General features: G+C 46.9%; 14 protein-coding genes and 1 pseudogene across 42 annotated transcripts in view; 9 read left to right on the top strand and 6 right to left on the bottom strand.

The window, feature by feature from the left end:
* The window catches only part of LOC105487005 (insulin receptor), a 188,050-nt gene extending 156,322 nt beyond the window's left edge, over nt 1-31,728 (top strand). For 2 of the 3 annotated variants that reach the window (XM_071085907.1, XM_071085909.1), the window contains 11 exons: nt 1,608-1,882; nt 2,883-3,022; nt 12,197-12,356; nt 15,762-15,864; nt 18,080-18,147; nt 19,207-19,451; nt 20,993-21,103; nt 21,210-21,369; nt 22,770-22,899; nt 24,386-24,520; nt 26,577-31,728. In XM_071085907.1, coding sequence (XP_070942008.1) covers nt 1,608-1,882; nt 2,883-3,022; nt 12,197-12,356; nt 15,762-15,864; nt 18,080-18,147; nt 19,207-19,451; nt 20,993-21,103; nt 21,210-21,369; nt 22,770-22,899; nt 24,386-24,520; nt 26,577-26,931 — 1,882 coding nt within the window. In that variant the 3' untranslated portion in view covers nt 26,932-31,728. The remainder of the gene's footprint in view (nt 1-1,607; nt 1,883-2,882; nt 3,023-12,196; nt 12,357-15,761; nt 15,865-18,079; nt 18,148-19,206; nt 19,452-20,992; nt 21,104-21,209; nt 21,370-22,769; nt 22,900-24,385; nt 24,521-26,576) is intronic. The other variant, XM_071085908.1, reaches the window with a different exon arrangement.
* A 22,614-nt stretch (nt 31,729-54,342) lies between these two features.
* Nucleotides 54,343-72,645, bottom strand: LOC105484538 (zinc finger protein 557). 10 transcript variants are annotated; one of them, XM_011746280.2, is made up of 8 exons: nt 72,287-72,356; nt 71,100-71,186; nt 66,444-66,554; nt 65,817-65,905; nt 65,075-65,201; nt 60,211-60,306; nt 59,615-59,697; nt 54,343-58,802 (listed from the first exon to the last, which is right to left on the bottom strand). In XM_011746280.2, exons 3-8 carry the CDS (start codon nt 66,472-66,474, stop codon nt 58,020-58,022), a joined length of 1,209 nt encoding a protein of 402 aa, XP_011744582.1. In that variant the 5' UTR covers nt 66,475-66,554; nt 71,100-71,186; nt 72,287-72,356; the 3' UTR covers nt 54,343-58,019. The 10 variants fall into 10 exon arrangements, with proteins under 10 accessions (XP_011744582.1, XP_070943636.1, XP_070943637.1 ...); XM_071087535.1 differs by lacking the exon at nt 72,287-72,356 and adding an exon at nt 67,299-68,552 and having other exon boundaries at nt 71,100-72,280; XM_071087536.1 differs by lacking the exon at nt 72,287-72,356 and adding an exon at nt 67,299-67,421 and having other exon boundaries at nt 71,100-72,280.
* A 5,741-nt stretch (nt 72,646-78,386) lies between these two features.
* LOC105487012 (putative methyl-CpG-binding domain protein 3-like 5) lies at nt 78,387-80,805 on the bottom strand. Its single transcript, XM_071086894.1, has 2 exons — nt 80,690-80,805; nt 78,387-79,075 (listed from the first exon to the last, which is right to left on the bottom strand). Exons 1-2 carry the CDS (start codon nt 80,732-80,734, stop codon nt 78,494-78,496), a joined length of 627 nt encoding a protein of 208 aa, XP_070942995.1. The 5' UTR covers nt 80,735-80,805; the 3' UTR covers nt 78,387-78,493.
* A 10,685-nt stretch (nt 80,806-91,490) lies between these two features.
* On the top strand, nt 91,491-93,725 carry LOC139360207 (putative methyl-CpG-binding domain protein 3-like 5). The gene has a single exon (XM_071086244.1). The coding sequence runs from the start codon at nt 92,772-92,774 to the stop codon at nt 93,333-93,335; it is 564 nt and encodes a 187-aa protein (XP_070942345.1). The 5' UTR covers nt 91,491-92,771; the 3' UTR covers nt 93,336-93,725.
* Nucleotides 93,726-99,891: 6,166 nt separating this feature from the next.
* Nucleotides 99,892-155,460, top strand: LOC105487019 (putative adhesion G protein-coupled receptor E4P). 7 transcript variants are annotated; one of them, XM_071087954.1, is made up of 20 exons: nt 99,936-102,201; nt 102,970-103,091; nt 109,199-109,328; nt 111,063-111,245; nt 117,577-117,662; nt 120,938-120,988; nt 123,374-123,496; nt 124,958-125,110; nt 128,038-128,078; nt 128,589-128,724; nt 132,368-132,475; nt 133,045-133,229; nt 135,367-135,531; nt 136,412-136,606; nt 142,130-142,365; nt 146,128-146,194; nt 146,779-146,870; nt 150,068-150,248; nt 152,480-152,575; nt 153,843-155,460. In XM_071087954.1, exons 5-20 carry the CDS (start codon nt 117,629-117,631, stop codon nt 153,966-153,968), a joined length of 1,989 nt encoding a protein of 662 aa, XP_070944055.1. In that variant the 5' UTR covers nt 99,936-102,201; nt 102,970-103,091; nt 109,199-109,328; nt 111,063-111,245; nt 117,577-117,628; the 3' UTR covers nt 153,969-155,460. The 7 variants fall into 7 exon arrangements, 6 of the variants coding, with proteins under 6 accessions (XP_070944059.1, XP_070944054.1, XP_070944058.1 ...); XM_071087956.1 differs by lacking the exon at nt 109,199-109,328; XM_071087958.1 differs by lacking the exons at nt 109,199-109,328; nt 111,063-111,245 and having other exon boundaries at nt 99,933-102,201; nt 153,840-153,931.
* LOC105487027 (putative adhesion G protein-coupled receptor E4P) lies at nt 153,944-216,786 on the top strand. 3 transcript variants are annotated; one of them, XM_071087960.1, is made up of 18 exons: nt 153,944-153,959; nt 174,135-174,220; nt 177,512-177,562; nt 179,955-180,077; nt 181,540-181,692; nt 184,628-184,668; nt 185,178-185,313; nt 188,610-188,717; nt 191,277-191,461; nt 193,885-194,049; nt 194,913-195,107; nt 203,545-203,780; nt 207,522-207,588; nt 208,174-208,265; nt 211,427-211,607; nt 213,839-213,934; nt 215,173-215,289; nt 215,458-216,786. In XM_071087960.1, the coding sequence occupies exons 2-18, from the start codon at nt 174,187-174,189 to the stop codon at nt 215,485-215,487; spliced, it is 2,010 nt and encodes a 669-aa protein (XP_070944061.1). In that variant the 5' UTR covers nt 153,944-153,959; nt 174,135-174,186; the 3' UTR covers nt 215,488-216,786. The 3 variants fall into 3 exon arrangements, 2 of the variants coding, with proteins under 2 accessions (XP_070944061.1, XP_070944060.1); XR_011617923.1 differs by lacking the exons at nt 153,944-153,959; nt 215,458-216,786 and adding exons at nt 165,257-166,155; nt 212,551-212,651; XM_071087959.1 differs by lacking the exon at nt 153,944-153,959 and adding an exon at nt 165,265-166,155.
* Nucleotides 216,787-220,816: 4,030 nt separating this feature from the next.
* LOC105487037 (adhesion G protein-coupled receptor E1) lies at nt 220,817-272,374 on the bottom strand. 2 transcript variants are annotated; one of them, XM_071085946.1, is made up of 19 exons: nt 272,287-272,374; nt 268,992-269,054; nt 261,229-261,372; nt 260,259-260,411; nt 256,228-256,368; nt 255,996-256,142; nt 253,957-254,045; nt 252,237-252,320; nt 245,848-246,025; nt 243,261-243,380; nt 239,829-240,028; nt 237,373-237,543; nt 234,381-234,575; nt 232,568-232,803; nt 230,587-230,653; nt 227,884-227,975; nt 224,387-224,555; nt 224,167-224,271; nt 220,817-221,886 (listed from the first exon to the last, which is right to left on the bottom strand). In XM_071085946.1, the coding sequence occupies exons 1-19, from the start codon at nt 272,315-272,317 to the stop codon at nt 221,881-221,883; spliced, it is 2,391 nt and encodes a 796-aa protein (XP_070942047.1). In that variant the 5' UTR covers nt 272,318-272,374; the 3' UTR covers nt 220,817-221,880. The 2 variants fall into 2 exon arrangements, with proteins under 2 accessions (XP_070942047.1, XP_070942048.1); XM_071085947.1 differs by lacking the exon at nt 234,381-234,575.
* A 31,614-nt stretch (nt 272,375-303,988) lies between these two features.
* LOC105484575 (vav guanine nucleotide exchange factor 1) lies at nt 303,989-388,428 on the bottom strand. Its single transcript, XM_071087214.1, has 27 exons — nt 388,125-388,428; nt 340,891-341,007; nt 340,042-340,100; nt 339,861-339,929; nt 339,419-339,527; nt 339,232-339,327; nt 336,269-336,337; nt 335,994-336,097; nt 334,691-334,790; nt 333,264-333,359; nt 332,948-333,016; nt 332,727-332,813; nt 332,539-332,624; nt 331,522-331,654; nt 329,209-329,318; nt 328,246-328,347; nt 327,906-328,003; nt 327,798-327,820; nt 327,577-327,622; nt 324,382-324,518; nt 323,916-323,981; nt 318,458-318,489; nt 313,207-313,323; nt 311,005-311,092; nt 309,000-309,114; nt 307,945-308,096; nt 303,989-304,295 (listed from the first exon to the last, which is right to left on the bottom strand). The coding sequence occupies exons 1-27, from the start codon at nt 388,326-388,328 to the stop codon at nt 304,242-304,244; spliced, it is 2,538 nt and encodes an 845-aa protein (XP_070943315.1). The 5' UTR covers nt 388,329-388,428; the 3' UTR covers nt 303,989-304,241.
* Nucleotides 388,429-392,958: 4,530 nt separating this feature from the next.
* On the top strand, nt 392,959-408,781 carry LOC105487048 (SH2 domain containing 3A). Of its 6 annotated transcripts, none has more exons than XM_071086418.1 (10): nt 392,961-393,127; nt 397,039-397,175; nt 400,172-400,521; nt 401,497-401,573; nt 405,651-406,135; nt 406,235-406,350; nt 406,542-406,716; nt 406,804-406,915; nt 407,268-407,453; nt 408,151-408,776. In XM_071086418.1, the coding sequence occupies exons 2-10, from the start codon at nt 397,107-397,109 to the stop codon at nt 408,309-408,311; spliced, it is 1,731 nt and encodes a 576-aa protein (XP_070942519.1). In that variant the 5' UTR covers nt 392,961-393,127; nt 397,039-397,106; the 3' UTR covers nt 408,312-408,776. The 6 variants fall into 6 exon arrangements, with proteins under 6 accessions (XP_070942518.1, XP_070942519.1, XP_070942520.1 ...); XM_071086419.1 differs by lacking the exon at nt 408,151-408,776 and adding an exon at nt 407,799-408,052; XM_071086417.1 differs by lacking the exon at nt 408,151-408,776 and having other exon boundaries at nt 392,959-393,127; nt 407,268-408,054.
* Nucleotides 408,782-409,380: 599 nt separating this feature from the next.
* LOC105484592 (thyroid hormone receptor interactor 10) lies at nt 409,381-421,799 on the bottom strand. 2 transcript variants are annotated; one of them, XM_011746381.2, is made up of 15 exons: nt 421,670-421,799; nt 420,344-420,459; nt 420,188-420,244; nt 418,066-418,213; nt 417,921-417,983; nt 417,577-417,681; nt 417,352-417,480; nt 416,498-416,644; nt 416,204-416,398; nt 415,010-415,177; nt 414,645-414,754; nt 410,867-410,999; nt 410,489-410,628; nt 410,287-410,408; nt 409,381-409,857 (listed from the first exon to the last, which is right to left on the bottom strand). In XM_011746381.2, exons 1-15 carry the CDS (start codon nt 421,691-421,693, stop codon nt 409,709-409,711), a joined length of 1,806 nt encoding a protein of 601 aa, XP_011744683.1. In that variant the 5' UTR covers nt 421,694-421,799; the 3' UTR covers nt 409,381-409,708. The 2 variants fall into 2 exon arrangements, with proteins under 2 accessions (XP_011744683.1, XP_011744697.1); XM_011746395.2 differs by lacking the exon at nt 415,010-415,177.
* Nucleotides 421,800-422,762: 963 nt separating this feature from the next.
* LOC105484583 (G protein-coupled receptor 108) lies at nt 422,763-431,807 on the top strand. 3 transcript variants are annotated; one of them, XM_011746363.3, is made up of 18 exons: nt 422,763-422,783; nt 424,764-424,883; nt 425,518-425,568; nt 425,769-425,851; nt 427,155-427,279; nt 427,404-427,453; nt 427,546-427,614; nt 428,182-428,286; nt 428,549-428,682; nt 428,787-428,862; nt 429,311-429,384; nt 429,480-429,597; nt 429,705-429,835; nt 429,925-429,968; nt 430,404-430,453; nt 430,675-430,758; nt 430,845-430,969; nt 431,479-431,807. In XM_011746363.3, the coding sequence occupies exons 9-18, from the start codon at nt 428,552-428,554 to the stop codon at nt 431,549-431,551; spliced, it is 906 nt and encodes a 301-aa protein (XP_011744665.2). In that variant the 5' UTR covers nt 422,763-422,783; nt 424,764-424,883; nt 425,518-425,568; nt 425,769-425,851; nt 427,155-427,279; nt 427,404-427,453; nt 427,546-427,614; nt 428,182-428,286; nt 428,549-428,551; the 3' UTR covers nt 431,552-431,807. The 3 variants fall into 3 exon arrangements, with proteins under 3 accessions (XP_011744665.2, XP_011744654.2, XP_070942524.1); XM_011746352.2 differs by lacking the exon at nt 422,763-422,783 and adding an exon at nt 423,895-424,025; XM_071086423.1 differs by lacking the exon at nt 422,763-422,783 and adding an exon at nt 424,181-424,495.
* Nucleotides 431,808-441,590: 9,783 nt separating this feature from the next.
* On the top strand, nt 441,591-483,930 carry LOC105487051 (complement C3). The gene is made up of 41 exons (XM_071086416.1): nt 441,591-441,742; nt 442,705-442,897; nt 444,123-444,288; nt 444,371-444,441; nt 448,016-448,110; nt 448,214-448,296; nt 448,379-448,469; nt 448,924-449,026; nt 449,118-449,244; nt 449,788-449,903; nt 450,004-450,153; nt 451,450-451,659; nt 451,804-452,010; nt 452,929-453,087; nt 455,414-455,543; nt 455,805-455,876; nt 456,064-456,261; nt 457,911-458,019; nt 458,279-458,364; nt 464,251-464,393; nt 464,489-464,701; nt 465,828-465,894; nt 466,022-466,108; nt 468,156-468,359; nt 468,981-469,056; nt 469,387-469,546; nt 471,971-472,069; nt 475,265-475,421; nt 475,880-476,043; nt 477,079-477,237; nt 477,390-477,449; nt 477,574-477,664; nt 477,785-477,836; nt 479,655-479,742; nt 479,854-479,943; nt 481,625-481,730; nt 482,269-482,358; nt 482,558-482,641; nt 483,307-483,390; nt 483,476-483,611; nt 483,742-483,930. Exons 1-41 carry the CDS (start codon nt 441,669-441,671, stop codon nt 483,881-483,883), a joined length of 4,992 nt encoding a protein of 1,663 aa, XP_070942517.1. The 5' UTR covers nt 441,591-441,668; the 3' UTR covers nt 483,884-483,930.
* Nucleotides 483,931-492,937: 9,007 nt separating this feature from the next.
* Nucleotides 492,938-500,085, top strand: LOC105484608 (TNF superfamily member 14). Its single transcript, XM_011746430.2, has 4 exons — nt 492,938-493,284; nt 495,690-495,726; nt 495,983-496,024; nt 497,773-500,085. Exons 1-4 carry the CDS (start codon nt 493,066-493,068, stop codon nt 498,195-498,197), a joined length of 723 nt encoding a protein of 240 aa, XP_011744732.2. The 5' UTR covers nt 492,938-493,065; the 3' UTR covers nt 498,198-500,085.
* A 43,556-nt stretch (nt 500,086-543,641) lies between these two features.
* Nucleotides 543,642-549,173, bottom strand: LOC139360191 (putative uncharacterized protein encoded by LINC00269; annotated as a pseudogene).
* Nucleotides 549,174-549,226: 53 nt separating this feature from the next.
* Nucleotides 549,227-554,627, top strand: LOC105484627 (CD70 molecule). The gene is made up of 3 exons (XM_011746444.3): nt 549,227-549,852; nt 550,616-550,649; nt 554,072-554,627. Exons 1-3 carry the CDS (start codon nt 549,325-549,327, stop codon nt 554,458-554,460), a joined length of 951 nt encoding a protein of 316 aa, XP_011744746.3. The 5' UTR covers nt 549,227-549,324; the 3' UTR covers nt 554,461-554,627.
* Nucleotides 554,628-571,082: the final 16,455 nt, after the last annotated feature.

The raw sequence follows: 571,082 nt of genomic DNA, 5'->3' as shown, positions 1-571,082 counted from the left end.
GAGGTCAGGAGTTCCAGACCAGCCTGGCCAACATGGCGAAACTCTATCTCTACTAAAAATACAAAAATTAACTGGGCGTAGTAGCAGACGCCTATAATCCCAGCTACTCAGGAGGCTGAGGCAGGAGAATCGCTTGAACCCAGGAGGTGGAGGTTGCAGTGAGCCGAGATTGCACCACTGCACTCTAGCCTGGGTGACATGAGTGAAACTCTGTCTCAAAATAAATTAAATAAAATAAGGACGATGGTTAAGTGAATGATGACTCATGTAGTAAATGGAATATTTTACAGTCATTCATCATTTACCAAGTTTTCTGCAGGGAGCACATGCTACTTCTGTAGGTGATGGGGGAAAACCCTAACATTAAAAAGGAAAAAATCCCAAAATTCCCTCCTAGTTAAGATGTTATGTTGAAAGGAAAATATTTAATAAATGCTTCCAATATAACAAGTAAACAAAGTTTACTTATAAAACAGGCTTGATGCTCATCATGTTCACACATAATATTTACAGGGAAAAAATTGCCCAAAGGAAGCAGTGGGCTGTGGATTTATAAGTGATTTACATTTTCTTTTCCTTTCTTTTTCTTTTTCTTTTCTTTTTTTTTCTTTTTTTTTTTTTTTTTTTTTTTTTTTTTTTTTGAGGCAGAGTCTCGCTCTGTCGCCCAGGCTGGAGTGCAGTGGCACAATCTTGGCTCACTGCAACCTCCGCCTCCTGGGCTCAAGTGACTCTCTTGCCTCAGCCTCCTGAGTAGCTGGGATTACAGCTGTACACCACCAGGCTCAGCTAATTTTTGTATTTTCAGTAGAGACGGGGTTTCCCCATGTTGGCCAGGCTGGTCTCGAACTCCTGACCTCAGGTTATCTGCCCGCCTGGGCCTCCCAAAGTACTCAAATTACAGGCGTGAGCCACCTCACCCAGCCTACATTTTCTCCTTTATCCTTTTTTCTTTGTATTTTAAAATTTGCTAGCTATCAACATTTGTTGTTTGATGGATCTTTTCAAGGGATGGGGAGAAGTGTGCTGATTGCACAGATGTTTCTTGGAGTTAATCTTCCTGACCTGAGTGATGTGATTCCTTTTCTAAGAATTACAGCTTAATCACTCAAATTATGCAGGTGCCCTAAGCAGTCATAAGAAGGAGAAGATGTATTTTTTCCTGTTTAAACTGACGATGTCGATCAGTAACTTGGACCATTGAGCAAATGCCATTTGGCAGGGCTTCCTGAAAAGCTAGACTCTTACGTGCTTTTGGTGTCTTATTTTTGTCACTGACCCTGGCTGGCCTATTTATCTGCAAAATGAAAAACCTGAAATCGAGCATGTCGAGGGGAATATCGGTGTGTGTCTACTATTGATGGTCTTGGAAGCACTCATCCCTCACGAGGTGGGCCTGCTCTAATCCTTCAGATGCTCACAAGGGCATCTTGAAAGCTGCTCTGGGTGGTCATTCCTGGCAGTCTGCATTGTAATCCATGTTCCCTACCGCTGCACCCTCCTGCACTCTGATCTTTCTTCTTCATCGAGCCTTTTAATTCTCCAGCGTCATTTAAAAAACAAAAAATGATGGTGATGGTGTGATCATGCATGTCCTACTGTCGTTCCAGGCCATCTCGGAAACGCAGGTCCCTTGGCGATGTTGGGAATGTGACGGTGGCCGTGCCCACGGTGGCAGCTTTCCCCAACACTTCCTCGACCAGCACGCCCACAAGTCCGGAGGAGCACAGGCCCTTTGAGAAGGTGGTGAACAAGGAGTCGCTGGTCATCTCCGGCTTGCGACACTTCACGGGCTATCGCATCGAGCTGCAGGCTTGCAACCAAGACACCCCTGAGGAACGGTGCAGTGTGGCAGCCTACGTCAGCGCCAGGACCATGCCTGAAGGTGGGGCTGCTGCCCCAGGGTCTGAATGTCATGCGGTGGGACACCCAGGCTGACCAAAGACAGATTCTCCATGCTCTGAGCAGTGCATATCTGTATTTTACCTTGTTGGCCTTCTTTTTTTTTTGAGACAGAGCCTTGCCCTGTTGCCCAGGCTGGAGTACAGTGATGCTACCTCAGCTCACTCCAGCCTCTGCCTCCTCCGTCAAGTGATTCCCTGCTTCAGCCTCCCGAGTAGCTGGGACTACAGGTGTCTGCCACCACGCCCAGCTAATTTTTGTATTTTTAGTAGAGATGGGGTTTCACCATATTGCCCAGGCTGGTCTCAAACTCCTGGGCTCAAATGATCCACCCACCTCGGCCTCTCAAAGTGCTGGGATTACAGGCATGAGCCACCGAGCCTGGCCTTTTTTTTTTTTTTTTTTTTAGTGAGATGAAGCCTTGCTCTGTCACCCAGGCTGGAGTGCAATGGCGCAATCTTGGCTCACTGCAATCTCCGCCTCCCTGGTTCAAGCAATTCTCCTGCCTCAGCCTCCCAAGTAGCTGGGACTAGAGGTGTGTGCCACCACACCTGTATTTTCAGTAGAGACAGGGTTTCACCATGTTTCCCAGGCTGGTCTCCAATGCCTGAGCTCAAATGGTCCGCCAACCTTGAGCTCCCAAAGTGCTGGGATTACAGGCATGAGCCACCATGCCAGACCATATTTTCAAATTATAAGAGTCATAGGCAACCATTATGTAAACTTTAGAAAATACACCACTGCACTGCAGCCTGAGTGACAGAGCAAGACTCCGTCTCAAAAAAAAAAGTTATATGCAGAAAGTAATCCATTTAATCTTCCTAACAATCCTGTGGGATAAGTTTTAGATGTCCATTCTCTGATGAGGAAAATGGGATGTGGAAAAATGGTGTCACCAGCCCAAGGTTGCACCACGGGCAGGTGGCAGAAGTGGGATCTGATCCAACAGTTACATCCCTGCCTCTCACTTCCTCTCCTTACAGCCAAGGCTGATGACATTGTTGGCCCTGTGACGCATGAAATCTTTGAGAACAACATCGTCCACTTGATGTGGCAGGAGCCGAAGGAGCCCAATGGTCTGATTGTGCTGTATGAAGTGAGTTATCGGCGATATGGCGATGAGGTAAGGCCCTTGACTCTTGGGCACACCCCTTCACACTTCAGCATGCCCCTTCAGAGTTGCCCTTGGTACCTCCTTCCTCTGCTGAAATTCTGATTCCAGTGCTTCTCTCATCAGATACTGTGCTATTAGCACTTAAAGCCTTAATACTTGACTTCCCAGGAAGATGGGTCAGAAATGCCAACCTACAAGCTTGTTAGTTTTCTTAGTTTCTCACATTGCTTTTCAGCTGTGTCCTCTAAGTTGAATGATGTCTGTCTCCCACCATGACAGGAGACTCATTTCACTTTAGAAGGAGTTATTTGAGTCTTAAAACCTTATAAGTTGCTGGGCATGGTGGCTCACACCTGTAATCCAAGCACTTTGAGAGGCTGAGGCAGGCAGACCACTTGAGGCCAGGAGTTTGAGACCAGCCTGGCTAACATGGTGAAACCCCGTCTCTACTAAAAATACAAAAATTAGCCAGGTGTGGTGGTGGGTGCTTGTAATCCCAGCTACTCAGGAGGCCGAGGTGGGAAGCTGAGGCAGGAGAATCACTTGAACCCAGGAGGGAGAGGTTGCAGTGAGCCAAGATTGGCCATTGTACTCCAGCCTGGGTGACAGAGCCAGACTCTGTCTCAAAAACAGCAACAACAGGCTGGGCACGGTGGCTCATGCCCATAATCCCAGCACTTTGGGAGGCTGAGGCAGGCGGATCATGAGGTCAGGAGATCGAGACCATCCTGTCTAACATGGTGAAACTCTGTCTCTACTAAAAATGCAAAAAAAAATTAGCCGGGCGTGGTGGCAGGGGCCTGTAGTCCCAGCTACTCGGGAGGCTGAGGCAGGAGAATGGCGTGAACCTGGGAGGCGGAGCTTGCAGTGAGCCAAGATCGTGCCACTGCACTCCAGCCTGGGTGACAGAGCAAGACTCTGTCTCAAAAAAAAAAAAAAAAAAAAAAAAAAAAGAATACGCAACAGAGGCTATATGTGGCCCTTCACAGAAAAAGTAAACTTTCAGCCGGGCGCGGTGACTCAAGCCTGTAATCCCAGCACTTTGGGAGGCTGAGACGGGCGGATCACAAGGTCAGGAGATCGAGACCATCCTGGCTAACACGGTGAAACCCCGTCTCTACTACAAAATACAAAAAGCTAGCCGGGCGAGGTGGCGGGCGCCTGTAGTCCCAGTTACTCGGGAGGCTGAGGCAGGAGAATGGCATGAACCCGGGAGGCGGAGCTTGCAGTGAGCTGAGATCCGGCCACTGCACTCCAGCCCGGGTGACAGAGTGAGACTCCGTCTCAAAAAAAAAAAAAAAAAAAAAAAAAGTAAACTTTCAAAAATAGCAAGTGTCCTTACTGAAATTGTCATTCTGGGCCTATTTTGGGGCCCTATTTGCTAAATGAATGGCTTGATTTGCCTTTTTTAACATTCGTTTTTAAAATAAAATCCCTTACCATACAAAGCTCAGCAAGTGTTTAATTGGCACAAACGTGCATGTGCCTCTAATCCATATTCTTTTTTTTTTTTTTTTTTTTTTTTGAGACGGAGTCTCGCTCTGTCGCCCGGGCTGGAGTGCAGTGGCCGGATCTCAGCTCACTGCAAGCTCCGCCTCCCAGGTTTACACCATTCTCCTGCCTCAGCCTCCCGAGTAGCTGGGACTACAGGCGCCCGCCACCTCGCCGGCTAGTTTTTTGTATTTTTTAGTAGAGACGGGGTTTCACGGTGTTCGCCAGGATGGTCTCGATCTCCTGACCTCGTGATCCGCCCGTCTCGGCCTCCCAATGTGCTAGGATTACAGGCTTGAGCCACCGCGCCCGGCCGCCTCTAATCCATATTCTTCAGTTACTTTCTTCTGCCTTTTGATGTCTCTGTCCACAATAGCCTTTGGAATTATGATTTGTAGTTGCTACATAGAGTTTAATCTCGTGATTGGGGTATCATTTATTTTTGGGGATTTGGATTGCCTCTGTTTTTTACCATTTTAGGTAATACAGATTTTATCTGGAAAACAGTTTCGCTTTTTGGATTGACAGTTTTAGTTACTGTTTCAGTCAGTTCTTGCTGTGTGACAAACTGCCCCCAAAGGTCCTGGTTGAAAACAAAGGACATTGGCCAGGCGCAGTGGCTCATGCCTGTAATCCCAGCACTTTGGGAGGCTGAGGCGGGTGGATCACGAGGTCGGGAGTTTGAGACCAGCCGGACCAACATGGTGAAACCCCGTCTCTACTAAAAATACAAAAATTAGCCAGGCATGGTGGTGCGTGCCTGCAATCCCAGCTACTTGGGAGGTTGAGGCAGGAGAATCACTTGAACCTGGGAGGTGGAGGTTGCAGTGAGCCGAGATCGCACCACTGCACTCCAGCCTGGGCCACAGAGACTCTGTTTCAGGCAAAAAAAAAAAAAAAACAAAAAGACATTTATTCTTTCTCTCAATTCTGCAGGTTCACTGGGTGATTCCTTTGTCGTGGGCCAGTTTGGCTGGAGCTGGATGGCCTCATTCACGTGACTGGGGCCTCAGCTGGGGACACTTGGAGCTTTTCCCCCCATGTGTTCTCTCACTGTCCAGCGAGCTAGCCCAGGCAAGGAAGGACATGCTCCATATACAAACACTTCTCAGGACTCTGTTCACATCACATTTGCTAGTGTCCCTTTGGCAAAGTGAGCCCATGGCTAAGCCCAGAATAAGGAAGTGCAATGCATCCTCTGAGTATCTCAGTGAGCTGGATACTGAGGCTCCCAGAGTCTCATAGACACAGAAAGTCATGATTCCCTGGGGACCATAATTGCAAAATTTATTAACATATTATCCTATATGTATTAATCCTGTAGGTCCTAAGGAAATCATTCAAATTTGGGGCAGGGAACAAAGCTCTATGCACAAGATTTTCATCAGTAGCAAAATATGCAAACCACTAGACATCCATCCATTGGAGAATGGACACATGGAAGATGGGGCAGCCATAGAATTGGTGGATGAAGAGCCATTTAAAACGATGTTTGGGGGCCAAGCATGGTGGCTCGTGCCTGTAATTCCAGTGACTCAGGAAGCTGAGGTGGGAGGATGGCTTTGAGTCCAGGAGTTTGAGCCTGGGCAACATAGCCAGACCCCATCTCTGCAAAAAAATTTTCAAAATTAGCTAGGTGTGGTGGTCTGTGCCTATAGTTCCATCTGCTTGGGAGGCTGAGGAGAGAATTGCTTGAGCTCAGGAGCTCCAGGTTATAGTGGGCTATGACTCAGTCACTACACTCCAGACTGGGTGACAGAGCAAGAAGACTCTGTCTCCAAAAAACTAAGATAAAATGTTTGGGATGACGTTTGTTCAGTGTAATGTAGAAGTTAAAATTACACACTCTGGAATTTAGTTCCTTTGTGTTATCCCCCAGCAGTTAAGAATCCCCCTGTATCCAAACTAACTTATGATAGAGGAAAAGCTTATTAGCTCCCAGAGCTGAACAACTGAGGAGCTTCAGGAATGGCTGGATCCAGGATTCCTTTGGGTCGGTTGCATTTTTTTTTTTTTTTTTGAGATGGAGCCTCATTCACTCTGTCATCCAGGCTGGAGTGCAGTGGTGCAATCTCAGCTCACTGCAACCTCCGCCTCCCGGGTTTAAGCGATTTTTCTGCCTCAGCCTCCTAAGTAGCTGGGATTACAGGCACCCACCACCACAGCCAGCTAATTTTTGTATTTTTAATGGAGACGGGGTTTCACCATGTTGGCCTGGCTGGTCTTGAACTCCTGACCTCAGGTAATCCACCTTGGCATCCCAAAGTGCTGGGATTACAGGTGTGAGCCACCACGCCTGGCCTGGGTGGGTTACATCTTAAGGCTCCTGGCAGTGAGCCCAGTAGCCCCTGGCTGTCCACCTGTGGTTGTAGTGGTTCCAAACCTCATTTCTTTACAGTGCCAAACCCAGAGGAAGACAGAGTGCATCCCAGCATTCCCAGCTAGACTGAGGTCATGTGACACCCAATGCCCAATCATGTGACCAGAGGAATGCTGTATGCTGATTGGCTTGGGCATGAGGGATTTTTTTTTTTTTTTTAATTTAGAAACAGCTTTATTGAGATGTAACTTACATAACATAATATTCACTCCCACCACATGCTAGAGAGAATTTTGTAAATGTAGTAAAATTATACTCCAACAATATAAATTGTGTACATAAAAATAAAGTTTTAGGCCGGGAGCAGTGGCTCACGCCTGTAATCCTAGCACCTCGGGAGGGCGGATCACCTGAGGTCAGGGGTCAAGACCAGCCTGGCCAACATGGTGAAACCTTGTGTCTACTAAAAATACAAAAATTAGCTGGGCGTGGTGGTGTGCGCCTGTAATCCCAACTACTCGGGAGGCTAAGACAGGAGAATCGCTTGAACCCGGGAGGCAGAGATTGCAGTGATCCAAGATCACACCACTGCACTCCAGCCTGGGTGACAGAGTGAGACTCCATCTCTCTCTATATATGTAAATAAATAAAATTGTACGTCGCTTTTTTTTCTTGATCAAAGCAATGCTAGGTAATTAAGGAAATTGTTGGCAATAACAGAAATGTGTCTATGAAAAGGTTCTTAAGAAGGTGACTGTAACCTCACATTCTTCTTTCATTTTCTCCCCCTTCTCTGCTTCTCTCTAGGGTGAACAGAGTTGGACTGGGTGGGATTGGGGTTGTGCTGTGTGGGGCAGAGGCTGTTGGGGATTCGTGGTGGGAATTTCTAATAGTGACCCTTGGGTCCCAGGAACAGGAGACACAGGCCAGTCAAAGGCATGGGAAAAAGCTAGGAGAAGTTAGGATTCGAGTTAAATCCAATGCGGACAGGGTGGCCAGTTGTCTAGGTTTAGCCAGGACTGAGGGCTCCCTGGGATGTGAGATTTTCAGTGTCCACACTCAGAAAGTTCTGGGTGAACAGAGACAAGTTGGACACAGAAGCAGAAAAAAAATCAAGGAGGATCTGCAGTGGAAACAGGCATTGTTCACTCTGTAGAATCTGTATCCTTGCTGTCAACAATGCCCTGAACTTCCTTTGGAAGCTGCTCGTCTCCCTTGAGTGGCTCTCACCTCCCACCTTCAACCCCACCCTGGTACCAGGACAGAACACAAAACTCAGCCCCAAATTAGCCGTGACAACAATGCAAATCAAGAGCACAATGCGATACCACTTCGTGCCCACGAGCATGGCAAAAAACCAAAAAGATGGATAGTAATTAGTGTGGGTGAGGATGAGGAGAAATCAGAACCCTCATACGTTGCTGGTGGGAACGTAAAATGGCACAGCTGCTTTAGGAAAGAGTTGGGCATTTCTTCGTTTTTTTTTTTTTTTTTTTTAGACAGAGTCTATCTCTATAGCCCAGGCTACAGTGCATTGGTGCAATCTCAGTTCACTGCAACCTCCACTTCCTGTGTTCGAGTGATTCTCCTGCCTCAGCCTCCTGAGTATCTGGGACTACAGGAGCCCACCTTCACACCTGGCTAATTTTTGTCTTTTAGTAGAGATGGGGTTTCACCACGTTGGTCAGGCTGGTCTCGAACTCCTGACCTCGTGATCCACCCACCTTGGCCTCCCAAAGTGCTGGTATTACAGGTGTGAGCCACTGCGCCCGGCCGGTGAGTGTTATGTTGTTTTTTCTTTTGCTAGTTTCATAAACAAAGCCACCTCTAGCTATTTAATTGCATTTTTTTTTCAGTATCTCCCTTCAAAAAATTTTTTTTAGAGACAGAGTCATGCTGTGGCACGTGCCTGTCATCCCAGTTACTCAGGAGGCTGAGGCAGGAGAATCGCTTGAACCCAGGAGGTGGAGGTTGCAGTGAGCCAAGATGCCAAGATCTCGCCACTGTACTCCAGCCTGGGCGACGAGAGCGAAACTCCGTCTCCAAAAAAATAAAAAAAAAAAAAGAAGATGCATTTCCCCTTTGTCCTGGATAGCAGCTACCTTGGGTTTCTATATTTGCTTATTCGTCCCTCTCTACTCGGTGACTCATTCCACTTGGAAGAAACTTTGGACTGGAGTTCCCCGCCCCCACCCCTGCCATCAGACTGATTTGTTTTCTTGCTGTTACTGTCACATGATAAACACGGGGTTGTTGGCTTTTTTTTTTTTTTGAGACGGAGTCTCGCTCTGTCCCCCAGGCTGGAGTGCAGTGGCCGGATCTCAGCTCACTGCAAGCTCCACCTCCCGGGTTCACACCATTCTCCTGCCTCAGCCTCCCGAGTAGCTGGGACTACAGGCGCCTGCCACCGCTCCCGGCTAATTTTTGTATTTTTTAGTAGAGGCGGGGTTTCACGTGTTAGCCAGGATGGTCTCGATCTCCTGACCTCGTGATCCACCCACCTCGGCCTCCCAAAGTGCTGGGATTACAGGCTTGAGCCACCGCGCCCGGCCTGTTTGCTTTTTTTTTTTTTTTTTTCTAAAACATTTATTTCTCTTCTCCACTCTCCACCCCCCTCCTAAATGTTCCAGCCCGGTTCTCTGCATGCACTATTAGCTTGGAACTGTTTCGAAAACTTTTCAGAGTTTTGGCTCGACGCTTGCAGGTTTCATGGTCTTATTCCCGAGAGCCTCCTGTCTCTTCTCGGAAGCTCTCGGTTTATCTCTAGTTACATGCTTATCACAAGGTATGTTTCGCACTTTGCGAATCTCCATTTGGGTGGATCCCAACTGTTTTATCCCCACTGTTTTATTTATTTATTTATTTACTTATTTTATTTTATTTTGAGGCAAAGTGTACCACATTTTCTTTTTCTTTTTCAGACAGTCTCGCTCTGTTGCCCAGGCTGGAGTGCAGTGTCGCGATCTCAACTCACTGCAAACTCCGCCTCCCGGGTTCAAGTGAATCTCCTGCCTCAGCCTCCCGAGTAGCTGGGATTACAGGCACCCACCACCACGCCCAGCTAATTTTTGTATTTTTAGTAGAGACAGGGTTTCACTATGTTGGCAAGGATGGTCTCGATCTCTTGACCTCGTCATCTGCCCTCCTCGGCCTCCCAAAGTGCTGGGGTTACAGGCATGAGCCACACCGTGCCTGGCCTAATGAGTAAAAAAAAAAAAAAAAACAAAAAAAACACCGAAAGGCAGCACCATGGCAAAGAAAGAACTTTCTTATTTGTCCTTAGACATTAAGCCCATTTATCTATTTGGTTCTGATGCGGCAGAGGCCGAGAGTTGCAGGGAAAGGCAGGAAATCTGGCATAGACCCTGCAGATCCTTCATTTCCACCCTTTTCTAATTTTGCTAGAGACATGGCAAAAATATTTTGCCATGGTCTTAAGGAGAAGTTATAAAGCCAGACAGTTCTCTTTTTTTTCTTTTTTCTTTTTCTTCTTTTTTTTTTTTTTTTTTGAGACGGAGTCTCGCTCTGTCGCCCAGGCCGCAGTGCAGTGGTGTAATCTCGGCTCACTGCAAGCTCCGCCTCCCGGGTTCACGCCATTCTCCTGCCTCAGCCTCCGGAGTAGCTGTAGAGCCAGACAGTTCAAGAACTGGCCCTGCCACTCTGCAGCTATGAGACTGCAGACAAACCATATAATGTCTTAAACCAGGGGTCAGTCAGTAAACTATATCCCATAGGCTGAATGTGGCCTGCTGCCTGATTTGTAATGATTTGTGAGCTGGGAGTCACTTCTGCATTTTATTTATTTATGTATTTATTTTTGAGACGGAGTCTTGCTCTGTCGCCCAGACTGGAGTGCAGTGGCACAATCTTGGCTCACTGCAACCTCTGCCTCCCGGGTTCAAGTGATTCTCCCATCTCAGCCTCTGGGTAACTAGGATTACAGGTGTACGCCACCAGGTCCAGCTAATTTTTGTATTTTGGGTAGAGACAGGGTTTCACCATCTTGACCAGGCTGGTCTCGAACTCCTGACCTCAAGTGATCTGCCCACCTCAGCCTCCCAAAGTGTTGGGATTATAAGCATGAGCCACCATGCCCTGCCCACTTTTGCATTTTAAAATGGTCAGGGAAAAAAACAATCAAAGGAAGAATAAGGAGAGATGTGAATCAAAGGGTGCGAAGTTTCAGACAGGAATACGTTCTTGGAATCCATTGCTCTGTACATGAATGGTGACTGTAGCTAATAACACATATTGCAAAATGGCTAGAAGAATAGATTTTAAATATTCTCACAACAAAGAAATAAGTACATGAACTGATGAGCATTTAATTAGCTTGTTTTAATCATTCCACAATTTATACTGTATCATAACTTTACACTGTACCCCATACGTGTATACCACTATTATTTTTATTTTTGTTTGTTTATTTTATAGACAGGGTCTAGCCTGTCACCCAGGCTGGAGTGCAGTGGAGCTTTCATAGCTCACTGCACCCTTGACCTCCTGGGCTCAAGTGATTCTCCCACCTTAGCCTCCTGAGTAGCTGGGACTACAGGCGCGAACCACTGTGCCTGGCTAATTGTTCTATTTTCTGTGGAAATGGGGTCTCGCTATGTTGCCCGCGTTGGTCTCTAATTCCTGGACTCCAGTGATCCTCGCATCATGGCCTCCCATAGGGCTGGGATTACAGGCATGAGCCACTGTGCCAGACCTATATGACTGTTGTCAATTAAAAATAAAACAAATGATGTTTAGAAAGATAATGTTATAGAAAATAATATTAATAGAAAATAGATAATAGGGCCGGGCGCGGTGGCTCACGCCTGTAACCTCAGCACTTTGGGAGGCCGAGGTGGGCAGATCACTTGAGGTCAGGAGTTTGAGACCAGCCTGGCCAACATGGTAAAACCCTGACTCTACTGAAAATGCAAAATTAGCTGGGCGTGGTGGTGGGTGCCTGTAATCCCAGCTATTCAGGAGGCTGAGGCAGGAGAATCGCTTGAACCCGAGAGGTGTAGGTTGCAGTGAGCCGAGATTGCACCATTGCACTCCAGCCTGGGCAACAAGAGTGAAACTCCGTCTCAAAAAAAAAAGAAAAAAGAAAAGAAACCATCAGGGTCTAATGCTCGGCTTCTGGCTTAGGAAGTCTGGCCCTTTCCAATCATGATAATCTCTGTATCTATATCCTTATCCCTAGCACTGTGGTTATAAAATTCTGCAATTCTCAAAGTCACTTGTGTGTCTTAGTCTGTGCTTTGCTGCCTTGGTGTCCTTTCTGAGCAGGATCATGGCTGTGAGCTCCCTGCTAGGGGCGGACACTCCCAAATGTGCAAAACTCAGCCACCCTCCTCCTCCTCCTGTCTTCCTTCCAGGAGCTGCATCTCTGTGTCTCCCGCAAGCACTTCGCTCTGGAACGGGGCTGCAGGCTGCGCGGGCTGTCGCCGGGGAACTACAGCGTGCGAGTCCGGGCCACCTCCCTCGCGGGCAACGGCTCCTGGACGGAACCCACCTATTTCTACGTGACGGACTATTGTAAGTCTCCATGGCAGCCTCAGCTAGTTGGGGCTGTGCTTAGCACTGAGCATGGTGGGACATTTAAGAGGATGACATGGAGAGGCCATAGGTGCTGGTCCTGGCCTTGATTCTCTGACCTACCAGCTGCTGCTGTGTGACTGGGGCTAGGTGCTTGCCCTCTCTGATCCTGCACTTTTTTATTTTTTGAGATGGATTCTTGTTCTGGAGTGCAGTGGCACAATCTCGGCTCACTGTAGCCTCCACCTTCCAGGTTCAAGTGATTCTCCCACCTCAGCCTCACAGTAACTGGGACTACAGGTGCACACCACCACACCTGGCTAATTTTTGTATTTTTAGTAGAGATGGCATTTCACCATGTTGGCCAGCTGGTCTCAAACTCCTGACCTCAAGTGATCCACCCACCTCAGCCTCCCAAAGTGCTGGAATTACAGGCATGAGTCACCATGCCTGGACTGATCCGGCACTTTAAAAAAAAAGAAAAAGCACTTTTATTTTTGTTTCAGAGGTACTTATGCAGTTCATTATATAAGAAAATTGTGTGTCGTTGGGGGTTTGCCGTACAGATAATTTTGTCACCCATGTAATCAGCATAGTACCAGATAGGTCATTTTTTTATCCTTTCCCTCTTCTCACCCACCACTCTCAAGTAGGCACCTGAGTTAGTCTGTACTCACACTGCAATAAAGAAATACCTGGCTGGGCACAGTGGCTCACACCTGTAATCCCAGCACTTTGGGAGGCCAAGGTGGGCTGATCACTTGAGGTCAGGAGTTTCAGACCAGCCTGGCCAACATGGTGAAACCCCATCTCCACCAAAAAATACAAAAATTAGCTGGGCATGGTGGTGGGCGCCCGTAGTCCCAGCCACTTGGGAGGCTGAGGTGGGAGAATTGCTTGAACTGGGGAGGCAGAGGTTGCAGTGAGCCGAGATTGTACCACTGCACTCCAGCCTGGGCAACAGAGCGAGACCCTGTCTCAAAAAAAAAAAAAAGAGAGAGACAGACAGGAAGGAAAGAAAGAAAAAAAAGAAGAAAGGAAGGAGGGAAGGAAAGAAGGAAGGAAGGAAGGAGAAAGATAGGGAGAGAGAGAAAGAAAGAGAAAGAGAGGGAAAGAAAGAAAGAGAAAGAAAGAAAGAAAAGGAAAGAAAAAAGAAAAAGAGAGAAAGAGGATGGGCACGGTGACTCACGCTTGTAATCCCAGCACTTTGGGAGGCCATGGTGGGCAGATTACGAGGTCAGGAGTTTGAGACCAGCCTAGCTAATATGGTGGAACCCTATTTCTACTAAAAATAAAAAAAAAATTAGCTGGGCATGGTGATGTGTGCCTGTAATCCCAGCTACTTGGGAGGCTGAGGCAGGAGAATTGCTTGAACCCGGGAGGTGGAGGTTGCAGTGAGCCGAGATCATGCCACTGCACTCCAGCCCGGGCAATGCAGTGAGACTGTGTCTCAAAAAATAAAAAAAGAAAGAAAGAAAGAGTGAAAGAGAGAGAGAAGAAAAAGAAAAAGAGAGAAGGAAAGAAAGGAAAAGAAAAAAGAAAAGAAGGAAGGAGGGAAAGAAAAAAGAAAAGAAGAGAAAAGAAAAAAGAAAAGAAAAGAAGCCTGAGACTGGGACTCGGTAATTTATAAAGAAAAGAGGTTTAATTGGCTCCCAGTTCTGCAGACAGTACAGGAACCATGATGCTGGCATCTGCTCAACTTCTGAGGAGGCCTCAAGAAACTTTCAATCATGGTGGAAGGCAAAATGGGAGCAAGGTGTTAAGACGGGGGGATGGTGCTATATGCTTTTTAAACCACCAGATCCCATGAGAACCCACTCATTATACAGTACCCAGGAGGGATGTTGCTAACCCGTTAGAAACTGCCTCCATGATCCAATCACGTCCCACCCGGCCACTCCTCCAACATTGGGGATTGCATTTCCACAAGAGCTTTGGGTGGGGACACAGATCCAAACCATATCAGTCCCGGTGTCTACTGTTCCCTTCTTTCTGTCCATGTGTGCTCTGTGTCTTACTCTCACTTATGGGGGAGAATATGAGGTAGTTGGTTTTGTGTTCCTGTGTGAATTCAATTAGCAAATCACCTCCAGCTCCATTCATGTTGCTGCAAAGAACATGATCTCATTCTTTTTTATGGCTGTGTAGTATTCCATGGTGTGTATCACATGTTCTTTATCTGGCAATCCTACACTTGCTCATCTGTACATGGAGATAATAACAGAACCACTCCAGGAGGTGGAGGGACATTTTAATGACACAAATGTTAAGTGCCTGGCCCCTGTTGCTAGCATCTCCATCTTTGTTATTAGAGTTTTTTGGCTGGGTGTGGTGGCTCACACCTGTAATCCCAGCACTGTGGGAGGCTGAGGCAAGAGGATTGCTTGAGGATAGTCATTAGAGACCGGCCTGAGTAACATAGCGAGACTCTGTCTCCACAAAAAGATACAAAAATTAGCCAGCTGTGGTGGTGCATGCCTGTAATCCCAGCTACTTAGGAGGCTGAGACAGGAGGATCACTTGGGCCCAGGAGTTTGAGGTTGCGGTGAACTGTGATTGTGCCACTATACTCCAGCCTGGGTGACAGAGCAAGACCCTGTCTCTAAAACATAAAAATCAAAAGAATTTTACGTCTGTCAGAAGTCACGCTGGGGTCGAGACTAGCTATATAATTTGCAAGACCCAGTGAAAAATGAAAATGCAGAGCTCCTCGCTTTAAAATTATTAAGAATTTGGCCGGGCGCAGTGGCTCACGCCTGTCATCCCAGCACTTTCGGAGGCTGAGGTGGGAGGATCGCCTGAGGTCAGGAGTTTGAGACCAGCCTGGCCAACAAGGTGAAACCCTGTCTCTACTAAAAGTACAAAATTAGCCAGGCGTGGTGGTGCACACCTGTAATCCCAGCTACTCGGGAAGCTGAGGCAGGAGAATCGCTTGAACCTGGAAGGAGGAGGTTCCAGTGAGCCGAGATCGTGCCACTGAACTCTAGCCTGGGTGTCAGAGCAAGACTCCGTCACAAAAATAAGTAACTAAATAAAGATTAAAATAAAATGAATAAGCATTTCAGAGGGGCAGCAGCAGAGCATTAAACTGACAGTATGGCGTCCTGCATCCACTGCCTGAGATGTGGGAGGGGTGGAAATGAGCAGTGATTTGGGAGTGGGGGTGGGGAACAGTGTGCTAACAGAATACTGACCTCTGAGCCCACTGCCTGGTCCTACTGAACCTACGGGACTGTTGTGGGACTGCTGGAAAAATCAGGGTATGGAAGAGTAGCAGAGAAGTTCATGGACAAGGGAGGGAGGAAACAGGGTGGCCCACCCATTCCAGGAGTGGATGTGATTTTTGGTGTTAACTTTCTTGGGAACACATTGATATGAAACATATATTTTCTTATTCTATTTCAGTAGATGTCCCGTCAAATATTGCAAAAATTATCATCGGCCCCCTCATCTTTGTCTTTCTCTTCAGTATTGTGATTGGAAGTATTTATCTATTCCTGAGAAAGAGGTGAGTTGAGTGAGTTCAGTGGTGTGCTGGGAACCATTGGTTCTCTGGGGGAAATTATGCCTCGATATAGGTATAGGTATATGTAAGTTTATTATGAATTTTACTGATATAGGATGTGTAATGTGCAATTTACAGATAATTGTCATAATACGACATATACAACTCTTTATTGTAAATTCCCTCTAACCAGTTGATTCTCACAGAAAGTTTTTGTTGACTTTTTAAATTTTTTTGCCCAAACCTTTATATCTGAAGCCAACCTATTATTGCAATTAATTAAACAAGTATAGCTCCAATGTGAATATTGATTAATTTTTCAAAATTTACATTAAAGAGTAGGACATGGCTGGGCACAGTGGCTCACGCCTGTAATCCTAGCATTTTGGGAGGCCAAGGCGGGTGAATCACCTGAGGTCAGGAGTTTGAGATCAGCCTGGCCAACATGGTGAAACCTCATCTCTACTAAAAATACTAAGAAATTAACCGGGCGTGGTGGTAGGCGCCTGTAATCCCAGCTACTCAGGAGGCTGAGACAGGAGAATTACTTGAACCTTGGAGGTGGACGTTGCAGCTAGCCAAGATCCCGCCATTGCACTCCAGCCTGGGCAACAGAGTGAGACTCCATCTCAGAAAAAAAAAAAAAAAAGAGTAGGATAAAACTGAAATAAGACATATATGTTCATCAGTGATATGAGTGATGTCTTTGCTGAGTCAGATAATAATTTTTAAATACCAGAAGAACATTTTCGTAATGTTTTGTGCCATGCGCAATGTCACAGTTGCAGACATGACATGCTTTTAAGTTTAATCTACATGATTAAACATTTTTCTCGGCTGGGCGCGGTGGCTCACACCTGTAATCCCAGCACTTTGGGTGGCCGAGGTGGGCGGATCATGAGGTCAGAGTTCGAGACTAGCCTGACCAACATGGTGAAACCCCGTCTCTACTAAAAATACAAAAATTAGCAGGGTGTGGTGGTGCACGCCTGTAATCCCAGCTCCTCAGGAGGCTGAGGCAGGAGAATCGCTTGAACCCGGGAGGCAGAGGTTGCAGTGAGCTGAGATCGCACCATTGCGCTCCACCCTGGGCAACAGAGCGAGACTCTGTCTCAAAAACAAAACAAAAAACATTTTTCTCATCAATTCCTCAAGACTGGACAAACAACAGAACAACAAATCCAGTCCCAAGTTATAGCATTTGCCAGTTTCTGTAATGTAAATATTCCCAGCATGTCTAATTTCAGGCTGTAGGCATAATATTACTGAGCACAGTGTCGGAAAGAGACACATGATAGCTCCCCATTGAATTCACCCTATGGATACAATATGGTGTATAAATGATATAAGGTAAATAACCTCAACTGCATTGATCATAGTAAAATGGAGTATGAGAGTTAGAAAGTGATGAGTTTTGAACATGTATTGTCTTTGCTTTTAGGGTAATTTATTTAATTGCAAGCCTCTATAATTTACATTTTTTGTTCTATTTGGAAGGCATTGTACAATTTAATCTTTAATGATGCTTGTATTTAATAACTGGCTCACTCGTTTCCTGAAAATTTAATAATTGTTTCTCATCAGTCGGGATGAGCTCGCTGTAGAACAGTACTGGGTCAGTGGCTTTTAAGTGTTACATAGACAGCCATAAATTATAATAAAAGCCAGCCAGAGCCCTGCATGGTCGTGCACATCTGTAATCCCAGCCACTCAGAAGGATGAGGCAGGAGGATCACTTGAGACCAAGAGTTCAAGACCAGCCTGGGCAACATAGTGAGACCCTGTCTCTACGAAATTTTAAAAATTAGCAGCCAGGTGTGGTGGTGAGCACCTGTATTCCCAGCTATTCAAAAAGCTGAGGTGAGAGGATCTCTGGAGCCCAGAAGGTCGAGACTGCAGTGAGCTATGATTAAACCACTGCCGTCCAGCCACAACACAGCAAGACTCCAACTCTGAAATGTGAAAAAAAAAAAAAAAAAAATACCTGGGGAGGGATCAGTGCTGCTGCCATGTTGATGCACTTAAGTACTTGTCTGATGGGCTTCCATTCAAAACATAAAGGTCCCCCATCCCTGCCCTAGACTGCATCTAGAATTATGGGGATTCTGCTGGTAAGGGCTGCCATTTGCCTTGAGGAGTCTTGTATGAAACCCCTTTCTGGAGACCTGCAGAGTCCCATGAGAACCTCAAGCTAATGTGCCTCATTTTTCTCCTCCAGGCAGCCAGATGGGCCGCTGGGACCGCTTTACGCTTCTTCAAACCCTGAGTATCTCAGTGCCAGTGATGGTGAGTACCATCCCTTCCCTGTGGGTGACCAGTACCCTATTCAACAGCTTCCTTTGCCTTCACCATTGAGTGAGAGTGAAGGATGGGTTCCCCAGGGAGGCCAAGAAAAGCCCTCTTAGTCATTTGAGCTTGCCAAACTGCCCTTGCTGCAGAAACCTCATTACTGTGTGCATGTGGACACATGGTATTTGGCACCTGCCTGGATGGGCTCATCTAGCCGGTCTGGGACCCTTGGATGGGGTCGACAACTTGGGCTGGGCTCAGCTGGGCGGTTCTTCTTCTGGTCTTGCCTGGCTTCACCCATGTAGCTACATTTTGCTGGTGTGTCAGCTAGCACTTTGTAGTCTTAGATGATTTCACTCACATGTCTGGTGGTCGGCAGGCTGGGTGGTCCCTACGTGGGGGCCCTAAGCTGGGGGAGGCTGAGCCTCACTCTGTCCATGTGGCCTCTTAGGCTCCAGCAGGCTGGCCTAGGCTTCATTACATGGTACTCTGTTGGTTCCTAGTAGCAAGAGAGGGCAAGCTCCAGGGCAATAGTCCATTCGGAGTTTCTGCTTGGGTCATTCCTGCTGATTCCCATTGACCAAAATAACTCACAAGGCCATGCCCAGAGCCAAGGGGTGGTGAGATAGACTCCACCTTTTCATGGAAAGAGCTGCCAAGTATCCTGGCTTTTTTTAACCCCCAACCTATTACAACCTGTCTACCATCCCCTTGGCACTTTGCAGAAATAGTAGTCTCAGGTGGGAAGTAGCACCATTCTGTGGCAAGGATCTGAAATCAGACAAGAAGGATGGGGATGCAGGTTTGCCTCAGGACATATTGACCAGGATCTTGAATCAGTTGTGGCTCCTTCCTTGAGTCTCTGCCATGCCCTCTCCATGGGTGCAGATGCCTGTCCTGTTCTCAGCCATACGCCCAGTGCCTGGCATGGGTCCTGGATCACAGAACTCACTTCATGAGTGTTTTCGAGGAGGTTTGGGTGAGGGCTTGGGTGGAAGGTGGCTGCAGACCCCCAAGGGATCAGCCAAAGATGCTGTGTAGATAAGTGAGAAGTAGTGTTTCCATGCTCTGTGTACGTGCCGGACGAGTGGGAGGTGCCTCGAGAGAAGATCACCCTCCTTCGAGAGCTGGGGCAGGGCTCCTTCGGCATGGTGTATGAGGGCAACGCCAGGGACATCATCAAGGGTGAGGCAGAGACCCGCGTGGCAGTGAAGACGGTCAACGAGTCAGCCAGTCTCCGAGAGCGGATTGAGTTCCTCAATGAGGCCTCGGTCATGAAGGGCTTCACCTGCCATCATGTGGTGAGTCCAGCGGGGGTGGGACACGGGCTGGCTTTCCTGCCCCTTCCCTCTCTCTGCCTCCTCCTCCTGCACAGAGTGACAGAGGACACTGGGTGTAACCTCCTGCCCAACCCCCACTCTACTACCCATCCTAAAGGTGTGGGGAGGGATTGTTCCCTTCTCAAATCACATCCTCTCCCACTTCGCCTGGAACCAGACTCTATCACTGTCTTATCACTTTCTGGAATGCTTCATTGCTTTCCAGATTCTTTCATCACTTTCTAGAATCTTCCATCATTTTCTGGAATCTTCTACCACTTTCTGGACTCTTCCATCATTTTCCAGAATCTTCTGTTGCTTTTTAGACTCCTCCATTTCTTGCTTTTTCCTGGCTCCTTTGTAACCCAGGACCACACAGAGGTCCACCTCATACCACCTGCCATCATTCCTACTCTCCCTTGAAGGCAGCACAAACTCTTCCTGCCTTTCTGCTCCTTTGTTTCTCTTTGAGTCCCATGCACTTTCATCCTTGCCACACATATTTGTGGGGCATATAAAACCCTGCTCTTGTCCCCGTGATACAGTGGATTCCTGCCCCTGTAGAGCTTCCAAAACAGCAGGCGGAGACAGACTCCAAAACCTTTATTTTTATTTTTATATATTTTTAAGACAGAGTCTCTGTCTGTCACCCAGGGTGGAGTACAGTGGCACAATCTTGGCTCACTCAACCTCTGCCTCCCGCGTTCAAGCAATTCTCCTGCCACGGCCTCCTGAGTAGCTGGGATAACAGGAGCCCACCACCACACCCGGCTAATTTTTGTATTTTTAGTAGAGATGGGATTTTGCCATGTTGGCCAGACTGGTATCGAACTCCTGACTTCAGGTGATCCACCGGCCTCAGCCTCTCAAAGTGCTGGGATTACAGACATAAGCCACCGCCTCTGGCTGACTCCAAACCCTTTATACATTAGGAGAAAATGCTATGGAAACATGAAGAAAGGGAGGAAAGACTTAAAGGACATGAGGAGCTGGGCCCTGTGGATATGGCAGGGAACAGAGAGCCAGGCAGAGAGAATGGTTAAAATACAAAGGCCTGGCTGGGCGTGGTGGCTGTAATCCCAGCACTTTGGGAGGCTGAGGCAGGCGGATCACCAGAGGTCGGGAGTTCAAGATCAACCTGACCAACATGGAGAAATCTTGTCTCTACTAAAAATACAAAAATTAGCCGGGTGTGCTGGTGGGCGTCTGTAACCCCAGCTACTCGGTAGACTGAGGCAGGAGAATTGCTTGAACCTGGGAGGCGAAGGTTGCAGTGAGCCGAGATCACACCACTGCACTCCAGCCTGGGTAAGAGAGCATGATTCCATCTCGAAATTAAAAAAAAAAAAAATACAAAGGCCTGTCTGCTGTCCAGACAGGTCTGTCTGCTCCCCTAGACCAGGGCTGAGCACACTGCATCCAGGCCACAGGGTGCTGTGTGTGACATAGACACCAGGCAGGGAGAACCTTGGCGAGTCGAATCACAGACCCTCCTCCGAGAACCCTGGTGGCTTGCTCTGCAGGTGCGCCTCCTGGGAGTGGTGTCCAAGGGCCAGCCCACGCTGGTGGTGATGGAACTGATGGCTCACGGAGACCTGAAGAGCTACCTCCGTTCTCTGCGGCCAGAGGCTGAGGTGAGCTGCCTCGGGGGGACCCAGCGGGATACTCGGTGGGGCACCCGCTCCCGGCCTCCTCGAATCCCGGTGCTGCTGAAACACCAACCCCATGTTTCGGTTTTAGAATAATCCTGGCCGCCCTCCCCCTACCCTGCAAGAGATGATTCAGATGGCGGCGGAGATTGCTGACGGGATGGCCTACCTGAATGCCAAGAAGTTCGTGCATCGGGACCTGGCAGCGAGAAACTGCATGGTCGCCCATGATTTTACTGTCAAAATCGGAGGTTCGTCTGGCTTTCTGCTTTGAAAACCTAACGACCCAGGCCAGGTTTGATTTCAGAAGGAAGTTGTCCATAATGAGCCGCTAAGTCTTTTCTGATAGTATAAAAGGGGCAAGATACTTCTTTTTGTTTTTGTTTTTTGGTTTTTTGTTTTGTTTTGTTTGTTTTTGTTTGTTTGTTTTGAGACAGAGTCTTACTCTGTCCCCCAGGCTGGAGTGCAGTGGTGCAATCTTGGTTCACTGCAACCTCCGCCTCCCAGGTTCAAGTGATTCGCCTGCCTCAGCCTCCCGAGTAGCTGGGACTACGGGTGTGCACCACCACACTTGGCTAATTTTTGTATTTTTAGTGGAGATGGGGTTTCACCACGTTGGCCAGGATAGTCTTGATTTCCTGACCTCGTGATCCTCCTGCCTCGGCCTCCCAAAGTGCTGGGATTACAGGTGTGAGCCACCACACTGGCTTTTTTTTTCTTTTTTATGAGATGGAGTCTTGCTCTGTCACCCAGGCTGGAGTGCAGTGACAGGATCTCGGCTCACTGAAACCTCCACCTCTCAGGTTCAAGCGATTGTCCCGCCTTAGTCTCCCAAGTAGCTGGGATTACAGGCGTGCGCCACCACACCCAGCTAATTTTTGTATTTTTAGTAGAGACGGAGTTTCACCGTGTTGGCCAGGATGGTCTCAAACTCCTGACCTCAAATGATCCACCCGTGTTGGCCTCCCAAAGCACTGGGATTACAGGCATGAGCCACTGTGCCTGGCCTGGGCAAGATTTTGGATGGGGACTGCCCCCCACCAGGCTATAATTTAATTGCATGTATTGATAAACTCACTTCTTTAAAAGATATGTTTGTAGGACCGGGGGCCCCGCCTGTAATCTCAGTGCTTTGGAAGGCCAAGGTGTGAGGACTACTTGAGTCCAGGAGTTTGAGACCAGCCTAGGCAACATAGTGAGACTCCATCTCTATGAAAAATTTTTTAAAAAAGGGGTGTGGTGGTGCACATCTGTGGTCCCAGCTACTCAGGAGGCTGAGGCAGGAGAATTGCTTGAATCAGGGAGGTAGAGGTTGCAGTGAACCGAGATCGCACCACCGCACTCCAGCCTGAAGGACAGAGTGAGACTCCATACTAAAAAAAAAAAAAAAGAAAAAGAAAGAAAAATGTAGCTGCTTTGTCATTTGGTACCTTCTTTTCCCTCCCTTTAAATAGTAGCCCATCTTCCCCCTTCACTTCCCCATGTGCACCCTCAGAATCCCTTCTTACTGGATTTGGCTACCGCCCAGGTGAGCGCACACCAGGGCCAGGTGAACCCCTCTTAGGGCTCCGTGAGAGGTGGGGCAGTCAAGATGGCAAATGGTAGGACCAAGGCTGGAGGTTGAGAGCGTGTGAATCGTTTGTGTTGTCAGACTTTGGAATGACCAGAGACATATATGAAACGGATTACTACCGGAAAGGAGGCAAGGGTCTGCTCCCTGTACGGTGGATGGCACCGGAGTCCCTGAAGGATGGGGTCTTTACCACTTCTTCTGACATGTGGTGAGTTGTGTGTGGAGGGGTGGACGGACGCTGGGCTTGAATTCCAGGTGCTAGTAACAGCCAAGAGCGGGGGAAGGAAGCCTGCCATCCTCCTGGACCCCCCATCAAGGAAAGGAAGGCAGCGTCCTGTCTGAGGACCTTCCCATGGCTACTCTTATGTCCTAATTAATCCTGTAGGCATTGTGAACCCCGAAAATCGGAGACAGGTCTCAGTTAATTTAGGAAGGTTATTTTGCCAAGGTTGAGGACACGTGCTCATGACACAGCCTCAGGAGATCCTGACCACATGTGCCCAAGGTCGTCGGGGCACAGCTTGGTTTTATACGTATATTTTAGGGAGACGTGAGACATCAATCAACATATGCAAGATGACCATTGGTTGGGTCTGGAAAGGCGGGACAACTCGAAGCGGGGAGGGGTCTTCCAGGTCATAGGTAGATAAGAGACAAATGGTTGCATTCTTTGAGTTTCTGATGAGCCTCTCCAAAGGAGCCAATCAGATATGAATATTTCTCAGTGAGCAGAGGGGGGACTTTGAATAGAGTGGGAGGCAAGTTTGTTCAAGCAGTTCCCAGCTGGACTTTTTCCTTGAGTTTAGTGATTTGGGGGCCCCAAGATTGATTTTCCTTCCATAGCATTTATGGACCGCAGCATGAATTGTTTTATTAACTGGCCAACCATGTTCTCGCAAACCAAGAGATGTGTTTGCGTGTTTGTGTGTGTGTGTGTGTGTGTTTGTGTATTTGCATGTGTGTGAGCGCGTGTGTGTGTGTTTGTGTGTATGTGTATGTGTGTTTGCGTGTTTGTGTATTAAACGTGTGTGTGTGTGTGCATGCATGTGTTTTCATGTGTGCTAGTTTGCCTGTGTGCGTGTTCGTGTGTGTGTGTGAATTTGCATGTGTGTGTGCACGTGTGTGCGTGTATTTGCATGTGTGCACATGTGTGTGTTTGCATGTGTTTGGGTGTGTTTGCATGTGTGTGCACACGTGTGTGTTTGCCTGTTCGTGTGTATGTGTATGCATATGTGTGCATGTTTGTGTATTAAATGTGTGTGCCTGTGTGCGTGTGTTTGTGTGCATGTGTTTGTGTGCGTGTGTACATGTGTGTTTGCGTGTGTGCTAGTTTGCCTGTGTGCATGTGTGTTTGTGTTTGTGTGTATTTGCGTGTGTGTGCACGTGTGTTTGCGTGTGTTTGTGTATTTACATGTGTGCACACGTGTGTGTTTGCATGTGTGTGCTAGTTTGCCTGTGTGTTTGCCTGTGTGCGTGCATGCGTTTGCATATGTGTTTGCATGTGTGTGCTAGTTTGCCTGTGTGCGTGTTTGTGTGTGTGTTTTTGCGTGTGTGTGTGTGCGTGTGCATGTGTTTGCATGTGTGTTTGCGTGTGTTGTGTGCTAGTTTACCTGTGTGCGTGTGTGTTTGTTTGCGTGTGTGTTTGCTTGTGTGTGAATGGTTTCTTTGTTACTACTCTCAACTGTCATTGACAGGTCCTTTGGCGTGGTCCTTTGGGAAATCACCAGCTTGGCAGAACAGCCTTACCAAGGCCTGTCTAATGAACAGGTGTTGAAATTTGTCATGGACGGAGGGTATCTGGATCAACCCGACAACTGTCCAGAGAGAGTGTAAGTGTAGAAAGGGTTTGAGGTGTGTGAGGTGTGCATTGAAAGGGTATTGCCCTTTACACGTGTGCTTGGTTTTGCCTTTCCTATGCCTACACGCTCACTGTGTTTGCATGCTATATGTTACAGGTGTGTTTGTGTTTGCATAGCTTGTCTTTACATGCGTGTTTGCATTTGCATATTGCATGGTGGTACACACACTTGAGTTTCCATATGTGCTACATGTATGCTTGTTTGCATATTATATATTTACATAGGTATTTATGTTTGCATACTGTATGTTTACATGTACATCAGCATATGGCACATGTACACCTTGTTTACGTATCTTTATAAGCACACGTGTTTACATATGTGCTTGTTTACATATTATGTCTTTACTGGCATGCTTGTGTTCACAAATCGTAAGATTTTCTTGCATATTGTATAGTTGGAATGTTGCATAAGAAACCCGTAGCAGTAGTTATCTTGGGAGAAGGGAACTGGAGACCTGGGATCGGGGGAGCGAGACCTATGTTTGGCTGTTAATTATTTATACGCTGAAAATTTTGTCACGTGGCTGGGAATGGGTGGCTGTAATCCCAGCAATTTGGGAGACCGAGGCGAACAGATCACCTGAGGTCAGGAGTTCAAGACCAGCCTGGCCAACATGGTGAAACCCCATCTCTATTAGAAATACAAAAATTACCTGGGTGTGGTGGTGGGCACCTGTAATCCCAGCTACTCAGGAGGCTGAGGCAGGAGAATTGCTTGAATCTGGGAGGCAGAAGTTGCAGTGAGCAGAGACTGCGCCATTGCACAGCAGCCTGGGTGACAGAGCGAGATTCTGTCTCAAAAACAAACACAGACACACAAAAATTTTGTCAGGCATACATATTATGTATTCCCCCCTCCAAATGTACATATATATATCTATTTAGATGAAGTCTTGCTCTGTCACCCAGGCTGGTAGAGTGCAGTGCTGCAATCACAGCTCACTGCAACCTTGAACTCCTGGACTCAGCCTCCTGGCTCAGCCTCCCAAAGTGCTAGGATTACTCTTGATCCAGTTTTGAAATGAGGCAACCCTTTTCAAAACCATCTTTCGGCCGGGCACGATGGCTGACGCCTGTAATCCCAGCACTTTGGGAGGCCGAGGCGGGCAGATCATGAATTCAGGAGACCGAGACCATCCTGGCTAACACGGTGAAACCCTGTCTCTACTAAAAATACAAACAATTAGCCGGGCGTGGTGTCGGGCGCCTGTAGTCCCAGCTACTCGGGAGGCTGAGGTAGGAGAATGGCGTGAACCTGGGAGGCGGAGCTGGCAGTGAGCCAAGATCGCGCCACTGCACTCCAGCCTGGGCGACAGAGCGAGACTCTGTCTCAAAAAAAAAAAAAAAAAAAATTCAGCTGGACAGGATGGCTCATGCCTGTAATCTCAGCACTTTGGGAGGTTGAGGCAGGAGGATTGCTTGAGCCCAGGGGTTCAAGGCTGCAATGAGCTATGATTGAGCCACTGCACTCCATCCTGGGTGACAACGTGAGAAACCCTGTCTCAAAAAAAAAAAAGAAAAAGAAAAAAAAAGTGGCCAGGCATGGTGGCTCACACCTGTAATCCCAGCATCTTGGGAGGCCAAGGTGGGTGGATCACTTGAGCCTAGAGTTTGAGACCAGCCTGGGCAACATAGCAAAACCCTGTCTCTGCAAAACATAGAAAAATTAGCTAGGCATGGTGGTGCACACTTGTGGTCCCAGCTACTTGGGAGGCCAGATGAGAGGATTGCGTGAGCCTAGGAGGCAGAGGCTGCAGTGAGCTATGATCATGCCACTGCACTCCAGCCTGGGTAATAGAATGAGACCCTGTGTCCAAAAAAAAGAAGAAAAGCAAAAAGAGAACGCCATCTCTCAGAACCTCCAGCATAGCTATTTCTGCCTTGACAATTGTCCACACACACAGCCAGCATCTGATGTGAACACGTGTGGTCCGTGGGTGTTGGCTGCAGGGACAAGGGCGGGGTTGGGAGGATGCTTGACTGGGCCCCTAGACTCACCCAGGACGTGTCCTTCTGCCCCGCAGCACTGACCTCATGCGCATGTGCTGGCAATTCAACCCCAAGATGAGGCCAACCTTCCTGGAGATCGTCAACCTGCTCAAGGACGACCTGCACCCCAGCTTTCCGGAGGTGTCGTTCTTTCACAGTGAGGAGAACAAGGCTCCCGAGAATGAGGAGCTGGAGATGGAGTTTGAGGACATGGAGAACGTGCCCCTGGACCGTTCCTCGCACTGTCAGAGGGAGGAGGCGGGGGGCCGGGATGGAGGGTCCTCGCTGGGTTTCAAGCGGAGCTACGAGGAACACATCCCTTATACCCACATGAACGGAGGCAAGAAAAACGGGCGGATTCTGACCTTGCCTCGGTCCAATCCTTCCTAACAGCGCCTACCGCGGCGGGGACGGGCAGGGGTTCCCATTGTCACTTTCCTCTGGTTTGAAAGCCTCTGGAAAACTCAGGATTCTCACGACTCTACCATGTCCAATGGAGTTCAGAGATCGTTCCTATACATTTCTGTTCATCTTAAGATGGACTCGTTTGGTTGCCAATTTAACTAGTCCCGCAGAGGATTTAACTGCTGCCCTTTTGGAGCAACGACGGTTTCAAACCAGGATTTTGTGTTTTTTTGTTTTTCTCCCCGTCCCCCCAGCAGATGGAAAGACAGCACTTGTTTTTACAAATTCTTTTTGTTTTTGTTTTTGTTTTTTGCTGGTGTCTGAGCTGCAGTATAAAAGATAAAACTTCTTGTCTGTGGAACAAAAGTTTGAAAGAAAAAAACAAAACAAAAATACCCAGCCCTGTTCCAGGAGAATTTCAAGCTTTACAGGTTGGGCTTCAAGAAGGCTTTTTTTTTTTTTTTTTTTTTTTTCCTCATCCAGGCTGAAGGATTTCTTTTTTTTTTTTTTTTCTTTACAAGATCAGTTCCTCAAATTGACCAATAGCTGCTGCTTTCATACTTTGGATAAGGATCTGTGGTCCCGGCGTGTGCTCACGTGTGTATGCGTGTGTGTGTCCATTCGACACAGCTGATGTGTGTGCAAAGTATCCTTGCGGAGTTGATGCTTTGGGAATTGGCTCATGAAGGTTCTTCTCAAGGGTGCGAGCTCATGTCCCCCTCTCTCCTTCCTTCTTATCGACTGGGAGACTGTGCTCTCGACAGATTCTTCTTGTGTCAGAAGTCTAGCCTCAGGTTTCTAACCTCCTTTCACGTTGGTGGAAAGATGCTTTTTGGGAGCCAAGGGAGGAACATTTCATTTGGAGTGATTATGAATCTTTTCAAGACCAAACCAAGCTAGGACATTAAAAAAAGAAAGAAAGGAAAAACAAAATAGAAAAAGGAAAAAAAAAAAAAAGGAAGAACTGAGATGACAGAGTTTTGAGAATATATTTGTAACGTATTTAATTTTTAAAGTCTCTGGTATTAGCCTCATAAGTTATTGCCTATTCCCCGGGGTTGGCGGGGAGTGGAGACATGAGTTGGTGTGCCTGTTGTGGGGCCGGGAAGGGGAGGGAGTGAGGCACAAGTGGCCTCTTTGTTTGGTCTTAAAGGCATCCATTTCTGGGAATGAAGCCACGTTCGCTGCTAACACTTTTGGACGCTGTGAGGCCACGTGGAGTGTGTGGGAGACTAGGTTTTGTGGATGGTCTCGTTCAGGCACCGGGTCTGCTGGAAGGTTCCTGTTCGGATAAGCTGGTAGCTACCTAGCTCTGAGCCTGCCTTCAAGAACACCCGTGTTCATCCTCTGGTTCTCTGTGTGTACCTCTCGTGGCGTTTCCTCTCCTGGGTGTGAACATCCTACCGTTATTGTGCAAACACAAGAACATCAGATCCCAAAGAGCAACAACCTGGATGGATTTTGGGAATATCTAAGCAATATAAGAGAGAGGTGCACTGAGAGTACATCTTGCTCCCCTCCACCCTGAGAGCATCCGACGGTCCTCAGTACTGAACTCCCGGAAGCTGCTCTGAGCCCAGAGACCTCATCTGGGCCAGGTGTGGTGCCTGAGCAGAATGCGCAGACACTTACGATGTTGCAGTCCCTAAGAGAGTAGAGTCTGGAGGAGAAACCGTGAAAAAGACCTTTCGCACCACCAAGAACTTCCGAATGGGCGTGAATCCACCGTTTCTTCTCTTTGTGAAAAGAACCACCACAGCTGCTCAAAGAACACAGTGAACTCATCGCTTTGGTTCATCAAAAAATCATCACCCATGCGTTATTCCTGAGTGCATTTTCTTACAACTTTTTGACTGCTTCCTTTTCTTCTCTTAAGAGTTGTGGGCTTAAGAATGGGATCGAGTCATAATGGCAACCTCCAAGCCCTCTCAATTCTTGATTAAGAACACAGGTAGACATGAATCCCAATTGTCTATTGCTATCTTATTTATATGATTCGAGAAATTACAGCATGTAAAAATATTGCTGAGACGCCTCAGTGATTGGGTACAAGAAGCAAGAGTACAGAAATTATTTTTGCCAAATTTATTTTGTAAATATGAGGGTCTGTACGTAAATTTAAAAAAAAAAAAACACGTAGATCTAGGTATTTTGTTCTCTTCCTAGTAAATTTGTAGTGGTTGTATACTACACTAGCTGCAATTTTCACATTTTTCTAATTCAGAAAGGTTTTTCTTATATTAGGGGAAAAAGTATTTATTTTAATATATAAAATCACTCTGAAAATCACTCTCATAAAAAACGGAGCGCATGTAAATTTTTATCAAAGAAAAATAAACAGGTGAATGGGGGATAGTGATTTTTGTTTTTCAGCACAGTCTACCTCAGTGTATTGTTAAGATGTGATTCAATCACAGACATCTTTGAGATTTCAGAATTCTACCTGGAACCGGTCTGAATCAGGGAACATGTGTATCAGCTGATTCGAATGCCAGGGACCAGCAAGAATTTTGAGGGAGGGAGTTGGGATGGAGAAGGTATGGCTTTTATGTGAGCATAGATCCTTTTCTTCCTTGGCTGGTAATATTCTTCTCTGAATTTAATCTTCCTTTAAAAAAAAAATCCTCCATCTATTGTCACTATGTTCCCCAAGCATAAACTAAGTTCCAGGCCATCATGATGTATCTGATATATGAGGTACGCCCGCAAGGTGTACCTTCCTTTGGTGAGAGATGGCTGCTGGGGCAAAGACGGGCTTTGATTCAGAACAAGCATTCCCACCTGTTCCATGGAATTTCCCTGAAGTGAGCACAAAGGTGCCCTGGGCTCCCTGATGGTTTATTCCCACTCCTTTCAGGCTGGTGATACACCTCACACACAAACACCTAACGCAATGTCTTTGAAAATTCTCCAAGTGGGATGGGAGCATGTGCGGGAAATTCCAATCCAAAACCCATTAGTGTGCTGAACACTTTTTTTTTTTTCCAACAACACCTTGGACCTCTGTGTTGGGGTTTGATTGACCTCAAGCTGATATTGTTGAACCTTGTGCAGCTTTGATAACCCATGCAAGAGTCTAGGCAGGGCCAGTGGGGCCCAAATCTTGCTGCTCTTGTACTTTTAGGCACTGCCCTTGCAGACTCGCCTTTCTCCACCCGCCCTGGAGAAAGGTAGGGTGCTGGGCCTGCCCCTTGCAAATGGGGTTCACCAGTTTCATTTATTTGACTCTACTGCCACAGTGAAAAGAGCAAACAGCTCTTGGGTTGCAAGCCTCTTTTGACATTAGGAAATGCTGACTTTGTAACAATAAAACTTTGGTCCTAGAAAGACATGGTTGTCCTGGGAGTTTGTAGTGTTAAATTACAACAACAACAACAACAACAAAAAGCAACAAAACCAGCTTAGGGTAACACTTTTTGTTGCTTGTTTTTAAAGATGTCTCACTATGATTAAAACCCTTTTCATTAACGTAGTGAAAGCCACACAGGAGTTTCTTCTTCCAGGAGGAGAATACTAAGCACGTCACTTTCTCTCTGCGTTGGTGATGTCAAATACGCATCAGAAAATGTTCAGGTTTCGGGAGCTGTCCTAGGTGCTGTTCCGTCATTGGAAGTAGTGAGAAGGAGGAGCACTGCTGCTTGTCTGGATATAGGCTGAGGACGATGGAGAGAAGCTGTGGGAACTGACATAAGGGTCTGCACAGGTCATCCTGCGACCCTGGGGACTATGTTACCAATTGATGGACAGATCTTTCACTGTATCCTACCAGGGCAGGTAGTCCACCAAGAAATGTGTTTACTGGGTTGGGAAGTGTTTATTTGTAGTCCCCTGTAACACTTGTGGACAAGCAGGAGCATCATCAGGGGTATGACTTGCGCTGGCCATCCTGGTAAATGGATGTGCTGTAGTCTCAGCGGTAATCATTTCTCTACTTCACAGTGGGTGGAAGTTTAGGGTTAAATGTCCTTTGCATGCCACCTGGTGAGTCCTTGACACCTTAGGCTCTTCAGAAACGATGGTTTTGTTGAGGATGGGGAACAGGGAATGCCGATTTTATATTCGTGGTACACATAGAGGGGTGTCACTTCAGAAAATCTTCTAGCATGTTCTTCAGAATATTAATTTATATGAGAGGTGAGGTTGGAAATGAAAAGAACAGGTCAGCACTTTTTTTTTTCCCCTAGAACATACAAAAGAACATGGTGGACTTTCAGGGGGCTGCAACAGAAGGTGACTATTTCCTTAAGGGTCCTCAAGAAATCGGGTTGGGGGAAGGGGACACAACGGCTTTTTGAGCTTGCTGTTACCTTCTGATCCCAGTCAGTGTCCAGAACCAGCCACCAGCCAAATTTCTATCTGGGTGTGGGCCACTGAAAATCCTTGTTAAAAACCAGATCTGGGGCTCTTGGTCCCATTGGAGAAGGAAGGAAGAGCCTCAAAATAAGTGTGCATCCATGCACATATTCAGGAACAGCTTGTTTAGTCTTTACACTTTGCCTCAAAGTTGCTGCTCCTCGTCCCTTTGTGTGCCTGGGTGGCCTCAGCCCTGCGTGTGGGCAACGCAGGATCAAATGTGCTGCAGCTTTTGCAGAAAACAACTCAGAAACACAAAACCCACCAACAGCTCCATTATTATTTTTTCAATGTTTTCCTACAAGAGCCAAGTAGCACCATGTACAGAAGATGCCTTTTTTTTTTTTTGAATATTGAAATCGTTCTGCATGTAAAATATGGGATAATGACCTGTTTATATTAAAATTCTGATTAAATTATCTGAGAATACGCTTGTTTTTGTGTGGTGTCCCAGTAAGGACCTGTCGTGTGGTGGGAGGATGTGTCTACGAGTTGGGTTGTGTGAAGGAAAACCTCTTGGAATTTGTGGGTACCTTTTTTTTAGAGGAGAAAAACACCTAGATTCTTCCACACATGAAAAGAGGTTAAATAATTGCTACCAGCGGAGTTGATGACTCGCAGGGACATACCGGTATGACCAAACTGACGGTTTAAATATTGCACTATTTCCATACTATTTGGTAAGTAAGCGCTTCCCCAAGGGCTCCCAGACCTCCCCATGGTGCAACCACTCAAGGGTTCACTCCGAGAATACCAATGAACCTTCAAGATCTTGCTCTATTCTGACATGTGGGAAACTCACACGTTAAATACTGTCAATGTCATCCCAGGAGTGGAGACCTGTTCCCAGGTTGGGTGGACAGGTGAGTGACCATGGGTTCGACCATGGGATTGAAAGCCTTTTGAACAGTCTTGAGCTTATCATGCACAGTACAGAGTGTAGTGGGTTAGGAGACAGACTCCTCACCTTCTGTTCCTTGAGTGCTTTCAAATGAGTCACGTCACTTCACGTGTTAATTTTTGCTACAGCCCCAGAACTTAGTGGCTTAAAACAGCAACCATTTATTTCTTTTCTTCTTTCTTTTTCTTTCTTTTTTTTTTTTTTATGTGTGTGTGTTTGTGTTTTGAGATAGAGTCTCGCTCTGTCACCCAGGCTGGAGGACAGTGGTGCGATCTCGGCTCACTGCAACTCTTGTCTCTTGGGTTCAAGCAATTCTCCTGCCTCAGCCTCCCGAGTAGCTGGGATTACAGGCATGCACACCATGCCCAGCTAATTTTGTATTTTTAGTAGAGACGGGGTTTCACCTCATTGGCCAGGCTGGTCTCAAGCCAGCCTGGCCTCAGGTGATCTGCCCACCTCGGCCTCCCAAAGTGCTGGGATTACAGGTGTGAGCCACCACATCCAGCATAATTATTATTATCATTATTATTACTATTTTTGTATTTTTAGTAGAGATGGGTTTTCGCCATGTTGCCCAGGCGGGTCTCAAACTCCTGATCTCAAGTGATCTGCCCGCCTCGGCCTTCCAGAGTGCTGGGATTACAGGCATAAGCCACAGTGCCTGGCCTATTTCTTACAGTTCTATGTGTTGGTTGGGTGGTTCTTCCAGGAACAGCCTCGCTCCTGTGCTGAGGCCTCTGCTGGGAGAGCCAGGATTGCTTATCTTCCAGGAGGCTGAGGCTTGTTTGTATGGTGGTGGTTGCAAGGACACCCAGTCGGAAGAAACAAAAAGCCCCCAAATGCAAATGTTTTCCAAACTTCTGCTCATGTGGTATTTGCTACTGTCCCGTTGCCCAAAGTAAGTCCCATGGCCAAACCCAGAGTCAGCTTTGAAGAAGACTGTCCAAGGATGCAGATAAAAAGTGATGTGAACCAACTAAAGTCCAATCCTGCAAAATCTTCCACTCCTTTACCCTCCTATCATTAATATTATTATTTTTAATAATGTAAAGGGGGATCAGGTGCGGTGGCTCACGCCTATAATTTCAGCACTTTGGGAGGCCGAGGCAGGCCGATCACAAGATTAGGAGATCGAGACCATCCTGGCCTACATGGTGAAACCCCGTCTCTACTAAAAACACAAAAATTAGCTGGGTGTGGTGGCGTGCGCCTGTAGTCCCAGCTACTCGGGAGGCTGAGGCAGGAGTATCACTAGGACCTGGGAGGAGGCAGAGGTTGCAGTGAGCTGAGATCACGTCACTGCACTCCAGCCTGGCGACAGAGCGAGACTCTGTCTCAAAAATATAAAAATAAAATAAATACTGCTACTACCAGTAATAATATAAAGGTAAAGTTCTCACTTTACCCTCCTATTATTATTATTTTTTCTTTGTGTTTTAGATGGGAGAAATAGCAGTATGGATGATGATGGGGATAATCTAGTCATCAGAGGGAAAAGAGATGAAGGCAGGGGATTACTAGATCTATGTCCTTGCGATGAAGGCAGGGGATTACTAGATCTATGTCCTTAAGCAAACAAGTGACGATGAGATCGATGGCACAGGTGGAGGGGTTGACCTTAGCTAAAGTGCAAAGTATGTGGGTTGTGGAATCTCTCCCTCCCAAAAGCAGTGGAACTCAATCCCCCACCCCCTCCAGGTGGTCTCTAGATTTCTTCAGACCACCTACCTCCAGCTGGCGGTGTTCTGAGCTGGGCCATCGAAAGTTGAGGTTATCGAATATGAGTTTCCCCATTATCCTGGGAGCTTTCCAGAGGCTGCATGAAAGTCGCCTCTGAAGTCTTCACATTCCTCCGAACTCTGGCCCAGAGTTCCACAGTATGGGGTTGTTGAATTAGCCCGAAGAGACACAAAGCAACTAACTGCTAAATTAGCCAGGCACGGTGGTGCACACCTGTAGTTCCAGCTACTCAGGAGGCTGAAGAGGGAGGACTCCTTGAGCCCAGGAGCTGCAGGCTGCAGTGAGCTATGATTATACTACTGTACTCCAGCCTGGGCAACAGAGTGAGACACTGTCTCTAAAAATAAACAAAAAACCTCAACTAAATAAAATGTGTATGTTTTCTCTTGTTAATCTGTCTGGTTTTACAAAGGGCGGTGGTCCTAACCCTGGGCTCTGGAATCCCGACGTTCGTTCGAGCTCTCGCCCCTCCTCCTTTCTGCTCCCAGTTCTCTGCCATCCAGCTAGCAGGCTGATCATGGCCCACAGAGGCCCCACCCTCTTATTATTGATGATAGACCTTACTTGATATGACCATGGCGAAGATTAAATGAGGTAACATTGATTTTTCATGCTCCCTCCAGGATGGACGTTCCTATATCCCCAAGTCCCTCCAAGTTCCCTGTTCTCCAAGAAATTGATGCTACTGCTTATTGGCTGTGGTGGCAGTGTAAAGTCGGCTTCCTTGGGTTTGTGAAATTCAATATAAGTCTCTTGGAAAATTGAAAATGCTTTTCTCCCAAGGAAAGCTCATCAAGGAAGGCATCAGTCTCAGGGAGGGTGGATGGCCGTGTGGTCTCTGCGCAGAGGAGCCACTTGAATTCCTCGAAATCCCCAGCCGAGTGATCACAGCACCATTTGGAAGAGTTGCTGGGGACATGGCCTGGAGTGGGGAGTGTCTGCACTGGGTTCCTGGAGCTGCCTCCTGGGCCTTGAGTGCTTAACAGAATCCCACTTATTAAAAACAAAGGCACGTCCGTCTAAGCCACACCCAGGCCTCCTCAGTGAGCATCTATGGGGCAGGGCCTGGTGAAGGGGTGGCCTGCCCCTCCACACCTGTGGGCGTTTCTCGTTAGGTGGAACGAGGGACTTGAGAAAAGAAATGATACACAGAGACAAAGTATAGAGAAAGAAAAAGTGGGCCCAGGGGACCGGCGCTGCCTGGGAACTTGCATTTTAACAACTTCCCCTTCCCCCTGGTGGACTGAGCTGACTCGGGACAAGAACACATGCTGCCTTTGGCTGTGTAGGGGATCAAAATGGGCCACTCCAAAGTATGCCACTTTTGGCCAGGCACGGTGGCTCACACCTGTAATCCCAGCACTTCGGGAGACCAAGGCGGGCGGATCACCTGAGGTCACGAGTTCAGAACCAGCCAGGCCAATGGGGTGAAACCCTGTCTCTAACTAAAAATACAAAAATTAACTGAGTGTGGTGGTGCACGCCTGTAATCCCAGATACTTGGGAGGCTGAGGCAGGAGAATCGCTCGAACCCAGGAGGAGGCGGGAGAATCACTTGAGCCTGGGAGGCGGAGGTTGTGCTACTGCCCTCCAGCCTGGGTGACAGAGCGAGACTCTGTCTCAAAATAAATAAATAAATAAATAAATAAATAAAAATAAAAAGTAAAAAAAGCACAACGAAAACACTTCACAACAACAAAGTATGCCACTTTGACACATTTTCATTATTTTGAGTTAAACATGCTTGAAAAATAGCAAATGCAAGAAGGACACTCTGGCTTTCCTTTTTCTTCTTGAAAGCAGGAGATGAAACTACCATACTACATTTTGTCCAACCTGGTACATAAGCATTCGGCTCCAGCTGCTAATTTAGGTCTTCATTTTTCTTACAAAGGCTCCCATGCACATGTAAAAATTGCTAAATGAAGACCAGGCATGGTGACTCAGGTCTGTAATTCCTCCACTTTAGGAGGCCAGGGCAGGAGGATCACTTGAGGCCAGGAGTTCAAGACCAGCCTGGGCAACATAGAGAGATCCTATCTCTAAAAAAATTTTTTAAAAATTAGCCAGGCACAGTAGTGCACACCTGTAGTCCCAGCTACTCAGGAGACTGAAGTGGGAGGACTCCTTGAGCCCAGGAATTGCAGGCTGCAGTGAGCTATGATTGTGCCACTGTACTCCAGCCTGGGCGACGGAGTGAGACACTGTCTCTAAAAGTAAACAAAAATCCTCAACTAAATAAAATGTGTATGTTTTATCTTGTTAATCTGTCTTATGTCAGTCCCAGTCAGAGACTCTAAGAGGGTGACAGGGAAAGGTTACTTCACTTGACCCCCAAAATATTATATTTGTCTTAGTGGTTCAAGTGAGCTCCCAGAAGCCGTCTGCCTCATTTTGAGCCATGGCTCTCCTATGATTAGTTGTATGAATCTCCCTAGGTATGGGGATGAAAGTGGTCCCTGTTTCTTCGGGCTGTTGTGGGACATAAAATAAATTTGTGCTGTGTGTAAAGCACTTACACAGGGCATGGCTAAAGTAATTGATGGTGACAAAACCAGAACATGGGTTTCCTATGGCGCTATGGAGGGGTAATGGGATCTTGGTGGCAAAGGGGTACATGGGAACTTTCTGGGGCGATGTACCTTGTTCTGTACCTTGACTGAGGTAGCAATTACACAGGTATATGCATTTATCAATTCACTGACCTGTACGCTTAAAACCTATCCCTTTTATTGTATGTAAATTATACCTCAGTTAAAAGAGGTTGCCTGGCACACAGTAAACACTTAGTATGTGTCAATTGTTGCTTCCACCAGCATTATCATCATCAGCATCGTCATAATTATCACCATCATCATTATCATAATCACCATCATAATCGTGATCACCATCACCCTCATCATTATATCATCACCACCATATCCACCACTGTCATCATCACCATCATCATTATCACCGTCATCACCATCACCACCATACTGTCATTATCATCATCACTATCATCACCATCGTCACCATCCTCATCACCATCACCATCACCCTCATCATTATATCATCATCACCATCTCTATCACTGTCATCATCATCACCATCATCATTAACATAATCACCACTATCACCATCATCACCATCACCATATCATCATCATCAGTATCATCACCATCCTCATCATCATTATCATCATCACCATCACCCTCATCACCATCACCATATCATCATCATCAGTATCATCACCATCCTCATCACCATTACCATCATCACCATCACCCTCATCATCATTATATCATCACCATCTCCATCACCACCACCATCATCATCACCATCACGACCATCACCACCATCATCATCATCATCACTACTATCATGATCACCATCATCACTACCATCATCACCATCACCATCATCATCACTATCATCATCATCACCATCATCATCACCATCACCATACCATCATCATTATCGCCATCATCACCATCATCATCATCACCACCATCCTAATCACCATCACTATCATCATCACCATCATCACCACTATCATCATCAGCACCATCATCACCATCACCATACCATCATCATCATCACCATCATAACCATCTCCATCACCATCATCATTACCATCCTCATCACCATCACCATCATCATCATTACCATCCTTACCATCTTCATCACCATCATCATCATTGCCATCACCCTCATTACCATCACTATCATCGCCATCATGGTCATTCTTACCATTACCATCATTATCTTTATCATTATCTGATGCCTCAGGATAATTTCCAGTGCTGGCTACTACCCTTGTATCTCTGCCTCCTCCTTCCACCCTTCTAGAAGAAAGAAATGCTTCTCTTTCTTCTCTTTCCCTCTTCCCTTCTCTCTTTCCTCTATCTTGTTCAGTGTGGGCCTCTTCTTTGCTGCCTCCACCCTGGCTTCCCCTTTTCACTTCTCCCTCTCATTCCCTTCCTCTCTTTGTATTTATCTCACTGTTTCTCCTTGTGTTTTGATTTTTTTGTTGTTGTTTGCTTGCTTGTTTCTTCATCACCCTGCTCCCTCCTTGTTTCTGTCCTACTTTCTACTGCTTTCCACTCTTTTATCTCTGTTTTATCTCTTTCAAGTCCTCTTCATCCTCTTCTCCCTCTTCTTCTGTATCTGCCTTCTGCTCTTTTCTCCTATTCTCTTCATCTTTCTCCTTCGGGGTGCTTCTCTCTGTGATCAGTTCTATTTCTGCCTCTCTTCATTTGTGCTTCTCTAACTCTTTTTTCCCCTTCTCTCTCTGTCCTCACTATCTACTCCCCTCCTGCACCCACAATGGCTCCCTCACTTTCTTTTATTCTTTCTTTCCTTTTTTCTTTTCTTTTTTCTTTTTTGAGACAGAGTTTCACTCTTGTTGCCTAGGCTGGAGTGCAATGGCACAGTCTCAGCTCATTGCAACCTCCCCCTCCAGGGTTCAAGTGATTCTCCTGCCTCAGCCTCCTGAGTAACTGGGATTACAGGCACCTGCCACCATGCCCAGCTAATTTTTTGTATTTTTAATAGAGAACGGGTTTCACCATGTTGGCCAGGCTGCTCTTGAACTTCTGACCACAGGTGATCTGCCCGCCTCAGCCTCCCAAAGTGCTGGGATTACAGGCATGAGCCACCATGCCCGATGTACTTTATTTCTGTTTTACATTATTTCTCTATCTCCTTACCCCATCTTTCCCTCTGTCTTTCCTTCTATGTAGGACTTTTCTGTCTTCCCATTTTTTTCTCTATTTCCCCCTCTCCTCCTCCCACTCTTGTCTTATTTTTCTTCTCTCGCTTTGCTTCCCTTGTGTCTGTTCTTTAGTTTCTCTCCTTCTTGGTCACTCTCTCTGAATTATGTCTCCAATTTTGGTCTCACTTGTTTCTCTTTCTTTGCATGTGTGTTTCTGCCACCCAATCTTCCTGTCAGGCTATAATTTGGGCTTTGTTTTTCTTTCTCTCTCATTTCACCTTCCTCCTCCCATTCATATCTCTGATCTCCTCCCCCTTTTCTATAATTCTGCTTCTACCTGTACTTCTCTTGGGGCCTTTTTAACCTATTCATATTTGTAATTTCGTAGATGTTTGTCTATTGCCTTCTCTTCATCCACCCATCCATCTGTCCTTCCTTCCTTCCTTTCTTTCTATCCATCCGCCCACCCATTTGTCTGTATATCCATCTTGTCCGTCCATTCATCTATCTATCCACCTACCTGTCCATTCATCCACCCACCTATCCATCCATCCATCCATCCATTTATCTATCCACCTATCCATCCATCCATTCATCCATCCATCATCCATCCCTCTTCCTGCCAGTCCATCAATTTATCTATCTGTCTGTCCTTTCATCCAAGGCTCCTACCCAGTCGTAAGACTCTGACAGACTGAGAAAGCAAGGCAAAGGCTTTCGTTTCATAGATCACAGTCTCACAACCAGAGGAGGAACTCTGGCTGGGCTCTGGGTTAGAATGGGGATGTGGGTTGCTGAGACAGTCAGACTTGGTAGCCAGGAAATGCAAATTCTGGCCTTGGCTCTGCTCCATGTGTGTTTTGCATGACCACAGATGAGACAGTGGTCATCAGGATAGTACAAAAGTGAGAGAAAACATCTTCAAAGTACTGCACAAAGAGGGGAGCAATACTTTTAATAGGGCTGACATAGCTGGTGGGTGGTTTAGACTATGAGTCCATGGTCTAATGTTCTCGACTGTTGATCTCCAGATTTCTTGGAGGCTGCTGACCCATCTCCTAAAGCATAACCCCAACCTCATGAAGCTGACTCTGCTGGATGAGATTGTGCCCTCAAGGTGACTCCCCCAGAATCTTACACCCCAAGCACCTCTAGAAGCCCTTGTTATAATCCAAGACCCAAAGGATGCCACTATAGTGGAAACTCTAATGGATTCACTTTACTGGATGCTGGGGTGGATGTTCTGGGAGGCCACTGTGTTGGAGTCACTGTAGTGGATGCTGTAGTGGAGGTAGTGGATGCTGTAGTGGAGGTAGCAGACACTGTAGTGGAGGTAGCGGATGCTGTAGTGGAGGTAGTGGATGCTGTAGTGGAGGTAGCAGACGCTGTAGTGGAGATAGTGGATGCTGTGGTGGAAGTAGTAGATGCTGTAGTGGAGGTAGTGGATGTTCTAGTGGAGGTAGTGGATTCTCTAGTGAAGGTAGTGAATGCTCTAGTGGATGCTGTAGCAGAGGTAGTGGATGTTGTAGTGGAGGTAGTGGATGCTCTGGTGGATGCTGTAGCAGAGGTAGTGGATGTTGTAGTGGAGGTAGTGGATGCTCTAGTGGAGGTAGTGGTTGTTGTAGTGGAGGTAGTGGACGCTTTAGTGGAGGTAGTGGATGCTCTAGTGGATGTTGTAGTGGAGGTAGTGGATGCTCTAGTGGAGGTAGTGGTTGTTGTAGTGGAGGTAGTGGACGCTTTAGTGGAGGTAGTGGATGCTCTAGTGGATGTTGTAGTGGAGATAGTGGACGCTTTAGTGGAGGTAGTGGTTGTTGTAGTGGAGGTAGTGGATGCTCTAGTGGAGGTAGTGGACGCTCTAGTGGAGGTAGTGGTTGTTGTAGTGGAGGTAGTGGATGCTCTAGTGAAGGTAGTGCTTGTTGTAGTGGAGGTAGTGGATGCTGTAGTGGAGGTAGTGGATGCTCTAGTGGAGGCCGTGGTTGTTGTAGTGGAGGTAGTGGATGCTCTAGTGGAGGTGGTGGATGCTCTAGTGGAGGTAGTGGTTGTTGTAGTGGAGGTAGTGGATGCTCTAGTGGAGGTAGTGGACGCTCTAGTGGAGGTAGTGGTTGTTGTAGTGGAGGTAGTGGATGCTCTAGTGAAGGTAGTGCTTGTTGTAGTGGAGGTAGTGGATGCTGTAGTGGAGGTAGTGGATGCTCTAGTGGAGGCCGTGGTTGTTGTAGTGGAGGTAGTGGATGCTCTAGTGGAGGTGGTGGATGCTCTAGTGGAGGCAGTGGTTGTTGTACTGGAGGTAGTGGTTGTTGTAGTGGAGGTAGTGGATGCTCTAGTGGAGGCAGTGGTTGTTGTAGTGGAGGTAGTGGTTGTTGTAGTGGAGGTAGTGGATGCTCTAGTGGAGGTGGTGGATGCTCTAGTGGAGGCAGTGGTTGTTGTAGTGGAGGTAGTGGTTGTTGTAGTGGAGGTAGTGGATGCTCTAGTGGAGGCAGTGGTTGTTGTAGTGGAGGCAGTGGTTGTTGTAGTGGAGGTAGTGGATGCTCTAGTGGATGTTGTAGTGGACGCAGCAAGAGCCATGGCACATCCAGTGTCGTGGATGTTGTCGTGCACCACCCAGATCACCCCTTCAGAACCAAGTGCTCACTCTTCCAACTTCCAGGAAAGTTGTCTTCCGGAAACTTGACAACTGAGTCCCTCTTCCGGAACTTTCCTAGGCTTAAGGGAGTTATTTTGTCCAAGGTTATTTCCCCTCCCCAGAGAGCAGCCGCATTTGACGGTTGATGTGGGGTACAACAGGTTGGTCCCCGTGCCTAAACAATGCTATGAATTCAATTGTGCACCCCCAAATATATTGAACTCTTGGTCCCCAGGACCTCAGAATGCGGCCTTATTTGGAAATAGGGTTTTTGGGGTTTTTTTGTTTGTTTGCTTTTGAGATAGAGTTTCGCTCTTGTTGTCCAGGCTGGAGTGCAATGGTGCAATCTCAGCTCACTGCAACCTCTGCCTCCTGGGTTCAAGCGATTCTCTTGCCTTAGCCTCCCAAGTAGCTGGGATCACAGGCATGCGCCACCACGCCCAGCTAATTTTTTATTTTCAATAGAGACAGGATTTCTCTGTGATGGTCAGGCTGGTCTCGAACTCCCGACCTCAGGTGATCTGCCCGCCTCGGCCTCCCAAAGTGCTGAGATTACAGGCATGGGTCACCACACCCGGCCTTGTATTCATTTTTTTTTTTTAAAGATGGAGTCTCGCCCTTGTTGCCCAGGTTGGAGTGCAGTGGCATGATCTCAGTTCATTGCAACCTCTGCCTCCTGGGTTCAAGTGATTCTCCTGCCTCAGTCTCCCGAGTAGCTGGGATTACTGGCATGTGTCACCATGCCTGGCTAATTTTTGTGTGTGTGTATTTTTAGTAGAGATGGGTTTTTGCCATGTTGGCCAGGCTGGTCTCAAACTCCTGATCTCAAGTGATCAGCCCATCTTGGCCTCCCAAAGTGCTGGGATTACAGGTGTGTATTCACCTTTTTAAATGTTCTGTAGTAGGAGTGTTTTTCAAGATAATTAGCCTGCCATACTGCAGACAAGTCTCCTTGTCTCCTATTGATCTTTTTTTTTTTTTATGGGTTTCTTCCCAGCTGAGTCAAATTTGCTTTACATCCCAGAGAAGAAAGTGAAGACCATTGATTATGAAACTTCCATTGCTCACTGTGATCCGTGATCACAAAGGCAGTGGCTAGCTTGTCTGTGGAGACGAAGAGATTTCCCTTTTTCAAAGTGAATAATTGTAAATTGCGTTCTAGGAGACCAGTGTAATGTTGTTAATGGAAGGATTAAATGCTAATTGACTCACATGTCTAATTGGTGATTATTGTTTTCAGAAGATAGACATATGTTAGCCATCAGGGCAATCATTTGGAAAAGAGGTTAACGCCATTGAGGAATGAGAGTCATTAAGGAAAAGCGATTAAAGTCATTGAGCCCGGTTACAGCCAGGATCGGTGGGTCACACCTGTAACCCCAGCACTTTGGGAGGCCAAGGCAGGCGGATCACCTGAGGTCAGGGGTTTGAGACCATTCTGGCCAAATGGTGAAACCCCGTCTCTACTAAAAATACACAAATTTGCTTGGCGTGGTGGCAGACACCCGTAATCCCAGCTACTCGGGAGGCCTGAGGCAGGAGAATTGCTTGAACCTGGGAGGCAGAGACCGCAGTGAGCTGAGATGGCACCACTGCACTCCAGCCTGGGCAACAGACCACGACTCCATCTCAAACAAACAAACGAACAAACAACAACAACAACAACAACAAAGTGAATAAATTGTACAGTTGCTCTCTAGGAGACCGATGCATTGTTCTTCATGGAAGGAGTAAATGCTAATTGATTCACCTGTCTAATTGGTGATTATTGTTTTCAGAAGACGGACATCAGGGAAATCATTTGGAAATGAGCTTGAATCCACTGAGGACTGAAAAGGAGATTATTATGCTGTTTAGCACCAAGATGTGCTACAGTTTCTAAGTTTTACCGTGTTGTGTGTGTTGTGAACAACCAAACCGGCCCAGAAGGTAACTGCGTCCCTTTAAATCCAATAGCCGGTAACCAGTTTTCAAGGCGAGCTGACATCGCACTAGGATCCCAGTTTCCTTTTAGGCGCCTCGTGTCTATTAGGACCCCCTGTTGTCAGAAGCAATGGGAAGACACATCCCTCATATTGACGTCTACACAGAGTTTTCCCATTGTTTTGCTTTTGTTTTGTTGCTATTTTGTAAGTTTCCATGAATATTCTGGTATACCATCTCGATACACATGGTATACAAGGGAGAATTTTCTTTGGCATTTTGTAGCTCTGGGTTTGGGACCTCTGGTTAGATGGCATGTAGTTGAAAGAGAAAGAAACTCCTCTCTTGTAAGCCATCCTGTACCCTAAGAAGAATCAGTGTCTGCCGGTGTGAACCCCAAATATCCGAGATAGGTCTCAGTGAATTTAGGAAGTTTATTTTGCCAAGGTTAACGACGTGCCTCTGACACAGCCTCCGGAGGTCCTCATGACATGTGCCCAAGATGGTCAGGGCACAGCTTAGTTTTGTACATTTTAGGGAGACATGAGCCATCTATCAATATATATAAGATGTACATTGGTTCCGTCAAAAAAGGTGGGACAACTCAAAGTGGAGAGGGGGACCTCCAAGTCGTAGGTAAATGGTTGCATTCTTTTGAATTTTTCTTTTTCTTTCTTTTTTTTTTTCTTTGAGACAGAGTCTTGTTCTGTCGCCCAGGCTGGAGTGCAATGGCACAATCTCGGCTCACTGCAACCTCCGCCTCCCAGGTTCAAGAGATTCTCCTCCCTCGGTCCCCCGAGTAGCTGGGATTACAGGTGCCCACCACCACGCCTAGCTAATTTTTTGTATTTTTAGTAGAGATGGGGTTTCATCAGGTTGGCCAGGCTGGTCTTGAACTCCTGACCTCAGGTGATTCGCCCACCTCAGCCTCCCAAAGTGCTGGGATTACAGGTGTAAGCCACCACGCCCAGCCTTTCTTTTCTTTTTTTTTCTTTTTTTTTTTTTTTTGAGACAGAGTTTCACTCTTGTTGCCCAGGCAGGAGTGCGGTGGCATGATCTCCGCTCACTGCAACCTCCACCTCCCAGGTTCAAGCAATTCTCCTGCCTCAGCCTCTGGAGTAGCTGGGATTACAGGTGCCCGCTACCATACCCAGCTAATTTTTTGTATTTTTAGTACAGACAGGGTTTCATCATGTTGCCCAGGCTGGTCTCAAACTCCTGACCTCAGGTGCTCCTCCTACCTCAGCCTCCCAAAAGTGCTCGGATTACAGGCCTGAGCCACTGCGCCCAGTCTCTTCTGAGTTTCTCATTAGCCTTTCACTGAATGCACAATTTACAGGAATAGTCACTTAGGCCTTAGTCTGGCTTTGTGAAACAATAGGAGAGTTCAGGTGCGATGGCTCATGCCTGTAATCTCAGCACTTTGGGAAGCTGAGGTGGGCAAATCACTTGAGGTCAGGAGTTTGAGACCAGCCTGGTCAACATGGTGAAACCCCATCTCTATAAAAACACAAAAATTAGCCCGGCATGGTGTTGCACGCCTGTAATCCCAGCTACTCGGGAGGCTGAGGCAGGAGAATCACTTGAACCTGGGATGCAGAGGTTGCAGTGAACCGAGATCGTGCCATTGCACTCCAGCCTGGGTGACGGAGTGAGACTCAATCACAAAAAAAAAAAAAAAAAAAAAAAAAAAAAAAGGAAACAATAGGAGAGAGGAAGTCATCAGATACACATTGGTCTCATGTGAATAGAGGGATGACCATGGGTTCTGCCTGTCCTTTGTCCACAAGGAATTTCCTCGTGGGCAAATTGTGAGGGGGGTATGGGTATGTAGCTTTTTTTTTTTTTTTTTAATCTTTGTAGCTATCTTATTTAGGAATAGTATGGAAGGCACGTTTGCCCCACACAGTTCCCAAGTTAACTTTTCCCTTTGGCTTCGTGATTTTGGAGGGAGATTTATTTTCCTTTCACACTGGCTACAAAACACAAACTCTTACCCTGAGTTAAATGGAAGAGAAACCATTTTGGTTTGTGGGTTTAGGGTGGTGCAATACTGCCATCTTCAGGGCATATTTTGAAATAAAAAAGAAAGGCACTCTCGATGTGCCAGCCATCGGAAAAACCGACGAAAGTATTAGAAACTCCTCATTCAAACAGGCCAGGGAGGCCGGGCGCGGTGACTCATGCCTATAATCCCAGCACTTTGGGAGGGCGAGGCAGGCAGATCACCTGAGGTCGGGAGTTCGAGACCAGCCTGGCCAAGATGGTGAAACCCTGTCTCTACTAAAAAATACAAAAATCAGCCAGGCATGGCTCTACTAAAAAATACAAAAATTAGCCAGGCATGGTGGTGCGTGCCTGTAACCCCAGCTACTCAGGAGGCTGAGGCAGGAGAATCGCTTGAATCCAGGAGGCGGAGGTTGCAGTGAGCTGAGATGGCACCACTGCACTCCAGCCTGGGCAACAAAAGAGGCCAGGGAGACTACAAAATCAAGATAAGGATGTTCTTTTGGATCTTGATTTGGTTCTCTCATTCTCTCTTTTGCTCATAGCGCAATGGTTAGGGGTACTCATTCTGGAGTACCCATTTAAATCCCATTTAAATCCCTTACCAGCTGTGTAACCTTAGGTAAGTTACTTAACCCCTCTGTGCCTTCACGTCTCAGTTTCCTCATTCGCAAAACAGTGTTATCATGCAAGTCCTCCAAAAAGCAAACACCAAAACAGGATTCCGGTGTGAGGATAAACAGGTGAGGGGCCAGAAGTTCTCAGCGCAGTTCAGAGAGAGTGTCTGCCAGGCCGACGGGGTGTTGCTATGCAAATATCACCAATGAGCATTCATTGGGGGCAGAGAACATGCAGCTGTTGCCGATGGAGCAGCCCTCGCAGGGGATGGTGGCAGGCCCGGAGCAACAGGACCAGGAAGGCAGAAGGACCTGAAAGCACTGGAGAAGTTCATTTTGCTCATCAATATAGAGCTGATTTATCAAGGCAGGAGAATTGCAATAGAGAAAGAATTCAAAACATGCACAGTGGCCGGGCACGGTGGCTCACGTCTGTAATCCCAGCACTTTGGGAGGCCGAGGTGGGCGGATCACGAGGTCAGGAGATCAAGACCATTCTGGCTAACACAGTGAAAACCCGTCTCTACTAAAAACACAAAAAATTAGCCGGGCAGTGGCGGACGCCTGTAATCCCAGCTACTCGGGAGGCTGAGGCAGGCGAATGACGTGAATCCGGGAGGCGGAGCTGGCAGTGAGCCGGAATCGTGCCACTGCACTCCAGCCTGGAAGACAGAGCGAGACTCCATCTCAAAAAACAAAAACAAACAAACAAACAAAAAACATGCACAGTCGGTTAAATGGGAAACCTGAAAATTTGGAGGCTAGGGTTTTTTAAAGATAGTTTGGTGGGCGGGGCAGGGAACAGGTGCTGCTAATTGGTCCAGGACGCGTAGAAATAAACAGTCCTTGTGAGCTGACTTAGTTTCTGGGTGGGGAGCCACAGGAATCATCCGGTCATCAGAAATGCAAAAGTCTTTATTTATTTATTTATTTATTTATTATTTATTATTTATTTTATTTATTTATTTAGACAGAGTCTCTGTTGGGAAAAGGGCATGTTGGGAAAAGGCTTGTAGGGTGCCTCTATAAACTGGCCATAAAAGTATGGGACAATAAGTTGTGGAAAGCCACAAGAGGCCTGCGAGGAGGAAAGCCTCCTAGTTGCCATCACGTTCCCATGCTCAGAGCGAGACCCGCGCTCTTATCTGTAAACACTATGTTCAAAGAGAAAGACACTCCTTTGAAACACTGGAATGTGGACAGACGTGCAGGCTCCTGACAAAGCCGCTCCCACTAGCTCTTTCCGATAAGTTAAAGACATGCTGTTTGAGCACAAAGCGTTCATTTAAAGCGCTATTGCTATAGATTACGCCTATGAGGCACTGCCTCCCTTTCACTGTTTTGCCTTGAACATCTGCTTCTTAGATCTAAGTGATTATACTCAATAAATAGTGTGGAGACCAGAGCTCTGAGCCTTTTGCAGCCTCCTACCTCGCATCTGGCCCCCTGGCTCCCCACTTTTACTCTTGTCTCTTCTCAATCTTTTGTCGCCGCCAGACTTCGGGTACCTTACGGGTGGTGTTGAGGCTACTCCCCAACACTCTCTTGCTCTGTTGCCCAGGCTGAAGTGCAGTGGCGCAATCTCGGCTCACTGCAATGTCCGCCTCCCAGGTTCAAGCAATTCTCGTGCCTCAACCTCTTGAGTAGCTGGGATTACAGGCGTGCATCACCACGCCTGGCTAATTTTGTATTTTTAGTAGAGACACGGTTTCACCATGTTGGCCAGGCTGGTCTCGAACTCCTGACCTCAGGTGATCCACCCGCCTTGGCCTCCCAAAGTGCTGGAATTACAGGCATGAGCCACCGTGTCTGGCCCAAAAGTCTTAAATGACATCTCAAAAGGTCAATCTTAGCTTCTACAATCGTGATGTTATTTACAGGAGTAATTGGAGGGGTTACAAATCTTGTGATCACCTGAGCAAGGGCTGGTAATCCTTAACGAAGTCTACATCTTAGCGGAATTCGGGCCCCGCTCCTAATCCTAACTTGGTGGTCTCTTAGTTTTAAAAGGCGGTTTAGTTTTAGGAAAGGTTTTTATTATTTAAACTATAACTAAATTTCTCACAAGGTTAGCTTGGCCCACACCTAGGAATGACCAAGGAGAGTTTGGAGGTTAAAGGCGAGATGGAGTCGGTTGGTCAGGTGTCTTTCACTATCATAATTTTCTCACTGTTATAATTTTTGCAGAGGCATTTTGAGGCCCTGCAGGTGACTCTGGCCATGCTGACAGCTTCGGGCTTAACCATCCACAGCCCCTTCCCCACCGCAGCCCCCTAACCTCCCTTCCCCTGCTCCCAAAAAAATGGGTCCCGGCTCAACTTCAGCGTGTTTCGCCCACTCAGCTCCTCCCACTTGGCCTCAGCTCCTCCCACTCGCCATTGGCTACTCCCACTTGGCTTCAGCTCCTCCCCAGCCTCGGTTACCCTCTTCGACCCGCTCTGGACCTCGGTTTCCAAGGCCCTGCCTCGGTTCGCCCGCCCCCAAACCCCCACTAGCTCCCGGCTTCCGCTCTTTCTGCCTAGCTCGGCTCTCGCTCCCGCCCTCGCCCCAGGTGCTGCCCTCCCTTCGCCTTCTCTGCCCCGCGACCTCTCTCCCTTGGCGCCGGTGACGCCGCTTTTCGGCCCAGTTCGGATCCTCCCGCCCGGCTTCGGCTTCCTCCGCGCCTGGCTTCGGCTCTCTCCGCGCCTGGTTTCGGCTCTTTCCGCCCAGCCTCGGCTTTCCCGCCCGTCCTCGCTTCGCGTCCCATCATGGCGTCGTCTGTTCCTCGCTGTCTCCGACCTGAAACTTCCCCTTCCTCCGCGCCTGGTTTTGGCTCGGCTTCGCCGCCGCCCTTCCCGCCGCTTTTGGGCCCGGCGCGGCTCCTCCCGCCTGGCCTCAGCTCCTCCCATTGGCCTTGGCTCTTCCGGTTCCTCTCGGCCGACCTCGGCTCCCACCCCAAGTCTTTGGCTCCCCTCGCCCAGCCTTGGCTTCCCCGCCGCTCCTCGACTCGGTTCGTTCAGTTCGGCTTTCTGCGCCCGGCCTTGGTTTTCTCCGATTTCGCTGCTTCAGTTGGGCTCTTTCCGCCTCTCCACATGGCACCCTGGCCTCGGCGTGGCACTAGGTCTGGTTGGGTCCTCGTCTTAGTCCGGGGAGGTTGCACTAATTGAGTTCCCGTCATTATTATATGGAGGTGCCAGTGTCTCCACATCCTGGCCAATCTGTTATCTTTTTAAAAGAAAAAACTTCCTGATCCATGAAAAAGGGAATCTCAATGTTTTACTTCCCATTTTTCTTAGGAGAGCCACTTGGATTTCTGTGAACTGTTCTTAGCACTTGCTCCTTTCTCTGATTTAACTCTTGGTCTTTCTCTTACTGCTTCATAGGAGTTCTTGAATAATAACAAATTATGAGCAATGTTCAAGCATGGAAATAATTTTTGAAAAAATGTACAGGAACATTCATCAGTAACATTTTGCTCTACTTTGTCATATACATCTCTGTGTCATCCACCAATTCATCTTTTTTAATGCATTTTGAAGTAGGTTGCAGATAGCTTACGTATCATTAATAGAGTTCAAAATTTGGGGCTGGAAGATCTTCTAAGGTGGCTCATCCCCTGGCTAGCAATGTGGTGCTGGTGAGTTGGTTACTGGTTACGGGGCTGCTTGAGTCTCCTCACGGCATGGCGGATGGCTTCCCCTAGAGAAAGAGCAATAGAAGAGACCAAGGAGGAAGCTTCAGTGTGTCTTATGACCTAGCCTCAGATGTCACATGCAGTAGTGCTGTATTGATCGTATGGGTCATGTATGATTCAATATTGGAGGTGGGTACACAGGACAGGAATGTCAGGTGGCAAGGGTCTTTGGTAAGCATCCTGAAGGCTAGCCAACACACCCACCTTTCCTCTAGACCACCTCTTTTCATCAGCCCGGAATCTCTTTTTTTTTGTGCTGGAGTGCCTGATCTGATTGTAGCTGTTTGAGGCATCTGGAATTCATGGCCGGTTTTAGAATAACTTGGAAAGTCTCCTTTCCCCCTCTTCTCTTTTACCCTTCTCCCCTTTCTCTACCTCTCAGCCTCACCCCCAGCTCCGGTCTTTCTTTGCTTCTAGTGAGCGAGCAGGAGATGCTCTGAGAGTCAACTGGGAATGCAGCCGATAAGGGTCTGCTGGGTGCAGGAAATGTTGGAAAGTTTGCTTGCTGGGCTATACCACCTCCTGTATTATGGGAGCTTAGAGTATTTGCCAGCTTGTCGGGCCTACCGTGTCTTCCATGTTCTGAGACTGGAGTACCCAACAGTCCCCTAGCAGGGAATACTTGGCTTGATAGGGCTCTATCTATCTATATTGTGAGCGTAGAGATATTCATATTGCAAGGGGAGGCTGCAAGAGTTGCCTGCTGAGGTTATGATTATTCCTTGTTTGGGATAAAGGAGGGGTCACCACAGGGGCAGTCAACTCATGTTGGGGGAGACAGGGATTTGCATTCTGGGCTCCCTTCCTCATTTATGTTAAGGGTGTTGCTTGCTGATGCTTCTATCAACTCTTACTTTGGAATAATGGGAAGAGATAGTTTTCTGGGGTATGAGTTTGCCACTTACATTGTAGAATCTGGGGGCTGCCTGTTGAGATTCTGACCATTGCTTGTCTTGGGTGTCATTGCTGGGGATACTTAGAGTCTTGGAAAGACAAGGGATGCACGTTGCAGTGGTATTGGGTAGGAAAGGTGGCATTTGCTGGAGTTCCTTTTTTTTTTTTTTGAGACGGAATCTTGCTGTGTCGCCCAGGCTCGAGTGCAGTGGTGCCATCTTGGCTCACTGCAACCTTTGCCTCCCAGATTCAAGTGATTCTCCTGCCTCAGTCTCCTGAGTAGCTGGGACTACAGACGCGTGTCACCACGCCTGGCTACTTTTTGTATTTTTAGTAGAGACAGGGTTTCACCATATTGGTCAGGCTGGTCTTGAACTCCTGACTTCGTGATCCGCCCACCTCGGCCTCCCAAAGTGCTGGGATTACAGGCGTGAGCCACCGCGCCTGGCCCCGGGATTCTTAAAGTAAGTGCCCTCAGGATCAAGGTTGGTCCCATTGCCTGGAGAAACTGACAAGAGGAAGATCAGTGGACAAATTGTAGACAGCCCTTTCCACCAGAACAAGTCTCAGAGATGCAATTGATGCTTATCACACTCCTTTACTTGCACCTTCTAGTGTCCCTTCACCCTTGACTAGGGTGAAAATTCTAGATTTCCTTCTCACCTAGATCCTGCTGGTCTAGGTGGCTTACCTGGAGAGCGTCTCCAGATCCCCATGCCTACGGGGTCTTCACCATGCCCTTCTCAAGATACAGCTGGTGAAATTTTTTTATCTTTAAAATTGGGGAAACAACAGCAAGAGACATCCCAGTGGATTCCCTGAATGCCAAATGTTTTCTCCCTGCACTCATCAGATAACGGCAGCCTCAGATTCTAATGGATGACAGCATTAATTACCTAAGCCAGTATGGTGACTTCTTTCCTTGTGTGCTGGTCTCATAGAAGTCAGTTGAACATCTGATGAGACTCTTACTGTGTCTCTTGGTGGAAGTGTTCCCCTCTGGGAACCAGGTCCTTTAGGTTACTTCTTTTTTTTTTTTTTTTTTTTTGAGATGGAGTCTTGCTCTGTCACCCAGGCTAGAGTGCAGTGGTGCGATCTTGGCTCACTGCAACCTCTACCTCCTGGGTTCGAGCGATTCTTCTGCCTCAGCCTCCTGAGTAGCTGGGATTACAGGCATCCGCCACTGTGCCTGGCTAATTTTTGTACTTTTAGTAGAGATGGGGTCTCACCATCTCGGCCAGGTTGGTCTCGAACTCCTGACCTTGTGATCTGCCCACCTCGGCTTCCCAAAGTGCTGAGATTACAGGGGTGAGCCACCGTGCACAGCCAGGTTAATTATTTCTTGTGCTTTCCTCCCCAATGGCTCTATCCCGCATCCTATACAGGAAACACTGGTGTTGGCAACTATGTTAGGCTTCAATGGGGAGTATCAATGCATGACAGCACCCCAGGGCAGCAGAGCAACTGATGGAATTCCTGGGCTTGGATATGAACTTTCCATCCAGGTGATGGGCATGAGTAGATTCCCAGAAGCAAAAGGAGTGACCAATACAGGATATCTTCCATTCGCCGCAGCAGATCCACCTCCTCTACCCTGCTGTGCTTGGGATGATTAGTTACTATGAACAGAATCAACGAAATCCGTTACCTTATGGCTTTTGGTTGAGTTTGGCTAATGGGGAACCCAAATATGATATCAGAAGAATGAAGGACAAGGAGGGCTGGCCCTGGCTATTTCTTTTCTTTTTTTTTTTTTTTGACATGGAGTCTCACTTTCTTACCCAGGCTGGACCATGGCATGATCTCGGCTCATTGCAACTTCCACCTCCGGGGTTCAAGCAGTTCTCCTGCCTCAGCCTCCTGAGTAGCTGGGACTACAGGCGTGTGCCACCACACCCGGCTAATTTTTGTATTTTCAGTAGAAAATGGGTTTCATTCACCATGTTGGCCAGGCTGGTCTTGAAGTCCTGATCTCAAGTGATCCACCCGCCTCGGCCTCCCCAAGTGCCAGGATTATAGGTGTGAGCCACTGTGCCCGGCCGGCCCTATTGCTTGCAGAACTCGAGGCTGGATGCTGCCCCTCACTGACCTCCTGTCAGCTCCTGGAATGCGGCCCTCTCCTCACTTGAACAACAACGTTCAGTTGCTGCCTTCCTTTGTCCCTTCAGGCTTATGGGTGTCCTATGATCTGCCATTTGTTTGGAAGCTGGAGAACCAAGAAAGCTGGTAGTCTAGCTCCAGTCCAAGCTCAAAGACCTGAAAGTAGGGAGTCAACAGTGCAAACCCCAGTGTGAAGTCTAAAGGCTTGAGAACAGGAGGGCCGATGGTGTTAAGTAGCGAGTCTGAGTCTGAAGGCTGGAGAACCAGAAGCACCCATGTCTGAGGTGGGGAGAAGACCGATGTTCCATTTCAAGTACCTTTGTCAGTTTCTCTACATCCTGTTCACAATTCTGTCCCTTGATAGAAACTGCACTTGAATCAGCCCAGTTGACGCGTGTGTCAACTGTTTCCTGCTGGGACTCTGATATTCCAACTTCCTGAACATGTAAGGAAAAGTCCTAACAATGACCTATAAACGCCCACAAGATCAGGATCTGCATCTCTGATTACCCTCTAATCCCTGAATCCCTGTTTTACCTGAGTCATACTGGCCTCTGTGCTGTGGGTCTTTGCATGCCAACAGTACTCTTGCCACAGAAATTCACATGACTCAAGTTCCTACTCAATAAAGTCTCTCCTCAAATGTTCCTTAACTGGGGGCCTTTCCCTTCCTATGCTATATAAAACAGCAAGTCCCCAGCCCTCCATAACTCACAGTGCTTTATGTTTCTGCATAACACGAATATTGAGGTTTTTTTTTTTTTTTTTTTTTTGAGACGGAGTCTCGCCCAGGCTGGAGTGCAGTGGCCGGATCTCAGCTCACTGCAAGCTCCGCCTCCCGGGTTCACGCCATTCTCCTGCCTCAGCCTCCCGAGTAGCTGGGACTACAGGCGCCCGCCACCTCGCGTGGCTAGTTTTTTGTATTTTTTTAGTAGAGACGGGGTTCCACCGGGTTAGCCAGGATGGTCTTGATCTCCTGACCTCGTGATCCACCCGTCTTGGCCTCCCAAAGTGCTGGGATTACAGGCTTGAGCTACCGCGCCTGGCCAGATTTTTTTCTTTTTTTTAGACAGAGTTTGCTCTGTCACCCAGGCTGGAGTACATTGGCATGATCTTGGATCACTGCAACCTCCACTTCCGAGGTTCAAATGATTCTCCTGCCTCGGCCTCCTGAATAGCTAATTAGCTGAGATTACAGGCGTGCGCCACCACGCCTGGCTAATTTTTTTGTGTTTTTACTGGAGATGGGGTTTCACCATGTTAGTTAGGCTGGTCTCAAACTGCTGACCTCATGATCTGCCCGCCTCAGCCTCCCAAAGTATTGGAATTACAGGCATGAGTCACAGCAGCCAGCCATATTGTTGATTTTTCTATAATTCACCCCTCCTCATTAGGATGTAAGTGCCTCAATGGCAAAACTTGAGTTTCATTCACTGCTGTAGACATGATAAACAGTGCTTAGCCACATGGGATGTACTCAATAAACAGGCTAGTGGTTATGAGCATGAACTGTCTGGATTCCAATCTGCTCTACCACTTGCTAGCTGGTGAACTCAGGCAAGCAACCTAAACATTCCATGCCAGTTTTCCCATCTGTAAGTTGGAGATAGTAATAGCACATACTTTGCAAGCCTATAGTGAGTATGCAGTTAATGTTCATAAGGCACTTTGGAAGAGTGCCTGGTCTATAGGATAGTGAGATGTTTGATCTCTTTTTGTTAATATATTTTAATGTTACAATTCTTTGGTATGAAAAGGTATGGCCCCTACTGAAAATAAATAAATTCACAAGAAAATATGTAAACCTCTACACACCTAGTTACATTACACATAAACCTATATAAAGCAAAAATGACAGAATTACAGAAAGAATTTGTTAACCCACCATGCTAGTGGAAGACTTTAATATACCTCTATCACTAAGTCAGGTTGAGAGAAAAAATAAAGTACATATTGAAAAACACTATTAGTTTGAGTATGTATGTCCATCCTGTATCCAAAAATTAGATACACAGTATACTGTTTTCAAAGAATCATGGAGCACTTATAAAAATAGATCAATAAACAGGATTAACAGTTAGATACTGCATTCACCTGGAAGCTAACAGAACACCACCACCCCCACCACACACACACACTCACTCTTTGGTTTTAACCAATTAGTGGTTACTTGTGATCATGTAAGAAGTCTAGTAATACGCAGAACAGAGCCAATGCAGCCAATCAAAAGTTTTTGAAGAACTCAAATCATTGTGAGTTTTTCGGCACTTCTTTTTTTTTTTGAGACCGAGTTTCGCTCTTGTTGCTGAGGCTGGAGTGCAGTGTCAACCTTGGCTCACTACAACCTGCGCCTCCCAGTTGCAAGCGATTCTCCTGCCTCAGCCTTCTGAGTAGCTGCGATTACAGGCATGTGCCAATATGCTTGGCTAATTTTGTATTTCTAGGAGAGACAGGGTTTCTCCATGTTGGTCAGGCTGGTCTCGAACTCCCCACCTCAGGTGATCCTCCTGCCTCGGCCTCCCAAAGTGATGGGATTACAGGCATGAGCCATACTGTGATTTTTATCATCGTAGTGGAAAAAAAAAAAAAAAGGCTCTTTTAACTCTATGCTTTGTGTCCACTTTCCAAAAGAAAGAATGAAAAGAAAATAGATGAGAATAAGCCAGACGGTGTCTCACCCAGTGCGTTATTCCTACTTCTTGTAGCCAGCAGAGTGGGACAAAGCCTGTCTAAGCTTCAGGAAAGCCTAGTACACTGTTTTCTTAGATGGAGTCTTACTCTGTTGCCTCAGCTGGAGTGTGGTTGTGCGATCTTGGCTCACTGCAACCTCCACTTCCCAGGCTCAAGCGATTCTCCTGCCTCAGCCTCCCAAGTAGTTAGGATTACAGGCACCTGTCACCACACCCGGCTAATTTTTTAATTTTTTTTTAGTAGAGATGAGGTTTCACCATGTTGGCCAGGCTGGTCTTGAACTCCTAACCTCAGGTGATCTGCCCGCCTTGGCCTCCCAAAGTGCTGGGATTATAGGCATGAGCCATGGCGCCTGGCCCCACTGTACATTTTCAATACTGTTCATTGACAACTTGTTTTTTTCTTTTAAGTAGGGAGAATGAACATTAAGAAACAGTATTTGCGCCAGGCACGGTGGCTCATGCCTGTAATCCCAGCACTTTGGGAGGCTGAGGTAGGTGGATCACGAGGTCAGGAAATTGAGACCATCCTGGCTAACACAGTGAAACCCCGTCTCTACTAAAAATACGAAAAATTAGCTGGCCATGGTGATGGGCACCTGTAGTCCCAGCTACTAGGGAGGCTGAGGCAGGAGAATGGCAAGAACCCAGCCTGGGTGACAGAGCGAGACTCCATCTCAAAAAAAAAAACCAGAAAAAAAGAAACAGTATTTGCTATATTAGGACAGAAAGAGAAAACAATCAAAATCAAAACGTCCATGTACTCTGATAAAATGCTATTAGATTAGAAAAAATATATCAAATATTGTCTAATTTCTTTTTTTTTTTTTTTTTTTTTTTGAGACGGAGTTGCGCTCTTTTGCCCAGGCTGGAGTGAAGTGGCACAATCTCAGCTCACTGCAATCTCCGTTTCCTGTGTTCGATTGATTCTCCTGCCTCATCCTCCTGAGTAGCTGGGATTATAGGTGCCTGCCACCACACCCGGCTAAACTTTGTAGGTTTTTAGTAGAAGCGGGGTTTCGCCATGTTGGCCAGGCTGGTCTCGAACTCTTGACCTCTGGTGATCTGTCCGCGTCAGCCTCCCAAAATGCTAGGTTTATAGGTGTGAGCCACGACACCTGGCAAATACTTTTTTTTTTTTTTTTTTTTTGAGACAGAGTCTTGCTCTGTTGCTCAGGCTGGAGTGCAGCGGCGCGACCTCGGCTCACTGCAACCCCCACCTTCCTGCAACCCCCACCTCCCTGCACCCCCCACCTCCCAGGTTCATGCCATTCACTTGCCTCAGCCTCCCGAGTAGCTGGGACTACAGGCGCCCACCACCATGCCTGGCTAATTTTTTGTATTTTTAGTAGAGACGGGGTTTCACCGAGTTAGCCAGGATGGTCTTGATCTCTTGACCTTGTGATCCGCCTGCCTCAGCCTCCCAAAATGCTGGGATGACAGGCGTGAGCCACCATGCCAGGCCTCTAATTTCTGTTATAACAAACTAGATCACTCAGGAGCTGTTTGGAAATACCTTTCTGAATATTTGATATATTGATGTTTTAGAATTATAATAAATGTACTGTATATAAAATGAGGTAATAAGATTTTCAGGACAGCTATAGCCATAAATACTTAAAAGATGGAAAATTAATGAGCTAGTGGCCCAACCTACAAATGAGACACTGCTGAAGGTAATTCCACATACATAGCACTTATACCTTTTGTTCTCAGTATAAGGTATCATGTGGCCACTCAGATAAGAGGTGAGGCATCCTAACATCAATTACGTTCCTAGGGTTTCCTCTATGAGTTCTCTCATGTGTAAAGGGAGGAATCACTGAAGGATTTTTAATACACTCATGGGTACTGCATCCAAGGAACATTTTCATATTTTTCCTAATGTAAGAGGTATCACTGAAAACATTCCCTCATCCTTTATCTTAAGAAGTTCTGGCTGAGAGTGGTGGCTCGTTCCTATATTCCAAGCACTTCGGGAGGCTGAGGCAGGTGGATCACTTGAGCCCAGGAGTTTGAGGGCAGCCTGGGTAACATGGTGAATCCCCATCTTTACAAAAACTAGACAGGCATGGTGGTGCATGCCTACAGTCCCAGCTACTTGGGAGGCTGAGATGGGAGGATCCCTTGAGTCCAGGAGGCGGAGGTTGTAATAAGCCAAGACTGCACCACTGCACTACAGCCTGGGCATAGATGAAACCCTGTCTCAAAAAAACAAAACAAAACAAAAAAAATTAAAAAATAAATAACATATAAAATAAAAAATTATCTCCACTGATTTCATGGCAAGCTTTCCAGATGGTTCCGAATGTCTACTGTTCATACCTCGTGTGGTGTTCTTCCACGTTGTATCAGGATTGGTGTGTGTGACCAATGTAACAGGGACATGAACACATCTCTCTCTGAAGCTAGGTCATAAAAGACATTATGCTTTCTGTGTTGGCTCCTTTAGATCACTGGCTTTGGGGAGAAGTTGCTTCCATAAAGAAACTTAGCCCTGTTGAGAGGCCTACGTGGTTTGGAAGTGCAGGTCCCTTGGAAACAGCTAGCATGCACTTGTCAGGCATGTGAGTGAGCCATCTGGAAGTGGTCCCTTCACCAGTACAAATTCTGGATGATTATGGTTCTGCTGACATCTGGACTGTAACCTCTTGAGAGATCCTGAACTATGGAGCTACGCTGTTTCTGAATTCCTGACCTACAAAAACTGAGATAAATGTTTGTTGTTTGAAGCCACACAATTTTGTGGGGTAATTTGTTACACGTTATACAGTAGCAGGTAATTCATACATCTGGTGAAGAGTTCTTTCATGTTATCTGAGGCATGAAAGATGAATGCTTTTCGCACAGTTATTGAATTCACATCTGCCTAATATGCGTTCTCATATGCACAGAAAGGTACCCGTTACTTGTGAAGAATTTCCCACAATAATTACATTCATAGGGTCTTTTTCCAGTATGAGTTCTCCTGTGTTTCTTAACAGATGACAGAACATTAAAGGTTTTTCCACAGTCACTGCACTCATAGGATTTCTCTCTATTATGTATTCTCCTGTGAACTGTAAGAGAAAAGCTACTGGTGAAGGATATCCCACACTCATTACACTTGTAGGGCTTTTCTCCAGTATGAGTTCTTACGTGCTGTGTCAGATTCGAGCTCCTCCTGAAGGTTTTCCCACAATTGTGGCATTCATAAGGGTTCTCCCCTGTATGAATGCTATAGTGCAAAGAAAGAGATGACCCTGTGCTGAAAGCCTTTCCACACTGATTACATACATAATGACTCTCCCCTGTATGAACTCTCTTGTGCCTTGTGAAGATTGACTGAGTGCGGAACTCACGACAACACTGGTTACATTTGTAGGGTTTTTCTCCGGTGTGAATTCTCAAGTGCGGTCTGAGGTATGAGGAATTGCTGAAGGTTTTCCCACAGTCACTGCATTTGTAGGGTTTCTCCCCATTGTGGATTCTCTTATGAACAGTAACGTAAGATTTGCTGCTGTAGGATTTCCCACATTCATTGCAGTCGTAGCGTTTTTCTCCAGTGTGAATCTTCTTGTGCCGCATAAGGGAAGATTTTGTGCTAAAGACTTTAAAACACTGATTACATTCGCTGAATTCTGCTCCGAGATGATTCCTCTCCTGTTGATTAAGAGATGACTAATAAGTACCATTTATAATATTTTTAACATTGAATGCTGTCAGAGGAATTTCCTCTCCCAGGAATTCTGTTGTGTATCATAGTATTGGAATTAATGTTTTTGCCACTATGAGTGCTGGTACATTGCTTCTGTCAGTTTGAATTCTTAGCATTTAAAAAAGATGGATTCTTTCCGCAAGTCTTTATCATATTCACAGAGTATTTTCTGATAAATTTAAGGCTAATTTATTTTTCAAATACCCAATATCTGACTCAGATTACTGGAAATACTTACTTGTGGGAATTCTCAGGAAAAACACGTTTGGGGCTAACTAATGCTTTTTTCCAAATTCACAGTATCTCTTCAGAGACACTACTTTCTCTTGGAAAAATGACACTTTCCTTTAATAACTATTCAATAAAGCCACTCTTTCTTTTTTTCTGAGACAGAGTCTCGCTCTGTCGCCCAGGCTGGAGTGCAGTGACGTGATCTTGGCTCACTGCAAGCTCCGCCTCCAGGGTTCAAGTGATTATTCTGCTTCAGCCTCCCAGGTATTTGGGATTACAGGCGTGCACCACTACACCGGCTAATTTTTTTTTTTTTTGTATTTTTAGTAGAGACGGGGTTTCACCATATTGGCCAGGCTGGTTTCCAACACCTGACCTCGTGATCCACCCGCCTCGGCTTTCCAAAGTATTGGGATTACAGGCGTGAGCCACTGCGCCTGGCCAACAAAGCCAGTCTTTGTGGCTTTTCTCACGTAGGGCATTCTCCTACCATGAAAAAAACAGAAATCACCCATGTTAGTCTTACCATTTTCATATTTCCAGATTGTTCTTTTCGAAAAACATGCAGCTTAGGAGTTAACCCTTTGGCTTTAAGTGGATTCTCCACATCTGAAACAAGTTAAAAAGAAATTTAAGTTGATAGAAAAGAGGCAAATATAAGTTGATGGTGAAATGGTAAAATGCATACATGGGTGAAGGCAGAATCTGAGAGGTGAGGGTTTTTGAGAAGGGATTCCATGAAAGATATGGCTGTGACAATTTTAGGCAATGTTTAAGAAAGACTCTAGGAAGATTGAGATTGATGTGGACAGAATGAAGGAATTGTCAGGAGGGCAAGGTGGACTGAAACTGATCAAAGAGTTCACATGAGACTTAAATGTCAGAAAAAGAGACATGTCTTTTTTTCCTCCCCTGAGGCCCAAGTAAAGTACGAGATGACAGAAAGTTAAAGTCATGAAAGTACATGGGGGGGCTCAGACCAAATGTTCTCAGCCTTCTTGGGAAAAGGGGCATTTACGCACTTCTCTGACTGGTATTTCCTAATGTATTATAATACTCCCAACGCCTCAGTCCCTGGCCAGAGCTGTTCCTCACAAGGACTTATATCCACCTGGTGCTCACCTGGACACGTACCTGGAAGAATTCCTCTCTCTTCTGTCATCACTTCATCTTCTTGCTCCAACTGGGTGATCAGACCAGGTTTATCAACTTGGTCCCCTGTACATGGAGAAAAGACACATGATGTAGGAGGACTGTGCAGCAGACAAGCTCCCCATGAAACTGAAATCAGTTCTGAAGGGGAAGAGGTCTGACTTCAGGAGCAGAGGAATAATTATGCCGAAATTGAAGAAATATAGCAACTGTCTTTCACACACATATACAAAATCACAAGCAATATGTAGGGTGGTTGCAGGATAACTGGTCCCAGGAGCCCCTGTCCAGGTTTAAACACAGAATCTGAAAGCCCAGAAGATTTAACTACAGAGAATATACAGTCAGGGAAAGAAGGAGATCTTCATTTCATAGTGGACAGCATTAGACAGCTCTATGAGGGTTGGGACCATGTTGCATTCTTCACTGTACACCCACATCCCAGCACAGACCTAGGAACAGAGGTGCTTACGAAGGACTTAAAAGAAGTGATGTCGATGAAAGTAGTGGAGTAGGGAACTCCCCAACTTCATCCCTTCATAGAAACAGTAAGTAAATGGGCAAAAACAGAATCAGCTTCATTGGAGCTCTTGAATGTGATCAAAAGTTTACAGCCACAGGAGAATGCCTAATCGAGACAAACAGCCGAATCAGGGTAAGAGAGATTTGTGACATTTTAACTGACTCTAGCCGCACACTCTAGTCCCCATTTTGCCTTGAAGACAACAACCTGTGTTTCTAGTACTGAAGAGAACAGAATGCACCTTATTCTCAAAAACCTGTGGTTGTTTGTTCTGACCTGTCTGCTGGCTCCCTGATGGGCTGGATCAAAGGGCTTCCCTTTATTTGTGTAACTCCAAACTCTCCCAGGTCTGAAGAGACTACACCTATAGAAGGTGTAGGGTGGAGAGGGAAGTGTGTCCCAACACATCTAAAGGCAAATCAGCCACTGCTGAGTGGGGTTAGGGAAAACTGTGAAGCAAACAAGACTAACCAAAAAACCTGGGAGGAGAAGTGCGGAACAAGATGCTCGGGGGAGTAGAGCATCTTTCCACACCTTTTTAATCACCCCCACAAGATGGAGTCTTACTCTGTTGCCCAGGCTGGAATACAGTGGTGTGATCTCGGCTCACTGCAACCTCTGCCTCCTGGGTTCAAGCAATTCTCCTGCCTCAGCCTCCCAAGTAGCTGGGATTACAGGCATGTGCCACCACTCCTGGCTGATTCTTTTGTATTTTTAGTAAAGATATGGTTTCACCATCTTGACCAGGCTGGTCTCGAACTCCTGACCTCAGATGATCCGCCTACCTCGGCCTCCCAAAGTTCTGGCATTACAGGTGTGAGCCACTGTGCCCAGCCCTCCGCACATTTCTAGAAGGCCATGTTCATACCCAGGGATGAACACATGCTCAGAGAAGATCTGAGAAGGCACCAAGCCCTTACCTTTGACTGACCTTCAGGTTCTGCATAAGAAGGAAGTGAAGGCTAAGTCAGAGTTGTAAAGTGCTTTAGTTGAGTTTTGAAGGCATGCTCCAACATGTAATTCAGATCTATTGGTAAAGCCTGGTCATCTTTTGGGTTCCAGGTATTTAAGAAAATCTCTGACAAATGAATCCCAAGCTGAACATTAAGCTAATAGAACAGAGACTTCAGTGGCCACATATGACAAATACAGACATTACAAAATTAGTTCAGAAATGTCACTAAACAAAGAAATAATACCAACTACAACAAACCTTGAAATCAGATTTAAAGAACTGCCATATTGTAATATTCTGAAAGTAGTTTTCAGCAAATAAATTATGAGGCATGTAAAGAAACAAAAAAATGGGCTGGGCGTGGTGGCTCATGCCTGTAATCCCAACACTTTGGGAGGCTGAGATGGGCAGATCACGATTTCAGGAGATCGAGACCATCCTGGGTAACATGGTGAAATCCCATCTCTACTAAATAGCCAGGCGTGGTGGCGGGCGCCTGTAGTGCCAGCTACTCGGGAGGCTGAGGCAGGAGAATGGCATGAACCTGGGAGGCAAACTTGCAGTGAGCCGAGATTGTGTCACTGCACTCCAGCCTGGGCATCAGAGTGAGACTCTGTCTCCAAAAAAAAAAAAAAAAAAAAGAAAAAAAAAAAGAAACAAAGAAATGAAACTGCATTATAGGAAAAAAGAAATGAACAGAAATGATCCATAAGGAAACCCAGTCATTGGATTTATTAGGCAACGACTTCAAGTCAACTATTTCAAATATGCTCAAGGAGTTAATGGAAACTGTGTACAAAGAACTAATGAAAACCATCAGAATGAATTCTCACCAAATAGAGAAAAGCATAAAGAGATGGAAATTATAAAAAGGAGCCAAATAGGAATTTTTAAATTGAAAAATATTTATTATCTGAAATGAAAAATTTACTAGAGGGGCTCCTCAGAAGACTTGATCAGGCAGAAGACGCAATCAGTGAACTTGATGCCAGGTCAATTAAGATTGCCTGATCTGTAGAGCAGAAATTAAAAATAAAGGGAAAAAAATGAGCAGAGCCTAAGAGACCCAGAAGACACCATCAAACATCAGAATACACATAATGGGAGTTGCTACTGGAGAGGAGACAGAGAAAGGAGCAGAAGGAATATGTGGAAAAATTGGCAAGGCGCGGTGGGTCACGCTCTAATTACAAGACTTTGGGAGGCCGAGGTGGAAGGATCACCTGAGGTAAGGAGTTCAAGACCAGCCTGGCCAACATGGTGAAACCTTGTCTCTACTAAACATACAAAAATTAGCCAGGTGTGGTGGTGTGCGTTTGTCATCCCAGCTACTCAGGAGGCTGAGGCAGGGAGAACTGCTTGAACCCAGGAGGCGGAGGTTGCAGTGAGCTGAGATCGTGCCAGTGTACTCCAGCCTGGGTGACAGAGTGAGACTCTAAATAATAATAATAAAAAAGGAATATATGGAAAAATAATGGCCAAACATTCCCAAATTTGATGGAAATTACAAGTCTATACATCAAAGCAGCTTAAGGATCTCCAAATAGGATACACTCAAAAAAACTCACACTGAGATACCTTATAATTAAATGGTCAAAAGCCAAAGACAGAGAATATCCTGAAAAAAAGCAAGGCAGAAATAAGTCATCATGTACAAGATTAACAGCTGACTTCTCATCAAAAACCATGGAGGCCACAAGCCAGTGGGATGATGACATACGCCAAGTACTGAAAGAAAAATATCAACCAAGAGTTCTATCTCCCGCAAAACTGTCATTCAAGATGGTGAAAAGGCAATCCACTGAATGGGAGGAAATATCTGAAAATGATGTATCTCATAAGGGTCGAGGATCCAGAACATATAAAGAACTTTTACAACTCAGTAACAAAAAGGCAAACAATGCCCCGCAAATGGAAAAAGCACTTGAACGAACATTTCTTCAAAAAAGATGTATAAATGGCCAACAAGCACAAGAAAAGATGGCCAATCTCATCATTTTTTTTAGGGAATAGAAATAAAAACCACAATGAGACAGACACCCACAAGAATGGCTATCATAATTTTTTTTAAAAAAGGAAAAGAGGCGAATGTTGGTAAGGATGCAGAGAAATTGTGATACATTGCTGGTCTCATGCATTGCTGGTAGGAATGTAAAAGTTTGGAGGTTCCTCAACACATTAAACATAGAATTAACACAGGACCCAGCAGTTCCACTCCTAGGTAAATACCCAAGAGAAAACAGGTGCTCAAGCAAAATCTTGTACATGAATGTTTATAGCAACACTACCCACATTAGCCAAAACATGAGAACAGGCTAAATTTCCATCAGCTGATGAACTGATTTATAAAAAGTGGTATATACACATAATGGAACAATATTTAACCATAAAAAGAATGAAGTTCTGATATGTGCTACAACACGGCTATACTTTGAAAACAGCCGGGCGTGGTGGCTCATGCCTGTAATCCCAGCACTTTGGGAGGCCGAGGTGGGTGGATCACTTGAGGCCAGGAGTCCCAGCCTGGCCAACATGGTGAAACTCCATCTCTATTAAAAATACAAAAATTTGCCGGGCGTGGTGGCGCATGCCTTTAGTCCCAGCTATTCGGGAAGCTGAGGCAGAAGAACAGATTGAACCTGGAAAGTGGAGCTTGCAGTGAGCTGAGATCACACCACTGCACTCCAGCCTGGGCAACAGAGCAAAACTCCATCTCAAAAAAAAAACAAAACAAAAACCAGAAAACATTATGCTAAGCAAAAAGTGAGACACAAAAGACCACATTTTATATGATTCCATTTATATAAAATGGCAAGAATAGGGCCAGGAATGGTAGCTCACATCTGTAATCCCAGCACCCTGGGAAGCTAAGGCAGGAGGATCACCTGAGCCCAGGAGTTTGAGACCAGCCTGGGCAACAGAGCAAGACCCTATCTCTACAAAAAATAAGCAAATTAGCTGGGCATGGTGGTGCGCACCTGTGGTCCCAGCTACTCAGGATTGTGCCACTGCACTATAGCCTGGGCAATGGAGGGAGACACTGTCTGAAAACCTCCTCGAAAAGAAGAGACACATCTATAGTGACAGAAAGGTTAGTGGGTGCCAAGGTGTTCGGGAGGGAGAAATGGGGAGAGACCACTTCATGACTACGGGGCTTATTTCTGGCATGACAGCTACGCTCTGGAATTAGTGGTGATGGTCGTACTACATGGTGAACCTACGAAAAACCACCGAATTGGACACTTTAAAATAGTTTAAATGGTGACTTTTGTGTCCTGTGTTACCTCAATTAAAAAAAAAAGAAAAGACTTACTTCCTGAGTCATTAAATAAATGCAGGAATGACATTAGGCTTACCCAGGGAGGCCACGTTCCTGAAGTTCTCCAGCATCACGTCCCTGTACAGTGTCCTTTGGGCAGGGTCCAGCAATGCCCACTCCTCCTGGGTGAACTCCACGGCCACATCCTCGAAGGTCACCAAGCCCTAAGGCATTGCAGACATCACGGCTTAGCCAAGGACCACCCCCCCAGTGTGCACAGGAATAGGGCCCAGAAGAACAGAGCCAGGGCTAGGGAAACCTGAGCACAAGATGTGGGGTGGGGTTCCGAGCTCCCCTCCCTGGCTTCTGAGCTCAGCCCTCAATGCTTGTCTCCTTAGGCCACTCCCAGGCCCAGTGCCCAGTACCACAGAGCAGCCATCTTTTCTCTCAGACTGGGAGCTCCTGTGACCTCATTTCCCTCAGTCTCCAGGGGAGCACGGGCCCGTGACATGGCAGAAATCGGAGAAATACTTGGTAAGTGAATGAATGATTTCCGTACGGCCTTCATTCATCGCTTGGGCTTAGAACATTGTCATGTCTTTACCTGGCTTTCCCTTAAAACTCGCAGGAGCATGTGATATACTTAGGGACCCTGGAAGGGGCTCTGAACCTGCAGTAAACGTTGACACACACTGGTATTTTCCGGGCAGCCCTTGCTCAGAGATCCTGGGATGCCTGAGGAGCGAGTTTGGCCGTGAAGGTCCAGGCCACTGAAAGGCATTGAGTCCAACCTTCTGGCTGAAGGAATAATGATTTGGAGAAAAGAACATCTAACTTACCTTTAGCCAGCTTGTCAGGAGCTCATTAACCAGCCCTCCGCCCTCTGTGTGTCCTTCTCGCTGAGAGGCTGGGAACGGGGAAGACAGAGCTGGAGGAGGAAAAATGAGTCCCAGGAATCCAGACCGGCCCTGTGTCCACTCACACACCTGGAAGCTCCCCCACCTGCCTGCAATTGACCATGTCCCCATGCATACACAGTCACCCACAAAGCAGCCACCTCTACTGCACGTAAACACCCAGCAACAGCAATCCAAGGAAACCAGAGCATGGCCCTGCTGCATCCACGCCAGGTAACAGGGCTCAAGGTCTGACTGCACTTGGGGAAGGGATTATTCCCACTTCACAGATGAGGAAACTGAAGTTCCAAGGGTGTCACTGTGTTTTTATAAGGTTCACAGAAAGAACTAAAGGGAGAATTCAAAAGTTCCAGCACATTCACCACAGAGACAACATCCACAGACACCCAAACGCCTAAGTCCCAAATCCCGAGAGCCGCCCGATCAGACACTGAGGACCACTGGGCCCTGGGACTCCACTCCTGCCTCACCTGCTCTGCCCAACTCGCTCCCATCCCATGCTGTGGGTCAGAGCCTTTCAAGTCTGGACTCTGAGACCCCACAACTCACCAGCAGTCAGGGGCAGGATGATGGCGGCCATCCTGTGACTCCGACAGCAACAGGGCAGCCAGGAAGCAGGACGCTCCTCCCTTATTCCTGCATCGCTCTTAGGAAAGCACTCTGGAAGAAATGGGAACACTCTGCCTGGGCCACCCCATCTCCAGCCCGTGCTTTGCCTCAGTCACCCCCGTCAGCCCGTGCTCTGCCTCGGTCACCCCTTCTCCAGCCCGTGCCCTGCCTCGGTCACCCCCTCTCTAGCCTGTGCCCTGAATCGGTCACCCCCTCTCCAGCCTGTGCTCTGCCTTGGCCACCCTCCCTCCTGGTTTCCACCTTACCCAGCTCGGATGTCACTGCCCCTCATTTCAGTTGATTTCCTCCTCCCCATCCCCTATTCTCATGCCAGCCCAGCAGAGCTCCAGCCATTTTCTATCAGAGACCCTAGATTCCTACAACTTCTAAGAATCGATCTGTAAGATACACAAATATAAAAGTTGTGTAAGATTATTCACTGTGGCATTATAGTGCACCCGTTAAAAAAAAGAGAGATCTCTAGATATCAACAGATTATTATCCTCAGTAAATTCAAGAGGAAAAAAAGTACCAAATAGTATATATGGAATGTTTCCTTTCATACGAGAAAAGAAGGGCTGTGTATGTGTGTGTGTGTGCGTGTGTGTGTGTATACACACAAAGATGAAAGTGGCCGGTGGGGCATGGTGGCTCCCGCCTGTAATCCCAGCACTTCGGGAGGCCAAGGTGGGCGGATCGTGAGATCAGGAGATCGAGACCATTCTGGCTAATGTGGTGAAACCCCATCTCTACTAAAAAATATATTAAAAATTAGCCGGGCGTGGTGGCACACACCTGTAATCCCAGCTGCTCAGGAGGCTGAGGCGGGAGAATGGCATGAACCTGGGAGGTGGAGCTTATAGTGAGCCAGGATCATGCCATTTGCACTCCAGCCTGGGAAGCAGAGCGATACTCCGTCTAAAAAAACAACAAACAAAAAAAGAAAGCGGCCAAGGGTGTGCGTGTGGGAGGGGTTGGCGAGGGGGCACAGTCTGGAGTTAGAGACCTGTAAGAGTGAGTTTGGGCCAGGTAGACAAAACAGAGCTGTAGAGGGTGGATGGTGCTCGCTATTCATGGAAGGCAGGGCCACTCAGTCTCTCTAGAATTTGTATTGAGATGCAGCATTCAGGCCCTGGCGTCCTAAATCTCTTGCCCAGGGAATTTATCCTGGGTGACCCCCATACCCCCAGTGTCCGGGGAGGGAAGGATTGGGAGAGGAGTGAATGGAGAGCCATTCCCCACAGGCCAGTTGTTCGCTGGTACTTGGAGCCAAGCAGAGATGGGCGGCTCTTTCCCATTCCTGCCTGTAGCCTCACAGCCCCCACCCCCCAATACAGCTGCCAAGTGTCTCTGACATTTGGTCTCTGTGGTTGGCAGAATAACAACACCCCCAAAATTCACATATACATGTGAAAAGTTTATATATTTGTACTTATATGTAAAAGTCTGAGTTTTAGTATTATGACATGCAAGAAAATCTGTATTATGGCCGGGCGCACTGGCTCACGCCTCTAATCCCAGCGCTTTGGGAGGCTGAGGCGGGCAGATCACCTGAGGTCAGCAATTCGAGAACAGCCTGGCCAAGTTGGTGAAACCTTGTCTGTACTAAAAATATATTTAAAAAATTAGCTGGGCATGGTGGTGGGCGCCTGTAATCCCAGCTACCTGGGAGGCTGAGGCAGGAGAATCGCTTGAACTCAGGAGGCAGAGGTTGCAGTGAGCCCAGATCGTGCCACTGCACTCCAGCCTGGGCGACAGAGTGAGACTCCATCTCAAAAAAAAAAAAAAAAAAGTATTATTTCTCTGCAGTTCCACATATTTCTAGTTGTTTATGAGTGGGGTCTTCCAGCAGCTGTGTTGCACAAACGGTAGAAAAGAGAATTTTGCATAGGTGAGCTCCTGGTGGGTCCGCCCCCTTTTCTTTCCTAAGTCCAAACGAGGCGTAGCATTTCCTCACCCAGTTATTCCTCTCGAATCCCTTCTCCAGCCCTCGGGTCCCGACGTTGACCCTTCATTCATGTTTTATTGATGCCTGCCCCACGCCGGGTGCTGCAGATGGAGGGGAGGAAGATCCCTGTCATCTAAGAACTGGCTTTCCAGGAGTGGGACACACACACAGACCTCCTGCTGCATGTCAGAGTGATATGTGCTATGGCAGAGGGGCGCGTGGCATCCAACCCAGGATCTGGGAGGAAGGGGACTGGGAAGCCTGGGAAGGAAAAACACTAAAAACATTTGAATTGAGTCTTGAGAGTCGAGGTAGGGTCTTGCTCAGTGGGAAGTGCACATGCAGAGGCAGGAAAGCAAGCTGCTGAGGCAGCCAAGTTCGCAGTTTGGAGCATGTGGACAAATAAGGGGCCAGAGTACAGGGGAAAAGTTGTATTTCGAAAGGTATTATAGAGTGGTGAGGAGTTTGAAGGTGAGAGGCAGTGGAGAGCCAGCAAAGGCTTTTCAGGCAGGGGACTGACTGAAGCAAATTTATTTTTATTTATTTTGAGACAGTCTCGCTCTGTCACCCAGGCTGAACTACAATGGTGAGATCTCGGCTCACTGCAACCTCTGCTTCCCGGGTTCAAGCGATTCTCCTGCCTCAGCCTCCCAAGTAGCTGGGATTACAGGCGCCCACCACCACGCCTGGCTACTTTTTGTATTTTTAGTAGAGACAGGGTTTTGCCATGTTGGCCAGGCTGCTCTCAAACTCCTGACCTAAGGTGATCTGCCCACCTCAGTCTCCCAAAGTACTGGAATTACAGGTGTGAGCCACTGCACCCGGCTGTATTTTTACTTTTATTATTTTTTTTGAGATGCAGTCTCGCTCTGTTGCCCAGGCTGGAGTGCAGTGGTGCCATCTTGGCTCACTGCAACCTCCACCACCCGGGCTCAAGAGTCACCACACCCACCTAATTTCTGTATTTTTAGTACAGACGGGGTTTCACCATGTTGGCCAGGCTGGTCTTGAACGCCTGACCTCAGATGATCCACCCACCTCAGCCTCCCAAAGTTCTGGGATTACAGACAGGCTTGAGCCACCACTCCCGGCCACAAATTATCTTTTACAACAGCCATTCTGGCTTCATTGCAATGGACAAATGGAAGAGACTAGGACAATGCCACCCAGCAGGGCTTTCTGGGATGATGGAAATGATCTTAATCTTCGCTTTTCAATAGGGGCAGTAGCCACATGTCGCTGTCAAGCACTTGAAATGTGGTTAGTGCGACTGAGAACCTGAATTTAAAAATTTATTCTTTTTTTTTTTTTTTTTTGAGACGGAATCTCACTCTGTGGCCCAGGCTGGAGTGCAGTGGCGCAATCTCGGCTCACTGCAAGCTCCGCCTCCCGACTTCACGCCATTCTCCTGCCTCAGCCTCCCGAGTAGCTGGGACTACAGGCATCCACCACCACGCCCGGCTAATTTTTTGTATTTTTAGTAGAAACGGGGTTTCACCGTGTTAGCCAGGATGACCTCAATCTCCTGACCTCGTGATCTACCTGCCTTGGCCTCCCAAAGTGCTAGGATTACAGGTGTCAGCTACAGCGCCTGGCCAATTTTATTGAATCTTAATTGGTCTAAATTTAAATTTAAACAACCACATGGACTAACAGCTACCTTATTTATTTATTTATTTATTTTTGAGAAAGAGTCTCGCTGTGTCGCCCAGGCTGGAGTGCAGTGGCGCAATCTCGGCTCACTGCAACCTCCGCCTCCCAGGTTCGAGCAATTTTCCTGCCTCAGCCTCCCGTGTAGCTGGGACTACAGGTGCCGGCCACCATGCACAGCTAATTTTGTATTTTTAGTAGAGACAGGGTTTCACGATGTTAGTGGGGCTGGTCTCGAACTCGCGACCTCAGGTGATCCGCCCGCCTCAGCCTCCCAAAGTGCTGGGATTACATAATTACAAGGAATTACAAGGGTGCACCACCGCACCCGGCTTAGCAGCTACCTTATTATACAGCACAAGTCTACAGGCTGGCAGGCCAGTTAGGAAAAGAAAAAAATAAAAGAAAAATTGAGATATCTTGGAAGGTTGAAAAAAAATTTAAAAATAGTGTTTACGTGTTTATTTTGTGTACTGATTTGCATATAGCTGTATTTACTGACTTATTTACACACACACTGTCACACACCCCTTACTATCTTTCTCTTGAATAGAAGCCGTCAAACAAATAATTTTTAAAGTACCCTCACTTGTGGCTCACGCCTGTAATCCCAGCACTTTGGGAGGCCGAGTTGGGCGGATCACCTGAGGTCAGGGGTTCAAGACCAGCCTGGCCAACATGGCAACACCCTGCCTGTACTAAAAACACAAAAAATAGCAGGGCGTGGTGGTGCACCCTTGTAATTCCAGCTACTTGGGAGGCTGAGGCAGGAGAATCACTTGAACCTGGGAGGCAGATGTTGCAATGAGCTGAAACCGTACCACTGCACTCCAGCCTGGGCAACAGAGTGAGTCTGTCTCAAAAAAAAAAAAAAAAAAAAAAAGATACCCTCACTCTTAGTAATTCCTTGTGTTTACAACCTGAGCACAGGAAAAATCCATTCGCAGTATTTCTACACAGTAGAGTATTGCAGCTTACAAGTTCTACACGCTACTCACCTGATCATACAGAAATCCACGGATCAGTGAGGATAGGTGAACCTTGAGGCTGGTTTCAACACAAATCTGAGCTAGAATGATACTTTTCTTGTCCGAAAAGAAAAAGGGCACAAAAATGGCTTAAGAGGCCTTTTGTAGGGAGTAATATGTATGCATAATAAAATGTATTTATTGAGAGTAACACAGTTGTTGCACAGAAAGACCACCCCATTCACTTAAAAACACTGATTGAGGCCGGGCACGGTGGCTCACGCCTGTAATCCCAGCACTTTGGGAGGCCGAGGCATGTGGATCACAAGGTCAGGAGATCGAGATCATCCTGGCTAACACAGTGAAATCTCGTCTCTACTAAAAATACAAAAAAATTAGCCGGGCGTGGTGGCGGGCGCCTGTAGTCCCCGCTACCCGGCAGGCTGAGGCAGGAGAATGGCATGAACCCGGGGGGCGGAGCTTGCAGTGAGCCGAGATCGCACCACCACACTCCAGCCTGGGAGACAGAGCAAGACTCCGTCTCAAAAAAAAAAAAAAAAAAAAAAAAAAAAAAGAAAGAAAGAAAAAAAAGATTTAAATAATAAGAACCCAGGCTACTGGCTGTGCCTGAATTCCCCAGATTCCTATCCGGCCATTTGCTCCCTAAAATGGTACAAGGGGCTTAAAGCTGTTTGCATTTGACTTGCTTAAATCATTTGCCTGGGGATTTTATGGTGACTCCAGATGCTCTAATTCGTAACTTTAGGTCTTATAAGTGACTCAGCTGAATTCTAAATAATTTATACAGTGCATTTAGGACTGCAGAGATTTTAATGCCCTCCATCAGGGTTTCCCAACCTGGGCACTACTGACATTTGGGGCTAGATGAGACTTTGCTGGCGGCGGCTGCTTTATGTGCTGCAGGATGCTGAGCTGCTAGAATCCCTGGTCTCCACCCTCTAGATTACAGTAGTAGCACAGTCCCTCCTACCTTCCATTTTGTGACATTCAAAACCGTCTCCAACTATAGCCAAAAGTCCCCTGGGACGCATAATCGTCCCGTGTGAGGGCGACACGGGCGCCGGGCCCCGACACCGGAGGAAATAGCAGCTTCGGGCTGAACTGAGGGTACAGCCCGAGGCCTCAGGGGCGGAAACCCGGCTCCCGGGAGGGACGCAGGGCCCGCGGCTGGGACCCCTCTCTGGACTCGGACTCACCGAACCCAGCACCTCTCGCGGCGACCGAAAGACTCTCTCCCAGTCGCTGCAAACGCTGCTCTTCTCACAATACACACCTGCAATTCCGCTTCCGGTCTCCGGCTAGCGGCGCTGCACCTCCACTTCCGGCTCCAGCTGGTCCCAACCTAAAATGTGGCGTGTCCGGAGGCCCCGGGTTCAGGCTGCATGTGCAGCGGGCGGGCGGGAGTAGCGGCCGCGCACCCAAACCTCGGGCCGAGGTGTTCCAGTTTGCTTAGTTATTAACAGAACAAGGTTGGACCCTGACCAGAGATAGCCGCGGAGGCAGGGTTGTCCTGGCGCGGGTCTGTGGTAGGGTTGGGGGCGGAACTAGCTCCTGAGCGGGGCCGCGGGCGGTACCAGGCTTGGAGGCGGGGCTGAGTGTGGGCGTGGGCTAGTTCCGGGGGCGGGAACCAACTCTGGGGAGCGGCAGGGGCGGTACCAGGCATGCGGGCGGGGCTAACAGTCCAGAGACTGTTAGGGGGCGGGGTTGTGGGCGGGCATTAAGTTTGATGGGCGGGTCTTGCGGGTTAGTACCAGGTTTGGTGCGAGAGCATGTGGACCAGATAAGGTAGTGATGGGGCATGGAATGGGGTTGAGCTAAGAGGCTGAGAGGGCAAGACTTTGGGGAGGTCAGTTTTTGGGTGCAGGGCTTTTTGTGGATTTTAAAACTGTTCAGGTAGCAGGATGCAAAATGAACTCTAAAGTTTTCTTCAGTCGTTTCTCCACATTCACTGCCTGTTAAAATGATATAGCCACACATTTAGGGCTTGTGTGCGTCGTTTGTTTTGAGACAGGGTCTCACTCTGGCCCAGACTGGAGTGCAGTGGTGCAATCGTCGCTCACTGCAGCCTCGACCTCCTGAGCTCAAGCCATTCTTCCGCCTGGGCCTCCCACACCACCAAGCCTGGCTATTTTGTATTTTTTTGTAGAGAGGAGGTCTGTATTGCCCAGGATGGTGTAGAACTCATGGCCTCAAGTCATTCTCTCGCACCTCGGCCTCCCAAAGTGCTGAGATTACAGGTGTGAGCCACACCACACTCAGCCTTTTTTGTGATTTTGAGCTTCCTAATTTCTTTCAAAAATGGGATCATGTATGCATCTTTCTCCTATCCAGAGAGGGACGAGGGGAGGGAGAGCTAGGGAGGGATGTCTCCAAGTAAAAGCCAAAGCTGATGAATTGTCTCGTGCACATCTGGATCTATTGAAAAGAGAATTACATTTCTGGTGGAGAAAATAGGTGTTGGATTCATACGAAGAAATAAAAAAGGAAATTTTAAAATTTAAGAAATCAAAAGAAAACATGAAAAAAATTAACATACTACTTGTTACATCTCTGGCTAAGGTTTAGATGCTACAAATGGTAAATACTGATGTCATAAAATGATAAACATTGAATTTTGATGTATCCAGATTCCTTAAATGATTATGTTTGGTGAGGAAAATTAGTTTTACAGTATGTAAGAGTTATGTGCTAATTGTTTCAGAGAAGAAAGTAATTCAATATAGTCTAAAGCTGATAAATGAAAAAGCAGTATAAATACCTAACTTACAAATATGTAATTACTATCAGGAAAAAAAAAAGTTGATTCTGGGAGCAAGGCTATGGGGCAAGGAAGAGAGCTTTTCATTGTGAAAATTAAGGTATTATTTGAGATCTGTGTGTGAACACATACAGCCTGAATTTGTATGCAAAAGGAATCACTAAACCCTAGGAAAAAAATATGAATATGATTCACTTTACAACAATAGAATGTGTTTGAAAACTCTGGAATTCAATAATTAAAAGGCAAAAAACCCAAACACCCTATGGCCATCCTAGTGGACAAATGAATGGGACATTACTTTCCAGCCTGCATGGTAATAAACAGTTTTACATACATTATCCCTAAATATGTTCACAGAGACCTACAAGGAAGGTGTTATTATCACTATTTATAGGTGAGGAAACATATGGTGGTCTGTGTGTGCTAAATTTTTCATATTTCGTAGTTCTTAATGTTGTTTTATTTAGAAGTGTTTAACTGGATTTTTAAAATTAATAAGATAATATGTACTCATTCTCACAAATATAGAGTATGTAAAACACAATTCAAAATTCCCTTTCCTGGCCAGGCACGGTGGCTTATGCCTGTAATCCCAGCACTTTGGGAGGCCGAGGCAGGTGGATCACCTGAGGTCAGGAGCTGGAAACCAGCCTGGTCAACGTGGTGAAACCCCGTCTCTACTAAAATAACAAAAATATTAGCCAGGTGTGGTGGCACATGCCTGTAATCCCAACTACTTGGGAGGCTCAGGCAGGAGAATTGCTTGAACCTGGGATGTGGAGGTTGCAGTGAGCTGAGATCACGCCATTGCACCTCCAGACTGGGCAACAAGAGTGAAACTCCATCTCAAAAAATAAATTAAAAATAAAATAAAATAAAATAAAATAAAATAAAATAAAACTCCATTTTCCTTCTCTGATACGAGCTTGAGGTGACCATTACTATAGTCCCATCTATGAAAAATTAAACTTATGCATGTAATAATATAATTTACTACATAAATACTAGAAAAAGCATTTTATCACTATATATTCCTATATTTAGAGTTTTAAAATAGTTTTACAAAAAAAACTATGATACTATATACTAATTATTTTGGAGATTACTTTGAAAACTTAACAGACTGTGGACTTTTTTCCAGGTAGATATGAGTGTTTAGCCAAGTCTTAAATAAGTGGTATGGTATTCCAATTAATTGCTGTACCAGAATTTATTTAATCACTCATCTACTAACACATAGTCATATTATGTAGTCTTTTTCCTTTTTTATATTTTTAAAAAAGAGGCAGGGTTTTACCATGTTGCTCAGGCTGGTCTTGAATTTCTGACCTCAGGTAATCCACCTGCCTTGGCCTCCCAAAGTGCTGGGATTACAGGCGTGAGCCACTGGACCCAACCAAATAAATCAGATTTAATATATAGACAAAGATGGATGCGTACTTATAAAAAGTATTGTTAGAAAGTTTAATTTACTGTCTAATTTCTAATTTGATGGACAGTAATAATATATGTATATTTTTGAGACAGAATCTCTCTGTTGCTCAGGCTGGAGTGCAGTGGCTCTATCATGGCTCATGGTAGCCTCGAATTCCTGGGCTCAAGTGATCCTCCTGCCTCAGCCTCCTGAATAGCTAGGACTACAGGTGCACACCACCACACCCAGCTAAATTTTAAAATTTTTGTAGACATGGGGTCTTGCTATGTTGCCCAGCTGGTCTTAGGCTCCTAGCCTCGAGTGATCTGCTCACCTCGACCTCCTGAGTAGCTGGGATTACAGGTGTATGCCACCATGCCCAGCTAATCTGTATTTTTTTTTTCTTTTTCTTTTCATTTTTATAGAGACAGGCTCTTGCTATTTTGCCTAGGCTGGTTTTGAACTCCTGGCCTCAAGCAATCTTCCTGCCTTGGCCTCCAAAAGTGCTGGGATTATAGGCATGAGCCACCACTGCTCCTGACCTGGACCTTGTACTTTGAAAAGGGCATGACATGAATGAATATGTTTAGTACTTTGATGATTATTATTATTACTATCATTATTTTGGAAAGAAGGTCTCACTCTGTCATCCAGGTTGGAGTGCAGTGGTACAATCATGTCTCACTGCTGTCTCGACCTCCTGGCTCAGGTGATCCTCCCGACTCAGCCTCCTAAGGATCTGGGACTACAGATGCATGCCACCACACCTGGCTAATTTTGCTGTTGTTGTTGAGAAGGGGTCTCACTATGTTGCCCAGGCTGGAGTGCAGTGGCATGTGGTATGATCCCACTGCAGTCTTAACCTCCTGAGCTCAAGTGATCCTCCTGCCTCAGCCTCCCAAGGAACTGTGACTACAGGCGCATGCCACTACACCTGGCTAAATTTTGTATTTTGGGTTTTTTTTTTTTTTTTTTGGTAGAGACAGGGTCTCACTATGTTGCCCAGCCTCGCCTTGAACTCCTGGCCCCAAGTGATCCTCCCGCCTTGGCCTCCCAAAGTGCTGAGATTACATGCATGTGCCCAGTCAACATTATTAACAATAGCAAGGATGGGGATAAAGGAGAAGGAGCAGTGGATGCTGTGAGCCTCAACCCAGAGTCCTGTCCATGGCTAATGCCTCCCTCCCCCAGCTGCTGAGACTAGTGACTGCTGACCATTCACAGCTGTCAGGATTACAAGAGGCCAGGAATTCCACAACACAGAGAAGTGCCCTATCCTAGAATATTACTTTCTCAGGGGCATCCAGAGACCAGGCTCACACCTATAATCCCAGCACTTTGGGAGGCCAAGGCGGGTGAATCACACGAGGTCGGGAGTTTGAGACCAGCCTGACCAACATAGAGAAACCCTGTCTCTACCAAAACTACAAAATTAGCCGGGCATGGTGGTGGGCGCCTGTAATCCCAGCTACTTGGGAGGCTGAGGTAGGAGAATCGCTTGAACCCGGAAGGTGGAGGTTGTGGTGAGCCAAGATCATCGTCACCATCATGATCATTTCATGATACAGGGAATTCCCTAGGATCTGCTTATAGCTCTCATGGATATGTAAGCTCAGTGTCCACCTTTCCCTTTGATGAGATGTAAGAGAGTGGCATTAGGGGAGACCCAAATATTTCTCTCCCCAGAATTCACAAACTCCTTATCTGTGGCCTTCTGTAGCACCCCAGGGGAGCTCCCATCTTGGTCGAAGATATTGACGTGGTGCCTGGCATGACGGCAACAGTTTTGTTCTGTGCCTAGTTGGTTGTAGTTAGGGATAGTCTGTCTTCCTGCAGAGAGCCACTGAAGGGAGCTCTCCAAGGTCCTTAGGTCACTGGGAAGGGCATCCCACAGATGGAAACCCAGAGACAGGTTGGGGAGCACATGGGGATTCTTGTTGATCTCTCTATATAGTAATATATATAATACATAATATAATTATATAGTATAAATTATATATACATTATACATTATATATTATATAACTTACATATATTTAATATATAATTACATTTTTGAATTGTATAATTATATTATGCATAAATTATATATACTTGTATAATATATAATTTATATATAATAATATATAAATATATAAAAATATATAAATATAATATATAAATATAATTTATATTATATTATATTTAAATATAATTTTATATTATATATGATTTATATATTATATTACATGTACCCCCAAATCGAAAATTTAAAAAAAAGAAACTTAATTTAAAAATGAAAATGTAGTAAATTTTTAATAAATTATGTAATGTATTCATTTCATTTAAACTTACATAATTTAATTTCATTTTTTAAGGATTTCATTTGAAATTATAATTTGTTTTTTTTTTTGAGACAAAGTCTCACCAAGGCTGGAGTACAGTGGCACGATCTTGGCTCACTGCAACCTCTGCCTCCTGGGTTCAAGGGATTCTCTTGCCTCAGCCTCCCGCGTAGCTGAAATTACAGGCGCCCGCCACCACGCCTGGCTAATTATTGTATTTTCAGTAGAGATGGGGTTTCTCCATATTGGCCAGGCTGGTCCCGAACTCCTGACCTCAGATGATCTGCCCTCCTCCACCTCCCAAAGTGCTGGGACTATAGGCATCAGCCACAGCGCCAGGCCAAAGATTAAATTAGAATGTAATATAAAAACTAATTAATGGCTGGGCACCATGGCTCATGCCTGTAATCCCAGTACTTTGGGAGGCCAAGGTGGGCAGATTGCCTGAGGTCAGCAGTTCAAGACCAGCCTGGCCAGCATGGTGAAACCCCATCTCTACTAAAAATACAAAAAATAGCTGGGCATGGTGGCGGGTGCCTGGAATCCCAGCTACTGGGGAAGCTGAGGCAGGAGAATCACTTGAACCTGGGAAGCGGAGGTTGCGGTGAGCTGAGATCGCACCATTGCACTTCAGTCTGGACAACAGAGCGAGACTCCATCTCAAAACAAACAAACAAACCCACAACTCATTAAAATCATGGTAAACAGAAACTGAGGTGTACAACGACATGTAAAGGTTTCCCTCCTCATCCCATAAAACCCAATTTCTCACCACAAAACCATCCACTCCTTACACTTGTTGCCTTTCAAATACTTTTAATAAACAACAGGTGGGGAAGGAAAATTCAGAGTAGGAAAGAGGATGGGCATTAAAAGAAAGGGATGCAAAACCCAGGACTGCACTTCATCTACCTGTCAGCATTTCTGCCTGCCTGGCCAGCCTGTCTGCCTGCAAGGCCCTGGCCAATCTCTCCCTGGCTTTCTTCACCCTCCTGGCCTGTCTCCGGATATCTGCATGAGTCACCAATTGGCCCGAGAGGGGCGGTGGGAGCTGACAACCCATTCCTGGGGTTGGCCCCCCTGCCACAGCTGGAAACTGCCCAGCGGTGGGCTCGGGCAGCCTGTGCACACGCTCAGCTCTACTCCTGTCCAGAGATTCACCGGCCATCCCCGGTGCGAGGATACTTAAGACGTTCTCCAATTGCAGTGGACTTGAACCTTCGCCTTGGCTGCTGCAGGGCTGCAGGGCCTGCATTCTTCGGTAGGCGCAGAGTTGCTGTGGCTTCTCCAGGTGCTCCTCCCCTTTTCTGCGTCTGACCTGGTTGTCAGGATGAGACCTGATCCTTGTCACCGGCCTCGGGAAGATGCAGCTGGTGAGTCTCATGGGGAGAGCAGACCTCGCAGCTCGTCTCCGATGGGCCTTGGCCATGTGGATTTCTCGTTTCTTCTGTAAAGTCCAGGGCATCATGTTTCTTTTGAGCTTCCCCTTTCAAAAGAAAAGAAAAGGTGAAATTTCAGCCAAATGGAGGCTGGAGAAGGTCAGCTCTGGGGGGCTTCTCTCAGCCCAGTGGAATCTTCCCACCAGCCTCTCTTTCTGGGGAAATGTGTCTCAAATGGCACCGTACATCCTCAGCACCTGCAGGGTTTGTTAAACTCAGATCTCTGGACCTGAACCCAAGTGAGTCTGGGGTGGACCCTAGAGTCTGCATTTCTCCGTGTAATGCTGATGCTGCTGGCAGGAGCTCCAGGCATTGACACTGAGTCCTGGGACCTCATCGGGCTGATGCCAGTCAAGGACTAAATGCTCAAGGTCATGTCCCAGGGCCAGTTCCAGACCTTGTCCCTCCTCATCCTCCTCGGAGGACACCCCTCTCTTCTCTTCCCTGCCACTGTCAGCTACACACATGCTGGTGCCTCCTAACCTATCCCCAACAGGACACCGGGATCCCAGACTTCCCTGTGAACCAAGACCTCACATTTCTCTGTATCTCTTGCTGCTGTGCTTCAGGACACACCATCATTTTCATAGCTCCTTGACTCCCTGGTCTCCAAAGAAATGGTGCCCTCGCCAACCCTTAAATACTCACTGCCACACCCAGATCTTATCTTCACCTGAGCACCTCCTGCTCCTGAAGAAAAACCTCAGAAACACCATGTTCGCTTTCTGTTTCTGATAAGCTCAATGAACTAGAGTTGTACCATGAGGGAATCTTTTGATGACATACTGGGAAAGATGATTAAGTTCTTCCTAAGATTTGAAATCCTTACTTGCTCTAACTCAATTAGAAGACTCTAGTCTCATAAAGCTGTTTCAGATACAGTCTTTATCAGGGCACTTTCTACTTTAAAGCCTTCGTTTCTGTCCTTCTCATTTCACTTCTGTTGTCCTGGCATTAAGATTAACACTACCCCTTTACACGACCTAAGATGTTCCCCTTTGGAGGGAAAATTATTTAGTCCCCTTAGTTACAGGGCACCTATGCGGTGCCAAGCTGTACAGTAGAACCCCTGATCCAGAAGTAAACTTTGTAAGGCACCGTTCTGTTGATTTTCATCTTGGTGAGAAGGAAGACGTAATAAACACACTAAAAACAAATTTCTGATAGGATATCAGATACAATTAAGTTCCGTGATGAAGAAGAAGAGAGAGACAGAGAGGGATGGAGGAAGGAGAAACGGAGAAACAGAAAAGAAAGAAATTCACTACAATGAATCGTGACAGTGAGTTTAGGGGACTAACTAACTAATCATGAAATTTAACTGGAGAACTATTTTTTTTAAAGGGACCAAGCAATTTCTGGTTCAAGAACTTTCCAGAGAAGGAGACAATTTGAAGACTGCAAGGCCAAATAATACTTCTTCCCCTTCCTAGTGATGTAGGATTAAAAAAAAAAAAAATTCAAAGCTATTATCCCCATATAGTTTCATGGACAAAAATGAGAATACTTTGAATATTATTCAACAAATATTAACACCTAAGGTATAACTTTCCACAACATCTAGTTTTAAGAACAACTCACTGCTAACTGTAAAGATGTTTTACAGAAAGAAAAAGGACACAAATGGACATTCTTGTGGTCAATAAAAATCCGGTACTCACCAGAACAGGTGGTCTTGGAAAAGAGGTGAACGTGGGCTTTCCCATAGCTGTAGAGTTTCTCTTGCTGACCCCACTCCTGAGATGCAGACAGCCCTTGGCTTGCTGGAAAATGCAGTGACTTCTGCATCTGGTTCCCCTTTTTATAGAGAAAGGGAGTGATAATGCAATCAGTGGATAATCCACAAGAAACGCCCTGTCTCCACCCATTGGATTTGAGGCATTTCTAAATCTTTATACAGAAACCAATGTGTCACCTACACAGAGTGTTAGTAGATAAAGAATTTAATACGTATGTGCATGTGGCGGGGTGGTATTTGCAGTTAATATCAGCATTTTAGATATGTTTCCTTTTTCTCCCAGTCTTCCAAACATCTCTGAATACTTTCTATAGAAATAGAAATGGAATTGTCTATGTACATAAATGTTCATGTAATATTTGATTTAATAACAAAAACTAAAGACCATTTAAATGTTCTTCAAGAAAAGAAAGCCCAAAACTTTTATTCACAATCCTATAGAATATGTCACACAGTTGTTGCAAATAAATTACTACTTTGGCTGGGCGAGATGGCTCACGCCTTTAATCCCAGCACTTTGGGAGACTGAGGCAGGTAGATCACCTGAGGACAGGAGTTCAAGACCAGCTTGGCCAACATAGTGAAACCCCGTTTCTACTAAAAAGACAAAAATTACTCGGGCGTGGTGGCACACGCCTGTAATCCCAGCTACTCGGGAGGCTGAAGCAGGTGAATCGCTTGAAACTGGGAGGGAAAGGTCGCAGTGAGCCGAGATCTCACCACTGCAGTTCAGCATGGACGATAGAGTGAGACTCCATCTCAAAAAAAAAAAATTCTATTTTGTGCATTTACATTTAATATAATTACCAGTACATTTGAAATTGTTTCAATCGTCTCATTTTTCCTAGGTTTTGACTTAACCGATTAATGAATGTTCCTTTTGCCTTTACTTGGCTGACTTTGAATTAAATATGTTTATTATTTTATTGTTCTCTCTATGAACTTGCTACTTACAGCCATACAAATCTGTGTAGTTATGCTAATAATTAAATCATATACTCTGACACAATTACTTACTTGAACCCCTCCCACAAAATGCTAATACTTTAGAACACTTTTAATTCTCTTTTTAGCTTTTTCTGACTTTTGTATTACCATTGTCATGCATATTAATTCTACGTAAAGCAATATGCGCTAATACTTACCTACAGATTATCTTGTCTGTTCATATTTATTCTTTCTGCATTTCTGGCATTCAATCTGGGATTATTTCCCTGTGGACTTGAGAATTCATTCTAGTATTTTCTTTTCTAATTCAATGCTGCTAACAACTAATTGTTTTCCTTTACACCTTTATTTAGGCATCTTTATTTGGGGGCAATATTGCTGTTGGGTATAGGTGTCTGGCTTGACAAATTTCTTTTAGCATGTTAGAAACGGTGCTCCACTGATGTCTATCTCATTTTATGTGTGTTGAGATGTCAGCTGTCAGGCTTTTCCTTGCTTCTTTGGTTTCCGCATTCTCTAAACTCTTTCTCGTTGTTATTGGTTTGTAGGCCACAGTGTAGCTCATTATTGCTTCCTGTGTATTTCCTTTGCCTAGAGGGTGTGGGGTTAATTGCATCTGTGGCTTGATGTCTTTCATCAGTTTGGAAGGTGCATGTGTATCCTTCACTTCTGATATCCATTCTTCTCCAAGTTCTCTCTACTCTTCTTTTAATCACATCCCACTTGTCTCTGAATTTTCCAGCATTGTTCATTTTGTGCTTTGGTGGAAATATTTGCTCTTGAACTCTCTTCCACTTTGCTAATCTACGTTTTTTCTAGGTTCAATCTCATTTTAATTTCTTTTCCTTTTTTTCTTCCTTTCCTTTCCTATCCTTTTCCTTCCTTCCTTCCTTCCTTCCTTCCTTCCTTCCTTCCTTCCTTCCTTCCTTCCTTCCTTTGCTTCTTTCTTTCTTTCGTTTCTCTTGAGACAGGGTCTCACTCTGTCACCCGGGCTGAATAGCAGTGGTATGATCTTGGCTCACTGCAACCTCCGCCTCCCAGGTTCAAGCAATTCTCCTGCTTCAGCCTCCCAAGTAGCTAGGACTACAGGCACACGCCATCACACCCAGCTTATTTTTGTATTTTTTGTAGAGACAGGGTTTTGCCAGGTTGGCCAGGGTGGTCTTGAACTCCTGACCTCAAGTGACTCACCTGCCTTGGCCTCTCAAAGTGATAGGATTACAGGTGTGAGCCACCGTGCCTGGCCTAATTTCTTATATTCTTAGTTTCAGTCCTAAATATAAAGCACAGTAAATAGCTTTAATTAAAAACTAGGTGGAAGAACAGCTTCACAGTCAATGAGGAGACAGTATTTCTTCTTGATACAATAAAACTCTAAATAGAAAGGAGAAAATTCAAATGTGAACCAATGAAGATGCATTAAAAGCAACTATTCATTAAAATACATCAGTAAGAGAGAAAGGGCGGAAAATGAGAGTGGGGGAAGAGGTTTTGATTCTGTACCCCCAGGAAAATGCATCAAGGCCAGAGTATATAACGAATAATGTCAAACAAACAGAGAAAAATAATGAAAACACACTTGAAACTGGGTGAAGACTTGAATGAATCCTACACAAAAGAATATAAACAAGTGACCGTAAAAAATTATTATTATTATTGTTATTGTTATTTTGAGGTGGAGTCTTGCTCTGTCACCCAGGCTGGAGTGCAGTGGCATGATCTTGGCTCACTGCAACCTCTGCCTTCCGGGTTCAAGCGATTCTCCTGCCTCAGCCTCCTGAGTAGATGGGATTACAGGCTCCAACCACCACATCCAGCTAATTTTTGTATTTTGAGTAGAAACTGGGTTTTTACCATGCTGCCCAGGCTGGTCTTGAACTCCGACCTCAAGTGATCCACCCGCCTTGGCCTCTCAAAGTGCTGAGATTACAGGCATGAGCCACTGCGCCCAGCCTAAATGACCAGCAAAATTTGAACAAATGTGTACCCCCTTTAGCTTCAGGGAAATGCTAAAAAAAATAAAAATTACAATGAGATACTATTATTATACAGACATCAGCTTAGCTAAAGGGAAAAACACAGAAACACCAAGTAAGTGCTGACTAGACTATGGAGGGACCAGTCTTTCCTGTAAGGATTGTGGGAGTTTAAATTGGAATAACCACTTTGGAAAACTATATGGAAACATCTATTAAAGCTGTACAGGGCCAGGTACGGTGGTTTACGCCTGTAATCCCAGCATTTTGGGAGGCAGAGGTGGGAGGATCGCTTGAGCTCAGTAGTCTGACAACAAGGAAGACCTTATCTCTACAAAAAATAAAAAATAAATATTGTCGGGCATGGTGATGTATGCCTGTAGTCCAAACTACTTAGGAGGCTGAAGTGGGAGGATCACTTGAGCCCAGGAGATCAAGGCTGTAGTGAGTTATGACTGAGCTACTGCACTCCAGCCTGGGTGACACAGCAAGACCCTGTCTCAAAAACAAAAGCTGTAGGCTGGGCACAATGGCTCACGCCTGTAATCCCAGCACTTTAGGAGGCTGAGGTGCGTGGATTACTTGAGGTCAGGAGTTCAAGACCAGCCTGGATAGCATAGTGAAACCTCGTCTCTACTAAAAATACAAAAAAAGGAGCCAGGCGTGCTGGTGCAGGCCTGTAGTCCCAGCTACTGAGGAGGCTGAGGCAGGAGAATCGCTTGAACCCAGGAGGTGGAGGTTGAAGTGAGCCAAGATTGTGCCACTGCACTCCAGCCTGGGCAACAGATCGATACTCTGTCTCAAAGAAACAAACAAATAAACCCCAAAAACTGTACATACGTCTACCCTCTTCCCTTGCACACAGCATTTATCTCAACATTGTGCGTGTGTGCCCACTAATTTCATGTTCTGAGGGGCACAGAACCTGCAGTCATCATAGCTCTTGTCAGAAACCAACCAATGAACAGCAGGAGAATGAATAAATACTGGGGCATCTGCACCCAGCGGATCACCTCACAGCAATCAGAACTCACAAATGACTATCAGCACATCCTTAACCTTTGATCTCTCAAAGCTGAGGTTAATCAACACCCAAGACAGTCCATACAATGTGGTTCCCTAGACATGAAACAAAAACCAGTCAAACTAATCCTAGGTGCTGTTACAACAGAGTGTGCCCTTGTGGGAGGCAGGACAGGGTGGCAGGAAAAGGCAACTGGGGATGAATCCGCTATTCTGTTGGTTGATTTCAGTGCTGTGCACATGAGTGTGTTCAGTTTGTGAAAGTTCATGAACACGTATGTGTTTGATTTTTTGCACTTTGCTCTTTGTAAGTTCTATGCCAATAACAATTGAGGAAAAGAGACTGAGATACCAACTCCTGCTTAAGGCCAATCTGTAACAAACTTCCACCCCATAAAAGCAACCTCAGGAATACCGCCTTGTATACTGGAATTTGCCGAAAGAGTAGATCTCAGCTACTCTTTGTATACACACATACACAAAGGTAATTATGTCAGGAGACAGATATGTTCCTTTGCTTCATTGTAATAATAATTTCGCTACATATGTGTGTATCAAAACATTATGTATGCCTTAAATATATACAATTAAAAACAAAACATGGCCGGGTGCAGTGGCTCCTGCCTCTAATCGCAGCACTTTGAGAGGCCAAGGCAGGCGGATCACTTGAGGCCAGGAGTTCGAGACCAGCCTGGCCAACGTGATGAAACCCCGTCTCTACTAAAATACAAAAATAAGCCAGGCATGGTGGGGCACACCTGTAGTCCCAGCTACTTGGGGGGCTGAGGTACACGGATGCCTTGAACCCGGGAGGTGGAGGTTGCAGTGATCTGAGATCATGCCACTGCACTCCAGCCTGTGTGACAGAGTGAGACTTTGTCTCAAAAGAAACAAACAAATCAACATGCAACACTTAATAAATAAACAGACAAAAAAAAAATAAATACAATCTCGGCAGCCTTGGTCTCTGCAGGGACTACTCAAGTTTTTTTTAAATGATTTTTCATGATATTTTCCTTGTATAAATCTTCCTGGTTTGATCTTTGGGGATGCAGACAGACGCTGGCGAGTTTGCCAATTTGGACCCGGGACTAGGAAGTTTAAGACACAATTAGGGCTGGGCACAGTGGCTCACGCCTGTAATTTCAGCACTTTGGGAGGCCAAGGTGGGAGGAGCACGAGGTCAGGAGATCGAGATCATTCTGGCTAACACGGTGAAACCCCATCTCTGCTAAAAAATACGAAGAAAAAATAGCTGGGTGTGGTCGCGGAGGCCTGTAGTCCCAGCTACTCAGGAGGCTGAGGCAGGAGAATGGCATGAACCCAGGAGATGGAGCTTGCAGTGAGCCGAGACTGTGCCACTGCACTCCAGCCTGGGTGACAGCGAGACCCCGTCCCCCTAAAAGAGAATAAAAGACACAATTAGCTTACATATTTTATCACATAGGGCAATTTCAAGGTACTGAAGCCTCCCTCAGCACCTCAGCAAACTATTATACAGATACAAATGATCCTGCCTGGGATCCAGACACCAATCCTTTTAAATTTTACTGTGATGTGCTGCAAAACCTGAGACACCCTGAAATGACAGAAATGTCCTCTTCTTGACTTACAACTGAAGGACTTGGAGTTCTTTTTTTTTTTTTTTTTTTTGAGATAGAGACTGCCTCTGTCACCCAGGCTGTAGTGCCGTGGCATGATCTCAGCTCACTGCAAATTCCACCTCCTGGATTCAAGCAATTCTGCTGCCTCAGCCTCTCAAGTCACTGTTATTACAGGTGCCCACCACCAAGCCTAGCTAAATTTTGTATTTTATTTATTTTTTTTTTTGAAACAGAGTCTCACCCTGTCAGGCAGGCTGGAGTGCAGTGGTGCGATCTCGGCTCACTACAACCTCTGCCTCCCGGGTTCAAGCAATTCTCCTGCCTCAGCCTCCTGAGTACCTGGGATTACAGGCGCCCACCACCACGCCCAGCTAATTTTTGTATTTTTAGTAGAGATGAGGTTTCACCATGTTGGCTGGGCTGCTCTTGAACTCCTGGCCTCAAGTGATCCCCCCACCTTGGCCTCCCAAAGTGCTGGGATTACAGGAGTGAGCCACCGCGCCCAGCCTAATTTTTGTATTTTTAGTAGAGATGGGGTTTCACCAACTCGGCCAGGCTGGTCGCAAACGCCTGATCTCAAATGATCTGTCCACCTCGGCCTCCCAAAGTGCTGGGGTAACAGACGTAAACCACTCTGCCTGGGCAGGACTTGGGGTTCTTAAAAATAATAATAACAATAAATTCTGTTGGGTGTGGGCGACAAGCCACCCAGGTGCTAAGGCAAGAGATCGAGGGCACGAGCTGTTGCAGTATAATAAAATACATAAAATAAGAATAGTTATACTAGATATAGATCATACATATGATTATGTATGAATATCATTAATCATTGGTTTGTAGCAATTACTCTTTACTCCAATATTATCATAATCCTCGCTCTATAATCATAACCTAGGAAAAACCAGGCCATACAGAGATAGGGGCTGAGGGGACATAGTGAGAAGTGATCAGAAGACAGGAGTGTGAGCCTTCTGTCATGCCCGGGCAGGGCCACCAGAGGGCTCCTTGGTCTAGTGGTGATGCCTGCGTCTGGGAAGATGCCCGTTGCCAAGTGGACCGTGGTCTAGCAGTAGCATCAGTGTCAAGGAAAAGCACCCGCTACTTAGCAGACAGGGATGACAGGGAAAGGGAGTCTCCCTTTCCCCAGAGGAGTTCAGAGAAGACTCTACTCCTCCACCTTTTGTGGAGGGCCTGACATCAGTCAGGCCTGCCCGAAGGTTATCCGGAGACCCAACCGTCTCCCTGTGATGCTGTGCTTCAGTGGTCATGCTCCTAGTCTGCCTTCATGTTCCATGCTGTACACCTGGCTCTGCCTTTTAGATAACAGTAGCAAATTAGTGAAAGTATTAAAAGTCTCTGATATGCAGAAATAATGGCGTAAGCTGTGTCTCTCTCTCTCTCCTCTCTTTCTCTCTGCCTTGGCTGCCAGGCAGGGAAGGGCCCCCTGTCCAGTGGACACGTGACCCACGTGATCTTACCTATCATTGGAGATGGTTCACACTCCGAACCCTGCCCCTTTGTCTTGTATCCAATAAATATAACTGCAGCCTGGCATTCGGGGCCACTACCGGTCTCCACGTCTTGGTGGTAGTGGTCCCCCAGGCCCAGCTGTCTTTTCTTTTATCTCTTTGTCTTGTGTCTTTATTTCTACAATCTCTTGTCTCCACACACAGGGAGAAAAACCCACCAACCCTGTGGGGCTGGACCCTACGTTTGGGAGGCTGAGGTGGGCAGATCACTCGAGGTCAGGACAAGACCAGCCTGGCCAACATGATGAAAACCTGACTCTACTAAGAATACAAATATTAGCTGGGTGTGGCTGGGCATGGTGGCTCATGCCTGTAATCCTAGCACTTTGGGAGGCTGAAGTGGGCAGATCACCTGAGGTTGGGAGTTCAAGACCAGCCTGGCCGACATGGTGATACCACGTCTGTACTAAAAAAATATATACAAAAATAGCCAGGTGTGGTGGCGGGGACCTGTAATCCCAGCTACTTGGAACTTGGGAGGCTGAGGCAGGAGAATCGCTTGAACCTGGGAGGTGGAGGTTGAGGTGAGCTGAGATCACATCATTGCACTCCAGCCTGGGCAACGGAGTGAGACTCTGTCTCCAAGAAAAAAAAAAAAGAAAAAAAAATTAGTTGGGTGTGGTGTCTCAGGCCTGTAATATCTGCTACTTGGGAGGCTGAGGCAGGAGAATAGCTTAAACCTGGGAGGTGGAGCTTGCAGTGACCTTAGAGCGTGCCACTGCACTCCAGCCTGGGCAACAGAGGCAGAAGGCAATAGAGGGAGACTCTGTCTCAATAAATAAATAAATAAATTAATTAATTAATTCTGATTTCCTGGTCCCTCCCATAGGCATCCCGAGACATTGGTCTGGAAGGTGCCCAGGTGTGTTTTCTGCAAACCAAGGTTCAGAACCACAGACTCCAAACCACCCAGGGAAGTGGTGTGTCATCCCTGGCTGTCCTTTTGGCCTTTGGGGGATTGTAAAATTCCTGTACCCCAGGCTGCATCCAACATCAGTGGAATACAAATGTATAGGGGTGGGTGCTGCCATTAGTTTTTCAAACTCTCCAGGAGATTCCAATGTACATCCAGGTTGGGATACATTTAAACTCTCACTAGCTATACATGAATGGTACGATTGCTCCATAGCCTTGTCTGCACTTGGCATTGCTGTTTTTTCATTTTAGCCAAACAGAAGTGTGTATGAATATCACATTGTGATTTTTCATCAGCATTTATCTGAAGCCAAACAGAATTTGGACATGCGTTCAGGATTTTATTGACCGTTTATTTATTCTGTCTTCAGTAGTGCCTACTGAAGTTTTTCACCCATTTTGTATGTACATCTTTTATATATTTTTTTCATTTGATGGACATCTTTCTATTCTGTATTCTGGCTTGATGTACTTTACTGGATGCATGTCATGCAAATATATTTTCCAATATGATTTTCCAACACCCATTTCTCACTGCATTTTGATTAATGGGAGATCTTTCTTTTTTCTGTGTGTGTGTGTTTTTTTTTTTTTTAGATGGAGTCTCTGTCGCCCAGGCTGGAGTGCAGATATTGTATCTGTATGTTGGAGTTTGCTGGGGGAGGCATCAGTACGTTGAAATAGCCACAATGTGATAAATATGTAAGCTAATTGTGTCTTAAACTTCCTAGCCAGCATCTGTCTGCCTCCCCAAAGATCAAACCAGGAAGATTTATACAAGGAAAAGATCATGAAAAATAATAAGAACAAAACGAAGTAGTAACCACATAGACCAAGACTGTTGAGATTGTATTTCTTTTTTATTAGGTCTGTTTATTTATTAGGTGTTTTTCTTTTTTCTTTTCTTTTCTTTCTTTTTTTTTGTTGAGATGGAGTCTCACTCTGTCACCCAGGCTGGAGTGCAGTGGTGCAATCTCAGCTCACTGCAACCTCCACCTCCCAGGTTCACACCATTCTCCTGCCTCAGCCTCCCGAGTAGCTGGGATTACAGGTGCCCGTCACCACGCCCAATCAATTTTTGTATTTTTTGTAGAGACAGGGTTTCACCATATTGGCCAGGCTGGTCTCAAACTCCCGACCTCAGGTGATCTGCTCACCTTGACCTCTTGGGATTACAGGTGTGAGCCACCGTGTCCAGCTTGAGTAATGGGAGCTCTTACTAAGTCTTTTTAATCTTAATATAATTTAATGGGATCCAAGTTATACTTTTCTCCTTGCCATTTTGAGTTTTATTGTATTGAAAGGAAAGTTTGTCTCTCCTTCAGTGTGGAGTTGCTTTTCAACCTATTATTTAATTAAAGCTATTTATTGTGTCTTATAGTTAGAACAGCAATTAAGAATGTAAGAAATTGGCTGGATGAGGCAGCTCACACCTGTAATCCCAGCACTTTGGGAAGCTGAGGAAGGAGGATCACTTGAGCCTAGAAATTTGAGATGAGCCTGGGCAACATGGCAAGACCCTGTCTCTACAAAAAATACAAAAATTAGCTGGGTGGAGCGGCATGCACCTGTGGTCCCAGCTGCTTGGAAGGCTGAGGAGAGAGGATTTCCTGAGCCCAGAAGGTCGAGGCTGCAGTGAGCGATGATCGAGCCACTACACTGCAGCCTGGGTGACACTGTCTCAAAGACCCTATCTCAGAAAACAAACAACAACAAAAAAGGAAGACATTAAGATGAAATTGAACCTAGCAAAAGTCTAGATTACTAAAGTGAAAGACAGTTCAAAAGCAGGTATCCCAACCAAAGCACAGGGTAAGCAACATTGGAAAGTTGTTGGGCATTTTTTTCTGGATGAACATTTAAATGGTCTTTAATTTTTGTTATTAAATCAAATAGTGCATGAAAATTTATGTACATGGACAATTCCAGTCTTTTTTTTTTTTTTTTCTTTTTTTCTTTTTTTTTTTTTTTTTTTTTTTTTTGAGACAGAGTTTCGCTTTTGTCTCCCAGGCTGGAGTACAATGGTGCGATCTCGGCTCGCTGCAACCTCTGCCTCCCAGGTTCAAGCGATTCTCCTGCCTCAGCCTCCCGAGTAGCTGGGATGACAGGCATGCACCAGCACACCTGGCTAATTTTGTATTTTTAGTAGAGAAGGGGTTTCTCCATGTTGAGGCTGGTCTCGAACTCCTGACCTCAGGTGATCCGCCCGCCTCAGCCTCCCAAAGTGTTGGGATTACAGGCGTGAGCCACCACACCCAGCCAACAGTTCCATTCTTACTTCCATAGAATGCTTTCAGAGATATTTGAAAGAAGGGGAGGAAAAGGAAACATATCTAAAATGCTGATATTAATTGCAAATACCACCCCGCCACACACACATATTAAATTCTTTTTCTACTAACACTCTGTGTCGGTAACACCACATTGGTTTCTGTATAAAGATTTAGAAATGCCTCAAATCCAGTGGGTGGAGACAGGGCGTTCCTTGTGGATTATCCACTGATTGGGTTATCACTCCCTTTCTCTATAAAAGAGGAGCCAGATGCAGAAGTCGCTGCATTTTCCAGCAGGCCAAGGGCTGTCTGCATCTCAGGAGTGGGGGCAGCAGGAGAAACTCTACAGCTATGGGAAAGCCTGCGTTCACCTCTTTTCCAAGACCACCTGCTCTGGTGAGTACAGGATTTTTATCGACCACAAGAATGTCCATTTGTGTCCTTTTTCTTTCTGTAAAACATCTTTACAGTTAGCAGTGAGTTGTTCTTAAAACTAGATGTTGTGGAAAGTTATACCTTAGGTGTTAATATCTGTTGAATAATATTCAAAGTCTTCTCATTTTTGTCCATGAAACTATATGGGGATAATAGCTTCGATTCCATCAGAAATTTGTTTTTAGTGTGTTTATTACGTCTTCCTTCTCACCAAGATGAAAATCAACAGAACGGTGATTTATGAAGTTTACTTCTGGATCAGGGGTTCTACTGTACAGCTTGGCACATCACAGGTGCCCTGCAACTAAGGGGACTAAATAATTTTCCCTCCAAAGGGGAACATCTTAGGTCGTGTAAAGGGGTAGTGTTAATCTTAATGCCAGGACAACAGAAGTGAAATGGGAAGGACAGAAACGAAGGCTTTAAAGTAGAAAGTGCCCTGATAAAGACTGTATCTGAAACAGCTTTATGAGACTAGAGTCTTCTAATTGCGTTAGAGCAAGTAAGGATTTCAAATCTTAGGAAGAACTTAATCATCTTTCCCAGTATGTCATCAAAAGATTCCCTCATGGTACAACTCTAGTTAATTGAGCTTATCAGAAACAGAAAGCGAACATGGTGTTTCTGAGGTTTTTCTTCAGGAGCAGGAGGTGCTCAGGTGAAGATGAGATCTGGGTGTGGCAGTGAGTATTTAAGGGTTGGCGAGGGCACCATTTCTTTGGAGACCAGGGAGTCAAGGAGCTATGAAAATGATGGTGTGTCCTGAAGCACAGCAGCAAGAGATACAGAGAAATGTGAGCTCTTGGTTCACAGGGAAGTCTGGGATCCCGGTGTCCTGTTGGGGATAGGTTAGGAGGCACCAGCATGTGTGTAGCTGACAGTGGCAGGGAAGAGAAGAGAGGGGTGTCCTCCGAGGAGGATGAGGAGGGACAAGGTCTGGAACTGGCCCTGGGACATGACCTTGAGCATTTAGTCCTTGACTGGCATCAGCCCGATGAGGTCCCAGGACTCAGTGTCAATGCCTGGAGCTCCTGCCAGCAGCATCAGCATCACATGGAGAAATGCAGACTCTAGGGTCCACCCCAGACTCACTTGGGTTCAGGTCCAGAGATCTGAGTTTAACAAACCCTGCAGGTGCTGAGGATGTACGGTGCCATTTGAGACACATTTCCCCAGAAAGAGAGGCTGGTGGGAAGATTCCACTGAGCTGAGAGAAGCCCCCCAGAGCTGACCTTCTCCAGCCTCCATTTGGCTGAAATTTCACCTTTTCTTTTCTTTTGAAAGGGGAAGCTCAAAAGAAACATGATGTCCTGGACTTTACAGAAGAAACGAGAAATCCACATGGCCAAGGCCCAACGGAGACGAGCTGCGAGGTCTGCTCTCCCCGTGAGACTCACCAGCTGCATCTTCCCGAGGCCGGTGACAAGGATCAGGTCTCATCCTGACAACCAGGTCAGACGCAGAAAAGGGGAGGAGCACCTGGAGAAGCCACAGCAACTCTGCGCCTACCGGAGAATGCAGGCCCTGCAGCCCTGCAGCAGCCAAGGCGAAGGTTCAAGTCCACTGCAATTGGAGAACGTCTTAAGTATCCTCGCACCGGGGATGGCCGGTGAATCTCTGGACAGGGCTGGAGCTGAGCGTGTGCACAGGCTGCCCGAGCCCACCGCTGGGCAGTTTCCAGCTGTGGCAGGGGGACCAACCCCAGGAATGGGTTGTCAGCTCCCACCGCCCCTCTTGGGCCAATTGGTGACTCGTGCAGATATCCGGAGACAGGCCAGGAGGGTGAAGAAAGCCAGGGAGAGATTGGCCAGGGCCTTGCAGGCAGACAGGCTGGCCAGGCAGGCAGAAATGCTGACAGGTGGATGAACTGCAGGAGGAGGGGGCGCTGAGAAGCTGTTGGGGGTGTGGCCCCAGAGTTGGATGCTAGTCCTCTTTCCTACTCTCAATTGTTACACTTTGTACTTCCCCACCTGTTGTTTATTAAAAGCATTTGAAAGGCAACAAGTGTAAGGAGTGGATGGTTTTGTGGTGAGAAACTGGGTTTCGTGAGGCAAAGAGGGAGACCTTTACATGTACACCTCAATGTCTGTTTACCGTGATTTTAATTAGGTTTTCTTTTCTTTCTCTTTCTTTCTCTCTTTATTTATTTTTTGGTTTCAGACAGTTTCCCTCTTGTTGCCCAGGCTGGAGTACAATGGTGCGATCTCGGCTCACCACAACCCCTGCCTCCCGGGTTTAAGCAATTCTCCTGCCTCAGCCTCCCGAGTAGCTGGGATTACAGGCATGCACCACCACGCCCAGCTAATTTTGTATTTTTAGTAGAGACAGGGGTTTCACCATGTTGGTCAGGCTGGTCTCAAACTCCCAACCTCAGGTAATCCACCCGCCTCGGCCTCCCAAAGTGCTGGGATTACAGGCATGAGCCACCACGCCCAGCCGTGCATTCTTCTTTAAACCATTGGCTGTTTATGAGTCTGCTATTTAATTTCCACATGTCTGAATGTTGTTGACTGAAGATACAAAGTATCTTCTATGATTGCTCTAGAAAGAAGCTGGAAATTCACAATAAAAAGAATGCTGGAAAATTCAGATGTGGAAATTAAATAGCAGAGTCTTAAGCAGCCAATGGTTTAAAGAAGAATGCATGACTGGGTATGGTGGCTCATGCCTGTAATCCTAGCACTTTGGGAGGCTGAGGCGGGTGGATCACCTGAGGTCAGGAGTTCAAGACCAGCCTGACCAACATGGAGAAACCCCGTCTCTACTAAAAATACAAATAAAATTTAGCGCTGGAACCCGAGAGGCGGAGGTTGCAGTGAGCCGAGATCAGGCCATTTCACTCCAGCCTGGGCGACAAAAGTGAAACTCCGTCTCAAAAAAAAAAAAAAAAAATCCTTGTGGAGGTCACAGCTTTATTCATTCACCTTAGAAATACAGAGTTTGTTAAGACGATGATATCTTATTTACTTATTGAATTTTTTCCAGTACAAGTTTAATACTTATTAAAGGAGTTTCTTTCAGATGATGGGGAAGAATGGCGACAGGTGGTGGGATCTGCTGAAGGCACGAGCTTCACTGTGATGGTGGAGCCCTGCACCTCGGGTTTCCTGCAGCCCAGGATCTGGTAGCAGACCATGGTATCATCGCATCTTTGTTCCTACAAGGATGGGACGTGGTCTGCCTCATCTCCCGGGCACATCAGGAGTGCTTTCCAGACTCCGGGTGATCGGGGAATAGCTGCCAGTATGGTCTTAGTTGGGGTCTCCTCCTGACCCATGTTAATCCATGAACGCCCCATGATGTGGGCTAGTGAGGGCCCACACTAGCTAGTGGTCCTCCCTGGAGTCAAGGACCAGAAATGTGTTTATGAGGCGTTCTAGTTCTATGGAAATGAGAAACGGGATCTCTTGTCATCATTCACACAGTATTAGTGTCGTCCTCAGCCCCACAAAAGTCTGTCCGACAGATGGCAGGCCCCGGCCACCATAGTGTAGACAGTGACTCCCAAGCTCCACATGCCCACCGGGGTCCATCGTACTTTTGCCCTGGGGAACAGTTCCGAGGCTGCGTGAGAGGAGCTCCCACCGAAGGGCCTCAGCTTTCAGCCTATGGTGAATCTGGTATCAAAGCCAGAGTCTGTTGTTTCCATGTCGTGCTGAGCCTCCTCAGGGAAGTTCTCTGGCTTCAGAACCCTGTAGATAATTTTCCTGCTGGAAGCCTCACTGCACGGAATACCCTATTTGCTGGAACTTGCCCCGGACCTCTTCCCCCTTCAAGGAGGAGAATTCGAGGGTGAAGTCGGATAGCTCTCTCGAGCTGGCTTAATCCACTACTAGGAAGAGTCTCTTCTGGGCGCCAGCCACGGGAGTCTGATGATCTTCGGGCGATGAAGGGCCTTCATCATATGGACCCTGTGGTACAGACGCTGGAGGCTGCAGGAGCCCTGCTGCCCTATTGGGGTGACCTCCACAGCCATCTCGGTCCCAGTGAGAATGTGCTGGGCCAGCCGCCTTGACTTCTGCAAAGCTGCCTTGGCTGATGACCTTGAGGAGCCTATGATCATCAGTAAGGGTCTCCTTGGAGGCAGAAGTCGTCCCAAGGCCCGCAGCGTGGAGACCTCCCAGCTACACATCTCAGCTAGAAATGCCAACTGAGAATACTACCCCTACAAACTTTGCTAATGAGGAACATGAAGGACATGGCTGGAGGTGTCTGCTGACATGTGAGGGCGACCTCTGGTCATTTCCATGCCAGGGACAACATTCGAGGCCAACTCCACTGTGGCTGCACCCAGGAGCAGGATGATGTCACCAGGAATCACCTCTCCCGGCCTCTTGGCTCTGCTGACTTCCCTCTGAGTTGATGTCATTCCCAGGTGGGCTCTTCCTCCAAGGTGACAAGATGGCACCCACAGCCCCAGCAGCCTAACGGAAATAGATCTTCTCCTCCCGGATGTTTCCAAGACAACGGCCTGACCTTTGACACAGAGTGTGTCACATGAGCAGGCCTTAGCCAATCACTGTGGCCAAAGAGGACAGGATCTGCTGATTGGCCAGATTGAAGTCATGTGGCCCCTGTCTCCATGGAAACTTGAGAACTGCTTAGTTGTTTTCAGTTGGGAGACGGTGTGATGCCTGAGAGAAGTGGTTCAGGCTCGAAAGGTCACTACAACTGGATATCCAACTGCAAAAGAATGACTTTGGACTCCTACCTCACAGGATATAGAAAAATGAATGAAACAACAGCTAACAAGGGGCCAGAAAGTGCTAGTCTACTGCCGTGTATGATACACAAACATCAACTCAAAATCGACCAGTGTTGTCAAGATAAACTTTGAAACTAGAAAGCTTTTAGAAGCAAACAAAGGGTAATATTTTATGAGCCATATCTAATGTCATAAAAACCCACAGTGATTTTAGAGATGACACCAAAAGTACAAGAAAAAAACAAAGCAGATACATTTCAGCTCACTATTTTTTACACTCTGTTTTAACAAATGTGTAATGATATATGCACACACATGATATATGCATACACACATGATATATGCACACACGATATATGCATACACACATAATATATACACACATGATATATGCATACACACATGATATATGCACACACACACATATATGCACACACCTGTCTGGTGCCACAAGTTCCCCTTTTGCTCAGACTTATGGTTTTGCAGACACTTCAAAGGAAACAAAGATGTTCCCTTTTATTTTTGTCTTCTTGCTCCTGAAGCTTCCCCTCCATGTGTGCAATATGACTGATGCCAACTTCTCTTTCTTTCTTCTTTCTTTTTTTCTTTCTTTCTTTCTTTCTTTCTTTCTTTCTTTCTTTCTTTCTTTCTTTCTTTCTTTCTTTCTTTCCTTCCTTCTTTCTCTCTCTTTCTCTCTCTCTCTCTTTCTCTCTCTCTCTCTTTCTCTCTCCCCCCTCCCCTCCCCCTCCCCTCCCCTCCCCTCCCCTCCCCCTCCCCTCCCCTTCCCCTCCACCTCCACTTCTCCTCCCCTCCCCTCCCCTCCCCTCCCCTTCCCTTCCCTTTTCTGAGACAGAATTTCACTCTTGCTGCCCAGGCTGGAGTGCAGTGGTGTGGTCTCAGCTCACTGCCACCTCCGCCTCCCGGGTTCAAGCGATTCTCCTGCCTCAGCCTCCAGAGTAGCTAGGATTACAGGTGCCCGCCATCACACCTGGCTAATTTTTGTATTTTTAGTGGAGACGGGGTTTTACCATGTTGGCTAAGCTGGTCTGGAATTCCTGGCCTAGGTGATCGACCTGCCTCGGACTCTCAAAGTGCTGGGAACATAGGCAGGAGTCACTGCGTCCAGCCTATTTTTTACATTTTATATCAGGCAATTATAATACATCAAACATCTACATTCCAATCACCCAGAATGGACAATTACTGACATTATATTTACTTTGAGTCTTTTAAAAATAACATTTTACAAACAAGTAGTCTCCCGTTGGCTCCCCAGACAATCCAATTTCTCTCCTCCCTGTTTCCCAGAGCAGGCAAATGTCATTATGTATTCGGTGTATATACTTCCATTCTGAATTTCATACACATACAGTATATACATCCAAATACATAATAACATTTAAACATGTATTAATATACAAAGCACATATATCCGTTAACATTACCTAGCATCGTTTATTGCATTTACATTTTTACATATATACAAAATACGTATGCTTATTATGTTTGATCCTCCTTTTTGGTTAACTTGTTCCTTAAAGATGAATCCAACTGGGCCTGAGGCGGGTGGATCACCTGAAGTCAGGAGTTCGAGATCAGTCTGGCCAACATGGTGAAATCCTGTCTCTACTAAAAATACAAAATTAGCCCGGTGTGGTGGCGGGCGCCTATAATCTCAGCTACTCAGGAGGCTGAGGCAGGAGAATTGCTTTAACCCAGGAGGCAGAGGTTGCCCCGTGAGCCAAGATGTGCCACTGCACTCCAACCTGGGAGACAGAGCAAGACCATGTATCAAAAAAAAAAAAAAAAAAAAAAAAAAAAAGGAGTCCTTTTGTACTGGGAACCTAATGCCCTATATTATAATTCATAGCCAAACACAGAGTAATTACTTGTTTGCACCCAGCATTCTAACCACAGGAAGGGAATGGGGGAAGTGGGTTTTTGCAAGAACATGCCTTGAGGTGCGCACCTCCACACAGCTAAGCAATCTAGTTTGGGAGATAATACTCATAGGTGTCCCGGAAATGAGGAACAACCAGATAGCGCATAATTAAAGCACCACATTTTATGATGCAGATCATTTAAGAAATGTGGGAGACTGGACACAGCGGCTCACGCCTGTAATCCCAGCACTTTGGGAGGCTGAGGCGGGTGGGTCACCTGAGGTCAGGAGTTCCAGACCAGCTTGGCCAACATGGTGAAACCCTACCTCTACTGAAAATGTAATAATTAGCCAGGCGTGGTGGCGGGCACCTGCAATCCCAGCTACTCTGGAGGCTGAGGCAGGGGAATTGCTTGACCCCAGGAGGCGGAGGTTGCTGAGCCAAGATCATGCCACTGCACTCCAGCCTGGGCAACAAGAGTGAAACCCCATCCCCCCCCCAAAAAAAAAGAGAGAGAGAGAGAGACAGAAAGAAAGAAGGAAAGAAAGAAAGAAAGAAAGAAAGAAAGAAAGAAAGAAAGAAAGAAAGAAAGAAAGAAAGAAAGAAGTTGGGATCAGTCATATTGCACACACGGAGGGGAAGCTTCAGGAGCAAGAAGACAAAAATTAAAGGGAACATCAATGTTTCCTTAGAAGTGTCTGCAAAACCAGAAGTCTGAGCAAAAGGGGAAACTTGCACACCAGACAGGTGTATGCATATATCATGTGTATGTGTGTGTGTTGGGTTGGGGCGGGGAGGAATTATTGCTGTGAAATGGAGAAACTACTAGAATCTCTCCCCCACCCTCGTAGCCCTGATTCCTTTCAGTCAAGCCTCCTCCAGTCCCCTGTAAGAATCTGGAATCCTCTGTGCCCTGGGGCTCTGCATCTAGGGTCCTGCATCTAGGAGAAAAACACGAGGTGGAAAACATGTTTGAGGGTCATCCTCTCCACCCCCAGGCACTATGCCACGGATAGCAAGGCCCCAGGGACCCCTCCTCTTGGGTGGATTTGGTCCCAAGCCCGTGTCAATAAGCCATTTGCACAAACACCATTTGGGCTGATGTCAGGCAAGGTGTGAGGTAAGAGGATCAGAAGGGCTCATGCTAATCAGGACTCAGCCAACAACATTCCGGCATCACACCCTTTAAAGTTCAACATGGCAGGGGGGCCGCCTCACACACCCAGGGCCCAGGGCAGCTGCAGAACATTTCCTGTGTGGCCGCACACATCTGTACGCCAATCCCGTGTGCATGAGCACGGGCAAGTGCATGCGTCCCCCATTGCTTGGGAAGAAACATTCACACAAGTCCAAATGAGTAGCTCAAGATCAATGCGGAATTCAAGCTGCATTGTTGGGTTCTAAAATGTGATCTCCTTCCTTATTTCTTAGTTTTTTGTTTTTGTTTTGTTTTTTGTTTTGTTTTTTTTACCTTGGTAATCCCATGGATCAATATATCCTGACGATTCATTTCTTCACCTGCAGTATTGCGTTCCTCCATTATTTATGGTTTTATGAAAACATGGGTCTAGGTGGGGAATTCCTCTCTTTTCTGACCTAAAGCAGAGGATAATAACTGAAAATCACACCTACATTCCCCACCACCCAAAACATCAATGACGAGGCTCACACCACCAGACCTCTAAGGCCGTGGAATACAGGGGATTTTCAGGGCAGTGAAACCATTCTGTATGACACAGTGATGATGGATACAGGTTATTACATATATTTCAAAACTCAGAATGTACAAAATAAAGAGTCAACTGAAATGTATCTACTTTTTGTTCTTTTGCTTGTAATTTGGTGTAATCTCTAAAATCACTATGGGTTTTCATGACCTTAGATAGGGGTCATAAAAAATTACCCTTTGTTTGCTTCTAATAGCTTTCTAGTTTCAACGTTTGTATTTACAACACTGGTCGATTTTGAGTTGATGTTTGTGTATCATACACTTCAGGAGACTAGCACTTTTTAGCCCCTTGTTAGCTGTTGTTTTATTTATTTTTTCTATATCCTGTGAGGTAGGAGTCCAACCTTCTACTTAAGAGGTAGAACGCCTCATAAACACATTTCTGGTCCTCATAAACACATTTCTGGTCTTTCTTTTGCAGTTGGATATCCAGTTGTAGCGACCTTTCCACTCTGAATCTGCTCTCTCAGCCATGACACCGTCTCCCAATTGAAAAAACAGCTAAGCCGCTCTCAAGTTTCCATGGAGACAGTGGCCACATGACCTCAATCTGGCCAATCAGCAGAGTCCATCTTCTTTTTCCACAGTGATTGGCTAAGGCCTGCTCATGTGACACACTCTGTGCCAAAGGTCAGGCCGTTGTCTTGGAAACATCTGGGAGGAGAAGATCTATTTCCGTTAGGCTGCTGGGGCTCTGGGTGCCATCTTGTTACCTTGGAGGAAGAGCCCACCTGAGAATGACATCAACTTAGTGGGAAGTCAGCAGAACTAAGGGGCCGGGAGAGTTGATTCCTGGTGACATCATCCTGCTCCTGGGTGCAGCCACAGTGGCGTTGGCCTCGAATGTTGTCCCTGGCACGGAAGTGACCAGAGGTCGCCCTCACATGTCAGCAGACACCTCCAGCCGTGTCATTTTTGCTTCTCGTTAGCAAAGTTTGTAGGGGTAGTAGTCTCAGTTGGCATTCCTAGCTGAGATGTGTAGCTGGGAGGTCACCATGCTGAGGGACTTTGGGACCACTTCTGCCTCCGAAGAGACCCTTACTGATGATCATAGGCTCCTCGAGGTCATCAGCCAGGGCAGCTTTGCAGAAGTCAAGGCGGCTGGCCCAGCACATTCTCACTGGGACCGAGATGGCTGTGGAGGTCACCCCAACAGGGCAGCAGGGCTCCTGCAGCCTCCAGCGTCTGTACCACAGGGTCCATATGATGAAGGGCCTTCATCTTCCGAAGATCATCAGACTCCCGTGGCTGGCGCCCAGAACAGGCTGTTCCTGGTCGTGGATTAAGCCAGCTCGAGAGAGCTATCCGACTTCACCCTCGAATTCTCCTCCTTGAAGGGCGAAGAGGCCCGTGGCAAGTTTCAGCAAATAGGGTATTCCGTGCAGTGAGGCTTCCAGCAGGAAATTATCTACAGGGTTCTGAAGCCAGAGAACTTCCCTGAGGAGGCTCAGCACGACGCGGAAACAACAGACTCTGGCTTTGATACCAGATTCACCATAGGCTGAAAGCTGAGGCCCTTCGGTGGGAGCTCCTCTTACGCAGCCTCGGAACTGTTCCCCGGGACAAAAGTACGATGGACCCCAGTGGGCATGTGGAGTTTGGGAGTCACTGTCTACACCATGGTGGCCGGGGCCTGCCATCTGTCGGACAGATTTTTGTGGCGCTGAGGACGACACTAATACTGTGTGAATGATGACAGGGGATCCCGTTTCTCATTTCCATAGAACTAGAACGCCTCATAAACACATTTCTGGTCCTTGACTCCAGGGAGAGGCCCTCACTAGCCCTCATCATGGGGCGTTCATGGATTAACATGGGTCAGGAGGAGACCCCAACTAAGACCATACTGGGAGCTATTCCCCGATCACCCGGAGTCTGGAAAGCGCTCCTGATGTGCCCGGGAGATGAGACAGACCACGTCCCATCCTTGTAGGAACAAAGATCCGATGATACCATTGTCTGCCACCAGATCCTGGGCTGCGGGAAACCCGAGGTGCGGGGCTTCATCATCACAGTGAAGCTCTTGCCTTCAGCAGATCCTACTACCTGCCGCCATTCTCCCCCACACCCGAAAAAAAAAACTCCTTTAATGAATATTAAACTTGTACTGGAAAAAGGTGAATAAATAAACAAGATATAGTTGCCTTAGTCAAGGCACGATCTTGGCTCACTGCAACCTTCACTTCCCGGGTTCAAGCGATTCTCCTGCTTCAGCCTCCCAAGTAGCTGGGATTACAGGCATGCGCCACCACGTCCGGCTAATTTTGTATTGTTAGTAGAGACGGGGTTTCTCTATTTTGGTCAGGCTGGCCTCGAACTCCTGACCTCAGGTGATCCACCCGCCTCTGTCTCCTAAAGTGCTGGGATTACAGGCGTGAGCCACCGCGACTGGCCGACAAACTCTCTGTTTCTAAGGTGAGTAGATAAAGCTGCGACCTCCACAACAGGGATTTTTCTTAGTATCATCAAACTACATTTGCCATTCTTTTATCCCTGTGGTATCATTTGTCTCCACTAGGGGGAGAAAGGAGTAAAAACTTCATGGTTCTCTAATCCCATACACATAACATGAAATAAACTTGCCTTTTTATAATCTGAATAATTTATAGTGTGCAAGAAAATGCAGATCCATTTACTCAAGGAATATTTATTGACCACGTACAATACGCTTATCCTCCCAGAACATTAGTTGAAAAAATACTGAAAAATTGGAAAGTGTATTAGAATATAAAACACTGTATAAATGTTTTATGTATCCCCCAAACCAAAATTATTAATATTTTAATTTTCTGTTTGTTTTTACATTTTTGTAAGATTTATTTTTTATTTTTTATTATTTTTGGTGTCACGTTTTTGCTCTGTCTCCCAGGCTAGAGTGCAGTGGTGCGATCTTGGCTCACTGCAACCTTGACCTCCTGGGCTCAAGCCATTCTCCCACCTCAGCCTCCTGAATAGCTGAGAATACAGGTGCACACCACCATGCCCAGCTCTTTGCTGGTTTTAATGGAAGCAAATTCATCAATAATATTTTTAAAATCAAACTTCTGGGAAGAAAATGAACCATTAGTTAAATATATATTTATATTTAAATATATTTCTGTGTGTGTGTATATATGTGTGTGTGTGTGTGTGTATATATATATATATATATATATATTTTTTTTTTTTTTTTTTTTTTTTGAGATGGAGCCTCGCTCTGTCACCCAGGCTGGAGTGCAGTAGCACGATCTCGGCTCACTGCAATTTCAGCCTCCCAGGTTCATGCGATTCTCCTGCCTCAGCCTCCCGTGCACCTGGGACTACAGGTATGTGCCACCACGCCCAACTAATTTTTGTATTTTTAGTAGAGACAGGGTTTCACCATGTTGACTAGGCTGGTCTTGAACTCCTGACCTCAGGTGATCCTCCCACCTTGGTCTCCCAAAGTGCGGGGATTACAGGCGTGAGCCACTGTGCCTGGCCATTAACAATATTATTCAGCCTTAAAAAAGAAGGAGATCCTGCCATTTGTGACAACATGGATAAACCTGAAGGACACTGAAGGACATTTTCCTAAGTGAAATAAACGAGTCACAGAGAGACAAATACTGCATGATCTCACACATACGTGGAATCTCAAAAAACCATCAAATACATGGAAACAAGAGAATAGAATGGTGGTTACTGAGGTGGTGATGGAGTAGAGGAGAAACGGGGAGATAGAGGTCAAAGGGCACAAAATTGCAGCTATGTGTGATGAATAAGTCCAGAGATCAGGTGTATAACATGAGGACAATAGTTAATATTGTATTATGAAGTGGAAATTTGCTAAAAAAGTAAATCTTGGATACTTTTGCACACACACAAAAGGTAGCTACAGGAGATAATGAAAATGTTAATTCACTTAACTATAGTTATCCTTTCCTCATATCAAAGCATCCTGTTGAGCATCTTAAATATAGACAATAAAACAAACACATTAAAAATGTCTGCATAGAGAGGCGCCCGTGTTTCCGTTTGCCTCAGTGTCCATTATGACCTGGCATAGCACTGTCAGATTTTGGAACTGGTTATTTTCTTTATCAGGAATTTTCTTGCATTGAATTTTTTTTTTTTTTTTTTTTTAAAGACAGAGTCTCACTCTGTGGACCAGGCTGAATGCAGTGGCATAATCTTGGCTCACTGCAACCTCTGCCTCCCAGGTTCAAGCAATTCTCCTGCCTCAGCCTCCTGAATAGCTGGGATTACAGGTCTGTGCCCCCATACCTGCCCTTTTTTTTTTTTTTTTTGTATTTTTAGTAGAGACGGGGTTTCACCATGTTTGCCACGCTGGTTTTGCATTGATTTTTAAAAATATTGCATTGAAACAGTATTTGCCTTGCTTACTTAATTTTTGGTACCCCCTTAAATTTTGTAGCTGAACTGGGTGCTTCTCTCCTCTTGCCCTAGTCCGAGCCATGATTTTTATTTTATTTTATTTATTTTATTTTATTTTATTTATATTTTATTTTATTTTATTTTATTTATTTTTTTATTTTATTTATGATGGAGTCTCGCTCTGTCTCCCAGGCTGGAGTGTAGTGGCGTGATCTTGGCTCATGCAACCACCTCTTCTGGGGTTCAAGCAATTCTCCTGCCTCAGTCTCCTGAGTAGCTGGGATTATGGGTGCCTGCCACCATGCCGGCTAATTTTTGTATTTTTAGTAGAGACGGGATTTCACCATGTTGGCTAGGCTGGTTTCGAACTTCTGACCGCAGGTGATCCACCCGCCTCCCAAAGTGCTGGGATTACAGGCGTGAGGCACCGCACCCGGCCTTAACCCACTGCGCCCAGCCTATAAACTTTTTAAGGCTGGTTTTTAGCCTGCTTCTAGGAAAGGGGACAACATTATCCACATCTCTTCCTTTAAACACTCCATTTTTTTTTTTTTTTTTTTGAAACAGAGTCTCGCTCAGTCGCCCAGGCTGGAGTGCAGTGGCATGATCTCGGCTCATTGCAAGCTCCACCTCCCAGGTGCATGCCATTCTCCTGCCTCAGCCTCCCAAGTAGCTGGGACTATAGGCGCCCGCCACCACGCCCGGCTAATTTTTTGCATTTTTAGTAGAGACGGGGTTTCACTGTGTCAGCCAGGATGGTCTCGATCTCCTGACCTTGTGATCCACCCGCCTCGGCCTCCCAAAGTGCTGGGATTACAGGCGTGAGCCACCGCCCCCGACAAACACTCCATTATTAATAAAAAGAAAATCTCTTAGTCACATTAGTCTGCATGTAAAGGAAAAATTGTACCATGGCAGTGCCAGATGCCTCAGGCCCACATAGGAAATTGTCCTGAGAATAATCTACAACAGATATGCCCTTTGTTTCTTTTTTCCACTTGTCACAATATGAACACCTTTTCAACTATTAACCCTTTCAGAACCTGTTTTTGGATGGCTGATTGGTAACCTCTGGTATACCTGTGTCACAGCGTGTTTACCCTGAGTTTGTGTCATTTCCAACTTTTCACTGCTGTATACAACACTGTGACAAACATCTTGAAGCTGTAATTTTAACACTCTACCATTAGAGTGCTTTTAAAATCAGTAGGGGGTTATCAGTGGCAGGAAGTTTTTATGTCTCTTTTATTGTCTGATTGAAAAAATATATTTATGGGCTGGGAGTGGTGGCTCACGCCTGTAATCCCAGCACTTTGGGAGGCTGAGACAGGAGGATCACAAGGTCAAGAAATCGAGACCATCCTAGCCAACATGGTGAAACCCTGTCTTTACTAAAAATACAAAAATTAGCTGGGTGTGGTGGTGCACGCCTGCAGTCCCAGCTACACAGGAGGCTGAGGCAGGAGAATGACTTGAACCTGGGAGGCGGAGGTTGCAGTGAGCTGAGATCATGCCACTGCACTCCAGCCTGGCAACAGAGCGAGACTCCCTCTCAAAAAAAAAAAAAAAAAAAAAAAAAAAGGAAAAAAGAAAAAGAAAGAAAAGAAAAGAAAAACAAAAACATTTATGACTACACAGAAGCTGCCCAAACTTTCCCAAACTGTAAAAAATACATCATTAGAAATATAGTAATTTGCTCAGGCACAGTGGCTCACACCTATAACCCCAGCACTTTGGGAGTCCAAGGAGGGAAGATTTCTTGAGCCCAGGAGTTCACAACCAGTCCCGGGAACATAGCAAGACTGTTTCTACCCTCCTTCCCAAAAAAGTAGCCAGATATAGTGATGGACACCTGTGATCCCAGCTACTTGAGAGACAGGGTTTCTTTTTTTCTTTTTTCTTTCTTTCTTTTTTTTTTTTTTGAGAGGGAGTCTCGCTCTGTTGCCCAGGCTGGAGTGCAGTGGCCGGATCTCAGCTCACTGCAAGCTCCGCCTCCCGGGTTTACGCCATTCTCCTGCCTCAGCCTCCCCAGTAGCTGGGACTACAGGCGCCCGCCACCTCGCCCGGCTAATTTTTTGTATTTTTTTTTTTTTTTTTTTTTTGAGACGGAGTCTCGCTCTGTCACCCAGGCTGGAGTGCGGTGGCGCAATCTCCACTCACTGCAAGCTCTGCTTCCCGGGTTCCCGCCGTTCTCCTGCCTCAGCCTCCCGTGTGGCTGGGACTACAGGCGCCGCCACCGCGCTCGGCTAGTTTTTGTGTTTTTAGTAGAGACGGGGTTTCACCGGGTTAGCCAGGATGGTCTCGATCTCCTGACCTCGTGATCCGCCCGTCTCGGCCTCCCAAAGTGCTGGGATTACAGGCGTGAGCCACTGCGCCCGGCCTCTTTTTTTCTTTTTGAGACCAAGTCGCACTCTGTCACCCAGGCTGGAGTGCAGCGGCATGATCTCCACTCACTGCAGCCTCCGTCTTGTGGGTTGAAGCCATTCTCCTGCCTCAGCCTCCCAAGCAGCTGGGATTACAGGTGTCCACCATGATGCACGGCTAATTTTTGTATTTTTAGTAGATGGGGTTTCATCACGTTGGCCAGACTGGTCTCAAACTCCTGACCTCAAGTGATCTACCTGCCTCAGCGTCCCGAAGTGCTGGGACTACAAGCATGAGCCCCCCGTGCCCGCCTTATTTGAAGTTTATTTAATTTTTGCTCATAGAAGAGCTTTCCATCATCAGTTCAAAGTCATCCAGTTACTTCCTGACTTAATATTTCTGTTTCATTGTGTCCAAAGTTATTATTGATCTTTTATTTGTAATACTCAGCATGTTGGATCATAATCAGATGAGTTCCTTGTCTGATTTATCTCTGTAAGTGTATTACCCAGCAGGAGACTGGGGTCACTGATTGGGTTTATAATGTTTGTTGAATGAATACATCTGAGAAAGACCATGTGTCAATCTACTGCACAGCAACAGAACATTATTCTGACATTCTGTCTCCTGAAGTGACCACTCTTGTTTTTCTTTTTCTTTTCTTTAAGTTCTAGGGTACATGTGCACTCTTATTTCATAAATAACGTCATGGGCTGGGTGCGTTGGCTCACGCCCATAATCCCAGCACTTTGGGAGGCTGAGGCGGGTGGATCTTCTGAGGTCAGGAGTTCGAGACTAGCATGACCAACATGGCAAAACCCCGTCTCCACTAAAAATACAAAAATTAGCTGGGGGGTGGTGGTAAGCACCTGTAGTCCCAGCTGCTCAGAAGGCTGAGGCAGGAGAATCGCTTGAACCCGGGAGGCAGAGGTTGCAGTGAGCCAAGATTGTGCCACTGCACTCCAGCCTGGGCAACAGAGCAAGATGCCATCTCAAAAAAAAAAAAAAAAAAAAAGAAAAAAAAAGAAAAAAGCTACCAGTGTCTTAAGATAAGATCCGGTCCTGTAAGATGCATAGAGTTATTTTCTTTCTTTATTTTTCTTTTCTTTTCTTTTTTTTTTGTGTGAGACAGAGCCTTGCTCTGTCACCCAGGTTGGAGTGCAGTGGTGCAATCTCGGCTCACTACAAGCTCCACCTCCCGGGTTCACGCCATTCCTCTGCCTCAGCCTCCCGAGTAGCTGGGACTACAGGTGTCTGTCAACACACGCAGCTAATTTTTTTTGTATTTTTAGTAGAGATGGGGTTTCACTGTGTTAGCCAGGATGGTCTCCGTCTCCTGACCTCATGATCCGCCTGCCTTGGCCTCCCAAAGTGCTGGGATTACAGGCATGAGCCACCACGCCGGGCTACATAGTTATTTTCTACTGTCAGTTCTACTAGTTAAGAAGTTACAAAGCCCAGATACAAGAAGACGAGACATAGACTTCAGCTCTCCAGAAAAGAATGTCAGCAAGTGTGGGGCCATGTTTTAATACCATCTCAGGCACCAAGCACACTTAGCATAAGAAGTTTGTTAGAAACAAAGGTGACAATATTATCTAAGGGCATGATTCTGTTGGTGCCCAGTGAACCGCCAAGAAAGATCATATGTACGAGCCACTGAACACAACCTTTTAGGCATCAAGTCTGGGCTGCCATTCTGATAAAGCCCAGGTTCTAAGCTCTGATTCCTATATCCCATTCTTTCCAAGTGGACCACCTACACCATATTTCCAGCCAATTCACATACTGAACACCACTATTTCAAGGCATGGGACGTTGGCTGAGAAACAATTCCTTTTAAATTATTGCCAAAGGAGGAAGTGATATTTGTGTTTTGTGATTCAGTTTCACGCGTTGGTCGAAGAATGGTGTTTTCTTCTTTTCTTGAAGTAAGGGTTTCCTCTTCTATGACAGTTGATAAGAAAGCTAGAATAAGCAGAATCAGGACCAAAGTGTGTATTAATTGGTGACATGGGAAGAAACAGCTGCCCCCTCAAATGAGTTAAATGAGGGGGGTTTCATGAAAGGACTGTTTATTTAGGTGGGGGTAGGGCTAAGGGAAATCAACAGAGGATGGCGAGGCACCCTGGGATTGGCAATGTGGGTGATCTCTTACCACTCGTTGACTTGAAGGCATGAAGGGAGGCAGCATTTATAAGAACCTGGAAAGGGTTTTAGCCTGCAGCAGAAAAACCCAACCACTGTCCAAATGTGCAATGCTGCGGGGGAAGAGGAGGCTGGGGAAGTAAACACCACATCTCTTGCTGCACCAGCTCTCTTTTCTTCTTCCGGGGCTAACGCTGGTCAAATCCAGCTTCACAGCAGAGCACGCAAGTGCCTCATGATCCAGAACATACAGGGAAGCCTCTCAATGCACAGGGCCGGTTGCAGAAGGATGGAGAACAGGTGTTTTTCACAATTGCCCAAAGTCAATTGTTAAATGCTTGTTGAAGTTTGGGAAATGACCAGGCCATATCAAATGTTCCTAGACCGAACATTTGCTTCCTTGGGTTTTGAAATGGGTGGTTTCTGTGATGGGGGCAGTGTACTGTACTGCTCTACCGAGGCAAGGTGAGATACCCGACGTAGAGATTAGAGAGGAAGGTCATCATTCTCCTATCTGATGGCTTCTGCTTTTGTTATTTCTTAGTTTGTTCACTGTGGCTCATGAGTCATGCTGCTGTCTGCATCCCTTTCCGGGACTTATTCAGATTCCTCAAGAGAGACACAGGCTGAATGGATTCGTCAGTCCAATATTCAATAGACAGAACTATTTGAAGGTACACTTATCTTCTCGGCCATCTCATAAGTTGTTGTTTGCCATATGGACCAATCCATGTTCCAATCAGCTGTGGTTGGGAGGCAAAGTTAAATAATACCATGTCTGACAACATGAGTGCAAATAACTTATTCCAGCACACCTTGGGAAGTGTCTCAGTTGGCCTTGGGTGTATAATAAACCATCCTCTCCTCATTGAATTTTTTTTCTTTCTTCTTTTTTCTTTTTTGCTTAAAATAACAACTATTTCACTTAGTTCACGATTCTGTGGACCTTTCTTCAGATCTGGGCTGGCTTGTTGGTTCCATTCATATGTGTTTATGGTCAGTTGGAGGGTATGCTGGTTGAATGGATGATCTGACATGGTCTTACCCACACGCGTGGTGATTGGCAGATTGGCAACCGAAGTGATGAATGATTGGCTATCAAGCCTTGGTTTCTTCCACATGGCCTCTTACACTCCAGCAGGCTAGCATTTTTTTTTTTTTTTTTTGCATTCTGTTAGCTGTTGTTTCATTGTCCAAAGCCAGTCACATGGCCAAGATAAGAACCAGAGACTACACTTAAAGATGGAGAATTCTTCCATCCCAGGGTGCAATCTGTCGCGTGCAGAATTGGGCCATGAGCACACAGAATACTCAGATTTTCAGAGACTTCCTTTGGGTTTAGGCGTTTCCATTTTACATTCAGACAATTTTCTCTTCAGTACAGCTGACAATGGCAGGCTGAATCCGCCTTTCGTTTGTCATTTGAAAGACGATGCAGCAGACTGAGCACGGTGGCTCACGTCTGTAATCCCAGCACTTTGGGAGGCCGAAGCGGGCAGATCACCCAGTGATAGGAGTTCGAGACCAGCCTCGCCAACATGGAAGAAATCCCGTCTCTACTAAAAACACAAAAATTAGCTGGGCGTGGCGGTGTGTGCCTGTAATCCCAGCTACTGGGGAGGCTGAGGCAGGAGAATCGCTTGAACCCAGGAGGCAGAGGTTGCAATGAGCCAAGATTGTGCCATTGCACTCCAACCTGGGTGACAAGAGTGAAACTCCATCTCAAAAAAAAGATGATGCGGCAAACATTTTGAGTAGTACATGGAGGAGGTGATTACCAGCCCAGCTATACAGCCGTATCTATGTGATTATTTGCATAATTTATTGCATTTACTCTTATGAATTTATAAAAATAAATAGAAAACAGAAAGATGAAGGTGTTAACGTTTGGGATAATAAGACCACGTTTCATACACGTAATAAAATCAAGACAAGGAGTAAATTGCTTGTTGTGTATTTGGACTTGCCAAATTAGGGCATTATTTGCCATATTCATGCTGGATCTTACAAAGATTCTTCTAATACAAATGAGACAACAATTTCAGAATACCACCCTAATGAAACCAGTTGAAAATCTTATCACCCAAGTCTATCAGTGTAATTCTGTTAAATAGTACCATCCCAAAGGCCAAGAATATAGATGAGTCATTTTCCCAAGTTGGTCAACTGGAACAGGAAATTAAGCTCTACAAAGATATGCCAACTCCTTTCCACACTCTGGCCTTCAACTCTGGTGGTGCAAATTAAATGAAAAGGACCTCTTTGAAGGTGAACCCATATCCTTGGGAGTTGGCCTCACTCTCCATTATCACTCTCCATTTCCCACTGACCACCATCACCATTTCCCCGTTCATTTTCTGAGGCACTTTGATATGGTCCACCATGATAATGTACCACTTAAATTACAGCAGTGGAAGGAGAACTAATAGACCCTGCATTATGCAAACTCCCCAAACAACAACGCAGCCTCCCGTGTCCACCCACAAGACTCCTTAGGAAACCGGAGCTCAAGATAAAAAGCAACAGTCCTCTTCTGTCAGTTCTGAGAAGCTACCAGGCTCAGTGAGAGGCAAGGACTTTTCATCTTTAGGGTAAGTAGTATCTTCCTATAGAAAATAGGAAATGTTTTACTTGGGATCCTGAATCTAAGAAAAATATTCTCGTTCTGGAAACATTTTCAAGGAGGCCTCATTACTTGTCCGATTACTTTATTTCTTGAGAGCTGCTATGACGGCTTCTGTCTCACATTCATTTTTTCCACTTCTGCTTGGGCAAGGAGTGTGTGTGTCGTTATGCGATAGTCTGAAACCTACTGGGATGCCTTATCACACACAAAGAAGGGGGCAATGGTGCGTAAAGGGGCTTAAGGTGAACTAAAATGATCAAGATTCGAGAATAATCTAAGATGAACATAGCTTATAACAAACATGTTATGAAAAACAAGGAAAACAAGATCTAAAAAGATAAGCCAGTTTCCTAAGTCCGTAGGATGAATTAGCAGCTTTTGCATACACCTCACACCCATAATATACACATCAGCACATGTGTTTAAATGCCAGTCTCACAGTCATCGTCATTTTCATGGTGGAAGGGTTTTGTGTTTTATTCATGACCAAAGCAGAGATCTACAGGTCAAATTTTTCAACCAGCTGGTTATGACCCACTGGAGGAGGCTGGTTGCTTTCAGTGGATGGGTCTTCTTAGGCCACTACTGTGTTCCTGTGGGGACTTCACAGGACCCTTGTTCATTCTCATTACCACTGGGTAAGAGGTCAGTCCTTAGCATGTGCCACCATGGCACCACCTTAGTGGGTAACAACCACCAAGGCAACAAGCAGAAATGAAAACAACTCTAATTAGATAATATCAGTCGCTGCAAATAGTGAGTTTATTTGTGTGTGATCCTTGGCTCGGTTCTCTGTGTCTGCCTCTCTTTCTCTCTGATGTGAAATTCTTTTCTTATAATTGGTGATGATCAAAAGTCCTCTCCAAATTAGCATCCCTAGAGGCCTCGGCTGTCATGAAAAATCTTACCACCTTATTCCTTTCAAAATACTCACTTTAGGTAAACTTGTTTCAAATGAGGCCTCAACAAAGAAACGCCCTTATCTGGACAGCGGTTCTTTTCATTGAGAATTTTCCAGTTATATTTTAGAGTAGACTTTTTGAAGGGTGGAGCAACACGACTCTAAAAAGAAGACAAAGGTTGAAAGAGGAAAGGTATCCAGAAAGTAATCAAGTATAACTCTACCAACGGGACACAAGTTTCCCACGACAGAATTTGATTTCAGTGAAGTAGAGATTGCAAGTGATTGGCCTCCTGGTTCTGTATTTAAGGAAAACGTGGGTGTGGGTGTCTCTAGATAGTCTTTGGTGTCCAGTTCCACACAGTCCTTATTACTTCTCACCAATGGCCTTATGTATTTATGTTGCATGTCTAGATGCTGGGAGACCTTGGAGTTTATGACCTTGGTGAGGTGGTTGCGCATGCGCTTTGGACTCAAGCTGATGTCCTCCAAGTCTTAGATTTGTATTTTCCTAGCAGCACAATCTTGAGCAAATTATATAATTGTTTGGAACCTCAATTTCCTCATCTGAAGACTGAGGAGACATAAAATTATAAGACCTACATCATGGCTGGGCACGGTGGCTCACACCTGTAATCCCAGCACTTTGGGAGGCCAAGGTGGGTGGATCACCTGAGGTCAGGAGTCAGACCAGCCTGGCCAACGTGGCGAAACCCCATCTCTACTAAAAATACAAAAATTAGCTGGGTATGGTGATGTGCACCTGTAGTCCCAGCTACTTGGGAGGCTGAGGCAGGATAATTGCTTGAACCCAGGAGGCAGAGGTTGTAGTGAGCTGAGATATCACTACTGGGTGACAGAGAGAGACTCCATCTCAAAATAAAATAAAATAAAATAAAATAAAGACCTACATCATAAGATGGTTGTAGCTTTCAATAAGAGAATAGCCATATTAGCCACAAAGTTCTTAAGGCACTTGGCCCATAGTAGAAGTTCCATAAGTGATTTTAGGAGACAGTAATGGAAGGGATGAGAGAAGCATCTGCAGCAAAATTTGATTTGCAAGCAGGATTCCAATGCATAATGTGCAGTTGGCCTGCTTAGGAATAGGTGGTTCCATGGGATGGGTCTTCTTAGGCCACTACTGTGTTCCTGTGGGGACTTCACAGGACCTTTGTTAATTCTCATCACCTCTGGGTAAAAAGTCAGTCCTCAGCATGCAAAGTTGTGATTACAATTGGGATCAGGAAAAGGACATGAGAGATCTCCATGACCTCTGTCGTCAACATCATCACCATCAGCATTACTGTCACTTCCACCATCCTTGCCACCATCACCAGAACCATACTGTCCCCCTTCACTATTACCATCACTGCCATCACCACCACTATCATCACCATCACTATCAGCACCATCATCACTATCATCATCATCATCACCATCACCATTACTACCATTGGCATCACCACCACCACCATTACCATCACCACCATCATTACCGCCATCATCACCATCACCACCACCGCCATTACCTTCACCACCACCATTACCACCATCATCATCACCACCGCCATTACCATCACCACCATCATTACCACCATCATCATCACCACCGCCATTACCATCACCACCATCATTACTGCCATCATCACCATCAGCATTACCATCACCACCATCATCATCACCATCATCATCACCACCGCCATTACCATCACCACCATCATTACCACCATCATCACCATCACCATTACCATCACCACCATCATTACCACCATCATCATCACCACCGCCATTACCATCACCACCATCATTACCACCATCATCATCACCACCATTACCATCACCACCATCACCATTACCACCATCTCCATCACTACCATCACCATTATTACCACCACCACCATCACCATTGCCACTATCACCATCACCACCATCACCATTATTACCACCATCACCATCACCATTGCCACTATCACCATGACCACCATCACCATTATTACCACCACCACCATCACCATTGACACTATCACCATCACCACCATCACTGCTATTACCACCATCACCATCACCATTGCCACCATTCCCATCACTACCATCACCATTATTACCACCACCACCATCACCATTGACACCATCACCACCATCACCATGATTACCACCATCACCCTTGCCACCATCACTATCACTACCATCACCATCACCATCACTTTGCCACCATTGCTATCACCATTACTATCATGTCCACCATAATAACCATCGTCAGGACCATCACCACCACTGCCACCTTCATCACTACCTCCACCATCATTATGATCTCCACTGCCATCACCACCATTACCATCACGACCACTACTATCACATCCACTACGACCACCACCACCACTACCACCATTGTCATCCTTCCCTCTTTCCTTCACAGGTAGCTTTATTCAGGACGTACCACATGCCGGCAGGTGTGAAGGGTCGTCTCACTGAATCAGCATGAAACTGTAAAATATGTGCTCTTTCTTAGCTATGTTTTGCAGATGAGAGGCTTGGAGGTAAAGTCACAACCTCAGAGTCACTCAACTAGTAGTTGTAGATTTGGGATTCAAACCCAGGTTTGCCTGTGCACCAAATTCTAAAGCCATCTAACTGTGTAGGGCCAGTATGTGACTGTGCGTGAAGCATGGAGGGAGAACTGCCACATAAACACACAGGCAGCACCAACAGATTCCAAACTCAGAGATCAAAGCAGCATGAATATATCAAAGCAGGAGTATCAAAGCAGACCTCTCAAGAACGATTTTTAAAGTCATTTTGTGGCTGGGCGTGGTGACTCATGCTTGTAATCTCAACACTTTGGGAGAATGACGTGGGTGGATCACTTGAGGTCAGGAATTCAAGACTAGCCTGGCCAACATGGTGAAACATCTCTACTAAAAATACAAAAATTAGCTGGGTGTGGTGGCAGGTGCCTGTAATCCCAGCTGCTTGGGAGGCTGAGGCAGGAGATTCGCTTGAACCTGGGAGGCAGAGGTTGCGGTGAGCCAAGATTACATCACTGCACTCCAGTCTGGGCGACAGAGTGAGACCCTGTTTCAAAAAAAAAAAAAAAAAAAAAGTAATTTTGTTTTCTCTTTTATTAAAACACTTCATTATATTGTTATTTTTATTGCTAAGGCAATGTACATAATTTAGAATTACAGCTGAATAAAGATAAATTTAAAATCACTCATACTGACATTCTTCTATTAATATTTAAAATTCTCCTACATGTGATATTATATACTTTCTTTATAACCTACATTTTGTATTGATACATAATAGTGGTACATATGTGTGAGTTACATATGATATATTTTGATACATGCATACAATGTGTAATGATAGAATCATATAACCTCCTTTTGATCCTAATGCTACGTCATAATCACTTTCTATGGATTTTTTTGTTTTGTTTTGTTTTTTGAGACGAGTCTCGCTCTGTCACCCAGGCTGGAGTGCAGTAGTTTGATCTCAGGTCACTGCAGCCTCCACCTCCTGGTTCACGTGATTCTCATGTCTCAGCCTCCCAAGTAGCTGGGATTACAGGCACTGGCCACCACGCCTGGATAATTTTGTGTTTTTAGCAGAGACGGGGTTTCACCATGTTGGTCAGGCTGGTCTCAAACTCCTGATCTCAAGCGATCCACCCGCCTCTGCCCTCCAAAGGGCTGGGATTGTAGGTGTGACCCACCGCGTCCGGCCCTATGTTGTTCTAATAGCTTCCTACAACATTATTTTTTGCATGTGATACCGGATTGTTTGCATTGCACATAATTGTTGTTTTCCTTCCTGCTTACATTTTGTGAAACTTTTCTGCAAACTACTTAAAGCATCTTCTCCATCAGTTCCTCCATCATCACTGGCAGCGCCTTTGAAAGGCTTCACCGATCTGCAGAGTACATCATCTTTGCTAATGTGCACTGGAGGTTTTATCTTAAACCCCAGTTGGCCACCGACATTACCTTAGGAGAGTGCTTTCTGCATTTTAAATTGATATCCGTAGGCAAACGCTTACTACAATGCTTCTTAAAGTCCTCTTTGAAAGACTCATTTAGGCCTGGCTTGGTGGCTCACACCTATAATCCCAGCACTTTGGGAGGCCCAGGCGGGTGGATCACCAGAGGTCAGGAGTTTGAGACCAGCCTGACCAACGTGGTGAAACTCTGTCTCTACTTAGAAAATACAAAAATTAGCCGGGCATAGTGGCAGGAGCCTGTCATCCCAGCTACTAGGGAGGCTGAGACAGGAGAATTGCTTGAACCCCGGAGGCGGAGGTTACAGCGAGACGAGATCACACCACTGCACTCCAGCCTGGGCGCCACGGCCAGAAAGCCTCATTTATAGTGATGTCTAGTACCTCCACTATTTTCTCTGTTAGAAATGATTTCTGTTTTGAATAGACAAGACCTTCACTTGGTTCAAAATTCAAAAGATAGAAGAGGACAAACTGAAAAGTCTCCTTGCCTCGGCTTCCCAGTCACTTGGTTTCTTTCTCTTTTTAAAAAATATTTTATTTTATTTTAGGCTGGGTACAGTGGCTCACACCTGTAATCCCAGCATTTTGCGAGGCCGAGGAGGGCCAGCCTAGCCAACATGACAAAACCCTGTCTCTACTAAAAATATAAAAAATTAGCCAGTCGTGGTGGCCGGTGCCTGTTATCCCAGCTACTTGGGAGGCTGAGGTAGGAGAATCACTTGAACCTGTGAGGCGGAGGTTGCAGTGAGCCGAGATCACACCACTGCACTCCAGCCTGGGCGATAGAGCGGAAAAAAAAAAAAAATTATTCCACAATGTCAACATAAGTCAAAACATCATATTATAGCCCATAAGCATATATAATTATTTATGAATTAAAAATTGAAAATAAATAAATCAATGACAGCAATGTAAAAAAAAAAAAAAGAAGAAGAAAAGAAAAAATGAGTAGTTTGTCTGGTGGAGTTTTCTACTCTCGATCTTGCTGATTGCCATAGAACAGGATTTTAAATTCCAGTCAGATATTTCATCAGATGCATCCGTTTTTTAGCATTTGTTGAGTGATAAACTTGTTCCCTATAACCAAATGTGCTATGATCATCCTTGCAGGGTCTTTTCCTTGAGAGAGTTAACCAGAGGCAGAATTATTGGGTCAAAGGAGAGGGAGAGATGAAAGGTTTTTTGTTTGTTTGTTTGTTGGTTGGTTGATTTCGAGATAGAGTCTTGCTCTGTTGCCCAGCCTGGAGTGCAGTGGTGCGATCTCGGCTCACTGCTACCTCTGCCTTCTGGTTTCAAGCAATTCTCCTGCTTACATTTTGATAAGCATTGGCCACGTGGCTTCTGAACTTGGGACCATCAGAAATCAGATTTCATGGGGCTTATTCATTCCAGGCACTCTGACCACGTCCTGCTTGAGAGAGATTGTTCCCGGATTCTCAGCGCTATGGGGAGCAGGTGCTTCCTGGTCCTGCTCTTGGGTAAGTGGAACTAAGAACTCCCTTCCCTTCTCCTCATGCGCCTGGTATCCTCGCTTGATTTGCTCCTTCAAATCTGGCATTTTCTCCAGCATTAACTGCGTGTGCCTGTCCTATTAGAAGCTCTCATCTCGAGTCAGGCTGGGCTGTCACAAAGCAGAACTGAAACAAGGACTTGTGTGCGTAAATAGTTTATTTGGGAGGGGATCCCAGGAAAGGAGGGTGTGGGGAGGTCACACAAGGAAGGGTGAAGAGCCGCTGAAGGGTGTGTTAGTGAGGGGGTTACCACTGCGGGCAGGCGGGGTGCTGTCCTGCTAGGGACCTCCAAGAGACGGTGTAATTCCCACATTTCTGGCCTACTCCCCAGCTGGGTGCAGTAAAATGCACTGTTGCAGAGAGAGACAGAAAGTCATCTGCGGCCGGGCACGGTGGCTCACGCCTCTAATCCTAGCACTTTAGGAGGCCAAGGCAGGTGAATCACTTAAGGTCGGGAGTTTGAAACCAGCCTGGCCAACATGGTAAAATGCCATCTCTACTAAAAAGACAAAAAATTTAGCCGGCCATGGTGGCGGATGCCCGTAATCCTAGCTACTCTGGAGGCTGAGGCAGGAGAATCACTTGAACCCAGAAGGCAGAGGTTGCAGTGAGCCAAGATTCCACCACTGCACGCCAGCCCTGGGTGACAGAGTGAGACTCTCCATCTCAAAAAGTAAAAAAAAGAAAGAAAGAAAAAGAATGTCATCTGCATTCATAGGAACCCCCTCTGGGGTAGGCTAAAGGGTCACTTCAAGTATCTGCTATATGGATTGACGCCAAGCGGGTCCATGCTTGGAGCATCATAGCTCAGTAAGTTACAACCTAGACCTTCCCACCCTGTCCTCTGGGCTTTAGGGTCTTAGAGACAAGAAAAAGAAATCTCCGTAGGAGGCATCAGATACAGTTTAAGGATGGAAGGTTTGTTAGGAGACTTTACAGGTAAGTGATGTTCCATACTGTATGTAAGGGGCGGACACATTTTTTTCTGTAAAGGGACAGATAATTTGTATTTCAGCTTTGTGGGCCATATAGCCTCTGGCTTAACTACTCAATTCAGCTATTCCAGCCCTAAAGCATCCATAGGCCTTATGGAAATGAATGGATGTGTCTGTGTGTCAATAAAACTTTATTTACAGACATAAGCAGCTAAAATTCGTATCGTTTTCATGGCCATTAAGTATTATTCTTCTTTTGATTTTTTTCAACCATTTAAAATGTTTTATGTAAAAAATATAAAAGTCATCTCAACTCATAGGTCCAGTTTGCTGACCCCTACCTTGTGGGAATCAAGTGATATTTCTCTCTGAAAAAAAAAAATGATTCACAGGAAAATTGGTGTTGAGTGTTTTGGCTCAGAAAAATGGCCCTGGTCAGCCAGGCGTGGTGGCTTACGGCTGTAATCCCAGCACTTTGGGAGGCCGAGGTGGGCAGATCACGAGGTCAGGAGTTCGAGACTAGCCTGGCCAACATGGTGAAACCCCATCTCTACTACAAATACAAAAATTATCCAGGCGTGGTGGCGGGCGCCTGTAATCCCAGCTACTTGGGAGGCTGAGGCAGGAGAATTGCTTGAACTTGGGAGGCAGAGGTTACAGTGAGATGAGATCGTGCTACTGCACTCCAGCCTGGGAGACAGAGCAAGACTGTCTCAAAAAAAAAAAAAAAAAAAAAGAAACAAAACAAAATGTCATGAGATAACCTAATATTATAAATCTTTAAACATAATGTTTTCATCAGTATGCATGATATTGAAAACAGTAAATACAATGGGTGAGACAGGAGCAGGTGACTTTATCTTGCCCAGGTACCTTGCCTTGTTCTTTGATAACTCGAATGGACCATGAGCATGACCCAAATCCAATCTCCTAGGTATTATTTGCTATGCTTACACCATCTGGGGGCTGACATTGTTCATAGAAGCAGATGCCTCCATATTTTAGCAAAAGATTCGCGCAGAGCCACCTTGCAACGGAAGGGATAGGAAAAAAATTCCTTCTTCAAGTGCCTGCTCATTCCAAGCGTATTTGCCTTAAGGGAGTGATGTTAGATAATCCAGGAAGAAATAGGTGGAGCAGCTTTCTGCGTTTCTGAGTTCATCCCCAGTGTATGTATTTAACTTCAGTCTAACAACATGCCAGCAGGAAGAGATCATCTTCAAATCATCATTATCCATTCCAAATTTGTCAAAATATCGGAACTCCCAGGATTCTCATGCCCCATGAATATTCAAATCTCCTCGTACCTCAGAGGAAACCCTGTTTCCTAAGGATTAAACCTACACTGTCGTCAGCTGGACATGGCTACTGAGCACTCAGAATGTGTCTAGTCCAAACGGACATGTGCCGTCTGTACAACATGCATACCAGATTTCAAAGACCTAATAAACACACGTAAATTTAAATAATGGACAAATTATTTATTGCATATTGATTATGTGTTGGAATAGTAATATATTTCAACTACATTGAACTAAAAAATATTATTGAAATTAATTTCAAGTGTTTCTCTTTGCTTTTTAAAAATGTGGCTAATAGATGGCCAGGTGTGGTGGCTCACAGCTGTAATCCCAGCACTTTGGGAGGCCGAGGCGTGCAAATCACTTCAGGTCATGAGTTTGAGACGAGCCTGGCCAATATGGTGAAACCCCATCTCTACTAAAAATACAAAAATTATCCAGGCATGGTGGCAGGTGTCTGTAATCCCAGCTACTAGGGAGGCTGAGGCGGGAGAATTGCTTGAACCCGGGAGGTGGAGGTTGCAGTGAGTCGAGAACATGCCGTTGCACTCTAGTCTGGGCAACGGAGCAAAACTCTGTCTCAAAAGACAAAAAAATGTTGCTAATGGAAAATTTAAAAGGACCTATGGGGTTTCCATTTATATTTTTCTTGGACAATGTGTGGTTTGAGGTCTGGACTGATATTAAAATAAACTGTTGAATATAGAAAGGAGATTGCCAACTTGGTCTTTTGGTGCTAGGACATAGAGAAGAAGCTGAATTCGCTGCTGGGTTTTCTGAAATTGGGAAACACAGCTCCAATTAGATGAACTTCCCATACTTTAGAAGGATATGATGTCCAAATTTGTGACTCTTGTGTTTATAACCTGCCTGGAAGACGCTATGGTGAAGCTTGCACGTGTGACTGGGCAGAGTTAGGGTTAGTCGCCCCTAACTCACCCAGCCTTCAGCCAAGCAGAGTCCAGGGGATCCCCGTCTGAATGATCCCCTCCTCTCTCTGTTCCAGGTTTCACTATCTTAGTGGTTCTGCCAGGATCAGAAGCCGAGAATTCTGGAGGTGAGTCTATTCATAGCCAAAGGCCAGAGGAAAGAAAATTGGGATCTGGAAGCTTCCTTCAGAGAAGGGAAGAAGCTTTTTTCAAGAGACAGAGCGTGGAGTCTCTGGCACTTCCTTCTGGCTCCTTGGAGATCCCAAGAGCTGTTTTCCCATCTCCATCATCACCATCATCTGCATTTACATAGCAAAGCACATCACACATGCCACCTCAGTCAATCCCCATGACACTCCTACAAAGACAGCATGGGCATTATCCCCACTTGATCGAGGGTCCTCCAGAATAGTGGCTGGCTCAAGGTCACATGGCTGGTGGATGCTAGACTCTCCTCTTTCTTTCCCCAAGCCTGTGTCTTGAGTCATTCCAGGAAATACTTTGCCTTCACCACAAGCCATTGCTTGGGTTCCCCAAGAAGCAGACCCTGAGAGCAACCCGTTGTTCTGGGAGGGACTCCTAGGAGGCACCAGCTGGGAGTGGGCAGTGGCATAGGAAGGGGAGGAGCTCATATAGGATCTTTATCAAGCAAGTTACATGTGGGCAGCTGGAGTTTAATCCCTGGGGGAAGCTGTTGGGTGTGGCATGGAACAGGCACCTCATACCCCTCAACGGGTAAGGAACCTATTGATTATGACTATGTTCCAAATTGTGGTAAAATGTGGATAATGTAAAATGTAGCTTTATAACCATTGTCAAGGGTACAGGTAAATGCCATTCAGCGTTTGCACTGCTATGCAACCATCGCCACCATCCACCCACAGTGTTCTTTCTAGTTGCAGAACTGAAACTCTGTGTCTATGAAACATGAACTCCCCATTCCTCCTCCCCAAGGCCCTGGCACCCACCATTCTACTTTCTGTCTCTATGAATCCAGCAACTCTGGGCATCTCAAAGGAGTGGAATCATACATTATTTGATGCTTTGCTTATTTCATGGAGCATAATGTTCCCCAAGGTTCATTTATGGTGTAGCATGTGTCAGAATTCCATTCCATTTTTTTTTTTTCTTTTTTTGAGACTGAGTTTCGCTCTTGTTGCCAGGCCGGAGTGCAATGGTACAATCTCGGCTCACTGCAACCTCAGCCTCCTGGGTTCAAGCGATTCTCCTGCCTCCGCCTTCCTAGTAGCTGGGATTATAAGCATGCACCACCATGCCCAGCTAATTTTTTTTGTTTGTTTGTTTGCATTTAGTAGAGACGAGGTGTCATCATGTTGGTCAGGCTGGTCTCGAACTCCTGACCTCAGGTGATCCACCCACCTCAGCCTCCCAACGTGCTGGGATTACAGGTGTGTGAGCCACCATGCCTGGCCAGAATTTCCTTCTTTCTGAAGGCTGAATAACATACTATTGTGTGGATGGACCACATTTTGTTCATTCATTTATTCATTCATGGGCACCTGGATTACATACAACATTTGGCTATTATGAATAATGCTGATATGAACATGAGTGGACAAATATCTCTTCTATACCCTGCTTTTGATTCCTTTGAGTATATTCCCAGAAGTGTGATTGCTGGATCATATGGTAAGATCATATGGTAATTCCGATTTAGAATTTTTTGAGGAATTGCCATACTGTTTCTCATAGACATGGTGTCATTTTACATTTCTACGAGCAGGGCACAAGGGTTCCATTTTCTCTACATTCTCACCAACACTTGGTATTTTCTGTTGTTTTTAAAATAATAATGAAATTGGCTTTTTTTTTTTTTTTTTTTTTGAGATGGAGTCTCTCTCTGTCACCCAGGCTAGAGAGCAGTGGCACTATCTCGGCTCACTGCAAGCTCCGCCTCCCAGGTTCATGCCATTCTCCTGCCTCAGCCTCCCGAGTAGCTGGGTCTACAGGTGCCTGCCACCATGCCCAGCTAATTTTTTTTTTTGTATTTTTTTTGTAGAGACGGGGTTTCACCATGTTAGCCAGGATGGTCTCAATCTCCTGACCTCATGATCCACCTGCCTCAGCCTCCCAAAGTGCTGGGATTACAGGCGTTAACCATTGCGCCTGGCCAAAATTGGCTTTTTTTTTTTTTTTTTAAATGCACTATCTTCTATCAATCATTGATAAAGGGAGCTACTTATGAGAGGAAAGGCATTGTTAACCTGCCATGTGATGAACAAAGAGAATTCTGGTAGCCAGGGTGAGCCTGCAAGGAAAGAAAAACAGGTGCTGGCATTTGGAGGTTCACCCATCTGGCAAAAGTGGTGTTGGTGGCAGAAGTGGGACATGGTTGGGCACTGTGTGCCCCTGTGTTCAGCAAAGGTCTGGGTGCCAAACGGATGCCAACAGAACTATTCCCAACATGACATTCTTCTGACTGCAGCATTGGTACAGGGTAGACGCATACTGAATATTTCTTAGACGAATGAATGGATTCTGTTTCTCTGCAGCTTTCTGTCTTCCATGCCCTAAATATGCGAAGTGTCACAACAGCACCCACTGTACCTGTGAACACGGCTTTTGGGCCTGGTCTGGCAGGACATACTTTCATGAGTTCTCTGAGAAGTGTGAAGGTAAAAATGTTAATGGGGTTTTAGTTTAATCTCTCATTAGTGATAACTATTCTGTTCCATGTGTCCTCTGCCCAAAACACATAAACCCATAGCCCAAATAAAACTCGTCTCTCTTCAGCAGACTAGTTGATAAAGTACAGCCATTGGCCAGGTGTGCTTGTCCCTGAGTCCTTCAGATGGAGAGCACAAGTATAAGTCTGTGGTCCAGAGCACCTTTTGTCTGTGGGTCCTTTGCTTGAGCCTCAGCTCTGGTCCATTCAGTAAAGAAGGCTGATGTGGTTGGGAGCGGCAAGACACAAAAAAATTGCATAAACCAGGATTTTTTTTTTTTTTTTGAGATGGAGTCTCGCTCTGTCGCCCAGGCTGGAGTGCAGTAGCACCATCTCGGCTCACTGCAAGCTCTGCCTCCCAGGTTCACGCCATTCTCCTGCCTCAGCCTCCCGAGTAGCTGGGACTACAGGCGCCCACCACCATGCCCGGCTAATTTTTTGTGTTTTTAGTAGAGACGGGGTTTCACCATGTTAGCCAGGATGGTTTTGATTTCCTGACCTTGTGATCCTCCCGCTTCAGCCTCCTAAAGTGCTGGGATGACAGGTGTGAGCCACCGCGCCTGGCCTTTTTTTTTTTTGAGTCAGAGTCCTACTCTGTCACCCAGACTGGAGTGCAATGGCGCGATCTCAACTCACTGCAACCTCTGCCTCCCGGGTTCAAGCGAGTCTCCTGCTTCAGCCTCCTGAGTAGCTGGGATTATAGGCATACACCACGACGCCCAGCAAATTTTTGTATTTTTAGTAGAGACAGGGTTTCACCATGTTGGCCAGGCTGGTCTTGAACTTCTGACCTCATGTGATCTGCCAGCCTCAGCCTCCCAAAGTGCTGGGATTACAGGCATGAGCCACCACGCCCGGCCAGGCCAGGATTTTAGTAGTGTGGTCCTTCCTCATCTCTCTCAAGCTTTTCTAATAGTGTGTTAACTTACCCTATGTTTATTACCCTGCTATGCACTATGTGTATTAAATTGATTTAGCAAATGGTGTGACTTAAAAACAACATTAAAAACAACATTCCATCCTTATTCTAGTGATTTGATATGTCATCTTTACCATGTTCTAAAGCTCCATAGGTACTTGGGTCTATGTCTGGACTTCTAGTCTATTTCATTAGTCTATTTTTATTTATGCATGCATCAGTACCTCTTTGTTTAGTTGCAGCTTTATACTTTGTCTTAATCTCTGGTTCCCACCTTGTAGTTTTTTCTGGCTGCACCTGCATGATAGCAACAATTTGTCTCTCACTTCATAAAATACACATGTAGATTTTTTAAAATTGGAATTGTATTGGATTTATAAGTTAACTTAGGGAGAACATTGATGGACAATGGTTGGGCAAGAAAGATTTCATGGGCAAGGGAAATGGTATAATTCTATGAAAATGAAAGCAACACTTTCTCTTGATTCACAGATATTAATGAATGTGAGACCAGGATGGCAAAGTGCAAGTATGAAACTTATTGTACAAATCAAATTGGAGCTTACATCTGTAGCTGTTGGCGAAAACATCCTAGCTTCAACTCGCTGGCTGGTTTTACAGGTTATAATCATTCAGATTGTTATGGTAAGAACCTCCAAATACTGTTTTCACTGAAAAATGATGGGGACTTGGGGGAAACTCTGAGAGATTTTCTAATTTTAGGCCAGGGTAAGAGAGTAAAGCTCCATCCTAACCCTCATCCCTCACTCCTTTGTTGTCTTTGATGATATTTTCCAAGATGGTGTCATCTAAGCCTTGGCATCAATAACCATCTCTATATAGATGCTTCCAAATGTATGTGTCCAATACAGATCTGTTTCCCGAGCTTCCAAAAGGGCACCTTTAAATTTCTTCTGAATTTCTCTATTTATTCATCTCTCACTCATCTTAAATTCAATGTTTATGTCTACCTACCTATCTACTAAATCTGATGAATTCACACTGATACCTCTGGTTCCAGTTCAACATCAAGGCTTGTGGAAACTTCCCTCTTTCCTTGTTTGTAACTTCCTTCTCCAACAATGAGAAACTCGTCTCTCACTATCCACAATTTATTTATTTGTTTAATTCCAGCATTATTTCACGTTTTGGGTAAGAGAGATTGGATTGAAGTGCTAAATCTTCCACTTAACATCTGGCTTTCAGTTAATGACTTAATTTCTATACACCTCATCTTTAAATGGGAGTAGTAATATTAATAGTATCTACTGTGTCAGTTATGTGTTGCTGCATAACAAGTTACCCCCAAATTTAGTGGCCTAAAACAACATATATGTATTGTTTCATAGTTTCTTTGGGTTAAGGAACTAAGCATGGCTTAGCTGAGTCTTTTGCTTCTGGGTCTATCACAGTTGCAACTGAGGTTTTGTCCAGGCTGTGGTTTCATCTGGAGACTCGACTGGGGCAGGTTCTGCTTCCAAGCTATTCACAAGGTTGCTGGGAGAATTTAGTTCCTTCAGAGCTGGTGGACTGAAACCCTCAGTTCATTTCTGGTGCTTGGTGGGAGGTAGCCTTTAGTTTCTAGATATGTGGGTCTCTACAGCTTGCTTTGTTATAGCAAACACATTAGAATACCCAGAAAGAGAGCATGAATAAGACAGGAGTCATAGTCTTTTATAACCCACTCTCAGAAGTGACATCCTATCACGTTTGCTATATTCTGTTCCTTAGAAATGAGTCACTGAGTCCAGTCCACAGTCAAGGGAAAATTACCCAATGTTGTGAATGCCAAGAGGCAGGGATTATTTGCAGCCATTTCTGAATCCTTCTTACTGGACTGAATAGTGTTCTCCCCAAATTGATTCCACCTGGAATCTGTGAATATGATCTTATCTGGAAATAGGGTATTTGTAGATGTAATAAGTCAAGATGTGGTTATACGAGATCAAAGTGGACCCTGAATCCTACATGATTGGTGTCCTAATGAGATGAAGGGTATTTGGACACAGAGACACACACAGAGGGAAGATGGCCATGTGAAGACAGAGGTGAAGATTGGAGTTATGCTACCAAAGGGCAAGGAATGTCAGAGACTGACGGCAACCACCAGAGGCTGGAAGAGGCAGGGCAAGGTGTTTCCCTGAAGCCTTCAGAGGGAGCATGGTCTTGCTGGCACCTTGATTTGGGCTTCTGGCCTTCAGAACTGTGAGACAATACATTTCTATTGCTTTAAGCCACCCAATTTGTGTCACTATATTATGGCAACCCCAGGAAATTAATACACTTTACCTATTCATTATTATTATTTTTGAGATGGGGTCTCGCTTTGTTACCAGGCTGGAGTACAGTGGTGTGACCTTCGCTCACTGCAACCTCTGCCTCCCAGGCTCAAGCAATCCTCCCACCTCAGCCTCCTAAGTAGCTGGGACCACAGGCATATGCCACCACACCTGGCTAATTTTTGTATTTTTTGTAGAGATACGGTTTCACAATGTTGCCTGCACTGGTCTGGAACTCCTGACCTCAAATGATCCACCCGCCTCAGCCTCCCAAAGTGCTAGGATTGCAGGCGTGAGCCACTGCACCCGGCCCCTACTCATTATTAATGTATGTGAAATACTTAACAGTCCTAGGCACCTAGGAAGAATCAGTTAATACTGGTTATTACGCTGTATGTGCCTTTTCTACAGCCTTCTGTGTTCCTTGAAATGAGATAATATATATGATGGCACTTTATATACTGTGATGTGTAGACGACTGCTTGTATATTATTAAGTCAATTAACACTGATTTCTTGCATGTCACCCTGATGTGTTGGGATCCTCTGCTATATACTCCCACACCATCATGTCCTATTTATTATTGACTGATTGATTGATTTTGGGAAGTCCTGTTTTATTTTATTTTAGGTTTGGGTGTGGTATATGTGCAGGTTTGTTGCGTGGGTAAATTGCGTGTCTCTGGGGTTTGGTGTATGAATGTTTCCGTCACCCAGGTAGTGGGCATAGTACTCAATCGGTAGCTTTTCAGCCCTCGTCAGCCTCACACCCTCTCCCTCTAGTAGTCCCCAGTGTCTATAGTTCCCATCCTTCTGTCCACATGTCATGTTCTATTTATTAAGAGCATCCCTTGCAATTGCTTAATTATTTATTCATAATAACTTGCTTAATGACTTTCATGCCAAACTTCAGATTCCACAAGGGGACACCTTTGTTTCTTTTCCTAGCCTATATCCATATATTTCAGCATTGTGCTTGGTTTCGAGTAGGTGCTCAATAAACAGGGTTGACTAAAGTAATGGGTTGGTGCAAAAGTAATGGCGGTTTTTGCTATTACTTTCAATAGCAAAGATTGCCATGACTTTTGCACCAACTCAATATGGAACTGGAAGCCCCATTCTAATTCTCTTTTATAATTCTACTGTGCAATACTTTTTAGGCTTCTTAGAGGGGAATTAGGATGGGCTGCAGAAGTATTAGGGAAAGACTCAACTTGAGGGTGATTGGAGGAAGGGATGCAAGCAGGGTGTATTTTCTCCCACATCTCTTTCAATGACATCTTTTCTTTCACAGAGGACGATAGTCAAGGGACACAGGCAAAAGTGGATATTTGGGTGAGTGGGGTGAAGCCTGGATTTGGGAAACAGCTGGTATGTATAACTATGTCATTCTCCTACCCAAACATTAACATGTCTTGCTGTGATTTTTAGGGCAGGGTAGTTCTATCCAGGGGTAATTTTGTCCTCCATTCCAAGGTTATCTGTGAATGTCTGGGGACACTTTTGGTTGTCATACCTTCGGGGTGATATGTGTGACTGGCATCTGGTGGATAGAGACCAGGGATACAGCTCAACATCCTACAGTGCCTGGGACAGCCTCCCACAATTAAGAAGTTCCTTGTGCCACATGTCCATAGAGAAAGAGAAATACAAGGGTAGGGGGAAAGTGCCTCAGCTGTCATTCAAAGACCTACATCAAGCACCTAGATTCTCAATGCCACACGCACCCTGTAGCACCTTAATAAATGTTGTTGCCTTCTGGGCTCCCCACTCCAACACTTGCGCATATTCCTTATTTCTTACATTTCAGTGAGAGTCAATCTAATTAGCTTTATTTTTTTGAAGGAAAATCTGAGAAGAAATGGAAGCAGAGAGGACATTGCAAGAGAGGCTACTCAACTAATTCAGAGCGTGGAGTTGAAGATCTGGAATGACAGTTTTGCTTCTCCAGGAAAGGGTCGAATTTCTGACTTAGATGTAGGTAAGAGAGGCTGAGTAGAGTCTTTATCACCCTCCGTAAACACCATTAAGAGGTCTGGGTCCTGGCTTTGCCAGGGTTTCTGAATGATGAAATCTGTGGGTTTCCAGGATCATAGACCCTCTACACCAACATTCTACATGAGAAGGACTCTGTTTTCAAAAATGCAAATTCAAGGGACAAGAGAATAAACCAGCTCTCGTCTTCTTTTCAGCTTCCCTTGGTATGATGGAAAGTATTTAAGATCATATTCGCCACGCCTCCTTGGCTAGAGGATAGAAAAAACCTCGGTTATTTTCCTACTCTACTCTCACATAGTAACGAGAACACAGAATACTTCATCTCTGGTCACCAAAATACGTGTGGGCTCATTTTCCACACTGACCGCACAGTTCTCCAGTGGATACCAGCTGGGTGTTCTATAATTCAATTATGACATTATGAATGCTTAATGACTTTCATGCCAAACTTCAGATTCCACAACATTCTCTACCAAAGATAGTGTCAGATCTCATAGGCTGCAGGCTTAATCCCACAAAAGTGTTCTTCACCTCAAATGCCAATCTCAAGTTCTAGGTTGTAACCTGTACGTCCGACTGACAGGCTACACATTAGAGTCCCACAACCCCTTCCTTGGGTTTGAGTAATTTGCTAGAGTGACTCACTTAACTTAGGAAAGCACTTTACTTACATTTATCCATTTATTAAAAATATATTACAAATGGGCTGGGTGTGGTGAGTTATGCCTGTATTCCCAGCACTTTGGGAGGCTGAAGCAAGTGGATCGCCTGAGGTCAGGAGTTCAAGCCCAGCCTGGCCAACATGGCAAAACCCCATCTCTACTGAAAAAAAAAAAATACAAAAAGTATCTGGGTGTGGTGTTGTGCGCCTGTAATCCTAGCTTCCCAGGGGGCTGAGGCAAGAGAATTGCTTGAACCCAGGAGGTGGAGGTTGCAATGAGCTGAGATCACACCATTGCACTCAAGCCTGGGCAAGAGAGCAAGACTCCATCTCTCTCTATATATATATAAAATAATATTTAAAATATAAATATATATTTATAAATACTATATATATATAAATAAAACAAATGATACAGATGAACAGCCAGATGGAAGAGATGCACAGGGCAAGGCATAGGAGAAGAGGTGCAGAGCTTCTAAGCCCACTTTAGGGGTGCCACGCCGAGGACCCACATATTTTAAGCTATCTAGAATCTCCTAGACAGCTTAACAAATCTTTTGGATTTGTATGGAGGCTTCATTAGTTAGCCATGATTGGGTACATTACTGGCCATTGATATCAACTCAACATTCAGCCTCCCTCCTCTTCCTGTATCTGGGATGGGGGTGAAACTGAAAGTTCCAACCCTTTAATCTCACCATTGGTTTCCTTAGCAACCACCCCCATCCTGAGGCTATCCAGGAGCTGGCTAAGAGTCCCCACATTAGAAAAAAAGATGTTTCTATAACCAAGAAAATACAAAGGATTTGAGTTGAGTCACATGCTCCTGTCACTCAGGAAATTACAATGGTCTTAGGGGCGATATGTCAGCAACTTGAGTCCAAGACCAAATATTAGAACAAGAGATTTTCCTAGTGCTCCTACTGCTCAGGAAATGCTAAGGGTTTTAGGAACTCTATATCAGGAACTGTGGTTTCTTCCTAACCTCTGTATCTGTTAATCATTTCAAAGAATCAATTTTTGGCTTTGTTGATTATTTATATTATTATTCCATTTCCTTTTTCTTTAATTTTCTGTATTATTTCTTTCCTTTTACTTCTTTTTTTTTTTTTTTTTTTTTTTTTGAGACGGAGTCTCACGCTGTTGCCCAGGCTGGAGTGCAGTGGCGCGATCTCGGCTCACTGCAAGCTCCGCCTCCCGGGTTCCCGCCATTCTCCTGCCTCAGCCTCCTGAGTAGCTGGGACTACAGGCGCCCGCCACCGCGCCCGGCTAATTTTTTGTATTTTTAGTAGAGACGGGGTTTCACCGTGGTCTCGATCTCCTGACCTTGTGATCCGCCCGCCTCGGCCTCCCAAAGTGCTGGGATTACAGGCTTGAGCCACCGCGCCCGGCCTCCTTTTACTTCTTTTGGGTCGAACTTGTTTTTCATTTTCTAACTTATTGACTTAGTAATTTGATTACTAATTTTAAACCATTCTCCTTTCCCAATATATGCGTTTAAAGCTTAAAACTTAGCTATAAATTAGAGCTATATATTTCCCTCTAAGCACACCTTTAGCTGCATCCTGCAAGTTTTCATATACTGGGCTTTCATTATCATTTAGATCAAAATATTAAAACATTTCCTATGTAATTTATCATTTAACTCATGGTTTATTTAGAAGTGTGTTGCTGAATTACCAAATATTTGTGGCTTTTTAGGGTTTCCTTGTGTTAATGGCCTCGTTTAATTTATTGTGGAGTTTTAATTAAGAAAGGATGTTGAACTTCGTCAAATGCTTTTTCTACCTCAATTGAGATGATCATTTTATCATCAATTGAGATGGTTTTTATCTTTCATTCTGTTAATGTGATAAATCCTATTGATTGATTTATGTATGTTAAACCACACTTGCTCACCAGGAAAAAATAGTTGTGATATATACTCTTTGATGAGTTGTCTGAGCACATACTCTGTAGGATTTCAATCCTTTTGAATTCATTGAGACTTGATTGATAGTCTATTTTGGCAAATGTTCCATATGAACTTAGTGTCTGAATTAACATACCAAATCTGGTGGTATAAGCATGGTAAACAGTGGCTTAACCATTATGTTTTAAATAGTTTTAGCATAAGTGAGTCAGGGCTGATGTAGCAATAGTATGGCAGCTCTATGCTCTGCTGCCTTCATCATTCACTTTCACTTTGAGTTACAAGAGAGCTGTTCTACTATCACACCCTTTTACCAGCCAGTGAAAAGGGGAAAAAATAAGTTGAAAGGATGTCTGTTTCCCTTAGCACATGCCATTCTGTTCTTTGATCCATTGGCCTGAAAATAGTTGCATGGCTCTGCCTAGCTGCAAGGGAAGCTGGAAAATGGCTTGTCTTCAGCTTAAATTTAGTAGTTCTAGACCCAAAGAAAGAATAGGTAAATGGTGATCACAGGTAATAAGCAGTCTGCCATAGCCCCTAGGACAGCTTTCTCACTTGCTCAGAGACAAACTCTGGTTATACCCCCAAAATGTTGAGGTTGATCTCACAAAATGTGTTTATAGGTTTGATGAATAGTGTTTACTCAAGGGATTCTTCCCAAATGCAGAAGTTCTGTTCCTAGTGACTATTTTTTTGGGAAAACTTTAAAATGCTTAGCTACTCTTGCTTATAAAGATTGCATTCGCCCCTAACCAGGCACTCCAGTACCATTAAGTGTCCTGTGGAAACTGCTTAGCTTGCCTATCAGAGTACCTGTTCTGGGAAGCATGCCCTTCTCCTCTCTTCTCTTGGGTTGTGGCCAGTGTGTTGCTAAGGCCATTTTGGCCACTCCATTTCTACCAGCCAAAGGTGGGAAGAAAGTGCCATGTGGCCAACCTTGCACAGGGGAGATGGGATCACCAATAGGTGGTCTTCTAGAGAAGGGAGTTCTTTAGCAAATTATTTAGGCATGAGGCTTGAGAACAGGACTGACTTTCTTAATGTTTTCAGTTTATGAAACCAAGAGGTGCAATGAAACAGGGGAGAACGCTTTTCTGGAAGCTGGAAATAACACCATGGATATCAACTGTGCTGATGCTTTAAAAAGAACCCCAAGAGGTACCATGTCTCCAAGGAATTCTCTTGATTCCAAATTCTATGCATCATTGTTTTATTTCTAGGTTATTAAACCCCGGGGTGGGAATTCACAAAGCTTTTCAGGTAGGGAGATTCTACATGGTGGAATAAAAAGATCTTCCTTCACCACTAACTAGGCATTTTGCAGCGAGAAGACAGGTTGTCATATGGGGTGTGTACTTTGTGATATACACAAAAGTTTGCAGAGGGATTCCTTAGACTACCTGAGTTCCACGTGCCCTTCTGAGGACAAGCATCTTGCCTCACAACTCTGGTTATAATGCTCCAGGGCTCGTATATATTTTTAGGACTCTGATGAGCATATTTTGCACATAAACCGCTTATAATATGTGGGGCATTATAATACATATTACATAAACAAAAATGCTGCACCCCAAGCGACACACAGTGTCTTGAATGGCATTTAAGGATTTCCAAGAACAGTTTTAGCCATTCCTTGCTTGCCTTATGACCCTCATGTTAGACACTACTGTCCTTTCTCTCCAAACTATGGACGGCCACTAACAGCATTTCTTCTCCATTTTTCTCAGAGAGCACTGTAGTTGCCCTCATCACGTTTCAATCTCTTGGGGATATTCTGAATGCATCCTTTTTTAGTAAAAGAAAAGGGATGCAGGAAGTAAAACTGAACTCTCATGTTGTGAGTGGCAGCATCGGTTTGAAGGAAAAAGTGTCCCTGTCTGAACCTGTGTTCCTGACTTTTCACCATAATCAGGTGAGAAACACCCCGGGCTGGGTCTTCATGCAGCACCTTAAAGGGTGAGCAGGTGCGGACAGCTTCCCAAGTAGGAAACGGAATTCAGAAGTAAGAGAACACACAAGACACGCTGAGGCATCTTCAATGAGATTTCGCCTCACCATGGTGAGGATGGCTATTACCAAAAACTTAAAATATCAGTAAGTGGCAAAAAAAAAAAAAAAAAAAGAAAGAAAGAAATAAAGAGGAACCCTTATGGATATGCTATTGAAAATGTAATTTGGTACAGTCATTACGGAAAATAGTACAGAGGCTTCTCAAAAAGCTATAAACAGATTATTGTCTGTTCCAGCAATTCTACTTCTGGGTATGTGGCCAAAAGAATTGAAATCAGGATCTCAAAGAGGTAACTGCACTCCTATGTTTATTGCAGTATTATTCACACTAGCCGAGATATGGAAACAGCCTATGTATCTGTCAACAGATGAATGAAGTTTTTTTTTTTTTTTTTTTTTTTTTGAGACAGAGTCTCGCTGTGTCGGCCAGGCTGGAGTGCAGTGGTGCCATCTCGGCTCATTGCAACCTCCATCTCCCTGGCTGAAGCGATTCTCCTGCCTCAGCCTCCCGAGTAGCTGGGATCACAGGACTGTGCCACTAGGCCCAGCCGATTTTTGTATTTTTAGTAGAGACAGGATTTCACCATGTTGGCCAAGCTGGTCACGAACTCCCGACGTCAGGTAATCCGTCTGCCTCAGCCTCCCAAAGTGCTGGGACTACAGGTGTGAGACACCGTGCCTGGCCAATAGCTTTTTTTTTTTTTTTTTTTTTTTTTTTTTTTTAACAGACGGAGTCTCACTGTCACCCCAGGCTGAAGTGCAATGGCACAGTCTCTGCTCACTGCAACCTCCGCCTCCTGAGTTCAAATGATTCTCCTGCCTCAGCCTCCCGAATAGCTGGGATTACAGACACCTGCCATCATGCCTGGCTAATTTTTGTATTTTTAGTAGAGACGGGGTTTCACCATGTTGACCAGGCTGGTCTCAAACTCCTAACCTCAGGTGATCTGCCCGCCTCAGCCTCCCAGAGTGCTGGGATTACAGGCGTGAGCCACCATGCCCAGCCTAATGTACCACACTCAATGTAACTACACTTAATGATAATAAGTGTATACTTGAGATCTGCTGAGAGAGTGCATCACAAATGTATTCATCACACACACAGACACACACACACAAATATGTGAGGTGTTGGATATGTTAGCTTCATTATGGTAATCATTTAAAACTGTATACATCTATCAGAATGTATAAACATAGTTTTTTGTTTTGTTTTGTTTTGTTTTGTTTTGTTTTGGTCAATCACACCTCAGTGAAGCTTGGGAAGAAATGAAATGTTGGGGAATCCAGAAATTGCCACAGTGAGATGCCATTCTCATGTTGAAGCCAAAAGGCAATGGAGGAGAAGCTTTACTGAGCTCAGTGGAAGCAGGAGGCAGGAATGAGGGATCGCTCTGCAGAAGATGGAGATGGTTTAAAGTAGAAAGGGCACAGGGAAGAAATACTTTATTCCTCTCTCTTCTCTCACCCAAAGAGTCTCACCAGTGCCTCTCTTTGGTTCTATAAATAGCAAGGAAGCTGGCGAAGCCATTCAGAGGGTCAACACCAGGGTTCTGAGCTGACCAGAGAAGGGCAGAATAGATGGAGAATAAACCCACCGCAGGCGTGGTGGTGTGAAACTCTTCCCCTACAAGTGTATTTCCCATCCAGTTTCCAACACTGCATAGTGATTAACCTATAAAGTTGAAATAATAAGCTGGGCACGTTGGCTCATGCCTGTAATCCCAGCACTTTGGGAGGCCAAGGTGGGAGGATCACTTGAGGCCACGAATTCAAGACCAGCCTGGCCAACATGGTGAAACCCCATCTCTACGAAAAATACAAAAATTAGCCGGGCATGGTGGTGTGCACCAGTAGTCCCAGCTACTTGGGAGCTGAGGCAGGATAATTGCTTGAACTCGGGAGGTGGAGGTTGCAGTGAGCTGAGATCGCACCACCGCACTCCAGCCTGGGCAACAGAGCAAGACTCTGTCTCAAAATAAAATAAAATAAAAAATAAAACCAGGAAGAGACCCACTTTCATACTCTTCTCTTTCCAGCCTGGTGACGAGAGAACAAAACATATCTGTGTCTACTGGGAGGGACTGGAGGGAGGCAGCTGGTCCACTGAGGGCTGCTCTCGTGTGTGCAGCAACGGCTCTTACACCAAATGCAAGTGCTTCCATCTGTCCAGCTTTGCCGTCCTCGTGGCTCTTGCCCCCAAGGTACCAAGATTAATTCCTGTGAACCTGTGTATGTCCCGGAAGCTGTGAGTCATCCTCTGCATTTCTTACAAAAAGATTCTAAAGGCCAGGCGCGGTGTCTCACACCTGTAATCTCAACACTTTGAGAGGCCAAGGCGGGTGGATCATTTGAGGTCAGGAGTTCGAGACCAGCCTGGCCAACATGATGAAAACCCGTCTCTACTAAAAATACAATATTAGCTGGGCATGGTGGCACACACCTGTAATCCCAGCTACTCAGGAGGCTGAGGGAGAAGAACTGAGTGAACCCAGGAAGCGGAGGTTGCAATGAGCCGAGATTGTGCCACCGTACTCCAGCCTTGGTGACACAGCAAGACTCCATGTTAAAAAATAAAGAAAGAAAAAAAAGAGATTCTAAGACAAGGAGTCAAATAGTAGTAGCTTACTTGAAAGTGGATTACAGGAAACACTAGTGGGGGATTGAGACAATGAGATGGAAGTAAGACAGATGTCAGTGCAGACAGCATTATCAAGCCAGTTACCACCATAGGTAACTGGACTTTATTCCCTCTGGGGGACTCTGGGAGTCAGTGTAGAACTCACATCTCTGAGTCATTCTATCTGAGCTGCAAGGGAGCTGGGGTATTTATACACCAACTCCCATTAGTCATTTGTTAAGAGCTGTATCCAGCACTGGTCTAGTTGTTTTGGTTTTTAACATTCCTGTGTGATGTGTGTTATTACTGCTCTCATTTTGAAGATGAGAACACTAAGTCTCAGAGAGGTAAAGTCAGTTGTTTCAGGGACTGAACTAGGAAGCCCATCTGACACTACCTCAGGGACATAACACCACCACTGGACACTATAATGGATTCCCCCTTTGGTGTTTGGTGTTTTGCAGGAGGACCCTGTGCTGACTGTAATCACCCAGGTGGGGCTGGCCATCTCTCTGCTGTGCCTCTTCCTGGCCATCCTCACCTTCCTCCTGTGCCGGCCCATCCAGAACACCAGCACCTCCCTCCACCTACAGTTCTCCCTCTGCCTCTTCCTGGCCCACCTCCTATTCCTGACAGGCATCAACAGAACTGAGCCTGAGGTAGGTAATTTACCCAAATTACCTCATGGTCATAATGAATCCAGCCATCTTGTCCCACAAGAAGATGGAGAGCAGGGCATTAGTCAGCAGTGATGGTGTAGAGAGGAAAAATATGAGCTCTATTTCAGTTGTCCTCCAATACAAGGGCCATTTAGCAAAGTGACTGAGTGTCAGGCTGATGGTATTAAATAGGGTAACATTAGTGGTTGTTAGGATCACCTCCAGAATGTCACAGGCTTGCCACAGTGGGAGTTATTTTTTCCTTATGTATCAGTAGAGGGTGAGCAAACAGGTCTGAAGAGTGTCTATCCTGCACCGTCAGGCTGAGGGAAGCTCTGTCATTTTTCCATACACAGCTCCCAAGGTCATCCTGGTGTTCTTCACATTTCAACCAACTGGGAGGGGGAAAAGAACATGGCTGAGTCCCACGGTGGGAGGTTAATATGTGCCACACCAGGAAGTGGTGCATCTCACTTCCCCTCACACTCTATTGGCTAGGATTCAGTCACATGATAACACATAACTGCAAGGGTAGTTGGGAAATGTAGTCTCTGGGAAGCCACTTTCTCGTGACAAATCTATACTCTGGATTTGAGGGTGGGGAAGAGGCTTAAATTTTTGGTGGGCAGTGAGTTTGCTGCAGTGATCTGCACTTGAATCACAGCTCTTCATGTTACTTGCTGTAAAACCTTGTTGAAGTGACTTCCCCTTTTAATTTATTTACATTTATTTTTTAAACTGAAAAATACAAACTATATATATGATATTTTTTTCTGTACAGCATGTTTTGAAATATGTATACGTTGTAGAATGGCTCAAGTGATCTAATTAACATTTGCATTACCTCACATACTCAGCTTTGCTGTGTGTGTAGTTTTTTTTTTTTTTTTTTTTTTTTTGTGGTGAGAACACTAACAACCTATTCTTTTAGCAGTTTTTGAGAATACATACATTGTTACCATGTAACTATGATCACCATGTTTTACAATAGAGCTCTTGTGGCTTCCCCTTTTTATTTTATTTTTTATTTTTTTATTATTATTTTTTTTTGAGACGGAGTCTGGCTCTGTCACCCAGGCTGGAGTGCAGTGGCGCCATCTCGGCTCACTGCAAGCTCCGCCTCCCGGGTTCACGCCATTCTCCTGCCTCAGCCTCCCGAGTAGCTGGGACTACAGGCGCCCGCCACCTCGCCCGGCTAGTTTTTTGTATTTTTTAGTAGAGACGGGGTTTCACCGTGTTAGCCAGGATGGTCTCGATCTCCTGACCTCGTGATCCGCCCATCTCGGCCTCCCAAAGTGCTGGGATTACAGGCTTGAGCCACCGCGCCCGGCCGGGCTTCCCCTTTTTAAACTTCCTCTGCAAAACAGGGGCCTAGTTGTAGGATTTTGTAAGAACTTAGCAAGATAAAACATATAAAAGATTATGAATTAATCACTCAGAGAACAGTGTTCATTTTTGTCTTTATCATGATCATGGCCATCATATGATCCTGGAAGATTTAAAGCTAGATGGTTCTTTAAGTCTTCTATTAACCCTAAAATGCTATGATCACACAGCTAGAAAGTTACAAAAGCACTCTGTTGATTTTTTAATTTTTTTTTTCCTGTGAAATAGTATAATTTTATGGTTAAGGGTAAGTACATTTTCTGGAGATAGTTTAGGTTCAAATCCAGTTTTATTTTTTTATTAGCTGTAAGATTTGGGGGCCAGATTTTAACCTTTTGGTGTTTCATTTGAAAATAGGCAGAGGTTGGGAAGACACAGTCCTCAGGCCAAATCTGGCCTGCCTTCTGTTTTTTGTAAATTAAGTTTTATTAAAACACAGCCTCATCTATTCATTTACATATTGTCTGCGGCTGCTTTTATGCTACAATGGGAGAATAGTGTAGTTGCAATAGAGATTCAACTGCACAGCTTAAAATCTGGCCCTTAAAATTTTTTTTTTTTGCCGGGCGCAGTGGCTCACGCCTGTAATCCCAGCACTTTAGGAGGCCGAGACGGGCGGATCACGAGGTCAGGATGTTGAGACCATCCTGGTTAACATGGTGAAACCCTGTCTCTACTAAAAATACAAAAAAATTAGCCAGGCATAGTGGCAGGCGCCTGTAGCCCCAGCTACTCGGGAGGCTGAGGCAGGAGAATGGTGTGAACCCGGGAGGCGGAGCTTGCAGTGAGCCGAGATCGTGCCACTGCACTCCAGCCTGGGCGACTGAGCAAAACTCCGTCTCAAAAAAAAAAAAATAAATAAATAAATAAAAAATAATTTTTTTTTGTCTCACAGTAGTGAGGTAATGAGTTGAGTTAATACTTACAAAGCAATTTGATCAGTGTTCACCCTTAGTTAAGTGCTCAGAAGGTACTAATTACTTCTCTGATAAAATTTTCAAATAATGTTTTTAAAATCTGTAAAAATAATATTGTGGTTAAGATGGAGTTGACTTAGTCATCTTGAATATATATGCTTTTATATAATGCCCTAAAATCCTACCTTTTATTTTGTTTATTTATTTATTCATTTGGTGGATATTCTTAAAATACCTACTGCGTGTCAGGCATTGTGCTGAGAAAACATTAATAATTAGGTGAACTACCTCAATTACTTTCCCCATAGAGTTCACAGCTTAGAAACATGTACTGAGTTTGGGTGTGGTGGCTCACACCTAATCCCAGCACTTTGGGAGGCCGAGGCAGGCGGATCACCTGAGTCAGGAATTTGAGACCAGCCTGGCTAACATGGTGAAACCCCACCTCTACTAAAAATACAAAATGTTAGCCGGGCATGGTGGTGGGCGCCTGTAATCCCAGCTACTCCGGAGGCTGAGGCAGGAGAATGGCTTGAACCGGGGAGGTGGAGCTTGCAGTGAGCCGAGTTTGTGCCACTGCACTCCAGCCAGGGCAATAGAACGAGACTCCATCTCAAACAAAATAAAACAAAACAAAACAAAGAAGTGGCCACAGATAAAAGTAAATGAATATGTGCGGCCATGTGCTAATAAAACTTTACTTACAAAAATAGATATTGGGTCAGAACTAGCCCAAAGCCACAGATTTCCTAACCCTGCTCAAGGCAGCAATGGAAAGGACTTCAAGCTGGGAATGACAGAAAACACTTCTCAGGTCAACAAAAGTTGAAGGTAAAAGTAACTGGAGTGAGAGGAAACTAGCAGCAGAAAGAACAGCAATACGGCTATGAAGAGTCTGAGTGGGAGTTACTAAAAATATGGGCCAGGTGCGGTGGCTCACACCTGTAATCCCAACACTTTGGGAGGCCCAGGTGGGTGAAGAATTAGATCAGGAGTTCAAGACCAGCCTGGCCAACACAGTAAAACCCCGTCTCCACTAAAAATACAAAAAATTAGCCAGGTGTGGTGGTGGCGGGCACGTGTACTCCCAGCTACTTGGGAGGCTGAGGCAGGAGAATTACTTGAACCCAGGAGGCGAGGGTTGCAGTGAGCAGAGAGCGCGCCACTGCACTCCAGCCTGGGTGATAGAGGGAGACTCCATTTCAAAAAATAAAATAAATAAAATAAAATAAAATAATAAAAATATGAACCCTGCTAGAGGAAGTGGGCCAGATTTTAGGAATATTTGTAAGGGGAGTTGGTCAGACTTGAGGCCCAAACAGATGTGGAAGTGGTACATGTGCGAGAAAGCAGAAATAAGGATGAATTAGAGGTTTCCCATTTGGGAGGTTGGGTAGATGGATGGTGAGAAAGAGGAACAGACTTGAAGCAAGAAGTAGAATGAATTCGGTTTTAAATCTGTTAGTTAGAGGTGCTGGTCAGACACTGGAATTGAGACATACAATAGAAAATTGGACATAGGAATTTTGAGCCCTGGAGAGATTAGAGCATGAGAAAGGGATATTGGAGTTTTCTACACGAAGGAGACACTTCAAGCTGCAGAAATAATGATGAGAGATACGTAAAATGGATTAAGAATAAAGCTCTGTGGAGGAGGAAGAAGGGGGTAGAGGGAGAAGGAGGAGGAAGAGGAAGGGGGGACGTTGGGACAGGAGGAGGAGGAGAACTCTGCACATAGTCTGTCCATAATCCTCTCCGAGTCCTTGAAGCCGTGGTCTCAGAATGGAGGCCACCCTGTAGGGAGGGTCTTCACAGGTACCAGGCCCTCTGCAAACACATATGAGGTAGGGACCACCAGGATGTAGGAGCCACAATCTCCACATTCCAGGTGGGGACTTAGAAGTCACACCAGCCTAGTCCACCTTTTAATTGCCAATTATACTTCAAACCAGTCCTTCCTTAAGCCTGAATTCTATTTTCTCTTGAAAATCCCTAGAGCAGTGGTTCTCAGCATCTTTGAGGTTGGATCCCTTTGAGAATTTTGTTGAACGCTAAAGCCCTTTTTCCCAGACAAATGGACATATACACAAAAGTTTGAATAAAACTTCAGTTAATTCAGGGACAGGAAAAGCAAATTCAGGCCAGGTGCGGTGGCTCACGCCTGTAATCTAAAGATTCAGAGGAGGAAGATACATGAGATATATGAGAAGACTCAAAGATAAGCAGGTGAGAATTCCTGGATAGATGAGTGTCCAGGACATCGAAGGACAGGAAGTGCCAACTAGGTTGATCAGCTTCTGCTGAAAGGCAGATGGACGGGCGCGGTGGCTCATGCCTGTAATCCCAGCACTTTGAGAGGCGGGTGGATCACGAGGTCAGGAGTTCCAGACCAGCCTGGCCAACATGGTGAAACTCCGTCTTTACTAAAAATACAAAAATTAGCAGAGTGCGGTGGCACACACCTGTAATCCCAGCTACTCAGGAGACTGAGGCAGGAGAATCGCTGGAACCTGGGAGGCAGAGGTTGCAGTGAGCTGAGATCGTGCCACCACCCTCTAGCCTGGGCGACAGAGCAAGACTCCATCTCAAAAACAAACAAACAAACCCAGAAATGCCAAGTAGAGAGACTGCTGGATTTGGTAGTTAGGAGGTTATGTTAGTCAGGGTTTCTGGAGACACAGAAATAGTAGGATGTGTGTATATTACTTGATTGGATTTAACTGCTTCGTATTTTTAGTAGAGATGAGGTTTCACCATGTTGGCCAGGCTGGTCTCAAACTCCTGACCTCAGGTGATCCACCCACCTCGGCCTCCCAAAATGCTGGGGATTACAGGTGTGAGCCACCGCACCTAGCCAATAGATGTGTTTTTAAGAGTTCCCACTATGGACATTTGGAGCTCAGTTCCACCGAGGATCCCCAGGGGGCAGTGTAGAGAACATGTCTTAGATATTAGTGGATTCTACCAATTTTCGTTTATTATACATTTGGGGGCTGTTCCCACGACATGTATTCCTTGGGTTTCTACCCTGCTCTATGCATGATGTAAACAGACTTCAATAAGTAGCAGAAGTCCTCAGAAAATGTTTAGCACCCAGGCAAAATGTTATAGATGCTCAAATAGAAATTCCAGGCAGCATCCAGGAAATGCTACGTGCTGAGCATATAATCAGGTACAGACCACATCTGCTGTACACCCCTGACTCTTCTGTTCCCTTCAGGTGCTGTGCTCCATCATCGCAGGGCTGCTGCACTTCCTCTACCTGGCTTGCTTCACCTGGATGCTCCTGGAAGGGCTACACCTCTTCCTCACCGTCGGGAACCTCAGGGTGGCCAACTACACCAGCATGGGCGGATTCAAGAAGAGGTTCATGTACCCTGTAGGCTACGGGATCCCAGCTGTGATTATTGCTGTGTCTGCAATAGTTGGACCCCAGAATTATGGAACATTTACTCAGTAAGCATAATGCGTGTCTTTATGATGGTGGTAGCAATGGCCATGGCTCCTGCGTGACTTAAAATCAAAATGTTTTCTTAGTCCATCTTTTCTTTTCTTTTTTTTTTTTTTTTGAGATGGAGTTTTGCTCTGGTTGCCCAGGCTGGAGTGCAATGGTGAGGTCTTGGCTCACTGCAACCTCCATCTCCTGGATTCAAGTTATTCTCCTGCCTCAGCTTCCCAAGTAGCTGGGACTACAGGCGCCTGCCACCATGCCCAGCTTACTTTTGTATTTTTAGTGGAGACAGGGTTTCACCATGTTGGCTAGGCTGGTCTCGAGCTCCTGACCTCAGGCGATCCACATACCTCAGCCTCCCAAGGTGCTGGGATTATAGGCATGAACCTTCGCACTCAGCCCTTAGTCCATCTTTTAATTGCCAATTATACTTCAAACCAGTCCTTTCTTAAGCCTGTTTTCTCTTGAAAATCCCTAGAGCAGTGGTTCTCAGCATCTTTGAGGTTGGATCCTTTTGAGAATTTTGTTGAAAGTCAAAGCCCCTTTCCTCAGACAAATGTACATATAAACAAAATTTTGAATACAACTTCAGTTAATTCTGAGACAGGAATGGCAGATTCCGGCCAGGCACAGTGACTCAGACCTGTAATCCCAGCACTTTGGGAGGCCGAGGTGGGCGGATCACCTGAGGTCAGGAGTTCAAGACCAGCCTGGCCAACATGGTGAAACCGCGACTCTACTAAAAATACAAAAAATTAGCTGGGCGTGGTGGTGGATGCCTGTAATCCCAGCTACTCAGGAGGCTAAACAGGAGAATCGCTTGAACCCAGGAGGCGGAGGTTGCAGTGAGCCGAGATTGCACCATGGCACTCCAGCCTGGACAACAAGAGCAAAACTTGGTGTCAAAAGGAAAAAAAAAAAAGCAAATTCAGAGCCCCACATTAAGCACCCATGAGCTACATGTTCTCCTGGATTCTGAAAGAGTAGGTGGAATGGGCTGAGATGAATCTCCGAGATGTCAAGAATAACAGCAATATTAAAAGCATCAAAGCCCTGTGGTGCATCAAAAATGGAGCTTCCTCTCTGCAGCAGCTCATGCCATTCTCACCATGACCCTATGATGTCAGCAGTTTATTTGCTTACTCACGGGACACCTGGGCTTGAGTGCATTTCATAAACTTTTCCAAGGTCAGAGCTGCAAGGTGAGTACGTCAGAATTTTCAAGGCAATACTCTGAATAGCCGTGTTTTATTGCTTCACTAAAGCAGCTTGCAAAACTCAACACACAACCGTTAGTTGAAGTAGTTAATACTTTGTTAATGGTGCTTGGGTTAGGAAGTAGGTTGTGCATACACTAAAACATCATGTATGTTGTTTTATCATGTATGTTGTCCCCCTGTTTTTTGTTTTTTGTTTTTTTTGCAATGGAGTCTTGCTCACCTGTGCAGTGGCGTGATCTCGGCTCACTGCAGCCACTATCTCCCGGGTTCAAAGAATTCTCCCGTCTCAGCCTCCTGACTAGCTGGGATTACAGGCACCCGCTATCATGCCCGGCTAATTTTTGTATTTTTTAGTGGAGACGGGGTTTCACCATGTTGGCCAGGCTGGTCTTGAACTCCAGACCTCAGGTGATCTGCCTGCCTCGGCCTCCCAATGTTGTCCCTCTTAAAGTCAAAGAGGTGCTTTGTTTTCAGCTTGAACTCTATATCCTGCCAGAATGGTGGAGATAGAATGGTGGAGGAGTTGACCAACATTTTCTTTTCTTTACGATTTTAGGTACTTTCTTCTGATTTTTTTCTATTATGGGAGATGGAAATTTGGTGTGTGTGTTCTTTTAAAATGATACTTTAAGTTCTAGGGTACATGTGCATAATGTGCAGGTTTGTTACATATGTATACATGTGCCATGTTGGTGTGTTGCACCCATTAACTTGTTAATTACATTAGGTATATCTCCTAATGCTATCCCTCCCCCGTTCCCCCTCCCCACAATAGGCCCCGGTGTGTGATGTTCCCCACCCTATGTCCAAGTGTTCTCATTGTTCAATTCCCACCTATGAGTGAGAACATGCGGTGTTTGGTTTTCTGTCCTTGCAATAGTTTGCTCAGAATGATGGTTTCCAGCTTCATCCATGTCCCTACAAAGGACATTAACTCATTCTTTTTTACGGCTGCATAGTATTCCATGGTGTATATGTGCCACATTTCCTTAATCCAGTCTATCACTGATGGACATTTGGGTTGCCATTGTGGAAGACAGTGTGGTGATTCCTCAAGGATCTAGAACTAGAAATACCATTTGACCCAGCCATCCCATTACTGGTTATACACCCAAAGGATTATAAATCATGCTGCTATAAAAACACATGCACACGTATGTTTATTGCGGCACTACTCACTATAGCAAAGACTTGGAACCAACATTTTCAATGAAAGTCCAGATAGTAAATATGTTTGGCTTTGCTGGCCACAGGGTCTCTGAGGTGACTACTCAATGTTGCCCATGTAGTGTGAAAGCAGCATGGACAATACATAGCTGAATGAGTATGATTGTCTTTCAGTAAAACTTATGAAAGCAAGTAGTGGGCTGGATCTGATCCATGGGCCATAGTTGGCGACCCTTCGGATAGAACTTAAATTTGGAAGCTTTTCTGCCTACTGAATGTTGGAGATTCAGGCTCTCAGCTTCCATTTTAAAATAAGGTATGCCACTTTGGGATGCCGAGACGGGCGGATCACGAGGTCAGGAGATCGAGACCATCCTGGCTAATATGGTGAAACTCCGTCTCTATTAAAAAATACAAAAAACTAGCCGGGCGACGTGGCGGGCGCCTGTAGTCCCAGCTACTCGGGAGGCTGAGGCAGGAGAATGGCGGGAACCTGGGAGGCGGAGCTTGCAGTGAGCCAAGATCGCGCCACTGCACTCCAGCCTGGGCGACAGAGCGAGACTCCGTCTCAAAAAAAAAAAAAAAAAAAAAAGGTATGCTACCTTTGCCATCATAAGCCAAGAAAGAATACACATTGTTTGGACAACAGAGTACCTGATGCATGGAATATGCTTAATTTGAGTTAGTTTTTATAGCTGTAGTTAAGTTATTGTTTTTACTCTCTCATTATAGCAATCATTATCAACTTGCTAACTACATTTATTACCATGAACTCATTGCTAGAAACTGTAGTCAAAAACTTTAAGCACATTATCTTCTTTAATCTTTCCTACAAGTTCTATATGAAGGCAGTGACAAAATTCTGATAAAAAAAATCAAAGGATATCCAAATAGAGAGATATTCTATGTTCATGGATAAGAAGACTCAACGTTGTCAAGATGGCAGTTCTTCCCAACTTGATCTATAGATCCAACACATTCCAAATCAAAATCCCAGAAAATTATTTTGTGGATATTGACAAATTGATTCTGAAGTTTAGATAAAGGAGGCAAAAAACCTAGAATGGCCGACACTGTTTAGAAGGAGAACAACGAAGACAGAGAACTGACATTCCCTGACTTCAAGCCTCAGTAGAGAGCTACAGTCATCATTTAATCTTTCCAGTACTTTGATCAGCTCTATTATACACTTGAAAAAACTCAGCCTCAGAGCATGCATCTGCGTCAAATGAGAACTCACATCTGACTCCATCTAAAATTCAGGATTCTGAGCGAAGCAACTCCTGGCCCTGTTCAGATCTTGCACCAGGAGCCTGCATTCAAGGTTTCTGCCTTCTCCCAGGGAAGAGACAGCTAATGCTTCTCTCTCTTTCTCAACAGCTGTTGGCTCAAGTCTGATAAAGGATTCATCTGGAGCTTCACGGGGCCAGTGGCAGTCATTATCTTGGTAAGTGATAATTATTTATGGGTGTGCCCGCCTTGGGTTGACCAAGCATGTAAAATGTTTTTCTTATCTAAGGGGAAATGAGATGAAGATAAGAAATACAGCCTAATGTGATCAATCCCTCTTCCCGAAAGTACTGTCTTCACTTTTCTTTCCTTGGATTCCCCCTGGCTCGCTTGTTGTTTGATGTAATAATATCATCTCTCCTGGGACTTCTTTTTCAAAATGCTGTTATTCATTCATTCAACAAATATTTAATGGTTGGCCTCTCTACACAGGGCGACATGGTTTCCTGTTTGTCAGGAACTTTCTGATGACGCCTGTTCCCTGGTAGAGACATTAATAGCACCCTTCCACTTTCAAAGTGTCCTGGTTTGAATGATAAATTGTATCGTCACCGAATCAAGCACCAAATGCTACAGGGTATATGCTGTGTGTTGCACGTAATAGACCAGAACATATGTGTGTACCATCTTTATAAAACCTGTGTCTTTTGGGAAAAGATTCTTAGGTCCCCCTGAAATTAGACTGTATAAAATGGCTCCAAAAGAAAATTCCAAATCACTTTTTTCATGCGGTTCCCACAGATAAACCTGGTGTTCTACTTCCGAATTCTGTGGATTTTGAGAAGCAAACTTTCCTCCCTCAATAAAGAAGTTTCCACCATTCAGGATACCAGGTAAGAGGGCATCAGAATCAGTGGTACCCACACGTTATTCCTACATGATCACTCTTTTGGGAAAGAAAGAACCCACGCAGAAATATGATATAAACTACCCTGGTATATGACAAAGGGTATGTGAAGGACAATTTATAGAAGAAATAGAAACTCTGATTTTCAGGTAACTTCATTTCCTTATTCAATAAATATTCATGCTGAGTGCGGTGACTCACACTTGTAATCTCAGCACTTAAGGAGGCTGAGGTGACAGGACTCTTTGAGTCTAGCTGCTCAAGACCAGCCGGGCAACATATTGAGACCCCTGTCTCTACAACAAAGTTACAAAATTGGCTGTGCATAGTGGCATGTGTCTGCAGTCCCAGCTATTTGGGAGGCTGCAAAAGGAGAATCACTTGAGCCGGGGAGGTTGAGGCTGCAGTGAGCTATGATCACGTCACTGTACTCCATCCTGGGCAACAGAGCAAGACTGTCTCAAAAAAAAAAGAAAAAGAAAAAGAAAAAGAAACATTCATCAAGTGCCTCCTTTGTATAACATACTCTTCCAAGAGTATCAACATCCTCCTCCCACTCCACCAAGAGCCCATATACCTCTGGACTCTGTTTTCTTTCTTTCTCTCTCTCTCTTTCTTTCTTTCTTCTTTTTTCTTTTTTTTCTTTTTTTTGAGACTGAGTGTCACTCTGTCACCTAGGCTGGAGTCCAGTGGCACGATCTCGGCTCACTGCAACCTCCATCTCCCGGGTTCAAGCAATTCTCCTGGGTTCAAGCAATTCTCCTGTCTCAGCCTCCTGAGTAGCTGGGACTACAGGTGCACGCCACCACGCCCAGCTAATTTTTGTATTTTTAGTAGAGATGGGGTTTTACCATGTTGGTCAGGCTGGTCTCGAACTCCTGACCTCAGACGATCCACCCGCCTCAGCCTCCCAAAGTGCTGAGATTACAGGCATGAGCCACCGCACCTGACCTGGACTCCATTTTCTTTGGTTGTAGAAACTCTATTCTCATGGGTACCAATCTACGCTATTAAAAATAATGATGACAAAAACTAATGTTCAATAGAATCTTGGTAGATGCTGGACATTTATCAATATTATTTCATGGCATGCTTATACTTTCAACCCATGGGGTGAATGCTACTAATACCCTCATTGATAATATGAGCCCACAGCTCACCTTACCCAAGGGTGGGTAAGGATCTTGCATTGCTGAGTCATGTGTATGAAAATTAAAAGGACTATCTGTCTAATTTCAAGCCCTGTCTCTAGTCTCCTCTACTTACCAAACCAGTCTGACATTTCGTAGCCTTGGTTTTCTCAATTATTGAGGGTCAAAGTGCCACCCTTCTTGGTGGTTCCCCATCCCCCTATTTCTCAATTCCTTACCCTCTAAGGGCTCACTTCTTCCTTAGAACTGCAAGCAGCAAGCTCCATGTCTGACCTCATCCCCAGCACCATGCCCTGTTGCCAACCTCTTCCTCTTGCTGGTGGATGGACAGTTATCCTGTTGTGATACACTAGGTTAATGTCATACTTTGGGGTAGAGATTAACTATCTCGTCTATTTCCTAAGTAATAAATCCGAGGTTAACACTGACATGGTGGAAACATCGTGCTCTTTCAATAGGAAGGACTTGGATTCTAGAAATTTCAAACATCATGGCAGGAAGGCTGGATAAGAAGAGTTGAGAGACTTCTTCCAGATCTGTTAGAAGCCCCCATCCACTTGAGTCCCTTTGCCTCCTAAGCTCCAGAATTAACCATAGCGCTATCAAATCCCATAACTGGCTGGGCACAGTGGTTCACGCCTGTAATCTCAGCGCTTTGGGAAGCTGAGGCAGGTGGACCATAAGGTCAAGAGATCAAGACCATCGTGGCCAACATGGCAAAACCCCATCTTTACTAAAAATACAAAAATTAGCTGGGCGTGGTGGCGGGCACCTGTAGTCCCAGCTACTCGGGAGGCTGAGGCAGGAGAATCGCTTGAACCTGGGAGGTGGAGGTTGCAGTGAGCCAAGATTGCACCACTGCTCTCCAGCTGGGGCAACAGAGTTGCTTGGGCAACTCCATCTCAAAAAGAAATAAAAATCGCGTATTTATGACTCCCTTTGCCTGCACCTTGGCTCTGTCCTCTTCTCCCTGCAGACTGACTTCCCACAGCTGATGAACAGGGCAGAGCCACCCCAAAGGGATCTCACAGGTTCATTCTCCAAGCCTCTTACTTCAAATGCTTAAGACAGAAAATCTGGTTGGCTGGGGGGAAAATGGATTGATTGGCTCCTTATAGGTCAGGTGTCTACTCTGGGGCAACTGGCTATGGTCAGTGGGGATGAAGCCATATGGCACCCTTTAGGTCAAAGAGAAAGTTGTCATGGGAGAATCCTGATATACCAGTGATTATGCTGTCTCCTAAATGTAGACATAGGTAGGTTTTCTGTCATTTTTATAAGTATATAACTTTCTGTAAGCGTAAATGGAAGGAGGACTGGATATAAGAAAAATTACCAAGCTAGATTGCAGTTGTGGAAAACCTAGGAACCAAATCAGGAGCAGGAAGGACTGATTAACAAGTTTATCACAAACCATAATATGTATTGAGTATTTACTTTGTGCTAGGCATTGTTCTAAGGACTGGAGATAAAGCAGTGAGTAAAACAGACCAAAATCCCTGCCCTCATGGAGTTTATATTCCCAGGGGGTAACACAAAAAGTAAAAAGTGAAGTCTCATACACACACACACACACACACACACACTCACACACACACTCATTAGCTCTCCCAGCCAGTTGCCATCAACAATCCCACTCCATCATATGAAACACAATATTTTTTGTGTGAAGAAACCCAACATTATCTTATGTTCTAAAGTCAGGAATTCATCATTATTCAAATTTTTAAATACAGATTTCTAGAAGGCATTTTCCCATAAATCTTCCAAAAAGTCTAGGCAGAAGAAATGCAGATAAATCAAATTATTTTCAATGGTGGGGAAAAAGCACTATTCTCAGTGATTTGCCATGATTGAAACCATGGGTTCCACTTCATCCTCAAGCTGTGTGACCTTGTTGTATATGTCACTTAACTGCATTAAGCTGTTGTGAGGTTTAAATAAGGGAAAGCATTTAGTTAGCACTAACGTTAACTACACTTGAGGTGAATACCTGGTAAACCGTAGTTATTATTACTTTTATTCCCTGCAGAGGCATGACATTTAAAGCCATTGCTCAGCTATTTATCCTGGGCTGTTCTTGGGGCCTTGGTCTTTTTATGGTTGAAGAAGTAGGGAAGACGATTGGATCAATCTTTGCATACTCATTCACCATCATCAACACTCTTCAGGGAGCATTGCTGTTTGTGGTACACTGCCTCCTTAATCGCCAGGTAAGGCTACTTATTTTGTCTGTCATCAGCCTAGTCCCAAAGTCTAATTGAATGATTGTTCACATTCTCACTCTTCTCTGACCTTTTATAATTGTATTTTGGGGTTGTGTTGATTTGAGGATGAGGGTTTAGGTGTTGCTGGGGTATGCTATATCCTGTGGGTTTCATCTGTTTAGTATCGTATCTCTGAAGAGCATGGATCAGTCAGGATAAGATGGACTATGCTGCAATAACAAATAGCCCCTTGCCTCCCACACTCAGTCTTAGCAACTTACAACAATAAATGTCTATTTCTTGCTTGTGCTACATAAGTACATCATCTTTCCTCTGGGGTGCAGGCTGAAGGTGTGACCTCTTTAGAACATTGATGGTTTCATGGCACAGGAAAAGGAGATTGTGGGAAAGCACAGCTTAGCTCTCTTAAAGCTTCTACCTAGTAGTGATGCACCTCTGTTCTGCTCTCGTTTAATTGGTCAAAGCGAGTCACATGGCCATACCTCAGTTCACCAAGAAGGGGATGAATAATCCTCCTGTAGTGAGGGGCACTATAGGAAGTGATGCTGAAATATGTGGTACAATCTACCATAAACTCAAAGAGAATTCAAGTCTAATCCCAGTTCCTCCATTGAGTAGGTGGCTGTGTGACTCTGGATAAACTTCCTATCCTTTCTGAGCATCATCTGTAGTTTTCTCATCTGCAAATGTGGTGATGCCTTCATTACAGGGTTGAATATTTAAATGAATCAGTGCAATCTCCTAGCATAGTCCTTAGTACACATTAGGATCTCAGTGAGTGTTGTTATTTCAATTTTACTCTCCATAGAAAATTAGGACCAGTTCTCCTGGCATTTTCCCTTTGCTGTTGAATAAAATTACAAGCAGTTAAGATGCTAGTGGCAAAATGCTATCTTAACATGTCATTAATTTCTCTTCAATCTTTTAGTCCCTTAATGTTTGATACTTCTCACTCACAGAAGAAGTAAAATCAGTTTTAGCATGTCAAGGAGGTTAGAGGAAGGCAGTTCTTGGAATCGTGGAGGATGGGTGAGTGTAATGGCTAGCGTCAGGGCTCTGAATAAAGATGACAAGGTTTTGAGTCCTGGCTGTGTGACCTTGGGCATGTCAATTTACCTGCAAGAGTCTCAACTTCTTCATCTTTAATTGTGGGTAGGAGAAATGTCTTTTTCACTCCATTTATGTAAGAATTAAATGATATATTGCATATACAGTGTATTGAATATAGCTAGTGTTCAACAAATGGTGACCTTCACCATCATATAATCACCAACACTCCCACCATTATCATCTAACCATCATCACAATAGTCACTTTTATTATTACCACCATTATCATCTTTATCATAATCACCTTCACCATCACCACCTTCATTACCTTTATCACACCTTCATCATCTTTACTATTATCACCATCACCATCATCACCATTACCATAACCTTTAATTCACCCTTATCATCACTAGCATCACCACCACCTTTATCATCACTTTCACCATCATCACCTTCATCACCATCTTCATGATCATCACCATCACCATCATCACCATTACCATCACCTTCATCATCACCTTCACATTACTTTCATCAACATCACTATCACCACCGTCACCATGACCTTCATCATCACCTTCACTACCATCACCTTCATCATCACCATCATCACCTTCATCATGATCATTTTCATCATCATCACCATCATCACCGTTACTTTTACCATTGTCCGTTCCATTATCATCAACTTCATCATCATCACCTTCACCATCATCAATATCACCTTCATTATCATCATCTTCATTATCATCACCCTCACCCTCATCACCATTACCATCACCTTCACCATCACCAATTTCATTACCTTTATCACCTTCATGATCATCACCTTCATCACCATCATCACCATTACCATCACCTTCATCATCATCACCATCATCTTAATTACCTTCATTACCACCACCACCATCAACAGTCACCTTCATCACCATCATCATCATCATCTATTGAGTCCTATAGTGTCTGATATTTAATACACACCTTTTTTACAACTGAGAAGTTTGAGTTTAAATAAAATGAATCAACATAAGCATGGCCAAGATTATATGGAAAACTAGAAAGAGAGTAGGGCTTGGTGTCTTTATCTTTAACCTCCCATTTTAGGATCCTTTCTCCTAAACTGAGCCCTGGATGTAACATGGACCTCTCTACTCAAATTTCCAGGTGCGAATGGAATACAAAAAATGGTTTAGTGGGATGCGGAAAGGAGTAGAAACTGAAAGCACTGAGATGTCTCGCTCTACTACCCAAACCAAAACAGTAAGATCAGATCTTTCTGAGTTCCTTATTGGAACCCAACATCTCATGCCTCTGGAAGCTTCCTGGTTCTTTGATCTGAAAGAAAAGAGAAATTGCATTAGGTTCCTGTATTATGCAGCTGAAGTTTCTGGGTATTGGACCAAAACCAGAACCAACCCTTCCTTCCTTCCTTCCTTCCTTCCTTCCTTCCTTCCTTCCTTCCTTCCTTCCTTCCTTCCTTCCTTCCTTCTTTTTCTTTTATTCTTGCTCTCTCTCAGTCTCTTTCTCTCCCTCACTCCTGGTTTCCCTTTCCTTCCTTACATTTTATTTCTTTCTCACTCTCTTTTTCACTATCTCTCTTTGTCGCTCCCTTCCTCCTCCTCTCTCTTTTCTGACTCTCTGATCCATTCTTTCTATCCCTCCCTCCTTCTCTTCCTCTCTCTTTTCATTTCTTCCTTCAACAAATATCCAAAGGATATTTAACATTTTAAAAAATTTATTAACTACACTCATTTAACAAATATTTATTGTCCGCTATGTGCCAGGCACTGTTTAGGTGCCGGAGAACCATCAGTGGACACATTGACCATAGTCCTTGACCTCAAAGAGTTAACATTCTAGTTGGGTGAGGGGACTGACAACAGACCTCAAAAAGTGAATTTTATGTTACAAAGTGATAAATGCTTCAGAAAAAAATAGAGCAATGGAGAGCAGCCAGGAATGACAGGGTGGGAGGATTCCAGTTTTAAATAAGGTGACTACAAGAAGTTGGCACTTGACCCAAAATTTGAAGGCTGTGTATGATAAAAACGACCTCTGGTTTGTGAAATTATCTAGATTTGGAGGACTAGGAAGAGACTTTTGGTCAGAAACCACAGATTCCTGAGTACTGTGACTCATGAAACTGGGTTTGCCCCTAGAGGGCATCCTGAATGCTAAGACCATGGAGATGTTGCAAAGATATGAGCTTTATCTGGGGCAGAGAACTTCTTAGCTAGGGTAGCACCTCTCATCGTGAGGATTAAATGATGTCAAATAAGCAGGTAGAAGGCTGCCTGGCACCACAGGAAGCCCCTGTAAACGTTTGTGAAAAGATAAAATAAAATAACCATTATTAGATGGTGGAGCTTTTTTGGAGGAGGGTGGGAAGTTGTAATGTCAGATATTGAGCTTTGGACCTTACAGAAATCCTAGCTTGTCATCTCCGGGCAGATTATAAATTTTAGTTAATTTCTAAGGTATTACATTCTATTTCACCTTTTCTCCTTATTATCTTTCCCCTAAGTAGGAAGAAGTGGGGAAGTCCTCAGAATTCATTCATAAAGGAGACACTCCATCATCATCTGCAGTTTCAAGCAAGCAACCACAGCCACAGGTTCATCTCGTCTCTGTTGATTGGCTAAAGGTGAACTGACCTGGCAAATGCCATGGCAATGACCCGGAAGTTACCATTCCTTTCCGTTTGTCTACGGCGCCCCTGTGATCACACACAGATTGGACAAATGCTACTATTTCTGGCTTTGCTGAGAAAAGTCTAGGCTCACTCACCTATTTTGGCTTTTTATCTTCATAGAAAGAACAAGACATTTGGGAGAATTCTTAGATCCGGAGTCCAGTAGTGTGGCACATGCAGTGAAGTGTCTGAAGGATGCATTTTAAGGATGGCGGGCGGGAGAAGTGGATTTTCTTCTTGTAGTTACTGCCACCTTGCCAGAAAATCACTAACTGGAATCTGGATTCAGCTCATAGTTCCCTTTCTGGCCTCTCTGCTGTATTTTATGCTCCCAAAGATCTTACATCATCACTCCACATTCACATAATTCAGCAATTTCCAAGCGGTTCAGTATTAAAGAGGGTGTTGCATTTTGAAATACAAAAAGGTATCATTTCAGCTTAGGGGTGCATTGTCATTGGACAGGCTCTTCTGTCCAAGACACTGACATTTTTCCCATTTTCTTTGCCTCAGACTTTTATTTTTTTATTTTTATTTTTTGACAGAGTTTTGCACTTGTTGCCTAGGCTGGAATGCAGTGGTGCCATCTCGGTTCACTGCAACCTCCGCTTCCTGGGTTCAAGAGATTCTCCTGCCTCAGCCTCCCGAGTAGCTGGGATTACAGGCGGCCGCCACAACACCTGGCTCATTTTTTGTATTTTTAGTAGAGACAGGGTTTCACCATTGTTGGCCAGGCTGGTCTTGAACTCCTGACCTCAGGTGATCCCCCCACCTTGGCCTCCCAAAGTGCTGGGATTACAGGCGTGAGCCACTGAGCCCGGCCTGCCTGAGACTTCTCGAACCTGCATGTACTCATGGGTTAAAGATCATTTTGTTTCCTTAATGTCTTCTTGAACATGTCCCAGTACAAATGTCCAGAAACAAAAACCGTGGGGCATTCAGACTCATTTTTTCATTTTACCATTTCTAATTACTTTTGCAAAGTTACTGGGTTTTAGGTATGGTTTTCAGTGCATTAATAAATGTGTGGATGATTGTTATGACAGAATAGCTCCAAAAAGATTTTAAATGCTAATGACTGTCAATGTTAAAATAGGCAAGAATCATCATCATTTATTTGAAGAAATTTCAAACCAGGTGCGGTGGCTCATGCCTGTAATCCCAGCACTTTGGGAGGCTGATGTAAGAGGATTGCTTGAGGCCAGGAGTTTGAGACGCTCTGGAAAACACAGTGAGACCCCATATCTACAAACAGTTTATGAAATTAGCTAAGCATAGTGGTGCGTTCCTGTAATCCCCGCAACCAGGAGGCTGAGGCAGTAGGATTGCTTGAGCCCCAGGAATTCGAGGCTGTAGTGAGCTATGATTGCACCACTGCACTCCAGCCTGGGAGGCCGTGATACTCTGTCTTATAAAAAAAAAAAAAAAAAGAAAAGAAAAGAAAAAAAGAAAATCATGTGAAGTCTTCTTTTGGGGTTGCAGACAAAGGGTTGAGGACTTTTCTGCTTAATTAACGCAAATGTCTCCTCCATCGATGTAAACAGCGTAGTGTACATCCACTCCACCTGCTGGCTTTGAAGTCACGTAATTCCTTTGGAAAAGAAAAAATGTAGGGAAATTCACATGGTTGCAAAATGTGTGCATGCTGCGCAACTTTTTGTTTTGCATAATTTCAAGTTTACACGAATAAAGGCTGCGTAAAACGCAATCTTCCTGGGCAGCTGACAAACCCTTGTGCCGAATTCCTACTCATGTTGCTATTGCTCTCTGGTCCTTGGCGGTTGAAGAAAGACAGAATAAATAAGCCATGTATTGTAGGTGCTGCAGGTTTGAATTCAGACTCCTCTATTGGCCATTTTCCCTCCCTTCCAACTTGAAGGCTTCCTTCCTTCCTTCTCTCTCTCTCTCTCCTTCTTTCTTTCTTTCTTGTTTTTTTGTTTTGTTTTTGTGGAGTTTCGCTCTTGTTGCCGAGGCTGGAGTGCAATGGCACAATCTCGGCTCACCGCAACCTCTGCCTCCCAGGTTCAAGCGATTCTCCTGCCTCAGCCTCCCGAGTACCTTGGATTACAGGCATACACCACCATGCCCGCCCAGCTAATTTTGTATTTTTAGTAGAGATGGAGTTTTTCCATGTTGGCCAGGTTGATCTCGAACTCTTGACCTGAGGTGATCCACCTGCCTTGGCCTCTCAAGGTGCTGAGATTACAGGCGTGAGCCACCGTGCCCGGTAGGCTCCTTTCTTTCTTTCCTGCCTCTCCCATTCTTTTCCACTCTTTTTAAGAGCCAGTCTGGCTTCTGCTTCCTTCAAAATCAATTTCTTATTCAGGCTTTCAAATAAATGCATCTTTTTTTCTTTTTTCTTTTTGAGATGGAGTCTTGCTGTGTGGCTAGGCTGGAGTGCAATGACACCATCTCGACTCACTGCAACGTACACCTTCCAGGTTCAAGCAATTCTCCTGCCTCAGCCTCCAGAGTATCTGGGCCTACAGGTGCATGCCAGCATGCCCAGCTAATTTTTCTATTTTTAGTAGAGACAGAGTTTCACCATGTTGGCCAGGTTGGTCTTGAACTCCTGACCTCGTGATCCACCCGCGTCAGCCTCCTAAAGTGCTGGGATTACAGGTGTGAGCCACTGCGCCTGGCCAAATAAATCCATCTTTTAAACTCAATTTATTCAGGCCTGTAGGACATGACTTACCCCTCCACTTGGTGTGCTGTTTCACAAATGATGTTGTGTGTGTTTGTAAATCATGCCTCCCTGAATTATAAAATTTGTGAAGGCAAGAATGGCAGAGATGATACATTAAATATTCTTGGCCTCCACCTAATCATTATATCTCAAATTCTACACTATTGATATTTTGGGCTGAATAATTATTTATGTATTTTTTTATTTGAGATAAGAGTCTCGCTCTGTTGCCCAGGCTGGAGTATAGCGGCGCAATCTTGGCTCACTGCAACCTCTGCCTCCCAAGCAATTCTCCTGCCTCAGCCTCCTGAATAGCTGGGACTACAGGCGCACGCCACCATGCCTGGCTAATTTTTGTATTTTTAGTAGAGACAGGGTTTTACCATGTTGGCCAGGGTGGTCTCAATCTCTTGACCTTGTGATCTGCCTGCCTCAGCCTCCCAAAGTGCTGGGATTACAGGTGTGAGCCATCATGCTGGCTGATAATTTCTTATTTGTAAGGGGTCATTCTTTGCATTGTAGGGTGTTTAGAAGCAGCTTGGCCTATATTCAGTAGGTGCCAGTGACACTTCCCCACCAGTCATGACAATCAAAAATGCCTCCAGAGGGGGGGTGTGGTGCCTTACACCTGTAATCCTAGCACTTTGGGAGACTGAGGTGAGTAGATCACTTGAGACCAGGAGTTCGAGGCCAGCCTGGCCAACATGGTGAAATCCTGTCTCTACTAAAAATACAAAAAAATTAGCTGGGTGCAGTGGCTCACGTTTGTAATCCCAGCTATTCAGGAGGCTGAGGGGAGGATTGCTTGAACCCAGGAGGCAGAGGCTGCAGTGAGCCAAGATCATGCCACTGCACTGCAGCCTGGGCTACAGAGTGAGACCCTGTCTCAAAAAAAAAAAATATATATATATATATACACACACACACACGTATATACATATATATACACATATATACATATATACACATATATATATATTCTTCCAGACATTGCCACCTGGGAACAAAAATGCTCCCAGTTGAAAACCATTTGTCTAGGGATTAGTTTATAGGTAAGTACAAAGTTGCAATAATAACTACAGATGTCTGAGGTGATTTAGAGCCAGAAAAATGAGAAAAACAATAGCACTGAAACGTCCTATTGTGAATAGCACAAAATGTGAAATTTTTCAGTTAGTGAGTCAGACCCAGTTCCAGTATCCAGGGATTAAAATTGTATAATATTAACATAAGTTGGTAAAATGTTTCTATTCAATTATAAGGAACTAGGGGAATAACTGAATTCTTTTTTTTTTTTTTTTTTTGAGACGGAGTCTCACGCTGTTGCCCAGGCTGGAGTGCAGTGGCGCGATCTCGGCTCACTGCAAGCTCCGCCTCCCGGGTTCCCGCCATTCTCCTGCCTCAGCCTCCTGAGTAGCTGGGACTACAGGCGCCCGCCACCGCGCCCGGCTAATTTTTTGTATTTTTAGTAGAGACGGGGTTTCACTGTGGTCTCGATCTCCTGACCTTGTGATCCGCCCGCCTCGGCCTCCCAAAGTGCTGGGATTACAGGCTTGAGCCACTGCGCCCGGCCGGAATAACTGAATTCTACCTTATGTTAGCTTTGAACTTCTCTGGGATTGGGTATCCTGCTGAGGCAGGAGAATTGTTTGAACCCGGGAGGCGGAGGTTGCAGTGAGCCGAGATCACGCCACTGCACTCCAGCCTGGGCAACAGAGTAAGACTCCATCTCAAAAACAAACAAACAAACAAACAAAAAAAAACAAAAAAGGAACAAACAACAGACACCAGGTCCTTCTGGAGGGTGGAAGGTGGGAGGAGGGAGAGGATCCAAAAACTGCCTATCAGGTAGTATCCTTATTACCTGGATGATTAAAAAAAGTCTGTACATGAAATCCCTGTGACATGCAACTTACCTATATAACTAACCTGCACATGTAACCCTGAACCTAAAATAAACATTAAAAAAAGAAGTCTAAGCGAAAGGCAAAAAAAAAAAAAAAAAAAAAAAAAAAAAAAAATTTAGTAAGTGAAATGTTTACTGGGATGTCTAAGAAATTTGCAATATCATTAGAAACAATTTTTTAATGCAGTTCAAAATCTCACAACAATGAACTTCAAGTATCTAAGAGACTCATAATACAGCTTTCTTTTTCATATTTGATGGTCATGAGCAGAGTAGCTGGTACTGTTGGTGCCGCTTCCTAATTTCCTTTTCAGCCCTCATCCCCTTCTCCAGGAAATTGGTTTCAGCTGAACAGGAAGTGCTCCATCTGGGAGGTGACACACGGCCCTACCATTGTCGGGGCAACCGTAGCCAGTAATTGACTGACACAGGCATAAACAAGGCTGGGGCCCTTGACTCAAAGTGAGACCAACTCTGAGATATGACTCGTGCTCCAGCGCTCCCCAGAGATCAGGCTGCAGTCACTTCCAGCTGAGACCGTAGCCTTACCCTGTAACTTCCCAACTCCATCCTGATGCCCTCACTTTTCTCCTAACATTCCAAGTATTACCAATAAAAAGTCAATAACTTTAGGCAAAATGGAGCAGAAAAGTCACATTAGGAGGCAACCAGATGGCTTAGAACTTATGATGGAAAGATTTTCTGGGAGCAAAAATTAAGTGAACTTCAAATTACCATATATTTTTTTTTTTAAATTTTTTTTTTTGAGACGGAGTCTTGCTCTGTCCCCGAGACTGGATTGCAGTGGCGCAATCTCCACTCACTGCAAGCTCCACCTCCCAGCTTCATGCCATTCTCCTGCCTCAGCCTCACGAGTAGCTGGGACTACAGGCGCCCGCCACCACGCCCGGCTAATTTTTTGTGTTTTTAGTAGAGACGGGGTTTCACCGTGTTAGGCAAGATGGTCTCCATCTCCTGACCTCGTGATCTTCCCGTCTCGGCCTCCTGATGTGCTGGAATTACAGGCGTGAGCCACTGCGCCCATCCAAATGACTGTATTTCTAATGGCTACTTTTAAAATTATTTTATTTAAAATTTGTATCTATTTATTTAGAGACCGGTTATGAGACTGGCTAATGTTTGTATTTTTGGTAGAGACGGGGTTTTGCCATGTTGCCCAGGCTGATCTTGAACTCCTGGGCTCAAGTCATTCACCCACCTCAGCCTCCCAAAGTGCTAGGATTACAGGCATGAACCACCATGCCCGGCCTGGAATAGTTTATTTTTTACAGTTTGGGAAAATTTTGGCAGCCTTTGGACAGTGAAAAATGTTTGTCTTTAATCAAACATATAAATTTCTTCCCACTTATAACCTACTGCTAATTTTAAAGGCACTTACATAGTAGAGTATTAAAATTTTAGCTCAAAGATATTCATTACAGTGTTGTTTATAGTGCTGAAAATTTAGAAATGATACAAACTGGGATTAAATACTTTATGACACATGAACACCCCAGATTACCATGAAGACCTTCAAAAAAAGAAGTTTTAAAATATTTGGGGCTAGGTGCAGTGGCTCATGCCTGTAATCCCAGCATTTTGAGAGGCTGAAGCAGGAGGACTGCTTGAGCTCAGGAGTTCGAGGCCAGCTTGGGTAACATAGTGAGACCACCCCTCCATCCCATTTCTATAAAATTTTTTTTAAAAAATTAGCCAGGCATAGTAGTGGGCATCTGTAGCTCCAGCTACTTGGGAGGCTGAGGTGGGAGGATCACTTGAGTGCAGGAGTTTGAAGCATAGTGAGCTGTGACTGTGCCGACCGCACTGCAGCCTGGGTGAAAGAGTGAGATCTGTCACTAAATAATAACAATAATTGGCTGGGCGCAGTGGCTCATGCCTGTAATCCCAGCACTTTGGGAGGCCGAGGTGGGCAGATCACCTGAGGTCAGGAGTTCAAGACCAGCCTGGTCAACATGATGAAACCCTGTCTCTACTAAAAATACAAAAATTAGCCAGGTGTGGTGGTGGTTGCCTGTGATCCCAGATGCTCGGGAGGCTGAGGCAGGAGAATCGTTTGCATCCGGGAGGCAGAGGTTGCAGTGAGCCAAGATCATGCCACTGCACTCTGGCCTGGGCAACAGAGTGAGACTTTTGTCAAAAAAAAAAAAAAATTAAGGATGGGTAGAGATAACTGTGACAGAGCAAATCCTAAATCCTAGCCAAGTCATTAGATAGTTTCTAGAAAAAAGGGAGGTCTTGGTTACCTGAAGGACCCCAGAAAACCAAAGCACTTTCCAAAGGGTGTTGTCATCAAGTGCGTCAACCCTCCAGGAGGCGTTAGAGTTCTGCTACATCAAACGTCCTCCTACTTACCAACATAATTCTTTTTAAATGTTTGTGCCAACGTAGCTTGTCTGTCTATGCACCATCTTGGTTCCCTGGGACTCTCATTACAGTTTTACTGACCATTTCTTTAAAATCACGAAGAGTCTTTGTCCTAGTCAGACAGGCAACAAATCATTTATTTTTTATTTTTATTCTTAGTTTGTTTTTGAGATGGAGTCTCACTCTGTCCCCCAGGCTGGAGTGCGGTGGCACAATCTTGGCTCACTGCAAGCTCCCCTTCCCGGGTTTACGCCATTCTCCTGATTCAGCCTCCTGAGTAGCTGGGACTACAGGCGCCGCCACCACGCCCGGCTAACTTTTCTATTTTTAGTAGAGACAGGGTTTCAACGTGTTAGCCAGGATGGTCTCGATCTCCTGACCTTGTGATCCACCCGCCTCGGCCTCCCAAAGCGCTGGGATTACAGGCGTGAGCCACCGCGCCCGGCCTCTTTTTTTCTTTTTGAGACCAAGTCACACTCTGTCACCCAGGCTGGAGTGCAGCGGCATGATCTCCACTCACTGCAGCCTCTGTCTTGTGGGTTGAAGCCATTCTCCTGCCTCAGCCTCCTAAGCAGCTGGGATTACAGGTGTCCACCATGATGCACGGCTAATTTTTGTATTTTTAGTAGATGGGGTTTCACCACGTTGGCCAGACTGGTCTCAAACTCCTGACCTCAAGTGATCTACCTGCCTCAGCGTCCCAAAGTGCTGGGACTACAAGCGTGAGCCCCCGTGCCCACCTTATTTGAAGTTTATTTAATTTTTGCTCATAGAAGAGCTTTCCATCATCAGTTCAAAGTCATCCGGTTACCTCCTGACTTAACATTTCTGTTTCATTGTGTCCAAAGTTATTATCGATCTTTTATTTGTAATACTCAGCATGTTGGATCATAATCAGATGAGTTCCTTGTCTGATTTATCTGTGTAAGTGTATTACCCAGCAGGAGACTGGGGTCACTGATTGGGTTTATAATGTTTGTTGAATGAATACATCTGAGAAAAACCATGTGTCAATCTACTGCACAGCAACAGAACATTATTCTGACATTCTGTCTTCTGAAGTGACCACTCTTGTTTTTCTTTTTTTTTTTTCTTTAAGTTCTAGGGTACATGTGCACTCTTATTTCGTAAATAACGTCATGAGCTGGGTGCGTTGGCTCACACCCATAATCCCAGCACTTTGGGAGGCTAAGGCGGGTGGATCATCTGAGGTCAGGAGTTCGTGACCAGCCTGACAAACATGGCGAAACCCCGTCTCCACTAAAAATACAAAAATTAGCTGGGGGTGGTGGTAAGCACCTGTAGTCCCAGCTGCTCAGAAGGCTGAGGCGGGAGAATCGCTTGAACCCAGGAGGCAGAGGTTGCAGTGAACCAAGATTGTGCCACTGCACTCCAGCCTGGGCAACAGAGCGAGATGCCATCTGAAAAAAAAACAAGAAAAGAAAGAAGCTACCAGTGTCTTAAGATAAGATCCGGTCCTGTAAGATGTATAGAGTTATTTTCTTTCTTTCTTTTTCTTTCTTTCTTTTTTTTTTTTTTTTTTTGGTGAGACAGAGCCTTGCTCTGTCACCCAGGTTGGAGTGCAGTGGCGCAATCTCGGCTCACTACAAGCTCCACCTCCCGGGTTCACATCATTCTCCTGCCTCAGCCTCCCGAGTAGCTGGGACTACAGATGTCTGTCACCACACGCAGCTAATTTTTTTGTATTTTTAGTAGAGACGGGGTTTCACTGTGTTAGCCAGGTTAGTCTCGATCTCCTGACCTCATGATCCGCCTGCCTTGGCCTCCCAAAGTGCTGGGATTACAGGCATGAGCCACCACGCCGGGCTACATAGTTATTTTCTATTGTCAGTTCTACTAGTTAAGAAGTTACAAAGCCCAGATACAAGAAGACGAGACATAGACTTCAGCTCTCCAGAAAAGAATGTCAGAAAGTGTGGGGCCATGTTTTAATACCATCTCAGGCACCAAGCACACTTAGCATAAGAAGTTTGTTAGAAACAAAGGTGACAATATTATCTAAGGGCATGATTCTGTTGGTGCCCAGTGAACCGGCAAGAAAGATCATATGTACGAGCCACTGAACACAACCTTTTAGGCATCAAGTCTGGGCTGCCATTCTGATAAAGCCCAGGTTCTAAGCTCTGATTCCTATATCCCATTCTTTCCAAGTGGACCACCTACACCATATTTCCAGCCAATTCACATACCGAACACCACTATTTCAAGGCATGGGAAGTTGGCTGAGAAACAATTCTTTTTAAATGATTGCCAAAGGAGGAAGTGATATTTGTGTTTTGTGATTCACTTTCACGCGTTGGTCGAACAATGGTGTTTTCTTCTTTTCTTGAAGTAAGGGTTTCCTCTTCTATGACAGTTGATAAGAAAGCTAGAATAAGCAGAATCAGGACCAAAGTGTGTATTAATTGGTGACATGGGAAGAAACAGCTGCGCCCTCAAATGAGTTAAATGAAGGGGGTTTCATGAAAGGACTGTTTATTTAGGTGGGGGTAGGGCTAAGGGAAATCAACAGCGGATGGCGAGGCACCCTGGGATTGGCAATGTGGGTGATCTCTTACCACTCGTTGACTTGAAGGCATGAAGGGAGGCAGCATTTATGAGAACCTGGAAGGGCTTTAGCCTGCAGCAGAAAAACCCAACCACTGTCCAAATGTGCAATGCTGCGGGGGAAGAGGAGGCTGGGGAAGTAAACACCACATCTCTTGCTGCACCAGCTCTCTTTTCTTCTTCCGGGGCTAACACTGGTCAAATCAAGCTTCACAGCAGAGCACGCAAGTGCCTCATGATCCAGAACATACAGGGAAGCCTCTCAATGCACAGGGCCGGTTGCAGAAGGATGGAGAACAGGTGTTTTTCACAATTGCCCAAAGTCAATTGTTAAATGCTTGTTGAAGTTTGGGAAATGACCAGGCCATATCAAATGTTCCTAGACCGAACATTTGCTTCCTTGGGTTTTGAGATGGGCTGGTTTCTGTGATGGGGGCAGTGTACTGTGCTGTTCTACCGAGGCAAGGTGAGATACCCGACGTAGAGATTAGAGAGGAAGGTCATCATTCTCCTATCTGATGGCTTCTGCTTTTGTTATTTCTTAATTTGATCACTGCGGCTCATGAGTCATGCTGCTGTCTGCATCCCTTTCCGGGACTTATTCAGATTCCTCAAGAGAGACACAGGCTGAATGGATTCGTCAGTCAATATTCAATAGACAGAACTATTTGAAGGTACACTTATCTTCCTGGCCATCTCATAAGTTGTTATTTGCCATATGGACCAATCCATGTTCCAATCAGCTGCGGTTGGGAGGCAAAGTTAAATAATACCATGTCTGACAACATGAGTGCAAATAACTTATTCCAGCACACCTTGGGAAGTGTCTCAGTTGGCCTTGGGTGTATAATAAACCATCCTCTCCTCATTTAATTTTTTTTCTTTCTTCTTTTTTCTTTCTTTCTTTCTTTCTTTTTTTTTTTTTTTGCTTAAAATAACAACTATTTCACGATTCTGCGGACATTTCTTCAGATCTGGGCTGGCTTGTTGGTCCATTCATACGTGTTTGTGGTCAGTTGGAGGGTATGCTGGTTGAATGGATGATCTGACATGGTCTTACCCACACGTGTGGTGATTGGCAGATTGGCAACTGAAGTGATGAATGATTGGCTATCAAGCCTTGGTTTCTTCCCCATGGCTTCTTACACTCCAGCAGGCTAGCATTTTTTTTTGCATTCTGTTAGCTGTTGTTTCATTGGCCAAAGCCAGTCACACGGCCAAGATAAGAACCAGAGACTACACTTAAAGATGGAGAATTCTTCCATCCCAGGGTGCAATCTGTCGCGTGCAGAATTGGGTCATGAGCACACAGAATACTCAGAATTTCAGGGACTTCCTTTGGGATTAGGCGTTTCCATTTTACATTCAGACAATTTTCTCTTCAGTACAGCTGACAATGGCAGGCTGAATCCGCCTTTCGTTTGTCATTTGAAAGACGATGCAGCAGACTGAGCACGGTGGCTCACGTCTGTAATCCCAGCACTTTGGGAGGCTGAAGCGGGCAGATCACCCAACGTTAGGAGTTCGAGACCAGCCTCGCCAACATGGAGGAAATCCCGTCTCTACTAAAAACACAAAAATTAGCTGGGCGTGGTGGTGCGTGCCTGTAATCCCAGCTACTGGGGAGGCTGAGGCAGGAGAATCGCTTGAACCCGGGAGGCAGAGGTTGCAATGAGCCAAGATTGTGCCATTGCACTCCAGCCTGGACGACAAGAGTGAAATTCCATCTCAAAAAAAAGATGATGCAGCAAACATTTTGAGTAGTACATGGAGGAGGTGATTACCAGCCCAGCTATACAGCCGTATCTATGTGATTATTTGCATAATTTATTGCATTTACTCTTATGAATTTATAAAAATAAATGGAAAACAGAAAGATGAAGGTTTTAACATTTGGGAGAATAAGACCATGTTTCATACACGTAATAAAATCAAGACAAGGAGTAAATTGCTTCTTGGGTATTTGGACTTGCCAAATTAGGGCATTATTTGCCATATTCATGCTGGATCTTACCAAGATTCTTCTAATACAAATGAGACAACAATTTCAGAATACCACCCTAATAAAACCAGTTGAAAATCTTATCAGCCAAGTCTATCAGTGTAATTCTGTTAAATGGTACCATCCCAAAGACCAAGAATATGGATGAGTCATTTTCCGAAGTTGGTCAACTGGAACAGGAAATTAAGCTCTACAAAGATATGCTGACTCCTTTCCACACTCTGGCCTTCAACTCTGGTAGTGAAAATTAAATTAAAAGGACCTTTTTGAAGTTGAACCCATATCCTTGGGAGTTGGCCTCACTCTCCATTATCACTCTCCATTTCCCACTGACCACCATCACCATTTGCCCGTTCATTTTCTGAGGCACTTTGATATGGTCCACCATGATAATGTACCACTTAAATTACGGCAATGGAAGGAGAACTAATAGACCCTGCATTATGCAAACTCCCCAAACAACAACGCAGCCTCCCTTGTCCACCCACAAGACTCCTTGAGAAACCGGAGCTCAAGATAAAAACCAACATACTTCCTCTTCTGTCAGTTCTGAGAAGCTACCAGGCTCAGTGAGAGGCAAGGACTTTTCATCTTTAGGGTAAGTAGTATCTTCCTATAGAAAATAGGAAATGTTTTACTTGGGATCCTGAATCTAAGAAAAATATTCTCGTTCTGGAAACATTTTCAAGGAGGCCTCATTACTTGTCCGATTACTTTATTTCTTGAGAGCTGCTATGACGGCTTCTATCTCACATTCATTTTTTCCACTTCTGCTTGGGCAAGGAGTGTGTGTGTCGTTATGCGATAGTCTGAAACCTGCTGGGATGCCTTATCACACACAAAGAAGGGGGCAATGGTGTGTAAAGGGGCTTAAGGTGAACTAAAATGATCAAGATTCGAGAATAATCTAAGATGAACATAGCTTATAACGAACATGTTATGAAAAACAAGGAAAACAAGATCTAAAAAGATAAGCCAGTTTCCTAAGTCCGTAGGATGAATTAGCAGCTTTTGCATACACCTCACACCCATAATATACACATCAGCACATGTGTTTAAATGCCAGTCTCACAGTCATCGTCATTTTCATGGTGAAAGGGTTTTGTGCTTTATTCATGACCAAAGCAGAGATCTACAGGTCAAATTTTTCAACCAGCTGGTTATGACCCACTGGAGGAGGCTGGTCGCTTTCAGTGGATGGGTCTTCTTAGGCCACTACTGTGTTCCTGTGGGGACTTCACAGGACCCTTGTTAATTCTTATTACCACTGGGTAAAAGGTCAGTCCTTAGCATGTGCCACCATGGCACCACCTTAGTGGGGTAACAACCACGAAGGCAACAAGCAGAAATGAAAACAACTCTAATTAGATAATATCAGTCGCTGCAAATAGTGAGTTTCTTTGTGTGTGATCCTTGGCTCAGTTCTCTGTGTCTGCCTCTCTTTCTCTCTGATGTGAAATTCTTTTCTTATAATTGGTGATGGTCAAATGTCCTCTCCAAATCAGCATCCCTAGAGGCCTTGGCTGTTGTGAAAAATCTTACCACCTTATTCCTTTCAAAATACTCACTTTAGGTAAACTTGTTTCAAATGAGGCCTCAGCAAAGAAATGCCCTTATCTGGACAGGGGTTCTTTTCATTGAGAATTTTCCAGTTATATTTTAGAGTAGACTTTTTGAAGGGTGGAGCAACACGACTCTAAAAAGAAGACAAAGGTTGAAAGAGGAAAGGTATCCAGAAAGTAATCAAGTATAACTCTACCAACGGGACACAAGTTTCCCACGACAGAATTTGATTTCAGTGAAGTAGAGATTGCAAGTGATTGGCCTCCTGGTTCTGTATTTAAGGAAAACGTGGGTGTGGGTGTCTCTAGATAGCCTTTGGTGTCCAGTTCCACACAGTCCTTATTACTTCCCACCAATGGCCTTATGTATTTATGTTGCATGTCTAGATGCTGGGAGACCTTGGAGTTTATGACCTTGGTGAGGTGGTTGGGCTTTGGACTCAAGCTGACGTCATCCAAGTCTTAGATTTGTATTTTCCTAGCAGCACAATCTTGAGCAAATGATATCATTGTTTGGAACCTCAATTTCCTCATCTGAAGACTGAGGAGACATAAAATTATAAGACCTACATCATGGCCGGGCATGGTGGCTCACTCCTGTAATCCCAGCACTTTGGGAGGCCAAGATGGGTGGATCACCTGAGGTCAGGAGTTCCAGACCAGCCTGGCCAACGTGGTGAAACCCCATCTCTACTAAAAATACAAAAATTAGCTGGGTATGGTGATGTGCACCTGTAGTCCCAGCTACTCGGGAGGCTGAGGCAGGAGAATTGCTTGAACCCAGGAGGCAGAAGTTGTAGTGAGCTGAGATCACACTAATGGGTGACAGAGAGAGACTCCATCTCAAAAAAATAAAATAAAATAAAATAAAATAAAATAAAGACCTACATCATAAGATGGTTGTAGCTTTCAATAAGAGAATAGCCATATTAGCCACAAAGTTCTTAAGGCACTTGGCCCATAGTAGAAGTTCCATAAGTGATTTTAGGAGACAGTAATGGAAGGGATGAGAGAAGCATCTGCAGCAAAATTTGATTTGCAAGCAGGATTCCAATGCATAATGTGCCGGTCTGCTTAGGAATAGGTGGTTCCATGGGATGGGTCTTCTTAGGCCACTACTGTGTTCCTGTGGTGACTTCACAGGACCCTTGTTAATTCTCATCACCACTGGGTAAAAAGTCAGTCCTCAGCATGCAAAGTTGTGATTACAATTGGGGTCAGGAAAAGGACATGAGAGATCTCCATGACCTCTGTCGTCACCATCATCACCATCAGCATTACTGTCACTTCCACCATCCTTGCCACCATCACCACAACCATGCTGTCCCCCTTCACTATTACCATCACCACCACTATCATCACCATCACTATCAGCACCATCATCACTATCATCATCATCACCACCATCACCATTACTACCATTGGCATCACCACCACCACCATTACCATCACCACCATCATTACCGCCATCATCACCATCACCACCACTGCCATTACCATCACCACCATCATTACCGCCATCATCACTATCACCAGCACCACCATTACCATCACCACCATCATTACCACCATCATCATCACCACCGCCATTACCATCACCACTATCTTTACCACCATCATCACCACCACCATTACCATCACCACCATCATTACCACCATCATCACCACCACCATTACCATCACCACCATCATTACCACCATCATCACCACCACCATTACAATCACCACCATCATTACCACCATCATCACCACCACCATTACCATCACCACCATCACCATTGCCACCATCCCCATCACTACCATCACCATTATTACCACCACCACCATCACCATTGCCACTATCACCATCACCACCATCACCATGATTACCACCATCACCATCATCACCATGATTACCACCACCACCATCACCATTGACACTGTCACCATCACCACCATCACTGCTGTTACCACCATCACCATCACCATTGCCACCATTCCCATCACTACCATCACCATTATTACCACCACCACCATCACCATTGACACCATCACCACCATCACCATGATTACCACCATCACCCTTGCCACCATCACTATCACCACCATCACCATCACCACCACTTTTGCCACCATTGCTATCACCATGACTATTACGTCCACCATCATAACCACCATCAGGACCATCACCACCACTGCCACCTTCATCACTACCTCCACCATCATTATGATCTACACTGCCATCACCACCATTACCATCACGACCACTACTATCACATCCACTACGACCACCACCACCACTACCACCATTGTCATCCTTCCCTCTTTCCTTCACAGGTAGCTTTATTCAGGACGTACCACATGCCGGCAGGTGTGAAGGGTCGTCTCACTGAATCAGCATGAAACTGTAAAATATGTGCTCTTTCTTAGCTATGTTTTGCAGATGAGAGGCTTGGAGGTAAAGTCACAACCTCAGAGTCACTCAACTAGTAGTTGTAGATTTGGGATTCAAACCCAGGTTTGCCTGTGCACCAAATTCTAAAGCCATCTAACTGTGTAGGGCCAGTATGTGACTGTGCGTGAAGCATGGAGGGAGAACTGCCACATAAACACACAGGCAGCACCAACAGATTCCAAACTCAGAGATCAAAGCAGCATGAATATATCAAAGCAGGAGTATCAACGCAGACCTCTCAAGAACAATTTTTAAAGTCATTTTGTGGCTGGGCGCGGTGACTCATGCTTGTAATCTCAACACTTTGGGAGAATGACGTGGGTGGATCACTTGAGGTCAGGAATTCAAGACTAGCCTGGCCAACATGGTGAAACGTCTCTACTAAAAATACAAAAATTAGCTGGGTGTGGTGGCAGGTGCCTGTAATCCCAGCTGCTTGGGAGGCTGAGGCAGGGGATTCGCTTGAACCTGGGAGGCGGAGGTTGCGGTGAGCCAAGGTCACATCACTGCACTCCAGTCTGGGTGACAGAGTGAGACCCTGTCTCAAAACCAAAAAAAAAAAAGTAATTTTGTTTCCTCTTTTATTAAAACACTTCATTATATTATTATTTTTATTGCTAAGGCAATGTACATAATTTAGAATTACAGCTGAATAAAGAGAAATTTAAAATCACTCATACTGACATTCTTCTATTAACATTTAAAATTCTCTTACATGTGATATTATATACTTTCTTTATAACCTACATTTTATATTGATACATAATAGTGGTACATATGTGTGAGTTACATATGATATATTTTGATACATGCATACAATGTGTAATGATAGAATCATATAACCTCCTTTTGAGACAGAGTCTCGCTCTGTCTCCCAGGCTGGAGTGCAGTGGCCTGATCTCAGCTCACTGCAAGCTCCGCCCCCCGGGTTCACGCCATTCTCCTGCCTCAGCCTCCCGAGTAGCTGGGACCACAGGCGCCCGCCAAGTCGCCCGGCTAGTTTTTTGTATTTTTTAGTAGAGACGGGGTTTCACTGTGTTAGCCAGGATGGTCTCGATCTCCTGACCTTGTGATCCACCCGTCTCGGCCTCCCAAAGTGCTGGGATTACAGGCTTGAGCCACCGCGCCCGGCCCATATATATATAACCTCCTTTCGATCCTAATGCTACGTCATAATCACTTTCTATGGGGTTTTGTTTTGTTTTGTTTTGTTTTTTTAGACAGAGTCTCGCTCTGTCGCCCAGGCTGGAGTGCAGTGGCATGATCTCGGCTCACTGCAAGCTCCGCCTCCTGGGTTTACGCCATTCTCCTGCCTCAGCCTCCCGAGTAGCTGGGACTACAGGCGCCGCCACCTTGCCCGGCTAGTTTTTTGTATTTTTTAGTAGAGACGGGGTTTCACCGTGTTAGCCAGGATGGTCTCGATCTCCTGACCTTGTGATCCGCCCATCTCAGCCTCCCAAAGTGCTGGGATTACAGGCGTGAGCCACCGTGCCCGGCCTTGTTTTGTTTTTTGAGACGAGTCTCGCTCTGTCACCCAGGCTGGAGTGCAGTGGTTTGATCTCAGGTCACTGCAGCCTCCACCTCCTGGTTCAAGTGATTCTCATCTCAGCCTCCCAAGTAGCTGGGATTACAGGCACTCGCCACCACGCCCGGATAATTTTGTGTTTTTAGCAGAGATGGGGTTTCACCATGTTGGTCAGGCTGGTCTCAAACTCCTGATCTCAAGTGATCCACCCGCCTCTGCCCTCCAAAGGGCTGGGATTGTAGGTGTGACCCACCGCGTCCGGCCCATGTTGTTCTAATAGCTTCCTACAACATTATTTTTTGCATGTGATACCGGATTGTTTGCATTGCACATAATTGTTGTTTTCCTTCCTGCTTACATTTTGTGAAACTTTTCTGCAAACTACTTAAAGCATCTTCTCCATCAGTTCCTCCATCATCACTGGCAGCGCCTTTGAAAGGCTTCACCGATCTGCAGAGTACATCATCTTTGCTAATGTGCACTGGAGGTTTTATCTTAAACCCCAGTTGGCCACCGACATTACCTTAGGAGAGTGCTTTCTGCATTTTAAATTGATATCCGTAGGCAAACGCTTACTACAATGCTTCTTAAAGTCCTCTTTGAAAGACTCATTTAGGCCTGGCTTGGTGGCTCACACCTATAATCCCAGCACTTTGGGAGGCCCAGGCGGGTGGATCACCAGAGGTCAGGAGTTTGAGACCAGCCTGACCAACGTGGTGAAACTCTGTCTCTACTTAGAAAATACAAAAATTAGCCGGGCGTAGTGGCAGGAGCCTGTCAGCCCAGCTACTAGGGAGGCTGAGACAGGAGAATTGCTTGAACCCCGGAGGCGGAGGTTACAGCGAGACGAGATCACACCACTGCACTCCAGCCTGGGCGCCACGGCCAGAAAGCCTCATTTACAGTGATGTCTAGTACCTCCACTATTTTCTCTGTTAGAAATGATTTCTGTTTTGAATAGACAAGACCTTCACTTGGCTCAAAATTCAAAAGATAGAAGAGGATAAACTGAAAAGTCTCCTTGCCTCGGCTTCCCAGTCACTTGGTTTCTTTCTCCTTTTTAAAAATATTTTATTTTATTTTAGGCTGGGTGCAGTGGCTCACGCCTGTAATCCCAGCATTTTGGGAGGCCGAGGAGGGCCAGCCTAGCCAAGATGACAAAACCCCGTCTCTACTAAAAATATAAACAATTAGCCAGTCGTGGTGGCCGGTGCCTGTTATCCCAGCTACTTGGGAGGCTGAGGTAGGAAAATCACTTGAACCCGTGAGGCGGAGGTTGCAGTGAGCCGAGATCGGGCCATTGCACTCCAGCCTGGGCAACAGAGTGAGACTCCGTCTCTAAATAAATAAATAAATTTTACTTTATCTTAAGTTCCGGGATATATGTGCAGGACGTGTGAGTTTGTTACGTAGGTAAACATGTGCCATGGTGGTTTGCCGCACCTATCAACCCATCACCTAGGTGTTAAGCCTCGCATACGTTTGTTTTCAAATGTAACGGATGCTATGAGTTTGTTAGGTACCTTCCAGGAATATTTTATGCAAATACAAAATTATCATACACATACAGATGCATTTGATGCATTTATGTTTGTACATTTGTATGTATGATTTTGTGTATACACATATAAACACCCATACACACATGCAAATATGGATAATTGTATATAGAAGGCTAACATTTTCCTAAAACAGAGGAGATAGTAGCCTTTTATATAAATATATTATAAATATATGTGTACATATTTCTTTCTTTTTTTATTTTTTGAGATGGAGTCTTGCTCTGTCACCCAGGTTAGAGGGCAGTGGCACGGTCTCAGCTCACTGCAACCTCTACCTCCCAGGTTCAAGTGATTCTCCTGCCTCAGCCTCCCCAGTAGCTGAGATTACAGGCACCTGCCACCACACCCGGCTAATTTTTGTATTGTTAGTAGAGATGGGGTTTCACCATGTTGACCAGCCTGGTCTCTAACTCCTGACCTCAGGTGATCTGCCCATCTCGTTCTCCCAACGTGCTGGGATTAAAGGCATGAGCCGCCGTGCCTGGCCTATATTATATATTTCAAAATTGCTAAAAGAATAAATTTTAAAAGTTCTCATACCAAAAAACGATAGGTATGTGAGGTGATGCATATGTTAATTGTCTTGATTTAATCATTCCACAATGTCAGCCAGGCGCGGTGGCTCACGCCTATAATCCCAGCACTTTGGGAGGCTGAGGCGGGCGCATCACGAGGTCAGGAGATCGAGACCATCCTGGCTAACACGGTGAAACTGTGTCTCTACTAAAAATGCAAAACAAATTAGCCGGGCGTGGTGGCAGGAGCCTGTAGTCCCAGCTACTCCGGAGGCTGAAGCAGGCGAACGGCGTGAACTCGGGAGGCGGAGCTTGCAGTGAGCCGAGATCGGCCACTGCACTCCAGCCTGGGCGATAGAGCGAAAAAAAAAAAAAAATTATTCCACAATGTCAACATAAGTCAAAACATCATATTATAGCCCATAAGCATATATAATTATTTATGAATTAAAAATTAAAAATAAATCAATGACAACAATGTAAAAAAAAAAAAAAAAGAAGAAAGAAAAAATGAGTAGTTTGTCTGGTGGAGTTTTCCACTCTCGATCTTGCTGATTGCCATAGAACAGGATTTTAAATTCCAGCTGGATATTTCATCAGATGCATCCATTTTTTAGCATTTGTTGAGTGATAAACTTGTTCCCTATAACCAAATGTGCTATGATCATCCTTGCAGGGTCTTTTCCTTGAGAGAGTTAACCAGAGGCAGAATTATTGGGTCAAACAAGAGGGAGAGATGAAAGGTTTTTGTTTGTTTGTTGGTTGGTTGGTTGGTTGGTTGGTTGGTTGGTTTCGAGATGGAGTCTTGCTCTGTTGCCCAGCCTGGAGTGCAGTGGTGCGATCTCAGCTCACTGCTACCTCTGTTTTCTGGTTTCAAGCAATTCTCCTGCCTTGGCCTTACATTTTGATAAGCATTGGCCACGTGGCTTCTGAACTTGAACCATCAGAAATCAGATTTCATGGGGCTTATTCATTACAGGCACTCTGACCGCGTCCTGCTTGAGAGAGATTGTTCCCGGCATCTCAGCGCTATGGGGAGCAGGTGCTTCCTGGTCCTGCTCTTGGGTAAGTGGAACTAAGAACTCCCTTCCCTTCTCCTCATGCGCCTGGTATCCTTGCTTGATTTGCTCCTTCAAATCTGGCATTTTCTCCAGCATTAACTGCGTATGCCTCTCCTATTAGAAGCTCTCATCGCAAGTCAGGCTGGGCTGCCACAAAGCAGAACTGAAACAAGGACTCGTGTGCGTAAATAGTTTATTTGGGAGGGGATCCCAGGAAAGGAGGGTGTGGGGAGGTCACACAAGGAAGGGTGAAGAGCCGCTGAAGGGTGTGTTAGTGAGGGGGTTACCACTGCGGGCAGGTGGGGTGCTGTCCTGCTAGGGACCTCCAAGAGACAGTGTAATTCCCACATTTCTGGCCTACTCCCCGGCTGGGTGCAGTAAAATGCACTGTTGCAGAGAGAGACAGAAAGTTATCTGCGGCCGGGCACCGTGGCTCACGCCTCTAATCCTAGCACTTTAGGAGGCCAAGGCAGGTGAATCACTTAAGGTCGGGAGTTTGAAACCAGCCTGGCCAGCATGGTGAAACGCCATCTCTACGAAAAAGACAAAAAATTTAGCCGGCCATGGTGGCGGATGCCCGTAATCCTAGCTACTCTGGAGGCTGAGGCAGGAGAATCGCTTGAACCCAGAAGGCAGAGGCTGCAGTGAGCCAAGATTCCGCCACTGCACGCCAGCCCTGGGTGACAGAGTGAGACTCTCCATCTCAAAAAAAAGAAAGAAAGAAAAAGAATGTCATCTGCATTCATAGGAACCCCCTCTGGGGTAGGCTAAAGGGTCACTTCAAGTATCTGCTATATGGATTGACGCCAAGCGGGTCCATGCTTGGAGCATCATAGCTCAGTAAGTTACAACCTAGACCTTCCCACCCTGTCCTCTGGGCTTTAGGGTCTTAGAGATGAGAAAAAGAAATCTCCGTAGGAGGCATCAGATACAGTTTAAGGATGGAAGGTTTGTTAGGAGACCTTACAGGTAAGTGATGTTCCATACTGTATGTAAGGGGCGGACACATTTTTTTCTGTAAAGGGACAGATAATTTGTATTTCAGCTTTGTGGGCCATATAGCCTCTGCCTTAACTACTCAATTCAGCTATTCCAGCCCTAAAGCATCCATAGGCCTTATGGAAATGAATGGATGTGGCTGTGTGTCAATGAAACTTTATTTACAGACATAAGCAGCTAAAATTCATATCATTTTCATGGCCATTAAGTATTATTCTTCTTTTGATTTTTTCAACCATTTAAAATGTTTTATGTAAAAAATATAAAAGTCATCTCAACTCATAGGTCCAGTTTGCCGACCCCTACCCTGTGGGAATCAAGTGATATTTCTCTCTGGAAAAATAAATAATAATTATTCACAGGAAAATTGGTGTTGAGTGTTTTGGTTCAGAAAAAATGGCCCTGTCAGCCAGGCATGGTGGCTCACGGCTGTAATCCCAGCACTGTGGGAAGCCGAGGTGGGCAGATCATCAGGTCAGGAGTTCAAGACTAGCCTGGCCAACATGGTGAAACCCCATCTCTACTAAAAATGCAAAAATTAGCCAGGCGTGGTGGCACGCGCCTGTAATCCCAGCTACTTGGGAGGCTGAGGCAGGAGAATTGCTTGAACCCGGGAGGCAGAGGTTACAGTGAGATGAGATCGTTCCACTGCACTCCAGCCTGGGAGACAGAGCAAGACTCCATCTCAAAAAAAAAAAAAAAAGAAAAAAAAAGAAACAACAAAACAAAATAAAATGTCGTAAGAGATAACTTAATATTATAAATCTTTAAACATAATGTTTTCATCAGTATGCATGATATTGAAAACAGTAAATACAATGGGTGAGATAGGAGCAGGTGACTTTATCTTGCCCAGGTACCTTGCCTTGTTCTTTGATAACTCGAATGGACCATGAGCATGACCCAAATCCAATCTCCTAGGTATTATTTGCTATGCTTACACCATCTGGGGGCTGACATTGTTCATAGAAGCAGATGCCTCCATATTTTAGCAAAAGATTCGCGCAGAGCCACCTTGCAACGGAAGGGATAGGAAAAAAATTCCTTCTTCAAGTGCCTGCTCATTCCAAGCGTATTTGCCTTAAGGGAGTGATGTTAGATAATCCAGGAAGAAATAGGTGGAGCAGCTTTCTGCGTTTCTGAGTTCATCCCCAGTGTATGTATTTAACTTCAGTCTAACAACATGGCAGCAGGAAGAGATCATCTTCAAATCATCATTATCCATTCCAAATTTGTCAAAATATCGGAACTCCCAGGATTCTCATGCTCCATGAATATTCAAATCTCCTCGTACCTCAGAGGAAACCCTGTTTCCTAAGGATTAAACCCTCACTGTCGTCAGCCGGACATGGCTACTGAGCACTCAGAATGTGTCTAGTCCAAACGGACATGTGCCGTCTGTACAACATGCATACCAGATTTCAAAGACCTAATAAACCCATATAAATTTAAATAATGGACGAATTATTTATTGCATATTGATTATGTATTGGAATGGTAATATATTTCAACTACATTGAACTAAAAAATATTATCAAAATTAATTTCAAGTGTTTCTCTTTGCTTTTTAAAAATGTGGGTAATAGATGGCCAGGTGTGGTGGCTCACAGCTGTAATCCCAGCACTTTGGGAGGCCGAGGCGTGCAAATCACTTGAGGTCATGAGTTTGAGATGAGCCTGGCCAATATGGTGAAACCCCATCTCTACTAAAAATACAAAAATTATCCAGGCATGGTGGCAGGTGCCTGTAATCCCAGCTACTTGGGAGGCTGAGGCGGGAGAATTGCTTGAACCTGGGAGGTGGAGGTTGCAGTGAGTCGAGAACATGCCGTTGCACTCCAGCCTGGGCAACAGAGCAAAACTCTGTCTCAAAAGACAAAAAAATGTTGCTAATGGAAAATTTAAAAGGACCTATGGGGTTTCCATTTATATTTTTCTTGAACAGTGTGTGGTTTGAGGTCCGGACTGATATTAAAATAAACTGTTGAATATAGAAAGGAGATTGCCAACCTTGTCTTTTGGTGCTAGGACATAGAGAAGAAGCTGAATTCGCTGCTGGGTTTTCTGAAATTGGGAAACACAGCTCCAATCAGATGAACTTCCCATACTTTAGAAGGATATGATGTCCAAATCTGTGACTCTTGTGTTTATAACCTGCCTGGAAGACGCTATGGTGAAGCTTGCACGTGTGACTGGGCAAAGAGTTAGGGTTAGTTGCCCCTAACTCACCCAGCCTTCAGCCAAGCAGAGTCCAGGGGATCCCCGTCTGAATGATCCCCTCCTCTCTCTGTTCCAGGTCTCACTATCTTAGTGGTTCTGCCAGGATCAGAAGCCGAGAATTCTGGAGGTGAGTCTATTCATAGCCAAAGGCCAGAGGAAAGGAAATTGGGATCTGGAAGCTTCCTTCAGAGAAGGGAAGGAGCTTTTATCAAGAGACAGAGCATGGAGTCTCTGGCACTTCCTTCTGGCTCCTTGGAGATCCCAAGAGCTGTTTTCCTATCTCCATCATCACCATCATCTGCATTTACATAGCAAAGCACATCACATATACCATCTCAGTCAATCCCCATGACACTCCTACAAAGACATTATCCCCATTTGATCAAGGGTCCTCCAGAAAAGTGGCTGGCTCAAGGTCACATGGCTGGTGGATGCTAGACTCTCCTCTTTCTTTCCCCAAGCCTGTGTCTTGAGTCATTACAGGAAATACTTTGCTTTCACCACAAGCCATTGCTTGGGTTCCCCCAGAAGCAGACCCTGAGAGCAACTCGTTGTTCTGGGAGGGACTCCTAGGAGGCACCAGCTGGGAGTGGGCAGTGGCATAGGAAGGGGAGGAGCTCATATAGGATCCTTATCAAGCAAGTTACATGTGGGCAGCTGGAGTTTAATACCTGGGGGAAGCTGTTGGGCGTGGCATGGAACAGGCACCTCATACACCTCAACGGGTAAGGAACCTATTGATTATGACTATGTTCCAAATTGTGGTAAAATGTAGATAATGTAAAATGTAGCTTTATAACTATTGTCAAGGGTACAGGTAAATGCCATTCAACATTTGCACTGCCATGCAACCATCACCACCATCCACCCACAGTGTTCTTTCTAGTTGCAGAACTGAAACTCTGTGTCTATGAAACATGAACTCCCCATTCCTCTTCCCCAAGGCCCTGGCACCCACCATTCTACTTTCTGTCTCTATGAATCCAGCAACTCTGGGCATCTCAAAGGAGTGGAATCATACATTATTTGATGCTTTGCTTATTTCATGGAGCATAATGTTCCCCAAGGTTCATTTATGGTGTAGCATGTGTCAGAATTCCATTCTTTCTTTTTTTTTTTTTTTTTTTTTTCTTTTTTTGAGACTGAGTTTCACTCTTGTTGCCCAGGCTGGAGTGCAATGGTACAATCTCGGCTCACTGCAACCTCAGCCTCCTGGGTTCAAGCGATTCTCCTGCCTCAGCCTTCCAAGTAGCTGGGATTATAGGCATTCACCACCATGCCCAGCTAATTTTGTTTGTTTGTTTGTTTGCATTTATTAGAGATGAGGTTTCACCATGTTGGTCAGGCTGGTCTCGAACTCCTGACCTCAGGTGATCCACCCACCTCAGCCTCCCAACGTGCTGGGATTACAGGTGTGTGAGCCACCATGCCTGGCCAGAATTTCCTTCTTTCTAAAAGCTGAATAACATAATATTGTGTGGATGGACGACATTTTGTTCATTCATTTATTCATTCATGGGCACCTGGATTACATACAACATTTGGCTATTATGAATAATGGTGATATGAACATGAGTGGACAAATATCTCTTCTATACCCTGCTTTTGATTCCTTTGAGTATATTCCCAGAAGTGTGATTGCTGGATCATATGGTAAGATCATATGGTAATTCTGATTTAGAATTTTTTGAGGAATTGCTATACTGTTTCTCATAGACATGGCATCATTTTACATGTCTACCAGCAGGGCACAAGGGTTCCATTTTCTCTACATTCTCACCAACACTTGGTATTTTCTGTTGTTTTTAAAATAATAATGAAATTGGCTTTTTTTTTTTTTTTGAGATGGAGTCTCGCTCTGTCGCCCAGGCTGGAGAGCAGTGGCACTATCTCGGCTCACTGCAAGCTTCACCTCCCAGGTTCATGCCATTCTCCTGCCTCAGCCTCCCGAGTAGCTGGGTCTACAGGTGCCTGCCACCATGCCCAGCTAATTTTTTTTTTTTTCTATTTTTTTGTAGAGACGGGGTTTCACCATGTTAGCCAAGATGGTCTCAATCTCCTGACCTCGTGATCCACCTGCCTCAGCCTCCCAAAGTGCTGGGATTACAGGCGTGAACCATCGCGCCCGGCCAAAATTTGCTTTTTTTTTCTTTTCTTTTTTTTTTAAATGCACTATCTTCTATCAATCATTGATAAAGGGAGCTACTTATGAGAGGAAAGGCATTGTTAACCTGCCATGTGATGAACAAAGAGAATTCTGGTAGCCAGGGTGAGCCTGCAAGGAAAGAAAAACAGGTGCTGGCATTTGGAGGTTCACCCATCTGGCAAAAGTGGTGTTGGTGGCAGAAGTGGGACATGGTTGGGCACTGTGTGCCCCTGTGTTCAGCAAAGGTCTGGGTGCCAAACGGATGCCAACAGAACTACTCCCAACATGACATTCTTCTGACTGCAGCATTGGTACAGGGTAGACGCATACTGAATATTTCTTAGACGAATGAATGGATTCTGTTTCTCTGCAGCTTTCTGTCCTCAATGCCCTAAATATGCCAAGTGCCACAACAGCACCCACTGCACCTGTGAACACGGCTTTTCGGCCAGGTCTGGCAGGACATACTTTCATGAGTTCTCTGAGAAGTGTGAAGGTAAAAATGTTAACGGGGTTTTAATTTAATCTCTCATTAGTGATAACTATTCTGTTCCATGTGTCCTCTGCCCAAAACACATAAACCCATAGCCCAAATAAAACTCGTCTCTCTTCAGCAGACTAGTTGATAAAGTACAGCCGTCGGCCACGTGTGCTTGTCCCTGAGTCCTTCAGATGAAAAGCACAAGTATAAGTCTGTGGTCCAGAGCACCTTTTGTCTGTGGGTCCTTTGCTTGAGCCTCAGCTCTGGTCCATTCAGCAGAGAAGGCTGATGTGGTTGGGAACGGCAAGACACATAAACATTGCAAAAGCCAGGATTTTTTTTTTTTTTTTTTTTGAGATGGAGTCTCGCTCTGTCGCCCAGGCTGGAGTGCAGTAGCGCCATCTCGGCTCACTGCAAGCTCCGCCTCCCAGGTTCACGCCATTCTCCTGCCTCAGCTTCCCGAGTAGCTGGGACTACAGGCGATCACCACCATGCCCGGCTAATTTTTTGTGTTTTTACTAGAGACGGGGTTTCACCATGTTAGCCAGGATGGTTTCGATCTCCTGACCTTGTGATCTGCCCGCTTCAGCCTCCCAAAGTGCTGGGATGACAGGTGTGAGCCACCGCGCCTGGCCTTTTTTTTTTTGAGTCAGAGTCTTACTCTGTCACCCAGACTGGAGTACAATGGCGCGATCTCAACTCACTGCAACCTCTGCCTCCCGGGTTCAAGCGAGTCTCCTGCTTCAGCCTCCTGAGTAGCTGGGATTGCAAGCACACACCACGACGCCCAGCAAATTTTTGTATTTTTAGTAGAGACAGGGTTTCACCATGTTGGCCAGGCTGGTCTTGAACTTCTGACCTCATGTGATCCGCCAGCCTCAGCCTCCCAAAGTGCTGGGATTACAGGCATGAGCCACCACGCCCGGCCAGGCCAGGATTTTAGTAGTGTGGTCCTTCCTCATCTCTCTCAAGCTTTTCTAATAGTGTGTTAACTTACCCTATGTTTATTACCCTGCTATGCACTGTGTATTAAACTGATTTATCAAATGGTGTGACTTAAAAACAACATTAAAAACAACATTCCATCCTTATTCTAGTGATTTGATAAGTCATCTTTACCATGTTCTAAAGCTCCATAGGTACTTGGGTCTATGTCTGGACTTCTGGTCTATTTCATTAGTCTATTTTTATTTATGCATGCATCAGTACCTCTTTGTTGACTTGCAGCTTTATACTTTATCTTAATCTCTGGTTCCCACCTTGTAGTTTTTTCTGGCTGCATCTGCATGATAGCAACAATTTGTCTCTTACCTTATAAAATACATATGTAGATTTTTAAAAATTGGAATTGCATTGGATTTATAAATTAACTTAGGGAGAACATTGATGGACAATGGTTGGGCAATAAAGATTTCATGGGCAAGGGAAATGGTATAATTCTATGAAAATGAAAGCAACACTTTCTCTTGATTCACAGATATTAATGAATGTGAGACCGGGCTGGCAAAGTGCAAGTATGAAGCTTATTGTAAAAATAAAATTGGAGCTTACATCTGTAGCTGTTGGCGAAAACATCCTATCTTCAACTGGCTGGCTGGTTTGATAGATTATAATCATCCGGATTGTTATGGTAAGAACCTCCAAATACTATTTTCACTGAAAAATGATGGGGACGTGGGGGAAACTCTGAGAGATTTTCTAATTTTAGGCCAGGGTAAGAGAGTAAAGCTCCATCCTAACCCTCATCCCTCATTCCTTTGTTGTCTTTGATGATATTTTCCAAGATGGTGTCATCCAAGCCTTGGCATCTATAACCATCTCTATATAGATGCTTCCAAATGTATGTGTCCAATACAGGTCTGTTTCCCGAGCTTCCAAAAGGGCACCTTTAAATTTCTTCCGCATTTCTCTATTTATTCATCTCTCACTCATCTTAAATTCAATGTTTATGTCTATCTACCTATCTACTAAATCTGATGAATTCACACTGATACCTCTGGTTCCAGTTCAACATCAAGGCTTGTGGAAACTTCCCTCTTTCCTTATTTGTAACTTCCTTCTCCAACAATGAGAAACCCGTCTCTCACTATCCACAATTTATTTATTTGTTTAATTCCAGCATTATTTCACGTTTTGGGTAAGAGAGATTGGATTGAAGTGCTACATCTTCCACTTACCATCTGGCTTTCAGTTAATGACTTAATTTCTATACACCTCATCTTTAAATGGGAGTAGTAATATTAATAGTATCTACTGTGTCAGTTATATGTTGCTGCATAACAAGTTACCCCCAAATTTAGTGGCCTAAAACAATACATATGTATTGTTTCATAGTTTCTTTGGGTTAAGGAACTAAGCATGGCTTAGCTGGGTCTTTTGCTTCTGGGTCTATCACAGTTGCAACTGAGGTTTTGTCCAGGCTGTGGTTTCATCTGGAGACTCGACTGGGGCAGGTTCTGCTTCCAAGCTACTCACAAGGTTGCTGGGAGAATTTAGTTCCTTCAGAGCTGGTGGACTGAAACCCTCAGTTCATTTCTGGTGCTTGGTGGGAGGCAGCCTTTAGTTTCTAGATATGTGGGTCTCTACAGCTTGCTTTGTTATAGCAAACACATTAGAATGGCCAGAAAGAGAGCATGAATAAGACAGGAGTCATAGTCTTTTATAACCCACTCTCAGAAGTGACATCCTATCACGTTTGCTATATTCTGTTCCTTAGAAATGAGTCACTGAGTCCAGTCCACAGTCAAGGGAAGATTACCCAAGGATGTGAATGCCAAGAGGCAGGGATTATTTGGAGCCATTTCTGAATCCTTCTTACTGGACTGAATAGTGTTCTCCCCAAATTGATTCCACCTGGAATCTGTGAATATGATCTTATCTGGAAATAGGGTATTTGTAGATGTAATAAGTCAAGATGCAGTTATACGAGATCAAAGTGGACCCTGAATCCTACATGATTGGTGTCCTTATAAGATGAAGAGTATTTGGACACAGAGACACACACAGAGGGAAGATGGCCATGTGAAGACAGAGGTGAAGATTGGAGTTATGCTACCAAAGGGCAAGGAATGTCAGAGACTGATGGAAACCACCAGAGGCTGGAAGAGGCAGGGCAAGGTATTTCCCTGGAGCCTTCAGAGGGAGCATGGTCTTGCTGGCACCTTGATTTGGACTTCTGGCCTCCAGAACTATGAGGCAATACATTTCTATTGCTTTAAGCCACCCAATTTGTGTCACTATATTATGGCAACCCCAGGAAATTAATATACTTTACCTATTCTTTATTATTATTTTTTAGATGGGGTCTCACTTTGTTACCAGGCTGGAGTGCAGTGGTGTGATCTTGACTCACTGCAACCTCTGCCTCCCAGGCTCAAGCAATCCTCCCACCTCAGCCTCCTGAGTAGCTGGGACCACAGGCATATGCCACCACACCTGGCTAATTTTTGCATTTTTTGTAGAGACAGGGTTTCACAATGTTGCCCGCACTGGTCTGGAACTCCTGACCTTAAATGATCCACCCGTCTTGGCCTCCCAAAGTGCTAGGATTACAGGCGTGAGCCACTGCACCCAGCCCCTACTCATTATTAATGTATGTGAAATACTTAACAGTCCTAGGCACCTAGGAAGAGTCAGTTAATACTGGTTATTATGCTGTATGTGCCTTTTCTACAACTTTCTGTGTTCCTTGAAATGAGATATTATATATGAAGGCACTTTATATACTGCGATGTGTAGACAACTGCTTCTATATTATTAAGTCAATTAACACTGATTTCTTGCATGTCACCCTGATGTGTTGGGATCCTCTGCTATATACTCCCACACCATCGTGTCCTATTTATTATTGATTGATTGATTGATTGATTGATTTTGGGAAGTCCTGTTTTATTTTATTTTAGGTTTGGATGTTGTATATGTGCAGGTTTGTTGCGTGGGTAAATTGCGTGTCTCTGGGGTTTGGTGTATGAATGTTTCCATCACCCGGGTAGTGGGCATAGTACCCAATCGGTAGCTTTTCAGCCCTCGTCAGCCTCCCACCCTCTCCCTCTAGTAGTCCCCAGTGTCTATACTTCCCATCTTTTTGTCCACATATCATGTTCTATTTATTAAGAGCATCCCTTGCAATTGCTTAATTATTTATCCATAATAACTTGCTTAATGACTTCCATGCCAAACTTCAGATTCCACAAGGGGACACCTTTGTTTCTTTTCCTAGCCTATATCCATATATTTCAGCATTGTGCTTGGTTTTGAGTAGGTGCCCAATAAACAGGGTTGACTAAAGTAATGGGTTGGTGCAAAAGTAATGGCGGTTTTTGCCATTACGTTCAATAGCAAAGATTGCTATGACTTTTACACCAAATCAATATGGAACTGGAAGCCCCATTCTAATTCTCTTTTATAATTCTACTGTGCAATACTTTTTAGGCTTCTTAGAGGGGAATTAGAATGGGCTGCAGAAGTATTAGGGAAAGACTCAACTTGAGGGTGATTGGAGGAAGGGATGCAAGCAGAGTGTATTTTCTCCCACATCTCTTTCAATGACATCTTTTCTTTCACAGAGGACAATAGTCAAGGGACACAGGCAAAAGTGGATATTTGGGTGAGTGGGGTGAAGCCTGGATTTGGGAAACAGCTGGTATGTATAACTATGTCATTCTCCTACCCAAACATTAACATGTCTTCCTGTGATTTTTAGGGCAGGGTAGTTCTATCCAGGGGTAATTTTGTCCTCCATTCCAAGGTTATCTGTGAATGTCTGGGGACACTTTTGGTTGTCATACCTTCGGGGTGATGTGTGTGACTGGCATCTTGTGGATAGAGACCAGGGATACAGCTCAACATCCTACAGTGCCTGGGACAGCCTCCCACAATTAAGAAGTTCCTGGTACCATATGTCCATAGAGAAAGAGAAATACAAGGGTAGGGGGGAATGCCTCAGCTGTCATTCAAAGACCTACATCAAGCACCTAGATTCTCAATGCCACACGCACCTTGTAGCACCTTAATAAATATCGTTGCCTTCTGGGCTCCCCACTCCAACACTTGTGCATATTCCTTATTTCTTACATTTCAGTGAGAGTCAATCTAATTAGTTTTATTTTTTTGAAGGAAAATCTGAGAAGAAATGGAAGCAGAGAGGACATTGCAAGACAGGCTACTCAACTAATTCAGAGCGTGGAGTTGAAGATCTGGAATGACAGTTTTGCTTCTCCAGGAAAGGGTCGAATTTCTGACTTAGATGTAGGTAAGAGAGTCTGAGTAGAGTCTTTATCACCCTCCGTAAAGACCATTAAGAGGTCTGGGTCCTGGCTTTGCCAGGGTTTCTGAATGATGAAATCTGTGGATTTCCAGGATCATAGACCCTCTACACCAACATTCTACATGAGAAGGACTCTGTTTTCAAAAATGCAAATTCAAGGGACAAGAGAATAAACCAGCTCTCGTCTTCTTTTCAGCTTCCCTTGGTATGACGGAAAGTATTTAAGAGCATATTCGCCACGCCTCCATGGCTAGAGGATAGAAAAAACCTCGGTTATTTTCCTACTCTACTCTCACATAGTAACGAGAACACAGAATACTTCATCTCTGGTCACCAAAATACGTGTGGGCTCATTTTCCACACTGACCACACAGTTCTCCAGTGGATACCAGCGGGGTGTTCTACAATTCAATTATGACATTATCTGACATTCTCTACCAATAGTGTCAGATCCCATAGGCTGCAGGTTTAATCCCACAAAAGTGTTCTTCACCTCAATGCCAATCTCAAGTTCTAGGTTGTAACCTGTACGTCCGACTGACACGCTACATATTAGAGTCCCACAACCCCTTCCTTGGGTTTGAGTAATTTGCTAGAGTGACTCACTTAACTTAGGAAAGCACTTTACTTACATTTATCCATTTATTAAAAATATATCACAAATGGGCTGGGTGCGGTGAGTTATGCCTGTATTCCCAGCACTTTGGGAGGCTGAAGCAAGTGGATCGCCTGAGGTCAGGAGTTCAAGACCAGCCTGGCCAACATGGCAAAACCCCATCTCTACTGGAAAAAAAAAAAAAAAAAAAAAGTATCTGGGCGTGGTGTTGTGTGCCTGTAATCCTAGCTTCCCAGGGGGCTGAGGCAAGAGAATTGCTTGAACCCAGGAGGTGGAGGTTGCAATGAGCTGAGATCGCACCATTGCACTCAAGCCTGTGCAAGAGAGCAAGACTCCATCTCTCTCTCTATATATATAAAATATATTTAAAATATAAATATATATTTATAAATACTATATATATATATAAATAAAACATGATACAGATGAACAGCTAGATGGAAGAGAGACACAGGGCAAGGCATAGGAGAAGAGGTGCAGTGCTTCTAAGCCCCCTTTAGGGGTGCCACGCTGAGGACCCACATATTTTAAGCTATCTAGAATCTCCTAGACAGCTTAACAAATCTTTTGGATTTGTATGGAGGCTTCATTAGTTAGCCATGATTGGGTACATTATTGGCCATTGATATCAACTCAACATTCAGCCTCCCTCCTCTTCCTGTATCTGGGATGGGGGTGAAACTGAAAGTTCCAACCCTTTAATCTCACCATTGGTTTCCTTGGCAACCACCCCCATCCTGAGGCTATCCAGGAGCTGGCTAAGAGTCACCACATTAGAAAAAAAGATGTTTCTATAACCAAGAGAATACAAAAGATTTGAGTTGAGTCACATGCTCCTGTCACTCAGGAAATTACAATGGTCTTAGGGGCGATATGTCAGCAACTTGAGTCCAAGACCAAATATTAGAACAAGAGATTTTCCTAGTGTTCCTACTGCTCAGGAAATGCTAAGGGTTTTAGGAACTCTATATCAGGAACTGTGGTTTCTTCCTAACCTCTGTATCTGTTAATCATTTCAAAGAATCAATTTTTGGCTTTGTTGATTATTTATATTATTATTCCATTTCCTTTTTCTTTAATTTTCTGTATTATTTCTTTCCTTTCACTTCTTTTGGGTCGAACTTGCTTTTCATTTTCTAACTTATTGACTTAGTAATTTGATTACTAATTTTAAACCATTCTCCTTTCCCAATATATGCATTTAAAGCTTAACACTTAGCTATAAATTAGAGCTATATATTTCCCTCTAAGCACACCTTTAGCTGCATCCTGCAAGTTTTCATATACTGGGCTTTCATTATCATTTAGATCAAAATATTAAAACATTTCCTATGTAATTTATCATTTAACTCATGGTTTATTTAGAAGTGTGTTGCTGAATTACCAAATATTTGTGGCTTTTTAGGGTTTCCTTCTGTTAATGGTCTCATTTAATTTATTGTGGGTTTTAGTTAAGAAAGGATGTTGAACTTCGTCAAATGCTTTTTCTACCTCAATTGAGATGATCATTTTATCATCAATTGAGATGGTTTTTATCTTTCATTCTGTTAATGTGGTAAATCCTATTGATTGATTTACGTATGTTAAACCACACTTGCTCACCAGGAAAAAATAGTTGTGATATATACTCTTTGATGAGTTGTCTGAGCACATACTCTGTAGGATTTCAATCCTTTTGAATTCATTGAGACTTGATTGATAGTCTATTTTGGCAAATGTTCCATATGAACTTAGTGTCTGAATTAACATACCAAATCTGGTGGTATAAGCATGGTAAACAGTGGCTTAACCATTATTTTTTAAATAGTTTTAGCATAATTGAGTCAGGGCTGATGTAGCAATACCATGGCAGTTCTATGCTCTGCTGCCTTCATCATTCACTTTCACTTTGAGTTACAAGAGAGCTGTTCTACTATCACACCCTTTTACCAGCCAGTGAAAAGGGGAAAAAATAAGTTGAAAGGATGTCTGTTTCCCTTAGCACATGCCATTCTGTTCTTTGATCCATTGGCCTGAAAATAGTTGCATGGCTCTGCCTAGCTGCAAGGGAAGCTGGAAAATGGCTTGTCTTCAGCTTAAATTTAGTAGTTCTAGACCCAAAGAAAGAATAGGTAAATGGTGATCACAGGTAATAAGCAGTCTGCCATAGCCCCTAGGACAGCTTTCTCACTTGCTCAGAGACAAACTCTGGTTATACCCCCAAAATGTTGAGGTTGATCTCACAAAATGTGTTTATAGGTTTGATGAATAGTGTTTACTCAAGGGATTCTTCCCAAATGCAGAAGTTCTGTTCCTAGTGACTATTTTTTTGGGAAAACTTTAAAATGCTTAGCTACTCTTGCTTATAAAGATTGCATTCGCCCCTAACCAGGCACTCCAGTACCATTAAGTGTCCTGTGGAAACTGCTTAGCTTGCCTATCAGAGTACCTGTTCTGGGAAGCATGCCCTTCTCCTCTCTTCTCTTGGGTTGTGGCCAGGGTGTTGCTAAGGCCATTTTGGCCACTCCATTTCTACCAGCCAAAGGTGGGAAGAAAGTGCCATGTGGCCAACCTTGCACAGGGGAGATGGGATCACCAATAGGCGGTCTTCCAGAGAAGGGAGTTCTTTAGCAAATTATTTAGGCATGAGGCTTGAGAACAGGACTGACTTTCTTAATGTTTTCAGTTTATGAAACCAAGAGGTGCAATGAAACAAGGGAGAACGCTTTTCTGGAAGCTGGAAATAACACCATGGATATCAACTGTGCCGATGCTTTTAAAAGAACCCCAAGAGGTACTGTGTCTCCAATGAATTCTCTTGACTCTGAATTCTATGCATCATTGTTTCATTTCTAGGTGATTAAACCCCGGGGTGGGAATTCACAAAGCTTTTCAGGTAGGGAGATTCTACATGGTGGAATAAAAAGATCTTCCTTGAGCACTAACTAGGCATTTTGCAGAGAGAAGTCGGGTTGCCATATGGGGTGTGTACTTTGTGATATACACAAAAGTTTGCACAGGGATTCCTTGAAATGCCTCCTGAAAAGGGACTGGTTGGGCCGGGCACAGTGGCTCATGCCTGTAATCCCAGCACTTTGGGAGTATGAGGCGGGCGGATCACAAGGTCAGGAGTTTGAGACCAGCCTGGCCAACATGGAGAAACCCCATCTGTACTAAAATTACAAAAATTAGCCAGGCGTGTTGGTGCGTGCCTGTAATCCCAGCTACTCAGGAGGATAAAGCAGGAGAATTGCTTGAACCCAGAAGGCGGAGGTTGCAATGAGCCGAGATGGCGCCATTGCACCGCAGCTTGGGTGACAGAGTGAGATTCTAACTCAAAAAAAAAAAAAAAGGACCGGCTGATGCATGCCGTTTCCATGTGATGGTCTGAAAAGGTAACACTCAATGGTGTCAGATTGCCTTGAACACTTCCTTGAGAAGCGTTTATGAACACCCTTTTTAAGAGAGCCATCCCGTCTTGTTCTTTACCACAGATTGGAAAACAAATGTTCTCTACAAGGTTCAGAGAGTAAATATGTTAGGTCTTTTGTTCCAGATGACCTTTGTTATTACTCAACTCTGCCATCAGAGTGTGAAAGCAGCCATTGATGATGTGTCAGTGAAGGAGTGTGGCTGTGTGTCAATAAAACTTTATTTACAAAAGCAGGCGGCAGGCTGGGTTTTACCCTCACAGCATAGTGTTTCACACCCGCGTTATGTCATCTCCTGAAGTCTCTGTAAAGCTCCTGCACTATGTATTTTTTTCTAACTTATTTATTTGTTGGTGGCCCATCTCTCTCACTATGACATCAGCTCTCTGATGGCAGGGGTTTTGTCTGTTTTGTTTGCTGCTGTATAATAATTCCTAGAATGTCTGGCACACAGTAGAGGATAAAAAAATATTTCCCTGAAAGATAAATGAATGAATGTATATAAACTATTTCAAAGAGAAAAACCTGGTTACCTTAAAAATGAAATATCTGCTGCATTTCCTCCAAAAATTCCTGGTTACTTGTCAATCTTCACTCCTTACTATAGCTATAGAGTAGGGGAAGGGAGGAAAGGGATCTAAAAACAAGTTGATTTTGTTGTAGTTGAGACCGAGTCTCACTCTGTTGCCCAGGCTGGAGTGCAGTGACGCAATCTTGGCTCACTGCAGCCTCTGCCTCCCGAGTTCAAGCAATTCTCCTGCCTCAGCCTCCCAAGTAGCTGGGATTATAGGCACCCACCACCACGCCCAGCTAATTTTTGTATTTATAGTAGCCACGGGGTTTCGCTGTATTGGCCAAGGTGGTCTCGAACTCCAGACCTCAGGTGATCTACCCACCTTGGCCTCCCAAAGTGCTGGAATTACAGGCGTGAGCCACCATGCCCAGCTGAGTTGATTTTTTTTAATGGAGCAAATAGGAATACAGATGATAAGTAGCTTTGGTCAAAAATGGGATGGTAGCACGTGGACAACTGCAATTTGGGAAACACCCCATCACACGGGCATCCTGTGTGCACTGCACCTCCATGATTTTTTTTTTTGGAGTCAGAAGAGTCTCACTCTGTCGCCCAGGCTGGAGTGCAGTAGCACCATCTTAGCTCACTGCAACCTCTGCCTCCTGGGTTCTAGCGATTTTCCTGCCTCAGCCTCCCGAGTAACTGGGATTACAGGTGCCCGCCACCACACCTGGCTAATGTTTGTATTTTTAGTACAGATGGGATTTTGCCATGTTGGCCACGATGGTCTTGAAATCCTGACCTCAGATGACCCACCTGCCTCAGCCTCCCAAAGTCCTGGGATCATAGGCGTGAGCCACCGTGCCCAGCCTGAAGCTCTCTACATTAAACTGTGGCTTCATGAAAAGGGGAGGGGGAAAAGGAAGACAGGGAGAGGAAGGGTGATAAGATGAGAGAGAGAGACAAAAGGAGTGAATTAATTAAATACAGTGGGCCATTCTGCATACCATTCCACTAAATTAGGTACCCCAGAGTGAGCTTGAGGTGAAGGCTGAGAGAGTGTGATTTTCTTAGACTGCCTGAGTTCCACGTGCCCTTCTGAGGACAAGCATCCTGCCTCACAACTCTGGTTATAATGCTCCAGGGCTTGTATATATATTTTAGGACTCTGATGAGCATATTTTGCACATAAACCGCTTATAATATGTGGGGCATTATAATACATATTACATAAACAAAAATGCTGCACCCCAAGCGACACACAGTGTCTTGAATGGCATTTAAGGGATTTCCAAGAACAGTTTTAGCCATTCCTTGCTTGCCTTATGACCCTCATGTTAGACACTACTGTCCTTTCTCTCCAAACTATGGACGGCCACTAACAGTATTTCTTTTCCATTTTTCTCAGAGAGCACTGCAGTTGCCCTCATCACGTTTGAATCTCTTGGGGATATTCTGAATGCATCCTTTTTTAGTAAAAGAAAAGGGATGCAGGAAGTAAAACTGAACTCTCATGTTGTGAGTGGCAGCATCGGTTTGAAGGAAAAAGTGTCCCTGTCTGAACCTGTGTTCCTGACTTTTCACCATAATCAGGTGAGAAACACCCCGGGCTGGGTCTTCATGCTGAACCTTAAAGGGTGAGCAGGTGCGGACAGCTTCCCAAGTAGGAAACGGAATTCAGAAGTAAGAGAACACACAAGACACGCTGAGGCATCTTCAATGAGATTTTGCCTCACCATGGTGAGGATGGCTATTATCAAAAACCTAACATATCAGTATGTGGCCAAAAAAAAAAAAAAACAAAAAAAACAACAACAAAAAAAACAGGAACCCTTATGGATCTGTAATGGTACAGTCATTATGGAAAACAGTACAGAGGCTTCTCAAAAAGTTATAAACAGAATTATCATCTGTTCCAGCAATTCCACTTCTGGGTATGTGGCCAAAAGAATTGAAATCAGGATCTCAAAGAGATAACTGCACTCCTATGTTTATTGCAGTAATATTCACACTATCCGAGATATGGAAACAGCCTATGTATCTGTCAACAGATGAATGAAGATTTTTTTTTTTTTTTTTTTTGAGACAGAGTCTCGCTCCGTCGGCCAGGCTGGAGTGCAGTGGTGCTATCTCGGCTCATTGCAACCTCCATCTCCCTGGCTGAAGCGACTCTCCTGCCTCAGCCTCCCGAGTGGCTGGGATCACAGGAGTGTGCCACTATGCCCAGCTAATTTTTATATTTTTAGTAGAGACAGGGTTTCACCATGTTGGCCAAGCTGGTCACGAACTCCTGACCTCAGGTAATCCGTCTGCCTCAGCCTCCCAAAGTGCTGGGATTACAGGTGTGAGACACCGTGCCTGGCCAATAGCTTTTTTTTTTTTTTTTTTTTTTTTAACAGACGGAGTCTCACTCTCACCCCAGGCTGAAGTGCAATGGCACGATCTCTGCTCACTGCAACCTCCGCCTCCTGAGTTCAAATGATTCTCCTGCCTCAGCCTCCAGAATAGCTGGGATTACAGACCCCTGCCATCATGCCTGGCTAATTTTTGTATTTTTAGTAGAGACGGGATTTCACCATGTTGGCCAGGCTGGTCTCAAACTCCTAACCTCAGGTGATCTGCCTGCCTCAGCCTCCCAAAGTGCTGGGATTACAGGCGTGAGCCACCATGCCCAGCCTAATGTACCACACTCAATGTAACTACACTTAATAAGTGTATACTTGAGATCTGCTGAGAGAGTGCATCACAAATGTATTCACCACATACACACACACACACACAAATATGTGAGGTGTTGGATATGTTAGCTTCATTGTGGTAATCATTTAAAACTGTATACATCTATCAGAATGTATAAACATAGTTTTTTGTGGGTTTTTTTTTTTTTTTTGGTCAATCACACCTCAGTAAAGCTTGGGAAGAAATGAAATGTTGGGGCATCCAGAAATTGCCACAGTGAGATGCCATTCTCACGTTGAAGCCAAAAGGCAATGGAGGAGAAGCTTTACTGAGCTCAGTGGAAGCAGGAGGCAGGAATGAGGGATCGCTCTGCAGAAGATGGAGATGGTTTAAAGTAGAAAGGGCACAGGGAAGAAATACTTTATTTCTCTCTCTTCTCTCACCCAAAGAGTCTCACCAGTGCCTCTCTTTGGTTCTATAAATAGCAGGGAAGCTGGCAAAGCCATTCAGAGGGTCAACACCAGGGTTCTGAGCTGACCAGAGAAGGGCAGAATAGATGGAGAATAAACCCACCGCAGGCGTGGTGGTGTGAAACTCTTCCCCTACAAGTGTATTTCCAATCCAGTTTCCAACACTGCATAGTGATTAACCTATAAAGTTGAAATAATAAGCTGGGCACGTTGGCTCATGCCTGTAATCCCAGCACTTTCGGAGGCCGAGGCGGGTGGATCACTTGAGGCCAGGAGTTCAAGACCAGCCTGGCCAACATGGTGAAACCCCATCTCTACTGAAAATACAAAAATTAGCCGGGCATGGTGGTGTGCACCAGTAGTCCCAGCTACTTGGGAGGCTGAGGCAGGATAATTGCTTGAACTTGGGAGGTGGAGGTTGCAGTGAGCTGAGATCGCACCACTGTACTCCAGCCTGGGCAATAGAGCAAGACTCTGTCTCAAAATAAAACAAAATAAAAAATAAAACCAGGAAGAGACCCACTTTCTTTTTTTTTTTTTTTTTTTTTTTTTTTGAGATGGAGTCTTGCTCTGTCGCCCAGGCTGGAGTGCAGTGGCCGGATCTCAGCTCACTGCAAGCTCCACCTCCCGGGTTCACGCCATTCTCCTGCCTCAGCCTCCCGAGTAGCTGGGACTACAGGCGCCCGCCACCTCGCCCAGCTAGTTTTTTGTATTTTTTAGTAGAGACGGAGTTTCACCGTGTTAGCCAGGATGGTCTCGATCTTCTGACCTCGTGATCCGCCCATCTCGGCCTCCCAAAGTGCTGGGACCACAGGCTTGAGCCACCGCACCCGGCCTAGACCCACTTTCATACTCTTCTCTTTCCAGCCTGGTGACGAGAGAACAAAACATATCTGTGTCTACTGGGAGGGACTGGAGGGAGGCAGCTGGTCCACTGAGGGCTGCTCTCGTGTGTGCAGCAACGGCTCTTACACCAAATGCAAGTGCTTCCATCTGTCCAGCTTTGCCGTCCTCGTGGCTCTTGCCCCCAAGGTACCAAGATTAATTCCTGTGAACCTGTGTATGTCCCGGAAGCTGTGAGTCATCCTCTGCATTTCTTACAAAAAGATTCTAAAGGCCATGCATGGTGTCTCACACCTGTAATCTCAGCACTTTGAGAGGCCAAGGTGGGTGGATCATTTGAGGTCAGGAGTTCGAGACCAGCCTGGCCAACATGATGAAAACCCGTCTCTACTAAAAATACAAAATTAGCTGGGCATGGTGGCGCACACCTGTAATCCCAGCTACTCAGGAGGCTGAGGGAGAAGAACTGAGTGAACCCAGGAAGCGGAGGTTGCAGTGAGCCAAGATTGTGCCACCGTACTCCAGCCTTGGTGACACAGCAAGACTCCATGTTAAAAAAAAAAAAAGAGATTCTAAGACAAAGAGTCAGATAGTAGTAGCTTACTTGAAAGCGGATTACAGGAAACACTAGTGGGGGATTGAGACAATGAGATGGAAGTAAGACAGATGTCAGTGCAGACAGCATTATCAAGCCAGTTACCACCATAGGTAACTGGACTTTATTCCCTCTGGGGGACTCTGGGAGTCAGTGTAGAACTCACATCTCTGGGTCATTCTATCTGAGCTGCAAGGGAGCTGGGGTATTTATACACCAACTCCCATTAGTCATTTGTTAAGAGCTGTATCCAGCACTGGTCTAGTTGTTTCGGTTTTTAACATTCCTGTGTGATGAGTGTTATTACTGCCCTCATTTTGAAGATGAGAACACTAAGTCTCAGAGAGGTAAAGTCAATTGTTTCAGGGACTGAACAAGGAAGCCCATCTGACACTACCTCAGGAACATACCACCACCACTGGACACTATCATGGATTCCCCCTTTGGTGTTTTGCAGGAGGACCCTGTGCTGACTGTAATCACCCAGGTGGGACTGGCCATCTCTCTGCTGTGCCTCTTCCTGGCCATCCTCACCTTCCTCCTGTGCCGGCCCATCCAGAACACCAGCACCTCCCTCCACCTACAGTTCTCCCTCTGCCTCTTCCTGGCCCACCTCCTATTCCTGACGGGCATCAATAGAACTGAGCCTGAGGTAGGTAATTTACCCAAATTACCTCATGGTCATAATGAATCCAGCCATCTTGTCCCACAAGAAGATGGAGAGCAAGACATTAGTCAGCAGTGATGGTGTAGAGAGGAAAAGTATGAGCTCCATTTCAGTTGTCCTCCTATACAAAGGCCATTTAGCAAAGTGATTGAGTGTCAGGCTGATGGTATTAAATAGGGTAACATTAGTGGTTGTTAGGATCACCTCCAGAATGTCACAGGCTTGCCACAGTGGGAGTTATTTTTTCCTTATGTATCAGTAGAGGGTGAGCAAACAGGTCTGAAGAGTGTCTATCCTGCACCATCAGGCTGAGGGAAGCTCTGTCATTTTTCCATACACAGCTCCCAAGGTCATCCTGGTGTTCTTCACATTTCAACCAACTGGGAGGGGGAAAAGAACATGGCTGAGTCCCACGGTGGGAGGTTAATATGTGCCACACCAGGAAGTGGTGCATCTCACTTCCCCTCACACTCTATTGGCTAGGATTCAGTCACATGATAACACATAACTGCAAGGGCAGTTGGGAAATGTAGTCTCTGGGAAGCCACTTCCTCCTGACAAATCTATACTCTGGATTTGAGGGTGGGGAAGAGGCTTAAATTTTTGGTGGGCAGTGAGTTTGCTGCAGTGATCTGCACTTGAATCACAGCTCTTCACGTTACTTGCTGTAAAACCTTGTTGAAGTGACTTCCCCTTTTAATTAATTTATTTACATCTATTTTTTAATCTGAAAAATACAAATTATATATATGATATTTTTTTCTGTACAGCATGTTTTGAAATATGTATACATTGTAGAATGGCTCAAGTGATCTAATTAACATTTGCATTACCTCACACACTCAGCTTTGCTGTGTGTGTAGTTTTTTTTTTTTGTTTTTTTTTTAATGGCGAGAATACTAACAACCTATTCTTTTAGTGGTTTTTGAGAATACATACGTTGTTACCATGTAACTATGGTCACCATGTTTTACAATAGAGCTCTTGTGGCTTCCCCTTTTTAAACTTCCTCTGCAAAACAGGGGCCTAGTCGTAGGATTTAGTAAGAATTTAGCAAGATAAAACATATAAAAGATTATGAATTAATCACTCAGAGAACAGTGTTCATCTTTGTCTTTATCATGATCATGGCCATCATATGATCCTGGAAGATTTAAAGCTAGACGGTTCTCTAAGTCTTCTGTTAACCCTAAAACGCTGTGATCACACAGCTAGAAAGTTACAAAAGCATTCTGTTGATTTTTAAATTTTTTTCTTCCTGACAAATAGTATAGTTTTATGGTTAAGAGTAAGTACATTTTCTGGAGATAGTTTAGGTTCAAATCCAATTTTATTTTTTATCAGCTGTGAGATTTGGGGGCCAGATTTTAACCTCTTGGTGTTTCATTTGAAAATAGGCAGAGGTTGGGAAGACACAGTCCTCAGGCCAAATCTGGCCCGCCTTCTGTTTTTGTAAATTAAGTTTTATTAAAACACAGCCTCATCTATTCATTTACATATTGTCTGTGGTTGCTTTTGTGCTACAATGGTAGAATAGTGTAGTTGCAATAGAGATTCAACCACAAAGCTTAAAATCTGGCCCTTAAAAATTTTTTTTTTGCCGGGCGCCGTGGCTCACGCCTGTAATTCCAGCACTTTGGGAGGCCGAGACGGGCGGATCACGAGGTCAAGAGATTGAGACCATCCTGGTTAACACGGTGAAACCCCGTCTCTACTAAAAATACAAAAAATTAGCTGGGCGTGGTGGTGGTCGCCTGTAGCCCCAGCTACTCCGGAGGCTGAGGCAGGAGGATGGCGTGAACTCGGGAGGCGGAGCTTGCAGGGAGCCGAGATCGCGCCACTGAACTCCAGCCTGGGTGACTGAGCAAAACTCCGTCTTAAAAAAAAGAAAAATTTTTTTGTCTCACAGTAGTGAGGTAATAATATGAGTTGAGTTAATACTTACAAAGCAATTTGATCAGTGTTCACCCTTAATTAAGTGCTCAGAAGGTACTAATTACTTCTCTGATAAAATTTTCAAATAATGTTTTTAAAATCTGTAAAAATAATATTGTGGTTAAGATGGAGTTGACTTAGTCATCTTGAATATATATGCTTTTATATAATGCTCTAAAATCCTACCTCTTATTTTATTTATTTATTTATTTATTTATTTATTTATTCATTTGATGGATATTCTTAAAATACCTACTGTGTGTCAGGCATTGTGCTGAGAATACATTAATAATTAAGTGAACTACCTCAATTACTTTCCCCATAGAGTTCACAGCTTAGAAACATGTGCTGAGGTTGGGTGTGGTGGCTCACACCTAATCCCAGCACTTTGGGAGGCCGAGGCAGGTGGATCACCTGAGGTCCGGAATTTGAGACCAGCCTGGCTAACATGGTGAAACCCCACCTCTACTAAAAATACAAAATATTAGCCGGGAGTGGTGGTGGACGCCTGTAATCCCAGCTACTCGGGAGGCTGAGGCAGGAGAATGGCTTGAACTGGGGAGGTGGAGCTTGCAGTGAGCTGAGTTTGCACCACTGCACTCCAGCCTGGGCAATAGAGCGAGACTCCATCTCAAAAAAAAAAAAAAAAAAAAAAAAAGAAGTGGCCACAGATAAAAGTAAATGAATATGTGTGGCCATGTGCTAATAAAACTTTACTTACAAAAATAGATACTGGGCCAGAACTGGCCCAAAGCCACAGATTTCCTAACCCTGCTCAAGGCAGCAATGGAAAGGACTTCAAGCTGGGAATGACAGAAAACACTTCTCAGGTCAACAAAAGTTGAAGGTAAAAGTAACTGGAGTGAGAGGAAACTAGCAGCAGAAAGAACAGCAATAGGGCTATGAAGAGTCTGAGTGGGAGTTACTAAAAATATGGGCCAGGTGCGGTGGCTCACACCTGTAATCCCAGCACTTTGGGAGGCCGAGGTGGGTGAAGAACTAGATCAGGAGTTCAAGACCAGCCTGGCCAACATAGTGAAACCCCGTCTCTACTAAAAATACAAAAAATTAGCCAGGTGTGGTGGTGGCGGGCACCTGTACTCCCAGCTACTCGGGAGGCTGAGGCAGGAGAATTACTTGAACCCAGGAGGCGAGGGTTGCAGTGAGCAGAGAGCGCGCCACTGCACTCCAGCCTGGGTGACAGGGAGACTCCATTTCAAAAAATAAAATAAAATAAAATAAAATAATAAAAATATGAACCCTGCTAGAGGAAGTGGGCCAGATTTTAGGAATATTTGTAAGGGGAGTTGGTCAGACTTGAGGCCCAAACAGATGTGGAAGTGGTACATGTGCGAGAAAGCAGAAATAAGGATGAATTAGAGGTTTCCCATTTGGGAGGTTGGGTAGATGGATGGTGAGAAAGAGGAACAGACTTGAAGCAAGAAGTAGAATGAATTCGGTTTTAAATCTGTTAGTTAGAGGTGCTGGTCAGACACTGGAATTGAGACATACAATAGAAAATTGGACATAGGAATTTTGAGCCCTGGAGAGATTAGAGCATGGGAAAGGGATATTGGAGTTTTCTACACGAAGGAGACACTTCAAGCTGCAGAAATAATGATGAGAGGTATGTAAAATGGATTAAGAATAAAGCTCTGTGGAGGAGGAAGAAGGGGGTAGAGGGAGAAGGAGGAGGAAGAGGAAGGGGGGACGTTGGGACAGGAGGAGGAGGAGAACTCTGCACATAGTCTGTCCATAATCCTCTCCGAGTCCTTGAAGCCGTGGTCTCAGAATGGAGGCCACCCTGTAGGGAGGGTCTTCACAGGTACCAGGCCCTCTGCAAACACATATGAGGTAGGGACCACCAGGATGTAGGAGCCACAATCTCCACATTCCAGGTGGGGACTTGGAAGTCACACAAGCCTAGTCCACCTTTTAATTGCCAACTATACTTCAAACCAGTCCTTCCTTAAGCCTGAATTCTATTTTCTCTTGAAAATCCCTAGAGCAGTGGTTCTCAGCATCTTTGAGGTTGGATCCCTTTGAGAATTTTGTTGAACGCTAAAGCCCTTTTTCCCAGACAAATGGACATATACACAAAAGTTTGAATAAAACTTCAGTTAATTCAGGGACAGGAAAAGCAAATTCAGGCCAGGTGCGGTGGCTCACGCCTGTAATCTAAAGATTCAGAGGAGGAAGATACACGAGATACCTGAGAAGACTCAAAGATAAGCAGGTGAGAATTCCTGGATAGATGAGTGTCCAGGACATCGAAGGACAGGAAGTGTCAACTAGGTTGATCAGCTTCTGCTGAAAGGCCAAGTAGGTGGACAGGCGCGGTGGCTCATGCCTGTAATCCCAGCACTTTGAGAGGCCAATGCTGGTGGATCACGAGGTCAGGAGTTCCAGACCAGCCTGGCCAACATGGTGAAACTCCGTCTTTACTAAAAATACAAAAATTAGCAGAGTGCGGTGGCACACACCTGTAATCCCAGCTACTCAGGAGACTGAGGCAGGAGAATCGCTTGAACCTGGGAGGCGGAGGTTGCAGTGAGCCGAGATCATGCCACTATACTCTAGCCTGGGCAACAGAGCAAGACTCCATCTCAAAAACAAACAAACAAACAAACAAACCCAGAAATGCAAGTAGAGAGACTGCTGGATTTGGTAGTTAGGAGGTTATGTTAGTCAGGGTTTCTGGAGACACAGAAATAGTAGGATGTGTGTATATTACTTGATCGGATTTACCTGCTTCATTGCATGCCTGCTAATTTTTGTTGGAATGCCATTCTTGGTGAATTTTAAATTATGAGCGCTGTATCTTTTTAAAAAATTCTTTAAACATTTTTAGGCTTTTGAGGGGACATAATGAAGTGACTTGGAAACAGTTTGATACATTCAAGTCTTGATGCTAAGATTGGATAGCGTGGTCACAGAATTCTCTTTCTTCTAGGGCTCATTTGGCCCCATTCATGATATAATACTCTCCTGATAATTTTACCTGAAATTCTGGATGTTAAGAGAGTCTACATACAGAGAGCCTGTTTACAGAAAATCTGCTCTAACATACAGGGAATCTGTATATTAAACTTCCCTAACACACAGAACTTCAGGTAAAATTGGGTAATAGGAACAAACCATTTGGATAATAGGAGCAAACTATTTCCAGTCCTGTGTGAACTCAGAAGATGTTCTGCCTACTCCTTCTTAGGAGTCTTTTCCTAGTTTTGGTCAGTCTCTTTGCAAGCATTTGCTGATAAGTGACCAGACCCTCTGCCGGTCTCTCCGCTTCCCCACTTCCCATCCCCACTGTTGCTCCCTACCCCGTGGTATTTGGCCTCAAAAATTCCTTCCTTCCTTCCTTCCTTCCTTCCTTCCTTCCTTCCTTCCTTCCTTCCTTCCTTCCTTCCTTTCTTCCTTTCTTCCTTTCTTTCTTTCTTCCTTTCTTTCTTTCTTTCTTTCTTTCTTTCTTTCTTTCTTTCTTTCTTTCTTTCTTTCTCTCTCTCTCTCTCTCTCTTTTTCTTTCTTTCTTTCTTTTCTGAGATAAAGTTTTGTTCTTGTTGCCCAGGCTAGAGTGCAATGACACAGCCTCCGCTCACTGTAACCTCCACCTCCCGGGTTCAAGTGATTCTCCTGCCTCAGTCTCCCAAGTAGTTGGCATTACACACACCTGCCTCTATATCCAGCTAATTTTTTTTTTATTGTATTTTTAGTAGCAACAGGGTTTCACCATGTTGGCCAGGCTGGTCTCGAACTCCTGACCTCAGGTGATCCACCTGCCTCGGCCTCCCAAAGTGCCGGGATTACAGGCGTGAGCCACTGTCCCCCACCGACAGGGAAGATTTCTACTAAGGACCGTGAGGGAGAATCTATTCCATGCCTGTCCTCTAGATTCTGGTGTTTTCCTGGCAATCTTTGGCATTCTTCAGCTTGTAGAAGCATCACCTCCATCTCTGGCTTTGTCTTCATTCAATGTTTTTCTTGTGTATGTGTCTGTGTTTGATTCTCTCCTTTTCTAGAAGGATATCAACCATGTTGGATTAGGAGCTCACCCTGGTTTAGTATGACCTGCTCTTAAGTAATTATATCTGCAAGACCATTTTTCCAAATAAGCTCACATTCTGAGATATTGGGGGTTAGGACTTCAATATATGAATCTGGGGAGGGAAGACAAAATTCAATGCTTAACAGTCTTCTTTTTTTTTTTTTTTGAGACAGAGTAATGCTCTGTCACTCAGGCTGGAGTGCAGTGGTGTGATCTCAACTCACTGCAACCTCCACCTCCAGGGTTCAAGTGATTCTCCTGCCTCAGTCCCCTGAGCAACTGGAATTACAGGCAACCGCCACCACGTCTGGCTAATTTTTAAAATATTTTTAGTAGAGACGGAGTTTCACCATGAGCAACAAGAGCGAAACTCTTGTTTCACTCTGACCTCGTGATCCACCCGCCTTGGCCTCCCAAAGTGCTGGGATTACAGGCGTGAGCCACTGCACCCAGCTGTCTCCTCATACTTTGCACTTTATTTCCTCAATTCAGCAAGACTGCTGGACTTTTGGGGCATTACTTCTCCCTGAAGAATGACCCGTAGACTCTCTTCAGGTAGTGAGTAGATGACCTGAGAAAGTTAACTCATTTTTTCCTCCTTTTTTTTTGAGATGGAGTTTCGCTCTTGTTGTCCAGGCTGGGGTGCAATGGCGCGATCTTGGCTTACTGCAACCTCTGCCTCCTGGGTTCAACCTATTCTCCTGCCTCAGCCTCCAGAATAGCTGGGATGATAAGCATGAGCCACCACACCCAACTAATTTTGTATTTTTAGTAGAGATGGGGTTTCTCCATGTTGGTCAGGCTGGTCTCGAACTCCTTACCTCAGGTGATCTGCCCGTCTGGGTCTCCCAAAGTGCTGGGATTATAAGCATGAGCCACTGTGCTCCGCCTTTCCCTCCTTTTAGAGATCACGGTAAACATAAGTACTCAATGCCTATTCTCCAATATCTGTAATTCATAATGTCACACATGTCATTTAGCATTTAGTTTTTTAATATGGGAGGGTAAATCCCATCCTCATTATGTTATCACGATTAGAAATGGAAGTTTATTCCGCACATGGAATGGAAAATTTTGTGTCTGGGAACACATCTAGAGAATTATGAGAAATCATGAAGCATGACTTCTATAAAAGTATATTCATTTGCTTTGGCTGCCATAACAAGGTACCACAAACAGGGTGATTTAAACAATGGAAATTAATTTTCTCATAATTCTGGAGGCTCATGGTCTGAGATCAATATGTCAGCAGGATTGGCTTTTTTTGAGGTCCTTTTCCTTGGCTTGTTGATGGCCGTCTTCTCCCTGTGTTCTCACTTGGTCATCCCTTTGCATGTGTCTGCACTCTAATCTCCTATTTTTAAATTTTTATTTATTATTATTTTTAAGATGGAGTTTCACTCTTGTTGCCCGGGCTATGGTGCAATCTCAGCTCACTGCAATCTCCACCTCCCGGGTTCAAGCGATTCTCCTGCTTCAGCCTCCCTAGTAGCTTGGATTACAGGCATGTGCCACCACGCCCAGCTAATTTTTGTATTTTTAGTAGAGACGGGGTTTCTCCATGTTGGTCAGGCTGGTCTTGAACTCCCAACCTCAAATGATCCATCCTCCTCTATGTACATCGAAAAATAGGAGATTTTTAGATGTACATAACTCGTATTGGATTAGGGCCCACATATCTGAACTTATTTTAACTTAATGATCTCTTGGAGAGCCCTGCCTCCAAGTACACTCACCTTCTGTGATACTGGGGATTAGAACATCAGCACATGATTTTTTTTTTTTTTTTTTGAGATGGAATCTCGCTCTTTTCATGCAGGCTGGAGTGCAATGGCGCAATCTCAGCTCACTGCAACCTCCGCCTCCTCCCAGGTTCAAGCGATTGTCCTGCCTCAGCCTCCCGAGTAGCTGGGATTACAAGCATGCGCCACTACACCTGGCTAATTTTTGTATTTTTAGTAGAGATGAGGTTTTACCATGTTGGCCAGGCTGGTCTCAAACTCCTGACCTCAGGTGATCCACCCACCTCGGCCTCCCAAAGTGCTGGGGATTACAGGCGTGAGCCACCGCACCTAGCCAATAGATGTGTTTTTAAGAGTTTCCCCTGTGGACATTTGGAGCTCAATTCCACCGAGGATCCCCAGGGGGCAGTGTAGAGAACATGTCTTAGATATTAGTGGATTCTACCAATTTTCGTTTATTATACATTTGGGGGCTGTTCCCACGACATGTATTCCTTGGGTTTCTACCCTGCTCTATGCATGATGTAAACAGACTTCAATAAGTAGCAGAAGTCCTCAGAAAATGTTTAGCACCCAGGCAAAATGTTATAGATGCTCAAATAGAAATTCCAGGCAGCATCCAGGAAATGCTACGTGCTGAGCATATAATCAGGTACAGACCACATCTGCTGTACACCCCTGACTCTTCTGTTCCCTTCAGGTGCTGTGCTCCGTCATCGCAGGGCTGCTGCACTTCCTCTACCTGGCTTGCTTCACCTGGATGCTCCTGGAAGGGCTACACCTCTTCCTCACCGTCAGGAACCTCAGGGTGGCCAACTACACCAGCATGGGCAGATTCAAGAAGAGGTTCATGTACCCTGTAGGCTACGGGATCCCAGCTGTGATTATTGCTGTGTCTGCAATAGTTGGACCCCAGAATTATGGAACATTTACTCAGTAAGCATAATGCGTGTCTTTATGATGGTAGTAGCAATGGCCATGGCTCCTGCGTGACTAAAATCAAAATGTTTTCTTAGTCCATCTTTTCTTTTTTTTTTTTGAGATGGAGTTTTGCTCTGGTTGCCCAGGCTGGAGTGCAATGGTGAGGTCTTGGCTCACTGCAACCTCCATCTCCTGGATTCAAGTTATTCTCCTGCCTCAGTTTCCCAAGTAGCTGGGACTACAGGTGCCTGCCACCATGCCTGGCTTATTTTTGTATTTTTAGTGGAGACGAGGTTTCACCATGTTGACTAGGCTGGTCTCGAACTCCTGACCTCAGGCGATCCACGTACCTCAGCCTCCCAAGGTGCTGGGATTATAGGCATGAACCTTCGCACTCAGCCCTTAGTCCATCTTTTAATTGCCAATTATACTTCAAACCAGTCCTTTCTTAAGCCTGTTTTCTCTTGAAAATCCCTAGAGCAGTGGTTCTCAGCATCTTTGAGGTTGGATCCTTTTGAGAATTTTGTTGAAAGTCAAAGCCCCTTTCCTCAGACAAATGTACATATAAACAAAATTTTGAATACAACTTCAGTTAATTCTGAGACAGGAATGGCAGATTCCAGCCAGGCACAGTGACTCACACCTGTAATCCCAGCACTTTGGGAGGCCGAGGTGGGCGGATCACCTGAGGTCAGGAGTTCAAGACCAGCCTGGCCAACATGGTGAAACCGCGACTCTACTAAAAATACAAAAAATTAGCTGGGCGTGGTGGTGGATGCCTGTAATCCCAGCTACTCAGGAGGCTAAGGCAGGAGAATCGCTTGAACCCAGGAGGCGGAGGTTGCAGTGAGCTGAGATTGTACCATGGCACTCCAGCCTGGACAACAAGAGCAAAACTTGGTGTCAAAAGGAAAAAAAAAAAGCAAATTCAGAGCCCCACATTAAGCACCCATGAGCTACATGTTCTCCTGGATTCTGAAAGAGTAGGTGGAATGGGCTGAGATGAATCTCCGAGATGTGAAGAATAACAGCAATATTAAAAGCGTCAAAGCCCTGTGGTGCATCAAAAATGGTGCTTCCTCTCTGCAGCAGCTCATGCCATTCTCACCATGACCCTGTGATGTCAGCAGTTTATTTGCTTACTCACGGGACACCTGGGCTTGAGTGCATTTCATAAACTTTTCCAAGGTCAGAGCTGCAAGGTGAGTACGTCAGAATTTTCAAGGCAATACTCTGAATAGCCGTGTTTTATTGCTTCACTAAAGAAGCTTGCAAAACTCAACACACAACCGTTAGTTGAAGTAGTTAATACTTTGTTAATGGTGCTTGGGTTAGGAAGTAGGTTGTGCATACACTAAAACATCATGTATGTTGTTTTATCACGTATGCAGTCCCTCTCTCTTTTTTTTTTGCAATGGAGTCTTGCTCACCTGTGCAGTGGCGTGATCTCGGCTCACTGCAGCCACTATCTCCCGGGTTCAAAGAATTCTCCCGTCTCAGCCTCCTGACTAGCTGGGATTACAGGCACCCGCTATCATGCCCGGCTAATTTTTGTATTTTTTAGTGGAGACAGGGTTTCACCATGTTGGCCAGGCTGGTCTTGAACTCCAGACCTCAGGTGATCTGCCTGCCTCGGCCTCCCAATGTTGTCCCTCTTAAAGTCAAAGAGGTGCTTTGTTTTCAGCTTGAACTCTATATCCTGCCAGAATGGTGGAGATAGAATGGTGGAGGAGTTGACCAACATTTTCTTTTTTTTACAATTTTAGGTACTCCCTTCTGATATTTTTCTATTATGGGAGATGGAAATTTGGTGTGTGTGTTCTTTTAAAATGATACTTTAAGTTCTAGGGTACATGTGCATAATGTGCAGGTTTGTTACATATGTATACATGTGCCATGTTGGTGTGCTGCACCCATTAACTCGTTAATTACATTAGGTGTATCTCCTAATGCTATCCCTCCCCCGTCCTCCCTCCCCACAATAGGCCCCGGTGTGTGATGTTCCCCACCCTATGTCCAAGTGTTCTCATTGTTCAATTCCCACCTATGAGTGAGAACACACGGTGTTTGGTTTTCTGTCCTTGCAGTAGTTTGCTCAGAATGATGGTTTCCAGCTTCATCCATGTCCTTACAAAGGACATTAACTCATTCTTTTTTATGGCTGCATAGTATTCCACGGTGTATATGTGCCACGTTTCCTTAATCCAGTCTATCACTGATGGACATTTGGGTTGCCATTGTGGAAGACAGTGTGGTGATTCCTCAAGGATCTAGAACTAGAAATACCATTTGATCCAGCCATCCCATTACTGGTTATATACCCAAAGGATTATAAATCATGCTGATATAAAAACACATGCACACATATGTTTTATTGTGGCACTATTCACTATAGCAAAGACTTGGAACCAACATTTTCAATGAAAGTCCAGATAGTAAATATGTTTGGCTTTGCTGGCCACAGGGTCTCTGAGGTGACTACTCAATGTTACCCATGTAGTATGAAAGCAGCATGGACAATATGTAGCTGAATGAGTATGATTGTCTTTCAGTAAAACTTATGAAAGCAAGTAGTGGGCTGGATCTGATCCATGGGCCATAGTTGGTGACCCTTCGGATAGAACTTAAATTTGGAAGCTTTTCTGCCTACTGAATGTTGGAGATTCAGGCTCTCAGCTTCCATTTAAAAATAAGGTATGCCACTTTGGGAGGCCGAGACGGGCGGATCACGAGGTCAGGAGATTGAGACCATCCTGGCTAACCCGGTGAAACCCCGTCTCTACTAAAAAATACAAAAACTAGCCAGGCAACATGGCGGGCGCCTGTAGTCGCAGCTACTCGGGAGGCTGAGGCAGGAGAACCGCGGGAACCCGGGAGGCGGAGCTTGCAGTGAGCCGAGATCGCGCCACTGCACTCCAGCCTGGGCGACAGAGCGAGACTCTGTCTCAAAAAAAAAAAAAAAAAGAAAGGTATGCTACCTCTGCCATCATAAGCCAAGAAAGAATACACATTATTTGGACAACAGAGTACCTGATGCATGGAATATGCTTTATTAGAGTCAGTTTTTATAATTGTAGTTAAGTTATTGTTTTTACTCTCTCAATATAACAATCATCATCAACTTGCTAACTACATTTATTACCATTAACTCATTGCTAGGAACTGTAGTCAAAAACTTTAAGCACATTATCTTCTTTAATCTTTCCTACAAGTTCTATATGAAAACAGTGACAAAATTCTGATGAAAAAAAATCAAAGGATATCCAAATAGATATTCTATGTTCATGGATAAGAAGACTCAACGTTATCAAGATGGCAGTTCTTCCCAACTTGATCTATAGATCCAACACATTCCAAATCAAAATCCCAGAAAATTATTTTGTGGATATTGACAAATTGATTCTGAAGTTTAGATAAAGGAGACAAAAAAACCTAGAATGGCCAACACTGTTTAGAAGGAGAACAACGAAGACAGAGAACTGACATTCCCTGACTTCAAGCCTCAGTAGAGAGCTACAGTCATCATTTAATCTTTCCAGTACTTTGATCAGCTCTATTATACACTTGAAAAAACTCAGCCTCAGAGCATGCATCTGCGTCAAATGAGAACTCACATCTGACGCCATCTAAAATTCAGGATTCTGAGCGAAGCAACTCCTGGCCCTGTTCAGATCTTGCACCAGGAGCCTGCATTCAAGGTCTCTCTGCCTTCTCCCAGGGAAGAGACAGCTAATGCTTCTCTCTCTTTCTCAACAGCTGTTGGCTCAAGCCTGATAAAGGATTCATCTGGAGCTTCACGGGGCCAGTGGCAGTCATTATCTTGGTAGGTGATAATTATTTATGGGTGTGCCCGCCTTGGGTTGACCAAGCATGTAAAATGTTTTTCTTATCTAAGGGGAAATGAGATGAAGATAAGAAATACAGCCTAATGTGATCAATCCCTCTTCCCGAAAGTACTGTCTTCACTTTTCTTTCCTTGGATTCCCCCTGGCTCACTTGTTGCTTTGATGTAATAATATCATCTCTCCTGGGACTTCTTTTTCAAAATGCTGTTATTCATTCATTCAACAAATATTTAATGGTTGGCCTCTCTACACAGGGCGACATGGTTTCCTGTTTGTCAGGAACTTTCTGATGACACCTGTTCCCTGGTAGAGACATTAATAGCACCCTTCTACTTTCAAAGTGTCCTGGTTTGAATGATAAATTGTATTGTCACCGAATCAAGCACCAAATGCTACAGGGCATATGCTGTGTGTTGCACATAAAGGACCAGAACATATGTGTGTACCATCTTTATAAAACCTGTGTCTTTTGGGAAAAGATTCTTAGGTCCCCCTGAAATTAGACTGTATAAAATGACTCCAAAAGAAAATTCCAAGTCACTTTTTTCATGCGGTTCCCACAGATCAACCTGGTGTTCTACTTCCAAATTCTGTGGATTTTGAGAAGCAAACTTTCCTCCCTCAATAAAGAAGTTTCCACCATTCAGGATACCAGGTAAGAGAGCATCAGAATCAGTGGTACCCACACGTTATTCCTACATGATCACTCTTTCGGGAAAAAAAGAACCCACGCAGAAATATGATATAAATTACCCTGGTATACGATAAAGGGTATGTGAAGGACAACTTATAGAAGAAATAGAAACTCTGATTTTCAGGTAACTTCATTTCCTTATTCAGTAAATATTCATGCTGAGTGCAGTGACTCACACTTGTAATCCCAGCACTTAGGGAGGCTGAGGTGACAGGACTGTTTGAGTCTAGTTGCTCAAGACCAGCAGGGCAACATATTGAGACCCCTGTCTCTACAACAAAGTTACAAAATTGGCTGTGCATAGTGGCGTGTGTCTGCAGTCCCAGCTATTTGGGAGGCTGCAAAAGGAGAATCACGTGATCCAGGGAGGTTGAGGCTGCAGTGAGCTATGATCACGTCACTGTACTCCATCCTGGGCAACAGAGCGAGACTTTCTCAAAAAAAAAAAGTAAAAGAAACATTCATCAAGTGCCTCCTTTGTATAACATACTCTTCCAAGAGTATCAACATCCTCCTCCCACTCCACCAAGAGCCCATATACCTCTGGACTCTGTTTCTTTCTTTCTTTCTCTCTCTCTCTTTCTTTCTTTCTTCTTTTTTCTTTTTTTTCTTTTTTTTGAGACTGAGTGTCACTCTGTCACCTAGGCTGGAGTCCAGTGGCACGATCTTGGCTCACTGCAACCTCCATCTCCCGGGTTCAAGCAATTCTCCTGTCTCAGCCTCCTGAGTAGCTGAGACTACAGGTGCACGCCACCACGCCCAGCTAATTTTTGTATTTTTAGTAGAGATGGGGTTTTACCATGTTGGTCAGGCTGGTCTTGAACTCCTGACCTCAGACGATCCACCTGCCTCAGCCTCCCAAAGTGCTGAGATTACAGGCATGAGCCACCGCACCTGACCTGGACTCCATTTCTTTGGTTGTAGAAACTCGATTCTCATGGGTACCAATCTACGCTATTAAAAATAATGATGACAAAAACTAATGTTCAATAGAATCTTGATAGATGCTGGACATTTATCAATATTATTTCATGGCATGCTAATACTTTCAACCTATGGGGTGAATGCTACTAATACCCTCATTGATAATATGAGCCCACAGCTCACCTTACCCAAGGGTGGGTAAGGATCTTGCCTTGGTGAGTCATATGTATGAAAATTAAAAGGACTATCTGTCTAATTTCAAGCCGTGTCTCTAGTCTCCACTACTTAGTAAACCAGTCTGACATTTCTTAGCCTTGGTTTCCTCAATTATTGAGGGTCAAAGTGCCACCCTCCTTGGTGGTTCCCCATCCCCCTATTTCTCAATTCCTTACCCTCTAAGGTCTCACTTCTTCCTTAGAACTGCAAGCAGCAAGCTCCATGTCTGACCTCATCCCCAGCACCATGCCCTGTTGCCAACCTCTTCCTCTTGCTGGCGAATAGACAGTTATCCCGTTGTGCTACACTAGGTTAATGTCATACTTTGGGGTAGAGATTAACTATCTCATCTATTTCCTAAGTAATAAATCCGAGGTTAACACTGACATGGTGGAAACATCGTGCTCTTTCAATAGGAAGGACTTGGATTCTAGAAATTTCAAACATCATGGCAGGAAGGGGAGGCTGGATAAGAGGAGTTGAGAGACTTGTTCCAGATCTGTTAGAAGCCCCCATCCACTTGAGTCCCTTTGCCTCCTAAGCTCCAGAATTAACCATAGCGCTATCAAATCCCATAACTGGCCAGGCACAGTGGTTCACGTCTGTAATCCCAGCACTTTGGGAAGCTGAGGCGGGTGGACCATAAGGTCAAGAGATCGAGACCATCGTGGTCAACATGGCAAAACCCCGTCTTTACTAAAAATACAAAAATTAGCTGGGCGTGGTGGCGGGCACCTGTAGTCCCAGCTACTCGGGAGGCTGAGGCAGGAGAATCGCTTGAACCTGGGAGGCGGAGGTTGCAGTGAGCCGAGATTGCACCACTGCTCTCCAGCTTGGGCAACAGAGCAAGACTCCATCTCAAAAAGAAACAAAAATCGCGTATTTATGACTCCCTTTTCCTGCACCTTGGCTCTGTCCTCTTCTCCCTGCAGACTGACTACCCACAGCTGATGAACAGGGCGGAGCCACCCCAAAGGGGTCTCACAGATTCATTCTCCAAGCCTCTTACTTCAAATGCTTAAGACAGAAAATCTGGTTGGCTGGGGGGAAAATGCATTGATTGACTTCTTACAGGTCAGGTGTCTACTCTGGGGTAACTGGCTATGGTCAGTGGGGATGAAGCCATATGGTACCCTTTAGGTCAAAGAGAAAGTTGTCATGGGAGAATCCTGATATACCAGTGATTATGCTGTCTCCTAAATGTAGACATAGGTAGGTTTTCTGTCATTTCTATAAGTATATATCTTTCTGTAAGCGTAAATGGAAGGAGGACTGGATATAAGAAAAATCACCAAGCTAGATTGCAGTTGTGGAAAACCTAGGAACCAAATCAGGAGCAGGAAGGACTGATTAGCAAGTTTATCACAAACCATAATATGTATTGAGTATTTACTTTGTGCTAGGCATTGTTCTAAGGACTGGAATTAAAGCAGTGAGTAAAACAGACCAAAATCCCTGCCCTCGTAGAGTTTATATTCCCAGGGGGTAACGCAAAAAGTAAAAAGTGAAGTCTCATACACACACACACACATACACTGTCACACACACTCATTAGCTCTCCCAGCCAGCTGCCATCAACAATCCCACTCCATTATATGAAACACAATATTTTTTGTGTGAAGAAACTCAACATTATGTTATGTTCTAAAGTCAGGAATTCACCATTATTCAAATTTTTAAATACAGATTTCTAGAAGGCATTTTCCCATAAATCTTCCAAAAAGTCTAGGCAGAAGACATGCAGATAAATCAAATTATTTTCAACGGTGGGGAAAAAGCACTATTCTCAGTGATTTGCCATGATTGAAACCATGGGTTCCACTTCATCCTCAAGCTGTGTGACCTTGTTGTATATGTCACTTAACTGCATGAAGCTGTTGTGAGGTTTAAATAAGGGAAAGCATTTAGTTAGCACTAATGGTAACTACACTTGTGGTGAATACCTGGTAAACCGTAGTTATTATTACTTTTATTCCCTGCAGAGTCATGACATTTAAAGCCATTGCTCAGCTATTTATCCTGGGCTGTTCTTGGGGCCTTGGTCTTTTTATGGTTGAAGAAGTAGGGAAGACGATTGGATCAATCTTTGCATACTCATTCACCATCATCAACACTCTTCAGGGAGCATTGCTGTTTGTGGTACACTGCCTCCTTAATCGCCAGGTAAGGCTACTTATTTTGTCTGTCATCAGCCTAGTCCCAAAGTCTAATTGAATGGTTGTTCACATTCTCACTCTTCTCTGACCTTTTATAATTGTATTTTGGGGTCTTCTTGGTTTGAAGATGAGGGTTTAGGTGTTGCTGGGGTATGCTATATCCTGTGGGTTTCATCTGTTTGGCATCACATCCCTGAAGAGCATGGATCAGTCAGGATAAGATGGATTATGCTGCAATAACAAATAGCCCCTTGCCTCCCACACTCAGTCTTAGCAACTTACAACAATAAATGTTTATTTCTTGCTTGTGCTACATAAGTACATCGTCTTTCCTCTGGGGTGCAGGCTGAAGGTGTGACCTCTTTAGAACATTGATGGTTTCATGGCACAGGAAAAGGAGATTGTGGGAAAGCACAGCTTAGCTCTCTTAAAGCTTCTACCTAGTAGTGATGCACCTCTGTTCTGCTCTCGTTTAATTGGTCAAAGCGAGTCACATGGCCATACCTCAGTTCACCAAGAAGGGGATGAATAATCCTCCTGTAGTGAGGAGCACTACAGGAAGTGATGCTGAAATATGTGGTATAATCTACCATAAACTCAAAGAGACTTCAAGTCTAATCCCAGTTCCTCCACTGAGTATGTGGCTGTGTGACTCTGGGTAAACTTCCTATCCTTTCTGAGCATCATCTGTAGTTTTCTCATCTGCAAATGTGGTGATGCCTTCATTACAGGGTTGAATATTTAAATGAATCAGTGCAATCTCCTAGCATAGTCCTTAGTACACATTAAGATCTCAGTGAGTGTCGTTATTTCAATTTTACTCTCCATAGAAAATTAGGACCAGTTCTCCTGTCATTTTCCCTTTGCTGTTGAATAAAACTACAAGCAGTTAAAACGCTAGTGGCAAAATGCTATCTTAACATGTCATTAATTTCTCTTCAATCTTTTAGTGCCTTAATGCTTGATACTTCTCACTCACAGAAGAAGTAAAATCAGTTTTAGCATGTCAAGGAGGTTAGAGGAAGGCAGTTCTTGGAATCATGGAGGATGGGTGAGTGTAATGGCTAGCGTCAGGGCTCTGAATAAAGATGACAAGGTTTTGAGTCCTGGCTGTGTGACCTTGGGCATGTCAATTTACCTGCAAGAGCCTCAACTTCTTCATCTTTAATTGTGGGTAGGAGAAATGTCTTTCTCACTCCATTTATGTAATAATTAAATGATATATTGCATATACAGTGTATTGAATATAGCTAGTGTTCAACAAATGGTGACCTTCACCATCATATAATCACCAACACTCCCACCATTATCATCTAACCATCATCACAATAGTCACTTTTATCATTACCACCTTATCATCTTTATCATAATCACCTTCACCATCACCACCTTCATTACCTTTATCACACCTTCATCATCTTTACTATTATCACCATCACCATCATCACCATTACCATAACCTTTAATTCACCCTTATCATCATCACTAGCATCACCACCACCTTTACCATCACTTTCACCATCATCACCTACATCACCATCTTCATGATCATCACCATCATCATCACCATCACCTTCATCATCACCTTCACATTACTTTCATCAACATCACTATCACCACCGTCACCATGACCTTCATCATCACCTTCACTACCATCACCTTCATCATCACCATCATCACCTTCATCATGATCATTTTCATCATCACCATCATCACCGTTACTTTTACCATTGTCCGTTCCATTATCATCAACTTCATCATCATCACCTTCACCATCATCATCACTATCACCTTCATTATCATCATCTTCATTATCATCACCCTCACCATCATCACCATTACCATCAACGTCACCATCACCAATATCATTACCTTTATCACCTTCATCATCATCACCTTCATCATCACCATCATCACCATTACCATCACCTTCATCATCATCACCATCATCATCTTAATTACCTTCATTACCACCACTACCATCAACAGTCACCTTCATCACCATCATCATCATCATCTATTGAGTCCTATAGTGTCTGATATTTAATACATACCTTTTTTTACAGCTGAGAAGTTTGAGTTTAAATAAAATGAATCAACATAAGCATGGCCAAGATTATATGGAAAACTAGAAAGAGAGTAGGGCTTGGTGTCTTTATCTTTAACCTCCCATTTTAGGATCCTTTCTCCTAAACTGAGCCCTGGATGTAACATGGACCTCTCTACTCAAATTTCCAGGTGCGAATGGAATACAAAAAATGGTTTAGTGGGATGCGGAAAGGAGTAGAAACTGAAAGCACTGAGATGTCTCGCTCTACTACCCAAACCAAAACGGTAAGATCAGCCCTTTCTGAGTTCCTTATTGGAACCCAACATCTCATGCCTCTGGAAGCTTCCTGGTTCTTTGATCTGAAAGAAAAGAGAAATTGCATTAGGTTCCTGTATTATGCAGCTGAAGTTTCTGGGTATTGAGACCAAAACCAGAACCAACCCTTCCTTCCTTCCTTTCTTCTTTCCTTCCTTCCTTCTTTCTTTCTTTTTCTCTCTTTTTTTCTTGCTCTCTCTCAGTCTCTTTCTCTCCCTCACTCCTGGTTTCCCTTTCCTTCCTTACATTTTATTTCTTTCTCATTCTCTTTTTCACTATCTCTCTTTGTCGCTCCCTTCCTCCTTCTCTCTCTTTTCTGACTCTCTGATCCATTCTTTCTATCCCTCCCTCCTTCTCTTCCTCTCTCTTTTCATTTCTTCCTTCAACAAATATCCAAAGGATATTTAACATTTTAAAAAATTTATTAGCTACACTCATTTAACAAATATTTATTGTCCGGCACTGTTTAGGTGCCGGAGAACCATCAGTGGACACATTGACAGTAGTCCTTGACCTCACAGAGCTAACATTCTAGTTGGGTGAGGGGACTGACAACAGACCTCAAAAAGTGAATTTTATGGTATGTTACAAAGTGATAAATGCTTCAGAAAAAAATAGAGCAATGGAGAGCAGCCAGGAATGACAGGGTGGGAGGATTCCAGTTTTAAATAAGGTGACTACAAGAAGTTGGCACTTGACCCAAAATTTGAAGGCTGTGTATGATAAAAACGACCTCTGGTTTGTGAAATTATCTAGATTTGGAGGACTAGGAAGAGACTTTTGGTCAGAAACCACAGATTCCTGAGTGCTGTGACTCATGAAACTGGGTTTACCCCTAGAGGGCATCCTGAATGCTAAGACCATGGAGCTGTTGCAAAGATATGAGCTTTATTTGGGACAGAGAGCTTCTTAGCTAGGGTAGCACCTCTCATCGTGAGGATTAAATGATGTCAAATAAGCACGTAGAAGGCTGCCTGGCACCACAGGAAGCCCCTGTAAATGTTTGTGAAAAGATAAAATAAAATAACCATTATTAGATGGTGGAGCTTTTTTGGAGGAGGGTGGGAAGTTGTAATGTCAGATATTGAGCTTTGGATCTTACAGAAATCCTAGCTTGTCATCTCTGGGCAGGTTAGAAGTTTTAGTTAATTTCTGAGGTATTACATTCTCTTTCACCTTTTCTCCTTATTATCTTTCCCCTAAGTAGGAAGAAGTGGGGAAGTCCTCAGAATTCATTCATAAAGGAGACACTCCATCATCATCTGCAGTTTCAAGCAAGCAACCACAGCCACAGGTTCATCTCGTCTCTGTTGATTGGCTAAAGGTGAACTGACCTGGCAAATTCCATGGCAATGACCCGGAAGTTACCATTCCTTTCCGTTTGTCTACGGCGCCCCTGTGGTCACACACAGATTGGACAAATGCTACTATTTCTAGCTTTCCTGTGAAAAGTCCAGGCTCATTCACCTATTTTGGCTTTTTATCTTCATAGAAAGAACAAGACATTTGGGAGAATTCTTAGATCCGGAGTCCAATAGTGTGGCACATGCAATGAAGTGTCTGAAGGATGCATTTTAAAGATGGCGGGCGGGAGAAGTGGATTTTCTTCTTGCAGCTACTGCCACCTTGCCAGAAAATCACTAACTGGAATCTGGATTCAGCTCATAGTTCCCTTTCTGGCCTCTCTGCTGTATTTTATGCTCCCAAAGATCTTACATCGTCACTCCACATTCACATAATTCAGCAATTTCCATGCGGTTCAATATTAAAGAGGGTGTTGCATTTCGCAATACAAAAAGGTATCATTTCAGCTTAGGGGTGCATTGTCATTGGACAGGCTCTTTTGTCCAAGACACTGGCATTTTCCCCATTTTCTTTGCCTGAGACTTTTTTTTTTTTTTTTGACAGAGTTTTGCACTTGTTGCCCAGGCTGGAATGCAGTGGTGCCATCTTGGTTTACTGCAACCTCCGCTTCCTGGGTTCAAGAGATTCTCCTGCCTCAGCCTCCCGAGTAGCTGGGATTACAGGCGGCCGCCACAACGCCTGGCTCATTTTTTGTATTTTTAATAGAGACAGGGTTTCACCATTGTTGGCCAGGCTGGTCTTGAACTCCTGACCTCAGGTGATCCAGCCACCTTGGCCTCCCAAAGTGCTGGGATTACAGGCGTGAGCCACTGAGCCCGGCCTGCCTGAGACTTCTCGAACCTGCATGTACACATGGATTAAAGATCATTTTGTTTCCTTAATGTCTTCTTGAACATGTCCCAGTACAAATGTCCAGAAACAAAAACCGTGGGGCATTCAGACTCATTTTTTCATTTTACCATTTCTAATTACTTTTGCAAAGTTACTGCGTTTTAGGTATGGTTTTCAGCGCATTAGTAAATGTGTGGATGATTGTTATGACAGAATAGCTCCAAAAAGATTTTAAATGCTAATGACTGTCAATGTTAAAATAGGCAAGAATCATCATCATTTATTTGAAGAAATTTCAAACCAGGTGCGGTGGCTCATGCCTGTAATCCCAGCACTTTGGGAGGCTGATGTAAGAGGATTGCTTGAGGCCAGGAGTTTGAGACGCTCTGGAAAACACAGTGAGACCCCATATCTACAAACAATTTACGAAATTAGCTAAGCATAGTGGTGCGTTCCTGTAATCCCCGCTACACAGGAGGCTGAGGCAGTAGGATTGCTTGAGCCCCAGGAATTCGAGGCTGTAGTGAGCTATGATTGCACCACTGCACTCCAGCCTGGGAGGCCGTGATACTCTGTCTTATATAAAAAAAAAAAAAAGAAAAGAAAAGAAAAGAAAAAAAGAAAATCATGTGAGGTCTTCTTTTGGGGTTGCAGAAAAAGGGTTGAGGACTTTTCTGCTTAATTAACGCAAACGTCTCCTCCATCGATGTAAACAGCGTAGTGTACATCCACTCCACCTGCTGGCTTTGAAGTCACGTAATTCCTTTGGAAAAGAAAAAATGTAGGGAAATTCACATGGTTGCAAAATGTGTGCATGCTGCGCAACTTTTTGTTTTGCATAATTTCAAATTTACACGAATAAAGGCTGCGTAAAACGCAATCTTCCTGGGCAGCTGACAAACCCTTGTGCCGAATTCCTACTCATGTTGCTATTGCTCTCTGGTCCTTGGCGGTTGAAGAAAGACAGAATAAATAAGCCATGTATTGTAGGTGCTGCAGGTTTGAATTCAGACTCCTCTATTGGCCATTTTTCCTCCCTTCCAACTTGAAGCCTGCCTTCCTTCCTTCCCTCCTTCCTTCCTTCCTTCCTTCCTTCCTTCCTTCCTTCCTTCCTTCCTTCCTTCTTCCTTCCTTCCTTCTTTCCCCCCCTCTTTCTCCTTCCTTCCTTCTTTCCTTCCCCCCTTCTCCTTCCTTCCTTCCTTCTTTCTTTACCTTTTTCTTTTCTTTTCTCTCTCTCTCTCTCTCTCTCTCTCTCTCTCTCTCTCTCTCTCTCTCTCTCTCTCTCTCTCTTTCTTTTTTGTTTTGTTTTTGTGGAGTTTCACTCATGTTGCCCAGGCTGGAGTGCAATGGCGCAATCTCGGCTCACCGCAACCTATGCCTCCCAGGTTCAAGTGATTCTCCTGCCTCTGCCTCCCGAGTACCTTGGATTACAGGCATACACCACCATGCCCGCCCAGCTAATTTTGTATTTTTAGTAGAGATGGAGTTTCTCCATGTTGGCCAGGCTGATCTCGAACTCCTGACCTGAGGTGATCCACCTGCCTCAGCCTCTCAAAGTGCTGAGATTACAGGCGTGAGCCACCGTGCCCGGTAGGCTCCTTTCTTTCTTTCCTGCCTCTCCCATTCTTTTCCACTCTTTTTAAGAGCCAGTCTGGCTTCTGCTTCCTTCAAAATCAATTTCTTATTCAGGCTTTCAAATAAATGCATCTTTTTTTCTTTTTTCTTTTTGAGATGGAGTCTTGCTGTGTGGCTAGGCTGGAGTGCAATGACACCATCTTGGCTCACTGCAACGTACGCCTTCCAGGTTCAAGCAATTCTCCTGCCTCAGCCTCCAGAGTATCTGGGACTACAGGCATGTGCCAGCATGCCCAGCTAATTTTTCTATTTTTAGTAGAGACAGAGTTTCACCATGTTGGCTAGGTTGGTCTTGAACTCCTGACCTCGTGATCCACCCGCGTCAGCCTGTCAGCCTCCTAAAGTGCTGGGATTACAGGTGTGAGCCACTGCGCCTGGCCAAATAAATTCATCTTTTAAACTCAATTTATTCAGGCCTGTACGACATGACTTACCCCTCCACGTGGTGTGCTGTTTCACAAATGATGTTGTGTGTGTTTGTAAATCATGCCTCCCTCAATTATAAAATTTGTGAAGGCAAGAATGGCAGAGATGATACATTAAATATTCTTGGCCTCCACCTAATCATTATATCTCAAATTCTACACTATTGATATTTTGGGCTGAATATTTATGTATTTATTTATTTGAGATAGAGTCTCGGTTTGTTGCCCAGGCTAGAGTACAGTGGCACAATCTTGGCTCACTGCAACCTCCGCCTCCCAAACGATTCTTGTGCCTCAGCCTCCTGCTGAATAGCTGGGACTACAGGCGCACGCCACCATGCCTGGCTAATTTTTGTATTTTTAGTAGAGACAGGGTTTTACCATGTTGGCCAGGATGGTCTCAATCTCTTGACCTTGTGATCTGCCTGCCTCAGCCTCCCAAAGTGCTGGGATTACAGGTGTGAGCCATCATGCCGGCTGATAATTTCTTATTTGTAAGGGGTCATTCTTTGCATTGTAGGGTGTTTAGAAGCAGCTTGGCCTGTATTCAGTAGGTGCCAGTGACACTTCCCCACCAGTCATGACAATCAAAAATGCTTCCAGAGGGGGAGTGCGGTGCCTTACACCTGTAATCCTAGCACTTTGGGAGACTGAGGTGGGTAGATCACTTGAGACCAGGAGTTCGAGGCCAGCCTGGCCAACATGGTGAAATCCCGTCTCTACTAAAAATACAAAAAAAATTAGCTGGGTGCAGTGGCTCACGTTTGTAATCCCAGCTATTCAGGAGGCTGAGGTGGGAGGATTGCCTGAACCCAGGAGACAGAGGCTGCAGTGAGCCAAGATCGTGCCACTGCACTGCAGCCTGGGCTACAGAGTAGCCGCTTCCTAATTTCCTTTTCAGCCTCCATCCCCTTCTCCAGGAAGTTGGCTTCAGCTGAACAGGAAGTGCTCCATCTGGGAGGTGACACACGGCCCTACCATTGTCGGGGCAACGTAGCCAATAATTGACTGACACAGGCATAAACAAGGCTGGGGCCCTTGACTCAAAGTGAGACCAACTCTGAGGTATGACTCATGCTCCATATATATACATATATATATATATATGTATATACGTGTGTGTGTGTGTGTGTGTGTATATATATATATATATTTTTTTTTTTTTTTTGAGACAGGGTCTCGCTCTGTCACACAGGCTGGAGTGCAGTGGTGCGGTCTCGGCTCACTGCAAGCTCTGCCTCCTGGGTTCATGCCATTCTCCTACCTCAGCCTCCCGAGTAGCTGGGACTACAGGTGCCCGCTACCACGCCCGGCTAATTTTTTGTATTTTTAGTAGAGACGGGGTTTCACCGTGTTAGCCAGGATGGTCTCGATCTCCTGACCTCGTGATCTTCCTGCCTCGGTCTCCTGAAGTGCTGGAATTACAGGCGTGAGCCACCGCGCCCATCCAAATTACTATATTTCTAATGGCTGCTTTTAAATTTATTTTATTTTAAATTTTTATCTATTTATTTATTTAGAGACCAGTTATGAGACTGGCTAATGTTTGTATTTTGGGTAGAGACGGGGTTTTGCCATGTTGCCCAGGCTGATCTTGAACTCCTGGGCTCAAGTCATTCACCCACCTCAGCCTCCCAAAGTGCTAGGATTACAGGCATGAACCACCATGCCCGGCCTGTAATGGTTTATTTTTTACAGTTTGGGAAAGTTTTGGCAGCCTTTGTACAGTGAAAAATGTTTGTTTTAATCAAACACTAAGGGGAACATATAAATTTCTTCCCACTTATAACCTACTGCTAATTTTAAAGGCACTTACATAGTAGAGTGTTAAAATTTTAGCTCAAAGATATTCATTACAGTGTTGTTTATAGTGCTGAAAATTTAGAAATGATACAAACTGGGATTAAATACTTTATGACACATGAACACCCCAGATTACCATGAAGACCTTCAAAAAAAGAAGTTTTAAAATATTTGGGGCTAGGTGCAGTGGCTCATGCCTGTAATCCCAGCATTTTAAGAGGCTGAAGCAGGAGGACTGCTTGAGTTCAGGAGTTCGAGGACAGCCTGGGTAACATAGTGAGACCACCCCTCGATCCCATTTCTATAAAATTTTTTTAAAAATTAGCCAGGCATAGTAGTGGGCACCTGTAGCTCCAGCTACTAGGCTGAGGTGGAAGGATCATTTGAGTGCAGGAGTTTGAAGCATAGTGAGCTATGACTGTGCCGACTGCACTGCAGCCTGGGTGAAAGAGTGAGATCTGTCACTAAATAATAATAATAATTGGCTGGGTGCAGTGGCTCATGCCTGTAATCCCAGCACTTTGGGAGGCCGAGGTGGGCAGATCACCTGAGGTCAGGAGTTCAAGACCAGCCCGGTCAACATGATGAAACCCCGTCTCTACTAAAAACACAAAAATTAGCCAGGTGTGGTGGTGGTTGCCTGTGATCCCAGATGCTCGGGAGGCTGAGGCAGGAGAATCGTTTGCACCCGGGAGGCAGAGGTTGCAGTGAGCCAAGATCATGCCACTGCACTCTGGCCTGGGCAACAGAGTGAGACTCTTGTCAAAAAAAAAAAAAAAAAAAATTAAGGATGGGTAGAGATAACTGTGTCAGAGCAAATCCTAAATCCTAGCCAAGTCATTAGATAGTTTCTAGAAAAAAGGGAGGTCTTGGTTACCTGAAGGACCCCAGAAAACCAAAGCACTTTCCAAAGGGTGTTGTCATCAAGTGCTTCAACCCTCCAGGAAGCGTTGAGTTCTGCTACATCAAATGTCCCCCTACTTACCAACATAATTCTTTTTAAATGTTTGTGCCAAAGTAGCTTATCTGTCTATGCACCATCTTGGTTCCCTGGGACTCTCATTACAGTTTTACTGACCATTTCTTTAAAATCACGAAGAGTCTTTGTCGTAGGGTAAATCAGTCAGACAGGCAACAAATCATTTATTTTTTATTTTTATTCCTATTTTGTTTTTGAGACGGAGTCTCACTCTGTCACCCAGGCTGGAGTGCGGTGGCGCGATCTTGGCTGACTGCAAGCTCCACCTCCCAGGTTCACGCCATTCTCCTGCCTCAGCCTCCCGAGTAGCTGGGACTACAGGCGCCGCCACCATGCCCGGCTAATTTTTCTATTTTTTAGTAGAGACGGGGTTTCACCGTCTTAGCCAGGATGGTCTCGATCTCCTGACCTTGTGATCCACCCGCCTCAGCCTCCCAAAGCGCTGGGATTATAGGCGTGAGCCACCGCGCCCGGCCGACAAATAATTTACTGAGAGGTCCTCTGCGTCCGGCGTGTGATAGGCGCTAGTGGGGCACGCTTAGAACCATGCACCAACAAGGGTGGGAGAAAACAAAACGGTCGCCAGATGTTCTTGGTCATGCCATTGAATTGGGGTCTGTTCTCAAAAACTCTGGAACTCAAGGAGTTGCAGAGCACAGAAGATAAAATGATCATTTGGAGCAGAAACCCCTGATTCTCATCAGTGCATACAACCCTGGGAAGACGGCCCCGAACATTCTTCCCCAGAGGGTTCTGGGGCTGGTGGGATCCTCATTTCCATGTCAAGCTGCGAAGAGAAGATTTCAGGGTAGGCTCCTGCAGGAAACTACTGTCCTCAACTGTTGCTCCATAGCATATTTGAAAGCAAGAAAGGGCTTTAACCCTGTGAGAGAGAAAAGAATTTCTTCAGAGTCTGCAGCGGGATTAATGCAAACGTGATTCCAAGGGTCATGTCTACAGGGGCAGGAGTATTAAAAATACAGTAACAAAGACTAGAAGGATACACATTAAAATGATAAATGCGATTGTCCCTAGTGTGACAGGCATAGCTGGAAAACCCAAAAGCCATTCTCCACCTCCTCAGCATTGATAGTGCCCATGTTGGACTTCAGAAAGTCAAACAGCTGTTGGTTCGGATTTTTTTGCCCATATGAGTGGTCACGTGATACACTTCTGACCAACCAGGTAAAGGGAAATCTACTGAGCATTTTCTGAGTTTTTCTTTACTGTTAAAGATAGAGACATGAAAGAAGGGCTTTCTGGTCCCGCCCATCCCTCTTCTTCTTGACTGGAACATAGTCATGATGTCTGGAGCTGTGGCAACCGTATTGCAACCATGAAAATACAATAAAATGTCAACATGCTGATGGTGGAATGGAAAACGGGAAAACCTAGATTCTTAATTTACAGCTTTTACAACACCACTAAGCATAGAACCAGCAACACCAGCAATATTACCAACACCTAACTCTGGACTTCTCTTCTTGCAAGGAAAATCATTCCCTAGTTAATTAAGCCACTGGATCTAAGGTGCTTGCATCCAAAAATATGACTCACTGGGATCTTTATGTGGTGGCATAATGGGACATTTTAATTTTATTTGTTTTCAATGCATACAACCGTTTTCTAAAATGTTCTATACCTATACTTTTTCATTAAAACTATAGTAAACCTTATTATGCTTAAAACCTTATTGCCAAGAGAATACGTCATCTGTGATTTGGACAATTTTTACAGTGGGTGATTCCTGTGGCTCATTCTGAAATCACCAAACTTAACCTCGATGACATTCAGTTTCCTCAGAATGAAAACAGACCAATGATACCTACCTCACTGGACTTTTGCAAGGCTTAACACTGAGATCCTGCTACGTCCTAGGCACTCTTGCAACCCCGTTGCATACCAGTTCATCTACTATTTAGTATAACATTCCAAGGTAAGGATTACCATTATCCCCATTTTATCAGTGAGGAAACTAAGCTATTGAATTATTATTTACTCAGGAAATATTCACCAAGAACTTACTGTGTGCTAGACAGCATTTCAGGGGCATGGAAAACATCGTTGAAAAAAAATAAGACATTCTAGTGGGAAAATCAACTTTGCCTCCATTTGCATATTCATTGTAATATTTCGATACTCCTGAAAATCTGCATATATAAATACGCTATCCATAATACATAAAAATTTCTCTATATAAATATATATGTGAAGATATCTATATTTATTTAATTAATTTTTTTTTTGAGACGGAGTTTCACTCTTTTTGCCCGGGCTGGAGTGCAATGGCGCAATCTCTGCTCCCTGCAACCTCCACCTCCTGGGTTCAAGCCGTTCTCCTGCCTCGGCCTCACGAGCAGCTGGGATTACAGGCGCCTGCCACCACACCTGGCTAATTTTGTATTTTTAATAGAGACGGGTTTTCACCATGTTGGCCAGGCTGGTCTCGAACTCCTGACCTCAGGTAATCTGCCCACCTCGGCCTCCGAAAGTGCTGGGATGACAGGCGTGAGCCACCATGCCCAGCCGATATCTATATTTAAACTTACATCTTACATTTATGTGTATATATTATACATTATATGTACATAATAAATGTATATAAATTTACTTTATAAACATAATATATAAAATATGTATTATGTTTAATATATGTTACATAATTTGTATACAAATGCATCTATGTAAATCTTCTGTTATAAATTATATATGTCTTATTCTTGAAATTTTATTTAAATCGATAGATGATAGAGGGATGATAGATGATAGATAGATAGATAGATGATAGATAGATGATAGATAGATAGATGATAGATACATAGATGATAGAGAGATGATAGATGATAGATAGATGGATGATAGATGATAGATAGATGATAGATAGATGATAGATAGACAGATAGATGACAGATGATAGATAGATAGATGATAGATCGATAGATAGATGATAGATAGATAGATGATAGACAGATAGATAATGTGTGTGTGTCTGCTGATATATACATAAAAATCCCCAGTCTTCAACTCCACACTTCATCCATGAGCTAACTAGGGTGAGCACCCTCAGCTCCCATTCAGTACCCAACACGTGGCAGAGCTGAGTGTCACCAAGTGGCCGGCACCTCCCTTGACCAGCACCCGCAGGGAGCATGCAGTCTCTCACCGTCTTGGAAGTAGATGGCATGGAGGACAGCAAGATGCTTGAAGTCTGGGACTGGGAGCTGGGCTTCATCTTCCCAGTGATCCACCTCTTGTATTCTTCTCGTACCTGGAGAAGGAGGCACATCCAGATGCAGGGAAATGGTCCAGGGACAGGGATGTTGGGTGGAGGGATGCTGGGGGTGGGGTGGGGAGAGGGGATGGGGAGGGCAGCGGCTACATACCTGGCGGTTAAGCAGACAGTGGATGAGGAAGATGAAGGCCCCCTGCAAGCTGTTGATGACAGTGAATAGGTAGGCCATGACACCTGCCACAGGTCCAATCTGAAAAATGCCCAGCACCCAGGAGCAGCCCAGGATGAAGAGCTGGGCAAAGGCCTTGAAGGTCAGTAACCTGGGGAGGAGATGTACAGAGTGTAAGGCTCTGGGAGGTGGCTATTGTCCTTGTAGGCCATGCTTCCAGGAATGGTCTGAGGCGGCCACTGTGCAATTTGCCACCTGGGTGGGGACAAATGTAGGGTGGGGTCTCCAAGCTTAGGTGTGGGAAAATCAAATCCTATAGACATTTAAAACACAATCAGGCTGGGTGCAGTGGCTCAAGCCTGTAATCCCAGCACTTTGGGAGGCCAAGGTGGGCGAGTCACCTGACGACAGAAATTTGAGACCAGCCTGGCCAACATGGTGAAACCCGTCTCTACTAAAAATACAAAAGTTAGCTGGGCGTGGTGGTGGGTGCCTGTAATCCCAGCACTTTGGGAGGCCGAGGCTGGTGGATCACCTGAGGACAGGAGTTCAAGACCACCCTGGCTCACATGGTAAAAACTAATCTCTACTAAAAATACAAAAATTAGCTGGGCATGGTGGCGGATGCCTGTAGTCTCAACTACTTGGGAGGCTGAGGCAGGAGAATCACTTGAACCCAGGAGGTGGAAGTGGCAGTGAGCCGAGATCATGCCATTGTACTCCAGCCTGGGTGACAAGAGTGAAACTCCATTTCAAAAAAAAAAAAAAAAAAATGCAATCAGCCTTCAATATACATGGACACTATGCACACGTGGATTTGGTGAATTTTCGTTTGTAGTAATAAAAGGGTAGAAAAACCCATGGGTCCAAAAAATCGGGACATGTTAAATGAGTGATGAAATCATAGTATGAAATACTGTGATGCCTTTCTTTTTATTTAGGTCAAATTCACCTAACATAAAATTCACCATTTTATCCCAGTGTTGTGCAACCATCACCACTATATAGTACCAAGGCTTGCTTTCTTTTTTTTTTAAAGATAGAATCTCCCTCTGTCGCCCAGGCTGCAGTGCAGTGGCATGATCTTGGCTCACTGCAACCTCCGTCTCCCAGGTTCAAACAATTCTCCTGCCTCAGCCTCCCAAGTAGCTAAGATTACAGGCACCCACCACCACACCTGGCTAATTTTTGTATTTTTAGTAGAGACGGAGTTTCACCATCTTGGCCAGGTTGGTCTCAAACTCCTGACCTCGTGATCCACCCACCTTGGCCTCCCAAAGTGCCGGGATTACAGGCGTGAGCCACTGCACCCGGCCATAGGAAGGCATTTTTATCAGCTCCTAAAGAAACCCCATACTGATTGTTTCCCAGTCTCCTCCCCCTCCAGTGGAAGCAATGCAAGTATCCAACAATGGATACACAAAATGTGGTATATTTATTTAATGGAATCTTATTCAGCCGTGAAACGGAATGACGTATTGGAATATGACCGAACATGGATGAATCCTGCAAGTTAAAAAAAAAAAAAAAAAAAAAAGTCCAGGTGCAGATGTCTGTAATCCCAGCTACTCAGGAGGCTAAGGCAGGAGAATCGCTTGAACCTGGGAGGCAGAGGTTGCAATGAGCCAGGACCATGCCACTGCCCTCTAGCCTGGGTAAGAGTGAGATTCTTTCTTAAAAAAAAAAAAAAAAAAAAAAAGGATCCGCCACTAGATCACTAGATAGTGGTGGTCAGGGTACAACACCGTGAATGTACTAAAAGCCACTGAGTTACATGCTTTAAAATGGTTAAAATAGTGAATTTCATCTGATGTGAAATTTATTGCTTAAATTTTCTGCCATGTGTATATATTAACTTTGTTTTACCTTTTTGCCTTTTTTTTTTCTTTTTTTGAGACAGATTATCGCTCTGTCGCTCAGGCTGGAGTGCAGTGGCGTGATCTCTGCTCACTGCAGTCTCCGCCTCATGGGTTCACGCCATTCTCCTGCCTCAGTCTCCGGAGTAGCTGGGACTACAAGTGCCCGCCACCACACCCAGCTGATTTTTTGTATTTTTAGTAGAGACGGGGTTTCACCATGTTAGCCACGATGGTCTTGATCTCCTGACCTCATGATCCGCCGGCCTCAGCCTCCCAAAGTGCTGGGATTACAGGCGTGAGCCACCATGCCTGGCCTCCTTTTTGACTTTTGTACTAACTTTTCAAACATATTTAAAATGGATAAGGGATTGGATACAGAAGAAAAAAGACACAAAGAATGTTATTAGGTTACTGACAATAAAACCTAGACGATGGTTGCTGAAGTTTCTTGAAATGAACAGTAGTTGAGTGAGGAAGTTAGGAAACACAATTGATCTATAAAAATACTTAAGAAGTCCCAAATCCCTAATATAAAATATGTGTAACAAAAATAATGAAATAGAATATTTTACACATTAAATCAGCACAAAATGCATCAAAAACAATACACTCCAGTGTTGACAATATTGCAAGTAAATAGGTATATTCTCATCATTGGAAACAAATTTTCTGAAAATCAATTTATGACGCACATACTAGAAGCATTACAATCCAACCTACCCTTTAGGCAGTTGGATTTATGTAGTTTCATGTTTTGTGTTGTAATTAAATAACCACGGTGTGGAAGGATTTACCTACAAGGGTGCTCAAAGCGGTATTGTTTATACAGAGAACAAAACAAAACTGATAACACACAGAAGCAAATTAAGTGTCCATGAATATGGTATGACTTCAATACAATGTGCTACAAATTTACACCGAAATGCTGTGCAAGAAAATCATATTGTAGAATAATATCTAACTAAGTCAGAAATCGCCAGGACATTCTTGAGAGAAAAAAAAAAAACATAAAAAAACCAAATACTATGATTCAGTTTCTTGTAAATATGCACATATAAGCATGCACAGGGAAAAATTAGAAAGTTTATTAATAGTTGTAATATATGAAACACCCACTGTTCCTAGTAACTGTGCTAAACGCTTTGTAAGGCACCTAAAATAAGCAATATTAATATCCCCATTCTGTAGGTGAGGCAAATGGGCTTCTGAGAGGTTATGTAACTTGCCTGAGGTCACACAGCTCGTAAATAGTTGAGCTGGAATTTTTTTTTTCTTCTGAGACGGAGTCTTGCTCTGTCGCCCAGGCTGGAGTGCAGTAGCACCATCTCGGCTCACTGCAAGCTCTGCCTCCCGGGTTCACGCCATTCTCCTGCCTCAGCCTCCCGAGTAGCTGGAACTACAGGCACCTGCCACCATGCCCAGCTAATTTTTTTTTGTATTTTTAGTAGAGACGGGGAGCTGGACTTTAAGCCTCCAGATCTAGGTGGTGTGATATGCTAAACAGACCTCATCACCTCTGTCTCGGGCATAGGACCCAGCACACAAAAAGTGCTCAAAGAACTTTTCTGGGAAGAAGGAAGAGGAAATCAAAAGAGGAGGAGAGATGAAAGAGGGCTGTACCTGGTGTCTTTTAGCGTTGAGACTTCGGCATTGACACTGGAAAGCCGCTGCCTCAGGATCCACAAGGTCCAGGTCAGGAGGATGGAGTTGATCTGCAAAGTCAAGCAGAAGGATGGAGAGGCTGGATATACAAATGGACAACGGCCAGAACACCTATAAAAGGAGAACTCTGGACTGGGCGTGGTGGCTCACATATGTAATCCCAGCACTTTGGGAGGCCGAGGCGGGCGGATCACGATGTCGGGAGATCAAGACCATCCTGGCGAACACAGTGAAACCCCATCTCCACTAAAAATACAAAAAGTTAGCCAGGCATGGTGGCACAGGCCTGTAGTCCCAGCTACTCGGGAGGCTGAGGCAGGAGAATGGCGTGAATCCGGGCAGCAGAGCTTGCAGTGAGCTGGGACTGTGCTAGCCTAGGCAACAGAGTGAGATTCCATCTCAAAAAAGAAAAAAAGAAAAGAAAACAAAAGAAAATTCTGGCCAACAGAGGAAACAAGGTAACTGTTCTGTCTAGGCTTTGGATCTTAGTGAAGAACAAAGAGAAAAGAAAAGAGAGGAGAGAGACAGAGTAGGGGAAGCAGAGGAAGAGAGGGGTAAGGAAGAGGATGAGGGCCGGCTGCCAAGGCTCACACCTGTAATCCCAGCACTTTGGGAGGCTGAGGTGGGAGGATGGCTTGAGCCCAGGAGTTCAAGACCAGCCTGGGCCACATGGTGGCACGCACCTGTAGTTCCAGCTACTTGGGAGGCTGAGGCAGGAGGATCGATTGAGCCCAAAAGGTTGAGGCTGCAGTGAATCATGATTGCACCACTGCACTCCAGCCTGGGCAACAGAGGAAGACCCTGCCTCAAAAAAAAAGAAAAAGAAAAGGATGAGGACAAGGAGGAGGAGGAGGAAGATGAGGAAGAGGAGGACAAAGAGGAGGAGAAGGAGGAGGGGAGAGAAAAGAACCCCAGCTCTGGCCTTCCATGGATTGGGAGTCCAATTTTACACTACCTTCATAGTCTAGGAAGCTGTTAGATGAGGCATTTATTTAAAATTGTTTCAGGTTGGTCGTACCTAGTTTTAGTTGAATTGTGTCTCCAGAAAAAGGTGTGTTGAACCCCTAAGTCCCAAGATCTCAGAATATGCCCTTATTTGGACATAGAATCTTTACAGAAATAATCAAGTTAAGATGAACTCATTAGGGCAGACCCTAATCTAATATGACTGAAATATGACTGGGGTTCTTTTTTTTTTTTTTTTGAGACAGTCTCACTCTGTCACCCAGGCTGCAGTGCAGTGGTGTTATCTCGGCTCACTGCAACCTCCCCCTCCCGGGTCCAAACGATTCTCCTGCCTCAGCCTCCTGAGTAGCTGAGACCATCAGTGCCTGCCACCACACCTGGCTAATTTTTTTGTATTTTTTAGTAGAGAGCCTCGCAAGGTGGTGAAACCCCATCTCTACTAAAAATACAAAAATTAGCTGGTCATAGTGGCACGTGCCTGTAATCCCAGCACTTGGGGAGGCCAAGGCAGGCAAACTACCTGAGGTCAGGAGTTTGAGACCAGCTTGGCCAACATGGTGAAAACCCATCTCTATTAAAAATATAAAATTAGCCGGGTGTGGTGGTACGCGCCTGTAATCCCAGCTACCCAGGAGGCTGAGGCGGAATAATAGCTTGAAACCAGGAGGCAGAGGTTGCAGTGAGCCTACCAACATGGAGAAACCCCATCTCTACTAAAAATACAAAATTAGCTGGGCGTGGTGGTGCTCGCCTGTAATCCCAGCTACCCAGGAGGCTGAGACAGGAAAGAATTGCTTGAACCAGGGGGGCAGAGGTTTTGGTGAGCTGAGATGGCACCATTGCACTCCAGCCTAGGCAACAAGAGTGAAACTCAGTCTCAAAAAAAAAAAAAAAAATGAGTTCTCCTTTTCAATATTTCATTCTTGAGATTTTTAAGTCCTAGAGTAATTTCTTTGATTCGCGAATTTTGTTTTTCCTTCTGAAAGGCAAATGCCCCTAGGAGGGACCATAATTGTATCCATCTTGTGTACGGGTCCATGAGTCTCTCTGAGGTGGAGTTGTTGTCTGAGGGGGCGGTGTCTGATTTACATAGGGCCCAAAGATTGGTTGGACCCAGTGTGACATTTACATAGAGCACGAGGAAGCTGGCCACCCACCCTGATCTTTTATTATGCAAATGGGGCCTTTACTTGGCTGGCAACATGTTGTCTTCTCCTTACTGTCCACATGGTTTACAAACAAAAGGGAAGAAGGAGCTGCCATTGTTTTTTCTTTTTTTAGATGGAGTCTCGCTCTGTCACCCAGGCTGGAGTGCAGTGGCATGATCTCGGCTCACTGCAACCTCCGTGTCTCCTGGATTCAAGCAATTCTCCTGCCTCAGCCTCCTGAGTAGCTGGGATTACAGGTGCTCACCACCACACCCGGCTAATTTTTTGTATTTTTAGTAGAGACGGGGTTTTGCCACGTTGGCCAGACTGGTCTCAAACTCCTGACCTCAGGTGATCCACCCGCCTCAGTCTCCCAAAGTGCTGGGATTACAGGCGTGAGCCACTGCGCTCAGCCTGGAAAGGAGAACTCCTGATGGGAATAAGTGACCCTCTCAGCTGCACACGTCCCTGGAAATTCCAGATCTCGCAGGTCTCCTTGCTCCTCCTCCAGAACACACTTCGCCAGGCTGTTGTCGTATTTGCTTACCGCTATGACTGTGCAAACTGGCCCCAAGAAACTCCAGATGAACCCCGTCTCTGTATTCAGCCAGCAGCTACGGAGAGAAATAGGAGGAGTCAGTGCTCGTCTCAGAGTCCGGACCTTACAGTTAACCCTGCCCCAACGAATGCCCTAGTGGAGGAGAACACTGGGAGGTGAGACTCAGATGACACTCAGGATGGTCCCAGTTGCAATTCAGCTTCCTTTAGACCACCGTGCTTCCTCTTTTAGACCTTCTTCCTGGGCAAATGTACCTGAAATGTTTACCTGGTGCCCGAGGTTGAGCTCATTTCGCAATTCACAACTTCCTAATCCTGTTTCCCTCTGTGCACAACTCTCCACTGCTACACCTGGTCATTGAAATCTCAGCTCAGGCTGGGCGCGGCGGCTCACGCCTGGAATCCCAGCACTTTGGGAGGCCGAGGCAGGTGGATCACCTGAGGTCAGGAGTTTCAGACCAGCCTGGACAACATGATGAAACCCCATCTCTACTAAAAATACAACAATTAGCTGGGCGTGGTGGTGGGTGTCTATAATCCCAGCTACTTGGGAGGCTGAGGCAGGAGAATCGCTTGAGCCCGGGAGGTGGAGGTTGCAGTGAGCCGAGATCACGCCACTGCACTCCATCCTGGGCAACATGAGCAAAACTCTGTCTCAAAATAAATATATAACAAATAAATAAATAAATAAATCTCAGCTCAAACGTCACCTCCTCTGAGAAGCCACTCCTGACTATCCTTAGATAGGGCATCCTATCTCTACTCCTGGTATCCATCTAGCAGAGCTCACTACATTTTTAAAATAGCAGCTATCGCTATCATAAGTTACCTTGTTTAATTGCTTGTGTAATTGCAAATTGTCTTCCACTACTAGACTATGAGCTTCATGAGAATTTGGGCCTTGGGTGTTTGTTCATTTCTGAATACTCAGCACTCAGAGCAAAGCCTAGCATAGACAAGATATTTCATAATTGTTTATTTAAAGGAAGGAAGGGAGGGAGGGAGGGAAGGAGGGAGGGAAGGATAAGAAGGAAGGGAAGGAAGGAGGGAAGGAGGGAGGGAAGGATAAGAAGGAAGGGAAGGAAGGAGGGAAGGAGGGAGGGAGGAGGGAAGGGAAGGAAGGGAGGAAGGGAGGAAGGGAGGAAAGGAAGGAAGGGAAGAAAGGGAAAGGAGGGAGGGAGGAAGGGAGGAAGGGAAGGAAGGGAAGAAAGGGAAAGGAGGAAGGGAGGAAGAGAGGGAGGGAAGGGAAGGAGGGAGGGAAGGGAAGGAAGGAAGGAAGGAAGGAAGGAAGGGAAGGAGGGAAGGGAGGAAGGAAGGAAGGAGGGAGGGAAGAGGGGAGGGAGATACGGAGAGAGGAAGAAGGGAGGAAGGAGGGAGTGAGGGAGGGTTGGAGGGAGGAAGAAAGGATTGCCTCTTTTTATTATGTCTCTAGTGTACATTAGCTGCTTTTACTACATAACAGCCATTCCGTCACGTTCAATAACAGCACCCCAATATTCCCCCCACCAGTTTTTTGAGACAAAGTCTCACTCTTGTTCCCCAGGCTGGAGTGCAATGGCGCGATCTCAGCTCATTGCAACCTCTGCCTCCTGGGTTCAAGCAATTCTCCTGCTTCAGCCTCCCGAGTAGCTGGAATTACAGACACACGCCACCATGCAGAAGTATTCCTCTCTCGCTTTCACCCCCACCTTCCATTTCATACACACAAGAAAAGGAAAATAATCAAGTTAGGTAAACTAGATATTCTCCTCCTGGAACATAAATCTCAAATAGTAGTGACCCTGGATTTGTGCAGTGCACAACCTGTGCTCCTGTACATGGTGGTCCTGAAACCAATAGCACATAATGTAAGAGCTCGATAAATGGTAGCCACAACTACTGCTACTGTTGTTACTCTCCTTGTTGCTCATGTCATTATCACTGTGATCCTTGGCAGCACGGTCTTCAGGAAGAGAGAGGATGTCACTCACCGATTATGCATTCCATAGCCCTGCGACTGCACACTGGCGGAGATCACCACCACCAGCACCGGCAGCCCATAACCAAAGGCACAGATGTGCAGCATCTTGATGTTGCGAGAGCTGAAGTAATTCACCACCTTCAGGTTTCTGACCATCAAGAAGAGCATCACAGCCTCCACCAGCATCCAGAAGAAGCAGGCAAGGAAAAGGTAGTGCAGGAAGCCCGCGATGATGGCGCAGCCCGTCTGGAGGGGAGAAGCATGCATGTCAGGGTCCTCCACCCCAGAGAGAAATCGAGAGGAAGAAAGGAAGAGAGAGACTCCTCAGCTGGAAATTCCCCAAACCTAGCTCACTCATTCATCTCACAAACATTTATAGAGATGGGCAGTGGTTCTCGACCACAAGCAGCACCACTTCCTGGTAAGGCGACCCATGGTCCTGGTTTGTCTGGAACTGAGATTTCCCAAGACGCATAACTTTCAGTTCTAAAACAGGAAGAGTTTTAGGAAAACTGACTGTTGATCGCCCTACTTTAGGGAATGGTTGAGAATACGCGGGTTCAGCAAACTAGACCCCGTAGGCTGACTGCCTGCCTTGTAAATAAAGCTTTATTGGCTGGGTGTGGTGGCTCACGCTTGTAATCCCAGCACTTTGGAAGGCTGAGGCAGGCAGATCGCTTGAGCCCAGGAGTTTGAGACCAGCCTGGGAAACATGACAAAACCCCCCTCTCCATACAAAAAATACAAAAATTAGCCAGACATGGTGGCACAGGCCTGTGGTCCCAGGTACTTGGGAGGCAGAGGTGGGAGGATCGCTTGAGCCCGGGAGGCTGTAATGAGGTGTGATTCAGCCACTGCACTCTAGCCTGAGTGACACAGCAAGACCCTGTCTCAAAAAAAAAAAAAAAAAAGAAAGAAAGAAAGCAAAGGAAAGGAAGGAAGGAAGGAAGGAAGGAAGGAAGGAAGGAAGGAAGGAAGGAAGGAAGGAAGGAAAGAAAGAAGGAAGGAAGGAAGGAAGGAAGGAAGGAAGGAAGGAAGGAAGGAAGGAAGGAAGGAAGGAGAAAATAAAAAGAGAAGTGGAGATTCTAAGCTGTAGCATTATCGACATTTGTAACATTATTGCAGGATCATCGTCTGTCATGGAGGGCTGTCTTGTGCACTACAAGATCCTTAGCAGCATCCCTAACCTTTACCCGCTAGATACCAGTAGCACGCTCCTCCAGTTATGACAACCAAAAATGTCTCCAGACATTGCCACGTCTGGTTTAGAAAGTATTGGAGGGGCTGTGCGTTGTGGTTCAAGCCTGTAATCCCAGCACTTTTTGGGAGGCCAAGGCGGGTGGATCACCTGAGGTCAGGAGTTCAGGACTAGCCTGGCCAAAATGGTGAAACCCCGTCTCTACTAAAAATACAAAAAAATTAGCAGGACATAGTGGCTCATGCCCGTACTCCCAGCTACTCAGGAGGCTAAGGCAGGAGAATTGCTTGAACCCAGAGGACGGGGTTGCAGTGAGCCAAGATCACATTGCACTCCAGCCTGGGCAACAAGGGCGAAACTCAGTATCAAAAACAAACAAACAAAAACAAGTAATAGGAGGAACCGTTACAATTCATAACATGATCAGGGATGTAATTTTGAACTGAGAGCTGTCACAAGGAGTCAAGCAGGTGAGAAGCTGGGAAGTGAGTGTTACAGGCAGAGGGCACAGCCTATGCAAAGGCCCTGAGGTAGGAACAGAGGTAGAGGGGATTGGGTAGGAATGAGCTGAGGCAGGTGGGGAGAAGATGGGGTTTGGTAGGGACACAGCCCCAGCGATGTAGACCTGATTGTCAGTCTTGTCTATACCGGCGAGGAAGAGGATCTGGGCCAAGAGGAGACACACGCAGAGGTGCAGGTGGAGGTAGGTGATGTGATTTCGGATGGATTGACACAGCAAAAAGGTGGCGATGGCCAAGATGAGGCACACCAAGGAGATGATCATGCCCACGTGGCTAATGACATACAAGGAGAAGTCCATCTGTCAGGAAGGAATTCCATAGTTGGCCTGAGAATGGGATCAAAATCCCCCCAGGTGGGAAGAACAGTTATCTAAAACCCTGGCTCAGGCAAAATTAGCTTGGGGGCCTTTTCTCCCTCTAACACTCAGTGAACTAGATATTGTCCTTCATTATCCTTTGCAATCAACTGGCATCCACCAGCACCTATTCCCAGCCCTGTCCTATGCGCTACTCCAGGTATGACTGGGACTGGATGTCCACAAACTACATCTCCCAGAATCCTTGGGAACTAAGGTCCTGGATGTAATTTAGGTTCTCCAGTGAGATACATCTGTGAATGTCTTGGAATGCAGAAGGGAGGCAAATATCAGCTTTTGGCAGACAGGAGTGAGCTTCATTCCACATTTCCACTGTCCAGTCCCCAATTTCATGGTGGAGTGCGGTGGCAAAACAACAGCAGCAATTTCTGACCTCTGAGTTATAGCTGCATTGGGGGATGATCTTGAAGCCAAAATTGAAGTGACAGCCCCCTGACTTCAACTCCTCCATCCTCTCCCAGAGATTTTTGTGAGCACCCACTCCCCTGTATTAAGTCCCTTTCTGCTTGAAATACCTGGGGTGTTTTTTCCTTCCTGTACTGCATCCCAACTGATAATGCAGACATTCAGGAATGCTCCAACTTCAGGAGTGGAACGTGACAAGCTGAGTTCTTCTTCTATGCCATTTATTCATAATTAATTTTAAAATTGATTTTAAATGTATCCGAGTGCTTTCTGTGGGTTAAAGATATGCCAGGCACCATCTTATGAGCACCTCTCTATGATATTGTCACAAAGTGGTTAGGAAAACTGACCATTGACTGGGCGCAGTAATTCCAGCACTTTGGGAGGCTGAGGTGGGTGGATCACCTGAGGTCAGGGGGTTCAAGACCAGCCTGGCCAACATGGCAAAACTCTGACTCTACCCAAAAAAAAAAAAAAAAATAGAAAGAAAAAAGCTGGGCATGGTGGTGGGCACCTGTAATCCCAGCTACTCGGGAGGCTGAGTCAGGAGAATCACTTGAACCTGGGAGACGGAGGTTGCAGTGAGCCGAGATCGCGCCACTGCACTCTAGCCTGGTGACAAGAGCGAAATTCAGTCTCAAAAAAAAAAAAAACCAGAAAAAAGAAAAGAAAACTGACCAATTTCTAGTTGTGTGAGTTTGGACAAGACACTTAACTGCTCTTTGCCCTCAGTTTCCTCATCTGTTAAAAAGAGAATATTAATGGTAACTGCCTAACACAGGTGTTGTAGGAGGATTAAAAGAAAACATTTAAAGTACAACTGTGCCAGAAACATGCTGTATAAATGCTAGTGATCATCAGCAATTTTTGTTATCATTCTCATTTTTGAGATGAGACAGCTGGGCTCAGTGCAGAGAAGTTAAGTGACTTTTCCAAGAAAACATAGCTAGAAAGTGGTAGAGATGGGACTTGAAACTCAGTCAGTTTTGTTCTGGATCCAGTTCTCTTAAATCCTAAGCCACATGGTCCTTAAAACGGCACTTACTTATGGCCTCCCTGGTAGGGAATTAAACGTTGGGTCTACCATGATAGGAAAGGATACTTTTTTTTTTTTTTTTTGAAACAGAGTCTCACTCTGTCACTCAAGCTGGAGTGCAGTGACGTGATCTCGGCTCACTGCAAGCTCTGCCTCCCGGGTTCACACCATTCTCCTGCCTCAGCCTCCCGAGTAGCTGGGACTATAGGCGCCCGCCACCACGCCCGGCTAATTTTTTGTATTTTTAGTAGACACAGGGTTTCGCCGTGTTAGGCAGGATGGTCTTGATCACCTGACCTCCTGATCCGCCTGCCTCGGCCTCCCAAAGTGCTGGGATTACAGGCGTGAGCCACCACGCCTGGCAAAAGGATGCTTTCTACAACACTAATGAGGACGTCCTTCCTCTCTGCCGAATCTACTCATTCACCAAGGCTTATTTCATATTCTGTTTCCTCCCGATCTATCATCGTCTCTCTTGGAAACACCTCAGAATTCTTTCTTTCTTTTTTTTTTTTTTTTTTTTTTTTTTTTTTTTTTTGTGAGACAGAGTCTCGCTCTGTTGCCAGGCTGGAATGAGGTGGTGCCATCTCGGCTCACTGTAACCTCCGCCTCCCAGGTTCAAGCGATTCAAGCGATTCTCCTGCCTCTGCCTCTGGAGTAGCTGGGACAACAGGCATGCATCACCACGCCCAGCTGATTTGTGTATTCTTAGTAGACATGGGGTTTCACCATGTTGACCAGGATGGTCTCGATCTCTTGACCTCATGATGCACCCGCCGTGGCCTTCCAAAGTGCTGGGATGACAGGCATGAGCCACCGCGCCCGGCCAACACCTCTGAATTCTTATAGCATTCCTTCTTGACCCATTTGCATGTTTTAGTCGAAAGAGATTTCCCCAGATTTGAATTCCACCTGCCCCAATTTCTAACTTCAGGACTAGACGGGCCACTTTGCCCATTCTGTGAAATGCGTCTGAAACGGCTTAACTTAAAGAGCCCAGCACACTGTAGGTGCTCATTAAGTAAGATCTGTGACTGCTCCAGTGCCTGGCCCTATTTAGGGTCATTATTTCTCATTGTATACGTGAGCTTCATGGCCTTCCAACCAGACTGTAAGTTCTGCAGGGGCGACGGCGTATCACCTACCCCTTCTGTCCCCATGACTCCGTCCCACAACACCCATCCCCATGGGAGACACATGACAGACGTTTAATCAATATTTTCCCATTGGATTTGGAGGCAAATACTCTGCCTCAGGGAACAAATCATCATTACTAACCGTGAGCTCCCCAGAAGCCATGATAACAGCAAGATTCGCCATCCGATTACAACTGCAGACGGTATGTATCTCAGAGGCTTCCAGGATCACACAGCCAAAGGATGTCCATCTTCCACCCTTCACATCGGTGCTCCAGGAAACACAGATGGGCCTCTCAAACTCCTGCTTTGGCTAAAAAAAAACCCCAAAATTAAAAAAAAAACAAAAAACAAAAAACCAAAAAAAAAAAAAGGACCTGGTCACCTGAGGATCCCCATCAAATAGATTAAATGTGACCATCCTCAAGAGTCACTGGGAACAGGAATACACAGGGTGCGTTCTGAGGGAATGGGGGGAAAATGCTGATATTTCATTATGCAATGAGGGCCAATCTGATGGGGTAGCTTACATTCCTGTTGCTAGAAGAAAACTCCTCCTTTCATCAAATCCATAATAAGGCCTTCTGCATAGTCACTCATTATTCACTTACTCATTCAATGTGTGGTTTTTTTGTGTGTCTGTGTGTGACTGAGTCTCACTGTGTCGCCCAGGCTGGAGTGCAGTGGTGCAGTCTCAGCTCACTGCAACCTCCGCCTCAGGGTTCAAGTGATTCTTCTGCCTCAGCCTCCCAAGTAGCTGAGATTACAGGTGCCCATCACCATGCTTGGCTAATTTTGGTATTTTTAGTAGAGACGGGGTTTTACTATGTTGGCCAGACCAGTATTGAACTCCTGATGTCAAGTGATTCACCTGCCTTGGGCTTCCCAAAGTTCTGGGATTACAGGCGTGTGTCACCATATCCAGCTAATTTTTGTATTTTTAGTAAAGATGGGGTTTCTCCATATTGGCCAGGCTGGTCTCGAACTCCTGACCTCAAGTAATCCGCCTGCATAGGCCTCCCAAACTGTTGGGATTAGAGGCATGAGCCACCACACCCAGCCTCGTTCAACATGTTTTTATTGAATACCTATTACATGCCTTGATCTGTGCTGTTTATGGGAGACATTAGTAAATAAAATAGACACAGTTCTTCCCCCAAGGAGATCATAGTGCAGTGGGAGGAAAAACATATAAAAGCCAAGTAAACAGAGAAATATTTTTAGTAACAGTTTAAGAACAACATGCTTTAAGAATGTATATTAGAAGGGTGGGCATGGTGGCTTATGCCTGTAATCCCAGCACTTTAAGAGGCTGAGGCGGGTGGATCACCTGAGGTCAGGTGTTCAAGACCAGCCTGACCAACACGGTGAAACCCTGTCTCCACCAAATACAAAAAGGTTGGCTGGGCGTGGTGGTGGGCACCTGTAATCCCAGTTACTCTGGAGAATGGCTTGAACCGAGGAGGCAGGGGTTGCAGTGTGAACTAGTTCAACTAGTTGAACTGTGAACTAGTTCAACCATTGTGGAAGACAGTGTGGTGATTCCTCAAGGATCTAGAACTAGAAATACCATTTGACCCAGTTATCCCATTACTGGGTATATACCCAAAGGATTACAAATCATGCTGCTATAAAGACACATGCACACATATGTTTATTGCGGCACTATTCACAATAACAAAGACTTGGAACCAACCCAAATGTCCATCGATGACAGACTGGATTAAGAAAATGTGGCACATATGCACCATGGAATACTATGCAGCCATAAAAACGGATGAGATCATGTCCCTTGTAGGGACATGGATGCAGCTGGAAGCCATCATTCTCAGCAAACTATCGCAAGAACAGAAAACCAAACACTGCATGTTCTCACTCATAGGTGGGAATTGAACAATGAGAACACTTGGACACAGGAAGGGGAACATCACACACTGGGTCCTGTTGTGGGGTGGGGGGAGGTGTGAGGGAAAGCATTAGGAGATATACCTAATGTAAATGATGAGTTAATGGGTGCAGTACACCAACATGGCACATATATACATATGTAACAAACCTGCATGTTGTGCACATGTACCCTAAAACTTAAAGTATAATAATAATAATAATAAAAGAAGCAACAACCACATAGCAGGATCCAGGATCCAATCAGATCAAGCCCTGGCATCACCCCATGGCAGCATCCAATCAGATCACGCCTTCCTGCATCACTTCATTGTAAGATGCAATCAGAACGCAGCTCATTACCCACTGACTATAAAACCTGCCCCAGCCCCCGCAGCTTGGGTAGACAGATTTGAGCCAGACTCCTGTGTCCTTTCTTGGCAGTCTTGCAATAAACTTCTCTCTCTACAAAAACCCGGTGCTTCCGTGTTTGACTTTCTGTTGCACATGGGCAAATGGACCTAGTTCTGTTTGGTAACAGTGGGAGACCTCATTCCTCTAGCGGTGGCTTCTGTTAATTGACTTGAATTGCTAGAAATTGTGGAAGCTTACCGACCACAATAGCTTCCTATAAAAAACGAGAGTTAAGGAAATCGAGAGACGAGGAGTTCCCAAGAGGTAGACAGGAATCTCAGCAGAGACCTCTTCACAAACCTGAATGTTCTCCAGAGTGTAGATGACTGGATCTGAGAAGCCATCTTTCTTCTCCCCAGTCATGATGCCCCCAACGACTCGAGAATTCATCTTCAGCTTGATCTTGGAGGTGGTCAGGGGAGCCTGGTGGTCTTGGAAGAAGCGTTCGTTTAAAACAGACTCCACGCCCACAAAGGAGACAAAAGCCACACCAGTGGTCCCTGCAGGTTTCCCCAAATGAAAAAAAGAGGGAATCGTTTGCTCAATAGTTATTATAGAAGATCGAACACACACACACACACACACACACACACACACACACGAGAGAGAGAGAGAGAGATGCACCTCACTGTGCTGCTCCGAGATTAAAATAACCAGCGGGCTTCTAGGTTTAAAAAATAAAACTCCGGCCAGGCACGGTGGCTGACACCTATAATCCAAGCACTTTGGGAGGCCGAGGCGGGTGGATCACAAAGTCAGGAGATCCAGACCATCCTGGCCAACACAGTGAAACTCCGTCTCTACTAAAATACAAAAAATTAGCCAGGCGTAGTGATGCGTGCTTGTAGCTCCAGCTACTTGGGAGGCTGAGGCAGGGGAATCTCTTGAACCAGTGAGCCAAGATCGCACCACTGCACTCCAGCCTGGTGACAGAGCAAGACTCCGTCTCAAAACAAAACAAAAACTTCCACAGCTGGGCAGAGTGGGTTACACCTGTAATCCCAGCACTTTGGTAGGCCAAGGCAAGTGGATCACTTGAGGTCAGGAGTTCAAGACCAGCCTGGCCAACAGGGTGAAACCCTGTCTCTACTAAAAACAAAACAAAACAAACAAACAAAAAAACTAGATGGGCGTGGTGGCGGGCGCCTGTAGTCCCAGCTACTCAGGTGGCTGAGGCACGAGAATCACTTGAATCCAGGAGGTGGAGGTTGCAATGAGCTAAACATGCCATTGCACTCCAGCCTGGACAACAGAGAAAGACTCCATCTCAAAAAAAAAGAAAAAGAAAAAGAAGAAGGAGAAGAAGAAGAAGGAGGAGGAGGAGAAAGAAGAAGAAGAAGAAGAGGAAGAAGAAGAAGAAGAAGAGGAGGAGGAGGAGGAGGGAGAAAGTGCTCAATTTATGACGTCTGGGGGGGACATCCAAGGGGTCCCTTCATTAGCTTGGCAGTGACAGATGAAGCCTGGGGGATGGTACTGTCTGGTTGGGACAGGAAGCTGTGGACAGCAAGCCACCCAGGTGCCGAGGCAAGAGATCGAGGGCACGAGCTGTTCCAGTATAATAAAATATATAAAATAAGAAGTCATACTAGATATAGATAATAGATATGATTATGTATAACTATCATTAATCATTAGTCTGTAGCAATGACTCTTTACTCCAATATTATAATAATCCATGATCTACAATTGTAACTTAGGAAAAACCAAGCTACACAGAGATAGGGGCTGAGGGGACATAGTGAGAAGTGACCAGAAGACCAGAGTGTGAGCCTTCTGTTATGCCCAGGCAGGGCCACCAGAGGGCTCCTTGGTCTAGCAGTAACACCAGCATCTGGGAAGATGCCCGTTGCCAAGCGGACCGTGGTCTAGCGGTAGCGTCAGTGTCAAGGAAAAACACCTGCTACTTAGCAGACAGGGAAGACAGGGAAAGGGAGTCTCCCTTTCCCCGGAGGAGTTCAGAGAAGACTCTACTCCTCCACCTCTTATGAAGGGCCTGACTGATGTTATCCGGAGGCCCGACCGTCTCCCTGTGATGCTGTGCTTCAGTGGTCATGCTCCTAGTCCACCTTCATGTTCCATGCTGTACGCCTGGTTCTGCCTTCTAGATAACAGTAGCAAATTAGTGAAAGTACTAAAAGTCTCTGATATGCAGAAATAATGGCGTAAGCTGTGTCTCTCTCTCTCTCCTCTCTTTCTCTCTGCCTCGGCTGCCAGGCAGGGTAGGGTCCCCTGTCCAGTGGACACGTGACCCATGTGACCTTACCTATCATTGGAGATGGCTCACACTCCTTACCCTGCCCCTTTGTCTTGTGTCCAATAAATATCAGCTCAGCCTGGCATTCGGGGCCACTACCGGTCTCCACGTCTTGGTGGTAGTGGTCCCCCAGGCCCAGCTGTGTTTTCTTTTATCTCTTTGTCCTGTGTCTTTATTCCTACAATCTCTCATCTCCACACACAGGGAGAAAAACCCACCAACCCTGTGGGGCTGGACCCTACAGGAAGCGGCATAGGACATATCCCTGTCTCTCTCTTTCTAACTCGGCCTCCCAAGGTGTTGGGATTACAGGTGTGAGCCGCCACGCCCAGTGACCTTCAATTCTTTTCCCTCTCTCCCCCACGTTCCTGGTGCTCCAGCCCACTCTACTTTTAGTTCCATGATCATACCAAGCTTTTTTTCAACACAGAGCCATAGCTTGCACTTCCTGTAACACACTCTCTTCTACTTTCTTTACGTATTCCACAGGACTTCGCTTAAATATCTCTTCCATTTTTCACACTGTGCTTTTACATGAAAGTATTAACCACAGTGTTAATCATATGCATAGATCAGATCAGGGGCTGGAAAACTGTGGCCTATGGGCCAATCTGGCTGTCACCTACTTTTTTAAATAAAGTTTTATTGAAACATGCGCAGGCACATTCATATACATATTGTCTATGAATGCTTTTACACTATAATGGTAGTTAAGTCGTTGTGATAGAGGTTGTATTAATTGCAATGCTTAAAATAGTTACTAACGAACCCTCTACAGAAAAAGTTTGCCATCCCTGACATAGATTAGCAGTGTCCAACAGAAATATAGTATGAACCACATATGTAATTTTAAATTTTCTAGTACACATTTTTTTAAATTAAAAAAAGATAAAATTAATTTTAATAATATATTAACTCAGTATAAGCCAAATATTATCATTTCAACATATAAATGATATTTTAAAATGTAAAAATATATTTTAAATATTGCATATTTTAAAATTTTAAATATTACATATTTTTAAAATTTAAATATTTTAAAATTTTAAATATTACATATTTAAAAAATTTAAATATTTTAAAAATTTAAATATTTTTTATTTTTATATTATTTTAAATACAAAAAAATGACTAGTGAGATGTTTTAATCCTTCTTTTTGGGCACCAAGCCTTTGAAATACAATGTTTATTTTAGGTTTACAGTAGTTCTCAACCTGGCTTAATCAAATTTCAACTGCTCAACAGCTGAATGTGACCAGTTCATATCATACAGGCCAGTAAAGGTCTCAATACTCCATTATTACAAGGTCATTTAATGTTTGACTTCCCTAGCAGATGGAAAACTCTGAGAGCATAGGCCATTTCTGCCCTCATTGGTTCTCAACCATCTGGCACTGGTCTTGGCACCTTGAAAGGGATCAATAAATGCATATTAATGGAATACACCATAACCTGCATTCTCAGGAGAGGAACTGTACCTGTGGATTCAGATTCCTCAATTGTGGAACACCGGATCTTCATCTTATCCCCCTTGGCTGCCAAGCTCAAGTTCACATTCTCTTCACTGCATTCTTTGTTGATAACTTTGCTCTCAATGTCTAAAAAGAAAAAGGGAGAGTTCCTATGAGGTCGCCCAGAAAGTCAGTCCTGAATTTGGTTTCTGTCCAAAAAAAAGTACACATCCATCGTGGCGAGCAGAGAAAAAGAATAGAAAGTTCAATTCATGATAGGAAAGATCTTGAGTCCCATAATGAATGATAGGAGAACCATAGCACCAAACAAATGAGTAACCCAGGTGGAGCCTTAGAAGCCAGCTCTCATATTCTAGGGGATGCATCAGGGAAAGATGGGGTCAAAGTCAACAGTGATGGAAGGCAACAGTCATGATCCTCTCTCTACTCTAAGTTTTTTGTTTTGTTTTTGTTTTTTAGTTTTGTTGATGTTTTTATTTTGGAGACAGAGTCTCGCTCTGTTGCCCGGGCTAGAGTGCAGTGGCGCGATCTTGTTTCACTGCAAGCTCCGCCTCCCGGGTTCACGCCATTCTCCTGCCTCAGCCTCCCAAGTAGCTGGGATTACAGGCGCCCGCCACCATGCCCAGCTAATTTTTTGTAGTTTTAGTAGAGACGGGGTTTCACCGTGTTAGCCAGGATGGTCTCAATCTCCTGACCTCATAATATGCCCGCCTCGGCCTCCCAAAGTGCTGGGATTACAGGTGTGAGCCACTGCTCCCGGCTTCATGTGTTTTCTAAAACCAAAACAAATAGTAAGGGATTGGGGCAAGCCTAGCATGGTACACAAGAGCTCAGGTTCTGCAGTCAGATGGTGGTAACTGGGAGGTCCAGCTCTGTGGAGCACTAGCTGCCTAAATTTGAGTATTGACTTAAGCTCTCTATGCCTCCTATTTCTCATCTGTATCATGGCAACACATTGCAGGACCTAACCCACTGGCTCTTCCTGAAAATAAACTAGATAATGGAACCAGAAGAATCCTTGTAAAATATAAGCCAGATAATACCATACCTGTTCCCAAATTTTCCAATGTCTTTTCATCTCACTTCAAATAAAATCTTGGCTGGGTACAGTGGTTCAGGCCTGTAATCCTAGTACTTTGGGAGGCCAAGCAGGAGGATCACTTGAGCTCAGGAGTTCAAGACCAGCATGGGCAACATAGCAAGACCTCATTTCTACCAAAAATTTTTAAAACTAGACAAACATGGTGGTGCACGCCTATAGTTCCCAGCTACTCAGGGGGCTGAGGCAGGAGGATCGCTTGAGCCTGGGAGTGTGAAACTATAGTGAGCTATGATTGCACCACTGCACTCCAGCCTAGGTGACAGAGTGGGATCCTGTCTCAAAAAAAAAAAAAAAAAAGAAAGAAAAAAAAGAAAAACCTCAAGTCCCTACGTTTATCTACATTTCTATCTCCCTTCCTTTCTCCTACTGCTATCGCCATCTTCAATGCCACTTCAGCCACACTGGGCACCTCATGGTTCCTTGAATTCTCCAGGTATTCCTGCACTTGCTCTTTCTCCAGATATTTACATGACTCTCTTCCCTGACATCAGTGAGACTTACCCTGATCTCACTATATAAAGTAGCAACTCTCCCTCTAATACCAACCCTCTCTAACCTCCCTAGCCTGCTGTATTTTTTCTCAGTAGCACTACCTCTATTTGGTATACCAGATGTCTGTTTGTTTATTGTCTGACTCAACTCACTAAAATATAAGATTCATGAGGCTAATTTTGTTCACTACTGGTTGGAGTCCACCAAATACTTTATTTCCACCTCTTGGCCTTCTGGGCATCCATTAGGTTGGAACTTCCTAGGTTTATGTGAATGATACTGGAACTACTACCAGGAGTAGGGTGCTAATGCAAAAGATCTACAGCAGCCACTATTCCCAAGTAGTCATCTATCAAGTATGTATGAGTCAGGAAAGGATCAGTCTTGCAGCAGTAACAAACAACCCTAAGTCTTAGTGGATTAAAAAAACCAAGCGTTTATATCTCATTAATGCTTTGTATCTATTGTAAATTGACTTGAGGCCATGTTCCATATTATCTTTATTCTGGCACCCAGGCAGATGGAGCAACTGTGACCTGAGGCACTGCTAATCGTATGGGCAGAGGGAAAGAAAGTTCTGGAAAGTCTCATACTGGCAACTACTCTATTCCCCAATTTATTGGCCTGAACTAGTCCCCAAATCCCACCTAACCACACGGTAGCCAGGAAGTACAATTCTACCGTGGGCCCAGCAGGGCAAACAGGAAGTACTTGAGCACAGCCTATGACTGTCATACCTTAGCCCAGCACATAGCAGCTAATCTGCAAATATTTGTAGAATAAATTAATGATATGGTCTTAGCATAGTGCCTGGCCTTTGCCAAGTGCTCAGTGAATGGAAAATGTTGTTAATATGATTAGACTTACTTTGCTGTGAATTCAAGGTATTTAAACAGTTGGAGAAAGAATGGGTAGGAAACCCAGGGAAAATCCCATTGCCAAAGTCAACTCTCAAAATCATCACCTAGATGTAACCTTGCCACGAAGGGCATCTCCTACCTAAGTAATCCGTCCGAACAGTCTGAGTGACATTTGCTGAGGGTTTCAAAAAAGCTGCCAGTGTCAAGCTTTCCACGCTCTCCAGGAAGACTGTGGCCAGGGAGGACGTCTCTTCCTTGGTGAATTTGGTCCACGTGGATATTTGTTTAAGCACAGGGACAAAGCTCTCAGTTGTATTCTGCAAGGAAAGACGTGTTTGTTCATTCTCTCTCTCTCTCTCTCTCTCTCTCTCTCTCTCTGTCTCGTCTCTCTCTCTCATTAATGAAATAACAGCTGTCCTTTTTCTCATTAAGAATAGGCTGGGAGTCAATCCAAGGGAGAATTAAAAGGGGCATCCACTCGGGCTCCTTTTTCTGATTCAAGAAGCCCCATTAGAAATACAAACTGAGGCCGGGCGTGGTGGCCACGCCTGTTATCCCAGCACTTTGGGAGGATGAGACGGGCGGATCACGAGGTCAGGAGATCGAGACCATCCTGGTTAACACAGTGAAACCCCGTCTCTACTAAAATTACAAAGCCATTAGCCAGGCACGGTGGCGGGCGCCTGTAGTCCCAGCTACTTGGGAGGCTGAGGCAGAAGAATGGCGTGAACCCGGGAGGCAGGCTTGCAGTGAGCAGAGATCATGCCATTGCACTCCAGCCTGGGTACCACAGCGAGACTCCGTCTCAAAAAAAAAAAAAAAAGAAAGAAATACAAATTGAGGCCAAGTGCAGCGGCTCACACCTGTAAGCCCAGCACTTTGGGAGGCTGAGGTGGGTGGATCATGAGGTCAGCAGTTAGAGACCAGCCTGGCGAACACAGTGAAACCCTGTCTCTACTAAAAATACAAAAAAATTTAGCCGGGTGTGGTGGCACGTGCCTGTAATCCCAGCTACTCAGGAGGCTGAGGCAGGAGAATAGCTTGAACCCAGGAGGCAGAGGTTGCAGTGAGCTGAGGTCGCACCACTGCACTCCAGCCTGGGCGACAGTGCGAGAGGCCATCTCAAAAACGAAAAAAAGAAATACAAATTCAAGTCCAAGAATTCAAGACCAGTCTGGACAATATAACAAGATCCCATCTATACAAGCAAATTAAAAATGAGCAGGCACGGTGGTGCATGACTCTAGTCCCAGCGACTCAGGAGGCTGAAGTGGGAGGATCACTTGAGCCCTGGAGTTCAAGGCTGCAGTGAGCTGTGATCACTCCACTGTACTCCAGCGTGGGTGACAGAGTGAGATCTTGTCAAAAGCAAGCAAGCAAGAAAGAAAAATTGATGTGACCTTTATGCAATGTAGTAAGTTAGTACCTATAACCATGTAAATTGCATATACCCTTTGACTCAGCAATTCCCCTTCCAGGAATTAATCTTTCCAGAAATACTTAAAAGTTGTGCAAGGATCTTGTCCAGTGGTGTTCATTTCTGGATAGTTTGTGGAACGCCTCAATGCCCTACAGGTTGGGTCAATAAATGAAAATGAAATCAAATAATGAGATAGCCATATAGCTGTTAAAATGAATACCGCAGTACACCTACAGGCACCAACAAGCAAAAAGGTCTCTGAGCCATTGTTAACTAAAGCAAATTACAGAGTATCATGTATATAGTATCGCATTTGGTTTAGAAACAATTGGTTTAATTTTAAATTATATATTATGGTATTTATGTTCTGGTATATAGAAATAAAAATAGCAGGCCGGGCGCGGTGGCTCACGCCTGTAATCCCAGCACTTTGGGAGGCCGAGGCGGGCGGATCACAAGGTCAGGAGATCGAGACCATCCTGGCTAACACTGTGAAACCCCGTCTCTACTAAAAATGCAAAAAATTAGCCGGGCAAGGCGGCGGGCGCCTGTAGTCCCAGCTACTCGGGAGGCTGAGGCAGGAGAATGGCGTGAACCCGGGAGGCGGAGCTTGCAGTGAGCCGAGATCGCGCCACTGCACTCCAGCCTGGGCGACTAAGCGAGACTCTGTCTCAAAAAAAAAAAAAAAAAAAAAAAAAAAAAAAAAAAAAAAAAAAGAAATAAAAGTAGCACACACTTTTTATGAGCCAGGTATTGCTCTAAATGTCTTTTATATATTAACTTGTTTAATTTGTAGAAGATATCTAGGAAGTAGAGGCTATTTATGATTATTTTGATGTGTGAAAGGAGAAACAAGGACTCGTATCTAGCAGGTGGAAGAACTACGATTTGAACCTTGACAGTCTGGCAGCAGAAGCTGAATCATTAATCACTGTCCTAAACCTCTCAAATAAGTGCTCAATAAAATGACTCCAATGTGTGTGCGTGTGTGTGTGCGCTTATGTATGTGAGTGTGTGTATCTGTATGTGTTGGGCTGTGTACATGTGTGCGCATGTGTGTGTATGTCTGTGTATGTCTATGTATGCCTATCTGTGTATGTGTGTTTGTGTATATGTATGTATACGTGTGTGTATATGTGTGTTCGTGAATGTGTGTACATTTGTATATGCCTGTATGTATATATGTGTGTATGTGTGTGAGGAACGTGGATATGTGTGTGTATGTATGTGTATGTGTGTATCTGTGTGTAGATGTCTGTATGTCTGTATGTGTGTATGGGTATATGCATATATGTGTATATACCTGTGTGTATGTGTGTAAATGTGTGTGGGGGGGTGTGTGTGTGCATGTGTGTATGTATGTGTTATATGTATGTGCATATATATGTGTGTGTATTGTGTACTTATGTGTGTGCATGTGTGTATGTATGTGTTATATGTATGTGCATATATATGTGTGTATGCATGTACTTATGTGTGTGCATGTGTGTGCATGTGGGGGAGATGTATATGTGTGTATATGTGTATGTGTGTATTTGTGTGTATGTATCCAGTGTACATGTATGTGTGTGTGCATGTGAGTATATGTGTGTGTTTATTTGTATGTGTATGTATGTATATGTGTGTATGTGTGTACCTGCTCACAAGGTAAAAAGGGGAAGATACTTTTCTACCTCTTAACACTGGATATGTCTGAGGAAGAGGATTAAGGTAAGAAAAACAATAACAACAATAGTAATAGTAATATTCATGTGATTACCCTTATTATTGATGATCATCAATAAATGGATTATCACATATGACTCTGACCCAAGCAAAAAAAAACCCCAAAACTAAAAGGAATTCAGAACCTAATAAATGCAAGAAAATGTATTAAATGAATTAAATCCAGTCGGATGGTAGAGGAAATTAAACTGAAATTTGAGCAGCAACACAAATTTCTATCTATCCAAATTAGATGATAAAAGGAAAAAAAGGATTTCCATAAACACGGGGTAAGCAGGACAGTTGCGAGATATGTGTCCAAGAGAAACAGGATGCCCTGAGTTCTGTATTCCCCGAAAGGTATGGGTGTGGGATTCCCCTCCCCATTGACATAGCAGAAATATCTCAACTAGCACCATCTCCAGGAAACATATTACTCAATTCTACAGCTGACGAAATCTCTTCAAATCCTGCCCCTCTGATTTGTCATGTCTATTCTTCCTAGCTAGGAAAGTTATGTTATATCCTCAGGAAAGTTAGAAAATTTTAGGCCAACTAAAACTCCTTAGTAGGATTTGTGTTAAATTTAGAAGTTTTTGACATCTTTAGCATAATCTAGAAACATCTGTCATTTAAATAGTTGGGGCTGGGTGTGGTGGCTCATGCCTGTAATCTCAGCACTTTGGGAGGCCGAGGTGGGTGGATCACCTGAGGTCAGGAGTTTGAGACCAGCCTGGCCAACATGACGAAACCCCTTCTTTACTAAAAATACAAAATATTAGCCGGGTGTGGTGGTGGGTGCCTGTAGGCTGAGCTACCTGGGAGGCTGAGGCAGAAGAATGGCGTGAATCCAGGGGGCGGAGCTTGCCGTGAGCCAAGATGGCGCCACTGCACTCCAGCCTGGGCAACAAAGCGAAACTCTTTCCCCCCTCAAAAAAAAGAGTTGGAACAGTCTGACACATTAGAGAAGCTAACCAATTAACCACATGATTTTTATTGCAAAAAGCAATTAGACTTGTTATTTTATATGAACAATTTAAGATAACATGGCTGTCTATAAACCATATTTAATGTCTAAAAGAATCTGAATTACTACATTTACAGATTTGATCAATTGGATTTATGAGTCGCTGAGGACCCAGGTGACTTTGCGTGTTAGATTTGTAAATCCTCTTCACTAGGTACTTGAAATTTGCGTGGAGCGGGGAGGGGGGATTTGGAATATTTATAAACATAGTATAAAACATTTGAGGAAATTAAACTGTTTGTAAATAGGGTTAACCATTTATTAAAATTTAATCTGAAAACCCTAGGAATGAATGTGTACTTTATGAATAAATGTATTAATTTAAAATTAATAAAGTTACAAGTAAAAAGTTATTCTTATTTTCATACAGAAATAACCAGATTTATAAAGAAAATGACAATGTCAATGAGTTCAACTTAAAGCTGGAGAAAAACTAGGTTTTGGCCAGACGTGGTGGCTCACACCTGTAATCCTAGCATTTTGGGAGGCTGAGGTGGGTGGATCACCTGGGGTCGGGAGTTTGAAGCCAACCTGACCAACATGGAGAAACCCCCTCTCTACTAAAAATAGAAAATTAGCTGGATGTGGTGGTGCATGCCTACAATCCCAGCTACCTGGGAGGCTGAGAGAGGAGAATCACTTGAACCTGGGAGGTGGAGGTTTTGGTGAGCCGAGATTGCACCATTGCACTCCAGCCTGGGCAACAAGAGTGAAACTCCACCTCAAAAAGAAAGAAAGAAAGAAAAACTTAATATCAACAACTGTAATAACCTAACAACTCCTAGGTATTTATGCTGGAGAAATTAAAATTTATGCTTATACACACACACACACACACACACACAAACTATATCTGGATGTTTGTTTATAGCAGCTCTATTGATAAAATGGAATATTACTCGGTAATGAAAAAGGAATGAAGCACTGATCCATGCTACAACGTGGATGAACCTCGAGGACATCACGCTCAGTGAGAGAAGTCAGACACAAAAGGACAAATCCTGTGTGATCTCACTCCTAGGAGGTTTCTAGAGTCACCAGATTCACAAAGACAGAAAGTAGGATGGTGGGTGCCAGGAGCTGGGGATTGGGATGCGAAGTGAGTGTTTCAGGGAGACAGAGTGGGATATTTTGTGTTTTTTTTTTTGTTTTTGTTGTTTTTGGTTTTTTTTTTTGTTTTGAGATGAAGTCTTACTCTGTTGCCCAGGCTGGAGTGCAGTGGCTCCATCTCAGCTCACTGCAACCTCCGCTTCCCAGGTTCAAGTGATTCCCCTGCCTCAGCTTCCCGAGTAGCTGGGACAACAGGCACGTGCCACCATGCCCAGATAATTTTTTGTATTTTAGTAGAAACGGTGTTTCACCATGTTGGCCAGGATGGTCTCGATCTCCTGACCTCTTCCTGACCTCATGATCTGCCTGCCTCGGCCTCCCAAAGTGCTGGGATTACAGGCTGAGCCACTGTGCCCTGCCAGGGACAGCGTTTTTTGGGAAAGATGAGAAAGTTCTCGAGATGGATAGTGGGGATGGTTATACAGCAATGAGAATGTGCTGAATCTCATTCACAGTAAAGAGGAAGGAAAAGAAAGGAGGAAGAAAGAGGAGGAGGAGGAAATGGCACTGTTTATACACACACTATCCAGGCATCTCAAATGCATTATGCTGAGTCAAAGAAGCCAGTCTCAAAAGACCACATACTATGTGGTTTCATTTATATAACAATCTTTAAAAGACAAAACTCTAGTGACAGAGACTAGATCAGGGATTTGTAGAGGTTAGTGGTGGAGGGAGTATCTGACTATAAAGGAGAAGCCCAAGGGAATGTTTAGAGATAATTAAACTGTTCTGCATCTTAATTATAGTGGTAGTTCCACAAATCTATTCAGGTTAGAAAACTCATCGAACTATACAAGTAAAAAGGTAATTTTACTATATGCTAATTTTTCAAATCTTACAGCTATAAAAAATCAAATATTAATTCACAATCCATTAATTTTAAAGAGATCTTTCTTTCCTTTATTTATTTTTTTTGATGGAGTCTCACTCTGTTGCCAAGGCTGGAGTGCAGTTGTGCTATCTCGGCTCACCACAACCTCCGCCTCCCGGGTTCAAGCAATTCTCCTGCTTCGGCCTCCTGAGTAGCTGGTACTATGGGCACCCGCCACCATACCCGGCTAATTTTTGTATTTGTAGTAGAGACAGGGTTTCATCATGTTGGCTAGGCTGGTCTCGAACTCCTGACCTCAAGTGATTCACATGCCTCAACCTCCCAAAGTGCTGGGATTATGGGTGTGAGCCACCACACCCGGCCATAAAGACACCCAAAGTGTGCCCAGGATGTTTGAAACTCAAAACACAATTTAAAAGACCCAATTGTTACCTTCAGAGAAACTACAGTTGTTTTATTTTCACACACATTGTCCAGAACACTGAAGATGTTATTCATTTGTGCACAAAAGGAGACCTGTGACCCAGAAAAAAAAAAAAAAAGAGCATTTATGAGCATGAATTGATTAATCCACCAAGCATGTAATCTATAAATTAGCCCATAAAGCCCATCATATGAGGTAACCCTGAATTCCTGAGTCTGTAGAATTCTCAGGGAAATAAAAACTCATTGTGTGATCAGAATTAGAATCATATCACCTTTTCCTCCCATGAATAAAAAAAGCAAACATAAACAAATAGCGAAACTACTTAGTGATATTAAAAGAAGAGAAAATGTATGAACTAACAGTGGTCCATATGGAATATTATTCAGCCACAAAAAGGAATGGAGTTCTCTGATACGTACTACAGCATGAATAAACCTTGAAAATATCATGCTAAGTGAAAGAAGCCAGACACAAAGGAGAAAATATCGCATGATTCCATTTCTATAAAATGTCAAGAATAGACAAATCCACGGAGACAGAAAGCTGATTAGTGTTTGCCATGGGCTAGTGGGAGGGGAAAATGGGGAGTGACTGCTTAATGATAAAAATATTCCAGAACTTGGCTGAGCATGGTGGCTCACACCTGTAATCCCAGCACTTTGGGAGGCTGAGGTGGGCAGATCACCTGAGGTCAGGAGTTTGAGACCAGCCCTGGCCAACATGGTGAAACCCCATCTCTACTAAAAACACAAAAATTAGCCAGGCATGGTGGTGGGTGCCTGTAGTCCCAGCTATTCAGGAGGCTGAGGCAGGAAGAATTGTTTGAACCCGGGAGGTGGAGGTTGCAGTGAGCCAAGATCACCCCACTGCACTCCAGCCTGGGCAACAGAGCAAGACTCCATCTCAAAAAAAAAAAAAAAATTCTAGAACTAGATTGAGGTGATGATTGCATAACATTGTGAATGGTCTAAGTGCCACTGAATTGCACACTTCAAAATAGTTAAAGTGGTGAATTTTATGTTATGTGTACCTCACCACAATTTAAAAAGAAAAACAGTGGTCCAAAGCTAATTTACAAGCTCATATTTAGAATAGTGACATCAATGTCTAAAGAGGCCATGGAGTCTTTACTCATTGCAATGACTTCATTAGACAATCAGGATGTCCAAATTCCTTTTGGCCTGGCTGGCTGTGTAACAGCCCCACACCAACATCCCTCAGTTGCAGCATCAACACCTTCACCGACAGGAAGACTACAATATATTCTCCCATTCTTTTATTAAGAGAATCCTCAAGTTTTCGATAGGCAAATATCCTCTCTTCCCAGCTTCCCTTGCAGCTAGATGTGACCACGTGACTAATTTCTACCCAATCAGGTGCAAGCAGAAGTAGTGCTGGGTCATATGCTTAAAGAGAAGGATCGTGCTTTTCACTTCCTCTTTTCCCCTTCCCACAGGCTGGAATGCAGATGTGAGGGCAGGAGCTGGAGCAGCCATCTTGGACCACAAAGTGAGCGGCTTGTTGTGTTGATGCTGGCAGAGCATAATGGAGCCATCGTACGAACTCTGCACAGCTTACACTCAGCCAGTTACAGAGGAGAAAAATAAACTGCTGTCTGGTTTTGGCCACTATTACTTTTGCCTTTGTTAGAACTGCAAAAACAACATTCTACCTGAATGGCTTCTAAGAAAACCTCAGAAACTAGGAACCTTAAGAAATACTTGCATATTCAGGTTTCACTGTGGTTCTCTCTTGGCATTGCTGGACCTGCTCATTATCGGGTATCACATCTTCCTTACATTTGAAGGGAACCCCTAGGAAGAAAACAACAGTAACCAAAAAAATTTCAACCTCAGCAAAATATGATGAAAATTCACGTCTGATTTCATGTCCTCCCCTCCCTGGCTTAAAATCCATCTACTACCCTAATACACAACGGGGAAAATGAACAAACCACAGCTACACACTACAACATGAAGGATGTGTCTACTACGACACATAATTTTCTACTTTGCTCTATTTCACTCAATATCATGCCTCTTAGAGGCAATCATGCATATGACTATGGATGTATGTTTTTTATATGTGTGACTTCTCACTCCATATTATGTCCCTGCACAACTTGTACTCTAAAAGGCATGATAATGAGTGAAACAGAGCAAATTAGAGAAGTCATACATATAAAAGACATACATCTATAGTCATATGTAGTATGATATCATTTTTACAAAGCTCCAAAACAAGCAATACTAGGCAGATATTGTTTAGGGGTACGTACCAGGGAAAATATTTTTTTAAGTAGGGAAATAATAAACACAAAATTCCAAGTGGTTTTCTGAGGAGGATACAAGGAGATAGAGTGGAGAAGAAACGCATAGGAGATTCAGTGGCATTGGTGATACTATCTTTATTATATTGGGAAATACATCAGCTATATTCATTTACTTGTTATACTTCATTGCCTCCAATAAGGTACACATATTTTTAATGTAAATAATCCATAATTTAACAGTTTTAAACCTTTCATGGTTCCCCATTATTCTTGGGGGGGGAAAAGGACTCTGAAATTCTTTTTTAAAAGAAAGGTTGGCAGGGCATGGTGGCTCACACCTGTAATCCCAGCACTTTGAGAGGCCGAGGTGGGCAGATCACGAGGTCAGGAGTTCAAGAACAGCTTGGCCAACATGGTGAAACCCCGTCTCTACTAAAAATACAAAAATTAGCTGTGCGTGGTGGGGGCACCTGTAATCCTAGCTACTCAGCAGGCCGAGGCAGAAGAATCGTTTGAACCCGGAGATGGAGGTTGCAGTGAGCTGAGATAGCACCACTGCACTCCAGCCTGGGCGACAGAGTGAGACTCCGTCAAAAAAAATAATAATAAATAAAAGATAGGGTCTTACTCTGTCACCCAGGCTTGAGTGCTGTGGCATGAGCATAGCTCACTGCAGCCTCGATCTCCTAGGCTCAAGTGATATTCCCACCTCAGTCTCCTGAGTAGCTAGGACTACAAGCCCATGCTACTATATCTGGCTAATTTTTTATCATTATTTTTTGTAGAGACAGAGTCTTGCAATGTTGCCCAGGCTGGTCTTGAATTCCTGGCCTCAAGTGATCCTCTCACCTTTGCCTGCCAAAGTGCTGTTTATAGGCATGTCACTGCATCCAGCCCTTTCAAAATTCTTCACAAGCCACCAAGAACCTGCAGAATCTGACCTCTGTCCACTTCATCAGATATGTCTAATGCCACTTCCCCTTGTCCTCCTTTGGTGTGAGCCTCAGGACCTTTGCATCTGCTATAACCCAGAACAGCATGATCTCCATTCTTCCTCTAGAGAAGTCCTTCTCCTCCTTCAGGTTTCTGCTTAACTGTTTGCTTGGAGCATAATCAATATCCTATTAGTCACTTCAAAGCACACTATGTTTCTTTGTTGTTTTATTCATAGTTATAATTAAATAATTGTGTGTGTGTGTTTTCTGGCTCCTTCCCTACACTATAAGCTACAAGAGGACAAGAATCATGCCTATCATATTTAGGACCAAATCTTCAGCGCCTACTGCAGGGGCCTGTTTAACTAACTAATTAATTAATTAATAGGTACTCCAAAAATCATTTATTGAAAGAGGAAATGGATGAAGAAGAAAAGAAACAGAATATGCGGATGAGGCAACAGTAAGAGGAAGATGCTGAGGTTGGGTAGAATGAGAATTTTCCAGTCAAAGCCAGAAACAGATTCCATTGCCAACACATACGAAGAGACGATTACTTTGGCAGCTGAAGTTGCCGTCTTTCTGGGAGCTTTCTGGATCGGGACGAAAGCCTGCAATGCAGCCACAGCTGTAGGAGCCCAGAGCATTGGTGCAGATAGAATTTGGACCACATGTTGATGGATCTTGGCGGCACTCATCAATATCTGCAAAGAACTGGAGAATATCAAGAAACCCAGAAGAACAAAGAGAAATGTCTTTTCTGGATTGTCCATCAAACCCTCTGCTCACCTCTACATTCCACTTTTTGGTCTGTGAAATTCAACTGTCCATTGCTTGGTGCAAAGCCAGGGTGGCAGGTGCAAAAGTAGCTCCCAGGAGTGTTGGTGCATGTTGAATTGATGGAACAAATTTCAGTGCATTCATCAATGTCTGTGGGGTATAGAATGGGTGTGGAGTCAAGTTGGTCAGTGATCCAACAAAATCATACTTCCCTTTGCAAAATACGGAGTCATGTTTCACTAGAAAATGGCACCCCAGCCAGGGACTACATTTCCCAGAACCCTCTGCGTCTAGGTGAGGTCATGTGACTACTGTTCACTCGTGGAATATGAGAGCCACAATATATGTCATTTCAGGGACAAGGTGGTCAAGAAGTGAGTGTAACTTCTCTCCTCCCTCTTTCACCTCAACTGGCTAAAACCAGGAACTCCAAAGCTCTAAGGAATGCAGGAACCAAAAGATGGAGAGAGATTGAATTCCTTTATCACCACGTGGAGAAAAGCTGCCCACTGGCCAGGTATATCCATATTGAATTGTTATGAGAGTGATAACTTTCTATTATGTTAAGCTAGTAATGAGGTAGGAAACAGGACTCAACTCCAGAGGAGGGACTCGGACACTGGAGGAAATTGAGGACTAGCTAAAACAAGGACAGAGTGGAAGCAGCTTTCCATAAGGCATGCTCGCCAGTGTGCCAGGTCAGTTTACCATTGACATGGCAACATTGGGGAGTTACTTCCCCTTTCTATGGTAATGACCTGATGACCCAAAAGTTACTACCCCTTCCCTAGAAATGTTTGCAGAAACCACCTGTTAATCTGCATATGATTAAAAGTCGGTATAAGAATGACTGCAAAACTGCCCTGAGCTGCTGCTCTCTGCTATGAGGTAGTCCTGCTCTGCAGGAGCTGCAACACTTACAAAACTGTAACACTGCCTCTTCAATGAAGCTGTTTTCTTCTACCTCTGGCTTGCCCTTAAATTCTTTCCTGGGCAAAGCCAAGAACCCTTGTGAGGTAAACCCCACTTTGGGGCTCACCTGCCCTGAATCAAAAATTAGCCAGGCACGGTGGCACATGCCTGTAATCCCAGCTACTCAAGAGGCTGAGGCAGGAGAATTGCTTGAACCTGGGAGGCAGAGGTTGCAGTGAGCTGAGATGATGCCACTGCACTCCAGCCTGGGCGACAGAGCGAGACTCCGCCTCAAAAAAAACAAAACAAAACAAAAAAAGAAATGAATCCTCCCAGATGAGCCCCAGACATGTGAGACCCGTTCCCTCCTCCTTGTAATAGTATAACAATCCAGTTGAGGACTGCATTCCCAGCTTCTCTTGCAGCTAGGTGTGGCTACATGGTGAAAATCTGGCTAAGGAGAATGAATAGAAGTGATGTGTGCACCATCTGGTCATGACCTTGAAAAGAAACAGCATACTCTACACTTCTTCTCCCTTTTCACCTGGGCTGGAAGATGGACAGAGTAGGGTGATGCATTCCCAACCATGGGGATGAGGCTCATACCTAAGTTTGGAGAGGCAATAAGACAAAAGTCCAGCCAAGATCAGCTGACTGCAGACACAAGAACAAGACCAGTTGAGACCAAAAGATCTGGCTAGAATAGACCATTTAAAATGTCTGCTCATGGAATCAAGAGCTAAATATGTGGTGGTCATTTTTAGACAGTAATTTTTAGGATGATTTGTTACCCAGTGATAGCTCACTGCTACAAATGGAGTAGCAAAGGCAGAGATGACTTCAAACATCTTTTAAACTAAGCCAGGGGGATATAATGAGGGCTTGATCACTCCTTGCCTTTCTCAATGGAGTCATCATCCCTGTAAATGAATGTGGAGAATAACAATGCACCAGACACAGGAAGATGGAGCCCTTGTCTCTTGGTGAGGAAATTCTGGCTGCAGTATAGAGGATGGATTGGAGGGAGTAAGACTGAAAAAGGTGAGACTAGAGAGGAGGCTGCTGCAGTGATGATCAAGCCTGAACCAAGGATGGAAAAGAGTGAAGGAATTCAACACATATTTATTTATATATTTATTTTTGAGACAAAGTCTTGCTCTGTCACCCAGGCTGGAATGCAGTGATGCAAGCACAGTGCACTGCAGCCTCAACCTCCCAGTTTCAAGTGATCCTCCCACCTTAGCCTCTTGAGTAGCTGGGACTACAGGCACATGCCACCACACCCGGCTAATTTTCTAAAATTTTTGGAGAAACAGGGTCTCACTATGTTGCCCAGGCTGGTCTCAAACTCTTGGTCTTAAGCGATTCTCCCATCTCAGCCTCCCTAAGAGCTGGTATTACAGGTGTGAGCCACCACACCCAGTCTCAAAACATATTTAGCAGGTAGATTCCCCAAGGTGTGATGACCGCTTTAATGTGAAGGGAGAGAAAAGATTAAAGACAACTGTCTTTTGCTTTTTGAGATGGAGTCTCGCTCTATTGCCCAGGCTGGAGTGCAGTGGCACGATCTCGGCTCACTGCAAGTTCTGCCTCCTTGGTTCATGCCATTCTTCTGCCTCAGCCTCCTGAGTAGCTGCGATTACATGCACGTACCACCATGCCCAGCTAATTTTTTTGTATTTTTAGTAGAGATGGGGTTTCACTGTGTTAGCCAGGATGGTGTCAATCTCCTGACCTCATGATCAGCCCACCTTGGCCTCCCAAACTGCTGAGATTACAGGTGGGAGCCACCGTACCCGGCTGATTAAAGATAACTTTCAAGTGTTAATTCAAATAGCTTTTAGGGGAAAGTTCTGAAGTTTGGACTGTAGAATCTCCCCAGAATAGGTTTTGTGTGTTTTGTTGTTGTTGTTTTTTAAACAGAGTCTTTCTCTGTTGCCCAGGCTGCAGTGTAATGACATGATCTCAGCTCACTGCAACCTCCGCCTCCCAGGTTCAAGCAATTCTCCTGCCTCACCCTCCTGAGTAGCTGGGATTACAGGTGCCTGCCACCATGCCTGGCTAATTTTTTGTATTTTTAGTAGAGACAAGGTTTCACTATGTTTGCCAGGCTAGTCTTGAACTTCAAGTTCAAGTGATCCGTCTACCTTGGCCTCCCAAAGTGCTGGTATCACAGATGTGAGCCACTACGCCCAGCCCAAAATAGGTTTTTCCACCTCAGCACTATTGGCAGTTAGGGCCAGATTATTCTTGGTTGTGAGGGCCTTCCTGTACATTACAGGATGTTTAGCAGCATCTCTGACCTCTTCCCATCAGATGCCTGTAGCATACACAGCACCTCTCCCCACCATCACCAGTTGTGACAATCAAAAATATGTCCAGATCTTGCCATTGCCCCCTGGGGGAAATATCAATCTGGAGACAATGCACCCCATCATATTCTGATACCATTATCTGACTTATAGTAGGTCCTCGACAGGAGTTCAAATCCCAGCTTTCCACTTAACATTTGCATATAGTTCACAGATCCTATAAAGCATTTACACAATTGAGATCACAAAGCAACTAGCTAGCAACACTGTGATAGGAGCAAAACCCTCAAATATCAATATTAACCTTGAACAGAAATGGCCTAATGCTCCACTTAAAAGATATAGATTGTTAAACAAGATACAAAAAAAAAAAAAAAAAAGACCTAACCATGTGCTGCCTACAAGAGACCTACCTAACATGTAAAGACACCCACAGGCCCAAAGTAAAGGGATAGAGAAAAAGATATAGGCAACTATATGTTTTTACCTCTCTGAGCCCCAATTTTCTCATCCCTACATGAGAAAAATGCCTTTCTCATAGGGTCTTCCAGTGAGATGACCCTTAATTAATTAAGTAGGTAAATAATAAACAGATGGAGTTTCTAGAGATGAATCCAACTTGACAGTTGCAATTGTAGCTTCCCATGGAGTTGACACAGTCAGAATGCTCAGGGCACACCCTGCCGGTGAGGCACTCATTAATATCTGAGAAGCAGTGGAAGAGGGTGAGCAGATAAGAAATTGGGTGCCTAAGTTTAGAAATACATGAAATCATCCCCCACCCAAGACCCATCCCTGGGAGTCTGAGAGCATTACCAGTACAGGAGAAATTGCCTGGCTTTCCTGGTTTCCAGTTATTTCCAGTGGGAGAAGAGAAACCATGTAAACAGCTGCACTCGTACCTCCCCGACAGGTTTTTGCAGACTGAATTAGGACCGCAGGGCTGGCTTTCAGAACATTCATCAACATCTAGACAGAGAGTTAGAGTTACAAATTTGCTTATACTACACGGAAGACTGTATTTTGAAAAAAAAAATGTTAAAACAATATCTCCCATTCCATATGCACATCATTCAATGTGACTTTGGTACTTTTTCCATCAAGCAATGAAATGTATGTCCTCATCTGGAATCTGAGCATGCTTGTGACTATGGTGGAAGTGACACTAGGTCATAAAAATATGATGTCCTTCCACCTGTTCTCTTGGGATGCTTATCCTTGGAATCCAGCCACCATATTGTGAAGAAACTCAACCATCCATGAAATTTTACAGTGACCAGGAATTTATTTACACGATCAGAGAGAGGAAGGGTGGGGAAGAAGAAAGAAAGAAAGGAAGGAAGGAAGGAAGGAAGGAAGGAAGGAAGGAAGGAAGGGAGGAAGGAAGGAAGGGAGGGAGGGAGGGAGGGAGGGAGGGAGGGAGGGAGGGAGGGAGGGAAGGAGGGAGGGAGGGAGGAAAGAAGGGAGGGAGGGAGGGAGGGAGGAAGGAAGAAAGGAAGGAAGGAAGGAAGGAAAGAAGGAAGGAAGGAAGGAAGGAAAGAAGGAAGGAAATAAGTAAGTCACATTTGCTAGCAACACTAGCTAGTAATGCTGTGACAGGAACAAAACCGTCACATATCAATATTAACCTTGAACAGAAATGGCCTAATGCTCCACTTAAAAGGTATAGATTATTAAACCAGATTTTTTAAAAGGGGGGTGGGGGAGTACCTACATTCAATACCCAGCCCGCTTTTGCTTGATTTTACTACCAAATGCTGGAGGGTTTGAGGGGATATGAACTCACCTTTGCATTCCACTCCTGGATCCTTGAAGTGATTTTGTCCATTGCTGGACAGGAATCCTTGTTTGCAAGCACAATAGTAACTGTCCACAGTGCTGGTGCAGGTGGCATGAGATGGGCACATGGTACTGTCTCTACATTTATTATCTAGGTGGTGTATAAAGAAAAGTTTAGACAAGATTAGAGCATTAGAGTGAGGCTGCAAGGGAGCCCAGCATACAAGGGTGGAGGTGGCTGTTATGGGTTGGACTGTGTTCCTCCCAGAAGATACGTTAAAGTCCTAAACTCTGGTACCTGTGAATTTCATCTTATTTAGAAACTGCGTCTTTGTAGATGTAATTAAGACATAAGTTAAGATGAAGTAGTGCTGGAGTAGGGTGGGCCAGACGCAGCTAGCTGTGGCCACCTGGCGAAAATCTGGCTGAGGAGAATGAATAGAAGTGATGTGTTCACTGTCTGATCATGACCTTGAAAAGAAAGAGCATACGCTACACTTCCTTTCACTTTTCACCTGGGCTGGAAGATGGACAGAGTAGGGTGATCCATTCCCAACCATGGGGGGGTGAGGCTCACATCTAAGGTTGGAGAGGCAACAAGGCAAAAGGCACCTGGGAGACGGGATGACCTCCTAGGCAAGGTTGTTCCACGACCCTGTTCCATCTTCAAGTTGGAGATTTATGAGATGGATAAAAATAAACATCTGCATTGTTTCATTCGTAGTTACTTTGTTTCTATGAAAGCAATCAACACTCTATACTAGCCAGTCCAGTCTTGGGACAAGTGATTTCACGTCTCTGTACCTCAGTTTGCCTGTTTAACCACCACATTTAATGAGCCTCCAAGCCCTGTTGATCCCCGCTCCCAAATAACATTTGACAATTACCCACCATCACCCCACCATCTGCCTGATCCAGATCTTCCTCTAAATTCAACATTTCTACATACCCCCATTGTCCTCTGCAGTCTTCTACTTCACACCATGGTCATCTCTGAATGCACATTCGACCTCCCACCTCCACCCCTTGCCTATAATGCTCTTTGTTCTCCTTAGAAATAAAACTCAAATCACTCAACATGAACTGCAAAGCCCCCAGTGACCAGACCCAACCACATCATTCAGCCTCATCATGTCAGTTTCTCTTTGCGCTCCATTTCTAGCCTTCCTACCACAGGGCCTTTGCACATGCTGTTCCTGCTGCCTCTGCTTTGCCAGGCCAGTTTCCACTCATTTCTCAGATCTTGCTTTAATGTCACTTCCTCCAAGAAGCCTTCCCTGACTCCTCCATAGCTCCCTGAGCTCTTCTTTTATGGAATTCATCAAAACTGTGACTGCTTGATTGTTTCAGTGATTCCCTCCTTCATGGCCACCTTCACCACCACACTGTGAGCTTCAAAAGGACAAGATCACAGGTGGGGTCAGGCTCCTAGGTGCTAGGAAAGAGGCTCACTTGATGCTGTCATTCTTGTGGTGGGCATGCGAGAGATGGAATCAACCTAAGTGTCCATCAGTGGATGAATGGGTGAGGAAGATGTGGTATACATACTCAATGGAATAGCATTCAGCCATAAGAAATAATGAAATCGGGCGGGCACGGTGGCTCACACAGGCAATCCCAGCACATGGGGAGGCCGAGGTGGGTGGATCACTTGCGGTCGGGAGTTCGAGACCAGCCTGACCAACATGAAAAAGCCCCGTCTCTACTAAAAATACAAAAAATTAGCCAGGTGTGGTGGCGCATGCCTGTAATCCCAGCTACTCGGGAGGCTGAAGCAGGAGAATCACTTAAATCACGGAGGTGGAGGTTGCAGTGAGCCAAGATCACGCCATTGCACTCCGGCCTGAGCAATAAGAGCAAAACTCCATCAAAATAGGAAAGGAAAGGAAAGGAAAGGAAGGGAAGGGAGGGGAGGGGAGGGGAGGGGAGGGGAGGGGAGGGGAGGGGAGGGGAGGGGAGGGGAGGGGAGGGGAGGGGAGGGGAGGGGAGGGGAGGGGAGGGGAGGGGAGGGGAGGGGAGGGGAGGGGAGGGGAGGGGAGGGGAGGGGAGGGGAGGGGAGGGGAGGGGAGGGGAGGGGAGGGGAGGGGAGGGGAGGGGAGGGGAGGGGAGGGGAGGGGAAGGGAGGGGAAGGGAAGGGAAGGGAAGGGAAGGGAAGGGAAGGGAAGGGAAGGGAAGGGAAGGAAGGGAAGGGAAGGGAAGGGAAGGGAAGGGAAGGGAAGGGAAGGGAAGGGAAGGGAAGGGAAGGGAAGGGAAGGGAAGGGAAGGGAAGGGAAGGGAAGGGAAGGGAAGGGAAGGGAAGGGAAGGGAAGGGAAGGGAAGGGAAGGGAAGGGAAGGGAAGGGAAGGGAAGGGAAGGGAAGGGAAGGGAAGGGAAGGGAAGGGAAGGGAAGGGAAGGGAAGGGAAGGGAAGGGAAGGGAAGGGAAGGGAAGGGAAGGGAAGGGAAGGGAAGGGAAGGGAAGGGAAGGGAAGGGAAGGGAAGGGAAGGGAAGGGAAGGGAAGGGAAGGGAAGGGAAGGGAAGGGAAGGGAAGGGAAGGGAAGGGAAAAGGGGAAAGGAAAGGGAAAGGAAAAAGGAAAGGAAAGGGAAAAGAAAAGAAAAGAAATAATGAAATTCTATCATTTGCAGAAACATAGATGGAACTGGAAGACTGGAGGACATTATGTTAAGTGAAATAAGCCATGCACAGAAAGATAAATATTGCATGTTCTCATTCCTATGTGGGAGCTAAAAATAATCATCATCATTATCTCACGGAGGTAGAGAGTAGAATGATAATTACCAGAGGCTGGGAAGGATAGTGGGGAAGCGGGATAATGAGGGATTAACCAGTCGGTACAAAAACCACAGTTAGACGGAAGGAATAAGATCCAGTGCTCAGTGGCACAATAGGGCAACTACATATGAGTCAGGACATGTGATATTTGCCTTTCTGTGCCTGGCTCATTTCACTTAACAACCTCCAGTTTCATCCACGTTGCTCCAAATTGTGGAATGTCATTCTTTTTATGGCCAAATAGCAATCCGTTGTGTATGCAGACCACATTGTGTTCATCCATTCATCTGTTGATGGACACTGAGGTGGATTCCACATCTTGATCTTGACTATTATGAATAGTAGACTTGGGCTTTGTATCAAAGAAAGATGGGAGTCATGGGAGGATTTAGAGCAGAGTAGGGACACAGCATAAGGTTTTAACATAAGCCTTCTGGCAACTGGTTGGAAGATGAACTATAGAAGATCACAAACAAACTGACCAAGGATGGGGTGGCTGCACTTGTCCAGTTGAACAATGTCTGTGGATACAACCCGGAAGGGAGTAATGGAGGGAATGCAATTCAGAATTTTCTTTTTAAAGCAACACTAACAAAATTTGCCAATGGATTGGACGTGAGGGGTGAAAAGAGAGGAACCAACGATAATGCCAACATCAATTGGTAGTATGGAAAAACTAAAACGTATCATAAAAATAGAAGGAAGGGATTATCATGACTGTGACATTATTCGCCCTGTTTATGTTATACACTCAGTTTTGAGATCTAAGTTCTTTGCTCCTATAATGTGCCTTGTTTATTTCCCTTCCCTGCATGAGACCTCAGATGGTATCTCTCTTCTCATTTCCAGCTTCCTCTTTCATCTGCAGAGGCAACATTTCTCTATGCAGACTTCCGGTATTTTATCACTTGTGGTCCCTTCATTTTGTGAGTTTTCCATCATCCTCTTCCTCTAGCCCTCTCCCTCACAACTGAAACCCACCCAAGTCCAGAATAACAACCCAGTCTTGCGGGACTACGTACCTGTTCACCTCCCCATCTCATCTCCTGCCCTCTGCCATCAGTCACACTCACCTTCGCTCGGTCCTCCAACTTCTTTCCAACCTCAGGACCTTTGCACCCACTGTTCTGGCCATCAGTCACGCCGTATCCCACCCTGCCCTTTTGCCTGGGTAACATCAATTCATCCATCCTTTAAGTCCACTGGAACATCACTTCCTTGAAAAAATTTTCCTAACCATCTCAATAAAGCCCTTTTTAAAAAATCCTACAAAGGGACCAGGCACAGTGGCTCATGCCTGTAATCCCAGCACTTTGGAAGGTTGAGGTGGGCAGATCACCTAAGGTCAGGAGTTCAAGACCAGCCTGACCAACATGGTGAAAGCCCATCTCTACTAAAAATACAAAAATTAGCCAGGCGTGGTGGCAGGTGCCTATAATCCCAGCTACTCAGGAGGCTGAGGCAAGGGAATCGCTTGAACCCAGGAGGTGGAGGTTGCAGTGAGCCAAAATTGTGCCACTGTACTCCCGCCTGGGGAACAAGAGTGAGACTCCATCTCAAAAAAAAAAAAAAAAAAAACCTACGAGGGACAGCTCATGTCTTTAAAAAAAATAGAACATAAATAATTTTCAGAAAAAAGTAAGTTGGGATTGTATCCATCTGTTCTTACGCTGCTAATAAAGACCTATCCAAGACTGGGTAATTTATAAAGGAAAGGAGTTTACTTGATTGACAGTTCAGCTTGGCGGGGGAGGCCTCACAATCATGGTGGAAGGTGAAGGAAGAGCAAAGGCATGTCTTACATGGCAGCAGGCAAGAGCGTGTGCAGGGGAACTACCCTTTATCAAACCATCAGATCTCATGAGACTTATTCACGAGATGCTATCACAAGAACAGCATGGGAAAACCTGCCCCCATGATTCAATTAGCTCCCACTGGGTCTCTTCCCTGACACATGGGGATTCTGGGAGCTACAATTCAAGATGAGATTTAGGTGGGGACACAGCCAAACCATACCAGGATAAATTTAAAGTTTATCATAATGCAGGAAAATAATAGCTCTTTTATCAAATGCAAGCATGGGAGGAAAAAGAAACAAACAGACAAAACAGGGTAAAGAAAGGTTTTTTAAACCAGCACATTTTTTTTCTGTAGTGTTGTTTACCATACTTTAGATGTGTTCTCTGTTACTATGCAGATTAAATAAAGCATCAAAAAAAGTGGGTTTGTCAGAATCCTGCCTCTGTTTAAATTCAGTCTTCATTACTAACTTCCAAAGGATGATTTAATTTTTAAAGACCCCAAAGACAAAGAGGAGGAGGAGGAAAAGGAGGAGGGAAAGGAAGGAGAGGAGGAGGGGGAGGAAGAGGAGGAAGAAAGGGAGGAAAAAGAAGAGGACATTGAGAAATTGCAAAAATGTGGAACCAACCCAAATGCCCATCAATCAACAAGTGGATAAAGAAACTGTAGGCCGGACATGGTGGCTTACACCTGTAATCCCAGCACCTTGGGAGGCCGAGGCGGGCAGATCTCTTGAGGTCAGGAGTTTGAGACCAGCCTGGCCAAGATGGTGAAACCCCCATCTCTACTAAAAATGCAAAAATTAGCCAGGTGTGGTGGCACATGCCTGTAATCCCAACTACCTGGGAGGCCAAGGCAGGAGAATCACTTGAACCCAGGAAGCGGAGGTTTCAGTGAGCTGAAATCGTGGCATTGCACTTCAGCCTGGGTGACGAAGTGAGACTCCATCAAAAAAAAAAAAAAAAAGGAAACTGTGATATATACACACACACACACACACACACACACACACACACACATACATACATACATGCATGACAGAACACTACTCAGCCATAAAAAAGAATGAATTAATGGCATTTGCAACAACCTGGATGAGACTGAAGACCATTATTCTAAGTGAAATAACTCAGGAATGGAAAACCAAACCCTATATGGTCTCACTCATAAATGGGAGCTAAACTATGAGGATGCAAAGACATAAGAATGACACAATAGATTCAAGCAATCCAAGGCTTAGGCCTCCCACAGCGCTGGGTTTACAGGCATGAGCCACCATGCCCGGTCTATTCCTTTTTTTATTTACCCACGTTACTTGCCTACATGCTTCCAGATCCTGGCTGAGTTCCAGAGGTATAAAGATTAATACAGCCTCTTCCCCACCCTCCAAGGGCTTTCTGGGATCAATAATAATGATGGCTGTTTTATCAAAGATAATCTTTTTGGAAATGTTTTAATGGAATTTTCTCTTTTCCACGTATATGGATGTGACTACTCCCAACCCATTTGAGAAAGATTTCATCTCATTTAGGAGAACTGGAGATGCTTTAGCACCAGACACACAATAAGAGCAAAACAGTAATGTTTACTTTTTAATTACCAAATTGGTTGGTTGAGTTCTCAGAAAGCAAAGACGTGAATGGGGAAAAAGATATCTTAAAAGTCCCTATAAATATTTCAGGAGCCAGCTGGACACAGTGGCTCATGCCTGTAATCCCAACAATTTGGGAGGCTGAGGTGAGAGGATTGTTTGAGCCCAGAAGTTTGAGACTAGCCTAGGCAACATAGCAAGACCCCATCTCTACTATTTTAAAAAATCAAGAAAATTAGTCGAGTTTGGTGGTGCGTGCCTGTAGTCCCAGCTACTCGGGAAGCTGAGGCGGGAGGATCGCTTGAGCCTGGGGGTTCGAGGCAGAAGTCAGCCATGGTAGCACCACTGTGCTCCAGCCTGGGTGTTCGAGGACTGCAGCATCAAACCCCCAGGCTCAAGCAATCCTCCCGCCTCAGCTTCCCAAGTAGCTGGGACTACAGGCACGCACCACCACACTCGACTAATAATATATAAAATATGTTTTATATATTAATCATGTATTATATTATACATTATATATTATTAATATATAATATGCTATATATTATTAATATATGAATACTATTAATATGTATTTTAATAATACAATACATTATATATTAAAGTTATGTAATATATTATATAAATGATTTATTATTGTATAATATATAATATTTTATATATCATATATTGTTATATCATTATATAATACATTATATATTATTATTATTAATATCTATTTTATATATAAAATTCTCCTGCTTCAGCCTCCTGAGTAGCTGGGATTGCAGGCATGTGCCATCATGCCCAGCTAATTTTTGCGTTTTTAGTAGAGATGGGGGTTTCACCATCTTGGCCAGGCTGGTCTTGAACTCCTGGCCTCGAGTGATCTGCCTGGCTCGGCCTCCCAAAGCGCTGAAATTATAGCGTGAGCCAGTGTGCCCAGCCTACAGTTTCTTTATCCACTTGTTGACTGATGGGCATTTGGGTTGGTTCCACATTTTTACAATTTCTCGATGCCCTCTTCTTTTCGCTCCCTTTCCTCCTCCTTTTCCTCCTCCTCCTCTCCTTGCTTTTATTTTATTTTTAAAATATATTTTATATGTAAACAATATATAAAACATATATATTATATTTATAAAACATATAAAATATATTTATATATTAATAAAATATATGTTATATACTAATAATATATAATGTATGCATTTAATATAAATATGTAGTGGATATATTTTATATATTTAAATATATATTAATATTTAAAAATATATACTACATTATATATACACACACTATATCTATCTATCTATCTATCTATCTCAGGTGGTTTCCAAAGCTACCTCTTTGAAGTTAAGTTTCACAACATCCCTATTGTTATCTGTATTTCACAGCTTGGGAAACTGAAGTTCAGGGAGGTTAGGTGACTTATCTGAGATCACACAGCTATTCTAAGTACAAAGGAAAGATCCTGAAGTGAGAATCAGGAGACCTGCATATTAACCCTTGCTCTGCCACTAACTAGCTCCCAGCAAGCATCTGGATGAGGCTCAGCTTCCTGGGATATTTCCTGGGGAGAAAACGTTCTCCACCCCTTCCGGTATCTGCATTCTCTCTGGCCAACTTACCCTTCGTCGTTGGTTTCAGTGTGGGTCCTGTGTGCCTTTCCCAGCTGTGCATAACACAACATCCTGTGAAGAGAGAAAAGAAAATCACCATGAACCACCAAAAGAAAACCTTTTGGGCTCAATCTGCAAAATTACTCCTGGCTTGGCCCCACGGAAACAGGTTTGAAGAGGCTAGATGACAAACCTAGTTAAGGAACAAACAGGCCGGGCGCGGTGGCTCAAGCCTGTAATCCTAGCACTTTGGGAGGCCGAGACGGGCGGATCACGAGGTCAGGAGATCGAGACCATCCTGGCTAACACGGTGAAACCCCGTCTCTACTAAAAATACAAGAAAATTAGCCGGGCGAGGTGGCAGGCGCCTGTAGTCCCAGCTACTCGGGAGGCTGAGGCAGGAGAATGGCGTGAACCCGGGGGGGCGGAGCTTGCAGTGAGCCGAGATCGCGCCACTGCACTCCAGCCTGGGGCACAGAGCAAGACTCCGTCTCAAAAAAAAAAAAAAAAAAAAAAAAAAAAAAGGAACAAACATACACTATTTTGCATAAGCTTAACAATGACCGTTCCTGGTTTTCTGCACTTTGTTTTTGCTTTTCATTTTGTCTGTCTTTATCTTCTTTTTCTTTTTGATTAAATAGTTCCAGGCTAAGCACTATGGTGCACACCTGTAATCCCAGCACTTCGGGAGGCCAAGGTGGGTAAATTCCTTGAGACCAGGAGTTCAAGACCAGCCTGGACAATATGGCAAAACTCCATCTCTACAAAAAATACAAAAACTATCTGGGCATAGTGGCACATGCCTATAGCCCCAGCTACTCAGGAGGCCAAGTTGGGAGGATCACTTGAGACCAGCAGTTTGAGACCAGCCTGGGCAACACAGTGAGACTTCGTCTCTACCAAAAAAAAACTTTTTTAATTAGCTGGGTGGCGGTGACTCCTTGTAGTCCCAGCTACTCAGGATGCTGAGGTGGGTGGATTGCTTGAGCCCAGGAGATTGAGACTGCAGTGAACCAAGATCATGCCACTACTCTCCAGCCTAGGTGACCCTGTCTCTAAAAAAAAAAAAAAAAAGTTCCAGTTGATTTTCTAAAGCATACATTAAAGCATGCATTCTCAAAAGGGGTGATATCTCCCCCAAAGGACTCAAACTTGGTTCTCAGGAAGAGATTTTTTTAAGCTCACTCTTTTATGTATAAGATACATATGTATATACAGAAAATACATATATAGATATACAGTGTGTCTATAGTATTAAAATTTCGTGACAGGGTAGGGCAGTTCATTTTTCTTTTCTTTTCCTTTCTTTTCTTTTTTTCTTTTTTTTTTTGAGATGGAGTCTCGCTCTGTTGCCAGGCTGGAGTGCAGGGGTGGGATCTAGGCTCACTGCAACCTCCAACTCCCTGGTTCAAGCTATTCTCCTGCCTCAGCCTCCCGAGTAGCTGGGATTACAGGCACATGCCACCACGCCCAGCTAATTTTTGTATTTTTAGTAGAGACAGGGTTTCACTGTGTTGGACAGGATGGTCTCGATCTCCTGACCTCATGATCCGCCTGCCTTAGCCTCCTAAACTGCTGGGATTACAAGCGTGAGCCACCGCACCCAGCCCATTTTTTAATGTTTAAAGGCAATGCAGCCCTGCAGCATTTAGGTCTCCTGCACCATCATCATTATCTCTATCATTATCACTGTCATCATCACCATCATCATCTTCATCATCACCATCATCATCATCACCATTATAATTGCCATCATCACCATTATCATCATCACCATCAACATTATCACCATCATCACCACCATCATCACCATCATCACCATCTTCATGGTCATTATCACACCATCATCACCATCATCATCTTCATTATCCCTATCATCACCATTATCATCCTCATCATCATCATCATCACCATCACCATAATCATTACCATCTTCATCATCACTATTATCACCACCACCATCATGATCATCACCATCATTATCATCACTATCATCATCACAACTCTTTGCTGATTAGCTTCAGGGCAGAATAAGGAGTGTTAACAGTTAATACCATTGCCAACACCCCAAAATAACAACGCTACATTCCTACATTTGATGCCCACAGGCCACCTATTTCTTCTAATGTAGCCTGCTGGTCAACAGGTCCCACAGATCCAAACTCCCAAATTCTATCTATTATTACTAACAAAAATTCTTCTGCTCATTCATTAATTATTTTAGAGGCAATTCAGCATACTGTTTAGGCATACAATGTCTGGAGTCAAAATGCTTGGGTTTAAAAATCTGGCTTCACCAATTAATGATTGTGTGGCCTTGAGGAAGTTATTTAATCTCTTTGTGCCTCAGTTTCCTCCTTGTTAAAATAGGGGATTCAGATCCACTGTACAACAGCAGAGGAAACCCATACTTGCTACTTAGAATATGTCCCCGATATCCTCCATTCTTAAATGTGATCCAATGACCAAAATACACAAGACATAGAAGAAAAACCAGAAACATGGAAGATAAACAAGGTTGAGACAAACTGACACCTGAAGAAAGAGAAATAAGAGCACAGGAAGGGTCTATCTCATTGTTCAGGACTCAGCTCGAATTGCCCCTCCTCAACCCCAGACTTCTCCCTTCAACATAACCCCCAACCACATTCTGTAACAACTTCTTTCATAGCACTTATCGCTACCTGAAATTCCTATGTTTACTTATAATTTGGGGCAACATAGTGTAATGGAAAAGCTTACAGACTCTGCAGTCAGACTGCCTGGCTTGAAATCCTGCCTCTACCCCTTATTGACTAAGTGGCCTTGGGAAAATTATTTTATCTCCTTTGCCTCAGTTTTCTCATCTGCAAAATAGGGCTAATAATAACCCAATGTCATAGAAATGTTGTGACAATTGGATACATTCTATGTTTAAAGAAGTTACAGCAGTGCTAAGTGGACTATGATTGTTTGTGCCTTCTTTCCCGTCTGCTCCTACCCACTAGAATATCAGCCTCAAGAGTGCAGGAACTTAGTCTTTTTTTCTCACTGCTATACCCTCTAGTGCCTAGAACAGCACCTAAGACACAGGAAGTGCTCAGGAAACACAGGTCAAATGAATGACTATTGAGAAAAATCTAATCTGACAGATGGACTTCCCTGGGCAATGGAATTTTGTCAAAAGTTCCCCGAATGAAGGTGTTTGCAGTATCCAGCCTGGACTTACGATCTCTTGGCTGGACCATCCATGGCCCTCCCATTTCCCCTGAAGCCTATTTCCAACCCAGGCCTCCCCTAGCCCCCCATTCAACCTCACACTTACCCCAGAAAAGGAGCAGGTTGAAGCCACGCATTATGCTGTGGTTCTGTCATTCAAAGAGAAGCAGCTTTTCTACACCCTGGGTTTTCGGTAACCAGAAGGTGTGGGAAGAGGGGAAGGCGGAGTCAGAGTTGCTCAATGCTGCCCGGTCATCACAGCCCTTTTTGCTGAGTTGCAGACAGCCTAGAAAATCCTAATTTCCCCCCTTTCTCTGCAATAAAGAGAAGTTAATCTGCCTAATGCGTACCATTCTCTCTCTCTCCTTCCCACCATCTCTCCCTTTTTCTTTCCCATCAACATCTATCTCCCATCTCTCAACACCTTCTTTCATTGCACCCAATAAAGGAGCTTCCACTTCCTGCCTCCAGTGAAGCAAATCTCAGCCTTTAGGATCTCTTCCCAGTCTCCCGTATAACAGCCATCACAACCATCATGTACCAGGCACTGTGCTAGGCACATTGACAACAAAGTGTAATTTCATTATCATGTCAACCTCGTAAAGTAGGAATTCCCCTTCCTCCCTCCATTCACCAACAAAATGGAGACAGACTTGCAGAGGAGCTATAACTTGTCCAAGATCTCTCAAACCTGAGATTTGAACCCAGGACCCTCTGACTCCAGAGTCAAGAGCTTTAACTATCTTATTTTCCTTCAGATCTCAACTCTGTCTAACCACTATACAGCAACACTTCCACCCCATTCCCAGCTTCCTAACTCTCTCTGGTAACATCTTAGGGTCTCACAAGGGCAGACCCTCAGACAAGGATTCTAGCAAAAATAGTTTATCAAGAAGGTGACCCCAGAAAACGCCAGCTGGAGGAGAAAGTGGAACAGGAAAGGCAAAGAGCCAATACCGGGTGTGTCTTCAAACAAGTTACATGGTGAGAAAGTGGAACTTAACCTCCCCAGGTACGTCTGGGAAGTGGCATGGAACATACTCTTCAGTTATTCCAACCGAGGGGTGAGGGAGCTGAGGTATTTATATCCCACCTACTGTCAGTCATGGGTTGACTTGAGACTTGCTCCTAGGGGGTGTCAACCCCTTGAAACTTCAGGCCTGGCCTCCAAGCAGATAGAATGTGCTGCAGTTGATATAATCCCACTGATAACAAATTGCAGTGACTGGCAGATATTGAAGTAGTATCATCCATCTGGGGTAATACCCAAGGTTCATTGCCTCACACCAAGGAAATAAAAAATGCAGACACGGCCAGGCGCCATGGCTCACACCTGTAATCCCAGCACTTTGGGAGGCTTAGGAGGATGGATCGCAAGATCAGGAGTTCAGGACCAGCCTGGCCAAGATGGTGAAATCCTGTTTCTACTAAAAATACAAAAAATTAGCCAGCAGGTGTGGTGTTAAGTGCTTGTAATCCCAGCCACTCCGGAGGCTGAGGCAGAGAATTGCTTGAATCCAGGAGGCGGAGGCTGCAGTGAGCTGAGACAGTGCCACTGCACTCTAGCCTGGGCAACAGAGTGAGATTCCATCTCAAAATAAAATAAAATAAAATAAAATAAAATGCAGACACAAAAAATGAGTTTTAGAGCAAAGGTTTAGGCCGGGCACAGTGGCTTATGCCTATAATCCCAGCACTTTGGGAGGCCAAGATGGGTGGATCACCTAAGATCAAGAGTTCGAGACCAGCCTGGGCAACATGGTGAAACCCCATCTCCACTAAAAATACAAAAAAATTAGGCAGGCATGGGGGCACATGCCTGTAGTGTCCCAGCTACTCAGGAGGCTGAGGCAGGAGAATCACTTGAACCTGGGAGGCGGAGGTTGCAGTAAGCAGAGATGATGCCATTGCACTCCAGCCTGGGCAACAGAGCAAGACTCTGTCTGAAAAATAAATAAATATATCAATAAATAAATAAATAAAGTGTCTAACTTCACAGGGTTTGAGGGTTAAGGTGATACAATAATAAAACCTTGCCTGGGACAGATTAAATGCTTAAATACTATTAGTTATTATTGGCATGATTATTTTTCCACCATACTAAATGGTCGCAGCTACTCCTAGAAAAAAATCCTGATACCAGCAAAACTTGAATTGGAGAAGCCAGCAAATTTCATATCAGACAGAACCTTGTAATGTGGGTGAAAGAGTTTAGGCTTTACCCTCGGGGCAATAAAAGGGGGTTCAGCAAGGGAGCCACAGGCTCAGGTTGGAATTTTACACCTGTGTTTTGTAGGTGGGTATTGGACAGGATGGGCTCACAGATAAACAGACAGGGAGGAGGCTGGGGATATAGCCAGGAGAGAGAGAAGTCTGGAGCAGGGGCTGTAGTGACGGAGAAGAATTTAGGAGACAGGAACAACCGAATTTGGGGACTGTCTGGATGTAGCAGGGGAGTTTGAGACAGAAGAAGGAGTTGACATTTGCAGGCTGGGCTAAAGAGTTGGAAGGTTTTGCAAGCAAGCTCAGATCCCTCCTGGGGATGGGGATGGGATGAGGTTGGCCACGGACCCGGCAGCTTGGGGAAAACAAAGATTAAGTATACGATTGATCCGGAGGTCAGAGTCCTCTCGAGTCTTATGGGACTGAAACCAAGATACCAGCAGGGCTGCACTCCTTCCCGAGGTTCCAGGGCAGAATCCGTTCCTTGTCTTTTCCAGCTTCTGGAGGCAACCCGCATGCCCTGGCTCACCGTCCCTTCCTTCCCATGCAAAGCCAGCAGCTAGCAGCTTCAAATGTCTCTTGCGTACTCTAAATCTCTTGTTCTTGTTCTCTCTCATTTTCCCTCCCTCTTGCTCTCTCATTCTCTCTCTCGCTCTCCCTCTCTCTTTTTCTCTCTGTCTCTCTCTAGTTCTCTCTCTTGCTTATTCTCTCACTTTTCCCTCCCTCTTGCTCTTTCATTCTCTCTTTTCTTCTTTTTTTTTGAGACAGAGTCTCACTCTGTCACCCAGGCTGGAGTGCAGTGGTACAGTCTCGGCTCACTGCAACCTCCTCCTGTCGGGTTCAAGCGATTCTCCTGCCTCAGCCTCCCGAGGATAGCTGGGATTACAGGCATCTGCCACCATGCCTGGCTAACTTTTGTATTTTTAGAAGAGGTGGGGTTTCATTCACCATATTGGCCAGGCTGGCCTCGATCTTCTGACCTCAGGGGATCCACCTGCCTCGGCCTCCCAAAGTGCTGGGATTACAGGTGTGAGCCACCGCACCCGGCCCAGTGTTCTCTGTCTTGTTCTCTCTCTTGTTGCTCTTATTCTCTCTCTCTCTCTCTCTCTGTATATCTCTATCTCTCCATCTCTATCTTTCCATCTGTCTCTCTCTGATCCTCCTGTCTCCTTCTCATAAGAATTCTCGTAATGACATTGGGCGGAGGTTGCAGTGAGCCGAGATCGTGCCATTGCACTCCAGCCTGGGCAGCAGAGTAAGACTCTGTCCCCCAGCCCGTCCAAAAAAAATTATAGTCCTTAACTGAATCCCATCTGCAAAAGTCCCTTTTGTCATAGAAGGGAACACATCCATGGGTTTTAGGTATTAGGCTGTGGATGCCTCGTGGAGGGAGAGGAGGCCCCTTTATCCCACCTACCACAGGCGGGGTCTCAGGTCCTGGTGAGAACCTGAAGACCCAAGACTCCAGATACCCTTCAAACCTGCGGAGGTGACCGAGGTTATAAAGACCGTCCTGCAGCGGCCCTGCAGGGTTGCGGGTGGGGGTGTGAGAATGAGAAGAGGAAGGATATGGAAGAGGAAATCAACAATTCTGGCCAAGCAGCTTATAAAGTCTAACCCCTAATGACTTCCCCAGCAAAGGGGAATACAAGGGACTCTCAAGATTGAAGAAATAAGCCTGGGGAGTTGTAGGAACATCACTTACTGTCACACAGAGTGCAGGGAAGGGACAGGGAAGCTGAGGAATCCCTGCCTAACCTGTCCATGCCCTGCTTAGAGTCTAAACCCTTCCATGGCTCCCTATTGCCCTCAGGATGAAGTTCAGGCTTATTAATACGGCACTCAAGGCTCTACTTAGTCTGACTCTGGTCTCCCCCTAAAGCTCCAGTGATGAGCTAGACACAGTGGCTCGTGCCTGTCATCCCACCCCTTTGAGAAATCAAGGTGGTAGGATCTCTTGAACCCAGGAGTTCAAGGTCAGCCTAGGCAACATACTGAGATCCTGTCTCTACAGAAAAAAAAAATTTTTTTTTAATTACCTGGGCAGAGTGGCTGGTGCACACCTGTGGTCCCAGCTACTCAGGAGGCTGAGGTGGGAGGATCGTTTGAGTCCAGGAGTTCAAGGCTAGCTTGAGCAACATGGCGAAACCCCATCTCTGCAAAATAAAATTTTTAATAAGCCAGGCATAGTGGTGCATGCCTGTAGTCCCAGCTACTCGGGAGGATTGCTTGAGCCCAGGAGGTCAAGGTCACAGTGAGCCATGATGGCACCTCTACACTCCAGCCTGGGCAACAGAGTGAGACCCTGTCTCAAAACAACAACAACAACAAAAAGCCCCCCAGTGATTATAAAATACTTGAAGCCCCTGTTGTGGGTGCAGTCAACGCTCTGCCCGCTGGCCTTTCCCAGGTTGGTGCACCCATCCCGGGGCTGCTGTGAGTGAGTGCTGCCTATAGTAGCTCATAGCTCACAGCTTCCCCCTTCTCCTCAGCTGTGCAAACCCTCAGACCCAGCCCACAGCCATAACGGATGGTCACAGAAGTGCAGAAGGCCAGCCCCGTGCCCCCAGGGTGAGATCAACCTGGTGGCGCCAATCACACTCCGGGGCTCCCCATGGGATCCAGCTAAGGCTGGACTCCAGCTGAGACCACTTCCTTGCTTAGTTCTTTCCCTTGCTCTGTCCTGATCTTCTCCCTCAAAAACACCTGTGCACAAGAAACCTCACAGCAGTTCTACTTCAAACTCTCTCTCTTTTTTTTTTTTTTTTTTTTTGAGACAGGGTCTTGCTCTGTTGCCCAGGCTGGAGTGCGATGGCTCAATCACAGCTCACTGTAGCCTCAACTGCCTGAGTTCAAGCAATCCTCCCACCTCAGCCTCCTAAGTAGCTGAGACCACAGGCGTATACTACTATACCCTTCTTTTTTTTTTTTTTAATAGATGAGCTCTTGCTTCATTGCTCAGGCTGGTCTCAAACTCCTGGGCTCAAATGATCCTCTTGCCTCAGCCTCCCAAAGTGCTGGGATTACAGGCATGAGCCACCACACCCAGTTCTCTCGACGCCAAGTCTGAAACACACATTCACCCCAATCCTATGCAACCTTTCTGCATAAATATCACCTCCTCCAGGAAGCCTTCCTTGACTTCCACTTGAGAGTGAGGTGCCTCCTCCATCCTCCCCCCGATCACCATAGTCGGTATTATCTATACTTGCTTGAATGTCTGTTTCCCTCAAAAGACTGAGCATTTTCTCAGGGCAGGGAAATAATTTCATTGGCTGTTGTATCCTAGAAAATAAAGAAACAAATGAGGAAAAAAAAGGGAAGAGAAATGGATGAATCTACTAACCTTTGCATCCCTACCCCGCTGCCCCAGAAAGAAGACCACGATTCTTGAGGGGGTGAGAAGTGAATAGCAGCTGCCCTTTTGCTGGAGAAAAGAATCAGGGTTTCTAAGAGGGAGGTGGATGCAAAGACCTCATCATCCTCCAAAGACTTCATGGTTTATCTATGACTCCTAAGGCTCTTTCTTTAAAGGTAGGGGTGGTTTCTCAGGAATCCCCAAGACTCCTCTCCCCAAACTCAATGATTCTCTAAGAAGACTCAGCATACAGTCATGCTAATGGCTACGATCTATTACAGTGAAAGGATACAGAGCAAAAATAAGAGGGAGCCTGGCGTGATGGCTCACGTCTGTAATCCCAGCGCTTTGGGAAGCTGAGGTAGGTGGATCGCTTGAGGTCAGCAATTCAAGACTAGCCTGGCCAACATGGAGAAACCCCATCTCTGCTAAAATACAAAAATTACTACAAGTCTGTAGTTCCAGCTATTTGGAAGACTGAGGTGGGAGGATCGCTTGAGCCCAAGAGTTCGAGGCTGCCATGAGCCATAATTGCACCCCTGCACTCCAGCCTGAGTGACAGAGGAAGACCCCCATCCCTAAAAACAAAAACAAAAAAAATTGAGAAGCCATTCTGACGGTCCCACTTCTAGGTCACTACCCAGATGAAAAGAAATCACTTTCTCAAAAAGATACCCACACTTGTGGTTTTATCACAGCACTATTCACAAGAGCAAAGATGTGGAATCAGTCCAAGTGTCTATCTGCAGGGAACTGGATAAAGAAAATGTGGTGGATATGTCCTGGGTCTGTCCCGCAAACCCTGGCTGACGGGACGAAATGAGTACTCAGACACAGGTATGCAGTGTAAGAGCAGCTAGGTGACTGCCTGGCTCTAGCAGCCAGAGAGCAGCCCTGAGAAGTTGGAGCTGCTTGCATTTATTCAGTGTGGGCACAATGCCGAAAACATGGAGCACACACAACCCGCAGGTAATTAACATTTATTCTTCCCATTCCAGGGAACATCACATACGCAGATGATCAAAGATCAGTTCCTGGTCAACACAAGTAAACAGGCCTGCTTAAGACAAATTTGCCCACATTCCCTTGTACCTACGTCTTGCCCTCTGCCTCAGGGTTATAGAACAGTTGCCTTCAGCTATTCTTCCCCCAGGGCTCTGCAGAATATTCCGAACTTTCAGAAGGTTTGAGTCCTTTCCTTATAGTTTTTCCCACCACTCTGACCGAACACCCACATATATGAACCGTGAAATACTACTCAGCCATAAAAAAAGAATGATATCTTGTCTTTTGCAACACTTGGATGGAACCGAAGGCCCGTTATCTTAAGTAAAACAACTCAGAAACAGAAAGTCAAATACCACATAGTCTCACTTACAAATAGGAGCTAAATAATGCATGCACATGGACGTAGAGTGTAGAATAATAGACACTGGGGACTTGGAAGGGTGGAAGGGGAGTGAGGGATGAGAAATTACTTAGTGGGTGCAATGTATATGGCTCGGGTGATGGCTACACTAAAAGCCCAGACTTCACCACTAAGTGGTACATCCATGTACCAAAACTGGCCTTGTACCCCACATATTCATGCAAATTTTTGAAAAAAGCAAGAAAAGAAGCCAGACGCAAAGAGGGAATAAACTAAAAGGATCTTGTATTATTCAAGGTTCCCCAGAAAAACAAAACTAAGAGGAGAGACAGAGAGACAGAAAGAGAGACAGAGAGGGGGAGACAGAGAGTCAGAGAAAGAGAGAGTGATTTTAAGGAATTGGCTCATGGGATTGTAGAGGTTACAAGTCCAAATTCCCTAGGGCAATCTGACAGGCTACAGATTCAGGTAAGAGGTGATACTGTAGTCTTGAGCCCAAAGGCTTAAAGCACAGGCAGAATTTCTTTCTTTTTTTAAAATTTATTTTATTCATTTTTTGAGACAAAGTCTCACTCTGTCGCCGAGGCTGGAGTGCAATGGCATGATCTTGGCTCACTGTAACCTCTGCCTCCTGAGTTCAAGTGATTCTCCCACCTCAGCCTCCCGAGTAGCTGGGATTACAAGCGTGCACCACCACGCCTGGCTAACTTTTATATTTTTAGTAGAGACTAAAAATGGGGTTTCACCACTTTGGCCAAGCTGCTCTTGAACTCCTGACCTCAGGTGATCCACCCGCCCTGGCCTCCCAAAGTGCTGGGATTACAGGTGTGAGCCACTACATCCAGCCTTGTTTCTTTTTAAAAATTTTTTTTAAATTTGTATTTTTAGTTCTGGGGTACATGTGCAGGATGTGCAGGTTTGTTACACAGGTAGACATGTGCCATGGTGGTTTGCTGCACCTATTATCCTGTCACCTAGGTATTAAGCCCAGCATGTGTTAGCTATTTTTCCTAATACTCTCCCTCTCCCAATCCCACTCCCTGACAGGCCCCAGTGTGTGTTGTTCCCCTTCCTGTGTCCATGTGTTCTCATTTTTCAGCTCCCACTCTAAGTGAGAACATGTGGTATTTGGTTTTCTGTTCTTGCATTAGTTTGCTGAGGATAATGGCTTCCAGCTTCATCCATGTCCCTGCAAAGGACACTATCTCATTCCTTTTTATGGCTGCATAGTATTCCATGGTGTATATGTACCACATTTTTTTAATCCAGTCTATCATTGATGGGCATTTGGGTAGATTCCATGTCCTTGCTATTGTGAGTCGTGCTGCAGTGAACGTAGGCATACATATATCTTTGTAATAGCATGATTTATATTCCTTTGGGTATATTTGCAGTAATGGGATTGGTGGGTCAAATGGTATTTCCGGTTCTAGATCTTTGAGGAATCGCTACACCATCTTCCATGATGGCTGAACTAATGTACTTCCACCAACAGTGTAAAAGCATTCCTATTTCTCTGCAACCTCACCAGCATCTATTGTTTCTTGACTTTTTAATAGTGGTCATTCTGACTGGCATGAGATGGAATCTCACTGTGGTTTCAATTTGCATTTCTCTAATGATCATTGATGTTGAGCTTTTCTTCATATGTTTGTTGACTGCATGAATGTCTTCTTTTGAGAAGTGTCTGTTCATATCCGTTGCCCACTTTTCAATGGTGTTGTTTGTTTTTTTCTTGTAAATTTGTTTGAGTTCCTTGTAGATTCTGGATATTCGACCTTTGTCAGACGGATAAATTGCAAAGATATTCTCCCACTCTGTAGGTTGCCTGGTCACTTGTTTTTTATTTGTTTGTTGCTTTTGGTTTTGTTTTTTTGTGTTTTTGTTTTTGTTTTTGTTTTTTTGAGACAGAGTCTTGCTCTGTTGCTCAGGCTGGAGTGCAATGGCACAATCTCGGCTCACTGCAGCCTCAGCCTCCTGGGCTCAAGTGATCCTCCCACCTCAGCCACCCCAGTAGCTAGAACTACAGGCATGTGCCATCATGCCCAGTTAATTTTTTGTTTGTTTGAGATGGAGTCTTGCTCTGTCACCCAGGCTAGAGTGCAGTGGCATAATCTCGGCTCACTGCAACCTCTGCCTCCTGGGTTCAAGCAATTCTCCTGCCTCAGCCTCCCATGTAGCTGGGATTACAGGCACCCACCACCACGCCTGGCTAATTTTTGTATCTTTAGTAAAGACAGGGTTTCACCATGTTGGCCAGGCTGGTCTCGAACTCCTGACCTCGTGATCCACTCTCCTCAGCCTCCCAAAGTGCTGGGATTACAGGTATGAGTCACCAGGCCCGGCCGTTGCCTGTTCACTCTGATGACAGTTTCTTTTGCTGTGCAGAAGCTCTTTAGTTTAATTAGATCCCATTGGTCAATTTTTGCTTTCGTTGCAATTCACAGGCATAATTTCTAAACCTCTATGTTAAAGTTTGAAGTCAGAATTCCTTCTTCTTCGGGAAACTTGTCTTTGCTCCTAAGGAATCCAACTGATTAGAAGTGGCCCACTTACGTTATAGAGAGTCATCTAATTTACTGAAAGTCAACTGACTATAAACATTAATCATAACTGAAAAATACCTTCCCACAGTCTAGACAGGTTGACACGTAAAATTAACCACTCTAAGCCTACGTATTTGAAATTCTAGAAAACACAAACCACATATGGTTAGCGGTAGAGGAAGCAAATCAGCTGTTACCCAGGGCCAGGGGTGCAGGGAGGGATGAATTACAAGAGGGTCCCAGGGGATTTAGGGGGATGATAGAAATGATCTATGCATATTTTTTAAGACGGGGTCTTATTCTGTAGCCCAGGCTGGAGTGCAGTGGCGCAATCTCTGCTCGCTACAACCTCCTCCGCCTGGGTTCAAGCAATTCTCCTGCCTCAGCTTCCCAAGTAGCTGGGATTACAGGCATGCACCACCATGCCCAGCTAATTTTTGCATTTTTAGTAGAGACGGGGTTTCACCATGTTGGTCAGGCTGGTCTCCAACTCCTGACCTCGAGTGATCCACCCGCCTCGGCCTTCCAAAGTGCTGGGATTACAGGCATGAGCCACTGCGCCCGGACTGATCTATATTTTTTTACTGTAGCATTGTAGCAGTGCTTGTCAAAACGTCACATTGTACACTGCCAAAGGATGCCATTTGTTGTACACAAGATATTCCTTAATGAAGTTGGTAAAATAGGCCCCAAAATAGAAGAGCACCCACCATCCTGTCAAATTATTTTATGGTGCATGTTGCATGAGGGGACCTCGTTATTTTGTTGGTGCCTGTTCTACAAAGCAACCAAATTATTTTATGGTGCCTGCTAAATGGAGGAATCAAATTATTTTATTGTGTATGCCATATAAAGGGATCTAATGACATCTGTTTTGAGCGTCTGCAATGAAATGTGATCTCTTAAATTTCTTTTAATATAGAGTTGATTTCGTCGCTCAATGATAAAGACGTGTGACCAGCCGGGCGCGGTGGCTTGTGCCTGTAATCCCAGCACTTTCGGAGGCCGAAACGGGTGAATCACCTGAGGTCAGGAGTTCGATGTAGGGTCCAGTCCTACGGGGCTTAGCGGGTGTTCTCCCCATGTGCGGAGACGAGAGATTGTAATAAATAAAGACACAAGACAAAACGATAAAGAGAAAGCAGCAGGGCCCAGAGGACCACTACCATCAAGATGCGGAAACCGGTAGGGGCAAGTGGTTGACAAGGCGAAGCAAGTCACGTGATTACAGGATAGCGGGCCCTTCCCTTTTAGGCAGCCGAAGCAGAGACAGAAGGCAGCATACGTCAGTGTTTTCTTCTCTGCACTTGTAAGAAAGATCAAAGACTTTAAGACTTTCACTGTTTCTTCTACCGCTATCTACTATGAACTTCAAAGAGGAACCAGGAGTAGGGGAGGAGCATGAAAGTGGACAAGGAGTGTGACCACTGAAGCACAGAACCACAGGGAGGGGTTTAGGCCTCCGGATGACTGCGGGCAGGCCTGGATAACATCCAGCCTTCCACAAGAAGGTGGTGGAGCCAAGCGTTCCCTGACTCCTCCAAGGAAAGGAGACTCTCTTTTGAGGTCTAAGTAACGGGTGTCTTCCCAGACACTGGCGTTACCGCTTGACCAAGGAGTCCTCAAGCAGCTCTTATGCGGGCATGACAGAGGGCTCACCTCTTGCTTTCTAGGTCACTTCTCACAATGTCCCTTCAGCACCTGATGCTATATCCACCGGTTATTCCTAGGTTATATTAGTAATCCAACAAAGAGTAATATTAAAAGTTAATGATTAATAATTTTTATAATAATGATTGATAATTGTTCATGATCTAATTTGTATTATGACTATTCTTATTCTAACTATCTTCTTTATTATCCTGAAACAGTTTCTGCCTCCAGTCTCTTGCCTCGGCACCTACGTAATCCTCCGCCAACAGTTTGAGACCAGCCTGGCCAACATGGTGAAACCCTGTCTCTACTAAAAATACAAAAATTAGCCAAGTGTGGTGGTGCATGCCTGTAATCCTAGCTACTTGGGAGGCTGAGGCAAGAGAATTGCTTGAACCCCAGAAGCAGAGGTTGCAATGAGCTGAGATCATGCCACTGCACTCCAGCCTGGGCAACAGAGCAACACTCCATCTCAAAAAATAATAATAATAAAATAAAATAAATTTTAAAAAGAAAAGAAAAAGACATATGACCTTATAAACCTTAGCAACAATCTAACCACATACTTCCTTAAAAACTAAAATAAAGCAACAAAAACTGGCGCAATTTTTGTTTCCTAACTGCGTGCTGCTGATAAGAAATACATCTTGGAGGCCGGGCGCGGTGGCTCAAGCCTGTAATCCCAGCACTTTGGGAGGCCGAGACGGGCGGATCACGAGGTCAGGAGATCGAGACCATCCTGGCTAACACGGTGAAACCCCGTCTCTACTAAAAAATACAAAAAATTAGCCGGGCGCGGTGGTGGGCGCCTGTAGTCCCAGCAACTCGGGGAGGCTGAGGCAGGAGAATGGCGTAAACCCGGGAGGCGGAGCTTGCAGTGAGCTGAGATCCGGCCACTGCACTCCAGCCTGGGCGACAGAGCGAGACTCTGTCTCAAAAAAAAAAAAAAAAAAAAAAAAAAGAAATACATCTTGGAAACCTTTCCGCAGTCCTGTTTAGAGCTCGGGGCACAGGCTTGTGAACTTACACAGTATGCAGCTGTGTGTTTACCCAGTCCCTTTGCAAGGGTTACCTAACGTCTGCAAGCATTGCTATGCACAGACTCCTCCTCTGCAAATTTCTGCAAGTGTTTCTGGCTGAGCTCCAAGCCAGTTCCCTGAATGGTTTTACTTATCCTTGCAATTCACAGGGGGCAGAAGAACCAGCTAGAGGAACTGACACTCTAGACTGTCTTTGGACATTACGAGAAGATGACGCAGAAGAACGTGTGAAAATGCAAAATGACTGAAGAAAAATATAATAAATCATCATATTTATCCCCAAAGATAGGACCCCTGAGACCAGGCGGATGGGGAGCTGAATTTGAAGGAAGTGGGTCTCAAAGAATCTAGAGAAAGGAAATGGATCTCCAGGGCTAAGTCTCTGCGAAGGTAGAGGGTTCTTGGAAGTGGAGGAGTTACAAAAGATATAGCCTAAATAAGGGGCAATAGACCAGGCACGGTGGCTCACGCCTGTAATCTCAGCACTTTGGGAGGCTGAGGCAGGCGGATCACGAGGTCAGGAGTTCAAGACCAGCCTGGCCAATATGATGACACCTCATCTGTGCTAAAAATACAGAAATTAGCCAGGTGTGGTGGTGGATGCCTGTAATCCCAGCTACTCGGGAGGCTAAGGCAGAAGAATCGCTTGAACCCAGGAGGTGGAGGTTGCAGTGAGCCAAGATCGTGCCATTGTACTCCAACCTGGATGACAGAGCAACACTCTGTCTAAAAAAATTTTAAAATAAGGGGCAATATATTCTGTCAGCTCACAGAATGGGCTTTTCTGGCGGATAGACCTAGTTTCACTGTATTGGTCTGTTAGGAATGGCATAACTAAGTACTACAGACTGGATGAAGGTTGGGTTTTTAAAATTATTATTATTGTTTTTGCTTTCGTTTTGAGATGGGGGTCTTGCTCTGTTGCCCAGGCTGGAGCGCAATGGTATAGTTATAGCTCACCACAGCCTCAGCCTCCTGTGCTCAAGCCATCCTCTCACCTCAGCCTCCAGAGTAGCTGGGACTACAGGTGCAAGCCCCCATGCCCAGCTGATTTTTAAATTTTTTGTAGAGATGGGGGGTCTCACTATGTTGAACAGGCTAGTCTTGAATTCTTGAGCTCAAACGATCCTCCCAGTTTGGTTTCCCAAAGTGCTGGGATTACAGGCATGAGCCACTGCCTGTGGCCCAGACTGGGTGGTTTAAACAACAGAAATTTGTCTCAATATTCTGGAGGCTGGAAGTCCTAGATCAGGTGTCGGTAGGGTTACTTTTCTCCTGAGGCCTTTCTCCTGGCTTGTAGACAGTCATCTTCTCCCTGCGTCCTCACATGGTCATCCTTCTTCTGTTCATGTCTGTGTCCTAATCTCCTCTTTTTCTTTCTTTCTTTCTTTTTTTTTTTTAAGACGGAATCTCACTCTGTTGCCCCGGCTGGAGTACAGTGGCACAATCTCAGCTCACTGCAACCTCTGCCTCCCAGGTTCAAGTGATCCCCCTGCCCCAGCGTTCCGAGTAGCTGAGATTACAGGCATGTGCCACCATGCCCAGCTAATTTTTGTATTTTTAGTAGAGACATGGTTTCACCATGTGGGCCAGGCTGGTCTCGAACCCCTGACCTTAAGTGATCCACCCGCCTCAACCTCCCAAAGTGCTGAGATTACAGGTGTGAACCACCATGCCCAGCCCTAATCTCCTCTTCTTGGAAGGACCTCAGTCATACTGGATAAAGACTCACTCATATGATCTCGTTTTAACTTAATTACCTTTTTAAAGACTCTGTCTCCAAACTCAGTAACAATTAGGGGTGCTGAAGGTTAGGACTTCAACACAGGAATTTGGCAGGGGACACAACTGTGTCCCTAACACTCATATACCAGCTCCAACTGCTTACTGTGTACCCCTAACACGTGACTTCCTTAGCCTCTCTGATCCCCATTTTTCTCATCTGTTTGGAAACCAAAAATAAAATTCAAAGCCCCCCTGCCAGCCATCGGAATGGATCCCTCCTGTCAGTCAAGGGCATTCCAAAGTTAACCTGAAAAACTTCAGGCCAGGATGAGAAGAGAGGGTCAGAAATGCCTCATTCTACCCTCCTCCCTTTTGGAATTCAGGAAGAGATGACCAGCACTAACATAAATACAGACCCTAAATCTGGTAAGAAACCTTTACAATCTATTCTCTCTGAAGCCTGTTACCCGGAGGCTTCATCTACGTGATAAAACTCTGGTCTCCACAACACCTTATTATCATAACCCGGACATTCCTTTCTATTGATTCCAGGTCTTCAGATAATAACTTACTTTGAGAGGCTGAGATGAGCAGATCACAAGGTCAGGAGTTCGAGACCAGCCTGGCCAACATGGTGAAATCCCATCTCTACTAAAAATATAAAAATTAGCCGGGCATGGTGGTGCGAACCTGTAATCCCAGCTACTTGGGAGGCTGAGGCAGGAGAATTGCTTGAACCCGGCAGGCGGAGGTTGCAGTGAGCTGAGATCATGCCACTGCACTCCAGCCTGGGTGACAGAGCAAGACTCCATCTTGAAAATAAATAATAATAATAATAACTTAAGTCAACCAATTGCCAATCAGAAAATGTTTAGATCTACCTATAACCTGGAAACGCCCCACTTCACGTTATTACCACTTTTCCAGATCAAACCAATGTATATCTTACAGGTATTGACTGATGTCTCCCTAAAAGGTATAAAAGCTAGCTGTACCCCAACCACCTTGGGCACAGGTCATCAGGATCTCCTGAGGCTGTGTCACAAGTAGGTCCTTAACCCTGGCAGAATAGACTTTCTAAATTGATTGAGACCTGTCTCAGATACTTTGGGGTCCATGTACTCAAAAATAGATATTGACAACCAAAATGAGTGACTGAAAACAGGTGTTTCATTAATTGAAATGTATTGAGCCAGCTAGAGGGTACACCCAGGAAAAACAGACTCACCTGGTGCTGTCTGTGTTTGTTTGTTTTTGTTTGCTTTGAGAGACAGGGTCTTGCTCTGCCACCCAGGTTGGAGTGCAGTGGCGCGATCTTGAGCTTGCTGCAACCTCTGCCTCCTGGGTTCAAATGATTCTCCTGCCTCAGCCTCCCAAGTAGCTGGAACTACAAGTGTGTACCACCACACCCAGTTGATTTTAGCAGAGATGGGGTTTCACTATATGTTGGCTAGGTGGGTCTCGAACTCCTGACCTTAGGTGATCTGCTGGCCTTGGCCTCCCAAAGTGCTGGGATTACAGGCATGAGCCACTGTGCCTGGCCTGGAGCTGTTTTTTCCAAAGAGGTTCTTAGGAGGTTCAGTATTTATACATTTTCCCTGAAAAGGGGAAGGCTGGCAGTAAGAGGAGTGGTGACATACTTGTGAGACTTTAGTTAGCGTAAATGTACTGTCTATGAAAAGATTAAAACTCTGTGAAATATTTGAAGAGATTTAGTTTGAGCCAAATATGAGCGACCATGACCCATGACACAGCCCTTAGGAGGTCCTGAGAACATGTATCCACGGTGGTCTGGGTGCAGCTTGGTTTTATACATTTTAGGGAGGCATGAGACATCAATCAGATACATTTAAGAAATACATTGGTTTGACCGGGCACGGTGGCTCATGCCTGTAATCCCAGCACTTTGGGAGGTGCTGACAGGTGGATCACGAGGTCAGGAGATCGAGACCATCCTGGCTAACACAGTGAAAACCCATCTCTACTAAAAAAATACAAAAAAATACAAAAAAATAAAAAAATAAAAAATAACTGGGCATGGTGGCAGGAGCCTGTAGTCTCAGCTACTTGGGAGGCTGAGGCAGAAAAATGGCATAGACCCAAGAGGCAGAGCTTGCAGTGAGCCCAGATCATGCCACTGCACTGCAGTTTGGGTGACAGAGCAAGACTCTGTCTCAGAAAGAAAGAAAGAAAGAAAGAAAGAAAGAAAGAAAGAAAGAAAGAAAGAAAGAAAGAAAGAAAGAAAGAAAGAAAGAAAGAAAGAAAGAAAGAAAGAGAGAGAGAGAGAGAGAGAGAGGGAGGGAGGGAGGGAGGGAGGGAGGGAGGGAGGGAGAGAGAGAAAGGAAGGAAGGAAGGAAGGAAGGAAAGAAAGAAAGAGAAAGAAAGGAAAAGAAAGGAAAGGAAAGGAAAGGAAAGGAAAGGAAAGGAAAGGAAAGGAAAGGAAAGGAAAGGAAAGGAAAGGAAAGGAAGAAAGAAAGAAAAATACATTGGTTTGGTCCAGAAAGGCGTGGCAACTCAAAGCGAGGGGCCAGCAGGAGTGGGGGGTTCCAGACTATAGGCGAATTTAAATATTTTCTGGTTGACAGTTGGTTGAGTTTGTCTAAAGACCTGGGATTGATAGAAAGGAAATGTTTAGGTTAAGATAAAAGATTGTGGAGACCAAGGTTCTTTTGAAGTCTTATAGCAGTTCCCCTTAGAGAGAATAAATGACAAATGTGTTTCCTATTCAGATTTTTTTTTTTTGAGATGGAGTCTTGCTCTGTTGCCCAGGCTGGAGTGCAGTGCAGTCGTGTGATCTTGGCTCACTGCAACCTCTGCCTCCCAGGTTCAAGTGATTCTCCTGCCTCAGCCTCGCAAGTAGCTGGGACTACAGGCACGTGCCGGCACACCCAGCTAATTTTTGTTGTATTTTTAGTAGAGACGGGGTTTCACTATGTTGGCCAGGCTGGTCTCAAACTCCTGACCTCATGATCTGCCCGCCTTGGCCTCCCAAAGTGCTGGGATTACAGGTTTGAGCTGCTGCACCCAGCCTCCTATTCAGATCTTTAAAAGATGCTAGACTCTTAATCTCTTCAGGATTGAGAGGACCTGGAAGAAAAAGATGTAGCTATGTTAATAGAGATTCTTTACAGAGGCAAATTTTCCCCCACAAAGGACTGCTTTGCGGGGCCATTTCAAAACACGGCAAAAGAACGTATTTTGGGGTGAAATAGTTTTACTTTCTTCTTTGTCACATTATGTTATGCCAGAGTCAGGTTGGAAAGTCAGTCACAATATATAGGGTTAAATAAAACCCATCTGATGAGAATGTATGGTTTGTAGGGCATGACTTTCCAGACACCTTAGATAGGAATTTGGGCAAGATTTAAAAAGCAAACAAACAAACAAACAACAACAACAAAAACCAGCTTAGTCTTCACTACATTAAGAAAAGGTGAACATTGAAGAAAAAGAGACAGAAGAAGCAGGCGTCTTGGGGAGGGGTGAAGGAACAATTGATCTCATCTTGTCTTTGTTCTGTACCTAGGAGGATAACCTAGTAACGGACATTATCAGTGTGGAGTGTTTTGAAAGAGTTGGTTTCTGCTGAGCCCTTAGGGAAGAAAGCTATTAACAAAGGAGCAGCTGGGTGCAGTGGCTCACACCTGTAATCCCAGCACTTTAGGAGGGCCACGCAGGCGGATCATGAGGTCAGGAGACTGAGACCACACTGGCCAACAGGGTGAAGCCCTGTCTCTACTAAAATACAAAAAAATTAACCGGAGGGTGTGGTGGTGCCTGCACCTGTAGTCCCAGCTACTCGGGAGGCTGAGGCAGGGGAATTGCTTGAACCCGGGAGGTGGAGGTTGCGGTGAGTCGAGATCGCGCCACTGCACTCCAGCCTGGGTGACAGATTGAGACTCTATCTCAAAAAAAAAAAAAAAGAAAAGAAAAGAAAGAAAAGAAAGAAAAAATGCTCTCGTCTGACAGATGCAGCACAACTCTCAGAGTATCTGACTCAGCTCAGTTTAAGTTTCAGTCCTCAGCTGGGCATGGTGGCTCACGCCTGTAATTCTAGCACTTTGGGAGGCCAAGGTCAGGGGATTGCCTGAGCTCAGGAGTTCAAGAACAGCCTGGGCAACATGGTGAAACCCAGTCTGTATTAAAAATTTAAAAAAATAAACAAAAACTAGCAGGCCGTGGTGGTGCACACCTGTACTCCCAGCTCCTTGGAAGGCTGAGGCAGGAGAATCACTAGAACCCAGGAGGCGGCAGAGGTTGCAATGAGCCGAGATCATGCCACTGCACTCCAGCTTGGGCAACAGAGTAAGACTATGTCTCCAAAAAACTAAATAAATAAAGTTTCAGTCCTCACTTTATCCCTTATCCTGGCACCTTTCTGCAAAGCACAACTGTACAGAGACACTGGCTTCCCATTATGATTAGAAAAAAATGTCAAGTTTTCACAATTGTTTGTCCCTGATGATCTCACCACCTCCTCCTTTCCCCTCCTTACTCACTGGGTGCCAGGCCACTCTGGCCTTATGACTATTCTCTCTCTCTTTCTTTCCTTCTTTCTTTCCTTCTTTCTTTCTTTCTTTCTTTCTTTCTTTCTTTCTTTCTTTCTTTCTTTCTTTCTTTCCTTCCTTCCTTCCTTCCTTTCCTTCCTCCCTCCCTCCCTCTCTCCCTCCCTCTCTCTTTCTTTCTTTCCTCTCTCTCTCTCTCTGTCTCTCTCTCTCTCTTTCTTTTCTGAGAGACTCCAGCTCTATATCCTAGGCTAGAGTACAGTGGTGGGATCATAGCTCACTGCAGCCTCAACCTCCTGGACTCAAGTGATCCTCCCTCCTCAAACTCCAAAAGTACTGAGATTGCAAGCATGAGCCACTGCACTTAGTCATTATGGCTATTTCTTGATTGCACCAAGCTCTTTCCCTAGTCAGAGGTTTCAGCCTGCTGTTCCTTCTGCCTGGAATACACATGTTTCAGCACACTCTTTGGACTTGGATCTCAGCTCAAATATCAGAGAGGCTTTCTCTAGTCACCCAATCAACAATAACCATCCACCACCATCGAGCAGTTCTTTGGCATAATTTTTTCTTTCTTTCCTTCCTTCCTTCCTTCCTTCCTTCCTTCCTTCCTTCCTTCCCTCCTTCCTTCCTTCCTTCCTTCCTTCCTTCCTTCCCTCCTTCCTTCCTTCCTTCCCTCCTTCCTTCCTTCCCTCCTTCCTTCCTTCCTTCCCTCCTTCCTTCCTTCCTTCCTTCCTTCCTTCCCTCCTTCCTTCCTTTCTTTCTCTCTGTCTCTCTCTCTCTCTCTCTTTCTTTCTTTCTCTCTTTCTTTCTTTCTGACAGAGTTTCACTCTTGTTGCCCAGGCTGGAGTGCAGTGGCACGATCTCAGCTCACCGCAACCTCTGCCTCCTGAGTTCAAGCGATTCTCTTGCCTCAGCCTCCCAAGTAGCTGGGATTATGTAGGGACCAGCCCTACAGGTTCTGTGGATTTTTCTCCTCATGTGCAGAGATGAGACATCATAGAAATAAAGACACAAGACAAAGAGATAGAAGAAAAGACAGCTGGGCCCTGGAGGACCACTACCACCAAGACACGGAGACTGATAGTGGCCCTGAATGCCTGGCTGCACTTTTATTGGATACAAGGCAGAATGGGCAGGGTAAGGAGTGTGAGTCATCTCCAGTGATTGATAAGGTCACATGAGTCATGTGTCCACCAGACAGGGGACCCTTCCCTGTTTGGCAGCCAAGGTGGAAAGAGAGAGAGAACAGCTATGCCATTATTTCTTCTATGCATTTCAAAGACTTTTAGTACTTTCACTAATTGTGCTACTGCTATCTAGAAGGCAGAGCCAGGTGTACAGGATGGAACATGAAGGCGGACTCGGAGCGTGACCACTGAAGCACAGCGTCACAGGGAGACGGTTAGGCCTCCGGATAGCTGTGGGCTGGCCGGACTGATGTCAGGCCTTTCACAAGAGGTGGTGGAACAGTCTTCTCTAACTCCCCTGGGGAAAGGGAGACTCCCTTTCCCAGTCTGCTAAGTAACAAGTGCCTTCCCAGGCACTGACACTACTGCTAGACCAAGGTCTGCTAAGTAACTGGTACCTTCCCAGGCACTGGCGTGACCACTAGATTATGGCGCCCTCTAGTGGCCCTGTCCTGGCATAACAGAGGGCTCATACTCTTGTCTCCTTGTCACTTCTCACCATGTCCCTTCAGCTGCTATCTCTGTATGGCCTGGTTTTTCCTAGGTTATAATTGTACAGCAAAGATTATTATAAAATATTGGAATAAAGAGTAATGCTACAAATGAATGATTAATGATATTCATATATAATCATATCTATAATATATTTCTGGTGTAATTATTTTTATTCTACATATTTTCTATATTTTACTGGAACAGCTCAAGCCCTCGGTCTCTTGCCTTGGCACCTGGGTGGCTTGCCACCCACAGGATTACAGGCATGCACCACCACACCCAGCTAATTTTGTATTTTTAGTAGACAGGGTTTCTCCATGTTAGTCAGGCTGGTCTCAAACTCCCGACCTCAGGTGATCTGCCTGCCTCGGCCTCCCAAAGTGCTGGGATTACAGGTGTGAGCCACCACGCCCAGCCAATTTTTTTCTTTTTAAAGACAGGGTCTCACTCTGTCTTCCAGGCTAGAGTACAGTGGCACGATCACAGCTCGCTGCAGCCTCAAACTCCTGGGCTCAAGTGATCCTCTTGCCTCAGCCTCCCAAATAGCTGGGACCATATGTGTGCACCACCATGCCCCGCTAAGTTTTTTAGTTTTTGTATAGATGGGAGTCTCAATATGTTGCCCAGACTGGTCTCAAACTCCTCCTCAACCGATCCTCCCACCTCAGCCTCCCAAGTAGCTGAGATTACAGGCACATGCCACCACATCAGGCTCTAATGTGAATTTTAAAATCTGGTCTCCACACACAATAGAATGCTATTCAGCCTTTAAAAAGAAAGAAACCCTGTCATTTGCAATCACATGAATAAATCTTTATAACATTATATCTAAGTGAAATAAGCCTAAGACAGAAAGACTAATATTGGATGATCTCACTTACATGCGGAATCTAAAAAGTCGACCTAATCTGAAAACATCCAAAGAAGTAGAAAGGGCCAGGCCCGGTGGCTCACACATGTAATCCTAACATTTTGGGAGGCTGAGGTGGGTGGATCACCTGAGGTCAGGAGTTCAAGACCAGCCTGGCCAACATGGTGAAAACCCGTCTCTACTAAAAATACAAAAATTAGCCAGGCATGGTGGCGGGCACCTGTAATCCCAGCTACTCGGGAAGCCAAGGCAGGAGAATTGCTTGAACTTGGGAGGCAGAGGTTATGGTGAGCCAAAATGGTGCCATTGCACTCCAGCCCAGGCGACAGAGCAAGACTCCCTCTCAAAAAAAAGAAAATAAATAAAAAGTAGAATGGTAGTTGCCAGAGGCTGTGGAAAAGCTGTTCAAAGCACACAATGTTTCAGTTACACAGGAGGAATAAGTGCAAGAGATGTATTGTACAACATGGTGACTACATTAATAACAATATATTGTACTTCTTTTGGTAAAGGCAGGGTCTCACTCTGTCCTGGCTCAAGCTAGAGTGCAGTGGCATGATCATAGCTCACTGCAGCCTCAGTCTCCTGAACTCAACCATCCTCCTCTGCCTCAACCCCCCGGTAGCTGGAACTACAGGCACCCACCACTATACCCAACTAATTTTTAATTTTTTGTACAGATGGGGTCTCACTATGTTGCCCAGGCTGGTCTCGAACTCCTGGGCTCAAGCAATCCTACCACCTCAGCCCCTCAAAGCACTAGGATTATAGGTGTGAGCCACCCTGCCCAGTCTGTATTCTTTTTTTTTTTTTTCTCCTCCCCGAGACAGAGTCTTGCTCTGTCCCAGGCTGGAGCATAGTGCTGTGATCTCGGCTCACTGCAACCTCTGCCTCCAGGGTTCAAGCAATTCTCCTGCATCAGCCTCCTGAGTAGCTGGGATTACAGGTGACCACCACTGCGCTTGGCTAATTTTTGTATTTTTAGTAGCGATGGGGTTTCACCATGTTGGCCAGGCTGGTCTCAAACTCATGACCTCGTGATCCACCTGCCTTGGCCTCCCAAAGTGCTGGGATTACAGGTGTGATTTCTTTTTTTTTTTTTTCTAGACGGATTCTTGCTCTGTCACCCAGTCTGGAGTGCAGCGGTGCCATCTCGGCTCACTGCAACCTCCACCTCCTGGGTTCAAGTGATTCTCCTGCCTCAGCCTCCTGAGTACCAGCCTGTATTTTTGAAAATTGGCTGGGAGTAGATTTTGAGTATTCCCACCACAATAAAATAAGTATGTGAGTAATTGAATAATGTATATGTTAATTAGCTCAATTTAGCCTTTTGATAATGTGTGTGTCTCTCTATATATATATATTTCCTTTTTTTTTTTTTTTGAGACAGAGTCTCACTCTGTCACCCAGGCTGGAGTGCAATGGCGCCATCTTAGCTCACTGCAACCTTCGCCTCCTGGGTTCAAGCAATTCTCATGCCTCAGCCTCCCGAGTAGCTGTGACTACAGTCATGGGCCACCACACCCAGCTAATTTTTTGTATTTTTAGTAGAGACAGGCCTTGCTATGTTGCCCTGATTTGTCTCAAACTCCTGACCTCAAGTGATCTGCCCACCTCAGCCTTCTAAAGTGCTGGGACGGATTACAGACGTGAGCCACTGCACCCAGTCAATATCTATATATTTCAGAACATCATGATGACCGCCATGAATAGATACCATTTTTATGTGTCAATTTCAAAAATTAAATAAATAAATAAATAAAAACAAAACCTTTTTTATTTTTCAACTTTTAAATAAAAACTTGCTAGCATGTTACTCCACTTTATTTTTCTCCATGGAGCTAATCTCTAAGTAAACTCCAGCTGAAGCCACATCCTCACCCAGCTCTTTCCTCTGCCCCTTCCTGCTGCCTGTGGCCAGCATGGCCAAGGCAGGAAGGGAGATGCCTTGTGGTTATCCCCGTGCCTGAGGTCTCTGATGTTGGTTGTGCTTTTGCTGGGTGGACTGGAGGCAAGGAAAGTGAAGATACTTACGATGACTCGAAATCAGCTGTGGTCCAGGTGCGGTGGCCCACACTTGTAATCCCAGAATTTCAGGAGGCAGAGGCAGGCAGATGATCTGAGGCCAGGAGTTCAAGACTAGCCTGGCCAACATGACAAAACCCCATCTCTGCTAAAAATACAAAAGTTAGCTGGGTGTGGTGGTGGGCACCGGTAATCCCAGCTACTCAGACAGGGAGAATTGCTGGAACCCAGGAGTTGGAGGTTGCAGTGAGCTGAGAGTGTGCCACTGCGTTCCAGCCTGGGCAACAGAGCAAGACTCCATCAAAAAAATAAGGAAGGAAGGAAGGAAGGAAGGAAGGAAGGAAGGAAGGAAGGAAGGAAGGAAGGAGAAAAAAGAAATCAGGTGTGGTGAGACTGTTTACACCATAGGAATGGGCACATGATATGCGAATATCCACTGTTTGAATCATCCCCACTCTGGCCAGGCACGGTGGCTCACACCTGTAATCCTAGCACTTTGGAAAGCCAAGGCCGGTGGATCACCTGAGGTCAGGAGTTCGAGACCAGCCTGGCCAACATGGTGAAACCCCCTCGCTACTCAAAAGAAAATACAAAAATTAGTTGGGCGTGGTGGAGGACTTTTTAGTACCAGCTACTCGGGAGGCTGAGGGAGGAGAATCACTTGAACCCGGGAGGTGGAGGTTGCAGTGAGCCAAGATCACACCATTGCACTTCAGCCTGGGCGACAGAGCGAGGCTCTGCCTCAAAAATAAATAAATAAATAAATAAGTCACCCCCCACACCACGGCTCCCCAAATCCTGCAGCTTAGAGTTCAAACATCCAAGCCTGACTTCTGAGGCCCCCTAACAGCCTTGTCTTTGGAAACAGTCTAATCAGAGTTTGAGACACTGAAGCCAAATCACCGAAGGCCACCAGAGGGCAGTACATAGCTTCAAATTGGTGCTGTGCGGTTACAACGGGCAAGATACGGGGAACTTGGTTCCGCGGGGCAAACGCCAGGGCAACGCGGAAGTATTGGCTGCCTAAGGACAAGTCCCGCCTTGCGTGAATGGTACCCATGAAATATGACGGCTTCCTGTGTGAAAATCTGCCCCCCGCCTAACTTCATTGCCTGGAATTCCACCATTAAGGAGTCATTCCTTTGGATAAAAAATGTTCCTCTGAAAAAAAAAAAAGTTCTTCTGGGCCGGGTGCGGTGGCTCACACCTGTAATCCCAACACTTTGGGAGGCTGAGGTGGGAGGATGACTTGGGGCCAGGAGTTCGAGACCAGCCTGGACAACATAGCAAGACCCCGTATCTAAAAAAAAAAAAAATTTAATTAGCTGGGCATGGTGGCGTGCGTCTGTAGTCCCAGCTGCTCAGGATGCTAAGGGTGAGAGGATCACTTGAACTCAGGAGTCTAAGGATGCCATGAATTATGATTTCACCAATGTACCCCAGCCTGGACAACATAGCAAGACCCTGTCTCTTAAAAAAGATGAAAGAAAGAAAGAGGGTGCTTCTTTTTTTTGGATGGAGTTAAGCTCTTGTTGCCCAGGCTGGAGTGCAGTGGTACAATCAAGGCTCACTGCAAGCTCCACCTCCCAGGTTCACGCCATTCTCCTGCCTCAGTCTCCCAAGTAGCTGGGACTACAGGCATCTGCCACCACGCCTGGCTAATTTTTTTATTTTTAGTAGAGATGGGGTTTCGCCATGTTAGCAGGATGATCTTGATCTCCTGACCTCGTGATCCACCTGCCTCAGCCTCCCAAAGTGCTGGGATTACAGGTGTGAGCCACCGCGCCCAGTCAGCAAGTAGTTTTTGACTGTCTGGGTCTATGTCCATCTGTGCATCTGCTTACCAAGAATGTAGGGTCATGGGGAGGGAATCTTTGTCTGTGAATCTCTGCAGTGTGTGCTTGTTTGTGTGTTATCTCCGGGGCTGTCTTCTTTATAAACATCTATGTATCTGTTTTGGCCAGTTGCACATGTAGGTATTTCTATGAGGACCTTTGTGTACAGTGTGTTATGTGTGTTTGTCTGTCTGTCTTAGGGGTTGAATTGCTGCACCCCCTCCTCAAATTCACATATTGAAATCCTAATCCCCAGGACCTCAGAATGTGACCTTATTTGGAAACAGAGTCTTTACAGATGGAGTTAGTTAAGGATCTTGAGCTGAAATCATGCTGGATTTAGGGTAGATCCTAAATATAATGACAATGTCTTTATAAGACAGGAGAAGGAGATTTGGACACAGAGGAGCTGTCCATATGAAGACAGAGGCAGAGATCGGGGCGATGTGTCTGCAAGGCAAGGAACACTGGAGATTGCCCGCCACCACCGGAAGCTGGAACAGGCAAGAAGAGATCCTCCCTGGAGCCGTTAGGGCGAGTGTGGCCCTGCCTACACCTTGATCTTAGACTTCTGGCCTCCAGAACTGGGAGAGAATCCATTTCTGTTGTTTCAGACACTTTGGTGGTGGTGGTTTGGTATGGCAGCCCTAGACAGCCAATACAGCGCCTGCGTGTGTGCACATGTGTGCCATGCACGTGGGTCTAGCAAGCTAATACAGTGTGTGCACACAGGTGCATGTGTGTGTGCACACACGTGTGTGTATGTGTGTGCCACGCTTGTGGGTCCAGCAAACTAATAATAGTGTCTGTGTGTGCGCACAAATATTTGTGTATGTGTGTGCATGTGTTCCCTCTTTCTTCGTGGTCCCCCAGGGACACATAAGAAGGGAAATCTTGCATCAGGCCTCACCTGGGCTTCATCCGACTCCCAACAACCCTTTCTTTTCTTTTTCTTTTTCGTTTTCCTTTTTTTTTTTTTTTTTTTTTTTTGAGATGGGGTCTTGCTCTGTCATCCAGGCTGAAGTGCAGTGATGCAATCTCAGCTCACTACAACCTCCCCCTCCTGGGTTCAAGTGATTCTCCTGCCACAGCCTCCTGAGTAGCTGGGATTACAGGTGCACGCCACCAAGCCCGGCTAATTATATATATATATGTGTATATGTGTGTGTGTGTGTGTGTGTGTGTGTGTGTGTGTGTGTGTGTGTGTGTATACATATATATATATTTTTTTTTAAGTACAGATGGTGTTTCACCGTGTTGGCCAGGCTGGTTTCGAGCTCCTGACCTCAAGTGATCCACCTGCCTCAGCCTCCCACAGTGCTAGGATTATAGGCCTGAGTCACCGTGCCCGGTCTCCCAACAACTTTTCACCACCCCACCCCTACTTTCCTCCCTCTCCAAGCAAAATGAGCCCCTTGAAGTTCCCAGAACCTCCCAGGATCACCATCATTTGCACCTCTCCCTAAAAAGCTTTCCCCTCATTTTTAATTTATTATTACTATTATTAGTGAGTCTCACTCTGTCATCAAGGCTGGGGTGCAGTGGCACAATCTCAGCTCACTGCAATCTCTGCCTCCCAGGTTCAAGTGATTCTCATGTCTCAACCTCCCAAGTAGCTGGGATTACAGGCACCTGCCACCATGCCTGGCTAATTTTTGTATTTTTAGCAGAGACGAGATTTCACCATGTTGGCCAAGCCGGTCTCAAACTCCTGACCTCAAGTGATCTGCCCGCCTCGGCCTCCCAAAGTGCTAGGATTACAGGTGTGAGCCACCGCGCCTGGCCTGGTTGGTTTTTAGAGATGAGGTCTCATTCTGTTGCCTAGGCTGGAGTGCAGTGGTGCAATCATAGTTCACCACAACCTCCACCTCCTGGGCTCAAGCAGTCCTCCCACCTCAGCCTCCTGAGTAGCTGGGACTACAGTTGTGTGCCACCATGCAGAGCTAATTTTTTTCTTTTTTTTTTCTTTGTAGAGAGGAAGGTCTCACTATATTGTGCAGGCTGATCTCGAGTTCCTGGCCTGAAGCAATTCTCCGGCCTCAGGCTTCCTGGCTTTCAAACTTCAAAATCTTCCTTGGAGATCCTGAATCTTAATTTATGAGCATTAAAAAAAAGTCTAAGGGCCAGGTGCGGTGGCTCACGCCTGTAATCCCAGCACTTTGGGAGGCCGAGGCGGGCGGATCATGAGGTCAGGAGATCAAGACCATCCTGGCCAACATGGGGAAACCCCATTTCTACTAAAACTACAAAAATTAGCTGGGCATGGTGGCTGGCGCCTGTATTCCCAGCTTCTTGAGAGACTGAGGCAGGAGAATCGCTTGAACCTGGGAGTCAGAGGTTACAGTGAGCCCAGATCACCACCACTGCATCCCAGCCTGGCGACAGAGCGAGACTCCGTCTCAAAAAAAAAAAAAAAAAAAAAAAAAAGCTAAGCTCTAAAGGACTCCAGACAAAAATCTGGTCATAGTAGGTGCTAGGAGATAGGGGCAGAGAGGAATGGGGAGTTGATTAATGAGTACAGAGTTTCAGTTTTGCAAGATGAAAAAGTTCTGGAGACGGATGGTGGTGATGGTTGCACAACAGTGTGAATGTACTTAACACTATTGAACACTTAAAAATGGTTAAGATTGGCCAGGTGCAGTGGCTCACGCCTGTCATCCCAGCACTTTGGGAGGTTGAGGAGGGTGGATCACAAGGTCAGGAGTTTGAAACCAGCCTGGCCAAGATGGTGAAACCTCGTCTCTACTAAAAATACAAAAATTAGCCGGGTGCGGTGGCGGGTGCCTGTAATCCCAGCTACTAGGGAGGCTGAAATAGGAGAATCGCTTCAACCTGGAAGGCGGAGGTTTCAGTGAGCTGTGATCACGCCACTGCACTCTAGCCTGGGCAACAGAGCAAGACACCATCTCAGAAACAAACAAACAAAAAAAACATAAACAAACAAACAAAACGGGCACTGTGGCTCATGTCTATAATCACAGCACTTTGGGAGGCCAAGGTGGGTGGATCACGAGGTCAGGAGATCAAGACCATCCTGGCTAACATTGTGAAACTCCGTCTCTACTAAAAATACAAAAAATTAGCCAAGCGTGGTGGCGGGTACCTGTAATCCCAGCTACTTGGGAGACTGAGGCAGGAGAATGGCATGAATCCAGGAGGTGGAACTTGCAGTGAGCTGAGACGGCACCACTGCACTCCAGCCTAGGTGACAGAGCGAGACTCCGTCACCAAAAAAAAAAAAAAAAGGTTAAGATAATTTCATGTGATGTATATTTTACTGCAACTTTAATAATTAGTAAAGACGATTAAATAAAAAATGGCCGGGCACGGTGGCTGACCTCTGTAATCCCAGCACTTTGGGAGGCCAAGGCAGGTGGATCACCTGAGGTCAGGAGTTCCAGACCAGGCTGGCCAACATGGCGAAACCCCGTCTCTACTAAAAACACAAAAAATTAGCCAGGCATGGTGGCACATGCCTATAATCCCAGCTACTCGGGAGACTAAGGCAGGAAAATCACTTGAACCCGGGAGGCGGAGGTTGCAGTAAGCCGAGATCGCACCACTGCACTCCAGCCTAGGCAACAGAGCAAGACTCTGTCTCAAAAAGAAAAACAAATGAGGCCAGGTGCAGTGGCTCACACCTGTAATCCCAGCACTTTGGGAGACCAGTGTGAGAGGACCTGCTTGAGCCCATGAGATCAAGACCAGCCTGGCTGACATAGCAACACCCCCTCCCTACAAAAAAGAAAATAAAATATTAGCCGGGTGTGGTGGTGCTTGCTTTTAGTCCCAGCTACTTGGGAGGCTGACGTGGGAGGATCGCTTGACACCAGGAGGTGGAGGCTGCAGTGAGCTATGATCATGCCACTGCGCTCTGACCTGGGCAACAGAGTGAGACTCTGTCCCTGAAAAAAATAAAATAAAATAATTTTAAAAGAAAGAAAAACGAATGAGCAGTACATTTTTGTGATCTTGAATCTTTGAGTATAAAATTCTTTCCTTAGTATAAAAATCTTTGAGTATAAAAAAAAGAAATTATCGCTTTTATTTATTTTCATTTATTTATTTTTATTTTTTATTTTTTTATTTTTTTTGAGACAGAGTCTTGCTCTGTCACCCAGGCTGGAGTGCAGTGGCATGATCTCGGCTCACAGCAACCTCTGCCTCCTGGGTTCAAGTGATTCTCCTGCCTCAGCCTCCCGAGTAGCTGGGATTACAGGCACCTGCCACCACGCCCGGTTAGTTTTTGTATTTTTAGTAGAGACGGGGTTTCACTATATTGGCCAGGCTGCTCCTGAACTCCTGATCTCAGGTGATCCACCCGCTTCAACCTCCCAAAGTGCTGGGATTACAAGCATGAGCTACTGCGCCCGGCAAATTCCCGCTTTATTTATCTATTTGTTTGTTTATTTATTTATTTATTTATTTATTTATTTATTTATTTATGAGATGGAGTCTCTGTTGACCAGGCTGGAGTGCAGTGGTGCAATCTCGGCTCACTGCAACCTCCTCCTCCCAGGTTCAAGTGATTCTCCTGCCTCAGCCTCCTGAGTAGTTGGGATTATAGGCACCAGGTAGTTTTTGTATTTTTATTAGAGACAGGGTTTTGCCACGTTGGCCAGGCTGGTCTTGAGCTCCCTGACCTCAGGTGATCCGCCCACCACAGCCTCCCAAAGTGCTGGGATTACAGGCATGAAGCACCACGCCGAGCCCAAAAGAAGGAATTTCATATCCCAGATTCAAGTTGTATTGTATTAATAAATGACAGAGAACAGCAATCAAGTTGGGAGACAGAAATTGGTGAGGGGCTTTGTGATTGGTGAGGGGCTTTGTCTGTGATTGGTGAGGGGCTTTGTCTGTGATTGGTGAGGGGCCTTTGTGATTGGTGAGGGGCCTTTGTCTGTGATTGGTGAGGGGCCTTTGTCTGTGATTGGTGAGGGGCCTTTGTCTGTGATTGGTGAGGGGCCTTTGTCTGTGATTGGTGAGGGGCCTTTGTCTGTGATTGGTGAGGGGCCTTTGTCTGTGATTGGTGAGGGGGCTTTGTCTGTGATTGGTGAGGGGCTTTGTCTATGGATTGGTGAGGGGCTTTGTCTATGGATTGGTGAGGGGCTTTGTCTGTGATTGGTGAGGGGGCTTTGTCTGTGATTGGTGAGGGGCTTTGTCTGTGATTGGTGAGGGCCTTTGTCTATGGATTGGTGAGGGGCCTTTGTGATTGGTGAGGGGCCTTTGTCTGTGATTGGTGAGGGGGCCTTTGTCTATGGATTGGTGAGGGGCTTTGTCTATGGATTGGTGAGGGGCTTTGTCTATGGATTGGTGAGGGGCTTTGTCTATGGATTGGTGAGGGGCCTTTGTGATTGGTGAGGGGCCTTTGTCTGTGATTGGTGAGGGGCCTTTGTCTGTGGTTGGTGAGGGGCCTTTGTCTGTGATTGGTGAGGGGCTTTGTCTGTGATTGGTGAGGGGCTTTGTCTGTGATTGGTGAGGGGCTTTGTCTGTGATTGGTGAGGGCCTTTGTCTATGGATTGGTGAGGGGCCTTTGTGATTGGTGAGGGGCCTTTGTCTGTGATTGGTGAGGGGCCTTTGTCTGTGGTTGGTGAGGGGCCTTTGTCTGTGATTGGTGAGGGGCTTTGTCTGTGATTGGTGAGGGGCTTTGTCTGTGATTGGTGAGGGGCTTTGTCTGTGATTGGTGAGGGGCTTTGTCTGTGATTGGTGAGGGCCTTTGTCTATGGATTGGTGAGGGGCCTTTGTGATTGGTGAGGGGCCTTTGTCTGTGATTGGTGAGGGGCCTTTGTCTGTGGTTGGTGAGGGGCCTTTGTCTGTGATTGGTGAGGGGCTTTGTCTGTGATTGGTGAGGGGGCTTTGTCTGTGATTGGTGAGGGGCTTTGTCTGTGATTGGTGAGGGGCTTTGTCTGTGATTGGTGAGGGGCTTTGTCTGTGATTGGTGAGGGGCTTTGTCTGTGATTGGTGAGGGCCTTTGTCTATGGATTGGTGAGGGGCCTTTGTGATTGGTGAGGGGCTTTGTCTGTGATTGGTGAGGGGCTTTGTCTGTGATTGGTGAGGGGCTTTGTCTGTGGTTGGTGAGGGGCTTTGTCTGTGATTGGTGAGGGGCCTTTGTCTGTGATTGGTGAGGGGGCTTTGTCTGTGGTTGGTGAGGGGGCTTTGTCTGTGATTGGTGAGGGGCTTTGTCTGTGATTGGTGAGGGGCTTTGTCTGTGATTGGTGAGGGGCTTTGTCTGTGATTGGTGAGGGGCTTTGTCTATGGATTGGTGAGGGGCTTTGTCTATGGATTGGTGAGGGGCCTTTGTGATTGGTGAGGGGCCTTTGTCTGTGATTGGTGAGGGGCCTTTGTCTGTGGTTGGTGAGGGGCCTTTGTCTGTGATTGGTGAGGGGCTTTGTCTGTGATTGGTGAGGGGCTTTGTCTGTGATTGGTGAGGGGCTTTGTCTGTGATTGGTGAGGGCCTTTGTCTATGGATTGGTGAGGGGCCTTTGTGATTGGTGAGGGGCCTTTGTCTGTGATTGGTGAGGGGGCTTTGTCTGTGATTGGTGAGGGGCTTTGTCTGTGATTGGTGAGGGGCTTTGTCTGTGGTTGGTGAGGGGCTTTGTCTGTGATTGGTGAGGGGCCTTTGTCTGTGATTGGTGAGGGGGCTTTGTCTGTGGTTGGTGAGGGGGCTTTGTCTGTGATTGGTGAGGGGCTTTGTCTGTGATTGGTGAGGGGCTTTGTCTGTGATTGGTGAGGGGCTTTGTCTATGGATTGGTGAGGGGCTTTGTCTATGGATTGGTGAGGGGCTTTGTCTATGGATTGGTGAGGGGCTTTGTCTGTGGATTGGTGAGGGGCTTTGTCTATGGATTTGTGAGGGGCTTTGTCTGTGATTGGTGAGGGGCTTTGTCTGTGGATTGGTGAGGGGCTTTGTCGGTGTGGCACACTCTTTCCCCATCTCTCTCCTGGCAGGTCCTTCTGAAAGACGCCAGGCCTTCCATCCATCTTCATCCATTTATTAAATGTAACCCCCTTGAGCCCATCTGCTTGAGGGGACCCAAGAGGAAATCGGGGTGTTATAAATTAACCGTGACAGGGCACATCCCGGGAGCACCGCCAGCCGGACGCTGGCCTCCTCCAGTCCATCCCAAAGTCTCCACCCGCCGGGAGCTGTCACAGCCCCTGGCCCTGCTGCCTGCCCACGCCGGGCTCAGAGCCTGGAGTCTCTCGTCTCTCTGCCAATGCACCAGGGCTCAGCAGTATTCAGAATAATCTTCCTCCACGTAGTTGGCAGGGAACCAGCCAACCTGGAAACAGATGAGTTCATCAGAGCAGCCTCCGCACATCCTCCTACCGCCCCTCCACACACCAGGCAGGCTCCCTCCCACCTCAGGGCCTTTGCACCTGCTATTCCTTCTACCCCAGAAAACACATCACCCAACATACCCAAGGTTGACCACACACATACACAGACACACACACACAGACACACACACACACATAGACACACACACACACACACAGACACACACACACGTATAGACACACACACACACAGACACACAACACAGATACACACACACAGACACACACACAGACACATACACACACATATACACACACACACACAGACACACACACACACATACCCCCATTACTTCCTAAAAGTCCCTCCCTAAATGTCACTTTATCAGCAAGGCATTCCTAGCCACTCTATTCAGAATTGCAAGCTCCACCCGCCCCAACACTCAAACTCCTTAGCCCCTTTCCTTTTTCTTTTCTTTCTTTTTTTTTTTTTTTTTTTTTTGAGACGGAGTCTCACTCTGTCCCCCAGGCTGGAGTGCAATGACGCAATCTCAGCTCACTGCAACCTCCACCTCCTGGGTGCCAGTGATTCTCCTGCCTCAGCCTCCCGATTAGCTGGGATTACAGGCGCCTGCCACTACACTCGGCTAATTGTTTTGTATTTTTAGTAGAGACGGGGTTTCACCACGTTGGCCAGGCTGATTTCAAACTTCTGACCTCTGGTGATCTGCCCATCTCAGCCTCCCAAAGTGCTAGGATTACAGGCTTGAGCCACCGCGCCTGGACCCCGTTTTTTGCTTTATCTTTCTCTATATCACCTATCACCATCTGATTCATTATGTATAATTTGCTTATTTACAAGCTTTATGTCTGTTCCCCTCCCTGCAACTACAATGTGAGCTTTACAAGGGAGAATTTTTTTTTTTTTTTTTTTGAGACAGAATCTCACTCTGTCTGTTCCCCTCCCTGCAACTACAATGTGAGCTTTACAAGGGAAAATTTATTTTATTTATTTATTTTTTTTTGAGACAGAATCTCACTCTGTTGCCCAGGCTGGAGTGCAGTGGCACGATCTCGGCTCACCACAACCTCTGCCTCCTGGGTTCAAGGAATTCTCCTGCCTCAGCTTAACGAGTAGCTGGGATTACAGGTGCACACCACCACACCCAGCTAATTTTTATGTATCTTTAGTTAAGACAGGGTTTCACCATGTTGGCCAGGCGAGTCTCAAACTCCTCTCCTCAAGTGATCAACCCATCTTGACCTCCCAAAGTGCTCGGATTACAAGCATGAGCCACCACGCCTGGCCAGCAGGGATTTTTGTCTGTATTAATTGTCACTGAATCCCAAGAGCCTAGAACAGTTCCTGGCACACAGTAGATAATTAATGAATATTTGTTGGATGGATGGATAGATGAATGGATGGATTATTGGATTGATGGGTAGGTGGATAGATAGATAGATAGATAGATAGATAGATAGATAGATAGATAATAGATCGATAGATAGATAATGGATAGGTAATGGATGGATGGATGGATGGATGGATGGATGGATGGATGGATGGATAGATGAATGGGTGGATGGATACATGCTTTGGTGGATAGTGGTTGGATGGATGGATGGATGAATTAATGGCCTGATGGGTAGGTAGATGGATGGATATAGAGATAGATTAACAAATGGCTGCATGCATAGATAGATGGATGGATGCACAGACAGAAATGGATGAATAGATGTTGGATGGATGGTAGATTAATGGATAGATTAATGTTTTAATGAGTGGGTAGGTGGATGGATGAATAGGTGAATGGAAGGGTGGGTGGATGAATGGATAGATGCATAGGTTGAGATGGATGGATGCACAGATGAATGGATGATTTGTGGATGGATGGATGGATGGGTAGATGGATGGACGGATGAATGAATCCTTTACATCCCAATCCTTCCTCAATGCTTCAAAAGCCTCTCTCAAACCCTAATTGTCCTCCACTGCTCATTAAACTGTCCCTCCAATGTTTTAACAAAACTCCTCATCTATGCAATTATCCAGATCATTTTTCCTTGTATGTTTTCCCCAGGAGAATGTAAGCTTTAACCACTGTCCTTGTCATCATCACACAAATATTTCTAAGAAATCATCGTAATCAAGGCGGAATTCTAGAGACTGAGAAGTCATCAGTGGATGAAATAAAGAAGGTGCTCTGCCTTCAAGGAACAAAAATAAGAACTTGGCAGAAACAAGTGGACTTGAAGAGCCCCAAGGTCTATTCCACTCCTTAGAGTTGGAATTCAAGCAGGCAATTGAGCACAGTGGTTTAGTCCCAGCTCTACCTCTTTGTACATTCAGTACTGATTCGGCACCTACTGTGTGCCAGGCACTCACTGTCCCAAGCACTGGTGTGATGTTGCAGTGAGCAAGACAGACACGGATCCCTGCCTCCTGCCTCGACGTTTTCCAAACATGCCAATCACCCTCTCACCCCAGGGCCTTTGCACACGTTGGTCCTTCTGTCTGGAACACTTTCCCCCAACACATCTACAACCTTTTCACTTGGATGACGTTATTTATCCTTTGTTAATCAGTTTGGCCTTTCAGAAGTCATCCTGATCTGCTCCTAGGGTGGATCGGGGGCTCCCTCAGTGCTCCCACGCTGCCCTGCGATTTTCCACCACAATCTCTTTTATTCTTTTTTTTTTTTTTTTTTTTTTTTTTTTTTTTTTTTTTGAGATACAGTCTCGCTCTGTCACCCAGACTGGAGTGCAGTGGCATGATCTTGGTTCACTGCAAGCTCTGCCTCCTGGGTTCACGCCTTTCTCCTGCCTCAGCCTCCCAAGTAGCTGGGATTACAGGCACCCGCCACCACGCCCAGCTAATGTTTTTTGTATTTTTAGTAGAGACGGGGTTTCACCATGTTAACCAGGATGGTCTTTATCTCCTGACCTTGTGATCCACCCACCTCGGCCTCCAAAAGTGCTGGGATTACAGGCGTGAGCCACCGCGCCCAGCCTCTTTCTTTTTTTTTTTTAAACACAGGGTCTTGTTCTGTTGCCCAGGCTGGAGTGCAGTGGCACAATCATAGCCCACTGCAGCCTCCAACTCCTGGACTCAAGCAATCCTCCCACCTCAGCCTGCCGAGTACCTGGGACTACAAGCATACACTACCACACCCAACTAATGTTTTTACTTTTATTTATGGAGAGGTGGGATCTCACTATTTTAGCCAGGCTGGTCTCGAATTTGTGGCCTCAAGAGATCCTCCCACCTCAGCCTCCCAAAGCACTGGGATTACAGGCATAAGCCACCGTGACCAGCACCCTTGTTAATCTTGACCACTCAGCGTCATGACTGCTTGGTTGTAAGTCTGTCCTCCACATTCGATTATAAGTTTCATGAGGGCAGTCCTTGTACCGTGCTTGTTTCTATCTCCTTGGCACCCAGCACCATGTCTGTACACAGCAGGTGCTCAATATATGCAGGTAGGTTGCATAAATGCATAAATGGCATCCCTGCGTCCCTTCCTTCCCTCCAACCAAGAGAGACCTCCACGGGAGCCACACCTCACCTTCTCCAGTCCCCAATTCCTGTCCCCTCCACCACCAGGTCAACCCCCATGCCTTCCCCCTGTCACCCAGCCCTGCCTGCCTCACCCGGCCATAGATCTCCCCTCGCCACCAGCCTTGCTGTCCCTTCTTGTTAAGGATCTTGATGATGTCACCCTCCTTGAGCGACAGCTCTGATCGGTCCCGGGCGCAGAAGTCATAGCGGGCTTTGGCTGTGCCAAAATACTTTGTGCTTCCCACTGTGGAGAGAGAACAGAACTGAGAAAAGGGTCTGGGGCAGATACGCACTCCCTGTCGGGGGGCACAAGCTCTTGAGATGGTAACTCCAGATAAAGGAGTTATCAGTGCTCTTCGTTGCAGAGTATTAGATGCCCTCTGCTGTAAGGGGATACAACTGTACTCCCAGCATCATCCTCCCATTCAAATTTAGAAAATAAGACCTTTTTTTTTTTTTTTTTTTTTGAGATAGAGTCTTGCTCTGTCACCCAGAATGGAGTGCGATGGCACGATCTCAGCTCACTGCAACCTATGCCTCCCGGGTTCAAGTGATTCTCCTGCCTCAGCCTCCTGAATAGCTGGGATTACAGGCCTGTGCCACCATGCCCGGCTGGTTTTTATGTTTTTAGTAGAGATGGGGCTTCACCATGTTGGCCAGGCTGGTCTTGAACTCCTCGCCTCAAGTGATCCACCCGCCTTGGCCTCCCGAAGTGCTGGAGTTACAGGTGTGAGTCACCGCGCCCAGCCGGAAAATAAAACTGTTTTTGAATTTTTATTTTTATTTTTTTATCTTGAGGCTGAGACATGAGAATCCCTTGAACCTGGGAGGTGGGAGGCAAAGGTTGCAGTGAGCTAAGATTGCACCACTGTACTCCAGCCTAGGCAACAGAGTGAGATGTGAGACTCTGTCTCAAAAAAAAAATATATATATATATATATGTGTGTGTGTGTGTGTGTGTGTGTGTGTGTGTGTGTGTATGCGTATATATATATGAAGGGATAGACAGGAGTGGAAAGGGGTTCCTGCTACTGCACAGATACGACCTCTGCAAACCCATTGGAACGGGTGTCAGTGTCATCCCCAAACTTTCCCTCCACAATGGGAAGGGGCTGGGGCTGTAAGCGCCCAGTCTGAGTCCTCCTACCTGCTGGCTTGCTGATGGTCCTCTTCTCAGGCTCCTTGAAGGGGAACTGCAAGGTGGTGTCCAGAGACTTGAAGCAATCCTTTAGGGAGTTCTGCTGGTAAAACTCCACCAGCTCCTAGAAGGCGGACAACATGGCAGATGCTATCCCAGCAGGCCAGCCCATAAGGGGGCAGAGCTAGGAAGAGCCATATGCAACTCCTCATACAAAGCAGGCCCTGCCTCTGGCCTCTTTGGCAAGTGACCCCTTGAATGCCCCCCATGATGGGGAGTTCATCACCTTCCTGAGCAGCCAGGACCATTTATGGGGAAGGCACCACATTGCCTAAAACAAGTTCTTCTAATAGTGGACTAATTCACTTCGTAATAAATTTGCCAGATAATTAGCTCGCCAAATTTGAAACCTTCAATGGGTGCCATGTGCCTTAATTTACAATTAACAATCATCATTGGGCCAGATGCAGTGGCTCATGCCTGTAATCTCAGCACCTTGGGAAGCCAATGTGGGAGGATCACTTGAAGCCAAGAGTTCAAGGCCAGCCTGGGCAACATAGCAAGATCCCATCTCTACAAAATATTAAAAAAATTAGCCAGGCATGACAGCGCATGCCTGTAGTCCCAGCTATTTAGGAGGCTGAGGAAGGAGGATCGCCTGAGCCCAGGGGTTTGAAGCTACAGTGAGCTATGATCACAACACTGCACTCTAGCCTGGGCCACAGAGCAAGATTCTGTCTCTTGTATTTTTTTTTTAAAGTAAACCTATATGAAAGGTTCATAGATACTGATTACCCTATTCCAACAACTTGTCTGAAATTTTTCAGGAGTTAAAAATTGGGGGAACGTGTTTCAGAATAAAAAGTATGGAGGAAAAAAGAGATTTGTTGAATAAATTAACCTTTGGGGGAGTCAAGGATCCATTTGAGAATCGAGTGAAATCTAAGACAAAAAATATAGATGCATGCACAATTCTGGACTTTCTTTCAGAGGACTCAGCTTCTCAAGGGCTCACAGACCATGGGTAAAAACCATATGCCTTAGACCACTAGGCCTAAAAATGTCTAAAATATGGCTGAAAATTACAAGGCACCAAACAGAAGTAAGAACATTCAAAAGGCATTTGAATTATTGCCAAAACAATTATGCAGCAGATTAGGCAAAGACAAGCTATGGGTCTGCCATTCAGTGAAGCTAGATGATGAGTAAACCTCAGTTTTGCCCATCTGTGAAATGGGGACTCAGAAAAACGGTTGAGGGGATTAATTAGGTTCCTATCTATAACATATTTGAGGGCTGAATGCAGTAACTCACACCTGTAATCCCAACACTTTGGGAGGCCAAGACAGAAGGATTATTTGAGCCCAGGAGTTCAAGGCCAGCCTGAGCAACAAAGCAAGTCCCCATCTCTACAAAAAAAATTTTTTTTTAATGAGCCAGGCATGATGGTGCATGCCTATAGTCCCAGCTACTCAGGAGGCTGAGGCGAGAGGATTATTTAGCCCAGGAATTTGAGGCTGCAGTCAGTGTACTATGATTGCACCACTGCACTCCAGCCTGGGCAACAGAGCAAGACTCTCTCTCTCTCTCTCAATCTATCTATCTATATAAATAAAGAGACACAAATATATACATATATACTACATATGTATGTATACATATGTATGTATACATATGTAGTATATATGTAAGCAAAATTTAAATACACACATACATATATGTATACATACATATATACACACATACATATATACATAACATATGTATATATGTATAAATAAAATTTAAAAATTAATATATCTTACACTTAAATGCTCTGTCAATACTCAACTGCTGTTAGTCATTATTACTCCCATTGTTCATCATTAAGAACATAAGTTTAAGGTCACTTTCACTGTAGTGCCACTGAAGGGGGGTCACCCTGAATGTAGGAAAAGGGGGTCCCAAGGCGCAGGTGCAGGGAGGGTCCTCCTAGGTTCTGGAAAGCTGGGGTTGAGCGGACGTTGGCCCTTACCGTAAGCCCCCGGAAAGCCTTCTTCTCTGTGATCCGGTACAGTCCCTCTGCTGTCATGATTTTAATGTGCTTGACCTCGACGTTATATCTGGAACCAGATGGTCACCGGGCCCTGAGTCCGGGGACCAGGCCCGTTCCCCACCAAGCCCCAGTCACGGAAGAAGCAACCTTGACCCTTTCAGGGAAGAGTAACTGCTGGAACCCAAACCCTGAAGCTGTCCCAACAGAACCCATTCCTTGGGGCCTTTGCTACTCTAAGCCTTCATGTCTTCCTCTCGTAGAAGAGGAATCATCTTCCCTGACTCACAGGTTTGTTGAGAAGTCAGTAGGGCCTTGTAAAGAAAGCAGTGTTCTAGAAGAGACAGGAAGAGACCTCCCCTTCCACCAATATAGACGACCACAGGATATAAAGGAAGAGGGAGGAGAAACCCATTTCTGTCAATACGGTGGACATAGACTAAAAGGGGCCTTGGTGGAGACCTCCACTCTTGCTCATCTGGCAAACTAGATCAAAAACAAACACACACAAAAACAACAACAACAACAAAAACCTCTTCCCATTAAAAAAAAAACCCTAGAAATGTTGAGAAAAAAAATGCTGAGCTCTACAAAAAAAAAAAAAAAAAGTAAGGGAAATTCACAGGAGCCAAAAATAAAAACGAAATTACGAACTCAGCAACATGTGAGACAAGGGAATTCTTCTGCACTGTGGGTTGGAATGTCAATTGGTTCAGCCACTGTGGAAAGCAGTTCGGAGGTTTCTCAAAGAACTAAAAATAGAACCACCATTTGACGCAGCAACCCCAGGACTGGGTATCTACCCAAAGGAAAAAGTAATTGTGTTACCAAAAAGACACACGCCCTCGTATGTTCGTCACAGCACCACTCACGATAGCAAAGACCTGGAGTCAACCCAGGTGCCCATCAACAGTGGACTGGATAAGAAAATGTGGTACATATACACTATGGAATACTATACAGCCATAAAAAAGAATAAGATCATGTGTACTGCAGCAGCGTGGATGCACTGGGTGTTATTATCCTAAGCCAATTAACACAGAAACAGAAAACCAAATAACCCATGTTCTCACTTATAAGCAGGGATTAAACATTGGGTACACATGGACATAAAGATGGGCACAATATTGGCCAGGCACGGTGGCTCACGCCTGTAATCCCAGCACTTTGGGAATCCGAAGCGGGTGGATCATCTGAGGTCAGGAGTTTGAGACCAGCCTGGCCAACATGGTGAAACTGCCCCACCCCCACCACCCCACTGTCTCTACTAAAAATACAAAAAAATTAGCCGGGCATGGTGACATGCACCTGTAATCCCAGCTACTCAAGAGACTGAGGCAGAAGAATCGCTTGAACCTGGGAGGTAGAGGTTGCAGTGAGCTGAGATCACACCACTGCACTCCAGCCTGGGCAATAGAGAGAGACTCTGTCACAAAAAAATAAAAAATAATAATAATAATAAAATAAATTTTTAAAAATTAGAAATTCCTGGAAATTAAAAAGAAAAGAAAAAGATATATATATATATATGAAAATTGGTTAAAAATAAAAGACTTCAGGCCAGGCACGATGGCTCATGCCTGTAATCCCAGCACATTGGGAGGCCAAGGCAGGTGGATCACTTGAAGTCAGGAGTTTGAGACCAGGCTGGCCAACATGGAGAAATCCCATCTCTACTAAAACTACAAAAATTAGCTGGGCATGGTGGTGGGCACCTGTAATCCCAGCTACTCGGGAGTCTGAGGCAGGATAATCGCTTGAACCCGGGAGGCGGAGGTTGCAGTGAGCCGAGATCACGCCACTGCACTCCAGCCTGGGTGACAGAGGGACTCTGTCTCAAAAAAAAAAAAAAAAAAAAAGAAAGAAAGAAAAAAGAAAAGAAAAGAAAAGAAAGAAAGAAAAGGGAAAAAAGAAAGGTCAGGGCGACAGAGGGAGATTCTGACTCAAATTAATTAATTAATTTTTAAAAGCCTTTTTGAGCCTCTATAGGAATCATATCTCTTTCTTGTGGTTGTCAATTAAAAGAAATAAGAAAGGTGAAAGGCACTCGGGACCCAGCAGGGGTTCAGTAAAAGGTGGACGTTATTACTGTACACTTCTATAAAGTAAAACCTGGATATCCTTTTTCCCAGGCCCGCAGGGCCCAGGCCCCAAAAGGGTATGGGTGAGGGAGAGAGGAGTTACTTAATGCTGATGGCAAATTCTGCTGCATCCTTCACCCTCTGCCGCACCAAGAAAGTCCCGTCCGAGCGGTTGGCAAGGATGCTTTCTGCCCCTGCCCGTTCCATGGGGCCTGCGTACCTGCAAAGAGACACCAAGGACAGAGGTGGCACGGCCCCCGTGCCTGGGTCCCTCTATTGCCATATGGAGGCTGCCTTTTCCCCTGAATCCCTTTGATTTTTTTAAGCTGGTGACGGCCTGGATCTAACAACCCTTTAGCACCAAGGTAGGCCCCGTGGAGGCAGGGGCCGGAGCCCAGACATGGGGAGCGGGCTTCCACTTCTGTAGGTCACCACCAAGGTCTGACACACGGACTCAGGGGGATGGCTCAGCCTTTTGGGCCTGGCTGGGTCTCTGGAACTTGGCGATGGCTTCGCCGGGCATTTCCTGAAGGCTCACTATGTGCCCATCTCCGTGGTCACCCGGACAGAAGTAGGGGAAGGAGAATGAATCATGAGCCTCAGGTGCAAAATGTAAGTGAGAGCCAAAAAACCCAGTCGTCAAGGTAAATGACAATAAGTAAAACACACAGTATTCTAATACACACAGTCTTCTAATATTGGAATATTACTGTGTAATATTCTAATACACAGTATTCTAATGACAATAAGTAAAACACACAGTATTCTAATGTGATTCTTAGAAACCACAGTGAATAAAAAATCAGCCATCAAAAGGGAAGCAGCACTGACATGGGCTACAATAGAGATGAGCCTTCAAAACCTCGCACTCAGTGAGGGAAGGCAGGAACGAACGGCCACACAATGTGGGATTCCACTTGTAGGAAATGTCCAGGACAGGCCAATCCGCCAAGACGGGAAGGAGACTCTTGGTTCCCGGGGACTGCGGGAGGCAGGAGCAACTGCCCGGGATGGGGTTTCTCTTGGGGGTGATGAGAATGTTTTGGAGCTAAATGGCGGTGATGGCGGCGCAGTATTGCAGATATACTAAATGCCACTGGCCGGGCGCGGTGGCTCACGCCTGTAATCCCAGCACTTTGAGAGGCCGAGGTGGGCGAATCACAAGTTCAGGAGTTCGAGACCAGCCTGGGCAACATGATGAAACCCCGTCTCTACTAAACAAAAATTAGCTGGGCTTGATGGCGGGCACCTGTAATCCCAGCTATTCAGGAGGCTGAGGCAGGAGAATCGCTTGAACTCGGAAGGCAGAGGTTGCAGTGAGCTGAGATCACACCACTGCACTCCAGCCCAGGCAACAGAGAGAAACTCTTGTCTCCAAAAAAAAAAAAAAAAAAAAGCCACTGAATGTAAATGTAACATGAATATATTTATAATGTGAATGTAAATATTCAATATAAATAGTTATATATAATATATAACATAATCATTATATAATAATATATAACTATCTATATTGTAGATAGCTATATATAATAATTATAGATAGTTATCCATAACTCTATAATATATAATATGAATATAATAAAATATACATGTAATATTTATATTACATAGAACACACCATATATAGTCTATGTAAATGTAAATATATGGTATAACATATACTATAAATATAAATGGACAACATAAATAATACATATTAATTATATGTAATACATAATTATACATAATATATAATTTTTATTTGAGACAGAGCCTCGCTCTGTCACCTAGGCTGGAGTGCAGTGGCACTGTCTTGGCTCACTGCAATCTCTGCCTCCTGGGTTCAAGCGATTCTCCTGCCTCAGCCTCCCGAGTAGCTGGGATTACAGGTGCACACCACCACACCCAGCTAATTTTTTGTACTTTTAGTAGAGGCGGGGTTTCACCATGCAGGCCAAGTTGGTCTTGAACTCTTGACCTCAAGTGATCCACCCGCCTCAGCCTCCCAAAGTGCTGGGATTACAGGCGTGAGCCACCACGCCCAGCCCATAATACATAACTTCATATAAGCATAAATATCTCATGTTAATGTAATGTATATTATAGTGTATAATGTGCAACATGATAGAAATGTAACATACAATAAGGAATATTAATTATGCATAATACATAATTATACATAGTATATAATTTTATATAAGTGTAAATATGTCATGTTAATGTAAATGTATATTAAAATATATAATTACAATATGACATAAATGTAACATTATATAAATAATACATATTAATTATGCATAATATATAACTTTATGTCACCTAACATAATGTAAATGTAAATATGTAATATATAAAGCTACAGTATAGTGTACTATATAATGCATATGATATATAAACATAAATGTGCAATATAAATAACAAATGTTAATTATCTAGAATATATAGCATAATATAAAGGTAAATCTGTAATATAAATATGTTATGATATATGGTATAATATGTGACATAAGATATAAATGTAAATATACAATATAAAGAATAATAGTTATGTATTATATGTAATTGTATATAAATCTAATAAAATATAAATGTAAATAGGTAATATATAAATCTATATTATAATATACTGTATACTGTATAATATAATATAAACATAAATGTGCAATATAAATAAAAAGCATTAATTTGTGATAAAAATAGCATAATAAAAATATATATTATGATATGTGGCATAATATATAATAGGTTATAAGCATAAATACACAATGTAAAGAGTAAGTATTAATTATAAACCATATGTAATTGCGTATAATATCTAACATCATGTAAATGTTAATATGTAATATAAATGTAAATATGAATAGAAATAGAAATGCCAGTAATCATTACAAGGTTAATTTTATGTTGTATGAATTTTACCTCATTTTTTAAAATTTAATTTATTTATTTATTTTTTTTGAGACAGAGTCTCACTCTGTCGCCCAGGTTGGAGTGCAATGGCGCAATCTCGGCTCACTGCAAGCTCCACCTCCCAGGTTCAAGCAATTCCCCTGCCTCAGCCTCCCGAGTAGCTGGGATTACCGGTGTGCGCCACCATGCCCAGCTAATTTTTGTATTTTTAGTAGAGACAGGGTTTCACCATGTTGCCCAGGCTGGTCTTGCACTCCTGATCTCAAGTGATCCACCTGCCTCAGCCTCCGAAAGGGCTGGGATTACAGGCATAAGCCACCACGTCCAGCTGAATTTCACCTCAATTTTAAAAAAATGAATGCAAATCTGGTTCAAGTTGGTGTTTAACATTTTTTTTTAATGAATGCAAAGAAACCATGATGAACAAACGTCAAATTTTTGAATAAAGACAGAATCTGACTGCCCGACTCACCTCACCCACCTCCTCTTAGTCCCGGCTCTATTGGACCCTGTCTTTAGTTACAATTTTGATATTTGTTCATCTCGAATTTTTTTTGCCTTTTGATTTTTTTAATGTTGCATTAAAACATGATGGACCTTAATCACTGAGATTTTCAGCATCCCCTTAAATCTTGCACCCACAAGAGAACCTCCCTGGTCTCACCCTGGTCCCCACCCCACTGACCGCATCTTGGCATGGAAGGGTGAAAGGAGTGCTAATGTAAGAGACCATGGTTCAAATCCTGACCCTGCCCCTTGTGCATTCTAAGACCTTGGCAACTGGTTTTGCCTCTCTGGGCCTCAATTTCCTCTTCTGAAAAGAGGGAGATGCCATAGATGCACATTTTTTATAAATGGCAATAGTGCATCTGCTACTATGTGGTAGGCACTTAGAAGATGGGAGCGTCAGGCAGTCGTGCCGGCTCACACCTGTAATCCCAGAACTTTGGGAGGCCGAGGCAAGTGGATTACACGAGGTCAGGAGTTCAAGACCAGCCTGGCCAACATGGTGAAACCCTGTCTTTACTAAAAATATAAAACATTAGCTGGGTGTGGTGGCAGGTGCCTGAAATCCCAGCTACTCAGGAGGCTGAGGCAGGAGAATCGCTTGAACCTGGGAGGTGGAGGTTGCAGTGAGCCAAGATCACACCACTGCACTCCAGCCTGGGCGACAAGAAGATGGGAGCATAATCATGCTGTGTTTTATTACTAGCAAGAGATGGTAAACCGAGGCACTGAGGCTTTGGGTTCAAATCCCATCTCCATCACATCCTCACCATGTGACGTTAAGTAAGTCACTTCCCCTCCTCAGCCTCCTTTGAAAAAAAAAAAGAAAGAAGAAGAAAAGAAGAAAGTAGGGGACAGGGAGTGAGAATCAAATCTATTTTCCAAAGAGCTTTTGTGAAAATTAAAGAAGCTCATTAAAGAGCTGAGGTGCCAGCAATTGTTCAATGCACCATTCTTTTATGTGCCATCATGAAAGAACATTTCCTGCCTATAAAATTCAGCCGAAGATGGATACTGTGGATCACAAGAGCCATTTCAATGACAGAGATGTTCCAATGTGAAGGGAAAAAAAAAAACATGCATCTTAGAACAGATTAAATGTAGTAATAATAACAACTAATGCTGTATAAAGTCTTCATTATGTGTCAGGATCAGGACTAAGCACTTGACAGACTCATTTACACCTCCTAACAACACTATGAAGTAGATACTGTCATTAAGCTATTTTCCAGAGAGGAATGCTGAAACAGAGAGGTTAATTTACCAGCCCAAGGTCACACAGCTAGGTAAGGTTGGGGTCAGAATTTGAATCCAGGTCAGCAGGTCCCAAAAGCCACACTGTAAACCTCCACCGCTATATGCTTGACATGCTAGAGGTGCAAAACAAACAAACAAGCAAGACAAAAAATCCTACAAAAACAATTGGGACTGTCATGACCATCACCACCATCATCATTATCATCATCGTCATCATCATCATCGTTACCATCACCACCTCCATCATTATCATCATCGTCGTCATTGTCATCATCACCATCACCATCATCATCATCATCATCGCTACCATCACCACCATCATCATCATCATCATCGTCATCGTCATCATCACCATCGTCATCATCATCATCATCATCGTTACCATCACATCATCATCATCATCATCGTCATCATCATCATCGTTACCATCACCAGTATCATCATCATCATCACCATCATCATCATCATCATCATCATAACTATTTTCCTTCCAACAAGACCATCATCTCCCAAGGTCAGGGGCCCTCCTTTGTCCTTCCCATCCCCAGCAGCCCCCAGCCCAGAGCTAGATTCAGAAGTCGCTGCTCAGGGAACACAGAATGCATAACTAATTGGGTCGGAGGTTCCTCCCATACCCAGCCTGGAACCCCAACCCAGAAACCTCTCATTGAAACAAAATAAGAAATATTTCTACTCACCAGAGATGAACAGACAGGTCCTGAGGAGGGCCCTAAGAACACAGAGAGAGACCCCGACTTAGTGTAAAGACCCCAGCATGACAGCAGAGGGCAGGGCACTTCATTCATTCATTCCTTCATTCATTCATTCCACTTGCGTTTAGTGAGTGCCTATTATGTGCCAGGCACTGTGGTACTCTTTGGGGATAAAGTCCCAGAATCTCGGGGGAGAGACTGTCCCAGTGTCATATAAGGCAGGGGTTCTCTTCCCAGCAGTTTATCATAACCCTCAAGTCAAGGATGGTTTTTACGTTTTTAGATGGTTGGCAAAAATCAAAAGAATTTTTTTAAAAAATATTTTTAGGGACAGAGTCTCACTATGTTGTCCAGGTTGGAGTGCAGTGGTACAATCATAGCTCACTGCAGCCTCGACCTTCCAGGTTCAAGCGATCCTCCCACCTCAGCCTCCCAGTGTAGCTGGGACTACAGGCATGCGCCACCACACCCACTAATTTTTAATTTTTTTAATATTCTCGAGATGAGGGAGAGGGTCTCCCTTTGTTTCCCAGGCTGGTCTCAAACTCCTGGCCTCAAGCAATCCTCCTGCTTTGGCGTCCCAAAGGGCTAGGATTGCAAGCATGAGCCACCATGACTAGCCAAAATAATATTTTGGGGATTGTGAAAATTATATGAAATTCATCTGTCAGTGCCCATGAACTATGCTTTATAGGAAAATAGCCACGGCCACACATCATTTACAGATTATCTACGGCTACTTTTGCACTACAGGGCCGGAACTAAAGAGTTGCAAAACTGTATGGGACCCTGGAGGGTCAGCATGTTTACACTACTACTCGGCTCTTTACGGAAAAAGTTTGCCAATCCTCATCTGAATATGGGTGAAAGTGCTCACTTTCTTATTTATGTATTCATTTATTTATTTAGAGATAGAGTTTTGCTCTTCTTGCCCAGGCTGGAGTGCAATGGCGTGATCTCGGCTCACCACAACCTCCGCCTACCAGGTTCAAACGATTCTCCTGCCTCAGCCTCCCGAGTAGCTGGGATCACAGGCATGTGTCACCACACCCGGTTAATTTTGTATTTTTCGTAGAGATGGGGTTTCTTCCATGTTGGTCAGGCTGGTCTCGAACTCCCGACCTCAGGTGATCTGCCCGCCTCGTCCTCCCGAAGTGCAGGGATTAGAGGCATGAACCAGCACGCCCGGCTGAAAGTGCTCGCTTTCACTACCTTAAAGCCATTAGGACAGCTACTATAAGGCAAAAACAAATCAACAAACAAAACAGAAAGTAGCAAATGTGGGCAAAGATGTGGACAAAGAACCCTTGTGCACTGTTGGTAGGAATGTAAAATGGTGCACTATGAAAAACAGTATGTGCTGGGGGTGGTGGTTCACGCCTGTAGTCCCAGCATTTTGGGAGGCTGAGGCAAGCGGATCATGAGGTTAGCAGTTCAAGACCAGCCTGACCAACATGGCAAAAACCCCGTCTCTACTAAAAATACAAAAAATTAGCCAGGCATGGTGGTGCACGCCTGTAATCCCAGCTACTTGGAATCCCAGCTACTTGGAAGGAGAATCACTTGAACCCGGGAGGGAGAGGTTGCAGTGAGCCGAGATCGCGCCACTGCACTCCAGTCCAGGCCACAGAGCGAAACTCTATCTCCAAAAAAAAAAGAAAGAAAAGAAAAGAGAAAGAAAAGCAGTATGGGCCGGGTGCTGTGGCTCATGCCTGTACTCCTAGCACTTTGAGAGGCAGAGGTGGGTAGATCACCTGATGTCAGGAGTTCAAGACCAGCCTGGCCAACATGGTGAAACCCCGTCTCTACAAAAATACAAAAATTAGCTGGGTGCGGTGGCGGGCGCCTGTAATCCCAGCTACTCAAAAGGCTGAGGCAGGAGAATCGCTTGAACCCGGGAGGCAGAGTGAGCCGAGATCATTCCATTGTATTCCAGCACTCCAGCCTGGGGACAGAGCAAAACTCCCTATCGAAATAAATAAATAAATATAAATAAAAATAAAAATAATGGTGGTTCCTCAAAACATTAAAAACTAGAACTACCATAGAAAAGTCCCATTTCTGAATATATACCCAAAGGAACTGAAAGCAAGGATTTGAAACGATATTTGCACACCCATGTTCGTAGCAGCTTTATTCACAATAACGCAAAAGTTGAAGCAGCCGATTGTTCACTGACGGGAAAAAGGATAAACAAAATTCTTAACAATTAAGAAAACTGCCCGGGCACGGTGGCTCACGCCTGTAATCCCAACACCTTGGGAAGCCAAGGCGGGTGGGTCGTTTGAGCCCAGAAGTTGGAGACCAGCCTAGGCAACAAGATGAAACCCCGTCCCTACAAAAAAAAAAAATACAAAAATTAGGCCGGGCATGGTGGATCACGCTTGTACTCCCAGCACTTTGGGAGGCCAAGGCGGGCAGATTCCCTGAGGTCAGGAGTTAGAGACCAGCCTGGCCAACATGGTGAAACCCTGTCTCTACTAAAAATACAAAAATTAGCTGGGTGTGGTGGCAGGTGCCTGTCATCCCAGCTACTGTGGAGGCTGAGGCGGGAGAATCGCTTGAACCCAGGAGGCGGAGGTTGCAGTGAGCCGAGATCGCACCATTCCATTCCAGCCTGGGCAACAAGAGAGAAACTCTGTCTCAAAAAAAAAAGTACAAAAATTAGCCAGGCATGGTGGCACATGCCTGTAGTCCCAGCTACTCAGGAGGCTGAAGTGGGAGGATCACTTAAGCTTAGGGGATCCAGGCTGCTGTGAGTTATAATTGCACCACCACTGCACTCCAGCCTGAGTAACAGAACCACACCCTATCTCAAAAAAAAAAAAAAAAGCCGGGCGCGGTGCCTCACGCCTGTAATCCCAGCACTTTGGGAGGCCGAGGCGGGCGGATCATGAGGTCAGGAGACCGAGACCATCCTGGCTAACACGGTGAAACCCAGTCTGTACTGAAAATACAAAAAATTAGCCAGGCATGGTCGTGCACGCCTGTAATCTCAGCTACATTGTAATGGTCAGTTTTATGTTTTGCAAATTTCACCTCAATTTTTTAAAAGAAAAAAGGGAAGGATGTTCTATGAGATGACTGCTTGAGCCCAGGAGTTCAAGACCAGCCTGTGCAACATTGTGAGACCCCATCTCTGCAAAAGAATCACACACAAAAAAATGGCTGTGGCTGGGCGCGGTGGCTCATGCCTGTAATCCCAACACTTTGGGAGGCTGAGGCTGGCAGTTCACAAGGTCACGAGTTCGAGACCAGCCTGGCCAACATGGTGAAACTCCATCTCTACTAAAAATACAAAAATTAGCCAGGCGTGGTAGCAGGCATCTGTAATCCCAGCTAGTTGGGAGGCTGAGGCAGGAGAATCGCTTGAAACCAGAAGGCAGAGGTTGCAATGAGCCGAGATCACCCCACTGCACTCCAGCCTGGGCAACAAGAGTGCAACTCCATCATAAATAAATAAATAAATAAATAAATAAATAAATAAATAAAGCTGAGCATAATGGCATGCATCTGGGGTCCCAGCCACTCAGGAGGGTGAGGTGGGAGGATTGCTCGAGCCCAGGAGGTCAAGGCTGCAGTGAGTTAAAATCACACCATTGCACTCCAGCCTGGGTGACAGAATGAGACCCTCTCTCTAAAACAAAAAAATTAAGAGATAGATAGAATAGATGGATGATGGATAGGTAGGTAATAGGTACATGGATAGATGATAGATGATAAACAGACAGTTGATAGATAAATGATAAATGAATAGATGAGAGAGAAATGATAATAGATAATAGATGGTTAGATAGGTAGGTGAAAAATAGGTAGAGAGATGATCAGTGAATAGATAGATAATAGACAGCTAATACATAGACAGATAATACATAGATAAATGATAGGTGGATGAACAGATCATGAATGTATTGATAAGTAGACAGATGATGGATGGATGGATGGATGGATGGATGGATGGATGGATGGATGGATGGAAGGATGGAAGAATTGATTGATGAATGGATGGATTGATGGGTAGGTAGGTACATGGATGGATAGATAGATAGATAGATAGATAGATAGATAGATAGATAGATAGACAGATAGACAGACAGATGGGGACAGAAGGGACAGCGCTTCCTTGCAGCAGAACACCAGCTAATAAATGTGGAAAGAATGATGGAGTTGGAAACTCATATTGTAACTTGACAGTGGAGAAACCACAGGAACACAAAAATTTTTGATAAAATTTTTGGGGAAATTGGCAACATTTAAATACAGACTATGAATTCAATAATAGTATAATGTCAACGTTGAATTTTGTGTCTTTTAAAATCTTGCTCTGGTTATGTACAAGGAGGTTCTTGTTCTTAAGAAGTATTTAGGGGTAAAGGGGAACGTCATCTGCAAATTCACTTTTAACTCTTCCAGGAAAAATAAATACTATGTGTGGGTAGAGAGAGGAAATGACAGAGCAAATGGAACAAAACATTAGCAGAACCAATGCAACTGGGTAAAGGCTAATGGGGGCTCTTTGCATTATTCTCATAGTTTTGCTAGAAGTCTGAAATAATATAAAATTAAAGTTAAAGCAACACTGGAGAGAATTTCCCTCTGTAGGCTGTGAAGTGGACAGTGGGGTCATTTGCTATGAATGAACTAGGGGACATCTGAGGTTGGGGTGAGAGGGAGAGCTTTGAAGTCATCGTGAAGAGTGAGGGGTCCATCGAGAAGAGAACACTAGAAGAACAGCAGAGGCTGGGGTGGACAGGTGCGTCCACCAGGAGCAGGGCAAGGACGCAGGCAATGGAGGCCACAGCGCTCTCACAGAACTCAATTCAGTGTCTCAGAAGGAAGCCACGGGCAGGCCCACTTTCTAGGTCTCTGCTCCTTCCTCCCTACCATACCTGTGTAGGAAGGAAAGGACCTTGATACAAAAATTATCAAGGAGATGGCCGGGCACGGTGGCTCAAGCCTGTAATCCCAGCACTTTGGGAGGCCGAGGCGGGTGGATCACGAGGTCAGGAGATCGAGACTATCCTGGCTAACATGGTGAAACCCCGTCTCTACTAAAAATACAAAAAACTAGCCGGGCGTGGGGGCGGGCGCCTGTAGTCTCAGCTACTTGGGAGGCTGAGGCGGGAGAATGGCGTGAACCCGGGAGGCGGAGCTTGCAGTGAGCCGAGATCACGCCACTGCACTCCAGCCTGGGAGACACAGCGAGACTCCGTCTCAAAAAAAAAAAAAAAATTATCAAGGAGAAAAAGATCAATCATTGTTTCCAGGGTGGCCCCTCTCTGGGCTCAGTTGGTGGGGCGGGCAAAGCCTTGAGTTGGAGATAGACCTGCCATGATGGGCAGCCCCCTTCCCAACTCCAGGGGTGTCTTTTCAATTCTGCCCATCCTCCCAGGACCCACCCTGAACCCCTTGCCCTTGTTCCATTCAGACTTGAGGCACTCACACGGATGTAGGGCTTCACCCTGTTACAAGGAAACCAGCCAATTTCATTAGTAGATGTATTCCTGCCCTAAACACCCAGGAGACAAAAACAGGAACAGAGAGGTTATAGGATCCATAACCCCACCCACCACCTAAACCCATAACCCTCCACATGGATCCTGCCCCATCACTCGTGTGTGTGTGTGTGTGTGTGTGTGTGTGTCCGTCTCTCTGCTCATTGGTCACTCTGCTTGTCTATCTATCTCAGGATGGCCTGGAGAGCCCAGAGAGGTGACAATCAGTATTAACTTTCTGGGAAGATGGCCATCTCAGAAAAGCCATGCCGAGAAATCTCAGGGTACCTCCCCGACTCCCCAGGCATCACCTCCAGAGCACAGTAAGACTATGACCCAACTCCCTGAGACCACATGACTCCATAACCCTACACTTGGGTCCCACCCCATCACTCCTGTTGTCCCAGCCTGTACCTCCCACCAGTTCTGTTCAGCCTCAGCCTTTGTGAGCTCCACAATGTCTCCAGGGTTGAGTCGTAGAAAGGGTCCAATGGCTCCAGGGGGTGGAGGAAGCCCATAGTATTCCTGGAACACCTCCATCTTGGGCAGACCTGGAGGACAGGGTACAGGAGTACAGGGTGATTGGCAGGCAACTTTCAATGCTGAATCTTGCCACCCACCAGAATGGCTAAAATTTTTCTTTTTAGACTGGCAATACCAAGTGTTGACAAGAACGTGGAGCAACTGGAATTCTCACTCGTTGCTGGTGGGGATACTCTTTGGAAAACTATTCGACAATATCTACTGAAGCTAAACATTGTATCTACTCTGTAACCCAGCAATCCAAGAGAAATAAAAACATGTGTTCTGGCCAGGTGAGGTGGCTCACGCCTGTAATCCCATCATTTTGAGAGGCCGAGGTGGACGGATCACCTGAGGTCAGGAGTTCAAGACCAGACTGGCCAATGTGGTGAAACCCCATCTCCACTAAAACTACAGAAATTAGCCAGGCATGGTGGCAGGTGCCTGTAATCCCAGCTACTTGGGAGGCAGGGGGCAGGAGAATCCCTTGAACTCAGGAGGCAGAGGTTGCAGTGAGCTGAGATTATGCCACTGCACTCCAGCCTGGGCAATGGAGTGAGACTCCATCTCCAAACAAACAAACAAACAAAAAACAAAAAACAAAAAATGTCCTTCAAAAGTTGCAGCTTTATTCAGAATATCCAAAAACTGGCAACCAACCAAATGTCCTCAATAGGTTGATCAATCAATAAACAAATTGTGATACCATCACATAATGGAATACTATACAGCAATGAAAAAGAAAAAGCTGTTGCTACAGGCAACCACATCGATGCATCTCACCATCATTATGTCAGATAAAAGAAACCAGATGAAATAAGCATGCACTATATGATTTTATTTATAGAAAACTCAAGAGCAGGCAAAATTAATCTATGGTGATAGACATCAGACAGTGGTTCCCTATGGGAGATAGGTGAGTAGCAGTGCTTTCTGATAAAACTTTCTGTGGTGATGGATATGTCCAATATGGTAGCAACTAGCCACAGGCAGTTATTGAGAGCCTCGAGGCTAAGTAAAAAAAAATTTAAGATGATTTCATTTCAATTCATTTATATCGGACAGTGCCGTTCTGGAGGGATGAAAATGTTCTATGCTTTTATTTGATTGTTGGTTGCATGGATAAAAACGTATTAAGTCATATACTTAAGATTTATTGATTTTTACATACCTTAAAGTATGTATTTCCTCTCTCAATAAAATACATGTATGTGTGTGCATATATATATGTATATATATATTCTATTGTATAAAGGACACTTGGGCTGTTTCTAATTTTGACTGCTGCTAAGAAAGCTGACTGACTATTGCTAATTACATAATAAGTAATAAGAAGAAGAAAACATGCCCATTCATAGATTTCACATATTTATTTTTTTATTTCCTTGAAACAGGATCTTGGTCTGTTGCCCAGGCTGGAGTGCAGTGGCGTGATCATGGCTTACTGCAACCTTGAATTCCTGGGTTTAAACAGGAACCCCACTAATTTAAAAAAATTTTTTGTAGACACAGGGTCTCGTTATGTTGCCCAGGCTAGTCTCAAACTCCTGGCCTTGGAGTTTGAGTGCTGGGATTACAGACATGAGCCACCACACCTGACTTACGTTATATATTTATATGTCATATAAATGGCATATAAGTGGAACACTCCTGCCACTGCACTCCAGCCTGGGATACAGAGCAAGACCCTGCTTCTAAAATTTTTTTTTAAAAAGATGTATTATAGGCCAGGCGCGGTGGCTCAAGCCTGTAATCCCAGCACTTTGGGAGGCCGAGACGGGCGGATCACGAGGTCAGGAGATCGAGACCATCCTGGCTAACACGGTGAAACCCCGTCTCTACTAAAAATACAAAAACTTAGCCGGGCGAGGTGGCGGCGCCTATAGTCCCAGCTACTCGGGAGGCTGAGGCAGGAGAATGGCGTGAACCCGGGAGGCGGAGCTTGCAGTGAGCTGAGATCCAGCCACTGCACTCCAGCCTGGGCGACAGAGCGAGACTCTGTCTCAAAAAAAAAAAAAAAAGATGTATTATATATACACATATACGATATATGACATATATGTATCAGCTTTATTTGCAATAGTAAAAAACTAGAAACAACTCAAATGTCCTCAGTACAACAGGAGACATGTATATTTTTTTAAGTTTTTTTGTTTTTGTTTTTGTTTTTTTTGAGACGGAGTCTCGCTCTGTCGCCCAGGCTGGAGTGCAGTGGCCGGATCTCGGCTCACTGCAAGCTCCACCTCCCGGGTTTATGCCATTCTCCTGCCTCAGCCTTCTGAGTAGCTGGGATCTCCTGCCTCAGCCTCCCGAGTAGCTGGGACTACAGGCACCTGCCACCTCGCCCGGCTAGTTTTTTGTATTTTTTTAGTAGAGACGGGGTTTCACCGTGTTCGCCAGGATGGTCTCGATCTCCTGACCTCGTGATCCGCCCGTCTCGGCCTCCCAAAGTGCTGAGATTACAGGCTTGAGCCACCGCGCCTGGCCTTAAGTTTTTTTTAAATTAAGGTTGGGCACAGTGGCTCATGCCTGTAATCCCAACACTCTGGGAGGCCAAGCAGGCCGATCCACTGAGGTTAAGAGTTCGAGACCAGCCTGCCCAACATGGTGAAACACCGTCTCTACTAAAAATACAAAAATTAGCCAAGCGTGGCGCCTGTAGTCCCAGCTGCTCAGGAGGCTGAGGCAGGAGAATCATTTGAACTTGGGAGGTGGAGGTTGTAGTGAGCCAAGATCACACCACTGCACTCCAGCCTGGGCAACGGGGAAAGATTCCATCTCCAAAAATAAATTAATTAATTAGTTAAAATAAGCACATACTGTATGAGTTATTTTATACAGTATGACTGGGCAACATAGCAAGACCTCATCTCTATTTTAAAAATTTAAAAATTAGGCATGGTGGCATGCACCTGACTTCAAGCGATCCTCCCGCCTTGGCCTCCCAAATTGCTGGGATTACAGGTGGGAGCCATTGCACCCAGCCCAATGTGGCTGTTAATATGATTATGGAGATCTGTCCGTGGGTCAACATGAATGGAGATACATTTTCCTCCTGCCCCCACACAGCATCCCCTGCCAACTCACCCAGCTCATTCCTCTTTTTGTCCTGAGCCCTGCGATGCAGTTTGTCCTGGAAGGAGAGACAAAGAAAGCCCGTTTACCGATGCCCAGCCTTGGGGCTTGTAGGCCCCCATCACCATCCTCACCCCACAAAGGATCACGCCCAGTTCTGGGATGCCCTGGGTCCTCCCCGCACTGTTGCCCATTATTTGCAGTGCACAGGAAGGAGCGTGGGAAAGTCTTACCTTCCTCATAGTTCCCGGGAAATCTATGGGAGAGTAAAGGTAACGGTGAGAACGGGAAATCCTCCACAGAGAACCAAGCTCACCTCCCAGCCTCCCTCCCACTCGTACCTTGCCCATGTCGGCCACACGGAGGGACCCTCCCCAGACACTCCTTGTGTGCAGGTGCCCGGCACCGATGGCAGCGATAGCCCTGATAGAAGGTGCCTCTGAGATGCAGGGGACACATAAAGAAGAGTGAGTGACCTTTACAGACATGGCCAAATATTCTGCCAAGAACATAAAGGGCCCCCTTGGGTTCTCTTTAGATCAGGAGAGTGACGGAGAAGCAGAAGATCAAAGTAGGAACCCCCCCATCTCCCAGTTTAGGGAACCAATTACTGGGGCAGCTTCTCTAGCAAGGAACTGATGACCAAGACCAGGATGCAGGACCTTCCTCCTAGATTCCCACCTAAGCAGCATCTGACAAGCCTTGCAGGACGTGGTCTCCTCAAAGGAGAACATCTGGAAGTCATGCCCATTGGCGGTGGCATTCTCCGGGTAGATGTTGGAGCTGGCAGAGGAAAATTAAAAAAAAAAAAAAAAAGAGGATCAGCATTTTATTCCTTTTTATGGCTGAATACCATTCCATGGTATGAACAGACCATATTTGGTGCGTCCACTCATTCCCTGATTGATGTCTGGGTCGTTTCCACCCTTTGGCCACACTGAATCGTGCTGCTACGCACATCGGGAGAAAGAGAAAGCAGGTTAGGAGTTTCCAGGGGCTGCGAGAGCGGGGAATTGGGAGTGAATGTTTCATGGGTATGAGGTCTCCTTTGGGCTGACGAAAAGGTTTTGAAACTGGATAGAGGTGATGGTTGCACAACACTGTTAGTGTACAAAGTGCCATGCAATCGTGCACTTTGAAATTGTTAGATTTTTGTTGTGGGCATTTTGCCTCATGTAAAAAGGAGGCGGAGGAGACAGAAGTGGAAGATGAGGAAGAGGGGAAGAAGGAGGAGGAGGAGGAAGAGGAGGAAAGGGAGGAGGAGGAAGAGGAGGAGAAGGAAGAGGAAAAAAGGGAGGAAAGGGAGGAGAAGGAAGAAGGGGTGGAGGAGGAATAGGAGGAAGAGGAAGAGAAGGAAGGAAAGGAGGAGGAAGGGGAGGAAGGAGAGGAGGAAGAAGGAGAGGAGGAGGAAGAACAAGAGGAAGAGCAGGAAGAGGAAAGAGGAGGAGGAAAGGAGCTTGCACACAACTCCGGCATTCCAAGGATGAAGACAGCCTCCGGCCTGTCCCTCTTATTTCCCAAATGAAGAGACTGAGGTTCAGAGTGGTCCCATGGCATGTCAGGACAGAGTAGGGACTAGAGCACATTCCTCTTTCCCAGCCCCTGCCCCTCTGAGGACAAAGAGGAAGGAAGACGAGGACTCACATGGCCATCTCAAACTGCTCCATCCACTTCTTCTTCAATTCTCTTGTCTTGAAGAACAGTTCATAGCCCTGGGCACCTTGGTCCTCAATCAGCAGGAACATGTGGCTCCACTGCAGGGAAGCAGAGCTCAGACTGAAGGCACTGCCCCTGTGGGGGGCGGGAGCACACGCCCACTGACCCTCCCTCTGTAGGGAACAGTCAAGCCCGTGGCAGTCTCTGTGCCCCAAGCACCATGCACGGATATCCTTGTAAAAGGGCTTTCTAGGATATCCAAATACACAACCATAAACCCAAAACCACACACACATGCATGCACATGCACACACACACACACCCCTTTGCAGAAGCACACACCAGACACAGCATGTCACTCATCATTGATTTGTCTGTTCAACAAAGCATGGTGCAGCGCCTGCTGAGAAACAGACACTGCTAGGAGCTAGGGACAGAGCAGCGAATAGGACGTGGTCCCCAGAGCTCCAGTTGGGTAGGAGAGACGGATGCCGGAAGCAGGCAGTCACAAGACAGCAACTGGCTCCTCGGGAGGCACAGGCTGAGAAACAGAGAAGCTGGCCAGGTGTGGTGGCGCACACCTGTAATCCCAGCACTTTGGGAGGCCAAGACAGGTGAATCACAAAGTCAGCAGTTCAAGAACAGCCTGACCAATGCAGTGAAACCCCGTCTCTACTAAAAATACCAAAAATTAGCCGGGCGTGGTGGTGTGCGCCTGTAATCCCAGCTACTTGGGAGGCTGAGGCAGGAGAATTGCTTGAACCCAGGAGGCGGGAGGTTGCAGTGAGCTGAGATCACACCACTGCACTCCAGCCCGGGTGACAAAGCGAGACTCCTTCTCAAAAAAAAAAAAAAAAAAAAAAAAAAAGAGAAGCCGCAGACCAGAGCTCAGGGGGATCTCCAGGGGAAAGACTAAAGCGAAGGGAAGATTTCACAGGAGAAAAAGCAAAAGGAAGCAAGGAAGAGCCGAGAGGGAGAGGGGTCTCAGCTCAAATGTCACTGCCACAGAGAGTGTCCCTTCCACAGAGAGTGCCCCTGAACAATGGAGGTAAGATGTGACTGTGGTAGATGAGGGGGGCCCATCCTCACCTACCACAGTCACATCCCCTGTTTTATTCATTTATTTTTTAATAGAGACTGGGTCTCACTCTGTGGCCCCGGCTGGAGTGCAATCATAGCTCACTGCAGCCTCCAACTCTTGGCCACAAGTGATCCTCCAACCTCAGCCTCCCATGTAGTTAGGGCTACAGGCATGTGCCACCAAGCCCAGCTACATTTTTTTTTAATGTTTTGTAGAAATGAGGATCTCCCTATGTTGCCCAGGCTGGTCTCAAACTCCTGGGCTCAAGAGATTCTCCCACCTCGGCCTTCCAAGGTACTGGGATTACAGGTGTGAGCCACTGTACCCAGCCACCTACTTTATTTTCTTTGTAGAAAGCATTCCATAAGAAGGCAAGTACCATACAAGAAATAAAATAGACCAGACACGGTGGCCCATGCCTGTAATCTCAGCACTTTGGGAGGCTGAGGCGGGTGGATCACTTGAGGTCAGGAGTTTGAGACCAGCCTGGCCCATGTGGTGAAACCTGGTCTCTACTAAAAATACAAAAATTAGCTGGGCGTGGTGGTGGGCACCTGTAATTTCAGCTACTCGGGAGGCTGAGGCAGGAGAATCGCTTGAACCTGGGAGCCAGAGGTTGCAGCGATCCGATATCATGCCACTGCACTCCAGCCTGAAGGACAGAGTAAGACTGTCTCAAAAAAAAAAAAGAAAGAAAGAAAGAAAAGAAATGAAACAAAATAAAAACTCGATATTGCTTTCCATTTTAGTCCTAGTGCCTAGAAGAGTGCCCTGGATAGAGTAGGTGCTCAATTTAAAAACTGCTGAGTGGCTCATGCCTGTAATCCCAGCACTTCGGGAGGCCAAGGCAGGTGGATCACGAGGTCAGGAGAAGGAGACCATGGGGCTAACATGGAGAAACCCCGTCTCTACTAAAAATACAAAAGATTAGCCAGGCGTGGTGGCACATGCCTGTAGTCCCAGCTACTCGGGAGGCTGAGCCAGGAGAATGGAACCAACCTGGGAGGCAGAGGTTGCAGTGAGCCGAGATTGTGTCACTGCACTCTGGCCTGGCGACAGAGCAAGACTCCGTCTTAAAAAAAAAAAAAAAAAAAAAAAAAAACAAAAAAAGACTGTGAGTGGATTAACACACACTTCCATGTAGATGTAGTCTGGTAAACACCGGCGTATGCCCACGTGGAGAGGGCTAAGCTGCCGACTGTGTGACGTCAAAGCCCCACCTTCTTGTTGTCTCGGTCTCCTGAAGAGTCATCCCGAATCTGGAAGCTGTGCAGGTTCACAAAGTCCTTGAGGTCATAGGAGTCTCCCCGGCGCTTACAGATGAGCAGAGCTTTGTCGAGCAGGAAGGCATACCTGGAAGGATGGATAAGGCATTCCTGTCTGGCTCTTCCCAACTGTCCCCACCAGCTCTCTGACCAGTTCCTCCACATCCTGGTCCCACCCTGACCTTCTCCTCCTCCTTGGCCAACTTGGTCATGCCTACCTGTCCATCCTGGTCTCACCCACGTGATCCACGTTGGCTCTACTGCCTGTCAGTCTTGGCTCCACCCATATTCCTCGCTGGCTCCGTCCTGCCTGTCCATCAAGGCTCCACTGCCATGTCTGGATGGATCTACCACCTGTCTGTCTAGAAATCTTGTCTCACCCACACTCAGGTCCCTACCCAAATTCATCTTAATTCCACCTACAAGTCTACATAGGAACTGGCCCCACCCTTACCCAGGCTCCCCTCAAGATCTGTGTTGGCTCCACCCACCTGTCCATCTAGGAGTCTGGCCACGCCCCTATCCAGGCTCTTTCCCAGATCTGTGTTGACTCCACCCAACCACCCATCTAGAAACCTGGCCCTATCCCTACCCAGGCTCCATCCAGATCTGTGTTGACTCCACGCACCTGCGCATCTAGGAGCCTGGCCCCACTCCTGCCCAGGATCCACCCAGATCTGTGTTGACTCCACGCACCTGCCCATCTAGGAGCCTGGCCCCACCCCTGCCCAGGCTCCACCCAGATCTGTGTTGACTCCACCCATCTGCCCATCTAGAAGCCTGGCTCCGCCCCTGCCCAGGCTCTGCTTCAGATCTATGTTGATTCCACCCACCTACCCATCTAGAAGCCTGGCCCCGCCCCTGCCCAGGCTCCACCCAGATCTGTGTTGACTCCATCCACCTGCCCATCTAGGAGCCTGGCCCCACCCCTTTGCCCAGGCTCCATCCCCGATCCATGCTGACTCCACTCACCTGTCCATCTTGGAGCGCCGTTCCACCGAGGTGATCTTGAGCTCCCCGTCGATCTTGGGCCGGCCATAGTGAGCCAGAGACTGGTCCTATGCAGCAGGCAGGGGTTCTAGCAAGGGTCTCCCAAGAAAGGAGCCAGACACCCTCCCCACGTGGCCACACCCCTGGCCCACCCGGCTCCACCACCTCACCAGGTTCTCAATGGAAAGCTGGAAATTGGTGATCTGCCGCAGTGTCTCGTTGTCTCGCTTGACCTCGTTCACGCATTGAGCCAGGTCCTGGGGAAGGGACAGGGGTGAACCTGGCCCCCCAACAGCCGACCCAGGCTCCTACCTAACCCCAGCTAGAGGATCAGCCTCCACCAGGAGAGTGTCTGCAGCAGGTGAGTGACCATCACCCCACACCCACTCACCCTCATGGCATCCAGGGCCAGCCGCAGGTTCTCCTTCTCCATAGCCTCCTGCGTGTGTTTCACCAGCTCCTGCGAGAACCAAGACGTCAGACGTCACCTGGCCCCTCCCCTTTTCCCTGGGGGGAGGGCCTTCCAAACAATGCTAGCTCACCAGCTCCTCCCTCGTACTGGTGGCCCTGGAGGCTGAGACATGACCCCAGTGACCCATCCCCGAGTGTCCTAGAGACCCAACCCCCAGAAGCCAACCCCATCCCCACTTTTATAGACACAGGAGAGTAGATGCGTGGATCCCACGCCTCAGGGATGGGCCCGGCACCTGGAGAAGAAGGTGATATTTGAGAACTCGCTGCATAGGCACCATCAGTAGGTCCCGCAAGGTGAACCTCCCGTTGTTGGCTCGCTGAGAACATTCCTGGTGAATCAGAGAACAATGGGGAAACTGAGGCAGGTCCCAGAAAGAGCCAGTTGCAGGGTGGGTGCAGATAGATCTGAATAAAGACGTGGGCAGCTCTCCACCCCAGAGCTGTGGGGATTTTTCTAGAGGCCAAAGCATCATATCTGCCCCCAAGGAAACAGGGAAAGAGCTCCATGAGGTGGGGGGAGCTTAAGAACCACTGGAAGGAACTTTGGGAGGCCGAGGCGGGAGGATCACTTGAGGTCAGTAGTTCAAGACCAGCCTGGCCAACATGGGGAAACCCCGTCTCCGCTGAAAAAAAACAAAAAAAAAACTGGTGTGGTGGTGGACTCCTGCAATCCCAGCTACTCAAGAGACTGAGGCAGGAGAACTGCTTGAACCCAGGAGGCAGAGATTGCAGTGAGCTGAGATCGCACCACTGCACTCAAACCTGGGTAACAGACGGCGACTCCATCTCAAAAAACAAACAAACAAACAAACAAAAAAACAATGGGAAGAGGCTGGGTACAACTGCTCACGCCTGTAATCTTAGCTCTTTGAGAAGCTGAGGTGGGTGAATCGCTTGAGTCCTGGAGTTTGAGACCACCCTGGACAACATGGTGAAACCCCATCTCTATAAAACACACAAAAATTAGCCAGGAATGGTGGTATGCATCTGTAGTCCCAGCTACTCAGGAGGCCGAGGTAGGAGCTGGGAGGATTGCTTGGGTACAGGAGTTCGAGGCTGCGGTGAGCTATGATCATGCCACTGCACTCCAGCTTGGGGGACAGAATGAGACCCTGTCTCAAAACAAAACAAAACAAAACAAACAAACAAAAAACCACTGGAATGTGGCAAATGCTGCCTGGGATAGCGGTCCAGCATTCTGCCTGCTGAGGGGGACCGCAGAGGGGTAGAGGGACAGGTCTGGAGAGCACCCATCCTCACCACCCCTGCCCTGTCTGTGTTTCCACCAGACAAACAGATCCAGGTTGAAGTTCAATTCTAGATCAGGTTCAGCCTGGGATCAGGGGTTGGTTGGAATTGGGGTTCAGTGAGAAGTGGGAGCTCAGCCCAGACTTGGGGTACCATCAGTGCTAGGGCTAAGCCGAGGGCTGGGGTTCGGTGTGGGATCAGAGCTCAGTTCAGCCTGATATCAGGGGTCAGCCCAGACCTGGGGCCGGCCCATTTCTGTTCTTCTGCATTTCCTCCACTTGACTGGCCAGTACCTCCCTCCCCAGTCCTTTGACGGATCCCTGGCTGGGCTGCGGCAGGAAGTGGACCATCTGCAATTCAGCGTCCTCCCTGCTGCCCCCAGGGCCTGGGGAGGAGCGGGAGAGGCCCCCACCTCCAGCTTCATCTGCACATCCTCCCGGGCTGTGGCCACACGATCCAGGTGTTTGCTGGCTGACTCCACCTGGCTGCAGTAGCGGCCGTAGACGAGGAACCTACAGTGAGAGGACAGGCCACCAGGTGAGGGTGGCTGGCATCAAGGTCGGGCAGAGGCTGGAGTCAGCCTTGGCCTCGCTCTTCCCAGCTGGAGAAGAAACCTGACTCTCAGTTTCCCCATCTGTGAAATGGGAATAACAATAGCATCTCCCACGCGAGGCTATTGTAGCATTATCTCATTTAACGCTACGGTAATCTCACCACAGTACCTGGTATTGTCTCTGCCCAATGTTTGTTTATTTTTATTTTATTTTATTTGTTTATTTTTGAGATGGAGTTTCACTCTTGTCGCCCAGGCTGGAGTACAGTGGTACGATCTCAGCTCACTGCAACCTCCACCTCCCAGGTTCAAGCGATTCTCCTGCCTCAGCCTCCTGAGTAGCTGGCATTACAGGGGCCCGCCACCACGCCTGGCTAATTTTTGTATTTTTAGTAGAGTTGGGGTTTCACCATGTTGGCCGGGCTGGTCTCCAACTCCTGATCTCAAGTGATCTGCCCTCCTTGGCCTCCCAAAGTGCTGGATTTACAGGTGTGAGCCACCACACCTGGCCTATTTTTTATTTTTGAGACAGAGTCTTGCTCTGCCGCCCAGGCTGCAGTCCAGTGGCGTGATCTTGACTCACTGCAACCTCCGCCTCCCGGGTTCAAGCAATTCTCCTGAGTAACTAGGATTACAGGCGCACGCCACCACGCCTGGCTAATTGTTTTTTTGTATTTTTAGTTGTGTTTTAGTTGTATTTTCAGGCGATGCAGACGGGGTTTCACCATATTGGCCAGCCTGGTCTCGAACCCCTGACCTCAAATGATCCACCCACCTCAGCCTCCCAAAGTGCTGGGATTACAGGCGTGAGCCACCGTACCTGGCCAATGTTCCTTTATTTAACAAATACTTATTGAGCACCTACTATGTGCCAGGCCCTGTGTGCATCCGTATATTCCACCCTCACCACCAGCCTAGGAGGCACATTCCTGTGACCCACTGATGTACAGATGAGGAAGCAGAAGCACAGAGAGGTTAAGTGACTACGCAGTGCCACACAGTAGAGCTGGGGATTGAACCAGAGATGGGCAGCCCCTTGCCCATGAGCACACAGCACAAAGTCCTCCCTGTCCAGTGGTGTCTGAGAGTAAGGTCTCTCGAATGCCCAGCCTAGGCAAGGCAGAGTGACCCCAGAGCTTCAGTCTGGCCAGCTGAGTCTCACCTCTCCTTGTATTTGATGAAGACCTGGTAGAGATTGGCTGCGCCAGGGGTGCCCAGGGCTTCCTTCATCTCCTTTAGGAAGTGAGTATGAACACGAAGCAGGTCCTACTCGGAGGGAAGGGTGAGGGCTGGGACCAGAGCCCAGGGCTCAAGGGGCCAGGCAGGAAAGGGGCCCCATGCTGTTCAACTCCCAACCCCTGTACTCCAGGGACAGGTAGGGGCAGCAAGCTGTCTGCACTAGACAGACCCAAGAGGGCTGGGGATCGGCTGGCTCACCTCAATGTTGATAAAGATGATCTCAATGTCTTGAGGTTTCAGGAACCGTTGCAGGGGCTTCATGAAATGCTGCAGGGAAGGGAGAGAAAGATGATGGAAGACAAGATTCCCTCCTCCAGACCAGTCTCAGAGAGACAGGGGAAGGAGACAGAGAGGGAGATAAAGAGAGGGAGAGTGTCCACACAAAAACTTGTACAAGAATGTTCACAGCGAAATTATTCATAAGAACCCAAAAGCAGAAATAACCAAAATGCTTATCAATGGGTGAATGGATGTATAAAATGTGGTCTGGCCAGGCGCGGTGGCTCATGCCTGTAATCCCAGCACTTTGGGAGGCCGAGGCAGGTGGATCACGAGGTCAGGAGTTCAAGACCAGCCTAATGAAGATGATGAAACCCCATCTCTACTAAAACTACAAAAATTAGCCAGGCATGGTAGCAGGTGCCTGTGATCCCAGCTACTCAGGAGGCTGAGGCAGAAGAATCGCTTGAACCTGGATGGCAGAGGTTGCAGTGAGCCGAGATCATGCCACTACACTCCAACCTGGGCAACAGAGTGAGACTGGTCTCAAAAAAGAAAAAAAAAAATGTGGTCCATCTGTACAATGGAATATTATTCAGTCATGAAAAGGAATGAAGCTCTGACACAGGTTACAGTGTGGATGAACCTTGAAAACACCATGCTCAGCGAAAGAAGCCAGATGCATATAAACCACATAGTATGTGAAGCCCTTTATATGAAATGTCCAGAAGAGGCCAATCCACAGAAACAGGGAGTAAGCTCGTGGTTGCCATGGACTGGGGGAAGATAAGAGATTGAGGGGGGACAGCTAAAGAGTTTGGGGTTTCTTTGGGGGATGATGAAAATGTTCTAAAATAAAGGCCAGGAGTGGTGGCTCACACCTGTAATCCCAACACTCTGGGAGGCCAAGGCAGGAGGATCACTTGAAGCCAGGCATATGAGACCAGCCTGGGCAACATAGTAAGATCCCATATCTACAAAAAAATTTTAAAGAATTACGCAGGGTGTGGTGGCATGTATCTGCAGCCCCAGCTCCTCAGGAGGTTAAGGCAGGAGGATCATTTGAGCCCAGGAGTTCGAGGCTGCAGTGAACTATGATCGTGCCACTGCCCTCCAGCCTGGATGGGAGAGTGAGATCCCATTTCAAAACAAAACAAATCAAAACAAAAGAAACAAACAAACAAAAAAAATGAAAATGTTCCAAAATTAGATAGTAGTGATGACTGCATAATCTTGTGTGTATGCCAAAAACCATTGAACTGTATACTCTAAATAGATGGATTGGCCGGGCGCGGTGGCTCAAGCCTATAATCCCAGCACTTTGGGAGGCCGAGGCGGGTGGATCACGAGGTCAGGAGATCGAGACTATCCTGGCTAACATGGTGAAACCCCGTCTCTACTAAAAATACAAAAAACTAGCCGGGCGTGGTGGCGGGCGCCTGTAGTCTCAGCTACTTGGGAGGCTGAGGCGGGAGAATGGCGTGAACCCGGGAGGCGGAGCTTGCAGTGAGCCGAGATCACGCCACTGCACTCCAGCCTGGGAGACACAGCGAGACTCCGTCTCAAAAAAAAAAAAAAAAAAAAAAAAAAAAAGATGGATTATATGTATATTAATGAAATCTCAATAAAGTTATTCTTAAAAGAAATGGAGAGATGAGGATACAGAAAAAGACTGAGCCAGGGATAAAGAGCTACAAAGGGAGAGAATGACACACTGAGGAAGAAAGTAGCAAGAGAAGACCCGGAGGGAAAAGGAGACAGAGTGAGAGATAAAGAGAGAGACAGAGAGACAAGAGGAAGAGGCCCAGTGTGGCCTCCCAAAAGGCTTGGATTACAGGAGGATTGCTTGAGCCCAGGAGTTTAAGACCAGCCTGGGTAACATAGCAAAAAATATATATATACATATATTATATATATACATATATATTATATATTATATATTTTTATATATTATATATTTTTATATGTTTATATATAATATAATATTTTTATATATATTATATATCTTATATATACTTTATATATATCTCTCTAAATAAAGATATATGTCTTTAAAAGATAGACATATAAGCTGGGCACAGTGGCTCATGCCTGTAATCCCAGCACTTTTGGAGGCCGAGGTGGGCAGATCACTTGAGGTCAGAGTTCGAGACCAGCCCAGCCAACATGACAAAACCTTGTCTCTAGTAAAAATACAAAAATTAGTCGAGCATGGTGGTGCATGCCTGTAATCCCAGCTACTCGGGAGGCTGAAGCAGAAGGATCGCTTGAGCCCGGTAGACAGAGACTGTAGTAAAGCGAGAGTGTGCCATTGCCCTCTAGCCTGGGCAATAAGAGAGAAACCCTGTCCCCCCCAAAAAAAAGATAGATAGATAAAGATATATATCTTATAGGTATATAAGATAAAGATATATATGTCTACATATGGATTATTTATCTTGTATATTAAAAAATATATATCTATATAAAAATATATATGCCTATATTAATATATCTACATATTATTTATATTTTATATATTGTATATATTGTTCATATATGGCTCTATATAAAAACTATATATTTATATCTTATAAATATATATCATATATTTATATTTTATACATATTATATGTTTATATTTTTATATATGCTTTGTATATATTTATATATTTTCTATTTATGTATATATTTATATATTTTTAATTTTGTATTTATTTTGTTTGTTTTTGTTTTTTTGACTGCTTCTGCAGGTGGAGTATCGTATTTATATATTTTTTATATATATATATATATGTCAGACTCATATTTATATATACATATGTAAGTCAGAGAAATCCAGAGACGGAGACAGTTACAGAAAGGAAAAGCGATGGGGGCAGGAAAAGCCTCAGCTGCCCAGAGGGGGCCGGACAGGTGGACCCGCGCATCCGCCCGGCAGGCGCTGGGTGGGAGACGCCCACCTGCTGGATGGAGCCCAGTGTGTCCGTGTACTTCTCCTCCGTCTGCTGAATCTCCCGCAGGCAGCAGCAGCGCTTGTCATACTCTGTCATCTTGGGCTGAGAGCGAGGGGAGAGAACGGTGTTGGGGGGCCTGGGGCTGCCCCCGCCGCCCGCGCCCTCCCCAGACCCGACCCTCCGCCTCGCACACCGGCATGGACACGGGCTCCGAGCGCATGAGGTCCTCATAGATCTCGTCGCCTTCCGCCTCCTCATTCTCCACGCAGTCATACAGGTCCTCATCCTCTTCCACCGTGTCGCTGTGGGTTGTGAGGTCAGGGATCCCTCGGACCTCTCCCAGATCACAGCAGGGTCCCCTCAGACCGCAGGACAGGGCTTTGTCCCCCCAAGACTCCCAGGATGGGACCTCAGACTCCAAGGGCAGGCCATGTCCCTCCAAGCCCCAGGGCAGGGCCATGTCCCCTCAGACCCCAGGGCAGGGTTGTGTCTCCCCAGACTCCCAGGCAAGGTTGTGTGCCCCAGACACCTGGGTATGACGTTATTTCCCGGAGGCCAAGACCATGTCCCCCCAGACCCTCCACCACCAGGACGGTGCTGAAATGAGCTGTGCGGCCACAGGCCTGAGCACTCACTCGATCTGGTCGGACAGGCCACTGTAGATATCTTCATCACCTACACTCTCCTCCTCGGTGGGGAAGGGCCTGGGGGGGGTCAGGAGGGTGTGAGCCAGGGGCCCGGGGTCTGGGTAGAAGTGGGGCTTCAGGGAGGGAGAGGACTGAGGCTAAATGGCCCAAGGCCCAGGTGGTTACTCACATGATCCCCCTGTTCTGGGCGATCGGGGTCCAGGACAGAGCAGACAGGGTGTAGATGACCTGTGACGAGGCAGTGGCCACCCAGTGAGCCCCTTGTACACCCCCAGAGCAGAAAACAGCCTCCAACTGCAAGGCTCTGTCTGAGGTTAGACCCCACGCCTCTTGGGAACCTAATTCGGGATATTCTCTACCTCCCCATTCCCCATACCATTGTTCCCTTAAGTGAGCCCCACCCTTTGCTCCTATCTTCCTTATTTATTTTTTTGTTTTAAGTGGAGTCTCACTCTGTTGCCTAGGCTGGAGTGAAGTGGCATGATCTCGGCTGCCTTCAACCTCCGCCTCCTGGGTTCAAGCAATTTTCCTGCCTCAGCCTCCCCAGTAGCTGGGACTACAGGCACCTACCACCATGCCCGGCTAATTTTTTGTATTTTTAGTAGAGACAAGGTTTAACTGTATTAGCCAGGGTGGTCTTGATCTCCTGACCTTGTGATCTGCCCACCTCAGCCTCCCAAAGTGCTGGGATTACAGGCATGAGCCACCGCGCCCTGCCCTCTATCTTTCTATTTAATCCTCACAGCCACTCACAGAGGGCAGGATGATAATATTCCCATATTTAAGGTGAGAAACGGGGGCTCAGAGAGGCACAGCCACGTATCTAAGGTCATTCAGCAAGTGTCAGAGTGAGGACTCAAACTCAGTTCCACATATCCTAAACCAGTGCTATCTGCACCATGTATATGGCCTGGTCTGGTTTGTCTGCCTGTCCTCTGACAGCCCTTAGCTTGCCCAGTGTAGACGTCAATGGAAATGAACTGAAACTCAGTCTTTGCGCTTCAAGTGGGCAGCTCACCTTGCCAAAATCCTGCACGTCGAAGAGGTCAAAGGCTTCGAAGAGCTCACTCCGCTTGAGGCCAAACTTCTCACAGCAGGTGGACAGGAAGGTTCTAATGTTCTTAAGGCACAGGAACTGTGAGGAGACAGGGAAATGAGGGTAGGGGAGGATGAAAGGGCAGGGGAGAAACTGACCCCCCAGGCCACCTGGCTTGGGGACTGGTGTGGAGGGGAAATGAAAGCATAGACCCCCTTCCATGAAACTGCATTCTCTTCTGATAAAGATTAAGCTGTGCCTGATCCAGATCTATGCTCTGCACTTTTTTATGGAGTTAAAATTGACAAAACGTAAAATGAATCACTAATGGTTAAACAAATGTGGTATATCCATACAATGGAATAGTATTCAGCCATAAAAAGGAATGAAGCACTGATTCATACAACAATGTGGATGACCTCAAAAACATTCTGAACTACACAGGAGGCTGTGATGAGTGGATCGCTGAGCCCAGGAGTTTCAGCCTGCAGTGGGCTATAATGGCACCACAGCACTTCAGTCCGGGCAACAAAGCAAGACCCTGTCTCAAACAAACAAACAAAAAATCAGGCCTCCTGCCTCCACCTCCCAAGTACCTGGGACTACAGGCATGTGCCGCAACACTGAGCTAATTTCTGTATTTTTTGTATAGATGAGGTCTCGCTATATTGCTCAGGCTGGTCTTGAACTCCTGGACTTGAGGAATCCGCCCGCCTCAGCCTCCTAAAGTGCTGACATTATAGGTGGAAGCCACCATGCCTGGCCATCCCTGAACTTTTTTATTTCATGAGCCAAAACATTCCTTTTCTTGTTTAAGTCAGTTTAGATTGGGTTGCCATGGCCTGCAACCAAAAGATATTAACTAATGAAATGGTCGGGCACATGTAACATGGCCCCGGCTTTTGAGTATCTGGAAAAAGAAAAAGAAAGAAAGAAACCTTCATATTCTTGCATTTGCCAAGTATTGGCTCATCCAACAGGTTCAGCACTCTCTGAAGTTCCCCAGATCCTGAAGAATTCTAACCAGCCTTCCATCCACCAGCCTCCCGCAGCTTGTAGACTTGGCTCTCCCATGGCCCCCAACACTCTCCATGAAGTCAGTGTGGACCAAGAGTCCTAAAGCAGACTCATCAGGAGAGTTGGTTAAAATTCATCGTCCAAAGCCACATATTGTATGCATCTATTTATATGAAATGTCCAGTACAGGTAAATCCACACAATGGAATATTACTCAGCCATAAAAAGGAGAAAATACTGTTCCACACTACGACATGGATGAACCTTAAAAATATGCTCAGTGAAAGAAGCGAATCACAAAATGCCATGTATTGTACAATTCTATTCATAGGAAATGTCCGGAATAGTTCTGAGACTAGAAGTCCAAGATCAAGGTGTCGGTAGGGTTGGTTTCTTCAAAGCACAGGTCCCATTCTGTGAAATGAAACAGCACAGCCAGGCATGGTAGCTCAAGCCTGTAATCCCAGCACTTTGGGAGGCCGAGACGGGCGGATCACGAGGTCAGGAGATCGAGACCATCCTGGCTAACACGGTGAAACCCTGTCTCTACTAAAAAATACAAAAAACTAGCCGGGCGAGGTGGCGGGCGCCTGTAGTCCCAGCTACTCGGGAGGCTGAGGCAGGAGAATGGCGGGAACCCGGGAGGCGGAGCTTGCAGTGAGCTGAGATCGCGCCACTGCACTCCAGCCTGGGCGACAGAGCGAGACTCCGTCTCAAAAAAAAAAAAAAAAAAAAATACAAAAAACTAGCCAGGCGAGGTGGCGGGCACCTGTAGTCCCAGCTACTCGGGAGGCTGAGGCGGGAGAATGGCTTAAACCCAGGAGGCGGAGCTTGCAGTGAGCAGAGATCCGACCACTGCACTCCAGCCTGGGCCACTGAGGGAGACTATGTCTCAAAAAAAAAAAAAAAAAGGAACAACACATCACAAAGTGTTTGCACAGATCGCTTGTTTCTAGTTTTTAGGACTGGATATTCATACGTTCCTATGGGCTGGATAGGTTCAGAAACATAACTGCTTAGATTTTACAAGAAGAGTGTTTCAAACTTGTCGAATCCAAACACAGGTCCCATTCTGTGATATAAAACAGCACATCACAAGATGTTCTCACAGACCGTTTGTTTCTGGTTTTTAGGACTGGATATTTCTATGTTCCTATAAACGCTCAATAGGTTTGTAAACGTAACTGCTTAGATTTTACAAAAAGAGTGTTTCAAACTTGTTGAACCAAAACACAGGTTCAGTTCTGTGATATAAAACAGCACATCACAAAGTGTTCTCATGGATAGTTTTTTGTTTTTGTTTTTGAGACGGAGTCTCACTTTGTCCCCCAGGCTGGAGTGCAATGGCGCGATCTCAGCTCACTGCAACCTCTGCCTCCCAGGTTCCAGCAATTCTCCTGCCTCAGACTCCTGAGTAGCTGGGATTATAGGCGCCCACTATCACACCCAGCTTATTTTTGTGTTTTTAGTAGAGATGAGGTTTCACCATGTTGGTCAGGCTGGTCTTGAACTCCTGATCTCAGGTGATCCACCTGCCTTGGCCTCCCAAAGTGCTGGGATTACAGGTGTGAGCCACCGCACCTGGCCAGCTTGATTCTACTTTTTAGGACTGGATATTTGTAGATTCCTCTAAGGGCTCGTTTCAGTAGACAGTCACCTTCTCTCTGCGCTGTGACGTGGTCTTGCCCTGCCTGTGCCCTGGTTTACTCTTGTTATAAGGACATCAGTCATAGTGCATTAGCCCACACAGATGACCTCGTTCTAACTTAACTACCTCTGTAAATACTCTATATCCAAATACAGCCACATTCTGAGGTACTAGGAGTTAAGACTTCAATGTATACATTTTGAGGGACACGGTTTGACCCATAACACAAAAGAAACTGTATTCCAAGAAAAGAGAACAGTGCATGCAATAGTCCTGAGGCAAGACCTTGCTTAACATGTTGGAGGAACAGCAAGGAGGCCCATGTGGCTGGAGGTAGAGTGGGTGAGAAGGAAGAAGAGAGGAGGACAGGGAGATGACCAAGACATTTATTATGAGAAAATAAATTTCTGCTGTTTAAGCCTCCAAGCTTGTGGTACTTTGTTATGGCACCCACGCAAACAAATACACCCTGACATCCAGAAGAAAGTTCCTTGCTGGCCAGGCGCGGTGGCTCACGCCTGTAATGCCAGCACTTTGGGAGGCCGAGACGGGCAGATCACGAGGTCAGGAGATCGAGACCATCCTGACTAACACAGTGAAACGCTGTCTCTACTAAAAATACAAAAATTAGCCAGGCGCGGTGGTGGGCGCCTGTAGTCCCAGCTACTCGGGAGGCTGAGGCAGGAGAATGGCGTGAACCCGGGAGGCGGAGCTTGCAGTGAGCCGAGATCACGCCACTGCACTCCAGCCTGGGCGACAGAGCGAGACTCCGTCTCAAAAAAAAAAAAAAGAAAGAAAGAAAGTTCCTTGCTAACTTCGTCTTTCCTCAAAGTACACATTTTCTATGAGACCTCCTCTAACCACCCTATTTAAAATCACACTCCCAGGTTGACATGAGCCCAGGAGTTCAAGACCAGCCTGGTCAACACGCAGAGACCCTGTCTCCACAAAAAATAAAAAGTCAGCTGGGTGTGGTGGTGCACACCTGTAATCCCAGCACGTTGGGAGGCAGAAGTGAGACAATCACTTGAGCCCAGGTGTTCAAAATCAACCTGGGGCCACATAATGAGATCCCATCTCTACAAAAATAATTTAAAAATTAGCCAGGCATGGTGGTGCATACCTGTAGTCCCAGCTACTTGGGGGGCTGAGAGAGGAGGATTGTTTGAGCCTGGGAGGTGGAGGCTGCAGTGAGCCATGACCGTGCCACTGCACTCCAGCCTGGGCAACAGAGCAAGATCCCATCTCAAAAAATAAATATATACATAAATTAATTAAAGTGTAATAAAATCCCACTCCCCTACTCTGGCGTTTTCTATCCCTTTAGCTTTGCTTCACTTGTGTTTATTGTTCATCTCACCCAAATAAAATGTCAGTTTGAAGAGGGGAGGACCATCATTCTGTTTCTGGAATGCCCAGCAACTATGACAGTGCCTTGTGTGGAGGAGGCCCCTGGTATATGTTTGTTAACTGGATGGATGGAGGTGGGTCCTGGGAATATGCATATTAACACTCCCGTTAGGTGATTCTGACATACCTGCAAACCCCTACTCTGTGCCTCTAATGTAACAATATTTGCAATTTTTTTTTGGCTGGGTGCAGCGACTCATGCCTGTAATCCCAGCACTTTGGAAGGCTGAGGCAGGCAGATCACTTGAGGTCAGGAGTTCAAAACCAGCCTGGGCAACATGGTGAAACCCCATCTGTACAAAAATACCAAAAAAAAAAAAAGAAAAGAAAAAAGAAGCCAGGCATGGTGGCAGGCACCTGTAATCCCAGCTACTCAGGAGGCTGAGGCAGGAGAATCGCTTGAACCCAGGAGGCGGAGGTTGCAGTGAGCTGAGACAGCACCACTGCACTCCAGCCTGAGCAACAAGAGTGAGACTCTGTCTCAAAAGAAAAAAAAAAATTGCATTTCTTGGATGCCTACTACGCATGGTTAGGCAGTCAGATTAACTCCATTCTCATAACCACACTGTGAGTGTTTATGCCTTTTTGAGATGGAGTCTTGCTCTGTCACCCAGGCTGGAGGGTGGTGGCACCATCTCAGCAACTTCCGCCTTCCAGGTTCAAGCGATTCTCCCACCTCAGCCTCCTGAGTAGCTGGAACTACAGGTGTGTGCCACCACGTCCAGCTGATTTTTGTATTTTTTGGTAGAGACAGGGGTTTCACCATGTTGTCCAGGCTGGTCTTGAACGCCTGACCTCAAGTAATGCACCTGCCTCAGCCTCCCAAAGTGCAGGGATTACAGGCATGAGCTACCACGCCCATCAATGCTCCCAACTCAGCCTCCCGAGTAGGCAGGACAACAGATGTGTGTGTGCCACCACACCCAGCTAATTTTAAAAATGTTTTTATAGAGACAAAGAGTTTCATTATGTTGCCCAGGCTGGTCCTCAAGCAGTCCTCCTGCCTCAGCCTCACTAAACGTTGGTTATTACGCGTAGGAGCCACAACTCCCAGCTAAGCCCGCTTTCTTAACCACAGCCTTTTCTCTTTACCTTGTGTGTAGTGGAAGCTAGCATGGGCTTCCACCCACCGTGCCCTCAATTTTCAGCATGCTACAGGGATAACAGGGACTCCTCCCAGCAACTCTTCAAGGTAAGTAATATTATTATCCTCATTTTACAGAGTAGGAAACTGAGGTGAGACACACAGCTGGGATGCAAACTCAGGCAGCATGACTTCCAAGCCTGTGCCTAACCATTATGCCATAGCTGTGTGTGCGCGGGTGCGAACTAATTTGATACTTAGTGTCTGTTGTAACCCTGTTTCTCATACTTCCATGTGTAGAATGTATCATCTTCTCAATTGCTGCCACAGTCTGTGTAACCCGTTACATATGGAACATGAACTTTAACTTTAACTCTTTTATGCTTAAGAAGAGAACTTTCCATCCTCCTACAAAACTAAGCTCATGTGCTACAAACAGAAGCAACTGTCTGACGGGTGTAATGGCTCATACCTGTAATCCCAGCACTCTGGGAAGTCGAGATGAGAGGATCACTTTGAGGTCAGAGGTTTGAGACCAGCCTGAGCAACGTGGAGTGACCCTGTCTTTACAAAAATTTCAAAAATTAGCCTGGTGTGATGGCCAGTAGTCCCAGCTACTTGGGAGGCTGAGGCAGGAGCATCACTGGAGCCCAGGAGGTAGAGGCTGCAGTGAGCTATGATCACGCCACTGCACTCCAGCATGGGCAACACAATGAGACCCCGTCTCAAAATAAATAAATAAATAAATAAATAAATAAATAAATAAATAAATAAGCAACTGTAGAATAAAAATGGTTCAAACAATGTTATTACATTCTAGGCAGATTCTGTTGCTTGCCCAAGGCTCTGACCCAAGATGTGTTCTCTCTTTGTCAAAAAGAGACATTTGCAACAGAGACACATGAAAGATGCGGTAGCAACTCACTATTCATTCCTGATCAAAAGAAAGAGGGGGAAAAATCTCTTGGCAAAGTAAAAATGGAAGGGAACTTCTGTAACCTGATAAAGAAGGTCTTCCAAAAACCTAGACTGAAAGACTATACTTAATAATGAGATGTTGAAAAGATTCCCTTTGAAATCAGAACGACGCAAGGGAATCTGCCATCACCATTTCTATTCAACATTGTATTGAAGATCTCAGCGTGTACTGCAAGACAAGACAGAAGGAAAAGGGAAAGAAAGAAAGAAAGAAAGAAAGAAAGAAAGAAAGAAAGAAAGAAAGAAAGAAAGAAAGAAAGAAAGAAAGAAAGAAAGAAGAAGAAGAAGAAGGAAGGAAGGAAGGAAGGAAGGAAGGAAGGAAGGAAGGAAGGAAGGAAGGAAGGAAGGAAGGAGAAAGGAAGGAAGGAGAAAAGAAGAAAGAAAGAAAGAGAAAGAGAGAAAGAAAAAAGAAGAGCAAGAAAGAAAAAGGAAGAAAGAAAGAAAGAAAAAGGAAGAGAGAGAAAGAAAGAAGGAAAGAAAGAAAGGAAGAAAGACAGGGGTCTTTTTTTTTTTTTTTTTTTTGAGACGGAGTCTCACTCTGTCGCCCAGGCTGGAGTGCAGTGGCCGGATCTCAGCTCACTGCAAGCTCCGCCTCCCGGGTTTACGCCATTCTCCTGCCTCAGCCTCCCGAGTAGCTGGGAGTACAGGCGCCCGCCACCTCGCCCAGCTAGTTTTTTGTATTTTTTAGTAGAGACGGGGTTTCACTGGGTTAGCCAGGATGGTCTCGATCTGCTGACCTCGTGATCCGCCCGTCTCGGCCTCCCAAAGTGCTGGGATTACAGGCTTGAGCCACCACGCCCGGCCGACAGGGGTCATTTTTACAGAAGAAGCAATCATCAACATAGAAATTCCCAAAGAATATACAGATAAATTGCTGAAATTAATAAAATTATTTAGCAGTGTGGCTGAATCCAAAATCAATATACAAAGTGTACTAAGTGTCAGTACATAAGCAAAAATAACTCACAAATTGTTTTTTTTTTTTAAAAAAAGATAACGTGTGAAATCCTAGAGTAAGCAAAACTAACCTATGATGAGAGAAATCAAACCAGTGGTTGCTTCTGGGGCAAGAGAGAAGGTAGAGATTGACTCACAGAGGCCGCAAGTGGTGGAAATGCTCTGTTTTGATAAGGGTGTGGATTGCACAACTGTCCACAGTTGCTAGAACTGATTGAATGGTAAAATGAAGAATTTAGCATTTCACATAGAGAAATCAGACTTTGATTTTAAAAGGATACTATTGACCATAGTCTAGAAGATGTGAAACAAACCGATATAAAGCTAGTGACCTAAACAAAATAGAAATGTATACGAGTTCCTTTCTAGCAAGACTCAATGTTTTGTTTTATTTATTTATTTATTTGTTTTGTTTTGTTTTGTTTTGAGACAGAGTCTCGCTCTGTCGCCCAGGCTGGAGTGCAGTGGCCGGATCTCGGCTCACTGCAAGCTCCGCCTCCTGAGTTCACGCCATTCTCCTGCTTCAGCCTCCTGAGTAGCTGGGACTACAGGCGCCCGCCACCGCGCCCGGCTAATTTTTTTGTATTTTTAGTAGAGACGGGGTTTCACCATGGTCTCGATCTCCTGACCTTGTGATCCGTCCGCCTCAGCCTCCCAAAGTGCTGGCATTACAGGCGTGAGCCACCGCGCCCGGCTGTTTTGTTTTATTTTATTTATTCATTCATTGATTTATTTTTAGAGACAGGATATCACTCTGTCACAAAGGCTAGAGTGCAGTGGCACGATCATAGTTCACTGTAACCTTGACCTCCTGGGCTCAAAAGATCCTCCTGCGTCAGTCTCCCAAGTAGCTGGGACTACAGACCTATACCACCATACCTGGCTAATTTTTTTTAAAGATTTTTTATAGAGACAGGGTGTCACTACTGTCACCCAGGCTGGTCTTCAACTCCTGGCCTCAAGCGACTCTCCCACCACAGGCTCTCAAAGTGCTGAGATTACAGGTATGAGCCACTGCACACAGCCCCAAGACTTAAAGTTTTAAAATCTTCAGTTCTCTCAAGAATTGAGCTATAGATTTAATGCAATTACAATTAAAAACCCCAGAATGTTTTCTCCTTGAACTTGACATACAAATCCTAAGATTTGTATAAAACACCTCAGTCATGAGTAGCCAATATACTCCTACAGAGGGAAAATAAAGGGTACAAGTCCCACCAAATATCAAGACACCATAAATCCACAGTAATTAAGACAATGTGTTTGTAGTTGCCAGCCTCCAAGACAGCCCCTAATGGTCCATAGCTCCTAGTATTCATACATAAGTTAAAAATGCCCTTTTGTAATCCCCTCTCACATTGAACCAAGACTGGCCATGTGTCACAAAAAGAATAGGGTGGAAGTAACAAGATGTGAGTTCTCAAGACTAAATAATGAAACATATTGAAGCTCCACTTTGGTCTCTTGGACCACTCACCAGCGACCATGTTGTGAGGCCACTCAATCAGTCCTGTGGGGAGCCCCAGGTGGAGAGGAGCTGAAGCTCTATGTGACCCAGCCATTCAGGAAGTAGATCCTCCAGCTAAAGCCTTCAGATGACTGCAGCCCCAGCCGACATCTGTGTGCAACCTCATTAGAAACCCCAAACGGGGCTGGGCGCGGTGGCTCAAGCCTGTAATCCCAGCACTTTGGGAGGCCGAGACGGGCGGATCACGAGGTCGGGAGATCGAGACCATCCTGGCTAACACGGTGAAACCCCGTCTCTACTAAAAAATACAAAAAACTAGCCGGGCGAGGTGGCGGGCGCCTGTAGTCCCAGCTACTCGGGAGGCTGAGGCAGGAGAATGGCGTGAACCCGGGAGGCGGAGCTTGCAGTGAGCCGAGATCGCGCCACTGCACTCCAGCCTGGGTGACAGAGCGAGACTCCGTCTCAAAAAAACAAACAAAAAAAAGAAACCCCAAACGGGAACTGCCTAGATGAGCTATTTCAGAATTCCTGACCCAGATAATCCATAAGCATAATAAATGGTTGTTTTATACAATTAAATTTGGGGATAATTTGTTACCCGGCAATAAATAGGTAACATAAGGAGAAAGACCAATGAACCAACATGAAGGGTTTATGCCTACTGTCTCATGTTGTTGTAATTCAATTATATAATGCATAAAAAAAGCTGGACGTGGCCGGGCGAGGTGGCTCACACCTGTAATCCCAGCACTTTAGGAGGCCGAGGCAGGCAGATCACGAGGTCAGCAGATCGAGACCATCCTGGCTAACACGGTGAAACCCTGTCTCTACTAAAAATGCAAAAAAATTAGCCAGGCGTGGCGGCAGGCACCTGTAGTCCCAGCTACTTGGGAGGCTGAGGCAGGAGAATGGTGTGAACCCGGGAGGCAGAGCTTGCAGTGAGCCGAGATCACACCACTGCACTCCAGCCTGGGCGACAGAGCGAGACTCCGTCTCAAAAAAAAAAAAAAAAAAGGGCTAGCCGGGCGCGGTGGCTCAAGCCTGTAATCCCAGCACTTTGGGAGGCCGAGACGGGCGGATCACGAGGTCAGGAGATCAAGACCATCCTGGCTAACACGGTGAAACCCCGTCTCTACTAAAAAATAGAAAAAAAAACTAGCCGGGCGAGGTGGCGGGCGCCTGTAGTCCCAGCTACTCGGGAGGCTGAGGCAGGAGAATTGCGCGAACCCGGGAGGCGGAGCTTGCAGTGAGCGGAGATCTGGCCACTGCACTCCAGCCTGGGCGACAGAGCGAGACTCCGTCTCAAAAAAAAAAAGAAAAAAAAAAAAAAAAAAAAAAAGGGCTGGACATTTCAAGTTCTGGAAATTATCATTATCATCATGATAGTGATATCATCATCACCACAATCATCACCATCACCATTCTCGTCATTACCATTCTTATCATCATCCTCATCGTCATTATTATCACCACCATTACCATCATCGTTACTATTATAACCATCACCACCATCATTACCACAATCGTATTCATGACCATGACCATCACCACCATCATCATCATCACCATCATCATCTTAGCTCCAGCTCGGAAACCCAAGAGCATTCACCGACCCATCAATTTTTGTATTTTTGGTTGTTTTTGTTTCTGTTTTTGTTTTGAGACAGAGTCTCCCTCTGTCACCCAGGCTGGAGTGCAGTGGCGTGATCTTGGCTCACTGCAACCTCTGCCTCCCAGGTTCAAGTGATTCTCATGCCTCAACCTCCCCAGTAGCTGGCATTACAGGCGCCCGCCGCCATGCCCAGCTAATTTTTGTATTTTCTGTTTAGTAGAGACAGGGTTTCACATTGTTGACCAGTTGGTCTTGAACTCCTGACCTCAAGCAATCTGCCTGCCTTGGCCTCCCAAAGTGCTGGGATTACAGGCATGAGCCACTGCATCCGGTCAATTTTTGAAACTGGAAAAGACCTCACAAATTAACTAGTTTTCAATCTTCATCACTCAGAGAGAGAAACCCAAGGAGGGAGAAGAACGGTTTACTCAAGAGCATAAATCAAACTGAGTGTTACTGCCTCCAAGCCCTTAGTTCTATTCCTCTGCCTACCTCGGGCAGAGGCCACTAAAGACCCACCAAAATTCGTGCTTTCTCTTCCATAATATGGAATTGCTGCTGGAAAATGGCTGCCCAGCTAAGGACTGCATTTCCCATCTCTCCTCGCATGTGGATGCAGTCATGTGACTGCTTCTGGCCAATAGAATAAGAGCATTTGTCATAAGCATCACTTTCAGGGCACTGTATTTGAGGAGAAATTACTTCTCCATACCTTCTCTCTTCCTATTTTCTGCAGGCTGAGACTCTAAGGGATGGCAAAACTGCAAATGAAAGTAGCCTGGGTCCCTGAATTACTCCGTGGGGAAAAGCCCCCCAATCTGGAACTAGAAGCACATGCATTGTACTGTTTTGTGTACAAGAAATAAATTTTTACCATGTTAAGTCACTGAAATGTCTTGTTTGTTACAGTAGCTGGTGTTATCCTAAGGAATACCCTTTGGGCCAGAGTTAGCTGTGATGTATCTGTCTGATCCTCAGAGACCTCGTAACTCTCCCTTCCAGCTTCTCTTGCCAATTCTTACAGTAATTATATACGGGGAGATGAATAAAGGACTGACGTCTGGGCTAAAAGTTCCTCTCCTATTTGCGTGGTGAACTCCTACTCATCCTTCAAGGCCCATCTCCAATATCTCTTCTTCCAGGAAGCCTTCCCCAATGTCTTCAGCCAAGCAGAGTCCTCATTCTCCCCCCACTGCAGCCTCCCTTAATATGATGTCCCTCCCCATCCCAGGCCTGACAACGAAGATGCCTGTGCTGGGCTCTCTCCAGATGAAGTCAGAACCCAGGGTTGAGTCACCTCTGAATCCTGAACATCACATGGTGGCATGCAATAGCAGCCAATACAATTTATTGAATAAATAAATGAGGCTAGGCATGGAGGCTGACACCTATAATCCCAGTACTATGCGAGGCCAAAGAGGGTGGGTCACTCGAAGTCAGGAGTTCGAGACCAGCCTGGCCAACATGGTGAAATGCCGTCTCTGCTAAAAATACAAAAATTAGCTGGGCATGATGGTGCGTGCCTATAATCCCACCTAATTGAGAGGCTGAGGCAGGAGGATCACTCGAACCTGGAAGGTGGAGGTTGCAGTGAGCTGAGATTGTGCCACTGCACTCCAGCCTGGGCAACAGAGCAAGACGCTATCTTAAAAAATAAAATAAAAGTAAAGTAAATTAGGCCGGGTGCGGTGGCTCAAGCCTGTAATCCCAGCACTTTGGGAGGCCGAGACGGGCGGATCACGAGGTCAGGAGATCAAGACCATCCTGGCGAACACGGTGAAACCCCGTCTCTACTAAAAAATACAAAAAACTAGCCGGGCGAGGTGGCGGGCGCCTGTAGTCCCAGCTACTCGGGAGGCTGAGGCAGGAGAATGGCGTGAACCCGGGAGGCGGAGCTTGCAGTGAGCTGAGATCCGGCCACTGCACTCCAGCCTGGGCGGCAAAGCGAGACTCCGTCTCAAAAAAAAAAAAAAAAAAAAGTAAATTAAATTAAATTACATTTTGAAAAATGAATAATAGAGTAACTAGAAGATAGTCTGTACCTCCGTTCCAGACCAGGACCAAGGTTTTGGAACAACAGTTGAAAGCATGCCTTTTCATTGCAATCCATTTATTTGCTTACAGCTGGGGAAACAGGTTCATTCTTTCAACAATGGGCACCTCAAGCTTAAGAGGTCCAAGACTGATATCATTCCCCTTTCAAACTTGCTCTCCCTCCAGCCTCTTCACCTCATAATGGCTCCATCACCACCCAGCAATTTGGCTTAGAAACCCAAGATGATTTTCAACACTCCCCAATCCTTCAGAATCAAGTTAGAGTAATTTTTTGAGACAGCATTTCTCTCTTGTCACCAGGCTGGAGTGCAGTGATGTGATCTCGGCTCACTGCAACCTCCGCCTCCTGGGTTCAAGCGGTTCCCCAGCCTCAGCCTCCTGAGTAGCTGGAGTTACAGGCGCTCGCCACCACGCCTGGATAATTTTGTGTATTTTTAGTACAGGCAGGGTTTCACCATGTTGGCCAGGCTGGTCTAGAACTCCTGACCTCAGGGGATCCACCCACCTCTGCCTCCCAAAGTGCTGGGATTAAAGGCATGAGCCACTGCGCCCAGCCAAGTTAGAGTAATTTCATAGCAGATCGTCTACAAGCCATGAAGAAAAATTGCATGGTGGCTCATGCCTGGAATCCCAGCACTTTGGGAGGCTGTGGCAGGTGAATCACGAGGTCAGGAGTTCGAGACCACCCTGACCAACATGGTGAAACCCCGTCTCTACTGAAAATACAAAAATTAGCCGGGTGTGGTGGAATGCACCTGTAATCCCAGCTACTCGGGAGGCTAAGGCAGGAGAATTGCTTGAACCCTGGAGGCGGAGGTTGCAGTGAGCCGAGATCGTGCCACTGTACTCCAACCTGGGTGACAGAGTGAGACTCCGTCTCAAAAAAAAAAAAAAGCTTCATTTACAAAAACAGGTGGCAGGCTGCATTTGGCCCACAGGTCATGGTTTGTTGACCTGTAATTAGGTTTTCTGTCATTTGCAAACTTCTTGTGGACATACCCACTGCCTTGATGGAACACCAGACCTTGTTAGACGGGAGGAGGCTGAGGGAATCAGCACATAAACCCCTTTAGCATCCAAGACACTTCCATCAGGGCAGTCCAGAGGCTCCAGGCTGGCCTTTCCTTCCTTCCTTCCTTCCTTCCTTCCTTCCTTTCTTCCTTCCTTCCTTCCTTCTTCCTGCCTTCCTTTCCTCCTCTCTCTTATTTTCTTTTTTATTCATATATATGAATAAATATTAATATGTATAATATTCGTATGTGTGTGCATGTATATATACACACATACATATATGTGAGCTGTATAATTATTTCATTATATATTACAATGTAATAATAATAGAAATAAAGTGAACAATAAATGTAATGTGCTTGATTCATCCTGAAACCTTCCTCCCAACTCATATATATCTATATGAAACCATGCCCCCTGACTCATGTGTGTGTGTGCATGTATATATATGTTTGTGTGTGTGTGTGTGTATATGTGTGTGTGTGTGTGTATATATATATATATATATATCTGTAGAGGTGGGGTCTCACTATGTTGCCCAGGCTGGTCTCGAACTCCTGGGCTCAAGTGATCCTTCTGCCTCAGCCTCCTAAGGCGCTGGAATTACAGATGTGAGCCACCAAGCCTGGTCTCTTTTCTTTGATTTTGTTTTGTTTTGTTTTGTTTGAGATGGAGTCTCACTCTATGGTCCAGGCTAGAGTGCAGTATTGTGATCTTGGCTTGCTGCAACCTCCACCTCCCGGGTTCAAGTTATTCTCCTGCCTCAGCCTCCTGAGTAGCTGGGATCACAGGTGTGTGCCACCATGCCCAACTAATTTTTGTATTTTTAGGAGAGATGGAGTTTCACCATGTTGGCCAGGCTGGTCTCAAACTCCTGACCTTAGGTGATCTGCCTGCCTCAGCCTCCCAAAGTGCTGGGATTATAGGCGTGAGCCACTGCGCCCGGCCTTACCACCCCTTTCCATGGCAATTACCTGATCACCCAAAAGTTACTACCCCTTCCCTAGAAATTTCTGCATAAACTGTCCCTTACTCAACATGTAATTAAAAGGAGGTATGGGATGGGCATGGTGGTTCACGCCTGTAATCTCAGCACTTTGGGAGGCCGAGGCAGGCAGATCACCTGAGGTCGCGAATTTGAGACCAGCCTGGCCAACGTGGCAAAACCCCATCTCTACTAAAAATACAAAAATTAGTCAGGCGTGGTGGCAAGTGCATGTAATCCCAGCTACTCAGGAGGCTGAGGCACGAGAATTGCTTGAACTTGGGAGGCGGAGGTTGCAGTGAGCTGAGATTGCACCACTGCACTGCAGCCTGGGCGACAGAGCGAGACTCTGTAGATAGATAGATAGATAGATAGATAGATAGATAGATAGATAGATAGATTGATTAACTATCAATAGGACTGCAAAACTGCCCTGAGCTGCTACTCTCAGCCTGTGGGTGGCCCTGCAAGAGCAGTCATGGAGCTGCAACACTGCCACTGCAATAAAGCTGTTTTCTTCTACCCTACCACTGGACTCACCCTTGAATTATTTCAGTAGCCTGTGAGCCTTCTTGGGTGAAACCAAGAACCCTCGCAGGTTAAGCCGCTTGCCTGCCGTGTGTCACATTCTCTGGATTTGGACAAATGTATGATGACAGGTATCCGCTATTACAGTGTCGTGCAGGGTATTTTCACTGCCGTCGAAAGCGTCCATGCTCTGCCTATCCATCCCCCCTTTCCCACTAACCTCTGACAACTACTGATCTTTCCCCTGCTCCTACAGTTTTGCCTTTTCTGAAACATCACATAGCTGGTATCACACAGTATGTAGCTTTTGCGACTGGTTTCTTTCACTTAGTAATATGCATTCGGGCTTCCTGTGTGTCTCTTCATGGCTTGCGAGCTCGTCTCATCTCTCTTTAGTCCTGAATAATATTCCATTGTCTGGGCTGGGTGTGGTGGCTCACACCTGTAATCTCAGCACTTTGGGAGGCCAAAGTAGGTGGATCACCTGAGGTCAGGAGTTTGAGACCAGCCTGGCCAACATGGTGAAATCTCATCTCTACTAAAAATACAAAAATCAGCCAGGTGTGGTACTAGGTGCCTGTAATCCTAGTTACTCAGGAGGCTGATGTAGGAGAATCGCTTGAACCTGGGAAGAAGAGGTTGCAGTAAGCCGAGACCACACCATTGCACTCTAGCCTGAGCAACATGGGTGAAAGTCCATCTCTAATAATAATAGTAGTAGTAATAATAATAATAATAAGATACCATCGTCTGGATGCACCACAGCTTTTTTATCCATATGAGGAAGGAGGTGGAACTTGACTCCAGAGGTTGGGCTCAGACAACGGACCAAATTGAGGACTAGCTAAAACAGGGCTGGAGCAGAAGCACCTTTCCATAAGACATGCCCACCAGTGTGCCATGGCAGTTTGCCATTGTGATGGTAACGCCAGCAGCTACTACTCCTTTTCCATGGCAATGACCTGACAACCCAGAGGTTGCCATCCTTTTCCTAAAAATTTGCATAATCTGCCCTTTAATTTGCATATGCTTAAAGTGGGTATAAATACGACTGCAACACTGACCACTCTGGGCTCACAGCCTGTGGGGTAGCCTGCTCTGCAAGGAGCAGGACTTCTGAGGCTGCCGCTATGCACTTTCACTCCAGTAAAAGCTGCTAACACCTCCAGCTCACCCTTGAATTCTTTCCTGGGCAAAACCAAGAACCCTCCCAGGCTAAGCCCCAGTTTAGGGCTTGCCTTGCCCTACATCGCATTCACCTACCGAAGGACATCTTCGTTGCTTCCCAGTTTCAGCAATCATGAATAAAACCTTTACAAAGACTTGTGTGCAAGTTTTTGTGTGGACGTAAATGTTCAACTCCTTTGGGTAAATAGAGGACCTCAATACCTAGTACTATGTCTGGCATATAGTAGATGCTCAATAAGATCTGTCAAATGAATAAATCTCCCTTTGACAGTGGAAACAACTGAGGCTCAGAGAGGGGATACCGCCTGTCCAGGGCCACCAGCACTGTGAGCCCAAAGTGTGTGCCTCTAACCTCTGTACAGCACTGCCTCTTTGAACCACACTAAGCTGCTCCTGATGCCTCCTAGCGAGTGGCATAATGAGGGCAGTCACGGGCAGGCAGGTCACCAGAGACAATAGAGCAGATGGTTGTGCCTGTGGCTCAAGGGAGGAAGTTCCCCCCTGACCTCAGGGAGATCAGCTGAGCCCTGAGACGGCTTCCTTCCAGTCATGTGATGCCTCAAAGAGGGGAAAGGGGGCATGATTCATCCCCTCTCTGGGCTGCGGTGGGGCCAGCTACAGAAAGGGGCTCCGTCAGACAGCAGCAGTGACTGCAGTTAGACCACCAGAAAGGACTTCCTGGTCGCCCGAAGAGTGTGAGAAAGTGGCAAAGGACAGGAGATCCTTTAAACCAACGTAGGAGGGGCATGTGAGGACAGTTCCTCCCTGCTGGGGGCAACCCCCCTCAGTGCCCCTCTTCCTTCCTCCAGGAAGAGGCGGGCACCCCCATTGTGCTGGCATCTAGCCCATATGCAAATCAGCACCCAGGCGCCCTGCGGCGAACCCTGAGGTTCATTCTTCCCCATTTACCAACCAGTCTCCCATTAACAAAACCCCTGCCCAAGAAGAAGAAAGAGCCAGAGAGGTCGGCTGGCTTTCCACGCTCCTTCGGGGAAGCAGTGTGCAGGCACAGAGGCCTCTGGGGTCTGGGAGAAGGGGACCCAGAGACAAGCATGATGGCTGCCATCGACTCCCCACCCCCACCCCAGCCCCAGGGAGCCGGCCGGAAACCGGAAATGCCTGTTACCAGGGCTTGGTTGGGGAGACAGAAAAAAGGGTGGGTGGAGGGCCCCTTAATCAGGCAACCTCAAGCTCCCGAGGGTTCCCAGAGAGAGCGAGTGTGCTGTGCACCCTTTCAAAGCTCCAAAGCAGAGGTGCACAGTGTGCATGCCTCATCCTAGCCCTCAAACCCTTCTGCCCCATCCCCTACCACCCCAGCACACACGCCACTTTTCAGCACCGGTGGGAGGGTCAGGCAGATCTGGGCTCCCAAACCAGCTCAGCAAGCTGAGGGAGCTTGGATGGGTCATTTTGCTTTCCGTTGATTCAGTTGACACATCTGTACATCGGGAATGAAAATACTTGACCAAATGTTTGTGGTAGAGCCTGGTGTGAAACCCAGCACCCCAGACCTGGTCATGCATTAATTCAGCAAGCATGTATGGAATGCCTACCGTACACCAAGCACCAGAACCTGGTGGTGGTCAAGGCAAACAGAGCTCTGTCCTTACAGGGCTTAGGTAATCCAGCCAGGAGACAGACACTAGGCAGACAGCAACATGAATAATTGATGATGAGGGTGGTGAGAGGGTGTGCCGGGAAGCACAGAGAGCTACGGGACCTGGTTAAATTAGGAAGCACCTGGTAAGGCTTTGGGGTGGTGCAGGAGAGAATGGTGCCATGCAGGTGACAAAGAGATGGTGAGTGGCTGGGTGCGGTGGCTCACGCCTGTAATCCCAGCACTTTGGAAGGCTGAGGCGGGTGGATGATCACTTGAGGTCAGGGGTTCAAGACCAGCCTGCGCAACACGGTGAAACCCTGACTCTACAAAAAATACAAAAAAAAAAAAAAAAAAAATTAGCCAGGTGTGGTGACAGGCGCCTGTAGTCCCAGCCAATCTGGAGGCTGAAGCAGGAGAATCGCTTGAACCCAGGAGGCGGAGGTGGCAGTGAGCCAAGATCACGCCACTGCACAGCCTGGGCAACAGACGGAGAATGTCTCAAAAAAACAAAGCAAAGCAAAAAAAGAAGCTGGGCGTGGTGGCTCATGCCTGTAATCCCAGCACTTTGGGACGTCGAGGTGGGTGGATCACTTGAGGTCAGGAGTTTGAGACGAGCCTGGCCAACATATAGTGAAACCTGTCTCTACTAAAAATACAAAATTAGCTGGGTGTGGTGTTACACGCCTGTAGTCCCAGCTACTTGGAAAGCGGAGGCAGGAGAATCGCTTGAACCCAGGAGGCAGAGGTTGCAGTGAGCCAAGATCGTGCCACTGTACTCCAGCCTGGGCAACAGAGTGAGACTTCGTCTCAAAAAAAAAAAAAAAAAAATTGAGACAGATAGTGAAGCAAAGAAGAGAAGCGTGCTGAGCAGCTGGCAGGAATATCACCTGGTGGATCCACTTTGGAAAAGTTGGTACATTTTCCTTGTTATTATTATTATTTTTTTGCCTTGCAATTCCAGCACAAAGGAAGAAAAGTTGGTACATTTTCTTCTTATTAAAAAAAAAAAAAATTTAAGAGACAAGAGTCTTACTATGTTGGCCAGGTTGGTCTCAAACTCCTAGACTCCAGTGATCCTCCCACCTCATTTCCCCAAAGTGCTGGGATGACAGGCGTGAGCCACCGTGACTGGCCTGGTAAGTTTTCTTAAAATGTTAAGCATGCGCTTATCATACGATATATTACATTCCCAGGCATTTACTCAAAGAAATGAAAGCAAATGTCCATACAAAGACTTGTACAGAATGTTCATAGCAGCTTGATTCTGTTTTCTTTTCTTTCCTTTTTTTTTTTTTTTTTTTTTTTTTTTTTTTTTTTTTTTGAGACAGAGTCTCACTCTGTCACCCGGGCTGGAGTGCAGCCTGGCGCAATCATAGCTCACTGCAGTCTCAAACTCCTGGGCTCAAGCAATCCTCCTGCCTCAGCCTTCCAAAGAGTTAGGACTACAGGCATGTGCGACCATACCCAGCTAGCAACTTGATTCATCATAGCCAAAAGCACCATCAGCAATTCAAACCTCAACCAAGGGGAACATCACACACCGGGGCCTGTCGGGGGTTGGGGGGCTAGGGGAGGAATAGCATTAGGAGAAATACCTAATGTAGATGATGGGTTGATGGATGCAGCAAACCACCATGGCACGTGTATACCTATGTAACAAACCTGCACGTTCTGCACATGTATCCCAGACCTTAAAGTATAGCCGGGCGTGGTGGCTCACACTTGTAATCCCAGCACTTTGGGAGGCTGAGGTGGGCAGATCACGAGGTCAGGAGTTCAAGACGAGCATGGCCAACGTGGTGAAACCCTGTCTCTCCTAAAAATACAAAAAATTAGCCAGGCGTGGTGGCGCACACCTGCAGTCCCAGCTATTCGAGAGGCTGAGGCAGAAGAATGGCTTGAACCCGGGAGGCAGAGGTTGCAGCAAGCCGAGATCACGCCATTGCACTCCAGCCTGGGAGACAGAGCAAGACTCCATCTCAAGAAAACAAAGCGAAACAAACAAGTAAAAAATCTCCATCAAGTGACAAATGGATAAGCAAACTGTGAGGCGTCCGTACAACAGAATGGTAGACTGATAACATACAACAACATGGATGAACCAGGACAACATCATGCTCAGGGAAAGCAGCCTGTCACAGAAGACCACAGATGGTACCATTCCACTTACATAAAACTCCAGGAAATACAAACTAATCGACAGTGACTAACAGCAACTCAGGAGGTACCTGGGAATAAGAGGTGGGAGGAGAGGGAGGCAGGGAGGGGTGGGATAAGAGAAAACTTTGAGAGGCAATGGATATGATCCGTTGATTTCGAGACTGGGGTTCATAGTTGCATACATATGTCAAAATGTATCAAATCAGGCCAGGTTCAGTGGCACACACCTGTAATCCCAGCTACTCAGGAGGCTAGGGTAGGAGGATCGCTTGAGCCCAGGAGTTCAAGGTCAGTCTGGGCAACATAGGGAGACACTGATTCTTTCTCTTTTTTCCCTTTTCTTTGGGTGGCAGGGAAGGGGAGAGACAGGGTCTCACTCTGTCACCCAGACTGGAGTGCAGTGGTGCAGTCATGGCTCACTGCAGCCTCGACCTCCTGGGTTCAAATGATCCTCCTATCTCAGCCTCCCGAGTAGTTGGGACCACAGGCACATGCCACCATGCCCAGCTAATTATTTTATTTATTTATTTATTTATTTATTTATTTGTTTGTTTGTTTGTTTATTAGCAATGAGGCTGGTCTCACTATGTTGCCCAGGCTGGTCTCGAACTCCTGAACTCAAAAAATCCTCCTACATCAGCTTCCCAAAGGGGCGAGATTACAGGCTTCAGGCACCATGCCCTGCCAACACCGTTTCTGAAAACAAATCTAGAAATTAAAGAAAAAATTGTTTATCAAATCATATATATATATATTTTGAGATAGAGTCTCACTCTGTTGCCCAGGCTGGAGTGCAGTGGCACAATCTTGGCTCACTGCAGCCTTGCCTCCCAGGCTCAGGTGGTCCTGCATAGATAGGATGATTATCAGCCTAGAGAGTGGGCGGGAGAGTATGGGGTGGAAAATAAGGAAATAATGTAAAACATCACTGGTCAATAATGCAAAATATAGCCTTAGTCATATTTTTGCTCCTACTCTTTTTTTTTTTTTTTTTTTTTTTTTTTTTCCTGGACGAAGTTCCACTCTTGTTGCCCAGGCTGGAGTGCAATGGTACGATCTCAGCTCACAACAACCTCTGCCTGCGGGGTTCAAACAATTCTCCCGCCTCAGCCTCCTGAGTAGCTGGGATTACAGGCATGCGCCACCATGCCCAGCTAATTTTGCAGTTTTAGTAGGGGGTTTCACCATGTTGGTCAGGCTGAGTCTCGAACTCCCCACTTCAGGTGATCCACCCACCTCGGCCTCCCAAAGTGCTGGGATTACAGGCGTGAGTCACTGTGCCCAGTCATTTTGCTCCTACTCTTGGTAAAACATATTGAATGAGAGATAAATTTGTATTCTTTATAATTCAAACTATTCTTACTTTAGAGTGTGAAGAGGGGAAAAAGGGTTCCAGGCAGAGGGAAGAGCAGGCAAGAGGGCCTTGGTCATTCAGACACTCCTTCATTCACTATGCAATTTTTGTTGTTGTTGTTGAGACTGAGTCTCACTCTGTTATCCAGTCTGGAGTGCAGTGGTGCAATCTCGGCTTACTGCAATCTCCGCCTCCTGAGTTCAAGTGATTCTCCTGCCTCAGCCTCCCGAGTAGCTGGGATTATAGGCGCCCGCCACCACGCCTGGCTAATTTTTGTACTTTTAGTGGAGACGGGGTTTTATCATGTTGGCCAGACTGGTCTCCTGACCTCAAGTGATCCACCTGTCTCGGCCTCCCAAAGTGCTGGAATTACAGACATGAGCCACAGTGCCTGGCCAAATATGCAAATATTTATTGAGCACCTACTATACACCCAGTACTGCTCTAGGTGCTGGAGATACAGCTATGAACCAAAGAGATAAGCATCTCTGCCCTCATGGAGCTGATATTCTGGCAAAGGAAGACAATGAATGTATTGTAGGAATATATTACATAGCTTGTCAGAAGGTGGTTAAGTGTTAAGGGAGAAAAAAATAAGTAGGAAAAGGAATGGAGAATGTCAGGAGGGGGTGCAATTTTAAATAAGGAGGTCCAGGAAGCCTCATTGAGAGAGTAGCATTTGAGTAAAGGTTTGAAGGAGGTGAGGGGACAATCCAGGTGGGTGTCTGGAGGACAAGCATTTCAGGCAGAGGGAATAGCCAGTGCAAAGGCCCTGAGGTTAGTGCAAAGGCTCTGAGAAAAAAGCATTTCAGGCAGAGGGAACAGTCAGTGCAAAGGTCCTCAGGCCCTGGCATGTTGGAACAAGGAGATCTGTGTGCCTGGAGCAGACTGAGCAAGAGGGAGGGAGGGAGGGAGGAAGGGAGTCAACCAAGGGTGGTCTCAGGTGCTGATCTGCCTAAACTGTGGCCGTGTAATCAAAATGGGGCAAGTGGTTGTCACCCCAGGCACCCCACATCCTGCCATATCTCCCAGAGTCCCTATAAAGAAGGGCAAATAGATGATTGTGAAGCCTTTGAAGTATTTCTCCCACCTCTCCCTCGAGTACATACTCAATAGCAAGTCAGGTTGAAGGCAATAGACCCACATCCTTGGAGGGCTTGAACGCTGCTGTGGTTTGGATGTGCACGTGCTGGGAACGTATAATCCCCAATGCAACGGTGTTGAGAAGCGGAACCTTTAAGAGGTGATTAGATCATGGGGGCATATCTCTTTTTAACAGGCAGCGAGAAGGAAGGCAACGTGTCTTGGTAGCTCATGGCAGAGACAGTCACAAGAAAGGAGATCCGGGCTTGATCTAAGAGTGGACTAGCCGGGCACAGTGGCTCACGCCTGTAATCCCAGCACTATGGGAGGCTGAGACAGGAGGATCACGAGGTCAGGAGTTTGAGACCAGCCTGGCCAATATGGTGAAACCCCGTCTCTACTAAAAATACAAAAATTCACTGGGCGCGTTGGCACGCGCCTGTAGTCCCAACCATTAGGGAGGCTGAGACAGGAGAATCACTTGAACTCTGGAGGGGAAGGTTGCAGTGAGCTGAGATCACGCCACTGCACTCCAGCCTGGGCGACAGAGTGAGACTCCATCTCAAAAAAAAAAAAAAAAAAAAAAAAAGTGGACTAAACCCCAAAACCAGCAGGACCAGTGGAGCTAAGATGTACCACCCTGTGCCAGGACATAGTAAACCGTTACATATCATGAGTTCTCAGACCAATAGCAATATGGACAGCTCCCATCAATTGAGAACCAGGCTTCTTACCCATTAGAGTTATAAATAAAATTAATTCAACGAATAAATAAAAGTACTACGCCTTGGGTGAAGCAGTTCGTGTGCATTACAACTGTCTCCTCTGGTCTTGAAAACGATCCTGCAATAAAGTAGGGCTCCTATTTCGCGAGCGATACACAGAGCTCAGAGAAGGAAAGCCATTTGCTCAAGGTTCATGTAGGTCATTAACTTGATTGGTTAATGACCCATCCCCTTCCTTTGTTTTGCGCTGCCAGGAAGAGAACTACATTTCCCAGGCTCCTTTGCACCCTGCTTCCTAGATAGGTTCAGCCAATTGGAGGTCCTTGCTGGTGCCTAGGGTAGGTAGAGAGAATCCAGTGTATGGCTTCTTGTCGCGAAAACTGCAGTGAAGTGACACTGCGTGATTTCCAAGTAGGTTAGAAGAACGCCTTGCGGCTTCTGGCTTGATCTTTTGAGGAATACTTGCTCTATTTCCGGGTTTCTTGAAACCTAGTCGCCATGCTGTGGGGAAGCCCAAGCCGCTTGGAGAGACCACAGGTAAGTGCTCCAGTCAATAGCCCCAAATGAGCATAGCCTCAGGTCCTCCTAGCCCAGACACCCGTCATGTGACAAAGAATCCTCCAGAGGATTCTAGTTCCCAGAAAGTCAAGGTTTCTCACCATAGAGCTGAGACACCATCATCACTATGCCCTGTCTGAATTCCTGAGTCATAGAATCTGTGAGAATCAAAAATCATGTTTTTCTTACATCACTCAGTTTGGAGTGCTTTGTTTCACAGCAATAACTAATAACCTAAATATATGATTGTGCCAACACCATGGATTTGTTGTGAAAATTCAAAAGTGTTACTAAGTATTAAGTACCTAGAACAACGCCTGAACATAGTGGGTGTTCATTAAAGTGACCTATTGTTTTTGTTGCTATTCATGACACTTTCTGAATCTACTCCTCTCAACGGCATTGGTCTCTTGACACCACACCCATCTGGTTATCCTCTTTGTTTTGTTTTGTTTTGTTTTGTTTTGAGACAGAATCTCATTGTGTTGCCCAGGCTTGAGTGCAGTGATGCAATCATGGCTCACTGCAGCCTCAAACTCCTGGGCTCAAGTGATCCTCCTGCCTTGGCCTCCCAAAATGCTGAAATTACAGGCATAGGCCATCACGCCTGGCCTGGTTTTCCTCTTCAGTCACTGTATTCTCCTCTCCCCAATGTTTCTATGCTGTTACAACTTAAGGCCCAACCCTCAGACCACCTCTTTCCCCTCTCTCTTCTTTGTCCCAAATGATTTCACTCATTGATAAATGATTCATTACCAATAAACCAAAAAACTGATCATTGATTTATTACCAATACATCATTTATCAATGAGTGAAATTTACCCTTGGTAAATAAATAATTTACCATTGATTTATTGGTAAATAAATCATTTATCAATATCACTGGTAAATCATTTACCAATGATTTATTTACCAATCACTTAACAGATACTGCTTGAAGCACTTTACAACTTTACAATTATTACCTCATTTTTAATTATTTTTCTTTTTTTTTTTTTGAGACAGAGTCTCGCTCTGTCACCCAGGCTGGAGTGCAGTGGTGTGATCTCGGCTCACTGCAACCTCCACCTCCCGGGTTCACGCCATTCTCCTGCCTCAGCCTCCCGAGTAGCTGGGACTACAGGCGCCCGCCAGCACGCCCGGCTAGTTTTTTGTATTTTTAGTAGAGACGGGGTTTCACTGTGTGAGCTGGGATGGGATGGTCTCGATCTCCTGACCTCGTGATCCGCCCGCCTCAGCCTCTCAAAGTGCTGGGATTACAAGCGTGAGCCACCGCGCCCGGTCACATTTTTAATTCTTGTAACAACCCTATAAGGTAGGGACTATTTTTATCACCATTGGAAAGATGGGGAAACTGAGTCACGGAGAGATTCTGTGCGCAGACAAAAGTGGCCCCATCTTGGATGCTAATCACCATGTTGACTTCTGATTAACCCCAGTCCCTGGAACATCTCCTGAGTTCTACGTTATTTGCTGTCCCTAGTGTAAGAACATATCAAAGCAAACTTGATGTTATCGTACAAATTATATGCTGCGATGCACATGGTGTTCTTGCCTGTTCTGGAGGGCTGCCTTTAATTGTCCTGCACATTTTCCTATACTATATAAGCCCTGGGTCTGCGAGGTAATGGTGCAGAGAGGTACTTGTCTTGCCACCACCCAAGACCATGTTTCTGTCCATAAGCTCCCCCACAAATCACCCTTTACCAACAAACAGGATTTGTCTGCTGCATTCTTTGGTGTCTTAGCTTCTTCTGCATTTGGGGTCACTTTTGATATATGGTCCTTTCTTGAAGCATTTGATAACTTGTCCAAGATCCCACAGCTGTGACTGGAACCTGGACATCCCAAGCAACTGGAATCCATGTGCGTAGCACTGAGTCCCTCAGTCTCAGCGCTGTTGACATTTGGTGGGAGAGGGGCCTGTCCTGGGCATTGGAAGACACTCAGAAGCATCTCTGGCCTCTACTTAATAGATACCAGTGCACACCAGGCCCTCCAGTAGTGACAACTGAAACTGTCTCCAGGCATTGCCCAATGTCCTCTGGAAGGACAGAGTTACTCCCCTCACCCCATAGTTAAGAACCATGCACTGGGCCGGGCGCGGTGGCTCAAGCCTGTAATCCCAGCACTTTGGGAGGCCGAGACGGGCGGATCACGAGGTCAGGAGATCGAGAGACGATCCCGGCTAACACGGTGAAACCCCGTCTCTACTAAAAAATACAAAAAAATAGCCGGGCGAGGTGGCGGGCGCCTGTAGTCCCAGCTACTCGGGAGGCTGAGGCAGGAGAGTGGCGTAAACCCGGAAGGCGGAGCTTGCAGTGAGCTGAGATCCGGCCACTGCACTCCAGCCTGGGTGACAGAGCAAGACTCCGTCTCAAAAAAAAAAAAAAAAAAAAAAAAAAAAAAAAAAAAAGAACCATGCACTGGACAGGCATGGTGGCTCATGCCTTGTAATCCCAGCATTGAGCCTGGGATGGGAGGATCGCCTGAGCCCAAGATGTCAAGAGCAGCCTGGGCAACATGGTGAGACCCTGTCTCTACAAAAACAAACAAACAAAACAAAACAAACAGAAAAAAGAACCATGTGCTAGCCATTATGCTGTACTGCCTTCCTTCCCTAGCTTGATCGAACTCTCCAAGACCTGTTCCTCCCCTGGTCTTCCCACCACAGTAGAAGATGCCCTAATTCACGCAAGTCCATAAGCTGCAAACCTAGACACCACCCTGCCTCCTCTTCTCATTTCATTTCATTTCATTTCTCTCTCTCTTTTTTTTTAAATTCTTGGCTTCCTGGAATATGAGACCTGCCTCCTCTTTTCATCCACCCCCACCCTTCCTCCTCAACGAAAATGTGAGCTGGATCCATGACTCCTGACTCCCAGTCGAGGCCACCATCACTTCTTATGGGGATGCCTTCATCAAACTTCTTTTTCCAGATCCCTCTGCTTTTTTTGTTTCTTTTTGTAGAGGTGGGATCTCACTATGTTGCCCAGGACGGTTTCAAACCCTTGGCCTCAAGTGATCCTCCTGCCTCAACCTCCCAAAACACTGGGATTGCAGGCATGAGCCACCACACCTAGTCAGGGGCCTCTAAACCATTGATCTGCTTAAATGCTCCAAGGATTTCCCATCCCCCTTAAGTTCCACACACATCCCCATAGCCACTTTAACTAAGTGCCTTCCTCCTAAACCTCATTCTTTACTATTCTCCTTCCACTCACTCCCTTCCTTCCAGAAGCTCCTTCATTCTGATTCTTCTCACCTTAGGACATTTGCACAGTCTTTGCCCTCTCTGCCTCATGCTTCCCAGAGCTGGCTCCTCCTCCTTCAGCTCTCAGGTTTCCTTGACCACCCTCCAGAAAGCATGCCCTCCTCTTCTTCTTCCCCTTGATCCCTGGGTTTGTTTCATCTGTGATATTTATTACAACGTGCCAGCATTTTGTCTGTCTATTTGCTTACTGTCTGGAATGGGTCTGGCCCCCTGAAACAATGCATCCAGGTCAAATCCCTGGAACCTGTGAAGGTGACCTGTGAACGTATTTTGGAGAGAACGACTTTGTAAGATGTACGGTAAGGATCTCAAGATGGGGAGATGTCTCAGGGACCTTGAGATGAGGATATAGCTCAAGGACCTCAAAATGAGGAGCTATCTCAAGGACCTTGAGATGAGGCGGTATCTCAAGGACCTCAAGATGAAGAGAGAGCTTCAGGACCTCAAGATGAGGCGGTATCTCAAGGACCTCGAGATGAGGAGATAGCTTCAGGACCTCAAGATGAGGAGGTATCTCAAGGACCTCAAGATGAGGGGATAACAAGGACTTCAAGATGAGGAGATATTTAAGACCCACCCAGGTCATCCAGGATCATCCGGATGGGCCCTAAATCCAATGACAAGTGTCCTTGTAAGAGACACACGGACACAGGAGAAAACCATGTAAAGATGGAGTCACAATCCAAGGATGCATGTGATGTAGGAGGCAGGACTCGACTCTGGAGGTGGGGCTCAGACCCTGGACCAGATTGAGGACTAGCTAAAACAGGGAAGAGGGAAAAGCGCCTCTCCATAAAACACGGCCACCAGTGCTATGTCAGTTTACCATTGCCATGGCAACACCCAGAAGCTGACACTCCTTTCCATGGCAAAGACCTGATAACTCACAAGTTATCACTTTATTTCTAGAAATATCTGCATAATTCACCCCTTGATTTGCATATAATTAAAATGCATATAAATATGCCTACAGCACTGCTTGTGGACTGCTACTCTGGGCTCACTGCCTGTGGGGTAGCCCTGCTCTGCAAGGAACAGTACCTCTGCTGCTGCTCTGCATGGCTGCTTCAATAAAAGTTGCTGACACCACCAGCTCGCCCTTGAATTCTTTCCTGGGTGAAGCCAAGAACCCTCCCGGGCTAAGCCCCAATCTAGGGACTTGCCTATCCTGGATTGCCTGGAGCTCCCAGAAGCAGGAACAGGCAGAGAAAAATTCTCCTTTGAAGCCTCCAGAGGGAGTGCAGCTCTGCAGACATCCTGAGTTCAGACCTCTGGCCTCTAGGATTATGAGAGAATAAATGTCCATTGTTCTAAGTCATCAATCCCTGGTCCTTTGTTACAAAAGCCACAAGGAACAAAAGCACTGCCCCCTCCCTCATGAGGACATGAACTTGGAAAAGCATTAACTGTGTCCATTATGTCCTTTGCTGTAACCCCATCAATCAGTGTAGCCCCTGTTGCTGATGATAAAATAATATCAAATGAGTCTTCCTCCCCTCTTCCTTTCCCCAGCATTTATTTTGTTTTATTATTTTATTTTTGAGACAGAGTCTCACTTTCTCGCCCAGACTGGAGTGCAGTTGCATGATCTCGGCTCGCTGCAACCTCCACCTCCTGGGCTCAAGTGATTCTCCTGCCTCAGCCTCTAAGAAGCTGGGATTACAGGTGCCTGCCACCATGGCCGGCTAATTTTTTTGTATTTTTAGTAGAGACGGGGTTTCACCATGTTGGAGATCCACCTGCCTCAACCTCCCAAAGAACTGGGGTTACAGGCATAAGCCACCACGCCTGGCCTCTCCCCACCATTAAATAAAAAATAAGGCTGGGCACGGTGGCTCATGCCTGTAATCCAGAACTTTGGGAGGCCAAGGCAGGCAGGTCACTTGAGGTAAGGAGTTCCAGACCAGCCTGGCCAAGATGGCAAAACCCATCTCTACTAAAAATACAAAAATTAGCTGGGCATGCTGGCACGTGCCTGTAAACCCAGCTACTCTGGAGGCTGAGGCAGGAGAATCACTCGAACCCCTGATGCGGAGGTTGCAGTGAGCCGAGATCACACCACTGCACTCCAGTCTGGGTGACAGAGGAAACTTCCATCAGAAAGGAAGGGAGGGAGGAAGGGAGGGAGGGAGGGAGGGAGGGGAGAGAGAGAGAGAGAAAGAGAGAGAGGAAGGAAGGAAGGAAGGAAGGAGGGAGGGAGGGAGGGAGGGAGGGAAGGAAGGAAGGAAGGAAGGCAGGCAGGCAGGCAGGCAGGCAGGCAGGCAGGCAGGCGGGCGCAGTGGCTCACGCCTGTAATCCCAGCACTTTGAGAGGCCGAGGCAGGCAGATCACGAGGTCAGGAGATCAAGACCATCCTGGCTAACACGGTGAAACCCCATCTCTACTGAAAATACAAAAAATTAGCCGGATGTGGTGGCGGGCACTTGTAGTCCCAGCTACTCGGGAAGCTGAGGCAGGAGAATGGTGTGAACCCGGGAGGCGGAGCTTGCAGTGAGCCAAGATCGCACTGTACTCCAGCCTGGGTGAAAAAAAAAAACACACAAAAAGAAAGAAAGAAAGGGAAGGAAGGAAGGAAGGAAGGAAGGAAGGAAGGAAGGAAGGAAGGAAGGAAGGAAGGAGGGAGGGAGGGAGGGAGGGAGGGAGGGAGGGAGGGAGGGAGGGAGGGAGGGAGGGAGGGGGGGGAAGGGAGGGAAAGACAGACAGAAAGAAATTAAAATGAATATTCTAATTCAAAGAAGCCCTCAATTTCTTCTTTGCTGTTCTCAGCCAGTAATCATCAGGTCTCTTTGGATCTTCCCCAAGACAGCAAGCTCACTCCCTCCAAAACAGTGGTTTGCCCACCCCCAGGGCGATTCTGCCTCCCAGGGGACATTTGGCAATGTCTGGAGATATTGGGGAGCGGTGCTACTTGTGTGAAATGGATAGAATCCAAGGATACTGCTGAGCATTTTAGAATACACGAGGCAGCTCTCAGGACAGAAAATGATCCGGCCCCAAATGTCTACAGGACTGAGAATCGGAAATTCTGGCTTAAATTTAGAACTCGGTGCTCATATAAGCACTGATTGCCTCCTGACATCTTATTTCCCCTTCTGAGGTAACAGTTCCTCACGTTCCCCTGTGGAAGCCACCTCAACCTCAACTCAAGGAATAGGCACGTGACCCTGGCCTGGCCCTTCAGAGCATGGTATTCTCCTGGCCACAGCAGCTGGTTCAGAAATAGACATGTGACCAGCCACCCCTCGACACAAAAAAAGAATCATGTTCAAACAGCCAGGTGCAGTGGCTCACACCTGTAATCCCAGCACTTGGGGAGGCTGAGGCGGGCAGATCACGTGAGGTCAAGAGTTCAAGACCACCCTGGCCAATCTGGTGAAACTCTGTCTCTACTAAAAATACAAAAATTAGCCGGGTGTGGTGGCACCTGTCTGTAATCCCAGCTACTAGGGAGGCGGAGGCACAAGAATTGCTTGAACCCAGGAGGTGGAGGTTGCACTGAGCCGAGACTGCGCCCCTGCACGCCAGCCTGGGTGACAGAGCAAGACTCAGTCTGGAAAAAAAAAAAAAAAAGACCAGGAGCAGTGACTCAGGCCTGTAATCCCAGAACTTTGGGAGGCCGAGGCGGGTGGATCACAAGGTCAGGAGATCAAGACCAGCTTGGCCAACATGGTGAAACCCCGTCTCTACTAAAAATACAAAAAAATTAGCCAGGCATGGTGGCACGTGTCTGTAGTCCCAGTTACTCAGGAGGCTGAGGCTGGAGAATTGCTTGAACCCAGGAAGCGGAGGCTACAGTGAGCTGAGATCGTGCCGCTGCACTCCAGCCTTGGCAATAGAGTGGGACTCCGTCTCAAAAAAAAAAAAAAAAAAATCATGTTCAATGAAGGATAATGCTAGACCTTGGCTTCAGTGACCAGAAAGTTAACACCCCTATTTTCCATCAAACTCAGAGTGATGAGAATATAAATTTAGAGCAGGCTGGACACGGTGGCTCATTCCTGTAATCCCAAAGCTTTGGGAGGCTGAGGCAGAAGGATCATTTGAGGCCAGAAGTTCCAGATCAACCTGAGCAACATAGTGAGGTCCATCTCTATTGAATGAAACATTAAAAAAATAGTTGGACATGTTGGCGCACACTTGCAGTCCCAACTACTTGGGAAGCTGAGGCAGGAGGATCTCCTGAGCCCAGAAGTTTGAGGCTGCAGGGAGCTATGACTGTGCCACTGTGCTCCAGCCTGTGTGACAGAGCAAAACTTAGACTCAAATAAATAAATAACTTTGGAGTAGTTGGTCACCCTCATCTGCCTCCATGAGGGAAAAGAATGACTGAGGATGAATGAAAACACCCAAAAGAAAGCAGAGGTAAGAGATGGAGGGCTGGGTGCGGTGACTCACGCCTGCAATCCCAGCATTTTTGGAGGCCAAGGCGGGGAAGATTGCTTGAGGTCAGGAGTTCAAGACCAGCCTTGCCAACTTGGTGAAACCCCATCTCTACTAAAAATACAAAAATTAGCCTGGCATGGTGTAACCTGTAGTCCCAGCTACTCAGGAGGCTGAGTTGGGAGGATCACTTGAGGCCAGGAGGTGGAGGTTGCAGTTAGCCAAGATCGCACCACTGCACTCCAGCCTTGATGACAAAGTGAGACCCTGTCTCAAAAAACAAAAAAACCAAACAAACAAAAAATAGATAGAGAGAGAGATGGAAAGATCAAGGGTGGGGAGGACATGTCCTGAGATATTGCCTGAGCCCCTGGAGCCAGCCAGACCTGAAGGCCACTGCACTCTGGCCTGGATGACAGAGCAAGACTCCATTTAAAAAAAAAAAAAAAAAATAGTGTGTCGACAAATGGGCCTGACCGTGTATTGGTTAAATTTTATTTTCAAAATAAAGCAGTAAGACTCTACTTTCAGGGATCATTTTTATAGATTGTTACTAGAGAAGTTTCTCTGAATATGTGGAATACGAAAAATAATAACAATAATACAATATAAAAATAGTAAACTTCAAATCAATAACAAGAAAAGTAAATAAATAAATTTTTATTTTGTTTTGTTTCATTTTGTTTTGAGACCCTGTGTCACTCTGTTGCTCAGGCTGGAGTGCAGTGGTGCAGTCATGGTTCACTGCAGCCTCCACCTCCCGGGCTCAAGTGATCCTTCCACCTCAGCCTCTTGAGTAGCTGGGACTATAGGCATGCACCATCACACCCAGGTAATTTTTGTAGTTTTTGCAGAGATGGGGTTTTGCCATGTTGCCCAGGCCGGTCTCAAACTTTTGGGCTCAAGTGATCCTCCTGCCTCAGCCTCCCAACATCTTAAGATTATAGGCGTGAGCCACTGCAACCAGCCATAATTTGTATTTTTAATTTTTAAAAATAATTTATTTATTTAGAGACGGGCTTGCTGTGTTGCCCAGGCTGGCGTACAGTGGCAGGATCACGGTTCACTGCAGTCTCAAACTCCTGGGCTCAAGCGATCCTCCCATCTCAGCCTCCCAGGTAGCTGGGACTACAGACACATGCTAAAATAATTTTTAAAACACGAGTCAGCTTGGGCCGATGAGTTATCGTTTGCCAGCCCCTGTGTTAAGTGAATGAATGAAGCAATTAGAATCATATATTCATTTGATAAATGAAAAATAATTAATTGATCCCCTACTATGTGCCAGGTGCTGTTCTAAAGCACTGGGGGATGTAAAATAGACAAAAATCCTTGCCTTGACATTCGAGTGGAGAAAACAGCTAACAAGCAAATAAGTAAAAACTATGACAGGTCAGAGAGCAGTAAGTGCTGTGGAAAAAAAATAAAACATGAAAGAGAATGGGAAGTTGGGAGGGGGAAATCTATGATTTTATTATCTAGAAACAGTGGAAGATCTCTCAGATAAGAAATCTGGGCTGGGCATGGTGGCTCATACCTGTAATCCCAGCACTTTGGGAGGCTGAGACAGGCGGATCACTTGAAGTCAGGAGTTCAAGACCAGCCTGGCCAACATGATGAAACCCCATCTCTACTAAAAATATAAAAATTAGCTGGGTGTGGTGGTGCGTGCCTGTAATCCCGGCTACTCAGGAGGCTGAGGCAGGAGAATCATTTGGGCCCAGGAGGCGGAGGTTGCAGTGAGCTGAGATCATGCCACTGCACTCCAGCCTGGGTGACACAGCAAGACTCCGTCTCAGCAAAGAAAGAAAGAAAGAAAGGAAGAAAGGGGACCCGACCGCTGACCCAAGTGCGGTGGCTCACATCAGTAATCCCAGCACTTTGAAAGGCCGAGGTGGGCAGATCACCTGAAGTCAGGAGTTTGAGACCAGCCTGGCCAACAAGGTGAAACCCCATCTCTAGTAAAAATACAGAAATTAGCCAGGCATGGTGGCTCATGCCTGTAATCCCACCTACTTGGGAGGCTGAGGCAAGAGAATCACTTGAATCTAAGAGGCGGAGGTTGCAGTGAGCTGAGATCACATCAGTGCACTCCAGCCTGGGCAATAGACAGAGACTCCATTAAAAAAGAAGGAAGGAAAGGACGGGGAGGGGAAGGGAGGGGAGGAGGGGGGAAGGGGAGGGGAGGGGGGGAGGGGAGGAGTGGGGGAGGGGAGGGGAGGGAAAGAGAGAGAGAAAGAAAGAAAGAGAGGGAGGGAAGGGAGGGAAGGGAAAGAAGGGAAAGAAAGGAAGGAAAGGAAAGAAAGAGAGAGGCGAAGTGGCTCATGTCTATATCCGAGCACTTTGGGAGGCAGAGGCAAGAGGATCACTTGAGCCCAGAAGTTGGAGGCTGCAGTGAGCTATGATAACGCCACTGCACTCCAGCCTGGGCAATAGAGCAAGACCCCTTCTCCGAAAACAAAGAGACGGAGAGAGAGAAAGAGAAACCTGAAGGAGGAGATAAGAGAACACTCACAGTGTATACCTGAGGGAAGAGGAATCCCTGAAGAAGGAAGAGGCAGTGCAAAGGCCCTGAGGCTGGATTGTGCTGGGTGGCCGATGTGGCTGCAGTACAGAGAGCAATGGGCGGAGAGGGAGCAGGGGAGGGCTGAGAGGTGGACAGAGGCCAAATGCATAAGCCTTTGTGGGCTACAGTGAGGAGTTTGTCTTTTTCACCAAGGGCAGTGGAGAACCAGGGGAGGGCTGTGAGTAGGGAAGGGACAGAGATTTCCAGCATCCTCTGTGAAAGTCCTGAAAGGTGATATTTCCCAGCACTGGACCGAGAGAGGAGGTCAGTGATTAGAACGGAATGGAGGCTGGGCGCTGGGCGTGGTGATTCACATCTGTAATTCCAGCACTTTGGGAGGCTGAGGTGGGTGGATTGCTTGAGGCCAGGAGTTCGAGACCAGCTTGGCCAACATGGTGAAACCCCATCTCTACTAAAAATACAAAAATCAGCTAGGTGTGGTGGCACTTGCCTATAATCCCAGCTACTCAGGAGGCTGAGGCAGGAAAATCACTTGAACCTGGGAGACAGAGGCTGCCAGGAGCCAAGATCGTGCCACTGCACTCCAGCCTGGGAGAAAGAGTGAGACTCTGTCTCAAAAAAAAAAAAAAAAAAGAGAAAGAAAAAGAAAGAACAGAACAGAATGGAAAGGAAGGGCAGTGCCAAGTGCTGACCCTCCTAAGCGCCCCTCCTGTTCGCCCTAGCAGGCAAGATAAGAGGAGGTTTTCCAATCAACCCAACCCATTTTGCTGAGGTTTGCTGTCACCCAGCCCCCTCATCCCCAACTGAATTCCTCCCCCATGGCCTTGGCTCAGGTCCTTCTCATTCTACATTCCATTGAGATTTCCACAGACCTGCACAGATATATTTAGAAACAGGGTCTTACTCCCTTGTCCAGGCTGGAGTACAGTAGCACAATCATAGCTGACTGCAGCATCGAACTCCTGGGCTCAAGCGATCCTCCTGCCTCAACTTCCTGAGTAGCTGAGACTATAGGAGTGCACCACCATGCTGGGCTAATTTTTTTATATTTTGTAGAGACGGGACCTTGGTATGTTGCCCAGGCTGGTCTCGAACTCCTGGCCTCAAGCAATCCTCCTGTCACGGCCTCCCAAAGTGCGAAGATTACAGGCATGAGCCACCATGCCCGGCCCTAGACCTGCATTCATGAAACCCCCTCCATACCTGCATTTCTGGAACCAGCTAGGCATTACCCTGAGGTTCTAGGGCACTGACTTCTTTGCATCCAACCAACCTATCTCCTTTTGATCCCCACCCAGCTCCAGTTTAACCACATTCCTAGTGTCCCTGGTAGTTAAATGGAGCCATATGACCAAGTTCTGGCCAATAACAAGAATGGAGGCCGGGCATGGTGGCTCACGCCTGTAATCCCAGCACTTTGGGAGGCTGAGGCAGGCGAATCACCTGAGGTCGGGAGTTCAAGACCACCCTGACCAACATGGGAGAAACCCCATCTCTACTAAAAATACACAAAATTAGCCAGGTGTGATGGTGCATGCCTGTAATCCCAGCTACTTGGGAGGCTGAGGCAGGAGAATCAGTTGAACCCGGGAGGCGGAGGTTGCAGTGATGCAGTGAGCAGAGATCGCGCCATTGCACTCCAGCCTGGACAACAAGAGCGAAACTCCGTCTCAAAAGGAAAAAAAGAAGAAGAAGAATGGAGGTGGTGGCGCCACTTCCCGGCCTGGCCTCTGAAATTCTTTCATCGCGCTCTTTCCCCAGTAGAAAAGACTTCAAGACTGCAAGGGCCTTGGGGAAGCGAAGACCATGCGATGATGGAGCCTGGGCCCCAGGGTAACTTTATAACATAGAGCCCTCCTCCTCCAACCCCCCAGGTTGACCCAAACTGAATTGTGACAAGAACAAGAAGTAAACTCTCACTATCACTGAAGGCATGTAATTTGGTTTTATGTTTTGCGGGTTTGGTTTTTTGTTGTTGTTGTTTTGTTTTGTTTTGTTTTTGTTTTTGAGACGGAGTCTCGCTCTGTCGCCAGGCTGGAGTGCAGTGGCATGACCGCAGCTCACTGCAACCTCCGCCTCCCAGGTTCAAGCGATTTTCCTGCCTCAGCCTCCCGAGTAGCTGGGACTACAAGTGCCCGCCACCACACCTGGCTAATTTACGTATTTTCAGTAGAGATGGGATTTCCCCATGTTGGCCAGGCTTGTCTCAAACTCCTGACCTCATGATCTGCCTGCCTCAACCTCCCAAAGTGCTGGGATTACAGGCATGAGCCACCACACCTGGCCTTTTTTTTCTTCCGAGAGAGGGTCTCCCTCTGTCATCCAGGCCGGACTGCAGTGGCACAATCATAGCCCACTGCAGCCTCCAACTCCTAGGCTCAAGCAATCCTCCTGCCTCAGCCTCCTAGATAGCTGGGACGACAGGCACATGCCACCATGCCCTGCTAATATTTTTGTTTGGTTGGTTGGTTGGTTGGTATTTTGTAGAGATAGGGGGTCTTGTGTGTTGCCCAGGCTAGTCTCGAACTCCTGGCCTCAAGCGATTAGCCTGCCTTGGCTTCCCAAAGTGTTGGGATTATAGGCATGGCCATTGTGCCTGGCAAAATGATGCAATTTGTTACGGCAGTTAACATACATACCCTGACTTACACACCATTGCCTACAGTCAGCTCGGACTCAATGGAATTCAATTAACAAAAATAATGACTCTCATTCATTTAGCACTCGCTATATGTTAATTGCCGTGCTGGGAAATTAATTTACCTTATCACGTTTAATCCTTGCACAACTCTGAAATAAAGGTACTATCAACATTTCCATTTTATTTTATTTTATTTTTATTTTTATTTATTTATTTATTTTAGTTGGAGTCTCACTCTGTCACCTAGGCTGGAGTGCAGTGGTGCAATCTTGGCTCACTACAGCCTCTGCCTCCTGGGTTCAAGGGATTCTCCTGCCTCAGCCTCCCAAGTAGCTGGGATTACAGGTGCCAACCACCACACCTGGCTAATTATTATATTTGTGGTAGAGTCGGGGTTTCACCATGTTAGACAGGCTGGTCTTGAACTCCTGACCTCAGGTGATCCACCCACCTCAGCCTCCCAAAGTGCTGGGATTACAGGCGTGAGCCATGTGCACGGCCAACATTCCTATTTTATAGATTTCCTATTTTATAGATAAGACAATCAGGGGTCCGATAGGTTAAGTAATTATTTTTTTCTCCAAGACCACAAAGCTAGCAAATACCTGATTTGCAGTTTAAGTCAACCTAATATATAAAGAGCTCCTAAAAATCACTAAGAGATGCCTGTAATCCCAGCACTTTGGGAGGCCAAGGCAGGAGGATCACTCGAGGTCAGGAGTTTGGGACCAGCCAGGCCAACATGGCGAAACGCTGTCTCTACTAAAAATACAAAAATTAGCTGGGCATCTTGGTGCATGCCTGTAATTACAGCTACTTGTGAGGCTGAGGCACAAGAATCACTTGAACCTGGGAGGCGGAGGTTGCAGTGAGCTGAGATCGCGCCACTATACTGCAGCCTGTACAACAGAGAAACAGCCTCAAAAAAAAAAAAAATCAATAAGAGAAAAGGTCAGTAGTTCTAGAAAGGACAACAATAGTAAGCAAGTAATATGAACAGAGATTGTATCACGGGAAGAAAATATAAATAGCTCTTAAACATAAGGAAAGAGGTTCAGCTTCACTCGGAATAAGAGAAAATGTAAATTGAGCCTTAATGAGCTCCACTGATTACCCATCCAGCTGGAAAAACTCCAGAATCTTACAACAGAACCGTCTGTTGGGGAGGCGGGCAGAGAAGCCGGTCCTCTGTCTGGCATGTGGTGGTATAATTGAAACAATTCATATGGAAACAATCCCAGACGGATAACGATTTGGCAATATCTATCAAAAACACTAAGATTGGCTAGCACTTCCGTTGACAAAATAAAACGTCTTAAAATTTGAAAACTGAAAACACAAGGGCTGGGCGGAGCATGATGATTCATGCTTATCATCCCAGCACTTTGGGAGGCCGAGGTGGGAGGATCTCTTGAGGCCAGGAGTTTGAGACCAGCCTGGGCAACATGGTGAGACCCCCCATCTCTACTTTAAAAAATGGTGGGCTTGGTGGTGTGCACCTGTAGTCCCAGCTGCTCAGGAGGCTGAGGCAGGAGGATCACTTGAACCCCGGAAGCGGAGGTTGCAGTGAGCAGATATCATGCCAATGCACCCCAGCCTAGGTGACAGAGCGAGACTCTGTCTCAAAAGAAAGATAAGAAATCTCTGTATAAAATGTAGTATAAATGATAAGAAATTGCCTGGGCATGGTGACTCATGCCCATAATCCCAGCATTTTAGGAGGCTGAGGCGGGCGGATCACCTGAGGTCAGGAGTTCAAGACCAACCTGGTCAACATGGTGAAATCCCGTCTCTACAAAAAAATTAGCTGAATGTGGTGGCACATGCCTGTAATCCCAGGTACTTGGGAAGCTGAGGCAGGAGAATCTCTTGAACCCAGGAAGTGGGGGTTGTTGTGAGCCGAGATCACGCCATTGCACTCCAGCCTAGGGAATAGAGTAAGACTCTGTCTCAAAAAAAAAAAGAAAAGAAAAGAAAAGAAATCTTGTAACACAATGGTAAGTATTCAGTGCAGTCCCATGCTGTACAGGTTTGTAGCCTAGGAACAATAGGTTATACCATATCGTCCAGGTGTGCAGTACACTGTACCATCTAGGTTTGTTTAAATGTACTCTACGATGTTCACACAACTATGAAACCACCTAACTATGCATTTCTCAGAACCGATTCCTTTTATTAAGCAACACACGACTGTATATGCAGCTAAATACTTTTCTAAGTTCTTTATAATAATTCGCTCATCCCCCATAACGATGCCATAAATAGGGATTTAGCATCCTCATTGTACAGATGAGAAACCAGGAAACGGAGAGGTTTACTAACGTGCCCAAGATCACACAGCAGAGGAGCTGGAAAATGATTCATGGATGAGGTTATTATTGTTTTTTAGGAGCTATAATTGGGCCAGGCACAGTGGCTCACACCTGTAACCCCAGCACTCTGGGAGGTCGAGGCGAGCGGATCACCTGAGGTCAGGAGTTTGAGACCAGCCTGGCCAACATGGTGAAACCCCGTCTCTATTAAAAATACAAAAATTAGCCGGGCATGATGGTGGGTGCCTGTAATTCCAGCTACTCGGGAGGCTGAGGCAAGAGAATCGCTTGAACCCGGGAGACAGAGGTTGCAGTGAGCTGAGATCACGCCATTGCACTCCAGCCTGGGCAACAAGAGCAAAACTCCATCTCAAAAATAATTAATTAATTAAAAGAAAACATTCTTCATGATGTGCTTATGTCACATTGCATGCCTGTATCAAAATAGCTCGTATACCCCATAAATATGTATCTACAATGTACCCACAAAAATTAAAAATGTTTTTAAAAATGTTTAAATCTTAATCAGGCATGGTAGCACGCTCTTGTTGTCCCAGTTACTTGGGAGGCTGACGTAGGAGGATCACTCAGGCCTAGGAGATTGAGAATGTAGTGAGCCCTGATCGAACCATTGCACCACTGTGCTACATCCTGGAGGACAAAGCAAACAAAACCTCGTCTCAAAAAAAAAAAAAAAAAAAAAAAAGGAAGCTGTAATTGTTTCATTTAATTTCATTTTTGACATGGAGTCTCATTCTGTTGCCCAGGCTGGAGTACAGTGATGTGATCTCGGCTCACTGCAACCTCCGCCTTCCGGGTTCGAGTGATTCTCCTGCCTCAGCCTCCATAGTTGCTGGGATTACAGGCGCACACCACCACACTGAGCTGTTTTGTATTTTTAGTAGACACAGGGTTTCACCATGTTAGCCAGGCTGGTCTCGAACTCCTGACCTCAGGTGATCTGCCCACTTCAGCCTCCCAAAGAGCTGGGATTACAGGCATGAGCCACCACACCCAGCCCCCAGCTTTATTTTATTTTTATTTTTCATTTTTACAGAGACGAGGTCACACTCTGTTGCCCAGGCTGGCCTCTAACTCCTGGACTCAAGCAATCCTCCTGCCTCGGCCTCCCAAAGTGCTGGGATTACAGGCCTGAACCACTGCACCCAGCCAGGCCCCTCCCTCGTTTAGACTAATGTCTAGCACAGAGCAAGCAAAATACAAGTCTTTCTTAAAATAAATGGAATACACAGTCATGTTATAAAGAATAATTATAATCTCTACAGACTGACTTGGAAAGACTGCCAAGGTGATGAGTGAGGAAAGCAGGCACAGAGCAGTGGGTGGCGTGTGTCATCTTTCCTGTTACGGGAGGATGGAGATAAGAACCCCTATTCTGGCCGGGTGCAGTGGCTCATGCCTGTAATCCCAGCACTTTGGAAGGCCGAGGTGGGAGGATTGCTTGAGGCCAGGAGTTCAAGACCAGCCTGGGCATCATAGCAAAACCCCATCCCTACAAAAAATAAAAAAATTTAGCCAGGTATTGCTGGCACACACTGGTAGTCACAGCTACTCGGGAGGCTGAGGCAGGAGGACTGCTTGAGCCCAGGAGTCTGAGGCTGCAGTAAGCTGTGATCGTACCACTGCACTTCAGCCTGAGTGACAGATCGACACCCTGTCTCAGAAAACAAACAAAAAAATCACCCAACTATGCTGATGCACACCTGTAGTCCCAGCTACTCGAGGGGCTAAGGCAGGAGGGTTGCTGGAGCCCAGGAGTTGGAGGCTGCAGTGAGCTGTGATCATACCGCTGCACTCCAGCCTGGCCGACAAAGCAAAACTCTGTCTCTTAAGGAAAAAAAAAAAAAAAAAGCCGGGCGCGGTGGCTCATGCCTGTAATCCCAGCACTTTGGGAGGCCGAGGCGGGAGGATCACAAGGTCAGGAGATCGAGACCATCCTGGCTAACACGGTGAAACCCCATCTCTACTAAAAATACAAAAAAATTAGCCAGGCGAGGTGGTGGGCGCCTGTAGTCCCAGCTACTCGGGAGGCTGAGGCATGAGAATGTTGTGAACCCGGGAGGCGGAGCTTGCAGTGAGCTGAGATCGCGCCACTGCACTCCAGCCTGGGCGACAGAGCGAGACTCCATCTCAAAAAAAAAAAAAGTAGATATGGTGTCTCACCGTGTTACCAGGCTTTGAACTCCTGAACTCAAGCAGTTCACCCACCTCAGTCTCCCAAAGTGCTGGGATTACAGATATGAGCCACCACACCCAGGCAAAATCGGGTTTTCTTTTGTTTTGAGACAAAGTCTCTCTCTGTTGCCCAGGCTGGAATGCAGTGGTGCCATCGCAGCTCACTGCAGCCCAGGCTTAAGTGATCCTCCCCACTTAGCCTCTTGGGTAGCTGGGACCACAAGCGTGAGCCACCGCCCAGCCTTAAAAGGTGCCATTTTTATCTGTGTTTCACAGATGGAGAAACTGAAGCTCAGAGAGGTGAAACCAGGAAGCAGTGGTACCAGAATTTGAACCGAGGTGTGGCTCTCCTAAGCCACCACCCACCCCACTCCCCAGTCCACCCCCTACTCTTAACTGTCCCACCCTCTCCCCACTATTCACTGATGCTGGGGACCTTAACGTCATCTTGTCCCCGGCACCTGCCCACATCCTAGGTCTAACCAGCTCCCAGGTCCTGGTGAATCTTTTCAACAATCTGTTCTTTCCTCTCCAGTCTCTTGGCCTTCAAGTTCCATCTCTGCAGCCCAGATTTTGGACTTCAAGAGCACAGTGGTGGCTGGGCGTGGTGGCTCACCCCTGTAATATCACCACTTTGGGAGGCCAAGGCCTGTGGATCACTTGAGGTCAGGAGTTTGAGACCAGCCTGGCCAACATGCTGAAACCCTGTCTCTACTAAAAATACAGAAATTAGCTAGGCATGGTGGCACACATCTGTAGCCCCAGCTACTCAGGAGGCTGAGACAGGAGAATCGCTTGAACCTGGGAGGTGAAGGCTGCAGTGAGCCAAGATCATGCTGCTGCACTCCAGCCTGGGCAACAGAAATTAGCCCAGCGTGGTGGCAGTTGCCTGTAATCCCAGCTACTCAGGAGGCTGAGGCAGGAGAATTGCCTGAACCTGGGAGGTGAAGGCTGCAGTGAGTTGGGACTGTGCCACTGCCTTCCAGCCTGGGAGACAGCAAGGCTCTGTCTCATTTAAAAAAAAAAAATCATAATGGAGAGTTGGGTGTCTCGGTATAGCTGTGGCTTCTCATGATGGTATCATCCTCTCCCTGGGCCTCAGATCTCAAGGGGACCAGCCGCTTGGAGATTCACTCCAATCTGACCTCCTTTACCGTTCACACCAGCTGGGCCAGTCACTGCCCTGAACATACAGGCACTGACTAGCTCCTACCTCAGGGCCTTTGCACTGGCAGTAACCACTGTCTGGGACACCATTTCCCCAGATCCACATGGTTCATTCCTTAATTTTCCCCAGGTTTCTGCTCCAATGTCACCTTACCACTAGCCCTCCTCATTCATCAAAGTGCCCCCTGCATACCCTGTTCCACTTTGTTTTCTCCAGAGCAGTACATACCACCTCCTGCACCTCCTGACGTCTTATACATTGTCTTATTTCCTCACTGTCAGCCTCCGCCACTAGAATGCAGGCTCCTCAACAACAGGGGTGTGTGTGTGTGTGGGTGTGTGGGTGTGTGTGCTATTCACACTGTCCCCAGCACCAAGAACAGGGCCTGACAGACTTGTCACACTGTTGGATGGATGGATGGATGGATGGACGGACAGATAAATGGTTGGATGAATGGATGGATGGATGGGTAGATGGATGGATAGATGAGTAGATGGGTGGATGAGTGGATGGATGGATGGGGTGGGTGGGTGGGTGGGTGGATGGATGGATGGATGGATGGATGGATGGATGGATGGATGAGTGGATGGATGGATGAGTACATGGAAGGATGGGTAGGTGGGCGGGTGGATGACAGATAGATGAATGGATGGGCTGGGTGCGGTGGCTCACACCTGTAATCCCAGCACTTTGGAAGGCTGAGAGGAACGGATCACAAGATCAGGAGTTCAAGACCAGCCTGGCCAATATGGTGAAACCTCATCTCTACTAAAAATACAAAATTAGCCAAGCATGGTGGCGGGTGCCTCTAGTCCCAGCTACTCGGGAGGCTGAAGCAGGAAAATTGCTTGAACTTGGCAGGCAGAGGTTGTAGTGAGCCGAGATCATGCCACTGCACTCCAGCCTGGGCAACAGAACGAGACTCCGTAAAAATAAAAAAAAAAACAAAAGATAGATTAGTGGATGGATGGCTCCATGGATAGATGGGTGGGTGGATGGGTGAATGGGTGGGTGGGTGGATGGGTGGATGGATGGATAGATGGAGGGAAAAATAGATGGATGGATGGATGGGTAGATTGATAGAAGGATAAATGAGTAGATGGATGATGGGTGGATGGATGAGTGGATGGATGGATGAGTGGGTGAATGGGTGGGTGGTTGAATGGATGGATAGATGGATGGATGAGTCAATGGATGAATGGATGAGTGGACGGATGGATGGATGGCTGGATGGATAGATGAGTGGATGGATGAATGGGTGGATGGATGGGTGGGTGGGTGGGTGGGTGGGTGGATGAATGGATGGATGAATGGATGGATGGATAGATGAGTGGATGGATGAATGGATGAGCAGATGGATGGATAAGTGAATGAATGGATGGATGGACAGATAGATGGATGAGTGGATGGATGGATAAATGGATGGATGGATGGATGGATGGATGGGTAGATGGATGGATAATTGGAGGGATAGATGAGTGAATGAATGGGTGGGTGGGTGGGTGGATGGATGGATGGATGGATGGATGGATGGATAGATGAGTGGATGGATGAATGGATGAGCAGATGGATGGATAAGTGAATGAATGGATGGATGGATAGATAGATGGATGAGTGGATGGATGGATGGATGGATGGATGGATAAATGGATGGATGGATGGATGGATGGGTAGATGGATGGATAATTGGAGGGATAGATGAGTGAATGAATGGGTGAGTGGGTGGATGGATGGATGGATGGATGGATGGATAAATGGATGGATGGATAATTGGAGGGATAGATGAGTGAATGAATGAGTGGGTGGGTGGGTGGGTGGGTGGATGGATGGATGGATGGATGGATGGATGGATGGATAGATGAGTGGATGGATGAATGGATGAGCAGATGGATGGATAAGTGAATGAATGGATGGATGGATAGGTAGATGGATGAATGGATGGATGGATGGATGGATGGATGGATGGATGGATGGATGGATAAATGGATGGATGGATGGGTAGATGGATGGATAATTGGAGGGATAGATGAGTGAATGAATGAGTGGGTGGGTGGGTAGGTGGGTGGGTGGATGGATGGATGGATGGATGGATGGATGGATGGATGGATAAATGGATGGATGGATGGGTAGATGGATGGATAATTGGAGGGATAGATGAGTGAATGAATGAGTGGGTGGGTGGGTAGGTGGGTGGATGGATGGATGGATGGATGGATGGATGGATGGATGGATATGTTCTTCCCAACCTCTTCCCAAGAAACAACTGAGAAAAAAGAGAGGGACTCTGAAGAGAAATGACAGAAACTGGGAAGAATTCTCATTCCAGCCTGCACACCTTTATTTATGCCATTTCCTCCGCAGAAGCACCTTTCCTTTTTCCCTCCGCCCTTTCACATCCCATGGGGCATTCACAGCTCCAGCTTCAATCTGTGGACAGTTAGGCACCCAGAAACCCAGAGAGGTTGTTCCTGTGGCAGCTTCCTCTGGGCTTCTTGTCAATACATTTTACCTTCCCACATACATCCCCACTATATACCAGACACAGGGCCGAGCTTCAAAGGGCGACAAAATGAGTAGGGACAGGAATGTGCCCCCTCCCAGAGGGAAAGGGTCCAGGTACACCCCTGCCCAGCCTGGAGCCTGATACAGCTGGGCACAGGAAGCCAGAACAATGAGAAAAACTCCTATTTACTCTTCAAAATCCCAGCGCAAATGTCCCCTCTTGCATAAAGCCTGAACCCACCTGGGTTCCCGATGTTCCCTGTTACAGAGGATTAGAACTGTCTTTGGAGTGCAACTGCTCTCCCAGGGATTAGCATCATGCACCCTTGCCCTTCATCCAAAAACTGGCTTTAGTTAAGACACACACAGGAGTGGAAGTTCATCCTTAAGTCTATCCACTTTCCCATTAGCTGCTATTGAAGCATCACGGAGACCTTGACTCCCTGCCTGGTCTAACAGATGGGTCCTAACAGATCCCATGACTACTTCCTCATGCCCTAGAAACCAGAAGGAGATTGAGCAAATGTAGGCAAAGCAGGGATGGGCTGTGGCCAGAGAGGATGGATGCTTAGGTTGGTGGGGGGAGTGCCTTCTCCTTTCGGGAAGCCCTGTCACAGCTGAGGATGGTGTAATCCCCTGGCACTAAAGAAACAGAAGGGCCGGATGCGGTGGCTCGTGCCTGTAATCCCAGCATTTTGAGAGGCCGAGGTGGACAGATCACCTGAGGTCAGGAGTTCGAGGCCAGCTTGGTCAACATGGCAAAATCCCATCTCTACTAAAAATACAAAAAAAAAAAAAAAAATTAGGCAGGCATGGTGGTGGGTGCCTGTAGTCCCAGCTACTCGGGAGGCTGGGGCAGGAGAAGTGCTTGAACCCAGGAGGCGGAGGTTGCAGTGAGCCCAGATCTCATCACTGCACTCGAGCCAGGGCAACGCAGCAAGATTCTGTCTCAAAATATAAGAATAAATTAAGAGTCTATATATTTTCCTAATTACATTTGTATTCCTCCTTGGATCCTCCATGAGTAACTTAGAGAGTCTATATTATATCGGCTGGGTGCGGTGGCTTATGCCTATAATCCCAGCACTTTGGGAGGCTGAGGCGGGTGGATCACCTGAGGTCAGGAGTTCAAGACCAGCCTGGCCAACATGGTGAAAACCCATCTCTACTAAAAAAAAAAAAAAATACAAAAATCTGCTGGGCATGTTGGCACACCTCCATAATCCCAGTTACTCAAGAGGCTGAGGCAGGAGAATCACTTGAACCCAGGAGGTGGAGGTTGCAGTGAGCTGAGATCGCACCACCGCATTCCAGCCTGGGTGACAGAGCAAGACCCCGTCTCAAAAAATAAAACAACAACAACAACAACAACAACAACAACAAAAAACCAGAAGGAGCGGCCAGGCATGGTGGCTCACACCTGTAATCCCAGCACTTTGGAAGGCCGAGGCAGGCGGATCATTTGAGGTCAGGAGTTCAAGACTAGCCTGGCCAACATGGTGAAACCCCGTCTCTACTAAAAATACAAAAATTAGCCAGGTGTGGTGGCGTGCACCTGTAATCCCAGCTACTCGGGAGGCTGAGGCAGGAGAATTGCTTGATCCTGAGAGGTTAAGGTTGCAGTGAGCTGAGATCGCGCCACTGCACTCCAGCCTGGGTGACAGAGTGAGACCCTGTCTTTAAAAAATTAATTAATTAATTAATTAATTAAAAAATAACCACAGGAGTAAAGACCCATGGATCTCTTCCACCAATGGCCCTACCCCTGAAAACCACCCCCCAGGAACCCCCATGGGCCCATCTCCATTAACTTATCCTTCCAGACCAGATGGGAGCTCTCCCCTCAGACCTCAGGGCAAGACTGTGTCCCCCAGGCCCCAGGATAGGGCTGTATCTCCTTTCATCCCAGAGCAGATGGGACTCCACCAGCCCTGCCCCGTTCCCTGTTCCCACCCAGCAGCCCTGGGGAACCAGATGAGATGCTACAGAAACATCACACAGCCACATCACACGCCCACCCAACCACATTCAAATAGGGATTTGAATATATTTCCTGAGCCAGGCTCATGCAGTCACAGTCAAATCTGCCACTACCCCTCCAGCCTGGGCCCCTGCAGAAATCGCTGCCGAGAAAATGCGGCTATTCCAGGCACCAAAACCTCAGGACCCACTCTCTAAGCCCAGGACTGGACCCTGCCTCACTGTCTCCCCTGAGATGGATACAGCGAGGAAGCTCAGATCCTTGGGGCCACAGCCCCCCACCTGCCCCACGCTGCCCCAGGCCCAGGCAGGAAGCCAAGGGGAAGGAAGATGTAAGGGGAAGGAAGGGGCCCAGGGCCCGGGAGGAGGAGACACATGTCGGGGAAGATGTTGGCGGAGGCTCCTCCCCCACATCCAGACTCTGGGGGTCAAAGGAGTCCAAAGCCCCAGGTAACCCAATAGCCACCCTGGGGGTTCTGAGGCGCTCCCCGGGGACCTCTGGTTGGTCCTATTTGGGAGCATGAACCGCAGTAGAGGCAGCCTGGGGCTTGAGAGAGTTAACCCCTAGTTTGCCAGTTCTCAGCCTAGATGCGGGCCAACTCAGGGCCCGTGGACCCACACAGGGGTCCTGTTAAGCTTGGGGAGGCTACCCCAGAATCTCAGATTGTGACCACCCCCTGGCCCAGCCTTGGACCTGTAAGCATATCCCCCCTCCTTTGCAGGCCCAGAGGTGGAGCACGTCAACCCCTCCACTGTCAGCCCCGGGGAGGACCCCCGTCTCCAACCCTCAGCACACCTGCCGGCGGAGGGCTCACCTGGGACATCTGGGGGCGCAGGTTGACCTCACGCAGGTTGATGGCATGGGGTAGCAGGTTGTTAAGCAGCTGACATAGAAGGACACCATCCCGGAGGGCCTGGGCCAGTTCACACACCTGAGCCCCATCCCAGGTCACGCGGTGGCTGGGCGGCAGCACTCGGCACTGGATGAGCCAGTGGGTGCACTGGCGCCACAGCTCCATGGCTGCTGCCTGCTCAGGGCCGGTCGTGCACCCTCGCGGCCTCCACCACCCACCCGCCCGCACGCCCGCCCTGCTCGCCTGTGGAGCGACAGCTAGTGCTACCACTTCCTCTTCTTTGCCTGTAACTGTTGCCCTGAGAGGGGGTGGAGGAGGAGGAGCCATGGGGCGGGGGGCGGGGGGGGAGCTGGGGGAGCACCTGCGGCCCAGCCCCACCCCACCCCTTCCATGTAGAATCTGACATCTCTTTCTTCCGCCCACTCGACACAGGCCTGGGCACGGGGAGTTGGGGGACTGGGGGAGTCAGGCCAGCTAGACTATGAGACGGGCGTGCTTCCTCCATATGCAGACAGCGGCAGTGACACTCTGAAATATACCCAGAATTCACCCACTTCTCACCCCCTCCTCGGTCTGGTCCAGCCCCATCATCACTCAGCTGGTCTCCTGACTCCAGCCCCTGTCCCCCACAGTCTGTCCTCCCTGCAGCCACCACAAGAGGTTGCCTGTGAGCATCTGAGTCAGGGTACACCCCTCTTCTGCCCACAACTCTCTATGGCTCCCACTTTCCTCCAGGGACAAGCCCAAGTCCTCCCCAAGGCCCACAAAACCCTGCTTGAATTGCCCAGTTCCGTCCCTGCCCTCCCCACTCCCTCTTTCCCCCTCTTCACTGTGCTTCAGCCACATGGGCCTCTTCACTCTTCCTCCAACGTGCCAGGAACATATGGCCCTGCCCCAGGGCCTTTGCATGGGCTGTGTCCTCCACCTTAAGCAACTTCACGGCTAGCTCCCTCACCCCTACAGGTCTTTGCTCAAATGCTACCTTCTCATGAGGTCTTCCTAAACCCCTTGATTTCAAATCATAGCCTTTTCCACATTCCATCAGCCCTACCCACTTCCCTAGGTTAAGCCTGATCTTCATCCAACAAATCTGATTTTTTTATAGTTATTTCTTCTTTTTTTCCTTCCTTCCTTCCTTTCTCTCCCTTCCTTCCTTTCGGTCCCTTCCCTCCTTCCTTTCTCTCTCTCTCTTCCTTTCTTCCTTCCTCTTTCTTCCTTTCTTTTCTTTCTTTCTTTTTCTTTCTTTCTTTTCTTTTCTTTCTTTTTCTTTTTTTCCTTTTGAGACTGAGTTTCACTCTCATTGCCCAGGCTGGAGTGCAGTGGCACAATCTCAGCTCACCACAACCTCCGTCTCCTGGGCTCAAGTGATTCTCCTGTCTCAGCTTCCCAAGTAGCTGAGATTACAGGCATGCGTCACCACACCCAGCTAATTTTGTATTTTTAGTAGAGACGGGGTTTCTCCATGTTGGTCAGGCTGGTCTCAAACTCCTGACCTCAGGTGATCCACCCGCCTCAGTCTCCCAAAGTGCTGGGATTACAGGCATGAGCCACCGTGCCCTGTCTTTCTTTCTTTCTTTCTTTCTTTCTTTCTTTCTTTCTTTCTTTCTTTCTTTCTTTCTTTCTCTCTCTCTCTGTTTCTCTCTCCCTCTCTTTCTCTCTCTTTCTCTCCTTCTTTCTCCCTCCCTCCCTTCCTTCCTTCCTTCCTTTCTTTCTTTCTCTTTCTTTCTCTCTTTCTTTCTTTCTTTCTTTCTCTCTTTCTTTCTTCCTTTCTCTCTCTCTCTTTCTCTTTCTCTTTCTCTTTTTTGACAGGGTTTCATTCTGTTACCCAAGTTGGAGTGCAGTGGCATGATCTCAGCTCACTGCAAGCTCCGCCTCCCAGGTTCTCCCCCACCTCAGCCTCCCAGGCAGCTGGGATTACTGGCACCTACCACCATGCCCAGGTAATTTTTGTATTTTCACAGACAGGGTTTCAGCATGTTGGCCAGGCTGGTCTCCAACTCCTGACCTCAAGTAATCTGCCCGCCTTGGCCTTCCAAAGTGCTGGGATTATGGGCTTGAGTCACTGTGCCCAGCCTCTTTCTTCTGTCACCCAGGCTGGAGTGCAGTGGCATGATCATAGCTTACTGCAGCCTCAAGCTCCTGGGCTCAAGTGATCCTCCCGCCTCAGACCCCCAAGTAGCTGGAACTACAGGCTTGTGCCACTGTGCCTGGCTAATTTTAAACTTTTTTGCAGAGAGGGGCTCTTACTATGTTGCCCAAGCTGGTCTTGAACTCCTGGCCTCAAGCAATCCTCCCATCTCGGCTTCCCAAAGCACTGGGATTACAGATGTGGGCCATGACGCCCGGTCATCCTTGTTTCTTTATTGTCTATTCAGGAATTTGTGTCTCTTTGGTACACTACTGACCCCTCTCTTATGCAGCACCTGGCACATATGCATGCCTCGTAAATACGTGTTGAATGAATAACTGAAAGCTCTATTGACTGCACCTGACATTTATCCCAAATCCATCCCTTTATCATCATGTCCATGGCCACCACCCAAATCCAAGCTACCAACATCCCTCTCCTTATAGACTGCAATAGTGTCTTTTTTTTTTTTTTTTTTGTCTTGCTCTATTGACCAGGCTGGAGTGCAGTGGTGCATCTCAGCTCACGGCAACCTCCGCCTCCCGGGTTCAAGTGATTCTCCTGCCTCAGCCTCCCCAGTAGCTGGGATTACAGGCGCACGCCACCACACCCAGCTAATTTTGTATTTTTAGTAGAGACAGGGTTTTACCATGTTGGTCAGGCTGGTCTCAAACTCCTAACCTCAGGTGATCTGCCCACCTCCGCCTCCCAAAGTACTGGGCCCTCTTTTAAAATTATTATAACCACGAGGAGGCGCTAGACCCCTTCCCTGGACAGGCCCATAGCCTCTGACTGTACCAATACTAGACCGATGGGGGATAAGGAAGAAACGTTCTTCCGCTCTTGAGCTTGGAGTCTGTTCCACATTGGCCAGGGCCGGTGGGGGGAGCCCAGTCTGGAAATTCCCTGCTTTGCAACCCTACAGCATCAAAACTTTTCATCCCCAAGCATCCTTGGCCCTCTAGGTCTCAATTTCCTCATCTGCAAAATGGTGGGTGAGTAACTTTCACTGCAAATCAGCATCCTGGAGAAAGTAGGCATGCGAAGATTGAAAGGGAGGCAGACAGGATGAAACTCCGGAGCTCCGGGTTTGATTCTCGCCTCTACCACTTACAAGCCAGGTTAACTTGGGCAAATGGTTTAGCTGCCTTGTGCCTCAGTGTCTCCATCTGGAAAATGGAAGTGATGAAAATACTACCTATCACCCTTACAGGGTGGTCTGTTTGAAAAGTAAAATAGAGGCCTCACACCTGTAACCCCAGCACTTTGGGAGGCCGAGGCAAGTGAATCACATGAGGTCAAGAGTTTGAGACCACTCTGGCCAACATGGTGAAACCCCGTCTCTACTAAAAATACAAAAATTAGCCTGTAATCCCAGCTACTCGGGAGGCTGCAGCAGGAGAATCGCTTGAACCTGGGAGGTGGAGGTTGCAGTGAGCTGAGATTGCTACCACTGCACTCCAGTCTGGGCAACGAGGGTGAAACTCCATCTCAAAAAGAAAAAAAAAAAAAAAAAAAGCGAGTTGACAGAACAGCCCTGGTATACAGTAAGTGCTCAATAAATGTTAGCTGCTGCTACTGCTTTTCAGACTGTGGTTACTGGCTCAAGCACAGTGGCTCATGTCTGTAATCCCAGCGCTCTGGGAGGCCAAGGCAGGAAGATCGCATGAGCCCAGGAGTTCCAGAGCCTGGGCAGCATACTAAGACCCCATCTCTACAAAAAAATAAAATAAAATTAGCTGAGCGTGGTGGTGTGCACCTTTAGCCTCAGTTGCTTGGAAGGCTAAAGCGGGAGAATCGCTTCAGCCCAGGAAGTTGAGGCTACGGTGAGCTATGATCAGGCCACTGCGCTCTAGTCTGGGCAATATAGCAAGACACCGTCTCTACAAGACAAGACTGATGTTAATATGAGGAACTTATCAATAAACGTGGCCAAAGCGTCCTCTCTCTTGCACTAGGTCCCTGTCACCTTTTCTCTTGTTCATCTCCAGGCATCATGATGGAAGTCCCCCCTACCCTTCCTCCCACCTAGGAAACCACCTGAATGATTTGCCTTCCACCTCCCCCAAAGTCCCGCCCCCCTCCAGCGTGCTGTCACTGAAGGAAGCTGTCGCGTTTTCCCGGATATCTCTCCACAAAACCCGCCACCCAAATGGGGCTTCTTTCCGGAAAATCCAGGAGGGCGGTCTGGAGGAAGCGCACCCCTCCTTACGTCACAGCCGCCGCAGCTACCCCAGCCTGGCGTAAGAGCCCGAGGGAGTTGCCCTGCCCTGACCCAGAGCCTTGGCGGGGAAGGGAGAGAGATACCCCACCCCACCCCACCCTGGTACCAAAGGACCATGGGTGCTTGAGGCCGCCTGGGTGGAAGGGAGAGGCCGGGTTCTAAGGGGCGGGAACGTTGGGATGAAATTTGTTCTATTTCCTTAAGGGGCGGGGCTAAGAAGGAGGTGGTTGCGAGTGGGCGTAGTCACTCGGGGTGGGCGTGGCTATGTACAAGGGGCGGGGCCATTGACAGGAAAAGATGCGCAGTGCTCCCCTAGTGGGCCGGTTCTATGGAGAAAGCAGTGCCACGCACAGGGGGCGTGGCTAGAAGCAAAAAAAATTGTTTCAAGGGGGCGGAGCAAGAGCCTGGGAAGTTAGTTTGAGGCGGGGCCTGCAGGGGGCGGGGCCTGCAGGAGCCGTGGTCAGGTAACTGGGCTGGGTTCCCACTAGGTGTGGTCTCGGAAGGCTGGGGCGGTGGCAAAGTGGAGGGCGGGGGTGACAGCAGCCCCGAGCCCGCAGAGCCTCAGCTTCCGCCTGGTCCCAGCCTCGTGGGAGCCCCGCTGGTCCTGCCTAGGTGAGTGGAGCCCCAGGGCAGATCCAGAACCAAGATTATTGGGATGGGGCGTCCTCTCTTTCCAGGTGGGGCCATCGGCTCGCAGGGAGGATCTGGGGTAGAAGAGGTCGCCTCGCGAATGAGTGGGTCGCTGTGCATTACGCGTGTCGGTGTGCCCGGGCTCACCTGGGCGTGATCCCCTAAGTGTATTTCCTGTGCAGCACAGAAAGCCATTGTTTCCATTTTTGCCTGAGTGATCCTTTTAAACGGCGAATCAGATCGGGCTCCTCCTTTACTTAAAACCCTTGGGCAGTAGAGATTAAAATTCAAAGTCCACCAGTTTCTGCCCGGTCTCTCCTCCTGATCTCTCTAACATCGCTGCCCTCCTATCTGCTCCTTGCTCATGGTATTCCGGCTACACCAGCCGCCTTGATGATGTAAAATATAAAAAGCAAGTCCACCTCACCTCCAGGCCTTTGCCCTTACTGTACCCCTCACCCAGACGACTCCTCGAAATCTTTGCCTAACTGCCTCCTTCTGTACTGAGGTCTCAGTTCCAATGTCACTTTATAGGAGAGGTTGTCCTGTCCAGCCTCCTTTATCACATCTCCCTGGCTTATCACTTTCATTGATAACTCTTAGAAAATGGTCTGTCTTCTCCATTCATCTCGCGCTTGTTTGTGGTCTCTCTTGCCCAGCTGACTGCAAGCTCTGGAGGGTAGGGCGGTGCCAGGCTTTAATCTCCTTAGTCACTGTATCTCTAGGTTCTAGAACAGAGCCTGGTGCACAGCAAGTGCTCCAGCAATGTTCGTCCAATGTCAAAAGCGAGTCCTGCATACATCTGTGTTTGTATCGCCTGTGCTGGTGGTTCCCACCCTCCACATCCCTCCCCACACTTGGACACATGTTTATGATCCAACTGGAACATGAATAATTCCCTCTCCTCTCCCCATGCTTGGTCTGATGCCTGACTCTGCCCCCTTCTTCTCTTCTGTGCCCGAATAAATGACCTCAAAGGACTCAGAGGCAGGAGAATGACTTAGTTGGCCTTTGGCTGACCTATGGCCACCCTGTGTCCCCAAACTAACCAGAACCTTGCCATTGACTCAACTTCACTCTCACTAAGGGAGACACAAGGCAGGAACTTGGGGTTGGGAGACTCTGAGACCGAGGCTAGCCCTGGTCCAGGTGACAAACAGGAAGTGCAAAGGCATTCCAAAGACACACCTGGCTTCAGGTATGCGGCACGGGCCGCTGGCTCCCTGCCCAGAGCTCCTCCCCTAAAGCCACCTAGGGCTAGTCTGAGAACTTCCTGCTGACTCAGGAGACAGAAATTTCTCTGCAGACCCTACCAGACCCAGAAGACTTTGCAGGGCTGCGGGGAGAGCTTGCAGGAGAGTAAGAAGCAGATTATCTTCTTCTGGACCATCCAGAGAAATCTCCCCCACCAGACAGACACCTGAGACACACTGGCCCTGAGGCCTGTGAGATTATCAGGAAACTACCAAAATGTCTGAGATCTAAATTCGATCATCATGATGACCAAATATATGGGCTCTGAAATACAAGGACCTGCAAAGGCAACATTGCTGTTTGCTGACATTGCTACAAAATGTGACCTTCTAAAAATCTTAACCCTGGGTTACATTTTTTTTCCCCCCCCGAGATGGAGTCTTGCTTGGTCGCCCAGGTTGGAGTACAGTGGTGTGATCTCAGCTTACTGCAGGATCCACCTCCCGGGTTCAAGCGATTCTCTCGCCTCAGCCTCCTGAGTAGCTGGGACTACCACCATGCCTGGCTAATTTTTGTATTTTTAGTAGAGACGGGGTTTCACTGTGTTGGCCAGGCTGGTCTCAAACTCTTGACCTCGGATGATCCACCCGCCTCTACCTCCCAAAGTGCTAGGATTACAAGAGTGAGCCACTGCGCCTGGCCCTGCCAGTGTTGCATTCTAAAGCAAAAAATAGGGGTTAGATTTGCACCTATCCTGAGAACCTCTGAGTGTGCGCATAGGTTGCCGAGAAGCCATGGACCTTTGTAAGTTAAATTCCCCCTGATTGGGATGTTTTTTCACCCAGTCACCTGGCACACTCCCCAGAATTCCTTCCAGACTTTACTCAATGAGACCTTCCCTGGCCACATAGTCAAAAATGTTCACCCAGCCTGGGCAACATGGCAAGACCCGATATATATATATATATATTTTAAAATATATATATATATTTTTTAAAATATATATATATATATAAATTAGCCAGGCATGGCCAGGCACAGTGGCTCATGCTGGTAATCCTAGTGCTTTGGGAGGCTGAGGCAGCTGGATCATCTGAGGTCAGGAGTTCGAGAGCAGCCTGGCCAACATGGAGAAACCCCATCTCTACTACTACAGGCTCAAGCCTGTAATCCCAGCACTTTGGGAGGCCGAGACGGGCCGATCACGAGGTCAGGAGATCGAGACCATCCTGGCTAACACGGTGAAACCCCGTCTCTACTAAAAAAATACAAAAAACTAGCCAGGCGAGGTGGCAGGCGCCTGTAGTCCCAGCTACTCGGGAGGCTGAGGCAGGAGAATGGCGTAAACCCGGGAGGTGGAGCTTGCAGTGAGCTGAGATCCAACCACTGCACTTCAGCCTGGGTGACAGAGCGAGACTCCGTCTCAAAAAAAAAAAAAAAAAAAAAAAAAAAAAAAAAAAAAAAAAAAATTTTAAATTAGCCAGGCATGGTGTCACACGCCTGTAGTCCCAGCTACTCAGGAGGCTGAGGCACAAGAATTGCTTGAACCCAGGAGGTGGAAGTTGCAGTGAGTTGAGATCACACCACTGCACTCCAGCCTGGGCAACAGAGTGAGACTCGGTCTCAAAAAAAAAAAATTAGCCAGGTACAGTGGCCCATGCTCGTAGTCCCAGCTACTCAGAAGGATGAGTGAGAGGATCACTTGAGCCCAGGAGGTCAAGGCTGCAATGAGCTGTGATTGCACCACTGCACTCCAGCCTGGGCAACAAAGCAAGACCCTGTCTCAAAAAAAAAAAAAAAAAGTGTTCACCCCAGCACCTGTACTTTCATTATATCCCATCCACGGTTTAGTTTTTTTGTCTAGAACTCACTCATGTACACCGTCATCTAGTTCATTTCTGAGGTGCCTCTCCCCAGTAGAATGTCAGTTCCCAAGACCAGAGATTTCCATCGGTTTTGTTCAATGCTATGTCTCTAGGGACTAGAACAGAGCCTGGGACCCCATAGGTGCTCAATAAATGGGGGTTCAGTGAATTCATTAATTACATTTCTGCAAGATGGGGTGGCATGATGTCATCATCAGTCATGTTTCTTTCTTCATAAAAATTCTATTATATTTGGAACAGGCACGATGGTGACATCTGTCATCCCCACTACTTGAGAGGCTGAGGCTAGAGGATTCCTTGAGCCCAGGAATTCAAGGCTAAAGTGTGCTATGATCACACCTGTGAATAGGCACTGCACTCCAGCCTGGGCACCACAGTGAGACCTCTCTCTTTAAATGTAAAAAAAGTCTGGGTGCGGTGGCTTGTGCCTGTAATCCCAGCACTTTGGGGAGGCTGAGGCGGGTGGATCACCTGAAGTCAGGAGTTCAAGACCAGCCTGGCCAACATGGAGAAACCCTGTCTCTACTAAAAATACAAAAAATAATAATAATAAAAATAAATTGGCTGGGTGTGGTGGTGCATGCTTGTAATCCCAGCTACTTGGGAGGCTGAGGCAGGAGAATCGCTTGAACCCAGGAGGCAGAGGTTGCAGTGAGCCAAGATCACACCATTGCACTCCAGCCTGGGTGACAGAATGAAACTCTGTCTCAAAAAAAAAAAAAAAGATTTGATGGAGCTGTCTCCAAAATTAAGAAGAGGATAGAAGAAGCTGACCCAGACACTCAAGCAGGGCTAATTATTCCCATTTTACAGATGTGGACGACTGAGGCCTGTTGCAAGTGCAGAGCTCAGCCCTTGAACCCTCTGTCCCCAAGAGCTCCATGCAGGTGCCACAGGATGGAGAAGACCTTGCTGGCCAACCCTGGTACCACGGCCTCCTGTCCCGCCAGGTACCACCCACAGCAAGGCCTCGGCACCATCTGGTGGGGAGTCTCTCCCACCCTTGCTGAGGACTCCTGGGTCCCTGGATGAGGGACTTAGTGCCAAGGTCTATTGGGACAGATGGCAGAGGGCTGGGGACTGTCTTGAAGGTTGGCTGGTTGGGGACTGTCACTATATTTAAATTATCACTTTCTTTGGGATGATGAGATTGGTGATGAAGCTTAAGGAGAGTCCTAATGCCCCCCAAACCACTCTTGGCTCAGGCTGTCTCTCCCTCTGAACTCCATCTACCTCCTGGTATTTCCCTCTAAATCTGAGGCTCCTGAGCCAGGCATGGTGGCTCACGCCTGTAATCCTAACACTTTGAGAGGCCGAGGCAGGTGGATCACTTGAAGTCAGGAGTTCAAGACCAGCCTGAACAACATGGTGAAACCACATCTCTACTAAAAATACAAAAATTAGCCAGACGTGGTGGTATGCGCCTGTAGTCCCAGCTACTTGGGAGGCTGAGGCAGGAGAATCTCTTGAACCCAGGAGGCAGAGGTTGTAGTGAGCCAAAATTGTGCCACTGCACTCCAGACTGGGTGACAGAGTAAGACTCTGTCAAAAACATAAATAAACAAACAAATAAATCTGAGGCTCCCACCTCCATCTGAAACTCAGTTGTCACCTCCAAAAATTCTGGGACCCTGAGCATCTAATGAAATCATGAGAAGCAGTATAGCTTAATAGTTAAAAGCCCGGGCCGGGCGCGGTGGCTCAAGCCTGTAATCCCAGCACTTTGGGAGGCCAAGGCGGGTGGATCACGAGGTCAGGAGATCGAGACCATCCTGGCTAACACGGTGAAACCCCGTCTCTACTAAAAATAAAAAAAATTAGCCGGGCATGGTGGCGGGCGCCTGTAGTCCCAGCTGCTCGGGAGGCTGAGGCAGGAGAATTGGTGTGAACCCGGGAGGCGGAGCTTGCAGTGAGCCGAGATCCGGCCACTGCACTCCAGCCCGGGCCACAGACAGAGACTCCGTCTCAAAAAAAAAAAAAAAAAAAAAAAAGTTAAAAGCCCATAATCTAGACCCAGACACCCTAGGTTCAAATCCAAACCCTACAACTTATATTGTGTGTGACCTTGGGCAGGGTATTTGACCTCTCTGGGCCTCAGTCTCCCCATCTTTAACATAGGGATAGCAGGCCAGGCATGTTGGCTCATGCCTGTAATCCCAGCACTTTGGGAGGCTGAGGCAGGAGGATCACTTGAGGTTAGGAGTCCCAAACCAGTCTGGGCAACATAGCAGAACTCTGTCTCTACAAAAAAAAAGAAAAAATACAAAAATTAGCCAGGCATAGGTGGCATGTAACTGTTGTCCCAACTACTCAGGAGGCTGAGATGGGAGGATTGCTTAAGCCCAGGAGGTCAAGGCTGTGGGTGAGCCATGATTGCTCCACTGCACTCAGCCTGGGCAATCGAGAGAGACCTTGACTCAAAAAAAAAAAAAAAAAAAAAAGGCTGGAAAAAAAAATGGGCCAGGCATGGTCACTCATGCCTGTAATCCCAGCACTTTGGGAGGCCGAGGCAGGTGGATCACCTGAGGTCAGCAGTTCGGGACCAGCCTGACCAATATTATGAAACCCCATCTCTACTAAAAATACAAAAAATTAGCCGAGCATGGTGGCACGTGCCTGTAATCCCAGCTACTCAGGAGGCTGAGACAGGAGAATCGCTTGAACCTGGGAGGCAGAGGTTGCAGTGAGCCGAGATCGTGCCATTGCACTCCAGCCTGGGCACCAAGAGTAAAACTCCATCTCAAAGAAAAAAAAAGAAAAAAGGTATAATAATACCTACCACCCTTGTTACAGGAATTACAGGAGTTAATACCCTTTACATTTAAAGCAGTGCTTGACATATAGTAAGGGTTACACGTGTGTCTGCTACATCTATTATTCAGTGCCCAGACTCCACATTCACCTCTACTTTGCCTCTCTCTGGGGTCCTGGCCTTTCTGCCTGCTGCCCCACACCATTTTTTTTTTTTTTTTTTTTTTTTTTTTTTTTGGGACATGATCTCGCTCTGTCACCCATGCTGGAATGCAATGGCTCCATCTCGGTTCACTGCAACCTCTGCCTCCTGGGTTCAAGCAATTCTCCCACCTCAGCCTCCTGAGTAGCTGGAATGACAGGTGCACACCACCATGCCCAGCTAATTTTTATATTTTTTGGTAAAGACAGGGTTTTGCCATGTTGCCCAGGCTGGTCTCAAACTCCTGATGTCAAGTAATCTGCCTGTCTCAGCCTCCCAAAGTGCTGGCATTACAGGTGTGAACCACTGTGCCCCACCCTTCCTACCCTATTCTGACACCAGCCACCACAGCTAGCATAAGACTGCTTGCAAATGTTTATAAAAGAGGGGGCCCCAATCTGGAAGCATCCAGCTAATGGCGTCTCTTGAAGCCATATTTGCATAACAAGCCCAGTGCATTTACCAAATTGGATGTTGCATCGGTCAGCATCACCTAGTGGCTAGTTACAAACATTCCCAATATATCACCAGCTAAACACAGTCAATATGTTAATGTCATAGTCCAAGGTGGTTGAGAAGTGGAGATGCAAAGCTCCATAAATCAGTCGGGAGCCAAGTGTATCATGTAGTTCTGTCATCCCTCAGGGCTTTGGGGTTATCAGCTGACAGATAGGGGACAGAACCTACAAGACTGTGCAGGAGGGTTTTATGGACCAGGTCTGGATATTTCCCATAGCCCTTCTACCCCACATCCCATTGGTCAGTTATCACATGACAACCCTAGCTGCAAGGGAGCCTGGGAAATGTAGTCTACATAGGTGCCAGCAGAATAGGGGACAGAACTTGGTGTGAAACTTCCCAGTCTTTGTCTGCCACAGAAGTTTCACTGGGGTAGCTTTTCTTGGGTGGTGGGGGTGATGATGGGGGGAGACACCATTAACCACTGCTCTGGGCTCATTCTTAATTCCTCTGCCCCCTGACCTCCATCCACAGAAGGCTGAAGCTCTTCTTCAGCAAGATGGCGACTTCCTGGTTCGTGCCTCTGGGTCTCGTGGGGGCCACCCCGTGATCTCCTGCCGCTGGCGGGGCTCAGCCCTCCATTTCGAGGTGTTCCGTGTGGCCCTGCGTCCCCGGCCAGGCCGACCCACAGCTCTCTTTCAGCTGGAGGATGAGCAGTTCCCCAGCATGCCCGCTCTGGTTCGCAGTTATGTGACAGGCAGGCGCCCACTGTCCCAGGCCACAGGGGCTGTGGTCTCCAGGCCTGTGACTTGGCAGAGGCCTCTGCGACGCAGCTTTAGCGAGGACACCCTGATGGATGGCCCAGCTCGGACAGAGCCTCTCAGGTACTCACAGTCTCCCTGCCTCCTTAAGAACACCCAGCACTCTCAGGGTTTTCCAACTCAATGGTTGACTTTCTTTTTTTTTTTTTTTAGACTGAGTCTCACTCTGTTGCCCAGGCTGGAGTGCAGTGGTGTGATCTCAGCTCACTGCAACCTTCACCTCTCAGGTTCAAGCGATTCTCCTGCCTCAGCCTCCCAAGTAGCTGGGATTACAGGAGTGCACCACCACGCCCAGCTAATTTTTTTATTTTTTTGTTTTTTATTTCTTTCTTGAGTCAAAGTCTCACTCTGTTGCCCAGGCTGGAGTGCAATGGCACGATCTCAGCTCACTGCAACCTCCGCCTCCCGGGTTTAAGCGATTCTCCTGTCTCAGCTTCCCGAGTAGCTGGGATTACGGGAGTGCACCACCATGCTAGCTAATTTTTTGTATTTTTAGTAGAAACAGGGTTTCACCATGTTGGCCAGGCTGGTCTCAAACTCCTGACCTCAAGTGATCCACCTGCCTCAGCCTCCCAAAGTGCTGGGATTACAGGCATGAGCCACCACGCCAGGCTAATATTTTGTATTTTTAGTAGAGACAGGGTTTCACCATGTTGGCTAGGCTGGTCTTAAACTCCCGACCTCAAGTGATCCGCCCGCCTCGGCCTCCCATAGTGCTGGGATTACAGGTGTGAGCCACCGCACCCGGCCTTGGTTGAGTTTTGAGGCCCGAACATTTTTAGTTGTGGGGGAGGAGGTGGAGATGTCGTGTGCATCGTAGGATGTTGAGCAGCATTCCTGAGCTCCATCCAACTAGAGGCTACTAGTCATGACAACTAAAGATGTCTCCACATGTTGCTAAGAGTCCCCTGGACGTAGGTCACCTTGGGTGGTTGAGACTCACTGGTACAGAGTAACTGGACACAGGGTTTTTCAGATATTGGTGAGGGACACTCTGCTTAGGTGGGGACTACAGGTCTCTCCCACTCTGTCCCCCAGGGCAAGGAAGTGGAGCAACAGTCAGCCTGCAGATTTGGCACATATGGGACAGTCAAGAGAAGACCCCACTGGGATAGGTGAGTGTCTACCAGAACGGCCTGTGGTTCAGGGATTGGCTTTGCAACTCACCACCTAAGAGATCTTAGTCAGGTGCAGGAACCTGTTGGAGCCTCAATTTCTTGCTTTAGAAAATGATGACAATTGCGATGACTTGAAACACTCAGGGACTTTGTGGGTGCTTAAAATGTGTGTTTACAAGGCTGAGCGCAGTGGCTCATGCCTGTAATCCCAGCACTTTGGGAGGCCGAGGCTGGTGGATCATTTGAGGTCTGGCCAACGTGGTGAAACTCCATCTCCACTAAAAACACAAAATTAGCCGAGCATGGTGGCATGCACCTGTAATCCCAGCTACTCGGGAGGCTGCAGCAGGAGAATTGCTTGAACCCGGGAGGCGAAGGTTGCAGTGAGCCGAGATGATGCCACTGCACTCCAGCCTGGGTGGCAGAACAAAACTCCATCTCAAAAAAAAAAAAAAAACACAAAAAGTGTGTTTACAATTATTCCAAGGAGCTGTACCTGTTCTGACCACAGCTTACCTTGCTAACAACTTCTGCTACATACCCTCCTCATGCTAGTCACACAGCCCTCCTTGCAGTTGTTCGAACCCTCAGGCTTTTATTCCTGCCTTGGGGCCTTTGTACTTTACATTTCCACCAGTGACACAAACATTCTCATTCCCCTAATTTTTTCCTGAATGGCTCCTCTCCATCCAGGGTAAGTTCCTCAAAGCAGTTGAGTCTGACAGTCTTACCTAAAGGAAGACTCACCTCAATGCCCCCTCATGCTCCTTTTTTCCCATCCTTCTCCCAACCCCATTCAACATGAGCCCTTCCTGCATCCCAGGCCCTGCACAGAGTGCTAGGATACATCAGTGAACCAGAAAGAGACAAAGATCCCTGCCCGGTGGGAGCCAACAGTCTATGAAAGGACAACAAACCAGGAACCACAGAAATAAGGCAATTTTGTTTGCTTCAAGTTGAAAATCAAAACACAGTAAGGGAAGGCCAGGCACAGTGGCTCAGGCCTGTAATCCCCAGCACTTTGGGAGGCCGAGGTGGGTGGATCACCTGAAGTCAGGAGTTCGAGACCAGCCTGGCCAACATGGAGAAACCCTGTCTCTACTAAAACTACAAAAATTAGCCGGGCGTGGTGGTGCACGCCTGTAATCCCAGCTAGTCGGGAGGCTGAGGCATGAGAATTGCTTGAACCCAGGAGGTGGAGGTTGCCATGAGCCAAGATCACGCCATTGCACTCCAGCCTAGACAACAGAGTGAGACTCTGTCTCAAAAAAATAAAAAATAAATAATAAATAATAATAAAACAGCAAGGGAAGGGTGAGGTGGCTCAGGTCTGTAATCCTAGCACTTTGGGAGGCCGAGGTGGGTGGATCACTTGAGGTCAGGAGTTCGAGACTAGCCTCGCCAACATGGTGAAAACGCATCTCTACTAAAAAAAAAAAAAAAAATTAGCCAGGTGTGGTGGCATATGCCTGTAATCCCAGCTACTCAGGAGGCTGAGGCAGGAGAATTGCTTGAACCTGGGAGGTGGAGGTTGCAGTGAGCCGAGATTACGCCACCGCACTCCAGCCTGGGCGACAGAGTGAGACTCTGTCTCAAAAAAAACAAAGCAAACAAAAAACAGAGTAAGGGAGATAGGGACTATAAAGATGGATATGTGTATTGTAATTTTATTTTATATTTGTTTGTCTGTTTGTTTATTTGTTTATTTTTGAGATAGAGTTTTGCTCTTGTTGCCCAGGCTGGAGTGCAATGGCGCAATATCAACTCACTGCAACCTCCACCTCCTGGGTTCAACCGATTCTCCTGCCTCAGCCTCCTGAGTAGCTGAGATTACAGGCATGTGCACCACGCCCTGCTAATTTTGTATTTTTAGTAGAGATGGAGTTTCACCATTTTGGTCAGGCTGGTCTTCAAACTCCTGACCTTAGGCGATCTACCCACCTCGAACTCCCAAAGTGCTGGGATTACAGGCGTGAGCCATTGCACCCAGGCAAGCAATTTTAAATAGTAGACAGGAAAGGCCCCATTGCAGAAAAAAATAAAATTGAAGGAAATGAGGGAGGGAACAAGGTGGATAACTGGGGGATAACCAGGCAGAAGGAAGAGGCAGTGCAAAGGCTCTCGGGGCAGAACAATAATTTAAGCTGTTAGGCCAGGCGCAGTGGCTCACATCTGTAATCCCAGCACTTTGGGAGGCCCAGGCGGGCAGATCACAAGGTCAGAAGATCGAGACCCTCCTGACTAACACGGTGAAACCCTGTCTCTACTAAAACTTCAAAAAACTAGCCGGGCGAGGTGGCGACGCCTGTAGTCCCAGCTACTCAGGAGGCTGGGGCAGGAGAATGGTGTGAACCCGGGAGGCGGAGCTTGCAGTGAGCTGAGATCCGGCCACTGCACTCCAGCCTGGGCGACAGAGTGAGACTCCGTCAAGAAAGAAAAGAAAGGAAGGAAGGAATGAAGGGAGGGAGGGAGGGAGGGAGGGACAGATGAGTGTAGCTGAAGCAGAGGGAATGAGGGGAGAGTCAGAGAGAGAGACCCTGGGACTCAGATTCTGAGGATTTTTCAGCTACAGTGAGCACTTTGGACCTTAATTAACTCAGAGTGAGCCAGGCACTGTTGGATGGTTTCAAGTTCCTAGAAAAGAGCCTATTCAAAGGCATGGTAAATACAGTCTCCCAAAAGTCTTAGTACAGTTTTAAGTACTAATAGTCCAGGAGGTCAACATGCCACCAACTTACAAATGACATCATTTAAAAGTTTAGGATGAGGGGAGGGGACTGAGAGGAGGGATCCAGTAGGTGCAGCAAAAACCACCATGGCACACGGATACTCGTGTAACCAACCTACACATTCTGCACGTGTATCCTGTTTTTTGTTGTTGTTGCTTTTTTGTTTGTTTAGAAGAAATAAAAAAGAAAAAAAAGAAAAAGAAAGTTTAATAAGCTTGGTTTCTTTGATACTTATCTGAGTGTCATACCATACATGGTTTGGTTGTGAATTTTTTATACTTTCTGCCTCTCTATAGATATCTGTATTAATTATATATATTTATATAGATATATCTATGGAGAGATATAATATATATATAATCATAAAAAAGAGAAAAGTAAAATATCTATCATATATAAATGTAATTATATATAATATATAGGGCAACATTATATATTTAATGTTAATTTTAAGATATACTTAATTTAAGTATATATTATATATTTATATAATATATAGATATCTATCTGTACAGATATGACAGAGATATATCTATACTTAATTATAGATACATAGATATCTTTTTTTTTTTTTTTCGAGATAGGGTCTCACTCTGTCATCCAAGCTGGAGTGCAGTGGTGCAGTCATACCTCACTGCAGCCTCTGGTTCAAGTGATCCTCCCACCTCAGCCTCCCAAGTAGCTGGGACCACAGGTGCATGCCATCATACCAGCTAATTTTCTAACTTTTTGTAGAGACAAGATCTTGTTATGTTGCCCAGACTGGTCTGGAATCCCTAGCCTCAAGCGATCCTCTCACCTTGACTCCTCCCAAAATGCTGAGATTACAGGCATCAACCACCACCTTCATCCTTTCCTTTGAAAAAAAATTTTAATTTCTTGGGGTCACTGCTTACCATCTTTCAGTCAGAGGGGCAAAAACAAAGAATTCAAATTTAAAATGTAGTATTCAGAATTCATAGGGTCAGGCAAGGTGGCTCATGCCTGTGATCCCAGCACTTTGGGAGGCCAAGGAGGGAGGCTTGCTTGAGACTAGGAATTCCACACCAGTCCACCAGTCTGGGCAACTGAGTGAGATCCCATCTCTATAAAATAAAATAAAAATTTTTTAAAAAGAATTTACAGAACGATAGAGATGCCAAAGTTTTCCAACCATGTGTAAGCATGTTAGCATTTCTACTGTTGAGGTTGTTGAAATTCAAAACTGCCCCTGGATAGGTTGGGGTACCCCATTATTGGAATGAGTGGATGGATCAGGTGGGTAGTAGCCCATGAAGCTCTCACCGCCGCCCATTCAGCAATCTTCTCTGTGTATTCCCATTGACCCCTCTTGTATGATCTCCAGAAGCCTTCGCCATGCCCGTATCTGCCTTGCCCCGAACGGGCAGTGACCCCGTGTTGCTGAAGGCCCCTGCTCCCCTGGGAACTGTTGCCAACAGTCTCAGAGCCTCCGATGGGCAGCTTCAAGCCAAGGCACCAGCGAAGCCTCCCCGGACACCCTCCTTCGAACTTCCTGATGCCTCTGAACGTCCCCCAACGTACTGCGAGCTGGTGCCCCGAGTACCCTGTGTCCAGGGAACATCCCTGAGCCAAAGCTGCCCAGAGCCAGAGGCCCCATGGTGGGAGGCTGAGGAGGATGAGGAGGAAGAGAACAGATGTTTTACAAGACCACAGGCTGAGATCTCTTTCTGCCCCCCTGATACCCCCTCCTGCCTCCTGGGCCCCCAGAATCGGCCCCTGGAACCCCAAGTCCTGCATACTCTCCGTGGCCTGTTCCTGGAACACCATCCTGGGAGCACTGCCCTTCACTTGCTATTGGTAGACTGCCAGGTGGGTCACCTGCTGAGATGCTCCTCCCCAGGCCCAGGGCAAGACCCCACCATACCTACATAATCACACTTCACCTGACTTCCCCATTCCCTTCCGCAGGCCACAGGCCTCCTGGGAGTGACCAGGGTTCAGCGGGACAACATGGGGGTCTCATCTGGCCTGGAGCTGCTCACTCTTCCCCATGGATGTCGCTTGAGGTTGGAACTGCTAGAGAGGTGAGCCAGCCACTTGGAATCTTGGCTGGGGAAGGCCAATTCCCCCCGACTTCCGAAAGTCTCCAAACAGCTCCCCACTCATGGTTCCTCAGGGAAGAAGGGAGATGGGGCAATGCCACATCCTATCCCCCCTCACCCCTGCATTACAAACCTCCCCACTGCCCCCAGACCCTTGCCCTCCGCTTCTGCAGGCATGAGACACTGGCGCTGGCCGGGGCACTGGCAGTGCTGGGCTGCTCGGGGCCGCTGGAGGAGCGCGCAGCCGCACTGAGGGGCCTGGTAGAGCTGGCGCTGGCGCTGCGGCCAGGGGCAGCGGGGGACCTGCCCGGGCTGGCTGCGGTCATGGGCGCCCTGCTCATGCCCCAGGTTCGTGGGGAGCAGGGAGTGGAGGAAGCTGGAGTGCGGGTGACTGGGAAGACAGGAGAGGAGGCATGCGCAGGTCTCTTCTCCCAGGTGTCCCGGTTGGAGCACACGTGGCGCCAGCTCCGAAGGAGCCACACGGAGGTTGCGCTGGCCTTTGAACAGGAGCTGAAGCCGCTGATGCGGGCTCTGGATGAGGGCGCTGGTGAGTGAAGGTCTGGGGCTTGGCATCCTCCGGGGGCCCAGACCAAATTTAACAGAAATCTTAATCTAGTCCTATGCCCTGTTCCTACATCAGTTCTAGGCCCTGCCCTCCACACGGGACTTGTTCCTAGGGCCACGCCCCCTTACCAGCCTTGATCCCAGCCTCTTTCCCTAGGCTCCGCCCCTTCGCCATAGACCCCGCCCCCCATACGGGGCTTGTGATCCTGGCCCCTGTCCGCAGACCCCGCTGTCGCTCAATCCTAAGCCCCGCCCTTGCATCTGTCCTAGGTTCCACCTCTGCCCCATGCCCTATCTACAGCCCCAAACCCAGATCAGACCTTCTCCCTCCGCAGGACCCTGCGACCCCGGCGAGGTGGCGCTGCCGCACGTGGCACCCATGGTGCGCCTGCTGGAGGGCGAGGAAGTCGCGGGGCCGCTGGATGAGAGCTGCGAGCGGCTGCTGCGCACCCTGCACGGGGCGCGTCACATGGCCCGGGACGCACCCAAATTCCGCAAGGTGGCAGCCCAGCGCCTGCTAGGTGAGCGTTCCCTCTGCTCTGTACTGCAGACTTCAGATCCGGCAAGCTCTGGCCGGACCCCCAAACCCAACCTGTCCCAGGAAGGGAGCCTCTCGCCACGCCTCCCGGAGCCCCACCCAAACTGGGACGTCTCCACTCCAGGAAGGTTCTCACCCCGAGCAAACGCTGCTTCCAGCGGTATTGATAGGAACAGGGCCGTCTACCTCAAAGCGGGCTGTCCTGACCCCAGAGCCACCTCCGCGGGTCCCCACTCCCCCTTCCCACCTAGAACGATCCCGCACCCCAGGGATCCCGATCTCGAGGAACGCCCTGCTCCCTCCAAACGATTCCTCCCTCCTATCCTAGGGCAGCCCAGCCGACAAGATCCCCCACCTTCCCCGACAACCTGGGATCCCGCCACCGGTGCAGCCCCACGTCCAGGCACACAGCCCCTAAGGCGGGACCCCCAGGATCTGGCACCTGGAACAGGCCACCCCCTTGCACTCTAGTAGAGCCCCTCAGGCACCCCACCCCCATTCCTGCAGAGGGCTGGAAGCCCCCTCCCCTCTGACCCCGCCTAGTCATCCCGCAGGTGGGGCAAGTCCCTCCCGGGCCGCTGTTGGGTCAAAGTCCTCAGGGGAAAGGCAGGTGCAGGAGGTTGGGAGGGGCGAGGCGGGCGCCTGGGCCCCGCCCCCAGCCCACCTGACCTTGTTTCCAGGATTCCGGCCTAACCCAGAGCTGAGGGAGGCCCTGACCACCGGCTTCCTGCGGAGGCTGCTCTGGGGTAGCCGGGGCGCGGGAGCTCCGCGCGCTGAACGCTTTGAGAAGTTCCAGCGCGTCCTCGGCGTCCTGTCACAGCGCCTGGAGCCTGACAGCTGAGAGCGCAGACCCCTTTCTTCACACCCGGGACCCCCAGGTTTTTGAAGACCCCGGAAGAGACCAAAGGAGTCGTCCCAGGCTCCTCACGTCCTCAGGCGGAAACCTGCCCTGTGCCTCACAGCAGAGGTGGGGAGGGCAGTCAGGGTCATCCGGGGCATGGTGAACATGTGACCTGCAGATCTGGCATCAGAGGCCAGAGTTCAAATGTGACTCCGCTTCTTAAAAGCTGTGATTTCTAGCAGATCACTTCACCTCTCTGTGTCTGCCTTTAACAAAATCATGGCTGTGCAGCAGCTCAGGCCTGTAATCTCAGCACTTTGGGAGGCCGAGGCGGAAGGAAGGCTTGAGGCCAGGAGTTCAAGACCAGCCAGGGCAACATGGTGAGACCTCATCTCTACAAAAACTGAAAAATAAAAAACTTTTACAAAATGTAAAAGTTGAGGCTGTGTACTTTCTAAGAATTGTGGCTGGGAATGAGACCGCAGGTGGAGAATGCCTGGCACACAGTAGGTCCTCAATAAGTGCTACCCATTCTCAGAAGCTGCACTGCATTCAGAAGGGATGAAACTTGGTGTCCCGGCCGGGCGCGGTAGCTCACACCCATAATCCCAGCACTTTGGGAGGCCGAGGTGGATGGATCACTTGAGGTCAGGAGTTCGAGACCAGCCTGGCCAACATGGCAAAACCCTGCCTCTACAGAAAATACAAAAAATTAGCTGGGCGTGGTGGTGTGCACCTGTAATCCCAGCTACTTGGGAGGCTGAGGCAGAATTGCTTGAACCCGGGAGGTGGAGTCTGCAGTGAGCTGAGATTCCGCCACTGCACTCCAGCCTGGGCAACTGCCTAAGGCTGTCTCAAAAAGAAAAAAGAAAAAGAAAAGGAAACTTGGTATCCTTCTCCCTACCTGAGTCACAAGCAGACACCCACTGACAATGATATAGGCCAACTTCCAGAAGGGGGCAGGGTTGACCCAAGGTGTGCCCAAGATCACCTTCCCTTCCTTGTTCCCTGTGTGGCCTGTAAGAAACGTGGTGTTAGATCCTTCCAGTCCCAGTATCTAAATCCTCTAATAAGGCACCGACTCCAGGAACTTTATGTAATTTCTTTTTTTTTTTTTTTTTTTTCCATTTTTGTATAAAACAAAATGGCCGGAGCCGAGCGGCAGGAAGAAAAGATGTAAAACATGAGTATGTACATCAATGGTGGAACGATGGTAGAAGGCACAGCGGGTCCGTCCGGAGTAACAGGTGGAATTGGGTTGGGGATGGAGGGGGCAGCAGGTTACACAGGTCTCAGCCGAAGCCACGGGGTCAGAAATAAAGTGCATAGGTCCTGGGGCCCCCCGTGGCCCAGAAGCAGCAGCCAACAGCCCCCCGTCTTCCCGCCTCTGGCAGGGTTCAATTGAGTGTGACTCGCAGGTAGGAGGTGGGCACGTAGCCCTCGCCTCCCTCTTTCCGCCTGACCCGGGTCCAGCCGTCCCCTTTGTCTTCTTCCATAAGACTGAGGTCCTCACCCTCGGCCATAGAGATGGTGCCCTCGCTGGACCCTGTGATGGGGGTGGGGGTGGGCCCAGATCTGCTTTAGGCAAATGTATTATTTTTATTTTTTATTTCTGAGACTGAGTCTCGTTCTGTCGCCCAGGCTGGAGTGCAATGGCGCGATCTCAGCTCCCTGCAACCTCCGCTTCCTGGGTTCAAGGGATTCTCCTGCCTCAGCCTCCTGAGTAGTTGGGATCACAGGCGTGCGCCACCGCACCTGGCTAATTTTTGTATTTTTAGTAGAGATGGGGTTTCAACATGTTCGCCAGACTGGTCTGGAATGCTTGACCTCAAGTGATCTGCCTGCCTCAGCCTCCCAAACTGCTGGGATTACAAGCCTGAGCCACCCGCCCAGCCCTGCTTTAGGCAAATTTAAACTGAACCTAGCTAGAGACACTGCCGCCCATCCCCGCCAAGCCCACTCTGGCCATTCTCACCTTCAAAGTGGTAGATGGCCACACAGTGACCTATGGGCGATGTGGGTTCCTCCTCGAAATCCTCATCAAACTCCGTGTAAATGGGGGTATCCTGGCTCTCTTCTGAGGGAGGCTCTTCAGAGCTGTTTGGGGAGAACTCGGCAGATAAAGACACGCCCCCCTGGAACCCTGGGAACAGACTCACTCTGGCGTCACCCCTCACCTCTCCTTGGTGTCCTGTGATCCGCTGTTGCTGCTGCTGTCTGGTGGGGCGCTAGCAGGGGGGTCGGGAGGCCGGGCGTGCCGGCTCAGGCTGTCTCCCCGGTTGCTAAGGACTCGACTTTCAGCTTCTGCCAGCCACGCCTGGGAGGAGGGGACAGCAAAATCGTTCCAGGGCAGAGCTCTGGGGTCAGCCCACTCTGGACTCAGAGGTTCCCTGACATCACCCATGCACAGCCAAGGCTGTGATGGAAAACAGTTGGAGACCCCCAGCTCCGAACACCTCCCCTCTCCCCGACCTCCCCACCCCACCCCTACCCCCACCCAGCAGTGACTCAGCCAGGCACGCTGGCTCCCGCCCCTCCCCAGGGTCTTTTCTGACCTCATACTTCTGCACGTCCAATTTCAGCCGTTCGATGTTGCTCAGGGTTTCAGCGATCTGGGGCTCCAAGCTGGCGGGGTCTCCCATCTGGGGTGTCTTCTCATAGACATCCTTCATTTTCTTTAGGGCTTCCCTATGACAAGGGAGAGAGGCAGACAGGAAAACATAGCTCCTTGTGAGCTTTTTTGTTGCTGTATTGTTTTGTTTGAGTCAGGGTCTTGCTCTGACTCCTTCCCCAGGCTGGTGTGCAGTGGTGCCATCATGGCTCACTGCAACCTTGACCTCCCGGGCTCAAGGGATACTCCTGCCTCAGTCTCCTGCGTAACTGGGACTACAGGCCCGCATCACCACACTCGCCTGATTTTTTTTCAAAAATGTTTAGTAGAGATGGGGTCTGGCTATGTTGCCCAGGCTGGTCTCAAACTTCTGAGTTCAAGGGATCCTCCTGCCTCAGCCTCCCAAAGTGCTGGGATTAGAGGCATGAGTCACCAGGCTCCATGTGATTTAACAAGCAAAATACAGGAGTTTTGCATCAAGGAGCAAATAGCAAGGCATGACAATGGTTGAGGATGCAAATACTAGTGCCCGACTGCCTGGGTTCGAATCTCAGTTTGAGTATTTCCTAGTTGTGTGAGCTTGGCTTAAATCATTGAACCCCTGATGCTGTTTGCTTATCTTGGAAATGGAGATAATGATCCAACTATCTCATGTGGGTCATTGTGAGGATTAATACAATGCCTGATACCTAGTAAGTCCTCACTATTACTCATATACATATTGAGTACCTACTGCATACAGGTACTATTCTAAGCATCAAAAATATAACACTGGGCTGGCCACGGTGGCTCACATCTGTAATTCCAGCATTATTTTGGGAGGCTGAAGTGGAAGGATCACTTGAGGCCAGGAGTTCAAGACCAGCCTGGGCAACAGTGTGAGACCTGTCTCTAGTAAAAAATTAAAACAATTTAAAAAAATAAAAAAAAAACGAGGGGAAGGAGGCGGTGGGGAAAAAATAAATAAATATAACACTAAACAAAACAGGATCTTAAGTCTACATGCAATCTCTCAGGAAAACTTGAGAATTCGAATAAATCCATGTACACTGTTTAGAATAGTGCCTAGAATACAGTAAGTGACTAATAAATACTGTTATCATTATCATTAGTTTCTCATCCGTCTCCTCTATGTCTGTACATACAGGTAGTCATGACTATAATAGACCTTTGGAAAAGACCAGATCTGAGCTCAACTTCCTTCCAGTTATTTTTTATCTTTTTCTGAGACACAGTCTCACTCTGTCGCCCAGGATGGAGTGCAGTGGCGCAATCTCGGCTCACTGCAACCTGCGCCTCCCGGGATCAAGTGACTCTTGTGCCTCAGCCTCCAGAGTAGCTGGGACTACAGGCGCACGCCACCATGCCTGGCTAATTTTTATATTTTTAGTAGAGACAGGATTTCCATACGTTGGCCAAGCTGGTCTCAAACTCCTGGCCTCAAGCCATCTGCCTGCCTTGGCCTCCCAAAGTGCTTGGATTACACGTGTAAGCCACTGCACCTGGCCAACTTCATTTCCAGTTCTAATACCTGACCCATTTTACAGATGAAGAAACTGAGGAATTAAAAGGTGAAACAAGCTGCCCAAGACCTCAGAGATGAAGCTGGAAATCAAGTTCAGTTTGTCGTGACTCTAGAACATGCACCCTTAATCCCTCCACCGTAGAAACCCAGGAACTAGAGAGTTCTGAATGGAACTTTACACCAATAAAAGCCATTCTGTCCAAGAGGTTACATGCAAATGGCAAAATATAATTTGGCTGCCTGTTTGCAAGTGGCAAACGTCATTCCTATTATGTAACAGGACTGGGAAGAGGATTTTGTTGCTTGGAAAGAGTGAGTAAAGATTTTTTTTTTAATCTGGCAGATTTTTTTATTGTGAATATTTTAAGTGTTTGAGCTGTTAGATAACCATAGGCTGCTTTTTTTTTCTTTTAGCCAATTAATGTGGTGAGCTAGATGGATACATTTTTTGATATTGAACCATCTTTGCATTATTGGGATAAAACCCAACGAATGGTGGCTTTTTTCTTTTTCTTTTTTTTTTGTTTTTAAAAAAATTTATTTGGGTTTTTCTTCTTCTTTTTTTTAAGAGATGGGGTTTTACTGTGTTGCCCAGGCTGGCCTTGAACTCCTAAGCTCAAGCGATCCTTCTACCAAGCCTCTCAAAGTGCTGGGCTTATAGGCATGAGCCACCACACTCGGCTAATGTATTATTACTATTATTATTTGAGGTAGAGACTCGCTGTATCACCCAGGCTGGAGTGCAGTGGCGCAATCTTAACTCACTGCAACCTCCACCTCCCAGGTTCAAGAAATTCTCCACCTCAGCCTCCCAAGTAGCTGGAATTACAGGCACGTGCCACTATGCCCAGATAGTTTTTGTATTTTTTTTGTTTGTTTTTTTGAGACGGAGTCTCGCTCTGTCACCCAGGATGGAGCGCAGTGGCGCAATCTCGGCTCACTGCAAGCTCCACCTCCCGGGTTCATGCCATTCTCCTGCCTCAGCCTCCCGAGTAGCTGGGACTACAAGTGTTCGCCACCACACCTGGCTAATTTTTGTATTTTTAGTAGAGACAGGGTTTCACCATGTTAGCCAGGATGGTCTCGATCTAGTTTTTGTATTTTTAGTAGAGACAAACCATTTAGTAGAGACCACCATGTTGGTCAGGCTGGTCTCAAACTCCTGACCTCAAGTGATCTACCCGCCTTGGCCTCCCAAAGTGATGTATTATTTTTTAAACACTGGATTTGCTTGGCTAGGATTTTGCATCTATTATCATAAATAAGGTAAAACGAGCCCTCGATTTTATCTTCTTGAATTCTTGGCCATTGATTTGGGAATCAGGATTCGTCAGCCTCAAGAGGCTGACAGCTTTCACTCTTTTTCTGTTTGCTGGAATGACTTGTATAAGACAAGAAGTAACTGTTTCTTTTTTTCTTTTTGAGACAGGGTCTCACTCTGACACCCAGGCTGAGGTGCAAGTGGTGCAATCACAGCTCACTGCAGTCTCAATTTCCCAGGCTTAAGCCATCCTCCCACCTCAGCCTCCCAAGTGGCTGGGACTATAGACACAAACCACCACACCCAGCTAATTTTTTTATTTTTGCTAGAAATGGGGTCTCTGTTACCCAGGCAGGTCTCAAGCTCCTAGGCTCAGGTGATCCTCCTGACTCAACCTCCCAAAATGCTGGGATTGCAGGCGTGAGCCACTGCACCTGGCCAAGAAGTAACTGTTTCTCATAAGTGTGGTAGGAATCACCTGTAAAACTGTCAGGGCCTTGGGATTGTTGGGGAGATCTTTGAGTACCACTTAAATGTCATTCATTTACAGACCAGGGCACTGGCTCGTGCCTATAAGCCCAGCACTATGGGAGGCCAAGGCAGGCAGATCAACTGAGGCCAGGAGTTCAAGACCAGCTTGGCCAATATGGGGAAACCCCCGCCTCTACTAAAAATATAAAAATTAGCTGGGCGTGGTGGTGCATGCCTGTAGTCCTAGCTAATCAGCAGGCTGAGGCACAGAATTGCTTGAACCTGGGATGTGGAGACTGCAGTGTGCTGAGATCATGGCATTGCACTCCAGCCTGGACAACAGGGTAAGACCCTGTCACAAAATAAAAATAAAATAGAATAAAATTAAAAAATAAATAAATAAATGGAAATCATCTACTATTTTATCATGTTCCTTGCCTGCCCTTCCCCACCCCACCACCTTACCTCTGGTCAACCTCCTTCTGAAGTTCACGACTGCGTTCTTCTAACTGCTGTTGAAGCCGCTTTCGCTGCTGCTCTGGGGGCAAATGGCTAAAATCCTCGGTCACCACTGTCTGCAAGGTGGGTAGAGGGCTGAATTTGGGATCAAGGAGTCTAGGCTGCCAGACTCTGCACCCTTCTGAGATATTTCACTTCCTTCCCCAGCCATGGTTCTTGGCAGCGAGGCCATGCACAAAGCAAAGCGGGTCTGGGTTGGGCAACCAGGGAAGAGGGGCCCAGCCAGCGGCAGGAAGCGAGCCCAGGGTCCCGCCACCCGCCGCTGGGCAGGCTAGGGCCACCACCTTCTCCTGCCCCGAGGCCTCACTTACCCCACGGCTGCCTCGAAGGCTGCGGAAGGATGCTAGCCTCGGTTTGACCGACTTACTGATCTCGCTCAGTATGGCCAAGGGGTCACGGCCGGAGCGGGGGGACGGGGGTCCGTTAGGCAATGCCGAGGGTACGGGACCCCCCAGGGGGGAGAGGGGTGGGGGGCGAGGCTACCGGAGGGGGCCGGGGAGGGGGATAGGTTGAAGGGGTAGGGGGGTGTAGGAGGATGTAGAAAATGAGGACGAATGGACGGAGGAATGGATGCACGGATGGACGGATGGACGCGAAAAGAAAAAAGGAAAAACAAAATGGAGAAAGAAAAAAACGGTAAGAAAACCACAACTCAAGATACACAATCACACAGAGAAAACGCATGCAGGAGCGACACAAAAACATCTGGAAGGTGGCGGGGAGGACGTTGAACTGTAAGCCCAAAAGCCAGAACTCTCACACCCCCGGTATCTCCTAGGTCTCTGGAATGTTATGTCCGGGAGCAAGCATGGGTCCAGGAGGCAGGCAGACCCATGTCTCTCTGTCCACTTAGCTTTCTGGGCTGACAGTCTAGAAGACGCATGCAGGAATCGAGGTCTCAGACAGGTGTGAGGCCACGGAGGACACAAAAGATAAACAAAAATAAAACCACAAGCTGAGAGGGAGTGGAAGGCAGGAAAATGAGAGGGGTTAGCGGCGTCAGAGGTTTAAGCTCGGGGATCGCAGGTGGAAGTCAAGGAGAGGTATGAGAGTGTAAGTCAAGAGGGACCCAGAGTATAAATCAAAGGTATAAACCAAGGGTGCTAAGGTATATTAAAATCCAAAAACCCAAGAAACCAGGACGTGCAGGGCAGCTCCCGGAGTCCCATCAGCAGGATGGAGAGAGAAACTCGGGGAGTCCCCAGGGATGGTGTCACCAGCCCTCAGGCCAGCTCTGAATTCCACCAGCAGGTTTTCTCCCAGCATCCAGAGAAGCAGCAGACAAACGCCACAGACCTCCCCACCCTGCCCCCGCCTTCGCCTCGGGGGACTCCCAGGCCAAGCGGCCCGCCCGCCTTCCTTCCCTCCAGCCCGGGCTGGCAGCCAAGAGGAAAATTCCTGCCCGGGACTCGGCGTTCAGGCGGCTGGGGCTGACTCAACAGGGGCCCCACTGTCCCCACCTCACTGTCCTTCTCCCCCACCATCCCAAGGGTCCCGGCCCCCACCTTGTTCTTCTTGCCAAAGGGCCAGCGCTTGGTGCGGATGCGGCCTGGGCCTCGGAGCTCCGGTCGTCCTTCCGAGGGGGTGCCCAGACTGCTGTCCGAGGGTGCACGGTTCATGGGCTGGCTGAAGTCCTCGAATTCCACGTCGCCCGGGCGGGCAAAACCTGACTTGTGCAGCTCTATAAGGACTTGGGAGTCCTGGGGGAGGGGGACAGTGGATGAGTAGTCAAGTGACCAGCGTATGGGGACTTCCCTCCGCCCTTCCCATGGCCCACTGGACCCAGACCAGGCACCCACGTTCTTGGGATCCACAGCATTTGCAGCCACCTTCATGCCCTCCAAGCACTTGGCGATGATGGGCACCACCTCCAGCTCGGCCTCCGACAGGAGCCCATACCCGGCACCCAGGCGGGTGGCCCTGCGTTCATCCATGTCTTGGAGCTTCTGTAGGGACGGGGACAAGGGTGGCTCAGGGGTGCTAACAGAGGGACTAGAAGCACAGTGATTCACTCTGCAAATATGATCGCACTCCACGCTGGCCCCAACCCCAAGCCAGTCTGGAGGGGAAGACAGAGTCAGGAAGAGAAGAGACTCCAGCCCAGTGTGGTTGGGGAGCGACACAGTGCCAGGGGGACCTCAGAGGGGGACGCCTGCCTAGGGGGTCAGCAAAGGCGAGACAAAGGAGCAGGGATTTGAAGAAAAAGCAGAACCAGCCCTGATACTTCCAGGGCCTGGGATGGGACAGAGAATGGAGCGCTAGATTGAAACAGGAGAGGGGAAATTCGAGACCTTTCAGAGAGGTGGTTAGAGGTGGAGCTTAAAATAATAAGTAGGAATTTCAAAAGGAAAGAAACCTTGCTTGAGCCCAGGGGTTCCAGGCTGCAGTGAGCTGTGATTGCGCCACTGCACTCCTGCCTGGGTGACAGAGCCAGGCCCCATCTCTCTATAGAAGTAAATAAACAAACAAGTAAAAGGCATGCCCAGCAGGAAGAACAGCTGATTAAAAGCACAGCTCGCTGTTATGATAGGTTTCTGATTCCCTTTCAATCTAGGGACTGGGACATTGCAGCTGGGGTTTTGACGAATGTGCAGGAGTTGGCTAACATTTGGGGGCTTTGGGGAAGGTAGGTCTGAGAACTGGGAGCACTCACATCAAATATCTGGGGCATCTGTGAAAAATAGAAGTGGGCTTGGTCTCGGTTGAAGCGCTGCAGTTGAGCTGCATATTCGTTTTTGCTTTCTTCGGCCATATGACTCCGAAGGTGGGCTTGCTGCTTGGCCTGAGGAATGAGGAGGTGGAAGGTACTACCAGGTTCTGGTCACGTCCCACCCGGACCCCCTAAGCTTGTCCCAGACCCCGCCACCCCCTCACACACCTTCTCCACGTCAGCCTTGGTGGCGTTGATATCCTGGTCTAGCCGTTCAGCAGTCTGGGCTGCCTTCTCTGCCTCCCGGCAGTCCCGCTCAAATTTACGCTTACTCTGTGTAGGGGACAGAACCAGAGTGAGGGAGCCACCCTCCCAAAGACAGCAGGGTGGGAAACCAAGGTTTCAGGGATTGTTGGGATGTCAACCAGTAAGTAGGGGACAAGGGCGTACTAGAAGCCTATGGGGCAGGGAAGGACCAGGTCTGACAAAGAGGCCAGGTCCCTGACTCCAGGATCTGCAACCCTGACCCCCGTGCCTCCGGGCCACAGTCACTGCCACCTCTGCAAACTCACATTCTCCAGCTGTTTGAAGCCGTTTTCCAGCTGCTGCTGGGCCCGCCGCCCTTCTTGGAAGTGCTACAGAAAGAAGAGCGATAAGGCTCGCCAGGGTTCCAGCAGGAGCCCTTCCCAAAACCTGAATCGGAGGGGAGTTCCTCACCATCTTCCTCTCCTGTTTCATCTCTTGTGAGTACTTGGTCAGCTCAAGACAGACACGGACACTGAGGTTCTCGGCCACCAACTCCCGCTGGCCTGCAAAGTCATTCACCTCCTGGAGAATCTGTACGAAGGACTGCTGCTGGCTGAATCTGGGGTAGGATGAGAATCGGGGAACAGGGAGTCAGGCCCCCCCAAATAGGCTGATGCCCCAGGACGCACCTCCAGGTGGAAAAGGGTTAAGCCCCAAGAATTTAATCCTTGAAGCAATGACAAGTTGTGGTCCATATTCCTTAACCCCAACCTTTGAGTAGAATTTTTTTTTTTTTTTTTTTTTTGAGACAGGGTCTTGCTGTCACCCAGGCTGCAGTGCAGTGGTATAATCGTGTCTCACTGCAGCCTCAAACTCCTGGGCTCAAGTGATCCTCCCACCTCAGCCTCCCAAATAGCTGGGACCACAGCCACACGCCACCATACCTGACTAATTTTTTTTTTTTTTTTTTTTGAGATGAGGTCTCAAACTCCAATCCCCCCGAACTCCGCCTCTTCCCTCCTCACTCTCCCAAAGTGCTGGGAGTACAGGTGTGAGCCACTGCACTGGACCTCGAATGTATTTTGGAACACAGAATTTTCCAGTTTTTAAAGATGGTATACTGAGGTCAAGAGATCAAGACCATCCTGGCTAACACGGTGAAACCCTGTCTCTACTAAAATTACAAAAAATTAGCCGGGTATGGTGGCATGTGCCTGTAATCCCAGCTACTCAGGAGGCTGAGGCAGGAGAATTGCTTGAACCAGAGAGGCGGAGGTTGCAGCGAGCCAAGATTGTGCCACTGCACTCCAGCCTGGGTGACGGAGCGAGACTCTGTCTCAAAAAATATAAATAAATAAAATAAAGATGGTGTACAAGGCTTATACCATCTTTTATGCATCATTTCAGTGGGGTTGGGGACATCATTTTGTAATCAAACACCGTATCTTTTTTTTTTTTTTTTTTTTTGAGACAGTCGGTTGCCCAGGCTGAAGTGCAGTGGTGCGATCTCGGCTTACTGCAACCTCCACCTCCCGGGTTCAAGCGATTCTCATGCCTTAGCCTCCCGAGTAGCTGGGATTATAGGCACCCACCACAACACCTGGCTAATGTTTGTATTTTTAGAAGAGACAAGATTTCACCACATTGGCCAGGCTGGTCTTGAACTCCTGACCTCAAGTGATCCACCCGCCTAGGCCTCCCAAGGTGCTGGGATTACAGGTGTAAGCCACCGCGCCCAGCCCTTTTTTTTTTTTTTTTTTTTTTTTTTTACAATGAGAGGTGTTAACATTCACACTAAGTGGGATAAAAGTCAAAACTACAATTACCAGCCTGGCTAACATGGTGAAACCCTGTCTCTACTGAAAATATTAAAATTAGCTGGGCATGGTGGCAGGTGACTGTAATCCCAGCTACTAGGGAGGCTGAGGCAGGAGAATCACTTGAACCTGGGAGGCGGAAGTTTCCGTGAGCTGAGATGGCGCCACTGCACTCCAGCCTGGGTGACAGAGCGAGCCTCTGTCTTAAAAAAAAAAAATAAAATAAAATAAAACTACAATTAACAAAAAGTTAGTTCAGGTCAGAGACTGCCACCAAACAAGTGACCAAAGCAACTTGATTTCCAGGGCTTTTTGGATTTTGGAATTGGGGACTCAAAGTAAAGTCAAATGCTCCTGATGGCATTTAATATGGACTGCACACCGTTTTAACACAGTAACTCAGCTCGTGTTCATGCAAGACCTACAAAGCTGGAGGAATCGTCATCATCCCATTTTACAGATGAGAAAAACAGAGGCGCAAAACTTTAAGTCATCTGCCCAAAGTTACTGGTTTTGTAACTGCTGGGGCCTTTGTATTTAGCAGTTAAGGAAAATAGTGGCAGAAACCCTGAATCACAAGCCCAAGGCAATTCATCTACATAGTAGTGGACTCAGGATTCCAACCTAGATAATCCCGCATCTTTCATCCTTGCTCTCACCTCTAGAGGGGGAAGTGAGAGGAGCGGTGTGGGGTGTCCCAGCTGAGGGAGGGGAAGTGAGACCCACGCACCGCCCTCCCCCACCAATCTAGCCCTGCAGCCCCTCTCCAACCTTACTTGGACTCGGGATCATCCTTGGCAGGTCTCTTGGGCAGATATTTTTTCACCAGGCTCCTAAGGGGAGACAGAGGTAGGAGGGCTGAGCCCGCAGTCCTCCCACCGCTCCCCCTCGCCCCAGGCGCGTCCTCCGTAGCGTCCACCCCAGGGTCTCACCGCAGTTGTTTGGCGTAAGCCTGTTCCACTTCGGTGCGTTCTTTCACGAACTTTACGTATCTGTCCAACAGGTCCAGCCCCCACTGCGTGTGGCGCTCGAGCACCTCGAACTGATCCTGACAGGGGACATGGTGGGGGAGGAGGAGAGAGGAGCCGGGGTCACGATCTTGGGACCCCACAGCCCGCCGACCAGACTCCCAGGGAGCTCCAAGGCTCTGCGTTCCTAGGAGTGGCTTCCCGGCGCCGCCCCGGCGTGGCGCGGGGGGAGGCAGGAAACTGGCGGGAACCCCCTCCCCTTCCCGGGAAGGGCCGGAGAACAGCGCCCAGGGCCCAGCCACCCCGGCCGGGAGACAGGGGTCTCAGACATAGGACCGCCAAGAGGGGCGTGGAAGGGGACAGGGCCACTCCCCCAGCTCAGGCTCCCCTAATCCCCCCGGATTCCGGAAAATCCGGCCGGCCCGGCGTGAGTCAAGGCCAGAGGGGCAGGGTTCCTCGCAGACTGGGGGCCCCTGAGTGGCCAGGGGGCAGGCACCAGGTTCCCTGAATCTCCTTGCTTCCCGGGATCCCCCAATGGGTGACTCAATTTCCCCCACTGACCCCACTACACATCCAAAAGAAATCGCAGAGTTGGAGGAGGGAGTGGCGGTCTGGTTACCCCCGCTGCACTGAGAACTCAGGGATTCCACCACCCCCAGGAAGGGGAGGGGTCAGAGGTCCGGCTAGGATAGGGGGAAATTTCTGGGGCTTCCAGGGCTGAGGTTATAGGCGACCAGGGAGCGATCCCGCCCTGGGCCTGGGGAAGCCAGGGAGGGGGATTAGGCCGAGCTTAGCATCCCGCTTCCCCTCCATGAGCGTCCCCAGCACCTAGGTGTTGATTAAAGGCGAGGGAAAGGGCGGTCAGGACTTCTAGGTCCCACGTGGGTGGGGATGAGGGTGACCAGAGGGTCCCCTCCCCCCTCCCAGCCGGACAGGCGGACGACGGGCAGGGACCCAGGGGCCGTAAGATAAGCCGCCTGCCCGGCCAGGGAGCCCAAAATAGGTGACCTCTCCCAGCCGCCCCGGCCGGGCCCCAGGATTCCTTCTGCCCACCTCACTCGCAACTCTGTGCCTCAGTTTCCCCATGCCGGTTCGGCAAAGTTGCCCTTCGCCCCTGAGCGTGCTGAGACTCCCAGATACACTCCGAGAGAGGGCGGAGGGTGGAGGGCGGGGACCCAGGGGTTGGTGGAAGGGGAAGGCGCGGAGCCCCCTCTAAGATACACTGGGGACAAAAGGGGGGTACCTGGACCCCAGCAAAGGGGAACTTAGAGGCAGGCCGATTGGACTTACCCACAGCTCAGTGCCCCAATCCATGCTGCTCCCGCCGCCGCCGCCGCCGCAGCCACCACCGCACCCGGTCCCCGCCGCCCGCCGCCCGCCGCCCGCCGCCCTCCGCCCTCCGCCCTCCCCGGGGAGACTCAGCCGAGGGCGGTGCGCCTGGCCCCGCCCCACCCCTCCCGGCCCGGCCCACCCCAGACCCTTCCACGCCCCACTGCACGCTGTGCCACGCCCCCGCCCGCGCGGAGCCCTAGTCCTGCGCTTCGGGGGCGGGGCCCAACGGACGCTCCGCCCCCTCTTAAAGAAACGTTGCCACTCGACTCCGCTGGACCCCTTAAAGAACCCCCACCCATTTTTCCAAATCCCCGGGGTCCCTCTCGTCCTCTCATCTTCCTTCCCCACTCCAAACGGTTCTTCCTATCTCCTTTTCCCCTTTCCCCGCAATTATTCCTTAAAGGGCCAAGATGCTAAAACCCCAAACTCAATAAGTCCTTCCTCAACCCCGTTGCAGGGGCAACCTGAGGTCACCCCGTTCTTGCGAGCCGGCCCGGCTCCAGGCGTCTAGGTTCGTCCCACTAATGGTCTGGTCCCTCCGGCCACAGGACGGATGAGAGGGCTTCGATCCAACCCAGGACGCGCCTCCGCCAAGGCCGGGTCCATTAGCTCCCGCACCGCATCCTGCCTTCCCTCCCCCAGTCTCCGCTGGGAAACTGAGGACGGGCTGTCCTTGGGGCGCCAGGCCCAGGCCCTTCCCCAGCTGCCTTCCAGTTAGCGCCTGCATCTGCCCATTTTCCAGTCCCATCCATGAAGGTTTAATCTGGTTTAATTCTCAGTACAGCCCCTGAGATTCCGCCTCCGCCCCTCCCCCCGACATCTGGGACATCTGGGCCGTGGAGAAGGGAAGTCTGTCACCTCTCCCATAAAAGTCTGTTCACACCTTGTAAATCCCTTTGAGGTGCTGGGATGAAAGAGAAGAGGAGGCACTAGGGATTCCCACCCCCATTCTCTCCGGCCTTTGGCGCTTTCTCTGTAGCTACAGAGAAGGCGGGGCGTCTTGCAGGGGGGCCCTTGGGGATACGTTCCCCTTACACAAGAGCACCCAGGCTCCCAGGACAGAGAGATACAGGTGAGCCCAGGAGAGCTTTGGGAGCCCACACTGGGACTGATGTCTCTGCTGGGACCTGGCCCCACCTGCTGGTGGCTTCTGAGCTAGAAAATGTCTGATTGCAGTTGGGCAACTGAACCCAGTGAGTTTAGTGGCTCGTCTGAAATGGGGGCTCAGCCTAGCAAAGTTCTGAGTTCACCTCTGCTCAGAGACACAAACTGGAATTGGGGTTCAACCCAGGTCAGCACCACGGTGGGGATAGGGTCTCAAACTGAAGCCAGAGGCTTAACCAGAAGGATTAGAAACCCAGTAAGGGGTCAGGTCCAATCTGGAGTCAGAACTAGTCCAGATCGGTGGCCTAAACCAGAGATGAAGCCTCAGTGTGTGGTGTGGGGGACGAGGGGATGTCAGAATTTCAGGCTGAAGTTGGGACTCAACTTGCAGGGTGAGTTCACCTGGGGTCAGAGTTCAGCCCGGAGTCCGGTCTAGCCTGTAATCTGGGGGTGCGTCTCCAATTGCCTCACTCTGGAATAAAAGGCTTAACCTAAGGCTGGGGTCTCAGCCTGAGGTCATAGGTCATCCTAGAGTCAAACTTTAACCAGAGGCCAGCTTTAGGCCTCTCTGTGGACCAGGAAGATTAGGAAAACAGGTCAGGCCTGAACAGATGCGTGTGTTTACCAAAAGCCTGAGCTCTGGCTGGGAGCCACATCCCTGAGGCAAGAAGAGGAAGTCCGTCCTTGACGATACTGGGAAATGTAGTTTATTTAATGCCTTGTTGCCCTTGTCTGCTCCCGCTGCATTCTGGGTAATGTAGTCCCGGACCGTTAAGACTGGGTGGAGAAATTCCGCTTCAAGGGCCGGATATCAGATCCATGACAATTGGTTAGATAAACTGCTCATTAAATCACATCCTGGACAATCTTTATAGCGATTGGTGAGAGTGAGCGCGGGGGTTAAGCGTTGTCGGCACTCCCATTCGGAACTGGTGCTGTCCATCGGGTGTCGTAAGTAGGCGGCCTTGCGGAGAGGCAATTGTTGATTGGCTGGCAGACTGGAAATCCCGAAGCACCGGGTCCCGCCGTGCGGCGATTGGCTCATCGGTGGGCGGGCTTGGGCGCCAGAGGCGGAGTCGGGGAGGCGGTGGCTCCAGAGATGGCAGTGAGCGAGAGGAGGGGGCTCGGCCGCGGGAGGTGGGGGCAGCGGCTACTTCTGCTGTTGCTGTTGGGCGGCTGCTCCGGGCGCATCCACCGGCTGGCGCTGACGGTGAGGCCCGCCGCGTGAGGGTCTGGGGTCGGGGGCGCAACTTTGTCTCGGAGAAGCCCCCTGGCTTGGAGTGGTCTCGTCCGCCCTCCCCCGCCCCCGACGCGGGATGGAGTGGTCCGGCGCCCCCCGTTTCCGGGCCCGGAGTGGTCTCGTCCCGGGATCCCCTTCCGTCCTCCGGATGGAGTTGCCGGGCCCGCATCGCTAGGGTCGGGCCCCTCCCTTCGGGGGCGTGGCTCCATCTCTTGGGGACTACACCCCCTCCCCCCCAGTTGGGTCTTAGTCCTTTAAATTCTTGGAATCACTTTTGGGACGCTAAAGACCCTGAAGCCGCACAGCGGGGTCCTGGGGGGGGGGGCTATAGAGTGGGGTCCTCGGGGCACTTAATGGGATTGGGGGGGTTCCGTTGAAATGTTGCTGGGAGCTCAACTGGAATCTAAAAGTTCTTCCGGAAGGTGGCCAGGCCCTCCGAGGTGAATAACTGTTCTCTGGGTTGTGCTTATCCCAGTGGGGGGACTTCCACGTGCCCCAGGATCTCTGTTCCTGGGTTCAGAAGAGAAGTCGGAGAATGCAGGACCACCCTTTCCCTGCAGGGAGGAAGTCCCTCTCAACTTTCTCTTGTCATCCTCCGGGCCTTTCCTAAACAGAGGGGTACCAGGAGGCCCTTCGGGGGATCCTCGTGCCAGACTCCTGGGGCTGGGCAGAGGTCTGAACTGCCTCTGCCTCGTTGGTCTCCGGCAGGGGGAGAAGCGAGCAGACATCCAGCTGAACAACTTCGGTTTCTACACCAACGGCTCCCTGGAGGTGGAGTTGAGCCTCCTGCGGCTGGGCCTCCGGGAGGCAGAAGAGAAGTCCCTGCTGGTGAGGGACCTTGAGGAGTTTGCTAAAGGAGAGCAGGATGCAATCCCCTGGTTCTGGGTTCCCAGCTCTGCCTCTACCCATGTAATCTTGTGCAAGTCCCGTGATCTCTCTGAGCCTGTTTCCTCATCTGTAACTGGGAATACTGATGTCTTAAACAGGATGTGCTAGGCACTTTTCTTAAGACGTGGGGGACAGGCAGGGCGGGTGGCTCGGGCTTTGTAGTCCTAGCACTTTGGGAGGCCAAGGTGGGAGGATTGCCTGAGGCCAGGAGTTCAAGACCAGCCTGGGCAACACAGTGAGAACCCCCGTCTCTACAAAAAGTTTTTAAAATTAGCCAGGCATGGTGAGGTGTGCCTGTAGTCCCAACCAGTCGGGAGGCTGAGGTGAGAGGATCGTTTGGACCCGGGAGTTCGAGGCTGCAGTGAGCTATGATCCTGCCACTGTGTTCCAGCTTGAGAAACAGAATGAGGTCCACCCACCACCCCAACTCTGAAAAAAAAAGAGAGAGTGTGTGGGATCTAGCACACATTAGGTGTTCAGTAAATGTGAGGTTAGGTTTCTATTGCTACTGAAAGGGATAGCTGGGAGTTCTCTACTGTCCCTCACACCCTCCCCTTTTTTTTCCATCCACCAGGTGGGGTTCAGTCTCAGCCGGGTTCGATCTGGCAGAGTTCACTCCTATTCAGTGAGTGGAGGGAATGGGGAAGATGGGAGAAGGGGCTGGAGGGAGGGGGTGGGGTCTGTCCTCTGCACCTGTAACCCAAAGGCCCCTGTTCTTTCTCAGAGGCAGGAGCAGGAAGAGCCCCTGGGTGGACAGGGAGGGAGACAGGGTGGAGCTGGGCCAGGGGAGGAGTAACCAAGACTCCCTCCTCCCCACCCACCTAGACCCGGGATTTCCAGGACTGCCCTCTCCAGAAAAACAGTAGCAGCTTCCTGGTCCTGTTCCTCATCAACACCAAGGATCTGCAGTGAGTTGGGGACCAGGGGATCGTTCAGATCCTTCCTCTGCGTTTCCCTGTGTGATGCCCACAGGCACCTGGGCTGATCAGGTGGGATGAGAAGCAGAGAGAGAACACCACTTACTTTTCAGTTTTGCCTTCAAGTCTTCTGATTATTGGAAGGAAGGAGAGAGGGACTCAGAGGATGTTGGTGTCTCAGGGCAGAAGGCCCGGATACAGAGGGCTGTTGTGAGAAGGAATAACAATTGTTCGCACATGTTGAGTGCTTCTGGTTTGCCAGGCCGTGTCCTGGAGCTTTAACACATTAACTCATCGATTCCTTATCCTGTGATCTGCTCTTCAGATGAGAAAACTGAGTCCCAGGAACTGGGATTTGGAGCCAGGCAGCCTGGGGCCAGGGTCTGACAAAACCATGTTGCTTTTCTATAGATAAAATGCTTTATTTTTAAATAATATACTTAGGGCCGGGCAATGGCTCAGGCATGTAATCCCAGCACTTTGGGAGGCCAACGTAAACGGATTGCTTGGGCCCGGGAATTGTAGACCAGCCTGGGCAACATGGCAAAACGTTGTCTTTACCAACAAAAAATATACAGGAATTAGCCAGGCAGGGTGGTGCACGCCTGTAGTCCCAGCTACTCTGGAAGCTGAGGTGAGAGGATCGCCTGAGCTGGGGAGGTGGAGGTTGCAGTGAGCCAAGATTGCACTGCTGTACTCCAGCCTTGATGACAGATCAAGAGCCTGTCTATTATCATTATTATTATTATACAGTGGGGTTGGCCACAGTGGCTCATACCATTAATTCCAGTGCTTTGGGAGGCTGGCTGAGCCAGGAGAATCACTTGAAGCCAGGAAAACAAGACCAGCCTGGGCAACATAGGGAGACCCCGTCTCTATAGAAAATTTAAAAATTAGCCAAGCACGGTGGTGGTACGTGCCTGTGGTCCCATCTACTCCGGAGGCTGAGGTGGGAGAACTGCCTGATGCTAGGAATCTGAGGCTGCAGTGAGCTGCGACTGTACCACAGCGCTCCAGCCTGGGCGACAGAGCGAGACCCTGTCTCTAAAGAAAAGAGAAAAAGAGTAGATTGATGTCATGGGAAATGACAAATAATTGCTGGTGCAGGCAGCACAGGAAGGCGGTCGCCGCCTTGACCAGTGGGAACCAAAGGCTGAAACTCAGTGATAGCTGACTCAGCTGGACCCCCGCCCCGCAAGAGGGTGCCAGAGGCCACTGAGTCCTTTGCCTGGGCTTGTGTGCCTGAGCCAGGTTCGGCCCCCCAGCCTCATGCCACACCCCACCCTCCCTGCAGGGTCCAGGTGCGGAAGTATGGAGAGCAGAAGAAGTTGTTTATCTTTCCTGGGCTCCTCCCCGAAGCGCCCTCCGAACCAGGGCTCCCAAAGCCACAGGCCACAGTCCCCCGCAAGGTGGATGGCGGTGAGTCAGGCTGGCTGTGCCGGCAGGGGTGGATGGGCAGGTCCGCCCTGTGCACCCCCCATCCCATTTTCCTGCCGCCCCTCTATCCATCCATCTCTTGAAATCACTGCCTGGTCTCTTACAGGAGGGACCGCTGCAGCCAGCAAGCCCAAGTCCACACCCGCAGTGCCTCAGGTTTCAGGGAGGTGGGGCGGGAGGGAAGATGGCACACCCCAGGGCCCTGCGGGGACCCAGAGCCAGCTGATGGAGGGGCTCTGTCCCTTCAGGGTCCTAGCGGGAAGGACAAGGAGCTGGTGTTAGGCCTGAGCCACCTCAACAACTCCTATAACTTCAGTGTGAGTGTCTGCAGTGCCTGCGGCCCTACCGTCACCCCAGAGCACGGGACCCCCAGGCTGATCCCTCCTGCGGCCCTACCGTCACCCCAGAGCACGGGACCCCCAGGCTGATCCCTCCTGCGGCCCTACCGTCACCCCAGAGCACGGGACCCCCAGGCTGATCCCTCCTGTGGCCCTACCGTCACCCCAGAGCACGGGACCCCCAGGCTGAGCCCTCCTGCGGCCCTACCGTCACCCCAGAGCACGGGACCCCCAGGCTGAGCCCTCCTGCGGCCCTACCGTCACCCCAGAGCACGGGACCCCCAGGCTGAGCCCTCCTGCGGCCCTACCGTCACCCCAGAGCACGGGACCCCCAGGCTGAGCCCTCCTGCGGCCCTACCGTGTCCCCAGAGCATGGGACCCCCAGGCTGAGCCCTCCTGCAGCCCTACTGTGTCCCCAGAGCACGGGACCCCCAGGCTGAGCCCTCCTGCAGCCCTACGGTCGTCCCAGAGCACAGGACCCCCAAGCTGACTGTCGCCCCAGACCACAGGACCCCCAGGCTGAGCCCTCCTCTCTCCCCCGCCCAGTTCCACGTGGTGGTCGGCTCTCAGGCGGAAGAAGGCCAGTACAGCCTGAACTTCCACAACTGCAACAATTCAGTGCCGGGAAAGGAGCATCCATTCGACATCACGGTGAGCGGAGGGGAGGACAGCAGGGCCAGGGAGCACCCACTGCGGGCCTGGAGCACCACACCCCACTTAGCTTCTCCCAGCTCTCCCGGATGCGGAGTAGGAGCTGTTATACCCATTTGGGAGATGGGGCCAACTGAGGCTCAGAGTGGATGAGTGGCCCAGTAGAAAGCGGGAGAGCAGGAGACCCCCCACTCGCTGCTCTCCCAGGCCAGAGGTCAGGCTGTGCCGCTGCCACCGCCGCCCACCACTGTCCCCTCCCCAGGTGATGATCCGGGAGAAGAACCCCGATGGCTTCCTGTCGGCGGCGGAGATGCCCCTTTTCAAGCTGTACCTGGTCATGTCCGCCTGCTTCCTGGCCGCCGGCGTCTTCTGGGTGTCCGTCCTCTGCAGGAACATGTAATGCCCCTGCCCCTGGGGGTCCCCCCTGTCCCTTCACCAGACCCCCATCCCTATGCCCTGCTGATGCCCCCCACCCCATCTCTCCCTGACCCTCCCACCAGGTATAGCGTCTTCAAGATCCACTGGCTCATGGCGGCCTTGGCCTTCACCAAGAGCATCTCTCTCCTCTTCCACAGCGTGAGAGCCTCGCACCGGGGGGCAGCGGGGGGTGGGCCGGGAGGAAGAGACCATCTGGGCCATCCCCCAAATCTCTGCAGACCCGGGGCTTGTGGGAGGGCCATCCACCAGCTCTCCACGTGTCCACCCGTTTTACCAGTGTGGCCAGCCGCCCGTCCCCTCTGTCCGCCAGTCCTGCTGGGCAGCTCTGTCCGTCACTGTCCCTTGGTTCAGCTGTGACCGTCCGTCTCATTGATTGTCCAACCATTCACCCTTCCAACTGTGACCGTTCCCTCCATTTCTTCAGCCCCAATTACCAGTTTTGAGTCCCACCCACCGTCCTCATTATTCACCTTTCTGACCACCCATCTGATGGTGACGGTCTGTGTTCCTAATCCTGCCCCCACCACCACCACCAGCCTCCCACCCCTCCGTGTGCCTCACTGTCCGTCTGTCCGTCCACCCCCAGATCAACTACTACTTCATCAACAGCCAGGGCCACCCCATCGAAGGCCTTGCCGTCATGCACTACATCACCCGCCTGTGAGTGCGCCCGCTCTGCCTGGCAGCTGGGGGGAGGCGGGCAGGGGAGGGCGGGCCCCCCACCTCATCATCACACCGTCCCCTGCCCCCCCCAGGCTGAAGGGTGCTCTTCTCTTCATCACCATCGCCCTGATCGGCTCAGGCTGGGCCTTCATCAAGTGCGTCCTGTCGGATAAGGAGAAGAAAGTCTTTGGGATCGTGATCTCCATGCAGGTGCAGATGGAGCGGCCTCCGGAGCAGGGTGGGGAGGGCTGCACAGGGCGGTGGGGGCAGAGGGGAGCGCGCCGGGCAGTGCCCACCCACCCCCGCCACCTGCGCAGGTCCTGGCCAACGTGGCCTACATCGTCATCGAGTCCCGCGAGGAGGGCGCCAGCGACTACGTGCTGTGGAAGGAGATTTTGTTCCTGGTGGATCTCATCTGCTGCGGCGCCATCCTGTTCCCCGTAGTCTGGTGAGGACCCTGCCCCCGGCTGAGGCCCTGCCCTGTGCACATGGGCGATGTCTGTGCTGACCGCACCCTGTGTCCTCCACTTGTCCCAGGTCCATCCGGCATCTCCAGGATGCGTCTGGCACAGACGGGAAGGGTGAGGCCCTGCACCTGTGGGCCCTCTGCTCATGGCCCTCTTCCTGCCCCAGGCCCTTCTTTCTGCCTCTTGGATGCCCTTCCTGGCCTCTCTGCCCAGCCCCCAGGCCTCTGCCTCCCTGGACGCCCCAGTCTGGCCTCTCTTCCCCCCCAGATGCCTCTATCTGGCCTCTCCGCCCCATTGGGGGGCCCTTCCCTCCTCTCTGATCTCCCCCTTCGGCCTTTCTGCCCCACCTAATGTCCCTCCAGACTTTCTGCTCCACCTAATGTCCCCTCTAGACTTCTGCCCCACCTAATGTCCCCTCTAGACTTTCTGCTCGTTGGACACTCCCTCAGATGTTCTGTTTGTCCCCTCTCCCAGCCCCCAGCCCCCAGCCCCCTTGCCTCCCTCCCACCTTCAGTCTCCCCTGACCCCCCTCTCTGTGCCCACCCTCAGTGGCGGTGAACCTGGCCAAGCTGAAGCTGTTCCGGCATTACTATGTCATGGTAGGAGCCCGCCTCGCTCACGGGGGGTTTAGGGCGATTACCGACCTGCTGCACGCCCACCCCAGCCCCTCGGCCGCTGCCCCATCCCGAGGCCCCCACCCAGACGCCCCAGCCCGTGGTCCATCAATCCAGCCCCACGCCTGCCCGCGCCCCTGCAGTCCTGGCCCCACGCCTGCCCGTGCCCCTGCAGTCCAGCCCCACGCCTGCTTGCACCCCTGCAGGTCATCTGCTATGTCTACTTCACCCGCATCATCGCCATCCTGCTGCAGGTGGCTGTCCCCTTTCAGTGGCAGTGGCTATACCAGGTGAGCCTGAGGCCCGGGTGGGACAGGAGGGCAGCCACGGTGAGGGGGGCATGAGCCTGATACCCCCACTCTGTCCTGTCCCCCAGCTCTTGGTGGAAGGCTCCACCCTGGCCTTCTTCGTGCTCACGGGCTACAAGTTCCAGCCCACAGGGGACAACCCGTACCTGCAGCTGCCCCAGGAGGACGAGGAGGATGTTCAGATGGAGCAAGTGTGAGCCGGGCACCATGGCAGGGCTGGTGGCTCTAGGGGCGGAGTAGGGGGCGGGCAGCTCTCAGGGCAGGGTGGGCAGGGGGGAGGGACTGTAGCAGCCCTAGGGACAGTGTTAGGGCAGAGCCTGCTGTTGAGGAGGGATGGAGGGGAGATGGGGGCAGCCAGGGCAGCTGTGCAGGTGGAGACTGGACAGCTGTGGAGTGCCTAAGGCCAGGCTGAGCTGGGGGTGGGGTTAGGGCCGCTAGGGCGACACCCAAGGCTGCTCTGGGGGCGGGGTGGGCGGGGCCTAGGTAGTTGGGGGTAGAATGGGTGGGGCCTGGGCTACTGTGGGGGTGAGGTAGGTGGGGCCTGAGTGGTTCAGGGTAGGGTGGGCGGGGCCAGGGCTGCTGTGGCGGGGGCGGGGCCTAGGTGATTGGGGTAGAAGAGTAGGGCCTGGGCTGCCGTAGGGGGTGGGTGGGCGGCGCCTGCTGCCCTGCAGCGCTGGACGCCTCCTTGCTGTCTGCCCCCAGAATGACCGACTCTGGGTTCCGGGAAGGCCTCTCCAAAGTCAACAAAACAGCCAGCGGGCGGGAACTGTTATGATCACCTCCACATCTCAGACCAAAGGATCCTTCTCCCCCAGCATTTCTACTCCTGCCCTTCTTCCACAGCGTATGTGGGGAGGTGGAGGGGGTCCATGTGGACCAGGCGCCCAGCTCCCCGGGACCCCGGTTCCCGGACAAGCCCATTTGGAAGAAGAGTCCCTTCCTCCCCCCAAGTATTGGGCAGCCCTGTCCTCACTCCGGGACCACCCCTCCCTTCCAGCTATATGTACAATAATGACCAATCTGTTTGGCTACGCCGGTGTCTTGCCTTTTTGGGGGTTGGGGTCTACACGGAGATTGTGTTTACAATGTAGAAACCTGTTTTCGCTGTGTGTGGGGGGCGCAGAGGGTCCGTGTCTTTGCACATTCAATAAATACTTATTTAGTAACAGCTGCGTGCAGGGCCCAAAGCCAGGCGTTGGGACGGAGCAGTCTCCAAGACCCACCTGGTCCCAGCCCATGAGGGGCTCCCAGTGCCCAGGGTGGGGGTCAGGCAGAGGGACATGTCACCTGGCAGGGCCATCACTGGACCATCAGCGCCGTGTCGGGGACTGCACCGGGCCCTGACCCAGCCGTGGGGGTCAGGAGAGGTCGGTAGAAACGTGGTGGAAGAGCTCATGCCCCGATGAGGGAACCGCAGGCATGAAAGCTGGGGGCGAGGGGAAAACGGGGATTTGAAGACACCCAAGTGGCTCAGGCTACAGAGGAAAAGAAGGAATAGGCCGGGTGTGGTGGCTTACGCCTGTAATCCCAGCACTTTGGGAGGCCAAGGCAGACAGATCGTTTGAGGTCAGGAGTTCGAGACCAGCCTGGTCAACATGATGAAACCCTGTCTCTACTAAAAATACAAAACTTAGCCGGGCCTGGTGGCAGGCGCCTGTAATTCCAGCTTACTCAGGAGCCTGAAATGGGAGAATCGCTTGAGCCAGGGAGGCAGAGGTTGCAATGAGCAGAGATCGCACCACTGCACTCCAGCCTGGGCAACAGAACAAGACTCCATCTCAAAAACAATAATGATAGAAGCTAACCAGGCACAGTGACAAGTGCCTGTAGTAGTTCCAGCTACTCGGGAGGGCAATGCAGGAGTATCACTCAAGCCCAGGAGTTAAAGCCCAGCTGGGGCAACAAGCAAGACCCCATCTCAAGAAAAGAAAAAATAATATGAGGTAACACAGAGTGATTGCTATGCCACACTGTATATTAAGGCTTCTGTGGATTTTAATTGGTTAAAAAGCCTGTGAGGCACAGAGAGGATAAGAAACCTCCCTGAGGTCACACAGCTAATGAGTGAATGGGAGACTCTGGGCTCAAAGCCAGACACCGACTGTGTGCATTGCTGCTCTGTAGCTAGACTCCCTGGGACCAAACCTCTCAGCCTGTTAGCATTTGCTGTGTGACCCTGGATCACTGGCTTACCCTCTCTGTTTCCTCGCATATAACATGGGGCCTCCTAAGTGTTGAGTATCACATACAATAAGAGGTGTCTGGCTTGGCACAGCGCCCAGTTGCACAGCCTCGGCCTGACTTCTAGGGAACCAGCCCTGAATCTTGAGGGGCAACCGTGGAATTAAGAGATCCACTTGTGCACACAGTTAAGGGTAGGCTCCCAAGATGGGTCTCCACCCCCGACTCACCTGCCCTTCAACTAGAGCACCCAGAATGCCTTTTGAAGCTCAGAGAAGCCTTCCTCGCTGGAGACCACAAGCATGGGACAGAGGCAGGGAACAGGGCTGGGGTGAAGGTTTCCTGTAAGCAGAAACAAATATAGCTGGGGCCCAGATGAATAAATAGCCCGGTCAGACAAAGAAGGAAGTGGGAGGCATTGCAGACTGGGGAAGTTACATGAACACGGCGGGGAAGGCTGGGATGGCCCCCAAGGCTGGAGGGGGCAGGAGGAGGGTGAGAGAAGCTGGCAGAGGCCTAAGGACAGGCAGGCACAAGGGGCTTCATCCAGGGGTCCACAGGAGCCGTAGAGGAATTTAAAGCAGGGAGGAGCACGGCCAGAGAGACGGCATGTGCCTGCTGCGGTCAGCTGAGTCATACGTCCCCTCAAAGATGGGCACATCCAGCCGGCGTGGTGGCTCACACCTGTAATCCCAGCTCTTTGGGAGGCCTAGGCAGACGGATCACACGTCAGGAGTTTGAGACCAGCCTGGGCAACACGGTGAAACCCCATCTGTACTAAAAATACAAAAATTAGCTGGGCATGGTGGTGGGCACCTGTAATCCCAGCTACTCAGGAGGCTGAGGCAGGAGAACCACCTGAATCCAGGAGGCGGAGGTTGTGGTGAGCTGAAATCGCACCACTGCACTCCAGCCTGGGTGACAGAGCGAGAGACCTGTCTCAAAAAAAAAAAAAAAAAGATGTGCATGTCCAAATCCCCAAGGCCTGTGGATATATGTTCTATCACACAGCAAAAGGGACTTTGTGCGTGGGATTAAGGCTATTAAAATGTGTGTGTGTGTGTGCAGGGTGGGGGGGTATCTCAGATTATCTGGATATGCCCAATATCATCACAAGGGTCTTTATAAGAGGGAGGTGGAGGCCAGGCATGGTGGCTTATGCCTGTAATCCCAGCATTTTGGGAAGCCAAGGATCACCTGAGGTCGTGAGTTTGAAACCAGGCTGGCCAACATAGTGAAACCCTGTCTCTACTAAAAATACAAAATATTAGCTGGGCATGGTGGTACACGCCTGTAATCCCAGCTACTTGGGAGGCTGAGGCAGGATAATCGCTTGAACCTGGGAGGCGGAGGTTGCAGTGAGCGAGATCACGCCATTGTACTCCAGCCTGGGCAACAAGAGTGAAACTCTGTCTCAAAAAATAAAAAATAAAAAAAATAAGAGCCAGGTGGGAGGGTCAGAGTTAGAGAAGGAGACACAGTGACAGAGGCAGAGGCTGCAGTGATTGCAAGGAAGGGGCCACAAGCCAAGGAATGTAGGCGGTTGCTAGACGCTGAAAAAGGCAAGGAAATGGGTTCACCTGTTTCCTCCAGAAAGGAACGCAGTCCTGTTGACACCTTGATTTTAGACGTCTGACCTCCAGAACTGTAAGAAAATAAACATGTTGTTTTAAGCCACCGAGTTTGCAGTCATCTTTTGCTGCAGCAGTTAAGAACTCACACAGTTTAAGAGCACGCTCTCTATACAGCCCAGCTGTCTGAGTTCAGATTCCGACACTTACCAGCCGCAGGATCTCGGGCAAGCGGCCGAAGCCTCTGTTTCTTCATCTGTAAAATGGGGCAATGATAGTACCTACAGCATGTGGTGTAAACAAGGGTTAAAATACGTGAAATAGACAAGTTGCCACCACGCACATCTCATAGGCGTTTGTGAACATGAGTGTGCATTCCTGTGTTATACATCATGATTGGTCAAAGGAATACAAAGGTAGGGTTCTTGTTGTTGTTTGAGACACAGTCTTGCCCTGTCACCCAGGTTAGAGTGCAATAGTGTGATCTCAGCTCACTGCAACCTCCACCTCCTGGGTTCAATTAATTCTCCTGACTCAGCCTCCCTAGTAGCTGGGATTACAGGTATGTGCCACCATGCCTGGCTAATTTTGTATTTGTAGTAGAGATGGGGTTTCACCATGTTGGTCAGGTTGGTCTCAAAATCCTGGCCACAAGCGATCCACCCATCTTGGCCTCCCAAAGTGCCAGAATTATAGGCATGAGCCACCATGCCCGGCCCAAAGGTGGATTTTAGAAAGGAAGGAGTCGCCAAGCCAGGCATGGTGACGTGCACCTTGTCCCAGCTACTCAGGAGGCTGAGGTGGGAGGATTGCTTCAACCCAGGAGTTTGAGGCCAGAGTGGGCTATGATTGCACCACTCCAGCCTGAGTGACAGGGCCAGACACTGTTTTTAAAAGAATAAAATATGGCTGGGCGCGGTGGCTCACGCCTGTAATCCCAACACTTTGGGAGGCCCAGGTGGGCAGATCATTTGAGGTCAGGAGTTCAAGACCAGCCAGCCTGGCCAACATAGTGAAACCCCATCCCTACCAAAAATACAAAAAATGAGCCAGGCGTGGTGGCTGGTGCCTGTAATCCCAGCTACTCAAGAGGCTGAGGCAGCAGAATTGCTTGAACCAGGGAGGTGGAGGTTGCAGTGAGCCGAGATCGCGCCATTGCACTCCAGCCTGGGCGACAGAGCGAGACTCCGTCTCACCAAAAATAAATAAATAAATAAATAAAATAAAATAAAATAAAAGTAAAGAGTCTCTAGCTGCTTCAGAGTAAATGGGCTGGTAGGGAGGAAGCTGGGGCAGAGGTCCTCACCTCTGCAGAGATCACAGGTGTGGAGAGGGAGGATGAACTGGGAGATTCCAGGCAGAGGCTTGGCCAGCAGGTAAATTCTGGGAATGAGAAGAAGTGAGGAGTCCATCTTGGAAGCCTGGTGGGACCATCACCCATGCAAGGCTGGGGTAGAAGACGCGGGTGTTAGCAAAAATAAAAATACAGTTCTTCAGGAGTTCAAGACCAGCCTGGCCAACATGGTGAAACCCCGTCTCTACTAAAAATACAAAAATTAGCCGGGTGTGGTGGCAGGTGCCTGTAATCTCAGCTACTTGAGAGGCTGAGGCAGGAGAATTGCTAGAACCCGGGCGGCAGAGGTTGCAGCGAGCCAAGATCGCGCCATTACACTCCTGCCCCGACCAACGACAGCAAGACTCTGTCTCAAAAAAAAAAAAAAAAAAAAAAAAAAACCAATTCAAGTGTACTGAGCGCTCAGTACGTGCAGGGCACTGGGCTATGGTTTGTTTCCCGGGTGCCACTCGGGACTTTCATTCCAAGACTAGAAAGGAGGCTCTAGGCTGTGGATCTCCAGTTGACAGATTAGGAACCAAGGCTGGGAGGAGGGGCTGGACCTTCCCAGGGGCCCTGCAGAGCTGGAATCAAAACCCACTGCTGTCCATTTTCCCAGGGCTGGAGTCCATAGGGCCCCAGCTAGTTTCTGCTGAGTACAAGAGCGAGAGGAGGGAAAGAGCCATTGTTGCCAGGCAGATAGATTGATTCAGCCAGGTCAAGGTTAATTTGAATTAATCAGTAATAGAGTGGGAGAAGGGGATGGCCTGGCTGTGGGTCCTGGAGAAAAATTCTAGAAAAGCAGTCACCTCAACCTGGAATTAGACGGTGGGATAGGGGGTTTCCCAGCTGCTCCCAGGCCTGGTTGCCCCTTTGTTGGGGGAAGGGGAGGGATGGGGTATAGTGGGCAGTAAGTGAACTCAGGCAGGTGTGAGGCGGGGGCACCTGGGTCCGCCACCCAGAAATCATTCCCACTTCCTTCTTCCCATTTTCCTTCTTTCTTCTTTGTCTTTCCTTTTTTTTTTTTTTTTTTTTTTTTTTTTTTTTTTTTTTTGGAGACAGAGTCTTGCTCTGTCATCCAGGCTGGGGGGCAGTGGTGCAGTCATAACTCACTACAACCTCTAATTCCTCCTGCCTCAGCCTCCTGAGGAGCTGGGACTGCAGGCACGCCAACATGCCCCGCTAATTTTTTTTTTTTCAATTGTAGAGACGAAGTCTCACTATATGTCTCAGGCTGGTCTCGAACTCCTGGGCTCAAATGATGCTCTCACCTCAGCCTCCCGAAAGTGCTGGATTACAAGCATGAGTCACCGTACCCCGGCCCCTTCTCATTTTCCCCTTGCACCCCGGCGAGAATTGCCAAACAGAATACGGGACGCTCAGTTACATTTGAATTTCAGATAAATAACAAACACTTTTTCAGTATATGTAGCTTCCAGATAACCCATGAATGTTTAGCTTGGGTGGCCGAACTCCCCTCCTGGATTCCCGGAATGCTGGGCTGGGTGGACATGCAAATGGAAAGTACCCCAATGCACACCCAGACCTCCTTCTCTCCCTCCCCTGCGGGCTCATCTTTGTGCACTATCCCCCTATCAAACTCTGGACACAAATGCACGTCTCCCAGAAAAAGTCACGAGGTTCTGAAGAATTCCCCATCTCATCTCCCTCCCTCCCTCCCAGCAGGCTGCCATCCGCTCCAGCCTCCAACCCCCTCACTTCTCATCCTGCCCCTCCCCTCTGGTCACTTCTTGGAGGTCAGGGTAGGGCCAGACCCTTCCCAGGTTCAAGTGATCCTCCGGGCTCAGACTCCCGAGTAGCTGGGATTACAGGCACCTGCCATCATGCCCAGCTAATTTTTTGTTGTTGTTGTTTGTTTGTTTGTTTTGAGACAGAGTGTCGCTCTTGTCGCCCAGAATGGAGTGCAGTGGCATGATCTCCGCTCACTGCAACCTCTACCTTCCAGGTTCAAGTGATTCTCCTGTCTCAGCCTCTCCAATAGCTGGGATTACAGGTGCCAGCCACCATGCCTGGTTAGTTTTTGTATTTTTAGTAGAGATGAGGTTTCACCATGTTGCCCAGGCTGGTCTTGAACTCCTGACCTCAGGTGATCCATCCGCCTTGGCCTCCCAAAATGCTGGGATGACAGGCGTAAGACACCGTGCCTAGCCAGCTAATTTTTGTATTTTTTAGTAGAAACAGGGTTTCACCATGTTGGCCAGGCTGGTCTCGAACCCCTGACCTCCAGTGATCCCCCAGCCTCAGCCTCCCAAAGTGCTGGCATTACAGGCATGAACCACCACATCTGCCCCTCTGAGCCTGGTGGCTTCTAGGCATCCTGGCTTCTTTAATTGTCACAACTACCAGAACTATCTTCAGTCCCATTGTTTAGTTGGATTAACCGAGGCTCAGAGAAAAGAGGAACCCAGGTTTGCAGCTAGACAGAAGCCAGACAGGAATTCCTTCTCAAGGTTGTCAAACCACAAGGCCAAATGCTTGAGTCTAGAATGAAACCAGGAAACGGGGTGGCTTGAGGAGAAAGTGGGGGATAGAAGATGGAATGGGGCAATTGGAAGATCCAGTGTCTTTCTTTTTTTATTATTTTTTTATTTTTTTATTTTTTTTTGGCAACAGGGTCTCTCTCTTTCACCCAGGCTGGAGTGCATCGGTGCAATCTCAGCTCACTGCAACCTCTACCTCCTGGGTTCAAAAGATTCTCCTGCCTCAGCCTCCCGAGTACCTGGGATTACAGGCACCCACCACCATGCCCAGCTACTTTTTGTATTTTTAGTAAAGACGGGGTTTCGCCATGTTGGCCAGCCTGGTCTCCAACTCCTGGCCTCAGGTGATCTGCCTGCCTCGGCCTCCCAAAGTGCTGGGATGACAGGCGTGAGCCACTGCGCCTGGCAAGCGGATGCAGTTTCAAAAGCTGAACCCCAATTCTGGAGAGCAAGCAGGTGTTTTCATACTCTCTCCTCCTCCTCCTCCTCCTCCTCCTCTTCCAAAGAGTGTGTTGCAATCAGTGCAGACAGACGCCAGGTTTGTTCTCATGCTCCACGCCTCCCCCTACCCCTGGCACGGAAAGGAAAGTGATTTACAGGAAATCAGAGAAAACTCCCCATTAACCCCTTCAATGAGGTTTCAGAAACCGTTGCCTCTCTAGGGATAAGGGGGCCCTACCCACAGACCCTTCTCCTGCCTTCACCATCCACCTCCTATGCCTGGACAGCAATGCTGCTGACCATCCGAGGAATGCCAGTTAAGATGACACCGGCCACCGGGGTGTGGTGGCTCACACCTATAATCCCAGCGCTCTGGGAGGCCAAGGCGAGTGGATCACCTGAGGTCAGGAGTCTGAGACCAGCCTGGCCAACATGGCGAAACCCTGTCTCTACTAAAAATACAAAATAAATAAATAAATACATAAATTAGCCAGGTGTGGTGGCACATGCCTGTGATCCCAGCTCTTTGGGAGGCTGAGGCAGGAGAATCGTTTGAACCCGGGAAGCAGAGGTTGCAGTGAGCCGAGATGGTGCCACCGCACTCCAGCCTGGGCGACAGAGCAAGACTCCATCTCAAAAGAAACAAACAAACAAACATGACACCAGGGTACCAGTTGTCACCCACAAGGCTGGCAAAAATCCTCAAGTTTGCCCCTGTGATGAGGCAGTGGGAGAAACTGACAGTTCTTTTCATGCACGGCCCGCAAGTGTGTAAATCAATACAACTTCTGTGCATGGGAATTTGGCAATATCTAGCAAGATTACCAATGCATTCAGAGATTGACCCAACGTATTTCCTTTCATTGCAACAACAACTCTATGAAGTAGGTGGTAAGCGTATCCTTTTCCATGAACAAACTGAGGATCAGGCGGTAATCAGTAGCTTGCCCAAAGATTACAGCTAGTTTCAGAGCTAGAAAATAATGCAGCTTCAAGCTTATTCACTGCAGAGAGCCTGGTGTGAAGCTGCAGATGTCCGTCTGTCCATCAATAAGAGGCTGGTGGCTGGATACAGCGGCTCACGCCTGTAATTCCAACACTTTGGGAGGCCGAGGTGGGTGGATCACTTGAAGTCAGGAGTTCGAGACCAGCCTGGCCAACATGGTGAAACCCCGTGTCCACTAAAAATACAAAAATTGTCGGACGGGGTGGTGCGCACCTGTAGTTTCAGCCACTCCGGAGGCTGAGGCAGGAGAATTATTTGAACCCGGGAGGTGGCAGGTGCAATGAGCTGAGATAGCGCCACTACCCTCCAGCCTACTCTGTCTAAAACAACCCCTCAAAAACAAATGAAATATCCCCCAACAAATAGCAGGCTGGTTACTTTCCCACAATATAACAAGAGGCCTGTAACCTGTAAGAATGAGGAAGTTCTTTGTGCACTGAGGTGAAATAGCCTCTGAAGTATATTGTTCGTGAAAAAAACAAAGCAAAATGAAACTCAAGATTTAACTGAAGAGACCGGGAAGAATAATATGTAATATGTGCTGTCCACAGGGCATGGTGGTTCACACCAGCACTTTGTGAGGCTGCTACCGGAGGATCACTTGAGCCCAAGAGTTCAAGACTGGACTGGGCAACATCGTGGGACCCCCATCTCCACAAAAATAAAACAATTATCCAGGCATGGAGTCTCGGCTACTCAGAAGGTTGAGTCAGGATGATCACTTGACCCCAGGAGGTTGAGGCTGCAGCGAGCTGTGATTGCACCACTGCAATTTAGCCTGAGTGACAGAATGAGAAAAAAATTTAAAAAGGAAAAAACAAAAAGAATATGCTGTCAACAGGGGTGGGAGGAAGACTGCCTTTCCCTCTATACACATTTCTACCTTTTAGATGTTGATCAATATGAATATATTATACACACAGACACACACACACACACACACACAATACAATTTAATATCTGAAGAGGATGTTGACATAAGACAGGTACAAAAGCTCTAGAAATGAGGACTTTCCTCAGTGATGACTTTTCTCACCACCAAAGTCACTCAGGCATCCTGACAAGGGTAAGTGAGGGGAGCTTCCTTGGAAAATAAGCTTACCTGGATAGTGAACTCCTACACATACCTCAAAGCCCATCTGAAATGTCCCCTCCTACAGGAAGTTTTCCCTGACCCTCCAAGAAGCAGAGCTCTGTTTCACTGGGGAAAACATTTCTTCTTCTTCTTCTTCTTCTTCCCCCCCACCCCCCACCCCCCCCCCCCCCCCCCCCCGCTCTGCACATGAGCTAGAAAACATTTCATGAGACTGGGAGTTTCTGTGCTGGGCTCTGTCCCTCCCCCATCCTACTTCCCCTCCCTCAGCATGGAAGCCTCTAGAAGTGGGGCTCTAACTCCCAGCCTACAGAGAGATTCCTAGGAAGGGTTCAACTGATAAACGCATGGCCAAAAGTGAACTGGGGATGAGGTCCAAGACATCCGCGGGGGGTGGTTCTCCAGACCTTAGTGTTCTTCCACTACAAAGTGGGCCCAACAGAGAAAGGTCTGTGTTCACCAGCTGGCCCTGACCCTGGGAGAGTCCAGGGCAGGGTGCAGCTACATTCATGCTGCTGAGGAACATGCCCTCAGGTTACTCACCCCACGGACATGTTGGCCCCAGGGACTGAAAAACTTAGGAAATGGTATTGAGAAATCTGGGGCAGCTCCCGAAAGGGGAGAGGCCATGGGGAGAAGGGGGGACTGAGGAGGCGGGGGAAAGGCAGGAGCTGGATAAAAAGCCAACTCCAGCAGTCACTGCTCACTCCTCCCCATCCTCTCCCTCTGTCCCTCTGTCCCTCTGACCCTGCACTGTCCCAGCACCATGGGACTCACCTCAGGTCCCAGCCTGCTGCTCCTGCTACTAATCCACCTCCCCCTGGCTCTGGGGACTCCCATGTGAGTGGTTACGACTCTACACAGAAACAAGGCTGCTTCTGGGGTGGAATCCGCCATTTGGGGGTCCAGGTCCCTGTAGAATTCAGGGTGCATTTGGGTGTTTGTGGATTCCGGGGTTAGCAGGTTGGGAATGTTTGTATAAATTTGTGCTGCCTGTGACTTTGGGTGTTCACGGGTTGGGTGTTTGTGGAATCCAGGTATTGTGGAATTGGAATTTGAGATGTTTCTGGAATTGAGGTCATCTGTTGGTTTAGGGTGTATGTGGTGTTCAGTGACGGTGTGGCTGGGGTGACTTGGAGACTCAGAGGTTTGGACTTTGCAAGATTTGGGAGTTTGCAGCTTGGGGACTTAGAAGTTTCAGTGTGGGTTTAAAGATTGGCTACTTTGGGTTCATGTATGGTTGGGGCATTTGGAATTGGTTGTATTTATTAGGACCGGGGTGTTGGAGGTTTAGGCTGGGTTTGGGGTGCTCTAAGATTTGAGGTTTAGAGGTTTGGGTGTATGTGGGTTTGGGTATGTAGAGTTTAGGCTGTCTGGGGTTTGAGTGTTAACGTATTTGGTGTGTTTAGAGATGTAGAGGTTTAGGGTTTGGGGCATGTGTGGATTTAGGGGATTGTGGGTCTGGAAGTCCAGAGACTTGGAGGAGTTGCTGACGCTGGTTTGGAGCGTCAGGGGTTGGTGGGATGCATGGCCCCTCGTTGCCCAGGCTTTCAAAGGCCAGGCCTAGCTGGCTGAGAGTGGGAGTCATGGTGGCTGCTGTCCTGCCCATGTGGTTGAGACAGTGGCAGTGCCCAGAGAAGAATTCAGATCCAGATATTGGCACTGGCAGTGTGCCAGCAGTCCCTGGATCCTCTCCAGGACCAGGGGCTGGGGCACACAGCGTGCCAGGTGCTGACTCCAGTGAGGACTGGCATCTCACACCCCGGGAATGACAGCCCCGCTCGCGTGCCCCACTCCGACAGGTACTCTATGATCACCCCCAACGTCTTGCGGCTGGAGAGTGAGGAGACCGTGGTGCTGGAGGCCCACGACGCGAATGGGGATGTTCCGGTCACTGTCACTGTCCACGACTTCCCAGGCAAAAAACTGGTGCTGTCCAGTGAGAAGACCGTGCTGACCCCTGCCACCAGCCACATGGGCAGCGTCACCATCAGGGTGGGTGCAGACTGGTGCAGGACCCTGCTGACACCCACAGCCACGCCCACTCTCCCTCCTTCTGTGCCCTCCCCTTCTGTCTTCTCCCTTTCTTTATTTTTATTTATTTATTTATTTATTTTTGAGGCAGAGTCTCACTCTGTCACCCAGGCTGGAGTGCAGTGGCGCGATCTCGGCTCACTGCAAGCTCTGCCTCCCGGGTTCATGCTATTCTCCTGCCTCAGCCTCCCGAGTAGCTGGGACTACAGGCGCCTGCCTCTAAGCCCGGCTAATTGTTTTGTATTTTTAGTGGAGACGGGGTTTTACCGTGTTAGCCAGGATGGTCTCGATCTTCTGACCTCGTGATCCGCCCGCCTCGGTCTCCCAAAGTGCTGGGATTACGGGCGTGAGCCCCCCACGCCCGGCACCTGTCTTCTCCCTTTCTAAGCCCTGCCCTTCCCTGAGTTTCCACTCCTTTTGAGGCTCCGTCCCTTCTAAGCCCCTCCCTTCTCTGAGTCCCTCCCCTTCTGTCTCCTCCCCTGCTAAGCCCTTCCGTTCCCTGAGTCTCCACCTTTTTTGAGACTCCTTCCTTTCTAAGCCCTGCCCTTCCCTGAGACTCCACCCCTTCGGAGGCGCCTCTCCTTCTAAGCCCCACCCTTTTCTGAGACCCCACCCCCTCTGAGTCTCCTCCCCTTCTAAGCCCCACCCTTTTCTGAGACCCCACCCCTTCTGAGTCTCCTCCCCTTCTAAGCCCTGCCCTTACCTGACACCCCACCACTTATGAGGCTGCTCCCATTCTAAGCCCCTCCCTTCTCTGAGACTCCACCCCTTCTAAGTCCCTCCCACTGAATTGCTTCCTTTTCTAAGCCCCGCCCCTTCAAAGGTCTCCTCTTCTGAAGTCCTCCCCTCTTAGTCTCCACCACTTTCTAAGTTCCCTCACTTGGGTGCCTCACCCTTTCTGAGCCCCTCCCATGTCAGCCCCTCCCCTTTTCTGAGTCCCCGCCCCTTCTGAGCCCCTCCTCCTATAAGCTCTCTCTTCCTTGTGAGCTCTTCCTTCTGAGTCCCCTCCCTGGTCCCCCCGCTCCCCGGCACCTCCTTCACATGCCCCTCCCTCCCCAAAACTGGGCCACCCTGGGAGACCAAGAATAATGGGCAGGCAAGGAGGGACCCAGCCCAAGATCCGGAAGCTGGACCGTGGGCACTGGGCCGTGGAACAGACCCCTGACGATGCCTTGCCCACGCCTAGATCCCAGCCAACAAGGAGTTCAAGTCAGAAAAGGGGCACAACAAGTTCGTGACTGTGCAGGCCACCTTCGGGGCCCAAGTGGTGGAGAAGGTGGTACTGGTCAGCCTTCAGAGCGGGTACCTCTTCATCCAGACAGACAAGACCATCTACACCCCTGGCTCCACAGGTGAGGCTGCGGGCGGCTGGAGAGGGCGGGGCACCGGCGTGGGCGGGCCAGGGTCTCACCAGGCCTCCTTGTCTCTCCCCAGTTCTCTGTCGGATCTTCACCGTCAACCACAAGCTGCTACCCGTGGGCCGGACGGTCGTGGTCAACATTGAGGTACCAGCCAGAGGGGGCCCCTGGGGCAGCAGGGGCACAGGCTCAGGAGAGGCAAAGAGATCGAGAGAGGGAAAGACACACCGGAAGAGGTGCAGTGGCAGAGACACAGAGGCAAAGAGATATACAGACACACACCCACACAACACACACACACACAGCACACACACATACAGCACACAGCACACACAGAGGCAAAGAGATATGCAGACACGTGCACACACAATGCACACACACAACGCAACACACACAACACACACAAACACACAACATACACGACCACACAACATACACAACACAACACACAACACAATACACACAACACAACGTGCATAACCACACAACACACACAACACAATGCACACAACATACACAACCACGCAATACACACAAAACACACAAACACAACATAACCACACCACACACAACACACAACCACACAAGACAATCATATAACACACACACACAACACACACAAAACACAGCACAGAACATACACAACCACACAACACACAACCACACAACATACACAACCACACAACACAATGCACACAACATAGCACACACGACATACAACCCAACACACAACCACACAATACACCATATGGCACACACACACACACACACAGGCCGAGAGACAAGGTGGAGATCCAGGGAGACCCCAGGGAGCAGTGCAGGTGTCCGTGGATTCTGCCTTCAGATAACCTCCCTGGTCACTTCACCTCCCTGAGCCTCAGTTACCTCATCTGAATATTGGGATCATGACAGATAATTCTGTCATCTATTCTACCGATGACAGCCAGAGGACGCCTGTGAGCACCTGCCTCAGGGCCCATCCCTCCTCTTGCTATAGCCCTCCATGGCTCCCACCTTCCTATGGGCCAAAGCCTAAGTCCTCCCTGCAGTCCACAAGTCCACACCCTGCCCTGTCCCTTCCCTGCCCTCCCCTCCTCCCCGTCTCCCCCTCACTCACTCTGCTCGAGCCACACGGGCCTCCTCCCTGTTCCTCCAACACCCAGGTGCAGTCCTGCCTTGGGGCCTTGGCACGGGCTGTGCCCTCTTCTCAAGAAAACCCTCTACTCCCAAATATCCACACAGCTTGTCCTCTCTCCTCCTCTGAGTCTTTGCTCAATGTCAACAATGTCTCAATTTTACAATGAAGTCTCTCTGAGTAAGCTGTAAAGTTGCAAGTACCCACCATGAGCGCCGCCCCCCAACGCCCCACACAAACACACACACACACTCCTCCTTCCTGCCATGTCCTGCAAATGACATTTATTCATTTGATCATTGCTTCTCCCCTCGCCTCACCCTCTGTTGAACCTAAATCCATCCAGGAAGGAATTTTTATGTTCGTTCAGGGTTTTGTCACCTGAACTCAGCACAAAGCTGGTATATAGTTTGGTTTAATAAAAAACTTACCAGAACAAGCGAGAAGGATGGGAGGAGAGAAGGGGAAGGAGGGTGTTCTCATAGAATTATCATGAGGATGTATTGAAATCATACAAGGCTAGGGGCAGTGGCTCACACTTGTAATCCCAGCTCTTTGGGAGGCCAAGGTGGGAGGATCGCTTGAGCCCAAGAGTCCGAGACCAGCCTGGGCAACAGAGTCAGACCCTGTCTCTACAAAAAATAAAAGTTAAAAAAAAAAAAAAAAAAAGCTGTGTGTAGTGGTGCGCGCCTGTGGTCACAGCTGCCCCGGGAGGCTGAGGCAGGAGGATCACTTGAGCCCAGGAATTCCAGGCTGCAGTGAGTCATGATCGCGCCACTGCACTCCAGCCTGGGTGACAGAGTGAGACCCTGTCTCAAAAAATAATTGGGGCAAAGCAATGGCTCAAGCCTGTAATTCCAACACTGTGGGAGGCAGAGGTGGGAAGACTGCTCAAGGCCAAGGGTTCAAGACCAGCCTGGGAAAGGTAGGGAGACTCCATCTCCACAGAAAAAATTTTAAAATTATCTAGATTTAGGGATCGATACGGTCTGTGAGGAACAGAGACCACACACCTCTTTTAAAGGCACAACAGTTGCCTAGCTCCAATTAGATGTCTCCTGCTAACCAGAGTACACTATCCACAGAAATTTCCTTGTTTCCAACAGAAGCTGGAAAAACAAATTTTGGCCAGGCATGGTGGCTCACGCCTGTGATCCCAGCACTTTGGGAGGCCGAGGCGGACAGATCACGAGGTCAGGAGATCGAGACCATCCTGGCTAACACGGTGAAACACCGTCTCTACTAAAAATACAAAAAAATTAGCTGGACGTGGTGGCGGGCACCCGTAATCCCAGCTACTCAGGAGTCTGTGGCAGGAGTATGGTGTGAACCCAGGAGGCAGAGCCTGCAGTGAGCCAAGATCACGCCACAGCACTCCAGCCTGGGCGACACAGCAAGACTCCGTCTCAAAAAAAAACAAAACAGACTTTTATGTGTTTCAATACCTAAAGCCAGCTCACGGCCTTCAGACATGCCACTTGCCTGATCCCTGTTACCTCTGTACAGTTTCTTTTAAATTTATTTATTCATTCATTCGTTATTATTATTTTTGAGACAGGGTCTCATTCTGTTGCTCAGGCTGGAGTGCAGTGGCACAATCACAGCTCACTGCAGCACTGACCTCCTGGGCTCAAGCGATCCTCCTGTCTCAGCCTCCTGGGTAGCTGGGACCACAGACGTGCACCACCACATCCAGCTAATTTCTAAAACTTTTTGTAGAGATGGAGTCTCCCTATGTTTCCCAGGCTGGTCTTGAACCCTTGATCTTGAGCAGTCCTCCCACCTCTGCCTCTCAAAGTGCTGGGATTACAGGCTTGAGCCATCGCACTCGCCCTAATAAATTATTTTTTGAGATAGGGTCTCGCTCTTTCACCCAGGCTGAAGTGCAGTGGTGCGATGCTGTCTCATGTTGTTTAAATGTTGGCAGCAAATGAAATGATACTACTAGTTATTAGTATTCAGAGAGACACTGAAGAAATGAGCCCCTACTCATACGAACTATGTCCCAAGCTAATACAGTAGGTGCCATTATTATCTCCTGTTTCTGGAGTCTCACACTGAGCACAGAGAGGTTAGGTAACTTGCCCAGGGTCACACAGCTTGTAAGTGGCACAGTACGGATTCAAACTTAAGGTTGACTGACTCGGGTCGTTGTTCTTTTTTTCCTTTTTTTGAAACGGAGTCTGTGTCTCCCAGGCTGGAGTGTCATGGAGCAATCTTGGCTCACTGCAGTCTCCGCCTCCCAGGTTCAAGCGATTCTCCTGCCTCAGCCTCCTGAGTAGCTGGGATTACAGATGCCCGCCACCATGCCCAGCTAATTTGTGTATTTTTAGTAGAGACAGGGTTTCACCATGTTGGCCAGGCTGGTCTTGAACTCCTGACCTCAGGTGGTCTGCCCACCTCAGCCTCCCAGAGTGCTGGGATGACAGGCGTGAGCCGCCACGCCCACCCGGGTCCCTGTTCTTAACCACAGTAGACACTGCACAGAGAATGTCCAGACACAGAGAGGTCAGGGAGAGCTGAGAGGCTAAGCCCAGCCTCTGAAGAGTCATTTTATCCCGTATCCTTCCCTTCTGCCTCCCACAGAACCCGGACGGCATCCCGGTCAAGCAGGACTCCTTGTCTTCTCAGAACCAGTTTGGCATCTTGCCCTTGTCTTGGGACATTCCGGAACTCGTCAAGTATGTCAGGCTCTTGAGGAGGGGGCGCAGGGCTCCCCTATCCCAGGAGAGGGAGCGGGGGGCTCCGAGGCCTGAGCAGACCACTCATCCGCCCTCCTCACAGCATGGGCCAGTGGAAGATCCGAGCCTACTATGAAAATTCGCCGCAACAGGTCTTCTCCACTGAGTTTGAGGTGAAGGAGTACGGTAAGAGGAGGAGGGGCCGGGGGAGGCAGCACCCAGAACGCCTGGCCCAGCGCCGCCCCCAGCAACGCTGTCTGTCCACCAGTGCTGCCCAGTTTCGAGGTCATAGTGGAGCCTACAGAGAAATTCTACTACATCTATAACCAGAAGGGCCTGGAGGTCACCATCACCGCCAGGTGAGGGACTGGGGGTGGGGCCAGGTAAGGGCCAGGTGAGGGACCAGGTGAAGACCAGGTGGGGGACTGGGGTGTGGGACCAGGTGGGAGGCTGCAGGTGGGGTAAGGTAAGGGGCTGGGGGTGGAGTCAGGGGGGCTCTGGGTGTGGGACCAGGTGGGTGGAGTGGAGTGGAGGTGGACCAGGGGGTGGAGTCAGGTGGAGGTCTGGGGGTGTGGCAAGGTGAGGGGCTGGGGGTGGGACCATGTGGGGGTCTGGGAGTGGGGCAAGACATGGGGCTGGGAGTGGGGCAAGGTGGGGGCTGGGGATGGGGCCGGATGAGGGGCTAGAGATGGGGCCAAGTTAGAGGCCAGCAGTGGGTCGGGGGCTCCCGTCTTCAGCGCTGGCAGGAGAAGCTGGGGGAGATCCCGTTCTCCGGGAGGGATGGACCTGAAGTCCTCCTTGTCTGCCCCGTAGGTTCCTCTATGGAAAGAAAGTGGAGGGAACTGCCTTTGTCATCTTCGGGATCCAGGATGGCGAGCAGAGGATTTCCCTGCCTGAATCCCTCAAGCGCATCCAGGTAGCACCACTGACAGATGCCTCTTTGATCCCTCCCCCAGTCCCGCCTCCTCTGAGCCCGCTCCCCTCTGAGCCCTCCTCTCCCTTCCCAGATTGAGGATGGCTCAGGAGACGCCGTGCTGAGCCGGAAGGTACTGCTGGACGGGGTGCAGAATCCCCGACCGGAAGACCTGGTGGGGAAGTCCTTGTACGTGTCTGTCACCGTTATCCTGCACTCAGGTGAGGCCCAGTCTGAAGGCCAGGCTCAGGACCATCAAATGGGCCGGTCTGAGAGGGGAGGCCAGCTCAGAAGAGAAAGCCTAGTCTAAGGAGGGAGGCTCAGAGTGAAAGTAGGGTCCAGTCTGATGGGGTAGGCCCACTCTGAGAGGGAAGGCCGAGTATGAAGGTGGAATCCAGTCTGATGGGGGAGGCAAGGTCAATATAAAGGTGGGGTCTGGTCTGAAGTCTGTGTCCACTCTGATGAGGGAGGCAGGGCCAGTATAAAGATGGGTCCAGTCTGATGGGGGAGGTAGGGCCAGTATAAAGGTGGGGTCCGGGTTGATGAGGGGCACAGGCCCAGTATGAAGTCTGTGCCCAGTCTGATGGAGGAGGCAAGGCCAGTATAAAGGTGGGGTCCAGTCTGATGGGGGGCACAGGCCCAGTATGAAAGTGGACTCCACTCCGAGGGAGGAGGCCTAGTCTGAAGGTGGGGTCCATTCTGAGGGAGGAGTTCCTATCCTGAGGGGTGGCCCAGGAGCCTACACTCACAGCTGGTCCCCTCAGGCAGTGACATGGTGCAGGCGGAGCGCAGCGGGATCCCCATCGTGACCTCTCCCTACCAGATCCACTTCACCAAGACGCCCAAGTACTTCAAACCAGGAATGCCCTTTGACCTCATGGTGAGACCCAGGGCGGAAAGGGGTCCCCCTCCTCCCTTCAGGAACACTGACCACACCCCGAGCCTGCCTGAACTTCCGCCACCTGCACCCCCCATCACAGGTGTTCGTGACGAACCCCGATGGCTCTCCAGCCTACCGAGTCCCCGTGGCAGTCCAGGGCGAGGACGCTGTGCAGTCTCTAACCCAGGGAGACGGCGTGGCCAAACTCAGCATCAACACACACCCCAGCCAGAAGCCCTTGAGCATCACGGTGCGTCTGGGCCCAGCCTCAGAACCCCCCCACTGGGAAGACGGGACAGGGGTCCTGGTGTTTGCACAGTGGGGTTCTGCCATTTGCATAGACATATTCTCATTTGCATAGAGGGGTTCTCTCCTGCACAGTGGGGTCCTGTCATTTGCATAGAGATATTCTCATCTGCATAGAGGGGTTCTCTCCTGCACAGTGGGGTCCTGTCATTTGCATAGAGATATTCTCATCTGCATAGAGGGGTTCTCTCCTGCACAGTGGGGGTCCTGCTGTCTGCATAGACGGGTCCACAGTTCCAGGAAACAGGACTCTTCCTCTTGCATGCCCTGCTCCTTCCACTTACACGGAGAAGCGCTCCATCCACGCACAGTCTTTCCACTCCCACGGGGGAAGGAGCCTGAATCTCACAAGGAGGGTTGTGCAGTGTTCGGGACAGGCCCATTGTTGTGAGGTGGTCTCAGTCCTCCTGGCTTCCGTGGAAGTGGCCCTGTCGCCCTCAGTGGGAGGGAAACGAGTCTCATGACAGCTGTGGAGGTTGCAGATGGCCTCCCGGTCCCTCTGCAGCTCCCAGGCTGGGCACCCCACTTACCCCTCACTGCTCAGCATGTGCGTGAATTTCCTGTGGCTGCCATGACAAATGGCCGCAGCCTAGTGATCTGAAGCAACACACATTTACGGGTCTACAGTTTGGGACGTCAGAAGTCCTGGCTCTGGGGGAAGGTTTACTCCCTTGCTTTTTGCCGTGTGGAGAGGGCACCCTAAAGGCTGGCTCACGGCCCCTTCCTCCACCTTTAACGGCAGCAGCAGAGCATCTTCCAGTGTCTCTCCCTTTCTCTCTGTCTCTGTATCTCTCTCTTTCCCCATCCTCTCCTCCTCTCCCCGCTCTCCTTCTCTCCCTCTTTCTCCCTCTCTCTTCTCTCCTCTTCTTCCTTTCTCCTCCTCATCCTCTTCCCCCTCCTTTTCCTTTATCTCCCTCCCTCTCTCCTCTAACATTTTCCTCTCTCCTCCTCTTCTTCTCCTCCCTCCACTCTCTCTCTCCCTCTCTCTCTCTCTCCTCTTTCTCTCCTTCTTTGTCTCTCTCTCCTTTCCTCTCTCCCCTGCCCCCCCTTAATAAATACCCTTATGATTACATTAGCTCCACCTACATCATCCAGAATAATGATTCCATCTCCAGATCCCTCACTTAATCCCATCTGCCAAGTCCCTTTTGTCAAGAAAGGCCACCAGTTCCGAGGTCTCAGGGATTTGGGTGTGGGCATCCTTGGGCGGGGACCAGCATGCATCCTAATCCCCACCCAGGTGCGCACGAAGAAGCGGGAGCTCTCGGAGGCGGAGCAGGCTACCAGGACCATGGAGGCTCAGCCCTACAGCACCGTGGGCAACTCCAACAATTACCTGCATCTCTCAGTGCCACGTGCAGAGCTCAGACCTGGGGAGACCCTCAACGTCAACTTCCTCCTGCGAATGGACCGCGCCCAGGAGGCCAAGATCCGCTACTACACCTACCTGGTCCGTGGCCACCTGGAAACCTCAGCGCCCCCTGCCTCCTCCTTGCTTCTTCCACATCCCTGGGACCCCTTCCCCCATCCCGATCCCTCCCTGCGTTCCCTCCCACTCACCCTCCCCAGCCTGATGCCAGCCTGTCCCCCCTAGATTATGAACAAAGGCAAGCTGTTGAAGGTGGGACGCCAGGTGCGAGAGCCTGGCCAGGACCTGGTGGTGCTGCCCCTGTCCATCACCACCGACTTCATCCCTTCCTTCCGCCTGGTGGCCTACTACACGCTGATCGGCGCCAACGGCCAGAGGGAAGTGGTGGCCGACTCCGTGTGGGTGGACGTCAAGGACTCTTGCGTGGGCTCGGTAAGTGTGCCCTGGACTCCCTCCCTCCCTCTTTCCATCTCCCCACTCCTTCTCTCTCTGTCTCCCTGTCTCCTCTTTCTCTCTCTCTCCCTTTCTCCTTTTCTCTCTCCTTTCTCTCTCTCCTCTTCCTCTCCCTTTCTCTCCTCCCTCTCTCAACTGTCTCTCCTTTTATCTCTCTTTCCCTCTCTCTTTATCTCTCTTTCTTTCTCTCTTTATTTCTGTTTCCTTCTCTCTCCCTCTCCTCTTTCTGCCTCTCTCTCCCTCTCTCTTTCTCTATATCTCTCTCCTTTTCTCTCTCCCTCTCTCTCCCTCTCTCTCTTTTCTCTCTCCCTCTCTCTTTTCTCTCTTTTTCTCTCCCTCTCTCTCTTTTCTCTCTCCCTCTCTCTCTTTTCTCTCTCCCTCTCTCTCTTTTCTCTCTCCCTCTCTCTCTTTTCTCTCTCCCTTTCTCTCTTTCCCTTTCCCTCCCTCTCCCCTCTTTCTCTCCCTCTCTCTTTCCCTTTCTCTCTCTCTCTCCCTTTCTCTCTCTCCCCCTTCCTTCTCTCTCTTTCTCGCCCTCTCTCTTTCCCTCTCTCTCTCACTCTCTCCCTTTCTCTCTCTCCCCCTCTCTCCTTCTCTTTCTTTCCCTCTTTCTCTCCCTCTCTCTTTCCCTCTCCTTCTCTCCCCCTCACTCTCCTGTCTCTGTCTTTCCATCTCTCTCTCTCCTTCTCTTCCTGTCTCTGCCTTTCTTTCTCTCGCTCCCTCTCTCTCTTTCCCTTTCTCTCCCTCCCTCTTTCCCTTTCTCTCTCTCTGTCTCTCCTCCCCACCCCCACGGCTCCCCCCAACCTTTCTGTCGTTCCACTGTAGCCCAGCACCCGCTCCATCCCGGGTGCTCCTCTCTCCCAGGGCTGACTTCTTTCTGCATCTCCGCCCTCCCCACAGCTGGTGGTAAAAAGCGGCCAGTCAGAAGACAGGCAGCCTTTACCCGGGCAGCAGATGACCCTGAAGATAGAGGGTGACCACGGGGCCCGGGTGGGACTGGTGGCTGTGGACAAGGGCGTGTTTGTGCTGAATAAGAAGAACAAGCTGACGCAGAGTAAGGTAAGGACCAGTGTCCCAAGGCTGCTGAGAAGAAGCGGAGGCACAGAGCTGGGGCTGGGGGAGATGGATGGGATTGGAGAGGGCAGTACAGTGGGGGGCATGGGCTAAAAGCAGAGATCAGAGCAGACCAGACACAGATGGCTAAAGCTGAAGATGGGAATGAGGTTGGACATGGGTTCCAGTTGGGGATGGTCAAGAGAACTGGACTTTTTCTTCTTCTTCTTCTTCTTTTTTTTTTTTTTTTTTTTTTTTTTGAGATGGAGTCCCTCTCTGTCACCAGGCTGGAGTGCAGTGGCGCAGTCTCGGCTCACTGCAATCTCCGCCTCCCAGGTTCAAGCGATTCTCCTGCCTCAGCTTCCCGAGTAGCTGGGACTACAGGTGCCCGCCACCATGCGCGGCTAATTTTTGTATTTTTAGTGAAGACAGGGTTTCACCATGTTGACCAGGATGGTCTCGATCTCTTGACCTTGTGATCCACCCACCTTGACCTCCCAAGGTGCTAGGATTACAGGCGTGAGCCACTGCGGCCGGCTGAGACTTGGACACTTTCTTTTTTTTTTTTTAATTTTTAATTTTTATTTTATTATTTTTATTTTTTATTTTTTATTTTTATTTTATTATTATTTTTTTTTGAGATGGAGTCTCGCTCTGTTGCCCAGGCTGGAGTGCAGTGGCGCTATCTCGGCTCACTGCAAGCTCCGCCTCCTGGGTTCACGCCATTCTCCTGCCTCAGCCTCCTGAGTAGCTGGGACTGCAGGCGCCCGCCACCTCCCCGGCTAATTTTTTGTATTTTTAGTAGAGATGGAGTTTCACTGTGTTAGCCAGGATGGTCTCGATCTCCTGACCTCGTGATCCACCCGTCTCGGCCTCCCAAAGTGCTAGGATTACAGGCCTGAGCCACCGCGCCCGGCCCTTGGACACTTTCAACTGGGGCTCTGAGAGGCTGGTGGCAGTACGCCCAGGGGCATCCAGTGGGGAAGGCTTCCGGAATAGGGATGAAGATGGAGGTGGGGTTGGCCTGGGATCAGGAGTGAGGATGGGAAAGCAGATGGAATCAGAGGGGGAATGGAGATAAGATTTGGAATGGAGGCCGGGTGTGGTGGCTCATGCCTGGAATCCCAGTACTTTGGGAGGTCACGATGGTAGGATCACTTGAGGCCAGGAGTTCCAGACCATCTTGGGCAAAATGGCAAGACCCTATCTCTACAGAAAAATTTAAAAATAGCTGGGCATGATGGCGCATGCCTGCAGTCCCATCTGCTCAGGAGTCTGAGGTTCGAGGATTGCTTGAGCCCAGGAATTTGAGGCTGCAGTGAGCTGTGATTGCACCACTGCACTCCAGCCTGGGTGACAGTGGGAAATCCCAACTTTAAAAAAAAAAAAAAAAAAGAATGGAAAGAAAGGAGAAAAAAAAAGAAGAGAGAGAGAGAAACAGAGAGAAAGAAAAGGAAAGGAGAGAAAGAGGAAGGGAGGGAGGGAAGAAGGAAGGAAGGAAGGAAGGAAGGAAGGAAGGAAGGAAGGAAGGAAGGAAGGAAGGAACGAAGGAAGGAAGGAAGGGAAAGGGAGAAGGAAAGAAGGAGGAAAGGAGGAGGGAGGGAGGAAGGGAGGGAGAGGAAGGAAGGGAAAGAAAGAAAGAAGAAAGAAAAGAGAAGCCTGGGCATGGTGGCTCACTCCCAGCACTTTGAGAGGCCAAGACAGGGGAATCATTTCAGGACAGGAGTTCGAGACCAGCCTGGCCAACATGGTGAAACCCCGTCTCTACTAAAAATACAAAAATTAGCTGGGCATGGTGGCGGGCATCTGTAGTCCCAGCTACTCGGGAGACAGAGGCAGGAGAATCGCCTGAACCTGGGAGTTGGAGGTTACAGTGAGCTGAGATCATACCAGTGCACTCCAGCCTGGGTGACAGAGAAAGACTCCATCAAGAAAGAGAGAGAGAGAGAGAGAGAGAGAAAGAGAGAGAGAGAGAGAGAGAGAGAGAGGGAGAGAGGAAGGAAGGATAGAGAGAAAGAAAGAAAGAGAAAGAAAGGGAAAGAAGGAAGGAAGGAAGGAAGGGGAAGGAAGGAAGGGGAAGGAAGGGGAAGGAAGGAAGGAAGGAAGGAAGGGGAAGGAAGGGGAAGGAAGGAAGGAAGGAAGGAAGGAAGGAAGGAAGGAAGGAAGGAAGGAAGGAAGGAAAGAGAGAGAAAGGAAAGGCAGAAGCAGGAATGGGGGGGATGAAAGCAGGACAGGGTGGGGTCATTCAGGAAGAGATACACAGGTGCATATGTGGGGGATCCCAACTGCCAGCCTAGCCTCCTGCGTCCTGCCACCCCTATGCCCCCCGCAGATCTGGGATGTGGTGGAGAAGGCAGACATCGGCTGCACCCCAGGCAGTGGGAAGGATTACGCTGGTGTCTTCTCGGATGCAGGCCTGACCTTTGCGAGCAGCAGTGGCCAGCAGACGGCCCAGAGGGCAGGTGAGGTCGCCACCAGGGGCCGGTGCAGGGACAGACAGCACCTCCACCTCCCAGATGCTGGGAGCAGAGCTCTGGAATCTGGGGCCCTGGGTTCAAGCCGCGCCTCCACCACCACCAAGTAAACCCCTCCCCTCTGAGCCTCAGTTTGCTCTTCCATCAAATGGGAGCAGGAACACCCCCACCTCCCACGATCGTGAGGGGTGAACCGAGGACACCTAGTAGGTGCCTCAGCCATCTTCTTCTCGGCCGCCTGCCCTGCAGAACTTCAGTGCCCACAGCCAGCCGCCCGCCGACGCCGTTCCGTGCAGCTCGCGGAGAAGAGAATGGACAAAGGTGGGTGCCTTTCCTACCCACTCCTGCCCCTGAACCCCACCCTGTGAGACCCGAGCCTGGCCGTGCAGGAGCCAGAGAGGGAGGAAGGGAGGTCCTGGCGGGGAAGTCCTCCCCGGGGTCCGTCCCGAGTCCCTCCTGCTGCCGGTCCCCAGCTGAGGGTGTGGCCTGGGGGAATGTGCTCCCGCAGTTGGTCAGTACCCCAAGGAGCTGCGCAAGTGCTGCGAGCACGGTATGCGGGAGAACCCCATGAGGTTCTCATGCCAGCGCCGGACCCGTTACATCACCCTGGACGAGGCGTGCAAGAAGGCCTTCCTGGACTGCTGCAACTACATCACCGAGCTGCGGCGGCAGCACGCGCGGGCCAGTCACCTGGGCCTGGCCAGGAGTAGGTCCCATGGGGTGGGGCAGGGGGAGGAGTCCAATTGCCTTTACTTGCTGGTAGTGTCAAGCTGCTTTTGTTGATTTATATATTTATTTAGAGGCAGGGTCTCGCTCTTTCACCCAGGCTGGAGTGCAGTGGTGCAGTCACAGCTCACTGCAGCGTCAACATCTTGGGCTCAAGGGGTCCTTCTGTCTCAGCCTCAGCCTTCTGGGTAGCTAGGACTACAGGTGCATGCCACCATGCCCAGCTAATTTTTAAATTATTATTTGTAGAGAGAGAGTCTCAGTATGTTGCCCGGGCTGGTCTCAAACTCCTGGGCTCAAGCCATCCTTCCACCTTCGCTTCTCAGAGCGCTGGGATCATAGCACCACATCCAGCCTATCGAGATTTTTTTTTTGACACCGAGTCTTGCTCTGTTGCCAGGCTGGAGTGCAGTCATGCAATCTCAGCTCACTGTAACCTCCGCCTCCTGGGTTCAAGCGATTCTCGTCCCTCAGCCTCCCGAGTAGCTGGGATTACAGGCGCGTGCCATCACACCTGGCTAATTTTTGTATTAGATGGTTTTTAAAGGCCACTGCTTCTTCCATGTTCTGCACGAGGTCTGGGAATGTTCTCAGCTCACCTAGTCATGTTCAGAATGGACAAATCCCTTAGAGGAAGCAGACACGGTTTCTCAGGACCATGATCCTTTTGAGGCACGTGCACATGCTTTCTTTCTTTTATTATTATCTTTTTTTCGAGACGGAGTCTCACTCTGTCACCGAGGCTGGAGTGCAGTGGCACAATCTTGGCTCACTACAACCTCCGCCTCCTGGGTTCAAGTGATTCTCCTGCCCCAGCCTCCCAAGTGTCTGGGACTACAGGTACCCGCTGCCACGCCTGGCTAATTTTCATATTTTTAATAGAGGCATGGTTTTGCCATGTTGGCCAGGCTGGTCTTGAACTTCTGACCTGAAGTGATCCACCCGCCTCGGCCTCCCAAAGTACTGGGATTACAGATGTGAGCCACTGTCCCTGGCCAAATGCTTTCATTTCTTTAAAAATCAGAGGGAAAGGAATGAATATAATCCAGTCTGCATTGTATATGTCCTTATACCAGTACATTTGTGGGATATAATTTTTAGGGTTTTTTTTTTATGGAGAAGTAGTTCCCAAGGCAGATGTGTCTGGGGCTCGTGAGAATTCATCCTGCAGTTCTCCATGTCTGGGATGTATTTCGCTGCTAGGAATCCCTCCTGGGCAGAGGTAGGATCTAAAGGTGTGACTGCTGAGGAAGTAGGTGGGCTCTTTTGTTTGTTTGTTTTGGTTTGGTTTTTTTTTGTTGTTGTTGTTTTGAGATGGAGTCTGTCTCTGTTGCCCAGGCTGGAGTGCAGTCGTGCGATCTCGGCTCACTGCAACCTCCACCTCCTGGGTTCAAGCGATTCTTCTGCCTCAGCCTCCAGAGTAGCTGGGATCACAGGCATGTGTCACCACGCCCAGCTAATTTTTGTATTTTTAGTAGAGATGGGGTTTCACCATGTTGTCCAGGCTGGTCTCCAGCTCCTGGCCTCAAGTGATCCCCCCACCTCAGCCTCCCAAAGTGCTGGGATTTCAGGCATGAGCCATGGCGCCTGGCCTGGTCTGTTCTGAATGCAGATCTAAACCCCCTGCAGGTAACCTGGATGAGGACATCATCGCAGAAGAGAACATCGTTTCCCGAAGTGAGTTCCCAGAGAGTTGGCTGTGGAAGATTGAAGAGTTGAAAGAGGCACCGAAAAACGGGTAAGGCCCGGGTAACCCCCCATGCAACCCACCCCACAGCCAGACCATTTAATTTGCATGCACCTGCTATCTCTTGTCTTCTCTGGAATCACAGTGCAACCCCACAGCCCAACCTAGAAAAATCATTTGTTGGGTTACCTACATGGAGGCACCCCCAGACCCTTCCAGCCTGTTCCTCGGGATCCCTCTGCCCCAGCTCTCCCCCTCTACCACCCTGCTAGATGACGTTTCCTAATGCCCCAAACTCTTCTCCATCCAGAATCTCCACAAAGCTCATGAATATATTTTTGAAAGACTCCATCACCACGTGGGAGATTCTGGCCGTGAGCTTGTCAGACAAGAAAGGTGAGCGAGGGTGCTGGCTGGTCCCAGGGAGGCAGGGACCCCAGGGTGTCTGAGTGTCATCTCATTTTATCCAAACCCAATGAACCCTATGTTTCTTGGCACTTTATTCTCTGTCCTGGTTACCACAGAGGTGTTATTATCAGGAACTGCGGGAATCCTTAGTTCTTGTCTAACTCGGAAGAAAGAATTCAGCCAAGAGATGCATAGCAAGGGTTAAGTGGCAGAGTTTATTGAAGGAAGAAACAGCTCTGGTCTGGTCCCCCTGGAAAAATAGTAGTCTCAATGCTTATGTAAAGAGACAGGGCCAGGCTCAGTGGCTCACACCTATAATCCCAGCAATTTGGGAGGCCGAGGCAGGGGAATCACTTTCAGGTCAGGAGTTCAAGACCAGCCTGGCCAACGCGGTGAAACCCCGTCTCTACTAAAATTACTAAACAATTAGCCAGGCAGGGGGTAGCGAGCACCTGTAATCTCAGCTACTCAGGAGGCTGAGGCAGGAGATTCGCTTGAACCCGGGAGGTGGAGGTTGCGGTGAGCCGAGATTGTGCCACTGCACTCTAGCCTGGGCAACAAGAGTGAAACTCCTTCTCTAAATAAATAAAAAGTGACAGTATGCTCTGAAAGATGACACAGACACGGCTGCTCGAGAGAATGAGCCAGCAGCAGATACTGCTGGTGGACTCTTTTTATGAGGCTCTTACATGATTTTTCATGAGGGGCATGAGGGGGTGTCACTTGCAGGCATGTTTTGGGAGGTCTCTGTGGGCGAGCAGGCTCTGTGACTGTACGTGCTAGCGTGCATGCGGCACGTCTCATTAGCGTCTAAAATCTCCACCCAGGGTGTGTTTTTACCTATGATAATGAGCAAAAGACGACTCTAGGGTGGGTTTTCGGAGCAGTGCACATGCTCGTCATCAGGGAAAATCCCTAGCAGGGTTATTTCCAGCTAGGACCTGATAAGTCCCCTTCAGGGCTGGAGGACCCCAACCACAAGGCCACATGTAGCTAATGCAGCTGTCGTCCTTTCGCTGACTGCCAGTGAGCAGCGCTATCAGTAGGCAGCCTGTCTGGGACTTCTTTTCCCAGAAAGCTCCCCTGCCTGCTCATTTCCGCCTATCTGCCTACTCTAACAGTGTCAAAAGCTAGACAGGGTGGGGGTACCGTCTCTAACATTGATGCTTTTCTTCTTTTTTTCTTTCTTTCTCCTTTTCTTTTCTCTTCTCTTTTCTTTTCTTTTCTTTTTTTTTTTTGAAGGAGTCTTGCTCTGTCACCCAGGCTGGAGTGCAGTGGCACGATCTCAGCTCACTGCAACCTCCTCCTCCCAGGTTCAAGCGATTCTCCTGTCTCAGCCTCCCCAATAGCTGAGATTACAGGCACCCACCACCATGCCCGGCTAATTTTTGTAATTTTAGTAGAGATGGGGTTTCACCATGTTGGCCAGGCTGGTCTCGAACTCCTGACCTCAAGTGATCCACCGACCTTGGCCTCCCAAAGTGCTGGGATTACAGGCATGAGCCACTGCAGTAATTTTCTTTTAGTGCACTTTATTGTTGAGAGTCTTTTCAGTTCACAGCATAATTCAGGGGAAAGTACAGAGACTCCCCACATACCCCCAGTTCCCACACATTGACAGCCTCCCCCACTGCCAGCACCCCCAGTGGAGCAGTGCACCTCCAGGACACAGCACTTCCACCCTAAGTTCCAAGTTTCACATGAGAGTGTTGTACATTCTGTGGGTTTGGATCAGTGGATGAAGATACGAGTCCACCATGCCGTGACAGTGTTACAGAGGCAGTTACAAGAGAAACTTTTCAGAGGTGATGTGGACATGAGAGAGGGCAAAGTGATTCAGAAAAGATACATGAGGGGCCGGGCGCAGTGGCTCACCCCTGTAATCCCAGCACTTTGGGAGGCTGAGATGGTCAGATCACCTGAGGTCAGGAGTTCGAGACCAGCCTGGGTAACGTGGCAAAACCCCATCGCTACTGAAAATGCAATAAATTAGCCGGGTGTTGTGGCAGACACCTGTAGTCCCAGCTACTCGGGAGGCTGATTCAGGAGAATCGCTTGAACCCAGGAGGCAGAGATTGCGGTGAGCCGAGATCGCACCACTGCACTCATGCCTGGGTGACAGAGCAAGCCTATCTCAAAAAGGAAAAAAAGAAAAGATACAAATACAAAAGGAAGCAGGATGAAACACGTGATTAACACATTGGTGGTCAGACTGTGCAACATGACAAACTGGGGACAAGGGGTGGCCCCATTCCTAGGTACTTGTCCTCTCCCCGTCATCTACAGCCTGATGTGAGACCCTGGCTAGCTCTGGTCAGGTACAGATGGCTGACAGCAAGGCAGGTGAAGAGAGTGAGGCACTGTCCTCAGGCACAAAATTTAAGAGTATGCCAAAACAGTAACCGCCCACCCCCCCCCAAAAATTACATTAGTGTAGTGTGGGAAATTTTTGCATTTTTTTTTGTTTTTGAGATGGAGTCTCGCTCTGTCGCCCAGGCTGGAGTGCAGTGGCGCCATCTTGCCTTGCTACAACCTCTGCCTCCTGGGTTCAACCAATTCTCTTGCCTCAGCCTCCCAAGTAGCTGGGACTACAGGCGAGCACTACCACACCTGGCTCATTTTTTGTATGTTTAGTAGAGATGGGGTCTCACCATGTTGCCCAGGCTGGTCTCAAACTCCTAACCTCAGGCAATCCACCCACCTTGGCCTCCCAAAGTGCTGGGATTACAGGTGTGAACCAACGTACCCTGCCAAAAATAGTATTTTAATGCAATATTATTTTCTTAAAAAAAATTTTCTTTGTCCAAACTGCCACTTGGTAGAAATTAGTGCAATGTGTGTGTGTGTGTGTGTGTGTGTGTGTGTGTGTGTGTGTGTGTATTTATTTATTTATTTATTTTAATTTGAGATGGGGTCTTGCTTTGTTGCCCAAGTTGGTCTCCAATTCCTGGGCTCTAGTGATCCTCCTGCCTCAGCCTCTTGAAATGCTGGGATTACAGACGTGAGCTACTGCACCTGGCCAATATGATACTTTTTAAACATCAAAGGGAATGCAAACAAAAAAATAAAATCCAGAATGACAAACAATCCACATTTTAAGTAGACATCGGCACTATGTCAAGCCATATGGGAGTCTGCCCCAAGAGGAAAAATGTGCACCTACGTGCAAGTTTTTTGTATATTTGAAAGGTTTATTTTTCCCAGAACATTTAAGTAATTGAAGAAAGATTGAGTCAAAGAGTGGATACAAGAGAGGAAATATATATTGATAAAGAGAAAGAAAAAAGATTGAATCATTAAAAAGTAGATATATTAAAATTCACATTAAGTGTAAATATTCTATTTATACCCAAGCCATAATTTATATGGTTTATTATAATTTAGAATAATTTATAAATTTAATTACAATATTTATATATTTATTAATTGTAATATGTTTATAATATTTAATTATAATATAATATATTATTATATAACATAATATATAATATATTGCATATCTACATATTACATTTATATTATATATTACATATACATATTACATGTGTAATATATAAAATATATGTATTATAATTTATAATAAATTTAATTGATATAATTTAATGAATTATAATAAACCATAATTTATCATAATTTAATTTTGTTATAATCTATAATTATAATTTACTACTATTATATCATTTGTTATTATTGACATATTAACATATATAATGTATATTTTATTAGATGTTATATAATATAAATGATATATCATTTATTATTGATTATGTATTTATAATTATGCCATATCATAACTTATTACAAAACATTCTATTTAATTTAAATATACCCAAAATAGTATCATTTCAACATTTTGTAAAAAGTTGCAAAACCACATCACACTAATAATGTGACCATAACCTTTTAAGATTTGATAATAATCTACTAGTATATCAAAATTTCTGATGATATATTTTACTTCTATTTGCACTGTCTTCAAAATCTAGCATGTAGTTTACAATTCAGTACATCTCATTTAGGATACTAGATTTTCCTTCTTTTTCTGAGACAGGCTCTTGCTCAGTCACCTATGCTGGAGTTCAGTGGCGTAAATAGGATGCTAAGTCTCCTTTTTTTAGTAGAGACCGGGTGTCGCCATGTTGGCCAGGCTGGTCTCAAACTCCTGGCCTCAAGCCATCTGCCTTCCTCAGCCTCCCGAAGTGCTGGGATTACAGGTGTGAGTCACCGCGCCCAGCCCAGGATGCTAGGTTTTCGTTGGAAATACTTTGATCTGTATTTTAGGTTTCATAAAATTTACAGTTCAAAAAGGTAGATTCTCAGGCCAGGTGCGATGGCTCACGGCTATAATCCCATTACTTTGAGGAGCTGAGGCTGGCAAATCATTTGAGGTCAGGAGTTCGAGATCAGCCTGGGCAACATGGCAAAGCCCCGTCTCTACAAAAAAAAGAAAGAAAAAGAAAAGGTAGATCCTCATACCCAAGTTGTTGCAAACATGCTTAAACGTTTTCCACTCAATCAATCATCATTTTAATAAAATTAAGATTTAATTCACATTCTATATGTCACCCTTTTAAAATGTACAATTCAGGTCCAGCATGGTGGCTCACACATGTAATTCCAGCACTTTGGGAGGCCGAGGCAGGCAGATCACCTGAGGTCAGGAGGTCGAGACCAGCCTGGCCAACATGGTGAACACTATCTCTACTGAAAATACAAAAAATTAGCAGAGCATGGTGGTGGGTACCTGTAATCACAGCTACTCAGGAGGCTGAGGCAGGAGAATTGCTTGAACCCGGGATACGGAGGTTGTAGTGAGCCAAGATCACGCTACCGCACTCTGGGTGACAGAGCGAGACCCTGTCTCAAAAAAAAAAAGAATAGCAATAATAATAAAATATACAATTCAATGGTGTTTCATATATTTACAATGAGCATTGGTTGTTTGTTTGTTTTGTTTCACTGAGTTTGGTTTCAGAGACAGGATCTCACTCTGTTGCCCAGGCTGGAGCGCAGTGGTGTGATCATAGCTCACTGCAGCCTTGAACTCCTGGGCTCAAGCAATCCTCCCGCCTCAGCCTTCCAAAGTGCTGTGATTACAGGCATGAGCCACCACACATAGCTAGATCATCAGGTTTAAAGTTTACGTCTGAATGAAATTAAATATATTTAAAAACAAGTAATTCAAATAAAAGTACAAATCCAGTTTCTCACTTGAGCAAACCCCATTTTGAGTGCTCAGCTCTCACCCACGGCTTGGGGCTGCCATTTCAGAGATGCGGATATATTTTGGAGATTTCTCTTCCTACATGTAGATCTCTGAGTCAAACCACAAACAGAATGCAAATCATTAAATAATGGTAACTCCAGCCGGGCGCAGTGGCTCACACCTGTAATCTCAGCACTTGGGAAGCCGAGGCGGGTGGACCACGAGGTCAAGAGATCGAGACCATCCTGGCCAACATGGTGAAAGCCCATCTCTACTAAATATATAAAAATTAGCTGGGCATGGTGGTGCATGCCTGTAGTCCCAGCTACTCGAGAGGCTTAGACAGGAGAATCGCTTGAACCCAGGAGGCGGAGGGTGCGTTGAGCCGAGATGGCGCCACTGCACTCCATCCTAGCGACAGAGTCTTGCTCTGTCTCAAATAATAATAATAATAATAATAATAATAATAATAATAAAATATGGTAACTCCCAACCACCACCATCATCTGTCACTTATCACCATTGACAGCGTTTAGTTCATAGGCTTTTGCAAAGACAGGCTGAGTTAGCGAGAGCTCCTGCAGTGAGGACTAAGAGCTGAGATCCAGGAGCCTCGCCTTGTCCACTCCCCGACCTTAACACTCCGTGTTCTGTCTCTGCCGGGGAAGGGATCTGTGTGGCAGACCCCTTCGAGGTCACAGTAATGCAAGACTTCTTCATCGACCTGCGGCTACCCTACTCTGTCGTTCGAAACGAGCAGGTGGAAATCCGAGCTGTTCTCTACAATTACCGGCAGAACCAAGAGCTCAAGGTGGGTCCCAGGGTGGCAGAGGCTTCATGGAGCCTGCAAGGGGGTAGGTAGCCTGTTACACACACACTTGCCCTGATACTTCCTCTCCCTGGCAGGTGAGGGTGGAACTACTCCACAATCCAGCCTTCTGCAGCCTGGCCACCGCCAAGAGGCGTCACCAGCAGACCGTAACCATCCCCCCCAAGTCCTCGCTGTCCGTTCCTTATGTCATCGTGCCCCTAAAGACCGGCCAGCAGGAAGTGGAAGTCAAGGCTGCCGTCTACCATTTTTTCATCAGTGACGGTGTCAGGAAGTCCCTGAAGGTCGTGGTGAGTGCTTGGGGCACCCACAAACCCTTGTCCTTCAGAGAGGGTTCCTGGTCTTCGTACTATTGACTCAGGTCGCAGATCCAGGCTCTGAGACAGTAAGAATCATAGTGTCTGGCTTAGGAAATTTGGCAGTCCCAGAATTTTAGAAGCAGAGCCAGGATTGAGGTAAAGTGAGTGAGAGAACCCCAGGCTTAGAATTTTAGGGGGTACCAAAAAGCTCATCAACCATCACCAATCAATAATTTTTTTGTATTCAATTCAAAAGATTATTTTATTTATTTATTTATTTATATTATTTTTTTGAGACAGAGTGTCACTCTGTTGCCCAGGCTGGAGTGCAGTGGTGTGATCTTGGCTCACTGCAACTTCTGCCTCCTGGGTGCAAGCGATTTTCATGCCTCAGCCTCCTGAGTAGCTGGGATTACAGGCATTTGCCACCACGCCTGGCTAATTTTTCCATTTTATTGTATTGAGACCCTGTTTCAAAAAAGAATTCAAAAGATTATGTTATTTCCTTATTGATTTATAACTTTCTGATAAATTCACACCACAACACAATAGGCAGGTGTTTATATTGCCTCCTCCTGCTAAGGAGGGAAGCTGAGGCACAGAGAGGTTAAGTAACTGGCCCCTAATCACACAGCTGGGGGCAAGGGGCTGGGGTCAGATGCTTTGACACCTATGCTAGGGTAAATCGCCTGGGACTACAGGCACCCGCCACCATGCCTGGCTAATTTTTTTTTTGAGACGGAATCTCGCTCTGTCGCCCAGGCTAGAGTGCAGTGGCGAGATCTCGGCTCACCGCAAGCTCCGCCTCCTGGGTTCACGCCATTCTCCTGCCTCAGCCTCCCAAGTAGCTGGGACTACAGGTGCCCGCCACCACGCCTGGCTAATTTTTTTGTGTTTTTAGTAGAGATGGGGTTTCACTGTGTTAGCCAGGATGGTCTTGATCTCCTGACCTCGTGATCCACCCGCCTCGGCCTCCCAAAGTTCTGGGATTACAGGCATGAGCCACCACGCCCGGCTATGCCAGGGTAATTCTAAGGACAGTGCCCTGCTGACCATCTGTGTGTCTGTCTGTTCTTTTATTCATCCAACGACTCCCCCCACCTCCAACACTGTGTAGCCGGAAGGAATCAGAATGAACAAAACTGTGGCTGTTCGCACGCTGGATCCAGAACGCCTGGGCCAGGGTGAGTCAGCGGCAGGGGTAGGGGCTGAGGGGCTGGCAGGGTGAAGGGGGGAAGCGACCTGGGTTTAGCGAGGTAGGATAGGGCGGGAGGGAGGTAGAGCCATCGGTGTCTCTCACTCACCCTGCAGAAGGAGTGCAGAGAGAGGACGTCCCACCTGCAGACCTCAGTGACCAAGTCCCGGACACCGAGTCTGAGACCAGAATTCTCCTGCAAGGTGAGCTGCCCTTGACCCTGACCCCATGGGTCTCAGTAGGGCATGGAGGGAGTCAAATTCCTTCTCATTCTGGAAGTGTTTAACCCACACCTTTCTCTTCCCCTTCAGCTAGAACAGCCTATCTGTGATCTGTTTTCCCTTTTTTTTTTTTTTTTTTTGAGACGGAATCTCGCTGTGTCACCCAGGCTAGAGTGCAGTGGCGTGATCTCGGCTCACTGCAAGCTCCGCCTCCCGGGTTCACACCATTCTCCTGCCTCAGCCTCCGGAGTAGCTGGGACTACAGGCGCCCGCCACCACGCCTGGCTAAATTTTTTTTTTTTTTTAATTTTTAGTAGAGATGGGGTTTCACCGTGTTAGCCAGGATGGTCTCGATCTTCTGACCTCGTGATCCCCCCCCTCCGCCTCGGCCTCCCAAAGTGCTGGGATTACAGGCGTGAACCATCACGCCCGATCATGTTTTCCCTCTAACATTTTTTAAAGCATACAGATATTATTTGCTATGATCGGTTTTATAGAAGCCTCCAGATAGCATTTAGTTCAGCAAAGAGCTTTCACTGATACATCATTTTATTTATTTTAATTTTTTGTAGAACTTCTGTGCTTCTCAGATGGGAAATCAGCTGAAATGAGAAGCAATAGCCTGTAATCCCAGCACTTTGGGAGGCCGAGGCAGGCAGACCCCCTGAGGTCAGGAGTTTAAGAGCAGCCTGGCCAACATGGTGAAACCCTGTCTCTACTAAAAGTACAAAAACTAGCTGGGCATGGTGGCACACGCCTATAATCCCAGCTACTCGGGAGGCTGAAGCAGGATAATAGCTTGAACCTGGGAGGTGGAGGTTGCAGTGAGCCCAGATCCTGCCACTGCACTCCAGCCTGGGCAGCAGAGGAAGACTCCGTCTCAAAAAAAAAAAAAAAAGGCTGGGCGCGGTGGCTCAAGCCTGTAATCCCAGCACTTTGGGAGGCTGAGACGGGTGGATCACGAGGTCAGGAGATCGAGACCATCCTGGCTAACACGGTGAAACCCCGTCTCTACTAAAAAATACAAAAAACTAGCCGGGCGAGGTGGCGGGCGCCTGTAGTCCCAGCTACTGGGGAGGCTGAGGCAGGAGAATGGTGTAAACTGGGGAGGCGGAGCTTACAGTGAGCTGAGATCCGGCCACTGCACTCCAGCCCGGGCGACAGAGCCAGACTCCGTCTCAAAAAAAAAAAAAAAAGACAAGGAACATAGTACAAGAGCAGAAATTCTGGAGCTCATTTCTTGCCCCAGGAGGGAAGACTGGAGAAAAAAGGGCCTTGCAACCTGTAAGCTATAAGGCTTTGGGAAAAGAGCCTTGGTTTTTTCACCTTTGATAGGGGAAGAATAATAGTATCTACCCCCAAGGGTTGGCGTTACAATTTTTTTTTTTTTTTTTGAGGCGGAGTCTCGCTCTGTCGCCAGGCTAGAGTGCAGTGGCACGATCTTGGCTCACTGAAACCTCTGCCTCCCAGGTTCAAGTGATTCTCGTGCCTCAGCCTCCCGAGTAGCTGGGACTACAGGCGCCCACCACCATGCCGAGCTAATTTTTGTATTTTTAGTAGAGACAGGGTTTCATCATATTGGTCAGGCTGGTCTCGACCTCTTGACCTCAGGTGATCCACCCACCCCGGCCTCCCAAAGTGCTGGGATTACAGACTTGAGCCACCACGCCCAGCCTGGTGTGATGATTAAATGAGATACTTTCTGGTGTTCTCTTAGAACAATCTGGGAAGTAACATTAAGCGCGATATAAGTATTCCTGAATATTGTTACTGGAATTATTTTACTGTTGGTGAAACCAGACCCAGGGACCAGGGTGACCGTGTGAAGCACGTCCCACTCTGAACAGTGCAGACCCCCGAACAGCCACTCAGCCATACAGACTCCCCTCCCCGCAGTCACATCCTCCCAGCACTCTCCTGTCCCTGACCCCTTCGACCTGGCTGGTTGGGAGGCTGGAATCCTTTTTACCCCACCCCAGGTTGGGTCACCTACCCGGCTTGAGCAACGTCCTCTTCCCACCTGCTGCAGGGACCCCGGTGGCCCAGATGACAGAGGATGCCATCGATGCGGAACGGCTGAAGCACCTCATCGTGACCCCCTCGGGCTGCGGAGAACAGAACATGATCACCATGACGCCCACAGTCATCGCTGTGCATTACCTGGATGAAACGGAACAGTGGGAGAAGTTCGGCCCGGAGAAGCGGCAAGGGGCCTTGGAGCTCATCAAGAAGGGTGGGCTCCCTGCCCCTCTTGGAGACCCCAGGGACCCCTTTCCGAGCGCCCCCCTCCCTTAAGACCCCACCTCATTTCAAGACCACGCTCTCCCCTGAGGCTCCACCTCCTCTCCTAGCCACGCCCCACATTTGAGGCCCCACCTCTTCTCAAGGCCACGCCCTCTGAGGCCCTGCCTCCTCCCAGGCCAGGCTCATGAGACCTTGCCTCTTTTCAAGACCAAGCCCATCCCCTGAGGCCCCACCTCTTCTCAAGGCCAAACCCTCCTGTGAGGCCCCACCTCCTCTCCCAGCCACTTTCATCTGAGGCCCTACGTCCTCTCCAGGCCATGCCTCTTCCCTGAGACTCCACCCCATGTCTGCGACCCCTCCCTTTCCTGAAAGCCCCCCACCCTCAAGATCCTTCCCCTCTCTGAATCCCTTGTCCTCTGAGAACTCTTCCCCCTCCTCGCTCTGATCCCCCACCGCCTTTCAGTCCTTCTCTCTTTAAGGTCCCCTCCTCCCAGAATCCCTCCCCGACCCTGAGCCCCTGTCCCCTCTCTGCACCCCACCCCTGCCCTTTCTGGCGTGCCCCCTCTGCTCAGCCTCGGCTCTTTTGGGGGTTACTCTCTCTTCCCTGCAGGGTACACCCAGCAGCTGGCCTTCAGACAACCCAGCTCTGCCTTTGCGGCCTTCCTGAACCGGGCACCCAGCACCTGGTGAGTCCCAACAGCCAGCTCAGGCTGTGCAGACCCTCCACCCTCAACCCCCAGCAGGGCCTGGACCCTGGCCAGGGATGGTCGCCTAGGCCAGCCTTGCCCAAACAGCCCTGGACTTGCAGAGTCCAGGCAGGCGCTGGCTGAGTGGCCAGCGGTCATTTAGCATCCTTAAGTACGGACCGCACGCAACAGCTGGGTCCTGGGACCTGGGAAAGCAAAGCAAGCAAACTAGGCCAAGCCCTGGTCCCTCCCCACCTGCTCATTGGCTGGATGGCATGGCAGTCTCTGGATCTCAGAGCCGATTGGCTCACGCTCTGTGCCCACCCCCAGGCTGACCGCCTACGTGGTCAAGGTCTTCTCTCTGGCTGTCAACCTCATTGCCATCGACTCCCAGGTCCTCTGCGGGGCTGTTAAATGGCTGATCCTGGAGAAGCAGAAGCCCGACGGGGTCTTCCAGGAGGATGCGCCCGTGATACATCAAGAAATGACTGTAAGAGGCTGGGATTTAAGGCAAAATGGAAGAGAGGGGCTCCTGAGTCTCACAGGATGAACGCGAGACAGACCCCTACCTCCATGTTCCCACTGCCCAATTCCCTTTGCAAATATTGGGGTGGGGGTGGGGGCAGGGAGATAAATGAGCCAGAGGCGTCACTCCAGCATTGCAAAAACCAGAGACCTGCGAAGCCCAGTGCAAAATGAAGATGCACGGCCCCTCGCTCAGAAATTATTAAGAATTTCATTAAACCAAGTGCAGGGGTCCTACCTGGGAATCCCTTTCTCACACTCAATCCATCAACACTTGCATTCTCCCATGGTGTTACAGGAGTCACCCCCTTCTCTCTATCCTCATGGCCAGCCCCTGATCCAAGTAACACTCTCCCCGCCCCTCCTTATTTGGAGACCGTGTAGAAGCCACCTCCTGGGCGTCATCCTGGTGGCCTCCACTTTTGTGGGCTCTCAGATACTCATCACATAGCAGCTGGGGTGATTTTTTCAAATCCAGTTGCATCAGTCCTTAGAAAGTCCCGTGGCTCCCTCTATGGCTCTTAAACACAAAACTCCTTCGAGCACTGGTTCTCGAAGTGTGATCCTCAGACCAGTAGCAGCAGCAGCAGCAGCACCCATGACTTACTAGAAATGCACACTTTGTGGCTGGGCTTGACAGCCCATGCCTATAATCCCAGCGCTTTGGGAGGCCGAGGCAGGAGGATGGCTTGAGCCCAGGAGGTCGAGGCTGCAGTGAGCCATGATCATGCCACCGCACTCCAGGCTGGCAACAGAGCAAGACCCTGTCTCAAAAACAAAACACATTCTGAGACCGGACCCCAGACTCACTGAATCAGAAATTCTAGGGTCAGGACCCAGGAATCTGAGGGGTGTGTGTTTATGTGTGTGTGTGTATGTGTGTTTGAGATGGAGTTTTGCTCTTGTCACCCAGACTGGAGTGCAATGGCCTGATCTCGGCTAACTGCAACCTCCACCTCCCGGGTTCAAGCAATTCTCCTGCCTCAGCCTCCTGAGTAGCTGGGATTACAGGTGCCCCGTCCACCATGCCCGGCTAATTTTTGTATTTTTAGTAGAGACCGGGTTTCACCATGTTGGCAAGGATGGTCTCAAACTCCTGGCCTCAGGTGATCTGCCCACCTTGGCCTCCCGAAGTGCTGGAATTTCAGGCATGAGCCACTGCACCCGGCCTAGGAATCTGAGTTTTTAAAAGCGCCCCCATTCCTCCAGGTGATGCTAATGTGTGCTTGAGGTGGAGAATCACTGCCTCGGTCTCACCTTTCAGGCTTCCAGCCTCCCAGCCTTTCTTTTCTTTCCAGGCTCCATCCATTCATAGGAGCCTTGCTCTATTGTGCTATAGAGCCTTTGCACATGCAGTTTCTGCCACCTAGTACGCTAGTCCCTGCCTTCTGTGACAGCTGACTCCCTCAGGGACACTTTTTCCAACCTCCCCAACTGGGTCACACTCCCACACTTCATTCTCACTGCTATATGTCCTCTTCCCCTGCACAGAACTCCTCCACTTTATAAGTATATATCTCTTGGCCGGGCGCAGTGGCTCACACCTGTAATCCCAGCACTGTGGGAGGCTGAGGCAGGTGGATCACCTGAGGTCAGGAGTTCGAGACCAGCCTGACCAACATGGGAAACCCCATCTCTACTAAATACAAAAAATTAGCCGGGTATGGTGGTGCATGCCTGTAATCCCAGCTACTTGGGAGGCTGAGGCAGGAAAATTGCTTGAACCCAGGAGGCAGAGGTTGCAGGGAGCCGAGATTGCACGATTGTACTCCAGCCTGGGCAACAAGAGTAAAACTCTGTCTCAAAAAAAAAAAAAAAAATTATATATATATATGTGTCTGTATATATATATACACGTGTGTGTATGTGTGTGTGTGTATATATGTGTATATATGTGTGTATATATATACACGTGTGTGTATATATGTGTATATATATGTGTGTGTGTGTATATGTGTGTATATATACACGTGTGTGTGTATATATGTGTGTATATATACACGTGTGTGTGTATATATGTGTGTATATATACACGTGTGTGTGTGTGTGTGTGTGTGTGTGTATATATATCTTGAGGATCTGGGTGGACTATATCCATCTTCCCTAGTAGAGAAATGTTCTGTGAGGGCGACAGCCTATGTCTGGTTTTACGATGGATCAAACCACTGGACCCATTGTGCCAGCACAGAGGCCCTTCATTGACATTTGCAGAAGGATAAATGATTGCATGAATTAATACTAAGAAGTCTGACCTCCGTGGGGTAGCGGGGTGACACCTAGAAGACACTCAGTCCTGCCCAGACCCCCTGATTCTGAATCTGCAGGGGGGATGACTGGCATGTGTGGACATACCGGTGACCCCATCCTTGCTTTCTGCTCTCCATCCCAGGGTGGATTCCGGAACACCAACGAGAAAGACATGGCCCTCACGGCCTTTGTTCTCATCTCGCTGCAAGAGGCTAAAGAGATTTGCGAGGAGCAGGTCAACGTAAGTGCCCCCCGTCTTCCCACCCTACCCTACCTTACCCTATGCAGAGCACAGCCACCTTGGAGAATGAGAGGTTGCCTTCGGGGAATTTGCAGCTCTCCCAGTGCAATAACAGGCATCACTGTAGTCATGTTAATACCTAACATGTATTGAGCGCTTAACTCATCTAATACAGACCCCCTCTAATAGTTTCACATGTTAAGTCTCATAATCCTTTTAGCAGCCTGAAAGGTAGGTTACTCTTATTATCCCCAGTTTGCAGATGAGAGAACTGAGGCACAAAGAGATCAAAGGTGGGGATTCTTTCTGTCTGCTTTAGCATTTTCAGAGGGTTTTCCGCCCATTTCCCAAAGTGCTTTCTACATCATTGCTACGTGATCAGTACAGTTGCATCCTTGCTGCTTCTTTAAAGAAAACTTGGGATACAGAGCTGAGACTGTTTCCTTAGTCCAGAGGATCTTTCAGGTGATTTTCAAAGGGATCCATGACTCCAAACAGGAAACGGTGAAAACCGTTGGCTCATCACTGTCTCTTTTTCCTCTGGTTTTGATTCTGAAGCAGAGAAGCTTGGAAAGATGGGCCGCTGAGAGTCTGGAATGCCTTTGTCGGCTTTATTGTGTTTGTTTGTTTGTTTTATTTTGTTTTGTTTTGTTGTGATGGAGTCTCTGTCGCCCAGGCTGCCATGCAGTGGCATGATCTTGGCTCCTGCACCCTTCGCCTCCCGGGTTCACGGGACTGTCCTGCTTCAGTCTCCAGAGCAGCTGGAATTACAGGCACCCACCACCATACCTGGCTATTTTTTGTCTTTTTAGTAGACATGAGGTTTCACCATGTTGGACAGGCTCGTCTCGAACTCCTGACCTCAGGTGATCTGCCCGACTCGGCATCCCAAAGTGCTGGGATTACAGGCAAGAGCCACTGCGCCTAGCTGATCATGGGGTTTTAACCTTTAGCTTTCAAAGTGGGAAGCCGAGGATTACACCCCTAGCGAGTGGCTTCTCCCCTCTTAGGAAAAGAGATGGAGGGGAGGGGCCAGTGAAGAGAAAAACAAACACAGGGCTGTTGCCTCTAACACCCAAGAGGGACCAAGGCCGAGAGAGAGAGAGAGAGAGAGAGAGAGAGAGAGAGAGAGAGAGAGAGAGAAGGAAAGTAGCATGGGGGTGGGGGACTGTGGGTTCAGCCACGTCTGACTTCAAATCCTGACTCACGGGCACTTCCACCCTTAAGCCTCACTCAGTATGTGCATCTGTAAAATGGGGATAATAAATAATGATCTCTATATTTTTAGGCCTCTGAGTTGTCCCAGATATAACACACTTGTGACCTAGATTATACAAAAATTGATGGGGAATTTATGTTCAGGGTCCAAAGATATCAAATACAGAGATGAAGGTGGCCTCAGGGACTCTGCCAGGATGCTTTGCTCCTCTCTCCCATGTCCCTCATTCTGTTCTTGGCCAATAATTAGAGAACATATCAGATCAAGGTTAGGGCCGCCATATTCCCAGGGAAGGACTCTGATTGGCTCAGCCTGGGTCAGAAGACTACATCTGGACCAATCAGCTAAGGACAGGAAGTAGGTCTCAGTGGGCAGACATGGCTGCTTCCACTGTGGCCACGTGAATGGAAGGGAGAAGTTCTTACAAAAGGAGTGGATGTCAGAGAGGGAAGTGGGCAGGAAAAAAAATATTTGTTTCTGCTACAGCATGGCAGCATTGTAGTAGAGTATAGCACAGGCTGTGAAACCAGACTCCTGGGGTCAAGAGTGTGCTGTAATCCCAACTACTCAAGAGGCTGAGGCAGGAAAATCACTTGAACTAGGGAGGCAGAGGTTGCAGTGAGCGGAGATCACACCACTGCACTCCAGCCCAGGCAACAGAGCAAGAATCCATCTTTAAAAAAAAAAAAAAAGTGTTAAATTTACAGGAATTTTTCAAGCTGGTCATTAAATATAACTATTATTAAAAACTAAGTATTAGGCTGGGCACAGTGAGCCTGTAATCCCAGCACTTTGGGAGGCCAAGGCCTGCAGATCACCGGAAGTCAGGAGTTCAAAACCAGCCTGGCCAACATGGCAAAAACCCTTCTCTACTAAAAATTAACTGGGCGTGGTGGAGGGGGCACCTGTAATCCCAGCTACGCAGGAGGCTAAGGCACAAGAATCACTTGAACCCAGGAGGCAGAGGTTGCAGTGAGCCGAGATTGCACCACTGCATTCCAGCCTGGACCAGAGCAAGACTCCGTCTCAAAAAAAAACAAACAAACAACAACAAAAAAAAAACCCAGCCAACCAACGAAACAAACAAAAAAACTAAGTTATAAAACTTACAATTAAATAAATTCTATTAAACACAAACTCATCACTTCTTACGCCTTACTCCCATAATCTATATTCTTGGGGTTATTTATGTGTATTGGATTTGTGTAGTGAAAATGCTATATAATACTGTGCTACTGCAAAGCTCTTCCCAACTCTACATTCAATGATGCCATATTGGTAGCTTGAAATCAGTGATGGAAGTATTTACACCATGGAAATGAGGAAACGGTACACATCATGTCTTCCTCCATCCCCAGAAGGCTGGTTTTGGATCCTAACTCTGCCACTTACTTCCTAGGTGGTCTTTGCAAAATTACTGCATCTCTCAGGGCTTAGTATTTTTAACAGGTTTTATGAGATTAAATGTGCGGCTATCTGAATGACACAGAGTAAGTGTGAGCTATGATGATGAAGAAGATGATGATAATGACTGGATGAGGTGTCCACAGTGGTGTACCGAATCTGTCCCATACCAGTTTATGAGTAACAATTTGGAGAATGTCTCCCCAACACTTTGTTCAGTGATGTCACATTGACACCGTGAAATTGGTCCTGGTCGGGGTATGTACACGACAGAAATTGTCAATCATTATAAACCAAGGATCCGTTAACCCTCCCACTGGAGAGCTGGTTGTTAAACATTTACCAGCACACCATGGGGTACATGGATTTCTCCAGATACATAATAGATATTCAGCAACAAGGCAGCTCATGGTGGCTAAAATACCTGGGAAATCCTCAAAAATGGACAAATCTAAGACAGATATATCCCAAGGACAGAAATCCCTGATTCTCAGGAAGTGCTGCTTGTATGATCCTTACTAATGTGACAATAATGCCCACGTGACCAGAGAATCTGATCCTCTTTCTCATAGAGCCTGCCAGGCAGCATCACTAAAGCAGGAGACTTCCTTGAAGCCAACTACATGAACCTACAGAGATCCTACACTGTGGCCATCGCTGCCTATGCCCTGGCCCAGATGGGCAGGCTGAAGGGACCTCTTCTCAACAAATTTCTGACCACAGCCAAAGGTGAGGGATGGCCTGGAGGGGTGAAGAGAGATGCATGGCTGAAGTTTAGGGCAGGAGATACTGAGCTGGGATGCATGGCTTTTAGCTGAGCTGGGATGGATGACCCTAAGCCAAGCTGGGATGGATAGTCCTAAGGTACCAAGCTGGGATGCATAACCCTGAGCTGAGCTGGGATGCGTGGTTCTAAGGTTTAGCAGGTCCTCATTGTAAACCACACAAGAAGGTTTGTTGCATCATTCATTCAACAAATGCGTATTCAGCATTCATTTCAAAGGGAGAAGTGAGAGTTGATGAAACGAGAGAGGCAAGGCAGGAGCCAAATAACTAAGAGCTTTGAATGTCAGCCAGAACACCCAAACACCAGGAAATCTAGCATGCATCTCTTTCTGAGCTTTCTCTGAGCCATCCCCAGGCTGGACAGAGCAGTGAGCACTGGGGATGGGGTATCCTCTTTGCAGATAAGAACCGCTGGGAGGAGCCTGGTCAGCAGCTCTACAATGTGGAGGCCACATCCTATGCCCTCTTGGCCCTACTGCAGCTAAAAGACTTTGACTTTGTGCCTCCCGTCGTGCGTTGGCTCAATGAACAGAGATACTACGGTGGTGGCTATGGCTCTACCCAGGCAAGTGGCCTACAGCCCTCAGGCACATGCATCCCTGTCTCCTGTGGCTTCCCACCAGCCTCCTAGAGAACACACTGAGGCCCCGCGAGGTAGTTCTTCTTTCCCACGAGCCAGTGTGATTGGAGTGGAATTGAGAATCAGTTTTCTTAGTTGCAAACCCATCTATAGGTTCTAGAATACAATCTGGATACTCCAAGCTGTGTGTTGAGCCTTCTTCTTGCCCCAGGTGTCTAGATCATGTTCTCAGGGCCCAGGTTCAGGTCTAAGCCTCTCTCTCCACCTGGTGGGTTGTAGACCAGGTTTCCAGTTCCACTAGGCTCACAATGTTACTCTGTCTCACTGGTGGGCTCTAGACCAGGTTCTCAGTTCTACCATCTCACAATCTTACCCTGTCTTGCTGGTGGGTTCTAGACCATGTTCCCAGGTCTACCAGACTCCCAATGTCATATTGTCCCACTGGTAGGCTCTATACTATGTTCCCAGCTACCCTAGGGTATTATGCAAACCCTGTTCTAGGCCATGGTTTCAGTAACTTCAGGCTTCAGCAACTTCAGGCTCCAGTTGACCTCCTTTCTTTCTGGTGGTCTGTCAATCACGTTCTCAGTGTTACAGTGTCATTTTTGGGTTGTAGATTATATGCTCAGTATCCTCTGGCCACAGTTTTATTCTCTTTTTCATGAGTGGGTTCTAGACATATTCTCAGTGTCTCTAAGTCCTGGCCTGACTCTATCCTCTTGATGGGTCTAGACCACATCCTCAGGGTTGCTAGACCTTCAGTCTCACATCTGGACTTTCTGGTGGATTCTAGACATGTTCTCAGCATCTCTGAGTCCTGGTGTAAGTTTCTGTCCCTTGGAGAGTTCTGAACATGTCCTCAGAGTTCAATAACCTCCAATTATTACTCCTGCACTCGCTAGTAGGTTCTAGGCAACTTTTTGATGTCCCAGCTCTGATTTGAACCTCTTTATCCCCCACTGGATTCTAGCCACTTTCCCAGGCTCCCAGATCACCATCTTTCTCTCTCGTGGGTTCTAGGCCACCTTCATGGTGTTCCAAGCCTTGGCTCAATACCAAAAGGATGTCCCTGATCACAAGGAACTGAACCTGGATGTGTCCCTCCAACTGCCCAGTCGCAGCTCCAAGATCACCCACCGTATCCACTGGGAATCTGCCAGCCTCCTGCGATCAGAAGAGGTACAGTCACCCAGCCAAGCCCTCCTCACTCTTGCTGTCGCCCTCTACACCAACCAGGATTTACTGGGAAGCAAGGGGGAGGAGAGGTGACCATCACAGGCAGTAGAAGGCTTAATTCCCAACACGCTGTCTTCTCTCTTTTCACTCTGCAGACCAAGGAAAATGAGGGTTTCACAGTCACAGCTGAAGGAAAAGGCCAAGGCACCTTGTCGGTAAGGAACAGAAACCCACACCTGGCTGGCCCATGCCCCTGTGCCCCAGAGGGACCATCTCCTCTTGTCCTCAGTAGTCCTAGTCCTGTGGGATGACACTGTGTCTCCTCTCCCATCTTACCAGGTAGTGACAATGTACCATGCTAAGGCCAAAGGTCAACTCACCTGTAATAAATTCGACCTCAAGGTCACCATAAAACCAGCACCGGAAACAGGTAAAAGGAATCAAGGCCTTATCTGTCGCCTTCCTCCTACCCCTCTTCTAATTTCTTCCCCCCTCCTGAATCAACACACAGGTATACCCTCTCCCATCTTTCTCTCTTCTGTGTTTCCAGAAAAGAGGCCTCAGGATGCCAAGAACACTATGATCCTTGAGATCTGTACCAGGTAAGAAGCTAGGTCACTGGGGTTCATCTTGGCCATCCCGCTATCTCTAGCAAGAATTCTTGCAAATAATATCCATGATATTCAATACTTTCCAAGTACACTGTATATCTGATACTGTTCTATGTATCCACCATAAGGTAGAGAACACAGACAGTCCTTGCTTTGCGTGTCAATGTGAGACCACAGCAATGACCATGTAAGTTGAGACTGGCAAAGCATCTTAGCAGCAATCAATGGATAAAAGTACACTATCATTCCACGACCTTTAAAGTTTTCTTGTTTTCTTTTGAGAGAGATAGGGTCTTGCTCTGTCAGCCAGGCTGGAGTGCAGTGGCACAATCATAGATCACTGTAACCTCAAACTCCCTGGCTCAAGCGATCCTCCCGCCTCAGCCACTCAAGTAGCTGGGACTACAGGCGTGTGCCATGAAACCTGGCTAATTTTTATTTTTTATTCTTTCTAGAGGCGGGGCCTCACTGTGTTGCCCAGGCTGGTCTTGATCTCCTGACCTTGAGCATTCCTCTGCCTTGGCCTCCCAAGGTTTTGGGATTACAGGCATGAGCCACTATGCCCAGCCTAAATGTTTCTATTATAACATTTAAAATTATCATACTGCCAGTTATAAAGATACAGGAAAATGAAAGACATAGTAAGATGAGTATTTGACTACACTGTAATTTAAAACATCAGAACATTGAGATGCAAGGTGTATTTTTTTTTTGTATGACACTTACAGAGAGTGCTTTAGTTCAAAAAATGCTTGCTTTCTTCTCTTTGTATAATTTACAACATGGAGTAAACATCTTTTCTATGCCTTAGTACATTGTCTTGCTCCTTTCTAAGTTTGGATCAGCTTCCAATATTTTATCCTTCGAGCTTTCCATGTCACAAAATTCCTGCAAGAGTTCCCTTAAAGTGACTTTTTATTCTATAACGAACCTTCCTCTGGGACATCTTCATCCTTTTTGTCCCCATGACCTTCCTTATTTATGCTAATACATTTGCCTTCACTGAGTTCCTCTACGCCACCTATCTCTCAAATGGCAGCAGGGTCAACATCCCCACAGTCTGCTATTCTTCGATAACTCCACTTATGCCTTCTTTGAAGTTCACTTCTGGCATTATCACTTTTCATTTCTTTGCTGCATTTTTATCTTTGTTGGCTAGTTCCCTCTTTTGGTGATACATTGTTGTAAAATCTCATGGGAGTTAGCCACCTGGAGACAGGGAGGCAACACAACTACACAGTTTGCTGTCGTACATAAATTGAAGAGCAGAAGCTCAGTGACCAATCACTGATGGACTTTGAAAGGAGTGACAGTAATTGGCCCTCAATTATGATGCTCATCTTTTATTTACGTAGTGATTTCTAGACTGAAGAGTTAGCAACAGAGTTTATACCATATGCAACTACTCATGATCAATATACCAAGGTACTGAAAGTGAACCATGTCACTGGGCTACTAGTGTTATTAAACTGAATCATGCAAAGTGAGGGCCGCCTGTATTCTTGCCTTTGTTTTCTAGAGCTGAAGCACGGAGGGGGTCAAATCATGCATCCAATGTTATTTAGAGCTGGAATTTGAATCCCTGCAGTTGGGTTCAGAGTCTGAGCTCTTAATCAATCGCCTTGACCATTACATTACCTTACTTTTTATTTCCTTTGGGGAAATGTTTCCTAAAAACTGTAATGCCCCTCTGTGCTATTGTGGGGGAATCGGAGGTCTCAGTGCCTGACCAGACCTCCTTGTCCAGGAACAGACCGTTGGGGCTGACCCTATCTTGGAACCCAATGCCCTTCTTTCTGCACTATCCAGGTACCGGGGAGACCAGGATGCCACTATGTCTATACTGGACATATCCATGATGACTGGCTTCGTTCCAGACACAGATGACCTCAAGCAGGTATGAAGGGCTCAGGAGCTGGGATAAGTGGAAAGGAGCCTGGGGTATGGAAGAGGCTGCAGGTGGAGAGGGATCCAGGAGGGATTTTTCACAGGCTCCACCTTTCCCCAGCTGGCAAACGGCGTTGACAGATACATCTCCAAGTATGAGCTGGACAAAGCCTTCTCCGATAGGAACACCCTCATCATCTACCTGGACAAGGTAAGACTGCATCAGCCTTCCCTGGGAGGCTTCCATGGGCACGTTGACCTCTATCTGGCTGGTCTTTTCTTTTCCTTTCAGCTTTTGTCTCTGGGTCACACGAGCCCTAGGCTAGAGGAGACAAGGTCTGTGTTGCTGGGCGACGGGAAGGAGCTTGTAAAATAAGGGGGTCAACCCAGCATCTTCTATAAACATCTCATCTTCTGACCATTGACCTCCTCCAGCTTCTTATCAGAGTCTTAACCAATGAAAAAGAGCCCCTTCGGATTTTTTTTTTTTTTCAGTTCTTTGTAGACAGAAAGGTCTTGCCTTGTTCCCTTGCCCAATCCTGACCTTTGTTTCTTTTTTTGCATCTATTTCTCTCTTCTGTTGTTTTCTTTCTTTCAAGAGACAGGGTCTCGCTCTGTCACCCAGGCTGGAGTGCAGTGTCTTGATACTGGCTCACTGCAAAGTCAAATTCCTGGGCTCAAGGGATCCTCCTGCCTCAGCCCCCTGAGTTGCTGGGATTGCAGGCCTGCGACACTGCACCAAGCTAATTTTTAAAAAATAAATATTATGCTCTTGTACCCAGCTTCTTTTTTTTTTTTTTTTACTGCAATTTTGATCTCCCAGGCTTACATGATCCTCCTGCCTCTGCCTCCTGAGTAGCTGGGATTACAGGTGCATGCCACCATGCTTAGTGAATTAAAAAAAAAAAAAAAAGTTTGTAGATATGGGGTCCCACTATACTGCCCAGGCTGGTCTTAAACTCCTGAGCTCAAGTGATCCTCCCACCTCCGCCTCCCAAAGTGCTGAGATTACAGGCATAAGCCCCTGCTGCCTGGTCCCAGCTGAATTTTTGTTCTTGTTTCTTCATAAATATTCTGTGTAAGTACCCAGCTGATTGTTTTATTTTTTGTAAAGATGGGGTTCTTGATATGTTGCTCAAGTTGGTCTCAAACTACTGGCCTCAAGCGATCTTCCTGCCTCAGCCTCCCAAAAGGCTGGGATTCCAGACATGAGCCACCACACCTGTCCTGTCTTCTGTTATTTTCTCTCCATCTGGCATTCTCTTACTCTTTCATCTCAACCATGATTTGGGCTTTCTCCTCTCCCTTCTCTATTTCTTCCCATTCTCCTATCCCCATGTCCTCCCTGCTAACTCCTGATACCCACAGGGCCCCTCAATCCCATTTTAGTCAGCTTAGGTAATGATAGCTACTAAAACAAAACCACTAAGAATATGGGGTCTTAACACAACAGACTTGTATTTCTCACTCATGTGAAGTCCAGTTGGCGTGGGAGGTAAGGAAGGGTCCCTCTGCTTCATGCAGTCACTCAGGGATCCAAGCACCTTCCATCCTGTTACTCTGCAATGCTTCGGATCCTTTGTAGTTCTCTGCAGGATTCCTTCATTCTAGATGAAAATAAGATTGTGTACGGGTTGTTTTTATGGGTATAGATAGCAATTTGTTGGCCAGAGTTCAGCCACCTGGCCACACCTAATTGAAAGAGGAGCTGAGAAATGTAGTCTCGCTGTGAGTGTAGGAAGAAGAGTAAATGGATTTGCTGAATTGTTCATTCATCTTCGCCACTTCCTCCTCTATCCTTCAATTTCTCCACCACTGCCTCAGTTCCCAAGACCCAATGCTGGACTCCCTTCCACATCACCCCACTGACCAAGCTCCTCCTTCCCCCTCAGGTCTCACACTCTGAGGATGACTGTATAGCTTTCAAAGTTCACCAATATTTTAATGTAGAGCTTATCCAGCCTGGTGCAGTCAAGGTCTACGCCTATTACAACCTGGGTGAGCAGCCAAACTAGGGCCTGGGGTCTGATGCTTCCAGGGGCCTGAGAGTCCCAGGTATATATGAATTGTGGGGATCTGAGAATGAAGGTCTAAGGAGTCCAGGGATTTGAGGATTAGTAGTCTGGAGGTCCCAGGGGTCTGAGGGTCCCAAGAATCTATGAGTTGGTTCTAGGGATCTGAGAGTTGGAGGTCTGATGGGTTCAGGAGTCTCAGTGTCCTGGGAATATGTGAGTTGCAAAATAAGGGTCTAAGGATTCCAGGAGTATGAGGGTTGGAGGTCTGAGTGTCCCAGGAAACTATGAATTTGGGGTCCAAGGGTCCCAGCCTTCTGTGAGTTGAGAGTCTAAGAGGCTCAAGGGTCTGAGAATCCCAAAGATCAGAAAGTAGAGGGGGTCTCGGGATCCGAGGGATCTGAGGGGTTGAAGACCTAGCATCTCCAGGTCTGAAGACTGAGAACTGGGGATCTGGGCCTCCCAGGCATGGTCTTGGGAGGGAGACCCTTATCCTCTCATCTTCGCGTCACATCTGCCTGCAGCGGAAAGCTGTACCCGGTTCTACCACCCGGAAAAGGAGGATGGAAAGCTGAACAAGCTCTGTCGTGATGAGCTGTGCCGCTGTGCTGAGGGTGAGTTCCCCGGAGCTGGGAACAGGTGCGACCGAGCAAGACACACTTCCCCAGGTCGTCCATCCCATGACCAGGGACCCCCAAAGTCATACCCAGGGGATACCAAGAGGGGTAGGCTTCCAGGGTTGGCCACACCCATGGGCAGCAGGCCCCAGATAAGGAGTGGGACTTAGACCCTGTCTCCACCCCCACCTTGCAGAGAATTGCTTCATACAAAAGTTGGATGACAAAGTCACCCTGGAAGAACGGCTGGACAAGGCCTGTGAGCCAGGAGTGGACTATGGTGAGTGGGTGACGGGCGGGGTCACGTGTGTTTGGCTGTGTGTGTCCAACTGTGTGGTGGGTGGTAGGTGTGGCTGTCATGGTGTGGCTTCAGGCTGTGGGCGTGGGTGACTGTGTTGTGTGTGTGAGCAGGTATTGTGAGGGGCCGTGATTGTGTGGGGAACCATGGCTGTGAGTGGCCCGGGTATGCCTATGTAAGGAAAGGTGGATGTGGTTGTGTGCATCATTGCGTGTGTGGCCATGGTTGTGTGAGGCTGTGGTTGTGGATGGCAGCGAGTGTGAGGTCCTGAAGTTCTGTAGATGACCATAGTTTTCGGTGGCTATGGTGGCTATGATTGTGTACACGGTTATGCCTGTGGCCATGAGGCTGCAATATTTTGTGCACACGAGTCGCTGTCATTGCATAGTATGAATAGTATGTTACTGTTATACTTTGTAGGTGGCTGTGACCTCTGTGCATGTCTATGAGCACAACTGTGTGTGGATGGTGACATGTGACCCTCTATGGTTGTGTGTGTAATGAGGGGTGGGCCATAGTGTGACTGGCTGTGATTCTACAACTTTCCCTTGGGGGAGAGAGCCACGGGCCCGGGTGCACCTGCAAACCAGGGTGCCCCTCATGGTCAACCCAGCCCACCACCCACCCTGTTCGCCTCTCCCCCACAGTGTACAAGACCCGACTGGTCAAGTCCCAGCTGTCCAATGACTTTGACGAGTACATCATGGCCATTGAGCAGATCATCAAGTCAGGTCAGGTTCAGCACGCTGCCTCCCGCGGCTTTCTCCCTGGCTTCCCCCACACGGCTCAGCTTCTTCCCTCTCCCCTCCACTCCAGGCTCGGATGAGGTGCAGGTTGGACAACAGCGCACGTTCATCAGCCCCATCAAGTGCAGGGAAGCCCTGAAGCTGGAGGAGAGGAAACACTACCTCATGTGGGGTCTCTCCTCCGATTTCTGGGGAGAGAAACCCAAGTGAGTACTCACCCTGCGCGTGCGCGCGACCGTCCGACTGCCCCGCCCATGCCACGCCCACACAATGGCCACGCCCCCATGCATCACGCCCACACCACGCCCCTTCCTGACCTGCCATTCCTGCCTCCAGTCTCAGCTACATCATCGGGAAGGACACCTGGGTGGAGCACTGGCCCGAGGAGGACGAATGCCAAGATGAAGAGAACCAGAAACAATGCCAGGACCTCGGCACCTTCACTGAGAACATGGTTGTCTTTGGGTGCCCCAACTGACCACACCCCCATTCCCCCACTCCCAATAAAGCTTCAGTTATATTTCACGTTGTCTGGAGTTCTTTGCCAGAGAGCAAGAGGCTGAAATCCCCAGCCGCCTCACCTGCAGCTCAGCTGCATCCTGCCTGAAACCTCACCTGTTCCCACTGCGTTTTCTCCGGGCGTTCACCTGCCAGTGTGCTGACTTCTTTATCCAAGCACCACGGACCTGCCTCACCTGCACATAGCATGCACCTGCACCTCACCTCCATTTCAGCTGCACATTCACCGGCAGCTCACAACCTCTTCGCCTGAGTTCTCACCTCTTCGCTTACCGGCATCCTCACCTGATAATCTTACCAATATATTTTTTTCTTTTATTATTATTACTATTTTAAGTTCCAGGGTACATGTGCAGGATGTGCAGATTTGTTACATAGGTAAAGTGTGCCATGCCGCTTTCCTGCACCTATCAACCCCTCATCTAGGTTTTGTGTTTGTGTGTGTTTGTGTGTTTTGAGGCAGAGTCTTGCTCTGTCGCCCAGGCTGGAGTGCAGTGACACGACCTTGGCTCACTTCAACCTTCACCTCCCGGGTTCAAGTGATTCTCCTGCCTCAGCCTCCTGAGTAGCTGGGATTACAGGCACCTGCCACCTTGCCTGGCTAATTTTTGTATTTTTGGTAGAGATTTCACTATATTGGCCAGGCTGGTCTTGAACTCCTGATCTCAAGTGATCCGCCTGCCTCGGCCTCCCAAAGTGCTGGGATTACAGGCGTGAGCCACCACACCCAGCCCCCCATTACCTAGTTACTAAGTCCAGGATGCATTAGGTCTTTTTCCTAACGTTCTCCCCGCTCCCAATGTTACCAATATTTTCATCTGAATCTTTACCTGCTCGCTCCTCTGCACCCTCAGCTGTATCCACGTATGGGTTTTTGTTGTTGTTTCTGTGGGGTTTTTTTCTTTTCTGCGATGGAGTTTCACTCTTGTCGCCCAGGGTGAGTGCAATGGTGCGATCTCAGCTCACTGTGACCGCGCCTCCTGGGTTCAAGCAATTCTCCTGCCTCAGCCTCCCAAATAGCTTTGGTTACAGGCCCACGCCGCCACGCCTGGCTCATTTTTTTTTTTTTTTTTTTTTTTTTTTTGAGACAGAGTCTTGCTTTGTCGCCCAGGCTGGAGTGCAGTGGCCGGATCTCAGCTCACTGCAAGCTCCGCCTCCCGGGTTCATGCCATTCTCCTGCCTCAGCCTCCCAAGTAGCTGGGACTACAGGCGCCCGCCACCTCGTCCGGCTAGTTTTTTTGTATTTTTTAGTAGAGACGGGGTTTCACGGTGTTAGCCAGGATGGTCTCGATCTCCTGACCTCGTGATCCGCCCGTCTCGGCCTCCCAAAGTGCTGGGATTACAGGCTTGAGCCACCGCGCCCGGCCTCATTTTTGTATTTTTATGAGAGATGGGGTTTCACCATGTCGGCCAGACTGGTCTCAAACTCCTGACCTCAGGTGATCTGCCCACCTCAGCCTCCCAAAGTGCTGGGATTACAGGTGTGAGCCACGGCGCCCCACCAGGGTTGTTTTTGCTTTTTTTTTTTTTTTTTTCCTGGCATCCTCCCCTGGCCCCAACACCTACATCTCAATCTGTAAGCTTACCTGTATCTTTACCTTCATAGCACTCTTACCTATATTTTCACCTGTTTCCCCCTACATCCTCTCCGGCGAGTGTATTTTCTCTGTATCTTCATCTGGGTCCTCACCTGCACGCTTTTTTAGGTATTTTCTTGTGTTCTTGCCAGCATTCTCACCTGCAGATTTACCTGCCTTCTTACTGTCATTGCCCAATGGGTTCACCTTGCCCCCTGCCTAGACAGAACTGATTTATCAGACGGGGGTTGCAGTGGAGAAAGAGTAATTCACGCAGAGCCAGCTGTGTAGGAGACCGGAGTTTTGTTATTACTCAAATCAGTCTCCCCGAATATTTGGGGATCAGAGTTTTTACAGATAGTTTGGTGGGCCAGATGCAGTGGCTCACGCCTGTAATCCGCACACTTTGGGAGGCTGAAGCAGGTGGATCACCTGAGGTCAACAGTTCGAGACCAGCCTGGCCAACATGATGAAACCCCGTCTCTACTGAAAATACAAAAATTAGCCAGGCGTGGTGGTGCACACCTGTAATCCCAGCTACTCAGGAGGCTGAGGCAGAAGAATCGCTTGAACCCGGGAGGTGGAGGTTGCAGTGAGCTGAGATCGCGCCACTGCACTCACTCCAGCCTGGGTGACAGAGCGAGACTTCATCTCAAAATAATAATAATAATAATAGTTTGGCAGGTAGGGGTTTGGGAAGTGAGGCGTGTTGATTGGTGAGATGGAGGTTGGAATCACAGGGGGTCGAGGTGAGGTTTTTTGTCTTCCGTTCCTGGGTGGGATTACAGAACTGGAGGGGTCACATTTCTGGTCTGGGTGCTGTCGGCTGATCCATTGAGTTCAGGGTCTGCAAAATATCGCCAGCACTGAACTTAGGTTTTGCAATAGTGATGTTATCCCCAGGAGCAATGTGGGGAGGTTCAGACTCTTGGAGCCAGAGGACACATGACCCCTAAACTGTTAATTTCTAATCTTGTAGCTAATTTGTTAGTCCTGCAAAGGCAGACCGGTCCCCAGGCAAAAAGGGAGTCTTTTCGGGAAAGGGCTGTTATCAATTTTGTTTCAGAGCCAAACCATGAACTAAATTCCTTCCCAAAGTTAGTTCGGCCTATGCCCGGGAATGAACAAGGACAGTCGAAGCTTAGAAGTAAGACGGAGTCGGTTAGGTCTGATTTCTTTCACCGTCATAATTTCCTCAGTTACGATTTTGCAGAATTGGTTTCATTTCTGCAATGCACCTCCCCCGGCATCTATCCTTGTATATTCGCCAGACCCATCGGCCTGCAGTCCTTCTCTGCCCTCTCACCTGCATCCTCACCTGTCCTCATTTGCATCCCTTCTGCCCTCCTCCAGCCTCACCTCACTCTCCCAGACCCCGTTTCTAGATGGGCCTGAGCCAGGAGTCAATGCTTTGGGGTGAGCCATGTCTGGTGACTGCACCCGAGAGGGGGCAGTAGGGGGTTGGTGGGCAGGGCAGCGTTTCCAGCTGGAGCCCCAGGGAGGGGAAGACATGAGTCAGCAGTTAGGGAGGGAGTGTGGGGGCTCTGTGGTCACAGCATCACCAGCATTGCGTGGGGAGCAGCAGCCTTGAGTGTGGGGAGCGGGGACACTGTTGCTAGAGGGGACCGGGGCCCCGAGCACCTCCTCTCACTGCACCTCTGGTCCCCTGGGGACTGGGAGGGTGTGTGTATGGAGAGTGGGATGCAGCCTCCCAGCTCTGCACCAAGTCATCAAGAAACACCCACTGAGACTGAAAGTCATGCCTCCAGAGCCTCTTTCCCTCAGACACCCCACAACTCCAGGGGCATGGGGGAAATAGATGCATAGCCTGCACTACACCCTCAAGCTCCCAAATGCCAAAGCCTCCTGCAACTCAGTGGGTATCCCGGCTGACATCTGCCAAGACCACCACTCTACTTCACATCCTTCTTCTCATTTCTTTATTCTTTTCTTATTCATTCCTCCTTTCTTTTTTTTTTTTTTTTTTTTTTTTTTTTTGAATTTGAGAGGAGTCTTGCTCTGTCCCCCAGGCTACAGTGCAGTGGCACGGTCTCGGCTCCCTGCAACCTCCGCCTCGAGGTTCAAGCAATTCTCCTGCCTCAGCCTCCCAAGTAGCTGAGATTACAGGTGTGTGCCACCATGCCCAGCTAATTTTTTTTGTATTTTTAGTAGAGATAGGGTTTCGCCATGTTGCCAGGCTGGTCTCAAATTGCTGACCTCAAGTCATCCACCCTCCTTGGCCTCCCAAAGTGCTGGGGTTACGGGCGTGAGCCACTGTGCCCGGCCTTCACTCCTGCTTTCTCCTGTTTGGGATTCATTTGATTCGTTTCTTCAACATATAGGGGTGTTTGGGGCTTTTGTTTGTGTTTGCTTTTCTTTTGGACTAAAACTTATCACTTGAGGCTGTGAAGGGTGCAGATAGGATCTTGTGAATCTTACATTCTAAAAGGGGAAGCAGGAAAGGACCCTTGAAGGCAGCATGGGGCCGGGTGTGGTGGCTCACGCCTGTAAGCCCAGCACTTTGGGAGGCCGAGGTGAGCAGATGATTTGAGGTCAAGAGTTCGAGACCAGCCTGGCCAACATGGTGAAACCTCCTGTGTACTAAAAATACAGGCACCTGTAATCCCAACTACTCGGGAGGCTGAGGCAGGAGAATCACATGAACCCGGGAGGTGGAGGTTGCAGGGAGCTGAGATGGCACCACTGCACTCCAGCCTGGGCAACAAAGCGAGACTCCATCCCCTGCACCTGCTCCCCAAAAAAGAAGACAGTGTGGAATGGATTTTGGATGGTGAGGATGTCCAAAAAGGAAAGTTCACCCACGGGACGGGTCCAGCAGTTAAGAAGATCTCTTAGATTGAGTGGCCTGAGGGCTAACGTATGTGATAACATAGCCAGGCTATGTGACCAGTTGTTTGGTAAAACACTAGTCTAAATGTTGCTAGAAAGGTATTTTATATTTCTTTATTTTTTTGGTCTTTTTTTTTTTTTTTCCTTTTTGTTGAGAACAGGGTCTCACCATATTGCCCAGGCAGGTCTTATACTACTGGGCTCAAGCAATCCTCCCACCTCTGCCTCCCTAAGTGCTGGGATTACAGGTGTGAGCCGCAACACCTGGCTAGAAAGGTATTTTTCAGACCACATCAACAACCACAGTTGACTTTCAGGACAGGAGATAAGCCTAGGTATTGTGAGTGGGTTACACCTGATCAGTTGCAGGTCTAAGGAGTAAACACCGCAGTTTCCTGAAGAAGGAATTCTGCCTCAAGGTTGCAACTTAGAAATTCTGCCTGAATTTCCAGCCTTTAGGCTTTAAGACTGCAGTGCCACCTCTTACCCGAGCCCTGAGCCTCCAGCCTAACTGGCTTGTCCTGTGGACTTCAGACTTGCCAACTCCCATGATTGTGTGAGCTAATTTCTTAAAATAAATGTGTCACACACACTCTCTCTCTGACTCTATACTTCTCTCTGTCTCTCTCTTTTTCTCCGTCTGTCTTTATATCTCTGTGTCCCTGTCTCTCTAGCTTTCCGTGTCTGTCTCTTCTCTGACTCTGTATCTCTGTCTGTCTCTACAGATCTCTTTTTCTTTTTTTTTTTTTTGAGACAGAGTCTCATGCCACTGCTCAGTCTGGAGTGCAGTGGCACAATCTCAGTTCATTGCAACTTCTGCCTACCGGGTTCAAGTGATTCTCCTGCCTCAGCCTCCCGAGTAGCTGGGATTACAGGAGGGTGCCACCACAGTCAGCTAATTTTTTTTTTTTTTTTTGTATTTTTGATAGAGACGGAGTTTCCCCATATTGGCCAGGCTGGTCTCGAACTCCCGACCTCAGGCGATCCACATGCCTCAGCCCCGGAAGTGCTGGGATTACAGGCGTGAGCCAACACACCCAGCCTATAGATCTCCATCTCTATCTCTGTCTATCTTCTATCGGTTCTGTCTCTCAGGAGACATCTGACCAATACAGGGAGGGCTCCTGTGAGGAGAAGTTTCTTGAGTCAAGACACAGATGACCAGGGGGAGCCGGCTTTGGAGATCTAGGGAAGACAGTCCCCAGCAGCAGGAAGAGGAAGTGCAAAGACCCAGGACGTCTGCCTGGGGCAGAGTGAGCAAAAGCACAAGGGCCCAAGCTCAGAGGCCCCAGTGAAGGTCACTTGGTGTCTTAGCCTAAGGTCAGGGGCAAGCTGGCAGCAAACTGTATCTATAAAGGGCCAGATAAGTGTTTTTGGCTTTCAGAGCCGAGAGGTAAAATCCAGGATATTACAAAGATACTTACGAAGCAAGACAGGAGCCAGGTGCAGTGGCTCATGCCTGTAATTCTAGCGCTTTGGGAGGCTGATGTGGGCAGATCACCTGAGGTCAGGAGTTCGAGACCAGTCTGGCCAATATATATACCACATATATGTTACAACATATATAATGGCCAACATATAATACAAAAATTAGCTGTGCATGGTGGTGGGTGCCTGTAATCCCAGCTACTCAAGAGGCTGAGGCAGGAAAATTGCTTGAATCCAGGAGACAGAGGTTGCAGTGAGCCAAAATGGCACCACTGCACTCCAGCCTGGGTGACAGAGCGAGACTCTGCCTCAAAACAAACAAACAAAAAAAAAAAACAAAGAAAGAGGCTGGGCTTAGTGGCTCACACCTGTAATCCTAGCACTGTGGGAGGCCGAGGCGGGCAGATCACGAGGTCAGGAGATCGAGACCATCCTGGCGAACACGGTGAAACCCTGTGTCTACTAAAAATACAAAAAAATTAGCCAAGCATGGTGGTGGGCATCTGTAGTCCCAGCTACTCGGGAGGCTGAGGCAGGAGAATGGCGTGAACCTGGGAGACGGAGCTTGCAGTGAGCCGAGATTACACCACTGCACTCCAGCCTGGGCGACAGAGCAAGACTCTGTCTCAAACAAACAAACAAACAAACAAGACAGGATCCAGGCACAGTGGCTCATGCCTGTAATCCCAGCACTTTGAGAGGCCAAGGTGAGAGGATCACTTGAACCCAGGAGTTCTAGACAAGCCTGGACAACATAGTGAGACCCAGTATCTATTATACGAATTTTTTTTTTTTTAATTAACCAGGTGCGGTGGTGAGTGGCTGTGGTCCCAGCTACTTGGGAGGCTGAGGTGGATGGCTTGAGTCCAGGAGGTCAAGGCTGCAATGAGCTGTGATTGCATCACTTCACACCAGCCTGGGCAACAGAGCAAGACCCTATCTCAATCAATCAAACAAAGAGGACATTTCCAGCATGGAATGCCCTGTTTGCTTGGGATGGGCCACCTGGGATGGTGGGCAGGCTTTGCTCCCAGCCACTGGAGACATTCTCTGGACAAAGAGTGACCCGTCTAAGGGGGTGTTGCCTGGAGGTCCAGGCAGGTTGGGTTGGCAGGGATGAGGGGTGTCCACCAAAGTCAGTTTCTCTCTCTGCTCCAGGGACCCAGACCCCAGAGAACTTTTCACCAGCAAGTAGGTGGCCACCATCCCACACCGTGCTGGGATTACAGGCGTGAGCCATCGTGCCCAGCCGAGTTACTCATTTTTTAAATGGGTTTGTTATGTGACTTTTCACCCCAACAAAACAAAATCCAAATAAATAAATAAATAAGTGAGCTCACAGTAGATAGAGGGTAGAAAGTGAATTTTAAAGTGGCAACAGATGAAGCAGGACATCTAGGCATCTAATGAGGAAGCTACTGCAACAGTCCAAGCGAGAGACGAGGGTACCTTAGTGTCTCAGTCAGCTCGGGATGCTCTCAAGATACCATAGACTGCATGGCTTAGATGACAAGCGTTTATTTATCATAGTTCTAGAGGCTGGAAGTCCAAGAGCACAGTGAGGTTCTGGTGAGGGCTCTCTTCTTGGTTTACAGACGGCCACCTTCTTGCTGCATCTTCACATGGAGGAGGCAGTGAACATCTCATGTCTCTTCCTATATTGGTACAGATCCCATCATGGAGCTCCACCACCATGACCTGATTACCTCCCAAAGGTCCTATCACCTAACACCATCACACTGGGGATTAGGGCTTCAACATATAAATTGGAGGTTGGGGTGGGGCGGACACAAACATTCAATTCATAGCACCGAGCTAGGGTAGCAGCAGGGGTGGAAACAGGCGGTGGGATTTGAGATCTGGTTTGGAGGTTGAATGAACAGGACTCGCTGCAGGGTAGAATGTGAGGACAAGACAGAGGGAGGGACTCCCAGGTCTTAGGCTCAGCTCACTGGGTGAACAGTGGTTCTAACACCTGACTATGAGTTCCAGTTTTTAAAATCCACACATGAATGCATGCACACTTATACATGGACCTCCCCACTCACATGCACACACCCGTGCAAGCGTGCACACACACACATGCACCAATGCACAGGTACATGCATGCACACACCTGCACACAGCACATATATGCACACCCACTTGCACATGTGATGCATGTACACACATACACACACGTGCACATGCATGCAGGCACATGGACCAAATGCCCATGCACACAGATGCACAACACACATGTATGCATGCAACTGCCCACATGAGCACACACATTTATATGCCAGCACATGTATGCATACACAGGCATGCACACGTGCAAGTGTGTACACAATACACACTTGCATGCACACAACTGAATACACACATCCACATGCACACACCACACACATATATGCATGCAGACTCAGGCACACACACAGAGCACACATCCACTCCTTTATTCCACTCTCATATTTTTCACTGCACTTGTCACATCCAAACACAACAGAAGGCCAGGCACAGTGGCTCATGTTTGTAATCCCAGCACTTTGGGAGGCTGAGGTGGGCGGATCGCTTGAGGTCAGGAGTTTGAGACCAGCCTGACCAACACAGTGAAACCCTGTCTCTACTAAAAATCCAAAAAGCAGCCAGGCATGGTGGCACGCGCCTGTAATCCCAGCTACTTGGGAGGCTGAGGCAGGAGAATCACTTGAACCCAGGAGGTGCAGGTTGTTCTAAGCTGAGATCATGCCACTGCACTCCAGCCTGGGCAACAGAGCGAGACTCCATCTCAGAAAACAAAAACAAAAACAAAAACAAACCCACAACATTTTATTTTCTTGTTTATGAGGTTTCTTGTCTCTCTGGCTTCACCAGGAGAAGAGCACCATCGAAGCAGGGAACCTTGTCGCCATTGTTCACTGCCGCATTCCCCACACCTAGAGCAGAGCCTGGCATGGACAGAAAGTCCTCAGGAAATATTTGGTGGCCCCAAGCAAAAGAAGCATCCAGGAAGGGAAAGCTGGGGGCTCCCCACTGCACTTGCCACTTGAGTCACATTTTCAGAAGCCTCTGGAAAGTGTGAGAGTCTGCATGAGTGAGAGTGAGACAGGGCCAAGGCCGGGGGCGGAGGGGACAGGAAGAAGAGGAGGGTGAGTGGGGGAAGGGGTGGGGCTGAACCCCAGCTCTAAAGGCGGCCCTCGGGTGTCTGTCCGCAGCGTGCACAGCCCAGGAGGGTTGAGCAATTTTGGTTTCCTCTGAGGTTGAAGGACCCAGGCGTGCCAGCCCCGCTCCAGGCACCTTGGGCATGGAGGAGAGTGTCGTACGGCCCTCAGTGTTTGTGGTGGATGGACAGACTGACATCCCATTCACGAGGCTGGGACGAAGCCGCCGGAGACAGACGTGCAGTGTGGCCCGGGTGGGTCTGGGTCTCTTGCTGTTGCTGATGGGGGCCGGGCTGGCCATCCAAGGCTGGTTCCTTCTGCAGCTGCACTGGCGTCTGGGAGAGATGGTCACCCGCCTGCCTGTGAGTGGGACCGGGGGGCTGACAGTAGGTGGAGGCGAGGGGGGCTCTCCTGTGTCACTGTGGGTCACTGCATGTCTGTGTGTGTGTGTGTGTGCAGGACAGGGCACAGGCTGAGAGCAGCTGGCTTGACAGGTTGCTGCTCCCAGCCTTGGGCAAGTGAATTCACCTCTCTGAACCTCAGTGTCTTCATCTACAAAATAAGGGCAACCTCTTCATAGGGGATGAAGTATGCTACGGCGTGTGTGGTACCAGACAGTGCCAGCTCCACCCGTCGGAACTGACACCCCAGCACTGCCATGCATACCCCTGTGCACACACACATGCATTTTTTCTGTACTTTTTTATTTTCGAGACAGAGTTTCACTCTTGTTGCCCAGGCTGGAGTGCAATGGCGCGATCTCTGCTCACCACGACCTCCGCCTCCCAGGTTCAAGCGATTCTCCTGCCTCAGCCTCCCCAGTAGCTGGGATTACAGGCACGCACCACCATGCCCAGCTAATTTTGTAATTTTAGTAGAGATGGGGTTTCTCCATGTTGGTCAGGCTGGTCTTGAACTCCCGACCTCAGGAGATCCACCCACCTCAGCCTCCCAAAGTGCTGGGATTACAGGCACGAGCCACTGTGTCTGGCCTTCTCTGTACTCTTATCACTGCTACTGAGATTAATTCTCTGACCATTTCCATCTGTGGAAATCTCTCGGGCTGCTTCCAGCTGGCCGTGGACGTGTCCGCCTGTCTGTGTGCCTCACCTGGGGGTCTGTGTGTGCCCAACACCATGCCCATGTGGGCTTGGCCCCTTTTGTGTCCTGGGTCTAGATCCCGTGGCCACACATTCCTGTCCACGTACCCACGTGGACATATGTGTGTGTACCCACACGTCCACACACCCGCCTATCTGCAGCCGGTGTATTTGTGTTGTGTGTCTTTGTCTCTGGGTCTCCGTGTCTATAGACACACATGAATCCATAAACCACAAACCACATGTCCACACATCTGAGGCCACATGTGTCTTCTAAGCATTGTGACGATGTTGAGGTCTGTGCCCTGTGGCAGCTGCTATATCCCAAGGGTGGCGTCCATGTGTCCAGCCGTCTCGCTGACCGCATTTTCTTGTTTTTGAGACAAGGTTTCTCTCCCATTGCCCAAGCTGTAGTGCAGTGGTGCAGTCTTGGCTCACTACAACCCCAGCTCCCGGGTTCAAGCCATTCTCCTATCTCAGCCTCCTGAGTAGTAGCTGTGATTACAGGCATCCGCCACCATGCCCGGCTAATTTTTGTATTTTTAGTAGAGATGGGGTTTCACCATGTTGGCCAGGCTGGTCTCGAACTCCTGACCTCAGGTGATCCGCCTGCCTCAGCCTCCCAAATTGCTGGGATTACAGGTGTGAGCTACCACACCTGACCTTGTCCATGTATTTTAAAATATTGCTTATTTATTTAATTACATATTTATTTATCTTAGAGACTGGGTCTTACTCGGCTGCCCAGGCTACAGTGGAGTGGCATGATCAGAGCTCACTGCAGCCTCAAACTCCTGGGCTCAAGCAAGGCTCCTACCCCAGCTTCATAAGTAGCTGGGACTACAGGCACCCACCACCATGCCCAGCTAATCTTTAAAATTTTTTGTAGAGATGAGGTCTTGCTATGTTGCCCAGACTGGTCTTAAACTCCTAGCCTCAAGCCATCCTCCCACTTTGGCCTCCCAAAGTGCTGGGATTACAGGTGTAAGCCACCGCACTGGGCAATGTTACTTATTTATTAAACCCTTTTATTTTATTTTATTTTATTTTATTTTATTTTATTTTATTTTATTTTATTTTTGAGATAGAATCTCACTCTGTCACCCAGGCTAGAGTGCAGTGGCACAATCTGGGCCCACGGCAACCTCCCAGGTTCAAGCGATTCTCCTGCCTCAGCCTCCGGAGCAGCTGGATTACAGGCGTGCACCGTTGCCACGCCCAGCTAATTTTTGTAGTTTTAGTAGATACAGGGTTTTACTGTGTTGGCCAGGCTGGTCTCGAACTCCTGGCCTCAGGTAATCTGCCTGCCTCAGCCTCCCGAAGTGCTGGGATTAGAGGCGTGAGCCAATGCAGCCAGCCTATTAAACCCTTCTCTAGTGCATACTATGTGCCAAGCACTGTAATAATGCCTTACATATATTAATTCATTCAATGCCAAGCAGACACTATTCATAACTCTATTTACATAGAGGGAAACTGAGGCACCAGGTGGTTGTCAGGCTGCTAGGCAGGGGGTGTGTGTGTGCAAGTGAGTGCATGTGGCCCTGTGTACGCGTCTGAGGGTGGTGTCGGTGGCCACGGTCCTCGTGTCTCACAGCCGTGTATGAGCAATGCAAGGGCGTGGCCCCACTGCAGGTTCTTACCGTAAGCCCCTTCTGCATTTTCAGGACGGACACGGAGGCTCCTGGGAGCAGCTGATACAAGGTGAGTCAGGGTCCTGGTCCCAGGGAAGGAGGCGAGATGATTCCCACGCTGCCCCCACCCCTTGGTCAATTGCCCAATATGATTTGCACAACTGGCCAAATCCTCACAGGTGCCCCTCCCCCAGGCCTGAGAAGCAGAAGTTTGGGTCACTCCGGAAGGGGTGGGGTTGAATCCAGGAGGTGTACACGATGACCCTGTAGAAGGCTGGCTTTTACCTCCACTGTCTTCGTTTCTAACCTCTGACCTCTCTCCCCAGAGCGAAGGTCTCACCAGAATAACCCAGCAGCGCATCTCACAGGTGAGGGGGACCCTGGATCCTGGCAAGGGGCAGGGGTCAGGGCGTCTCCGGAAGACCAGATAAACGCTATACATACCAGTGTATTCATTCATTCATTCCTTATGTACTCACAGAGTTGCTCAGAACATAGGCCACAAGTGCTACGTGTTTCCAGTTTTATTTATTTTATTATTTTCTTTTATTTATTTATTTATTTATTTATTTATTTACTTACTTTTGAGAGAGTCTCACTGTGTCGCCCAGGCTGGAGTGCAGTGGCATGATCTCGGCTCACTGCAATCTCCACCTCCAGGGTTCAAGCAATTCTTCTGCCTCAGCCTCCCAAGTAGCTGGGATTACAGGCACCCACCACCACACCCGGTTACTTTTTTTTGTATTTTTAGTAGAGACGGAGTTTTGTCATGTTGGCCAGGCTGGTCTCAAACTCTTGATCTCAGGTGATCCTCCCACCTCGGCCTCCCAAAGTGCTGGGAATACAGGCATGAGCCACCGCGCCCGGCCTAGTTGTATTCATTTAATGAACTCTCGTATAGTACTTATGCTGTGTTATGTGCTATGACATGCTTTCTACATATTAATTCATTACATTCTAAGCAGGTGCTAGTAATGTGTCCATTTAACAGAGAGGGAAACTGAAGCACACAGCAGGTACGAGATGCCGCCTTGGTTTCTCGGTTTTGCAAATTTGCATGTTTGGACACTTTTTTTTTTTTTTTTTGAGACAGGGTCTCACTCTGTCACCCAGGCTGGAGTGGCGCTATCATGGCTCACTGCATCCTCAACTTGCCAGGTGCGAGCGATCCTCCCACCTCAGCTTCCCCAGCAGCTGGGACTACAGGTACCTGCCACCATGCCCAGCTAATTTTTTTGTTTTTTGTAGAGATGGCGTCTCCCTATGTTACTTCATCTGGAACTCCTGGCCTCAAACTCCTGAGTTTAAGGGACCTTCCTGCCTCAGCCTCCCAAGGTGCTGGGATTATAGGGGTGAGACGCCACACCCAGCCAAGTTTTGACACTTTTGGCAAGTCACTTAACGTTTCCGTGCCTCAGTTTCCCCACCTGCAAAAGAGGGATGCAAAGAGTTGAGATGTAGACTAAACAAATTAATTTGCTTCTCTGTGCCTCAGTTTCCCTCATCTGCAAAGCAGAGATAAAGCGAATTAATACATACAAACAGGCTAGGCAGGGTGGCTCATGCCTGTAATCCCAGCACTTGGGAGCCTGAAGGATCGGTTGAGCCCAGGAATTTGAGACCAGCCTGGGCAACATTGTGAGACCCCGTCTCTACAAATACACACATATGCGTGCACACACGCGCGCACACACACACACACTGCCTAGTGGTGCCTGGCCTGGAGTCACACAGCAAAAGTAAGACATGTGAGGACAGACGTGGTGGCTCACACCTGTAATCCCAGCACTCTGGGAGGCCGAGGTGGGTGGATCACCTGAGGTCAGGAGTTCAAGACCAGCCTGGGCAACATGGCAAAACCCCATCTCTACTAAAACTACAAAAAGTAACTGGGTGTGGTGGCAGGCACCTGTAGTCCCAGCTACTCAAGAGACTGAAGCAGGAGAGTCGCTTGAACCTGGGAGGCAGAGGTTGCAGTGAGCCGAGATCACGCCACTGCACTCCAGCCTGGGTGACAGAGTGAGACTCTGTGTCAAAAACCAAAACAAAACAAAACAAAAACAGAGTAACACATGTGCTGACCGGCAGCCCCCTTTTGTCTCTCTCTCCCAAACAGGGGCCAACTCCAGCTTGACGGGCAGCGGGGGACCACTGCTATGGGAGACCCAGCTGGGCCTGGCCTTCCTGAGGGGCCTCGACTACCACGATGGGGCCCTTGTGGCCAACAAGGCTGGCTACTACTACATCTACTCCAAGGTGCAGCTGGGCGGTGTGGGCTGCCCGCTGGGCCTGCCCAGCACCATCACCCACGGCCTCTACAAGCGCACGCCCCGCTACCCCGAGGAGCTGGAGCTGTTGGTCAGCCAGCAGTCACCCTGCGGACGGGCCACCAGCAACTCCCGCGTCTGGTGGGACAGCAGCTTCCTGGGTGGTGTGGTGCACCTGGAGGTTGGGGAAGAGGTGGTCGTCCGTGTGCTGGATGAGCGCCTGGTCCGACTGCGTGATGGCACCCGGTCTTACTTCGGGGCTTTCATGGTGTGAAGGAAGGAGCGTGGTGCATTGGACGTGGGTCTGACACATGGAGAACTCAGAGGGTGCCTCAGGGGAAAGAAAACTCACGAAGCAGAGGCGGGGCGCGGTGGCTCACACCTGTAATCCCAGCACTTTGAGAGGCCTAGACAGGCGGATCACCTGAGGTCAGGAGTTCGAGACCAGCCTGGCCAACATGGCAAAACCCCATCTCTACTAAAAATACAAAAATTAGCCGGACGTGGTGGTGCCTGCCTGTAATCCCAGCTACGCGGGAGGCTGAGGCAGGGGAATTTTGCTTGAACCTGGGAGGCGGAGGTTGTAGTGAGCCGAGATCGCACCACTGCAGTCCAACCTGGGCAACAGAGCGAGACTTTGCCTCAAAAAAAGAAAGAAAAAAGAAAATTCAGGAAACAGATCTTGGATCACATGCGAGGGAACCCAAAACTCGAAGGCGGAGAGTTCAGTGGGCACCACCAGGGACCAAGAACTCAGCCATCTTGAGGGGTTGAAGACCCAGCAGGCACCTTCAGAAGACCCATGTAGACTGCAAACCCTGCCATGGACAATACTAAGGACAAAGACCCAGAGACTTGGGGTCTGTGGGCTCCCAAACATTGGGTAAAGTTGATTTGCCTGATATTCAGGAAGAAGGGGTGAGGGGTGGGTATTTATGCTTTTCATTCAGAAGAAAGTGGGACTTGGGACTCCAGGAACTTGGCTGGGGGTGGGAAACTTCCTCCACTTCCCTCCTCTCATCATGAGTACAGACAGGGTGGGCGGGAGACTGATCATCAGGACTCATCATGTAGAGCCCAGCCCACCCCACCTACAGTCAGAGTCACATACTCAGATCCCACCCACAGACTGGTGGCCACACCTCAGCCTGGTCACAAAGAGTTACACTCGGATACATGGGCACAGCAGTGTGCTCATAAATGTTTAAAAACCAGCTGTCCTCGGAGGGGGATAGCTTTGTAATGTTTGCCAATTTCCATGGTGCAAATGCTGCCACCATGGCTGATTTCATCACTGCCAAGCATAGACATCCCCAAGAGGGCACCACAGATCTGTCCCTGGCATCCAGCCCAGGACCTGGCACAAAGCAGGCCCTAGGGAAATGCTTGCTGATTGAAAGGAAGGAAGAAAGAATGACTATACAGTCACACCTATGGCATCCCACGAAATCTGTCACATGGCTGCGTAATCTCAGCCATTCTTTCACAACTATAGACTCATACACACGAAGTGCCAGATTCATGCACAACCGCAGAATCACATGGAAGTCATAGACGGCATCACAGACAGTCGCAGCACTGTGTGTATGTTAAAACACAACCACACAAAACTCAGACAGCATCCCAGCCACACAGCCACCCCCAGAGGTGTCACCGTCACACTTGGTAATTAATACTCATTAGATCAGACACAGAGAGACCAAGTTATAGTCAGACCTGGTTACACACACATACACACACACAACACCACAATGGCAAACACACATGACACACATCACAATGACAAACACACATTATACACACATCACAGTGACAAACACATGACACACACACATCACAATGACAAACACACATTATACACACATCACAATGACAAACACACATTACACACACACATCACAATGACAAACACACATTACACACACATCACAGTGACAAACACACATTACACACACACAACATCACAATGACAAACACACAGCATTACACACACACACAACATCACAATGACAAACACACAACATTATACACATATGCACACAGCCTGAGGGCCTTCCTCAGCCCAGACTAACATATCTTGGGGTGAGGACCAGACCTTGTTCATAACCCTGGGCCTCTTAACCACTGATCTTTGAAATAAATGGCAAAGAGTTGTACCTGGATCTGTCTAGTTCTTGGGGGAAGAAACTGAAGAAGGGTAGAGAGGAATTGTCAAGCCCAAAGAGCCCCACAGGGAAAGGAAGGAGTCGGAGGGGGGCAATCATTAGCAACAGGTGGTGGCGCCTAGAGGCAGAGGGATGGAGGTAATGACCCGTGGAGGTCATTTTACAGACAAGGAACCTGAACCCAGTTGGCTCAAGTCCATGCAGGAAATGTGGGGGAAACCAGAGACCTCACGTCTGGATCTGGCTTCCTCTCCAATCCACAATTCCTGAGGAAGTAGAGGCTACATCCCGCAAGACGCCCTTATTAGACACATCCAGGACAGAGTGACAATCCGCCAAGCCAGTTAGAAGCATAAAACACAGGGAGCTGGTGGGTTGGGTGGGGGCAGATAATGATATGCATGCAAATTAGAGGGCCTATGCAAATGAGTATTGCCACAGTGTGGCTGGAGGGACTCCTTAGTTCCTAGGACTCTAGGATACGGGTTTCGATCCCAGAGGTGAATGTATTGTTATTATCATTTTGTTGTTGTCATGAATGACAAGTCAAAATTTGTGGGCTGCTGTTGTTATTGCCAATAGTATTCTTGCCATTGTTGCACAGTACAGGGATGAAGGAAACAGACTCTGCAATCCTGGGTTCTGAGTCCACTCTGGGTTCTGAGTCCACTCTGCCACTCACTAGCTATACGACCTCGAGCAAGTTCCATCACCTCCCAGGGCTTCAGTTTCCCCATCGGCAAAATGGTTGTGGGGGGAGAGGAACAACAGTACAGATTCACCATCGCAAATTCAAAATGCTCCAAAATCTAGGCTGGGCGTGGTGGCTCATGCCTGTAATCCTAGCACTTTGGGAGGTCAAAGTGGATGGATAACCTGAAGTCAGGAGTTCCAGACGTGGCCAACATGATGAAACCCCATCTCCTAAAAATACAAACAATTAGCTGGGTGTGGTGGGGGGGCACCTGTAATCCCAGCTACTCGGGAGGCTGAGGCAGGAACCCGGGAGGTTGAGGTTGCAGTGAGCCGAGATCACACCACCACATTCCAGCCTGGGTGACAGAGCAAGACTCCCATCTCAAAAAAAAAAAAAAAAACATACTCCAAAATCTGAAACTTTTTGAGCCCCAATGTGATGCCACAAGTGGGAAATTCCACAGCTCATCACATGAACAGGTTGCAGTGGAAATGCAGGCACACACCACAAAGTTTACTCAGCATCCTCAAGGGAAATCCCCGTCAGTAGCTATATATCATTTTCTCACATGCCAGATAGGTATCTCACATCTTTTACTGTTAAGTACTTATGTGTGAATAAGTGGAGGAAAGCGATTGCTGGTTAGTAGTATATAAATTCAGAGTCAGGAATGATGGTGATGTTGGCCAGGTGTGGTGGCTCACACCTGTAATCCCGATGTGATATCCTACTTTGCTTTTAACCTGATTGACTCTCTCCTAGCAGACAGAGCCAGACAGACTCCATTTTGACTCCTTCACTGACAGCCCCTTACTCACCCCCCTTCCTTAAGGACTTAAGCTGACTCCCAGCACATCCAAGAATGCAATTACTGATAAGATACTGTGGCAAGCTATATCCGCAGTTGCCAGGAATTCCTCCGGTTGATAGCACCCAAAGCCCCCGTGTCTATCACCTTGTGATAGATTTAAAGCCCCTGCACCTGGAACTGTTTGTTTTCCTGTTACCATTTATCTTTTTCACTTTCTTGCCTGTTTTGCTTCTGTAAAATTGCTTCAGCTAGGCTCCCTCCTCCCCTTCTAAACCAAGGTATAAAAAGAAACCTAGCCCCTTCTTCAGGGCCGAGAGAATTTTGAGTGCTAGCCGTCTCTTGGTCGCCGCCGGCTAATAAAGGACTCCTGAATTAGTCTAAGAGTGTGGCATTTCTCTATAACTCGTTCGGTTACAACACCAGCACTTTGGGATTCCAGCTGGGGGGAGGGGGGTGTGGATCACCTGAGGTCAGGAGTTCGAGACCAGCCGGGCCAACATGGTGAAACCCCTTTCCTACTAAAATACAAAATCAGCTGGGCATGGTGGTGGGCGCCTGTAATCCCAGCTACTTGGGAGGCTAAGGCAGGAGAATCGCTTGAATCCAGGAGGTGGAGGTTGCAGTGAGCTGAGATCGCGCCATTGCACTCTAGCCTGGGCAACAGAGTGAGACTCTGTCTCAAAAAAAAAAATACAAATAATAAATAAATAAAAGGAATGATGACGATGCCAAGCAACCACAGATTGTCCACATGGGTGGCTGAGACAGTGACCTTTGATTTCAAACGGTTCAGTGTACACCAACTTTGTGTCATGCACAAAATTATTAAAACTATTGTATGAAATTATCTTCAGTCTATGTGTATAAGGTATGTATGAAACATAAACGAATTTCTTTTTTTCTTTTTTTTTGAGGCTGAGTCTCCCTCTGTCTCCCAGGCTGGAGTGCAATGGTGTGATCTCGGGTCACTGCAACCTCTGCCTCCTGGGTTCAAATGATTTTCCTGCCTCAGCCTCCCGAGTAGCTGGGATTACAGGCGCCCACCACAACCGGCTAATTTTTTTTTTTTTTTTTTTTTTTTGTATTTTTTGTAGAGACAGGGTTTCATCATGTTGGCCAGGCTGGTCTCGAACTCTCAACCTCAGGTGATCCACCCCCCTCAGCTTCCCAAAGTGCTGGGATTACAGGCTTGAGCCACTGCGCCCGGCATATTCAAGGCCTAGGCATCTTGTGTGAGTTATACATTTATATACATCCTTTGGCTTCGGGCAGGAGCTGTTACTGTCTGCACATTTTAGATGCAGAACTGTGGTCCGAGAGAGGCAGGGATGCTCTTTACCTCTGCCAAGGGTGAGCAGTGGATTCAGGGCAGTTTCCTGCCTCCCTGCCCTTGCTGGGCTGGTGGGAGGTAGGAGAGCCCCCAGTACCTGGCCCCAACCCCTGCTGGAGTTTCCTTCACTCTCATCATGGTCTTTCTGTTTCTGTGGCTTTGATGAGGAAACCAAGGTGTGGAGAGCATGTATTGATAAAAGTCACCAGCAGCTACCAGCTTCCGCCTGGGGATGGAACCTCTTGCTAAGTTTAGCCTCCAAAAAATCATTCTGGGAGGGGTCTCTCAACCTGAAGGAGCAGGAGAAAGAGGAAGAAGGAGACATGGGTGAGGAAGAGGATGGAAAGAGATGGGGAAGGGCAGATGAAGAAAGAGGAGGTGGAAGGAGGGAGGAGGAGGATGGAGAGGGAAAGAAGGGGGAGAGTCAGAGGAAGAGTGGGGGTGGAAGGAGATGGAGGGGAAAGAGAGGAGGGAAAGGAAAGTCAGGGAGGGGAGGAAAAGATGAGAGGCGACCAAGGAAAAACCCCACAAAGACTGGTGTGACAAGAGACCTTACACCCATACTTGACCTTCAATAAAGTATAGGAACAGAGACCTCCTATACCAGGCTGCTAACCCACTTTTGACTTCTGAGAAGTTTATCTACCTCATTTCCGCTTCTCGCCTCCTGGGCTCCAGCATCTTTTCAGATTGCATCCTCACTGCACCCTCCAACCCGCCACCACCATCAGCTCTTCCTCAGGACCTGAAGTCCACCGTCCTCACCCTACCCCCACCCCCTGGGCAGGAAATCCTCCCCGCTCTTCATCTCTTGCCAAGACCAAGAGGTGGTAGAAGTGAAAAAGCCATGATGAGAAAACAAATTATTATTATTATTTTGAGACTCAGTCTCGCTCTGTTGCCCAGGCTGGAGTGCAGTGGCAAGATCTCGGCTCACTGCAACCTAGGCCTCCCAGATTCAAGCAATACCCCTGCCTCAGCCTCCTGAGTAGCTGGGATTACAGGTGCACACCACCATGTCCAGCTATTTTTTTTTTTTTTTGGTAGTTTTGTTAGAGATGGGGTTTCAACATGTTCACCAGGCTGGTCTTGAACTCCTGACCTCAGGTGATCCACCTGCCTCGGTCTCCCAAAGTGCTGGGATTACAGGAGTGAGCTACCATGCCCGGCCGAGAAAACATATTATTAATCTCATAGTAGGATGCTATGTTCCTCCTGCTGAATGGCACGGCATTTGAACACTTGAGATGCATCGTTGCAGAGAATCAGGATCGTTCTTATACTGGTCCGATGACCAGAATGTGAGGCAGAGGCAAGAGTCAATTCACCAAGGTTTTCTTAGCCAGCTTGAGCACCCATCTGAGAAAATCACCAGCCACAGGTGCCTCTGTGGCTGTTTTCCAGAGAAGCTTCAGGGGGTTTCGTATTTACACATTTTTTCTTTTTCTTTTCTTTTTTTTTTTTTTTTTTTTTTTTTTGAGGCGGAGTTTTGCTTTTTTGCCCAGGCTGGAGTGAAGTGGTATGATCTCAGCTCACTGCAAACTCCACCCCCTGGGTTCAAGTGATTCTCCTGCCTCAGCCTCCCGAGTAGCTGGGATTACAGGCATCTGCCACCATGCCCGGTTAATTTTTGTATTTTTAGTAGAGACGAGGTTTTGCCATGTGGGCCAGGCTGGTCTCAAACTCCTGACCTCAGATGATCCACCCACCTCGGCCTCCCAAAGTGCTGGGAATACAGGCATCAGCCACCGCGCCCGGCCTACACATTTCCTTAAAGAGACAGTAAGGCAAACCCTTACATTCTTGTGAGACTTTAGTTAGTACCCAGTAAATCTACATTTCACATAAGATAAGGTGAATGTTTGAAGAGGAAGGGAGGAATGACTAATCTTGCCTTGTCTGTGCTCTTCACCTGGGAAGATAAGCTTGTAATCGACATTGTCACTGTGAAATGGAACAGACTTTAGCTTTAGATTACAGACCCATGGTTAACATTTTCACATTCTGGTTTATAGGAAGCCAGCAAAGAATTTCCTGAGGAAAGATCTGTGGGGATTAGCCCTTCATAGATACCTGCGGCCTTTTACTTTTGGGGCTGGGGGGATATAGTTGATACATGAAACCAGTGACAGCGCTATTCATTGGATAAGGGTGTGACAATAACTCAGCCTCCAAGCTCAGCCTTCCCTTTTGCACAAAGAGATTGAGGGTTCTGATATTTTTTATTTTCCTTTACAAGCCAGATCCCCTGAGGTCAAATCCCCACTCTGTCACTTCCCAGATGGGTGACCTTAGTATTCATCCTTGGCAGCTATAGGCCTCAGTTTCCTCATCTGTAAAAGAGGATGAAAAGTGGCTTCTACCTTACCCTGGTTATTGTGAGATTACATGGCTTGAACCCTTAGGTACTTTTACAGAGCTTGGCCCACAGTGAGCTCTTGAATCCTTAGTAGCTATTCTTTTGGTAAGCATGTTATAATCATGTGCACATTTAAATTTCTGATTCTTTTCAGTTATTACATCAAAAGTGGCCTCACACTCACAGGCCACATCTAGTGTATTTTTCAAACGGGAATTGGTAGCCAGGATGTAAACATTTGAACATTTTGCACATGGGTGGCTCACGCCTGTAATCCCAGCACTTTGGGAGGCTGAAGCAGGTGGATCCCCTGAGGTCAGGAGTTCAAGATCAGCCTAATCAATATGGTGAAACCCTATTGGTGTTTCACCCACAAGCCAGGCGTGTTGGTATGTGCCTGTAGTCCCAGCTACTCAGGAGGCTGAGACAAGAGGATTGCTTGAACCAGGAGGTGGAGGTTGCCATAAGCCAAGATCGCACCACTGCACTCCAGACAGGGAGACAGAGCAAGACTCCATCTCAAATAAATAAATTAATTAATTAAAGAAAGAAAATTTTGCACATGGAGATGGACAAATCCAGATTTCTGGGTTTTCTTGGGGAGGTGGAAGCTGTGACAACAGCCCAGGTTGGATAGTGGCTGTCTCCTTTGAATATGGCAAGGCCTCATCAGCTTACCACAGTCCCCACCACTCCCAGTTGCCTCTCACAGAGGCTGAAGGCCAGTGGTCTTTCATCATCATACTCATGCTGTTGTTTTTAAGTAATAGTAATGTTAATTATACTTCACATTTCTGGAGTACTCACTGTGCACCATGAGGAGTGTTATTCATTCACTTTAACTTATTTAATTATCACAATAACGTTGCAGGGAGGGACTATTTTGACTCCTGTTTTACAGATGGGGACATCCAGGCCCAGAGAGGTTAAGTCACTTCTCCATCAAAGGTGAGAAAATATATAACAGCCTGACACGACCAAAAGTTTTAAGAAAAATGAGAGTTCATCGTTATATTAGTTCCCTGTTGCTGCTGAAACACATTATCACAAACTTAGTGGCTTAAAACAACAGTTTTATTTTCTTACAGGTCTGGAGGCCAGAAGTCCAAAATGAGTCTTATGAGGCTAAAATTAAAGTATCAGTAGAGTTGTATTGTTTTCTGGGAGTTCTAGGGAATAATTCCTTTTTCTGCCTTTTCTTTTTTTTTTTTTTTTTTTTTTTTGAGACAGAGTTTCACTCTGTCACCCAGGCTGGAGTGCAATGGCATGGTCTTGGCTCACTGCAACCTCCACCTCCTGGGTTCAAGTGATTCTCCTGCCTCAGCCTCCCAAGTAGCTGGGACTAAAGGCGCCTGCCACCACGCCCAGCTAATTTTTGTATTTTTAGTACAGAATGAATTTCATCATGTCGGTCAGTCTGGTCTCGAAGTCCTGACCTCAGGTGATCCGCACACCTTGGCCTCCCAAAGTGCTGGGATTACAGACGTGAGCCTGTACCTGGACTTCTGACTGAGGACACTGAGGTAATGATAAAGGTGTGTCGCTTTAAGCTGCCAGGTTCATGATAATTTAATTTCTTACACAGCAATAGCTAGCTAACAAACCTTTTGCCCCTACTTTTTTTCCCAGGGTCTACCTTTATGGGAACTCATACTAAGGCACAAAAGCAGTTTATATAAATCTCAATCCTGTCTGGGCATGGTGGCTCACGCCTGTAATCCCAGCCTTTGGGAGGTTGAGGCGGGTGGATCACCTGAGATTAGAAGTTCGAGACCAGCCTGGCCAACATGGCGAAACCTCCATCTCTACAAAAATTAGTTGGGCATGGTGGCACACGCCTGTGGTCCCAGCTACTTGGGGAGCTGAGGCGGGAGGATCCATGGAGCCTGGGACACAGAGGTTGCAGTGAGCCGAGATCGTGCTACTGCACTCCAGCCTGGGTGACAAAGCGAGACCCTGTCTCAAAAAAAAAAAAAAAAAAAAAGGCCGGGCGTGGTGGCTCAAGCCTGTAATCCCAGCACTTTGGGAGGCCGAGACGGGCGGATCACGAGGTCAGGAGATCGAGACCATCCTGGCTAACACAATGAAACCCCGTCTCCACTAAAAATACAAAAAAGTTAGCCGGGCGTGGTGGCGGCGCCTGTAGTCCCAGCTACTCGGGAGGCTGAGGCAGGAGAATGGCGGGAACCCAGGAGGCGGAGCTTGCAGTGAGCTGAGATCCGGCCACTGCACTCCAGCCTGGGCGACAGAGCGAGACTCCGCCTCAAAAAAAAAAAAAAAAAAAAAAATTAAATCTCAATCCACAAGGAGTGCAAAGTTAACTTTCTTTTTTCATTAATGTAACGTTATTTATATTTCAAGACCCCTTTGTACCAGAATGCCAAGAACCTGCCATCAGTCCCTCAGAAACCATTTCTTCCTACCTCCTGTTTTCCCAAGACTTTCAAAGTGCCAGGAGGCTTTGGAAGTGCGGAGGCATTAAGAGTGAGGAAGAGACTCATTCCCAAAATGCATGTCCATAAAGCGTCCACCATCCGTCTGCTTCTGGCCTATCAGACCTTCTTTCTTGTCCTTGTTGCTTAGAAAGGCAGCGCCTTGGCTGGGCATGGTGCCTCACGCCTGTAATCCCAGCACTTTGAGAGGCTGAGGCGGGCGGATCACGAGGTCAAGAGATCGAGACCATCCTGGCTAACACGGTGAAACCCCGCCTCTATTACAAATACAAAAATTAGCTGGGCGTGGTTGTGCATGCCTGTAGTCCCAGCTACTCAGGAGGCTAAGGCAGGAGAATCGCTTGAACCCAAGAGGCAGAGGTGGCAGTGAGCCGAGATCATGCCACTGCACTCCAGCCTGGGTGACAGAGTGGGACTCTGTCTCAAAAAAAAAAAGAAAAAAAGATGAAAGAAAGAGAGAGAGAGAGGGGGAAGGAAGGAAGGAAGGAAGGGAGGGAGGGAGGGGGGAAGGAAGGAGGGAAGGAAGGAAGAAGGAAAGAAAGAAGGAAAGGAAAGGAAGAAAGGAAGGAAGGAAGGAAGGAAGGAAGGAAGGAAGGAAGGAAGGAAGGAAGGAAGGAAGGAAGGAAGGAAGGAAGGAAGGGAGGGAGGGAGGGAAGGGGGAAGGGAGGGGGGAAGGAAGGAGGAAAGAAAGAAGGAAAGGAAAGGAAGAAACAAAGGAAGGAAGGAAGGAAGGAAGAAAGAAAGAAAGAAAGAAAGAAAGAAAGACAGACAGACAGACAGGCAGACAGACAGACAGACAGACAGGCAGCGGTTTCTCTTCTCCTATACCTTTCTCATGAGGCCGATTTTCAGCTGAGTTGAGGCACAGGAAATTCTTTGAGGCTTTCTGTGGCTTCAAATGCCCAAAGCCACTATTAAGTCACTTCCTTTTTTGCAGACCAGTCGCTTCTCTGGTCTCCGTTGTGGGGAGCAGAGTCCAAGCCCATTCTATCTTTGGGTTCCTCTAAAACTCCCCTGGGGAACTTTCCATGTTTCTAGATCTCTACCTAAAAAGCAGGGTATAGGAACTTTCCTCCATGTTATGGGCTGCACTGTGTTCCCCCGAAATTTACACACTGAAGTCCTCACCCCCAGCACCTCAGAATTTGACTGTATTTGAAGATTCTATCTTTGAAAAGGTAATTAACTTAAAACGAGGCCCTTAAGGTGAGCTCCAATTCAATAAGACTAGGGTCTCTATAAGAGGAGGAGATTAGAACAGGGACACAGACAAAGGGACCATCCTATAAAGACACAGGGAGGGCAGGGCGTGGTGGCTCACGTCTGTAATCCCAGCACTTTGGGAGTCTGAGGCAGGAGGACTGCTTGAGCCCAGGGGTTGGAGCCTGTAGTGAGCTATGATCAGACCACTGCACTCCAGCAGCCTGGGTGACAAATAAAATTTTTAAAAATCACAGGGAGAAGCCAGGTGAAACTGATTTTGGACTCTGGGCTCCAGAACTGTAGGACAATAGACTTGCGGTGTTCTTTTTATTAAGAGACAGGCTGTCAGCCAGGCTGGAGTGCAGTGGTGTGACCATAGCTCACTGCAGCCTCAAACTCTTGGACTCAAATGATCCTCCTGCCTCAGCCTCCCAAGTTGCTGGGACTACAGGTCCATGCCACTGCACCTGACTAATTTTTTTAATTTTTTGTAGAGTCAGAGTCACGCTATGTTGCCCTGGCTGGTCTTGAACTCCTGGCTCAAGTGATCCTCCCACCTTGGCTTCTCAAAGCGCTGGGGCTACAGGCATGCACCACCATGCCTGGCTATTTTTTTTATTTTTTATTTTTTGTAGAGATGGGGTATTACTATGTTGCCCAGGATGGTCTCAAACTCCTGGCTTCTCACTACACTCCCACCTTGGCCTCCCAAAGTGCTGGGACTGCAAATGTGAGCCATTGTACCCAACCAATTTGTGTTGTTTTAAGCCATTAAGTGTGTGGTAATTTGTTATGATAGCAATAGGAAAATAGTGGGGATTGGGTAGCACACCACAGCATCCACCATAGCCCACCCTTTATGCCACGCAGATTCGTGTGTGTGTGTGTGTGTGTGTGTGTTCATTTGTTTTTTGGCTGGAGTGCAGTGTCACAATCTCAGCTCGCTGCAACCTCCTCCTCCCGGGTTCAGACGACTCTCCTGTCTCAGCCTCCTGAGTAGCTGGAATTATAGGCGCCCATCATCACATCCAGCTAATTTTTTGTATTTTTAGTAGAGATGGGGTTTCACCATGTTGGCCAGGCTGGTCTCCAACTCCGGGCCTCAGGTGATTCGCCCAACCAGGCCTCCCAAAGTGCTGAGATTACAGGTATGATCCACCATGCCCAGCCCGGATTCATTTGTTTTATAAAGAGACTCACTGCAGCTGAGATCGCGCCACTGCACCCCAGCCTGGGCGACACAGCGAGACTCCGTCTTAAAAAAAAAAAAAAAAAAAAAAGAGACTGACTGCATTTGAGAACAGCTACTTAGCATTCTTGGTCTCTATGCCAGCCAGAAAATGAAGGTTGGTGGGATGAGCCACAGTCTACACTGCAGGAGTGGAATCCAGCAGCCCCCATGAGTGTTCACCCTCCCCCTCTTCCACTGTCCCTTCTAAAGTCCCTTCATCTTCAGGGGCCCTTCTGTTAGTGTAGGTGGCTCACCTGGTGGGGTCACCTAGATCCTCATCCCTGAGGGATCTGAGACCTTGCTCACCATGTCTTTAGGCCTTTAAGGGCGACATTAATCTCTGCTATTCCACTGTGATGCAACCTTGCATTTGTTTATGTTTTTGTTTTTGTTTGTATTTGTGTTTGTGTTTTTGCTTTTGCTTTTTTTGAGACAGAGTCTCACTCTGTAGCACAGGCTGGAGTGCAGTGGCACAGTCTTAGCTCACTGCAACCTCCGGCTTCCGGGTTCAAGTGACCCTCCTGCCTCAGCCTCCCTAGTGACTGGGACCACAGGCACGTGCCGCCACGCCCCGCTAATTTTTGTATTTTTAGTAGAGATGGGGTTGGCCAGGATGGCCTTGAATTCCTGGCCTCAATGTGATCCACCCGCCTCGGCCTCCCAAAGTGCTGGGATTATAGGCGTGAGCCACCGTGCCCAGCCCAACCTTGCATTTGATTTACTGTCTTGGTCAGTGAGAGGTGACAAGGAAAGCGATTTTAGGGGTTTCCATTGGTCTTATCCACAGGAAAAGTTTGCTGACACCTTATCTACTGAGTCACTTCCGTATACTCAGTGCTTAACCCAGATCATCTCACCATCACCCCACGATGCTGATACTCTGATTGTCCCCTAACTACAGATGAGGAAACGGGGACACGAGGGGGTGAGGTAACTAGTGCAAGGTTCTTCATCTAGGAAGTGGCAGATCTTTCTGGCTTCAGAGCCCGTGCCCTAAACCACTCACCTATATCTTCTGGGTATATATATGGGCTGGTACCAGCCTATGCATAGACCCCATTTTATTATCTGCTCTCCTACTGATGGGCACATAGCCTGCTTCACAGTGTTATGTTCATGATGTTCATGACATCCAAATGAGTGTCTTTCTGTGCAGGTGGGCCCCTCGCCATAGGTCCTGGGTGACCTCAGATGAGGGTTTGCAGAAGGGTTTTGAGCCTTTGGGCGTATCATCCCAGGACTTCAAATCCAGCCCTTTGCACCTGCTTCCCTTCATTTCCCACCCTTTCTTTGTTGTTGTTGTTGTTGTTTTTGTTTGTTTGTTTTAATTTTTTTTTTTTTAGATAGTTTCTCTCTGTCGCCCAGGCTGGAGTGCAGTGACGCAATCTTGGCTCACTGCAACCTTTGTGTCCCAGATTCAAGTGATTCTCCTGCCTCAGCCTCCCGAGTAGCTGGGATTACAGGCACTCGCCACCACACCCGGCTCGTTTTGTATTTTTAGTAGAGATGAGGTTTCTCCATGTTGGTCAGGCTGGTCTCCAGCTCCCAACCTCAGGTGAGCCGCCCGCCTCGGCCTCCCAAAGTACTGAGATTACAGGAGTGAGCCGCTGTGCCCAGCTGTTTGCTTTATTTATTTATTTATTTTTAGATAGAGTTTCTGTTGCCCAGGCGGGAGTGAGTGGTGCAATCTTGGCTCATTGCAATCCCTGCCTCCCAGGTTCAAGTGATTCTCCTGCCTCAGTCTCCCTAGTAGCTGGGATTACAGGTGCTCAGCACCACGTCTGGCTAATTTTTGTATTTCTGGTAGAGATGGGTTTTTGTCATATTGGCCAGGCTGGTCTTGAACTCCTGACCTCAAGTGATCCACCCGCCTTGGCCTCCCAAAGTTCTGGGATTACAGGCATGAGCCACTGTGCCCGGCCCTTCCATGCTTTCTTCTCCATGTTCCTCTTTACCCCGCCCTCGCCCCACTTCAGGATACTCTCACTGAAACTTGGCCCTGAAAACTGAATTGCCACAGTTTGGGGGCTCCTATATCACTCTGGTCAAGTCCCTTCACCTCACTGAGCCTCAGTTTCCCCAGCTGTTCCATACAGAAAAAGAAAATAGCTCATTCCTCACTAAGTCACTGGGAAGATTCAAAGAGATCCTGCATGGAAGGATAATGATTTTGAAATAATTTAAGATTTTTTTTTTTTTCCATTCTTCCTTCTGATCCAAATCTGCACTCTCTCAATTACTGGTTGGGTGACCTTAAGCGGCTGACTTAACCTTGCTATGCCTCAGTTTCCTTACCTGTAAAAAGGAATAAAAGCATCCCCATTATGTCATACCTCATAATATTTCCCCCTACTACTCGGGTATGGTTAAGACAGCACAAGTGTTTAGTTTTGTTGTTGTTGTTGTTGTTGTTGTTGTTTTTCAAGACTGAGTTTCGCTCTTGTTGCCCAGGCTGGAGTGCAGTGATGCGATCTCGGCTCACCGCAACCTCCATCTTTCGGGTTCAAGTGATTCTCCTGCCTCCGCCTCCCGAGTAGCTGGGATTACAGGCATGTGCCACTACGCCAGGCTAATTTTTTGTATTTTTAGTACAAACGGGGTTTCTCCATGTTGGTCAGGTTGGTCTCGAACTCCCAACCTCAGATGATCAGTCTGCCTTGGCCTCTCAAAGTGCTGGGATTACAGGCATGAGCGACCGCACCTGGCCCACAAGTGCTTAGTTTAGCAGTTCTTGGCACAAACTAGGTGCTCAATAAATAACAGCCACTAGCTAGGCATGGTGGCACCTGCCTGTAATCCCAGCACTTTGGGAGGCAGAGGCGGGTGAACTGCTTGAGCCCAGGAGTTCAAGAGCAGCCTGGGCAACATAACGAGACCTTGTCTCTACAAAAACTAAAACTAAAAACTTAGCCTGACATGGTGGCACCCACCTGTGGTCCCAGCTACTCAAGAGGCTAGAGTGGAGGATCACCTGAGCCTAGGGAAGTTGAGACTGAAGTGAGCTATGATCACACCACTGCACTCCAGCCTGGGCAACAAAGAAAGACCTTGTCTCAAAAAATAAATAAAATTTAATTTAAAATTATTTTTAAGGCCGGGTGCAGTGGCTCACCTGTAATCCCAGCAATTTGGAAGGCCGAGGGAGGCAGATCACTTGCAGTTAGGAGTTCGAGACCAACCTGGCCAACATAGTGAAACCCCATCTCTACTAAAAATACAAAAATTAGTCGGGCATAGTGGTGGACTCCTGTAATCCCAGTACTCCATAGGCTGAGGCAGGAAATCGCTTGAATCCAGGAGGCAGAGGTTGCTCACGCCTGTAATCCCAGCACTTTGGGAGGCCAAGGCAGGCAGATCACCTGAGGTCAGGAGTTCGAGACCAGCCTGGCCAACATGGAGAATCCCTGTCTCTACTAAAAATACAAAAATTATTCAGGTGTGGTGGTGGGCGCCTGTATCCCAGCTACTCAGGAGGCTGAAGCAGGAGAATCACTTAAACCCAGGAGGTGAGGTTGCAGTGAGCTGAGATTGCACCATTGCACTCCAGCCTGGGCCACATAGCAAGACTCTGTCTCAAAAAAATAAAAAATAAAAATAAATTAAGATCCTAGATATTGTTGTAATTACATTTTTATTCCTCCTCTGATCCTCCATGAGTAACTTAGAGAGCCTATATGATATCAATTCCTTTGGTAGAGATGTGATTTATCACCCAGTATAAGGCCAATTTTTCTAAATATTCCCTAAGCATTTTAAAATGCATCTATTTTTAATTATGGTAACATATATAAGATAAAATTTACCTGTAATCCCAGCACTTTGGGAGGCCGAGGTGGGTGGATCGCCTGAGGTCAGGAGTTCGAGACCAGCCTGGCCAACATGGCGAAACCCTGTCTCTACTAAAAATACAAAAATGTACTATTTTAACAATTTTAAGTGTACACTTCACTGATATGAAGTATATTCACATTGTTATGCAACCATTACCACCATCCATTTCCAGAACGATTTTTCTCTTACAAAACTGAAACTCTGTACTCATTAAACACTCACACTCACTCCCCATTCTGTCCTCCCCAGCCCCTGACACCCACCTTTCTCCCTTCTGTCTCTATAAATTTGCTCCATGATTTATTTATATAAGTAGAATCATAACACTATTTGCCCTTTTGTGGCTGGCTCATTTCACTTAGAAAAATGTCTTCAAGTTTCATCCATGTTGTAGGATATATTAAAACTTCATTCCTCTTCAGGGCTGAATAATATTCCATTGTATGGATATACCACATTTTGTTTATCCATTCATCCATCAGTAGACACTTGGGTTGTTTCTATATCTTGGTTACTGTGAATACTGCTCCTATGGCCACAGATGTAACAATATGTGTTCTCATCCCTGCTTTCAATTCTGTTGGGTATATACATAGAAGTAGAATTGCTGGATCATAGTAATTATGTTCTTATGTTGGGAGGAAGTGCCATACTGTTTTCCATAGCAGCTGTCCCATTTACATTCCTACCAGATCCCTAAGTGTTTCTTTTTTCTTTTTCTTTCTTTCTTTTTTTTTTTTTTTTTTTTTTTGAGGTGGAGTCTTGCTCTGTTGCCCTGGATGGAGTACAATGCTGCCATCTCGGCTCACTGCAACCTACGCCTCCTGGGTTCAAGCGATTCCCCTGCCTCAGCTTCCCGAGTAGCTGGGATTACAGGCATCTGCCACCACACCAGGCTAATTTTGTATTTTTGGTAGAGATGGGGTTTCACCATGTTGGTCAGACTTGTCTCAAACTCCTGACCTCAAGTGATCCACCTGTCCCAGCCTCCCAAAGAGCTGGGATTACAGGCATGAGCCACCACTCCTGGCCCATAAGCATTTCTTAATGTGTTTTTTGTTTGTTGTTATTGTTGTTGTTTGTTTGTTTGTTTGTTTGAGATGGAGTCTCACTCTGTCACCCAGGCTGGAGTGCAGTGGCTCCATCTCGGCTCACTGCAACCTCCACCTCCCAGGTTCAAGAGATTCTCCTGCCTCAGCCTCCCAAGTAGCTGGGATTACGGGTGCCCGCCACCATATCCTGGCTAATTTTTGTAGTTTTAGTAGAGACTGCATTTCACCATGTTGGCCAAGCTGGTCTCAAACTCCTGACCTCAAGTGGTCCACCCGCCTTGGCCTCTCAAAATGCTGGGATTACAGGCATGAGCCACCATGCCCGGCCACAACAGCACCTTTCAGTTCAGACCCACATTCCAAGCGCCGTATAGTAAAATATGGCTATTGACATGGAATATCATGGTATTGACTAGCACAGATTTGGACTATCTGCATTAACTGCAATTCTTCATACATTTTGAATTTTTTGGAGGAATTATTTGCCTATTCTGTATTTCTGTTTCTCTCCTTCTTTGCCTTGTTTCAGATTTTTTTTTCTCATTCCAGTTTTTTCTTTTGAGTTCAGAAATTATACATTTTATTCCTATACTTTTAAAGATTTTAATTTACATATTTAATCTATCAGAGTCTAAGTCTCTTATCTGCAGAAAGCCTCCTACCCTGTCTCCCTGTAGCCACTGGCTCCCCCTACAGGCCATTCTTCATACAACAGCCAAAGTGAGATGTTTCGTAAACGTTTTTATTCCACAGACAGTTGAAATTTGAACAACTGTGGGGTCTTAGGTGCACCAATCCCTGAGCAGTCGAACGGCCACATGCAACTTTTGACCCCCCAAAGACCTAACTCAGGGTACTGTTAACCAGAAGTCTTGCTGATAACATAAGCTGTTGATTATTACATATGTTGTATGTTACATATATTATATACTGTATTCTTACAATAAAGTAAGCTAGAGGAAAGAAACTCTTATTAAGAAATCATGGCTGGATGCGATGGCTCATGCCTGTAATTCCAATACTTTGGGAGGCCGAGGCAGGAGGATCACTTGAGGCCAGGAGTTCAAGACCAGCTTGGGCAACATGGCAAAACCTCATCTCTACGAAAAATTACAAAAAAATAGCCTGGCATGGTGGCATGGGCTTGTAGTCCTAGCTGCTCAGGAGGCTGAGGAGGGAGGATAGCTTGAGCCTGGGAGTTTGAGGCTGCAGTGAGCTATGATGGTGCCACTCCACTCCAGCTGGGGCAACACAGCAAGACCCTGTCTCCACAAAAAAAAAATAAAATAAAATAAGGAATAAGAAAAGAAAAGAAAGAAAAAGAAAAAAAAATATCTCCACCAGCCATATGTGAGAATTTCTGTTGTTTCTCATTCTGCCAACTCTTATTATTTCCCATATTTTCCCCGGTTTTATTTAGGCATCACTGGCAAATAAAAATTGTGCATATTTAAGGTGAAAATGTGATGCTTTGCTGGGTGCAGTGGCTCATGCCTGTAATCCCAGCACTTTGGGAGGCTGACGCGGGTAGATCATGAGGTCAGGAGATCAAGACCATCCTGGCTAACATGGTGAAACCCCATCTTTACTAAAAATACAAAAAATTAGCCAGGTGTGGTGGCGGGAGCCTGCAGTCCCAGCTACTCGGGAGGCTGAGGCAGGAGAATGGCGTGAACCCGGGAGGCGGAGGTTGCAGTGAGCCGAGATCGCGCCACTGCACTCCAGCCTGAGCAACAGAGCGAGACTGCGTCTCAAAACAACAACAACAAAAAGTGATGCTTTGATACACCTATACACTGAAATGATCAGCACAATCATATCTCACTGTGGTTTTAATTTGCATTTCCCTGATGATTAATAATGTTGAGCATATTTTCATACACCTGTTAGCCATTCGTATGCCTTCTTTTGAGGAATGTCTATTCAGACCATTTGCCCATTTTTAAATTGAGTTATTTGTTATGTTCCTGTTGAGTTATATGAGTTCTTTATATATTTTGGATATCAACCCCTTACCAGATATATGGCTTACAAATATTTTCTTCCCATCCATAAGTTGCCTTTTAATTTCCTTGATTGCTTCCTTTGCTTGGCAGAACTTCTTTAGTCTGTTGCAGTTCCACTTATTTTTGCTTTTGTTATCTGTGCTTTTGTTGTCAAATCCAAAAAATCATCACTAAGGCTGGGCGTGGGGGCTCACGCCTGTAATCCCAGAACTTTGGGAAGCCAAGGCATGTGGTCAAGCCAATGAAAATTAGATAGATTTATTCATAAGGTTTTATTAAAATTGGCTTTAACATTAATAAATACACCATATAAAGGTAAAATTTGGGTTTTCTCTTTTGAACAAAATTTGTGTAATATTAATAAGAGATAAAGTAGTTTTGTTTACCTTTTAAGTAAACTGGAGGGAAAAAATGGAGTGGAGAGAGACAGATTTGTTTGGTCTCATGCTGTCTTATTGTTTGAGAAACTACATCTCCTATTAAAACGTAAGCATTTTTGTTTTATCATTTTGGCTAAATAAATGACTTTTTTTTTTTTTTTTGAGACATAATATAATTCTTGTCACCCAGGTTGGAGTACGGTGGCCCAATCTCGGTTCACTGCAACCTCTACCTCCCAGGTTCAAGTGATTCTCCTGCCTCAGCCTCTCAAGTAGCTGGGATTAATAGGCACGTGCCTCCACACCCAGCTAATTTCTGTATTTTTAGTAGAGACGAGGTTTTACAGTGTTGCCCAGGCTGGTCTTGAACACCTGACCTCAGGTGATCTGTCTGCCTTGGCCTCCCAAAGTGCTGGGATTACAGGCATGAGCCACTGCACCCGGCCGTAAATGACTATTTTATTGTGACCTGTGATCATGTTTTGTGATTTCAAGTGTTTTAAAATTTTTATAATTGGCAAAATTTCCAGGAGCACAATTTAAAGGTCTAAATTCAGTCTTTTTGACCTCAAACTAACTTTTTTTGGATATTAGGTTCCCTGAAATCCAAGAGAGACATATTAGGCTTGTTATGTTGGAATTAGGCAGGAAACATTGTCAGATCCAAGGTGGTATTTAGCTTCCTTCGGGTTATATTTTATTTTTGAGACGGAGTCTTGCTCTGTCACCCAGGCTGGAGTGCAGTGGCTCAATCTTGGCTCACTGCAACCTCTGCCTCCCAGGTTCAAGTGATTCTTCTGCCTCAGCCTCCCGAGTAGCTAAGATTACAGGTGCACGCCACCACGCCTGACTAATTTTTGTATTTTTAGTAGAGATGGGGTTTCACCATATTGGGCAGGCTGGTCTCGAACTCCTGACCTCGTGGTCTGCCTGACTCGGCCTCCCAAAGTGCTGGGATTATAGGCATGAACCACCACACCCAGCCCTTAGGGTTAAATTTATATAGATGAGTTGTTAATATATGTTCTAGGATTGTATGAGATTCCTAAAATTCTGATATGTCAATGTGTTTGTTGGCACAGTTTCAATAAGAAAATATTTTCTTTTATAATGGAACACAGCGAGAGGTTCCAGCAAGGCCAATTTAGAAGAATTTACGTGGACAACGATTTTTGCTGCATTTTGTGTGGGTAAGCAGGCCAAGTATATGGGACTGAATTTTTTTTTTTTTTTTTTTTTTTTAAGACAGAGTCTCGCTGTATCACCCAGGCTGGAGTGCAGTGGCGCGATCTCAGCTCACTGCAAGCTCCACCTCCCGGGTTCACGCCATTCTCCTGCCTCAGCCTCCCGAGTAGCTGGGACTACAGGTGCCTGCCACCACGCCTGGCTACTTTTTTTGTATTGTTTAGTAGAGACGGGGTTTCACCGCGTTAACCAGGCTGGCCTCGATCTCCTGACCTCATGATCCGCCTGCCTCGGTCTCCCAAAGTGCTGGGATTACAGGCGTGAGCCACTGCGCCTGGCCTTTTTCCTTTTTTTTTTTTTTTTTTTTAGACAGAGTCTCACTCTGTCACCCAGGCTGAAGTGCAGTGCAATGTATGATCTTGGCTCACTGCAACCTCCATCTCCTGGGTCTCGAACTCCCAGCCTCAAGTGATCCACCTGCCTTGGCCTCCCAAAGTGCTGAGATTACAGGCAAGAGTCACCATGCCCAGCCATGGACTGAAGCTTATTTTGCAGGTAGGTTCATCCTGCTGTGACTTGTCTTTGGTGGGGGCAGCAGTGGCTGGAGAGAGAATGATTGTGTTTCAGAAGGTGGCCATATGGTCACCCATGGTATGGAACTGCCCGTGACACCCCTCCTCAGCATGGAGCAGCCAGAAAGATCGATGGCCTGATTTCCCATGATTTAAAAAAATTCAAAAGAGGGGACCAAAACTGACCCAATAGTCCCATAGACTATTTTGGCTTTTGTGTGTGTTTGTTTTTGATAAATAGAAATTGACACTTGTGGTCTTAAACCTTGAAACTTAGGTTTGTTTTATCTGAATTTCTTCTTCCTCAAGAAAGAGTCCCCCCACCCCCACCCAGGCATCTCAAAAAATATCAAAGAACTGAAACTCACCAGATCATCACATCCAGACCCCTCATTCATCATGATTGCTTCCTTATGCCTCCCAAGTTCCCGTTTTCCCACACATAGTTACATTTCTTCCCAGCTGTATAAAGCCCTAATTTTAGTCAGTCAAGGGGAGGGATTCAAGACTTACCTCCATCTCCTCAGCTGCAGCACCCAATTAAAGCCTTCTTCCTCGGCAATACTCATCACCTCAGTCATTGGCTTTCTGTGTGGCAAGCAGCAGACCCAGACCATATCCCTGGTGTTTCAGTAACAAGATGACGGTCTAATTTCATTCTTTTGCGTGTGGATATCTATTTCTCCCAGCACCATTTATTAAAGTGTTCTCCTTTCCCCGTTGTGTGTTCTCAGCACTTTTGTCTGAAATTCATTGACCGTACATGCATGATGCATGAGTTTACTTCTGGACTCTTTATTCTGTTCCATTGGTCTGTGCATCTGCTTTTATTCCAGTAACATACTGTCTTGATTACTATAGATTTGTAATACAGTTTGAAATCCAGAACTGATGCCTTCAGCTTTGTTTTTCTTGCTCAATTGCGTTTATTATTCAAAATATTTTGTGGTGAAATTTTAGAATTTTTTTCCTATTTCTATGAAAAATGCCCCCAAAATTTTGATAGGGATCGCATAGAATCTGTAGATCATTTTGTGTAGCATGGACATTTTAACAATATTAATTCCTTCAATCCATGAACATGGGATATCTTTTCATTCATTTGTGTCTTCTACAATTTCTTCGATCAATTTTTTTTTTTTTTTGTATACAGATCTTTTACTTCCTTGGTTAAATTAATTCCTGAGCATTTTTTATTCAATTTTAAATGGGATTGCCTTATTGATTAGTTTTACAGATAGTTTGTTGTCAGTGTGTAGAAATACACTGAATTGTCTACATTGATGTTGTATCTTGCGACTGAATTTATTAATTCTAAGAGGTTTGTTTGTGGTGTCCGTAAGATTTTCTAGGCTGGGCACAGTGGCTCACACCTATAATCCCAGCACATTGGGAGACCCAAATGGGTGGATAATTGAGGTCAGGAGTTCGAGACCACCCTGACCAACATGGAAAAACCCCATCTCTACTAAAAATACAAAATTAGTCAGTTGTGCATGCCTGTAATCCCAGCTACTCAGGAGGCTGAGGCAGGAGAATCGCTTGAACCCAGGAGGCAGAGGTTGCAGTGAGCCGAGATCGTGCCATTGCACTCCAGCCTGGGCAACAAGAGCAAAAGTCTATCTCAAAAAAAAAAAAAAAAATTCTATACATAAGATTATGACATCTAGAAACAGAGATAATTTTACTTCTTCTTTTTCAATTTAAATTTCTTTTCTTTCTTTCTCTTACCCAAATGCTCTGCATAAAACTTTCAGTACTATGTTGAATAGAAGTGGTGAGAGTGCACTCAGTTGTCCGCCTCTGAGTATGATGTTAGCTATGGGTTTATCATATATAGCCTTTATTATGTTAAGATACCTTCCTTCTATACCTACTTTGTTGCTGGTTTTTATCATGAAAGGATGTTGAATTGTGTCAAGTGATTTTCTGCATCTAGTGAGATGATTATATAATTTTTATCCTTCATTCTGTTAATATGGTATGTTATATTTATTAATCTCTGTATTTGGAACCATCCCTGCATCCTAGGGATAAATCCCACTTGATCATGGTGAATGAGCCTCTTAATGTGCTGTTAAATTAGGTTTGCTAGTACTTTGTTGAGAATTTTGCATTTGTGTTTCTAAGGGATATTAGCCTGTAATTATTTTCTTTTCTTCTAGTGCCTTTGTCTGGTTTTGGTATCAGAGTAATACTATCCTTGTAAAATTAGTTTGATACTATTCCCACCTCAATTTTTTTTAATAGTTTGAGAAGATTAGTGTTAATTTTTTTTTTAAGTTAGTGAAATTCACCAGTGAAGCCACTTAGTCGCAGACTTGCCTTTGTTGGAGCGCTTTTGATAACTGATTCAATCTCCTTATTTATTATTGGTCTGTTCAGATTTATTTTTATTTCTTCATGATTCAGACTTAGTAGGTCTGTAGGAATTTATCTATTTCTTCTAGGCTACCCAATCTGTTGGTGTATAACTGTGCATAATATTCTCTTAATCCTTTGTATTTCAGTAGTATCAGTTGTAACGTTTCCTCTCATTTCTGATTTGATTTGAGTCTCCTTTTTTCTTAGTCTAGCTAAAGTTTTGTCAATTTTGTTTATCTTTTTATAAAACCAACTCTTAGTTTCATTGATCTTTTCTATTGTGTTTGTAGTCTCGATTTTATTTTTTGCTCCGTTATCTTCTTCCTCTTCTAACTTTTGCTTAAATTGTCTATTTCCTTGAAGTGTAAACTTAGGTTGTTTATTTGAGATCTTTCTTTTCTCTCTCTCTCTCTCTCTTTTTGTGAGATGGAGTCTCACTCTGTCACCCAGGCTGGAGTGCAGTGGCATGATCTCGGCTCACTGTAACCTCCACCTCCTGGGTTCAAGCAATTCTTCTGCCTCAGCCTCCTGAGCAGCTGGGACTACAGGTGTACATCATTGCCCCCAGCTAATTTTTGTATTTTATTAGAGACAGGGTTTCACCATATTGGCCAGGCTGGTCTCGAACTCCTGACCTCATGATCCACCCACCTAGGCCTCCCAAAGTGCTGGGATTACAGGCATGAGCCACTGTGCCTAGCCTCTTTTTTCTTAACGTCAGCATTTATTGCTATAAACTTCACTCAAAACTGCTATTGCTACCTCTCTTTTGGTTACCATTTGCATGGTATATCTTTTTTCCATTCTTTTACTTTCAGCCCATATATGTCCTTAAAAGTAAAATTAGTCTCTTGTGGGCAGCATATAGATGGTTCTTGTTTTTTAATCCATTCAGCCACTTTACATATTTTGGTTGGAGAATTTAATCCACATACATTTAAAATAATTATTGATAGGTAAGAACTTACTATTTCTGTTTTCCTTATCATTTTCTGTTTTTGTAGTTCCTTCATTTCTTCCTCTCCTACTATCTTTTGTGATTTTATGATTTGGGGTAGTGATTAGCTTTGATTCCTTTCTCCCTCTCTTTTGTGTATCTACTGCAGGTTTTTTCTCTGTGGTTACCATGAGGTTTACATAAGCATCTTCTAACATTTCATCTTAAGCTGCTAGCAACTTAATTTTGATCACATAAAAAACTCTACACTTTTACTTCCCTCTTATATGTTATCTTATTAGTGTCACATTTTATATCTTTTAATATTTTGTATCCATTAACAAATTACTGTATAGTTTTTAAATATTTTTGTTTTTTATTCTACAGTTTAAAATGATCTATACACACCATTACAATATTAAAGCATTCTGAATTTGATTCTATACTTACCTTTACAGTGAGTTTTATACTTTTACATGTTTTCATTTTTTTTTTTTTTTTTTTTTCCCAGAGAGTTTCGCTCTTGTTACCCAGGCTGGAGTACAATGGTGGGATCTCGGCTCACCACAACCTCTGCCTCCCAGGTTCGAGCAATTCTCCTGCCTCAGCCTCCTGAGTAGCTGGGATTACAGGCATGCACCACCACTCCCGGCTAATTTTGTATTTTTAGTAGAGATGGAGTTTCTCCTTGTTGGTCAGGCTGGTCCTGAACTCCCGACCTCAGGTGATATGTCCACCTCAGCCTCCCAAAGTGCTAGGATTATAAGCACGAGCCACTGCACCCAGCCCCTTTAGCATTTCTTGTCATGCAGGTTAAGTGGTGATGAACTACCTCAGTTTTTGCTTATCAGGGAAAGTTTTTATTTATTTATTTTTATTTCTAAAGGATAGCTTTGCTGTTATAGTATTCTTGATTGACAGTTGTCATTGTTGTTGTTGTTGTTGTTGTTGTTTTCTTTTGGCACTTCGAATACATCATCCCGCTTCCTCCTGGCCTGGAATGTTTCTGCTGAGAAATCTCTGATACTCTAATGGAGGTTCTCTTGTATATGATGAGTTGCTTTTCTCTTGCTGCTTTCAAATCCTTTTTATCTCTGATTTTTGAGAATTTTATTATAATATGTCTCAATGAAGTTCTCTTTACCTTAACCCTATTTGGGGTTTTTTGGGCTCCATGGATCTTCATATTCATTTTTTCCTTTCCAGATTTGGAAATTCTGGGGGGGTTGTTTTTGTTTTTGTTTGAGATAGAGTTTCATTCTGTTGCTCAGGCTGGAGTGCAGTGGAACAATCTTGGCTCACTGCAACCTCCACCTCCCAGGTTCAAGTGATTCTTATGCCTCAGTCTCCCAAGTACCTGGGACCATTGGTGTGCACCACTACTCCCAGCTCATTTCTGTATTTTTGGTAGAGATGGGGTTTCACCATGTTGGCCAGGCTGGTCTCAAATTCCTGACCGCAAGTGACCCACCCACCTCGGCCCCACAAAGTGCTGGAATTACAGGCATGAGCCATCACGCCTGACCCCAGAATTTTTCTATCATTATTTTTGTAAATACATTTTCTCTTCTTTTCACCTTTCCTGCTCCTTTTGGAGCACTTCCATAACGTATATATTGGTTCACTTAATGGTATCTCATAAGCCTATTGAGTTTTTTCAGTATTATTTATTCTTTTTTATTTTTGCTCCTTTGAAAGGATAATTTCAAATGTCCTGCCTTTGAGCTCACTGATTCTTTCTTCTTCTTGATCACATCTGCTGTTGAAGCTCTCCATGGAGCCTTTCAGTTCAGTCCTTGTTTTCTCCAGCTCCAGAATTTCTTTTTAGTCCTTTTTAAAAAATAGGTTCTATCTCTTCGTTGAATTTGTCATTTTGTTCACGTTTCGTTTTCCATTCGGTTGTCCATTTGTGTTCTCTTCTAATTCACTGAGCTTCTTTAAGATGATTATTTTGAATTCTTCATCAGGAGTTCATAGATTTCCACTTCTTTTGTGTCAGTTTCTCATACTTTATTTTGTTCTTTTGGTGGTGTCGTGTTTCTCTGATTATTCATGATCCTTATGGCCTTGCATTAGTGTCTCTGCATTTGAAGTAGTCACCTCTTCCAGTCTTTACATACTGGCTTTAGCAGGAAAAGCCCTTTGCCAGTCAACCTATCTAGAGATTCTAGATAGGCTGTTTGGTGGGGAGTTGTTGGTGGACTTCTTGCTGGAGTCCTTGAGAGGGATTGCCTGGTGTGTATTTCAGCAAGAGGGGAGGCTTGGCACCTGGTTCCACAGGGGCTGACCTGGTGCCTGGATCCACTGGGATGGACCTGGAGTTTGAGTCCACATGGCTGATTGTGTGTGTGTGTGTGTGTGATAACAGATCAATTTTAATTCTAGCACCTGAAGCTACACAAGGGTATGCTCTATAAACTTCATGGGACTGTGGTACACACTTGATAAAGTGACAACTGTGCAATACCACTTAGCATCTCAAAATCAGGAACATACTATGGAATTGCTTAAACACAATCCACAGAATTAAAAACAAAAGCAGATGCCATCCACAGTTATACTAATTGTTCATTAAAAGCTTACACTTAATACTTGATATAACAATCAATAAATTGTTCATTAAAAGCTTACACTTAATACTTGATATAACAATCAATATCTAGCAGGGAATATTGAAAGTGATTTCAGAGTCTCATCCTGTTCTACTCTATTGGGAAGGTTTCTTGAGTACATATGTGACTGGCCAAAGTTGGATACAACCTAGACCAGACCAGCAAGTAAAAGTTCTACCACAGTTTCTGTAGTTTCCACTTGTTTTTCTTTGTCAGTTAAAAGTGAACAATGGGGCCGGGCGTGGTGGTTCATGCCTGTAATCCCAGCACTTTGGGAGGCCAAGGAGGGCAGATCACGAGGTCAGGAGATCAAGACCATCCTGGCCAACATGGTGAAACCCCGTCTCTACTAAAACTACAAAAATTAGCTGTAGCTGGGCATGGTGGCGCGTGCCTGTAATCCCAGCTGCTCAGAGCCTGAGGCAGGAGAATAGCTTGAACCAGGGAATCGGAGGTTGCAGTGAGTTGAGATCGTGCCACTGCACTCCAGCCTAGCAACAGAGTGAGATTCCATCTTTAAAAAAAAATAAAATAAAATAAGTGAACAGTGAGAATCAAATACTTATCTTTACATATACACAAGGTATGCTGTGAAAGCATATCTGCTTACAAACATATAAAAATAATTGTTAACTAGTTTGATAAGAAAATAATGTATAAAAGTATATAGCAAAAACATTAATCATCTCTCACCCCAGAAAGATCAGTTCCATATTTTATATTATGTCAAACAAAAACAGTTTTAGTTTTTCAAATCCCTTATCCAGAAATACTTGAAAAGGAAGACAGACAGAAATTATTCATTTTTACCCTTAGCGTGGCTGTGAAAAAGAGTTAAATTAAAAATCAAGTACAGTGAAATATCTAAGACCTGAATGAATCCAAACATTTGACCACGTAGAATATTATCATCTTCAAGAGTAGGAGTAATAGGGGCCAGGTGCGGTGGCTCACGCCTGTAATCCCAGCACTTTGGGAGGCCGAGACAGGCGGATCACGAGGTCAGGAGATCGAGACCATCTATCCTGGCTAACACAGTGAAACCCCGTCTCTACTAAAAATACCAAAAATTTGCCAGGCGTGGTGGCGGGCGCCTGTAGTCCCAGCTACATGGGAGGCTGAGGCAGGAGAATGGCGTGAACCTGGGAGGCAAAGATTGCAGTGAGCCAAGATCGTGCCACCGCACTCCAGCCTGGGCGACAGAGCGAGACTCCATCTCAAAAAAAAAAAAAAAAAGAGTAGGAGTAATAACAGGCTTTTATGAGCAGTTTTTAATCCATAAATACAATAGGTATTTTGGTATTTTGGCCACCAGAAAGCAAAAGCTGTAGTATCAATAAAAGTCTGGAGATGAGTCACTTTTGTAGATTCAATTCAGTGTATTTAAGCTTAACAAAGGCTGATGTTGAAATTTTTAAAGACAGGCAAAAATTCACATTTTAAAAATCCCTATATTTGGCCAGGCGTGGTGGCTCATGCCTGTAATCCCAGCACTTTGGGAGACCGAAGCAGAAGGATTACAAGGTCAGGAGATCGAGACCATCCTGGCTAACATGGTGAAACCCTGTCTCTACTAAAAATACAAAAAATTAGCTGGGGGTGGTGGCGGGCACCTGTGGTCCCAGTTACTCGGGAGGCTGAGGCAGGAGAATGGCGTGAACCCGGGTGGCGGAGCTTGCAGTGAGCTGAGATCACGCCAATGCACTCCAGCCTGGGCGAGAGAGTGAGACTCCGTCTCAAAATAATAATAATAACCTCTATATTGATATTTAGAGTGACAGTAGGCAGTATGATTCCAAAAGTTAAAAAGTATTTCACAACCTGTGGCTTCAGCTTCGCAAACAGCTTAGATCCCAAAACTGATTCATCTCTATTAAAGCATAAGCACTTAAAAAAAGAGCATGTCTGTGTATATAGTATATATTTTAAAGGAATCAGGTAATCTTCGAAGCAGCCTTCGTGTTTCCTTTACATTTGTCTGGGAATGACCATTGTATTAGCTTCATAGAAAGGACTAGCCAGCTTCTCAGCCTAAGGCTAACATGGCGATCGTTTGTATAAGGCTAGAAAAGTACCAACAAGATGGAAACCGAGGAGAGGAGGAGAAGATGAGGGCTTTTCCTGGCAGTTGGTAGCTAAAACTGAAAGGATTCTAGAAAATGACACAACGGCACCCTTTCTTTTTTGTTTCTTCCTTTTTTTTTTTTTTTTGAGATAGGGTTTCACTCTTGTCACTCAAGCCAGAATGCAGTGGCATGATCTTGGCTCACTGCAACCTCTGCCTCCTGGGTTCAAGCGATTCTCCTGCCTCAGCCTCCCAAGTAGCTGGGATTATAGGCCCCTGACACCATGCCCAGCTAATTTTTGTGTTTTTAGTAGAGACAGGGTTTCACCATGTTGGCCAGGTTGGTCTCGATCTCCTGACCTCAGGTGATCCACCCGCCTCAGCCTCCCAAAGTGTCAGGGTGACTGGCCCCCTCACAGACTTTGGTGCCAAAATCAGCCATGTGGAGTTTGTGGCGTCGCTGGAGGCTGCGTTCGGCAGGTGCTGCGGAGACGCGTAGAGGAGCGTCCCCCACTGGCCGCTGCAGCCCCTGGCCCGAGCCTTCACCTCGCTTCTCCGCACGCCTCGGGCGGTACCCAGCGTGAGCCACAGCGCTGGTCTTACCATTGAAGATTCTTACACAAGATGATGAAACCTGTCTCTACTAAAAATACAAAAATTAACCGGGCACGGTGGTGGGCACCTGTAATCCCAGCTACTTGGGAAACTGAGGCAAGAGGATCGCTTGAACCCAGGAGGCGGAGGTTGCAGCGAGCCAAGATCACGCCACTACACTCCAGGCTGGGCAACCGAGCGAGACTGTCGCAAAACGAAACAAAGTCGGTGAGGATGGGCGTGGTTCTTGGGTTCATGGGGGCCAATCTAGCATGAAGGCAGTTGCAGAGCTTGAGTCTGTGCGTGCCAGCCTGGAGCCTGGGCTCAAAGGAGCCACCTGGAGCCTGGAACCACAGGGTCCTGCCTGAAGCTAGAGCAGTGCTGGAGCCTGAGACTGTGGGAGCCAGACTGGCCATGAAATGGGCCTGGAGTCTGAGTCTGTTGAGGACAGCCCGGTATCAGTGTTCACTAGAGTAGAACTCGGGCTCAGGTCTGCAGTGCAGCCTGGAACTCACTTTACTCTTCTTCCCCGATGCAGTGGGTATCTCTCTCTGTGCTGCCTTGGGTTCAGGGAGGGGATGATGCAGATCAAGTGAAACTGTCCTTCCTACCCAATTCAGTACATCTTTTCTTTTTCTTTTTTTTTTTTTTTAGATGGAGTCTTGCTCTGTCGCCCAGGTTGGAGTACAATGGCGTGATCTCGGCTCACCGCAACCTCTGCCACCCGGTTCAAGAGATTCTCCTGCCTCAGCCTCCTGAGTAACTGGGATTACAGGCGCATCCACCACGTCTGGCTAATTTTTTTGTATTTTTAGTAGAGGCGGGGTTTCTCCATGTTGATCAGGCTGGTTAGAACTCCTGACCTCAGGTGATCCACCCACCTCGGCCTCTGAAAGTGCTGGAATTACAGGCGTGAGCCACCACACTCGGCCTCTCTTTTCTTATTTTTATGCTCCGTTTCGAGTGCTGTGGTCTCTCAGTTGAATTCTTTGGCTCTTGTGAAGGTATTTTTCTGCACAGAAGATTATTGAAATGAATGTTTCTGTGAAAGCATAAAGGTTCAAAACATATCCTGCCACATTGTTGACTCACTCTCAGAGTCATGATCGGTCTCGCCAATTCACTGTTGAGTAAGAGGGATTCCACATGGTTTTATTTTTTCTACGAGTAATATAGCTAAACATCCTCTCATGTATGTATTGTCCACTTGGATATTATTTTATGTGAAGTGCTGCTTCACATCTTTTACATCTTTTAAAAGTAGGTTGTCTTTTTCTTTTTGCCTTACAGAATTTTTTTTTTTTTTTTTTGAGACAGAGTCTCACTCTGTCACCCAGGTTGGAGTGCAGTGGCAAGATCTCAGCTCATTGTAACCTCTGCTTCCCGGGTTCAAGTGATTCTCCTGCCTCAGCCTCCTGAGTAGCTGGGATTACAGGTGTGCACCACCACATCTGGCTAATTTTTTTTTTTTTTTTTTTTTTTTTTTTTGAGACAGAGTCTTGCTCCATCGCCCAGGCTGGAGTGCAGTGGCGCGATCTCGGCTCACTGCAAGCTCCGCCTCCGAGGCTCACGCCATTCTCCTGCCTCAGTCTCCCCAGTAGCTGGGACTACAGGTGCTCGCCACCTCGCCCAGCTAATTTTTTTGTATTTTTTTAGTAGAGACGGGGTTTCACCGTGTTGGCCAGGATGGTCTCAATCTCCTGACCTCATGATCCACCCGCCTCAGCCTCCCAAAGTGCTGGGATTACAGGCATGAGCCACCTTCCCTGGCCTTTTTTGTTTTGAGTCAGAGTTTTACTTTGGCAGCCAGGCTGGAGTACAGTGGTACGATCTCAGCTCTCTGCAACCTCTGCCTCCTGGGTTCAAGCTATTCTCCTGCCTCAGCCTCCCAAGTAGCTGGGATTACAGGTGCACGCCACGACGCCTGGCTAATTTTTTGTATTTTTAGTAAAGATGAGGCTTCATCATGTTGGCCAGGGTGGTGTTGAACTCCTGGCCTCAGGTGATCCACCGGCTGTGGCCTCCCAAAGTGCTGGGATTACAGGCACGAGCCACCACGCCCAGCCCAGAAATTCTTTATATAATCTGAAAATGAGCCATTTGTGAATAATATTTTTTCAAATATCTTCCCCCACCCTGTGGATTGCCTTTGTAGGTTGTGCTCTGAATCAGTATGTTTTGAAACACAGATTTTAATTTTAATGTGGTCTAATCGGATCATCTTTTCTTTTACAGCTAGTATATTTTGTGTGCCTTTTTTTTTTTTAATTTCTTTTTCCTTTTTTAAGGTGGAGTCTTGCTCTGTCGCCCAGACTGGAGTGCAGTGGAGCAATTCTTTTTACAATCCCACTGGATTGTAGTCCTTCGTGGCACTAATACCACACTGTTTAACTTGCTGTAGCCTTTTAATAAGACTCAATATATAGTAGAGTTTCTCCATTTTGTTCTTTTTATGGATCATCTTGTCTTTCTTAGTTGTTTGCAGTTCCCTGTGTTTTATTAGAATCTCTCTCTCATGCACACACACACACACACACACACACACACGTATACTTCCTGCTGAGGGACTGACTGGGATTGCATTGAATCTATAGATCAATAGATACTGGTGTGGAATTGGTGTCTTCATGGTATTAAATCTTCCAACCTCTTGGCCATGGTATATCCTTCTATTTATTTAAGGTTTCTTTAATTTTCTCAGTAACATTTTATAGTGTTTGGTGTAGAATTTGTATAATGCTTCCATTAGATGTAATCCCAGGTATTTGATATATTTTTGTTGCTTTTGTAAATGACGTAGTTTTACATGTCTTTTCTAGTTGTTAGTGGTATGTAAAAATATGATTTATTTTTGTACTTAGGCTTTGCATCCAGTGATGTTGCTAAACCAATATATTAAAACTATGTGTAGGCTGGGCGCAGTGGCTCATGCCTGTAATCTCAGCACTTTAGGAAGCTGAGGTGGGCGGATTACCTGAGGTCAGGAGGTTGAGACTAGCCTGGTGAACACGGTAGACTCATCTCTACTAAGAATACAAAAATTAGCCGGGTGTGCTGGTGCATGACTGTAATCCCAGCTACTCAGGAGGCTGAGGCCACAGAATCACTTGAACCTGGGAAGAGGAGTATCACACCACTGTACTCCAGCCTGAGCAACAGAGCAAAACTCTGTCTCAAAAAAAATAAAAATAAAAACAAAAAAACTATGTGTAGACTGGGCACGGTGGCCCACGCCTGTAATCTAAGCACTTTGGGAGGCTGAGATGGGTGGATCACCTGAGACCAGAAGTTTGAGACCACTCTGGCCTACACAATGAAACCCCGTCTCTACTAAAAATACAAAAAATTAGCTGGGCGTAGTGGCGCACGCCTATTGTCCCAGCTACTTGGGAGGTTGAGGGAAGAGAATTGCTTGAACCTGGGAGGCAGAGGTTGCAGTGAGCCAAGATCAAGCCACTGCACTCCAGCCTGGGAGACACAGTGACTCCATCTCAAAAATAAAAATAAAACTATGTGTAAATTATTTGGAATTTTCTTTCTTTTTTTTTTTTTTTTTTTTTTGAGATGGAGTCTTGCTCTGTCACCCAGGCTGGAGTGCAGTGGCATGATCTTGGCTCACTGTAAGCTCCACCTCCTGGGTTCACGCCATTCTCCTGCCTCAGCCTCCCGAGTGGCTGGGACAACAGGCGCCCGCCACCATACCGGACTAATTTTTTGTATTTTTAGTAGAGACAGGGTTTCACCGTGTTAGCCAGGATGGTCTTGATCTCCTGACCTCGTGATTCGCCCACCTCGGCCTCCCAAAGTGCTAGGATTACAGGCGTGAGCCACTGCGTCTGGCCTAGAATTTTCTACTTACATAGTAAAGTAATCTCTAAATAATGACTCATTTCTTCCTATTCAATCTTTTCATTTCATTACAATGACTAAAACCTCAAGATCAATGTTAGTTAACTCATTTCCTAATTTAAAAAAACGTGCTGCTCACTGCCAGAGTTCATTTAATTTTACATAAACACACTCTTCGAGGCTGAATCAAATCTGGCTGAGTTTCAATGTGCAAATAAAATATAAAAACTGTTCTTGGAGTCATTTCTAAACATAATTTGTCTCTAATCCTAATGTAACAGAAATGTATATGATGTTACATTAGGATAAGAGACAAGGGTATTCTCGGGGCAAATGGGAAATGGGTTAAAAGTAGTAATAACAATCCTGGCCAGGCGTGGTGGCTCACGCCTGTAATCCCAACATTTAGAGAGGCCAAGGCAAGCAGATCACCTGAGGCCAGGAGTTCAAGACCAGCCTGGTCCAACATGGTGAAACCTCGTCTCTACTAAAAATACAAAAATTAGCCAGGAGTGGTGGTGGGCGCCTGTAATCCCAGCTACTCGGGAGGCTGAGGCAGGAGAATTGCTTGAACCCGGGAGTTGGAGGTTGCAGTGGGCCGAGATAATGCCACTACACTCCAGCCTGGGTGACAGACTGAGACTCCATCTCAAAAAAAAAAAAAAAAAAAGAACATAAATTATTCTACTATAAAGACACATGCACCATATGTTTATTGCAGCACTATTTACAATAGCAAAGTCATGGCACCAACCCAAATGCCCATCAATGACAGACTGGATAAAGAACATGTGGTACATATACACCATGGAATACTACGCAGCCATAAAAAGGAAAGAGAGCGTGTCCTTTGCAGGGACATGAATGAAGCTGGAAACCATCATCCTCAGCAAACTAACAAAAAACCAAACACTGTGTGTTCTTACTCATAATTGGGAGTTGAACAATGAGACCACATGGACACAGGGAGGGGAACATCACACACCGGGGCCTGTTGTGGGGTGGGGAGTGAGAGGAAGCAACTTAGAGGATGGGTCAGCAGGTGCAGCAAACCGCCATGGCACACATATACTTACGTAACAAATCTGCACGTTCTGCACGTGTATCCCAGAACTTAAAGGTAAAAAAAAAACAAAAACAAAAAAAACAACGTATTTTCTATCTCTGGTTTCTCAAAAACTAAGGATTACTTACCTTATTAAATATTCACATACCTCTTCTGAATCCTTGGGCAGATGCATTCTCTCTGTTTACTAACCAAAATATTAAGCATAATCATTGCAACTCTCTCTTATGTCTTCCAGTAGTCAGAAGTATATCGTAGCATTTCATATTTATCTTATCTTTGTAACCTGCATTTTTACCCGTTCAATATAATTTTCACATCTTGATTGCTAAAGAGTGAAATGAAGGAATTAGGTTAAAATGTTTTTATTGGAAACTATCATGTCAAGTACCTTTTTTTTTTTTTTTTTTGAGACAGAGCCTCACTCTGTCGCCCAAGCTAGTGTGCAGTAGTGCCATTTCGGCTCACTGCAACCTCTGCCTTCCGGTCTCAAGCGATTCTCCCACCTCAGCCTCCCAAGTAGCTGGGACTACGGGAGTGTGCCACCTCGCCCAAGGAATTTTTGTATTTTTCTTTTTTGTAGAGACAGGATTTCACCATGTTGCCCAATCTGGTGAAGTACTTTTAACGCGGAAATTTCCAATAGCCGTATGAGTTTGGGCATATCTCAGAAAGTCAGCAAACAGTGAGGTCAAGCAAAAAGACAGAATAGAAAGCTCTGGGAGCCCCTCCCTCCAGTGAGATAAACAGTGAACTGAGGGGCGGGGGACACAGAATCAATGATTTCAGAACTGGTCATCCTGTTGTGGCACTTATAATAACGAGAGGAGTGCTTGATGAAAGGAAAGACTGAGACTCTTTAGAAAGAGAGCAGCCTTCACGAACCAGCCTCCACTCCCCATTCCTCTGCCTGAGTGGGGCAATTTGGAGAGAGCCCATTTCCCTCAAACAGGTGACCAGTGCCAGAGCAGGCAGTTGAGACCTTGTCCTCCAAAATTTGGGGGATTTGCACTCTACTGGGACTGCCAATGTCCTGAGAAGCCAACAAGATGCTTGTTTTGGCCCTCTTGAGTCCGTTGGTATCTCTCAGACTTAGAGGTTCAATGCCTTGCAAAATCTGTGTCAGGTTACTAACCGACCACAAAATGGAAAAGAAACTTCAGTGATCACACCCAAAGGATACACACTTGCCAAAAAACAGACTGGGAAAGTCAGAAATGAATAATTTCAGCCTTCAGGAAGCAGAAATCAGCAATCCATGAAGACTTGGAGCATCGGAGTTCCAGACTTATGAATCATAGTACTCAGAATGTCCAGTCCTAATTACAAAGCATAAAGACATAGGAAAGTATAATTCATTTACGATAAACAATGACTTAACAAATACCATTACTAGGAAAGCCCACACATTGAAACTATTAGTCAAAGACATTAAAGCAACTATCTCAAATGTGTTCAGTGAGATGAACGAAAATATGGACAAAGAACTAAAGCAGATCATGAGAATGATAGATGAAAGAAGTGAGAATGTCAATAAAAAGAAAGAAATTATTAAAAATTGACAAACAGGAATTCTGGAGCTGAAAATTACAATAATGGAGATGATAATTCATTAGAGGAATTTAAGAACAGATTTGAGTAGGTAGAAGAAAGATCAACAAACTTGAAGATGAAGCAACTATAAAGTTAGCAAGTCCAAGAAGCAGGGAAAAAAAGTGAAGAAAAATACACAGAGCCGGCCGGGCGCGGTGGCTCATGCCTGTAATCCCAGCCCTTTGGGAGGCCGAGGTGGGCGGATCACCAGAGGTCGGGAGTTGGACGCCAGCCTGACCAACATGGAGAAACCCCATCTCTACTAAAAATGCAAAATTAGCCGGGTGTGGTGGCACATGCCTGCAGTCCCAGTTAGTCAGGAGGCTGAGGCAGGAGAATTGCTTAAACCCAGGAGACAGAGGTTGCAGTGAGCCAAGATTGCACCATTGCACTCCAGCCTGGGCTGCAAGAGCAAAATTCCGTCACAAAAAACAAAAAAGAAAAGAAAAGAAAAAAAAAGAAAAATACACAGAGTCTGGGAAAATCTATGGGGCACATCAAGCATACCAACATACACTTCGTGAGTCCCAGAGGAGAAGAAAAAGTGAAAGAAGAAAATATTTTGTAAAAAATAATGGCAAAAAGCTTTCTAACTCTGATGAAAGAGATAACATAAATATATGTTAAAGGGCACACAATGTATAAAGATACGATATGTGAAAATAACAACATGAAGGGGAGTGACAGAGACATATAGGGGCAGAGAATTTGTATATTATAAAAAAAAAGTATTATTCAAACAAGGTTGTTATAAAGTTAATATGTTAATTAGGCCAGGCATGGTGGCTCACACCTATAATCCCAGCACTTTGGGAGGCCAAAGCAGGCAGATCACCTGAGGTCAAGAGTTCAAGACCAGCCTGGTCAACATGGTGAAACCCCCATCTCTACTAAAAATACAAAAATGAGCCAGGTGTGGTGGTGCATGCCTGTTATCCCAGCTACTCGAGAGGCTGAGGCATGAAAATCACTTCAACTGGGTGGGAGGGGGGTGCGTGCGGGCGGAGGTTGCAGTGAGCCGAGATTGAGCCACTGCACTTCAGCCTGGGTGATGCAACAAGATTCCATCTTTTAAAAAAAATTAAATAAAATAAATAAAGTTAGTATTAAAACTATAATCCAGAAGGCCATTAAGAAAATAAATGGGGGGAAAAAACAGAATAGGAAAGAAAAAGGGAATGAAACTAGTATCCTACAAAAAAATAACCTGAATTCAAACAAATGCAGAATGTAGTAATGGAAAACACGAAGAACAAGGTCATATGACACATAGAAAACCAATAGCCAGGATGGGTGTTGGTGGCTCACACCTGTAATCCTAGCACTTTGGAAGGCCAAGGTGAGAGGATTGCTTGAGGCCAAGTGTTCAAGACCAACCTGGTCAACATAACGAGATCTCATCTCTAAATAAAAATCCTTCCCACAAATTAAAGTCCAAGCTCAGATGACTCCACTGGTAAAATATTTATCACACATTTAAGGAATAAATAACACCAATTCTACACAAGCGCTTTCAGAATATAGTGGAAGAGGCAACATTTCTCATTGTTTATGTGGAGGTCAGAATTACCCTACCTCTGGACCAAACATAGGCATCATACGAAACAGACACGGGCCGGGTGCAGTGGCTCACGCCTGTAATCTAAGCACTTTGGGAAGCTGAGGCAGGCAAATCACTTGAGGTCAGGAGTTCAAGGCCAGCCTGGCAAAGATGGCAAAACCCCATCTCAACTAAAAACACAGAAAATTAGACAGGTGTGGTGGCACGAGCCTGTAATCCCAGCTACTCAGGAGGCTGAGGCAGGAGAATCATTTGAACCTAGGAGGCAGAGGTTGTGGTGAGCCGAGATTGCACCATTGCACTCTAGCCCAGGCAACAAGAGCAAAACTCAGTCTCAAAAAAAAAAAAAAAAAAATTTTCAGTCAAAACTCTGACCTATTTTATAAAAATTTGGATTGTAAATAATACTTTGAGATAACTTATATGTACGTTAGTGATTGGTAAGTGGAGTAATTCTATTATTTTAAAGGTGGGAGTCTATATGAGTGTATTAATTTGTCAAAAAGGTACAATTCAGATTGTACCTTTCAATATATATATTTTATCTAAAAAGAAAACCCAAAAAACTAATCAAGTGGGGGGTAAGAAATGGGTCCAAGTATAGATGAAACAAAAATGGCATGACTAGTAGCTGTTAAACCTGGGTGACAAGTCTATTATACTGTCTTTGTATTCTGTATATATTTTTGTTTTTTGAGATGAAGTATCACTCTTGTCACCCAGGCTGGAGTGCAGTGACATGATCTCGGCACATTGCAAACTCCACCTCCTGGGTTCAAGCAATTCTCAAGCCTCAGCCTCCTGAGTAGCTGGGACTACAGGCGCACACGACTATGCCTGGCTACTTTTTGAATTTTTAGTAGAGAGGGAGTTTCACCATGTTGGCCAGGCTGGTCTCGAACTCCTGACCTCAGGTGATCCGCCCACCTCGGCCTCCCAAAATTTTGGGATTACAGGCGTGAGCCACCGTACCTGGCCTGTAGTTTGGGTAGATTTTTAATGCTTGATAACAAAATACTTGTAGAAAATTAAAAAAAAAAATTAGTTGGGCATGGTGCCGTGCACCTGTGGTCCCAGCTATTTGGGGGACTGAGGTAGGAGGATCACTTGAACCCAGGAAGCAGAAGTTGCATTGAGCTGAGATTGTGCCACGGCACTCGACTCTGAGCAACAGAGTGAGGCCCTGTCTCAAAAACAAAAAAAAAAGAAGCAGCAGCCTACCACAGACAGAACCCCTTCCTGATCTGAATGTTGTGTGAGTAGAAAATAAACTTTTTTTTTTTAAGTGAAATAAGTGTATTAAGAAAGAAAAGGAATAGGCTAGGAGTGTTAGCTCACGGTTGTAATCCCAGCACTTTGGGAGGCCAAGGCAGGCAGATCACCTGAGGTCAGGAGTTTGAGACCAGCCTGGCCAACATGGTGAAACCCCATATCTACTAAAAATACAAACAATTAGCTGGGTGTGGTGGCAGGTGCCTGTAATCTCTGCTACTCTGGTGGCTGAGGCAGGAGAATCACTTGAGCCCAGGAGGCAAAGGTTGCAGTGAGCTGAGATCACGCCATTGAACTCCAGCCAGGGCAACAAGAGCAAAACTCCATCTCAAACAAACAAACAAACAACAACAACAACAACAAATAATGAAAAACAGAAAGCGAAGGAGTAAAGAATGGCCACTCCATAGGCAGAGTGACCCGAAATAAACCTTTATTGTGTAAAGTCTGGCCAAGAGTGGTGGCTCATGCCTATAATCCCAACAATTTGGAAGGCCAAGGTGGGAGGATCACTTGAGGCCAAGAATTCAAGACCAGCCTGAGCAACATAGCGAAAGCCCATCTCTCCACAAACTTTTAAAATTAGCTGAGTGTGGTGGTGCACACCTATAGTCCCACCTTCTCAGGAAGCTGAGGCAGAAGGAACACTCAAGCCCAGGAACTGGAAGCTGCAGGGAGCTATGAGTGCACCACTGCTCTCCAGCCTGGGTGACAGAGTAAGACCTTGTCTCCAAAAATAGTAATAATAATAAACAAATAATAAGAGGCCGAGCGCAGTAGCTCACCCTGTAATCCCAGCACCGTGGGAGGCCAAGGCAGGCAGATCATTTGAGGTCAGGAGTTTAAGACCAGCCTGGCCAACGTGGTAAAACCCTGTCTCTACTAAAAATACAAAAAAAAAAATTAGCTGTGCATAATGGCAGCTTCCTGTAGTCCCAGCTACTTGGGAGGCTGAGGCATGAGAATCACTTGACCCTGGGAGGCGGAGGTTGCGGTAAGCCCAGGCCACTGCATTCCAGCCTGGACAACAGAGTGAAACTCTTTCTCAAATTAATAATAACAGTAGTAGTGATACAGGAGGTAGACAGAAATTATTTTGGTAGATAGTGAAGGCAACAGAGTCCTCGGCAGAGCTTCCCTTCTAACAAAAAGCAGTCCCCAAATCATTTCTTTTCTACCAAAGAGCAGCCTGAAAAATTGAGCTGCAAACAAAGATAGGCAAGCTGGAAGCTTACACAGGAGAATGCCAGCAGGTGCACCAATAGAAAAGAGCTACTCAGGGGCCAGGCAGGCCCAACATGGAGGCTCCATCTTCCTTTTTTTTTTGTTACCACGTGTGTAGTAACAGAGAAATGGGCAATACAGCACAGCTCGGGTAGAGAACCTGCCTGCATAATAAAAGAGGGTGGGAAGCTACCAGAAATGTGCACCCTATGCAAATGGAACACGTGGTCTAACCAGTCTTTCACACCCTATGTAAATCAAACACTGTTTACTCACTAGCTTAACTATAAACCCCCCTACATTTCACCCCTGATACAGCAACCCATTTTTCTGGGACCCCTCTCTGCAGAAGAGAGCTCTTCTCCTTCTTTCGCCTGTTAAACTTCAGCTCTCGACTATCGGGAGAACCCACTCCTGATGTTTAACATGGGTTCTTTTCTATTTCCTCAGTGTCTCGGCTGGGTTGAAAAATAAAGGGAAAGAGCACTAGAGAGAGAAATTTAAAGCTGGGTGTCCGGGGGAGACATCACATGTCAGTAGGCTCCATGATGCTCCCCAAGCCATAAAACCAGCAAGTTTTTATTAGCGATTTTCAAAAGGGGAGGGAGTGCACGAATCGGGTATGGGTCACATAGATCACATGCTTCACAAGGTAATAAATATCACAAAGCAAATGGAGGCAGGGCGAGATCACAGGGCCACCGGATGAGGAGAAATTAAAATTGCTAATGAAGTTTTGGGCACGCATTGTCGTTGGTAACATCTTATCAGGAAACAGGATTTGAGAGCAGACAACCTGTCTGACCAAAATTTATTAGACGGGAATTTCCTCGTCCGAATAAGCCTGGGAACGCTACAGGAGACCGGGGCTTATTTCATCCCTTTGGCTTCTACCATAAAAGGCAGCACGCCTTCTAAAGTGGCCGTTTAGGCCGGGCGCGGTGGCTCAAGCCTGTAATCCCAGCACTTTGGGAGGCCGAGACGGGTGGATCACTAGGTCAGGAGATCGAGACCATCCTGGCTAACACGGTGAAACCCCGTCTCTACTAAAAAATACAAAAAACTAGCCGGGCGAGGTGGTGGGCACCTGTAGTCCCAGCTACTCAGGAGGCTGAGACAGGAGAATGGCCCGAACCCAGGAGGCGGAGCTTGCAGTGAGCTGAGATCCGGCCACTACACTCCAGCCTGGGCGACAGAGCGAGACTCCGTCTCAAAAAAAATAAATAAATAATAAAAAAAAAAATAAAGTGGCCGTTTATAGGCCTACCTTCAAGGCACATTCTCTTTCTCAGGGATGTTCCTTGCTGAGAAAAAGAATTCAGCAATATTTCTCCTATTTGCTTATGAAAGAGGAGAAATATGGCTCTGTTCTGTCCGGCTCACCGGCGGCCAATTCAAAGTTACCTCTCTTGTTCCCTGAACATTGCTGTTATCCTGTTCTTTTTTTTCTTAAGATGCCCAGATTTCATATTGTTCAAGCACACATGCTCTACAAACAATTTGTGCAGTTGATACAATCACAGGGTCCTGAGGCGACATTCATCCTCCTCAGCTTACAAAGAAGATGATGGGATTAAGAGATTAAAGTAAAGACAGGCATAGGAAAACACAAGGGTATTGATTGGGGAAGTGACAAGTGTCCATGAAATCTTCACAATTTATGTTTAGAGATTACAGTAAAGATAGGTGTAAGAAATTATAAAAGTATTAATTTGGGGAACTAATAAATGTCCATGAAATCTTCACAATTTATGTTCTTCTGCCACGGTTTCAGCCGGTCCCTCCGTTTGGGGACCCTGACTCCCTGCAACACTTGACCTCACTCTTTCCATGTCCATGTCCTTGTTTTCCTTGGCTGTGAGACTATGAACCTCGGGTGTTACTCCAGACAAGGAGGCCGTTTCAGTAGTAGCAACGATAATAATAGTTCTTACCAGTTCCTTACCATGTACTGGCTCTTTGCTAAATGGTTTTACAAATATTAATTCCTTCCAACCTCATAGCAAACCTGTGAGATACTTTCATTACTTCCAGGGAACTATGGCACAGAGAGATTAAAATATTTGCTGTAGGTCACACAGCTGGTAAGTGTTGGAGCCAGAATGCAAATTTGGGCTGCAAGACCAGAATTAGAGTGGAAGAAAATGAAGCAGATTGTAGAAGTGTAGGGTTGGATCTCATCTTTATTTAAAACATTTTTGCAATGTGTTCATCATGAATTTTTTTTTTGACCTTCACTTTTTAGATTTTTTTTAAATGTTGCCTGAGAATATCATTTATCTTGACAATGACAGTTTGAGATGCCCCCTTGAAATTTGCACCTGCGGCACAAAATTCTGTTAATGATAGTAATAGAACCCTGGATTTTCAGCTGGGTACATGGCTAATCAGAATGAAGACTACATTTCCCAGCCTCCCTTGCCTGAGTCATGTGACAAAGTCCTGGCCAATGGGTTGTGAGCGGAATTTATTAGTGCAAGCACTTCCTTGAAAAGGAAGGAGAGTTGCTTCCCTTCACTTTTTGATCTTCCTGTTTCCTGGAACTCAGCCATGGTGGTATGTCACTTTGTATTTTGCAGACAAGGGCATCACCTTTTGTGTGTCAGAGGCACTTGAGCGAAATAATTTTGGCTCCTAAAGATTTTGCAGAACAGAGATGACATGCCAGCCCAGACTTTCACATAGGTGAAAATTGTTTCCTGTTGCTTCCTTTTGCACAGAATTCTCCTAGTCCTACTGGCTCATGGGATAAAGAAAGGAACAGGAATGAGCCGGGCATGGTGGCTCACGCCTGTAATCCCAGCACTTTGGGAGGCTGAGGCGGGTGGATCATCTGAGGTCAGGAGTTCGACCTGGCCAACATGGTGAAACCCTGTCTCTACGAAAAATACAGAAATTAGCTGGTCGTGGTGGTGGGCACCTGTAATCCCAGCTACTCAGGAGGTTGAAGCAGGAGAATTGCTTGAACCTGGGAGGCAGAGGCTGCAGTGAGCCGAGATTGCATCATTGCACTCCAGCCTGGGCAACAAGAGCAAAACTCCGTCTAAAAAAAAAAAAAAGAAAAAGAAAGAAAGGAACAGGAATGGAAGAGTGAGAAGTAAGAGTGTCTTGATACCCTCCCTCCCAGCAGAAATCCCAGCAGTGGGATTCTCTCCTAAGAATACAAAAAAGTAGCTGGGCATGGTGGTGCACGCCTGTAATCCCAACTACTCGGGAGGCTGAGGCAGGAGGATTGCTTGAACCCAGGAGGCGGAAGTTGCACTGAGCTAAGATCAGACCACTGCACTCCAGCCTGAGTGACAGAGCAAGACTCCGTCTCAAAGGAAAAAGAAAAGAGAGAGAAGAGGAGCTGAGAGAGAGAGAGAGAGAGATCAGGAAAAGGGGGAGCCAGCAGACCACGCAGATTTTATAAGCAGGCTAGAGAAGGCGGTGTCTGATTTACATAGGGCTCACAGATTAGTTTGATTAGGTATGACGTCTACATAGTGTGCAGAGAAGGCTGGTTGCCCCACCCTAGTTGTGTGTATGTGTGCGCGTGTGTGTTTTGAGACTGAGTCTCCCTTTGTCACCCAGGCTGGAGTGCAATGGCGTAACCTCGGCTCACTGCAACCTCCACCTCCCTGGTTGAAGCAATTCTCCTGCCTCAGCCTCCCAAGTAGCTGGGATTACAGGCGCTCACTACCACGCCCAGCTATTATTTGTATTTTTAGCTGAGACTGGATTTCATCATTCACCAGGCTGGTCTGGAACTCCTGACCTCAGCTGATCCACCCGCCTGGGCCTCCAAAGTGCAGGGATTACAGGTGTGAGCCACAGCGCCCCGCTGCCCACAGCCTAACCTTCTTAAGCAAATAGGCTTTCTAGTTGATCGGCACCATCTTGTCTGCTCCTTTACAGTACATGTGGCTGGCAGAGAAGGGAAGATAGAGCTGCCATCATCAATATGTCTAGTCCTTAATTCCTGCCGGCCTTCATCCGGGCAAGCTCCCAGCTTGCAGGCTGCTCTTTGTTAGAAAATGATTTGGGGCTGCCTTTCATTAAAAAGAAAAACCTTAGCGACGACTGCCATGCCCTTGCTCTCTGCCTAAGTAATTCCTTCTCTCTCTCTTTTTTTTTTTTTTTTTTTGAGACGGAGTTTCACTCTTGTTGCCCAGACTGGAGTACAATAGCGCGATCTCAGTTCACCACAACCTCCGCCTCCCAGGTTCAAGCGATTCTCCTGCCTCAGCCTCTCAAATAGCTGGGATTACAGGCATGTGCCACCATGCCCGACTAATTTTGTATTTTCAGTAGAGACAGGGTTTCTCCTTGTTGGTCAGGCTGGTCTCGAACTCTAGACCTCAGATGATCCGCCCACCTCGGCCTCCCAAAGTGCTGGGATTGCAGGCGTGAGCCACTGCGCCCGGCCAGTAATTCCTTCTTAACTCCTGTATCATCACCAAAGGGGATATCCCTGTGGCAACTTGAGATCAGCCACAGCAAAGGGAAAGAGAAGGAGTGGCCAAGTTGGACAAAGAGGAAGCCTGAGTTGGCAGTTTCAAGTGGCCCATGGCTTCCAGGGTTATGGAAGAGAGGCAGAAGTTTCCAGATTTCCCTTGGGGGTAAGCAGAAGGTAGCCAAAACTCAGCCTCGTGGGCCTCGGGCTTTCCTAGGAGGAAAATGATCTTACTTCCTGTGTTCCAGCTGTCCTCTGGGTCTCTCCCATCAGCTCTTTCCCTGCACAGGGCTCATGATTCCCCTGACTTAGAGCAACAGAAAGAAAGAGAGAGAGAGAGAAAGAGAGAGAGCCAACATCAGTGGACGTCTTGTGCTGGAGCCTCAGCTCTAGAGTCTGCAGATGGGGAAACTCTGGTTTTAGAAAACCTTCTTCTCAAACGTCACCAAAAAACAATGCACACGACCGTGGCTGGACGTCGTGGCTCACGCCTATAATCCCAGAACTTTGGGAGGCCGAAGCTGGTGAATCACTTGAGGTCAGGAGTTTAAGACCAGCCGGGCCAACATGGCAAAACCCCGTCTCTACTGAAAATACGAATATTGGCCGGACGTGGTGGTGCACGCCTGTTATCCCAGCTACTTGAGGGGCTGAGGTAGGAAGAGAATCACTTAAACCCGGAAGGCAGAGGTTGCAGAGAGCTGAGATCACACCACTGCCCTCCAGCCTGAGTGACAGAGCAAGGCGTCTCAAAAAAGAAAGAAAGAAAGAAAGAAATGGTGCAAATGACCTCCAGCAGAACTGTAGACTGGAATGTGGTCGGAGGCCAGGTCAAGTCACTAAGTGACTCAGGTGGGAAGGTACAGGTTCTTCAGGTACATGATATGGATCCACATTCAAATCCAGGCACCTCCTCTCCCAAGCTCTTTGCTAGGTAGATTAAGCTGCTGCCCTTCCTCTCTGAGCCTGCTCGTAGGGAAAATGGAAATAACAGCACGATCCACTTCATAGCGTTCTTGGGAAGGTCAGAAAAGGTGAAACCTGACAAGTGCTCAGCACTGGACTAAACCCTCAATCACGCATGGGTCTTGTGGTTGGTGGTGTTCCAGTATTATTCAAACCACACCACACTGTTTGTGTGCATACATCTGTGTCTGTGATGTGTGCAGGTGTGCTTACGAAAGAAAATCCTTGAAGTAAAATTTCTGGGTTGAGGGGAAGGTGCATTTTGGTGCCTTGATAGATTTTAACAAGCTGTGTTTCCAAAAAGTTGGGTCCATTTCAGATTCTAGCCTCTAGGTTTGAGGCTCCTTCTCACCCACGCACTTGCTGAGTGGTGAATCATCCAACACTCTTATCTTTTACCAAATCACAGGTGACAAGATAAAGTGTGACTGAGTGCGGGTGGCTCACACCTGCAATCCCAGCACTTTGGGAGGCCAAGGTGGGCAGATCACGTGAGGTCAGGAGTTCAAGACCAGCCTGGCCAACATGGTGAAACCCCGTCTCTACTAAAAACACAAAAATTAGCCAGGCGTGGTGGTGGGCTCCTGTAATCCCAGCTACTCAGGAGGATGAGGCAGGAGAATTGCTTGAACCTGGGAGGCGGAGACTGCAGTGAGCAGATGGCGCCACTGCACTCCAAGCTGGGCGACAGAGGGAGACACCATCTTAAAGAAAAAAAAAAGAGAGAGAGAGAGAGAGAAAGAGAAAGAAAGAAAAATTGTTTTTCACGGAGCTTTCAATTCCCAATTTTCTTGTGGTGAATGAGATTCAGTTTCATAAGCAGTTGTACTTATTTTTGTGACTTGACAGCTCCTGTTTCGTTTTGGGATTTTTCTAAGACACTTCGGCCTCTCAACGTGCTGGGATTACGTGTATGAGCCACCACGCCCTATCTCTTTTCTCCCCATCTTTTTAGAAGGTATTACTTATTTCTTAATGATGTGAGTTCTAAACTATTTATATCTTAAACTGATAAAAAGATCAGCTAAGTAAACGTTAAATAAATTAGGGTAGGAGGTTATCTTGAAGGTGCTGTCTACCCATTTCCCCCAGACCTGGAGTCCTAGGGCTTCCGTGAAGGAAATCCCTTTAGTACTTGGGGATCCCAGGGAAGATACTCTGATTTCTGAATACCTCAAGATTCTGGACCTGTTTGACTACCCTCTTTCACCTACCCAGCAAATGCTATCGGCTCAGGCTCTGAAATCTCCCGTTTTTATCTCCTTTCAATTTTTTTGCTTTTTGTTGGTAATTTTGCTGTTTCAGACGGCCCCCAAGTAGTGCTGAAGCCCTGTCTAATGTCACCAAGAGCAAGGAGACCGTGATGAGCCTCACACAGGAAGAAATCCCTGCGTTCAAGAAGCTATGCCCAGGCATGAGTTCTAACTCTGTTGGCTGTGAGTTCGGTGTTAATGACACTGTCTGCTTGCTGATTCATAGCCAGAGGCTCTAGGGAAGCTAACTACAGAAATATACACACATAATTTTCTTTCAGTTTGAGAGCAGGTACTGTTTATTAACCGAACAGCTTAGAAAAATAATTGTGGTACACACCATAGTTCATTCTTCTAAGAAGCCTGTTGTGTTGATCTGCTCCTCCCTGTTGCCAGCGTCTCCACCTTCTACAAAATGAGTGATCTTTTTCTTCATTCCACCTTGTGGAGAAGATAATTTGAAGGGCCACAGGAAGTTATGTGCTTCTTTGAAGCGTTTTCCAACAGTATAGACCTCATGAATCACATGCTTCATGCAGATGATGCCATATTTTCCAAGAGATCACACAGTCAAAGTGTTATCTGTCAAAGCAATTCACTTCTTACTGATTTTGCCATAACCACGCTTGTAGATTAGTTTATTTACTGACTTCAGATTTGGGTACCCCATGCAACGTATGGCTCTACAGTCCTCAGCACGTTGATTGGCCTCGTTGAGCTTCACAAAGTTTCCATTGAAGATTTGACGAAGGTGAAGAAGCTGCAACACTTTTCGGACCTTTGGGCTCACACCATCGGCACCTCTGGTCCTGATGACAAACGTCAATGTGGGTTCTGCAGGTGCATAGACGTTGTCAGCTTTTCTTGACATCCTTTCCATTCGAATTTCAGTTCGGTACATCTGCCTATATTCCTTGTGATAGTGCTTCTCTTTTTCATAGATAAGCTTCCTCCTTGCCTTTCGAAGCATCTTTTGGGCAAACCTCTTTCTCAGGTGCTTGATCTTCAGCTCTGCGAAATTCCTTCGCTTGTTCTTAAGGGTTTCTGAAACAGCAGGAACTTTCTTCTTCTCTTCTACACCCTCCATAGTTCCAGCCGGAAAAAGAGGCTGGAACCTCTTTTATTTATTCATTTTTATTTTTATTTTTTTAAGACGGAGTCTCGCTCTGTCACCCAGGTTGGAGCGCAGTAGCACGATCTCAGCTCACTGCAAGCTCCGCCTCCCAGGTTCACACCATTCTCCTGCCTCAGCCTCCCGAGTAGCTGGGACTACAGGCGCCCGCTACCACGCCTGGCTAATTTTTTTGTATTTTTAGTAGTAGAGATGGGGTTTCACTGTGTTAGCTAGGATGGTCTTGATCTCCTGACCTTGTGATCTGCCCGCCTCAGCCTCCCAAAGTGCTGGGATTACAGGCATGAGCCACCGCACCCAGCCTGATCTCCAACTCTTAACCTCAAGTAATCCGCCCACCTTGGCCTCCCAAAGTGCTGGGATTACAGGTGCGAGCCACCATGCCCGGCCCCTAACTATATAATTTCCCCTAGGAGAATTGTTCGGTGTTCGTGGGCAATAACTACCTCAAATAACAGGAGTTGAGTGACACTTTTTATTGTGAAATAGTTTAAGGCTCACAAGAAGCTACAAAAATGGTCCACAGAGTCCCCACCTGCCCTTCACCCACACCCCCAATATGTAACAAAGCTTTTGAATGTCAGTGTCTACAACCAAACATTAGCCACACCCAGTTGGCAAGCTTTGGTACAACTGTAATGAGTCAGGGTCGACTCATACATTTTGTCACCATCGTACAAGGTTAGGATGGCTTTTATGCCCTAACTACACCTTTGGATTAGTTTTCTCGGGAATCTGTAACAAAGTGCCACAAACTGGATGGCTTCACACAACAGAAATGTATTGTGTCACTGTTCTGGAGGCCACAGCCTGAAATCAAGGTGTCAGTAGTGCCACATGCCCCCTAACTGGTCCAAGGGGAGACTCCATTGCCTCTTCCACTTTCTAGTGGCTAGAAACCGGAGAGATGGGAGATTTCGGAGCCTGAGCCTACATACAGCATGTGCAGGGCAGGTGAAAGGTGGAAGTCAAATAGGTCCAGAATTTTGGGACGTCCAAGAAATCAGCATATACATATGATTACATAGTACCTGGGATCTCCCAAGTAATAAAGGAATTTCCTTCACGGGAGCCCTAGGTCTCCAGGTCTGGGACAGTGGGTGGACGGCACCTCCAAGATGACCTCCTACACCAATGATTTGATATTTACCTAGCCAGCAATCTCTGATGTTTCTTTGTTTTGGTTTTGGGTTTGGCTTTGGGTTTTGTGTGGGTTTTTGAGATGAAGTCTCACTCTGTCGCCCAGGCTGGAGTGCAGTGGTGTGATCTCAGCTCACTGCAACCTCCGCCTCCTAGGTTCAAGTGATTCTCCTGCCTCAGCCTCCTGAGTAGCTGGGATTACAGTCGTGCACCACCACACCCAGCAAATTTTTGTATTTTTAATAGAGACAGGGGTTCACGATGTTGGCCAGGCTGGTCTCAATCTCCCGATCTCAGCTCACTGCAGACTGTGCCTCCCAGGTTCAAGTGATTCTCTGCCTCAACCTCCCGAGTAGCTGGGATTACAGGCACGCACCACTACACCCCGCTAATTTTTCTATTTTTATTTATTTATTTATTTATTTATTTATTTTATTTTTTTTATTTTTTTTGAGACGGAGTCTGGCTCTGTCGCCCAGGCTGGAGTGCAGTGGCGCCATCTCAGCTCACTGCAAGCTCCACCTCCCTGGTTCACGCCATTTTCCTGCCTCAGCCTCCCGAGTGGCTGGGACTACAAGCACCCACCACCACGCCCGGCTAATTTTTTGTATTTCTAGTAGAGACGGGGTTTCACCCTGTTAGCCAGGCTGGTCTCAAACTCCTGACATCAAGTGATCTGCCCGCCTCAGCCTCCCAAAGTGCTGGGATTACAGGCATGAGCCACCGCGCCGGGCCACTCCTTGGTGTTTCTTGACTTTCATCTGCCTTGCTCAGTTTCTGTTTCTGTTTTCACACGGCCTCCTTCTCTATGTGTCTCTTTTCTCTCCACCTGAGGGCCCTCTCTAATCCAGTATGACCTCATTTAATCCTAATTACATCTGCAAAAAACCCCTAATTTCTAAATGAGGTCATATTCTGCAGTTCCAGGTGGCCATGAATTCTGGGAGGATGCTGTTAACCCACTACAGCCATCAAGAACAGAGGCAGGGGCCTGGGTGCGGTGGGCAGGCCTACGCAAGAGGATCGCTTGAGCCCAGGAGTTTGAGACCAGCCTGGTAACATAGTAACACCCCATCCTCTACAAAAAAAAAAAAAAAAAAAAATTTAATTAGCCAGGCATGATAGCGTGTGCCTGTAGACCCAACTATGCAAAAGACTGAGATGGGAGGGTCACTGAAGCCCCGGAGTTTGAGGCTGCTGTGAACTGTGTGGCGCCACTGCACTCCAGCCTGGGCAACAGAGCAACACTCTGTCTCTAAAAATATTCATTTAGTCTGGGCAGGGTGGCTCACGTCTGTAATCCCGGCACTTTGGGAGGCCGAGGCCGGCGGATCACGAGGTCAGGAGATCGAGACCATCCTGGCTAACATGGTGAAACCCCATCTCTACTAAAAATACAAAAAAATTAGCCAGGCTTGGTGGCAGGCACTTGTAGTCCCAGCTATTCAAGAGGCTGAGGCAGGAGAATGGCGTGAACCCAGGAGGCGGAGCTTGCAGTGAGCCAAGATCACACCACTGCACTCCAGCCTGGGCAACAGAGCCAGACTCTGTCTCAAAAACATAAAAATAAAAAAATAAAAATATTAGTTTAACTTTAAACAAAAAAGCAGGAGGTTTCCAAGAATGTGGGAGATAACTGACCGGGAGCGGTGGCTCACGCCTTTAATCCCAGCACTTTGAGAGGCCAAGGCGGACGGATCACCGGAGGTCAAGAGTTCAAGACCAGCCTGGCCAACACGGTGAAACCCCATCTCTACTAAAAATACAAAAAATTAGCCAGGCATGATGGCGCGCGCCTGTTAATCCCAGCTACTCGCGAGGCTCAAACAGGAGAATCGCTTGAACCCAGGAGACCGAGGTTGCAGTGAGATGAGATGGCGCCACTGCACTCCAGCCTGGGCGACAGAGGGAGACCTCCGTCTCAAAAAAAAAAAAAAAAAATGCAGGAGATGGGTACACGAATATTTGAGGAGCACCCCCAATTCTTGGATGCCTGCTGTACCCCCAGTGCACAGAACACAGTCTAGTCCCTAACAAATGTGCAGTGGAAGTTTGTTGAATAAATGAATGGGCCCCGGAAGAATGAGGTGGAGAGGGAAATAGGAAGATCGGGCAGGGAGGGGTTGGGGACAGGCAACTCAGTGGCTTACCCGAGGCCACTGCCTGGCCCATCCGGCAACCACCTCCACCCACTGTGCGAGCTGCAGACTGGTAGCAGTTGGAGGGAATTTCCCCTCGCCAATCGCTCTAGTCCCTCCCCTCGACCGGCCGGACATCCCCAGAGAGGGGCAGGCTGGTCCCCTGACAAGTTGAGGCAAGTAGACGCCCAGGAGCCCCGGGAGGGGGCTGCAGTTGCCTTCCTTCCTTTCCCCGCAGCGCTCTGCGCCCCCCTCGCCCCACCTGCGCTAGCGGAGGTGATCGCCGCGGCGATGCCGGAGGAGGGTTCCGGCTGCGCGGTGCGGCGCAGGCCCTATGCGTGCGTCCTGCGGGCTGCTGTGGTTCCATTGGTCGCGGGCTTGGCGATCTGCCTCGTGGTCTGCATCCAGCGCCTCTCACGGGCTCAGCAGCAGCTGCCGCTCGAGTCACTTGGGGTGAGTTGAGATAGAAAGTTGGGAAGAAAACATCCGAACTTATTCCGGCAGAGAATACGGAGAGGGGCGGAGGGACCGTGCACCAGGGCGGAGACTGAGAAGCGCGGGACAGAAAAGACAAAATCAGAATGAGATGGGTACAAAGAGGCCAGGGAGGAAGATCGGGTAGGGCAGAAACAGACACCAGAACAGGGAGGCGAGGCGGGGACCAGGCTGCGCGGTGTAGGGGCTCCGAGAGAGTCACCCTGCCAGGAGGTACAGGGAGATCCCAGGACGGGAAAGGTAGGCGCACATGGAAATGGAAGATGACTCGGCTCTGGTGTTCCCCGGCAGGCTGACTCAGAGGCTGCTGGGGGCTTCACAAGGCTGGGCGTGGGGGCTCCCTGGAGCCTCCTAGGACGGGATGACCCCAGCCACTCGCTCCGGGTGGGGGAGGGGTCCCCTTGGGGACCGCGCCGGGCACCTTTGCAGCGGAGAGAGTCCGCTGCGCGCGGTGCACTCGCGCCCAGTGACATACAGGAAAACGATTCGGGAAACTAAGAAGTTCTTTTGAAGGTCTCGACTTTACGCTCCCCGCTGGTTCAGACCTGCTTCCTCTTTAAGAAGTCTTAAGAGTAAATAAAATAAAATGAAGTCACCCGTGCGCGCCGTGGGATGAGAGTTGGAAAGGAGGATGGCCAGAGAAAAGAGAGCTCCTGGCACGGGGGACACATAGAACCTCTCTGCTTACGTCCGTGCCCTGTTTTCTGGTCTTTTCTTCCAGTGGGACATAGCTGAGCTGCAGCTGAACCATACAGGTAACACGGGGGACGTGGAGGGACGGGGACAAGAGACACAGAGAGAGAAGGAAGGAGAGACAGAAAGACAAGTGGGGAGAGACAGAGAGAAAGAGACACAGAGAGAGACGGAGGGAGAGAGAGAGGGAGAGATAGGGAGGGAAACAGAGAAGGGAGACAGAGAGAAGAGAGACGGAGAGGGAGGGAGAGGCCAAGAGAAAGGGAGTGAGAGACAGCGAGAAACAATGACAGAGAGAGAGACAGAGGGGACAGACAGAGACAGAAGAAGGCAGGGAAAGAAAGGGAGAAAGAAACCGGGAGAGACACAGGAAGAGAGAGCAAGGGAGAAAGACAGAAAGAGAGAGAGGGAGAGAGAGGAAAAAAAAAAGATAGAGGAGAGAGAGGGAGGGAGAGACAGAGAGGAACAGTGAATGAAAACCGGAGAGGCGGCCGGGTGTAATCCCAGCACTTTGGGAGGCTGAGGGCGGTGGATCACTTGAGCCCAGGAGTTTGAGATCAGCCTGGCCAACATGGTGAAACATTGTCTCCACTAAAAATACAAAAATTAGCTGGGCGTGGTAGCAGGTGCCTGTGATCCCAGCTACTCGGGAGGCTGAGGCAGCAGAATTGCTTGAACCTGGGAGGCCGAGGTTGCAGTGAGCCGAGATTATGCCACTGCGCTCCAGCCTAGTTGACAGAAGGAGATTCCGTCAAATAAATAAGTAAACAAATAAATAAATGAAAGGAAAGAGAAAGAAAAGAAAGAAAGAGAAAGAAAGAGGGAGGGAGGGAAGAGACAGAGAGAGAAAGAAAGGAAGAAAGAGAAAGATGAAAGAAAGAGGGAGGGAGGGAAGAGACAGAGAGAGAGAAAGAAAGGAAGAAAAAGATGAAAGAAAAAGCGAAGAAAGAAAGAAAGAAAGAAAAAGAAAGAAGAGAGAAAAGAGGCGAATGGCAGAGAGAGAGAGGAAGAGACAGAGAGGGGGAAGAAGAGAAAGAGGGTGAGGGAGAAAGATCATGCCCAAGAGAAAGAGGAAAAGGGAGAGAATGAGAGAGAGAGAGAGAGAGAGAGAGAGAGAGGGTAGGTGTGTGTTTCTGGGCATCCACTACCTTTCTCTCTCTTTCGCTCTCAGTCCTTCACATTCGATCTCTTCCCTTAGAAGAATCAAAGGGATTTTGTTAGTAATCAAAAATGCTCACAGGAATGGCTACCCTTCCTCCATTCATGCCACAAGCACTAATTATACATCTGCGGTGGGCAGGCCTTGTTCCGGTGCCGTGCACAAAACAGACAGAAATCCCTGCCTGGTGAGCTTCCCTTCTACCATTACTCCTACTGAGGAGGAGATGACAAAAGATAAAAATGAACATGTGAAAAACAGAGCAATGCCACAAAGAGTAAAACAGGCCAAGAGCAGGTTTGAGAGAAAAATCAGGCAAGGATGTGTGGGTGGGGAATCCCGGCATGCCTGGGTTGGGGTTCTCATTTAAAGTGGAGTCGCGGCGCTGGGGGGCAGGGGGTCTCTGAGTGGGTGGCATTGGCAAGAAGCCTTAAGGGAGATGAAATGAAGCATTCTGCTTTAGGTGAGAGTATCTGTCTCCTCCCAACCTCTCTCGAACACTTCTTCCTCTTCTGTTTTTCCACGGCTCATCCCCAGAGACTAACATCACTACAGGCTTGTTCCTTCCATTTTGTAATGGAAAGGACCTTTGTTTCTCTCTCTTCTCCTTGGGTCTCTGACCCCTGATCTCTCTCTCTCTCTCTCTCTCTCTCTCCCCCCTATATTTTTCCTGTAATTTGGTCTTGAGGCCCCTTTCTGGAGAGTGACTGTAAACTCTAGCCCCGCATCGACGGGGCACCGGGCGTGGTGACCATGGTTGTTGATAGCGTCTTTCACATGCCAGTTCTTTCTTCTGGTGGATGATGTCATGCCTAAGTGTCTGACAGGGGACCAGGTGTCACTCTTACAGGAAATTTGCAAAGCCTGGTAAACAATACAGGAAATTTGCAAAGCCTGGTAAACAACCTTGTGGCTCCTGTTTGACCTGTGTTCCGTTCCTTCCTCACAAGACAGCCAGTGTCCAGGAGAGCCTCGAGTAAGAAGGAGAGTGAGGCTCAGGTGTGTCAGTCAGATAAGACACGGAGACAGGAGACGCTGCGAGAAACACATGAAATGCGGCCGAGCACCGTGGCTCACGGCTGTGATCCCAGCGCTTTGGGAGGCTGACGCGGGAGGATCGCTTGAGCCCAGGAGTTCAAGACCAGCTTGCAAAACATAGCAAGACCACCATCTCTAGAACAAAATTTTGAAAATCAGCTGGTCATGGTGACGCACGCCACTTCCCAGTGACTCAGGAGGCTGAGGTGGGAGATAGCTTGAGCCCCAGAGGCTGAGGCCGCAGTGAGCTATGATTGCACCACTGCACTCCAGCCTGGGTGACAGGGTCAGACACCATCTCTCAAGAAAATAAAGATCCTAGAGAGAAGAGGGCCAATGAGAAGGTGTCGGAGCTCTCTGAGACATACACACGCTCAACCAGCGGGTAGAGAGCAAGGAAAAGAAAGGGACCTGGGAGCCAAAGCTTTTATTGAGGTTCAGGGTGTTACCCAAGCAGGCTTCCCTTCGGGAATTCTCTCGAGCTGTTTCTCGTGCGCTCTCTCGCACGTCCTCTCTCTCGCTCTCTCGCGGCTCTCTCGCGTCGGCTCTCTCGCGTCCTCTCGTGCGCACGCTCCCTCTCACACTCTCACACTCTCTCTCGCTCACTCTCTCGTGCACTCTCTCTCAAGCTCTGTAGCTCTCGTCCTCTCTCACACACACACTCTCTTGCGCTCTCTCTCATGCTCTCTCGTGCTCTCTTACTCTCTCCTGCTCTCTCATTCTCTCTCTCGCTGTCTCATGCATTCTCTCCCTCTATATCTCTCCCTCCCCATCCGTCTCTACCCTTGTCTGTTTCGGTTTTTTTTTTCTCTCTCTCTCTACCCCTCTCCCCTTACTCCTCTCTCCTTCTCTTTAGATCTCTTACATTCTACCCCCCTCCTTTTTTTTTTTTTTTTTTGAGACAGGGTTTCTGTCACCCATACTGGAGTGCAGTGGTGTGATCATAGCTCACTGCAGTCTCATCCTCCCAGGTTCAAGCGATCCTCCAGCCTCAGCCTCCCAAGAGTAGCCAGGACCAGAGGCGTACACCACCACACTTGGCTAACTTTTTATTGTTTGTAGAGGTGGGATCTCGCCATGTTGTCCAGGCTGGTCTTGAACTCCTGACCTCAGGTGATCCACCCGCCTTGGCCTCCTAAACTGCTGGGATTTCAGGCATGAGCCACCATGTCCAACCTATCCCTTGATCTCTAACTCTCAATCTCTATATCTGACTTTCTCTATGACCTCCTGTGCCTCAGTTTCCCTAAAACTTCATCCTCTCATCCCTCTAACCCTGTGCCCCAGGACCTCAGCAGGACCCCAGGCTATACTGGCAGGGGGGCCCAGCACTGGGCCGCTCCTTCCTGCGTGGACCAGAGCTGGACAAGGGGCAGCTACGTATCCGTCGTGACGGCATCTACATGGTCCACATCCAGGTGACACTGGCCATCTGCTCCTCCACGTCGACCTCCAGACACCACCACCCCACCACCCTGGCCGTGGGAATCTGCTCTCCCGCCTCCCGTAGCATCAGCCTGCTACGTCTCAGCTTCCACCAAGGTTGTACCATTGCCTCCCAGCGCCTGACGCCTCTGGCCCGAGGGGACACACTCTGCACCAACCTTACTGGGACACTTTTGCCTTCCAGAAACACTGATGAGACCTTCTTTGGAGTGCAGTGGGTGCGCCCCTGACCACTGCTTCTGATGAGGGTTTTTTAAATTTTATTTTATTTTATTTAAGTTTGAGAGAAAATGTTTACACACAGGGGCCACCTGAGGTGGGAGTCGGGGTGGGGTGGCGGGTAGGACAAGGGAGGGTATTGAGTTTTTTCTGTCTTTTCATTTTCCTATTAAAAAATGCAAAAATCAGCCAGGCATGGTGGCATGTATCTGTAATCCCAGCTACTCGGCTGACTGAGGCAGGAGAATCGCTTGAACCCTGGAGGTAGAGGTTGCAGTGAGCCAAGATTGTGCCACTGCACTCCAGCCTGGGCGACAGAGCAAGACTCTGTCTCAGAAAAAAAAAAAATGTTCTTGGTTAGGGATGTTTGAAGAATAGAGGAAGCAGTCTGGGCACCGTGGCTCACACCTGTAATCCCAGCACTTTGGGAGGCCGAGGAAGGCAGATCGTTTGAGCCTAGGGATTCAAGACCAGCCTGGGCAACATAGTGAGACAACTATCCCTACAAAAAAATATAAAAATTAACCAGATGTAGTGGTATGCTAGTCCAAGCTACTCGGGAGGCTGAAATGGGAGGTTGGGTAGAGCCCAGGAGGTCAAAGGCTACAGTGAGCCGTGACCATGCCACTGCACTCCAGCCTGAGCAAAAGAGTAAGATTCCCTGTCAAAAAAAAAAAAAAAAAAGTTCTGTTTTCTCCTTGGTGCCTCTATTTGACGAGAGGAAACACAGAGATCACTTTGGGTGGCTGTCCCTCAAAGCAGACAGTGCAAAACACCTAACAAGTTGGGAGGCCAAGGTGGGTGGATCACTTGAGATCAGGAGTTCCAGACCAGCCTGGCCAACATGGTAAAACTCCATCTCTACTAAAAATACAAAAATTAGCCATGCATGGTTGAGGGCGCTTGTAATCCCAGCTACTCAGGAGGCTGAGGCAGGAGAATCACTTGAACGCGGGAGGCGGAGGTTGCAGTGAGCCGAGATCGCGCCATTGCACTCCAGCCTGGTGATAGGTGTAGCAAACCACCATGGCACACGTTTACCTATGTAACGGAACTACACATCCTGCACATGTACCCCAGAACTTTAATAATAATAATAAAAGATCACTTGAGGTCAAGGAGTTCAAGACCAGCCTGGCCAACCTGGCGAAACCTCACCTCTACTGAAAATATAGGGTCTTGCTCTGTCACCCAGGCTACAGTGTGGTGGCATGATCGTGTCTCACTGCAGCCTCAAACTCCTGGGCTCAAGTGATCCTCCCACCTCAGCCTCCCAAATAGCTAGGACCGCCAACACAGGCCACCACACCCGGCTTTTTTTTTTTTTTTTTTTTTTTTGAGATGAGGTCTCATTACATTGCCCCAGTTGCTCTCAAACTTCAGTCTCCCGAAATGCCCATCTTCCTACCTCAGCCTTCCCGAGTGCTGGGATTACAGGCATGAGCCACTGCACTGGACCTCGAATACATTTTGGAACCCAGAATTGTCCAGTATTTAAAGATGGTGTACAGGATTAGACCATCTTTTTTTTATTATTTTATTTTGAGATGGAGTCTCGCTCTGTTGTCCAGGCTGGAGTGCAGTGGTGCAATCTCATCTCACTGCAACCTCCACCCACCCAGGTTCAAGTGATTCTTCTGCCTCAGCCTCTCAAGTCTGGGACTACAGCAATCTGCCACCACGCCTGGCTAATTTTTCTGTTATTATTAGAGACAGGGTTTCATCATGTTGGCCAGGATGGTCTCGATCTCTTGACCTCGTGATCCACCCGCCTCGGCCTCCCAAAGTGCTGGGATTACAGGCGTGAACTACTGCGCCCGGTGTTTATACCGTCTTTTATGCATCACCTTAGCAAGGTTGGGGCAGCATTTTGTAATCAAACACCATACCTATTTTTTTTTTTTTTTTTTTTTACAATGAGAAGTGTTAACATTCACACTAAGTGGGATACAAATCAAGACTACAGGCCAGGCGCGGTGGCTCATGCCTGTAGTCCCAGCACTTTGGGAGGCCGAGGTGGGCGGATCACCTGAGGTCAGGAGTTCGAGACCAGCCTGGTCAACATGGGAAAACTCCGTCTCTACTAAAAATACAAAACTTAGCCGGACATGGTGGCCGGCACCTGTAACCCCAGCTCCTCGGGAGGCTGAGGCAGGAGGATCACTTAAACCCAGGAGGTGGAGGTTGCAGTGAGCCAAGATCGTGCCATTGCACTCCAGCCCGGGTGACTAGAGCGAAACTCCATCTCAAAAAAAAAAAAAAAAATCAAGACTACAATTACCAGCCTGGCTAATATGGTGAAACCTCATCTCTACTAAACATATAAAAATTAGCTGGGTGTGGTGATGGGCACCTGTAATCCCTGCTACTAGGGAGGCTGAGACAGGAGAATCTCTGGAACCCAGGAGGTGGAGGTTGCAGTGAGCTGAGATAGTGCCACTGCACTCCAGCCTGGGTAACAGAGTAAGACTCTGTCTTAAAAAAAAAAAGAAAAGAAAAGAAAGACTACAATTAACAAAAAGTTAGTTCAGGTCAGAAATTGCCGCCAAACAATTTACCAAAACGACTTGATTTCCAGGGGTTTTTGGATTTTGGAATTGGGGACTCAAAGTAAAGTCAAATGCTCCTTACGGCATTTAATATGGACTGCACACCGTTTTAACACATTAACTCAGCTCGTGTTTATGCAAGACCTACAAAGCTGGAGGAATCGTCATCATCCCATTTCACAGATGAGAAAAACAGAGGCGCAAAACTTTAAGTCATCTGCCCAAAGTTACTGGTTTTGTAACTGCTGGGGCCTTTGTATTTAACAGTTAAGGAAAATAGTGGCATAAAACCTGAGTCACAAGCCCAGGGCAGTTCGTCTACATAGTAGTGGACTCAGGATTCCAACCCAGGTAATCCCGCATCTTGCATCCTTGCTCTCACCTCTAGAGGGTGAAGTGAGAGGAGAGGTGTGGGGTGTCCCCAGCTGAGGGAGGGGAAGTGAGACCCACACACCACCCTCCCCCACAAATCTAGCCCTGCAGCCCCTCTCCAACCTTACTTGGACTCAGGACCATGCATCTGGAAAAGCCACAGACACTCGACGCCAGCTTGTGAAAGTAACCGGGAGGGAGGCTGTACCCTGCAAAGCCACAGGGAAGGGGCCGCCCAAGACCATGAGAACCCACCACTTACATCAGCATGACCTGGATGTGAGACACAGAGTCAAAGGAGATTATCTGGCAGCTTTAAGATTTGACTGCCTGACTATTCACAATAGCAAAGACTTGGAACCAACTCAAATGTCCATCGATGACAGACTAGATTAAGAAAATGTGGTACATATACACCATGGAATACTATGCAGCCATAAAAAAGGTGAGTTCATGTCCTTTGTCGGGACATGGATGAAGCTGGAAACCATCATTCTGAGCAAACTATCTCAAGGACAGAAAACCTAACACTCACAGGTGAGAATTGAACAATGAGAATACTTGGACATAGGGTGGGGAACATCACACACCAGGGCCTGTTGTGGAGTGTGGAGTGGGGGGAGGGGGGAGGGATAGCATCAGGAGAAACACCTAATGTAAATGATGAGTTAATGGGTGCGGTAAAACAACACAGCACATGTATACATATGTAACAAACCTGCACGTTGTGCACATGTACCCTAGAACTTACAGTATAATTTTTTGTTGTTGTTGTTTTGTTTTGTTTTTTGAGACGGAGTCTCGCTCTGTCGCCCAGGCTGGAGTGCAGTGGCGCGATCTCGGCTCACTGCAAGCTCCGCCTCCTGGGTTTACGCCATTCTCCTGCCTCAGCCTCCTGAGTAGCTGGGACTACAGGCGCCCGCCACCACGCCCGGCTAATTTTTTGTATTTTTAGTAGAGACGGGGTTTCACCATGGTCTCGATCTCCTGACCTTGTGATCCGCCCGCCTCGGCCTCCCAAAGTGCTGGGATTACAGGCGTGAGCCACCGCGCCCAGCCTTACAGTATAATTTTAAAAAAAGATTTGACTGCCTGGCCAGGCACAGTGGCTCACGCTTGTAATCCTAACATTTTGGGAGGCCGAGGTGGGCAGATTGCCTGAGGTCAAGAGTTCAAGACCAGCCTGGGCAATATGGTGAAACCCTGTTTCTACTAAAATACAAAAAAAAAAAAAAAAATTAGCCAGGCATGGCGGCATGAGCCTGTAGTCCCATGGCTGATGCAAGAGAATCGCTTTAACCCAGGAGGCAGAAGTTGCAGTGAGCCAAGATCGAGTCACTGTACTCCAGCCTGGGTGATAGAGAGACACTATCTCTTAAAAAAAAAAAAAAAAAAAAAAGATTTGACTGCCCCACTGGATTTTGGAATTGCAGGGGGCCTTCAGCCCCTTCGTTTTGGCCAATTTCTCCCATTTGGAATGGGTATATCCAATGCCTGTACCCCACTGTTTATAGGAAATAACTAACTTGGTTTTGATTTAAAGACTCACACGTGGAAGGGACTTGCCTTATCTCAGATGAGATTTCGGACTGTGGACTTTTGAGTTAATGCTGAAATGAGTTAAGACTTTGGGGGATGGTTGGGAAGGCATGATTAGTTTGAGGACATTATGCTCAATGAAATAAGTCGGTCAAAAAGGAAAAATATGTATTGTATAAACTAGCTTACAGTAATCTACCAATAGGAGTAAAACTGTTCACAGGCATATAAAATAGAATTTTTTAGATGTGCGGTCTTTGAGGGTTTCTTTGTGTTTCTACCCATCAAGAATTCTCCTTCAGGTGCTTCACAGTTATTTGAATCAGTTCTATTTTCTTTTTTCTTTGTTTGTTTGTTTTGATTTTTTGTTTGTTTTTTGAGATGGAGTTTCGCTCCTGTCACCCAGGCTGGAAAGCAGTGGTGCCGTCTCAGCTCACTGCAACCTCTGCCTCCCGGGTTCAAGTGATTCTCCTGGCTTAGCCTCTTGAGTAGCTGGGATTACAGGTGCCCACCACCATACCTGCCTGTAATCCCAGCTACTGAGGCAGGAGAATCGCTTGAACCTGGGAAGTGGAGGTTGCAGTGAGCCAAGATCAACCCTCTGCACCCCAGCTTGGGCAACAGAGCAAGACTCCATTTCCAAAAAAAAAAAAAGAAGAAAAAGAAATCCAATGTCCATTAACAGGAAGGCTGAGGCAGGAGGCTTGAACCCAGGAGTCTGCAGTGAGCTATATGTTCATGCTGCACTCCAGCTAGGGTGACAAAGGAATACAAAGAAAGAAAAGAGAGAAAGAGAGAGAGAGAAGGAGGGAGGGAGGGACGAAGGAAGGAAGGAAGGAAGATTATTTGATGTTATATGATTTTCACCTCAATTTTTGAAAAAAGAGTGTATACACAGGGTTTTATAGAAAATAAAATGCAAGGCCAGTCACAGTGTCTCACACCTGTAATCCCAACATTTTGGGAGGCCGAAGCGGGTGAATCACCTGAGGTCAGGAGTTGGAGACCAGCCTGGCCAACACGGTGAAACGCCGTCTCTACTAAAAATACAAAAAAATTAGCCAGGGGTGGTGGTGGGCACCTGTGGTCCCAGCTACGCAGGAGGCTGAGGCAGGAGAATCGCTTGAACCTGGGAGGCAGAGGTTGCAGTGAGCCAAGATCACGCCACTGCACTCCAGCCTAGAAACAGAGCGAGACTCCATCTCCAAAAAAAAAAAAAAAAGAAAGAAAGAATGAAAGAAAAAAGAAAATTCAAAGTCTGTTAACAGTTAATCATCATCCTGTCCACTTCATCAAAAGGAAATTCAATGTCCGTTAACAAGACCAGGTGCAGTGACTCATGCTTGTTCCTGGCACTTTGGGAGGCCAAAGTGGAGGGAGGCCAAGATGGGTGATTCACCTGTCCCAGCTGAGGGAGGGGACGGATCACCCACCTTGGCTTGGTCAGAAGGGCAATAAGGGAAAGACCAATGTGGCTTTTGTGGCAAAACCCTCTCTCTACTAAAACACACAAAAGAATTAGCCAGGCATGATGGCAAGTGCCTATAGTCCCTGCTACTCGGGAGACTGAGGCAGGAGAATCACTTGAACCCAGGAGGCAGAGGTCGCAGTGAGCCAAGATTGCAACAAGGTCAGCTTTCTCTTTTTTTTTTTTTTTTTTTTTTTTGTATGTTTAGTAAAGACTGGGTTTCACCATGTTGGCCAGGCTGGTCTCAAACTCCTGACCTCAGGTGACCCACCCACCTCGGCCTCTCAAAGTGCTGGGATTATAGGCATGAGCTGATGCATCCAGTCTCATCTTTTAAAATTTAGCATTAAACTCAGACACCCAGATTAACAGGATAAAGACCAGAGATGTCCACCGTCATAAATTTAGCCTGCACAAAGGAGGAACTGGTGTTTTGATGAATCTACCTAACTCACCAATTAACTGACCACACTTTGTGTGTGATCTTTTCTAAGGGTGACGGTAAATGCTTCATGAGTATGTTGTGCTGAGACAGAAAAACTGTATCTCTTTAAAATTCTCAGAACATTGATTTAAATATCATGCTAGCGTGCGTATGCACAATGCACATGCAAATTTCCAGCAAACTTTACCAGCCCTGAGACCCGAGTGAGACTATTTGAACACAGAGCCCACATTTTCCAATTTGGGGCAAACCCACTTCTTAATACTATGCAAGTCTCCAGAGAACCCACACATTTGTGCCCCAATATCTGCTCATTTCCTCCCACCCCTATTCCCTGGTAACCACAGTTCTGCTCTCTGTCTCTAAGAGTTTGGTTTTTTTTTTTTTGTTTTTTTTTTTTTTAAGATTCCCCATATTGACAGAACAGGAGTATCACTATCTTGGACAAGTGCTGCCACTTTAAGTTTCATCTTGATCAGGGCCTGGCATGGTGGCTCACGCCTGTAATCCAAGCACTTTGGGAGGCTGAGGCAGGTGGATCACGAAGTCAGGAGATTGAGACCATCCTGGCTAACACGGTGAAACCCCGTCTCTACTAAAAATACAAAAAAAAATTAGCCAGGCATGGTGGCAGACACCTGTAGTCCCAGCTACTCGGGAGACTGAGGCAGAAGAATGGCATGAACCTGGGAGGCGGAGCTTGCAGTGAGCCAAGATCGCGCCACTGCACTCCAACCTGGGTGACAGAGCGAGACTCCCTCTCAAATAAAAAAAAAAGTTTCATCTTGATCAAAAACTGCCTAAATCCAAATGGCATCAGCCTAATGGCTAAGGTCACCATGACCATAAACCACAAATAACATCCTCAACCACAGACATGTCAGCCCTAAGATAACCTCCTTTCTGGGTGGGAAGATGTCAGCCCCAAGATAACCTCCCTTCTGCCCAGAGACATTCCAACCCCCCCACAAACCTCTCCCCCACACAGAAACATTTCAAGCTTGTGATAAGCCCCCTCACCCTAAAACCAATATATACTGTTAGTCTGTAAGAGAGAGCGCTCCTGACTGAAATTGACTAGAAGCCCCTCTCAGGTTTATTCTCCAAAATAAACCCGTCTTTGACTGTTGAGCCACTTTTTGTGTTTCTTTCCTCTTTCTTTAACTCTTACCCGTATAAGTGAGATCATGCAGTACTTGTCTTTCTGTGTCTGGCTTATTTCACTGAGCTCAATGTCATCCAGGTTCATCCATATTGTCCCAAATGTCAGGATTTTCTTCTCTTGTAAGATGCAATAATGTTCCAATGTGTTCCTCTCTAGACCATACTTTCTTTATTCATTCATTATTGGACACTTAGGTTGTTTTCATATCTTGGCTATTATAAATAATGCTGCAATGACACTATTCACAATAGCAAAGACTTGGAACCAACCCAAATGCCCATCAATGACAGACTGGATTAAAAAAATGTGGCACATATACACCACGGAATACTATGCAATCATTAAAAAAGAGTTCATGTCCTTTGTAGGGACATGGATGAAGCTGGAAGCGAAGCCATCATTCTCAGCAAACTAACACAGGAACAGAAAACCAAACACCACATATTCTCACTCATAAGTGGGGGTTGAACAATGAGAATACATGGACACGGGAGAGGAACATCACACACCAGGGCCTGTCAGGGGATTGGGGGCAAGGGGAGGGAGAGCATTAGAACAAATACCTAATGCCATGTGGGGCTTAAAACCTAGATGACAGGTTGATAGGTGCAGCAAACCACCATGGCACACGTATACTTATGGAACAAACCTGCATGTTCTACACATGTATCCCAGAACTTAAAGTAAAATAAAAATAATAATGCTGCAATGTTCATGCAGATATTACTATGTTCTGACTTCTCAATGTCAGAAGTACGGCCTTTGAGGAACTGAAACCTGTGTAGCTGAAAGCTATTAAAGAGCAGATTCTCTTGCTCCAAATACTGCATTCTGGAAGAGGGAACTAAGGTCTTCAAGTCTTAGTGAAACCGTTCTCTGACGTCTTTCTCATATACTCTGGTTTCCCCATGGGGGCCACACAAGACCCAGGGCATTCTGGAAGAGGGTACTAGGGTCTTCAGGTCTTAGTGAAGCTGTTCTCTGGTGTCTGTCTTATATGCCCTGATTCCCCGATGGGACCACACAAGACCCAGAGAAGGCAAACATTTCCACTGGCAGACTTGTTGCAGATTCTTCTCTCCTCCAACCCCAAGATCATATTGTACTTGCAAGATCGTTTCTGCCCTGAGAATTGGCTTAACTCTAACACTTTGTCATTATTCAAATAGGCTGGGACGGATGTGCCTCATCCGCTCAGGAGGCAAGCCCAGACAAGCCCAGACAAGACCAAACTTTCTTTACATTCAGAGACTATCTGGACTCTCAGATTCATATGTAAGTCAAAAACCACCTACCCAGCACCCATACACACACACACACGAGCACAGCCTCCTCCTCATGTGCACACACCCAGGCCTTGGTAAAGTGTGCACACTTAGTCTTTTATGTGCACAGACCATTACTCTGTCAAATAAAAAACAAATCCGAATTTAGCAGGAGAGACTTTATTCAAAAAGACTATTACAAGGAGGGTAGAATAGGACTATCCTGTCACACACATCCATGTGAAGAGAGTCCACCAACAGACTTTGTGTGAGTAACAAGGTTGTTTATTTCACTTGGGTGCAAGTGGGCTGAGTCTGAAAAGAGAGTCAGCAAAGGGAGATGGGGGTGGGGCAGTTTTTATAGGATTTGGGTAGGTAGTGGAAAGTTACAGTTAAAGGTGGTTATCTCCTGCGGGCAGGGGCAGGGGTCACAAGGTGCTCAGTGGGGAGATCATGAGACTCATTGTTCAGGAGAAGGAATGTCACAAGGTGGATTGTTTAGTTGGGGTGGGGCAGGGACAAATCACAATGGTAAAATGTCCTCTTTTGTGGTTCTTCAGTTGCTCCAGGCCATCTGGATACAGGTCACAGGGGTTATGATGGCTTAGTTTGGGCTCAGAGGCCTGACATTCCTGTCTTCTTATATTAATAAGAAAAACAAAACAAAATAGTGGTGAAGTGTTGGGGCAGTGAAAATTTTAGGGAGGATGGTATGGAAAGATAATGGGTGATGTTTCTCAGGGCTGCTGCAAGTGGGATTAGGGGTGACGTGGGAACCTAGAGTGGGAGAGATTAAATTGAAGAAAGATTTTGGGGTAAAGGGTGATATTGTGGGGTTGTCGGAAGGAGCATCTGTCATATAGAATGATTGGTGGCCTGGATGTGGTTTTGTAGGAACTGAGAAACCAAACAGAAGATAGAAGGTCCAAATAAGAGAAGGAAATAAACAGGTATTAAAGGACTAAGAATTGGGAGGACCCAGGATATCCAACTAGAGAGTGTCCAAGGTGGTTCAGCATAATTATCTGCTTGGTTGGCGAGTTTTTGGGCTCTATCCTTGAGTGCTTTTATGTTGTCATATACCAGGCCAGATGGATTTAGGTAAAAACAACACTCTTCATTTAAAAATATACAGAGTCCTCCTTTTTCAGTAGTGAGTAAGTCGAGGCCTATTCCTGTCTTCTTATATTAATAATAAGAAAAACAAAACAGGCCGGGCGCGGTGGCTCAAGCCTGTAATCCCAGCACTTTGGGAGGCCGAGGCGGGTGGATCACGAGGTCAGGAGATCGAGACTATCCTGGCTAACATGGTGAAACCCCGTCTCTACTAAAAATACAAAAAACTAGCCGGGCGTGGTGGCGGGCGCCTGTAGTCTCAGCTACTTGGGAGGCTGAGGCGGGAGAATGGCGTGAACCCGGGAGGCGGAGCTTGCAGTGAGCCGAGATCACGCCACTGCACTCCAGCCTGGGAGACACAGCGAGACTCCGTCTCAAAAAAAAAAAAAAAAAAAAAAAAAAAAGAAAAACAAAACAGTAGTGGAGTGTTGGTGTCATGAGGGGAAGTTGTTCGGTCCCGTTTGCAAACTGATTTTTGGGTGTAGGGAAAACTAGTGTACATGTGCCTGTCCAATTAACAGGTAGACACATGTAGGTGGAGGAGCCACAGAGGAAGAAGAGGCCTTGTGTAAGGTAAAAATGGAAATGTAAAGTGAAAAGATGAGAGGATGTACTAAAAGAGGTACCTTCCTGTGGCTGGGAATCTGGAGTAGGCAAGAGAAGATTACCAGCCTGGAGAATTTCCTGTCTAGCCTGCTGGAGGACTGGAAGATAGTCACCCAGAAGACTTGTGTCTGGAACAAGGTTGAGGCCAAGCAAGAAAGTGTGTCTGTATAAAAGTTCAAATGAACTGTACCCTGTGGTCTCTCGAGGACAGGCCCTAATTCTGAGGAGGGCAAATGGTAGAAGTACTGTCCAGTCATTTTTAAGTTGGAGGCTGAGCTTGGTGAGGTGTGTTTTTAAAAGACCATTCGTCCGTTCTACCTTTCCTGAAGATTGAGGATGGTTTGGGGTACGAAGTTTCCACTGAATACCAAGAGCCTGAGAAACTGCTTGGGTGATTTGACTAATAAAGGCCAGACCATTGTCAGATTGAATAGAAGTAGGGAGGCCAAATCAGGGAATTATATCTGTTAGAAGGGAAGAGATAACTGCAGTAGCCTTTTCGGAGCTAGTGGGAAAAGCCTCGACCCATCTGGTGAAGGTATCGACCCAAACCAAGAGATATTTAAATTTACAGACATGGAGCATATGAGTAAAGTCAATTTGCCAATCTTGTGTCAGAGTAAATCCACAAGCCTGATGTGTAGGAAAAGGAGGAGGCCTGAGAAAGCCTTGGGAGCTGGTGGCATAGCAGACAGAGCATTGAGAGGTGATGGTCTTAAGGATGGATTCCCATGGAGGGAAGGAGATGAGGGCCTGCAGGAGGCAAGCCAGAAGCTTGTATCCCACATGGAGGTGGTCACGAAGGGAAAAAAGAATGGACTGAGCTTGTGAGGCAGGAAGAATGAATTTTCCATGATTTAAGAACCACTTGCCCTGAGTTGGAAAAGACTGGTGGAGCAGGTTTTCAGAAGAACAGTAGATGGGAGTGATAGAAGAGAAAGAAAAATACTGGCCCTCTGGAGTTGGGGCTGGAATATTGGCAGGTGTGGAGGCACTGGCTATTTGTTTTGCTGTCCTGTCGGCATAGGCATTTCCTTTTGCAATAAGATCAGTTGGTTTCTGGTGTCTTTTACAATGAATGACTCCAGCCTTGGCTGGCAGGAGAGCAGCCTTAAGGAGGGCCTTTGTTAGGGAGGCATTGATAATGGAAGAGCCTTGTATGGTAAGGCAGCCTCTTTCAGCCCAGATGGCAGCATGGTTATGGAGGATGTGGAAAGCATATTGGAGTCAGTATAAATGCTAATGTGCATTCCTTTAGCGAGAGAGAGCACACAAGTTAAAGCAATTAGTTCAGCTTGTTGGGAAGTGGGGGAAGGAGGAAGCAGCAGCTTCGATAATGGGGGTGTGTGACATGACAGCATATCCAGCTTTAGCTGGTGAAAATTGATTGGGTTTAGAAGAACTACAATTGATAAATCAAGTGTGGTCTAGGTTTGGAATGGAAAGAATAGAAATCTGAGGAAAGGGGGAAGATGCTATGTGTATTAGGGAAACACAGTCATGTGGTTCAGGACTTGTGTTGGGTGTTAAGTGAGAAGCTGGGTTGAAATCGGGCCCTTGGGCAATAGTTACTGTTGGGGTTTCAATAAAGAGTGAATAGAGCTGGAGGAGTCAAGGGCCAGACAGTAAGTGTGAAAGATGTGAGGAAGATATTAATGCTTGAAGGTTGTGAGAACTGTAGAGGGTCAGTGAGCATAGCCTGTTTTTTTGAGGGTTTTCAGATGTATTAAAGCAGCAGCTGCCACTGCATACACACATGAGCGCCAGCCTAAAACAGTAAGGTCAATTTGTTTGGACAGAAAGGCTACAGGGCACGGTCTTGGTTCTTGTGTAAGAATTCCTACTGCACAGCCCTGCACTTAGGCTCTGTGTAATGAAAAAGGGTCAGGATGAGTCAGGGAGAGCTAGTATGGGAGCAGTCTCTAGAGCTGTTTTCAAGGAATGGAAAGAGCAGTGGGGAAAAGATTTAGGATCTATGGGATCAGCTAGGTTTCCCTTTGTGAGTTTATATAATGGTTTTGTTAGGATGGCAAAACCAGGTATCCAAAGGCAAAAGTACCCAACCATGCCCAGGAAGGAAAGGAGTTGTTGCTTTGTAGAAGGGGTTGGGGTTTGAGAGATCAGCTGGACACAGTTGGCAGGGAGAGCACGTGTGTTTTCATGAAGAATTATGCCAAGGTAGGTAATGGATGAGGAAGAAATTTGGGCTTTGGAAGGGGATACGTGATTCGTTTGAGAATAGATGTTGGAGGAGCAGGAGGGTGTCCTGTTGGGAAGATTTGTAGGAGGGGCTATAAAATAGAAGGTCATCAAAATATTGAATAAGGTGAGAAGCAGAGGGGTAGAAAGAAAGTAAATCATGAGAAAGAGCTTGGCTGAAGTAATGAGGGCTGTCCCTGAAGCCTTGCAGCAGCACAGCCCAGATAAGCTGCTGGGACTGATGGGTGTCAGGGTCAGTCCAGGTAAAAGCAAAGAGAGGCTGGGACAAAGGGTGCAGGGGAATAGAAAAACAAAAAGGCATCTTTAAGATCGAGAATGGTGGCCGGGCGCGGTGGCTCAAGCCTGTAATCCCAGCACTTTGGGAGGCCGAGATGGGCGGATCATGAGGTCAGGAGATCGAGACCATCCTGGCTAACACGGTGAAACCCCGTCTCTACTAAGAAATACAAAAAATAGCCGGGCGAGGTGGCAGCGCCTGTAGTCCCAGCTACTCGGGAGGCTGAGGCCGGAGAATGGCGTGAACCCGGGAGGCGGAGCTTGCAGTGAGCTGAGATCTGGCCACTGCACTCCAGCCTGGGCTACAGAGCGAGACTCCGTCTCAAAAAAAAAAAAAAAAAAGATCGAGAATGGAATAGTGAGTTGTGGAGGAAGGTATTGAGGACAAAAGAGTGTATGGGTTGGTCTCCACAGGGTGGATAGGCAGAACAATATGGTCGATTAGGTGCAGATCCTAAACTAACCTGTAAGACTTGTCCAGTTTTTGGACAGGTAAAATGGGGGAATTGTAAGGAGTTTATAGGCTTTAGAAGCCCATGCTATAGCAGGTGAGTGATAACAAGCTTTAGTTCCCTTAAAATCTGTTGTGGGATAGGATACTGGCGTTGAGCTGGGTAAGGGTGATTAGGTTTTAATGGGATAGTAATGGGCATGTGATTGGTTGCCAGGGAGGGAGCAGAGGTGTCCCATAGTTTTGGGTTAAGGTGGAGGGGATACAAGAGGAAGATGTGAAAGAGGCTTTGGGTTGGGGAGAAGGGCAGCAATGAGATGAGGCTGTAGTCCAGGAATAGTCAAGGTAGCGGATAATTTTGTTAAAACTTCTTGACCTAATAAGGGAGCTGGGCAGGTGGGGATAACTAAAAAGGTGTGCATAAAAGAATGTTGTCCAAGTTGGCACCAGAGATGGGGAGTTCTAAGGGGTCTAGCAGCCTGACTGTCAATACCCGCAACAGTTATGGAGGCAAGGGAAACAGGCCTAAGCTAAAGAACAAAACTGCTGGAATCACATTACCTGACTTCAAATTATACTACAGAGATATAGTAAACAAAACAGCATGGTACTGGCATAAAAACAGACACATAGACCAATGGAACAGAATAGGGAACCCAGAAACAAATCCATACATCTAGAGTAAACACATTTTTGACAAAAAAGCCAAGAACAAACATTGAGAAAAGGATAGTCTCTTTAATAAATGACCCTGGGAAAACTGGATATCCATATTCAGAAGAATGAAACTAGACAATCCATAGTAACAGGACGTGAAGCTAGACAACTGGTTAGACCAGAAATGCTCAGAAAGGAGTATGCCTTAACCCTAAAGAGGCCTAGAAGAGTCATGACAAGATGAGGGCGTTTATAGCCCTATCTTATCCATATGGACAGGCACCCCCTGCCATGCATCTGTTTATAGGCTCTTCACAAAGGTTGCATTCCATTCCCAGAGCTATGAACATCTGCTTTTCTGGGGTAGGAATCTTGGTGATGTGACCTCCCCGACTGCACATCCATTCATAAGCTCTCCACAGGGGGAAGCACATCACACACTGTTGGCTCATTCTGGCAGTCCAACCTGGCATTATCTTTACACAATCCTGCATGCAATTTTGTATTTACAATAATCAGGAGCATTTCATCTTTTATTCCATAGCAATAGTTTCAGGGGGTCTCCCTACATCATGGAAGTTCCTCAAATAACTAAATCCATACAATCCAGCAATCCCACTGCTAGGTATATACTCAAAAGAAAGGAAATCAGTATATCAAAGAGATAGCTACACTCCCATGTTTATCATAGCATTATTCACAATAGGCAAGATTCAGAAGCAATCTATTTCTATCAACAGATGAATGGATACATAAAATATGGGACATATACACAATAGAGTACTATTCAACCATAAAACAAGAGTGAGATCCTGTCATTTGCAACATGGGGATGGGACCTTTTAGCCCAATGGGGGGGTCACTCTGCAGATCCCTTTCTAATAATGGCCACTGTTATTATCCCTCCCCTACCCCTGATGTGGCTCCGTCAAGATCCAATTTGGGTAGAACAGTGGCCTCTGAAGGGAGAGAAATTGCAAAAAGACCATGAATTAGTTGAAGAGCAATTAAAAGCCAGCCATATAGAACCATCTAACAGATCTAACAGCCCTTGAAATTTGCCTATTTTTGTCATTCCCAAAAAGTATGGTAAATGAGACTTTTGCATGACCTATGTGCTATTAATACTAATTTGCAACCTATAGGGTCCCTTCAGCTCGGGCAATCAACCCCTCCCCCATGTCAATTCCTTGAGATTGGCCTATAATCATTATAGGCTTAAAAGACTCCTTTTATATCATTCCCCTTGCAAAGCAGGACAGAGAAAAATTTGCATTTACCATATCAGCTACCAATAATGAAAGGTCAGCTTGCCAATTTCATTAGAAAGTGCTTCCTCAAAGAATGCTGAACAGTCCTACCATGTGTCAGTATCATGTAAATCAAGCTTTGCTCCCCAGTAGAAAAGAATTTTCTAAGTGCAAGATTATTCATTTTATGAATGATATATTACTAGCAGCCCCAATGGAGCCAATGCTTTTAAGTTTATATACCTCTGTTGTAAAGAATGTAAAGTCAAGAGGTTTAATCATAGCACCCACCTGAAAAAGTACGAATGTCTTCTCCTTGGAAATATCTTGGGTACATACTAACTTCCTGGTCAGTAAGACTTCAAAAGGTTAAATCAAATACTAGCAACTTAAATGATTATCAGAAATTACTAGGCAATATTAACTGGCTTCACCCCAACTTGGGCATTACTAACGGTAAATTGCAAAACCTGTTTTCTATCTCAAAGAGCAATACAGCCCTGGATTCTCCCAGGTATTTAACCCCCACAGCGAAAAAGGAAATTGAAGAGATAGAGCAAGCTATCTCTCAAAGGCAACTAGATTACGTTGATCCATAGTATTCAATTCAATTGTTTATTTTTCCCACTAAACACTCCCCTACAGAGTTAATAGGACAGATGGCCCCAGGGCTGCGCCTTCTAGAATGGGTTTTTTGCTCACATACTGGGACTACATCACTCTCTCCCTATATCCAGTTAATCAGTAAAGTCATCTATTCAGGCCACAAATGATGCAATCTGTTGCTAGGTTATGATCCTAATGTCATAAAAATTCCTTTAAGTAAAAAGCAATTTGAAGCAGTTTTGCCCCTGTCGTTAGATCTACAAATAGCCCTCTCTGATTACACAGGCCATATAGAGCATGCCCTTTCTGCTGACAAACTCCTTCCGTTCTTATCTCGAACTACTGTGATTTTACCTACAAAAATAGTTCACTCCCCTATACCTAATGTTTTCACACTGTGTACTGATGGCTCGGGTAAACATGGAAAAGTAACTGTCTGGTGGAGACCACATAATTCCCTCACTTGATATGGGTTTACTAGCACTGAAAGAGCTGAAGTTGGAGCCTTAATATTGACTTTGGAGACTTTTTCCACTCAGCGCATCAATATTGTTAGTGACTCTGCTTACTATGTTTATTTATTGTAGAACCTTGAGACAGCACTCATTAAGTTCACTCCGGAGCCCACCCTGTGCACTGCTTTTCTCC

Source organism: Macaca nemestrina, chromosome 20 (genome assembly GCF_043159975.1).
Source record: "Macaca nemestrina isolate mMacNem1 chromosome 20, mMacNem.hap1, whole genome shotgun sequence".
Taxonomy (NCBI): domain Eukaryota; kingdom Metazoa; phylum Chordata; class Mammalia; order Primates; family Cercopithecidae; genus Macaca; species Macaca nemestrina.
This window is presented reverse-complemented; position numbering and strand designations above follow the sequence as displayed.

Excerpts from the sequence above, each read along its gene's own strand:
- LOC105484538 (XM_011746260.2), bottom strand. The coding sequence starts at position 72,121 with ATGCGTCCCAGGGGACTTTTGGCTATAGTTGGAGACGGTTTTGAATGT. Across the intron at positions 66,555-72,060 it reads TGAATGTCACAAAATGGAAG|AGTGCTTTCCTAAGAGCGAT; the intron begins GTAGGAGGGACT and ends CATTTCTTCCAG. Across the intron at positions 65,906-66,443 it reads CATCCTGCCCCTGACTGCTG|CTCTGTCTTCCCCGTTCCCA; the intron begins GTGAGTTGTGGG and ends TTCCTCCTCCAG.
- LOC105487012 (XM_071086894.1), bottom strand. The coding sequence starts at position 80,734 with ATGGGAAAGCCCACGTTCACCTCTTTTCCAAGACCACCTGTTCTG. Across the intron at positions 79,076-80,689 it reads TTCCAAGACCACCTGTTCTG|GGGAAGCTCAAAAGAAACAT; the intron begins GTGAGTACCGGA and ends TTCTTTTGAAAG.
- LOC139360207 (XM_071086244.1), top strand. The coding sequence starts at position 92,772 with ATGATGTCCTGGACTTTACAGAAGAAACGAGAAATCCACATGGCCAAG.
- LOC105487019 (XM_071087953.1), top strand. The coding sequence starts at position 103,048 with ATGCGATTCTCCTGCCTCAGCCTCCCGTGCACCTGGGACTACAG. Across the intron at positions 103,092-117,576 it reads CCGTGCACCTGGGACTACAG|GCACTCTGACCACGTCCTGC; the intron begins GTATGTGCCACC and ends TATTCATTCCAG. Across the intron at positions 117,663-120,937 it reads CTTCCTGGTCCTGCTCTTGG|GTTTCACTATCTTAGTGGTT; the intron begins GTAAGTGGAACT and ends TCTCTGTTCCAG.
- LOC105487027 (XM_071087960.1), top strand. The coding sequence starts at position 174,187 with ATGGGGAGCAGGTGCTTCCTGGTCCTGCTCTTGG. Across the intron at positions 174,221-177,511 it reads CTTCCTGGTCCTGCTCTTGG|GTCTCACTATCTTAGTGGTT; the intron begins GTAAGTGGAACT and ends TCTCTGTTCCAG. Across the intron at positions 188,718-191,276 it reads TTTTAAAAGAACCCCAAGAG|AGAGCACTGCAGTTGCCCTC; the intron begins GTACTGTGTCTC and ends CATTTTTCTCAG.
- LOC105487037 (XM_071085946.1), bottom strand. The coding sequence starts at position 272,317 with ATGCGTGGCTTCAACCTGCTCCTTTTCTGGG. Across the intron at positions 243,381-245,847 it reads TGTTCGGACGGATTACTTAG|ACATTGAGAGCAAAGTTATC; the intron begins GTAGGAGATGCC and ends TTTTCTTTTTAG. Across the intron at positions 227,976-230,586 it reads CAGTTTGCACAGTCATAGCG|ATCAACTCCATCCTCCTGAC; the intron begins GTAAGCAAATAC and ends TTGACTTTGCAG.
- LOC105484575 (XM_071087214.1), bottom strand. The coding sequence starts at position 388,328 with ATGGAGCTGTGGCGCCAGTGCACCCACTGGCTCATCCAGTGCCGAGTG. Across the intron at positions 333,360-334,690 it reads ATGTGCAGATGAAGCTGGAG|GAATGTTCTCAGCGAGCCAA; the intron begins GTGGGGGCCTCT and ends CTGATTCACCAG. Across the intron at positions 328,348-329,208 it reads GAGCAGTTTGAGATGGCCAT|CTCCAACATCTACCCGGAGA; the intron begins GTGAGTCCTCGT and ends TTCCTCTGCCAG.
- LOC105487048 (XM_071086417.1), top strand. The coding sequence starts at position 397,107 with ATGCAGGTGCCACAGGATGGAGAAGACCTTGCTGGCCAACCCTGGTAC. Across the intron at positions 401,574-405,650 it reads AGAAGACCCCACTGGGATAG|AAGCCTTCGCCATGCCCGTA; the intron begins GTGAGTGTCTAC and ends TATGATCTCCAG. Across the intron at positions 406,717-406,803 it reads GCGCCCTGCTCATGCCCCAG|GTGTCCCGGTTGGAGCACAC; the intron begins GTTCGTGGGGAG and ends CTCTTCTCCCAG.
- LOC105484592 (XM_011746381.2), bottom strand. The coding sequence starts at position 421,693 with ATGGATTGGGGCACTGAGCTGTGG. Across the intron at positions 420,245-420,343 it reads GCTTACGCCAAACAACTGCG|GAGCCTGGTGAAAAAATATC; the intron begins GTGAGACCCTGG and ends GTCTCCCCTTAG. Across the intron at positions 417,682-417,920 it reads GCTTCAAACAGCTGGAGAAT|AGTAAGCGTAAATTTGAGCG; the intron begins GTGAGTTTGCAG and ends TCCCCTACACAG.
- LOC105484583 (XM_011746352.2), top strand. The coding sequence starts at position 423,915 with ATGGCAGTGAGCGAGAGGAGGGGGCTCGGCCGCGGGAGGTGGGGGCAG. Across the intron at positions 424,884-425,517 it reads CAGAAGAGAAGTCCCTGCTG|GTGGGGTTCAGTCTCAGCCG; the intron begins GTGAGGGACCTT and ends TCCATCCACCAG. Across the intron at positions 429,385-429,479 it reads ATGCACTACATCACCCGCCT|GCTGAAGGGTGCTCTTCTCT; the intron begins GTGAGTGCGCCC and ends TGCCCCCCCCAG.
- LOC105487051 (XM_071086416.1), top strand. The coding sequence starts at position 441,669 with ATGGGACTCACCTCAGGTCCCAGCCTGCTGCTCCTGCTACTAATCCAC. Across the intron at positions 479,944-481,624 it reads TCATCATCTACCTGGACAAG|GTCTCACACTCTGAGGATGA; the intron begins GTAAGACTGCAT and ends CTTCCCCCTCAG. Across the intron at positions 483,612-483,741 it reads TTCTGGGGAGAGAAACCCAA|TCTCAGCTACATCATCGGGA; the intron begins GTGAGTACTCAC and ends TCCTGCCTCCAG.
- LOC105484608 (XM_011746430.2), top strand. The coding sequence starts at position 493,066 with ATGGAGGAGAGTGTCGTACGGCCCTCAGTGTTTGTGGTGGATGGACAG. Across the intron at positions 493,285-495,689 it reads AGATGGTCACCCGCCTGCCT|GACGGACACGGAGGCTCCTG; the intron begins GTGAGTGGGACC and ends CTGCATTTTCAG. Across the intron at positions 495,727-495,982 it reads CTGGGAGCAGCTGATACAAG|AGCGAAGGTCTCACCAGAAT; the intron begins GTGAGTCAGGGT and ends CTCTCTCCCCAG.
- LOC105484627 (XM_011746444.3), top strand. The coding sequence starts at position 549,325 with ATGAATGGGCCCCGGAAGAATGAGGTGGAGAGGGAAATAGGAAGATCG. Across the intron at positions 549,853-550,615 it reads TGCCGCTCGAGTCACTTGGG|TGGGACATAGCTGAGCTGCA; the intron begins GTGAGTTGAGAT and ends CTTTTCTTCCAG. Across the intron at positions 550,650-554,071 it reads GCTGCAGCTGAACCATACAG|GACCTCAGCAGGACCCCAGG; the intron begins GTAACACGGGGG and ends CCTGTGCCCCAG.